Raw genomic sequence first — 576,716 nt, 5'->3', positions numbered from 1 at the left:
TTAAAAATTACATATATATTCACACACACACACTCCTTTTGGATCTGTCTGGAAGGTACTAGTTGCTCCTAGGAGATGAGAAAGGGGAAAGTCATGTTCGTTTTAATTTTTGCCACAAGTGAAAATTTGTTTGTAATAGAGAACCAAAATATCCCAATATAGGAGCTCTATCCACTCCCATCCCAGTCATCTCTCTAGTTGAATCCTCCAGTAAGACAATGTATAATCCCAAATGAACATGTGTTTAGAGCTCTGCAGCTTATGTAGCACTGTCACAAATGAAACCTCACCCTACTCCTGGGAGGTTATCTCTGTGATATATCCACCCCCATCCTGTTCTAAAGACAAGGAAATAGAACATCAGGGAGAAGGAGGTGTTTTCCCCATAGCCAATGGCTGGTAGCTGGTGGGGCCAGGTCTGGAAGCCCAGGTGTCAATCTCCATCACCAGGCACCTTTCTATCCCTCTCAGCAAATCTCTCTGATAAAATCAACACTTCTCCAGGATATGTGAAACTCAAAATGCCAGAGTGGCTAGGAAAGCTGAGAGAGAAGTGGAGAAATCAGAGCAACCAGGAGAAGTGAAGGGCATGGTAGAGAAGGGAGGATAGACAGGGTTGAGAAACCAAGAGGCCTGGCATCCTAACCTCTAATGAAATGTAGAAGCAATCAGCAAAGCAGGAAAGCAAGACCCCCAACAGATGTCCCCTTCCCTCCATTGACTGAGCCCTGGTTATTTAATGGTATCCTGCTCTGAGCTCTTTGTGAGCTGAACCTAAACTCAATATGGTGGCAGGACCATATAGAAATCCAGGGAAGCTCAGAGTTCTTAAATGTGAGTCTTCTACTTTAGACATCACCAGTGGTGACCTTGTCTCTTGGAGTAAAAACTAGCCTCTGTGGCATACTTCAGAGGACTTTTGGCATCTAGTGACTTCTCCAGTCTTTTCTCCAAGTATTTCTCACTTTGTACAGTGCCTCCTTTTAGTACAAAGATACTAATAGGATAGATTCAGTTTGCCCTACATATGCTCATAATACACATTACTTCTGTGATGAAATTCATATTGGACTTTCCCTGCATTCCAAGCAAGCAAGGCTGTGTGTTCTCTGATTCTAAACACAGTATCAGACCTCTCTGGTTAAGCATCTACTTCCACAAAACTTCTGTGGATTATAGATTCCAAGATATTTGTTTCAGACAAATGTACATTGGGGTTCCCAAACACCTGCTGCTTGAGTTATAATTAATTTTCTGGAGCTGCTTACAGGCCTCAAGTAGACACATTTACCAGTTAATTATAATATATATTCTAAATAATGCAGATGGACAGTGAGATGAAGAGCTATATAAGGCAAGCTCTAGAAGGGTCTCCATCACACAGGCTTCCATCCCCACAGAATTGGGGTACACCATGTTCAGCATATGGATGGATGCCTTCTTATTGATCTTCCTGTAAACCAAGAGCTCAGATCTTGTTGGGTTTTTCTGGAAGCTTCATTAGCTCCGTATGATTGACTAAATCATTAGCCATTATTGATTAACTCAACTCTAGCCCCTGTCAGTTCCTCAGAGTGACAATTCTCTAACTTCATAGTTATTTTTTCTTCCTTATTAAGGTTTTTGGGTTTTTTTGTTTGTTTGTTTGTTTTTGTTTTGTTTTGTAGGAAGGGTTCTGTGAATGCCTCTGTGTATATGTATAAGCCATAGGACAACTTATAGAAATTAGTTCTCTCTTTCCATAATATGGATCCAAGGGATCCAATTGAAGTCACCAGCCTTGGCAGCAATCACATTTACTCAGGTCTATTGAGTTCTCCTTGACTTTTCCTCTCTTATACTCTTACAGCTTTTCATTACAATGTCTTATCTATCTGTTTCTTGGGATGGACTAGCAGAGTGGCTGGTACATTCTAAGAATCTGTAAACATGTACTTAGGAATGGCATGTTATGGATGCCACCTCCTCAGTAGATGACAGGTATCAGACTTCTGCAATGACAGCCTCACCAGCTTGGTGGCTGACACATAAATCCTGCTACCTTCATCTTCACGGCCAGTACTTCACGACATATCCTGGGAAATCGTGAGCCTTGATTGACAGGCATGTTATGAAAGGTGGTGACCATTGGGAGGTATACTGTGTGATATTTTTTGGCAAGTTCTAAGCACAACTCCTTAAGGGTAGAAACAGAGTATCCTCTGGTTTACACGGTGGTAATAGAACCAAAGGGCTAGATGAAGATCAAAAGGTCATGGAATCTATGCCTCTGCCTCCAGGCTAAACTGGTCCAGTCACAGACAAGTGGGTGTTTCATTTCATTATTACTAAGAACAATATTATTATAATATTAGTAGCAGTATAATAAAAAAATAAACACAGGGAAGACGGCATCAACCTCATAGGCCACCCTTTCCAACACTCAGTAGGATACAGGAACTAGTCAATGAGCTTTTTCAGTGAGAAAAAGAGAGCAATAGGTTCTCTTCGAGAAGGCAAAGACAATGAAGAGAGCCAGGTTTTGAAAGAGCTCACCCACAGCAGTTGGAAGTCACATGGTGTCACTGAATCACAATCAGACATCTCTGTCATTTTCAACCAACTCAACTTCTCTCTGCGCAGAGAGCTCTATATTTTTAAATGCTTGCCCACTCATGATATCATTTGATTCCCACATCAACACAGTCCCATCCAAGGAATGGAAGAAGCCAAAGCTGATGTAAGGCTACAGCTCGTTGTCCTAGCATTCTCAGACCAAAGTGAATGATTGAGCCATGATAAAGGAACCAAGATGTCTAGTTGCCAGTTGAACACTTAGATCCGGCTTCCTCATTGTGAAGAGAAGTTAAGAGATGGAAAAATTAGGTTATACATCCCACAAACAATGTGGAAGAACCTAATACACCCCAAGCACTGATCCAGGGTCTATAAAAGTATCAGTGAACAAACAGATCATCAAAAGAGAAACCAGTCACCCTGCCCTCACTTCACTGACATTCTAATGCTGTAGTATTTCATAGTCACCAGAAATGGCATGCTTTCAGGTTCCCTGGGGACCTGGATTTATGGTTAGTCACAGAGAAAGTACACCTCTTCCAATCCTCTCTCATTCTTCACATACTTCAAAGGAAGTCTACATGTGCAGCCATCTCATGTCCAAAGTAAGAGCTGGAGTTCAGTGTGCAGAAAGAAGTCTATTCCCTTGCTGGTTTTTAACACATGTAATTTTTATTTCTATATACAGCTGCTGCTGCTCATTTTCTATTATTGATAGAGATGATTGCTTTATAAGTGCATGAAATATAAAGTAATTGTGCATATTTGTGGGGTGTTGAGTAATGTTTGATCCCTGCATATGGTGAATGATGATTAAACTAGAGTGGTGAGCTTTTCCATCTCCTTTAACATTTATCACTTCTTTGCTTGGAGCCTTTGATTGGCTCTTCTCTTCTAGGTCATTATAAAATACAAGATAGAGCATTGTGAACTGCAGTCACCATACAATGCCATAGAACATCAGAACTTTTTCTTTAGTAAGTAACTCATTTTAAAGGAAGATGCTAATCAAGTAAGTGGTAAATGTACCAAGTAAACAAAAGGATGTCTGGGGGACTTGAACAAGGGGGTACCATCAGATTGGGGGGTGCCAAGAACAATTCTACATCTGAAGATCCAGACATACTGAAGTGACCTCTTCTTGGGCTTTAATGAATCTAGGGCCTAGGGAGATGGCTCAGTAGGTGACATGTTTTGGCATGTAAGCATGAGGATTTGACTTAGGATCTCAAGAACCCATGTAAACATCAGGGCATGGCCCTGTGCCTATGATCGCAATGCTAGAGAGGCAAAAGCAGACAGATGCTTCCAGCTTGCTTGCCTAATCTAACCAATCAGTGAGCTCTGGGTTCAATAAGAAACCCTATCTTAAAAAAAAAATAATAATAAGGTGGAGATAAATAGAGGGAGAAACCCAATATCAGCTTCTGGCCTTCACACATGTAGACATGTACCTGCATACTCAGAAACATGTTCACAAACACAAACATATTTAACTGAGAACTAGAATGAGACAGCCCACAGGCTCGCTGCTGAATATTTTAATTAAGATAACCTTTACTAGGCCATCTCTAGCACTCTCCCTACTCCCCAGTCACCCTGAGCTCAGTTCTCCAGGAGAGAAGTTCCAGAGCTGAGCCTGGCCTCTGCTGCAAACTCACATCCTTATCTCAATCACCACACATTCTCAGAGGGTGAAGGTTACCTGCAAGAAGCTTCCTCCAATGTATTGACCCTGGATTCCCACAAGCCAGTAGCCCGCTCTGCATGAAGAAACAGCAGGGACCAGTTCCACGAAGCCCAACTTTTCCCAGGGTGATGAAGCCTACGGAGGTTCTAAAACAACCTCCAAAATACAGCCACCCTGCTGCTTCAGACCACCAGAGACAGCCACCGAAAGGTAGGGGCTGGAAAGCTGAGCTCTGTCCTCCTTTGGGAAATAGGCTTCCTTTGCTTACTGGGATAGGAGAGCCAGTGATCTTGGCTGGAAGTACCAAGTCAACAGGCCTACTGTTTGAACCAAGTTATAACCCACAGTTGTAAGGTAGTAAGCATAGTGGTTTTAGTACAAGGGCTTTGGAATTGAATGAGTGGATACAGAACCTGCTCTCTATCAGGAGGAAATGGCTAAGTAGCCTCAGGCAAGCCGCTTCCCTGTTCTGTGGCTTGGTTGCACCAGCTATAAAGTGGAGATAATAATAGTATCTACACATCATCAGGATGTCTGAGGGATTCCACAGTGGGATATATCAAAAGTGTATAATACGGTGACTGACTTAGTATAAGCAAAGGAAACTCTGGCTGTGCTTAAGGTGGGCTTGGCCCAACCTTGGTATCTAAGGATAACTCAGAGTTTGCAGCTGATGAAAGAGGTGAGAGGTTATAGAAAGGGTGGGAACAGCTATTTTGGATCTCTAGATTTTATTTACTTCTTTCCCTTTAACATGTGATGTTCCCATACCAGAGACTGCTATTCAGGTAATTCCTCACCACCCACCTGCCCTGGAGACCCCACAATTAGCTGAGTGACCACAGGTCTGCAACAGCTGCTCACCAAATACAATAAACCAGGAAGATCTAGGAGGAAGTTTGAAAGAGACAATCTAGGTCACTGTGATGCTAAGGGGATGTCAGAAGGCCCTATATGGCCCTATATGTCTCTGACACAGAGTGGTACTCACTCTCTTCCCACCCTAGTTTTTCTTCATCTGGGGGGTGGGGCCTGCCTCCTTATGGAAGATGACCAGATAGATCACTAATTTTTGGTTTCCTCTTTCAGCAGATCCTCTCTGAAAGCCTACCAGATGCCTGTCCTGTGCTCATGAAATACACTGTGTACTGGGTACATGATGGCATACCTGCTTGGTTCCACAGATGAGAAACCAGAACTCAGGAATTGGCTGGTGACTCAGCCAGTGATTGGCATTGCCAGGGTTTGGATCCAAGTTCTCTAACCACCTGACCCCAACCCCCACACTCTCCTATAAAGCAGAGAGTTGAAAGTTCCCATAAGGATGTCTGTCCCTTGACCTACACCAGCCGTCTGACCCAGTGTTCATAGCTGGTCATTGTTCAACCAATTGGTTGAATACAATAGTTTAGAAACCCACTGGAAATAGAGTCGGATTGTGCAAAAAGGGTGGTGCTCCTCAAATTGCAAAGTGCACACAGTCGCCTGGGGTCTTGTTAAAGATGCAGATTGAAGGCACTTTTGATCAGGTGCTTACATTATACACAAGATGCTGGCCCTAGAGCATCACCTGAGTGGTTCCAAGCTCTCTCAGGAGTCGGTGTATATGGAATCAACAACTAACTCTTCTTCCCTGCCATGTAGGCTGGAGCTTAAACCTGGGTGTGCAAAGTTATAGGCAAGTTTACATAAGTTCCCACATATTAAGTATTTTGTCTAGTCTCATTTGCCACACAGTGAGCTCTCAGAAATGCTTCCACCTACCAACAGATCATGAGATCAAACCATGTTAACACAGCACAGGGCACTTTGCGGCAGCTGCTGTGGAAGGAACAGAAGAAAGTAACCCCAGGCCATTCCAGCTTAGTGTACTTTTCCCCTAAAACCCCTTCTAAGCTTTGAAGGGGGCAAGTTTTATCTACAATATTCTGGAAAGACAGATGGTAATAAAAATTGATGAAGTAACTGTACTAAGCCAAGCTGATAGCATCAGCAAGAAGGTAGGGACACTTATCGGTGAGTTCACAGAGATAAATTAAAAGCCCCTTAAGGATATCAGATTGGTAAAATATTACAGAAAACTTAGGCAGGAGCAGAGGGTGTGCTGGGATCCCTTTTTCTGAGAGAACGTGTCTCTATGCCTTCAGCACCCTCTCAATTTTCCTTGTCACTCATCGACTTCCCTCAGGTGGCTATCATTCATAGCAAGGCACGCATGGTTGTCAGCGCTTGGACAGACCTCTGGGATTTTGTTTTCTCCAGAATTCGAGTCTCTGGCTGAAAGCAAAATGAGCATTTTGGATACTGGCCATGGGAAATGGGCAGTTGAAGGGACAGTTCTGTGGTTTTGAGGTCAGGAGGACCTGGCCTTGGATTCCAGCTCTGAGATTCAGCAGCAAGGTGACCTGAAACTAACCACTGAATTCTTCGTTGTAAAGTGAGGTTGATCCCTTGAACACAGGTCAGAAGTTGGGGATAATAGAAAGGAAGCTCCTAGGCTTTCCTGACACTAGCAAACTCTCCATTAATGGCCAAGGTTATGAGCTATGGAGCCCCCTCTCTTGACCTCTTTGGAGGGGTTGGCCACTCCCTTTGACCTCAGTCTGTCTTCCTACCATGTTAGCCTAGACTACACACAGATACTCAGACTGGTTTTCTCTACATCATGAACCTCGTAAGTGCAGGCAGCTGTCTGACCTATCCAGGGTTTCTAAGCCCTGCACAGAGCAGCATCAACAACTGTCCCTGTTTGTTCCTTGGGGTTGAGTCTTAGCTGAAAGCAAAGGGTCCTAGGGGAAGAAAGTCGTTGACTGCCATCAGCCTATCAGCCAGGGTTCTGCAGCCCCCCCCCCCAGGGACTGGCATGCCTTCTCCCCAGTGAAAAGCCTCAGTTTGTTCCTGGGGCTTTTCCTGGCATGCCAGGTCCTGGCATGTGTGGGCAGGGACTCACTAAGCTCTGGGTTGGGCATTTTCTCAATTGTTTCATTCTCTTTTTCTTATCTCCAGCTAGTTAGTGATTAACAGCTTTCTGAAAGTTTCCCAGCCTCCCCAGAGCTCCCCGGGAGCACAGGTGGCCACTGGGTTAGAGTCTGACTCAGAGCTGGTTCTCTCTGCAAGACCAGGAGGATCCCAGGCACAGCCCTGGGGACCACAGCCCTTGAGGGCTGCACAATGCCCAATGGCAGAGTTTACTGGGAGGATGCAAAGGATGTGGGTCTGCAACCACTGGTTCCTTGTGTGTTGTGGGGACAGGGGAGGTTGAGGGACAATGACCAGGATGTGGAAGAAACAATTCAACCTCTGGGAGATTTGTGCACAAACCCTGTCCTTGGGTCACTCCATTAGGTTGTCTTTCACTCCTTTTGCAGGAGCCTTCTGAAGGTAGGGAGCAGGCACTTGGCAGCAAGGTCCATCCCAGTGAGCCAGAAAAGAGAGCCAGGACAGCTCCTTTCCTTAAAAAAGAACAAACTGGTTTTCTTTCTTCCTGTTTGTTCTCTTGCTTTCAGTAAAGAAGACCAACCCTGAGCAGGACACAGGAGACCCTCTATTGCCCTCTCCTCCAGCCTGGGCCCGGGTCACAGGGCCCATGCCCACATGGTTCCTTTCCTGCCCAGGGTCTTCCTTCCCCCTTGCTGTCCTCTCCACCTCACTTTGCTCAGCTCAGCCACCCTCTCACGTTCCAGGCACCCATGCTCCCTGAGTCACCCTCAAGCAGACCTTCCCTGACTTCCCAGGCTGAATGCATAGCACCTGCTCCCCAGCCCCAAGTCCCTGTAGTGCCTGTTTATGCACTTAAAATAAAGGACATCCCTGGCTTGGTAATTTAATGTACGATGTTTAAGCTCCCTGAGGACAGGACTTTGTGATGGTCAGAGCTGCAAGTGCCAGAAAGAAACCCTGGAGCCAAGAACACCTGAAAACCTGTGTAGGATGAATGGAGAATGAGTGGACAACCTTCCTTGCATGCTCAAAGGGGTTCGCTGCAATGAGAACTATAGTTCTAAGTCAGAGATCCACAAACTATAGCCCTTTGCCAAAATATAGCCTGCTGTCTATTTTCTATATTGAGCTAAGACTATCGCTTACATTTTTAGTGACAAAAAATTGAAAGGATAATACGAGCAGATGTGGAAATCATAGGAAATTCAAATTCCAGCCTCCATACCCGAAGTTAGACAGACTCAAAAGCAGTGTGGGATTGTGTGTTCTCTGTGGGTGCTTTACTTCACAACAGCGGAGTTCAGAACAGACACTGTGCAGCCTGGAATGTCGAGAATATGTCCCTCTGGCCCTTTCCAACAAATGTTTGCCAAGCCATGCTTTAAATCGTACTAACAGAGGAGGCAGAGATGGAACCCACTTAGATACAGGTTTGAATGAGGACAGGAAAAAAAGAAGCCGAATAAAAAGGGGATACTTTATTGTGCCTCTACTGTGAAGTGTGGCTTATAGTCAGTGTTTTAGTTTCTCATTTCTGGATAAAACTTTAAGTAGATGCAAAATCTTAAGTCTGGAACTTTCCATCCCTATACTCAGCACTTTGTCTGGGCAGCTGCTGCCTGTGGACAATCTAGTTCTGCTTTAATGACTGTTCTTCCAACTCCAGCAGAGCCCGTTCCGTGCACGTTTGTGTACAGGGAACAACGTTTACGTGTTTATCTTATCCCTTTAAAACCCTGATACGTGACAGTAGGAATGAACAGACCTTTCTCTGTGTTATTCTTGCCCCCACCCACATGACCCAGCGCAGAATCCGGCTCTTAAGAGGACCTCAATAAATATTTGTTACCACTGACTTAGACCATCAACCCCAAAGAACCTTAGCTCAGTTAAATAATTTCTTATGACAAGAGGCCCCAGTGGTGGTGAAAAGATTGAAGGAGGGAGAGGAGGGAGTAAGAGATTATATGGAAAAGCCATAAGGAAACCTGGTATTTGATAAGCTAATTTTAGACAATTCAGAGAGGGGCTCGCTGGTGAAGAGGGCTTGCTGCCCTTGTTGAGGACCTGAGTTTGGTTCCTAGCACTCATGTCAGGTAGCTCACAACTAATTGTAACTACAGTTCCATGGGAGCCAACACCTTCATCTGACTACACAAGTACGTACACACACACACACACACACACACACACACACACACACACACACACACCATAAATATTTCAAATACCATTTTTTAAAGAATGTACTTGAATGGAGGTACTCTGTGTAAGTGAATAAAGCTGCTCCCAGAAATCATGGGTTATTTAATCAAAATCCTAGAGCCAGGAGTGGTCTGCCTTCCTGTGATAACTCATTGTCAACCTGACACACCTGGGAAGAGCGAGTCTGGGTGAAGATCTGTTTCCATCAGCTAGGCCTGTGAACACATCTGTGGGGTATTCTCTTGACTGCTAGTTGATGTAGGAGGGACTGGCTCACGGTGGGTAGTATCACCCCAGGCAGATGAGCCTGGGCTATGTAAGAAAGCTTCCTGAACATGAGCCTGGGAGCAAAGCAGTAAGCAGTGTCCGTCCATGGTCCCTGTTTTTGTTCCTGCCTCTGGACCCATGCCATGACTTCCTGTTCTGGCTTCTCTCGATGATAGACTGTAACCTATAAACTGAAATAAACCCATCCTCCCTAGACTGCTTTTGATCATGGGGTTCTTCCCAGCAACTTGTTGTTCAGAGAGGCCTCTGAGCTCCCCAGAACAATATTAGCTGTGGCCAATGTTCTTGGTTGTCCAGAACTACAGAATAAGACTGTTGCTGAGAACCCTCCTGCTCTTTGGTTGCAGGATACAAAAATATCAAGCTGGCATTGAGCTTCTTGCCGGCTGGCTAGTCCTCACAGTGAAAGAAGGTGATATGTAGACTGCTGGAAGGGAAAAAAGTTATCAACAAACATCCTTATCTATGGTCCCTATGTGCTACACTACTAACCCAACAGGTAAGATATGCCTACTGCTGCAAATCTGGTTGGATTTGAAGCCTGCTCCCCAGGGAACTATCTATGTGTCTGGTTACTGTGAACCTAGTCAAAACCCTGTGGCTGGAGAGGTCATAGGCCCATAGGCCAGTGCCGCTGCCAGCTTGATCAGAGCCTTCTGTTTGCAGCAGGAGTGGTTACTGCAGAGACTTATACAGCTCAAATGAATAAGCTAATGTTGAAAACCCAGCCATAAGTGATGCATCTGTCTGACCCTTTCCAAAGCCTCGAAAACACCGTGGAAGGGGTGTAAGAACCACGGAAAGAGAAGAGAATTGTGAAGTGCTGTCTTCTGATCATGACACAGCCACTGGACTCTTGAACTCAGCACCTGTGATCAACTGCATAAGATTGGGCCTCTCACATTCTGTCATGGAATGGGGAGGACCTCACGGAATCTGAGGATTTACAATGAATGGTAGCTAAGGGGAGGGATTCACAACCCTTCCCCCAAGATCTATAAGCAGGTCATGGTTGTTGGGGCTGGAGGCACTTTTCTTCAGTGATATAACCACTGATAAAATACCCATAATATATAATTCCTCATCCATATGCCTATAAACAACTCTAACCTCTCTCTCTCTCTCTCTCTCTCTCTCTCTCTCACACACACACACACACACACACACACACACACACACACACTGAAGCACACAAACACACAAGCAAAAGAACATGAATATATAAGGGAATTGGTATCAGGAGGAGTAGGTGGGATGTAATAGAGGGAAATGGAGGATGAATTTGTGAAAAATACATTATATACATGTATGACAGTGTAATGAAACCCCTTATGTAAAATTAATAAATGCTAATCAAAAATACTTTTAAAGACACAATAATGTGAATGGTTTTCTTAGGGTAAATGAGGCCAGATTAACTCTTAGCACTGAACTCTGTCTTCTTGCTGAATGCCTGTTCTGAAAAGCAAAAACCCAGTCCAATTCCCAGAAGCCCTCAGTCTCTGCAGCTTGTCCTATCACTGTTCTAGGTCCTTCTGTCTCTACCACTGGCTTTTCCACCACTATTCTAGGCTCAAGGGAAGGACATCCATGGAATAATTGTGGGTAAGAATGGACAAGAAGCAATAGAAAGGAGAATTTTATTTGAAAACTGCACCTGCCCTTAAGATCACATCAAGACCAGCTAAAGAAAACAAACAAACAAAAACAAAACAAAACAAAACCTATCAACAGCCAACCTGGGACTAAGGGGTGTACCCTCAAAATACATTACCATACAAGAGGGCCTGCCTGTCATCCCCAGAAAGGGAGGGGTAAAGTAGGGACAGTGAAGAAGGGAAAGAACAAAGAGAAAGAGAGAGAGGAAAGAAGGAAGGAGGGAGGGAGGGAAAGAAGGAAGGAAAAGAAAGAAACCTTGACTGGTATTTCCTTTAACTTGTAGTGACTTTGACCTGATTGGAGGGAAAACAACAACAACAACATAAAAAAAGTTATTGTGTAAAGGGGAAGATAAGCATATGTGGACTAGATCAGAAATTGAGAGAAAAATGGGTGGGGATGGGAAGTGATCCATTTGAGAAGTGTGGCCAGTACTTCAGTGAAGACAGGCTGGAGAGAATGAGCAGGCTCTGCCCTGCTCGTCCATTTTGGATCTTTGATAACAGAATTGTCTACTGGCTTTGCATCTTTCTGTGTCTTCCCCACAACTGTCTCTACTGGCAGATACCAATCACTCCTAGGAGAGCTCAAGACTGGAGGTTAGACAAAGATTCTGGTCACAAACCTGGGAAAGGAAGGCTGATGGCAGCTACATAGAAAAAGCAAGCAAATCAATCATCAGAATCCACAATAGGGAAAACAAGATTGGGTAAATGGCCCTGACCTCTAGATGTGATAAAAGCCATCACCAAGGGTAAAGCAGGGCTCATCTAAGGACTCACCACTTGTTTATCCAGCTTGCAGAGTACACGTGTCTTCCAAGGCTGAGCAGCCATTATGGGGATGGCCAAATACATAAAGCACAAATGTTCAACAATGCTCTCTCTCTCTCTCTCTCTCTCTCTCTCTCTCTCATTCAAATGAAAATTTCTTTATTGACGTAAGTTCCATGTAAAAAGAAAAATACATTCTTATAATGTGGAAGCATTGCTTCAAAATGCATTTCTAAAGGCAATTTAACAGCGAGCATCAGAAACGAGGCATGATGGTGCACAGCTGAAATCCCAGCATTCAGGAAGTAGAGACAGGAGAATAAGAAGTTCAAGGTCATTTCTACCTGTATATTAAGTTTAATGTTAGCCTGGGATAGATGAGACCCTATATCAGGAAAAAAAAAAAAAGATGAGCATCATTATAAAAAAAGAGACTTAGCCTCACTGATAATCAGAGTAGCACAAAATAATCCAAGAGACTGTGTGTGTGTGTCATTACAAGTGAGAAAATTATGAAATCTGATGTTAATGGGCATCAGCCAGGATGTGTTGAAGAAGACACTCCAACTCTCCAATGGTTCTGAAGAGCAAATTCTTAGGACCAATTTGGAGAGTGGTTTGTTAGCATCTAGTAATGAGGAGGATACATATGCCCATGACCTGGAGAAATCTGCCAACAAATACAAGACCTGGGAAATGTCATCAAGGGCTCACACATTGACAGTACAGAGGCAGTCATCACTTCCCAACTGTAAGCAACTTAAACAGATCTCTGCAAGAGAACAGACACGGTGACACTGTTTTCACTCATTTCTCCTTTAAGGTTCCCAAGAGACTGTATTTTTGGAGAAACAGGAAGCAGAATCCTGAACTCACCTTGAGCATTTGAATCTTGAGTCTGAGAAGGTATCCAAGAAACATAGCCCTTTCTTGAGCACACAATGGCAGATGCCAGAGCCTGTTGGGTCTTTGAGTCACACACTATGTAATCATCCATCCTGACCTCAGATTGCAGGCTGTCTTATGAAAGTAGGCAAGTCTCATATGCTCCCCGGTTACTCACCACTTACTAGATAAAGAGCCCTGAACTGCAAGCTCAGGCATCAAACCCAGAGGGAGAGGGCTGAACTCCATTAGCCATTCTGATTTAGGAAGTGACAAACAAGAATAACTTCTGATTCTCTGACGATGATTGAGGTGTTCAAGGAAAAGGATGCTCCGCGGAGAGAAAGGGTAAGTAGATCTAAAACCAAAGATGTCCAAATCACACACACCTAACAAAGGTATTAGTTCTTTTTCTTGCTGGTGTGATGAAATACACTTGTTGAAGGCAATTTAAGAGAGAAAGCCTTTTATTTGGCTCATAGCACAGAGGGAAGTCCATCATGGCATGGAAGGCATCACATGAGGTAGTTCCTGACTGCTTGGACAGTCAGGAAGCAGAGGACAATGAGCACTGGGCACAGCCAGCATTCTCCTTTTTATGTAGTCTGAGACATCAGCCCATAGAATGGCACCAGTTACATTCAAAGTAGATCTTCCCACTCTCACAGATAATCTCTTATGGATTGGCCTAGAGGCTAACCTAATGTACACAATCCCTCACAGGCAAACCTAGAGCTTGTCTCCAGGTGATTCTAGAGGCTGTGGTGTCTACAATATCTACCACCAAGGTGCCACACTCCACTCTATACCTTATCAACACATAATGAGTCCAAAAATCAAACAAACAGAAAGTCAATGGGATAGATCGCAGGGATCTGGTTCTCCGGCTCCACAATGACAATTCCTGAGAAAAGAAATGGCACCAAATCAAGGCCTTGTCCAAACCCTCAGTCTATACTATTTTTTCTTTGTGTGCAGAGGCAAAGGAGTATTTGTAGGGAAATTAACCAAGTTCTGCCAAGCTTCATCTGGGGACATGTCCGCTAAATAGTAATATTCTAGGCTTCATAGCTAAGATTTCTACTCTGTATGTATTGGCTTACTCATGACATTAGAATTCCATTATCTCTCTTCAATTAGAAATGGTCTCTAAGCACAGCAGTACACATGACAACATAGTACCTGATAGAGCTGGAGCTCAATCAATAGAGAGTTCTAGATAAAGTGGTGCCAGTGGCTTCTGTCTGTTAGCTGCACAGTAGACCCTTGCAGGGAAGTGTGTATGTAGCCAGCCTCTGTTTGACAACTATATTGTCTGTGAAATGTCTGTGAACTAGGGCACAAGCTGGAGCCCTAGTAGGAAAATGGATGAAGGAAGTCAGAAGCCAGGGAACTTCTCTGTTCTTTCCCTGACCTGAGCACACCTCCAGCACTATTACTTTCCTTCCATGGTTCCAGTTCCTTCCACAACTGTCCATCAGGAGCACTGGTAACATACAGTTCTCTTTTTCTTCCCAGCAGTCTGAAACTTCTGTTCACTTGCTATTGTCGTTAACCTCTGAGATATCTCATCACCCATTTTCTTTTGCAGTCCCTCCCATGTCAATGACTCAGTCCTTGCTTTGAAATCCCTATTGAAAACACCTGAATTCTCTCTTTTCTGCTTGCTTAGCTAGGTTCCAACTGGTACAGGAGGTGGCTGACCTTTACTATCTAGTCCTTTCAATGACTATTAATCTCTGTTGTCCATCCTTCAATTGGAAATAGTCATCAAGAAGTGTGCCCTTTGGTTCCTCAGGAAAATGGATATCAGTCTACCACAGGACCCAGCAATCCCACTCTTAGGCATATACCCAAATGATCCACATCCATGCAACAAAGACATGTGTTCAACTATGTTCATAGCAACATTATTTGTAATAGCAAGAACCTGAAAGCAACCTAGATGCCCCTCAGCTAAAGAATAGAAAATGAAGATGTGGCACATTTACACACTACTCTGGGGGGGGGTGGAATCTTGAAGATTGCTTATTTCATGTAAGCATGGTAGCCATGAAACATGGACAAAGCAAGGCATTTTACAGGGGGGGGGAAAGGAATAGATCTAGAGATTGTAAATAACATTCCACAGCTGTGTGGCTATGGAACAGAAGCCAAATGTCAGGTGTCTTGCGGCTGGCATGAATTTCCCTATGGCACTCTGACTCTTCTCTCTTACCACCAGAAGATATTCTTTCTGGGTCACAGTAAAAATTCATTTGGGTCTCATTTGCCCTTGATGAAAAGGGTGCTATAACTATGCAAATTGCACATCCAAAGGAGGCTGAGGAGTATGCATTTCTATTTTTGGTCTTTATAAGAACATTTTGCATTTGAGTCAACCTGGCATTGTGAGCATTCTACAAATCCTAGAGAAGAGTTTCAATAAGTCAGAATTGCCTGAAGGGGAAGATGGGGTGTATCATGCATCTTCATCCATCTGGGCTTCTACAAGGAAACACTATAGATAGTGCTTATACAAATATAAATGTATTTTTTTATGGATCTGGAAGCCATGAAGTAAGATACAGTGCTAGCAAATTTGATTTCTAGAGAAGGTCCAGTTCTTCATTCATAGATGGATAACATCTCACTGCATCTTCACACAGTGGCAGGGGTGAGGGAACTCTATGAGAAATCTTGTATAATGATTCTAATCATATTTATAAAGGTTCTACCCTTATGATCTAATTAGCTCCCAAAGGCCCCTTCTCCTAATATCATCATCACATTGAAAGTTAGAATTGCAACATGTGATTTGTGAACAGCAGACACAATGTTCAATCTACAGCGAGGATATTCTTTGCGGGGAAAACCACAGGTTTCTGGGCTTTACCGTCTTCAGTGGTAAAGTCTTGGAAATGGGACTTGGAAACATTCTTGTTTGTTTCTTTGTTCTATTTCGTTTTGTTCAGACAGGTTTCTCTGTGTAGTCCTAACTATCCCGGAACTAGCTCTGTAGACCAGGCTGGCCTTGAACTCACAGACATCTCTCAGAGAACTCACAAAGCCACTGACTCTCAAGTGCTGGGATTAAAGGCCTATACAACCACCATGAGGCAGAAAGATATATTTTTAATGAACAACAACAAATTTTGAGGCCTCCTTTTCCATAAGACAGAAAACAGTTATTCACGTTCATAGAAAAGAAGAACAAAGGAAGGGAATTCTCGTGGTTTGTAAGTCTGGATTCTTAAACATTTTCCCCTTCGTGACTCAGTTATATAATTGGTATATAGGTATATAAAATAAATATACAAAAGTTACTGATAAGACATCACAAAGGAATTTAATTTTAAAAAACTTTGGTATGCATGTCACCACCGTTACTAAATGAATGCAAATGTGCATACTGATGAGATAGTCATGCTTGTTTTATACAAAAATTAAACTGCAGCCGAATATTTGATGCTACAAGATGTAAAGAATCTTTGGGAGTCTTTAGAGTTTATCAGTATCTTTTATTTTATAATCATCAATGCCAAAAATGTTGTTTCACATAAATACATACTACAAAATGGCAGAAGCATGTTCAGGGGCATAGCAGAAACTTATGGAAATTCTATCTTATTCTTGAGCCAAAAGTCACCTCATTTCTTTAATTTCATTAAAGAAAGCATTTCAAACATAACATTTTAAGATCAATATTCTTATACAATCCAATCCAAAGATAAGCTAATTTGATATGTATATGAATAGGAATGACTAGAAAAATTTTTAGTCTTTTTTCCTATAATTAAAATGATCATGTTTCTATAAAACCTTCTATGTATAATAACAGATAATGGCCTCAAGTCTGAGCTGAGGTATGTCAGACAGCATTGGTTGGCATGGCATGTAATTCATATCAGTTCAAAATACTCACTTGGGGTTTGCAACTAAGACTGCTGTGAAGTCACAAGATGCCACCACATGGGTGGGCACTGCAAGGAACAGCTCAGATTTGTTACACATGGAATGCTGAATTAAATTTGGTCATTGTATATTCATAAACCTCTTACAGTCACAAATTTTTAATGACCTTTGCATTCAATTATACAACTTTAAATGGTGTCACGACCCACAGATTAAGAAGCTGTGGCAAAAGCCACAGACCATCTAGTTTCCACACCCAGGAAGAAGTATTACTGACATCACAGGCTAGCGTCCTGTGATGTGCTGGCCTATGTCCTGCTGCTACGTGGCTACACGTACTATTCAGGGCCCTACTGTGGAATACTTAGTAATTAGCATTTGACACAGGATAAATCTGAGCCTAATTAAATAAATTCAGCTATGACTCAACTTCTAACCAACATCCCACATTCTACTTCGTTCCAAAGTTGGGCTCCTCTTTGTTCATCCCATTTACAAGGAAGCCCTCTTTGTCACCAAATGATCACTGGGACAAGAGCTGGCAGTGTGGAGGGGGTCCTGACCCTGCTTCTGAGAGTCTCCATTTTCCTCCTGCTTGCTCTTAAATGAAGCATCATTAAAGCTTCAGAGGTGGTCAGGAAATAGTATCCTAGCTCCCTCCCCAGAACCAGCAGGTAACAGAAAGACCTCTTGGTTGTGCCCCATCTTCCCCAAGTGCTCCTGGGAAGCTCTTCAGCCCTGAACTTCTTGGTTCAGAAGCTTCTGCCTTTGCCCCCAGAGCAATCCAAGCCAGTCAGAAAACCTAAAGCAGCAGACGCCTTATCAATTCACATAGAGAGGCCCCAAGGGAAGCCGTCCATCTGTTCGGCTTATCAGAAATGTTTAAAAACGGAATAACATGAATGGGCGGGTGTACAAGCACAGAGTGCCTGACATCTGTGTGGTCTTGCGTCACTTGAGAACTGCCTCCTCTGTTTGTCTTACGCATTGCTTCACATAGCTGGTCACCGTTCTGCTGACACCGCTGTTTGGATCCATCAAGCTAACAAAAGACCATAAATAGAGTGACTGAGTCAGGAGCCAGGTGGGGACTCTCAGATGGAACTGACTGTGGCAGGGGTCCACAGAAGGCTGCAGGCTGTAGGATGGTGCCTGGGCTCACAGTTTCATGATTCTCTTTTCTTTCCCAAAGTTGTTGGGCATAGCCTGCCTCTCCTAAATTTATATACAAGTTCCAATAGGCATTTGCCACGTACACAAGGGCAGCCTGGAGAGCTGCAGAAGAGTAAGGGCTGAGTTCAATTTCCACCCCAATCACTTATGTGTTGCCTTGGCTTGTTGAATAGCCTCTCTGAGCCTCAGTTCACTCACAAAGACAGCAATAGTTTATTACAGTGTTTAAATATCTGGAGGAAAAGGTAATTTTATATAAAGCAACTACCATAGAACCAGTTCAGTAGTAGATCTTTGTGATACTGTTGTGTTCTAGAACTGATCAAAGCACAGGAGACTTTGTGGTGAAAAGAACTCAGGATACCTGCCCTCAGCGAGGAGAAGGGAGTAGCAGAGGGGAAAGGGACCACCACTGTTATACAGCAGTCAGAGGAGTGAAGAAGAGTTGGGAGAGGAAGGCCAGTGGGCAACTGTGTTAGAAAGGGTATTTTAGACAAGGGAGACAGCGAGTGCAAAGCCCCTAAGGCTGGCTCTGTTCTACTTTAGGGGACAGTATGGATGCCTGGATGGCTTGAATTCAGAAGACAAAAAGTAAGTGAAGCCAAGTGTGGTGATGCACTGCTTTAATCCCAGCAGAGACAAGCAGCTCTCTGTGAGTGGATCACCAGTCAGGTCTGCATAGAGGTCCAGGCCAATCAGGGTTACACACTGAAATGGTGGGGGGAGGGGTAGAACTAAAATCTGTCATTTATATTTCATATGCCAGGTAGAACTTTGACAAATACGAAGATGAACCAGACAGAGAATTTATCTTTTTGATGAACCTTGAACTGCTGGTGTAGCAAAGAAAAAAAAAATATTTAAATAAGAAAATAACAAATGTCATAAAAGAAATGTGGATAAGTATTACAAAAGTCAGACTGCCCCTCATAGCTATTTTATGAGAGGAGACTCTTACAAAGTTCAAGAAAGTAATGAATCATGAACTGAGAGGAAGCAACTGCAGAATAAAGGAAGCCAGATAGAAGTTCCAGACCCAGAGTGGGGGATAGAGCTCCAGGTAGAGCATGGGCCTAGCATGTGGGAGGTCCCAGTACCAAACAACAATAATAATAATTCTAGAACTCTAACATGTAAAGTCCCTAATAGCCAAAACGAAATACTCAACAGGGGGGTTCAATAACAAATTCAAACCAGGCAGAAAGAGAATTAGGGATTCAAAACTACCTAGAATGAAGCAGAGAAGTGGAATGATGGATAATACGATGAGAAGGATACAATGGGTAGATTTAACATTTTTATGGTTCTAGAAGGACTTTTTTAAAATAACAGCAAAATAGTGTTGATCAAATATGAGCTAAACTCAAAATCAGACAAAGAAATGCTGTACAGGACTGTCCTCCAAGGCAAACAGCCATCACCTTCGTAAACTCAGCTGTGTCTGCTCACAAATGCTTGTTGACTGTTGACATTCCTTCATAGAAGGAGGGTAGGGAGGGTCATGGGGCCCTCACCCAAGTATCCAGCCACTCCTCTCAACCAGATGTATACAGTTCTTCCCTAATTGCACACGGCCTCAGGGAGGGGCTAGAATTCAATAGCCTAGGAAGGACTTATTGAGGAGTGGCACTCCAACTACACAGCCAATGTCCATTCTAGTGCAGACCTTCCAGTGGCTACTGCCTGTACCACTTTGCCTACTCTCTTGCAAGAGAGCCTATGGGCTTCATTGGCTCCCTAGAATGAACTGTGGTAGAAGTGTAACTCAGTCAGTAGCTGAGACCTTCAGAGGAGGTCTTTCCCTAGAGAAAGAATTTTAGTAAAAATACTGAAAGAAAACGGGTAATAGAATTTTAGAGTCAAAATTTAGTTCTGTAAAATAAATGATAAATGGAACACTGAGATGGCCAGTGAATCAAAGCACTTGCTGCCAACTCTTGCTACCTCAGTTCAATCCCCTGGACCCACATGGTAGAAGGAGAGAACCAAATCCTGCAAGTTGTGCTCTGATCTCCATATATGTGCCTGGTGTGCTCCCTAGTTAATTAATTAATAAGATAAACACATTTAATAACCAATAAAAGCTAAACTCATTTGAGACAAAGCAAGATCAAAAAAGGGAAAGACCCAGATATGACATTCAGTAGTGTAAGAGTGACAACACCCCATTTGTTGGAGACATTTATGAAATATGAAGAGGACATCAGAAAATAATTTGCCAATAAACCTCAAAATGTAGGGGAAAAAAGAAAATAACCCCTTAAAGAAACATTACTTACCAAGATTAGTACAGGAAAAAGTTGGAAAATCTGAAATTTAATTTAAAATAAACTTGTCACCCTATGTTAAGCTCAAGCAGTTATTACTAAATATTTAAAGATTTAATGTACAATCTTGTACAAAATTTTCCAGAGAATAGAAAAAATAGGCACACTCCCTAGTTTAGTTTGTGAAACTAGAGTAATATCAATGCTACAATCCAGTAAATAAATGGGTAAGAAAACTCACAGGTCAATTTTATAAATATTTAAACATAGGTATAAATAGCTAAGCAAAGTATACAAGCCAACTCCAACAATATGTAAAGGAAAAATCCACTATGTGCAAATTTGACTCATGCTAGGATGCATGATACATGTATGTCCTGTTATTGGGAATCAGTGTCAGTTTCCACTTAACAGATCAACAACAATCAACAATAAAACATTTATTACTGAACTTTTTGATGGTGTGAAAGTGATACCTACTTAGCAGAAACTGTACTTCTAACTTTTTTGACCTCCCTGGGTTAGTGGCGTGCAGTAAAACACTGGAGAGTCTGTAGTACCCATGAGCCTCAGTTCCCGGTCACCCCTGGATCACCAGGGAACAGCTGACAACCCTCAGTATACTATGCTGTTGAGCCACAATACTCAGCAGGTTCAGTATCTCAAACACAGTTGAACTTGCATTACTTCCCACTTACAAGGGGTCTATAAGGACATAACCCATTGTGAGTCTAGCAACATAAGTAGTCATCTCAACATATGTAGAAAATAATAACACTTGCTAAAATTCAACATTTGTTTATTATGCAAAAATCTTGGAAATTAGGAAAAAGAAGAGACATTAATAAACTGCTAACAGTATCCACAGTGAAATCCTTAACAATGAATTCAAAGGAGAAACTCCAAAAACGTTCCTTCTGAGATTGTGAACAGAAAGAGAAGGCTGATTCTCAGTTCTACTCAGCAGCATCTATGGGGTTAGACAAGCAAGGGAGGCTGGGGAGACCACTAGGTGGGAAAAAGTGCTTGCTGTACAAACCTGAGGACCTGAGTTTGAATCTCCCTTCCCCGTGTTAAAAAAAAGAGGGGGATGGAGAAAGAGAGAGAGAGAGAGAGAGAGAGAGAGAGAGAGCAGAACATGCCCATAGGCACCTGTAACTCCAGCAACATGATAAATGAAGACAGGAAAATTGCCGGGCTAGCTGGGCACCAGCATAGTTCAGGTTCACTGAGAGATCATGTCTCATGGACTAAGATGGGGAATAACAGAGCAGGACATCCAAAGTATTCCTTTGGTCTCCAAATGTACACATGTGTTTGCACCTGCACACACATGTATGTATACAGCACACCCTTACCTGGACACAACATACACAAAGAAAGAAAGGAAGGAAGGAAGGAAGGAAGGAAGGAAGGAAGGAAGGAAGGAAGGAAGGAAGGAAGAAAGAGAAAGGAAGGAAGAAGGGAAGGAAGGAAGGAAAGATGGAATGAAGGGAGGAAGAAGAAATACATGAGGATTGTTTTTATTTGTGAATTATATTTTTCTCAATAATTAAAAAATATTTTTAATTGTATCATTTCCCTATGCCCTTTCTCCTTCCAGCTACTCCTATATTCTGTCCCTCCAATTCTTCCCATTTCTTCCCGTGAAACTTTCTCAAATTCATCAACTTGTTTGCTTTAATGATTGTTATTATGGCATATATACACATAAATATATAAAAAATCTGTTGAGTCCATTTACTCTTGCTTGTATGCATACGATTTTAGGACTGACCACTTTGTATTGAACAACCATAACTGGAGGCTCATCTCTGGGAGAGAGCAATTGTCCCTCTATTGGCAATTGTTAGTTACCTAGAGTTCTTTGCTTGGGGTGTAGCCCCCTGAGATTTTTCCCTTCTGTGTCAGCATACCTATTCATGTTGTCATTGTTTGGGTCTTATTTAGGCAGACATATTGTTGAGGTATCCTACCATTTTTAAGAGACACAATCTCACAGCAGACTTCCTGGTCCTCTGGCTATATCAGTCTTTATGCCCCATTTCTCATGATGTTCCCTGAGCCTTGGGTGCAGGAGTTGTATTGCAGATGTATCCATTGGGCCTGAACACCCCACAGTCACTGTTTTCTGTGTTTTGACCACAACCAGCTGTCGTTTTCTGTGCTGGCTTCTGCATGCTGAAATAGGAAGTTTCTTTGTTGAATGGTGAGAGCTACACTTCTCAGACAGAAAGAGCTCTCTGACAAAGTTGTTCTTGGGCCATGGGTCAAAAGCTAAGCCTGTAGGTGTGGAGATGTTGGTGAATGGAGGGGTCATACTGTTATCCACATCAAAATCCATGGAAAGATGTAGATAAATTTTACAATATGAAGAAGTTTCACAAGGGCAGCCAGGATGGCTAGGTAGGTAAAGGGATTTGCTGTCAAGCCTGATGAACTGACTTCAATCAGATCCCACATGGTGTAAAGATAGAACCAACTCTTACAAGTTGTTCTCTGACCTCCAGACATGTATGTGTAAAATAGTTTTCATGATGTTTCTAGATGCAAAGTCAAAAATGAGCTGAATATCTATATACCAACCACAATCATTTTATAAAGTATAAAGTAGAAGGCCATCGTGCCCAGATTTTTACACAGGTGCTGGAACTCAGCTCCTGAATGCTTGTACAGCAAGCAATTGACTGACTGAAGCTGCTCTATTTCCCACCTCCTAATAAGACTTTGAAGGAACAGAACAACTTTCTTATATTCATATAGAAATACTAAGATCCAAGACAAGCCAGGACCATCCAGAGGGAGAAGCAGAGCTGGAGGACTTGCTCTACCAGCTATGGATTAAGACTGCCATTTTCATTCAAGGAGAGATAAATGGAGGCAGACGTCACTGGTGTTTTCCCATAGCTGGGCATCCTCCCCTTCCAGGCACATGGCAGACGGCACATCACTACCCTTTGCAGATGGGTGGAGCTCCCTGACTGGTTGTGACAAATGAACTGTAAGAGGAAGGGAATGGTGGATAATGTTTTCCTGATGAGTCAATGAAGCCATGGACCATTTCCAGTCTGAGGTCTGGATGGGGAGCTCTCCCAACAGCACTGATGCCACCTTGGAAAGGACGTGTGACATGATGCATCTCCTAAGACATGCTAGGGGGGAAAGTCTTTAGTTTATTCATGAAATGTTGAGGCTCTTCATTGCTCCTCCATAAAAGCATAGTCTTCCTCTAGAAGAGGGTCACAGCAGCAACAGTAGGAGAACTACGCATGTGTGGGCAACTGAGTTCTCAAGAAAAAGTGAAACTAGGGAATGGTAGGGAGAACATGGCTTGGGTACCACTGAAAATCTATTTGAAAGGGAGAGAGAACCTGTCACTTCTATATGCCACACACAGAAATCAGCCACAAGGTGAATTATTAATGTACAAGTTCTTAAAGGGAGTATAGGCAAATTCTTCATTACTCCAAGAAAGATTCTCTAATGAGAAACAAAAATCATTATCCATGAAGGAAAGAGAGTATTATACATAATATTACATCCCACAATAGAAAAACATTTTGATAAAAGGAAATGTCAAATGGGGAGACCGACATCTTAATGGCAACGTATGCAGATGGTTAGGTTATGGGCTGAATTCTCATCCTAATTTTGCTTTGCCTGTTTTGTTTTGGGTTTTTTTTCCCAAAATCCTCTTTGGTAATAATACAAAAAAAAAAGAAAAAGAAAATGAGTTATCAGTTTTCTTTTTTTGTTTATTACAGAAAACAGGCTAACCAAAGTTAAAGATGGAGAGTAAAAATGTCCCAGACTCTTCTTACCTGGTTGTTGGAACTCCAGACTGTGTGGCAGGTGCATGGAGGTAGGATCGAGTCATCACTATGGCCTTTCCCATGGCTTTTTTCTATTCTGATGCTAGAATATTATCAAGGAAGCCATACTTGACTTTTCAAATCTACCATAGAGCCATAGGTTTTCTTCTTAAAAAGAGGGATCTTCCTACTTTTGTTCTCTTCTATTTATGATCCCCTTTTAAAACTATATTTTTTTTTATTTGTGTGTGTGTGTGTGTGTGTGCATGCATGCGTGCACGTGCACACATATGCACTCATGATAGGGTAAGGGTATGCCATAACACAAGTGTGAAGGTCTGGGACATTTTTTGTGGACATTTTTCTGCATTTGAATGGATCCTAAACATATGATTCAGGTAATCAGGCTTGTACAACAAGCTTTTAAGGGTAGGTCTGTATAGCAACCATCCTCATCATCACCATTACTGTTCATTAAACACCAACACTGATTGTCAGAAAGTGTGTTCAAACAGGTACTCTGTTTACATCATCTGTTTGATACTCTCAGCAACCTCGGGGCAGATGCCATATTTCCCCTTTTTTAAATATGAGGAAATTGAGACCCAATAGAAACTAGATAGTTTACCCAAGGTTTATATGCTTAAAAAAAAAAAAAAAAAAAAAAAAAAAAAGTAATGTGGATCTGGGAATCCAGTCTGTGAGGCCGGAAACCTTCATTGCTACTTCTGTACCAGTAACTGTGGCACTGGGAACTGGTGACTATTCATCTACAGCCTAGGGCACTTCCACGTCAATTTCATACCCCTTTGCCATAAAACAGGAACCTGGATCTTTGAAACCTGTTTTCAATCTGGCTTCTGTTTTTGTTTTCAGTGTTGAAGGACTCCAGATCTTTGCACACACTAAGCAAGAACTCTTCCACTGAGCTATGTCCCTAACCCACGGCATCCGTTTCTGCATTTGAGATGCTGTTTCCCGCAAGAGGAGGATGGAGTAATCAACTCTTGCTGCAGCATGCTCAGTCCCTTTGAAACAGGGAGACACATAAAATGAGCCCAGCAGGGAGAGGCCCTTTGTATGCCATCACTGTGCTATTGTCAGAGATATCTGTCCCTCCCATGCTTGTCCCCCAGAAGACTCAGATCCAGCAGTGTCTTGTGTGTTGGTGCTGGCCTTTATCTGTAGAAACGTCTCTCATCCTACACATTCTGAGTGCCCTGTAGGTGTAACCTGGATGCTACCAAGTCTCCAAGCCCTGAGCCTACTCACTGACACTGTGCCACCGTGTCACAACAGGAGAATGATAAGACGCTGACTAGTGCTCTAGTCCGAAACTCTGACAAGTCCCTACGCCAGATCCTACAGATGGAAGAAAGCAGGGTAAGCCTTCACAGAAGGCGTGCTACAGTCTGCCAATCTGCTCTGAAGCCAGGCAAAGCAGGGTGTGATGTTGGCTCTGTGCCTTCAGCTTTGTGACCTCAGGCAAGTTATTTACCTTCTCTGATTTACCCTCTTCATTGTAGCTGCAAAGCCAATACAGTAATAATTGAACCGGAGGCAGAAGGGATTTCCCTAAGTCTTAGGCCAGGTTGGGCTACATAGAGAGTTTCTGTGTCAAAAAAGGTACCAGGGTCTATTTCACACTATTATTGGGATTATGTGGCAAAATGATGTTAATTGATCAAAACAGAGACTGGTTCATAAGAAGTGCTAAAACAAGTGCTTATGTCATTATCTTTATTAACTTCAAAAATGCACACACCTATTGTGAGATTTGTTTGGCAAGTTTAATAAGCAATTGCTTTAAATGATTTTTCTCCTCTGCTCAATGAGTCGGCTGTTGGGTAGCTTTGAACAAATTCATCTGCTGTAGGAGCCTCATCCAGTACATACACCCTGCCTGGCAGGCTGGAGCCAGGATGCTTAAGAAGGTGGGCTAGCTCAGCATACAACATGAAACATTGGGGAAAGGCATTTAAAGCCATTTGAATTGTTTACATGAAGAGGAAATTGGGAAGAATATAGAATCTGGAGAGCTACCTTGCTGACTTCAGTTTCCCCATCTACAAGAGAAGACTCCTGTTGCTCTTTCTGCATCCTTGGCGGGCAAGGAAGGTGATTGGTTCTACCAAGACAATCTTCACAGCCAGCCCTGGGAATGCATCTACAGGGCCAGAAAGCATTTGGCATGGTGTAGAGTTTAGCAGGGTTCACACAAGCCTTGCAGCTCTCGTATATCCCTGTTGCCACTGTGTGTGGCTGTTGAGGATGTCAAGTGGAGGCCTGGTCCTCACAGAGAGACTTCCTTCAAGCAGGTGCCCTGTCTGTCTGACTTTCTCTTGCACATTGGGAAAGATTAGGGGTGTGTGTGTGTGTGTGTGTGTGTGTGTGTGTGTGTGTGTGTGTGTGTGTGTGTGAAAACTTGGTTGTTTCTCCAAAGCAAAAACTTGCTTTAGAGTTAGGGAGACATCACCATCTAGTGGCTCCATGTAGAAATAACCAGACTGCAGCCCAAGCCAAGTTACAGGGTTCCCAAGGGTCACTAAAGCTTGAATCCAATTCACAGGCTTTACCGGTAGCTGAGATGGCTCTGGACTGTCAAGATTGGAACAGGAAGACTTACTGAGCTTGTCTTTCCTGCGCTGGGATGTCTGTAGCTCTCCCACCCCCAGCAGGGGCACCCCATCCTCCAGTCTAGCCTAAAATGCTCTGCTGACTGAGGCTGGCAGGACCAGGAGTGCTAGCATCCAATGTTTTTATCAGCTTCACGGGAGGCAGAAGAGAAAGATCAGAGATCTCCCTGGCGACTGGCTAAAGGCGTTCCCGAGATAAGGAGGGGGCAGATAAGGAGTCAGAGAGAGAGGGCAATCATTGATTGGGGAAGTTAAATTTCTTTTTCATGTTCCCAGCCCAGGGATGGTGCCTTGTGTTTTACTTCTCAAGCAAGTAATGGGAGACATTTTCTGTTTGGGAAGGTTTTTTTTTTTTTTTTCTAAAATACTGATTTTTATCTTTTTTCCCTTAGCCTAATTTACTGTACAAAATAATGGGTTTCATTGTGATGTTCTCATACATGTATGTAATGTGCTTTGATCATGCACCTCCCCTGTTGGCCTTTCTCCCCACTCCTAACCCTAGTTTTTCTCCCGGTGTTTAGGATTAGGGATCTCAAAGAAGTTTGTTCAGGAAAGAAACCCCCATCATCTATGCAAAGTGTGACAGTCCTGTCTGGTGTAAATGGAGCCAGGGATTACTGTGGGTTCCACCTCTAGTATTTGCATATCACTTTGCAGTTCACTACATGCTTTAATGTATTTAAAATTCTTTAATCTTTACAAATACCCCATGGTCGGAATTATTAGTCATTAGTGATGAGGAAATAGAGGCTGGGAGAAGTTGAGCAATTTTCCTGAAGACACACAGCTATCGATGGCAGCACTGGTTTCTCTTGTGGTCCAGATGATGTGCCAAGTGCTTCTAAGGAAACTCCGTGGTGGCTTCTTCCCTAGGGGAGCAGGTAGAGAGTCACTCACTCCTAGTTATTCCTGCCTGACTTCTACAGCACCCCCAGTCTCTCTGCAATAACTCTATCCCATGGCTATTTGTCTGACTGCACAATACATCAGAAAACCCTATGATTCTGGTCATTTACAATTGGCTGAAGAACATTTCTCAAATATTACCATCTTTTTTTTTTTTTTTTGAGACAGTGACACAGGGCTCCTCAGCATACAGAATCCACCAGCCATTAGACAGTGGAGAGGGCTTTCTGTGGACTTGTTCTCTCCACCCCTTCCAGGCAGACCTTTGGTAAATGTCCTGATGAGGAAGTCTAGGGTTTTCTTATTTTTCTGAACACTAGCTCTCCTCTTCTGAACCCTCCTCCCTCTGAACATCATGACCTGAAACCTGTGCTTGCACACTGCCCTTCTGAATCCTTCTCCCTCTGTGAAGGGATAATTCTGCCTTGTGCCTCTAAGTGCCATCTCTAGACTGATGATTCCCCAACTGAGACCTGAAGCCCACCTCTCCCCCAGTACACCAAACTCACAGGCAGCTTCTACTCAGCATCTGCACCATAGAAACTAGTATGTCCACATCCAAACACATGACTGCCAACTGCTTCTATTGCCTTCCATAGCCAAAAACATTGTATTCATCCCTGGTTTCTTCCCTCTTACCACCCAAGGCCAGCCTAGCTGAGAAGTTCACCTGCCTCTGCGGATGATTTAGAATCTGCTTCTTCCTAGACAGCCTCCTCTGAGCAATTACAGTAGCCTCTGCCCTGGGCTCCAGTGTGGCATCCTCTGAAGATGTAAGTCACAGCAAAACATGCCCTTGCTCATACCCTCTGGAGCTTTCAATGCCATAAATCTGTGATCTGGGCCCCACTATGCTACCCTATCTCTATTACCACCTTCTGATCCCCTCACTAGAAATGCCAGGGATTAAGAATATGGATTCTGATCAGTCCATACCATACCCTGGTAATTAAGCAAGTACTGGGGCACAGGAGGACGTGGGGATCGTCACAACTCCTTTTACCTCAGCCCGGTTCATTCATCTATAGTGCCTGTTCAAAGCCTAACCCCACTGCCTCCTTCTGCCTTTTCAATCAGATCTGCTCCATGACAAAGACTTCCCATGAGCCCGGGCCACTCACCACCTCCCTCCACTCCCCAACTCCAGCAAAGGCCTATCTAGAGGTGTGCCCTCCAGCCTCGCCTCCTCTCAAACATCCAATTTCCCAATGACAGGGACATCTTCACATTGGCTGTTCTGCCCTTCCCCACCCTCCGTGGTGCCAGGCAGCAGAGCCAACCAGGAACCCGGAACACCTGATCCTGATGAGGCACAGGGTGTGCTCAGTTACCAGCCTAGGCCACCGGAGTCGGATGCTTCCAGATTGGTACAAACAGCCGGGAAGCCTTCACCTTCCTCTCCTGTGTGCCTTCCACCCCACATCAGCCAGCACTGAGCTCTAAGTGGAAAAGAGAAAGAAACTAAAATGAGAGTTCTGGAGGGGGAAGCTTTTCAGGAGAAATGAGGAATATCAATTAGAAGGGTGGGCAGGGCTTTACCTTGGAGACACCTTGTAGGGGAGAATAAGAATTCTAAGACACCATCCCCCCTCGCTCCTGCTTGTTATTGGGTATTCCATCTGACTAGCCCCAGGAAGGCACTATTCCTAGGCTTGTGTTTGGATGATGCACTCCTTCTGTCCTCTGTTCTTCCATGGTTAACACTTAAGCAGCTCTAGTACACACACAAAACAGACAAGCATGATCCTGATAAATACTTAATAAAAACAAGTGTTGGGGGAGAGGCAGATGTGCCCTCACCCCCCACACACGCCACATACACTTATCTTTGATCTAGATTTTGGGTTTGTTTGTTTGTTTAGGTGTTTCAAGACACGGTCTTTCTGTGTAACTGTCCTGGCTATCCTGGAACTCAATTTGTGAACCAGGCTGGCCTCAACCTCACAGAGATCCACCTGCCTCTGCCTCCCGAGTGCCGGGATTAAATGTGTACACCACCACCATTCAGCAGAATTTTTTTTAAGTGATAGAGAAATGAAAATACTGTTGGCTAAATTCCAAAATGTATTTATAGCTAATCCACCAAAAACTGGGTAAATATTCTCCCAGTCTTTGAAAACTTACCCTTAAGTCAGCAAAGATGTTACACCATTGACAGTGTAGAGCTTTGCTATCACCCTCTCTTCCTACTCACCATCAGAAAGGAAGATACCGACCCACACTCTTAACAAAAAAACAAGTACTCATTCACAATCTACAGTAACACTAGCTACTTATGGATAAAAAGATCTCTAAGGGGCAGAAGTCACAAAAGCACTGGGGGGGTCAATTCAAAGGCAATATAGTGACGATGATTGATATGTCAATGTCATCTGGAAACTGTCTTTACACTTTCTATACACAAATCAACAGCTGGCAACACATCTCTGGAGAGCGATTGCTTTCTTCTTGTAGTCCTGTCCACATGACAACTGGCAAAGGGTTCCAAAGGCACACAGCTGGGTTTCCCAGGGTACACTCAAGGGTCTTCCCAGTCAAGAAGCCATGAATGAGATCCACAGGTCCTGCTCTCCCTTTTCAAAAGTGGAGACCTACTTCAAGTCCCTACCCACTGCCTCAGAGAGACAAGTCCTTTTTCCAATCACATGCTAATAGATGTGACATAGGAAATCCAGGCAAGTGTCTGTGTCCTGACTTAATGAAAGTTTTTAAGCATTGACCAGTAAATCCATGAAGTTAAATTATTTGGCACAATATCCACACTTAAAAAATAGATCCACTTTCAAATGTCAAAGCAAGTTTCACCTGTTCCTGGAAAATACAATCTCTGGCAAGCCATTCTAAAAGTGGCTTTGTCTCTTTAGAAAAACACACTCTAGTTTGGGAACCATCAAGCATCTTGGAATTTTAGTGTAACTAGTGAACAATAGCCCTGCAACTATGACTGTTAGCCATATGTAAGACTTTGGAACTTCCTCTTGCTTAGCTTTGTTTTGGGACCCTGTTTGCATTGCCACGGAGATTGTTAGGCTGTGTGCTATTAAAGACAGCAACTGCGTTTGGGTCTTACTCATTTGTGAGTGACACACTACACAAAATTATATGGGAGGGAACTCTCTCATTGCACAGGAAAGGGACATGCGCCTCATGGGTGTTTGGTTATAACTCAGCATCCCCAAACAGCACATTGGGAAAGAAACTCTAAGTGCCCTGTCCACTCTGGGTCAGAGAAAGGAACATGTTACACTTTGAATATGAAAATCACTCCTCAGTTTCATGTTTTGAATGCATGTCCTCAACTGGTGGCACTGCTTTAAGACGTTTCAGAAAGTTTAGGAGGTAATCCTAGCAGGAAATAGGTCACTGGGTACAGATAGATGGATAAGTATATGGATGATAGATAGATAGATAGATAGATAGATAGATAGATAGATAGATAGATAGATATAGATGAGTCCCCTGGCTCCTTCCTGATTCTCTGTCTTCTTGTCCGCCATGAAGATCCTCTGCCATACATTCCCTTTGCCATAGTGCTCTGCCTAAGCACATGGGGTCAAGTGACCATGGACTAAGCCTTTCACCTCATTAAGTTGTTCTCTCTAGTATTTGGTCACAATGATGAACAAGTTACTAACATAAAGTGGAAGAACAGAGTCCCTGCCTCAGCTATGTCGAGAGCCATGTTCAGATCCTGGCTCTGGTCTGCTAGGCCTTGAGCCTACCTCAGTGCCTCCTGAAACCCTGATTTTTCCTGCTCTCCACTTGCACCCGTGTTTCACAGTCAGCATCTCTGACAGCTGTTTGAGAAGCCATCCTCTCAGGGCTCTTCCAATGGCATCCTCTCCAGCCGAGTCTGAACAACAGAGAGTTCTTGCAAAATGGATCTCACCACACCCCCTCACCGTGCAAGCCCTGCAGCTCCCCGACCAAGACAACACACAGGTTCATTCAGAGAGCACAAAAAACTTCACAAGCTTGTCTCTGTACAGCCAAGGGTCTACTTTATGTTAGGGCCACACTGGCCTTTTAGTTCCTCCCTTACACAAATCATTCTCTCCCTGCCTCAGAACCTTTGCTTATGTTTGACCTTCCCTCTGTCCCTTCCTTCCACTTCATTTCATCTAGCCAAGGATCCCTTGACAGAAAGAATGCACTAACTCCAGAAAACTGCCTCTGATTCTCCAGGCCAAGATCAGTGGCCTCCAGGTGACATCCTTATAGTATATTAGACTTCTTAGTGACAGTAATCTCAAGCATACTCAACAGGTCATGTGTGGAATTGTGTGCCCAATATTTGTCATCATGAGGTAAACTGTAAGATCTAAGAGGCCAGGGACACATGCCTGTGCATGCTGCATTGCCTTCACCTAACAGCTGGTGCCTGTACATACGTGCACTGACTGACGCTTTGTCTCTTGGACAGTTTCCTTATTTACAAAGGTCAGGAACTCCCTGTTAACAAGACTGCTGTGAGGACAGAGCAGATAACCTGCGTGAAAGCCCTTGAATTGTGTCTTGCCTACAGTAGACAATAAATGTTTGTTGAATGACTATAAGCAGGATAGCTTCTAAGATGCCACCTTTTGAAATGGGTCTACCATGAGGGCTGGGTCAGTAATTAGTACTTGTGAAGATTTCTTTATTAGGTGATTAATGCAACGTAAACCTCAGGTGTTGAGGCTAAGGTATTATTAACACAAGTGTTGATTGGCATCTGCTGGATATAGACAGGTACCTCATGCCAGACCAGGACACACAGAAGTGTTGTCCTGGGGGATGGGTTCACCGTGATCTTGAGAGGCAAATAAAATGAAACGATGTAGAAGATGCAAGGGGAACCTGATGTATCTCCAAAGCCCAGTGGTTTTCCAGGCTGCTGAATTGTAGATTTGGCCCAGGTCTCAACAGCTTTACCTTTTGTTAGTTTGCTTTACTCTTTCTTAAAAAAAAATGCCATAGAAAATAAACCCAAGTTGGGGAGCTGACTCAGTAGATAAGAGTGCCTGCTGTGCAAGTGTGAGAATCTGAGTTTGAATCCCTAGCATCCATGTAAAAGGCTGGACCAGGCAGCATACCTGCCTGCTAACTCTAGTGTCATGTGGGAAGTAGAGACAGAAGGGCTGCTGGGAGTTGCTGGCTACCAGCCTAACTTGAGGTTCAGTGGGGAATAAGGCAGAATTACACCAGCCATTCTTCTCTGGCCTCCCTCCAAGGGCACATGGTGTTGTACCCACATGCATCTTTGTGGTATGTGATATATCACATACACACAAGAGAAAAGAATAGTATGCTCAGTCAAAATTCAGGAATAAGCCAAAAGACCAGAAGACATCATTAAATGGGAGACTAGAAGACCTAGGATGCTGAGATGGGGAAACTTGAGTAGACAATTGAGCATCCAGCCAAGGTAGCTACCAACCAGGTTAGAAGACTTGAGAGAAAAATGTGTCAATCAGAGAAAAATAGAGAGGAAAGTTGGAGAAAAGGCTGGAGAAATAATGGTAATAAGTATGTAGAAAAACAAGCAAAGAAGTGAGTTCATTATGAATCCCATGATGATGTTGGAGGCAGAAAGTTGAGATCAAAGAATAATAAAGGAAATAAACTATAATCCTAATGCATTCTATAAACAGTACTCACATAGCTGTCAATACTCCTTTGAACATAACTCAAGTAGTAATCAGGGTGGGACTGAGATGAAGAAATTCTATGAGTGAACACACCCTTATCTTTAATGGTAATAGACTCAAGACATAATAGATAAGAAATACAAAATGCCAGAAAAGTCATGTAAGCATGTTACGGAGACATATATAGAGATGACCAGAGGGACAGCTAGAGGAATTAGAGACAAGGCCTAGGAAGATGTATACCACAGACTACAGTACTGTTTAAATGTCTAAACCACACATATGTATTTATTTGCTAAATATACTAAGATAGGGGCTAGATATATAGTTCAGCCAGTACATGCTTGCAAAGTGAGAGCATCTGATTCCCATGCCCGGAATCCACGTTAAAAATCTAGGTATGGGGGGAGGTGCTCTGTGTGTAATCCTAATTCCAGCCCTGGAGAAGTAGAGACAGGCAGATCTCTGATGCTCACTGGCTAGCCAGCCTAGCTACTTGGTGAAGTTCAGGCCAGTTAAGGACCCTTTCTAAAAACAGAAAAGGAATAAGGAAGATAAAGGTGGAGAGCACCTGAGGAATGACACTTGAGGTTGTCCTCTGACCTCTACATTCACACACATGTATAACTGCATACACATGAACATATATACATGCACACACATACATACATAGTATACACATATACACACATACCCCAAAATAGGCCATCATACAATAAATTTAAAAGAAATCAAGGCAAAGGAATGATGATATTGAGCAATTTGTTTTCTCTAGTACGGAATTAAAAAAAAAACTTCTCTTTATTTTTTTCTTGAAATAAAAATAAAATTAGCTTTTCATAACTCAAAAAGGACCAGTAGCTATGAGCTATGAGCAGGAAAACAAATGGGAAGTATGCTCTAGAAAGAACATGAAGAAGGGAATATCACACGGTAGCAGCTCAGAAAAATGCCCAGCTTTCCCCTGCACCCACGCACTCGATGCCACAGTGTCCCAAATCACTTGAGCCTCCATTACTACAGGGCCCCCATGTTTTCTGCACCATCCCCTGTTATGGGATATTTTGATCACATTCTGGTGCTCCCAAGACTGGCAATAAAGTTTGTTTTAATCAGAGGGTAGAGCTAGCTACTAGCTGACCAAAATTAGCCATAGAGGTTTTGGAGGACCCAGAACAGACAGGCGCAGGAAGTAGTAGCAGGGTGGGGCTTAAAGACAGTCTTGACCTTTTTGGATCCAGGAACAAGAGAGAGACAGAGACAGAGACACAGAGACACAGAGACAGAGACATAGAGTCAGAGAGAGGCGGTCACTGATTGCTTTTTTGATCATTCAGGTTCTCACCTCTATATCTGACTCCCAAGTTTTTATTTATAAAGAATAATTAGATAAATGCCTCAATCTCCCATATCCCAGCTCAAAGTGAGTGCACACACACATACCCTGTAATAACAGTGTTCAGTGTTATTAAATGTGTTCATGTTGTTGTGCAGTATTGCCAGCATCCATCCCCAGAACCCTTTCATCCTACTACACTGAACCACTGAGCTCTTGAACAATATCTCCCTGGAGTTCCTCCTCTCAACTCTGGTGACCATTACTGAACTTTCCATCTCTATGCTTTTGACTCCTCCAAGTGTCTCCTGGAAGTGTTTTGCCTTTCTACTTTGTACTTTTTTTTTAATTATGTCTTTCTTTTCTTTTTTTTTAATAGAACATCATGTCTTCAAGTGTAGCATGTTTCAAAGGTTCCCTCCTTCTTTGGGATAATAGCCCTCTTATCCTCAATGTCACAATCCATCTGTAGACATTTAATTTTAGCTATTAAAAACAATTGTTGTGAAGACAAGTGCATAAGCATCCTTCAACACCCTACTTCCCATAAAGGATGGGGTGGTAAGAATATATACTCAGGAGCAGAATTGCTGGGCACACAGTAGCCCATTTCTATGATATTGAAGGACAGCCGTTTTGATTCCCATGGTGACTGTATCATTTTTCCTTCCTGCCAACAGTGCACAAGTGCTCCAACTATCCCTATCCTTGTCAATACTTTTTGTTTTCTGGGGTAGGTGGTTTGACAACCATCCTCATTATTTTGAGGCGATATCTCATTGTACTTTTGATTTTCATTTCCCTGCTGATTGGTGGCATGAGATTTCATTTCCTGGGCTCATTCACTTTGAAGTGTTAGTATCAACAAGCATCACAACACACATTACACCTGTGTAATCCTCCTTCCTAGCATCCAGCACAGGTATGAACAGTTAGATGCTAAAGATGCTCAGGAAGGTGCAGAGGGGAGGGAGTAAGACTTTGCAGGGAAACATGTGGGTTTGGGGGTCTCTTCAGGCTCGTTTGACTCATGTTTCTCACCTCCGGGTTCCTCAATGTGACCCTGAGATCATTATACTTTTGTCTTTAGAAGGAGAATGAACCTCCTGTTGCAGGGCTGTTTTAAGGGCCAACTGAGACAAAACAGACTGGCACAAATTAAATGCCCAGTAAATTCCAGATGTTATATTATTCAAGCTCATTTGGGGTATGAATACAAGGAAACCACCTCTGCCAATTAGGCTTCAGATGTGTAATATTGATTAGCATGTTCTACAAATTTTTCATTTTTAACTAATACTTACTTTTCTGGTGAAAACATAGTTAACGATGCTGAAAGATTTGCCAAAAGCAACCTAAAAAAGATGGTAACTCCCAGTTACCTTACCATCACATTCCAGATTCGATTGAAGAGGCTGGCATTTCCACTCATTCTAGTTTTCCTTCTGATATTTGCATCCATTTTTTAAATCATGCATCTTTGTTTTTTACCACTTGATGTGTCAACTTTAAATGTCATCAGAAATAAAGATCACACACACACACACACACACACACACACACACACACACACACACACACTGCCCCATCCCTCCCTCCAACTATCACAGCTTTGGTTTAATGTGCTGATCAGCCCTTGCATTTCCAGGATTCGATATACGTCTTTCTTTTTCACCCATCAGTCAATTTATCCAGAACAATTGCTTTCTCTGACCTGAAGGCTGGTGTTTGTCTTTCCTAGAGTTAGCCACTTCCTTGACTGCTATCTTACTCGTTTTTCCTCTGTGACTTTTATGATTTTGTTTTTGTTTTTATAAATGTAACAATTTACTAGCCACATGCATTCTACTACTTTCCAAACATGTGAGCCAATCAAATTTCCTTTCCTTTTTTTCTCTGGCGCTGTCTCTTCTGGGACTATCTCTTGGGGCCCCTCTAGCTATGTTTCTATTGTACATTACCCGTGTTTCCCAATCCCCATTTCTCCTACTTTCTTGATTTATAATCTGGTTCTGTTGTAATGTGTTTTCCAATAACTCCTGGAGTTGGGTACACAAGAAATAAAAATTTTAGTCTTTATATGCCTAGCAGCAATATGTTGATTCTCACTTCACTCAAGGGCTTCAAATGAGCTGGTTATAGAATTGCAGTCAACCATTTTTCTGTAGAAAAGTTCAAGACATTATGGGATTTTTTCTTTATTTACTTGTTATTTTGTTTTTGTTATCTTTAGCATCCAATGTTACTACTGCAGAGAAACCTAACACTGTTCTGAGATCAAGATGTTTGTACTTGATATTTTTCTTTTTGAAAGCTTTGGTACATCCTAGATCTAAAAGTTCACAAGGATTGTTCTCTCTCTCTCTCTCTCTCTCTCTCTCTCTCTCTCTCTCTCTCTCTCTCTGTGTGTGTGTGTGTGTGTGTGTGTGTGTGTGTATCTCCCTATCTCTGTCTTCCTCTTTCCCCCTCTGTGTATATGTGTGTCTCCCTATCTCTCTCCCTCCTCCTTCTCTTCTCTCTCTCTTTCTCTCTCTCTCTCTCTCTCTCTCTCTCTCTCTCTGTGTGTGTGTGTGTGTGTGTGTGTGTGTGTGTATTACAGTCTAGTAGTCATGTCATGAAGTTTTTTGACCTGGAAAACAGTGGCCTTCCATTCCAGAAGTTTCACTTAGAATTTGCCTCCCTCTTGCCATTAGCTGAGATTCTTCCGGCCATCCCTACCTCCTGGGTTAGTTCTTTGTTGCCTCTGAGACCCAAAGTTATATTGTTTCAGAAGTCTTCTGATTTTCTGTTCAGTTTTGATTTGGTGCTTGACTCTCCTCATATCGGATGAGAACTTTTTAGGCATGCAGTATCTTTTATCTTCCAGAGGGGTATGAGTACATGCATGTTTCTGAACTTAAACTTAACTTCCATTTTCCTGCTTTCTGTATTCTAAATTTCTTCCTCCTCTTTATTTGATTCTCTTTGATGGTAGGAGTTCCATCTAAAGAGGTCCTATGTTTTGGTCACTGAGACAGACATTAATCAGTGGCAGAAGCTCTAGGTTATGGTGAAGCCATGGGTGGTAAATTTCTTCCCCAGGGGATACCACAAATAAGATGCCAGCTATTGTCTCTAGGAGAGGTCAATTTCTCCAGAAAGAGCTCTTCCAGACTTCTGCCTGAGGCAGAGTATAGGGGCTGATGCAAACTCTCTGCCAACATTCCATGAAGAGTTCTGGAGTCTGGTCCGCAGCCCTGCTCATCTTCACTTTCTAGATAGCATCTCAGGCCACACACTGCTGCTTCCATGTCTCCTTCACCCAGAGAACAACTGAGTGCCCTGGCTATTGGGTATGGGAAAAGACCCTTAACATCTAATGTACCCATGCTGTACTTGAACACATCCCCATCTCTTGCTGCCTGACAGATGCCGTCACCATCTCCTCACCTTAGACTTCTTGTGTTTCTTCAGTAAACTGACTAAATGCTCACTGGTACCAACTCTACCACCCCCAGTCTACCAGTTAGTTTCTCCATTCCACATTGTTTCCATCTTGCAAAGTTTATTGAAATTCATTACCAACGATGTCTTCTTTCTCCTTCTTTCTCCTTGGTCTCTGCTTCTCTTCTTTTGTTTTTTTTTAAACTGAAATAAATGATTTTATTTATAGAAATGATTTTGTAATGTAAATTCTGTAGAAAATCAGTCCACCTCTGATACTATACAACTTTTATCTCCATCTAGTTCCAAAACCTCTCAGTGCTACCAAAAGGAAACCTTGTACTTACTAAGAAACACACATGCCCACATGCACACATACACACGCACACACACACACACACACACACACACACACACGGGCACACACAGGCACACACGAGCACACATGTGTGCACATGCACACATGCGCACACACACGCACACACATACATGCACACACACAAGCACGAGCATGCATGTGTGTGCAGAACTATATCCACCTTCAATCTTCCCTTCCATACCTGGAATGACCCAGTGTGCTCTCATCTTTGGGTATTTGCCTTTTTGGGAATTTTCTATAAAACAATTTAGGGACATTTTGTTCTTTCATTCAGCATGATGTTTTTGAACACCATCTTTGTTACAGTATTAACCCATGGTTTTCATAGCTAAAAAACAACTCATTAAATTACACTGTTGACTTTTATCATCCATTCATCAAGGTTAGTATGTTTCTGGTCCTTGATTTGGTGCTATCATGAGGGGTTAGATCTGGGAGGGGGAAGTAATCGATAATGTAAGCAATCAGTTTGATGTGTTCAGCCAAATTAGTGCTGCCAAGTATTGGTATAAACTCCACTGTGCCAATTAGACAGAAGCCAGAGTTTTGTTATTACTTCTGCTCAAGAAACAAGCTCTGTGCCAGTTGTTCATCAGTCACCAACAAAAGAATGGAGCCCTTCCCTGACCTGGAATTCCAGTCAATTAAAGAAACTTTTAAATTAAAAAAAAGTATTTGGAAGTCAATCCCAAATTGTTTGGAATGGCATGCATATCTTCATGTTAGATAAGTATGTTTTAATTCCAAGAATGTTTATAATTAAGCATGAGCTTCTAAAGCATCTCAAATCCACAAACTATGTTTCATATTAAAGAATAAATCATGAACATAACTCTAAGGCCATAGGACTCCTTGCACAAAATCTCATACTTCACACCCTGAAGTTGGATTTTTTTTTTTTTTAATCTTAAGACAGGGTGGCTCTCACTAAGTAGATTGGGGCAGCCAAGAACTCGCTTTGTAGACCAGCTGTCCTCAAACTCGAAAGTGATCTATTTGCCTGCCTCTGCCTTCTGAGCACTGAGATTAGAAGTATGCATTACCCAGCAACTTGAAGGCACGAGCAAGGTCCTATGTAAGGAACCAGTGTGAAGAGATAAGGGCATGTTCATGTGTGTCGGTGCTTATTCTCAAAATAGCCTATGTAGATGCAGTGTTCCTACACAGAAGTACACAAAAGGTTGTGAGATGCTACTATGTTGGAATCACTAAAAAATTAATTTGTCAAGTTGCTGATACCTAGAATATCAGTGTCTATCTCAGACTACAGAATTGATTTAAAATGTTAAATTTGAACCAGACCTGCAGAGGGTGGAACGTGGTTCCATGAAGTCCAGCCAACAAAGCTATTGGAAAGTTAAGGGAACATACAGGTCCTGAATCCAGCTTTAGGTACATTTGCATATAATTCAGCCACACCTTTCAACACCCTTGGGCACATTGCTAACTCCCTTTGTCCTGATCTTGGAAAAGGGAAAGTCTTTTCTCCACAGCTTTCTTGGGATCACAGGCCTGCAGACAGTCTGGATATCATCATAGCCAGAGTGAGTGTGCACAGGCCAGGTAGCCTTGCCCCATGCAGCAGGTTGGATAGACAGATGAGTTTGGTGCCGTCTCCCAAGACAACAAAGACATGAGCCACATGGTGAATAAAGCCACAAAGGCTGCACTCTAGGTTTCTTGCATCCTTCCTGTGCCTCCCATGGCCCAAGAGGCAAACTCCTTGGCATATACTGCCAAGAGCTACTGGCAGATGAGTGGTCCCTCATTGAATAGAGGTCTTAGTCCATCTATTTACAGCAAGCATAGCACCTGGTTTTACAGAAAGATGAACAAAACGATCACACCAACAGAAGAGATCAGTTGAAGCCAAGGAGGGAAACAGGGTGCAACAAGTTAGTCAGCATACTTGTGCGACAACTGAGGGAGGGAAGGGTTCTCAGGAAAGACAAGTGTCAACAATGTGGCTTGGACAGGAACTGTGAAAGCCTTCCACGTCTTGTCATAGTCATCATCCCCAATGTGATCATCCCTGCAACCATCATCATACCATAACCATCATCATCAATTAAAGTGAACTGAGTGACATGCTGCTCATCACACCCAACACAACTATTCCTGAAACTATCACACACCCTCATTATCATTATGATCAAGAGTTCGGGCAATACCTGAGGAAATGCCAATATGTGCATTTCACTGTGGTCCTCTGTAAAGGGAGAAAACAACTCAGACCACTGCCAGCCTGCTAGGAATGCTTGTCATCATCCTTATCATTAGCTAAACTATATTAATAAATGTGTATCATGTACCAGGCACTGCTTACAGATTGAATCCAGTCATACTAGTATGTCATTAACATCCTTATACTTCAAATGAAAATGAAAGATTTGAAGAAGGAAGTGAGGTTCCGGAGACCCTGAGTCTTCTGGCTTTGTGAGCCACCACTGCACTGTATTGCAGCCCTCCATCCACAACCTTCCCCAGATCTCTGCAACTAGGGGCATCTGCAACAAGATCTGTAGAGGGCAAGAAGATACTATTAAAACTGCTATGTGATTCTCATCTCATCATTTTCTATTTCTAGTTTATGTGTATTTTAGAACATATTTACCTGCATAACAGAGCACTATATAGTTTATTAGTGTGTTATTCATAAGCACAGCTCACTGGCTTTCTAATAGAAGTACATAGTCAAAAGGCTAGGAGACCACATTGCCCTTAACAAAACTGACTAACTGAAGCCATAGCTAGGCAAATAGAAAGTTATACAAACTGTACCTGAATAATACATTCAACGGGCACCACCCTGAGTCATGCTGTTATGTTCCAAAGAATTAAAGTCTCAACTGTGACAAGTGATTAGAAATTACCATGTATCTTTTGTTAGACCCCTCTTTAAGTTGATCAAGTAAAACGAGTTCAGGGGCCTAGGTGTGATAGTGTGCTTCTGTTGTCCTTCATAACAAGATGATCCATATTAGAAACAATAAGGATATGTTAGTTATGTTATATTTTTAACCAAGGTGATGCAATGTACCTTTCTTGATCTCTATGAAAATTGCCTTAATTTCTTCCTTTAAAACATAGATTTGTGGTTGAGGAAACAGTGCAGCTGGTAAGCTGCTTGCTGTACAAGCATGAGAACCTGATTTTGGATCCTCAACACACAGTAAAATGTCAAGTATGATGGCATATGCCTGAAACCCCCAAGTTAGGAGTATGGACAAGAGGATCCCTGGGGGCTCACTAGCCAGGTAATCTAACCAATCAGTGAGTTCCAGGTTCAATGAAAGATACTTTCTCAAAAAGTAAGGTAATTATGAGTGATTGAGGAAGACACCAATGCTGACCTCTGGCCTCCGTATATTCTAACACACACATATGAACAGATACACACACATATACCACACATCAATGCAGATAGGCTAGTTTGGGGTCAACTTGACACAAGCCAGAGCCCCTGGAGAGGAGGCAGCCTCAACTGAAGAAATGCCTCAGTAAGATCAGGATATAGGCAGTTCTATGGGGGACATTTCCTTAATCAGTGATTGATATGGGAGGGCCTAACCCTTTGTGGGTGGGGCTGGTTCTATAAGAAAGCAGGCTGATCAAGCTATGGCGAGCAAGCCAGTAAGCAGCACCCCATCAAGGCCTCTGCATCAGCTCCTGCCTCCAGATTCCTGGCCTGTTCTGACTTCCTTCAGTGACGGACTAAAATGTTGACGTGTAAAACAAATAAACACTTTTCTTCCCAAGTTGTTTTTTGTAATGATGCTTCATCACAGAAATAGGAGCCCCCGCTAAGACACACACAGGGTTGAGATACACACCGCAGTGCTGCAATGACTGGCTGCGTGTCAGGGAGTGGAATGGGACATAAGAAGCAGAGCCACCCTTAGTGGATATTAAGGGTGCGTGATGTTATTCCACTAAGCTTTGTCTATATGTTAAGTATTGTAATACTTTAAAAATGAAAATACATTTATTTTTAATTTTTGAGATCATAATATAATTACATTTCTCTTTTTCACTCCCTCCAGACATTCCCATATACCCTTCTTGTTCTCTTTCAAATTCATGCTCTTTTTTCATAAATATTTATTGAATATATATGTATGTATGTGTATATATGCATATGATATATAATATACATGTGCGTATATATATACATATATATATATATATATATATATTCCTGAATTAAACCTGCTCAGTCTGTATGATGTTGCTCATATGTGTGTTTTCAGGGATGATCATTTGATGTTGGAAAATCAGTTGGTATGTTCTTCCCTGGAGAAGACTACCCCCTTCACCCCCATATTGATTAGTTGTGATAAACTCTTGGTGTAGGACTGAGATCTCATGGGCTTTTCCTGACCAACATTAGCATCTCTATTGTTGCTGTCCTTGTTGAGCTCATGTGCTCATGTTTAGGCAGTCATGTTGGTGAAGCTTTGTGGATGTACAGTCTAACATTGCTAGGAAACACAATCTCACAGCAAACACCATGATCTGCCTCTTATAGTCTTTCTGGTTCCCTCTTTCACAATGATCCCTGAGCCTTAGACACTGGAGTGTTTGTAGACAGAACAGAAGAAGCAATGTAACAACTTCAAGTTTTTCCTGATGACACATCAGAACCTTTATCTCACTGAGAAAGAAAGAACTAATGTGGGTCTACAGACTTTCTCGTGTATCATTTCACAGCTACGGGAACTGTATATGTACGTAAACATGCTTATGCTGTTTGCAATCATATTAGAATTAACCTTGACCTACAAATACGATTGAGAAGAGGGAAATAAAAAATCATTGTTTTCTGTATAGCAGAAAACTGGAGGCAAGAACAAATATTTATGTATAGGAATGGCAGAGCTTCAAGCTCACAATCCCTCCCTCTACTGTGATGGTGACTGCAAATCTATTTGGAATCCAACTGTCATCACTCAGGAAGTCATGAGTCCATTTAAAGAACCTAGAGCACATCTCAGGGATGACAGTGAAAGGAGACTAGAGTTACCACAGGGCCAAGAAAAACCACTCCATTGTAATTGCTCTGCCTTCATTTTTAGACCCTGGAGTAACTCATCTGTGGGCTGGTGGAATAATGCAGAGAATGAAGTTAAGAGCAGTTACAATGGCCCATAGCTATTGAAAATCAGGAACTCACTTTGCAAAGGAACACCCACCTGCTGGCCATAGCACTGCTCCAAGAATCCAGAGCTACCTAGCCAAGAGGCCTCAGGGAAGAGTCCTTCCTGGGTGCAGCCTCTGAGCTCCCTCCAACCTTTTGTGCTCTGAGTAAGAATTTCCACACCCAGAACCCAGTTCCAGTTACACCCCAAGATAGCATCAAAATGATAGGTAAATATAGACCCAGCTTTCTGGACAGGCAGCCAAAAAACACAGTCCCGCGGGGGAGAAAATGGGTTGATTCAGATCTGCACTGGCCGTGACATCTTCTTGGAGGGGAGCTGAAGGTGGCTGGGAGCAGTCCTGGGCACCCATCAGATTGTGTTACCAAGAAAGAGCTGGGAGAAGCCCAGGACTGCTCATTGTGACACAGCCTTTCCCTGGAAGTGAGAAAATGGTCCACCTATCCACGGCATTTGAAAAGAGGCCCCTGGATCTCCATAGTGAAAAATCAATCCTAGAATTGCAAAGCATCAGAGAAGGGCAGGGTTTATCTAGTGTCACCCCTTCCCAGGCAAAGGCACCAGGATTAGTTTGGGGTAAGGGACGGATCCTATGATCTCCAAAATCAAACCTCCATGTTAGCCCTAAATAAACATGTGATCTCAAAGGAAAGATGGGATTTGAGCAGTCTGCATTTGAGTTGAGTCTAATGAATGTTGAATGTAGCATCCTGGTTTCTTTTCTTCACTTTTGGACAGCATAAGCACCCTTTGGTGTGTGTTCTTTCTATGGATGTCATTTTAAATGGCAGAACATTATCAAATTGAGTGCTGTATCACATACAGTATTCTTTCCTCGGTATCTTTAAATGCCTACAGTTTTGTTTTTCTTTGTTTGTTTATGTATCTTGAGTTAGGGAGATATTTCATTTGGCAAAGTGTTTGCCTTTGTAGAAAGACCTGAATTTCATTCCCCAAGCACACATAAGAACACCAGGCATGATACCCTTGTGGAGACCAGAGGGAAAACCTCAGGTATTATTCCTAATGGGCCATCCACTTTTTATATGAGACAATGTTTCTCACTATAATCCGAAACCCAACAAGTAGGCCAGTCTAGCCAGCTTGTGAGCCCCAGAGACCCACCTGTCTCTATCTCCCTAGAGTTGGGATTTCAAGCACACACCATCATGCCTGGCTTTTTCATATGGGTTTGGGGGTGTAATTCAGGTCTTTGCTACAAGGCAAGCACTTTGCCAACCTAGCTATCTCCCCAGCCCACAATGCCTTTTAGCACTGCAAGCTTTTAAAAATACTGGGAAAAGAATACTATAAATGATACGATCACTCGGTTTGATCATGTTCAACCATTTAAAATCATGTCTATGGTGAAAATGCATACAAAAGGATACTTATGCGGTCCAAAAGTGAAGAAAGGAAACCAAGATGATAAGTCCAACATGCATTAGGCTCAATTCAAATTTCCTTTAAACTCTTTAATTAGAAGATTTAAAATTAATTTGAACCAATGAAAAATAAAAGGCATCAAATCAAAATACAAATTCGGAAGTCATTCCATGCAGAAGAAACACCTAGAAGGCCAAGTGGGTAAAGGCATTTACTACCAAGCCTGATGACCTGGATTCAATCGCTAGAACACACATGGTGGGAGAGAGAACTAATGTCTACAAACCGTCCTCTGACTTGTACTTGAACACCACAGCATGCACACACCTAGAGAGAAAGAGAGAAAGAGAGAGATTGAGAGAGAGAGAGAGAGAGAGAGGAATAGATAGATAGAAAATAGATACCTGGAAATGAAAGTTCATAATAATAAAGTAAAATAAAAATTACTAGGGGATGGGGTAAGGTTGCTTGATGGATACAAAGTGTTAGTTTGGAATGTTGGAAATGTCTAGAGATGTAGGTGCTAACTGCACAACAATGAAAATACAGTGATATTACTAACATACATACTCAATAATGGTTAAAACACTATATTATATAAATGTCATCACAACAAAGATAAACTATAAAAATAACTAGAGGGAAATAACAAACTCAAAAGTTAAGGATACTGTGTTTGGAGATCTCTCTCTCTCTCTCTCTCTCTCTCTCTCTCTCTCTCTGTGTGTGTGTGTGTGTGTGTGTGTGTATGTGTGTGTGTGTGCATGTGTGGAGGGGGGTGGATGTCTGTGTATATGTGTGGTATTGTTGTTGTTTGTTTTGGATACCAGGTCTTACTATGCATCCCAGGCTGGTCACAACATCACAACATCCTCCTATCTCAGACTTTTGAGTGTTATGATGACAGACATGTGCCTCCATCCTCAGCTTGTGTGATTATTTTTCTCCCTATAGAATGTATATAATAAATATAATTGATTGATCATGAAACATTCAGTGAACTATAATATCTTCCTAAATATTTCTCAGGGCATTTCTAATACATTTCCTCATGTAAATATTTTTCCTGTCCTTGTTGCTCTTCCATTATTCAGAAAGGTGGGTCTCACAGACACAAGCTTTCTATCCAGATCACGGTGTGTTGGCTGTGATCTGGTAGTGATGACTATGGAAGCCTCAGGCCATTTTTGCTGAACTTGGCCAGCACAGACCACCAAGGACACACATTAATTTTCTTGTCAGATACGCTTTCCCCAAGATAAAACATCCTCATCCATTAGCTGAAATTCCAACCAGTCTCTACCTTTCCTTAATATTTTTAGCATTCATAAAAAATAAATAATTGACTTTTTTACTTTAAATTAAATATTTCAAAACATTTCTCAGGACTAGGGAAATGCTTGGATCCCAAGCATGCATCTAAGCAGGTCCCTGGTGCTGGTTGGCTAGCAGGTCTAGCCAATTAATGCAATTAATGAGCTCTGTGTTCAGTGAACAGACCTAGTCTCAAAAAATAAGTTGGAAAGCAATAAGGGAGACATCTGACACAAACCTCTGGAGTTTTTATGTATATACACACACACCACGCACGTGCGCATGCACCCACACAGACACATATACATTCATATAAACACAATTACAAAATTCCAAAAGGATCCTACAGCAAGCCAGCAAATTTCCCCTACTTTCTGCCTGTCAATATTAGGACACTGGGACCCTGAAACTCTGAAGCATCAAGGACTTGCTTAGACTCAGGAGACAGGACATCCTGCAGTAGGGAAGTCAGACTATTCTATTTTGTAAATTTTCTTAAACAAGGACTATAAATGATCCAATATTACCTCTGTTCATTTTCATCACTTACAGTACTAAACTGCTTAGAGCACTGATTTCTCCTGTACTCTGGTTCTTTTCTATTTTGAATGAGACAATAGACAATAGAGAACTGTGTGGGACTGTTGGGGAGACAACCACACTCAGAATGGTATAATGAAGAATTCCCTTCTTGAGTATGATATACATCCTTCCAGTCCTCCTCCATCCCAATACCCAGCTCACTTGAACTTGCCCTGATTATCAGCTTAGTGACCTTTGTACTCCCGGAGAATGAAAGAATCCTACAGTGAATGACATCTTCGAGAAATCTTCATAAGCCCTTTGCTAAGTCCTCTGAGACAAAGGAAAGCCCTTCTGGTATCCAGTACCTCGTAATTAAGGAACAACGCCTCATTAGTAATAAAGAGGATGTGGAACACTGTGAGGGCTCAGCTGAGCTCTGGCTGAGACCACAGAACCAGCTTGGTCAGTGGAGGAGACAAATAGATACCATGAGTCAGTCCAGTCCACTGTACCCTGACAGCTCTCAGGTTCAGAGTGCCTTCCCAGAACCCACACAGCTGCCAGCCATGCTTGCTATGTGGACCCCTCACCTCAGCAGGGCACCTTAGAAAGAAGCAATTGCAGGGCTGGTGAGATAAGTTGGATGGTAAGATGCTTTCCATACAAGTGTGAAAACCTGAGCTCGATCCCCAGAACCCATGTAAAGAGCCAGGTGTAGTGATATGCACTCCAGAGCTCAGTGGCCAGTTGCCTCACTTACTTGGCAAGATCCAGGCCAGTGAGAGACCCTACCTCAGAAAATACTGAGGAACAATACTCAAATTGACCTCTATCCTATACATACACACATACATGGGAGCAGGGGAGGTAGGAAGAAAAAGGAAGGAAGAGAGGGAGGAAGAAAGGGAGGGAGGGAGAGAGGGAGGGAGGGAGGGAAGAAAGAAGGAAGGAAGGAAGGAAGGAAGGAAGGAAGGAAGGAAGGAAGGAAGGAAGGAAGGAAGGGGTAACTGTAGAAATTTCATAGCCGAAGCCCTTACACTGGTATAGGAAATGAGTTTCTTCACAAATGTCACCTTTGGATGATAGAGCTCAAGTACAATGTATTGAGAAGGCTCAGAGTTCACAACCACAATGACAAGAGAAAGTGACTTCCACCTTATTATAAGGTGCAAAGACAGTGGGTGGCAGTATCTGGGCCAAGCATGCATTTGCCACTCCTGATCCAAACTGCCATACAATGTTTCTTTTCTAAAAAACATCAGTCTAGGGCAAAGTGGACAGCAAGATAGAGATTGTGCTGGGCAAATCTGTCAGAAGCTCCCTCCCAGCCCTTATCTTTCTCCAAGGAGCTTCTGGCAAACAACAATCAAAAGATGTACATTTGACAGGAACCAAGTGTCCATCTAATGAGATGAGCAGGAACTGGCCCTGATTATGGGGAGGAAGAGGAGAGAAATGAATCTCCACACTCCCAAGCCCACAGTCATAGTACTGAACTCTGACCCCAGGGAAAGGCAATCCCCAAACCTGACAAAGTAGAATGGATATTAGTGTTCCCACTGCTCAGACTCTGGCTTCCTCCCTCTGTTACAGACTCACAGCATCAACAGGAATCAAGGTGAGAGCCCTGCCACTCACACAAAATTAAGTAGAAGCATCACATGTGGACCAAGGAGAAGCCATACACCCCCTTTTCTTTCTTTCTTTCTTCCTTCCTTCCTTTTCTTTCTTTCTTCATTCTTTTTTTCTGGGCTTGCCATCTTCCTCCAAGTACCCACAAATAACAGTCTTTTGTTCCCTTACTTCTACCCTTGTTGCCTCAAAACTGGGCTCCAGAATGAAAGGACAGAGGAAAGATGAACACAAAGGAAGAAAGTAGACATTGTGTTACCATTTTCCAATGGCTCAATTTGCTTCTTTCCTATATAGGCAGAAAACCCTCAGGAAGTGAAAAAGCAGAAATTGGGTCTCTGAAGGACCTTTCCAGGTTCCAGAAGCCTAGTACATATCCAGAAACATCTGGGATGGAAGAAGAAGACACGGCAGAAACACAAAAAGAAGGACATCTTTCTTACTCATCAAGGAAGAACTCCAGACACAAAGCAGAATTCAAGAGCTAGCAGATGACTCAGTTGGTATAGTATCTGTTACACAAGTGTGAGGACCTGAGTTCAGATCTCCAGCACCAACACCTACATAAAAAGCTGGGAATGAGCTAGGTAGTGATGGCATGTGCCTTTAATCCCAGCACTCTGGGAGGCAGAGGCAGGCAGATCTCTGTGAGTTCAAAGCCAGCCTGGTCTACAAAGCTATATAGAGAAACCCTGTCTTGAAACCGTACCCCCAAAAAAGCTGGGAATGGTAATGAAGCCTACCAGTTCTAATTCTTGGGTAGGCAGAAACAAGTGGACCATCCTAGCTCGTTGCCCAGTCAGCTTAACCAACCAGGAAATCAGGAACTGCTAGATTCAGTAACAAACCCTGTTTCAAAAAAATAAGATTAAAACTGATAGAGGAGAGCACCTGATGTGGACTTCTGTAATCTACACACACATGTACATACATATGCACACAACATACATATACACACGTGCATGCAAACATGTATATGCAAGCACACATAAAAAGCAAGTACATGCATACCTGCTCCTCAAAATACATACACACACACAGAGAGAGAGAGAGAGAGAGAGAGAGAGAGAGAGAGAGAGAGAGAGAGATTCAGACCAATCCCTACAAAATTCAGACAAGTTCTCCTCATGTCATGTCTGAGATCACATTGTACCTGACCCAAAGGGGAAACTCAAGCTCACCACTGTATCAACCCCCATCAGGGACAAGTCCCGATCCCCAATCTAGAACAGTGCCTGTTTTGTTGCATGTGTTCACATTATTCTGAGAACATGACCCAAGGCCATCTGTCAACTGTTTCTTCTTTGTCCTGGACCAAATATGTTCAGCAGCTCTAGGTGTAAAGCTTCAACTCCCTTCACCTATGTCTCTGCCCCAAACATAGTGAAAATGGTTAATACATTATAAGTAAATGGATGGAACAGGAGCTGACTCTGAGGCCTCAAGACCACGGGGCCCACCTAGAGTCCTCTTTACAAAGAGGTACAACTAATAAGGTTAATAGGTTATCTCCCCAACTCTCAACAAAGGCAGCTGCTTCCCTCAAGCTTGTCATAGCTAAGAAAGGTCCTGTTACCTAGGATATAGATCTATCCGTCCAATAAAGATGTAATGCCTCAGTCACCTCAGCTCCTACTTTGCCTTCCATTCTTTCCCACCCCCTCTATCCACCATGAAGAGAATGGCATGTACCTAGTACAACTGACCACAAAGGCATTAGGTCAAGCTAATAGAGGGTTACATCACAACAGTCACTTTTGTCCGAAAACCTTCATGAGTTACCTAGCCTTTCCATGCATCCATTTCCCTAACAGTGATGGGGTATATTAAGATCTTCCTTGTCTATGTTCTACTACCTGCCTTAGAATGTGAGTTCCACAGAAAGGGCTGTCAGGCGCTTGCCAGCAGGTCATTGCTTTCACGGTGGTCTAGTTATACAGCACTCCAAGTATATGGTTCCCCCTAGAGTTGTGGGATAGTAATTGCATGTAACAGCCCTCCCATGAGAACAGAGTTCTTTTTTATTATGTATATGAATTATTTTACCTGAATGCATGTCTGTACATCTTGTATGTACCTATTACCAGCAGAGGCCAAACAAGGCATCAGATCTGGAGTTACAGTTGCTTGTAAGCCACTGTATGGTGCTGGTCAAAGAACACTAGTCCTCTGGAAGGGCAATAGATACTCTCAACTGCTAAGCCATCTCTCCACTCCTGAGAACAGAGTTTTCTTGCAGCCTGTTCCTTGAGTTACCCAAGTACTTAAAATAGTGTATGACTCAATAAATACAGTTGGGAACTAAATAAGGTTTTCCTAAAGAATTGACTAAATTATTTGTGTAATGGGTCAATGTTGAACAGTTGTAATTATCACCAATGCCCAACGATAATGGGAAAAGCCTTTGCCCCTGCCTTTCATTTGTAAGTCTATGAGTTGTGGGCTTGACCAAGGCTCCAGCATCAGACCAGTGTGGCTTTTGTCATACCTTACCACCTGTCCAGTATGACCTCAATCTGACCCCAAAACTTCTTCAGAACACCAGCTCCATCACCTGGCTCTCACCAGGGTCAGGACTTTCCTGGTCCTGACTTCTGTTGGCGGTGTCATTTGGCACAGAGTTCTCTATTCAGTAGCCTAGCTCTCCACAAAGGCCATGGCCCTTCTTGGAAGTGGCGCCGACCTGAAGACAAGGGGCTCCAGGACCTTTGCCAACAGGGCCATTGCATAACGATAGCACCATGTTCCAGGTGAAGGAACAGTTTCGGAAAAGAAAGTAGTAATTCTTCTGCCACACTCAGAGAGGCCGAGACGATTGGCAAACTGCTTCTCTTTTGAACAGACAGATTAGGTTTTGAAAATCAGACAGCCCTGGCCTCAGCCAGGAGGTGCCTCCCCACCATTACCACACCCACGGGTACAACCTCCTTTGGGGGACAATAGGTGCCTGCCACTTTTGTGTAATATGAACAGTGTCAGGAAGGAACCCACCCTAGAAATGTGGCCTCCTGAAATGCCTGGGACACCACCATCACTGATTCACCCCTTCAGGTTCGGCACCACCCACTCTTGTTGCCTTGAAAAACATAGACTCTTCTGGGAGGGGCAGAGGGGAAGCTGCTCCCACCTGCAGTGAAGTAACTCACCAGCAGTCCTATTGCATCTTGATAGGAGAACTATCTGGGTGTTTGGAACCAGAGAAGAGGGAAGGCTTTGAAGTCAAGCTTTGTTGGCGTCACGGGGTTTGTTACAGCCAGCACTGTCTACACCCTCTGAAGACAGCTGGTTCTGGAACTGTTTATCACCATGTGTTAATCAACAAAGGATTAAAAGAGGCACACACACACAGAGCCTGCCTCGTGTCCCACATGCGATAGCCTCTCAAAGGTCTGCTCTCCCTTTCCTTGGGAGAAAGGAAAAGAACTAGAGGATCTTCTCTCCTCCTTGGTAGAGCATGGGTAATCCTTCTCTAACCCAGTCCTTTTGTTCATGTTTTCTTCACTGAGCACCAAGGATAGAGTAAGAAAGGGTCAACTACACACACACTCATCGTAACACTTGTGGGGAAATGCTTCCCTGAAGAAACTGTTACATCAGCACCAAACTTGGCCAGAGCTATCACCACCTGTCTTCAACCCATCCTCTTGGTCTCTGATCCTTTCTGAGTATCCAGATCTGCTCTCTGCATCTGTAGCCATGTATGTAATCCACCTGTGAATAGGGGATTCAAAGAACAATTTCTTCTCTGTTTAGACTCTTCGGACAACTTTCAGTCTTTTCTATGATGGGCAGTGAGATGTTTTTCTGGAAATTTCTCTAACTTGACCAAGTCAAGGAGTATTTTATCAAAGATGGTACAAACATCCCAAAGGTGGGTGAAAAATAAAAAGAAAAGTGCTTGTGCCCTTTTCTGGTTTGAATGAATGTAAAATGACCCAATTCATACTTTAAACCAAGACACATTCTGTGTCCTTCTGGGTTCTCTGCATGACCACCCACCCCCCAAAAAAGTTAAAAAAGCCCATAGGATACAATGGCCCAATAGAGGCCCAAGAGTTGGCAGTGGCCTGCTCAAAGTGACAGGACCTGAACCCAAACTCAGGTCTCCTGGCATTGGGTTTAAAAACCTTCATATCACTGTGAGGAACCAGACTGTCCAACCCCCTCTTACCTGACCAGGGCTCTGTTTTTCCCATTAGACTCAGCTCTTTGAGGGCGGGAACCTTGCTTCCACTTCTGTGCTTGGCTGGAATTGTGTGGTTACCTCTCTGCATTCTCAGACTTCACATATTCAAAGTGCACTTGGTTCCACCAGTCCTCCTCGTCAATAAGCATCAATTAGGAGACATTCAAAACCACAAGCACCTACAGAAAAAACCCTGGAGGCTATTCTTGTGCAAATCCTGGGATGGCACTGGTGGGGTAGCATTTGATAAAAATTCTCCTGAGATTGTATGCAAGAGAAATATGGTCAAATAAATGGAGATAAAAGTCTCCTAGAGTATCTGGGTTGGCCTGATTTCCTGGAAGGCCAACTGCTACTCAGAGAAGACTAGTTACTTTTGGCTGTCTCCACGGTTGTGGCAAATCACCAACCTACAAAGTCTCAGTTGATCTGTAGGACCCTTATACAAGAATTGAGGCATGCTCCCAGCTCAGAGTTAGAATTTAGGGGGAGGAGAGGGAGGCAAGTAGTGGGCTCAAGTCTAGTTTGCCCTGAGAAGTCATTTTGAGATGAAAAGAGCTGCACTGAGATGAATCCAGTCCTAGGGGTCCCCCCTTTGCCTATTTCTATCCTCCTGACCACAAAACACTATCTGAACTCACAATAGTAGATCCCACAGTTTATTATTTAAACTGTTCAACCACCTCAACGTAAAGGAAGATTATGATCACCATTTTTAGATGATGAAACAAGTGCCCCAGAGGTTAAGTCACTTGTCTAGGGTCCCACAGCTAGGAAAGGACAAGGAGGACCCATACCCAAGTCTTCTGGGCTCAGGTATACTTCACCTACACCAGGCCTTGGGAAGAGACCTGTGAGGGTTGTGGATTGGATAAAACCAGCCTTGGCATTGACCCAAACTGCTCTGAACCACAACCTCAGCCTCCACCACTGAGTTTTATGGGATGACTTAATTACTCTTTGTTAACACCAGGCAAGATGGCCGTCAGGCTCAGGACACACCTGGTAGTTCTGCACCTCTGTCTGCCCAAGGGTATTCTGGGAATAGCAGGCAGCCCTTTTCCTCAGAGAATGAAATGAATGTACGCCTCTTCTGGCAATTGAAAGTTGTAAGGCATGTGGGCAGATCACTGAGCAGAGTTGGGACAACCCATGCTAACTCAGAGAACCAGAGAGTCAGTGTGCATTTGGCTCCCTATAGCATTGAAGCCAACATTGTAAGCTCCTACAGGGATGTATGGAGGACATGGAGAGAGGAAATAGACAAAGAACAAAATTTGTCACTCTTGTTGTACTCAGCCTGAGTAAGAGAAAAGGTGGTGTTTGCATTCAGATCCCAGCAACATCATTTTCTGGCCCAGCCCTGTCTGAGCCTGCTCATCCTCATAGGGGTGCTGGGCAGATCCAAAACTGTATGCAAACATAGCTTCGAGTCCTTACTATATTCCAAATACTCAGTGCTGTGTATTGCTCAGCTTCTTTCATCTTGAGAACTCTGTGAGGTAGAAGCTCTTTTATCTCTATTTTATGATGAGGAAACAGTCTCAGAGAAGGTGAGTAACTTGCCCAAGGCACACAGCCAAGAAGCAGAAGCGCTGGGGCTGGGATAATGACCAGCAGCCAACAGGAACCTGAGCTCTGGCCTGAAGCACACTCACAGCAGATGGGAGGGCTTGCAGCTCCTTTAAATTACAAGAGATTTCAAACATACAAAAGTAGGTAATGGAAAAAAGTGCCTGTGTGATACTCAGTCCAGGGAAGTCTGCATTCTTCCCCTGATTCCCAAGAAAGAGCCCATCATGCATTTGTTTAGCTTTGTTCCCAGATCACCTGACACATACACCCATGCACACCCATACACACACTCATATACACATACATATACACACATATGCACACATATACACATACACACATATATACACATACACACATATATACACATACACACCCATACACACACATACATACACATACACACACATACATACACACATACACACACATACATACACACATACACACACACACACACACACATACACACACGGAGTGGTTCCCAGGCTGGCTCTTAGCATTTTCCTGAATTGAAGTCTCTCATTTCCATATTTGTGTTATGCTTTTATACTATAGTCAGTTACCTATTGGCATTGCTGGTTGATTGTTGCCTGATTTGAAATGTTATATAAATGATAATTGATTTAGAAAGACTCTGTAACAGCATGTTTTCATTCTCTTTGTTAGAGAAAATTCCATTATTGTCTTCAACATAGTAAGAGCCATGAACGCATAGAATTGATTTGTAAGCAGGATTAATCCTAAGAAAGGGCCAGATGGGAACTTCTTACTTGCCCTGAACCAGCTCATTGTGAATGAGCTCCTCAGATGTTGGGAGCTATCGAGAAGAACTATGGAGGCTGACACTGTCCCAGCTGAAGATCAGGCTAAGATCACAGCAATAACAGATCATAGGAATAATTATAAATTTTTGTATTTGTATATGCACTGACATTTTTAACTTGTTTTTATTGAGCTGTACATTTCCCCCATTCCCCTTTCCTCCCTCGTCCCCTCCCCTTGCCCCACACACTCCCAATTTACTCAGGAGATCTTGTCTCTTTTCCCCTTTCCTAGGTGGATCCATGTATGTATGCACTGGTGTTTTAAGACATTTTTCTAGATATAACCATTTCTTTGGATCATGATATTAGTGGGGAGATATTCTGAGGGCCACCCAATTTGTAAGATTTCTTAGTAAATTTTAGAAGTGAAACGCATGTTTTCCAAACTGAATCTTACCCACAATAGCCCTGCTTCTAAACCAGAGGACCATTTCTGGATACTTTTCCCAGCATAGCCTCCTACTCTCCTCCTCTGACCTTTGAGAACCTATGAAAGCTTAGGGCTCCACAGACAGATCCAGTCCACACATTTACCCATGAGAAGGTAAGCAGGGAGCAGGAAGAAAGAATAGAGCTCAGACCCATGTCCCCTATATGCATGCATTTTCTTTCAATACTATTAACAAACATGCAAAATTATTAGGTGACCTGCTCAAGCTATATTTTACAAGCCCATAGAAGTCCAGTGAGTAGGTAGCAGAGTAAGAGTTTAAGGATCACCTTCCAAGTCCAAGCCCAGAGCAGCTGGCCTCTAGCTGGGGGGAATAGTCTGACCCTACTTTTTAAGGCTCACCTTCCTTCACTGTCTGTGGGATGGATCTTTCTGCCTGTGTCTTCCAAAGGCCAGGTCAACCCAGTGACCTTGTAACATCAATGCATGTAGCTGTGTGAGGAAATAGCTCCCCAGAGGTCCCCAAGAGATGGAGACCCTGGCAAGGAATGTGATATGGAGAAGCTGCCTGGAGCCTTCACATCTCCTTCCTTGGAGTCCCTTCTGTGCCCCTCCCACCCCCTGACCTACTTCAGGACCCCATTCCCATCCAAAGGGGCCACTGATAAATTTTTTTCCTTTCTCCACCCCCAAAACACACACACCTTTAACTCTCTGACCACTCTTGCTAGTACATGAAGAGGTTCCAATATAATCTGGCATAACTTATTGTTTAATTAACAAAATATACTTAAAGTAGCTCATAAAGAGTGGTTAATGTTAATGATGGGAACTTCAGGTGCTGAAGCATTCTGGGGATGAATGACTCATAAAGAAGGAAATCTTTGCTGGTTCCCCAAGGATACCACACTGATACTCTCTATTAAGGCTGAAAAGCTTGAAAGATAAAATGTGTTTAGATTGGCAGTCAAGCCAGGCATTGGTGGCGCACACCTTTAGTCCCAGCACTTGAGAGGCAGAGACAGGCGGATCTCTGTGAGTTTGAGGCCAGCCTGGTCTACAGAGCTAGTTTCAGAACAGCTCTAAAGCAATAAAGAGAAACCCTGTTTCGAAAAGAACAAACAAACAAATAAATAGATTGGCAGTCAAGGAGCCCTGGGATCCACATCTTCTGGGGCTTGTGAAGACATAAAAGGAGAGTAAATGGTAACATGATCTGCTGTGGGGCCAAAGCACCGCCTCTTTTGATGGTGAGTGACAGAACATATCCCCCCCCCAGTCCTTCCCAGCCTGCCTTTCCGGTGGGTTAGAGAATGATGTGCCTCTTTCATCTTTTTCCTGTTCTGCCTTAATGTTTTGTTCGATTGTTCTAGATGATTTACACCTACAACAAGGGAAAAGGTCACCCAGCCTGCATCAGATATTTAGTGACTAAGAAATCAACATTACCTGTATTAAGCCACTGAAATTTTAGGGTTGCTTGTTACTGCATCACAGGAGAGCACATCCTGACTAATATACCATGGAAGGTGACATCTACATAAGTGTGTGCTCTGCATGGGACTGTTGACAGTAATTTTCTATTTCTACAAATCAGCAGCCAGAAAAAAAAAACTGCCATTTTCCAGACACGCTGACTGGGGTTGGTTTCCCTAGTAATGCCCTTGACTGAAGAGCAATAGCATAAAGATGTGGATGTTTAGGGGCATTTTATCAACCAGACTTCCCAGTACAACCAGTTGCCAACTTTATGGCTATCAAATGAACTTGTGGTAAAGGAATCAAGTCAGCAACTTCATGGGGTCCAGACCTTAGTTGCAGTGGGGTGACTTCAAATTACACAATGACACCCTCGAAGTCTCCATTTCTGCAACCCTTCCAACAGTTCCATGAACTCCTGAGCTGGATCCCTTCCTGCAGGAAACACCTCCAGAGGCGACTACATTCTTCCAAAGTTCACACCCATTTAAAGGGAACTTGGGAGCAAAGTTAAGATGGCACAGAGCCTCATAAACACTCAAAGCTGGCACAAGACAGCATCTCCAAGACCTCGTGTGTGTGTGTGTGTGTGTGTGTGTGTGTGTGTGTGTGTGTGTGTGTGTGTGTTAGGGTAGTCAGGTGAATTTTTAAAAAACCATACCTTGCCTTTAGAACTATAACAATGATTTCATGCCAATTGCTCTCATTATAATTGAAGGCGTAGAGAAGACACAATAAAGTTTCGTCTCCAAAGTAGTCCTGTCAGGAAAGACATAGCATCAGTTCATGGGGAGATTCTCTAAGACTTTCACCAGTGCCCAGTCATCTAATGCCAGCCGTGCCCCCCCATAGAAGGTTAGAGCATCTTCCTGAGCCCCTGGGGACTTATCTGAGTACTGCAGAGGACTATGTTGCATCTGGCTACTCAGGGGAGTGCCTGTCACATTCTGTCAGCATTTAAGATTGTGAAAGATGTGCTTGAAATGAAATCTAATGATCAGTATTCACTTTTATGGCATGGTTTATAAAAATGTATGTCCTCATAAAGAGCAGCCATAGCCAACCAACAACCTGTTAAGTGCCTAGAGCTTTTTATTCCAGAGCTAACAACCAAGTTCCTCACATGGCCCCATTAATGATGCCCCACATGACCTTGAATCCCTGGCTTAAACTTCTTGTGCCTCATTTTCTCTGTCTGTAAAAGGCAGATAATAACACTATCCACTGGACCACGTTGGCAGCATACTTGGCGATCTGCAGATCAAAGGTGCTCTTCCTAGACTACGCTTACCATCATTAGTGTTGTTATTGTTGTTGTTGTTGTTGTTATTTAGAGAGGCCATGTCGCACCCCAGGAAGTAGATGTGACTCTTAGGGCTGACTCAGTCCCAGGGATGAATGAGGAGGCAAATTTTGTGTTGCAGAAGCTGTTGATGCAGATGCTGCCCCTTTCATCGACATCACAAGGTAGCACATTCCTGGACTCCCCATGCAGCATGAGGCATCCTCCTCCGTGGAGATTGGCCACTCCTCAAACACAGTCAATATACAAATACCTGTCATTGGGAGGAGGAGACCAGTGGGGAAGAGCCATCGTTTTTGTTGGTAATGTGGTCCCCATGGTCACACAGCCAATCAACACGCCCTGGGATCATAGCCAGGGAGCTCTACATTCAAGTCCTGGCTCTCCACCTTGTGACCTTAAGCGTCAGGAGTCATTATTCAGGTTCATGATTTCCTGACTATAAACTAAAGATATTATTTTAGGGACTATAAAATGGTGATCTCTAAGGCCAAGGCCTCCTACTCCTGGTATTTATAATTATCCCCCCCCCGAAAAAAATCACAACAGAGGGTAGACATATTGGCAAAAAATATCAGCAATAACAGCACTCAAGAGCCAGAAGCAGGAAGATCAGGAGACTTAGGACAACTTGAACTAGGTAGTATGATCTTGTCTTTAAAAAAAAGAGAGAGAGAGAGAGAGAGCGGGGTTCATTAGAGAGATAGCTTGGAATCTCAGAGTAAGCTGGCCAGGTAGATTAGTCTAATCGGAGACTCTACCTCAATGAATATGCTAGGGCTTGACCCAGGAAAGCATCCACTTTGTTCCTGTATATGCCCTCACACACACATGCATACACAAGCACACACTTGTGCACCCACACACATGCAAACACACATTTCTTAACGAAAGGCAATGTAGGGCTCTTGCCTAGGTCAGGTCTTGTCTGACACATTTCTCTACATTTAATGACAGTATCCGTTGCTGCTCTCCCAACAGGCTGTTGGCCCCTAGCCACACTCAAGCAGTAATGTTGTACGTCTGGGACAAGGAAACATACTGAACTTGTTTTGGAATTTACCAGCAAACTGGGGACTCAAATTAGAAACCCAGATTCTATGTACAGGTAAACACCCATTTTAGTTTTCAAAGTGTACTCATGTGGGACCTTTGCCTGCCTTTGTGTGGCCTGTATAGGAAAGGTCACTTATCTGGATGGATAAATTTGAAAAATAAATAAATAACAATCTCCACTGTGTACTTGTTGCTCCGTGGGCTCATGGCTTATAAACAGATTGTTCTCTGCAGATGGGACAGCAATCTGCTGGAGGCCCAGCTTTGATGAAGGGAACATGGGCTGGCTGGATTTCAACTCCCAGACTTCTAGTGTTCGCCAGAGCTCCCGTGTATACCTCCATACCTCCATCAACTGGTTTTTGCTTGCTTTATATGATGTTGGCTCTCCTTGAAAATTTTTGTTTAAACAAAACAAGACATAAAAATGTCTGAGAATCAGTGTGCATCTGTAATAGCATAGAACCAAATAGTTTGGAGAGATGTAAAAATTCACTTGGCCCCTGTGTTGCATCTTGTCATCAATGCAGGAAGGCCCTCAGGATGTGAAGTTGTGGAATAGGGAGGGCATGGAAATATGGGTATTCATATGTCATGGTTTATCCTACCACAAGCTAACACTGTGGATAGAGAGAGGTAGAGAGAACATGGGAACAAAGAACCTTAGTGTTCTTCCAGGCAACCCACTCTAAAGTCAGAAGAGCAACCCACATGGGACTAAAACCAAACTCAGAGTGAGTAGAGCACGTAAAGATATGTATCAAAAGCCTTCACCCCATCAAATGTGCATACCCTACAGTCCAGAAATTCCATTTCTTGGGGGTTATCCTGAGATAATCAGACAAGTAAACAAAGGATATCTACAAAGAAGTCTGTGCAGAATTGTTTAAGGTAAAAATAACTGGAAATAATCTCTATGTCCTACCATAGGGTACAGATATGAAAAAAAGAAAGTATGTCCTCACAATGGAATATTATGTAACCATTAAATATTGCTGTAGGACAATATTAAGATATCTGATTAAATGAAAAAGCAAGTTATTAACTAACAAAAGGGTAAAGCACAATCTTGTATTTGTTACATACATATAGAATATATGCTATGTTTATATATCGTCACACCACAGTATCTGTGAGGCATTGGTCCCAAGATCCCCTTACATACCAACATTCATGGCTTCTCGAGTCCCTTATATTAAATAGTATATTTGCACATTTGACAATGTATAATATAAATGTTAAATGATAGTTGCTATATTGTGTTGTTTACAGATAACAAGGAAATGTTTTATATATTTAGTATAGACTTTTCCTCTAATATTTTCTATCAATGGTCAGTTCAATCCACAGAACTTTCCAATAAACAGTTGTCTATGACATAGTATTTAAACACATATGTGGTATATAAGTACTTACGTGATTCTACTATTCCAATGTGGAATACTAGCTGTTTTCTCTACATGGTCTACATTTTCTACAAAATAATATACAGAGCCTGCAGAAATAGTTCAATAGTTTAAAGCATTTGCTATAATCATGTAGACCGGATTTGGGATCTCATCACCCACATAACAAGCCAGGCATCCCAGGTCAGTTGTAACCCTAGCTCCAGAAGATCACTGGTGTTTGTCAACTTCAAGCCTAGCCAAGAAAACAAGTCCTGGATTCAAGGAGAGAACCTGCCTCGAAGGCAAATATGGGGAGTAACAAAGCAAGGACACCAGACACTCTCCTAGCCTCTGCACACACGCTCACCTGCACCCCACCACACACACATATAAGTGCATGCGCAAATAAATAAATAAATCTTTTTAAAACAAGTACTACTTTTGTGATTTTTTTTTAAAGAAAAAGGTAATCAGAAAGGTTTCGTGTGCTTTGACAAAAATAGAAGAAAAGCATGGCCCACCTCAGGGGGCAGCTCTTGTCAGCCCCTGCCCTTCCCAGGGTGACTGGGCACACAGCCCAGTTTAAGGATTCAGAGATTCTGTTTCTGGGAAGATGCTGATATACTTCTTGTCCTCTGCCCCACTAAGAAAGACTAAACCCCACAGGCACTGGGCAGAAAGAAGTCCCCAGGAGACTGCAGGAGAGCAGTGTAGAGAGGGTAGGGGCTGAGCCCCAGTGGGGCTGGCACAGAGTTTTCTTGTTCATTTCATACACTCCAGACTAGCGTGGAGATTGTGTTCCTAACTGAGAAATACAAATGAGCTCACACATTGAAAACTGGCTCTCTTTGGCCCAGGACCAGGAAATAGACTTGACAGAAAAAGAAAACATTAGACTATCACTGACCAACTCCAGTCAAACATCATAGGGGGGAATTTAAAACACACACACACACACACACACACACACACACACACACACACACACACACACACACAACTGTTCCTTACCCTGACCAATAAAGGTAAAATGGGAGTCAACTATACTGCCCCTGTGCCTGGCTAGAGGAGGCTTCCAACACCACCCTTGCCAGTTTGGAGTCAGAGAGGGCCAACCAGCCAGCAGGCCCTTCAGTTCCCCTGAATGGTGACATTTCCACCCTCCACACCTACATTGTGTCTCCCCTCCCAGCAGTATCAGGATACTGGCCACCCTCATGTCAGGTATAAGAAGAGACCCAGGAGAGACAAATGTGACAAGGCCACCTCCCTTTACTGTAGTGTCAGTGAAGGACACAGGGCCAGCCATCACAGGTACTCCACCCTCCCAGCTAGGGCTATAGCAGAAAAAGCCAAATGGGAAGCTCAATCCTTTGCTTCTCCCACAGACCCCAACCCTTCCAGGGGTCAGGAGGTACCAATTGGAGAACTGGAACTCATACCTCAATCCCAGCAGTGACAAGACAGTACTCACCCCTTCCTCTTGTCCAGTGTCCAAATAAGCTGGCTGACACAGAAGGCTTAAAGAAGAAGCAGGGTAAGAAGCCTGAACTGGCCATCTCCTGTGACCAGATTGGTGCCTGTGCAGGAGGAGAAAGCAGTGTAGGAGCCAGAAGAATCAAGGACACACAGCTCAATCAGCTAACCTGGGCTCATAGAGGCTCTCAGAGACTGAATAACCAGGGAGCCTGCATCAGACTGACCTAGGCCCTCTGCATATATGTGACAGTTGGGTAGCTTGGATCTCTTGTGGGATTCCTAACAGTGGGAATGGACTCTTACTAGCTTTTGGAACCTACTTTCTCATACTGGGCCATCTTGCCCAGCCTTAATATATGGGGAGGTGCTTAGTCTTACTGCAGCTTGATATGCCATGTTTTATTGATACTCATGGGAAATCTCCCCTTTCCTGGACAGAAACTGAAAAGGAGGAGATTGGGGGATAAGAGGGGAGATGTAAAATAAATAGATGAATTTTTAAAAATCCTTTAAAAAAAGAGAAGATGATGATCTAGGGTGTTCTAACATAACCAAGATGCCCATTGCAAAATAACTAATCATATCAAGAATTGAGAAATTTTTAACTTCAGTGCCACAAATGTTACATGCAGATTTTCAAAGACAGAGACACTAAAACACATTGGTATATATTTAAGGATAGCCTTAAACAAGTAAAAAAAAAAAAGAATTTAAGGAAATTCAATATTTCCACAAATAAGTAGAAAATACAAAGGAGATTCAGATAGAATTTTAGAAATGGAAAATACGATTGCCATTTTTTAAACTTAATAAATAATCATAAGGAATGTAACCACTGACTGTGAAAACCTCCCAGCAGTGGGCAAAGAATACCAGAGTTCTGACACAACCCATGGTCAGATTAGTACTCCCTTCAGCCTCCATCAGAGAAGCTGCCTTTGGCAGTGAGCAATGGCTAATGCAGAGACTCACTACTGGTCAATGCTGAGACTGTTGAGTGTTCATCCCTAACCAGGACATTAGCTCATCCCCTCCAAGGCTCAGAGAGCACTGCAGAAAAGGAGATGACCAGAATGCAAGAGCCAGAGGATGGAGGAGTACTGTGAAATGATGTTCTAGACATAACATGGCTGTTGCTCACGGGAACACGAATCGGCAGTGGCTACCTACACAAGACTGGATCCACTGACATTCCACTATGAATAGAGAGGAGTTCATTCAGCCCCACCTCTATCTGAGGAGCTAACAATTGGTAAGGGAGGGGAACTCTTGGTCCTCAGTGATATAGCCACTAGTAAGTTGTCTTTGTTCAAGTAGATAGTCTCCCCATCATATTAATGCAGACAACACTAGTTAAATGCATGTGTGTGCACATACATGTGTGTGCACGTGCGCACACACACACACACACACACACACACACACACACACACACGAAAAAGCCATGAGAATCTGAGAAGATGGCTCAGTGGTCAGAGTACTTTCTGGGAAAGTCAGAGGTTCTGCATTTAAGTCTGCTAGACCAATGCAGAATGCAAACCTCCAGCATTCTGCCTGTGGAGACAGGCAGAACTCACTGGCCAGTTAGCTGAAAGAGCAAACTTCTAGCTAAGTGAGAGACTTTGACTCAAAAATGAGGTGAAGAATGGTTGAGGAAAATAGCCAGTGTCCTCCCCTGGCCTCAGTGTGTGCAAGCATAGAGACACAAAACTCCCTACACGTGTACATATAACACACATGCATGAGAGTAGGAGAAAGGGCTTGATAGGAGGAAGGGGGGAATAAAAGGACAAAGGGGAACATAATCAAAGTGCATTGTGTGTTTGCATATAATTGTGAGAGAAAAAAAAGTAAAAATTAAATTCTTAAAACTTAATGAGTTCAACAGCTGAATAGAAAAACTAAGAGAGGAAGAAAAAAAATAGTGAAGATGGAAGTACAGAAATAACTCAGCCTGAATATCAGAGATATGATGGACTGGATTATAAAAACCAACAGAAGGGAGGTTGATCCATCTGAAAAGTGCTCACTGTGCAAACTCAAGGACCTGAGTTTGATTCCCAGACCCCATGTAAAAAACTGGACATGGTGGCATGCACTTGTAATCCCTGTACTTGGGAAACAGGAACAGGCAGGTCCTGAGGCCACCGGTCAGCCAACCTAACCTAATCTGAGTACTTTGTGAGAGACCCCATCTCAAAAATACAGTGAACTGAACTTGGAAAACAACACTTAAGGTTAACCTCTGGCCTCATCACGCACGTGCATACACAAACACATGTGAACACATGTGTACCTCTATATATGCTCACACACATTCACTCACTCAAATCAATAGCACATGGAGGACCTATACAACTATAACAAAAGACCTACCATCCATGGAATTGGGGTTCTAGAAGGAGAGGAGATATAGCAAAAGAATGAAGAAGTATTTAAAGAAATATCGGCAAAAATCTTCCCACATGTATATAAGCATCCAAGTTCAAGGTTTAAGGAGTTCTCATACTTAGGGTTTCTATTGCTGCAACAAAGCATCATGATGATAATACAATTTTGGGGAAAAAAATGTTTACTCTACACTTCCACAACACTGTTCATCATTGAAGGAAGTCAGGACAGGAACCCAAACAGGGAAGGAACCTGGAGGCAGAAGCTGACGCAGAGGCCAGGGAGGGATGTTCCTTACTGACTTCTTTTCTTGGCTTGACCAACCTGCTTTTATATAGAACCCAGGATCACCAGCTCAGAGATGGCACCCCCAATGGGCTGAACTCTTCCCCCATCAATCACTAATTAAGAAAATGTCCTACAGGACTGCCTACAATCTGATCTTATGGAAGTATTTCTTTAATTGAAAGTTCCTCCTCTCAGATATCTTCAGCTTGTGTTTAGTTGACGTAAAACTAAACAGCACAGAAACTGAGCGAGATAAACCTGAAGAAATCAATTCCACAACAGGAGAGTCAAAACTCTGTAAACTACCAGCAAGGATGTTAACAAAAAAACAACACCTCACCTGTGAGAGAAAAGTTCTTCAAATGGCAGTGAATTCCTCATGAAAAACTATGAAATCAAGAGGGAATGGTATGAAGGTTGTTCACATGCTGAAAGGTGGTGGGGGGAAACTATCGTATCAGGCTCCAACATCCAACAGGAGCAACCCTTCGGGGATATATAAGAAGGCAGGACACTCAACTGTGGAAAACTACGAGCCTTCACCAGCAGACCCACCCTAAGAATGGGTAAAGTAAGTTTTGGGAGAAGCAATAAAATTAAAAAATAAAGTCTTAGGACATTGGGGGAGGAAGAGACAGATTAAGAACAAAACCATGAGAAAATTGCTCATTTTTCCTATTCATCTTGAAGTTTCTAAATTACACTGGACAGTTGATACAAAATTATAGCACTTCTCACATGATTCTAAATGTATTCAGAGCATAATTTTAAGGAAGTAAAAAGTACTTAGAAATAAGTTTTTGTACTCCACTTAAAGTAGTCATCATAAATACAAATAGATTTGAAAAGTTAAGTATATACATAAGGTAACTAACATCTATGGCAACTACTAAGAGATCTATAAAACAGAATCAAACAAAACCAGATAAGCCAATGTTATTCTAAACATGTTCTGGTAACTCACACGAAGACAAAATAAAGAAAAATTAAAAATACAGAATAGGGCTGGGGATATAGCTCAGTTGGCAGAGTACTTGTTTAGCATGAACAATGCTCTGGGTTTGATCTATAGCATCTCATAAAATAGTGTATGGTAGTTTATGTCTGAAAACTTCGTACTTAAGAGAGAAGTTAAGAGGCAGGAGGAGTACAAGTTCAAGGTTGCTCTCAGCCACATAGCAAGTCCAAAACTATCCTGAGATACATGTGACCCTATCTCAAAATAAATGGATAAGATACAAAAATAAAGTGACAGATTTAAGGCCTAATTTACCATTGTTTACATTGCATATAAATGGTGTATATGCAAAGAATAACAGAGACTCTTGGAGTAGATTTAAAAAATATGACTCCACTATTTATGCTGTCTCAGCTCTAATATAATGTTATAGATAGATTTTAAATAAAAAAGGAATGAGAAATATGTGTTGCATAAACTTTAGTGAAAAGAAAGCAGGGGACCATATGAATGCCTGATAAAGTACATTTCAGAGCATAGGACCAACTGCCTGAAGAACATGCTCAATGCCTGGAGTGTGACTCCACTGGAAAGATATAGCAACTTTGAACCATCATGCACCAAACAACTGAGCTGTTAAATACCAGAATTCAAAGCCAATAGAACTTGGAAGGAGTAGGCAAATCCACATTTACATCTATGGCAGGAAGAATAGCCCTCCCTCAACAATTGATAAGACAACTGGAAAGAATATCAGGAAGAATACAGATACCAACATAATCTAATCAGAATGTATAGACTACCAGCCATGACCAAATATATGCTATCGAACAAATGTCAAGATTGACCAGGCCATTAAGCAAAAAAATCACAAATCTCCAAGAGAGTTCGAAATCCACACATGACTTCTTGCCCCTGTTTTCTCCTCCTGTTCCACCCTTTCCTACACCTCTAGCTGTGTGTGCAGGAAACTGGGTCCCCAGTGTGACCAGTATAAAGTGGATGGGCCTTTAAATAATGGAGCCTGGTTTAAAGGTGATTTAGTCACTGAGGGTACTTCCTTCAAAAAGATATTGCTGTAGTCCTTATGGGACCCTGGTTATTTCTCTATAGAAGGAGAGAATTAACGGTCTCACCCTGACTTCCTGTCTTTGATGTGGATCCTCTCATGAGTGCTCCTGCCATGACCCTATCTACTATGACATCACATAGTCAAAATTGGGCATGAAAGACACTGAAGCCTTCAAAACTGTGAGCTGTATAAACCTCTCTTCTTTAAATATTCTTTAAAAAAAATCTTTAAAATATTTAAAATAAATATTAGACAACTGACGAAGGCAGTCACTAAGAATAGCATTCAGTCCTCATCTACTCTTTCAGAGATGTCACTGCCTCACTACTAGGCAGAGACACAGCAGCAGCATGACTCTGTGCCTCCCAGATCCTCCCAGAATCCTGATTACTGCCACTTTGCCATGGAACCCTCATAGTGCCAGCTTCTTCATAGCCCCCTCTTCAAAATCAGAGTGTGCTTGAGAGAGGCCCCAGCGAAACATCCTAGGTCTCTCTTTCACCCCTCTCACCAATTAGGGGGCAAAGAACGGAAGACTGTGTCTCCTACATCGGGACCTCAAGACTCAGAATATGGAAGTGACTCTGAAGAGAATATCCAAAACAGCAAACCTTCTGCCCTCTGGAGAGCCTATACCAGCTCTCCACACTCACAACTGACCCACCCACTGATCTCTAAGCATTTTCAGTGGGAGGCCTCAGCTGCCTGTAGCCAACAGGCCTGGTTTTCCATCTTTCCAGGGGCACGAGCCTAGCCCAGGACTCACTTCTCACACATGAGAACTCTTGAGTGGAATAAGTCACCAGTTAACGTGAACTCTGAGACTTCCACATTATCACTCCCTCTGATCTTGCTGGAGTGAGTTCTTATCTTCAGGTCAGGTTGTTTTTCACCAGAAATGAATCAAAGTCAGGCACAGGACCAGCTATCTCTCAGGAGGAGCAGGTAAGGACAGGTGGAACACACACGTACATGCCCTCACGTGATAGCTGTTCCCAGCAAGCTGGAATGGAAAGACAAGTGAATTATTTGCACACTGTATAAAATCTGCAGCTCCAGACTTGAGTTTCAGAACACCCAAGTGGTCCAACATGGGAAGCTTCAGAATGAAGGAAGAAGGGAGGAAAACAAAGAGAAACTGAAATGTCACACGTTAAGGTGGCAGCCAGTTTCAGTGCCATGCTGACCTGGCTGGGATCCTAGCTCAGCCACTTACTGTGAACTTTTGAGAGAGCTCATCTGTCCACATTCAGCTTGCCCAAACCATAAGTACGGGAAAACAAAGTCATGAGAGTTCTCCAGCCTCTAGCTCCAGGGTTTGAATGTGACTCTTAGAGCCAAAGTGTGGGGACACAGAAACAGCCTTAAGAGCAGGGGACAGAATGAGAAATCACAGGCAATTTGCTGCAAAGAGAGACCCTTAAATAAGGACAGGAACACTGCTCTGGATTCTCAGAGGAGGGGAAAACTATTAGAACTCCAAGAGTCCAGCTAAGCAAGCAGGTTGGAGCCAAGTTTAACAAGGACAAAGGTTATGATCATCCGAGGACAGACTCATTTTAAAACCTGATCCACCAAGAGCAAAAATAAAGTGGCAAGAGAGTCATTCTTGTTGAGTTCTCCCCATACGGCATCTCCACCGAGAAGCCACCAAACACGATGCCAGGTCAAGGCCATAAGGATCACAGCACTAACTTCCCTCAAGTTTTCCAGGTAATATTGTGGTTCACATCCAAGCTCTGCCATGACTACATATGTGACCATAGGCAAGTTGCTTCACTGGTTTGTGTCATAGTTACCTACCTGAGAAATGGGGAGAGTTTGAGCTTGACTGAATAGGAGCATTGTAGGAATTAAATGTGATACTATCTCCGGAGTTCTTGCAACACTATTCAGAACACATGGGTATAAGAACGCATTGTTCACTGGGCATTAGCTACAATCACTATTATTACAAATATTAACAGTGCCCTTCTCCCAATGTGTCTGCCAAGGAAACCACCTAAGAGACAGACCATTGTGGGGCACAGGGAGTAAGGACAAAACTTATCAGGATGTGAAAAAGGTGAACCAAAATATAAAGGTGACTGTATTCCTCAGGGTCAGTGGGACACACATGGTTGCCATTAACAGAACAGATACAGGCTTGAAGGCCAGTGCCTGCACTACTCTTAACTTGCATTCTCATTTCCAATGTGGATTCTCCCCCCCCCCCCCGTACATTAAAGATGTTCTCAATCCTAGCACTAAGTTGGCCCCTACCTACTTACAATTGGGGTGGTTTCTTTCCCTTATGCTACTGGCAAGACTCAATTCTAGCTTCAATATTGTAATTCTGTGTGCTTCCAAAGTCATTTTTAAAAGTCTCCCCTCGTGCCTATAAGCACCTTTTCACTACTCCAGATGAAATTCTAAAGAACATTCAGTAAGAGGTAACAGCTAATACAGTGTTGACCTTTCACTACAGGAAGCCTGAACCAGAGTCTGGCTCCTACTGCCTGCCTTTCTCTGCTCTCCAGTCCCATCATTTATAAAGGGTAACCATCTACAAAATCTGTTTCTCTATTTTAGTGCAAAGGATTAAATGACAGAATTTAGCATGTCACAGTTTAGCAGGTCACACACAGTGACTGATCCACACATTGCAGTTGTTGTGTCAGTGAAGTCCAGAGAAGTTACTCCACCAACTCAGAATCTTCCAGTATACCTGCTGGTGCCCTTTGCCTGATGAACAGGAGTCAGCCCGCTGGAGAAGCTTTGGCAGCCTCTTGGGTAGAGGAACCCCAGCGAGCCATTCTCTCTCCTAGGAGTCTGAGAAGCCCCCTCTTAGGAAGCCCCACATGCAATGCGGGGTCCTTCTGCTGCGGGTGTTAGAGCCCTGGTTCGCTTTCAGGTCCTGGACGGTGCCAGTTTCACAAGCCGACTGTTGGCAGGCCCCGTGGTCTCTGTTACTAGAGACTGAATGGCCAGTGAAAGGGACCCATTGTCTGGCCGCTGAATGAAGAATACCCCATTTAGAGAAAGAATTTGCCTGGTTTCTCACAGAGAAAGAAGACAGCAGCCGTGGAGAGGGAACAATGCTGACCATTCACCAGGTTTTTACTTAACATCAAAGCCCAGTGACCAACCAGGTTAAGGGCCACACAGCACAGAGCAAGCCAAAGCCACGCTGGTATGTAAAAAGAGACACTTCGGAGGAAGAGGTGGCAGTTTCAGCCTCAACCGCCACAGTCCACCCCAGCCAATTTAGCATCTGGAGAAAATGAGAGGAGACAGGCTCAAGATTCTACCGTCAGACTCCGTAGAACTTTGTCGGGTCCTCGGGTCTTCTGTAGTTACCGGGCTCCCAAGATGTGCCTGCGTATGGATAAGCTAGGCATCTAACAATACAGACACTGCAGCCTTGTTGCCAGAATTCAGATTTCATGGGAACAGCCCACAGTCTGGACACTGGGATTGTTTCAAAACTCATCAGGTGATTTTTAGGTGCAGCCAAGGCAGAGAGGCATTGAGCCCAGGGGCAAGAACTGTGTTTTGTCCACAGCTACATCCAGAACTGAGTGCTAAGGCAACTGTATATTTGACACCAATTACTGGAGTCGAGGAGTTTGTGGACTGCTCCAAGAGAGCTCATCAGTCCCAGCTTCCCCCATGGTAGTAGCTCTTTATTCTTTTATTAACCATTGAAACTGGGCCAACGGGTTTCAGGGTTTTTGCTGTTATTGGGTGTTTTTTGTTTTGTTTTGTTTTTAGTGTTGTCTTCTTTGAACTCCTTTTCAAAAACCACTGAACCATGAGGCTTCTAAAATTCTTTCCAACTTAAAAGTACTGATTCCAAGATCATAAATCCCTTCTGGCTCTTTGAGAGCCATGGCATTTCTCTGATAGCTAATCAGGACCAGCAAGTTCTGGGAAGGGCCCTCTGAAGATTGCTCACCCTCCTTGGGTCCCAGGCTAAGGCCTCTGCTCAGCTGTTCATGATCCCAGAATGTCATCCATATGCCACTTTCCCTACTTAGCTGCCCTCACTCCCTTTGCAAACTCAGCCATTCCCCTCCAAGTTCCTGCTGCTTCTTATAAGCTAGTGGCTTCCAAGTCAGTTTGTCTAGTGTTCTCTGTATTCCATATTCCATACTCTACCATCTAACTGCCTGCTGGATAGCTACACCTCCATTTCCCTTAGGCACCTCAAATTCAAACTGTCCTAAAAATGAACTCATTACCTCTCCACACCCAAACCTGCTCCTCCTCCCTTCCCCTCCTCTCCTCCCTATCCGGATGAGCAGCATCACAGCTACCCAGTTGCCCAAGTTGGGAAACTCCAGAAGCATCTTTGCCCTCTCCTTTGCCTCATGCCCCACCCTCTAGTAGCCTTGGGAGAAGCCTTGGTTTCATCTTTCTCTTTTCCTTTCTAGTTTCTCTGCCACAGAACCTAAATATTAGGTCTAAAAACATGGCAGTGAAGCTAGTTTGTATCCTTTAATAAGACAATAAGATTTTTGTTTTGTTGCCTTTTGTGCCTTGCTATTCCACATAAAACATCTTTCCCATCTCAACGTTGCTGTCCTCTGCTTATTCTTCACATTCAGACAGCCCAAATTTCAGGTCTTGGCCTCACTGCTCATAGCACATGCTTGACCACAGAAATTCTCACACAATGAACAGCATTTGTTATTTGCTAGACACGTTCCTAAGCATCTGGCATCTTGTCACTTATTTGCTACCCCCTAAAAGCATGTACTTGGGTACTTTATTATCTTAAATAAAAACCCAGTGACAGTATTTTTTAACTGAGGACTCTTCAAACAAAACCTTACCCCAAACTGTTGCACCAAAAATGGGAGCCTGGGGGATTGAAAGATTTCTCAATAGTTACATCTCTTCTAGAAGACCAAACATTCTGTTCTCAACACATGCATGGGGTGGGGTGGGGGTGTCTCACAATTGCCTATAACTCCAGATCCAGAGAACTGGGTACCTTCTTCTGACCTATGCAGGCACTGCACTCATGTACACAAACCTATACACTGTATATACTATAATTGAGAATTTTACTTTTAAAAAAATAGAAACTGATGACAGAAGTTAGAGGAAACAGATTTCTTATGCCAATGCTTCTCCGAGCATAAGGTTCAGGAGAAGAAAGGCTCCCTGGAACTCCAAAGAGAAGACATTGCAAAGCAGTGTCCAGATACCTTTTAGTTATCATTTTGTTGTTGGTTGACTGACACTGTGGCTTTCCTACCCAGTGCAGTTAGGAAAAGGCAGAACCCTGTCCAGGCCAGTGGATTTAGTGTAGCATGTTAGCAAATGAGCACCATGTCACTTCTAGGTGACTGAAGCTTTTTCAGTGATAAAATAGGGTCAATGGTGTAATGCCATTTCTCACTGACAGGGCTTTCCTCTGGTGGGTCAGTATTAGACTGGCTGAGAATATCCTTTGTTGACTAACATTGTTTTCCATGCTCTAACTAAAGCCACACTTGAGCACTTGTCCTTTGCTTTGTGACAGTTCCCCAGCACCATGAGAGGGTCAAGTGACATTTTTGCTACCAGTGTCCTCACTGCCAAAACCTTCTCTCCTGCCTCATCTACCTGTTCTTTCAAACTAGCCATGGTTTAAAGGGGTGGGGGGACCTGTTAAAATTGTACCTAAAGTTAAACATTTGAACTGGGCTATAGTGTTCAATGTCAACCTGCCTGGGAATTTTAGTGCTACCATGTTTCAAAGTGAACAAAATGACAGGGGATATTGTTCAGTGGTAGAGTTCTTGCTTGGCATGCATGAAGCCTTCATCTTGGGGGCAGGGGAGACTTTCCTCTTAATGAAATGACATGGATGTTTGTGGCTCTTCTATAGGGCTCTTAGGAAGTCTTTTCACATATTCTTCATTCATTTAACATTTAAATACTCTTGTTATATCCCAAAATACCTGAGCAGGCTTCTAAGACCAAAGGATGAAGAAACATGGTCCCTATCCTCAAGGCACTGCATTTATAAATATAACTAAGCAGAAATAATGGTACTACACTCATCTGATGGTCCATGGTAATAGTATCTACCAAGCACACTGCTATGGTTTAAACTTTAGATGTCTCCCTAATGCAGTATTCTTAACATAATGGAAGAGATGCCTACACACATTTATTCATTTATTCCCTGCCACACACTCCATCCCAGTGTTTGGAACTATCGAGAAACATAGTACTGGTTTCTCCTACACTTGTGGGGAGGGGAGGGGTAGGAAGTGTTAAGTCCTGATGAATTAACAGCTAAACCAGCAAACCAGCTGTTTGCATTTTATCACAGCCCTGGAAACATGAGTAACACACAAAGAATTCAACTGTGCCTTCAGGTGAAGCAATGGCCAGTGAAGGAAGTGGCATAGGAGCCAATTACCGAAATATCTATTAAAGGAGATCCCTTGTCCCTATCACCATGACAAAGAAGATAGACTGAGGAAAGGCATGCTGACCAGGTGCAAAGGCAAGGAGAACAAGAACCCAGAGATTCTGGACCTGCATACGTTCTGTGAGGTTGCACTATGTGTGTGTTGTGAGAAAGAGTGGGGATGGCAGCTGAATCTGAAAAGGAAGTTCAGCACAAAATTACTCAAAATGCTTATCTTAGTTTGCTTTCTATTGCTGTGATAAAAGGCCATGACCAAAGGCAACTTGGAAATGAAAGGGTTTGCTCAGCTTACACATTCTGATCACTGACCATCATGGAGAGGAGTAAGGGCAAGTACTCAAGGCAGGAACCAGGAGGCAGAAACTGAAGCAAAAGCCATAGAAGAATGCTGAGTATGGCTTGTTTCTCCTGGCTTGCTCAACCTACTTCTTTATACATCCCAGGACCACCAGCCTAAGAATGGCTCCACACATAGTAGACTGGATCCTTCTATACCCATCATTAATCAAGAAAACACTCCCACAGGCTTACCTATAGACCAATGTGGTAGGGATATTTTCAACTGAATTTCCATCTTCTCAGATGACTCCAGATAATGTCCAGTTGACCCCAGCCACTCCCCCCATCCAGAAAAATCTAACAAGAACAATATTTGAATATGATGGTATAACTTTCTGGTTAGGTTTAATAATGTACTTTACCATATCTATATGCAGTCAATGAGCCAAGTCTTGCTGCCTGGGAAAGTAAGTAAGTCACTAATATTGTGCAATTCCCTGGAAGTGCTTCACATGTAGCGGGCCATTTAATAGTCTCAACATCTCATACACCTGAGGAAACTAAGGCAAGGAGAGAGTATGTAACTTTCCAAAGGATCTGCTAGAGATGCACATTTGGATTTATAACCATCAGAACACTTAGATCCCAAGTCTGCTGTACCTTCAATGCATAAGCTGTAGTGGGACTTTTAAGACCCAAACTATGACACAGATGAACCAAAATGGGAAGAGATGGAAATGGAGATAAGGACATAGCTCAGTGGGAGTAGTGTGGTGATCCTGATGTATGTGTTGCTCTTTTCATTGTTGCAACAAAATATGTGACAAATGCAACTTAATAGACTGTGTCTATTAAGCAAGGAAGTCATAATAACAGGAGCTTGAGGCAGCTGGTCACATGGGCTCTACAAACAGAAGGCAGAGGCAGGTGAATGTCATACTTAGCTTTCTCAGCTCCCTTTCTCTTCATTCATTCTGGACCCCCCAGACAATAGAATCATACCACTAACATTCAGAGTGGCCTTCCCTCTTCAGTGAAACGTCATTACAGACACATTCAGAGGTGTTTCCTTGCTTATTATAAATTCCAGGAAGCTAATGGTCAAGATTAACTATCATACCTAGCATGTGTGAGGCTCTGGGGTTAAGCCCAAGTACCAAAATAAACAACACCAGTAGCAGACTACTTAATGCTTAGCTCTTTGATGTTCTTGGAATGGAAGACAGTGAGATGGTAAGGACTGGAGCCAAGGGTGGGAAGAATAGGAAATAGGAGGAAGAGGGAAGAGCAAGAGTCAGCAGAAACAGAAAGAAGTCCAGAGGTGGAAATCAAGGACAGAAGGCAGAACCACAGCTTTGGTTCCTTTGGATGACAGGTGACTTCCTATGCTGAAGTTCAAGGATGGAGACCCATCTCCCACAAAATAAATAAACAAACAAACAAATCCTTTGACTGAAGCTATAGGCAAGTGGGCCAAGCCCAGGATTTCATAAGTGAGATACAAATGTACCATTCGTGGGGCTGACAAGAAGCTGTGCAGTAAACAGGGATCAAACACAAGGGCAGACATGCCTCCTCCACCAGCCAGAGATGACAGCAAGGAGACAGGACCAGGGAGCTCCAGGCAGGAAAAGCTCTGAAAGTAAATTGTGTTAACCACTGTTTGAATGGCTAATGCAACTGGAGGATACTACCTGAGTTTGTCAAGAAGTCTAGATGGCCATTTTACCAGTGTGTCTTGAAGCTTTCTGCATTCTAAAGAATAGTTACTCTAACGTTCAGAAACATGCCCAGTGTTGCCTTACTGGCTGTTAAATGTTTATTCACAAGGGTGAGTGAGATGGCACATAAGGTCAATGCCATGCCTATAATAACAGGCTCAATCCCCAGGACCTACACTGTGAGAGAGAACCCACTATTGCAAGTTGTCCTTTAGTCACTACACTGGCATGGTGAGATGTACACACCCCACACATAAAGTAAATAAAATTAAAAAAAAACTTGACTGCTAATAAATAGATGCTATCTCTCTGCTCCCTGACGCCCATCCCTGGAGCACCCTAGACTGTCCATAAGCTAGCAATTAAAGGTTGCTGTTCAAGCAGGAAAAGTTCCCAAATCCTCAGGGTAAGTTCTGATTGCTCAATGTTATACAGGTAGTATTTATTAAATATTTTGGATATCATCCCTGCTTGCAAAAAGTAATTCTGCAGTTGGGTTTGACATCATGTGAAATTAATGATTATAATTACTATATTATCTTCCATCCACCCAGTACAGTGACAATATCTACAGAAAGGCCACAAAGGCTAAAACTGTGTCCCAAGAACCAAAACCTAACAACAAAATCTTTAGCACAGATCTTTGCAGAGTTCATGGTTTTAGCCTCACGGGAGAAGTCCATGCTCTACTTACTCAACAATGTATAGCAATAAAGACCAACTAAAGCTAGTGTTCTGAGCCACCACCTGCCTGGGTTTTGTGCAATACTCAGTTAAACAGTTGGTCAGAATCTGTCAAGGAAATACTAAGCAAAGGAGAGTTCACAGTACGTTTTGCTTTTAGAATTCTACTTTACTGTCCAAATGTAGCACAAAAACCAGAGCTCCTACACCTGGAGTCAAACAAATGGGTTCTATATTCCAAATGCAATTCCTACAAGAATCACCCCCAAAACCAAACATACTTATTAATCACTACCTTAACGGCAGGCAGATGCTGCAGATCATGGAGGCTGAACTGGTATATAAGGGGTTAAGTGTGTTGCTTGCTCCTGTTTTTGTTTTTTCAATGTGCAGTGTACCTCCTAATCCTCGTGGTTTCATTCCTTACCAGCCAGCAAGCATTGTCTGAACCCATACACTCCTATCTTAAGCTTCCTTTACAGCCCCTCTGGTTCAGAAATAGCAAAGACTAGAGGATTATGTTCACACTCAGCATTCCCCTAAAGTGAAGCAAAGGATCTCTTGTCCCTGACCACAGGGCTGAGAGCTGACAAAGTAGATTCACAGCCTAGAATGCTAATCCATCATTCAGCCAAAACTATAAAATATTTTCCCAGCATTAATCCCAATTCCCACAGTAAGACTGTGGGAGCTAGGGTGGCTTAAATCCTGTAGACAAACAGTAGACAGGAGCTGCCTACCTATCTGCTGAGTGAAAGAATAAGATGATGAAACAACATACATTGGATAGAGGTGATGTCTGGAGGCTGCCTCGAGTCGCCGAAAGGTCAAATCCATGTGGCACTCAGATGTGAAACCTCGCGCAGCAGTGTCTCCTTTTAAATGCTTAATTTTTACTGATTTCTATAATAGCCACCCCAGCCAGCAGCTGCTTTGTTTTCCTTGTGTGCCAGCACCTGAGTGGTTTTCTTTATCTTCACAGAAGTGGGGTTTGTCATCGCCCTCACAATGCAGATAAGGAAAATGAAGTAATAATAGGAAGTTCCTCCAAAGCCCAAGACCACACTGCTAGAAAGTGATGGAACAGGTTTCCAGCCCTGACCTCTCTTCCACAGAGATTAGCCCTTTGCCCTCTGGGAAGAGAGGAAGGTAAATCCCTGGCTTCCCACTAGGTAAAGCCCAGGAATTCATGGTGACCTGTTCCATGGATTTTAGAGGCTGTGGCAGAGACGATATTAAAACAGCTACCTCTGAATCATGATGCAACAAGCCCTTAAAGTTCACTGTGCCCCCAAATCATTAAGTTAAAGATAAAGAAATGTTCCTGAATCTCAAAGGAGAGAAGAACTAATGTGAATGAAGGAGTATTTTCTCAGGTGTGTGTGGGGGGGGTGTCAGTGACAGCTGGGTAAGGAGAATGGATTTTGGAGAAAGGAAAACATAGGAAAGAACATTATAAACTGGAATTTGCATGCTCAAAAGCTTAGCCTCCAACATCACCTGCTTACAGGAAGGAGAGGAATGAACCAGTCTCCTGCCTCCTTGCACCTACTGCTAAGACCTAAGGGCCAGGTCTCATAACATATAAGACTGACCAGCGCTGTCCACACCAAATCTCCAGAGGAATTCTTACGTAGGTGTCAGTAGCCAAGATGATAGGAAAAGAGCCCGGGGCTGGCCACCATGGTGTAAAGAATTTGGCTCATGCCAGGATCCCAGGGATGTGCACAGGTGCTCAGATCAAAAAAAGCTAGCCCTCTGCATCTTTGAATCTAGGTTGTTATACAATAGAAACGTACATAGCTCGGAGGGGCCTCAGCTTTCACAGGGTCCTTTAATCACTCCATGCTGGCACTCAAACCCAATCCACTTATTCATTTGAATGCTAAAATTTCTCCCACAAGAGCACGACCTCAGAAATCTCTAAACAAACCCTAGGTACTGTTCAAGATGAGTCACTGAGACGCTCCAAGGAGCTCATTTGGGTTGGGCCAGGCCTGTCCTCAGTCAGGAATGCTGGGAGCAGGTACAGGGTGACTGTCCTGAACTTTAAAACAAAGGAAGAAACTGAAGGGGTCAGAAAGAAGAGTGTGGAAGTACCTGCTGAGGGTGCCTGGAGCATCAAAGGACAGGGCTTCAGAGGCTTCAGAGGTGCTCATTAATAGTAATCTTGGACAAGACTCCTCAAGGATTTTCTTAAAGAGGTATGATTAACAAGATCCCTGTTTCTTCATAGCCCTGAACAGTTTCAAATACATTTGTAGACACTAAGCTGCCAGAGTTGCTATACATTATGTTGGCCATGGCTCTTCTGACACAGTGACAGAGATCCAATTCAAATGAGCTATGAAAAACTTTGAGTAGGGGATTATTGGTTGAGTTCACTGAAGACTCAATGGAATTCAGGCATAGCTGTGTCAAGGATCTCAAACAATCAACAGGACTTGGTTTCACTCATCAGTTCTGCTTTAGTAAATGTGGCATCACTTCTGAGCAGTCTTCTAACAAATGATGCATCCCCAGAAACCCCACAAAGCTTGTCCAACCTTTGACACATGGCATGGCATTGTCATCTATAAAGTTCTTACTCAAGAAGCAAAAGGAGAGAGAGAGAACATAAAAGAGGGAACCATTATAGGTTTGAAGAGAAAACTGAACCTAAAGAAATGTCCAGAGGCCTGCAAGACTAACCTCAACTAACAACTTGAGCAACCGTGGAAAGGCTACCATAAATGCCCTTCCCTGATAATGAGATCGACAACTAACTTATCCGCCATCATAAAACCCTCATCTAGTAGCTGATGGAAACAGAAGCAGACACCCACAACTAAACACTGAGCCGAACTGGAATCCAGCTGCAGAGAGGGAGGAGTTTTAAGAAAATGGGGCTATCTTCATTCACATTCACTATTTGCAGGGTGGCAAATGAACTAAAAAGGCATAGTCCCCAAGATGGAATAGAAGAACATAATAGAGGCCATTGACTCAGTTTGCCAAAGCTTTGGTCCAACGAGGTAGAACACTTTCAAGGAGTAATTGTACCTATTACTGCAATGACAAAGGAAAGAAAGAAGCCACAAAACCCAAAACAGGGTCCATTTGCCAAGGCCAGGAACTCGGGGAAGTCCTGAAGATCAGCTGTAACCTTCCCATTAAAATTTGCAGTAGCAGACCCTGCCTACCCATATATCCTACCCTACTTCTTGGCCTTATTTTTTCTCCATAGTTCTTTTCTTCATTTGCTATAGCGTTTTATGAACTTATGCTTCCTTGTCATTTATTTGCCTCTGTCAGAATGTTAGTCCATGACAGCAGAAACATATATCATGTGTTCACTATATGTCCAATCAACTAGACAAATGTATAACTTAATTAGCAACCAAATAAGTACTTATCGTATGGGAAGAGGGTGTTCCAGACAGGGCAATAGCATGAGCGAGGGGCGAAGTGTGAAGAATCCAGGAACTAAAAGAAGCCCCGGTCGTAAGGGAATACAGAGGGAGGATAGAAAGGAACCATTCCTTCCCCAACTTCATATTACACTGTGCCAGGAGCACCCTAGATATAAAACACACCTATCTGAAAACTCAGTCAAAGGTCAGAATGTATCAGTAGTCTTCAATCCGTAACAATTTTGTATAAAAATAAAGTCAAAGCCAATTTGTAAATGTATAATTATCTCAGTTATTTCTACAAGCTTACAGATAGTCAATATGTTCCTCCTATGAACTAAACTGTACTCTCAAAAAAAAAAAAATTATGCTGAAGCCCTAACTGCCAGAGGGGTGATACTTAGATAGGAGACTTGAAGTAATTATACTTATGTGAAGTCATAAGGATAGGGCATTCACAATGGTATCAGTGCCTTTATAGAGATCAGAAAATGTTCTCCATCCCTCCATTCCTCATTCATCCATCCATCCATCCACCCATCCATTCTCATCACTCTACTGCTCTCCAACTTACCTCTCTGCACATTAGCCTTATACTTCCATCCAACAGGTTGTTTCTTAAAGGGAAATAACCCTCAGAATCACCAGGGCCAATTCTGGACATTATTTCAAAGAAAGAGGTGTCCTTTTCAAAATTCATGTGAAAACTCTCTCTCTCTCTCTCTCTCTCTCTCTCTCTCTCTCTGTGTGTGTGTGTGTGTGTGTGTGTGTGTGTGTGTGTGTGTGTGTGTACTTGTGGAGGTCAGCATGTATGTGGCAATCAGTGGTAGTCAGTTATCTTTCTCCCATGTAGATCCCAAGGATCAAACTGGAGTTGTCAAGCTTAAAAACAAGCGGTGGCTTTTATAAAGAGAAAGAAGTGCTGGACTCCTCCTTACCAAGGACCACTTGTCTTTGCTCAAAAGATAGAACTCAGGGGCAAAGCACAAGTCCTTATTTGCAAATAACGATTCCTCGGGCATATTTTCCTGTTCCCTATGAAACCCATATGCTTCTCAGCTTTCAGCCTTTAGTACACATGCTGCTGCCACTGTGAGCCTGTCTGACTCCCCAGGTAAGAAGTAGCCATGCTTCCCAACACTGTTAAATACTTGCTATGGGATAAGAGCAGAGCAAAGTGCCCTGTTTTGTCATCTCATCCTCAACTTCTATTACCACCTCTTACACTAATTTGCTAAGGAAGCAGTAGCCAATAACCACAAGCCTGCTGTAATTTGTTCTTTCACAGTCTGAAGTCTAAAGTCAATGTGCCAGCTGTTTGGTTCCTGCTGAGGGTTACAGTGAAGAATTTGTGCAGCTCCAGTTATCTGCTGTTCATTAATGTCCATCTCCCTTGTCACCACATCATCTGTCCTCTGTCAGTGCCGTTCTCTATGTCCCTGTTTTATAAAGGCACCAGTCATTTTTGGCTTGGGACTTTCTGCTTTAATATTAACTTGGTCACTGACAAAGACCCTGTATTAGCTCTTGTTGCTGTGATCAAGTATCTGGCAAGAAACAACTTAAAACAGGGTTTATTCTGGCTTGCAGTTAGAAGGGAAATGTTCTATCATGGAAAGGAAGTCACAGCAGTAGGAACATGAGACAGCTATTCACACTGTCAACAGTCAGAGTTGAGTAGGGACAGGAAGTGGAGTATGGTAATTAGACATCCCCAGTGTCCTCCTGTGAGGCTCCTCCTCTTAAAGGTTCCAAATATTCCAAGCCAGCCTTGCCAAGTGGGGACCAAGGGTTTAAATGCATGAGCCGATGGGGGACTTTTCACATTCAAGCTACAACAGACCCAATTCCAAATAAAGTCATATTTATAGGTATTGAAGGCTAGAATTCCAACATCTTCCAGGTCAGCAGTTCCCAACCTTGCTAATTCAGTGACCCTTTAATATAGTTCCTCGTGTGCGGTGACCACCCCAACCATAAAATTATTTTCATTGCTAGTTCACAACTGCAATGAATCATAATATAAATATGTGATGTGCAGGATCTGATATGCAACCCCTCTGAGGGGTTGTGACCCATAGGTTGAGAACTACTGTTCTAGGGGACACACTCAACCTATAACATCTCCCTTTATTTTCTCACTGAGTCTCAAGGAGTTTCTGTAATCTGTCAGGATCACCCAGTCAATAAGCAGCCTGGATGCTAAGGCCTGGGCTCTTAACACTTCCTCTGCTTTTGTTATTGTCCTTTGGAAAACTCATTTCTCTTTTAAAACACCAAACAAGATTTTTTTAAATTGAATTTGAGTGTAATTTTTCATCACTGTTCTAGACCACAGCATCCTTAAAAACAGATGTAGATCATATGTATTTCTGTTTCCCTAGACCACCCAACAGGGTTCAGTATATGCATAGTTCTCAGGTGGACAGAGAGGAACCAAAGTTAGGCTGGAGATGACTGCTGTTCTCTATAGACAATATCATTTGTGAACCCAGAAAAGCTCAGTGTAAAGAATTAATAGAAACATTTTCTTTGCTTCTCTGATTCATTCATACATTCTTTCTCTTTATGTAATGAGTCCCTCCTAGGAGTGAAGCAGAATGCTAAGCAGTAAGTATTCAGAGATAACTTAGACAGAGTCCACACCCTCCCATCTGAGAGCTTATAACCTGGCCGACAAGACAGATGAGTCAATAAATTGTTGTAATACAGTATCACAGGGCGCGCTTATTTCTCAGGTAAACTTGTTCTAGTGTCAGGAATCCTCAGAAAAATAGTGAAACAGGACATTCTAAAATTTGTATGACCTCTTAAGGCAAAGAGATGCCATAGGATACACCTTAAAACAACTGTACTGTATGAGACCACTACCAGCAAATGCTACCTCCTGGCCTACGTGCTCACGTGCATGCGTGCATGTGTGCGTGTGTGTACCCACATGTGTGAATTTAAGATGTCCCTAGAGTTTAGGCTAAGCCACAAAACCTCAATGGGTATTAACTCCAGGCAGACTTGTTGACAAACTGTGCCACTCATTCGCTGCATGAAGCTAGGTAGACATCTTAGCCTGTGAGTCTTAATTTCCTTATCTCTCCAATGGAATAATGACCTAGTGAACCAGCTGGTAAGTGGATCAAGTGCTACAGGAATGCAAAGGAAACACGGAAGCAAAAGGTGACCAGGAAATATCACTAAAGGAGACCCTGGGCAAGTCTAACCTGGGTCTGAGTTCCAGCTGTACTTTACAACTATCTTGGGAAGATCCTACATATCACTAAACCTCAGCTCTTTCCTTGTCCAATGGTGACACAATCACAGAGAGAGGACAGATTTTCAACCACCTGACCCAGCCCCTGGCACATGAGTCATTGTTCCATTACTCCTGTCTACATGAGCTTTTGATTTTCCCTATCACCCTCTTCCCCCACCCATCTTCTTGCCTAGAATTCTTTGATTAGTTCTGACCATTTCTTTATCTTTTTTTAACAGAGTAAGAAATGCATAAAATAAAATTTACAAATTGTGACATGTAGTATATTCACAACACAGTGCTGTAATCCATCACTACCATCTGCCTCGAGCGATTCTAATGTTCCAAAATTAAAGTCTGCATCTATGAAATAACCCCTCTCTGCCCCAGCCCAGTAATTAACTATCATTCTGCCTTCTGTTTCTATAAATCTGTCCATCCAGTATCTCATGTCAGGGGAGTTGCACCTTGTTTGTGTTTTTTGGTGTTTTTCACTTAGCACAATGTCTTCAAGGTATTCCTGTTATAGCAGGCATCTTCAAAGTTCACTCTCTGTCTTTTAAAGCTCAAATCCATTCTTCTTTCCTTCCTCCACTGCAGGTCACCTTCCCACAAATGAAAATATGAAGACACAATAACTGAGTAGCCAGTGACTGCATAGAAAAGGAACACAGGCTATCTTTCTCCTGATTGCAAAATTAATTCATATTCCTTCCTATGGGTCATTTTGGTAACATAGCAAAATCCCTCTGAAGTCCCACATGGCCACCCAAGGCTCCATGGGGAAAAAAATGTGTTTCATACAGGAAATGACTTTGTTGGTGCTTCAGCCCATGGGAAAGGGCAGGGCTGAAACAATAGGCAGCTCCTAACCAATGTGTACTCGCAGCAACACTACCACTCCATACCCATAAATCTACATTGCCCATTGTCTTCTATTTGTCTCTGGATCCAAATTTGAAAACACCCTACTGCTCTCTCATTTGAACATAAATCTTTCCTTAATCCCATTCATTTAAAAAAAGAAAAAGTGTTGTGGGTTTTAAAGTCACTCCCTCAAGCTGGTAAGCTTGGTCTGGCCTCCCCACATCCTCAGAGACTCTTGTCCATCACTGGTGAGCTGGCTCAGCTTCTGAAGCTCACTCTGTACTCTGCATAGTGATGGGGTGCCCTCCTTTGCTGTACCCCAGGAAGTACTATTTAAAAGGCCATGCAAACAATGTACATGACAGTAGAAAACCAAAAACAACCAAAACGTCTAGCACTCAAATGAATGGCAGCACATGCACGGACAACATAGGAGGAAGTTATTAAAATTAGAGTGAAAGGCAAAAGGCATAGAAAGGTGTTCAGAATGTGTGTGTGTGTGTGTGTGTGTGTTATGTGTGGATGTGTACCGTGTGTGTGAATGTGTGTGTGTGTGTGTGTGTGTGTGTGATGTGTATGTGTTCCTGTATATATTCATGGGAACATATACATGTGTATAGGTGTAGTGGCCAGAGGTTGGTGTCAAGTGTCTTCCTCAATCCCTCCTCTCTTTATTTCCTTATTTATTTTTTTTTAAACCCAACCCATCGTATGACCCTGGCTAGTTAGCTTGGAACTAGATATAAACACACAGGCTGACCTTGAACTCACAGAGATCAGCTTGCCATTGCCTTCCTAGTGCTGGGATTAAAAGTGTGAGCCACCACAACTAGGGTCACTTCATTTCTTTCCTTATTCTTAACTGAAGCTAGAATTCACTAATTCCGTGAGTTTGGCTGGCCAGTAACTGCAGCCTCCTTTCTCTTCCTCTCCACTGCTATGGTTACAGATGTACTTTAGGCTGGGCTTCCTAGCAACACCTTTAACCCCAGCACTCCAGAGGCAGAGGCAGGCGGATCTGTGAGTTTGAGGCCAGCCTAGTCCTAGTTCCAGGACAGCCAGGGCTATTTAGAGAGATCCTGCCTCAAAACAAACAAACAAACAAACAAACAAACAAACACAAATGTGTTTTAGGACTGCAGATCTCAGTGGCTTCAGGTAACTTTTGGTCTATATTGTCTACACTGGTAAGTATTTATTTATATATTAGATTCTTAACAGTGCCATAACAATTATCACAGATTTGTTGCCTTACAATAGATATTTATTGTCTGGATGCCAAACAGTATAAGTCAAGCTCTCTGTGCGGCCATCCCTCTCTGAGGACCTGAAGGAGATTCTATTCATGGCCTCGTTTAATTGGTGGTTTTGCCCTGTCCTTCTCACTTCACCTTCTCCTTTGTGCATCTCTAAACTCCTTCTGTTCTTCCCCTCCCCACCACCAGGTAACTCAGGATGATCTCTGCCTTCTCAAGATCCTTTTAGAGGCATCACTCATTGTGGACCATCCAATGATCTCAGAGAATTGCGACAGACCTCTTTAGGGGAGTAGCTGTTAGCCTACTACACTCAGCAATCAATTTTTTTTTTTAAGTCTTAGGTTTTCCTCATTACTCATAGCTTTGTGCATTATTTTAGCTCCAATGCCCAGTGCCTGGTTCCTGGCAGACCCAAAATAAATATTTGTTGGAGAGATAAACAAACTCCCTGGAGAAAGCATGTGTTCATTCAAGGAAATGATGGTGACTTCTCTTCCTTTCTAATTTTTAATTTGCTGGTTTTGTTGCTAATTTCAGATGTTATTAAAAGGCATTTCCTTGTCTTTTTTTTTTCTACCCTCACTCTAATAGCCATCCCCATAAAGCTAGGAAGCTAAAACCTTCCTACAGTGCAATGGTGTAGAGTAGAAACAGACCCTGGTTTCCTGTGTTCACCCAGAGGCCAAATGAATGAAGAATTCCCACTCATGTCCTCTGTTCTACTCTGTAGCCCCTATGCTCACCCCAAAAGCAATGTGAAAGTCATGACTTTAAGAAGGGCTCTCTCTGTCATTTCATCCTCCTTCTTGTGAAACATGGCTAAGACACACTCAGAGCCTGGGCACCCAAGAGTGAGCTACATTACCTGGACTCCAGCCTAGAAGTCCTTGCATGAAACATACCACTTAATCCCATTTGAGTTAGCAACATTCATCTTCCCCGGTGGCCAGTTTAGAAGGCTAATGCATGCACACACAAATAAATGCATGTATGGCAACATTGATTGTGCTGTTGATTGTGGTCTTGGGACCCTTCTCAACACAGGTGTCTGTGGTGCTCAATTCAGTTAGGCCTGTGAGAGAAGCCTGGATAAGGGCTCCAAATAGTGATACAGTCAATATAATGATTGGTTACCCAGTTCCCAGAGCTTATCCTTTATAGACGAGTCAATGAGGCTATCCCACTGGGTTCCTTGTACAAATACACAGGAAGCTGAGACACGGGGTTTCTTGTGGGTGAGCATAACCCACGAGTACAGAGTTGAACAAGTCAAAAACTCCCTTGTGAACACTGAATAAAGGCAATATTTAGTGAGCTTTTACTCACCTTCCTAAGATGCTCAGCTTGTGAGGCAGAGCTCAAGTTAGATTTTTGCTTCTACTCCTACCTGAGGCTAGAGATTTGCAACCCAAGTATGGATCCAGGAATGAAGAAAGCAAACAGGGGACCATATCTGGCATAGACCTTTCCAGCAATGACTAGACCACATATCAATTCCCCAATAGCCTGGAGATGGTGAATATGCAAAGAAATATATAAATAGATAAGTGTTCAGTAGAGAGAAACACTATGAGAAGACTAAAGTAAAATAAGGATGCTGAGCATAAAGGAGGTGACCATACTGTGTGGTCCCTGGGAGTACCACGTGCATGGGGTTGAGCAACATGGTCACCTTGACAGGAGGGTGACCAAGGCCACCCTGTGAAAGAAAAAAGAGGAATAGATATGAGATCTAGACATCACAATGAAAGAAGTCACCACCATATATGGCTGGCTTCACACAAGGGCTTCGGGGAACGTACATGAAAGACAACTTATTAGCGCCATGCCTGAGAAACTAGAGATGAGAGGATGTGATGAGTTCTGCCCACCATGCTAAGCCTGCCACAGGTAGGTGGTGTGGGGAACACGCTGGTGGAAGAGGCACAGTCCCTGGTCTTGGTGACAGTCCCTCTCGGGATTTCCCAATGTGGTGCTGGTTAAAGTCCTAGCTATTTGGTCTATGCTCATTGATGACTCTAGAAAAAGCTGCTCAGAGAAATGTAGGAAGTGCTGGGCTAACAAAATGAAACCGGTTCCTTCTCTGGAAGACCTCTCGGGAGTTTTAATAAGCAAATATGCTTTGTGAGTGCCAAGCAGAAAATATGAATGGCAGTTTCTACTCACCCAGTTGCCCAAGGAAAGTTTTCTTTGAACAGTAGCTGGGGCGGTTGCTCCCTGAGTGGGGAGCGAGTGAGTAATGTAGGTAAATGCCCAAACAGCCAGAGCAGAATGCAGAGTTAAACAAAGATGAGAAAGGGACAGAGCTGGCTGAGAAAGAGAGCCTTGTGGAGCATTCCAAAGGACAGCAGACCTCCACAACTGCCCAAGCCCCGGCTGCCGCAGAGCAGGCCTGCCTATGGCTGTCCCCAAACGCCTGGCTTCACCCAAGCTCCAGTAGTAACCTATGAGTCAGCCTCCCTCAGGGCCAAGTTTAGCGCTGACTGTCTGGCTAAAGTGGTTGTCTGACCTCCCTAAGCCTCCACTTACCCTTCTATAAAATGGGGATGAAAATATTGCCCTCCCTCTCTAGGTGGCACGAGGCTGGATAATTACTATTTGGTAGGGTGCTGAGGTGCTGACGAGCTCTGTCTGACACATTTCTCCTCTGCTCCTCAGGACGCCAATGCTCACCTCCCTGGGAGCCCACAGGCCTGTCACAGGTAGCACTCAAGGGCCTCAGTAACCAGGGAGCAGCCCTCTCTCTAGGGTTCTCTCTCTCTCTTATGAAGCTCCAGTGAGAGCCAGAGTCTTGCCTAACCCTCTTGCTGACAGCTGGCCATTGTGGAGGTGGAGGAGCCAGCTGCAAGCTGCCATTCCAGGACCCTGCCACACCTGGGAGGCTGCTTAGGGCCGGGACACCCAGAGGAGGTGCCACCTGCCTGGAAGCAGTCATGCAGTGTCCTTCTCACTGAGGAGGAGGGGCCCTTGCCCATCCAGCCAGGGCCTTCACAGGGCAGGGAGATGACATCAGAGGACCTGAGTCCAGTCCAGCCTGGCGGGACAAATGAACTGAGGTAAGTGCTGTGTGTGGGTCTGACTATGCTGAAAGAGGAGGGGACCTTGAGAGACTGTCATTCCATGATCACAGCTAGATCTGTCCCATTCCTTCCCTGGGGGGAGGGAATGAGGGTACCCCCAGCAGATGCTCAGGAAACTCAGTGGTTCTTCCACATACAAATGAGTCCATCAGTCCATGGCCAGCCCTAAAGGCTTGGCCCCCTCCTCAGACAGTATGTATGATGGTCTTTTCTGGGGATTTTCCTCCACCCAGCCTAACAGTGGGGTTCATTTGACTGACCTCACCAGGATGGGGACCAATATGGGGTTAGCAAAGATGTACATGACAGGACATGCTTGTGATTGGGCTAGGGTCCCTTGGAGGCAGCTCTGCAAGTGATTCAAAAATGGAAGGATGGAAAAAGAATCTCTCCTGGGACTCATGTGACCTTGAAATGTGGACACACTCAGGTGCAGAACGGGATTCTAGTGCTGTGCTCTGCCTTGCCATCGGCAGGTAGATAGCAGCTCATGCCCACGCAGTTGGCGTTTCGCTGTGATCCAGTGTGTCTGTGGATGCATGCTTTTGCACACATTGTTTCTTTGCATAGGTGTGCCTCCTGCTTGGCCCCAGAGTATCCGCTTACAGGGTGAGCTTGTATTCCCTTCCTCGGCTAAGTCAGTGCTGTAAAATGCTATGATGGAGCGGGGACCCAAAAGGGTGTCAATCCAAACTTTCAGGACCTTGCTGTGTAGGTCATTTTAAAAAAGAAGATCTCTTCGTCCCTGAAAACATTAGGGACAGGGAAGGGAGCTAGTGAGGGAAGGACACAGGCCTTGTTTAAACCAGTGGCTGTCTTTGGCCCTAGCGTGCTACCAAGTGACTTGTCACTGTCAGAGGAGCCATGTGAAGAATCTCCGGCATGTCGTTAACCTCGTTCCAACATGTAATTAGCCCAAAAGGCCTCCTCACGGCCTCCATTCAGCATTACATCATAAAGAATTAGATATTTTACTGTGCAGAGGACACCGTGAAGACTTAAAAGAGTTAATTATGGCTCACTGGAGTCTGTCCCCAAGATCCCAAGACCCAGACATTAAGCTGTTTATTTTCAAATGTCAATGGTCAAACCAACATGTGAGGCAGCTTCCTCCATGGAATATCTGAGGTTGTCACTGGCCTACAGGAGCAAGCTGGAGGGAGTAACTTGCCTGCCCTTCCCTTTGGTGGGGACTGCAGTCTTTTCCATCTTTTCAGGGATCTTAACTACACAGCTCTGGGGGAGAAAGAAAGAGAAAAGGAAAGAGAAAGAGAGAGAGAGAGAGGGAGGGAGGGAGAGAGGGAGGGAGGAGAGAGACAGTGAGTGGGAGAAAGAGGGAGAGAGAGAGAGAGAGAGAGAGAGAGAGAGAGAGAGAGAGAGAAACTCTAGTTGCCCCTCTTGGTTCCATGGAGTGAATCCACCTAGAGGCATTTATAATCTCTGAGGTAGAGAGCCAGCAGTGTGGCCAGAGTTCAAAGTGAGTTCAGCTCTAATCTGGATGTGACCATCTGAGCCAATCTAACCATGCAGGCTCTGAGGACATTATTATCACTCAGGTGTAATTACAGATAAAATAGTTTTATTAATCAGCTTCCTAAGGGGATCACATTTATCTGATGGCTGGTGTGTGTAATGTAAGCACAGGGAGGGACAGAAGTCTATGCTGGAATGCCTATGTGTGGAGGATGCAAGGTGTCTGGGACAACAGATACAGGAGAGAGTGTGACTGGAGCTACATCTAGGCGCACGTGGGCCTCAGTGAGAAGAAGCAGTGTATATGTGGTAGCATAAAGGTGAATACATATGTTTGTTCAGGCCAGTACAGCTGGGCGTGAAATCATGCCTGCTTTTGCATTGTACCTTGTGGTGGTCATGACACTTTCTCCCTCCCAACTAAAGAAAACATCCATATTTGTACAGAGCTAGGGTTACAGGGCCCCCAATTTGTAAATTGCACCTAGGCTAGGGGTGGCCTCTTTGGCCGCAAACTGCCAGGCATCTTTTCAGATTTTATCTCCAGACCTATCTTGGCTTGTCTTAAGTATCCATCACCTTAAACCAGTTTGCCAGTTCTGACGTATCCCTCAAGGCTGGAGCTCCTCCCGAGCACCTCCTGACCATTGTTCAACCCCACTCTGCTCTGAGCAGAAGGAGGGAAGATGTGAGCTTTGTGAGCTAAGGTCCTAAAGCTATCTCAATTAGTCTGCCAATCTGTCTTAACCTTAATTAAGCCTCAGTGGTACATCGTGGGTTGGGTAACACTCCTCAGGCTAGTTTTCTGCCAATAGTGAGCAACTGCCCAGGGACTCTGGAATACGGATAGAGCCAGGCCAGTCAATTCTGCCCTTCTTTCACTGTCCACTCAAAACACTGGGTGCCTGGGCCAGTTTTCCCAACACATAGCCAGTATCTCCTGGCCAATTGTACAACTCATCACTTAATTTAGATGGAATGCTTGACTTCAATTATCCCCCCCCCACCCAACTCAGAGGTCCTTATGCAAAATCTGCCCTCTGGCTTGCACATTGCCCAAAGTGACACCTGTAACCTGAGGTGGACACAGCCTGCCTACCATAAAGCTGAATGACTATTACCTATAGAGACAGGTGCTCCCATGGACAGGTGCAAAAAGGTGAGCTCTCAGGAGTCCCATCGATGGGGACTGCCAGAAACATGTAAGTGGTTGGTGATAGCTGGAAATGGTGTGGCCAAATGGCAAATCTTCTGGATACTCTGTAGTGACCTGTTGGGATTCGTGGACTTTCTGTGTTCCCAAAAGGGCACATTGGAGACCAGAAGTGGGAAAATGTAGGTGGGGAAACAGATACTTCATGAAACTCCTGTTCTGCTAAGTTAAATAAGAACCACTGCCAAATGCTGTCTACCCACATGCAAAATGTACATATATGTGCTATTCCACCTGATCCAGTGGACATCCAATAGCGTTTCCATTGTGCTGATTACCAAACCCAGGGCTAGCTAAGCTTAAAAATAACTTATGATAATAATCTGATGAATACTTAGTATGTGTTTGGGACTGAGCTAAATACTTCTTACACTACAGTATTTCATTCGATTGTAATTTTTTAAGATTTATTTTATCTATATGAGTGTTATGCCTGCATGTTTGTATGTACACATCACATGTGACTAGTGCCATGGAGGTCAGAAGAGGGCATCGGATCTTCTGGAACTGGAGTTACAGACAGTTGTGAGCCACTATGTAGGTTCTGGGAACTGAACCCAAGCCCTCTGCAAGAGCAGTGAGTGCCCTTCTGAGCCATCTCCTCCAGCACCCATTTTATTCAGTTGTCATCAAAACTCTATGAAATAGTCATACCTTTTCACATGAGGGAACTGAGGTACAAAAAGCTGCCAAGTTGGTAAAGCTGAGATCTGAACCTGCAACTCTTAGACTCAAAGCCTAGGGTTCCTTCTACGCTTGGTCTTTCCTTAGCTGCCTTCTCATCTGGCTTCTGCTCTTAGCAAGGCCATGGCTACCTGTTTAATCACCACTTCTCCTGAAAATGATCAGGCCTGTCTATATCTCACTGGTTCCCAGGAGCCAGAGGGACAATGGTCCCTCCAAATGAATCCAAAGTCTACCACCTACCCTCTTGCGTTCACTCATTGAGAGGAAATTAAAATGTGGTTCTTAAGAAGGGATGCAGGTGAGGGTAAGTAAGGTGTGGGCCTCTGAGGGTGTCTGTCTTCACCTGGTTTCTCAGAGATAGCATCCAAAGATGTGGAGCCTGGGCACCTGGGGCTAGCCTAACAAGGTCTCCTGGGATTATGAGTTCCAAATACAAACATGTCCATGTTGATGGGAACTGTCTGAGAGCCAGTCAGCTCTCAGAGTTAAGGGCCCCCAGGTTTATCAGAAGTAGGAACCCTCAGCCTCCACTCAGGACATTCTGAAAAACTGATAACAAGATGCCAGAAAACTTTAGAATAGCTTTGTAAAACAGCACAATGCCTGCTTTCTTGTACAAGTCTGTGCTCCCCACTCAGACCCTAAACGGAACCAACTTCAGGAAATTTCAGAGTATAATTCAGATCTTTGAACTTGTTTATTCATTCATTCCTTTGAGACCGGATCTCACACTGGAGGCCAGGCTGACCTCGAAGTGGTGCTCCTCTGGCTTCAGCCTCCAGTGCTGGGATCACAGGCTTGTGCCTTCATGTCTGGTGAGACCTTTGAACATTTTAATGGCAAATGTTTACAACTGTGGAAAACAAGAAGAGATCGGTGGACGGAAAATATTATTTAAAAGATGGTCAAAAAAAACAAAAACAAGACTGAATAACAGCCTCCATAATGAGCACCAGAAAATGGTGTGCAGAAAAGCCACGGGAGTAAGAACAGAACCCACAATGCACAAAGTACACATTCAGTCTTAATGATTTCCTTATAAAATTAGTTATCCAGACCATGTCTATTATGATAATATTAAGAAAGCCCCAAAGATAGGCTTCTCTACAGCTGCTGCAGTGCAGCCTGGGAGATGGACACCTGATTGACAGCTCTCTGTATGTACCAGAATGTCCAGTTCCATTGCAGGGAACAGATAAACTATGAACCCTTAGTACCCAAGTGCCATTCTTTCCAAGAAAAAAAAATACAGATAAAAGTACCACCTGACTTAGATCCTCATCTGCAGCATGGCTGTTAATGTTCTTTTCAGATAAGATGCACCAAATGCCACACTTAGAGCACCAGTCTTTGAAAGCAGGAGGCTGTCCTAGAAATTCCCAACTCTTGCTCCCAACATTTATAAAAATGCAACTTAGTAGGACTCTCATCCTTCAAATAAAATAAACTTTGAAAGGAAAGAGAAAAAAGAGAGAGAGGACATTGTGACCCACCCATGCTGCCTTGCAGGTGTTTGCCCCTCAAGAGTAACAAAGTCTGAGGCTCTTCAATACTGAGGTCTTCTTGAATTGGAAAGACAACCCCCCCTTTTTTTTGTTTTTGTTTGTTGTTGTTCACAGAGGTGCATGGCTGCCTGTGACAGTGACCTGGAGCCAACAATCTGTGCCCAGGAAGTGCCAGGATTAGCCACTCCCACTCTCCTCCTCCTTTGCACCCATGCCTCTGGTGAAAACAAGACATTCCCCCTACCCTCCCCATCCCCACCCCCACTTAAGCACAGTGCTCTGTGGCCTGAGCTCTGACTTCTTTCAGAGGAAACCCTGGTTCTGCTGTTTAAGTCAGTGACCTAACACAAATCACAGAAACTCTATGAACCTCGGTTTCCTCTTCCATAAAATGGATATAATAACAGCCCCACTCCTACGATGGCTAAGTCTGCAGCACACTAACCATCCATTTTAGCAAGTCATCGCAGTCCTTCATTGTCCAGTTGGAATATCAAATCCCACTGAGCTCCCCCTTCACTCACATCCTCCAAACCTCTAATTCAAAATTAACTGCAAAATTATATAGTACCCTCAACTGTTTCCCTTGCGTGTTCATAGACGAAGTCTTTTTCCCTGATGCCATAACTAGGTCTTGCTCATTTTTATACTCCCTTTTTGTTATATGCTGACTTACTAATTTGTTGGGTTTTTATGATTACTGTAACTACCAAATCCTGACATTAACGATTCTGAAATCCAGATAAACTTTGTAACTTAGCTGCATATTTAACAGTGTTCAGATCCTGAGATTATTATTTAAATTGATGGGCATCACTAAAACACATACTCAGTAACATCTTTTAAAAGGGTTATTTTATCTTTTTAAATTAACGTACACGATTAGCAGGTTTCCTTTGGGCATTTTCATTCATACTCAGATTTGGTTGCTCCAGCCCTGACTCTGTTTCTCTCCCCCTACCCCTTTCCCTGGTCCCCATCCCCAAACACACCCCAGGCCCTCCCACTCCCAGCATTCCCTTGACCACTTTCATATCAATTATCCCTCTCTACACCTCTCCCTTAAAGCCTCTGTTCTCCTTTCATAGATCCCTTTCTGTTTCCTGGCCTCTAGCTATATTCACCCATACATACACACATCCAGAAACTAAAAGCAGTTAAGAACACTGGATAGTCTTCAAAAGGACCAAATATCGATTCCCAGCACCCACACTATGGCTCACAACCATCTACGACTCCAATTCCAGGGGTTCCAACACCCTTTCCTAACCCCTGAGGGCACAAGGAAGGCATGCAAGTGATACAGGAGCACACATTCAGGCAAAATATTCATGCACATAAAAATAATAAATAAACTAAAAGCTTTTCATTTAAAGCTAAGATCCACACAAGAGGGAATACAGTATTTGTCTTTCTGATCCCGGGTTACCTCAATAGATATTTTCCAGCTTCATCCATTTTCATGCAAATTTTATAATTCATTTTCTTCATCTATACAACTTTTCATTATCTATTCTTCTTTGATAGACAGCTAGGCTGTACCATTCCTTCTCAGCAGTATCTTCAAAAAATGTTTTGGCTAATTAATAAAGGCAGATCTACACAGATCCAACTACTAATTTCCCCCAGAAGCCCCCTCTCCTACTCACACACCCTTCCTTCCTCTTAACCACAGACACACCTTTGAATGATGACTGCAGGAGTTCAGTATAGAACTAGAGGCCACTGTGTCCACACACATCGCCAGGCTGCATGTGTGGTCCTTCCCCCTCCACCAACGAGGAGACAGGTTCAGAAGGTGAAGTTTTTGCAGCAAGCCCAGTATCAGGGTCCCTGTGGGAAGATGAATCTCTAATGAATGTGATTATCTATTGATAGTCTTTGCCAAGATCCTTTGCAGATCAACTGAGCTCATTGGACAGGCCCAGTCACCACCAAGGCTACCAACAGCAGCACCAGTATTCCCCATACCCAGTTGGCAACAGCAAGGACTAGCCACAGGTTCACCTCTGAAAACACTCACTGAAAGCAAGCCTCATGCCTGCCAGGATGTTGATATTCAATAGGAAAAGAACTACAGAACACTCTGCCTTTAAGAACCCTTTCTTGGAGAAGGATTCCCTGGCTGAACCTCTCAGATCTATGCCTTTGCACAGCCATTATGACTTCAGATTTACCAGCCTGATCCTAATCAAGAAATCTGCAATGGTTTGGCTTCCAATACCTCTACTGACAAAGGGAAAAGACATTCTTGCAGTGAGGCAACTGTTTCACAAACATTGGTGTAATTAAACCCTCGTGAATAGGAGATGAGTATTTCCACAGTTTTAACAGAATCCAGTTGTACTGTGGATGTAACCCAGTTGGTAGAGCATTCAAGTAGCATGCATGAAGCTCTAGGTTTCATCCTCATCACTGCATAAATAAATCAGAGTGGCATGGCCCTGTAATCCCATCACCTGTAAGGTAGAGGAGAGGGTCTTGTGTCCGTGGTCGTCTTTGGCTACAGACTGAGTTCAAAACCATCCTTGATTGCCTAAGGCTGTTTTTCAAAATCAAAAGGAAAAAAAAAAAAAACAAATTTAAGTCAGGCATGGTAGCACACACCTGTAATCCCAATACTTGGGAGATAGATGCAGGGTCTCTGTAAATTCAAAGCCAGCCTGGTCTACATAGAAAGTTCCAGGACAGTAAGGGCTATATAGCAAAACCCTGTCTCAAAACAAAACTTGAGTTTTGTAATAGTTATTACAGTATTGTTCATCTCTATAACACTGTGGCCAACCACTGTTTTGCCAGTGTTTGAGTTCCATATCTCCAGTGCTGAAAATATACAAAGACCCATTACTTTCGAAACACAACCAAGAAAGAGTGTCTAGTGGGGAACAACCTCATTGATGCTCTCAACTGAATTGAGATTCTTAGTCAGAAAGAAGGACGTATGAATGGCCAAAGATGGGAGAAGATATCCAAAGAGGGATTAAAGGGAAAAGGGAAATCTCAGCCCTTACAATCAGTACACAATTTGTTTAAATGCTTGTATGTGCTTAAGTCCATGCTGAGAACTTTAGAGACCAGCAAATTCCCAGCCTTTATACTTGCTGTCAAGCATCATATCTGAGTACATCTCCACTCAGAGTTGTCCTCCCAGGATTACCATGACATCACAAGCCAGGGCACTCTGACTGCATGCATTCCCGAGGTCAAAACCTGAGAAGTGTTCTACCAGCTATGTGGTATTAGGCAAGTTGCCTGAACTCTCTATACCTGTTTCCTCATCAGTAAATTTTAGGTGATGATGAGACAGCCCTCATAGGAATGACATAATTATCAAATGACTTAATACACACAGCATTCTTGGTTTGTTCCTAGCACCTAGGAAATGCACCCAGTAAAGGACAGTTGTTAGGACTATTCATTATCCTTCTCGGTATGGCAGACTCAAAGGCCAGGGTCTCGATCAACAACTGTATTTCTGTCCATCCTAATGAGACCTACCATGTATCAGCAATCACAGTAAATGCCTCACAGATGAAGAAATGCACCCATGAAGTTGATGCCTCATCAAATAGCTCCCAGGTGCCAGGTGCCAGGTGCCAGGAATTTGTTATCAGATACATCCACTGACACCCCTCCAAAAATCCACCAAAACACATTCTGACATTGACTAGTTGAAACAATAGAGCATAGGAAAATAAACGTTCTCCTCAGAGTCTGTGCTGGAAATAAAGCCAGAACCGTGGAGACTGACCCCACAGCCTGAGCCTGCCTGCTAACACTCTCTCCTAATGCTCTACAACTGCCACAGCTGTTTTCAGTTCACTTTTGCTTTCAACCTGTGCTGCCTGGGTGGGTTTGGGCGCCAGTGAGGGCAGCAGGTTGTGTGTGGGGCAGCGGGTGGGGATGGGAGATGACTTGAATAACAGTTCCAGGAAAAGCAACAAACAGAAGCCAGTGTCTGCTTGAATGGATACAGTGAAGGCTTGGATGGGACCTTCTGGCCTCATGTCTGTGTCGGATGGCATGTCCTTTAACTCACTTGATTCTGTGGTGTGTGTGTGTGTGTGCGTGCATGCGTACATGTCAGCTGTCTTTTTCAACCCAAGGCCCACCCCTAAGGCTGCACATTCAGTGAAGTACACAAAAGGGTTTCTACTCACACTGAGAAAGGGGCTGTACTGACAATGACCAGGAAATGTGAAGATCCTGAGCCATAGGGAGGGGGACATCTAACGAGGCCAGTGCCGAGGCCAGAGTCAGAGAGTGAGGCCAAGATGAGATCCTGTTTCTCTAATGTGGTTTTCATTGGGCAAGCTGCAGTTCAACCCAGAGCTTGCCCCAGCCCAGCTGGGTGACCAGCAAATGCCAACACCTCTGTTTCCTTATCTTAAAAATAATATAATGGTAACCATCTCCTAGGGTTACTGTAAAAAAAAATGATAATAATAAAAACCAAGGTAAGACAGGTGAGCCATCCCAGTACACTTGGCATATGAGAGATGCTGTATAGGAATGTGATTCCTTCCTCTATTACCCAAACATCGGCCCCAGGACCACCCAGAACCATCAGAACCTGAGGGCTGGACTCTGGAGGCAAACAGCTGGAACAGCACAATGCTTGCTCTGCCTCTGCTACTGCAAACTGTATGACCACAGGCTTCATCTACATCGTCTGAAAAAGAGAGATGCTAAATAGCTCCCTGGTTGAAGGTCTGCACAAAGGGTAGTTAATGAAATATAGCAGATCATGCTCACTGGAATGCACAGTTGTTTGCAGGGAGGGGGGTTGCTTTTCAGATCAGCTTGTCTGAGAGGTCTCTTTCCAAAGTCACCTCTCTCTCTCTCTTTCTCTCTCTCTCTCTTTTCAAGAGAGAGCCTTTCCTTCTTTGGAGCCTGCCCTGGAACTAGCTCTGTAGTCCAGGCTGGCCTCAAACTCAGAGAGATCTACCTGCCTCTGCCTCCCGAGTGCTGGTGATAACGGCATATAACACCAACGCCCGCCAGAGTCACTTCTCTTAGCGATTCTCATACAGTGATACAGTGAATGACACTTTGTGAACCTGGAAGGAAGACAGAAAGAATTCTAAATAACCTCAGCCCTTCCTCTCCCATCTGGCCCTCACCCCTGTCTCTTGGCCCTTCCCACTTCCACATCCCACCTTCACTGCCATTCATCATGCAGCTTTTAGAAGTTTAGTGTTTCAGATCATCCAAATATCCATTCTAATCAAATTTAGATAAAATGTGATGTTTATACTTAGAGTGCTATTTCTCATTTGTTTATATCAATCTTCCCCTTTTAGCTACTGGTCCAGAAGCCTGTAATTTTCCACGCAGTCACCAGAGATGCCACCTTATACACTCAGGACCACAGGACAAACCAGGGTGGATGCCACACACATCTGCTGCTAGATTACTTTCCACTCTCAAACAACTGAGATCATAGGAAAAAATGCAAATTTCTCCAAAAGCTTCTTTTCTAAAAACAATAATAGAATAGCATATTTTGCTAGGACTTTTTTCCCTGGGAAGGCTATATGTGTGTGGCTCAGAAACCAATAGCAATAGCATAGAAGAAAATAGCACACAGGACTATAGGAGACGTCCAGAAAACAGGCTTAAACAGGAGAATTCACAGATGTTAAAACTTGAAGGGGCATCTAAACTCAGTTACTTGTAAATTCTGTTCATGTGCAGATTCTTTTGTTCAGATGAAATCTTACCCAGATTTAGAGAGAATCTTTGAGGTTCTTGAATCCCAAGAGGAAGTATTAGACTTCCATGTTCTCTTCCACGCTCTCGCCCTTCAAACAGGACAGTTTCTAAACTACTGCCCTAGGGGCTAGGGAGATGGCTCTGTGGATAAAGGACTTGACTTCCAAGCAGGAAAACTCTAGAACCTATACTTTAAAAAATAAAAAAATCTGGGTGCAGCAGCACATACCCACAATGCCAGGACTGGGGGAGCAGAGACAGGAACATCCTGGGAGCTTTGGACCCAGCTAGTGTGCTGAATCAGTGAGCTCCAGGTCCAGTGATAGACTATCTCAAAAGTAACCAAGAAGCTGGAGAGATGGCTCAAAGTTAAGAGGATTTGCTGCTCTTGCAGAGGTCCTGAGTTAGATTCCCAGCACCCACATGGCCACTCACAGTATCTGTAACTCAAGTTCTGTTCCAAGAGATCTGACACCTTCTTCTGGCTTCCCCAAGTACCAGACACACGTGCAGTAACACATACATACATGTAGGCAGGCAAAACAGTCATACACGTAAAATAAAAATAAAATTTTTAAAAAGTAAAACGAAGTAAGATTAAGGATGATTCAGAAAGACACAAATGTTGACCTCTGGTCTACAGAGGCCCACAGAAAGAGACACACACACAAATGCACATATGCACACAATTATAAAGAAATCAAAACACTTTTTGAGATAGTCTCACTGCATGTGTAGCCCTGATTGACCTAAAGCTCACTCTGCAGACCTTGAACTTACAGATATCTGCCAGCTTTTGTCTGGCTGGGGTTAAAGGCATCACCACACCCAGAAAAAAATGATTTTTCAATAACTATCTTAATCCTATTTTTTCTCCTATTACTATTGGGAGAATTGGGACTCAGAAAAGCTGGCTGTCTTGTCTAAGGTCACACAGCTAAGTTAGTATCCTCAGAAGTTCACTTATCTTTCTCCAACTATTTTTCCATGGTGACACATGAACTACCTTTTGTTTCTTCACACCACTCATGTGTTTGGATTTGAGTGCCCATGCCCAGAGTTCCCAAGAAAACCTAACGAACCAGTCTCAGCTTTCACCTTCAAGTCCGAAGTTTGGGCATGTTGGTGACTCGGCTGCATGAGATTGCAGAAAGAATGGTACGCATGATAGAGGGTTACAAATACTCCTCCCAGAGGACCTCATATGTCACCATTCCGATTAAAGGAATGTCCTAAAACAAGGGGAGTTCTCAATGAGACAACTGAGAGTTTGCAAACAAAGAACCCTCGACACTTGACAAACTACAAGCTCCCTTCATATCTCCATCTGTAAAGCAGAGGAGATTGGAAAAAGGAGAAAACTATCACCAGGCTCCAGTATTCAAACAGGATGCCCTCTGGGTGCCTAGAGTGAAAAGGCCAACAAGGGTGCTGCCCACTGGCTCTCCCTCTGCCCCCTGGCTGGATCAATGAAAGGAAGGGAATTTCTGACTAACACGCTTTATTTAAAAAGGGAACATGTAGCACCTAAGGACAGGCTTCCAGGTGATTTGCTGCATTCCCAAGTACAGCCTTCCCAGCAGCCATTATTGCATTAATCTGATGAATCCCAGATATGCTCATTAACTTATTCACAGTAACACAGCCGGAAAATGATGAGCGCGCACAGAACTGGATCCCTGCAGCGCCTTTATTCTTTGCCACTACCACACACTGCTCTTCTTTCATCACACACAGAAAGGAGATAACACGGCAAACAAAGGTTCAGGACTTGGCTAGCCTCGGAGAAGGCTGCAATGGACAGAACCAGGCCTGCATTTCCCTCTGGTTTGCACAAGGGAGAATACTACTGCAAGCATTCCACACGTATCCCCCAGGGGCAGGAATTTTGTGCTAGTTTCCTGGGTCCCCTAACTGAGTGGTGGGCAGTGAGAACTGGGTACAAGATCAAGAGAAAGGTAAACTTTCTGCATGTGAGAACCAACCCCCCCCCACCAAGGAGCCGTGTCACACTGTATGTCACCGTCATCAAAGGGGCTGTGCATAAACCTGAAAAACCAAACGGACCTGTCTGTAGGTGTCACTTATATCACAAGGCTACAGGTGCCTTTATTTCTACCATCCGCTGGTGCTGGGAGCACGCCTGCCTTCTCTTGCCTTGAAAGCCTTCTGTCTGGACCTAGCCGCCACTTGTCTTCACGTAAGCAGCTTTTCTTTGCTCTTTTGAATGAATTGAAAGGGGTGTCTGGGCTCAGAGACACAGCTGGGGCCTGGGACTGAATCTGAATCTATCTCTAGCTCCCACACCAGCCCCTCCATGAGAGGCAGTCAGAGTGCCTCCTGTGGGGGTGTTGGACTCAACCTTGACTGCTTGCCGGAGAGAATTTTGTCTCCTCGGGCAAAGTGGCCACCCACCCTCTTCCACCTGGATCCACTTCCCCTGGATCCACTAAACCAAAGGCAGCTGAGAAAAAAAATTGTACAGGCCCCTCCTTCATCTGCCTTTAAGAGGGAAGCCGGATTCTGCACAGATAGTCAGCTCAAGGAAAACCCACCACCTCCCCAAACCCTGTCCTCAACCTCAGACTCCGTCCCCACCCACGGGCGGGGTGTGGTCCTGCTCACCATGCTGCCCCTCTTGATGCAGTGAATGGTATTGTTACAGTTTAGGGCATTTTTCAGGAGTTTGAACAAAATAGTTTAAAAGAATCCCATTTGGCCCTCTCACAGCGCCTTAGAACAGAATAGTTCCAGAAAAAACATTGGCTAGGGTTTTTTCCACTGTATTCGCAAACCTTATCACTCTCTGCGTCCGTGCTGGGTTCGTGTGCATTCGCCCCCTACTGGCAGCAACTGGAAACACATGCTCTCCGCATCTGCGTTTAACTGCTCAGAAATTCCTAAGACAGAAATGGTATCCTAGAACATTTAAGAACTTCAACTCCATTTTACAGAAAGGACAACTGAGGAACGAGATGACCCAATAATTTATGGAGACAGCTTTGTGCTGTAGTCCAAGTCCCAGCCCCAGGTGGCTGTTTGCCCATCCACAGGAAAGTTTAGCTATTCTGCTTTTGTATTATCTGCAAGTTTTTTTTTTTTTTCCCCTTCCATGATTCAACACATTTGGTACAGCAGCTTTTAGAGTTTGGTTGCCTCCTCTTCTCAAAAGTCTCCAGAGTGAGGCTTTTTGGCTACTTTATCTATATTAACTGGGTTTACTCAGGACATTCGGAGGATTGTGTGTTAAAAATGTCCATTTTAAGGATGAGGAAGTGGGTTACCAGAGGCGATCATGAGTACTTACATAGCAGACCAGAATAAAAAAGAAAGTCAAAACTTTTAGCATGCAGGCCAGAAAGTCAGAAATGGCAGCAGGTTAGGTAGTTAGGAACTTGCTCTGTGAGTACTACAAGCAATATCCATCCCTTGGATCTTTAACCTAAAACTCGAGATCCTTGTATCAAAACCCACAGCTTCCTTCTATGAGTCTCCAGAAAAAAAAAACAGCTAAAAACAAACAAATGAAGTCCTAAGTAAGCTAAAGGAAAAAATGAAGACTTGCTCGATAAGCCATCAACAAGTTGGTTCCCACAATGCTGTGGTATTGGTTCCAGAACAAATACTCGAGTACCCAACCCACAAGCCTTCCTTTATTGCAAGTGTTGAAATACCCTCATTGAGACCTCTGCATCCTGCCCTTCTTAAAGAGCTCCGAAGGGTGGGAAATTGACATTCCTTGTCTGTAGGACTCTGGACTGGATGGACATTCAGGAGCCATGGAGCTTTAGAGATGAAAAAGCATTTCTCTACTCAGTGGCACTGCCCAGATGGTAGAATTGTGGTCGGCCTTTCTCAGCCCTTTTCCTTATTTTGCACTGGTGTGGCTTTGTTCGGAGATATTTTGACAAAGAAACAGTCAATGCCTGTATGCTGAATTTCAGGAGGTAGAAGCAGGAAGATTGGCTCAAGTTTGAGGCTAGCCTGATCTGCATAGCAAGTCCACACTCCAGAAATGGGGAGGGGAGAAACGAAAGGGGATGGAAAGAAGAGAAATAGCCAAAGTGTAGATGCTTAATTGGGTAGATTTTTGGTCACATGCCCAAAATGAACTGGATGATCCTGGACAAGGTCAAGGAGGAATTTTCCTCTTCTGGCAAATTGGCCAAGGTTGGGTGGTTTGCGCCGTCACCTCTCTCTGGTGGTTCAGGCCACGGGCACTGTACCTGTTCGTTCTGCCATTGGTTTGTAAGTAGGACAGAAGCCCATGAGCCTGGATCTTTGGCTGGGTGAACCTTGTCTGTGTGCTGGTGCATGAGCTTGATCCAAAAGGGGACAGGAAGTCGCTGGAGGCTCTCAGCTCCAGGCTGGCCCTGACTCACTCCGAAGGTACCTACAATCAGACTTCTCAACAGCAGGAGAGAGCTCGCCTGACTCCAGCGCCTTGGGGTTGATCATACCAATCCTTTCCTACTTATGAGGCAGCCAGAGCGGTAACTAATGTAGGCGAAACTGCTTCCATGTGCTGTTCGAAAGTCAGGGTGTGGGGGTCTGGCAGAGCAAAAGAGGGAAGGAGGAAGAGGGAACCAGAGGGCTTTCTGGGGCTACAGATTAATCTGTGTCAGCACTAGTTGTATTTGCACTTTGACCAAAGTGCAAATGTTATCAGCGTGGCTTCAAGAGTGTATGCGTGTACAGGTTTAGAAGTGTCTGGCTGATCAGGTGGGAACCTAAAGAAAAATACAGAGCCAGGGTTGACCTTAGGTCCATCTCTTAGTGTCCTCCCACCAGAGATGAAGAACTAAGGTCTAGAGAAGGGCAAAAGGCAGGATCATGACTCCAAGTTAAGGGATCTTTCATAAGGACAAGCCAGAGTGAGGATCAGAGATCTCAGGAAACTTCTAGTGTCCCCTTTTGTCTCGTGTAATGCCATGCCTATTTAACCCAGTTCTTTTTTCCTTATTTTCCTTGCCACCCTCCCCTCAGAGCCTTTTGTCACCACCATACCAATTGAGAATGGCTGGGCAAAACCAGACCTGGTCTTACATATTGCTGGTCTAGAATCCTCACTGATAAAAGGGCACCACAGCGGTGACCCACCTACATTAAAGAAACAGTCAAATGTCCAATTACTGCAAGCACCTTCCAAGTCCTAAAGAAAAGGTTCTGCTGAACACAAAGCAGCCTTTATTCCTGAACTTGCACACCTAGTGCATGCTGGCTAAGTAGCCATGGCCTTTTGTGGTGAGCTTAGACTTAATAACGCCTCCTCTTACGACAATAGCAAAACAAGAAAGAAAGAAGAAAAGAAATGTTCACTGCTTTCATAAAAGACCTCCCCCACCCTCAAAGAAGCAAGAAATAATTGTGGAAGGAAACCAGCATGGTATATACCAGCTAAGCTCTGTAAGCAAATCTAATGGGTATAATTTGCCATAGAAGGAATTATTGAAGGGAACCAAATCCATCATTGTGTGCAGCCCTGAAGAGATTATGGATAGAGGGAGTGGGCTGGTGTGCAGGGGGAGGGGAAATCCTTAAAAGCGGTAAACACCCTACTGATCAAAAACAGTCCTGAGCTTTATAAGATCCAGTTCAATTTGCCAAATGACTTTTCTTGTTGAATACTAAATGTCTTCTATATGTCAGATGTGGGCGAAGAAGGGCAAAGCCAAGGTTGAGTTTAACCCATGGAGGATGCCCCCATTGGCTTTGAAAACCTGGAGTCTGTGTTCTGTTGTCTTCCATTTGGGGCCCACCTCTCCTTTCTCCAAATTCAGTGAAGATCATGTCAGAAGTGTTCTGAGTGTCCCGCCCAGAAAGGGTGAGGTTCTTTCTATCCTTTGCACACACTTATAGGATTTTCCAGAAGTTAAATTCAGATTAAGTGTCGTGTGCCTTAATCCTACTCCCAGGCACCCCCACACCCATTCTGTATAGACTCATGATAGAAAACTGGTCAATCCATGGGAAAGTCAGAGCCCAAAGGCAGGAAGCCTTGGCTTCTCATTGTCAGCTCCCAGCAAAGATCCATGGCTGTGCTAACTTCTGGGCCCACTAACCCTGACCAGGTATCAGGAAAAGGTTGGGGACTGGGAATTCACAGGTGCTGGCCCAAAGAGGATATCCAAGATGAAGAACCCAAATGCTTGTTTTTCTTTACTAACATACAGCTCTTCTGCACAGTGAATGGTGATCGTGATGGTAGATTTGTAAGCATCTCAGACGGCTCTTGTGACTATTAGTGATCATTATATAAATGTGCCACTAGATAGGGAAGCTAACAGACATGGGAAAGTTAGGACCTCCTTCAAGCTTAACTCTGCTATCTATTGATGGTGTGACCTTGAGCAAGTGACACAGATTCCCTGGGTCTCCACTTCTTTCTCTAGCAAATGGCAGAGTATATTTTCCAGCCGTGGTACTGCAACCCCAGAGAAGCAGGAGGTAATTCTGCCTAGAGGTTGCCAAATCCCTCAAAGGGCTGGGCAGTAAATACTTTGTGATTCACTGGACAAAAGACAAAAATCAAGAATGCTAAGTAAACAAGTGTTTCAAAATCTAAAAGGATTTCTGGCTTCAGGATAAATAAATTTATAAAGGAGGTATGGGCTGGATTGGCTTCAGGTTGTAGACGCCTAATTCCTGATTTAGGTGGTACATGAATGAGCTTTTTCTATTTGAGGCTATACATTCATTTTTATGTACATTAGAGAATACTAGCTTGCCATTTATAATGATGATATAAACTGTTCCTTTTAAAGACCCATTTACTTTAAAAGAAAAAAAAAGATGGTTGTTCAATTTTTTTTAATTTATTATGTTCAGAGAAGCATGCGGATTGAGTAAAATTGTAATAGTAACAGGTAAAATGATGCAGTTTGAGGAACACTGGGCTGAATGATGGAGAAGCATTCATAAGTTCCAATTCTGTATTATGTTGTCCCTAGACACAGACTCTCACTATTGCCCTGGCCTTTGCCTGTACTGTGATTTTGAGCTGCCGTGTCCTCCCCATGAATAGAGTTTGAACCAGCTTATCTCATTAATTTTATGTCAAGAATTAAAGAAAATGAAGTTAAGTGAGAAGATTTTGAAAGAAAAATCTTCTAAACATGGTCTCCCCAACACACACATACACACACACACACACACACACACACACACACACTTGTGGAAATACAGAAATAGCATTGGGCCTATGGGAAGGAGCAAAGATGAGGTTGACAGGGCAAGAACACCTTATCTTCTGCCCAATCTCAGCCAGACACCTTTGCATGAGCTCCCGTCCAACCACCATAAACTGCTCAGGGAGAAGAGGGCTGCAGACAAGACCAGGGACATCCCAAGCAGGCCCACCTGAACTGCCACTCAAATTCCATCTCCTGTCAGCTGGGGTAGCTTGTGCTTGCTACCTGGAATCCCAGAGCCCCTTCCTTCATTCATAAAACAGAACCTTTCCCAGCACCCACTAGAGTGGTTGCTCTGAGGAATCCTCTAGAGGACTTAGCACAGTACTCTCCATGTACCCGAAGCAGGGTGGACTGGGAAGGTATACGTCCTGTAGAAACAGAGCTCCTGAGAGGATACAGGATTGCCCCAGCACATTCATATCACTGCAGGGCATCATGTAAATATCCGCTAACTGAAATAATTTAACTATAGCTATAACTTAATGTGGTGTGTGTGTGTGTATGTGTGTGTGTGTGTGTGTGTGTGTGTGTGTGTGTTCATATGCAGGTGTCTAATGAATAAAAACTTTGCAACATCAGTTTAGGACTCTTTTTTGCTGGGAAATAAGGTTGTGGCAAACACATGCACATGCCAACACATAGAAACTTTCAGAGCTGCCTGATTTCAGCATTCTGGATAGATGCATACTGGACAATGCTTGACCCACTTTCCAAAGTGCACTTTTATATATTATATAAAACATGTATAATATATGTGTTATATGCAATACATAGTGTTTATTACATATTACATATGGGGTGGTTCAGACATGAACAGAGAAAAAGAGGCAAGATTGCAGAATATGAGCCTCCATCCTCAAATATCAGATCTGCAACTTTCTTGTTATGTTACTTGGGCAAGTATCTCAACTCCTCTGGCTCAATTTTCTATAGGTAAAATGGGGATAGGCAGGATGTGGTGAGGACCAAAGAACACTGTCTGTGGAAAACAGCCGGGAGTACCCGGCTAATGCTCTTGTTAAAAGCTAAAGGCCATTCTATTGGGCATTTCTACACGTGTGGCTTGTGGAAGCCCATATTCCACACATCCTCACAGCCTCTCTAATATTACAGGGTGATGTTGGACTCGGTGACCCATAGCACCTTTCTACCCAACACGTCCTTCTGTGATCCCCTGATGTCTTGGACAGATTTGTTCAGCAATGAAGAATATTACCCCACCTTTGAACATCAGACAGGTACGGACATCTGGGGGTTCATTCAAGAGCAGTGGGACTGGGCTCTGGCAGGATATACTGGTCTAGGGCAGCCTAGAAATGCCAGTGTTCAGGGCAGAGGCTGGTGGAAAGCCATGGTGAATGAAGTACAGCCTTGTTGGGGAAGGAAAGGACTAAAATCCTCACTCCTGTTTCTTCCTATTTCTGTGTAAACTGCACAGCCTGCCTCAAAGCAATGTGCAGTAAACATGAGTCCACTGTTAGTCCTAAGGTCTCCTCTCCACCCTTGTCTCATTCTCCTTCTCCCTCCCAACCGCCAGCTCAGTTTTCTGTATCTACAAAGGAAGCTTAAGACCTTATGTAAATCTCATTGCCAAGAGAGGCCAGCTGAGCTTTGCCCCAGAAAACCTCCCAGGCCTCCATGCCTGAGTAAGTGCTTGGGTGACTGCACATCTCAGCAAACCCAGCTGGCTGCTGGCACAGCAGGTGCACCCCCCACAGGTGATGCACACCCCACAAGTGATATAAGCACCAGGGAAGCTGTCTGGCCTCATGGAGACTTAACCCTGAGCACACCAGCCGAGCCAAGTCTAAGCCTAGTGCCTAGAGGTAGGGAGTGATCAGGAGACGTCCACACTGTCACCACCACGAGGAAGCCCCTGACTTTAGTTAGAGCTAGAGGTCAGTGCTACATACCCAGAATTGAAGGCATTCCTAAATCACATTCAACTGACAGATCTATCAGATCTATCCAGGCCCTGGCCTGTAGTCCACGAGCACTGAAGAGTAGCCATAAATGGGGCCCAACACATGTTCCTAAAACATTCCAAGATATCTCTTTTGCAATTCCATGTCACAGTGTCCAAAGATCACTGCGTTTGGACTTGACTCATTCGATCCCAAGAAGTATCTGGATTCCCCGGCATTGGGGAACAATGTAATTCGCCTCCTTCCCTCTAAAGTTTGAGAATGAGGTTAACTGGAAAAGAAGACAATGAAGGCTTTGGGGGGGGGGGTTGATCTTTCATGTTGTTGGTGCCTGGTCTCCCAGATGACATGTGGGTGGCAGTAGGGAGATGGCCTCAGCACTCTGCCCACGTGATACCCTGATGACAGGAGCAGTAGCTTCTGTAGTTGATCAGCATCTAGGCTGGGTTCTATGTGACCTTAAAGTGAAGAGTGGCTTTGACACTGTCTGCTCCGGTTTAAACTCTCATGCCCCATCTTCTTCCTCTGTGATGGGGCTGACCGTGGTGTTATAGTCTGGCACCAGCAAAACTCAGGGCTACTTCCAGCTGGGGGTAAAGAGAAAGTTCTAGAGCTGATGGTTGTGTTAATATAACAGTGTGAACATACTTCATGTCACTAAACTGTACACTTTTAAAAGGTTAAAATGGCCAGGTGGTGGTGGTGTACACCTTTAGTCCCAGCACTCAGGGGGCAGAAGCAGGCAGATCTCTGAGTTTAAGACCAGCCTGGTCTACAGACTGAGTTCCAGGACAGTCTTGAAAAAAAAAGTTTAAAATAGTTTCATGTTTGGTACATTTGCCACCATAAAACAATATAGTCCATTAGCAGAAGGTATCACCCATGGAACTGACCGTGTAACCTAATTCTGTACTCTTGGGGGCAGCCCTCCACAGAATGAGGCCTTGGCATTTCCATTAGTGGGATGAAAGGTAAGACAATGCCATTGCTAAGATTCTTCTGGAAGTGTCTCTGAATCCCACATCAGGAAATATCAAAAACATAAACTTCTCTCACCACCATTTAAAAAGCTTGAAATCTCCATCAAGATATGAGACCAGTGAAAATAAAATATTCTCTTTTCTTTTCCCAACAAGAACATCTTCAGAGAAGTGACATATGAGTCTGAATTTCTATAAAAACCTTCTCTTCCAGGAGTAGATCAGGGTAAGTCAGGATGCGCTGACTGCTACTTTCTACAGCTTGTCTCCCTGGTGCCCACAGAGCTCCATCTTGAATCTAGACATTGCCACTCACCAGCCATGGGACATCAAGCTTTTTGACACATTTTCCTTCACCAAAATAGTACCCACTATCTAAAGCGGGGAGTGTAAAATGAGCGTTAATACTATTATCAGGTATTTAGACAAGTTCCTGGAACTTGTCAGATGCTCGTGCCATCCAGGAAGCCCTCAAAACTCCTAGAGAGGTAGAAAACAGTCATCGCCTTCCTCTCTCCATTCTCCAGCCCAGATCTCAGTAGTAAGCCTTCCTTCCAATCTGGGATTGAGACCAAAAGTAAAGGAAGTGAGAAGGGAGTGATGTGCACAAGTGATGCCTGGGAGAGGGCGGGTATAATGCTCAGCCTACGGAGGAGAGCCAGCTGTTTTCAAACTTTGACAATGACTTCAGCAGAGAACTGCTGAGCCCTCAATGCCCTTACCGCAAAGGACTGACCCTGCTGTTTGAAGCAGGACTTTTGGTTGACTGCATTAAAGTTGAAAAGGGCACAGTCACAGATTGTAAAATACTCTGGAACTTCATTAATTCATCTTGGCCTTGATACCAGCTTTCTCAAAATAGAGAATTGTCAATATGAGACAATTTATTCAAGCAGAAACTCTGTACTCCATGTGCATATATAGTGTATGAACTATATATATATTTGATATACACACACATATGTATGGTTTTTTTTTATTCTTGTTATTTTGTTTGGTTTGATTTAGTTTGGTTTCTGTTTTGGTTTTTTGAGACAGGGTTTCTCTGTGTAAAAGATCTGACTGTCCTGGAACTTACTCTGTAGACCAACCTGGCCTCAAACTCATAGAGATCTGCCTGTCCCTGCCTCCTGTGTACTGAGATTAAAGACATGTCCCATCAACCCTGGGCCACTGTGGTTTTTGGAGACAAGGTCTTACTATGTAGTACTGGATGTCCTGGAACAGGACAGGCTGGTCTCTAACTCCAAGTGCCTGCCTCAGTATTGGGATTAAAAGTGCATGCTACCATGACAGGTTTCACATGCATATATCTTTAAAAGAGTAAATATCCAATTAAGTTCCAATAGCCCACCTTCTGAAAAGTTCTGACCTCATCCCTACTTCCTGGAGTTCTACCCTTGACGACATCCTCCCCACACACCTCTTCCCAGGCCTTCAAAATGGCCATGCCAACATATGACACCTCCTTCACTTTGGAATTTTGCTTATACTCTTTCCACAGCAGAGCTTTCTAGACTGGTGAGGCCTGAGGGAGTAAGCTCCAAGGGGCCCCTCAAGTCTACCACAGTACAGAGCCTGGGTGGCATTGGCAAAGACAGATGCTGGCTGCCCCTCTGCACTCCCACCAACAGATTCCTCCACTTTCATTCTGCATAGCTGTTATCAGTTTCAGCTGCAGGAGCAGGATGACACCTCCATCACCCAGTTCTAGCTCTGTCCCTCACCCACTGTGTGACTTTACAAAGGGCTGTCTCCTTTCTCTGTTTGTAAAATGGGAGCTGTGATCTAAGACCTCACAATGTAATGAAGACCAAATAAAAATCAGTGTTTAGCAGGGTGACCAGTACATATGAGCACTCAAGGAGCACAAGAGCTGTTGGGCCAATCCGGTGGCCTGGGGTGATGCCCCGTGCCAGTAGTGGGGAAGCAGAGGCTAGATGATTTCTGTGAGTTTGAAACCAGCCTTGTCTGCATGGTGAGTTCCAGGATGTCCAGAGCTACATAGTAAAACCCTTTCTCTAAAAAGAAGAAAAAAAGAAATTTAACAGCTCTCATTATCCAGTTTCAAGAAATGCTCTCTAAAAGAATTATGCTGAAACATCTTAAGTATTCAAATCAAGGAAGGAATCATTTAAATCTCATCCGGGCTTTTCTAATTAACATACATGTGCTAGATACAGAAATTCAAGAGTTCATCCATGGGTACAGGCCTAAGAATTTCTAAGTCAAAGTCAAAGAACACACACTAAATCATTCAAAAGTCTAAGTTGAGTCCTGTAGCAGAAATCACAGCCCAGAGAAGTCACTACTAGCTACCTCTGGTTTGTCTAACCACAGAGGCCTTCAGGGAAGCCACACCCAGCACTACTCAGGCCTGGCTTTCTCGGCCCCTTCCTAACTCTCATGGTCATGGCTCTCCCAGACACGCAGCTAGCCCTCCTCTTTTCTCCATCCAGGTTCTTACACTCATGGTCTAAGTCATTCCAAGGTCAGAATGAAAGCCAAGAGAGGTTCTAAGATGGGGCCAGCCCAGCTCTGAGAGGAAATCTGCAAGAAGCCATTTGTCACCACAGGACTTCCCTCATAAAACCCTTCCTTTCTGTCACAAAGCTACAATTGATGGTGCCCTACCCTACCCAGTTCACTCACCACTTCTCTTCAATGTCGCCTTGGGCGAAAAACTTTCCCAGCTCCCTATGCTAATAAATCATGCTAATTATGGTCCCAAGTTGTCTAACTCTGCCTCCTCTAAAGTAGACTGTCTGTCTCCCCCTTGCCTCATACTGCATTTGTTCCTCACTCTGAGAATGAACATAGGCCTGCAATGAGAGCTGAGCAGCTACTGTCCACTATGGTATGAACTTTCTAATCTCCATGTCCCTACCTGGGGCTACTTCAGGCCTGGGTGTCACCTCCCTACCCTGAGGGCCCTGGAACACATCAACCATCAGTGAAAACTGAAGGCCCAATGAAGTTTCATACATCCAACTTGATAGCTTCATTTGAGAGAGCTCCCCCGAAATCAAGGACAACTCTCTCAAGTGCCTTAGTTTTTCTTTCCAAGGCAGCTGACCCTCAAATGCCCTGACCCACTTCAGACTTCAAAGGCGCTAGCAAAGCCTGCTCTTTAATAGCGGCCTCTGGACTTCTGGATCAAGCTTTCTGGGCATAGGATGCTGGCTGGCCTCAACTAGTAACCTAGGCAAATGGAACTCATAATAAAGCTTCTCCAAAAAGTTCAGTGGGTTTTGCAAATGAGAGGCACACTAGCAAAAACACTGTACCTTTCCAGACAGAGAATATATTCATACATACATATACATACATACATACATACATACATACATACATACATACATACACACCCTTTTTTTAATTTGCTCTAAGTTCATTTCTTCTAAATACTAGAAGGTTCTTTTTCACATCATTTTCTAGGATTGGAGGCACTGGCATCATTACCTTTCTATCTTCTTTCTGATTTTTCAGACCTAAGTTTTAGATAGATAGATAGATAGATAGATGATAGATAGATAGATAGATAGATAGATAGATAGATAGATAGATAGGGACAGACAGACAGATGATAGAGATACTGACTTATGTGTGGTGGATATGCATCCATCTGCCTTCCTGCCTGCCTACCTGCCTTCATTCAAATCTTGTTTTTGATAAGTGCACAAACTCTGGTCCTCCAGAACCAGGAAATGTGGCATGATGCAAAATGTGCACATGGTGCCTAACTACCTTACTAATGGCCACTGTGACCCTGGAGGGGGAACCATGTAACCTCCCAGAACCTGTTTCCTTACCTTAAGGTAAAGATCATAATCACCGGTGATCTGGTAACTGAGGGCCTGTGGGCTAAGGAGGGGGATGGGAAGGGGCTGTTAGCACTCCTGGTTCAGGGTAAAAAGAGCTTGATCTAGGAAGGGAGGTGCTGTGAATCCTTCTGGAACCTTCTGAAAAGGCACCTAGGGGAAGATTCTTTGAGAGAGTGAGCAGCTGTGGCTCAGGGAGAGCAGGAACCACTCAGGAGTCCGCAGAATGGGGAAAAGGCACCTTCAGGCAGAGAGCAGGGAGTGACACAGGGGCAGGTAGGTAATAGAGGCCCCGGGAGCAGGATCCCTCCCTTGCTCAGTGGTGCCACTGAGTCCTCCACCTCGTCCTAAGACTCTGTCCATGGAATCACTCCACCACCAAAATGTCTCTGTGGACACTGACTCCGTTAGCCCTGCCTCCACATCACTGAAAACAGCTATTTCTTCCCAGCTCTGGAGACCGTGGGAAGGGCTGTTACAGACAGGAAAGTCAGCCACCACTTAGCTGAGCCCAGGCCCCTGTGGCACACAAAGCAAGCTCTGTAAGTAAGCTTCATGGAGGAGCTTGAGAGCGGGCGCCAGGCCAGCAACACCTTCCTGATGTCAAGACTGACCGCCCACCTCCCACTTCTCTAGATTCTGAAGGCTCTCTTGGCTCCCAGAAACAACGGAGTCTCCCTTCAGATGCCAAACAAAATAACCCAGAAGTAGAAATGGAGAAAGGAAGGGAACAGAGACACAGCAAAACCTTTCCATGAAGAGAAACGTGCTCTGTGCTACACAGCAGTGCACTGATAGCCATCTCAGTCAGGGCCCAGTGCAGGACCAGCAGCCAAAGAATGTCAAGGATCATAAACATCTCTCATCGGAATACCAGGAACGGCTAAGGGCCTCAGGTTTATTCAAGCCAGAAGTCAGTAGATGGAAAGCACAGACAGAACTCAGGAAGCATCTGTTTTCTCAGGAGACCCTGCCCTCTGCCAGGAACCAGCCATAAGCCTGTTCAGCCAGCTCCAGCCAGCAGTAGGAAATCAGGGAGAGGGGAGTTAGGTCAAACCATCCCCTCGATGTTTTCAACTACCAAGCAAAAGCTATACGTGGGAACTTACCAGCCTGGCAAAATACAGGCTCTTTCATGTTAAGACACTGGTGATTTAAATAAATCACTTGCTACACATGTGTGTGAGGCCCTGGGCTCAATTTCCAGCTGCAGAAGAAAAAAAAAATACTGGTTAAAATTTTAAAATAATACAAATCTAGGATTTGGGCTTTACCAAGAGCCTCAACAGTAGGAAAAGAGATTTCTGGGAGTCTGCATTTTAGAGGGAAACTCAGCTTCTATCTTTGTGAAATAGCCCTGCCACGACAAGGCTGGAGGGATTTGAGAAACCAGATGATGCCAGTCAGGACTTGGCACCTCAAAGGTAATGAACAAGAGGTAGCCCCCCACCCCCCACAGGTCAGAGCTGTCTCCTAGCTGGGCTCATCAAGGCCCAGCAGCAGCCAGTGGGAATTTAGAGGCAGGGGCATGGCAACAGCAGCAATGCCAGTTGCTGTGGAGTGTCACGTCAGGATGTAACTCTCCATTATCCACATAGCCTGAGTCAGTGGCTGCAGCCATGCTCTGCCGACTTCCCCTCACTCTCTCTAGCTCTCTGCCTGCCTCTCTCTTCATGTGCCATGTCTTTTCTGTGCTGATCCTCCAAGGATGAACACAGGGGGATAAGAAGAGCAAGGCATGCAGACTGCACCCACATCCCAGCTTTGCTGCCCACCGGCAGCTGGACCTAAGGAAAATGAGTCTCCTCTCATCCTCAGGTTCCTCATCTATCAGAGGACATAGGCTAAATGTGTCTATCCTCCATCAATTCCTACCACGCAGTTTGTGGCATCCCACAAAGTAGGTGGAGAGTGGCAGCATTAATAACAGCATTAAACCATATGTGAGCTCGTTTAATTGGTAGAACAACCCTATGATAAAGGTGCTGTAGTTGTCTCCATTTCATGAACAGGGTAAATGAAGTTCTCACTTATTGGATGGATGGATGGACAGCAGGTGGGTGGATCGATGGATGGTTGGGTCGTGGGTAAACAGATAGATATTATGGTGATTACAAGAATTATTTACATCAGAGCTGGGGGGTGTAGCTCAGTGGTAACTTTATGACTGTGCTTGCCTAGCCTGCAGAGGTAGTTGTCTGCAATCATCAAAGAATCTAAGTGCCTGGTACCTTCCCTTGTCTATTCTTATGCATGCCATTCTATCTGTTTCTGCTGGAGACATTGAGACAAGACTGTTGGGGACCTGGACAAGGTGTCACTGCTTGTATCCCAGCCTCCTAGTCAGGATGGCAACTTCAGTTGTCTGAGTATCTGCACAGGTCTTTACAGGAGTAGGACCTGCAGGAGTAAAAGGAATGAATCTTAAACCACCAGGAACACAGGAAAATTACTAACTCCTCCATCATCTCCTTCCTCCACAGACATCTGTTCTGGTGGTCTGCCACACTATGGGAAATATCTCACTAGCTCCAGATCCTTGTAAAAGATGACCAGGAGCTATGCACAAACAGGTAGCCAGATGGGCATCTGTCCATAAATGTGCAGAGGCTCAGACCAGTTTCAAATAGAGTCTGACACACAGAAGGCAGTTAATACTATTGGATTGATTGATAAGTCCCTAGGCACTGGCCTCCAAATTGTATAACAACACTGAAGGTCAAATATATTTTCCCCATTTTTCAGCTGTGGAATCAGAGGTCTAAACATCTGTGGGCCTTACCCAAAAGGCAAGCAGCTCAGTCAGGATTTGAACTCAGACTTCCTTCAGAGCTCCTGAGTTCTTATTCTTGATACCACATTGCCTGAGGAATATTTTTGCTCTCTTTCTCTATTGGATATCTTCCTCTTAAGCGCCAGACAGAGAGATATAGTAATTGCCTACCTGCCTCATACTCTCTCTGGCCCCAAAAACACCCACAGAATTTTATCTCTCTGGCCATCTCTGCAGAGAAGGTGACCTAGACCCTTGCAACTGCATGCCAGAACTACAGCCCTCTCTGCCCACTGGGTAAGGGACAAGGATGCTCACACAACAGGAGTATTCCTTGGAGCCCCCTGTAGACTGTCAATCCTTAATTCCCTGTGCTCTGGTGCAGCCTGTGACTCCTACTGGACCTCGGTGCACCCTGAATACTGGACCAAGCGCCACGTCTGGGAATGGCTCCAGTTCTGCTGCGATCAGTACAAACTTGATGCCAACTGCATCTCCTTCTGTCACTTCAACATCAGCGGCCTGCAGCTGTGCAGCATGACACAGGAGGAGTTCATCGAGGCCGCTGGCATTTGTGGGGAGTACCTGTACTTCATCCTCCAGAACATTCGCTCACAAGGTCAGTGCCAGCAAACCCCAGGAGAGGTCCCTGAGCTAGGACCTGACCCCTTCCCATGACTCTCATAACCAAACATTGCTGATGCTTGGTCAAAACCTCTCAGTAGCCAGAAATTTAACTGTCCCCATGTTGACCAAGAAAGCAAGTTGGGTAAGGTTTTGTCTTAAAGAAAAGTAAAACTCAGGCATGAGTAAAGAAGTCCAAAGCCAGGCTGAAAGCCGCAAACAAGGATGCTCAGAACTAATCAAAACCATGAAAGGTGAGCAAAAGGAGCATTCTGCTTCATCCCTGACAGATGAGGGAGACAATAAAAGAGGCCTTTCCCCTTCCCGAGGAGTCCAAAGATTTGCCTTTCTTTGTACAGTCCTTTTGGTCAAGGATCCAGTGGCCAGAAGGTGTCACCAGCAATGTGTGAACACCACGAGCTCACGCTGGTTTTTTTGAACCAGAAAGCTCCTTTGAGAAAATCTGATTCTGTGTCCTAGTGATGAAGCAGCTGATGAGAAGCTCTGTGCCTTTGCTCTGGCCAGACAGTGTACAGGGATGCTCCATGGGCTGTCAGGACAAAGTGAGAGCCGGAAATCTTAATAACCCATTGTGTTATTAATACAGCCCAGTTCTTATACATGGAAGCCATAGGGGATGCAAGAAGCATCCCCTTTCCAAATCCCTGATGGCTTCGTCTGTCCACTGGGAGGATAGACGACCCTCCATGGATTTCTTTGGAGGATTATTTGGCACAGCATACAAGGACACTAAGTAGCAACTGTTTCTCTGTTATTACAACCATGAGGCTGATGGGGATGCAATGGTGTGGGCAGAGGGACGCACTATAGCAGACACACCTGTGTTAGATTTTAAGGAATCTTAAAAGTTGTCAGTTTCTCTTAGAAAGGCTACTTGAGAAGACACAGAAAGCAGGATGCTCCCTGCCACTGGGGAGCCAAGCTGTCTATGCACCCCTCCTTGACAGGGACACTGTGAACAAAGCAGAGATTCCCATTTGGGCAGAGAAATCTCAGAGCACCACCCAGCTCTGTGAGTCTGGGACCTCCCTTTGCTCATCCCCATCAGGAGGGGCTAAGGGTAAGAAAGTAGAGTGTGGTGACCCTGAGCTAGAAGTAGAAGCCTGTTCTTAGGGTGTATACTCCCTAAATGGGGACAGTTCTGTCACAGCCACCTTGGGAGGAGGAGTCTGGAAATCTATTCAAAAACCTACTAAGGGCCAGGTGTGGTTGCACAACTTTAATTCCACCAACCTGCTCCATTCTGAACCTCTTCCCTCAAGATCCCTCAGGAAACCCTGTGTACACGTGCTTCTGTGTACACAGACTCTAGCAGTTTTCCCAGGACACAATGAGCTCACTGCTCATCCCTGCATAATCACCATTGGAACCCCCCATCTCATTCTGAGGTCCCTCCATTTGGCCAAAACTTATATCCTGGGTAACTATCTACCATGTGCTTTGTGTACCCCATAGTCAAGGACTCTGCAAGCACAGGACATGGAACAAGGAAGCTTCAACCAGCAGAGACACCAGAGGGGCCTCCAGAGCCCAGAGGGTCATCTGATCAATAGATATTGCAGTAAGATTTGAAGGTCTAGAAACATGGAGGCACTGGTCACCGGAAGTAGAGGTCGGGGGAAAGCCTGGGGTCACAGAATGGCTTCCACGATGTAGGACAAGACATATCTCTCATCAGTCCCCTACCCTGTTCTAGTTGGCCCTTTGGCCAGAGTGTTCCAATTGTGTAGTAAAGATAAAATAGCCCCCATGTTGGACACCAAGTTAGGAAATAGGTGTCTGTTGACCTGACCTGCTTCCTGGAAACATGATCTTAAACTCCAGCCCAGCTCACCATTCTACATAGTAAGGAACCAACATGGTCTCCCAATGAATTGAGCATTCAAGTAGATCTATGTGACCCTTTGAGCTTCTTACCCTTCTCTTCCCTTTGGCTATCACATCACAGTCTTTCTGATCGCCAAGGATTACAGTCCCATGTCAGAAATCATAGGCCCAGGGCCAGAAGAGAGTAGAGTGAGTGATTAATGACAAATTCCACTGAGACTAACCAACAAGTCCAGAGAGCCTGTGACTGGCAAAGCTGTGCAGGCAGCAGTGGTCCAGCTCAGTTCAGAGCCCAGGTTTCCTGGAACCTAGACAAGATTCTCTGTCTTAGAGCTCAGTAGCAGATCCACAGATGCTTCTAGAACCCCTAGCATCAGTTGTTCTTCTTAGGTAACCTTTGAAAAAGTATGATGTTTTATTTGACATCAGGATGGCTTTATAAAGAGCTAGATGGGAGTCTAAGTTTCCCTCTGACAAAAGACACTCCTCTGAGGGAAGAATCAATCCCCTTCTTCCAAAACCTCCCCTTCTCATCTTGCCAGGCCCCCTGGATTGCATGGAATAGTTTGTGAATCTCTCTTTTCATTCCTTTCCCAGGTTATTCCTTTTTCAATGATGCTGAAGAGACCAAGACCACCATCAAAGACTGTAAGTATGATGTTCAAACTGCCCAAAGCTGTGCCCAAACTATTGCTGGCCACTTGGATTTGACCCTGCTTTAACAACCATACTAGAAGGTTGATGAACCAAAACAAGCCAAGATTTGGAAAAAGAGTAGAGAGAAATAGGTTAAAAGAGTGTGACTATGCAGGAAAGAGTCTGTGGGACATCAACTCATGTCCATGGAGTCCTGTCTTTACCATGACTCTATTTGTTTGCCTATTGAATGTTTGGATCCTTCTGGGTTGTGATTGGCTTCAGAAACAATGGTATTTGTGCCTGGTAAAGGACCTTTCTTGTGCCTGCAGTGTGGATACTATAGAGTTGGTGCCCATTAGCCATGATAGTAATGACTTCTAGCTATCAGAGGCCTATGGTTGCTGATATTTCAGAACAGTCAGAGTCCTCTTGGTGGATCAAATTGATAATTAGAAGATGATAAGGATGTTTCAAATGACCTGTGGTCCCAATGATTAGCCTCATTTCATTTCTTCAGATGGAGGCAGGGAAAGGAAACTTTGAAGCTCCCATTTTAAAAATATTTTTATTTGTTCTTTGAGAATTTCATACATGTATGCAATTTATTTTGATCATAGCTATCCTCTACTTTTCCCAACAAGTTCCTCTCCCAGCTTAATGCCTTTTCTTCTTTTTAAAAACATAATACATGATTCCAGTTAGTGCTGCCATCCACTGGAGTATGGGTAACCAACCAGTGGCTATAACCTGCCAATAGGTGGAGCTACCATTTTAAAAAATGATTATCATTACTATTAATTATTGAGTCCCATGCAAAGATCCTGGCTCAAGGACTGAAAAGAAATGTGGTCCCTTTCCCCATGGACTCATGCTCAGCCACCTGTAAAGAGTAGGCAGGCCACATGGAGTTTCCCTAGCCTTCCCCTCTGAAACATAGATACAAATGGGCAGGCAATGAGTATTAGAAGTTGTTAGGATTTTAAAGCTCTATGTTAATGTGTGTGTATGTGTGCCTGTGCACGCGCGCTCGTGTGTGTGTGTGTGTGTGTGTGTGTGTGTGTGTGTGTGTGTGTTGGTGTTAATACTGAGGTCAGAGGGATAACTCTTGGGAAGCAGTTTTTCCTTCCACTGTGGGTTGCAGGAATCAAACTCAGTTCATGGGGTTATATACAAAGCACTTTTACCTTCTGAGCCAGCCATCTTGCTGGCCCAGGATTTTTTCCCTTTCCCTAAAATCCCCATCAACTAAGGATTTAAGTTCTTAGACTTCTGATTAATTACAGTTTGGCTACTTTCATTTGTTGTTTTTAGGGACATTAGCACAAGAATAGCAACTTCAGTTGTGAAATGGGTCACCCCCATTCAGCCCCAAGGACCCTAGCTGGTCTTACCAGAGAGAAGGAAGAAAAGCTTCTAGGGGACAAATGCTGGGCTCACATGGTCCTTGAAAAAGAGCTGGAAGGGGTGTCATTGGGTTGCCCAAAGCCAGTAGCCACTAGCCACATGTAGTTATTACTTAAAATTAAATAATGTTAAGATTCAAGTCCTCAGGAACACTAGTCATGCTTTAAATGCAGTCACAGCTGGCCAGAAGCCACCATATTGGATTGCTGGAATTCCCCATCACAGAAACTTCTCCTAGGCATTATCAGTAAAGAATCAGTCGCATCCACAGGAGGAGCTGAGGTTAAGGGCTGAGCAAGGGCAGATGTATCAGTAGTGGGATTTGGGTTTCACACTAAGCAAGCTAAGCAGCCACTGAAGGATTGTAAGCATGGAAATGGTAAGGGTCATAACTAGATGTGAAGATCACTTAGGCTGCTGGGTCAGAGTCAGACAGGACTACTGTTTGGGATGGTGATACTGGCAGCCCAACCAGTGAAGCAGAAGAAATGATAAAAAGCTTCTAGAAGTGAGGTTAGTAGGGGGGAAAAAGGCTTTGGGTAAGTGTGTTTAGGACTTACAGAGATAACCCCTGCTGCCTGAGGCTCTGATCCGTCTGCCCCAACCTGAAGAGGTACAATGTCTAGACAGAGCCAAGATTTAAAGCCTCTGTAGATACCACCCTAACAGTTCCATGGCCAGGACCCCATGGCCTTCTCCTGAGACCTGGCTTTTCTGAAGCCTTCAGGGCCATGCTTCCCCAAGCAGAAACTCTAATGTAGAACTCAATGGGCACAGAGGGAGGCCTGAAGCCAACCATTTGATAGCGTATACAGTAAGCCTGTCCTAGGAAACAAAGACCATGCGGCCCCAGAGTCTATGGCCCAGCAATGTTTCATGGCCCCAGATATCCTGGAACAGGAAACCAGAGGCTGACTTTCAGTGTTGATGCCAACCAGAGACCACAGCATGGCCAAGGAGGGCAGGGAGACATTCATTGATTTTACATACTTAACACTGGGCCAGCCATAGAGTCAGCAATTTAGATGAATGAACTCACATGAACACCCCCATCTCCATTTGCTTTGGAAGAAACACAGAGCACAGCAACTTGAGAGCAAACCCAACCCTGGGCCTGATTCCAAATTGTCCTCTCAGTGGTTCTATGCATACACATTCAGCTACCCATGAGCATACACACCTGCCATCATGTACACACACATGAGCATACACACCTGCCATGCATGTACATACACATACCTGCTATACATGTATACACACACATGCATAGCTGCTCCCAGGCCCTTCTGTTTGTTCTCTTGCCTGCTTCGTAGAGACTCAAGGCTCCTGAGACGTGTCTAATTCTGAGTCTAGCTTAACAATGATCCTACCAAAAGTCCAGCAAGCCATGAAGCCATTAAGACTGCCCAAGGGGAAGCAGCCTAGCCCTTGATCACTTTTCCTTTCCTCTCCAGGTGTCCCCACCCTCCTCTACTACGGCAATGTCAGTAGAGGCCACACCATACCCAGAATAGAGCTTATGCTCTTAAATTCATGGCTAGCCACTCCAGCTCTTGAACCTTGCCATGCTAGTGTAGGGTGGGCTTTTTGGATGGACTGAGCTTGATTATGAAACCCTATCCCCAGGCCTCCATCCTAGATTCTAAAGGATGCCTGAATATGATTTTAATTAACAAAAGATAATAAACCCCTTGGCTCTATTATAAGTTTCCAGTCTCAAGGCCAACCAGGCCTACCCAAACCTCACAGACAGTAGTAGGGCTATGTCTTCCCTCAGGCCACACCAGCTACATGAAAACAGAGGATACACACACACATGCACGCACGCACAGAGGCTGCTGTTTGCAGAGAAACAAGAGTTCCTACAGAGTAGTGCAGCAGACCAAATGCTGGTCTTGGTGAAGTGTTTAATCAACGGTAATGACTCCACCTTCTCTGCCTCAGCCTCTACCTCAATCATTAGACTGAAAAGGAGGTTTGGACCAGGTGTTGGTGGCACACAGCTTTAGTCCCAGCACTCAGGAGGCAGAGGCAGACAGATCTCTGTGAGTTTGAGGCCAGCCTGGTTTACAGAACGAGTTCCACGACAGGCTCCAAAACAATACTGAGAACCCCTGTCTCTAAAAGCCAAAAACAAAAACAAAAAGAGGTCTGGAACCTTCTCAATCCGTGAGGGCCTTCAAAGTCACCTGGACCTGGGACAGTCGGAACAGAGTGATGTGACCAGGTGAACCATCTCCATGTCTCCCGCCATGCTTCCTGCTCTATGCTCCTGCATTACACCAAAGAGCCTCCATCCCAAGCACAGGGGCCCACAGAAATGAAATCACACCCTTTCCCTGGCTCTCCTTATAGTTCAGTGAAGGCTTCTTGTCCGTTCACAGTCACTGACTGGCCTTTGTGTATTGCTATGGCACCGCTTGCTTTTCCCCTAAAAGATTCAGTGACACAATGGGGAAGTCTATAGATGGGGACAGACACACAGCGCAAAAGAGGCAGTGGCAACTGTTCAGCCCATATGAGCTAAATGCTCACTCGGTGCGTGCCAAATGACTCCTGAGAAGGACACGATGGCATCCTGGTTGTGAGTGTTAGGTCTGGGATGGGAACTCTGGACTCAAGCAAGGCCCAGCTTCACACCTGTATAACAGTCTTAAACTCTCTAGGCTTCAAATTCCTCCTCGATAAAATGACAACCATGCCACCCAGGGTTGTCACATATGAGGCCTCCCTCTGGTAAGCTCTCAACACTCAGCAAAGTCTCCATTAAACATCAGCTTTAGCAGAGAAAAGGCAAGGCAGATTTTAAAGGAAGAAGAAACACACCATGACTCAAGAAACACCTGGGTGCCCTTAGACCTCAGGCTGGTGGGTGGGGGCTCTAGCCCAGGAGATGGCTTTAGGGAAGGGTTCTGAAGAGGTTCTGTGAGAGAGAGAGGGAGTCAGCTGGGTGGAAGTGGTAACTGGAGGCACAGGAGACCCTCAGAGATGAGAGGAAATTGGGGCGCAGAAAGAGATAAGGTTAGAGGGCTGAGTGTGGCCCAGGTTATGAAAAGCCTGCCTAATGTGACAGATAGCCTTCATCTTAGTGACAAAAGGGGACCACTTGAGGAGCCATAAGACCCAGTGGCCCAGGATACAGGATCTGGGCAACAGTGTAAACAGAACACCCTTTCCTCCCAAGATGACATGTCTATTTCTTTGTCCCATTAGCACACATCCTAAACTGTAACATCATTGTGCTTAGTGCAGTGTAGTGGCTGAGAGTATCACTTATCTAATGCCTGCTGTATACCCAGCAACTATGCTAGATGCTGAGGGAATACATAGGCAAAGACAAATCCTGCCCCCTAGTGGGCACAGACTACAAACCACACAAATAAATGTATATGAAGGAGCTCAAAGGCAATAAAGCAAGCAGATGTGAGATCCTAAGTAAAAGCCTAGAGGCACCTGTGATTACAGTGTTCACAGTCGGAGGAGGCCACGCCTGGAAGGTGAATTTGAGTCTAGACTGAGATGGGGATGTGAATACCCAGATGGTAAAGGAAAGAGCATTCTGGGCAAAGCACAACTGTAAAGGCCCCAAGGAGGCCTGAACTGCAAGGAGAGAGAGCCTGCACAGTGGAAGCACAAAGCTGGCGGCCCAGACAGATCTGGGGCACTAGGGGTTAGGTCTGTTCTGCTGTTCTTAGAGAATTCGCGTACTTTGGGACAGTGCGTGTGTGGCTATCTCAGATTGTCGGTTACAGCAGGATAACGCATAATTCAGTTCAGTCTCTGTCTTTATTGTGTCCCCGCCAATCTGCTCTCCACACAGTCTCAAGAGGCACCTTCCTAAAGTGGCCTTTGAGTTAGAGGTGTAGGCCAGTTACGTGGTTTGCGTAGCACACATGACGCCTTGAGTTCCATCCCCAGCGTGGCATAAACTGGAAATGGTAGTGTATGCCTGCATTCCCGGCACTCACTCAAGAGGTGGGGGCAGGAAGGCCAGGAGTTCAGGATCATCCAGAATACCATGAGTTTAAAACCAGTGTGAGCAATGTAAGACTGGCTCAAAAAAAAAAAAAAAAAAAAAAGAAAAGAAAAGAAAAGAAAGAAAGAAAGAAAAGAAAATGACAAAGAAAGAAAGAAAGATGGAAAAGAAAGGAAGGAAGAAAGGAAGAAAGGAAGAAAAAGGCTGCAATGGGGGTCGGGTGGCAGAAATCTCTGATTTCACCTTAGTATAAAATCCCAAACCATCACCCAGCCTCCAAAATCATGAGCTACCACTGTCTGCAACCTACATGAATGGCACTGGCTCTTCCCGCCCTCCCCAGACACAAGGTGTGCCAGGTTCCCAGGTGCTCTGTGTGGAAAGGGCAGAGTGTACACTGCTCCCTTCACCTAAAACTCTCCTCTCCCTCCCCTCCCATCTCCCTCCTCCCCCTCCCCCTCCCCCTCCCACTGGTTGGTAATGTAACTGTCTCCTCCTGTCAGAGTCTCCCTCACAAAGTAGCCACTTCTTTGCATCATTCTCTCTAGTGTCGTGTACTGATCACATTTAAATCAACCGGTCATTTGTCTGTTTCACCTGGGGTTCACCTGGTCCCATGAGCAGGGACGGCTTCTGTGTGTTCTCTTGTATTCCAGCAGGAGCCCAATATACACTTACAGCAGGTCCCAGGATGGAGCACACCCCATCCTTCTATCTACTAATGACCTAAAGGGGCTCCTACCACGAGGCTGGCAGTTAACGTCTGCTCTTTGGGGTGCAGTTTGAGGTTCCTCCACTACCATGGGTCCTTCTGTTTCAGATGCTGATTCCAGTTGCTTGAAGACAAGTGGCATCAAGAGTCAAGACTGTCACAGTCGAACAAGTAAGAGCAGAGACACCATTCCTCTTCCTGGAGACAGTCAGTGTATGGAATTAACTATCTGAATGGGAGCGGTCACCTCCCCAGGGAGGTGGTGGAGAAGTCAATGATTGCTTTCATACATGGGATCAAACCGTTATTTTCGCTTAGACATCAGATTTTAAGAATTAAAGAAATGTTCTGACTGGGTTCTATTAGTGAAGGAAAGCTTTCTTTTTCCCGGCCCACTGTGTGGCCTTCTCATTGAAGTACTCAGAGAAAGAGGATAAAGGCAATGTGGGGATTTGGCCAGTCCATGGGCCTTTCCCAGCACCGAGATCTGCCAGGGGCAGGATCCCGCTTCCATTATGTGCAAGCAGTCACCCTGTGCTAGGCCTGCATCTAGCCACTTGCCATGCATTAAACCATTAAATCCTCAAGCGCACAGTATGACACTGGTACTTTATTACCCTTTAACAATGACAGTAAATAAAGAGACTGTGTTTCCAGAGCCAGGAAAAGGCAAATTCCAGATCAAACTCAGGCAGTCATAGCCCAGATCAGTCTTACCCATGTCCTATAGGCACGAGAGAAATAAAAACTCATTGTGATAAATAAAACTGTAGAATAGCTGTGGGTACCAGATCTTTTACTTTTTAATACATAAATTTATTTATTTTACATCCTTGACAAAGTTTCCCCTCCCTCCTCTCTTCTAGGTTTCTTCCCCCAAACTCCCTCTGTTTCCACCCCCACAATCCACTCCTCCTCCATTTCTGTTTAAGAAAGGATGGGTCTCCCATCTTAATGCCGGTTAGAAAGCAGTGAGCTTATGAGGGGCCATAGTGCTCTTTGGGTAAATTACGTGTCTCTGCGTGGGGATTTTGCTTATAGTTTATCAGGGAACAGACATTTTCCAGCTTGGTAAGGCCCCAAGCAGCACACTCATAGTGAGAGTTGTCCAGCCCAGCAACAGTTCTCACAGGTTAAGGAGAAGTTACATCTATCTATCTATCTATCTATCTATCTATCTATTTATCTATCTATCTATCTTCTCTCTCCCTCCCTCCTTCCCACTTGCTTTTCTTTTAACATCCCTCATATTTTTTAATTGTTGAGATTATAATTGCACCATTTCTCCCTTTCCTTTCCTTCCTCCAAACTCTTTCATATACTCCTGCCCATCAAATCCATTACCTTTCTTCACTGTTATTGTATGCATACATGTATATACACACATATTCACAAATGTAACCTGCTCAGTCTGTACAATGTTACTAGTATATACGTTTCCAGGACTGACTATGTGGCCCTGAACAACCAGTTGGTGTGCTCTTCCCTGAGGAGGGCCACCTCTCTCACTCCCAGCATTCCTCAGTTGCCTCTAGTTCTTTGAGTAGTGCCGAGGCCTCATGGGCTTTCCCCATCCAGTCCGGCATGTCCATTGATGTCTTCCTTGTTCAGCTCATGATCGAGCAGTCATGTTGGTGAGACTTTATAGGTATGGCACATGATGTTACTAGGAAACACAGTTTCTCTTTAAATATATATTAAAAAATGTAAAGCCATTTTAAAGACAGGAAGCTGACTATTTATTCTGTTTCTGTCCCAAAGGCCTCCAAAGCTCTCATCTGTGGGAATTTGTCAGAGATTTGCTTCTGTCTCCTGAAGAAAACTGTGGCATCCTGGAATGGGAAGACAGGGAACAGGGCATTTTCCGAGTCGTTAAATCAGAGGCCCTGGCCAAGATGTGGGGACAAAGGAAGAAAAACGACAGGATGACATATGAAAAGTTGAGCAGAGCCCTGAGGTAAGTAAATAGCATCAGATACTATGAGCCTGCAGAGGAGTTATATAAAATAGCCAGCCGGAGAAAATGACACTGTTTTCACAGCTTTCCCCCTCGCTTTATATGAAAGGGTCATGAGCTAAGCCTCTTCTTGGTTTCAGGTGGGATTATGGTTTGTAAAGTGACCCACTGTCCTTTTCAGTTTTGACAACATTCCTGGGGGCGGGGGGAATCACCCTGAACCCAAGCCATCGTGCACACAAACACAGGCTGAGCTGACCGTGGTGAGGTTCAGTCTTCACGGTGTCTGGGAAGGGTTTAAGTGTAAGTTAATAACAGGGTGTGGAAATACCAGGGTAGGTAAAGCCGTGTCACCGGAGAGGAACAAGGAATGTTTACGTGCTGTTGTTTTCTTGGGGTGCAAACCTCCCCTGGATTTCTCTCTTCTGCTCATTTTCACAGATACTACTATAAAACGGGAATTTTGGAGCGGGTTGACCGGAGGTTAGTGTACAAATTTGGAAAAAATGCACACGGGTGGCAGGAAGACAAACTATGATCTACGCCAACACCAAGCTCTTTTGATGGATTCCTGTTGTTTGAAACAATCAGATCAAAATAGACATTTGAAAGTCTTCTTCCTCCTCCTCCTTCCCCTCCTCCTCTTCAAAACCTACAAACACAATGATAAAAATTTCTGCACATCTCAGCTTACATTTGGATTCAGTTGTTTTCTCTTGGGGTGATATCAGAAACCCTTAAGCAGTCGTCTTCATCCCAAGGGGGGAAAAGGGATGGTCTTCTGTGGAGACTTGATGAAACATTATTTACCTAATGAAGTGTTTGGAGCCAAGGTAGTCAGTGTTATGGGTGCTGCTTCAAAGAAAGGCCCCATTGCACCATTAAGGATACATGATCCTCCCATTCCAGAGGTTCTGAGTGGTCAACCGAGGCAGCTCACCTGCCACTAGTTTTTAAGAGAAGATGAGATGTAAGATGTGCTTATTTTAGATTTGAAATTATTCCATAGAAGGATTTAATTTAAAAAAAAAAAAAAAAAGCTAAGCCACTAAGCAGGGACCTAATTGGATGTAGCCTAAACTAATGATAAGTTTCTTAACCAGATCATCATTTTTGACCACTTAGCCACAGCCATTAGATCCATAGCCAATCCTTCGGAATTACATGCTTGTAATTAGTCACATTGGAATTGCTACTGAGATCACTGCCCCCTTCCTCCTCACTGGTGGCTAGCATCATTTCTACAGAGACCTAGTCAACAGACATGTGCATTAATTTCCAAATCACTGCTGTTTCTGTGATTCAAGCTGTCAACATGGTCAAATCAGAATCCATTGATTCCCTCTGGGGCTATGACGTTAAACCCTTTTATAGAGTAAAGAATGTCCAAACTTTCCACAATAGTCAAACACATTGCCAGTCTCTTTTCTTTTCTTACCTGATGAGCACTCAAATGCTACAACAGTTTCTCTTGTGGAATATTATTTTATTTTGTTTTTCAAGACAGGGTTTCTTTGTGTAGTTTTGTAGCCCAGGCTGGCCTCAAACTCACAGAGATCTGCCTGCTTCTGCCTCCTGAGTGCTGGGATTAAAGGCATGTACCACCACTGCCCAGCCAGATTCTCTTGACAAAAATAAATACAAGGAATTTCCATCAATAAATGTTCATGGGTTAAAGTCTGCACTGACATCTCTAGTTCCATTGGCATGCAAGGTGTTAATGACCTACAACAAGGTAGACCCCCCCTGAACCTGAACTTCTCCAGAGTTGGGAATGTCAAGCGATGAGGCACTGAATAGCAATGCAGGCTGAAGACCTCTATGTTTAGAGTTTAACCTCAAATGCAACTTGTTTTAAAAAGAAATGTGAATTACTGTAAAATAATCTATTTTTGGATTCATGTGTTTTCCAGGTGGATATAGTTTATAAACAATGTGAATAAAATATTTAACATGTTCCAATGTCTGTGCATTGTTTAATCCAGCAACCTGAGAATCTTTGAAGGCCCATTTTCTAGAAGCTGGGAATGGATCAAAGGGAGATTTCCTGTCCACTACCTTCAGATACTATAAAAGCTTCTACTGCCAAATGGGGCTCATGGAATAGTGTGGCCAACAAAGACTTTTTTTTCAGATTTATGTTATTTAATGTATATGAGTGTCTTGGCTGCATGCATGTATGTGTATCAAATGCCCATAGAGGTCAGAAGGCAACAACAGATCCCTGGAACTAGAGTTATGGAGGCCATGGATGGCTCTTGACTGCTCACCATTTCTCCAGCCCTCAACAAATACAGTGTTGTTTGAAGTTCATGGTGTTTGTTTTGTACTTTGCTTCTTTTGCAGTTGTATTTTATTTCTTGCTGGGAACTGTATTTTTTTTTTTTTAGAAATCAGACTTAAAAACAAAACAAAAACAACTTAAAAGAAAAATATCTGAAGTCTAATTTCTCAGTCCTTTTTGACGTTAATTTCCTGAAACATAGCGGAAACTGGGATGCACCTTGGGACAAGCCCTTGGTCACCTCCTCCTGCTTCTTGAGCCCAAGGTGGTCAGCTACTATTCATGTTTCTTCTTGGTTTTGGCTTTTGGTTTTGCCAACATTTTAAATTTGGGGCCTGTGTCCTGGGGGTAAGTAGTGAGTGAAAGGCTGAAACAAAGCCCAAAACCAACTGAAAGAAGAGATTGTTCAAGAAGCTTCTTGACATACAACTCACAGAAGAACCAGGATGGGAATGCAGGTGGGGCCTAGGTGGACAGAACAGGTCAAAGTGAGTAGTAGCCCACAGCTAAAAGATGCTGCTCCATCAGCACAAGCCAGCTCACCAGACAACCTGGAGACCCAAATCCCCCCTCCGCTGTTTGTGAAAGTTTCATTGACCCATCAAAGCAAACATGCTCTGTCAGTTCCCAGGCTTTCCATGACAAACTGTGAGACCTAGAGGCTTAAAACAAAAGTAGTGTGTCCCAACAGTGCTGGGAACTAGAAGCCCGGAGCCAGGGCACCTTCATAGCCACACTGAGCTGTAGACTCCAGGAGCAGAGTCACTGTCATTCTTACAGCTCCTGGTGAGTACATGTGCACCTTGGCCAGAGGCTGCAGAGATCTAGGTCCTGCCCCTTCTACAGTGCCTCCTCCTTCTGCCCTTTGCTTTCTTCAGTATCAGCTGGGGTGCCCACCTGGATTATCAGGAGGTGCCTGTCTTGTGATCCTTAATCTAAAGATGTCTGCAAAGATTCTTTTTTGCCAAATAAGGTTGCAATCACAGTTTCCAGGATATGTTTCAGAGAGGGGGGTTCCAGCATTCAACCCACCACACTCTTCAAAGCATGTGTCCTGTGTAAACATATAGCTCCAGAGTAGAGTTCATCCAAGGACAGACAACACAAGGGTATTGCGGAATATTTGCTTAACTGCACAAAGATGTATTGCATTTGTTTAACCATGTGAAGATGTGTTGCATTTAACTATGTAAAGATGTGTTACATTTGTTTAATTACATAAAGATGCATTGCTGTTTTACTGTACCTGCTTAAGACACCTGATTGGTCTAATTATAAAGCTGACTAGATGATAACAAGGGAGAAGGTATAGATAGAACTATGCAGGGAGGGTAAGTAGGAGGAGGAATTAGGCTTGAGGAAGAAAGAAAAGGAGATGATAGGGAGACTCCAAGACAAACACACACACACACACAGAGGATGCAGGAAAGTAGGACATACAGGATGAAAGGTAAAATAAATAAATAAACAAACAAATAAATGCAAAACGTAGATGAATAGAAACAGGTTAAATTAAGTTAAAAGAACTAGTGGGACAAACCTAAGCTGAGGTAGAGTGTTCATAATTACTAAGTCTCCTTGTCTTTATTTGGGAGCTGGTTGGCCCAAAGAAAATTCCAAGTATGCAAGGGATCATTTAAAGCACTACTCTAAGCAAACAATGCTACAGAGAAGAAAAGGTCAACAGACTATTCTGAAATGGAAAAATAAGTACTTTCATGAATAAAGATCTGCAATAAGGCTTTCCACCAAAAACCACCAGTATGCTAATATGTGCTGCCTTAAATTCATCTAAAATTCAAAATATAACTTTTTAAATTTGTTCATATTAATATTTCACATTTTTCAAAGCTCTGAAAGGGTTTTTCAGCCTTCCCTTTGCCTCTCAGTTTAAAGTAGAATTTGGTCTTTTGCCCTTTGATCATTCCAAAGCTAAGAAGCCAAGAAACAGCCAAACAGCTTGCGGCAAACAGTAGTTAAAACTCATTTCCAAACCTGTGCAATAGCTCAGTGGGTAAAGTCACTTGCCCCAACCCTGAAAAACTGAGTTCAATCACTGGATCCCACGTGGTGGAAAGACTAACTCCTGAAAGCTGTCCTCTGACTTCCACATACACATGCACCACAGCATGCACACAAGAGTGCATGCACACGCGCACACACACGTATGCATACTCACTTGTACATGGATATACATCCACATGCAAAAAAGTAAAAACTAAGCAAGAAAAAAAAAACTGTTGTTACAAGCAGTTTTCCCACCAGCTTGGTCCCACAGCTGCGTCAGCCCCAAATAACACACAGAGATGCTGTATTAATTATAAAGCTGTTGGCCTGTTACTAGAGTTTCTTATTTGCTACCTCTGTCTTAAATATTAATCCATTTCTATTAATCTAAGTGTCTCCATGTGGTCTTATCTAACCAGAGAGACGGTCCAGCCCTCTTCCTTCCAGTCTCTACATCTTGAATCTTCTCTAATACATCTTCCAAAATCCATCTTATCTCCTCATCCCACCTATCTTGCTTTCCTATTGACCAACAGGGCTTTATTCATTAACCAATAAGAGAAACATATTTATGAAATGACATCTACCATCAAACTGTAGCATAATGAAAGGGAAGGCAGGTATGAGGAAGGAAACAGTGAAAAGTGGTCAGATGGATGGATGGAAGGTTCCAGTGGTGCAGAATGAGTGAGGAGGTCTACAGTTCTGTTCAGTGCATTTACTCACATCCACATAGGCATGTTCCTGCCATGTAGCAAATGTTCCTCATGCTATGCCTTTTGCCTTAGCCAAAGAAATACCAGTGGACACGATGCAAAGGCTTGGAAAGCACTCCTACAACTGAGATTGCGTTCTTGACTTTGGCATCCTATGGGTCCCACTGAGAGTAGAGACATATGACACAGATGGACTAGCTAAACCATCCCCAGCTGATCCCAGCTCGGACTGAACCAACTATAGCCTGGAATGACACATGATCATTGTTTGGAAGCACTAGACTGTAGAATGGCCAGGACAAGGCCAAAGTCAACCATGTGTCTAGACACTGATAGCCACACTGCCTCTCACTCCCAGCCTCCTTAGGAATTTAACTCTGTGACTCTAAGGCACAACCTTAAGTGGAACATAATTAGACAGGAAATAAAACCTCAGGAGAGAAGTGAACCTCATCAGTGTCTCTGTCTCTGAAAGTCACAAGAGGTTTCCAGAGAAAAACTGAAGATACTCTTAAGTGTTAGATGAAGAGAATACTCTAGAGCAGGCGGTGGTTGTTAACTGCCAACTTATTTTAGGAAATAAAATATAATAAAACAGAACAGTGTGTCCTAAACTCCGAGTCTACATGTATAACCCACATACATACCCTGTCAGTGCACGGTATTCAGTTTTTAGTTCATGCCACAGACTTGATATACAGACAATTACAGTCAGTACCTGCACTGACAAGACTCAGCATTGGGTATAAACAGGTATACTCACTTTCTGTGTCTACGGATAGACCAGTTTCTAACCTGCTCAGATAGAGGGGAAATACAGGGTAAAGAAACTGTGGTGAAAGAGACAGTTCATATCTCTCAGCCAGGGGCCTCAGACTCCTCTAAAACTACAGGCAGTTGTGAGCCACCCAACGTGGGCACTGGAAACCAAACACATGTCTTCTGTGAGAGCTGTACAAGATGTTCTTAACCCCTAAGCAAATGGGTAAGAGATCTAAGAATTTGCAAAGTCAGGACATTGACCATTTTCTCAGTGTGCCAGAGTCATTCAAAGACAAACAGCCCAGTGTCCTCGGGCCACTAGCAGTCTCATTGTTAAGGCAGACAATGCTTGTGCTATCTAGTTGCCCATTATTCAGAGAATTGAAAGAAACCAAATACCATTGTGGTAACTTGAATGTAATTGGCTCCCTAATCTCATAGGGAGGGGCACATTAGGAGGCGTGGCTTTGTAAGAGTTGGTGTGGCCTTGTTGGAGGAAGTATGTCACTGTGAGGGTGTGCTTTGAGGTTTCCTGTGCTCAGGATACCACCCGGTCTCTCAGCTGACTTCCTGTTGCCTGCAAGATGTAGTACTCTCAAGATCCAGCACCATGTCAGCCAGCACACTGCCATGTTTCCAGTCATGATGATAATGGGCTGAACCTCTGAAACTGTAAGCTGCCACCCCAATTAAATGTTTCCTTTATAAGAGTCACCATGGTCATGGTATCTCTTCATAGCAATAAAAACCCTTAGACAGAATTTGGTCTGCAGGGACTGCAGTATTGCTGTGATAGACCTGGCTATATATTTGCTTAGAAGGATTTGGACTTTGATACTTTGGGTTTGGAAAGCAGTGGAATGTTTTAAGCACTACCTAATGGGCCATACTAGTAGGAACATGGGAAACTGTTGCTGAGTTATTTGAACTATGGGGGAGGGAGGTGGGCTCACTCAAGAGGTTTCAGAGAAGAATTTTAGTATGTTGCCTAGAGATCTTTCTTGTGACATTTCAGTTAAATAAATAAATAAGTAAATAAGTGGCTGCTTTTTGTCCTTGTTCAAAGAGTCTGCCTGAAGCTAAAGTGAAGAGTTTTGGATTAATTCTTTTGGCAGAGGAAATCTCAATACAGGCTACTAAAGACTCTGTGGTGTGGTTTCTCATATTCATGCTTGTGAGGTTTTCTTTTTTTCTTTTTAGCCAGGTGAAGGCTTTTATTTTGGAAAATACAACTGAATTAGGTTTAGGAGGGAGGCGGGGGCCAGAGGGTTACTCCAGATAGAAGATTCCTCCCAAGGTTGCCAGAGGGCTACGGCTGATCCTCCAGTGGGTCTCTTATTCCCTGCACTGTGCCATACTGCTGTCTCCCCTGGACAGCTGCAGAGCACAGGCTGACACTGGAGGCTGTTCACTTGGGCAGGATATCAGAGGACTAAGACACCAGCTTCCCATCACGGGTTCCAATCTTCTTCACAACCACGGCCTTGGTGCAACTGTAAGTGCTGGAGCCCCTGACAGAGCTGAAGCTGGGCTAGAAGGAGCTCATACAATAGCTGGAGCCAGGGCTGGTGAGTCCTCCATAGGCTGAGCTGCTGGTGAGTCCTCCATAGGCTGAGCTCAGCCCTCCTGAGTAGCCACTCGCCCTCCAGCAGCTTGCGGTAGTTGGCGATCTCGATGTCAAGTGCCAGCTTGACATTTATAAGCTCCTGGTACTCGCGCAGCTGCCGGGCCATGTCCTGCTTGGCCTGCCGCCGGCTGGCCTCCAGCTGGGCCAGCTTGGCATTGGCATCCTTAATGGCCATCTCCCCACGTTGCTCAGCATCAGCAATGGCAGCCTACAGGGTTGCTTTCTGGCCTTTGAAACCTTCGCTCTCTGCCTGCAGGCGGCTGGTGTTGCGGTTCATCTCAGAGATCTCAAGTCTTTGTACAGCGCAAGTCATCCCCATGCTTCCCAACCAGGGGATGCAATTCCTCATACTTAATCTGGTACATGCTTTCAGCCTCAGCCTGGCTCCAGTTGGAGATGTCCTCATAGTGGGCACGGACTTCAGTGATGAAGCTGTCCTTGTCCAGGGAGCGGCTGTTGTCCATAGACAGCACCACAGACGTGTCTGAGATCTGAGACTGCAGCTCTAGGATCTCTTCTTCGTGGATCTGCCGAAGGAAGTTGATCTCATCAGTCAGTCCCTCCAGTCGGGATTCCAGTTCCACCTTGTTCATGTAAGCTTCGTCTATATCCTTCTTGATGAGGACAAATTCATTCTCCATCTCTTGTTGGAGATCAACACTTGTTGATCTCATCTTCATACTTATTCTTGAAGTCCTCCACCAGGCCCTGCATGTTGCCAAGCTCTGCCTCCAGCTTCAGCTTCTCCTGGCCCAGGGCTTCCAGCTGCCAGCGAAGCCTGTTGATATAGCTCTCAAACATGTTGTCCGTGTTGCTCCTAGATGTCTTCTGCTGCTGCAGCAGGCTCCACTTGGTCTCCAGCATCTTGTTCTGCTGCTCCAGGAAGTACACATTGTCAATGAAGGAGGTGAACTTATTGTTGAGGGATTTATTCTGCTCCTCCTGGGTACGCACCTGGGTTCGGGTGTACCTCCAGCTTCAAGGGGCTCAGCAGGCTCTGGTTCACCGTGACTGCTGTGATACCCCCTACACTAGCCCCACTGAAGCCGCCCAGACCCATGCTGATACCCAGGCTTCCCCGGAAGCTGCTGCCGCTGCCCGCCCTGGAAAAGCTGGAAGAGCTGATGCGCGCACCGGGTGCACTCGAGTACGAGCAGCTACTGAAGGCCCGGGGGCCGGAGGTGGACACCTTGTAGGACTTCTGGGTCACCCTGATGGACATGGTGAAGTCTGGAGGGAAGGCAGTGAGCTGAGGTTCCAGAGTGAGCAGAGCAGCTGCTTCTAGGCCGTTGCTTGTGAGGTTTATATGAAAAGGAGCTTATAAGGTTTATGCTGAACAGGGTAAATTACAAAATGTAAACCTTGAGGAGAAAAGGAACATCATGAAGTGGAATGTAACTAAATCCTGTGTTCAAGGAGATAAACAGATTAAAAATGGAACATTAGGGAGTGGTGACCTCAGGGCAAGATCCCACCCAGCTATGTTTCCAACTTGTGGAAAGAAACTAAAGAAAAGCTTAAGGCCACTTGCAGTAGGGCACACCTTTAATCCCAGCACTGGGAAGGAAGGCAGAGGTCGGCAGGTCTCTGAGTTTGAGGCCAGCCTGGTCTACAGAGCAAGTTTTAGGACAGCCAAGCTTAGGTAGTGAACAACAGAGAGCTGGTGAAGATGATAAGGGGTCATGCTCCAGCCCCAGAAAGCACCAGAACTCGGGAGCTCCAGTCACTTGGTCCTGGTTTAGAGGTTAGGATAGAAGAAATGTGTTGTAGAGTTTGCCTCCAAGCCTAAAGAAAACCACTGAGGTCAGGCATGCGTCAAGGGCGTCTCTGAATGGAGGCCTAGCCGAGAGGCCATTGAGTGAAACTGTGAAGTTGAAGCCTGGATTGCCTTGGAGACCTCAAGATGTTAGAGATGCCAGCATCGTAGGATTCCTGTCAAGGAGAGCTGCTAAGAGGGAGTGGAGCCAGCTCAAGAGAGAGTAATGTGTTGCAGTCAACAAAGCTGAATGAGGTTGGCGATCTGAGGATGTTTCAGGGTTTAGTTTCCCCAGCTGGTCTTGCTTTGGTGCCGCATTTCCTCACTCCGCTCCCTTCCCTATGCTTTGGAATGGTAATGTATATCCTGTGCCATTGTGTGTTGGAATTAGGTGATCTGGTGTTTTTATTTTTATTTTACAAAAGAAAATGTAAATTACAGTTTTGAGATTGCATGAATCTCAGAAGAAACTGAACTTTTAAACATGGTTGAGACTTTTATAGACTATGGGGTCTTTTAAAAATAGACTAAATGCATTTTGCATTATGATATTATTATAAGAGTGGAATGTAGTAGCTTGAATGTAACTGGCCCCCACAATCTTACAGGGAGGGGCACTATTAGGAGGTGTAGCTTTGTTGGAGTGGGTATGGCCTTGTTGGAAGAAGTGTGTCACTGTGGGGTGGGCTTTGAGGTTTCCTATGCTCAGGATACTGCCCAGTGTCTCAGTCAGCTTCCTGTTGCCTGCAAGATGTAACACTCTCAGCACCGGCACCATGTGGGCAGGCACACCATGCTCCCCATCATGATGATAATGGACTGAACCTCTGAGATTGTCAGCTGCCACCTCAATTAAATGTTTTCTTTGTAAGAGTTGCCGTGGTCGTGGTGTCTCTTCACAGCAATAAAAACTCTAAGACACATATACATTATTTTATTGTAAAAATGTAAGCAAGTACAAATCAACCTACGTGAAATCACTGTGTATTAGCATAAACATAACATCAAGTGAAAAATAAGAATTTGATCAGGAATAAACATTAAATTTCAACATCGCTAAAGTTATTTTTGGAAGACACAGATGTATTAAGTATGGTTTTGCTTATAAGGGCCTTAGAAAATAAAAAAAAAATTTCTGTGTGGGCCATCTTTATCTTCTTCACTTGTGTGTAGTGTGTGTGTGTGTGTGTGTGTGTGTGTGTGTGTAATGTATATATATCAGGCCATGAGGTAACATGAGAAAACATCAATCTTACCAAGATTTTTATCTTATCTAATCAAATCATGTTTCTGGCTAGAAAACGTGTCTTATCATTTTAAATGTAGTCATTTTAAATGAATAATCTGAACAGACGTCTTTGTAGACCCATGTTTCTGTTAAATGATTGCTAAGCCCTAACCTTCAATTTCCCAGGAAAGCAGCATCAAAAGCATTGCTATTATTCACTCTAGAAGCCTGATTATCACTTTAAAGACACCAGCATGAGCTTGTGCTTCAGAAGGGAGAGCAGGTCCAGCAGTGACTACAGGTGTGCCCTGTGTTCTGCTTCTGGCGAGATCTCGGTGGAGGGCAAGGTTGAGCACCTGAGCCTCACAGGTTAGCTTTTTCCTTTGCAGCCAAGTGAGAGCCCGCCTGCATATAGGTATGAATCGAGTTCTGTGTCAAGGAAGAGAAGACCAGCATGTTAGCCAACTCACAGGCACTGGGGAATTTCTCTGAGAACAACCCAGAAATTCATTCCCTGTGAACAATTTCATAGTGTGTGGAACCCAAATGAAGCATATTACTGTGCAGGTCAGTTGTTTATATCTCTAAGAAAATGCCCAGTAGCTGCCGCACTGTCAAGGCAATGTCAGTGGCAAACAGACTGTATCCAGTCCACCCCAGCGCATGCTCCTCCGACAGTCACACAGCTCAGCTCACCTTAGGCTTCTCAGCATTGTATCTGTCCAGAAGAGCCTGGATGCGGGCCCCGTAGTCAGGGTGGACATCAGTGAAATTCTTGACCTGAAATCAAAGGAAGACACATTTAAGCATCTCCTCACCCATCCATTGACCCTCCCCCACCCAGTGTCTATTCCACTGTGCTTACTCAGGTGAGGAAGGGCATTTCAACAGGAAGTTGTACCATACTGCCCATCATTATACAGGTTCTGGAGGAAGACTTGTGGGGAGAGGGCAGCCTAAGTTCTTCAGTCTACAGGCTGAGCTGCCATACTGAGCTTCAGTGACCCCCTCCCCAATCACAGAAACACACTGGGTCATTATCCTATGTTCCTGGCACATGGATCCTAAAGCCCTTGCTTGGAATTTACTGTCTTCCGTGTGGCAATGAGAAGGTTCATAGAAAGCCTGACAAGCTGGTACCAGACACAACAAACATAGGACTTGAAGGCTGAGATTTCCTATTCCACCCCTGAGCATCCAGGGAGGGCAGATGGTGTCCAATCACCTCATAGCTAATGATCTCATCAGCCATGCCTATGTAAGGAGAGCTCCATGAAAGCCCTTGCATGGAAGGGCTCTTGGAGCCTCTGGTGGGTGAGTACAGGAGGTGTTGGGAGGGTGATGTAGCAGAGAAGCATGGAAACTGCCAGCCCTCCCCACACACCTAGCTTAGGTATCACCTCCATTAACCAGTGCTGAGCTATCCTTTGTGGTGAACAGGTAATCCTAGAGGTAATCCTAGATAATGTGTTTCTCTGAGTTCTGTGAGCCATCCTAACCAATTACCAAACTTGACAGACGATCCTGGGAACCCTGAGACAGTAGTCAGACTTTTATTTTTTTTAAGATTTATTTATTATATATAGTGTTCTCCCTGCATATATGCCTGTCCACCAGAAGAGGGCACCAGATCTCATTACAGATGGTTGTGAGCCACCATGTGATTGCTGGGAACTGAACTCAGGACCAGTGGAAGAGCAGTCAGTGCTCTTAACCTCTGAGCTATCTCTCCAGTCCCAATAGTCAGAACTTAGGGATGTGTCAAGTATCTCGCCAACATCTAAAGTGGAAGGGGTCTCACAGGGTTGACCCCTAAATCTGTGGTTGTGACACTAATTCCAGGGACTCCTGTCACAGCTGAATTGAATTTTAGGACAACTAAACACCACCAGAGAATTCAAGAACTGCTTGTTGGTGAGGGAGAAAGCATATGGCCAACCTCATAGGCTATTACAGGCAAAACACCTGCATGACTTGTACCAGCTGCCTGTAAACAACTGACCTCACACTGGGTATTTCACAAGTTCGTGATCTGTATGAAGGAACAGACTTGGCACTGCCTCAATTTAAATGATGCACAACCCTGGCATCTGCCAGGCAAATCCACGAAGGAATACCCAAGGAACAGCTGAGCACCAGGAACAAATAGAAAGTCTTAGCAGTCAGTGTATGTGACAGGAGACTGCCATGCGATGCGAGCCCATTTCTGCCCCTGACAGGCTGCACTACCTATTTTCATCAGGAACAAGAGATAAAACCTGCCCTGCCTATCCCCAGAGCAACCTCCAGGTTCTATGCTTGTTCACCTAGGTTCTAGGACATTCCAAACAGTGGTTCTATGATCAGAGAAGCAGCAAATAACATGAATAAACAGAAGGGCTACTAGGCTTACAATGAATGTACTCTTGCAAAAACAAAAAACAAATCAACAACAAAAAAGAAAACTGGAAGTCAGGGAGAAGGCTTCCTATAGCTCAATGAACAGCCCGCAGACACATCCCAGCACCTTGACTCAGCCTGCTTTGGGGAACAGCTCGGTTCTTGCTCTAGAAGAAGAGGCAAGCTTCTACTGTTTCTGACACTGAGCCTTGACACAGGCTTAAAACCACAAAACTGGCAGCAATACTTATCCTCTGAAAAGCTTGAGTGAGACTAAAGCAGAGCCACATCTGGCCGTCATACACCATTAACCCAGAACAGGCTGCAGCTGAATTAAACAGCATACACAAGAGTTCACTTTAAACTTAACTAAATTTCTACACGTTGAAAAAAAAACAGGTAAGAATGTGAGTCTTATCACACCAGGCAAAACATCAAGACAAGATAATGGTAGTTTGACTGGGAATTGCTGCACTGTTTAAAATGTCATCTTAGCTCAGGTAAACTGGAAACTATGCTTTTCCTTGTTAAGGTTCTCCCACACAGCTGCACTATCTTCATGAGCCAGCAGGTGTCACCCTTCAGCTATCAAAGACAGACTCACGGCTTTCTTCTGAATGAAGAGCTGAGCATCTTTCAGGTGGCCAGCAATGTTCTCACACAGGCGTTTCCTCTCCTCCTCGTTCAACACCTTCGTATAGAATGCCCGCACCTGCTCAAGCAACAGCAAAAAATAGAACAGCCATTTTGCCACGTACAAAACTCACCCAAGAGTCTACATCTGAAATACACAATTAAAAAGAAAAAAAATCACTGAAAAATTATAACTAAAACTTCCATCTGTGTTGAATTCATTTCTGTTTTTGCATTCATTTGTTAACAGTGGCTCATAAACAGTTTTCTTCTCTGTGCAGAGGTGTGTGTGTGTGTACACCCACCTTTCTCGGGATTGGTTGCTCACACTCAGAACCCACATGCTTCTGGAAGGCACGCTCAGTCTGGTGTGTGGGTAGCATCTCCACAGTGGTACTCTTTCCTGGTCTCAACATTATGCTGAAATCAGCTCTAGCTTTCTGCAACCTACAAAACCTGTGACTTCTCTAGACTTCTTTAACTTTCAGAGACATAACACCTTCACAAGGAGACAAACTAGATATATACTTCCAGTATACCTCCAGATGCTACTGTGACTTACTGTAGTTACTGGAACTTAAAAATAACATGTTTAACTGAGATGCAATGCCTTTTCTTTTGAATTTAGTCTATCCATGGAGGAAGGGAGGTAGGGAGTTAGGCAGGGAGGGAGAGAGAAAGGAAAAATGACAGGGAGAGAGGCAGGGAGGGACAGAGAGAGGAAAGGAGGGAGGAAGGAAGGAAAGCAAGCCATCCCTGTCATAATCTATTATCTTGAACCAAATGGGATTTTTTTATATGCATTTATTTATTGTGCACAAGCCTGCACACACATGCATACCATGGCACATGTGTAGATGTTAGAGGACAACTTGTGAGCATCCGTTCTTTCTTACATGTAGATTGTAGAGATCAAACTCTGGTTGTCAAGCTTGGCAGCAAGCATCTTTACCCTCTGAAGCAATCTCACTGCCCAAAAAGGAGTTTCTGGAAGCATTTCCAGTAGCTCCCTATAGCCAGCTTGTCATGGGAGCTCACTGTCAATTTTTCAGGACTTCTCTAAACAAACTATCTACACACACACACACACACTAATGTGGAATATTATTTTAAGATTTGTTACATTCGTTTATACTATGGAACATTTGTTTAATGATGCAAAGATGTGTTGCATTCCTTTATGTTGCATTTGTTTAACTCTGTGAAACTGTGTTACTTTGCCCATCTAAAATACCTGATTGGTCTAGTAAAGAGCTGAATGGCCAATGGCTAGGCAGGAGAAACGGCTAGGCAGGGCTGGAAGGCAAAGAGAATAAATAAGAGAAGGAGTAAAAGAAAAAGGAGCGAAAAAGAAGGGGCCAGCCACACTGCCAGACACGGAATAAGAGAAAAAGAAAAGATATACAGAAATGGAGAAAGGTAAACGCCCAGAGGCAAAAATGTAGTCGGGGTAAGTTAAGAAAAGCTGGTAAGAAACAAGCCAAGCTAAGGCCAGGCATTTATAAGAAATAATAAGCCTCCGTGTGATTAATTTGCCCCCCCCCAAGAGCAAAAAAGCAAAGAGTAAAAACAAGCAAAAACAAGACCACTTTTTTTTTTCCTGCAACTTTTTTTGAGCTTTTGGTCATTAAATCCTTGGTTTTTTTTTTTTTTGTAATGTTTTTTTTTTTTTTTTTTTTTTTTTTTTAGTTTTCTAAAGCTTTTTTTTTTTCTCTTGTTTAATATTTACGAATGTTTTGCCTTCATGTAATACAATATGTATCACCTGTTTGCCTTGTGTCCAGGGAGGTCAAACAAGGGTGTCACACTCCCAGGAGCTGGAGTTTTAGATGTTTGTGAGCCACATGAGGATGCTAGGAATTGAACCCTGATCCTCTACAAGAAAAGCGAGTGTTCTTAACCACTGAGCCATCTCTCTAGACCCATTCCAAAGCTTTTAATCTGTCTTTCCAACATTCTTCATGAGCAGACAAATCTGGTATGAACAAGTCTGATATGTAAAAAGCCACATGAATCACTTTTAAGGAAATAAACATTAAGCTCCGCAGATAATTCTCACGAGACTTTGAGTATTGCACCATTATGCTGGAACCCACAATACCAGTATCATGGTTAAAAATGAGTCCCACACAGTGATAAGAAAACCTCTCAGTAAATAAGACAGATCATAAGAAAGCTCATACAGCAAACTTTAATGTGCAAATGGCAGTCTCATTAACTAACGAGTTTCTATAGGAGTTGTATGGCTTGCTTTGTTTCTGTCTTGACCTCACACAAGCAAACTCCTTGAGTGGCCGAGGCTACATTGCAATACACTTGATGTCACCCATATCTCTGAAAATAATACATTTACTATAAAAGGCTTTACAAGCTATTTTAGGCTAACCTATATATCCTTTATATCCCACAATAAAATAGCACATTCACACAGACATCTACACATGTGCATGCACACACACACACACACACACACACACACACATTTCAAACATAGACCCGTTTATGTATTTATAAATATTTCACTTGGAATCTACATTTGCAAACTGAGAAAACATAGTTATAATTGATTTAAATATTCATTTACAGAATGCTCTCACACAGGACTGTGGAGCAACTATACTCTCATTCTTTGGTTGGGTGTGGTGGGAGTAGCACTGGGTATATCCTAGCCCACACACAGGCTCCCACAGCTGCCATCAGAGAAGTCCTCAGGGAAGCCACATGTGACTGGAAATGGGGTAAGCACCTAACTGCGGGCAATTAGCAGCAGGCTGATCCAAGGCCAAGGATACAACCTGGGGAAAGGCTCAGCTAAGACCTTCTGCCTATTGAGGAAACAGTGAAAGGCGCTCAAAAAGAGAAAAGGTGAAAATAAAAAGCATCCATAAAGGAGAGTCAGCCATGGGCATGACCAAGCAGCAGAAGTTGAGAGGCAGAGGGGGAAAAGTGGGGTCCACAAAGGGCACCAACAGTGGAAAGCAGAAGTAAACACATGGAGAACAGCTGAGCCACATGCCTAGGAGCCCTGAGTGGAACCGCACATACTCTTGTTGCTAGTTTGGTTCTGTGTTCTGTGGTACCAAGATTGTACTCAAGGCCCTGGCCATACAAGGCAAGGCAAGCGCTGTACCACTCTACCAGCCCTTGATAGCTGTGGATCTCCAGGTCTAATGCCTGGAAACTGGGCTTTTCCCAGGATGAAAACTGGGCTGTTTTTCCAGGATGCTTATGTCTTAATTGCCCATTTCTTAGATGCTCAGGAGATCATTATTCCCCAGCAGGGAGCCAAGGGAGCCATTACCTGAGTGACATTGTCTTCGTTAGCACTGTTGAAGCGCTGCACATCGGTGGAGCACTGGGCCCTGTGCTCCAGGGCTGAGCGCTGCTGCTCGGGTGCGCTGAAGCTGTTAGGGTAGTAGTTTGGAGCACCACCTTTAAAGAGAAGCAGAGACCTACTCAGGGGAGTGGTAGATGTCTCCCAGTGGTCAGTGTGGGAAGGGGCCAGTGCCAGTGGCAGTCAAATAAAAACACACATGTTAGGCACAGACATATACATGCCACATGCTGAGAAATGGCCCCTCTCCAGCTTCAGGCTCAGAGGATGCTGCCCCCTCTAAATGCTCCTGTGGGCTGCATCACTTGATAAAGAGATCTCACAGGCTGTGTGTCAACACTTGAAAGGTTCTTGTCTTATCTGCACCAGGAAGACCCTTCAGAGATCTGACATGGTTGCCACTGAGATGGGTCCAGAGACTGAAGATCTAGCAGTTTTTAATTTGGATGTAGGCTCCATTCAAATGATGGCTCTCGGTTGTGCAGAGAGACCTAATTCTATCCCTGTTCCCTCATCTGCAGACCAAATCTGGAGCTTTGAGATGTTCATGGCTGCTCACCCAGAGGTTATTGGGGGCTGGGATTAGAACCTGCACTGGTGCCTCTGCCATCATGAGAAAATCTGATGACGCTCTTCCCCACATGGATTTTACAAGTTTTCTCCTTCACAGGCTCTAACCCTCTCCTGGACTTTACTTAGATATTCCTCCCTAAAGAAACATTTTTAAAAAGGGAGAGTGTTTTGTTTTGTTTTTTATCTGTATTTGTAATATGTTAGCATTCATTTATCTGGATTTACTGAACAAATATTGGCAGAAATAATTACACATCCTTTACGATTCTGAGATAAATGACAGAACATTTCTTTTTTTAATATTGTTATTTTTTTTTTTTTACTCATTTTTATTTACTGTGTGTGTGTGTGTGCTTGTACCACAGAACATGTGTGGAAATCAGAGGGTAACTTGTGGGAGGCGACTCTCTCCCTCCACCATGTGGGTCCCAAGGACTGAACTCAGGTCTTCAGCTTGCAGCAGGTGCCCTAACCCTATGAGTCATCTCAATGGACCCTTGTTTGATATATTTACTTTCCAAACTGCACCCTCCCTTGGCTAATATCAGCAGGAGATTGCCTATCAGAGCCTATACTGCCTGTATAGGAACACTGCCTAGGAACGTAAGTGGCTTACAGGAAGACGCCTGCAACTGGAATGCTTCATGGCTCTCTGCCAGGACAGATTATCCACTATAGATAATTAGGAGATGCTTCCTATCACAGTGATCAAGACACCGAGGATGTGTGGAGTGGGGGGGGGTAATAAATCAGTTATTCACTCCAGAAAATAGCCCTGGGCCACTATGTCGGCATGAAAAGCAGAGGGTTCAACAGCCAACCACCACAACATTTCTTCACTAAGAATTCGCCATTTGAGAATTTTAAACTTCTATTTCCAAATACATTCTGACCTTTCCTCTAAAGTGGAATTGTCTTGGAGGTGTTGGCAACTGGGAACAATTATGTTCTTTCATGAGAATTTCCAGAGCATGGCCCAACCATGCTCTAAAATCAAGCAGAGGACTTCAACAACAACTCCAAAGCAGCTTTCTCACAAGTGTGTCGATGGGATGCAAACATGAAACAATTAACTACAAACGAAGCTCAAGATAAACACAGATGTCTGTGCCATGTGCAGCTGCAATAACAAAAGGACCACAAGAGAACGGGGAGGGGGGAGAATAACCAAAGCCTGAGAGAATGAGAAGCCAGGATACAGACCTAGGACCTAGGGAATATCTGTTACTTCAGGCCCCTGCCTGTAGAGTTCTAAGAGAGCAGAAATCCTGTACCCACTCAGCAGAGTTTGGCAGAAAGGGTACAAACTCAGTAAATACCAGGGAGGCCTGGGAGTAATGGTGGGGGATGTGGGGGGGGGCAAGCACAAAATGTCATTTACAAAAACAACTAAATGTGTAAAAATAGTCACTGTAAAGAATGGCAAGAAATACATAAAAATGAAATCATCGAGGCATCTGGTTGTTAGAACTCTTAAGTCAGTTTTTGTCATCTATTTTCCAAGTCCCCTTTAAGGTACATATATTCCTTTTATTGGAGATGTACCCTATAATATACAATACCTTTAATTTTCATATACATATACAAATAAACATCATCTGCAGAGATCTATTCCACAGCATATGACTGAAACACGGGCCCCCAGCAGGAAATTGAAAACTAAGATACTTATTAAACTGGAATATTAAAAGAAAGCACATCAACCAAGTACTCTGCTTGGCTAATCAGAATCAATACCAGAGGCTGTCTGGCAACAGCATCAAAAAAGGTAATTAAAACAGAAAAGCCAGGCACTTGACAAATGAACCCCGAAATACCCAAATGCAGGAGCATGTCATCCCACATGATGAGTTAGGTCAATTCCACTTGGGAGAAGAACGTGGAGAAGATCCCTTGACTGCTTCTATCTTCCTCCCTTCCTTTCCAAATCCCAGATAGACCTGGTCCTCCCGCTTCACCAGAACTGCAGGAGGAAGCATGAACTCTGTATCTTCACATTCCCAAGGTCTCAGTCCTGGTAACAGCAACTTGGAGAACTGTGCAACTTGTAACCTAGGTTGGATACACTCCACTACAGCCCTGTGTAAGCTCCTCTACCCAGCCTTCTACTGAGGGATGGACACCAAGGGCAAGCTGAGGAGGGACCTCTCAAGAATGTATATAAAGCAGATAGAACCCAGAAGAGACCGCAGGCAGTGCAGAACTTCCCACTGAGCATCAGACCTGGGTGGCTGGCAGCACCTGCAGAGCACGTTACAGTGCAGGACATCTCACATGAGCCAATGTGACAGCCACTGGCCTGGCATCCCAGCCCACCCACTCCCCCATGCTCTCTGCCTTTACAAGGAGTTGAATATGAATACGTCAGGCCTACCCTGATTGTCATGCATGCACATGGGGCCATCCCGCTGGTAATTGGCCACTCGAGCACGATACGGACAGTTCACAGGTATCTGGAGATAGTTGGGCCCCAGGCGGTGGCGATGAGTATCCGGGTAGGCAAAAAGGCGACCCTAGGTAATATATACAGCAGATATTAGGAGCAGTTGCTTATGAAAGAGGAAATGCACTACAAACACCATTCTAAAAACCAAATATCATGATTACCGCATAACCCTGCCTAGCTCTGCTCGGAAGAACCAAGCCTCTTCCCACTAGAAAGTGTGTTCACCCTAAAGAAACCATCCCTAATCTCCCATGCCATCTGGCCAACTACTAACTTCACATCTGTCCTAGCCAATGATTCCTACCCCCTCCCCGGGATGAGACAGTGCCTCGCCACAGTATTTAACATTCCACCTCACCAGAATCCCAAATTAATTCTCCATCTCCTCAGCCCTCTACTCCAAGGGAAGAACTGAACCTTTGCTCATAAAACACAGCACAATTCTGGAAAGCCAGCTGTGTCAAAATGGTTCAAAGCAGCGCTCCCCCACGCTGCATGGCAAATTATACATACTCTGTATTCTGAGACTTACAGACAAGGAGAGAAAGATGCGCTTGGAACTACTGACCCTCCACAGCCACAGGCAACGACTCTGAGGCTAACCTGAACATGCAAGTCGCGCCTTATTTTCCCCAAGGCAGGATGATAAGACCTTTGACATCAGCAAAAAGCTGTAGGATCTGCTCTGTATTGATCTAAACATCCAGTCGGGGAACTTCTCTCCGTATGCAAGGTTTTACTCCATGGTAACTCCTCTTTTACAGCTTCACCACTACCTGACTCTCACACAGTATTCTTCTGTGCCTAACTACATAAGGCAAACTAAAAACCCAGGTTTCAAAAGATAGAAAGAGGCCACGAGGGGGGTGAAGAGATGCTAAGGGAGAAGGAAAAATAGAGGGGATAATAGAGTAAATATGACATGAAAGCCAAAGGGATTATTGGGAGGAAGCAGTATGGGGAAGGAAGGAAAGAGGAGGAAGGGCAGAGGGGAAGGGGGTTATGTAAAGACAAAGTATAATAACTATATGTGTATATAAATATTTTACTAAAACTCATCAATGTGTATGCTAACTTAAAATTGGTCTAAAATTTTAAAACTGAACTACATTTTTTAAATGAACCTTAAAAAAAAAAAAACAATCACCAAGATAAAGAAGGCAAATAGACCAAATAGACCAGTTACTCTGTACCAAATCACTCACACTGCCATGCTTAATGTGGTTCCACTGATTCTGCCAACACAGTGGCTAAATAAGCCTGCTTCCCACAATCACTCCACATCACCCAGGTAACATTTAGATGGCCGGTCACGCAGGCGGCACTAGACCCCGTCCACCGAAAGAAGGCTGACTGCCTCTGCTGGCTCCAGAAGCCGAGCCCCAACTCCATCAATAGGCTGGAAGATAGAACGGAGTCCTGGGTGGCTCCTGGATGGAGCCTCTAGCACAACACTCTGGCTCAATGCCCTCATGTTTGGCAGGCAACCCTAACGCCATCTGTGAGTGCAGATGCTGTGCACAGGTTGAGACATGGGCACAGGGAGCACACACCCTGACACTGACTTACAAGGCTTTACACCTTTACACTTGCAGGTCCTTTAGATTACCATTGCTCTACCTCACCCGACAGATGATCCCTGCTCAAGCAACCAGTGCAACTCCTTTCCAGATTCCAGCTGCAAATGACGGAATATGGGAGGGAGCAAAGAAAAGCCACACAGCTGCAATGCCAGACACTGGTGCAGTGTCTCTGCTTCCTGCATTGCACTAGTCTGGCGGGTTCACGATGCCCTGGCTTGCTTACCACTTTGGATTACATTTTAAGATATACTAACATGACCTTGGTTAAACCTGAACGTAGACAATGCCCATCAACACAGCAAGGGCCACTGTCCAGCTTCAGAGCTTAGTCTCTTCAGGGGTAACTTCAGCCCTCTTAACCTTCTCTCTGCCTCAATATTCCCGGAAAAGAATCTTCCCAAGGGCTTCTCGGATTGCAGTCCTTACCCACCCAACACTGCTTCCCTGTGTGGCCAAATAACACCACTGTGCCCGGCCTACATTTGCTTTCTTTTGTTACACGGAATACACATTTGCTGTGGGTGCATCACCCTGGGCCTAGGACTCCATTCCAATCTTCAGTGTTCTCCTAGTTGTGTGACTGAGCTGCTATCTGACTGCAGGTGTCGCTGTGGTCCCAATAAACACTGGTGAACTGGACGCCTGTGAGGACTTCCAACATCTCTCACTTTTCAACCTATTTTCTCAAAACCAGGATTATGCAGTCTGTCCCTGACAATTTCCCTGCCCGGTGCACCCTGCTGGCCCCTAATCACAAAGTTCTATTCTCTTCTGCATCCCCCCCACCCCCCACCCCCACCCCCGCACGGGAAAGGAGGTGAGTAGGGCCATATTTCCTCTGCTCTCCAGTGTCAACTAAGCCCCAGATATGCCTGCTTATAGCTGTGCTCAATTCCAATCCCCTTTCTGTCCCTAAGGCCAGCTCCTTCCTTTACTATTCATCAGAGAGGAGTTATTCTACTTGTTAGCTACCAGGCCATGCTTCTCAAAACTGAATGATCCATCTACCTTCCCAGAATGGACAGTTGTCCGAATGTCCAACATTTAAAGACTCCTCTGACACATACTTGTGAACGTGTGCACACTCGATTCTTCTCATTCAGGACACAGTAGTTACACAGTTTAACTACTACCAACACAGCACACATCTGCCTACCCTCATGCCCTCCACTGTTGTGTGTCATTTGCTGAATCCTACTCAGGATCCTACTCAGCCTTCAGACTCCATCTCTGATGCCATCTTGTTCCTAGTTCTTTGTTACTGGCTCCCATCCCACACATCTCAACCTCAAACCCACCACCACACTCTGCCTTATGCTAAAGTTGTCCAGCCTTTCACAGCACCACACCCAGCAGGGCGGAGCTCAGGTTGTGTAATGAAAGAAGTATCAGATGCCCCCAGTGTCACTGCAAAGGTAACCCACAGACACATTGAGAACCTCAGCTTGCTCTCCAAGGAACCTGACTCTTGCCTAAATCAGAACTTACGTCAGCAGCCACCTTCCACCTCTGTGATCCGATATAAGGTCTAATCTTTAACCTCTGTTTTGTGTTCAGAGTCTAAAAATCACAAAAGATTGCCTTGCACAGAAATTATTCAGCCAATTATTTTCCTACTGACTCCTGGTCCAAAGTAGAATTTTCACTCTTTGAACTTTTGGCAGAGCACCCTAGAAAGTAGTTTAAAGGATGCTGAATGTCTGGTGAGATCACATGATTAAACTAATCCACTGCCATTAACCACAGAATCAGGTTAATAAAAATCATCTATGGAGCTGTTTTCACAGATAGAAAATAGAAAGTATCACCTTGCAATAGAAAATGGATAAAATTATGCTGTCAGTGAGTCTAATAATTTATTGTATCTTACAGTCTGAGCTAACCATGTTATTGTTTTTCTAACCGATGGAGACATTTCTTTTTTCTGAGATCAAGTGTTCACATATTTTCAAATGCTGGTTAGATGCTTTACCCAGTTGTAACTAACCTAGGATGTTTCTTCCCAGGGATCTCACAGGAATTAGTCACCTCAATTAAAACTCAAGTGGCAGTTCTAGTAATTCCTCATATAAGGATCATGCCAAGTTATACACTGTGTGCACTTGTATGTGTACACACAGATGCCTGCCTCAGAACATCTCAACTCACTGGCTTACCTGCAGCATTTTGTCAGGGCTGGGCTCAATGCCAGGGGGCATGTTGCTTGGGTCAAAAGCCATCTGCTCAACTTCAGCAAAGTAATTAACTGGGTTTTTGTTTAAGACCAGTTTGCCAACTGGTATAAGAGGGTAGTCCTGGTGAGGCCAAATCTGAAAACAATGTCATATTCATAATTACCAGATAACCAACTGGTGCATATTAAAGGCATCCATGAAAACACCCACTTTCAAATATAATAAAGCCAGGGAAAATAACTAACCCAAGAGAAGCATGATAAGAACTTCAGGTGACTGTATTATCATATTACCATAGTAAATGGTAAATATTGACAACTGTGCAGAACCAGAGTATATTAGCTTTTCAAAACTTGTCCCCTGCTGATAACACAGAGAGCCTACAAAGTGACCCCAGTGAACTTTCCACAAAGGAGTAGAAGTGAGGCAGGCACCCACTCACAGGCATAAGGACCCTAAAGAGCTACCACCTCGTGTCCAGCCCGCCCATCACTGTGAATGCTTAGCTGTGATTTACTACTATTATATAATAATATTAATATTATAAGCAGGAAGACACTTACAAAACGATGCAGTTGCTGCTGACTTACCTTGGTTAGATCAAATGGGTTAAATGGGAAATTTTCTGCCTCCTTGAAAGTCATGACCTGGATGTAAAAAGTCCAAGATGGATAGTTGCCTTGGGCAATGGCATTGAAGAGATCACGAAGGCCGTAATCCGGATCTTCCTGGGTGAGTCTTGCAGCCTCTGCAACGGGCAAGTTTTTGATGCCTTGGTCGGTCTGCAGAGTGAAAGAAGGAAGCTCAAACCAAGTTTAGGGAAGGGGTGACCAAAACATAACCAGAGGACACTTCCTTTACATCATGCTTCTGTTGTTCTGATCTGACTATTCTTACTCATCCTGATTCTTTCCAACGTCGAGGGAATTTCTTCCACGCTTTTCACATTTAAAACCATTCCTCCTCTCTTTTCCTTTATGCAGTCTATATCATTTGTATTTTTATGCTTATATGACCTTTTAATCAGAAAAATACTTTCTTAATAAAAAAAAACTCTCATCGGTTAAATTAAAGGGCTTTTAAAACTAGTTTTTAGGTTTAATTTATTTTTAAATGATACATTAAGACACTAAAGATATTCATATTAATGGAGAATTTTACTTAAAGCGAAACACTCAAATTCCTTCTTCTGGGTTTTTGAGATCTGTGGTGCAGTCACTCCCCTGTGTAATGGCACACTAGACCTTGGTCCACCCCGAGGTGGCCCAGTACCATCAGCCAGCCTTTCCCATCCCTCCAGCACCTACTCTCCCTGGTTCTGATGACCACCATTCTGATTTCATCCACTTCTCAAATTCCACCTTTGACATAGAGCATGTCACATCTGTCTTTCTACGCCCGGCTCATTTCGCTTAGTGCAGTGCTCTACAACTCAAAGTCACAATGACAGGGTCTCTCTGTGTGTCTCTCTGCCTCTGTATGTGTGTGTGTGTGTGAGAGAGAGAGAGAGAGAGAGAGAGAGAGAGACTAAACAGCAGTCCACTGTATTGCATCTTCTTAATCCATCCACCATCTGATGGACATTGATTCAAAAAACATGAGAGTTGCAGATGCCTCTTGTACATGCTGTATTAGTGTTTGCCTTAGACATACACCACAGCATTCTGGAAATAACCTAATTCCCCACAGTCACTGAGTCTTGCTCTAAGTGACCTTATGCAGCTCCCTTTGGCAATTATAAATCCAGGGACCAAGTGTTTTCTTAATGTTGAGCCAAGATATAAAGGAAACGGTTTTCCAATTTAATACAATGAAATAGCTTGTTAAAGTGAGTATTAAAATAGGACAGAAGGAAACAGGCCTCTGAGATGCTGTTAAAAATGGAAGATGTGCTGAGCCTGCTCGTGTGGGCCTGAAAGCCCAGTTACGCAGGAGGCTGAGGTAGGAAGCTTACAGGTTCAAGGCTCAGGTGAGCTACCAAATAATTTCAAGGCTAACCTGGTCAACTTAATGAGACCCCGCTGTAAAATACAAGAGGTACTGGGGATACAGGGTACTTGCCTAGCACGTGGAAGGTCCTACGTTCAATTCCAATACCACATACACTAAAAGGAGAGACTTCATTTATCATAAAGCCATCTCTTCCAGGTTAGCAGTAGCATTTGCAAACAGAAGTTTTTAACCTCCTGAGGTGCTCAGAGAATAGTGCTAACCCTCTGGTAAATATGTTCATTGTACTATAAGCCAAGATCGTACCAAGGACAGAAGCCATGTGCCCCAACTTCTAACTACATGTAAGGAAGAATCCATTTGAGTGGCCTAAATTTGTTCAGGAATTAGTGACCAACAAAATATTCACGATGCTACTCAACTGTATCAATTCTTTGTAGATGTCAGAGAAATGTGGGAGAATTCTTAGTCTCTGCTCAGTCCTTTAGTCGAAAGAAAGGGAGATGAGGAGAAGGAGCCTGTACCCTCTGCCCAAACACAGTACCTTGTAATGGAACTTGCAATAGACGGCCTCTCCGTTTGCATTAACCAGCTTGAATGTGTGTGAGCCGTAGCCATTCATGTGGCGATGTCCGTCTGGAATCCCTCGGTCACTGAACAAGAAGGAAACCTAAGGAACAGAAATGGAAATCCTCCCATTGAAATCAAAGTGTCCCAAGTTTTTACATCCACACATTTCCAGAAAATTCCTCAGAAAATAGAACACACCCGCTAACTTGTCCTGGGAGGAGTTACCATTATTTCTTCTGCAGAAAAAAATGACAAAAATTGTAGAGCATGGCAAAGCATGAATCAATAATATTATAAAATTCTATGAAGGAGCATTAAAGCAAAATCTGGAAACCAGACTCACACATCCTTCAAACTTAATTTTAATAGCAGACTTTAGTACACTTTCCTCTCATCTCCCTAATGCACAGCTTCACCTCAGACTACACTTTATTCCTAGTCTTCTAAATATTAACTGATAGCATGTCCAACCATCCAAGCACCTGCTACTATAAATTCTTCATGATCAAGAAATCTGAAGAAGCACCCCAAAAAGACAAACTAATTCCAATAAAACATCCAGAGCAGCAATTGTAAGGCCCAATTAACAATGCCACCCCAGGTCATACATTTTAATAGTGAAAAAGCAGGGATTCTCACCTGATGGAGGGACTCTGGACGGAGGCTCCAGAAGTCCCAGACCATGTCAGGGTCCTTCAGGTGAGTTTGTGGGTTTCTCTTCTGGCTATGGATGAAGGATGGAAACTAAATGGGGAAGAGAGAAAGAGTAAATAAAAATCCCAAATGTAAGTATATAAGAATTATGGTGTCTTACAAGATATATTGTCTCTGCCTCCTTTGTGGATTATAATTCTGATCAACCCAATTCCAGAAATTTAGATCGCTAAACTTTCAAATGAAATTTGATCAGCATATACAACCAACTCTTTGGATATTCTGCGATCAAATGTACTCAAAGCTGAGGTATATCTCTTTAAACACCATCATCACCAAACACACATGCACATTCACACACACACAAACACACATACATGCACACAAACACAAACACAAATGCACATGCACGCACACACACACACACACACACACACAAATAACCTCTATCGGCTTCCTAGACAAAGCCAGTGCTAACTAATCCTCCAGGCTCTACAATGGAAGCTAGACTATCACACTAGGTCAGTGAATCTTGACATGCCAAATCTAAGGCCAATGATAATTATCACTCGATCTTATAGAACAGCAGTTCTCGACCTTCCTAATGCAGTTCCTAATGTTGTGGCACAGCATTATTTCGTTGCTACTTCATAACTATAATTTTGCTACTATTATGGATCACAATGTCTGATATGCAGGATATCTGGTATGTGACCCCCAGAGGGGTCACAACCCACCCACAGGTTGAGAACTACTATACTAAATTCTGAAAAAAAAAAATAATAATTTAAAGGGCAACCCAAACAATCCACATTCTCTTCTTTCTCCAGGGCTTATCGTCAAACACCCATCCTTAGAGAGAACTGGAAAGCAATACAACTCAACAACACTTGTAGAGAGCGAAACAGTCCACCACCTACCAATATGGCATCCCTGATGAAGAAAATAGGGGTGTTGTTCCCCACAAGATCCCAGTTACCATCTTCAGTGTAGAATTTCACTGCGAACCCCCGAGGGTCACGAACTGTGTCCGCTGAGCCAGACTCTCCAGCTGGAAGATTGAAATGGAAGTATGAAGTACAGCCAAGTACACTGCAGCCAAGAAGCCATAAATCACAGGGAAACTTAGCATCTTCAGTCCACTTCCTGGAATCAGATTAGTTATTTAAATGTCTGTGGTATTTTTACTACAACCTACCTGCTAATTGGATCTAGACAAAAGAATAAATTGAAAGTGATAAGAGATCACATATATACCAACAGCTGACAAGATTATCCATTTAAACAGGTAATTAAAGTAAGAAAATAATTACAAAGATTAGAGTAATGAACAGAGAGTGAGTTGTTTGGGGCTAGAGAGATGATTCAGCAGGTAAGAGCAGTGACTGCTTTTAATCAGAGTTTAAGCCTCAGATTCAATTCCCAGTACCAACATGGCAGCTCCCAAATATCTAACTCCATTTTCTGCAGATGTGACACCTTCTCCTGGCTTCTGAGGACACCAGGCATGAACGTGTTACACAGATATGTATGCAGGCAAACATCCATACACATAAAATAAAAATAAAAATTTCAAGAGTGGTGAGGAAGCTAGTATTAAGAAAATTAGCTGAAATGCAGGTTTATTAATTATCTCATTCATTTTTGCATGCCATGGTTTTTTTGTTTGTTTATTTATTTTAAGCACAAAACCTAACAGAGAGGCCAAACTAGGCAAATTCTGTAACACAGTAATAAAATTTCTTAATCATTGTGGAGTATATTAATCCCACACTGCAAAGTAGATGTACAGATTACTATAAGTGTAAATCACCTATACTACTGTTCCTCTAGACTTAATTCTCAGTAAAGAGCAGTTGTTACAATGGTTACTAAACAAGATCTGCACTCCACATTTCCCCTCTGAGGCAACCCTTGTAGAAAGTTATCTCAAAATGCCATAGAATTGCAGTGGCAACCCCTTCACCGTTCAACAAACAGAACAGTAACTTCGTATGTGTCTCCAGATATTTTCTATATGGTAAAACAGGCTAAAATGTACAAAAATACCTGTTTCCTATTTCTTTGTACGTTTCTCTTGAGATTAAGTTATAAATGCCCCCAAATAAGGTGCCAGTGGAAGGAAGCAAAGGAGGCACGCAAAGCAGACTGACTTACCGACGGTGGAGAATCGAACAGCAATGGGAGTCCTCTTTCCAATATGCTCAAACACCTTTGCCTTACAGTACCTGGTAATATCATGAGTGACCTCAAAGTATCCAAAGGCACCTAACAAGAAAGACAAAAATTCTCAGCACAAGAGCATCACCTGGACTCTCACAGGCACCTATGACAAGAAAACAAACCCCCCCCCCCCCAGCACCAGTGTCCCAGGATCTTCCAATAGGATGGGGGAGAAGTAAGAGAATACGAAACGGAAACGAAAGGTTGAAAGAAATATGCAAAGCTATTTATTGTCACTCAGTGCTGGGCCAGATGCAAAGCTACTGTCACTCAGTAATCAAATGGGTGCCACACAGCAGGTGCCAAGAGGTGATGATGGGTGCTGGGAGTAGGGAGATGGTCAAGGCTGACCAAAGGGCAGGGCCTTTAGACGGTCTTGAGGTAGAGGCAAGGGCCAAGGAGACACACGGAAGGGGGAGGACATGGAGCTGAAAAAGCAGCTGCCAAAGGACAAATGGAAAAGCATAGCAATTGGCAACAGAGAAGACATAAAACGATGAACTGGCTTTTTTGGAGCCCATTCCCTATGGTGGGATACCTTGCTCCGCCTTGGTATGGGGGAGGGGCCTGGTCTTGCGTCAACTTGGTACACCAGACTTTGCTGACTCCCCAAGGGAGGCCTTACCCCCCCCCTCTGAGGAGTGGATTAGGGTAAGATGGAGAGAGGAGGAGGGGTTGGCAAAGGGGAGGGAGGGGGAACTGGCCTTGGTATGTAAAATGAAGAAAAATTTTAATAATTAATTAAAAAAACAAAGGGAAGGAACTTATCTAAAAAGAAGAGCAGGGCTGACTGGGAGCCCACAGAGCCAGGCTGAAAAGAAATTCATTATCCTTCGCATGCTGCTCTTTTTTGTTTGGTTTGTTTTGCTTTGCTTTTGTTTTGAAAGCAGGATTTCTCAGTGTAGCCCTGGCTGACCCAGTGCTGGGACTGAACTTGTGACTACCATCCAGCTGTTACTATTGGGCTTTTCTCTTAAATGCCATTATCATCTTTTACATTCACCATAAAAAGATCAAAGTTCTACAGAAGTTAGGCAAAGGAGAAGGAAAAAAAAATCACACGCCAATTCACCATTCCCATGTAACTATGTTCTATTTTGCATTTCATTTCAGTATTATCCCATAGGAGCGTATTTTGACTAAGCTGCAATTGAGGTGTATGTTTCTCTATCTGTGCTTTCATCCCTTTACTGAACTTTATAATGGAAAATATAATAAATGTTTACTGTTTAGTATGTGCTATGTTTGCTAGGTAAGCACACTAGTACAGAGCTTTCTCCCCAATCTTTGACTTATTGAGACAGGTTATTTCTGCTTAGCACAAGCTGGCCTTGAACTCAGTCTCTCTCTGCTCCTGCTTCCCATGTGCTGAAATTACAGCCACACCTGGCCGGAAAGTTACTATTTGTTTGTTTGCTTGTTTTGTGTATGTGTTTGTATATAACATGTGATGCAGGTGTGTGTGTGTGTGTGTGTGTGTGTGTGTGTGTGTGTGTGTGTAGGTCAGAGAAGAAATTAGATATCCTTGATTACTTCCAACCTTTATTTTTTGAGGCTGATCTTTCATTGACCCTGAACTTCATTAATTTGGCTAGGCCAGCTGGCCAAGAGCTTTTGTCCATTCCCTGCTCCTCCCACACATACACTCCCACCAGCACTGAGTTTACAAGCACACTACAGCATGTCAGCATTTTGTAACACATGGATGCTGATGCAAACCCAGCTCCTCACAGCTGCGCAGGAGGCACTTCACCAAATGAGCTATGTCCCCAGCTCCCAAAAGTTAGTGTTTTAAAAACTGTTTTGGGGCTGGAGAGGTGGCTCAGCAGTTAAGAGCACTGACCCAGGTTCAACATCCAACACCCATATGGCAGCTCAGAACTGTCTGTAACTCCAGTTGCAGGAGATCTGGCGCCTTCTTACCTCCTTGGCCCTAATTACGCAATGGTGCACAGGCAAAACACCCATGCATGTTAAATGAATAATATATTAAATTGTTTTCTATGTAATATATATCATCTAACCTAGGCAACTCTTCTGGTGGAAAACCTGCCCTTTCTTCCAAGAATGGAGACTGGGGGTTTTACTGAAGGAAGGCTGCATCTGATAACTACAGTGCTTTGGGAAATCCTTTGAGCCCAGGTAGGAGTGAAGAACACAGACAGCTCTCACCTGCTCCTTTGGCATGTACCACTCTCTCAGGAATTCGCTCTCTGTCAAAATGTGCCATCTCATCAGTGAAAACCACATCCTGAACGAGAAGGGGTCCTCGGGACCCAGCGGTCATGATATTAAGTTTATCTCCTATTGGGTTCCCGCCTCCAGTGGTCAGGACATCGGGTTTCTGTATGTGCACACAAAAGGAAAAGAAGGATAGGAGAGTCAGTACAGTTGACCCCTGAACTTACTGTCATGCCCTGCAGTCTTTACACCTTCTTCCTAGTTATTAACTTTCCTGTTTGCTAAAGGCTGAAATACTACAGTCCGCTCCAGAAAGTCCTTGTCACACCTCAACATCAATTCCTAAGACACGAGACTAATGTCTGCTACCTGGCAAACATCACCCAGCTGCTTCTAGAGATGGGCACTGGATTCCACACGAGCCTCCAGATAAGCGCCCCCAAAAGGAAACATTATGTGTCTGATACCCAATGTCAAAACTAACAGTAAAAAGATGGTCTTTCAAAGAATCCATGCCAGCTGGTGCTTCTCTTGGGCCTGAGTCTTGTCATGCAGTGGAGCTCACTGACTTACAATACACACTGGGAACATTGGAAGCTGTGGATAGACCCTCATTTCTCTAAAGCTGTGTGTATGCTGGCACCACCTCTTAGTTTAAAACAACAACAACAAATCACCTGTGTGTTTTGACTAAAAATAATTGTTTCTGATATAATGGCTTATATTACTGATGTTCTAAAGAAGTCACCGTCTCTGAAACAGGGCAGGACGTTTTACTTTATTAAACAACTACTTGCAATATACACCATTTCCTGATCTAGTTGCATCAGATGTCTCCTGGCTACCCATCCACTGAGTGACCACAGTGTCCAAGGCCCCACATGATACTGTGCACACCCTAGCTTTATTTTCCCCCATGGTCACCATGGTGGTCTGAATGAAACTGGCCCCCATAAGCCCACAGGGAGGGGCACTATATAGTAAACTACACATGGAAGAACACTGAGAAAGTCCCTTTGGGATTTGTAAAATTCAAACAAGACTCTCATGCAAGCACTCTACCACTTGACCAAATTTCCTAAATCATTAACAGATTTCCTCACGTGGCCTTGTGTACATACAATTCACCTCCAAAACAAACATAACAGGAAAGACTTTAACAGGCATTGGTTTAGAAAAGAGGCCACAGGGCAAAGACTGCGAAGGAAAATTGGCCAACTTCAGGGGATACTCAGGGAAGCATGGGACAGAAAGCTGATGCAGGACTCATTAGCAATGCATGTTGTTAAATGGAAACACTGCACTGGGAAGCAGATCCTACTCAATGGTCAAGCACTTATCTCATATGTGTGAGGCTCTAGGTTGGATCCCCAGCCCTGAAAACAATCATAGTGAACATCATAATACTACCACACAATAAAGATTTATTAGCTACAATGAGTTGGTGGGGTTGGAGAATAGGCCACACAGTTATTTCACTTAAACCCCAAGAATCGCATGAGGTCAATGTTAAGAACACTGGTCTTACCATTGTCTTTGGATGAAAATGGTAAATGTCAGGTTCCACACTCACCAACCCAGGGCTCCATGAACAGACAGAATAGTCACTGGGTTAACACACATGAGAAATGTTTTGTCAAGCAAGGCTATGCTCTCTTATTTGTAAGTCATGTAAGTAAACAGGTCACAGAAGTGGCTAATATATCTCACATATTCACTTTGCTGCATCATGGCCAAAACACTGCTACTAGTGTTCAATAATTAAAACCCATTTAGAATAATCCTCTATAAAGACCAAACCTTCCATGTACACAAAATAGCGACTGCAAAAAAAGGGGTTTTCCCTGTCTTTAAAGCTGATCTAAAATGTGTTAGCACTATGACTGACTGGTTACTCATAGGGCAGAGAACAGAGGGAGAATCTGGAGAGAAAGGCTTAAGAATTGAAACACAAAAAAATAAGGGCAGGTTCTCATTCATTCTGTGTCACGTTGGAAAAGATGTTAAAAGTGAATATTTTAGTATAACTACATGTACAGTGAATATAAATTATACTGAGTAAATAATCCTATAAAAATGAAATGTATGGAATGTGTCTAGTTTACATTATAGAGATTTTTTAAAAAAATCCACTTTGTTATAAAAATTGTTATCAGAACAAGTAAATAAATATGTTTGCCTAATATTTCCTTCTGTTTGCCACTTTTGAGTCTTAGAAAATACATATTTTACATCAAGCCTTAAAAAATTGAAATATAAATCATCAGCAGATGAAAAAAATATCCCTTTTTTTTTAAGAAGTGGCAGAGTTAAGGTTCTTTAAAAAAGGAAGTTAGCAACAAAAAACAATAACCATGAATTATTATTTTCTGACTTATACTTCTTTTACAATCAGCTCGTGTTTTCTAACCTGGAGAGAAAACACAAATAGCCTAGACCTTGGCTAAGATGAAGACTTATCAAAACGTGACTCTCTGTGCCATGTCTCTCCTGCTGACACACGATGACTTAGCAATTCTGCTCCTCCTGCTTGCATGAGACATGAAAGCTCATACACACCAACAGTTAATTCGGCTACTCCCTCTCCGTCCCTCATGTTGTCTGTCAGTGGGCCCTCAACATGCTTATTATCAGAGTTAACCCTAAAAACACAAATTCTCTTACAGAAAACTCACTGGCAGGAAGGACAGGCTAAGGCCCAGAGTCTCCCCAGTAACAAGGGGACAGGACAGAGTCAGGACTCTGATGTTCAAGCTCTCCAGTGGTCAGAGGTGACTTATTAAACCTGGGTATCCACCCCAAAGGAGGAGCCCACATGATCTGAGCAGTGGGCAACAAAACTCCTATTTCAGTTCCATGCAAACTTCTGAGGATGCCTGTAGAACGGTCTCTTCAATGTATTTTGAGAAGAAGAGAAATTTTTAGATGGGCCAAAGTCATGCCTATAAAAATATTGGACTCATTGCTCAACGATCAATGTTCACAAAGCTCGAAATTCACTTGTCAGCAACATCTGTCTACCAGAAGACTCATCTTCTAAATTGTTTTCACCGTAATCAACACTCTAGCTCTGACTAGAAAGAAGGACCCACCCAACTTAGCACAGGACATGTGGTTCTTGAGAGAGGAAATAACACAATGGTGACAGTTCCAACATTTACATTTACAGCTCCAGTGAAAGTAGAAGAAAGGGCATTTTAATGTCATAAAAACAAAAGTAATGCAGTCTAAAAAGAGACTGGAGTCTGCTAACTCATCATCACATTACATAGATAGATTCCCAGGAACTATACAGTGTGTATGTATGTTTTAGACAGCATAATAATGTGGATTCCTAGACCATATTCCCAGGTTCCTTGCACTTATCCCATAACATAATTCTAGCTAAGGCAATCAAAATGGAAGTGAACCTGATTCCTAAACTTCCCAAATACCTTTCTCTATACACTTAACCTTTCTGTGGCTGAATAGTGATGCCTCGTGTATTGGGGAGACGGGGGGGGGGGGGGGATTGTTGTTGCTGTTTTTAACATTACTTATTTATATGTGTATGAACATTTTGTTGCATGTATGTATGTGCACTATGTGGGTAAGCGCCCATGGAGGCTAAAGAGGGTGTCAGATCCCCTGGAACTGAAGTTACAGACCTTTGTAGCCACATGTGAGTGCTGGAAATCCAGGTCCTGTGCCAGGGAAAGCAAGTGCTCTTAACTACTGAGCCATCTCTCCAGGCCCCTGCTTCAAGCACTTAGAACCCTGTGCTAATCAATGGGAAGCCTCCTTCAGCTGAGGCCCTCAATAACTATGAGAGACCTCCAACCACTCTGAACCATCATACAAGAAGAAAGAAATTTCTGATGTGTTTATGTCAGTGTGTATGTTGGACGCCGTTATTACAGCATTTTGCCCACACAAGACTGAACTTAAAAAGAGGGCCATGAATCAATGGTGAAAGGAAAAACCATACAAATTTTAAAAGGATGCAAGGGTTATCAACAGATTACACAGGAGCCTAAGCCCATGGCCAGCAGGCATCTAAAATGGTGTTCAGCGTCTCTAGTCTACCAGAGGAAAGCAAATTAAAACCGTGGAGAGCAATAAAGTCTGACAAAAACAAAAGCTGACAGGAAGTAAGGCAACCAACCAGAACTCCCATGTTGTTGATAGAAATGTTAACATGGTACATCCACTTTAGAAGATGCCTGGGAAGTTTGTCTCTAAAACAGCCATTATCCCTATAGCCCAGTGTATCTCCTCTAAGTAGTTTGGGTCTATGCCTTAGTTAGGACAGGATTCTTACAATATAACTCAGGATGGCTTCAAACTGGTGATCCACCCACCTCTACTTCCTTAGTACTGGGATCACAGACATGTGCCAGCACATCCAGCTAAGCATTTTCTAGGAAAAATCCAAGTGTGGGTGCATAAAAATGACTGGTATACAAATTTTCATATCAACTTTATTCATAGTAATCCAAACCTGGAAACAGGCCAGGTGTCCAGCAATAGCATAAACAAATAGTGGTCTGGTCACATAACAAGCAGTACATAGTGTGGAACATTCTAACTGCTGATACAAGGCACAACATGAATAACTGGAAAGCATTTTTTGCTAAACAAACAAACAAAAGAGGGCTTTATACAAAAATCCATAAATCAAAAGGTTTAAGTCTCCCAGAACAATGACTTCCTATATCTGGCAGGGTGATGGTAACCTTGTACATATAGCTTTTCAAGGACAACCCTTGTATTTATTTGTTTGCTATTTATCTTTGTGTGTGTGTACAGGCATGAATTCATGTATGAGTGTGGAAGTCAGAGGACAACCTTGGGTGTCAGAGCTCACTTTGTTTAAGCTGTTTTCTACTGTGTGTGCCAGGTTAGTTGGCTTGTGCTCTCCTGTCTCTGTCCCCATCTCCACAAAGGACACTGGGACTACAAGGTACACACTGCCATAGTTTCCCTTGCATTCTGGGGGTTTGAACTCATATTCTCTCACCTGCACAGCAAGCACTTTACCCAGGGAGGCATCTCCTCAGTCCAGCCTTGGTATCTTGACAAAGGCTCAGGATGCAATGGCATATGTATGCATTAAACCTTGCTGAACAGAACACATAAATCTACATGTCTCACATCTCTACATGCATGCAAATATCACTGTAAAACTGCACCTGTACACTATACTCTCCACTCACAACTCTGCAGTGTCCGGGTATAAAGCATAGTGGTACTGAGGTACCCTAAAAAATAACTCACTAATTTCTTGGATGAATGAAGGGATAGGGAGATGGATAATCCTATACAAAAGGTAACTGTACAATCCAGAAGCTGGACAGTTAGATGTATAGTGCAGTTCTTTTCAGCTTTTCTGAATTCTCAACTTTCCATAAGCAAGTACTTTTCCAGGCTATACAGAATATACTCATTTCCTTCCAGGAGGTAGAAGGACCCCCTAGAAATGAACATTCATTCGGGGGAGCACAAATTGAGGGGGGAGAAATCAATATCGCCATCAACAGGCGATACTCACAGAGCACAGAAATGTCGTGGAAAGAGGAGAGAGCAACATTTCAATTGAGCCCCCCCAGTTTTATCTTGTGTTTGCCGGACAGCTGCACATCACCTGAGAAATCAACAGCTAAGGATTAATTTACCCCAGATAATAACAGGCAAACTGGTCTCAGAATAAACAGGACACTTTTAAGCATAAGTGTATTTTACTTTCTAAAACTTTCACCTCTCTGAACAAGTGTGTCTCAGTTCACCACGTACTCATGACAGCATGAACCAGGCTTCAGCAGCCACTGAGTACCCAAAAGGCCCTGCCCTAAGGAGCCCACCCCATTCTAATCTTGGCTCTACCACTAACTAGCTGCACATCCTTGATTATGACTCTGTCTCTCTGGTTCACTTGAAGAACTCAGGAAAAAAAACACACAAAAACCTGAAAGGACCTAGTTATAAATAATGAATGAGGGTGGGACCAAGTGCTTAGAGAATATCGGCACTTTTCCCAAACTCAGCACGTGTATTGATCCCCCAGTTCACCAACAAGAGTGTGGTTTTGAGAAAGAGCAAGGGAGAAAGGATCCCCCAGCCCTACCCAAACATATTAACCAGAAGCCATGGGGCTTCTACTTCTGCTTCTACCTCTCACAGATGCCCAGGCCAGGATTGCCCCTACCAAGTCTGTTGAAATCCCTGCGATCAGTGAAGACATTGCTACAGTGTCTTCTGCCTTGGGAAGCCTTGCAACCAACTCCAGCCAGCACTCACTCTGCACTCCACAGCTAGTATGCCATCAGAACTAGATGGTAATCATCTGTTTACACATCTTGTTTCTCAGTCTTGACTCTAACCTTCTCCAGGGTGCGGTCTTAAGAGTTTGTACATCTTGCCCAGCATTGTGAGGCTTAGCTGGCACATACAGGCACTCAAAGTTCTGCAAATTAAAGCAATGATCACCGCCTAATGGCATTGCCAGTTCTAAAATACCAGATCTGATGCTCCTAAGTGTCAATGAAGCAATACATGTAAAATTTCTCTTAATGTCACCATGAATACTACTGGGGGCACAGGCCCAGGTACCTCCCAAACACCAAAACGAGCAGATTTAACATTTCACAAACAGAAAACCATAGCTGGCTCCCACTTCCTGGTTCATAGACCTAAAGAGTCTCCCTCAAGCTGTGACCTCTGTCCCAGATGCCACAAGTGCCAAACTCGGAGCCACCCGTCCTGTCCCTGCTACCAGAGACAAATCTTGCAAGCTGGCAGCCCCAACCCCTTGCTCCGCGGAATGGAACCGTCCTTGGGACAGAAAGCAGTCACCCGCGCTCGGCCAGGGAGGGGTGCAGTCCCAGCGCAGGCCACCCAAGAGGAGCCCGCGCCGTTACTCGCCGCTGCCCGCTCTCTCATAAGGTTCTGGGGCGGAGGGGGGGGACACAGGGTACCTGGGAGGACCGCTGTTCCTTCCAATGCTTCATCTGGTCACTGGCTGGGTCCCGGCTATCCGCCATGGTGTAGGATTTCGGAGCTGCAGAGCGTAGCAGGCAGGACAGCTGGGCGCGCTGGAAGTCTCCACCCGGGGTAAAAAATCGCATCGACCAGGCCCGCGGGAGAGGTGACTCCAGGCTCCGCCAATCAGCACCACCATAGAACCACCCCCTCGGAATAGCCGCCACCTGATTGGCCACTGGTACTCTAGAAGGGACAGGATTGGAAGGAGGGTGGGGCGAGAAGCGGGGACTCTTGGAGGTGGGCAACCGGATGGGAAGAGGGGAAGGGGCCAAAGGACAAGCTGGGCTCTTGCAAGGTGCTGCCTGAGCAAAGAGAGTCGCAAATTCGTTTGTGCAATCCTAGGATCTAATTTCTCTGTGCCAAGTTTTCTGACTGATATACGCCTTTTTTGCTACTAATGGGTGGGTGGTCCCTCCCCCACCCCGGCCCTTCTTTTACTTACAGATCATTACTTACTGTAAAAAAAATGCTCAGAAACATTTAATGTAACTACAGATCGGTGCGGATCTCCTACTCTGTGATGTGGCCCAGTGTGTCAAAGTGGCCTCTACTGACTGCAGTGGCAGGCTCTTCCATTTTCTCCCCTAACAAGGAAGAATTGTGAAAATTTTTCGGGGGAAGAGGATTTGGCTCAGAGGGTAGAGTGCTTGCCTAGAACACACAAAGCCCTGGGCTTAGTCCCCAGAATCATATAAGCTGCGTGATGTGCAGTTCTGTATTCCCAGCAGAAGTGGAAACAGAGGATCGGAGAAGTTCAGGTCATAGTGCTACATAGTGCATTTGAAACAAGACTGGAATATGAGACTCAAAAAAAATAATAATTGTTTTCTAAGCCAGAAAATAAAACGTTTACTAATATGTGAGCTTATGGCTTATTTTTTTTAATTCCAATCAATAAATTGAATATTTTCTCTCAGATGCTAGGATTTATCTTTAAACATCTTAATACATATGTGTAGATGTCAACATTTTCAAATTAAACTTTATTAGCTTTCACCTTAATTATGGACTATGGACATGTGATTGGGGACATTTCAAATCTTGTTCTTGATTTTACAATGTTGTGATCACAGAAATCTCAGTGGTAAAAGTCTTCACTCCCTCAGGGAAACAGTCACAAATTCATCTTATCTACTGTATTTTTCCTATATTGTAATTAACACAACTGCAAAAATGCCATTCACTGTGCAATTTCTTTGGTGTCTTTTGCTGTATCTACATTCACACTGTCCCTAGAATGTGAAGCACATAACAGCAGTGACTATCACATCTAAAATTCCATGTGGCCAACAAAATAGTTCATTGTGAAAGCCCAATCTCCAAGACCCACAAAGTAGAAGGAAAGAACCAACAGCCAAATGTCTTCTGACCCACCACCACCGCCACAACCAACACACACACACACACACACACACACACACACACACACACACACACTTTCATGCACAGGGCTAGGATATAGCTCAGTAGTAGAGTACTCATTTAGCATATGTGAAGCCTTACCACAAAAATAAATAATAATAAAAGTAAGAAAATATGGGGCTAGCAAATTAGCTCAGTGGGTAAAGGAGCTCACTACTAAGCCTAACCACCTGAACTTGATACCCAGACCCTACATGATAGAAGGAGAGAGCTGACTCCCAAAAGAACTACTTGTCATGGACTGCTTGACTATTCACTTTTAAAATATATTTGCTTAGTTGACCCAACAACACTGTAATTTATATACTAATTTTGTCCTTATTACATGACCTGAAAAGCTGAGGTATAAGGAGATTAAATAAACAACTTGCTCAAAGTCATGTAATTACTGACAGACACAATCAAAAGTCCAGTCCTGTCCACTTATCTCCAGAGCCAGTGACTTGTTAGGTAGGTCAGTGTTGAGAAAAGAAGCAACATTGACCTCTTCTCTGTAGCTAGAATATACCTGAACAAAGTAAATAAGAGAGACCTGAGTCATGTGTTCACCTTCATTCTTGGTACAGACATGTCTTGTTTGGTTTGGGGTTCTTTCTTTCTTCCTTTTGTTTTCTTTCTTTCCTCTCTGTTTCTGTTACTGTTGTCTTGGATTCTTAAGGAGTTATTTTCAGAGGGGAAAAAAGAATAGAGAAACAAGACAGGCTCTGGTCTTGTCAAGTCTTGCATTTTAAAATAAGGTGTGTGCTTCCATCAGTGGCAATGAATTTATACTCGCTACACAAGCAGAATTCCTAACCATCGTTTTTAGGATTACAATTAAATCATAGTTTAGGTGGTGATGTGTGTCTGAAAATTACTTATGGCTTCAAGTGCTTGAAACCCAGTTTCTCTGATTCCTCTAGGCAATTCCAAGCACTGAATTCAACAGACCAACTTGTTCCCATTTTATTCATATAAACACAAGTATTTTGTTGGCACATAATAAAGTTGTCATTTAGGAAATGCTGTTCTCTGGTTGTTCAGAGCTCAATGAAGTAGAATATACTGGCACAAACCATAGTATTGTTAGTCCTGGTATCAGGGCATCTAAAGCCCAGCCTAAATGTCAAAGAGGTGAACCTGGACACTCAATTAGGGATTTCTGTGGGTAAAAATCTCTCTCCTCAAGTGGAATAAAGGAGAAGATGTATGTCTTGGATGATGTGAGTGGCAAGCCCCAGGAATAGTCATACCAACCAGAGTTATTTACTTAGGTCTTGAGTCTACCCACTCTCCAAGAAACAGAATCTTCTACACATTTCGATTTAATTTTCTCCACTGTGGCTTTAAGAGGTAAACACAGGTAAGTAGAGAAGGGGGAAAGCACAATAAAAAAGAGAATAATTTCATTTTATAATAAGCCTTGGCTGTAAGGGGAGGGCACAGAAGCCCCCACTTCTCCCCAAGCCCATACTCAGTCCACCATGGATCTGGCCTGAGCAGCAAGAGAAGAAGACAAAATTCTCATTCTAAAGAAATTTCTTTTCTACATTGCCATGGCATGTTACTTCAACGGTTACACCCCATCATTTAGTGCATCAGAAAGGGACAGCTCAGGTTTACCCTGGTGTCTGCCAATGGCCATTGATCTGGAAATAGAAAAAAAAATGTGCCCTTATTCTCCATTCCTCGTGTACCATGCATGCTATTAATCCAGTGCTGGAGCAAAGAGAAACAAAGACACCAGAAGGGGGCTTGTTTTTATTTTTGCTGCTTTCTAACAAAACATGTAATGCATATATGCAAAGCTTAGAAACTGCAAACTAATATACCAAACAGTCTTTCACAGGTGGTATTAAATGTTCTTTGTACCAGTGTTCTGTTTCTAACTTATACATGAGGGTAGGAGAGAGGGGCTTAAAATGCATAGTATAGAATGTGTAACTGTCATGCTTTTCTTAATTTTTATTTATTTATTTATTTACTTAGTTACTTACTTATTTTTGAGACAAGTTCTCATGTATTCTGAGCTGGCCTTCAACTCTCCATGTCGTTGAAGGTGACATTGAACCTCTGATCTTCATTCCTTCCATCTTAGTTACTTTCGTATTGCTGTGATAAAATGCCATGACTTACAGAAGAGATCCTTTGTTTTGACTTATGGTTCCATGATGCAGGGGCTGGCGGGCACTGACAAGTGGCAGGCATAAGTGGTAGGAGCAGAAAGCTGGCACATCACATCAGGAAGCAGAGAGAGGGACATGGAAGGTGAGGAGACATATTCTCAAAGCCCACTCCCAGTGACATACTTCCTCCAGGAAGCCTGAACCTCCCAAGCCTCCCCGCAGCACCACCAACTGAGGGCCAAGTATTCAAATACCTGAGTCTATGGGGGGGGGTCGTTTCTTATTCAAACCACCGCACTCTACCTCCCCAGTACTGGGGATGACAGATGTATGCCCAGATGTTCGGTTTATGAGGTGCTTGGAATGGCTTTGTGCATGTCAGGCAAGCATTCTACCAATTGAGTCATGTCCTCAGACCCATGTCCTGTCTCTCTCATTTAGGGTTCCAGTGTGAAGGGTTTACACACACACACACACACACACACACACACACACACACACACACACGGTTATTTTTCCCTCCAGACTGTTGAACAATTTGCAAAGCAGGTCTCTGTTTTCACTCATTCCTACTATAATAGTGTAGTTACTTCCTTTCTCTTTATTTGCATTCGTTTCTGTGAGGTTCACTTGAGAAGTCACCTTTGGTTCAAACTTGTGAGCATGTTAAGGCTCCTGCAACATTTTATCTGATGTTCTCTGTAACACTGAGGCAGGCTTACACTCACTGGCTCTCAGAATGTGATTTGATAATAACATTTAAAAGGTGAGTGGGTGTATTCTAGATATTTCTAAGTTACACATTTTATTAGATCCTCAGAATCTATCCAGGCGTGGCACATGACTGCAGTCCTATCACTAAGGAGATAGAGGAGGATAAGGAGGAGCTAGAGCTCAACGCTACCTAAGTTCTGGGTCAACATGAGCTGCTTGAAACCCTTTTTCAACAAAACAGCCAGAATCTAATGCAGCTGTATATTTATTGGATTCTTTAGAACAGATATATGTCTCTCAAGTTACATTCAGTCACCATCACAACCATATAGAATTCACATACCCAGTCTGCTGCCGTGCCCTAGGCTTTTGTCTGTGAGTACAGACAGATATTTTATCTATACAGCACTGACAGGGATAAAGAGGGCAGAGCAAGGCAGTAACTATGTGATGGATACTAAGAAAGAGAACATAGCGGCTACAGGAATACCTAGGAAGGCCCCTAGCCTGAGCATGAGAGGCAATAGGCAGTTGAATCATAAAGAACAATCAGGTGTGAAGTACAGCACCAAGAACAGGGGTTGTGATTCACCCACCATGGCAGGGCTCTGAAAAGCCTGAGTTCATTTAACAGTGGCATTATGGTATCTCACAGCCTGGGAAAGCAAGCCAGCCTCTAGAACCAAGGTTCCACCCGGTCAGGCTTGCCAGGACAATGACCTCGGTGTTTAACTTTGGCTTTGACTCCTGCTGCTTAGTCATTGTCCCTCCTGTCAACTGCCATCCTGAAAAGCTGTGTGAAACAGTCACATTAAATGGCTAGGACCGTGTGCCTGGCCTAGAAGTTTTTTCCAGAGTCTGAGGTGTTTTGATTGACTCGCCTTTGTTCTGTAGAGTTCTCATGCTTGGCCCTGGGATGAAACCAGACCAACCCGACAAAAGTTCACTGGCAAGTCAACACATTCGAGAGGCTTGCCTAGCACATGCAAGGCATATGCATAGGATTCAAACCCCAGTATAGAGTGATGTGTAGTGTTCTACAAGAATGAGGTATCTGTGGACACATAAACAGTTATAAAAGCACAGATAGTAAGGGAAACTACTGGTCATGGCCAACATGGCCCTCTGTGCAAGACCAGGTGTCTCTGTCCCTTATTTCCATAAACATGGATCCAGCAGAGCTTTGAGAACAAAATATGGAGGAACCTGGCTAAGCTTCCCATATTAGCATCAGAGCATTTGGTGTGGGAACTGACCGTGGCTATTTACAAAGTTCATTATTTCAGACATGTCACTGTGTCTTACATGAATGTGTGTGTGTGTGTGTGTGTGTGCACATATCTGTGTGAGTGTGCATGCACATGTAGGTGTGTATGTGCAGGAAAGAGGCAGCTTTTTGGTGTGTGTGTGTGTGTGTGTGTGTGTGTGTGTGTGTGTGTGTGTATTGGGATGTGGGTTATGTACTCATGCCTGTACATGTGGAGTTGGAAAAAGATAGTTTACACTATTGTTCTCTCCTTTATTCCTTTTAAAATGTAGTCTTTCACAAATCCCAAAACTCACCATTTTCCTAAAAGTGGTTGACCAACAAGATCCCAGAATTCTCTTGGCTCTGCCTCCCAAGGCTAGTGCTACAGGCAAGAGCATCCATGCCTTACTTTTTAAACATAGGTACTGGGAATTTGAGCTTAGGTCCTTATGCTTGAGCAAGTCTTCTTATGTACTGAGCCAACTCTGCAGCTTAGTTTTTCAAGGTGAGGTCTCTCACTGGCCTGAAATTATTTAAGTAAGTCCCAGGCATCTAGCTGTCTCTGCCTCCCCAAACTGGAATTATATGCATGTACCACCACACCTGTTTCCAAGGCAAGAACTTAACTGACAGAGCTATATTGCCTTAGCCAAGGTACTTAGTCTAAACATCCATCTCTCTTCCATAAATCAGTGTTCAAGATACCTTCTATGTTAGTTGTAACTTAAGCTACTATAAAAAAAGAATAACAAAACTAAATTGTTTAAACATTTGTTAATATTTATTTCTTTCATACAAGCTGTCTCAGATCTAGAAGCTCCTAGGCTAGTTTGGCAACTCTGCCAACCTTAACTCAAGACTTCCATCTCTGAGTACAAGGTCCAGACTGCCTGCCAGTCCCTGGGAACAGGGTCAAAGGCACAAATGCCCAGCCATTTGCAGAGCCCAACCCAGAAAAGCACACTTCATTTATGCTCATATTCCTTCCTACTAGCCAGAATTTAGGACATGTACTCACTGGCTGATAGTATGTTCAGCAAAACTAAGGCCTATTATCATAAAAGATATTGACAGACATCCAAAAACATCAGCCACATTGACCTACTGGGACTACTATGAGCTCTAATGGGGAGGATACTTAGACAATCAGTTGTGAAAATTCTCAGTTACAAGAATTCCCATTGCTCTCCATCCCCTGTGGGTCTTTTATAGACTGTTTCTACTCTTTCGAAACTCTAGTCAATTTTATGTTGGGATATTACATTGTACTTATCCTTGTAGGGTGCACTCTAGTTAAGAGACTGCCTCTGGCCATTCCATGCATTGCTAAAAAGTCACATTGTAATGAATCATTGATGTGCCAACCAAATCCTCCCATAGCACACATTATCCAGTCAAAGCAGTTTGTAACAAAAATTTATATTGCTGCTGCTATGACCGGACTCCAGGGGTTTTCCAGTATTAACCTACTTAATTATGAATCTGATGATCTTCACCTCTTAAAAACACATAGATAATTAGTGATGAGGTCAGAATTCAAACAAGGCAGAGGCTCTGGAGATAAAAATCTCAACTCCTACATTACTCAGCCTGCAACAGAATAGACAGGCAGACCTAAGGTGAGCATCCCATATGCTTAGACTATACTTCCTGCCCACCTGGCTTTGTAGGAAGCTATGTTTTGTATTCACATAAGAAATATCATAGGATAATGGCACTGACAGAAAGCATGGGATGTGGTAGTGGGTTTGTGAGAGCCACTGAGACTGAGGAACAGCCAAGGGGCACATACAAGGAGCCAGAAAGAACAGCTGGAGATGGGGAGCCTCACTAAGCAGCAGGGATGAAAGAAAAGATCTTCAGCCAACCTACTTTCCCTACAGCAAAGGAGCAGGTGGCCACTCGGACTTCTAAGGTAGTATAATGACTTTTCCCTGAGAAAACATGTCCATTAAAAGACTCCATTGCCATCACCAGCAAGAGGATCTGCTAGCCAACTTCTCTGATGTTCCACTTTCAGGGTAAGTGGACAGACATAAACAAATTCAAATCTGAGACTTTGTGACATGCAGCAATCATCTCTTAACTGTACCAAATGTCAAAAGTGATTGCCTCATGAAAACAAAGGTCAATTATGGTGGTTTTGCCTCATGAAAACAAAGGTCAATTATGGTGGTTTAAAAAAAAAAAAAAGCATGTCTGCACACTCAAATGGGTCAGAGATAATGTGTATGTGTGTAAGTGGACAACTACAAAGACAACAAGCAAATATCCAAAAAACCTAGACCAAAGGTGTCAGGAGTTTACATTTTTTGTACTGCTTTTGTTACCTTTTGCAGCTTTAGTATTATACCGAAGTAAAAAAAAAAATGTAACCCCCCCAAATGTAAATATATTCCTTGAAGAGTTCATATGGTAGATTTTTCTCAGGCAATACATTAACAATAAAGTATTTGGCAATGGACTGAGAAGCAGAATGGGACCCAGAGTACACCGTATGTAGAATATCTAGATGGAGAGAGGAAGTGTAGAAAGTGAAACTCCAGCTTCTACACCACATCTGACCTTGGACCTAAAGTGTTTGTTTTCACAGGCAGAAAGTTGAAACACAGAGACAGACCTTACAAAGCAAGAAGATGTAAACACAGTCAGAGACAGAACCTTACAAAGCAAGAAGATGTAAACACAGTCGTCAGGAGAGCTATATACTGAAAAAATGACTGTAGTATTCCCTTAAACTATCTATGTATCATGAGATACATAATGCCACGCGTTAATACTTATAAAACTCCAAGGTTCCCTGACAATAAGCTTTTCCTATATCATTGTCTTGAGAAAAGAGATTACTTGACAATGAATATATGTTTCTGGCTTTTCATTACTGTATAATCAGTCGTGTGTTTCATAAATATCAGCTATTATCATCCTGACAGGGCCTGAATTTATAGCCCCTTTGGTGGTATTTAGAACATGCCCCTGTCTTCCTGCAGGCTCACAGTTAGACTTAGAGACTGCTCTGCATCTTGTTCTGTGGACAGAAACCCTGAGAGCACAAATATTGACACCTGGAGCTAATTATGTCCAGGAAAGGTACTCTGCTTTATCCCAAGATGAATTCTCAAATATGCTTCTGTTAGCCAAGTGTCCAGACCAGTGGTTTTCAACCTTCCCAATGCTGAGACCCTTTAATACAGTTCCTCATGTTGTGGTGACCCACAACCATATTTTCATTGCTACTCTATAACTGTAAATTTGTTACTGTCATGAATCATAATGTAAAAGATCTGCTTTTTCCGATGATCTTAGGGGTCGAAACCCACAGGTTGAGAGCCACTGCTCTATAGTAATAGTCAGTCATGGAGTAAACCTTGAACAAACTATCATAATGTTGGAAAGAGACTGGGGCCACTGATGCCCACATCAAACAGAAGGTGTCCAAAATACTATTCACCAAGACTCCACTGCCACATTGAATCCCCTAGAGAGCATCATGTTTGGAAGCATGACTCAGCAGTGTGGACCTCAGGGAACAGGAACTGGGAAGTCAACAAGATGCATAGTTAAAAGCCTTACGTTGGACAGGCAAGGGGAAAGTGTGTGCTTGGTATCTACAAAAGCACATTTTACTTCTACTATATTCCTTGTGTTATGTCTTTGCCTTTCTCCAACACACACGTGACATTCCCATGACCTAAAGGTTAGAAAAACCATTATATTATAACCATCAGAAATGTTATAATATATATATATATATACATATATATAAAACAATAGTCTGCCAGCCCATAAATTGTAAGACTAAATCCAAGTTATTCTTTGTTTCTCTTTCAAGATTCATATTTTAAAATAGAGAAACAGAAAAAGAAAGAGGAGGAGGAGGAGAGAAAATTAAGAGCACAAACATATTAGAGAGCCCTAGCAGCACCATGCCAGATGGCCCAAATGCTCTACTCCCAGCCATTTATAGCTATCCTTCACACCTGTGAATGGCTATACTTAGGAAATGACTGGCAGAAACAGTGTCACTGTTTATGCACACACTCCTTTCCTCCAGAGCGCTAGAAGTGTGAGACACAGAGCCAGGCAGACTGGATCCTAATTAAATGCAGGCAGACTGGATCCTAATTAAATGCAGGCAGACTTTAGAGAAAACAAAAGTACTGGATGGAGACTAGATCTCAGCTCTGTGGAGCTGAGGCAAGCACTTGGAGTCAGGATACTAGGAGGAAGGTGATGTGTAAAAGCAAAGCCCAGGGAAGAGAAGAGGGCTTGAGATTGCTTCTGGAAGTGCACAGCTCACCAGGTGGCCAAGGGAGGAGGAAAGCCTGACTTCAAGAGCCTACCTGCTCCACTAGAAAATGGCTTTTGTCTGTGAAGAGGCAGAAGGGGCAACACCCTCTTAGAGTAACAGTTCAGCACAACTGAACACCATATGGCATTTCACCATAACTGCCTCGAACGAGTTTCAGCTGGTTGGAACAATGGATTTGAAGTGACCCCTGTTTGCCAAAACCTCAAATCTAACTAGAACTTGTTTCCTGGTCAATGAACTATGATACTTGTTTTGTCTACCATACAGCCCTGTGGACACCTCCCTTCCCATACCCAGTGCTAGGGTTTTGTTTTATTTTGCTTGGATGGAACCCATGGTCTTGTGAATCAAAGTGAACACTCCATCACTAAATTACATCCCACGCCCTCACAGTGCTGATTTCTAAATCCCTAATTTGTGACAGTTACACCTTGATTCTTCTCCTTCAACAAAGCCCTTGAGGTTGTTTGTTTGTTTTTGTGTGCTAAGGCTCCTTATAGTAAAAGGTAAACAACAACATAAATAGGAACTAAAGGTCATTCCAGCCTCGGAAAGCCTTATGCAACCAAGAGTCTGCAGGAATCAGCTGGAGGAGAGAAGACAACTACAGGGAGGTAGATACACAGTTGTGGTAGTGTCAGAATCGCTGTTGCTACTCCTTCCATGCCCCTCACCCCAGCACCTCGGTGTCACTCATTACAGCAGCATGGCTCTTCCCATGAAGCCCAGGTCAGTCTGCCAGTGACATTGCCTGGCTCTGCCATCTTTTCTAACAGACTACACCACTGTCACCTCGTTTCATTTAGTTGCCATTGTATTCACAATCTTTTGCTTCCCTACCTGAAGTTCATCTCCTGGTCACTGCTGATATGTCCACCACTTGGAAAACCATCCATCCCAATTTTTAAAACAGAATGGTTTCTTGGCACATGGGACTTCCATTGCTAAAATGGGAAGGTCCTGAGGAAACCGGGATTTTTGGTCACTGTAACACCACAGCTGTTAGACTTGACTGCCACTAGCCTGTGTCTTAGAATTCAAGATTGGAACAGACCTGGAGTAGTGACTCATGCCTGTGATCGCAGCATTCAGGGGGCAACGCAGGGGAATATTGAGGTCAAGGTTACACAGGAAGACCTTGTCTTTTAAAAGGTGAGGGAGCTGAGCATCCTTCTATCCCAAGGAAGAGTGCTACAGCACATTTGTTCTTTGCCTGCTAATCCTGGGAAAATACTTGCACCTCCCTGTGCACAACTATGAGACCTACAAAGCTACAGTGCTTTTCTGGAGTCTGTTCACTTCTTCCCACAGATATGTTATCTTCAGGCCAAATCTGACCATGACACTAATCCCCCTCATCTTTGGTGAGGACCCTCTCTTCATATCCTAAGTAGTGTGTAGAGCTTACAGTCAATTTCCCAACACAAATGCATCAATATGGCATGCACAATGATCACTTTTCCCCCCCCCTTAAAAATCTTCTGGTATATTCTGTTAACTGATAGAGGTGGATATTTTCAAATATTTTAAAGAGAGATGGAGAGTCTTAATATCACTAAAAAAAGATTTCTTTTAAGAATCAGAATGGAGCGGGGCATGGTGGTACACACCTTTAATAAGAAGGCAGACACCGGCATGTCTCTAGGAATTCAAGGTCATCCTGGTCTACAGAGTAAGTTCCTGGAAAGCTAGAGCTAAATAATGAGACCCTGTTTTAAAGAGAGAGGGGAAAAATAGAGTCTCAAAAAGAAAATCAAAACAGTAGTCCATCTCAAGGCTTAGCTGGTAACATAAGAACACTTTTACTGGCTTAGCCTGCCAACCTGAGTTTCACCCCTGGGACCCAAAAGGAGAGAACCAATTCCCACAAGCTGACCTCTGACCTCCATCATGGCACATGCACCACACTGTGCTACAAAGGTAAATAATTAAATATTTTAAAATATTTCAAATGTGGGATCCGGGGCTTTAGCTCAGCAGTAATCTGGTTTGCCTAAAAGCCCATACATGCTCACTTCAAGTGTCTTAGAAAACAGAGAAATACATACAGTAACATCCAAAATCATCCCAAATCCTATCATCTTAAAACAAAGAAGAAAATGTGACTATTTGTAGCACTATTCTATATTTCTTTCTATTTTTAGGTATACCTATGTTTTCACTAAATATAGGAGACTTCAAATAAATTAAGATCATGTAAAATATTATTTACATGTATGTTTTAGTAAATTACTCTTTTAATTTCTTCATTTATCATGAATATACTCCCACTATGATAAATATTCTATATGATCATGTTTGGTGATGGACTGGTTCCCCATGATTCCATGGTAGTCCATAAATCTTTAAGTTATAATCTTTTAAGAGGTAACCAAGGAAATTCACCACACAAAATCTGCTAAGAAAGCTTTTTTTTTTTTTTTTTTTTTTTTTCTGGAAGGCTACCTTCATATCATTGGGTTGATCCGCTTCCCAAAAATCTTCCATCATTCCAATTTTCCACAATAATTTAGAGTATTCCATAAAATATCTAGACATGGGCCTTAATTAAATATCATACAAAAGAAGATACAGAACACTCACAAGCACTCTGGTCTGATTGGCAGTGATTCATATGTGGTAAACAGGAAGCCATTCCTGAAAGCAAGAACAATGAAGAGAAGGCAGCCAACTGCCCAATGCTGGCAGTGCCATCCAAACCAGAGAAAAGCAAATTCACAACAGCTGAATAAAGAAACCAGCAGACAGGAAGTCACAAGAGAAAAGCATCTTTTAAGAAAAGAATAAGAAGATAGATATGAAAAAGTGTTCTCCAGAACTTAAAGATTACAAGAGATAACAGAACAGAAAGACACGAAAGTCTTAAGAAACAAATTCACACATCTTATGCCACTTGGAATCTAGGAATAAAATTAACAGTTGGAGGGATCCAAGATGTGAGAAGGACTTAAGTCATGCAGATGATCTGTGTTCATTCCTGTGCCTGGTCCCATCATATATGATTTGTATTAGCCCAAGACCTTTTCTTGGCATAAATCAGTTGGAGTTAAATTTTTCATCACTTGCACTGCATAAATCTTAGCCATTACAGAAATACCCCAAAGCTGGGGACTCTACATAATAGCTATGGAATTTCAAAATATGGAATTAGTTGATGTAAAGTGACATGGAATAGAATCAATGGGTAAGAAAAATAAGCAACTAGACATCCTATAAATGAAAAATACAGCCATTGGAGGCGAAAAGAACATTTGATGAGCTGGATATACAAGCCATCCTCCTTGCATGGTATTGTAAATGACATTACAATACTTATGAATAGCAGAACCATGTTCTAACTTTGTATGGTCCAATGACAAATGAACACAGTTCTGATGTGCACAAATTCCATTAACATAGTGTCTTGCATGCCAGACAAGATAGGGTTAGTGAATTGCATACATTGGTGTAAGCATTTCCTGATATTAAAGCACAGAGTAATAAGGATATTAAAATATGAATTAGGGCTGAAGAGATGGCTCAGTTAAAGCAGTGTACTTCTCCTCCAGAGGACCCATGTTCAGTTCTCAGCACCTATGCTGGGCAGCTCATAGCCACCTACAACTCCAGATCCAGGAGATCCAGTGCTCTCTTCTGGTCTCCATGGATACTCATACTCATGTCCACATACACACAGAGAGATACACATGCATAACATAATTAAAAATAATTTAAAAAAATAAAATGAATGAAAAGTTAGAAGAAATGAAGAGTAGATTAGTTGGGGCATATAATAAATTCATTTGGGCTCCAGAAAGATATGATATAGACAGAGCTTCTATATTATAAAGCATATATTAGGTAGAAAGAAAGATATATAAAAATAAGATAAACCTTAACACAATATATCAAATTTGTAGAACAAATGGATATAACATTTAAAAATGAAAATGTAAAAGCTAATAAAATTCAAAGAGTAGTAACACAATATTAAAATATCCTAATGTCAGATTCTCCTCAGCAGTACATGCTCAATGACTATAAGGGAGTGTCTTCTAGGGTTAAAGGAAAAGAACAATATGAATTTTTATACCCAGCTAAACAACACTGCTATAATAAAGACATTTAAAACATGATGGATGCTTAATGAGACAACAATTTGGGGATGTACTTCTGCAAAAGAAGAGGGTGGCAGAAAGAACCAATGAGGAGGAATGCAATAAACAGCAAATTAAACCTATGAGAAAGACTTCAACAGGACCACTCATACAGTTTGGCATGTGTCTCCTAACAACCAGGAACACAGAGCAATGGGTGTCTGACTCTCAGGAGACTACTAATGCAGCTCAGGGCAACATAGTAGAGGCTGTGTCTGGGGCACAATACATTCACCTTCCTCACAGAACTGGAGAGCATTGGCCCTAAAAATCCTAGACTAAATGGAAGTGATACCAAGGGAGCAAAATCGCAGGAATTCAGCAGGGATTCTTCACTGACCCCATGAGAGTGCTAGTGAGAAAACAATCTGTGCAAAGAATCTGAAAGTCTTATTATAGTCAAATAAGAACTTCTATACCCCCGTTTCCTTCCCTTCCTCTTCTTGCTTCAAAGCAGATAGGTCCAGTGAGAGCAACTGCTGGGCAGAAAAGAGGATGTCAGCAGAAAGAGAAGTAGCCAATTATGCATTCCCTCCCTGGAGCACACTTTACCCTACAGAAGGCCCTCATGTGGAAGAAGAGAGAAACACAAACACCACAGAGACTAAACTTAGAACTTCATGTGACCATTGTTTATTTTATTATCTGTCACCATTGGTTGCCTGAGTTCTCATCCAGAAATAGGGAAGAGGCCATCTCCATTGAGGAAATCTAATGGAAGATGAAAGTGAGGTTGCTTCTGATACACTATCTACAAGAATTTCAAATCATGCTAGAAGTTGTGATCAGAGATCTAAAATAGACCAGTAGGCTGCATCCTTGCTTGTGATAATGTCATGCATGTGGCTATGGACCTTGCTCAACCTACACCAAAGTCATTTCTCTCTCCCCCTTCACATTCAGTTCTCCAAAAGGGGAAGAAATCTCTTTTCCCATAGTCCATACCCAACTTCATTCTCCAGGATGAATAATGATGGTCAAATTCACCTCCACCTCTGCTGTGGAATATTTTTGTACACTATGTAAATTTTGCTCTGGTTGGCTTAATAAAAGAAGTTAACTGACCAATAGCCAGGCAGGATAAGGTTAAGTGCAAAAACCAAACTAAGGAAGGGAAGAAGAGTGGAGTCAAGGGAACTCTAGCCAGACCCTGGGGAAGCAAGATGCTATAGGACATGTAAAGACACGAGCAATGTGGTAATAGATAAATAAAAATAGGTTGATTTAGATGTAAGAGCTAGTTAATAATAATCCTGAGCTATTGGCCAAGCTTTTCTAATTAATATAAGCATTTGTATGTTTATTTGGGACCAGGTGGTCAGGACACATCTTCCCACGGGGAGTATAATCTGCCCAATGAGTCAAACAAGCAAATGGTGTTCACAATGAATTCCCTCAGTTGGCTAATGAGACCTCTGCTCTTCATGGAGAACATACCTGAATATGTTCAGGTTGAGCTTGAAAGCACTACCAGATCTTTGCCCACTGTCTTTTCTCCGATAGAAACTGTCTCATAACAGTCCTTCCTCCTCATATGACTTCATCCCAGATCCTAATCTGGGTTTTGCTTAATCTTTTGTCAGTTTAGACGAGAAGATATTAGCATCTTCTGATAGCAAGAAAATTTTAGATATACAGTATTCACATTCAAGTTTTAGGGTAAACAATGTGTCTACAAGAGGCACATTATACTCAGGATATGAAATACGTCAAGGTATTTCTCTCACACACTTCTGACACCAGTTGTGTGAAAAGTTTTCCCCACAAATCAAGAAGTTCAGCCAACAGACATTAGCTTGGATGTCTTACAATCTAAGTCACACATACCTGCAGATACTATCAGGCACCATGGTGTAGGAGCTCCATCCTTCAACACTACCCTGTCTTTAAACACCAACTAGGAGTCACAGGTCGTTTTAACCCGTGCTTCTGACCAACTGGATGTAAGTTTATGCTACCTCCTCAGGTCTGACTCTTCAGGTCCTATTGCTCACATAACTCAGGGAAACATTTATAATGCTGACTAGTTAAGAGGATTACAGAAAAGACAAGTGAAGAAGTACATGGAAGAGTTGCAAGTTTTGCTCGGCCACTTGAGCAAAAGCTACTAAGGATAACACAAAGGAGTAGAATTCAATCGTGAAGGGACAATTTCTATCAAAAATGATTCTTCATGATGTCAAGCTGGCTGGATGATGAGTAATTGCTTTCCCACAACCTAAGTGCAGTCCACTTAAGAAAACATGTGATTCTCCATAATCCCTTCCATGACTGCTCATAATTGTCACCTCCTGCTGGCTTCACCTTTCTCTGCATTCCATTGTATTCTCATTCCTCTACAGTTTCTTTAATACTTTTCAACATTTGACCCAAACAGTCACATAAACAGATGTCAAAAAGTCTCTAGCATTTCTGAGCTGGCAGAATAAGAAGTGCTCCAAGATCAGACAGAAGAGAAATGGGCTGGCAGAGCTTTCGGGTATTTTTGCCAATTCGTGGTTATTCTGAACCTGAATTGTAAGCTTTCCCTTTGTCTCTCAAATGTTACTTGCTCCACATCTTAATAGCTAACTGTAGAGGTAGGTAAGAAACAGTCTTTCCCTTTACACTCCCTGTTATCTGATACTTGGGGAAGGTCATAATTAAAATGTAGCTATAAAATGTGTTGCTGGGCATGGTGAGACATGGTAATATGGACTATACCTATAGGTTGAAGCAGGAAGGTAGTGAGTTTAAGGCCATCCTGAGCTACATACAGCCCTTGTTTCCAGCAAAATAAGCAAGCATGATAGTGCAGAGCAGAGTCTGCCCATGACGGGAGCCAGAGGCACCAGCTTTCAAAGGACAAACATCTAATCATTAACATTTCCTTGGACTCTTGAGTACAAACTGACTCACCAACCTTGAGACTGAGATATAACACTCACAAAATCATATCCCAACACTGGCCGTTACTTTAAAGCTACCTGAAACTGAGACAACATGCTTCCCAAAGATGCTGTAGAACTCTCAGGGTCATAGGCAAGATGGATCTTGTTGGGAGCTGTGCAGCCTAGTCTCAGATCAGCATATGACTACTTGACCACTGTGTTTTCTTGGGGCAAGACACCTGTTGATACGGATTCTCACTTGGCAACCACCAGTAGGCCATGGGACAGCGAAGGAATTTTCAAAAATTATTGCAGCTTGCAGGCTCTTTCCTCATTATAGTGTTGATTCTTTGGGTGGTTTTTAGTTTTACCTTGTCAGTCACACATGCAACAGCTATAACTTTTCCTGGAAATTCTGCTCTTTCTCGAATATTTTCCCCTAAGTTTCAGCAGGGGCTAATGCCTCTCAAATGTCTTATCTGGAATTACTAACTACAACTCCTAGTCCTGGGAACTTTTCTGACTCAGTAGAGACAGTCAGGTACACATGAGAAAACAACATTTAGAACATTAACCATGTCTCACAGTTCTGGAATGGAGTAAGGCATGCATACACAGAATAGGGAAATGTCTCAGGAATACACATAGTGTCAACTGGTGAGAGTAAGTTCCCTGACACCAAGCGTATAGAATCAACGGTAGGATCTGGTATAATCCAATAGGAAAACTGCAATTAAAATATGATGGATAGATCCATCTTTACCATACATGGGAGTTTATATTGGTGGGAGAAGTATAGTGGGATGGGAAAAGAGTGCCTTGCCAAAGTCTACCTTTTACAGAGAGATTGAGACATGGGACCCTCTTGTAGAAAAGGGAACTGTATGAAATATATATTGCAGACATGAAATAATTGCCTGGGTTTCAACATTGTTGTCCTTAAAACATTGTACCCATGTCTATTACTTTTTAACTTTGTAACCACAAGTAACTGCCAGCTGACATGTGTCTGGCTCCATGCTTAGTTAAGCCTGCAAAACTGCTGAACTCTATTAGAATAAGGTTACACAGGGGGTGGAAAAGTGTATTTGGGGAAGCATAAAGGGAACAACGGGGCCTTTCGTAAAGATTACAATGTATTTCTTAAAAGTCAGAAATAGGAACCAGTGATAAAGTTGTTCATGTAACCTTAGTAAGAAAAACTCTGTTAAAGTATAAATAAAGGCAGTTGGAACTACTTAGGGCCACTTGAGTGCAATCCACCTGGTGATCAGAATTTTTCCTTGTGTCTACGACCCTTTGCAGTCTCAGGACCTGAACCCAAGCTGAGGCTGGACCATGGCAGGAGCTGGTGTTTATTATCCTCCAACCCCAGGCTTGTTTTCTAAATGGGATCGCTAGTTTTAATTGTCAACTTGACACTATCTGGAACCACCTGGTAAGGGAGCCTCAGCGAGGAACTGTCTGGATCAGCTGGGCCTGTGTGTCTGTGGGAGATTATCTTGATGACATTAATTGGTTGAGGTGGGAGATCCACCCACTTTGAGTGGCACCATTTCCTAGGTGAGGGACCCTGGATTGTGTGGGAGTGGTGAAAGCAAACATGAGTGAGTGCGTTCATTTTCTCTCTGCTCCTGATTGTGGGTGTGACCAGCTGTTTCAAGTTCCAAACACCTGGTCTTCCCAGAAATAATAGGCTGGTTGCCTGGAACTGTGAACAAAATAAACCCTCTCTCCCTTAAGTTGCCCTTGTCAGTGTGTGGCCAGGATAAATAGCCACATAGCCCCAGGTCAAAATTTAGAAATACTTAAATACAGTACATTACAATTTTGAAGGAAGTACATTACAATTTTGCTAAAAGTTATCTCAATCCTGAATGGAAAAACATGAAGTAAAAGGAGGAAGGCATGACTACTTCTAAAATATGGAGATTTTTATGGTAGATATAGCCGGCAAAGGAAGAATACAGGCTGAACAAAGCTGGCAGACTAAACTGGACCATGGGGAGGAGTGGGGAGCCACCACCAAGGCAGCATGAGCATGAGTCAAGAGCCAAAATGTGTAGCTAAAATGGCTGAGTTATTTAGGGATCCCTGAGAAGGAGAGGTTTAGGGTAGGGGCAGGGTGAGAAGTGCTGGGGGGGAGCCACAGTCACTGAGAGATGCTGGGAGAGCTGGGAGGAGCTGCAGAGAGTGATGCTGGGAGAGCTGGGAGGAGCCACAGCCATTGAGTGATGCTGGGAGAGCTGGGAGGAGCCACAGAGAGTGATGCTAAGAGAGCTGGGAGGAGCCACAGTCACTGAGAGATGCTGGGGGAGCTGGGAGGAGCCATAGACACTGAGAGATGCTGGGAGAGCTGGAAGGAGCCACAGCCATTGAGTGATGCTGGGAGAGCCTGCCAGTGTCTGCTTTGGCATGTTAAAAGACACCTCAGTGAGCCATTTTTCCCAGGTTTCTGAGACCTAACAAATTCCATATGCACAATAAAGCTTCAATGACTTCATTGAAACTCTTTGGCAAAGTGCATGCGACCTCTTCCATAAAGATGAGTTCTGTAGTTTAAGGGCTTAGGGGAAGGCTCTGGTGTGGTCTCAGTCATACAGAGAACATAGAGGTCACCAAGGTCTGAAGTACATATGGGTTTTATTGACTGAGAAACACAGCTAAAGCCAAAGGGAGAAAGAGTCTGGGATAAGTACAATTGGGGATAGGGAGGATTCAGGTGTGGCCTGGCTCTATAGATAGTATTGATCATCAGGTTATTAACTACATGCACTCCTGCCTTCTAAGTGGGAAACAAGTATACATCTCCTCCATTGAGGAGACATCTGTGGGTGTTTAATATTTCTGGCTTTTGGTTTTTCTAGTGCTTATCTGTGAGCACAAGGACCTCGTGCCCTCTGCAGGCCATACTTCCTAAACCTCCCTAGGCAGGACTAGCAACTGGGGACCAACTGTTCAAATATATAAGCTTGTGGGGGGTATTTTCATTCAAGTCACCACAGTCCCTTACCTCTGCTCATACATATCCACAGTTCCCTCGTGATAATTCTCTCAACATTCTTTTTAATGCTATTTTCTGTTAGGGTCATGATGAATATCAATTGTAAAAGCAAAACAATGAGGTACATTTTGATGGGAAGTTCCAGGAGATAATACCTCCCTGTCTTACACAATTCTATGGCTAGGGTAGTAGTTTTTTAGACCTTAGAACTCATTTAGAGTGGTTTTTTTTTTTTTTTGGTTTTTTAAAAATTATGGTAGCCAAAAAGGGCTTTCTTTGGTTAATATTTGATATTGACTATCTCTCTATCCATTCATCCATTTAATATGTGTATATGCCTATAATTAGAAATGACAACTAGAAAATTTTAAGTATGAAATTATTTGTTTCATAGTAAGACAACAAGCTTATTGTCTGTTAATATAAATAACATATTTTTATGAAGAACAACTTCCCTTTTTAATGTTACAGAGCTTTACATTTTTGCAAGGGCATTCATTATCTGATAAGGCAGAAGGCAATTAGTCTCATATCAACCTTTACATTCCATCATGTCATGTAACTTTGGAAAACATACATGGATGAGAGGGTGAGAATAAAAAGGCAGATAACAGCTTGCTACTGAGATAATTTTGACCTTATTGAGCCTTTAAAAGAGCCTCCGGAACCAACAATACTTTCCAAATCACACCTTGAAGATCAAAATTCGATAATAAACTAATGGGCCTAATGGTCACTGGCTTAGACACTGACTATGATCCTTAGGTTTTAACTAACTTGCTGCCTCCTAGCAATTCGATCTTGTGGAAGTTATTTGACTTTAAAAAATGGTTTCCCCAGCATAGGACCAACCCAGAACCCCTGAATGTGGGTGTTACTTAGGAGGACTGGGCAGAATATGGAACCTCTGGTAGTAGATTAGTATTTATCCCTAGTATACAAATGGACTTTGGGAGCCCATTCCACATAGAGGGATACTCTCTCAGCCTAGATGCATGGGGGAGGGCCTAAGCCCTGCTCCAAATGATATGACAGACTTTAAAGATCTGCATAGAATGCCTCACTCTCCCTGGGAGCAGAAAAGGGATGAGCTGGGAGTTGGTGGATGGGACAGAGGAGGAAGGGAGGGTGCAGGAACTGTAAAACAAGTTTGTTTCAAATTTAAATTAAAAAAATTTCCAAAAATAATGGTTTCCATGTTAGTAAGTGAAAGGTCTGAGCAGAAGAACTGAGGGATATTGCTTATAGTAAATCTGGTTAATCTGTAAGCTGGTGCTAAGAGAAATGATAGCCACTTTGAGTCACTATGGAAGCTAGTTCATGGTGTGTCAAAATGATCCACCTGGATGTTAACTTCTAAAGGCAGGTATTAGAAAAATTAAAGGAGAAAAATGCAATGTCATTAACTGTGACTCATGATGTTGAAAACATGCATATTAGATCACTCAACCTCTACATTGCCAAACATTGTCCAAAGATGGGATGTGGTCTTGATGAGGCATTTTAAAGCTTCCAAAGATAATTACAACAGTGATTTCCAACTTTTCATTAACTAGGAATGTGAGGAGTACATATCCAGCCTGAAGGATACTGGATCTAAATGTTTTGAGCTCAAGACAAAGAAAGCAAAGGTAGAGAAAACAATCGTATTAAATACTGAATGGATTTCACATATTTTACAAACTAAGTTTAATTAAAAAAAACACTTCTATTCTTGCTTACTGTCTGGTTTGGATGGAAGGCAAGAAAAGCTTTTGTAACTCTCCCCACCCTTCCTGGGATGGGTCCAGCCCATTGAGCAGCATTACTCTGGAATATCCAGTTAAACTGGATCTCTGGGGGTGAATTTTGCCAACTTGAGAGCAATTTGTATCTACTACACAAACCTTTCTTTGTCTTTCTTGGGGTGGGAGGTTGATCTTGTATCTGGACCTACAAAAAACTGTCCCTGGTACATTGTGATGGTAAGGGTGTGAGACATCAAGAATAAGGGGAATGAGAGAATCATGGTTCCGTAGAAAAGTCAACTGCACAATAGACATGTGTTTCATTTTGGAAAAGCCTCTATTTAGTTTCTGGAGTTTGCAGGGGCACCTTGGCACATTACAAAGTGATCTAACCTATAGATAGGAAGCTGGAGTGTCAGAGTCTTCACCCCATGCCGACCATCAATTGAAGCCGCCATTGCAGAGTTTGCCTCCCTTTCTGCTTTCCCCAAATGTGTTGCTAACTTTTAGCTGCACAGCTTAAGATTTCCAGGCAGAGACAGCTCTGAATGGGAAGGAATCAAATCCTGTCAATCCTCAATTGTTCTGCATTCCACGAGCTTTTACTGGGGATCCATACAAAGAGGTACCTGATGTCCAAAAAACAGGCATGATCCCTGCTCCATTGACCTTGGACTCTAGTCTTACTCCAGTTTGTAGTTTGACAGTTGCAGGAATCAGTCAATTATCTGTTCCCAAGGGTAACTTACTGGGCTGGAGGGAACCATTCAATCCTCACACCCCACCCCCACATTATCCATTTTAAAATAATTGCAGGCTGCGGTGTAGTTCTGTGGTAGAACTCATGATTCACTTTTATGAAGTTCCAGGCTCAATTCCCCAGCACCAGGAATAAAAACAACTCTAGAGACTCTATCTATGTGTGGGGTTCAAAGTTGGTTGGAGAGCTAGGTCTCAAACTCTGCTCATCACCCTCTCAAACCTTCACTCTTTGATGACACTTTGGGCTCCTACTATTTCCTTCCCCACAAAATCCAATTTCACATTTAGTGTGCTTATATTTGCTGAAACAGGCAGGAATAATGATGATAGGCCCTATAAAAGAAATACTTTGTCTGGAATTCTAGCCAACTGCTGGAATAGAGTGTGACATTCATGAAACTTTATTTTTAAAACCAAAGTCCAACAGAAAGTTGAACAGATGGAGAGTATTTCACATATAATTTTGATTGATGGACAAGTTTAAAAGGCAAATATTAAATAAAGGTATCAGTCAACAGAGGCAAACTGTCGTGAAAGTTTACCTTTCATAATTGAATTAATAAAAGAACTTCATATGACCTTTGGACTAGAGATTTAAAAAACATTCTAGACTGATGAAATTGTGAAATATATTTGGAAGTCCAAAGAGAAACTGAACTTGGCTGGATTTCCCTATTCCCTAAAGGGACCTAGTGGGTTTAATAGCCTTTAACCCATTTTATCAAGCAGAGCACATCAATGTATAAGACAATTATATAACACCACACTTATTGTCTCAAAAAGATTTCTTTTTTATTTGTTTTTAATATTTATTTATTTATTTTTGTTTTTCAGACAGGGCCCTACAGTATGGCTCTGGCAGTCCTGGAACTTAGCATGTACACCAGCCTGATCATAAACTCACAGAGACCCACCTGCCTCTGCCTTCTCTGTGCTGGGATTAAAGACAAGCACCACCATCCCTGAAGAGATTCAGTATGGAGTTTGAATGATTAGGAAGAATTCAAGCAACATCTGGAAAAGGGTCCTCCCACCACCCCAGCGGTGAGGAGAGAGGGAGGGAAATGGAGAAGGAAAGAGGAAAGAAAAGAAAGGCCTACAGTGTGTGTGACATTGACATTCACTCCCACATTTCCTCCTAGCACAGTATGGAGGACCCTGGCACCATTCCTGTATCATAGGTGAAGAAACTGAAGTTCAGATTTGCACTTACCCAAGATCATTCCACCAGGATAGTAAAGCCTGCTCTATCTCTTGACTCATAATATTACGTGTTTTCCACTCTCCGGGCATGACTACTCTATGGATTGTACCAGGTGTGGCATATGAAGCATTTTGTCTAATTCTCACCACAGCCTTGACATGTATGCAAGCCCAAACTTCAAAATTACAAAGATGCCCCAGAGCTGGGCATGGTTGCACATGCCTGTAATCCCAGAATTCAGGAGGGAGGATAACTAAGGTAGATCAGAAGTTCATGGTTGGTTTAGGCTACAAAATCTCGGTTCCAAGGGAAGACAGGGAAAGGAGGGTAGGAAAGAGGGAGAGAGAGAAGAGTAGAGATCTGATGCAGAGAAGTGAAGCCATTTTCACTTGGGCTGGCTGCATCTAGTACTCCAGTGAGTACACAGTCCTTCCCATCCCTTCATCCCCACCATCTCAAAGTAGCTCAGACAGGATCTGAGGTTTTGGAGACCTGCTCTTAGGTGCTTGCACATCCTCTCAAGGACTTTTGGATTTTGTACCTTTATTATTTTAAAGGTAATACTTAAAGTATCTATTGAAAACATATTGGATAGCCAAGCAATGTCATGATGTTTCAGTGCAGGCATTTGTGTTTCTATTTCTGTACATGACAGCAGTGTTTATTTGGCCTTCGATATACTGGCAAACCTGTTTGGCTACCATGAGGTTGGCATGCCCTCTCATCAATATGACAGTCACTTTACCACATTTGAACCCAGAGAATTTTTTGCTTGGTTGGGTTTTGTTGTTGTTACTGTTTGTTCATTACTATTCATAACACCATACTCCTCTGTTATCATGATCATAACCAAAACATTATCAGAATATTGAACATATTAACACACCAGTAACTGGAATAACTACATAAAGGAGACTTAAAAAGGCTTTCTTGGCTTGGAACAAGGAATTTTCCTGACTTAATTAATAGAACAGATGACATTTTAATATGATTTACATGTTAACTTTGGATGGCTGGGCCAAGTACAGATTATGTTAACACTAAAAACCTCTTAGTCCACCTTTGACAACACTGAAAACTTCTACTTGGTATGAAAATGTCATGAGCATGCAGCAAAGTCACTTAGTTATGGCAGTTTAATCATAGGGGAATTGGCAGTGTAATACCTGTTATGATCACAGCAGATGAAGCTTGACACCCAGTACACTAGGAAATTTCACCATTCTTTAGGCGGAGACAACTTCTCAGTAGCTGAATGGTATAAATTAGTAAGAACTAAGCTCAGGTAATATAATGACCCAATATGTATACAGGTTCTCACCAAAATCACAGAGGTAATTGAAAGCAATGTCTAAAAAAATGCAGAAACTTATAAATGCTACTAAAGCTTGTTTGCTTCATTTTATAAAATTATCACATTTTGTTCAATAGACTAAAAGATTTTACTACATTTTAGAATATATGGTCTATCACATGAAATGAGTTTCATAGTAGATATCTTCTACTTTTGCCCAAGCATCCAGGAATACTGAGACATATCCGGGTTTGCGTTTGAATGTCCACCCCTCCACTGTGGTCTTTTTGACGGGACATATATTCCAATCATTGTAGAAAGCTCTATTGGGTATCAATGATCCAAGATGATATAACATAATAGTCATTAAAGTATCTTATAAAGTTTAAAGCACTTCTTTTTATGTGTGGTTTGTGTGCACGTATGCATTCATATTCACTCACATAAGAATCAAAGTTATCGCTGTGTACCCTTCCTCAATTGCTCTCCTCTCCATTTACTGAACTCAGAGCTTACTGATCAGCTAAATTGGGCAGCCAGCATGTAGGTGCCTGCTGCCAGCATGTAGGTGGCTGTCATGCTTTCCCACCTTTCCCATGGGTTCTAAGTATCCAGGCTTCCCATTTGCATGGCAAGCACTTTATCTAACCCCCCAAACCCTTAAAGCACTCTAAAGAAACTCTTTTGACGGTTGAGCTCCATGTTCAAGCTGACTGGATTTAGAAACACAAAGAAGACACACCTTTGGGTATGCTTTGAGGTTCTTTCCAGAGGGGTCTAGCTGAAGAAAGAAGACACACCTTGAATGTGGGTTCACCCCTGGGCTGGGGCCTGAACTGAAGGCTAATAATGTTCCTCTCTCTACTTCCTGACTGTGGGAACATTGTGAGCAGCCACCTTACCCTCCTTCCAACATGTCCTCTGTGCCATGATGTATTGTGTACATGTGCACATATCCTTCTCAAACTCTAAGTCAAAGGAAACCCGCCTTGACTGGTAAGATGGTTTAGTCAATAGAGTGATTATGTTGCAAGCAGAAAATCATAATTCAACCTCCAGAATCCATATTTAAAGCCAGGCATAGGACACATTAGTAATCCCAGACCTGGGGAGGTAGAGACAGAAAGATCCCTGGAGCTCACTGTCCAGCCAACTTAGTCTATACCAAACAAACAAAAACAAATAGGACTGGAAAGATGACTCAGAAGTTAAGAGCACTGGCTGCTCTTCCAGAGGTCCTGTGTTCAATTCCCAGCAACCACATAGTGATTCACAACAATCTGTAATGAGAGCTGGTGCCCTCTTCTGGCATGCAGGCACACATGCAGACAGAACACTGTATACATAATAAATGAATAAATCTTTGAAAACCAAACAAATAATGGAAAAACCAGATGGTGCAGCATATGCCCTTAATTCCAGTGCTAGGGCAAGGGAGAAAGGGAGATCCCTAATTTGCAAGCCAGTCAGTTTAGCTAAAGTTTCAAGGGGATAACTGGTCTCAAAAATTAAGATGGACAGAAACTGAGAAAAATACCAAATATTGACCTCTAGCCTTCACACATACTTGTGTGCACGCACACACACACACACACACACACACACACACACACACACACACAAAGCCAAGTAGGCAACACCTGAATAACAATACCCAAGTGTGATCTCTGTCCTACACACAAACATGCACATACAAAAATAAAGCCTTCCTCCCCCAAATTGCAAATATATATACATATGTATATATATGTATGTATGTATATATGTATGTATATATATATATATATATATATTTGAAACAAGCTTGTTTTACATGTCAATCCCAGTTCCCTCAGCCTCCTCTCCTCCCTTGATCCCCTCCCAACCCCCATCCCATCCCCTTTCTGCTCTCCAGGTAGAGTGAGGCCTGCCATGAGAAATCTTCAAAGTCTGTCATATCATTTGAAGCAGGGCCTAGGCCCTCCCCCACATGTCTAGGCTGAGAGAGTATCCTTCTATGTGGAATAGGCTCCCAAAGTCTATTCATATACTATGGATAAATACTGATCCACTACCAGATGCCCCACAGACTGCCCAGTTCTCCTAACACCCACGTTCAGGGGGTCTGGGTTGGTCCTATGCTGGTTACCCAGCTATCAGACTGGAGTCCATAAGCTCTCCCTTGTTCAAGTAAGCTGTTTCTGTGGGTTTCTCCAGCCTCATTTTGATCCCTCTGCTTAACACTCCTCCTTCTCTGCAACTGGATTCCAGGAGTTCTGCTCAGTGCTTAGCTGTGGGTGTCTGCTTCTGCTTCCATCAGCTACTGGATGGCATATAAGGTGGGCATCAATCTCATTATCTGGGAAGGACATTTAAGGTAGACTTTCCACCATTGCTTAGGTTATTATTTGGGGTCATCCTTGTAGATCTCTGAACATTTCCCTAGTGTCAGCTTTCTCTTTAAACATATAATGGCTCCCTCTATTATGATATCTCTTTTCTTGCTTTCCTCTATTCTTTCTTTAAAGCATGGTGGTCTGATAAGACACAGGGGGTTATTCCAACTTTTTGTACCTATTGAGGTTTGCTATATTGCTGAGTATGTGGTCGATTTTAGAGTAGGTTCCATATGGTGCTGAGAAGAAGGTATATTCTGTTGTGTTTGAATGGAATGTTCGTTCTATAGATGTTTGATGGACCCAATTGAGTCATAATTTCTGTTAGTTCCATTGTTTCTTTGTTAAGTTTCTGTCTGGTGGTCCTATCTAGTGTTGAGAGTGGGGTATTGAAATCTCCCACTATAAATGTGTGAGGTTTTATGTGTGATTTGAGTTTTAGTAATGTTTCTTTTATTAATGTGGGTGCCTTAGTATTTGGGGCACAGATGTTCAGAATTGAGACTTCATCTTGATGGGTTTCTCCTGTGATGAATAAGAAATGACCTTCTTCATCTCTTTTGATTGGTTTTAGTTTAAAGTCTAATTTGTTAGATAGTAGGATTGTTATACCCGCTTGTCTCTTGGGTCCATTTGATTAGAAAATCTTTTCCCAACCCTTAACTCTGAGGTAATGTCTGCCTTTGAAGTTGAGGTGTGTTTCTTGTATGCATCAGAAGGATGGGTTCTGTCTTCGTACCCATTCTGTTAGCCTATATCTTTTTATAAGCGAGTTAAGACTACTAATATTAAGGAATATCAATGACCATTGACTGTTAATTCTTGTTTGTTTTAGATTTGTTGGTGGCGGTGGTATTGTGTGTGGATTTCCCCCCATTTTCTTTTTCACTGTTGGTAAAGTGGGATTATCTATTGCCTATGTTTTTGTGTATATAGTTAACTTCCTTGGGTTGGAGTTTTCCTTCCAGAACTTTCTGTAGGGCTGGATTAGTTGACCTGTATTGTTTAAATCTGGTTTTGTCATGGAATATCTTGGTTTCTCCATCTATAGTGATTGAAAGCTTTGCTGTGTATAGTAGTCTGGCTGCCATCCGTGACCTCTTAGTATTGGTAGAATATCTATCCAGGACCTTCTGGCCTTCAGAGTTTCCATGGAGAAGTCAGGTGTAATTCTGATAGATTTGCCTTTATATGTTACTCAGCCTTTTTCCTTTGCTGCTCTTAATATTCTTTCTTTATTCTGTATGTTAGGTGTTTTGATTATTATGTGGCAAGAGGACTTTTTTGTAGGCCACTCTATTTGGTGTTCTGTAAGTTTCTTATACTTTCATTGGAATGTCTTTTTTTTAGGTTGGGAAAGTTTTCTTCTATGATTTTGTTGAATATATTTTCTGCACCTTTGAGTTATGTTTCTTTACCTTCTTCTATACCTATTATTCTTAGGTTTGGCCTTTTCATGGTGTCCCATCTTTCCTGGATATTTTGTGTTAGGGATTTGTTGGCCTTAAGATTTTCTTTGGTCAATAAATCTATTTCTCCTAGTGTATCTTTAGTGATAAGGTTCTCTCTTCCATCTATTGTATTCTTTTGGTTATGCTTGCATCTGTAGTTTCTGATCATTTACCCAACTTTTTTATTTCCAGCATTCCCTCAAACTGTGTTGCGGGTTTTTTATTTGTTTTGTTTTGTTTTTGTTGTTGTTTTTGTTTGTTTGATTGATTGATTTTTTGGGGGGGGTCTCTATTTCAGCTTTCAAACCTTACACTGTTTGAATTGTTTCTTGCAATTTTTGGTTTGTCTTTTCCATTTCTTTAAAGGATTTTCTCATTTCCTCTGTTAGGGTCTCTATCATCTTCATGAAGTTGTTTTTAGGGTTTATCTCTTCTGCTTTATCTGTGTTGGGATGTTCAAGTCTTGCTGGTATGGAGTCCCAGACTCTGGTGGTGTCATATTGATCTTTCTGTTGTTGAGTGTGTTCTTATACTTTCATCTACCATCCCTTCTTCCAGTGCATAGGGATGGGGTCTCTCCCTCTCCTGGTGGATATGGGACCAAGGTTCTCTTCTGGTGGATGTAAGCAGGCCCAATACTCTGATGGCTCTCCTCTTCCAGTGGGTGGAGGTGGGACTAGGGCACTGGCAGACTCTGGATGGGCTGGTCTGCCGGGACAGGCTCCTCTGAATGCTGACCTCATTCCTCAGGAGGCTCCAAGCAGGGCACCAGAAGGCAGGCTATTTCCATGGGTGGAGGCAGGACCAGGATGCTGGCAGACTCTGGATAGGCATGTCTGCTGGGATGAGCTCCCCTACATTTTATTATTTTAAAAAATAATTGTAAATAAAAATCACCACACACAAAATCTATACATTTTTATAAACAAATCTTTTTAAAGAGTGTTTTGTCTCCATACCTGAAAAGGACACCAAATCTCATTACAGATGGCTGTGAGCCACCATGTGGTTGCTGGAAATTGAATTCAGGACCTCTGGAAGAGCAGCCAGTGCTCTTAACTGTGGAGCCATCTCTCTATGCCCCCCCCAAATCTCTACATCTTAATGAACTTCTATATGAGTTTGCTTCTTGTCAGGTATTCAGTCACAGAAACAGCAAAATTTATATGTCCTCACATTTGCAGTTATAAGAAAGGAACAATTTTCTACAAATGATCATTACTTAATTTTTGCTTATTCTCTCCCACTCTTTGTGTATGTGAGAGAGAGAGAGAGAATAAGAGAGAGAGAGATTTGATTTTTCAAGACAGGCTTTCTCTGTGTAGCTTTGTAGACCAGGCTGCCCTTGAACTCGCATAGATCCACCTTCCTCTGACTCCTAAGTTCAAGGATTAAAGGTGTGTGCCACCACCACCCAGCTTTCTCCCACTCTTTTTTTTTTTTTTTTTAAGTTACAGACTTGTTTAAAATAAACAGGCCATTATGTAATCCCTCCACGCGAGTGGTTTTGAGCCTTTCCTGGTTGCCTAACAGGAATACAGAAAGCTCTAAACATACTTACCTGGGATAAGGTGTGGCTGTGATCAAACTTCTGCCCTCAGGAGTTACAAAGGGTTGAATCTGGACTGCCAAATGGATTAGGAGGATTACACTTTATGGTTAAAGTTGCAGTGTTCTATTCCAGAGCTTCTGATCCTAGAGTTACGGCAACAGCTTTCCCTTGTTATCCCAACTCTCTCACCACACTGACTGCTGAACTCAAAATCAGAAGTCACTGGACAGAAAGGGATAGCTGTATAAGGACTAAAACACCCCTCCAAGCATTTGTCCTGAGTCTCTCCCCTAGGGCCAAGAAACATTATTCAATATCAGCGGTATCCATTCCCTAGGAACACAGAGGTTAGCACTTCTCCCACAAACTCTGCTTGTGCTCATTTAATATATTTTAAAGACTGAGAGTCATTTGGTTTCACAGTACACAAAGAAGTTATTGATGCCAAAGGTGTTTTAAAATAGTGTGTGTAGAAACACAATTAGAAGTGACTATGGGAGGAGAATATAGATATTGAAGTTTCAGAAGATGAATAATTTAATTATTCTGGTATGAGGTTTTAGCAATAAGATGTGTCTCAAATGATGGACAGTAGTTAAAAAAAGGAAAATTGTTGCAAATTATGAAGATGTGATTAATTTAGAGAAGTCTCTACTAGAGAGGAAAATGATTATTCAAAGCCTTACCTGTCTTCTCTCTCATCTCCACAGATGACTGAGGAGGGATAATCAATGCATTTGAATGAATGCTTACACTTCTATTCTGCCCTGGCAGAGAGTGAAGAGGAAAGACTATGTTCGGCCTACTGTGGCTCAACAGAAACAGGAAAGTCCTCAGCTAAGAAAAGGGATGATTGGGAGAGGCACTTGGAGCTGAGTTTGGGGGCAGTGAAGGGAGCATCACAGTAAACAAAGGGCAGTCATAATTTGTTGGGATCTGGTGGTACAGGGAGGGAAAGGGAGAAACATTGGCTAACTGATTCCATCTTGTTACATGCTGAATAGAAGCTGAATAGAATATGCAACATCACAGTTGCATATTTCAGTCCTTGCTGGCCAGAGAAGAACAGCAGAGCATGGTACAACCCTTGAGCTTGGCCAGAAGAGCCCAACTCCAGACTCTTTAGCCTCGATCTAAGGCAGTACAGTCACACCTAACAGCAGAGCAAGAGCCCTAAGGGAGCCGGAACCAACTGAAATGAAAACTCACTAGGGATGTGAGGAAACCCTGACAAGGGTGTTCAGTGAGAGGGCTCAGTGGCATCTAAGTTACATACACTTAAGCATTGGGAATGTTTCAAAATTTGAAAAGACTATACATACTCAATAAGATGATGACCTTGTTCCCAGAAAACTTACAATCAAAATAAAGAACATGGAAACAGAATTAAACAAGACATTCACCACAGCTTGCTTCATATTTTGAATCATGAGTCTATTAAAGATTAAAAAAATACAGTATGTAAAACAGTAAGAATATTTCAATAATATAAAAACTGATTTTGCTGCAGTTTTCCAGCCAAGAGAGAGAGGAGAAAAACTAGAGATGGCTGCCAGACATTTTTAACTTCGAGTTTTAACTTGAAGGGTCCTCTTAAGATAACAAAACCAGCCACACCTCTGTATGCACAGAAAACCACCTTTCTGGGTGTTTTCTTCACAAAGAGGTTGGTAAGGAAGTTCTGACCGGTGAAATCTGAAACATATTTGTTTTAAATACCTATTTTATTTCTTTTTGCTTCTTGTGGTTTTTTCCATTGCTTTCTTATTAGCTAACCCTAGAGGCTATTAAAGACCAAGGTTACACAGGGTTGATTATAGGTAACATAACACGTAAAGGTTTTTGTGGGAAAATGTGTTTCCCTGGTGAAAACACATGTTAAAGCATTAATAATATTCTATTAATTTCACATTATATTTCTAATGTTTGATTTCTATAATGTTTGATTATAAAATTGGATCAAGATTCAGCAGCTAAAGGCATTCCCTGCCAAGCCTGATAATCTGAGCTGGATACCCGGGACCCACATGATGGAAGCAAAGAACCGTCTTGGTCAGGTTGTCCTGCAAACTCACTACACTCACTGTGACACTTGAGCTCGAGCTTGAGTGCATATGAAATAAATAAATAAATAAATAAATAAATAAATAAAAGTGATAAAGACTGCAGAGTTTGAGCTGAAGAGTTAGCACAGTGGTTAAGAGCACTTGCTGCTCTTTCAGAGGACTTGGGCTCAGTTCCCAGAACCCGCAACCATCTATAACTCCAGTTTCAGGAAATCTAACACCCTCTTCTGACCTCCAGGAGCACCATGTATGCACATGATACATAGACACACACATACACACACACACACTGAAATTAAAAGCAAAGCACAAAGAGATAACAGTTTTCAATTTCCTGACTTGGAGCATATTACTATACCTTTTAGGATATATTCAGTTCAGCAGCAAATAACAAAATCTAACTTAACTGGCTGTAATTGGTTTTTATTTTCTTTTTTAACTCTTTGAGGGCTCACCACCCGGCTCCCAAATAAACACATGGAGACTTATTGCTACTTATGAATGTCCAGCCTTAGCTTGGCTTGTTTCTAGCCAGCTTTTCTAATTTAAATTATCTCATTTCTTTTTAACTATGTTTTGCATCTGAGCTTTTTAACCTGTCTTTATTCTATGTATCTTTCTTTCCTTCATCCTCAATGGCTGGCTATGTGACTGTGTGGCTGGTCCCTGGCATCCTCCCCTCCTTCTCCTTTGCTCTCTCCGCTGTCTTCTTCTCCAGAGCCTACATTTCTCCTTCTGTTTATTCTCTCTGCCTGGCAGCTCTGTTTATCCCTCTCTTCTGCCTTGCTATTAGCCCTTTACTAGACCAATTTTGTGTTTTAGGCAGGCAAAATAACACAACTTTACAGAGTTAAACAAATGCAACATAAATGAATGCAACACATCTTTGAATCACTAAACAAGTGTTCCACAGCATAAACAAAGGTAACAAAACTTAAACCAATATTCCATAACAACTGGCTTAACTAATAAAGGAAAATTGTCCCTCACACAACTAGCGAGAGGTTCCAGAAACAGGCTAGTGAGATGGCTCAGGGGTTAAGCGCACTCACTGCTCTTACAGAGAGGACCCATGTTCAGTTCCCCATTACCCACATAGTTGCTCACAACTATAATTCCCATTCTAGGAGCTCTGATGCCCTCTTCTGCCCTCTGCAGGCAATGCACGAATTTGGTGCACTTACATACACGCAGGTAAAACACTTACACATATAAAATAAAAAATATTAAAGAAAAAAAAGAGAGAGAGCCAGCAGTGTGATCTAATTCAAAGACAGTTTGACTCAGTGTCTCAGTGACATCACTGCCAGGTTCTATCTACCTTCACAAGGAGGTTTCAGCTGATACACAACTTCCCTCATGAATGCAAAATGGCTGCAACTTTTCAAAGCTACAACCACCCTAGGCCACTCAGAGAGAAAGCTTTAGAATGCCAGACATCCAGAGCAGAAGCCGAGTATTCACCCTGGTGGGACCAGCTTGGGTCATGTGTTTACCTCTGAGCCAATGACTGGTCTCCTAAGAATTAAGCATACTCTTTGGGAACGCCCTGTAAGTTGTGTGAGCTTGCTGTCTACACATGGAGTAGCTGCTTAAATGAAAATCTGTGCTCAGTTGGGAAGAAAAAGAGCAAATGAACCCTCAGTGGGAAAAAGAACAAATGTTCCCTATGTAACTCTGAGCCAATCCCTTCCTATTATACACAGAATAAGGTGTTGAATTTAGTCAGTGATCTCAATGTTAAGGACATGTAAGAGCCACTGGTGTTACTCATTAAAAATTGTTAATTCTAAAACCCCACAATGACAAGTTGCCTTTTTATGAATAAGTACTACAGGTGGCTCTGCCATCGGTGGTCTGTGGAACAGTCAACCACTGGACAAGTTTGGGGCTTCTCAAAATGAGGCCCAAAGACACATGCCAGTCATGAGCTGTTTATTACTGCTCTGTGCTGAGGTAAGCAACTTGCTCCAGAACACAAGCCAGCTGTGACCTTGAACACAATAATGCAATTAATTATCTCTATGCAAGGCATTCTTGGTGACAGGCACAGAGCGCTGATAAGTAGATGGTGGAATTTTTGTTTTATGATAGTTACTGAAGACAATTGTTTATCACCAGACACAGTGAGGGTGGGTCACAATGAGACATGCAGGGCTATGACCTACAGGGTCTGCAAGACATTTCTAAGTGTCATAAATGGTCCTGAGAGTCCTTCACTCTGACTATGCCAGCTACCAATCAAATGTGGGCCACCTTGCTTAAGATGCACCCTGTGGGTAGGCACTGCAGGCTGAGCCACCAGCCAGTTGATACCAATCCTTGTTTTTGTGAGCTCTCCTACTGACAACTTCTATGTAATGAGCCATAAATCCTTCTGTTTGTATGTCCCCCCTGGGGTATGTCAAAAGACCAAAGCATCATTTTGGGTATAAGAGTTCCAAAATTCTGTTGAAATAAAATGAAGTAACTTAAGTAAGGAGAAGTAGAGTACTGATTTCAGTATTTTTTTTTTTTTTTATTTTAGAGTTGGGTGGCCAGAAAAGCAGGATTGGGTAAGGTAAAGATCCCAATCCTGGACATAAATAGATGTGGGGTTCAGATCTTTCTGAATGCATCACTTGGGCATTAACTGACAAGTTTTGCTCATAGTTGTGCCTACTTTTTAAGGTTTTATTAGAACTACGGAGTAAGCCACCCACAGCACTGGGAATGCCTAGCTGCTAGGCCCTAGCATTTCACAAGTCAAGTAAAATCTGCACAATAATATTGGCCTGAGGCCAGGCATGGTGGCACACATTAATAATTCAAACATTGGTGGGGCTGAGACAGGAGAATTGCTACACATTTAGGATCAGCCTGAAGTGAATAGTTCAAGGCCAGCTGTGCTATACTACACAGAGAAACCATGAAGGGAAGGAGGGAGAGAAAGACAGACACAGAAAGAGAAAGAGACAGAGAGATGCTGGTGGTGAAGAGTCAAGTTAGTATAAGGAAGATAACCTTTTATTCTACTACTGGAAACCAAGCTTTAGTTTTTCTCTGAGCCTCCCACACCCTTTGCCACTCCCAACACATGTACCTTAGGATGAAATGATGCTACTAATCCCAATGCAATAGTGGGCCCATGACTAAATCCTGTCCAGTTAGAGCATGGTATTGCATTGACCCAGTAGCAGCTTAAAGAATGGAAATATGGTTGAATGTCAGGCATTAGAATGGAAAAACACATTTTCTGGGAAAGCTGATTATTATATTATATATCTTTATACTGTTGAATTTGAAGCTTGAAGAAGGTGCCCTGTAACTTTGGGAAGCTATCTTGCCCCACACATGACAATAGAGAAACAGGGACAAGGTTAAAAAGAAGTAGGCCTTTGGACCCAATTAAATACCTAAATTCACCTACACTGAGTTACAGCTAAATGAGACATTAAGTCTGTTTTTTTATTATTAAAGCAGGCTGAACTGATATTACCCAGGTGTATTTTTTTAAACCATTGATATTGGGGAATACCCTGGAAACTCAACTCAGGTCTTGAGAGTAGCATATAAACTCATTTCAGTAGGTGCACTAAAGAGACTCAAAGTTAACATGCATCAATTTCTTTTAAGAACTTGTTGAAAACTAGAAGCAGGAGGAATCTCCCTTAATCTGATAAAAGGTATCTGGAAAAATAAAACTATAGTGAATCATTGACTTGGTGGTTGATCATTGAAATCTTTCCATTTCTGAGTGTAATAGCATAAAAATGATTCTGAAAGCAACCTTTGCATAATATTGTTGACTGGAGTGGAAATTCTAAATAGTTCAGACAGAGTGTGTGAGAGCACTGGGAAAGCAGAAACAAAAGCTATTTATAGATTATGTAGTTATACACACAGTCCATATAAGAGTAAAAAGAGGGGGCTGGAGAGATGGTTCAGAGGTTAAGAGCACTGGCTGCTCTTCCAGAGGTCCTGAGTTCAATTCCCAATAACCACATGGTGGCTCACAACCATCATAATGAGATCTGGTGCCCTCTCCTGGTGTGCAGGCATACATAGAGGAGAATGTTGTATACATAATAAAGAAATAAAATCTTAAAAAAAAAAAAAGTAAAAAGAGATCTTAGGAATGCTGTTGGATATAAAAGCAATATACAGACATCAACAGCCTTGCCATACCAAAAACAATTATTAAATCAAAAATGTAAACTGAAACTACAAACAATAGCATCAGTAATATTATGTACTAAGACATAAATTCCTTTAAGAGCTTGAAGTCTATTAATCCCAGAACTCAGGAGGCAGAGGCAGAGGCAGGCAGATCTCTGTGAGTTTGAAGCCAGCCTGGACTACAGAAAGAGTTCTAGGATAGCCGGGGCTACATTTATTTTGAGAACCTGTCTCAAAATACATACATACATACATACATACATACATACATACATACATACATATGCAAATAAATAAATCTTTTTAAAACAATATTGAAGTCTTCTATAGGAAATAGTATACAATTAAGATTGTTTTTAAATATTAAGTGGGGCAACATATAATATTGACTAAAGCATTCAATAGGATTTATATTCAGTATGACTTTGTCTTGTTTTGTTTTAGAACTTACCAAGCCGATTTTAAAATACATATGGTGATGCAAAGAGCTAAAATAGCCAACTTAATATTTTTATTTGGTTGGTTGTTTTTGTCTTTGTTTTGAGATGTGGGCTTACTCAAAGCCCAGGGAAGTCTGGAACTCACTCATCTACTCAAAAATGTACTCAAACTCATGACAGTCCTTCTGTGTTGGGATTATAGGTAGGTGCACACCACAATGCCCAGCTCAAGATAGTTCTAGAAGAGCTCAAGATATGTAAACATCATAGCTATAGTAGCTAAAGCTATGGGATTATTACAAAGAAATAAACATGTACCAAAGAGAGCCTAAAAATGTTCATAATGTGTGGGCCTTGGTTTAAACAGAAGTGGCCACTGAACATGAGGAATGGACAATATTGTTAATAAAGATGCTGAGACACTTGATAGTAGAAGTTCGACTTGAAAAGGTAATCACTTTATTGGAAAGTAGCAAAGTACAATTTTAAAAATCATAATGAGATACTACCACACAATCCTCAGGATAACACAGACATCTGAAATAGCAAGTGTTGTTGAATCATCTGACAGCGTTCTCAGATACCATGGAGAGAAGTGACCTTGAGTGTTGACAGCAATGTAAATCAGACCAATCGCTTCAGAAGTAAAGACATGGTGCTCAGAAATGATGTAACCAAACACAGTGGTGTGGGATTTTTATTTTGTTTGCCTTCTTGTGGTGTGAGAACCACAATTTAGCCTCTGGGCAGAACCAGAGCCAGGACTAGGAACTGTGGTTTGTATAGAAAAATGTGTATATTGGTTAGGAATGCTTTAGCTGAGAGTGTAACACAGAGCTTATTTTTCACATTAAAAAGGAAGATGCTGGAGGATGTTGGTAATGATGTAATGATGCCACCGTTTAAGGGCTGGGATCTCTGTGGTTTTTCTGGCCAAATTCTCCACTTACAAATGACCAAGATAGAACCAAGTTATCAAGGTGACCTAAAGGAGCAAAGGAGAAGGGACTACAGGACAAGCATCAGTGTTTGTTTTTAGAAGAAAAACAAAGGCTTTCTTCCCACACCAAGGGACTTGGACTGGATCTGTACCGTCAGGTCCTCCCCTAGCTGCCAGGGGACTGACTGTGTGTGTCAATATGTAGCTTTCTCAGCCTTCATAAATGAGCACAGGGTGAGAAAATTGAACGTTGTTGTCAGCTAAGCCAGTGAAGCTTTTACTAACATATAAACTACTCCCCCTATAGTGTCCAAGATCTCTACCACAAGAGTAAATTCTTTTTCTTGAATTCATTTTCTAAAAGGCCTGTTTACATGTGCATGCTGCCCAGAAGGGTGACACAACACCCTTCTATATTAAGAGCAACTGCTGCTCTTTCAGTAGACCTGGGTTCAATTCCTAGCACTCACATGGCAGTTCACATCCCTCTGTAACTCCAATCCCTGGAGCTCTGACACCTTTTTCTTGGCCTCTACGGGCACCAGGCACTCAGGAAGTGTATATATATACATACAGACAGAACATTTATACACAAAAAACACACTAAATAAATCTTTTTAAAATAAAAAAAAGCATACATAAGAGAAAGGAGAGAGCAAGAACAAAGCATGACAGTGTGTGAAGGTGTTTCTAGTGAAAGCCTTTATTTGGCATGCTAACGCAAAAAAATAACAATTTTAAATGGATCATACATAAGTACTTAGGAAGTGGAGGCAAATGATCATGACTTTCAACCCAGCTTTGACTTTATAATGAGTTCCAGGTCTGCCTGGATTACATAGCAAGCCCCTGTCTCAAAATAAGCAAACAAAATCATTCATAAAGAGCTGTCCATGTGGCTCAGTGCTCACACACTTGTGTAGCATGCAGAAGGCTCTGGGCTCACCCCTGGGTAGCGAGAAAAAAGATCTCTGTTTTTAAGTTTTGAGGAGTATATTTCAATTAATCTCCCAGGGACAGGGCTATATTGAGGTGTCCACTAATTTCTATAGCCCTTTGGGAAGCTCTTGTTATTTTTCTTTGTTTCTGTGGTTTCTCCACAACACTTCCCAAACCTCCTCATCAGCATGGGTGGCTGTGAACAGAACCCCCAGCCATTCCTGTGAATTATTTGCCCTCATCTGTAGCTCCTGACCTTTCACCTCAGTGGCGTTCTATTATGCACTTGATTTTTGCCATGGAATTTTTTTATGGCTAGAGAGACTTTATCTCAGATTTTGTTTTGTTGTAGAGGTTACAGACAGCATTGATCATGGGCTGGGTTTGAAAACCTTTGTTTTATTTATTTCAAGTCCAAGTTTGTTTTAAAAGAAAAGAATCCCTTGCAACAATCTTAGGTTAGGGCACAATGGATAATGACTGTCACCACATTCCTTGAAATGAAAACCTATAATTTTCAGCTCTCCCCTGTGTGTTGTTTACTTGCTAATTTAACATTTACCCATCACCTACTGAATTGGGAACTGTTCTCGGGAGATAAAGATGAATCATAATTGTCTCTTATCTGGATGAGTTTGTGATTGAGAGAGGCAGACAGATAAACAAATAACTTAATACTAAATATTCTGTAGAACATTTTTCCTCTGACCTCCACACACATACCATAACATGTTTGTGCATGTACATACACACACACATACACACACAGAGAGATTTAGAGAGACAGAGAGAGAGACAGACAGAGAGAGAGATAAAATAAAAATAAATAAAATTATATACCATTTGAAATGTATTACCTGTAATCAAATAGGAAGGCAATGGTTATAAGTTACAAGGGATATTCTTTGTTCAATCAACTTTTGTGTACTGGGATTTTAGTTCTGTTTATTAAATTTGGTCAAACGTTTATATGCTAGGGCTTGTGAGATGGCTTAAGCAGGTAAAAAAGTGCTTGGTGTACAAACTTGAAGATGTGAGCTGAGTTCACCAGAGGCCATGGTGAATGGTGAAACCCATGGAAAGCTGTCCTCTGAATGCCACATGTGCTGTGGCTCACATGCATGCATGTGTGTGTGTGTGTGTGTGTGTGTGTGTGTTTTGTCTTTTTCTCTATCTCTGTGTCTGTGTGTCTGTCTCTTTGTCTGTTTGTATCTGTCTCTATTTCTACATGTCTGTCTGTCAATCTCTCTGTAGTTCTCAATCTTGCTCTCCCTCTTCCTCCCCCCCACAAGTAATATATAAAGAAAACAATCAATGTTCATAAACCAATGGTCAGCAATATGGTGCACTAGGAGGCCTGTATTCACCATAAAAAATCTGATGAAAAATTAGTTCTGAAGCTGTAGAGGTACCTCTAATTGAGAGTACAGGACATCATTCCAGAGGGCTGGGATTTGATTCCTGGCATGCACACAGTGACTCTCAACTGTAGTTCTAGGGGATCCTGTGCCCTCATCTGGCCTCCATGGATACCATGTACACATGTGGTAAATAGAGATACACATAGGCAAAACACATATACCATAAAGTAAAGTAATAATAAAATTTTCATACAAATGGCTCCAGAGAATATAGCAACTGATAAAACACAAAGCTGAGGGTAGCCACACAGGAAAGAGTAGGAAGCATTTTATCTGAATTTACCTCATCTCTCTGACCACTAAAGACACACAGTTTTCAACAACATGGTCCCAATTGCCAAGGCCACTTGAAGACCACACTGCTAAGTCACCATAGAAGAAGAACACACCCCAGCCAGCTAGTTCTCCCACAGGTACCTGCAGAAGAAGGTCCTGTATCATTTGGAAGAAGTGACTCTTTCCTCAGATATGGAGATATCGTCACGAGACTGAAAGAACAGGGGAAATCGGGGAAACATGACAACCAAAGAAAGGGAGATGGAGATCTCTTTGTTCCCTGAAGAAGAATTCAAAATTAATCCTTCAGTATTGGATGTGGCAGGACATTATAAGGCTGGAAGATTGATAGTTTGAGAACAATCTTGGTTACACATTGAGTTCTCAGTCAACCAGGGCTATATAGCAATATCCTGAATCAAAACGAACAAAACCTAACAAATTCTTTTTAAAAAGTCTAATAAGCTACAAGAAAACAACTCAGTGTGATCAGAAAAACAATATAAAACAAGAGAATTTCATTCCGTAAGGAGGAGATGGGTCAGTAGTTAAAAGCACTTACTCTACAAACAAAAGGACCTGAGTTCAAATCCCCAGCACTTAGATTAAAAGCCAGATGTGGCTGCATTGGAGGAGTGAAGACAGATAGGTCCCAAGAACTTGCTGGAAAGCTAGTCTAGCCAAAGCAGCAAGCCAGTTCAGCCTGAAAGCAATTAGGCAGAGAACGATAGGAGAAGACACCCAACATCCTGCTCTGCCCTCAATATGTTTACACATGAGTTGGCATACTCACAAGCATATACTACACAGAGAACATAATTTGTTTTAAGAAGTATGTTCCAGGAGCCCACCTTCCAGTGCCCTGCTCAGACCCTCCAGAGGACTAGGGACTGCTTGCTGGGGAGCCAATCCCAACAAACCAGCCCATCCAGGGTCTGCCAGCATCCTGGTCCACCTCCAACCACAGAAGGAGGTAAGCTTGGGACTGTTTCCAGCCCACCTTCAGGATTTAACAGGCATTTATAGAACATTCCATCCAAACACAACAGAATATACCTTCTTCTCAGCACCACATGGAACCTTCTCTAAAATCGACCACATACTCTGAAATATAGCAAACCTCAATAGGTACAAAAAATTGGAATAACCTCCTGCATCTTATCAGACCACCATGCTTTAAATTTAGACTTCAACAACAACACAAATTGCAGAAACCCTACAAACTCATGGAAATTGAACAATGCACATTTGCACCATTCCTGGGTCAAGGAAGAAATAAGAAAGAAATTAAAGACTTCCTAGAATTCAATGAGAATAAAGACACAATGTACCCAAATATATGGGAACTTTGAAAGCAGTGCTATAAGGAAAATTCATAGCACTAAGTGCCCACATGAAGAAGCTGGAGAATAGTCACATTAGAGAAGTAATAGCACAATTGAAAGCACTAGAACAAAAAGAAGCAAACTCGCTCTGGAGGAGTAGATGCCAGGAAATAATTAAATTGAGGGTTGAAATCAATAAAGTAGAAAACTAGGAAAACAATACAAAGAATTAGTGTAATGAAGAGTTGGTTCTTAGAGAAAATGGACAAGATAGACTAACCTTTATCCAAACGAACCAAAAGGCAGGGAAAGAACATGCAAATTAACAAGATCATAAATGAAAAGGGGACATAACAACGGACACTGAGGAAATCCAGAGAATCTTCAGGTCATACTTTGAAAACCTGTACTACACAAAATTCAAAAATTTAACAAAAATGAACAATTTCCTGGATAGATATCACTTACCAAAATTAAATCAAGAACAGATATGCATTTTAAGTAAACCTATAACCTCTAATGAAATAGAAGCAATCATCAAAAATCTCACACACAAAAAAAAGTCCAGAGCCAGGTGGTTTTAGTGCAGAATTCTACCAGAAATTCAAAGAACAGCTAATACCAATACTCCTCAAAGTGTTCCACACAATAGAAGCAGAAGGGTCACTACTAAACTCTTTTTACAAAGCTGAAATTGCCTTAGTACTCAAGCCACACAAAGACACAACTAAAAAAGAGAATATTGATGCAAAAATACTGGCAAATCTAATCCAAGAACACATCCACCATGACCAAGCAGGCTTTATTCCAGGGATGCAGGGATGCTTCAACATATGAAGATCCATCAATGTAATCCACGATATAAACAAACAAACAAAAAAAAAACACATGATCATCTCACTAGATGCTGAAAAAGCCTTTGACAAAATCCAACACCCCTTCACGATAAAGGTTTTGGAGAGATCAGGGATAACAGGAACATACCTAAACATAATAAAAGCAATATACAGCAAACCAACAGCCAACATCAAACTGAATAGAGAGACACTCAATGCAATTCCTGTAAAATCAGGAACAAGACAAGGTTTTCACTCTCTCCCTATCTCTTCAATATTGTACTTAAAGTTCTAACTAAAGCAATAAGAAAATAAAAGGAGTTCATGGGGATACAAATTATAAAGGAAGAAGTCAAACTTTCACCATTTCCCATGATGTGATAGTTTAAATAAGTGACCTGGAAAACTCTACCAGGGAACTCCTATAGCTGATAAACACCTTCAGCAAAGCAGCAGGATACAAGATTAACTAAAAAAGAAAAGAAAAAAATCAGTAGCCCCACTATATACAAACAATAAAGGAGCTCAGAAAGAAATCAGAGAAACATCACCTTTTACAATAGCCACAAACAACATAAAGTATCTTGGGGTAATGCTAACCAAACAAGTGAAAGACATATACAGTAGGAACTTTGAGTCTTTAAAGAAAGAAATTAAAGAAGATACCAGAAAATGGAAAGATCTCCCATGCTCTTGTATAGGTAGGATCGACACAGTAAAAATGGCAATCTTGCCAAAAGCAATCTACAGATTCAATGCAATCCCCATCAAAATCCCAGCACAATTTTTCACAGACCTTGAAAGAACAATACTCAACTTTATATGAAAAAACAAAAGACCCAGGATAGTCAAAACTACTCTGTACAATAAAGAAACTTCCAGAGGCATCACCACCTCTAACTTCAAGCTCTATTATACAGCTACAGTCCTAAAAACAGCTTGGCGTTGGCACAAAAATAGACAAGTAGACCAATAAAATCTAATTAAAAACCCTGATATTAGCCCACACACCTACGAACACCTGATTTTTGACAAAGAAGCTAAAATTATACAATGGAAAAAAGAATCTTCAACAAATAGTGCTGGCATAACTTGTAGAAGACTGCAGATAGACCCATATCTATTGCTATGCACAAAACTTAAGTTCAAATGGATCAAAGACCTCAAGATAAATCCAACCACACTGAACCTCTTAGAAGAGAAAGTGGGAGGTACCCTTGAATGAATTGGTACAGGAGACCACTTCCTATACCAGTAGCACAGACACTAATACTGACAATTAATAAACAGGACCTCCTGAAATTGAAAAGCTTCTGTAAGGCAAAGGACACAGTCAATAAGACAAAATAGCAGGCCACAGAATGGGAAAAGATCTTCAACAACCCCACATCTGGCAAAGGGCTGATTTCCAAAATACACAAAGAACTCAAGAAGATAGTTACCAAAACACAAAATAATCCAATTAAAAAGTGGGGTACAGAACTAAATAGAAATTCTCAATAGAGAAATCTAAAATGGCTGAAAGACATTAAGAAAGTGTTCAACATCCTTAACCATCAGGGAAATGCAAATCAAAACAACTCTGAGATACCGTCTTACTCCTGTCAAAATAACTAAAATCAAAAACACCAAAGACAGTTTATGATGGAGAGGATGTAGAGAGAGGGGAACACTCCTCCACTGCTGGTGGGAGTACAAACTCGAACAGCCACTTTGGAAATCAGTATGGTGGTTCCTTAGGAAAATGGGAATCAGTCTACCCCAAGATCTAGTAATTTACTTTTAGGCATATACCCAAAAGATGCACATTCATACAACAAGGACATCTGTTCAACTATGTTTATAGCAGCATTATTTGTAACAGGCCTAAATGCCACTGGAACCTAAATGCCCCTCAACTGAAGAATGGATGGAGAAAATGTGGTGCATTTACTCAATGAAAAAAAAAACCAATGGAATCTTGAAATTTACAGGCAGATGGATGGAACTAGAAGAAACCATCCTGAGTAAGGCAACCCAATCACAAAAAGACAAACATAGTATGTGTTCACTCATATATGGATTTTAGACATAGAGCAAAGAATCACCAGCTTACAATCCACACCACCAGACAAAGCTAGGAAACAAGGAGGACCCAAGAGAGACACACATGGTCCCCAGAAGACAAGGAAAGGGACAAGATCTCCCGAGCAAATTGGGAGCATATGGGAGGGGAGAGGGAGGTAGGAGAAAGGGAAGGGAAAGAGAAGAGGAGGGGAGAGGAGGAAATGAGGGAACAAGAAGATTGCGCTTGGCTCATTGGTTAGTTGTGGATTTCTGCATCTGCTTCCATCTGTTTCTGGAAGAGGATTTAAGCTTCTCTTTGGTTATGTGTTGTAGGGCTAGGTATCTTTTGCTTTATGTCTGGTATCCACTTATGAGTGAGTACATACTATATTTGTCTTTCTTGTTTTGGGTTACCTAAGTAGTACTTCATTGTGTAAATATACCACATTTTTATTTATCCATTCTTCAGTTGAGGGGCATCTAGGTTGTTTCCAAGATCTGGCTACTACAAATAATGTTGCTATGAACATAATTGAGCAAATGGCCCTGTGGTGTGACTGTGCCTCCCTTGAGTATATGCCCAACAGTAGTATTGCAGGGTCTTGGGGTAGGTTGAACCCTTATTTTCTAAGAAATCAACATACTGATTTCCACAGTGGCTGTACAAGTTTGCACTCCCACCAGTAATGGAGGAGTGTTTGCCTTGTTCCACATCCTATCCAGCATGAGCTGTCACTTGTGTTTTTGATCTTAGCCATTCTGACAGGTGTAAGATGGAATCTCAGAGTGGTTTTGATTTGCATTTCCCTGATGACTAAGGATGTTGAACATTTCCTTAAGTGTTCTTCTGCCACTTGAGATTGTTCTGTTGAGAATTCTCTATTTAGGGCTATACTCCATTTTTTAAATTGGATTATTTGATAGTTTGATTTCTAGTTTCTTGAGTTTTTTTGTATATTTTGGAGATCAGCTCTCTGTCTGATGTGGGGCTGGTGACTACGGCCAGTTCTTATGGAGGCATTTTCTTAATTGAGGTTCCCTCAACTCAGATGACTTTAGTTTATGTCAAGTTGACATAAAACTATCCAACACAGACCCCATCTGGATTAGACCTGTGCAGACCCTGTGCATACCACAGTCTCTGAGAATTCATATGTGTATCAGTCCTGTTGTGTCTAGCAGGTCTTGTTTCCTTGTCTTTCATACCCTTTAGCTCCTAAAATCTTTCTACCTCCTCTTCTACAGAGTTCCCCGAGCCCTAAGGGGAGGTATTTGATGGAAACATCCCACTTCAGACTGAGTGTTCCAAAGTCTCCCATTCTCTATACTTCATGGTGTTTGTATTTGTTCCCATCTACTATAGGAGGAAGCTTCTCTGATATATGAATTTAGCAGAATGCCCTTAGGAGTCATTTTATTGCTATATTCCTTTAGCATAACAGTGGCTTTTGGTTTTCCCCTAGGTCCATGACCTATCCAGTCTCTGGTTCTTGTCTACCTGAGCAGTGCTAGGCATGCATTCCATCTCATGGAGTGGGCCTTAAATCCAATAAGATATTGGTTGGTTACTCCTACAATTTTTGTGTCACTCCTACAATTTTTTTGTCCACCAGCATGTCTTGTAGGAAGGTCACTATTGTAGACTGAAATTTTTGCAGCTGGGTTGGTGTTTAGCTTTCTTCTTTAGTAACATTCAGACTACCTTCTAGCACCATGAACACTAATAAGTAAGGGTGAAGGTTCTAGCTAGGCACCAAATTGACTTCTCCATGTTCAGTGAGTCACGTAAGTATTATATTGTTATTTTATCACAGCATCAGCAATGAAAGCAGGATAGTGCCTATTCTAGGTGCTAGACTCTGGAGAGACAAGAATGTGAAGGAAGAGTCATGAGACAGGGTTCCTATGGTCAAGAAATAGGAGAGAGCAAACATCTATGAACATTGGCAAAATACTAAATGCTAATAGGTCAGAGCCTGTACTCAGCAGCTACTGCAGACATGTAATAGATATAAAACATAAGCCTTCATTGTACTTATGAAAGGGGAACAGACATATCATGATCATCGAGCTGTGTAGAGGGTTATAGTAGCAGGAGCATAGAGGGTAAGTGAGGCCTGGGAAGGTGTGGAAAGTGTCAGAAAGGAGATTACTCCTGGAGCCCCCTAGGAGGATCTATGGGAAAGTGGCAGGTTCCATTTTGAGACAGAAAGTGCAAGGTGAATCTGGCTTGAGGTCATAAGCTTTGCTCATAGGATCTCAAAAAAAAAGTGTGTGTGTGTTGTCTTAAGAATTATCAGATCTGAAATAAGAGTATAACCTGATTTAAGGAAGTTATAAACTAGCCAGGTAAGACAGTTGATTGCCTCCATGTTGCGTTGAAGGGGGGAGAGTCAGAATTAAAATGAAGAGACTCCATACCAGAGGGAGGGAGATGGAGAGCTCTGGAAATTCACAGAGGTAGTGATGAGGTAGTAAGAGGAGCCTAGAGAAGACAGGAAACACAACAAAAAGAAGTAAGCCAAGCTGGACATATCTCCAGTCAAGCATCTGTCTGGTGGGAAGAGGAGAATCAGAAAGCCCACCCAAAAGGCAAGCCAGGCTACTCTAGTGAGTAGAGATGGGCAGTCCTACCCTCAGGATAGGCCCACAGCTCTCATAAGCCTGGGATCCAGTTGCAGGTTTGGGTGACACTGATTCTTCTAACAAGTACAAGTGAGAGGAATCCATTTTGTCACTGACTATAGCTGAGCTACCCTGGGATCCTGAAGTTAACCTTCCATAGCCCCTGGAGTGAGAAGCTTCCTGGAAGGTAGGCAGTTGTGCATAGCAAGCAGCTAGGACACTGACACACTCCAAAGTGCTGCCAACAGAAGGCTTAGCTCAGGCACTGTGGTGGTTTGAGTAAGAAGGGCCCCCATAGGCTCTTATGTTTGAGTGCTTAGTCACTAGGGAGTGGAACTCTTGAGAGGATTAGGAAGTATGGCATTAACAGAGGAAGTGTGTCACTAAGAGTAGGCTTTACGATTTCAAAAGCCCATGCCAGGCTCAGGTTCTCTTTCTCTGCCTTCAGGTCAGGATGTAGCTCTCAACTACTTCTCCAGCACCATGTCTACCATGCCAGCCACCACATTCCCTGCCATGATTATAATGGACCAAGTTTCTGAAACTATAAGCAAGCCCCAGTTAAATACTTTCCCTTATAAGAGTTGCTGGGAACATGGTGTCTCATCACAGCAATAGAACACTAAGACAGGCAGCAGAGTACATAAGGCACAATAACCCCACCTCTAATGGCTATTTTGGTTTTCAACTTGACTATATAGTAATGAACTACAATCCAGAAATGGAGGCCACATCTGTGAAATACTTTTCACTTGGTTTGAAGTAGGTGGATCTTCTAGTCCAGACCTTTGAGGCAGATACTTTACATCTGGATCTTGAGGTAGGAAGACACCCCTTTAATCTGAACCATACCTTCTTCTACAAAAGGACTTAGAAGTAAGCTTTTGCTCCTTGCTTGCTTGCTTTCACCTTGCCAGCAAGCCCATTCCTTCTCTGGTGTTGGATTTTACTTCTTTGGATTCCAACATCTACTGAAGACCAGCTGAGACATCCAGACTTGTAGACTGAAAAACTTCTGGACTCTTAAAAACCTTCCATTCGTAGCCAGCTATTGCTGGATTAGCTGGACCATAGCCTGTAACTCATTCTAATGACTTACCCCTTTCTATATATAGAGAGATTTATTCTATAAGTTCTATTACTCTAGAGAACCCTAATGCCCTGCCCCAAAGCAGATTTTATCAGCTGACAATAACTTAGGAACCTGATAGTGCTAATCCTGAGATCAGCATGTAGATTCTTTTCTAGAACACCCTATCTGCTATTCACTGCCATAGAACCTCAGGACTGGGAAGTAAAGCTTCAAAGGGCCACTTGCCATCCACAGTTGCATCCCTCCAGCATGGTGACTAATACTTAAGAGTTCTTGAAAATAATAAGCTAGTTTTTCTGCTTGTCCAAATCTCACTGTTGTGGTTGCTTCTCACATTCTTGATCATTGAAAGGATTTCTCCCCTGGGGGTGAGGAAAGGGTGGGGGTTAGGCGATGTCTACATACACCCCAACTCATCCTCCTTCTAAGGTCTCAAATGGCAAACCAAAGTTAGAGTCCACCAGTTTCCCCTGGGGAACCAGTGGCTTATTAGACTGACTTACAGAGCGTGGGTGACCCTAAGGTCTGCACCTGCACAGGTAATGGTGCCCTGTGGCTGCATAGATGAAAGACACTTTCTTTGGTCCTTCCCAGCCTATGTACTCTAATTCCTGTCTACGATCCAGAGACCACATTTAATTGGAGCAGAATTGTTCATATTTGATTGGAAGGAGAGACCAACTACTCAGATAAGAACTCAAAGACCATGCCCACTCACTCCTTCTAAAGACATGTCAGCAAGTTCATCTAAGATGATCCTTTGCTATTCTTAGGAAAACGGTAGCTTTTCTGCTCTGAGGATGGTGTCATGCAACACTAATGTACTTGGGAGATGCCTACCACTAGAATATTAGCCACCCTAAGGGGTGCAACAGGACTACCTTGGGAGGGTAAGATAACCTGCACAGCCCATAGGTTACAAAGCTAACTATGGCCAACAGAGGCCACAAGTATACAAAGAAAGCAAGCTATTAAAATGGGGACAGTGAATATCATGGAAAAATAAGGATGGGGAAAACAGATAGGCTGAATAGATGTTTATTCAGGGAAAAATAACTTACAACAGAGACAGATGAACGCCAGCAGGTCCCAGTCCCAAGGATGCCTATGGATGCTCTCAGTCTCCATCCAGGAAGCAAGAGAGCTCCGGGGTTCCCAACCCCAGACCTAATTCTTCCACATCACATCCTCCCCTGTCCCCACCCCCAGTGGGCGTGGTCAGTGCGACAGGAGAGGTTAGGGTGGATCTCTCTTCAAGTAAAGGCAGTGAACATTTGTCCAATACTGACTCAACAGTCGCATTAACCATAAGAAAGACAAGAGCCCTTATTTCAGCTGCTCCTTCAACTCCGTGACTATACCTGACCAGCTCTGTTTTCTGAGGACCCAGAAAAAGCTACTACCAGATTTATTTTTTTCACAAAAAAAAACCTTGTTTTTCCACTCAGTTTTCCTTTTTAATCCTTTTAGCAATATTTTCATTTACTTCATGATATTTTAAACTTATGTTTTTATATTTTTTATTCCTGTTCATGGTATGTGCCATCAAGTGCAGCATTGTCTAACGTTTACACTTTTCTTTCATTAGACTTTTTTCTTTTTTTAACTTATTTAAAAAGTTTTTTTTTATGTATATGAGCACTCTATCTGCATATATTCCTTTATGCCAGAAGATGGCATCAGATCCTGCTATAAATGGTTGTGAGCCGCCACGTGTTTGCTTGGAATTGAACTAAGGACCTCTGGAAGAGTAGCCAGTGCTCTTAACTACTGAGTCATCTCTGCAACCCATTTTTTTCCTTTTTAGTCTCTTTATTTACACCTTTCTCCTCCCCCCCCCACCCCATTCTACTATACATCCATGCATTCATTCATGTATTCACTTATTTATTTATTTGGAGACTAGGTCTCATAGGTAGCTCTGGCTGGCCTGGAACTCTCCAATTAGATTAGACTGGACTTGAGTTCATAGAGATCTGCCTGCTTCTGCCTCCTGAGTGTTGGGATTAAAGGCTTGTGCTCTGTCCTTCTACTTTTTACAGTATTTTTTATTTTTTCTTAGTAATAAAAACTGTATTTTTGTATTCCTCTCTTTAGATTTGTGTTGTTTTGCTTTTTGTTTTTCTGAACATGCTTAAAGATCTTTCTGTCATTTCCTTAGACTTGTTTCTGATTTGGGCTCTTGTCTACATCATTCATCTCTCTCTTCTTTCCCTTGACTTATCCATCCTTCTCTTCCTACCTTCCCCTCTCCATACCTCCTTCCTTTAGCTCACCAATTTACTATTTTTCTATTTACCCAAATAGTTTTTAACTTTACAGCACATTCTACACTGGATTTTTCATTTTCTGCTTTTTGGTTACTAGCGATGTGTTAATAGGCTTTCACTGCTTTTAACTGTGTTTCTACGTCTTGTATGGTTTGCCGTTGTTGCTGTCACAGTGCAGAAACTGCATGCCTTTCTAGTGAGGAACCACTTCACATATTAGAGATAAAGAAAGAACTCTTTCATAATGTTTGTCCAGCTCTTGGCTAATGCCCAGGGAAGAGCCAGAGTTCATCAGAAGATTTTATTAACTTATGTATACCTTAAGCTTATGAATTTTATATACACTATCCTTAAATCTCTCTGGGGTCCTGACCCCAGGTTACACTTTGAACAATTCAAACAGAGGCAGGAGACGGTGAGTCTGGCCACTTAGACGGATAGAAGATTTATACAGCAACAATACCACATATCGCCAGAACTGTTTTAAGTACATCCATGTTATTCTTTTCCGAATAGTTGTTACCCAGGGTCATTCTGCCCACATGGCAGAAATATGTTTTTCCTGATAAGAGTACAGGGAACTTAATGGCAGACCTGGACTCAGCGATGACTATGACCCTATGCTATCCCCCTCCCTGAGCTGTCAAGTTAGAGGTATGTCTTTGGGTGGGAATCGGGACCAGGGAGCTGGTAGTAAGTCAATTCTGAGTCCTTTGTCATGGGAATGGGGCCTAATGGTTGACAAGTCCTGGTGAACAAACTTTTACATCTTAGCATCCTAAATTTGGCTTATCTCTAACAGGCCTGGTTAGTATATTACTTATCTTTGGGATACTTTGGGGGGCAGTGCTCCTGTACTTAAATTCCACTAGTGTGACTTAATATCTCCAGAATCAACAGCAGCTGGCTTTCTCCTCTGTGAGTGGCACTGAGTTTGTGTCCTCAAGAGAAGGCTGCATAATATGGAGATCTCCAAATAGTTAAGGTTTTAACTGCCTATGTGTTTGGATGTCTGTTTCTTTCTCTAGATTTGGGAGCTTTTCTGGTATCATAGATGGGTATCTAAGCACAAGAGGCATTTAGAACTCCAATGCACTAAGACTGAGGAGAACCTCTCCATGGCGTGTTATAATTGTGATGTCAAAAATACAAAGAAATGAAACAATACTTAAAACTGTATGGGAAAAACACCAACTCACTCAGAAAGGGGAACATATCAGAAAAATACCAGATTTCTTACCAGAAACCCTAAAAGCCAAGAAAGCACAGAAAGATGAAATTTCACTCAACCGAGACCATTATATCCACGCAAAGTTACCTTTTGTTTTGGTTTTGGGTTTTAAGACAGGGTCTCACTGTGTAGCTCTGGCTGTCTTGGAACTCTCTCTATAGACCAGGCTGTCCTCGAACACAGACATCCACCTGCCTCTGCCTCAGAGTGCTGGGATTAAAGGTGTGCACCAGGGCAGATCATAAGTGCAGAGTTAGCACTGCAGAAAACACTGAGAGGAACAGCGTACACAGAAGAAGGAGTCTGTGGGTCTCCAAGCTCAAGAGCATGGGAAAGAGCAAGTTCTGTGAGAGGGACAGATGAACAACTGCCAGTTAGGAAGAGTCTGTCATGTATTGTTTGAAATACTTTTTACTATTTTAGCTTTCTTTCTTTCTTTTTTTTGGGGGGGGAGGGGAACCCATTATCCTGAATTAATCACACATGAATCACACTCATAATTAGTTATGAGTATCCGGCCTTAGCTAGCTTTTTTTTAAATCTTATATTATCCAGCCTACCTTTTGCCTCTGGGCTATATCTTTCTTCCTTCTTACTCCATGGCTGGCTGGGTGGCTGGCCCCTGCCTTCCTCTCTTTGTTCTCTTGTTCCTTCTCTTCCTCATTTCTCCTTCTGTTTATACTCACTCCCTGCTAACCCTGCCTATCCTTGCCCCTGCCTTGCTATTGGCCATTCAGCTCTTTATGAGACCATCAGGTGTTTTAGACAGGCAAAGAATCACAGCTTCACAGATAAACAAGTGCAACATAAACAAAAGGAACACACCTTAAAATAATATTCTACCACAATCATGTCCAATACTGAAACCACTAAAATACTGATTGGAGGGAAAGAGAGGTGAACCAACCAACTAGAAAAATAACCAAAAAATGACAGGAAACAGTTACATCTCTCAACAATAACATCAACTGTGAATAGCTTCACTCATCAACAAAGAGACACTGGCTAGCTGACAGGAATTTACAAACTAGAGCCAATTGTCTGTTGTCTCCAAAAAAGCACACCTCATTGGTAAAGACATCATTCTGTGGAGACTAAGGGTCAAAGAACAGAAGTCAGTTTATCAAGCAATGGAAGCCAAACATAAGCTAGTATAACTAGATGTTCTGATACTGAATGGAGTCAATTTTAAAGCAAAAGCAGTCAGAAAAGATTTAGTTTTAAGGGGCACTATATAAAGAGAATGATTCATTCGGAATATGGAACAATTATAAACATAAATGCACTTACTGTTGGGGCTTTCTATTTCATAGAACAAACACTAGAGAACGTAAAAGATCAGGCTAATTCTTATACAACAATAATGGATCATTTTACTCCCCCAACTTTCATTTTTAGATAGCTCAACCAAACTAAAACTAAACAAAGAAACTTCAGAGTTAGACTATCCAATTGATCACAGGACCAAACAACTATACACAGATTATTCCATTCAACAGATGTGGGGTATACATTCTTCTCAGCATCTCACAGGCCCTCTTTAAGAACAGATCACATTCCAAGTCACAAAGCAACTTTTTGTTTATTTGTTTTTCAAAACAGGGCTTCTTTAGAGCCTGTCCTGGAACTGGCTCTGTAGATCAGACTCACAGAGATCTGTCTGTCTCTGCCTGCTGAGTGCTGGGATTAGAGACATGTGCTACCACTGCCTGGACCACAAAACAAATCTTAAAGCACAGAAAAGTGTGGTGATTGGAGGAAGCCCTGAGTGAGTTAAGTCCTGAGTGAATGTGTGCTGTTGATTTGGGCATGGATGTGTCAAGAACCAATGCCTCAGCCCCTTGGGAGTGGCAAAACCATCTGTGGGTGAGGCTCAGAGAGATGGCAAAGTCTTCCTCTGGTCCCAGAGTAAATGTTGATAGTGTGTGCAGAAAATGTCCACTGTAGCTTTCTCCACCACTAAATAAGCATAGCTTACCGCTCCCCTGCAGAGACTGCTCCTAACGGCATAGGGTAAACTTGTGTCCTTGTTCAGTTATACGCAATAATCCTGCCTTCCTGTTCAGCTGTAAATAAGCACACCGAGCTTCCAGGGTGCTATGGGTTCTTCATCTGAGACCCCAGACCACTTGATCCCAGCTTTTCTGTATATTTATTTCTATCTGTTTCTTCTGTGTCTGTCCTTCATTTCTTTATCACTCCACTTAGGTCAGTCCCTGGAGCTGTATAGAGTACAGTAGTATGGAAATGGAATAATTCTTCTATCAGATCAAGGTGAAGTAAAATTAGAAATCAAAAGTAAGATGAACCAGACTACTGATTCACTCTTGAATGACCAGTACTGAATTGAAGAAAACCAGGAGAACGTTTTAAAATCCTCAAATCAAGCTAGGTGTGGCGATGCATACCTGTGATCCCAGCATTTTGAACATGGAAGGAGAAGGATCAGGAGCTCAAGTTCACCTTCAGCTACAAGAAGACAAACCACACACGCTGTGAAGGACACGCCTACATAAACATATCACACACACACACTCAAAAAATAATAAAGAAATAAACTAGCCAAACAAAACAAACTTTCTACAGTCACGTGAAAACGAAAGTACAACTTACCAAAACTTTTGGGATATAGCTAAAACAGTTCTAAAACAAAAGTTTATGGCAATATGTTTACATTTTAAAAATCAAAGAGAGCCAGGCATGGTGGTGTGTGCCTTTAGTCCTGGTACTTGGGAGGCAGAAGCAGGCATATCTCTGAGTTTGAGGCCAGCCTGGTCTACAGAGCAAGTTTTAGGACAGCCAGGGCTACAAAGAAATCTTATCTCAAAAAACAAACAAACAAACAAAAGACCGAGCAGAGCATCCTCAACACCCACTTATCTGTCAGCTTTCTGAACCATGACAACCTGGAGGGTTAGCTTCATTGCCATCAAGCCAGCAGATGCACAGCACTGCCTGGTGGGTGAGAACATCAAGTGCTTCTAACAGAAAGGGCTCCACCTGGTGGCCATGTCGTTCCTCTGGCCAGGGAAGAGCATCTGAAGCAGTATTAAACATTGGCCTGGAAGATGCCTTACTCCAGGGCTGGTGGAGTACATGAACTCTGGGCCAGCTGCAGCCATGATCTGAGAGGCTGTCCGAGTGGTGAAGACAAGCTGAGTAATGCTTGGGGACACCAACCAAGCTGTTTCTAAGACAGGAGCATCATTCGTGACAATGATTTAGTACCAAGTGCCTAAGGTTTAAGAACTGACTGACTACAGGTCCCACAACTGGAATACAAGTGTGAATAGAGGTGGACAAAACAGCATCCTTATGAACAGTGCCAGATGGATCTGTGAACACAGCTCTTCACTGCACTAACCAGAGTGATAAGATAGGTCATCTTTTCTAAAATATACTTACAAATGAAGCCTTTGGAACTAGAGGGAAAAAACAGACAGACCTCAAATAAATAACCTGCTGATGGGACTCAAGGTCTTAGACAAACAAGAACTAGTCAAACCTAAAAGCAGTAGGTAAAGGGAGTTCCCACACAGCAGGAGCTCCCTCCCAAACCCCAGATTAGGCACTAACCATGGCAACTCTTATAAAGAAAAAACATCAATTGGGGTGGCTCCCTTACAGTTTCAGAGGTTCGGTCCATTATGATCATGATGGGGAATGGAGGTGTGCAGGCAGATGTGATGCTGGAGCTGAGAGTACAAATCTTGCAGGCAACAGGAAGTCAACTGACTGTCGCAAGCAGGAGTGATATTTGAGAAGACCTCAAAGCCCACCCCCACAGTGACATACTTTCTCCAACAAGGTTACACCTCCTAAAAGTGCCACTCTTTTATGGGGCCATTTTCTTTCAAACCACCATATTGCATGGGAAATAAGATTCTGGGACACAATATAGGCTGATTGATGTTTATTTGTTGAGAAATCACTTACACAAGAAACAGATGACCACCGCGAATTCCCGCTCCAAGAATGACCCTGGATCTCTCTGTCTCCGACCAGAAACTAAAAGCTCAAGCTGGGGTTCAGGACCCCAGACCTAGACCCCACTGATAACGTCTGCACCTGTCCCCACACCCCAATAGGTGTGGTCAGTGTAACAGGTGCAGGTGGAGTGGATTTCTCACTATGCCACCACAACACCCAAACACCTGTTCTTATAGAGATGCTTTATTAAGCAGAAAAATTAAAATGGTTGCTTTCTAACTCAGGCAGAAAACAGCAGCAAATGACTTTGCAGGTATATTTTTAAGAGGAGGAATGTGATACAGTGGGCTGGAATACAGTGGTATACTTTGATTAGTGGTGTTAATTAGCTGAGCCAAAGGGGATTTTTGATTGTGGGATTTTGGTACTCATCCTCAGGAAACCTCAGGAAAGTGTCCACATCTTGATGGCTAGCTTTAGGGATGTAACCTAACTGTTTTTTAGCAAGGCAAAGGGGACGGAGGAGGGGAGAGAAGGGATGGCCTACCAGAGCCACATGCTGGAGTGGGCTAGTGTCCCTTCAGTAAGCAAGAAATACTAAGTATTGGCTGGGAAGTGGTGATACACACCTTTCATCTCAGCACTCAGGAGGCAGAGGCAGTCGAATCTCTGTGAGTTTGTGGCCAGCCTGGTCTATAGAGAGAGTTCCAGAACAGTCAGGGCTACACACAACACACACACACACACACACACACACACAAAACCCTGTCTCCAAAAAAAAAAAAGAAAAGAAAAGAAAAGAAAGGAAGAAAGGAAGAAAAAACAAAGAAATACTAATTATCAGGGAAGAAATTAATATGATATAAGAGACTAAAAACAATACATAGAATCAGTCAAAACAAATTAGTTCTGATGGGGCTGACAAGATAGCTCAATGAGTACAGGCTTTTACTGCCCAACAATGTCAGCCTGAGGATGGTAGGGGAGAATCAACTCCACAAAGTTGTCTTCTGACCTCCATATACACACCATACCATGCCCTGCCCTGATAATAAACAAATATTGTTGAAAAGAAAAGTCATTCTGGGGCTATGGAGATGGTTCTGTGGAGTAAAATTCTTACTGATAAATATGAGGCTCTGAGTGTGAAAAACAGGCATAGTGGTGTGTATCTGTAACCTTGGCACCATGTCAGCAGCGGACAGATCCCCCAATTGGGCCAGCCAATTAGAGCCTAAACAAATGAGCTCCATATTCAATGAAAAACTCTGCCTCAAAAGAGAAAAGTGGAAAGCAATAGAAGACTCCTAACGTTGACCTCTAACCTACACACACACACACACACACACACATACACACACACACACACACACACACACACACACGCACACAGACAAACACCCCTGCACCTTACCTGTGTAAAAGAAAGCATTCAATTGGAGGATTGCCTAGAGGTTCAGAGGGTTAGTCTCTGATCATCAAGGTGGGAAGCAGACAGCCAGCCACTGGAAAAGGAGCCCACAGGGTTTAAAAACAGACTGAAATACAATACAGTTAAAATTTTAACCTGTCATTGCTAAGTTAAGACCTATCACCAAACTGTTCTCTGTATCCTTAAAGCAATACTGCATTATCAGCCTACAGAGACAGAAGTCTGAACTGAAGGTCATTTCTTCTGATCCCATCTACAATTCTCCCACCCCTGTACAGAGACATGTGTAATCATTCTAGGTGCTGAATGTCCTTACTCAAGGGGGAAGCAGTCCTCAGACACGGGGAAGAATTCCTTAGTGGGAAGAGTTAGCTGACCCCAGATCTATCATGTGGGGTGATTGAAAATGGTTGCACTTCCCAATCATGTGCAAAGAATATGACTTTTCAAGCCAGAGCTTGCAGTGCCACCTGTTGGGGGAAAATCTGACATGCTTGAACTTATGAGTTAGTAAGCAGGGGCCTCAGGCCTAAGACTTGCTGATTAAAAGGATTCCTAAGATCTTAGGAGGCCCGGTGACTGAAGCTCTGCAGGTGGGGCCCTAGGAGTAGCATATTAAGATTTCAGCTCCGTGACTTGGGGAACAAATGCATTTCTCAAGCTTGTCCAAAGAGAATCACTTGGGAATTCTGTTCACAACACTTACCTGGTTCACAAGAGTGTAAGACCAAAGACCTGTAATCAGAGTGAAGTTGAGTTTCCAAAAGCAAACATTTGGTGACTTCTACAGAGCTGGAGTGAATGTCATTCCCTACTCTGGAGTCTGTCTACATGAGGATAATGATACATGATTGAAGGACACTGGACATGATTAACAACTATCCATGAAAGATCTACACATTGGGATTGGGCCCACAATGGCACTGCCAATAGGCCCCAGTTGCTTCTGCCCAGTCTAGTTCTTTAGTATTGTGATCCACTTCATTTCCTAAACTTCTGGTGCAGTGGATTGATGAAGCTGCAAAGTCATTTTCCTATTGGGCAGAATGGACTTTAGAGCAACCCAAGGTCCTATTTGCTTTGTGAATCTTTGTATGCACTGTGTAGCACCCACCCACCCACGCCCAACCTCCTTCCCTTCTAAGGGTGGTAGTATCTTCAGAATCTTAGCTGTATATAGCACATAATAAACACCAGCATTGTCAGTGGTCAGATGGCGAGCCTAATCTGCTCTAAGACTGACCTAAGTTTCTGCCACAATTACCTAAGTAGACACATGAAAGGCATGTGGTGTATCTGCTCTTCTTAAAGTTAAGATTATCTGATGGGAGATGTCATTCTGTAAATATGTTTCTCTTATTGGTTAATGTAGGGACTTGAGAAGAAGGTGCAGACCCTACCTCCAGTAAGATAAGACCACATAGAAACACTTAGATTGATAGAAATGGGTTAATATTTCAAGACAGAGCTAGCAAATAAGAAATACTAGTAACAGGCCAACAGATTTATATCGAATACAGTGTCTCTGTGTGTTATTTGGGACTCTGGGACTAGGCCGGCGGGACTAGGCTCTGGGACTAGGCTGGCGGGAAAACTGCTGGTTTGAAAAGAGTTCTTAGCTGGGGAGATAGTTCAACTGGTAAACTGTCTGCATGGCAAGCATGAGAACTAAAAGTTAGACTCCAGAAATATCATTAAAAAGCAGGATGGGCGGTGAGAGGGCAGGAGGCAGGAGAGGGCCCTGGGAGCTGCTGGGCCAGAGAGGCGGCCCCGCTATGTCCTACAGCGAGAAGCTCAACCTGGACTCCACCATCGGGTGCCTGCTGGAAGTGCAGGGCTCACAGCCTGGAAAGAATGGGCAACTCACAGAGAACAAGATCCGTGTTCTGTGTCTCAAATCCCGGGAGATTTTCCTGAGCCAGCCTATTCTTCTGGAGCTTGAGGCGCCTTTCAAGATCTGTGGTGACATCCATGGCCAGTACTATGACCTTCTACGGCTGTTTGAATATGGAGGCTTCCCTCCAGAGAGCAACTACCTCTTTTTAGGGGACTATGTGGATTGTGGCAAGCAGTCTTTGGAGACCATCTGCCTGCTGCTGGCCTATAAGATAAAATACCCTGAGAATTTCTTTCTGCTTCGTGGGAACCATGAGTGTGCCAGCATCAACCGCATCTTTGGCTTCTATGATGAATGCAAGAGACAATACAACATCAAACTGTGGAAAACTTTCACTGACTGCTTCAATTGACTGCCCATTGCAGCCATTGTAGATGAGAAGATCTTCTACTGCCATGGGGGCCTGTCTCCAGACGTGCAATCCATGGAGCATATTAGGCGTATTATGCAGCCCACAGATGTACCTGACCAAGGCCTACTGTGTGATCTCCTGTGGTCTGACCCTAACAAGGATGTTCAAGCCTGGGGCGAGAATGGCCGTGGTGTCTCCTTTACCTTTGGGGCTGAGGTGGTAGCCAAATTCCTGCACAAGCATGATTCCAGACCCTCAAGCCTGCTGATAAGAACAAGGGGAAGTGTGGGCAGTTCAGTGGCCTGAACCCTAGAGGCCCCATTACCCCACCCTGAAACTCTGCAAAGCCAAGAAATAGCCTCCATATGCTGCCCTTCTGCCCCAGATGATGGATTATTTGTATAGAAATCATGCTGCCATGGGTTACACTGGTCAGTCAGGCCCACCCATCATGGGGAACACACAGCGTTAAGTGTCTTTTCCTTTCTTTTTTAATGAATCAATAGTAGCATCTAATCCTCCAGGGCTCCCTTCCACCAGCACCTGTAGTGGCTGCAAGTGGAATCCTGGGGCCAAGGCTGCAGCTCAGGGCAATGGCAGATCAGAGTGTGGGTCTCCAGCCTTGCAGGGCTGGCAGCTGGATCCTGGGGCGACCCATCTGGTCTATTGAATAAAGGTCAAAGCTGGATTCTCAAAAAAAAAAAAAAAAAAAAAAAAAAAAAAAGGATGGGCAAGTTGACTCACTTATAATGCTTGCTTGGAAGAAGTGAAGATAAAACACCTTACTGTCACTGCCTGGCTAGACTAGCAAAAAACAAAAACAAACAAACAAACAACAACAAAACCCTCAATATATGCAATCAAAAGTGACTGGGGGGGGAACAAAGCAAAACAAATACAAAAATAATCCAACCCAATTAATTTCTACCTCAGGCCTCTGTTGCGTAACAGTGTAACAGTTTCCTCCTAGATTGAAACATTCTATCTATCCTATAGGAAGCTCCTTAAACAGGAAGACAACAACTCAAAACAGCTCGAGGAAGTCCCTAAAGTGACCAGATTTTCTACACTCCAACCTGCTAGAGTAAATAATAGAAGTTGAGAATACCTCTTAGATGAGTGAAGCCAAGCCACAAAGAAGGCTCTCGGAGAAGCAAAGGTACAAAGACTCTGAGGCCAGAACAGCTGCCTGGGAGAAGCAGAAACCAGCAGAGCTACTTGGAAGGTTAGCCTTACTGAGGCACCTGGAAAGGACACTCTTCAACCTGCTGAGATGTCTAGGAAGAGGCCAGAACGTAATTTCATCTTAGACGCAGAGCAACTGCATTGTAAATAACAACCTAAGCCTGAGTCCAGGAAGTCCCACAGCCAAGTTTAGTCAGCTAAACAGCATCTAACCTTGTCATATAAGGCTGGAAAACCCAAAGTTGCAGGATACAGCTGTTACTGACCATATATGACTAAAAAGCTCCAATGGGTGAAATGGGTACTATCCCTGTCCAATTGTGTGTCCCATGTAACTGCTTGACTACCCAATTAGAACCGTACTTAGCTCCCTATGCTTAGAATTCCCCAAGTTCATTTCAAAGGGGCCTGCAGGGAGGCTGTTGTCTGACATTTCCTGGAGAGGTGCTACTCACACATTTACTCACCCCAGAGAGGGAGTCTACAGCAGACCATTTTGTGTGGATGATCAACCCCTGCATGCTGGTTTTTCTGCAGAATAAACGCTCATTGTGTTTGCATACTATTTGAGTCTGGGCTCTTTGTCCAGCAATTCTCAGACCCTAATGCCTGTAGGATGTGCAGTGAACTCCATGTTCCCAGTTTTATGAACTATCAACCATGCTAGGGTGGGCTTTGTTGATGCAGCTCTCTGTGAGTCATTTCTGCTCCTGTAAGCAATCCCTTACCTATATTCCTGTAAGTAACCCCAATAAAACTCCTTGGTTCACCAAGCTAGACTTTGGTGGTATGTGTACTTTGGTCTGTTGTAGGCTCCCTATCTGGGATGAGTAGATGTGTGGATAGCACCTCCCTAGGAAATGTCTTGTCAGACAACAGCCTCCCTGCACACTCCCATACACACAATCAAGAAGGAACAAAAGGTTCTCTTTCCATTTAAGCCCAGAATAGAGTAAGTTAGATCTAAACAAAGTTTACATCTGAAAAAAATTCATTTTTAAATGAAATATTATTCATCAAGAACATACTAAAAGGAGAAAGGGAATATAAAATTTCCCAAATCTATAATTATTTTTGCATGTGATATCTCATGAGCATCAGCACTCTGTAGAACATGCATTGTGGAAATGAATTTATTTCCTTCCCCATAATCACCACAGAGGCTCTTTGTTTTAAAGTACAGTCATCACTCCATTTCTAAGGAATTGGTTCCAGGACACTTTCCCATACCCAAACATATTCAAAACTCCTGTATAAAATGACAAGATCAGAGGTCTGAAGGTGTTCAAATCATGGGCAATCCTGGGTGTGGCCCTGTACTTGACTAAGTGGTATATTCATATATACACGTTCATGTGTGTTCGCAGGTGTCTGCATTTGCATTTATGTGGAGGACAGAGATCAAAAGTGTCTTTCTCATCTGTTTTTTATAGATAGGCTCTCTCACTGGACCTGGGGCTCACTGGTTCAACTAGACTGGCTGGCCAGCAAGAACCAGGGGTCCTTTTGTCTCTGTCTCCCCAGTGCTGAGATTACAAGCAAGACTCTTAATGACTGGCATTTTTATATAGGTTCTGGGGATTGAACTCAGATCCTTGTGCTTGTAAGTGCTTTACTGACAAAGCTATCTTCCCAGACCCTAAAATAATATTTTCTATGTGCAGTTGGTTGAACCCACAGTTCAGAACCCATGAATGTACTGGGACTTTCTTGGACTGCCAGACCCCAAATAATGACACAGAGACTTACTCGTTATGGAAGCTTGACTCCAGCTTAGGCTTATTTCCAACTAGCTCTTATAACTTAAAGTAAGCCATTTTTATTAATCTACCTTTTGCCAGTGCTCTTGACTGCTCCTCAGTACTGTGCATCAGCCTTGCTCCTATGTGCCTCAGACTTTTCCCAAGTGCCTCTTTCTCCCAGAAGTCCGGAATATTCTCTCCTGCTTAACTATTGGCCATTCAGCTCTTTGTTAAACCAATAACAGTGACACATCTTCACACAGTGTACACAAAGATTATCCCACAACATGTGATTGAATACAGGAGGACTTGCTGTTTCTCTTTAATTGTAAAGACCAGAAGAAAAAAAAAAGTCTGTATCAGGAGTAGGTTTATCTGGGCTTTCTAAGATAAAAGCAGTTTCCACACTACTGGTCCTCTGAACAACAAAACTTCTCTGCTAATCATGTTCCCTTTTCACCTATTGTCCTGCCAGTGCCTCCTTGCTTCTGCAGAAGATGTTTTTCTCTGTTCAATCTCTCCCCGCTAGGTGCACTAACGGGGCGTGGAGTCCTAGCAGGGAAAGTGGCTCTGTGTTTTCTCATCATCTGCAAAACTCTGACAAGGGTCCTCAGAGGCTGTCTGAACACTGAAAGGCTGGGAGTGGGCATGGCTCTACATTCTCCGCTTGCCCCTTTACCTTACACCCCCCCCACACACAGCAAACCCTCTGCTTTTTTTGTTACCCACATTATGTTCTGTGTAAGACTGGAAAAATAATTTCTCAGCTAAGCATTTTGAAAGGCATGAAGTCAAATGATCACCCGTTTTCGGGCATGTAGCGTAGGCAACCAGGGTGGAATGAGGGCAGGTTCCCTCTCACTGAGCCTCTCACCACAGCAATTAGCACCACACAAGCCCAAGCTCACCTTACATGCTAGGACCACACCTGCCACCCATCAAAAGACGGCCAGGGAGATGCACCATGGCCACTTAGAGATCTGAGGTCACACTTGCTGGCTACTTTTGTCCTTGCTCTAAAAACTTGTGGCCAGCTCTGTCATGGACCCCTCCCTAGTGACCATCACTACATCCCCGTCTTAATTTTGGAATGTCCTTCACTTCTTTTCCCTGTCAGAGTTTTACCACATGAAGTCACAACAGTCATTCTGAAAGTCACTTGTTGCCAGCCACCTGGTCACAGCACTGTCAAGTCCCCACAGGCTTGATTTCTGGAATCTGAGCCATCACTGTCTTGATATGGTCACCACCCCTACCTTTCCCAAGTCCTTTGTGTGTCTGCAGAAACCTCTTCTCTATCTCAAGGTCTCGCTGTTAATTGACTTACTTTTAACCTTGAATTCAGCTGAGAGCATGGGTTTATGAATTCTCAAAGGGGCTAATGATCCTAAGAGGTAAACTAAATCAATTAAAGGTAAATTAATGTGGTTAGTGACTGGTGCACTGGACAGGGCAGACAGGACATTTTCATTATTACAGAAAGTTCTATTAGGCAGTACTACACATGCCTACTTCATCCAGAACAATTCCAACTAGTACTCACTTAAAATGTTTTTGGCAACTTTAGGTTTGCAAACTGCCCCTCTTGAGATCCCATCTATAACTCCCAAGTCATTGGTTAAGAATCCCTTGCAATAGAGACAGGGAGCATGGAGCCATCCTGAACTCAGTAGAGGAAAAGCGGGGCAGGCAAACCTCAGTTCAGATATCAGTCACACTCTCCTTGACACAAATTCTTAAGTACAGGAAAGGTCAAGAGGTTTCCAGTGAACTTAAGCAGCCAGGCTTTGCGGTGAATTGTCCCACTCACCTACCTAATATTTATTGGGTTCCAACTTTATATTCACACTCACCTAGTCAAGAGGACACAGAAGTTAACACAACTGCTAAGTTTGCCAGTGATGATCCCCAAAACTGCCACTCTCCAATGCTCAGGCTAGGACCTACCTTTCTCATAGGACAGTTGGATTTATAGATAGCCCAGATTATAATCCCCTCACTTTCAAGATAAATTTTAGGGTATCTTGTACTCTAATCTCAAGATTTTAAAAATTATATTTTAAATAACAAAATAGAAGAATTCACCCACAGCAACATTTCCAAGGATTGCTTAAAGCTATTTCCCTTTTATGACTGATGGCATAGACAATCCTAGATCGTGTGTGTGTGTGTGTGTGTGTGTGTGTGTGTGTGTGTGTGTGTGTGTGTTTATGTGCTTGTAAGGCCATAGGTGCTGGAGAATTAGGCTATCTACTGTGGGTGTTGGGATTTGAACTTGGGTCCTCTGCAAAGGTATGAACTCTTAAGTGCTGAGCTACTTCTCTGGCCCAAAGCTTATTAATTTTTAAATCAAAACCTAAGTAAGTTCTATAGCTTGTGATTGATTGATCTATCTTCTAAGTATCTTTTAATGCACAGGGTTTGTCTTCCTTCTCTTGATTTCCTTGCCAGGATTTGTCTTCCTTCTCTTGATTTCCTTGCTATCCATTAAAGAAATCCAGTTCTTTGTCTAGAATCCTTGGGGGGGGGCAGTTTAACATCCATGAGACCAGGATTCCAGGATTTCACTCTAGGCATGTTTATCTCTTTTTCCTCCTTTGAGCTTTCTCATTTTGTTGCATAGGCTGGCTTCAAACTCGTGGAGGTTCCCCCTGCCTCCCCCTGAGGTTACAGGCATGAACAACCACACCTATGACCAGTTTGGTAATATTTATCTTTACATTTTAAGTCATCAAGCTATTTAAATACCTTAGTACAAATCTCTCATGTTTTATTTAAGAAACATACCAAATCACCCTTTTAGTTAATGTACCCTTTCCAGTCAAGTAATTCCCTTTACGTTGTAAGAAAATGAACAAAGAAAAACATTTTTAAAAAGCTTTAATTCCTCTAAATATCCACTAGAGGGCGAAATTTCCTTTATTATATTCTCTTAATGAACATTAAATCCATCAAATGTTTTCGTTATTTTCTGACAAGTTGAACCTCTTAATTTGACTTCTGATCTCGCCTCTAGAAAATGTGGCTCTGTTGACTCGACGGTTGCTCGTGCTTTGTACAGTACTTCCATCCTTGACTCTGTTTCCAATTCTCATATACCCCGGGAAAGGAAAAAATTAAGTAAAACTGCCAAGTAAAAAGTCCTTTCGCAGGGAAAGGGGTCATTAATTTAAGGAAAGAGACAAACCGGGCTTTCCTAGTTCGTATCCAACTCACGGCCCAAGGTCAGAACTGTAAATTACAGCACAAAGAAGCCATTCAGGAGCTGGCAGAGCGGACTGGGTACGAACGTGTGCACAATCGGTGCTTTGATTTTTGCAGTTCTCCTGGAGGGGGCCGATGCACGTTTGTGCACGTGCGTGTGAATAGTTATGGGGCAGCAGACGAACGTGCGTGAGCTGGGCGTAGATCTGTGTAATCAGTAGCTCTCTATCTAGCCGCAAAATCAGACACACCTGTACCTACTAGACCGAGTCCTGAGGGGCAGATGACCCGCCTACCCGCACATCAGTCCAGCAAGTCCTTAAAAGGGAACACCTGCACCCAGCAAGCTGTTTGTTCAAGCGGTCCTCACTTCTTACCTTGCTCCTCCTCCAGCACTCTCTCCCACCTCAAGCAAAAAGGATTTGCCTGGCAGTACACAGATAGTAGGGAAGTCGTGCGTTCTTTAGATTAGGACTCCTCCTCCATGGTAATCCAAGGGAAACGGTGTGAACCTACATTGGGGTGTGACCACGGGCCTCCTGGTGCCGGGCCATTTTCAGATCCCAGCTTAAGAAATTCTGTTCCCACTGAAGCCTAATGCCAATATAAACAAAACCAGACAGATTTAGGAACCGAGGCTGAGGCGTTCCTCTTCCCTTTACGCATAAGTAAGCTTTTCATTTTGGAAAAGAGGAGGAGCTTGGTAGAAACTCGACAAGAAAGGTGGATCGGATCTCTTGTTTTCTTACTGAATGAGGCTCGGCTGCGTACAGCTTCACAAGGAGCTGCCTACCTATGTCCCAAACCTAGAAAGCGGTGAAAGAACAACGCACAGAGAGCCTTTTCCTTCTCGCTCTTCGTTCAGTTCTCAGCTCTGGGGCCTGCTGTTTGCCCCCCCCTCCCCCGCTTTCTGGGTCTCTGCGCCCCACCTCCTTGCCAGCTCGCTCGCTCGCTCGTTCCTCCCCCTCCTCAGTCGCAACCCGCCCGCTACACCCTGCGCTCGGTCTCGCAGCAGAGAGGCTTCACCCGAAGCGGAGTGAAATTTGCATAGCCTCCGCCCCTCCCGGAAACCATTGGTGCAGGCCTTCTCCAGTGCGGCTGATGATTGGTGAGACGCCCGGGTACATTTGCATGCGGACCGCCCTCCAGAACCCATCTGTGTGGGTAGCCCGCGTCGCGAAGAAGTTTGTGGGGCGCTTTCTCACCGGCTGGTCCGGGACGGACCTCGGGCGCCTCGCTCTTCGGTGACCGCCCAGTTCTCTCGGAATTCTTTCTCTGTCCTTACGGGCGCTCGGGACACTCGGTGTGGGAAGCGGGGCCAGTGCGGAGGAGGAGCGCGGGGGAACCCACTCGCTGACAGCGGCGCGGCTGGACGAGGACGGCGTTGGGCTCCGGCTCGCCCGGAGCTTCGCCTACCTTTCCGCGGCCCGTGCGCGGGCGATGCTGCGGCCCCGAGGCTCGGCGCGGCGAGTACGGAGGGCGCCTCCCAGAGCCTAGAGCTGGTTTCCGCCCCCCAACCCGGGGCAAGTGGGCATGGAACAGTGAGAGCCCCCTCGCTCGGCGAGGCCGCGCGCGGAGGCTCCCCATGGCCGGGACGTACAGCTCCACACTGAAGACACTGGAGGACTTGACCTTGGACTCCGGGTATGGGGCCGGCGACTCCTGCCGCTCGCTCAGCCTCTCGTCTTCCAAGTCCAACTCGCAGGCGCTCAACTCTTCGGCGCAGCAGCACCGCGGGGCAGCCTGGTGGTGCTACTCGGGCTCCATGAACAGCCGCCACAACAGCTGGGACACGGTGAACACAGTGCTGCCCGAGGATCCCGAAGTGGCCGACCTCTTCTCGCGCTGCCCGCGCCTCCCGGAGCTGGAGGAGTTCCCCTGGACCGAGGGAGACGTGGCCCGGGTGCTCCGCAAAAGCATCGGCGGCCGGAGGCTGCCCGCCTTCTCCGCCGAAGCGGTAAGGCGCTTGGCCGGGCTGCTCCGCCGGGCTCTCATCCGCGTGGCCCGAGAGGCGCAGCGCCTGAGCGTGCTGCACGCTAAATGCACCCGCTTCGAGGTGCAGAGCGCTGTGCGCCTGGTGCACAGCTGGGCGCTGGCCGAGAGCTGCGCGCTGGCGGCCGTCAAGGCGTTGTCCCTCTACAGCATGAGCGCTGGCGATGGGTTGCGCCGTGGCAAGTCGGCGCGCTGCGGCCTCACTTTCTCCGTGGGCCGCTTCTTCCGCTGGATGGTGGACACTCGCATCTCCGTGCGCATCCATGAGTACGCGGCCATCTCGCTCACCGCCTGCATGGAGAACCTGGTTGAAGAGATCAGGGCCAGGGTGCTGGCGAGCCAGAGCCCGGATGGTGGAGGAGCAGGAGGTGGAGAGGTGTCAGCCGAGGCCTTGGAAATGGTCATCAACAATGACGCCGAGCTCTGGGGAGTCCTGCAACCCTATGAGCATCTCATCTGTGGCAAGAATGCCAATGGTAAGTCCCGGGGGTGGGGACCTCGACCTACTGACCGGGTGGGCTACCCCCACGAGTGGATCTAGAACCAAGCTTCCAAGTGTACCAGGTCTCTGAGAGAAATGGACTTCTGGGAGATTTCTTAACTGGCTCTTGCCAAAAAGGTAGTTTTAGGTGTTCAACTTTTGGAGGATAAAGCCGTGATTGATATTCCGTTGGCTGTTGGTTGATTGTGAGACTGGGTGTCTGGACCAAACTACTCATGAACCACCCTCTAAGTGAAGTTTGCTGCCCTGCTACAGCTTCCCATGTTTAGTTAGCTTTTCTTACGAGTCTGTTTTTCACCCAACAGTAGGTCAGGTTTGCTGTGGTCCTTCCCTGGTGTTTTCTTCAGCCCAATAGCAGCAGCCCGAAGGTCTGTACTCCCAACACCAGAGCCTTTGATGAATGGAATGGGTAAAGGAGAATGGAGAGAGAGCCTAGGTTCTGATGCTACACCTTGGGCTTAAAGATGAACAGAGTCCGGCCTCTTAACAGGAGGTGGAGGGAGGACTGCCAGCTCTTAATACTGTGCCCAGGGAAACCAAGGACTCTTGAATCTCCTTCCCAGAAAGACAGCCACATGCTGGCTTCAGGGGCCAGATTTTCCAGCTGTCATTAACCAAGTAAGCATTTGATTAAAACCTCATGTTGAATTAAATGCACAACCTTTTAGGCTTTCCTGAAAGGAGAGACGATGGGCTCAGTAACTAACCACATTATGGGAATGGAGTGTGGGGGATGGGCAGCTGCATGGCGTGGAGTCTGGAAAATAAAGCATTGAGTGACTGACTGCCTCCCACTGAAGGCACGGCTTCAGTGCCAAAAAGATGAAAGCAATGCCCTTGCCCTTCTCTGTGGTAGTGTGGGGCATGGGATGATGGGATGCGTTTAGCAGCCAACTACTTATCTAACTCCAGTTTCAGGAGTTGCCACCATGTATTATTATTTAAGATGAACCAACCGTATGGGCTAATTGGAAGGATCACTTTGGGTGCAGCTTTTAGTGTCAAGTAAGCAGGTAATGGAAGAGCCCAGGGGGGTCCTGGGAAAGGATAAAAGTCGAATTCAGATGTGGCTTAACGTACCCATGATAGCTAAAATTTAAAGTAACAGGGCTTTAGTCACTGTTCATAGCATGTTCTATGTGATGACTACTTTTACAAATTAGCCAGTGTGTATTTGGTACTGTGATGCTGTGAACTCTATATTTGGGTGTTGTTGTTGTTGTTGTTCCCATTTTTACATACAACTCCTAAAACTGGAAATCTCTAAAATGAAAATGTATGTTTGTGTGGTAATGACTAAGAGCTTGCCACCTGTAGGTAGTTTCAAGATGGGGATTAGTCACCAGAAAAACTAAAGCAGGCTTTAAAGGGTTCGCACCTACAGATTCCTACCCCAGCCTCCCAGGAGAGAGAGAAGCAGAAGGTTAAGTTCATCATCAATGGCCAAGATTTTAATCAATCATGCATGTATAATAAAGTCTTCATTAAAAAAAAAAAAAAAAACAAGTGTCCTGGTGCTCCCAGATAGCTGGACACCAGAGCAGTAAGGGACTCGCTTTCTTCCATGTGTTGTCCTGTCTTCATCAACAGCCTTGTAATCTCCTTTATAAATAAGCCAGGGAACTGGCAAGTGCCTCCCTAAATTCTGTGAGACACTCTAGCAAATTACATCAGAAGAGGGAGTTGTGGAAAGCCTGCTTTATAGTCAGTGGTCAGAAGCTACCTTGTGGCTGGATTGACCTCCCAGAGAATGGGACCTGGTGTTATCTCCTGGTAGTGTCAGGGTTTAATTGAGTTGAATTAGAGGACACCCAGCTGTATGTGCTTTAGACTTGTTTGCTTGTCAATGGAGGGGTCCCCATGCTTTGGGAGATACAGAAAGAACACGTGTTCTGTATCGATTGTGATGTGAGAACGGAGAAAATGGTTTGTTTTTCCAAGAGATAAGTACCTTCAGTGTTCCCCATTACACAGAGGAGGAGCTAAAGGACTCAACATTTCAGTCCCTTACATAGATTACACAGATACTCAGTAACAAAACTGGAATTTGAACCCTGGCATGCAACACGGTTCTGTTTCATCAGCCTGACTTCAAGGGGACCAGTTGACCTGCTGGTACGAATTTGGAAGAGACTGTATTTACTCAGGGTGCTTATTTTGATATTCCTTGCTTTGGGTTTCATTTCTAGCACTACCATAGGACATTCTTGGAATCAGGAATTTTGCCTTTTAATTTTCCTGCTCTTAGATCAGAGTTGAGGTCAAATCCAAGAACTGATGATGTCACTACTGATAATCATGCTTCACACTTTTAAGTTTGCGGCTTCAGCACTGGGAACACCAGTTCCAAGAGAGGAAGTGGAGGCCAGGGGGATTTCCATCCAGTTGTTATAGCCCAGGGGAAGAGTTCTGTACTGAGGGAAACCTTCACAGTACAATGGGGCCTGGACTGAACCTGGAGAGTAAAATCTCTTGGGGTAAAGCACTTCAACCCTAACTATAAGCCAACCCATAAGCCATATTGGACTAACAGTGAGTACAAAACAAAACCCATGTGCGTCCACATGCCCAGCCTGCTGAATGTCTTTTCTGAGGGCAAATCAAGACTTAGAAGAGCAGCTGCCTCTTGGAGTACCTGCAAGTGTAAAGTGGCCAGAAATCACTAGGAAACAAGTGTTCCATCTAAGGGCTCATAGCCAAAAAGCATTGCTTATGAAACCCTTGGGGTTTTCTGTACTGGATGGGTCTTTTACCCTTCTCCTACCTTCAGCAGCCCTTCAGCCTTGGTGAGGAAGGCAGGATGCTTCTTTCCCTAGGAAGCTCAACACCAAGTGTCTGCCTCTGAGTTCTCTGGTCTCTAAGACACTCTTCTAGGAGTAGCGACTATTGTCTTCCCTTTGTAATATGGATGCCCACTTCTCATACTTAAAAAATAGAAGGTGGCCTCACTAAACAGCAACTTGGCTGATTTATTAAATCCCCTTAGACAGGGAAATGAATGTTTACTAGAGAAGCAATGAATTGCATATGTTGGAAAGCTGTCTTCAGAGGGAAGCCTAAACCACTTAGGAAAGAAATGAAGAGCTCCAAACCTTTTTTATATTAGAGTGGCCCCAAAGCCAGCAAGGTTACAGTTTATACAGCTGAAGACCAAGTGGGGGATGCCTGTGTATGGGAAGGGAGAGTGCTGGTTGGTATTCTTGCCCTGCTGGTCTTCCTTTTAAATAATATATGTATCATTGTTGTGCTTGCTAATTACACAGCATGGGCTCGTGCATTTGACTCAGCTGTATAGAGCTCTTAAACTTTAACGTCTTCCAACAAGGAATTTAAGAGCCCTAATCTATCTCTTCTTGTCCATTACTCAGAATGCCAGACAAATATGGTTTTGCTCAGCCTGAGATGGATGATAAAAGTTCTGTAGTGTTTATAAAACAGCATCCCAGCTCGGTAGAGCAGCAGGAGTTATACATTGTTGATCATTTGGTATTGATGTCTTGGATCCCAGGGTCGAGTCATTAAACCCTGAGATCTTCACGACTTCCTTATGGGAAGCAGAGAAACCTCTTTAATAGAGTGGTATTCATAAACAGGGAGCTGACAGAAAATAGAAACATCTCTCATCCACCCATGCCCTCAGTCCTCTCCTCTCTCAGGGAACTCTGGGCAGGTTTGATATAGTATAGTGCTTCTAGGTTCCTTCCTGGCCCTTTTTCTCACGAAGTTATCATGAATGATCATGGTCTTGGAAAGAATTCAGTTTCTTATTTCAATTAAATAATGGGATAGTGATAAGAACTTCTCATTCCAGAGCTATAATTTATGGAGTGTATACATGCCCTGTCATAGTGGCAATGTAAGAGTTTCAAACATACCTCTGTGATGGACCTGGGGCAAAGTTCTTAATAATTCTAGGCCCTTTGTTTTGTCATCTGTGGAATGGAGGATAATAATACCTAGCTCATAATGTTGGCATGAGGGTAGAAATCGTAAAGATCTTAGCATGTAGTAAAGACTCAATAAACGGTAGCAATGCAGTCAACAAATACTTACTCACCACTGACTGAGCCCCTCTGTTGAAACTGCAATAGATTAAGTGGTGCTGTGGTGACCCTGCTCTCAAAGTTTGCAGTCCAGTGGAGGGACAGGAAAAAGTAAACAAAGATTTACTTTTTCTTAATGGCACTGGTGTTTGGGTTTACATTTTTTATTTGTTTTTATTCATTGTGTTGCACATGCAGATGTTTGAGGACAACTTGTGGGAGTGAGTTCTCTTTTTTGGTGTGTGTGTATGTGTGTTGGTTCTTTTTTTTTTTTTTTTTACACAGGATCTTATTATGGAGCCCGGGCTGGCCTCTAACCCACAGTTTTTCTGCTTCCACTTCTCAAGTGCCGGGATCACAGATATATGCTGCCATTCCCCGGTGGCATTTGTTGTTTCTTGTTTAGGATCCGATAATGGGATAGGTGGGACAAATTGAGTGGTTGTGAAGGGAGGCTTTTCTGACATTTCATTAGTAGTAGCTAATAATATGAACACCACTATCTTAGGAGCTTTTGGCTACAAATAGTGACTAAGGAGTTTTCTGAATTATTCACTTATTTACCAGCTGAGGCAAGTGTCAACATCTCATTTGCAGCCAAGAAATAAAGAGGCTGTGTCTAAAGGGGGGGATGGAAATTCTGGCTGAAGCTTTCATTTGTCAAAGAGATTGTAGGATGGATTTCCACTGAGATAATTAGCCAAAGGAGCAAGGGTTAATTGAGCCGTGAGTTGCTGTTTAATCAGTTTTAACACCTGGGTAGACTGAGGGAGGAGGGCACCTCCCTTCTTTCTGACTGTTGTATTAAAGCCAAGGGAGCTTGCAGAACTGAAACAAAGCAAGCTTTGGGGGATGAAAACTAATTTGTTTCCCCCCCCCCCCCGCCCCTTTCGTACCTGAGAAATGCAGCCCCTGCCTTAGACAGTATGAAAAACAAGCTGGAATTGTTAGACCTCCTCTAGAAAGCTTCACCTGACTTCCCCACCCCAGCTGGAAGAACTAGGCCTCCTTAAAGTTTCTATAGCACCCAAGGTATGTTCTCCAATCATTTCCTGTTCCTGTCTCTCCATCAAATTGTGACCTCACAGATGTCACCATCTCCCCTGAGCCTGCACAATGTCTAACTTTTAGGTATTCTGTGAGTGTGGGGCAGCCAGTAGATCTTACCACACAACTTTTTTCATTCCAAAATTTACATTTGAATCCTTTTTACTTTTGGGAAGAACCCTCCCAAGTTCCACAGAGAGGACATCATTCAGTTAGTGGTTATCCTGATTCCTAGCATGCTCCCCAAAGCAATCTGCCATGAGGCGAGTAAGATGTGAGTTGGAGGGCAGGATGGTTCAGGTTAGAGAGATGTCTTCAATGAAAGGTTATCTAGCGTAGAGTTATATAGCAGAAGGCCAGTTGGCAAGCAGAGAAATCAGTGGGAGGACTGAGTTGAAAGTTTTTCTGATCTATATTCATCAAATTGCTGTGAACAGAATACTTTCCACAGAGGGGTCCTCAGAGCCCATGATTCACTGCTCAGTAGTGGGGGGCTAGGTCATGACTAAGTCTTATTCCTATAAAGAATCACAGAATCAGAGGTAGCAAGAGCAGGTCAGCATTTGACCCTCTTCAAATAATCAGGTTGGGCTGGGCAGTGGTGTCACATGCCTTTAATCCCAGCACTTGGGAGGCAGAAGCAGGTGATTCTCTGTGAATTCAAGACCAGCCTAGTCTATAGAGCAAACAGCCAGAACTGTTACACAGAGAAACCCTGCCTCAAAGGGAAAACAAAAAACAACAGGTTGAGTGAAATGCAAAACAACACTGTTAGGTCTTATAGCTCTTGTTTGTAGATAGCCTACTGTGTCTAGGCTCTTTAAACTCCTGAGACCAGCCAAAGCTTTCCAGGCCCAGAGAGTGTACACTGGGGATACCATTGATTTGAAGGCACCATTATTCCTACTCTTGAAGGGACCCTAGGAAGTGCCTTGTCAAGTTGCAGCTGCTAGGTGATCAATAAATTCATCTGAATGGAAAAGCTGAACTGTTGCCAGCTCCTTGGCTAAGGGGTGAGGCAGCTCAGAGCAGATGGACATGCAGGAGAGGGAAAGTTGTAAAAATTACTCCAAATTTAGGCCACCGCTCTTCTGGGGGTGCTTTAGCTCACTTGTCTGGAGTTAGCAGAATCAACCCATGCCCTGTCTTTTCTGTCTGTACATATATTTGAATGCATATGTGGGTGGGTGTGCATATGTGTGCATATGGAGGTCAGATGTTAACTTCAGGTGTCATTCTTCAGGTGCTGTCCACTTTGTCTTTTTTAGGACTGTCTCTGTGTCCTGGCTGGAGCCCCAATGATATAGCTCCTTCTGCCTGAGTGAGCCATCATCCAGGCCCAGAAGAATGTTTCTGGAGGGTACATTGATTTCTTTAGAGTGTACAACTGTATCCAGCTACCAACTTCATCTTAGTACTAGGAGCACAGGACAAAATCCAATCAGCATAGCACTGTGCTAAGGTACCCTCACTTTAAGAGCCCAACTCAGGCCTCTCAAACTGCTTTGCCTAATAGAGGACCCATGTCCTTAAACAAAGCACTCCAAGTATCTTTCCTCTGCTAACCAATGAGGAGCCCGTTATTTCTGCTCATGGTGGCTGTGCCTGATGAATATTCCATGTCCCAGAGCTGTTGGGAATGCTGAGGGCTTGGTGAGAGCTCAGCCTGGGGCAAAGCTGCTGAGTGTGACCCCTCTCATCCTCACTTGTGAGTCTTAGTTCCCTTCTCTGTAACAGAGTTGGCATAATTGGCATTTGGGAATGCCATGTTTTGTTGTGAGCTGTCCTGTGTGCTGTACACATAATACCCTCCTCTCACCATCCTTTGTGACAACCCAAAATGTCTCCCAACGTTTCCATATGCTCCACAGCAAGAAATTCATCCTTGATTGTAAAATATTGCCCTATAAGGTAGACCTGTAATGGCCAACTCATAGGATGATTGTGAAATTTTAATAAGCATCTCTATAAAGGACTGATTTCCCTCCCTCCTTCCTTTCCTTCCTCACTCCCAAAACTTCTATTGAATGCACCAATTTTCTTCCCTTTTGCTAAAGACTCAAGCTATATTTCTTCCCTTTTGCTAAAGATTCAAGCTATATAGGGATGGAGCATGACACAGATCCCAGGTGGCAAGTGCTGTTAGTCACACAGCTCTCCTTGATGACTAATACTTTGTTTCTGGAGCTAGAAAGTAGTTATGGAGCCTGAGAAAGCATCTTCAGTCAGGGAAATCTGCTCAGTTATGGATGGACTGTCCCTGGGACAATGCAGTCTGGCAGTGAGGTTAGTTCTCTCCCTCTGAGTTCATGCCCACATCTATCAGGGTAACAACAGCAATACATATTCAAAGCTCCAGAGTCCATGGAACAGATTGCTTGTGGATATTGAATATGGCTTGTTGAATCCAATTCCTGAGCTATGAGGATGGCAGGTGATTCCAGTTTTGCTCGTCTGTGATATGGACACCTTGGTTGATTATTTTTGTTTTGAGGCAGGGTCTTAGTAAACTGGGCTGGCCTAGATCCTATTGCATAGCTGAAGATACCCTCAATGTCCAGATCCTCCTTCTCTTACCTTCCTGAGTACTGGACCTAGAAGCCTGTAGCACCATGCCTAGATTTGCCTATTTTTAAGAACACCTAAATGGGTTTTCCACTTTGGCTGTTTGGAGCTGCATTTTGAGTTGGGAGGAGATGGTGGAGAAACATAACCCAAGTTAGACTGAGAAATGCCCTGGCAGCCTCATTGATCTAGTTTGCTGAGCATTGTGCAAGGCAAACTAGAAGGATGGGAGGACAAGAAGCATTGCTTCTGGGCTGGAGAGATGGATTGGTGGTTAAGAGCACCAAATGCTCTTCCATTCCCAGCATCCACATGGCAGTTCACACCTGTCTGGCAGTTCACACCTGTCTGTAATTCCAATATCTGATACCCTCACATAGACAAAAATACAGGCAAAATATGGATGCACATAAAATAAATATAAATAAATTAAAAAAAAGAAGTCTGTCAAAAACAAACCAACAACAACAAAAAAAAAAGCATTGCTTCAAGGAGTTTTTGATATAAGAGGGACAGCATAGCATGCATATGGACAGCTGCAGAGAAGTTTGTCATTTTACTTAAAACAGCGATGGTAAACAGTGCTGATAGCTCTCATTAACTGCATGATGTCACCCATCTTTGGACTTTTCATGAGCTAATTCCATCCAGCCATTCAGCCTCTCTGCAAAGGAGGTACAGTTTCCAGTCCATAGATGAAGGTCTTGAAACTTCACAAAGGTGGTAGGGTAGGCACCCCCGGTAGGTGGAAGGGCGTGGGGCTTCTTGTAGGAGATGTAGCCTATGAGCCAATGCAGACTGGACAGCAGAGCTTCAGCCAAGAAAGAGAAAGAAGGAACAGGGTGGGAAAGACCTAGAAGCTGATGCATTCATTTTGAAAGACAGCAAGTAACCCTGCTTGGCTGGGAGGCTCAGCAACACAACATGGAAGAGTAGAGGAGATAACACAGGAAAAAGGGGAAAATTCCCACATCTTTTATCCAGATGTGAAGAGGGCTGCCAGAGTGCTGGACGAGAGTTTTCCAAAACTTTATTTTTATAATTCAGAAATGGAGTGTGTCTGCTGTGCTGCTCATCTTAACCACAGCCCAGACCTCCCGTTACCCCTCCTGTTGATTGAAAGATTGACCTCAAAAATGCACCCATCTGCTGTTGTAGCAGTGAAAGTAATACAAGACTTTAAATGAGCAAACTGGAGCTGAGGAGACACAAAAACCTCTCGATCAGCCTCACTTCTCTTGTTGAACTTGGCTTCTGACTTGATTAGTTCTTCAAGCCAAGGTGATTTCTCTACATAATGAAGGTTGGGAGTTGTAAACTTGTTAAAGGAGGCTATTGAGTTTACTCTTGCCGAATTCACCACTGTGGGAGTAGGGAAGCATAAAACAAGAAAAGCTAAAAGGGTCCGAGACCGCTTTATTGGCTTTAAGTCTAACTTGATGTGCTCAATTTCCAGTGCAGAGTTTACTAACTAGCAGCTCATTTTTGATGTGTAGTCCTTTTCTAGTTCTTGTTGAAGAAGTTTCTGGAATATTGATAAAGATTTTGTGTTAAAAGCTTGAGATTATAAAAGCACTTTATAACTCATCTTCATCTGAGTTGGACTCCCTAGAGTTCAATTGAGCCCTGACAGCAAAATGTGGAGATCATCTGGCTTGGCTAACACCTTAGGTGTGCGTCCTTTTCCTGACCCCAGTGTGATGAAAGAATTTTTCTTCTCACTTGAAAAAGACAAATTTTGTGACAATATTGCAAAAATACATATAGACTTACTTGTAGTTAATGATTTGAAGGTCTTCCTTTCTAAACGTGAGCCAAGAAGAGTTTCATGAGGACAAAATTAGCAAAACTGAACCTGGAAGTCCTAGCAATAGGAACCTGAATCTGGGGAGAGATGAAACTGAACCTCTAAGAGTGTGAGACAGGAAAACTATCCCAACAGAAGCTTTTGTTGAAAGCTTGTTTTTCAAGTGCCCAGGGCCTTGTGCATGCTGGGCAAGTGCTCTTTGATTGAGCTACCCCCAGCCCATTTTGTGGAAAACTTTTTGGGTTATGCCTTTTAAAGTATGAGATCAGTATTTTATGTGTTGGAAGCTATAATACAAGTTTGTGTTCATGTACTAAGCAGACATGTATGCAGCAGTGTCTAGAACAGTCCAGCACAGAGAACTATGGACTTGGATCAAGAAGTTCTGGACAGGAGCTTGCCCTCTCTGTGACTGGAGTGATTCATCCCAGTTTTCAGGACCTCTGTGGTATGAGAAGATTAGACTAGATTCTCTTGGGGGCCCTCCTGTCTCTGGAAATCTTCTGGACCCCACAAGAACTCTGTGAAATCATTCCCCTAGGGTCAGTCCTTGTAATTAGTATCCTGAGGAAAGAAAAGCCCTGGCTAGCTGAAGCAGGCTCTGCTTTGAGGCCCAGCTGGCTAGTGAGACTGACTGAACACCATCTTTTTAACATTAGCATTAGCTGTGATTGTTGTGCTTAGGTTTTGCTTTGCCTTTTCTCAGAAGGATGAGTTCTGTGTACTTCTGGTTGACATAAACCGCTTGACAGCTGTGTCCAGGCCCTGGCAGGCCAGCACTGTGGTGAGGTCCAGCCCCGAGGTGACTTCATACAGCTGGTGTTTGAAGCCTGCCTACCCAGACTAGAGTATTTATAGCAGGAGAGAAGCTAGAGAAAAAAAATAAATACTCTACACCCTTCTCTATCCTACACAGGACGACAGACAGGCACTGTGAGGAATGTAAAAGGCAATGCTGTATAATCCAGCAAGATATTTTTAAATGCTGTTTGTTGGAGTTGGCAGGCCTGGTTTTTCAAAGAGGAGGGAAAATGAGAGTCACTGAGGATGACTGGAGGCCAAGAGTTCTTTCTAAAAGCCAAGATGCAGTGCTTGGTGCCCTGAGGTGGGCAGGCTTTAACATTTCTGCTCAGTCCCAAAGTTTGACTTGGGAAGGGTAGGATGAGAGATGAGATTAAATGAAGTAACTTGTGTCCTTCTCTCCCCCCATCCACTCCTCAGATGCTAGGATGAAAGTCAGCAGATTGTTCTAGGTAAAGCTGGACAGGGCTGACTCCAAGAATTCAGGACCTGGTGGTTTTTTCTTCATCTAGGAGTTGGGAGATCAAGTTATACATGGAGACAAAATTGGAAAGCAAATTGCTCACAGCTGTTCTTTTGGATGTAATCCTCCCAGGGCAGACAGGACAAGCCAGAACTGTGCTGGGATTCAGTGCTGTAGCATAGGATAAGGCCCCTGGGGTAGAGCTGTCTCTAACCTCATCAGAATTCCCCTGTCGGCTGGACCTCTGTAAAGCCTCGTAGATAATATCTTTTACTTAATTCGTCTCTGAGGAGAAAGTGGTTACAGTGGGAGGAGCTGGGTTAGGAGCTGGGAGGAAAGTTCAGTTGGGGGTGCATCATTTGTTTAGCAAATATTTATCGAGGACTTTTTGTGTGCTGGGCAGTGTTCCAGGGAGCATGGACGGACCAAATGAATAAAGTCCTGAACGGGAGGTGCTAGCCCTGCTGAAAGTGAGGGCAGTAGGCACGGGGGAGGAGCCACGGTGAAGCCCTCAAGGCTGGAGAGGGCCCAGTAGAGGGAATAGCAAGTGTTCCTAGTTTTTTTCAGAGAGCACAGAGGAGGCTAGTGTGGTTGGTTGGGTTCGTCATGGAGCAAGAGGTGTGAAAGAGGAAATTACACACAGTACTATTGCATAATGATGCCTTGGCTTTAAAGCTGAGTATGTTATAATGAACTTAAGATTGGCACCATTTGATTTGCATTTTTAATAAGGTTATCCCCTCTGCTCTGTTGGGAATGGACTTTAGTATCAAGTGTAGAAACACAGTGACAAGGTAAGAGGGTTTTGCAATAATTGAAATGAGAGGGTGGAATTTGGAACAAGGAGTCAAAGATGTGTTTTAAAGTCAGAGCCAATGGTATGTACCTACAGTCTGATATGTGAGTTATGAGAGAAAATCTGAATGTGATAGTAAGGTTTATGGGCCAAGCATTTACTAAAGTATTGAAGAGGCAGGATGAACCAAGAGACTCAAGTGTAGATTTGGTTGTTTGCCTCAAACTTAACCAGCAGAGATAGCAAGTAGGAGTCAGGGTAGGGGGCAAGGCTACTTCAAACCTTCTTAATTGTGTAATAGATTGAATCACTGTGCCCCTTGTCCTTCCAGAAGCATAGCCCAACAAGACTGGCCAGAGACTTGGACAAGAGAGTGTTCATTTCCAGTATTAACATCATTAGTTGATGGCCTAGAGAAGTGTTTTTGTAGATGGCCAGCAGCCTTCATAAAGGTTATCAGCTCTGCTGTTTCCAGACATTAGCAAGTAGTCTGCTTTGTTAGGTTCATTTGTTCTGTGGACCACTTGTAACTTTACATACATACCCTTTACTTCTAGGAAAACTAGACCCCCTGTTCAGGCATCTTTGGGTTCTTGCAAGTCAGACATGAGTGAGTCAAGAATTGATACAGAAAGAGTATTCTTAGGACACTGGGTCTGTCCAAGGGCCTGTTCCTCAGAAGGGGTAGAGGGCATGGGGTAGCTATGGATGAAATCTTATGGTTACCACTGCCTGACTACCTGGTGTCTCCTTTTCCTCTGCTATTAAATGGGGATGTCATAATTCTAATTAAGTTGCTGTTTCACCAATTCTCAACCAGAGAGTCATGTTATCATCACTTGGAGAGCTTAAAAATATATTTGTATGTGTGACTAATGTGAGGGCCTTCCTTCAGAAACTCTGAAGGAAATGGTGTGGAAAAGGGCCCAGGTGGTGTGGGTAGAGTTCTTGGGAACATCTGATACATGGCAGGCACTCAGACATTAGCTATTATTAATGGGCAAAGCATCATTGTTCCAGAGTGCTTGTTTCTGCCCCGCCCAGGCTGATGGCTTTCCTTCACTTCTTAGCTATGCTGCTTGGCTGGCTCCTCATCTTCAGAGCTCTCAGAGAGCTCCAAGAGAAACCTGGAGTACTGGGCTTACCTGGGAAACACAAAGTTAGATCTGGAATGGCAGTGGTCATGTGGTCATGATGTTTAATCCACTGAAAAAGCTCTGTTAATTACATCTCTAGGAGGAAGAAACTGTAAAGAGGGTTAAATGACAAGCTCAGGTCTCACAGGTCATATACTCAGACCCAGGCAGCCTTCCTCCAGACACTCCTGTCCCAGTGGCCACACATGTGTCATCCACCAGAGGAGCCAGCAGATTGTAGTCTCAACTCAGATCTCCAGTGCTGAGCCTTACAGTGTACCAGGGCTGTGAGCTTCACATGTGTTGTGTCACGTGGCTCTTGCCACCATATGTATTCTTCTTCCTCTCTCTCTCTCTCTCTCGCTCTCTCTCGCTCTCTCATATATAGTCTCACTGAAGAGACACGAGCTCTGAGAAATCTGCTGGATATCATTGATAAAAACAGGATGGCCTTGAGTCCTCATTCACCCTGCTGCCTGCCTTCTCCTGTCCTCAGAAGTGTCTGGGTGGAGGGAAGCATGAGGTGATTTTATTACCAAAGAAATCATGGGGTTGGTAGAAGGCGAGGGAGAAACTGCAGCAGGACTAAGCACCCTTCTGCTTAGAACAGGGAGCCATTTAGGTGCCTTAAAATAACCTCCCTTGGCAGGGCGCTAGCCTGCTGCGGAGACTGCACTGGAGGTGTCCGTCTTCTGCCTATTTAAAGCCAGCTCCTTCTTGAGGGTGATGTGAATGAAATAACCTCAGAGAAACTGAGGGGATCGGTCGCCTAAAATAGTTTGAGAGGAAGAATGTTTGGAAGCTTCTGGCTCCTTGAGTCCATTTCCTCTGGATTTATGTCACCTCAGAGAGTGCCTGGCCTCCTCTTGTTTACTCTTCTAGCTCTTCCCTTTCTACTGAACTTGAGTCTTATATCATCCTAAGCCAGAGGCATTTGTCCTCACAGAAAGTGGCAGCCTTTCCTAAGTAACTAAGTTGAGACCTTTTGTGCCTTTAATTTTTTCTCTTTTGGGGCTGGAGTGGTGAGAGGCCATTTGTTTAGGAATTGGCCAATTTTCTCCTCCAGCTGCAGTTTCTAAGATCAGAGCTCTGCAGTGAGTTTTGTTTTTCTTTATTCTCTCACACAAGGGCTGCCCCAGGGAAGCCAGGGTTTCTCACAACCTTCCTCTTGTGGTGCCTAGAAATGTGTATGAAAAACTTTTGTATCATTCTTCAATAATGTGGTCTTAGACACATGTGGTTCATTAAGTGTATACATAGTAAAATTTGATACACTTAAACATCTCCTTTCTAGAGCTCCATCAGCACACATGCCCAGTGGCTGCCATACTGAAACAAGGCTGATATGGAACACATTCATCATCACAGACAGTTCTATGAGACAACATGCCCTTAGACTATAGGTCACCAGCTGGTCACTTGGGCCAGCTTTCTAGGTCTTCATGGGTCTAAACATTTTTAAATACTCCCTAGCTTCTCAGAAGCCCTCTGTTTGCAAAAGTAGGAAGATTCATGGAAGGAGAGATTAAGGTCATTGATTTGTGTGGCTCTAACCTTTGGACCCCTCACACGAGGTCATGTTTTATGGTTTCCAAGATGAGTGGCCTAGGGCAAGTCTCTTAGCTTCTCTGAAAAAGTTCCTTTGAGGTGAAATGATTTTAGAAATACCTTGTGGGGATTCCACCAGGGTTAAACAAAATAGCAACACAGGCATAAAACAAGGCTTGCCACACAGTGTTGACAAATTTTGTTATATATTCCCTGAATTGAGACCACAGTATCCTGTGGCAGTCATTTGCTAGTGACCCACAAACACTCTAAGGGATGGAATTGCTACTGTTGCTGCTTCTGTAACTATAGGACTTGTGTCCCCAGGCTTAAGGTTTGCCTCTTCCAGGCTCTGGGCTCTCTTCCCTGGCTTATTGAATGACCCCTGGTCACATCGGATGATATTTGTTCTCTAGAACCAGAATTCCTCTGATGTTCCTTCCATGTTCTAGGTATGCTCTTTTTGAGGGCCTTTTGTCCAGAGTCAGCCTGTCAGCAATACTTGAAATGTTGTCACCAAGACCATGAGGTGATCACCAGAAACTTTTGAAACTGTTCCAGAGTTTCAGGTTTTGAGTGTCTTGTGTGTCCTGTGGGTCTTCTGCACTCTCTGCTATACACTGAGACAAACAGAGCCCTCATTGTGAGCTTGGCAGAGGAGAACTTTGGAAGGAGCCTCTCTTGATTTGTAGAGAGAGCAGAGGAGGTTATCTGTTCATACTTGGGGCCTGGGTTCAACCCATGACCATCCTTTCATTTGCTTAGATTACACAGCTAATGAGTTAACCTTTCTGCACATCAGTTCTCCTACGAGAAAAATGGGAATAGTGCTAGAGAACCTACCTGGAAGTGAGTTTGTGAGGATTAAGTGCGATGGTACAAAATAAAGTCTCTAGATCCAGTCTCACAAGCTTTCGATGGGACTGACATTGGGTACTCACAGAAGGGAGTTGCCCTTTTCATCTCCATCCTTTGTGCTTCCCAAGGATGACATTGGCGACCATTTACTCTACCATAAGCTGTTTGAATTTTCTGTTTGATGATCTGTTGTTTGTGTAAGTCAGAGAAAGTGATCAGGAGGAGAGCTAGCACTTAAAGCCAGTGTGTAAATTACATGTGTGTGTGTGTGTGTTGTGAACTCCATGTGGTCTCTTCTTTTCTCTCTTCTCTCCATGGATGGTAGAGATGAAAAGTACACCACAGTTGTCATTTCAGAAACTCACAGGTGACCACTAGCCCCATTTCCTCCTGCTGTTTGAGGCTGTGTAAGTAGCACTGCCCAGTCATACAGTGTAATCAGAGCTGAGTTCTTTCTATAGGATTCATTTGCGGTGTGAAGTACCCATGTGTTTATGCAGTTGCCACTCATTTACCCACAGTTAGGTGTGCCAAATCTGACACTTGAGATGAACTCCAAATAGCTTGGAACTATGTGCGGCATATACAGGAATCTTCATCACAGTTGTTATAAGGCATATAGCTACAAGTGGAGGAATCCAACTGCCATTCCCCCTCCCCTCCTCTCTCCGTCTATGTGTGGATCTAGAGGGAGGAACCATTCACAATGAGAAAGAACCTCTAAGAAAAGGAAGGACACAAGGCCAGGGTATTGCACCACTGTGTTGTCATCATTTGTGACACTTGGGCCCCATGGTAGGCTCTCCCAGGCTGTTGTCTTGTGTGGCTTCCCCGGTGCTGACAAATCACTCCTGCTTCAAGGGTAGCTCTGACTCTTCTTGCCAAACAGTTGTTTTGGCTGTTACTGGTATGAAGGACTCCTCCACTGTCAGCACAGCCCTTTCCAAAGGACCCAGGGAGGAGAAGGGGTGTGTGTGTGCAGGGGTGCGTATGTGTAAAAGAGTGTGTGTGAGTGAATGTGTGTGTGAAAGAAAGAGAAGTGTGTGTATATGAGAGAGAATGAGTGTGTGTTGATTTGAGCCCACACATATCTTCCTCCTTCCAAAACTACAAGAGCCCTTCCACTTCCAGGACTGGAACATCTTGAGACACTTAAAAAATGGTACTTGCCTGGCTATATTAATTTTAAAAACCTCTAAAATTGGATCTAGAATGTCTAGGTGATACTTATTTTTCTTTTCTTTTTTCCTCCAAAATTAATTTCTCCTAATGTCTGGGAGTGACTACATTTCTGTTCACATTTTCAGTGTGTAGCATTTCTACAAAACACTGGGTTTCATGATGGCATTTTCACATGTTTACTGTGTAATGTAGCCATAGTCATGCTCACCCCCTTGCCATCTATTGTCCTCCTCCCTGTCCCATTGGTCCCTCCAACAAGTCCCCTTCTAATTTCATGCATTTTTAAAAGTCTAGATGCAGGCAGATGGGAGGCTTCCCGGCTTCACTGGGGTTCTGTGCCAGGAACCTCTGAGTGTGTATCAGTCTGGGATAATCCAGGCCAAAAGTGGCTGATCAGAGGTGGTGTCTGAGGCTGGCCTGTGACTTCTCTGAGTAATGGATGGAGGCTATGGTCAGAGCTACTCAGGAGGAGCCTGGGGTGGGAGCTGTACCTTGGAAAAGAGAATAGTAGCCAGCAGTCTTGTCCAGTTCTCTCAGCTACACATTTCTGCCCAGGGCCTTTGCCTCATGGAATCCTCATTATAGACTATGAGCTGAAGATCCTGTTATTGATCCCATTTCATAGACAAAAATACTGAGGACTAGGGATAGCTAAGATGACTGGTCCAAGTTCACTCTTAAGCAGGTAAAAGAACCATCATTTGAGTTCATTGCCACCAGACTTCAAGCTCTACTTTCCATGCTGAATGTTTGAACCAAAATCAGTAGGCCAGGGTGTTGAGATGGCTGAGCCTGTAAAGACACCTGCTGCCAAGCCTGATGATCTGAGTTCAGTCCCTCAGACCCACATGGTAAAAGGAAAGAACTAACTCTTGTAAGTTATTCCCTGACCTGCACACACGTGTGTTCATATATACACACACATGCCTTGACACATGTGTTCATACACACACATGCTAAGTAAATAAAATGCAACAAAAACCCATGTTTTTAATGAGCAGACTGTTAAGAATAGATCAAATAATTCCTATCCTATAAGAGGAGTGTCCGAGTTTCCCACAAAGGATGTTTTGTATTCTCTCCTCAAGGCATAGCCACTTCCCTTCTCGTCTCCTATTTTGGAGACGAGACCCATCTAAGAGAGCTTTGCTCTTTTTCAGCAAGCTGTCTATGTTCTGATCTGCTGCCCTTCCTCCTACTTAGGCTCCTTTCTTAATGTAATTCTGGGCAGGTCTCTGTTTTATTTCTATTTTCTTCTGATCCTCAGGATTGAGTCAGGACTTTATGCATGATTTGTGAGCATTTTACTATGAAGCTGTGCTGCTATATTACCCTAGCCTTGCTTTTTTTTTTTTTAATATGTAAAGTTAGAACAAAAGTTGTGCCTGCTACATGTGTTGTGAAAATAAAATTTGGAGCTGGGGATGCAGTTCCATAGTAGAACCCTCACCTAGCCCGTGCCAGGTACATGCTTTAATCCCTGTGCCACAGAAAGCTGAAGTACAAACACAGTGCTTTGATGAGATGCATGGGCTTACTTGGCAGTGAATGGCTAGATGCAAAACCATGAATGGAATGAACCTTAGCAAAACTATAGTGAGAAATGTAAGCTCAGTGTTTATAAAGTTAAAACAAAAAAGGTACTGAAGGAGTGTACTACAGGTCACATCAATACAGCATAAAAGGGAAGATGAAGGCCAAATACAGATAACAGCTGTCTGTATGGGGGGGGGGGCAAGAGGGGCAAGAAGGGAGGCTCATGTGGGTTAGATGTCTGTGCTTGCCACAACTCTAGCTTTGTTTTTGGAGGTGATTTCACATTATTACAGCTAATTAAAAGTGGTCACGAATGGAGGACTATAATAAATCAAATTAATGCACCTGAGGTTAAAAAATTAGTGAGTTCCCAATTAGTTGTGGCTACTTATTATTAGCATGCTGTGGACCACCTGGGCCATGCCACGAGCTAACACCGGTACTCAATGTGATTGCCTGTGATTTTGTGTAAAATGCCTGAGAACCAAGGTTTTCCTCCTCCGGCCACAGTGGCTTCCTTGCAGAGAACCGAGAACAGTTAGGATATTCAGGTTGCCTTGCTCCTCAGGTTTGGGCCAGCACGTGGGCATAAGTGCCTGTGTGAGTCTAAATCACTGAACAAAGACAGAGTTGTTTTGTCCTTGCTTGTGCCAGATGGAAGGCTTTCATTAGTCACTTTGGGAGCATTCATATTAACTGGGAGATTTTCTTTCCAAGGGTTGGAGCGGATGGTGTTTGCCTTGGGACGGTCTTAGTCCTCTCTGCTTTCATTGCCACTGCCAAGTATCACAACCTTTGCCTATAGCTTTGCTCTACCCATGGTTCCTTTTCCTTACCATGGGGAAGCATAGAGGATACTTGAGATGAGCCAATCACATGTCCCCGTGTCAGCAGGTTCTGGGTACAAGTAATTCTCAGGTCTAGCTCCTCTTCTCTGGCTGCAAGGAAAGGACAGAGACAAGAACACCAGCTTTGGAGTTAGGGAAACTTCAGTTTCAAGCTCTCAGCTGTGCAATCTGAGACAGCAGTAATTCTTTTTCCTCTGTGTTAAACTGAGACTCATAAGGGGCCAGTGTAGGTAGCTGTACATGTATGCAACCTACCTAGGTCATGATCGCAGTCTGGAGAGGGGCTGAGGATGTAGCTCAGCTGGTAGAATGCCTGCCTAGTATGCATAAATCTCTGGACTCAGTACCCAGCACTACCTTAACTAGTTGTGGCACTCAGCACTTGGGAGATGAAAGCAGGAGGATGAGAAATTCAAGTTCATCCTCTACTACATCACAAGTTCAAGGTCATCCTGGGATACATGAGGCCTCAAAAACAAACAATAACAACAACAAAAGCACCCCCAGAGATCTAGTTTTTATTGCATCAACTATTTGCAACCCTATCTGCAAGTTGGGACATTATTAAACTCTCTGAGCTTCCAGTTTTTTTTTTTTTTTTTTTTTTTTTTTTTTTGGAAAGTGAAAATGGAGGGCTGTGTTACAGTGCTGATTTGGAAAAAGCTAATGGAGCAGGGCATGTGAAGTCCACAGTAAAAGCTCCATCCAACAGGTATCACTAGGTTAAGTGAAGCTGTGCCATCTCTGATTGCCAGTGTTGGCCCCAGACCGTGCCATTTCTTACCCAGAGTCAGGCTCATGCTGACTCTATAGCATTTGTTTCCTGAGCCTTCCATGTTCTACCGCTGTCTCAAACACACTTCAGATTATTCCTACAGTGGCTTGCAGGATTTCTAGAAACCAGTTGGTCACACTTAAAGTTGATGGAGGAGTGAGCAAGAAGCAAGCGTCCTGCAGGTCAACTCCCCAAACCTGTGTTTCAGAGAGGGTCTGTTTGCTGTATTAGCAAAATCAACAGCTGTATTGTAGGGGGAGGCCTGGGCTGGATCTGTTTGCATGAACTGAGAGTTGGTGGTGTGGAATGCCCTGGGTGCCATGTTGGTTGAAGTAAGTGGCAAGGGTGCTAAAGTTTTTGTTCTAAAACTAAACAAAACCACTCCATATGATTGCCCAAAATTCCTTGAGTCAAGGGGAAGAAAAAAACAGAATACCCAAGTTGAATTGGGTTTTTGTTGTTATTGATTTGTTTGTTTTGTTTGTTTTTTGTTTTTGATAAGAGTTTCTGATGCATGTTCTCTGTTGGGGCCTAATCTGAGTGGTATTTATCCCTTTTCTGACTGTAGGACTTCATGAAGAAGGCAGAACTGTGCAGGTGCTAGCGTGTCCAAGGAACTTATCAAAGCAAATTCCCTGAATTAGTGATAGAGTCTGAGCTAGGATCTATCCACAAAACATCCTCCCTGAGCTCACAGAATAGTTAAAATATGTCAAGTTCTGTGTGCAGAGAGCAGTGTCTGGTGAGCCAAAAGTGCGAATTCAGCAGGTAGCTGCAGTGCACTGTGGACTGCATTTGAAAGACCATGGCTGGTAAGCCAGATTGAGACCAGGGTTTGGCATGGTCCTGGAGATTGTATCAATTGGGCTGAGATCTGAAAAAAAAAAAAAAAAAAAAAAAACTACAGGTGTAAATCTCAGACATCTCAGACATCTAAAGTATGACTTGTGTTAGTGTGTCACTGAGACTCCTTATCCAAGAAGACATTTTCCACGATAACTTCTGCCCAGCCCTAAGTGAAATTGTGCTTTTGCGAAACTACTAGATGTGTCTGCTAACTGGCATGCCCCTGCTGTGTTTCTGATAGCCCTTGTAGTACTCCTGATCCATGTGATGTTTTAAAGGCAAGGGCTTCCTGCTCTGCAAAAGGGTTTCCACTTCCTTCCGCAGTAAGCAAGAGAGGTTAGGCAGTAGATACGTGTGGAAAATGAGTACTTTATTAGTAGGCGTCCATGAGAAAGAACATCATTCTAGTACAGAGCTGGAAGAGAGAAACAGGTTTACTGTGGAGAAGATACCCACTTGGCATCCCGTGTGGCCAGCCATTGCATAGGGAGCCAGCATGCCAAATTTCTCCAGTTACCATGGGACCCAGACTTTGACAGGAAATCATGGTAAGGTGGGAAGGAGTCCAAAATACACATGGCTGGCATACAGGCTGCAGTTAGGAAGGAGAGGAGAACAGTCCATCTATTTTCCTGAGCTGAGTTCTCCAGCCTCAAATGGGCTGTTTTCTAAGCCTCCTCTGAAGTAGGTCCATAAAATGGACCTGATTTTTAAGCATGAACTTTTTCCACATTAAGCAATACTTCTGTGAATTAAAGTGGCCCCTTTATATGTTTGTGGAAGGCACTTCTTAGCCATGTGGGCTGTGTGTGTGTGTGTGTGTGTGTGTGTGTGTGTGTGTGTGTGTGTGTGTGTGTGTAAGTCTACAAACTGAAAAGGAACCAAAAGTCTCTTCAGTCAGGGAGACACTTTTTCTCTCCCTTTTGAGTTTTCCCACCACTGTCTCTCTGCTGCAAGCAGCCTGCTGGAAATCCAGCACCCTTCTTTGCTGAGATGTGCCAGTGGAAACGGGGTGGGGTGGTGGTGGGGCTGCTGTAAGGCCCTTCACGGCTGGGCTTCCTGGAAGTTTCAGCCACGTGTCAAGAAAGTGAAATGTCTCATCCACAGAGAAGCACATTTGCATCCTGTCAGTGAAGTCTGTTAAATTGAAAAGCTAGGAGGAGGACCTCGCTTGGGCTTTTTGCAACTAGAACTCTGGAAAAGTTCAGCAGGGCCTGACTACATAGTGTGGGATCAGTTCCAGCCTTCCAGAACATTTAACAGGTTGCTATTGATAGCATTTTCCATGAACCACCCAATTCAACAGTATCTTTGAAACCCTCCCACATTTCTTGGGAGATGAGCTCAACTGTTGGTAGAAATTCCACCTCTGCCATGGGGTTTTCATCTCTGTGTCTCCTCCATACCTCTCCTTCCCTCCCCTCCCCTTCCCCTCCCCCTCTCTCTTCCCCTTGCCTTTGTCCCTGTATTCTTTCACTCTCCACCCCTTTCCTTCCAGACAGAGTGCCTTAATTTCATAGAGCTTCTTGCTTTTTTTCCCTCATGATGACTCTAATTATAGTTGGTTTAGGAGAGGTGACAAGACCAGCCCGTTTAGCAGTAGAATACCTTATAGTTTTTACAGATGACTTTGATATTCTTTCTCCTTTGATATCACAACTACTGTAGCTCACCATTTAACTGGGAGTTTATGTGAAGTCCCACGATAAACATTGTGCAAACTACTTTGTTTGGTCCTCACAAACCACTTTGTGCCACACTGCTATGACTTATATCAGACAGATCAACTATGGCTTAGAAGAGCTAGTTGAGGGTGAGGATAAACAGGGGATGTGCAGCTCCACCTGACTCGGAGACCAGAGACCACAGTACTCCCTCCTCCACACCTGTGCTTCTCCTCAAGAAGAAAACAAAACCACAGTGCTCTTTCTTGAGGTCTCATGGCCAAAGAATGACCTGGCCAGGGCCAAAAGTACCTTGAGGAACCAGAGTTTATTTCTTATCCAGAACCTGCTTACCTGAGCAGTGGTTCCCAAGAGAGGTCCCTGGCATCCAAGGCAGCATCAGTAAGAGTTCAGAGATGGTCAGTCTTGGGCTCATATGAAGGTAGGTGAGAAGGTGTTATGGGAATCCAGCACACCATCTTCACATTCCAGGTAATTTGCCTGAAGCTGAGAAGCCATAAAGTTGTCACTTACTAAGTGCACTTCTGCTTAAAGTTTATATATCAGGACCCTATGGGTCACAGACATAGTTCAAACAAATTTAAGCAAAGTGAATTTACTGCCTTAAGGTTCTGAATGGGGCTGGCTTCCAGTGTGCTTTGATTCAGGGGTTCAGAGAACCTTGCTTGCTATCTCCTCTATTTGTGGTTATAAAATGGCTGCAGCAACCTTAGCTTTGAAGAAGGAAAAGGGGGCAAGTTGGCTTCCCTTGGCAGCTCAAACAAAAATTCCATCCATGAGTCTACTTAGCTGTGACTGGCCTAATGAGAGTCATGTTGTCTATCACTGAACCAATTATTTTAGCCTAGGGCCACACGCTCTATGGCGTGCCCCAGAGAGAGAGGGTGAGGAACCCTTCCTGGTGGTCTAAGAACAGTAGGTGGGCTATGGAAAGAAGATGGAGAGATGAGATGAGATGCTAATTAAGCAAGTCAGAAAAGTAGAATGGGAAAAAGTTAATCATAGGGGAATATATCACCCACATTAGGCCAGGCTGGGTAATTTCTTCATCTGGAGGGTTTCAACCAACCATTAATGAGTGTGTCTTGTTGCTGCAGTTTGAGTAATTTGTGTGTGTGTGTGTGTGTGTGTGTGTGTGTGTGAGAGAGAGAGAGAGCCTGTTTTCATATGGGTACACATGCACCTGTATGCACTTATATGTGGACAGTTTCAGATGTTGTTTCATAGGTACTGTTGAGCTTGCATTTTTAGTCAAGGTCTTTGATTGGGGCTCTGGGCACACTCATATGCTGGGTGGCAGTCAAGTTCTAGAGACCCACCCTTCTCTGCCTCCCCAGTTCCAGGATTACTAGTGCATGTCACCACACCCAGCTTTTTATTGGATGCTGGGGATTGAACTCAGGTCCTCAGGCTTGGGCAGCAGGCACTTTACTAACTGAGCTGTCTCCTCCCCAAGCAATCCTCAGAGAGCAATTTTATTATTTATTTATTTATTTATTATTTTAATTTCACTGGCTTCAGTGTATATTTGCTCTAATGGAACTTTTCCCCCTGGAAGAAAAGCACTTCTTTAGAGTGCCACTTAAATATTCAGATTGCAGGGTTTAGTGAGAGCCATTTAGGTCCTCAATAGCTAAAGATTGGCTTTATTTCTGGCTTAATGGCATCTTAAATTATGTCAGGTGAATTAAAATGCCACTTCTCCTTTCTTCCGCTCTATCTCCTAGTCATTGCCATCTAGATATACTTGAAGTTTGAGTGAGACTATTGCCTGGTGTTACAGAGAAGTCTGCCCCAAAGATCCTTGTGTTTAACCAGTTACAGATGCTAGCAGAGGTGAGACAGTATTAGGGACCATGTGTTTTCAGGGTCCTGGATGGCTACATGGCTAATTTGCTTTCCACTGCAGAACTAAACCAGACAAGGAAGGGTGTTATTAAATGCTCCTTTTGAAGTACCTACAGCTAAGTAGATCCAGAAAATAGGACTGTTGAGCCAACAAGGGCACCATGAGTGGTGCCCTGTGGCCAGCACCATGGAGGACACAAAGGAGCAGCTTCTGCTGGGGGAATGAATGATCCCAATCTAGTTGCAATACCAGGGAAGCTGTCTGTTCAGCAATTACTATGTGCACTGCAGTGCTAAAGGCCCTGAATACACTGTCTCGTGTAATCCTTACACTAACAGCAGGAGGGCCACCACTAGTATCCTCATTTTGCAGAGGAAATAACAGAGGTTTAAAGAGGCAAAACAGTCCCCACTCACCAAGGAAGAGATTGTCACATCCAGTTCACACCATGTACCCTCCAGCTGCAAAGCACCCTGTTGCTCAGTCCCTCACTGCAGAGCTGAGGATGGAGACTGTCATTGCAAGATTTCTCGCAGGCACAAAAGCACATTCTCCCCTGATAACAGATTTCATCACTCTTGAAACTGGAGGCCTGGGAAGACAGAAGATTGCTGACTGTTGGAGCCTGCCTTTCCAGAAGGAGGCTAGTTGGAGGGAGAGGAGGGATTGCCAGCCTTTTTGACTCACGTGATCTTACCATCTGTCTAACTTCTGACTCTCAGTACCGATTCAGTCTGTCTGCCACCCAGACAGCAAGACCAGGCCAAGGACAAACTAAACCTTGGTTCTGAAATTGGGTAGATGTAAAGGTGCCTAGGGCTGCTGGGGCCATCTTAATCTCAGTATTTCCATACACCATTAGAGCTGACTCGTTTGAGTAGGCAGGCAGATGGAGCTGGAGGTGTGAAACAGGCTGTGAGGAGCCAGGTCTAGTCTAGGTGGTGAGACAGCAGACATGCTAACCATGAATGTACCACTGCTGTGCTTATTAAACCAGAGACAGCCACAATGAGAGAAGCAAAAAACCTAATCCAGGACTTTATACTGGGTATGACTATCAGGGTTTTTTTTTTTTTTTTTTTTCTTTTTAGAAAAATCTGTCTGCACATAATTTCTCCTGTAAGGGGCAGAGCAATGATGTGAGTTTTGTTTTTCTTGTTTGTTTGTTTGCTTCTTTGTTTTGTTTTGTTTTTAATACCTTTAGAATTGAGACAGGAGAATCCCCAGAAACCCACAAGCAATCTATACTTGGACACACAGCAGCAGAACAAAAAGACCTTGACTCAAACAAGGTAGAAGGTGAAGATGGACAGTGTTGGTTGGCCTCTGACCTTGGCTCATGCACTGTGACACACACAGGAGCATTCACACAGACAATCGTACACAGAGGAAGATTTTTAAAGAAATATAAATGTAGAGTTATGTACAGCATGATACGGAGAAATTGAGAATTTACCCCCAAAGAATGCATGCTCAATGTTGGGCTGAAGATGGCTTTTCAATAAGGTCCCTTACTCCTGTCACTTTGAAGTTACTTCCCTTTATAAGCTAATTAAAATTGGAAAGTGGGTTGAGGAAGAGAACTGAATGTGCCAAAGGCCTGGAAATGCACTCCAGGTACCATCCTGTCTGCCCCCTAAGAAACAGGGAGTAGACTGCTGAAGAGGGGTGGAGAGCAGGGGGTCTCCCTACATTGCTCTACCAGTCCCACTGGAAATGACACTGGAGAGAATGCATTGTATGGAAGCTGGTGAGGTGATGCCCCTTTATCCCTTGTAATTTTCTTTGCTCCGAAGTCTATTTTATCTGATATTAATTATAACCACCCCAGAGCTTCCTTTTGATATGTGCTTGCACAATGTATTTTTCCTACATTCAATTTTAACTACTCTGGATTGTCTTTTGAGGAAGTTGCTTATAGACAACATATAGTTGCATTTTGTTTATTTGATCTCACTGTGTTCCAGGGGGTGTAAACTGCTTGGGTTTAGCTTTCTTCCTGATCTGTTTGAAGCCAGACTCTACTAGCTTAGTGTTATTGTTTGTTCTGTTTTTCTCTTCTCTTTCTACTTCCTTTCTTTTGGGTTACTTAACTATTTTTAAATTGATATTTTTTATTTATTTGATGTGTGAGCATTTTGCCTGTATGTGTATCTATGCACCAGGTGTGTGGAGGTCAGAAAAGGGCATTAGACTCTCTGGAACTGGAGTTATGGATGGTTGTAAACTACCATGTGGGTGCTGAGAATCAAACCAAGATCCTGTGCAAAAGCAACAAGTACTGTGAAAGTACTGAGCCCTTTCTCTAGTCCCTGATTGAATTTTATCTATAGTGCTTTGGTTGTATCTTTTGACTATTTTTTCAAATGGGTGCCCTAAGGATTAAACATGTACATATGTACATGTATTATATATGTATCGTTCCTCAGTGAACTTTGATTTTAGTATGTTCCTACTAGAAGTAGAATGTATTAAGAGTCTCACCATCTCTTACCCTCTGTATAAAATCTAACTTTGAAAGATGCTAGGCTAGCCTGCCAATCAAAGTGTAGAAAGAGGAGATAGATGGAAAGGAAAGAAGAGTTGGGTTTATCTCATCCATTCACTTAGTAAGCATTTATCCAACATTGTAACTGATAACAGAATCCCCTCCTTTCTAAGTTGTATAAGCTGTAGACCAAAGATAGCTAATTTTACTAAAGCTCACTATATGCATGCCCTTTGCATGTATTTGCAGGTATTGTTATTAGCCCTGAAATTATCACACTGTATAAGTAAAGAAATGCGGGCACAGTAAGGTTTATCTACCAAGATTAAAAAAAAAAAAAAGTTAACTTAGCTAGAAGTGAGGTTTACCTACCAAGATTTAAAAAAAAAAAATTAACTTAGCTAGAAAGCAGCAGAACTTTGGGTCCATTGCTCACATCACGGCATTCTCATAGCATTGCCATGGGGAGAAGTACACTGGAAGTATGGTAACTCCTAATTCTGTCATGGGGGGGGGACTTATATACTCCACAGTATTAAGTCTACCTACCCCTAGAAGCCACTGACTGTCCATTTACGGGGCCCTTTCCCCCTCAGTCTGATTCTCTTCCCTGTCTTCCTGTACACAGACCTTGTCTGTGACCGAGATTAAGCACGCAGCACCAAAGCTCTGAAAGCAGACGTTGAACCTGAGGTCAGAACAAGGAGGCATTCACTGAGCTGTTGGAGCCCATTTCAGATAGGGAAACTAAGGTGGGCAGGAGGGAAGCAGCCTGTCCAAGTGTATACAATAATGGCTAGGCTTGGGCTACATAAAGGTCCCAATTCCAGCGTGGTGTCTGTGCTCCTTAGCGATCTCAGCAAAGGGTGTGGGAGGCTGAGGAGTAGCAGAGCTGGAAATTCTGATCTGTAGCAGAACAGAGACAGCCAGAGAACCCCACAAGGGAGCCCCACCACCACACCCTTCACGCCAAACCTCAGAAGACCTGGCAACAGGCAGTGCTATTTAATAACCTTCAGGAGGCTCACTGGCTTCAGTGGTCTGGCAATACTGTTTACCATAGCTGAGGTTTATTTGTGCCATTAGGTTTTGCATTTTCCCAAAGAGGAAGAAGTAAACCATGGGAAGAACCACTGATGGGGTCACCTTTAAAACTGATACCTGACTTGAAGAAGGGATGTCACCTAGGCATCACACAGAGACCAAATCTAACTGAGTGACAGTTGTCTAAAGCAGTGTGCTGAATACTGGCTCAGGAGGAAGAAATTCAGAGAGCCATTGGTTATGCCTGCTGTGGGCCCAGTACTAGTGACTGGAAGTGTGTCTGTTGGGTTTTTACCATTAACAAACAGTTACAGTAAGCCTTGGGTTTTAATTATAGTGTGGTCATGATACCTATCTTCGTCATAAGATGTTGTGGAGATTTAATAAGAATGTATGTCATGTGCTCATTAAGTGCCAGTCCTTCTTAGTCTGGTAAGAGATTTTAAAAAGAAAAAGAATCTGGGTTATTCATTGAAACATTTGAGTATATTTTCGATGCTGATTTGGCATTGGGGAAAGATCGTTTAAAATATGCCTGCTACTCTTCTGTGGGCATTGTTTCAAATGGAGGAAAATAGGCAGTAATTAGTAAAATAGGGAGGTAATTTTAGGTGTGACAAGCATACAGAGCATGAACAAAAACAGACTGAAGAAATAAGGTGAGATTGGAGCAGAGGCAGTGATACACATCTGGGAGGGCACTGAAGGAGTGATTAAAAAAAAAAAAAAGCTTCAGGCCTTAAGAAGGACCAGCTGTGTGGCACAGTGTAAGGCCCCAAGTTTGGCCCCTAGAACTATCCCTTATGCCCTAAAAAAGTAGAGATTTGTGTGGTGATCCTCTACGCCCATCGACAGATTCAGCAGTTGCTGCCACTTGACACTCATTTTCCCTACATCTCCCTTTTCTGTCTGAAGTAGCTGAGCTAAGTCCCATGCATCCTGCCATCTTATCCCTGAATCTTCAGGATATGCCATTTGGAAAATAAGCATCTGTTAATGTGTCAATGCAATTTATGTCATTTAATTTTTACAATGTCTTTATCATAATGAGTAATTCCTTAATATAACCTAATATCTGGTCCATAACCAGAATTATTGGATTGCCTCAGAAATATAAATTGGTTCATTTGAATCAGGTTTCAAGAAGGCCTTCACATTATATCTGAACATTGGTCCAACTGTATTTTACAAGGAAGTTGTTTGACAGTAGGCTTGTAATATTTGGGTGGTCTTCATATGCCTTCCAGTCAAATACATAGAGTTTTAGAAACCCTCAGAAGACTGTACACTGCCATGGGTTCTGTGGGGTTGTATCCCAAATGAGTATTTTATAACCCTGCCATCATTCATTGTTGTTAATACAATATGATCGATTGCTTAAGAGCCCAAAGCAAGTAGTGTGTGAGTGTGGACTGTTCCTTCCTGTTCATGGATGAGTCCCAACTGAAGTGACAATTGTCAGAATTTTTTAATTTGTTGTTTTCCAAAAAGCTTTTGTATTATTTTTACTTATGTGAATATTTGTGTGCCTGTGTGTGTGTGTGTGTGAGATATGTGTGTATGTATTGTGTGAGTGCCTGAGGATGTCAGAGGTGTCAGATCCCCTGGAGGTAGTTGCAAGTCACCTGGCATGGGTGCTAGGAACTGAACTTGAATCTTCTGCAAAAACAGTATTCATTCTTAACTGCTGAGCCTCTCCAATCTGGTTTTCAGACTTTTAGTCTTCTTGGTGGTGATTGGCTTAGGGGTGGGGTGCTCTGTGAACCATTTCAAGCTGTTGAGGCAGGAGGTAAGCCCATTAGGTTGGACTTCAGGAAATGATTCTTCCTTGTAAAAGAATGACCTAGTTTTGTTGGTGATATGGCATTTGGAGTTGCAGCAGTTGCTATCTTATAACTGTATAAAAATCAGGGAAAGTCTGGGACCCCACTACAGGTCAGGGGGGTAAAGGAAAAATAGCTTGGGTCATTGATGACATTGTATAGTCACAGAACTAAGCACCTTCAGATAATGACACCCCCTTCTTATTTAAGACACTTTTGGGTGGGAGGGGTTATGCCTATAAGCATCCTAATGTTTACATGCTAATTTACATGCATTTTTCTGGGTAAATCAGTACAGGTGTTCATTTTATTTGGGAAAGCATTTTTTTTTTTTAAAGCCTACCCTTGTCTTGATTGAACTGTGTTTTTTCTTACTGGTGGGTTATTGCTTCTGCTTTTCCTGTTGTGCTCCTGTTGCATCTGGCACCTGCTACAATTCACCCAGAAACATCTGGGGAGACTTGACTTCTGTAAAATGAGAAATGGGAAGTTGTTTCTTCTCTTCTTGCAAAGACCCAGGGTAAAACATCTCCAAACAGTAGTGCTCATGAGGACCTTGGTACATGTGACTGGAAGAGAGATACAGATAGTGTTGGGGAGGCTGGGGAGCTTGTAGTTGAGGCTGGCGAGGAGGGCTGCATTCTCAGGGTTGGTTAGAGCAAGCTGGGCTTGCATGAAAGAGATAGTCTCAAATGTTTTGGAGAACTCTGCAACCCCCCTCGAGTGGACCCACATTATCTGTCTGCATCCCCAAGGAGTTAGCATTCAGTGATGTCTGAGTGAGAGAATAAAAGGCATTCAGTTCAACCTATCCTATGGTCCCCTGAGCTTCCAATCCTTCTTATCTTTGGAGGGAAAGAAATCTGCTATAATGAGGCATATCCATTAAAGTGACTTTTCACAGTTCTCTACATCTGTAGAGCTGGGGTTGAAGTGGCCTATGGTATTTCAAACTGAGGATGATCCAGGGACATGTGCTCACCACCGGTGGGACTGCTCCCATTTAACATTCTTAAAGAAATATGCCCCTTCTCAAATAAAAGCCCCAGTGCCTCACAGAGCCAGAATGGAATTCCTGTTTGCGTCACCCATGCATATGTTGAGGGAGGCAGACATAAACCATGTCGGGCTCTAATAGTAGGGAACTCGTGGAGTGAGCTGTGTGGTAGGAATGAAAATAAAATTAGATAACATGCATTAGGGGATTAGTGTGTTCCTGGTACTAGTCTAACTGTTTTATATCCATCAGTTTATTTTGGTAGCTCAGAAATGGTGCCATCTAGCTTCCAGATGGGACACTGAGGCTGGAGAGGTTAAATGGAAGCACTGCTCCGTGCTGGCCATCCCCTTCTAGCCCCCAGCCCATCCTTGATTTGGAGTGATTCTGAACCTAAGTCCCTTCTCCCCTGCCACCTGGACACTAGGCAGCCCCAGCTGGCCATGGATGGACCCATCCTTCCATGACACACACAGTCAGAGAATAGCCAGAATGGCCTTGCTGAGGGCTCTGTGACCTCCAGCTGATGGTGTATGACACACACAAAGTGAGTAGGAATATGGGAAAGGAGATGGGGGCCAAGACTGCTTTTTGAGCCAAATCTGGAGTTGAGCCTTGCAGTTCACCTGCAGCCCCCATCTCTCCTGAAGTCTGGGGGTAGTCCCTTAACTGTTGGACCCTTTGTTGTGAGCCTTGCTAAGATAAGGCTGGCCTTAGCACCAACATTCTAGGATAGAAAGAAGTGCCTTTGGCAAAGTTGCTGCTGGCTGAAGCTACAGAGTGAGCAATTCCTTAAAAGATAGATATATGCTTCCTTCCTTAGCTGTGGGATGGTGTTTAATATTTCTCCATCAAAACATCTTGTTGAAATAAACAGTGGTATTTAGGAATTACCTTTGACTGACAGTTATGATGCTCAACAAAGATGATCTAAGAACAAGTTGGATTCTTATATCATGGGTCACCTGCCAGTTCTGACTCCCCAGATGGAGCTGAATAGACAATAATCCTCTGTAAGATTTTGGACTCTGTACTTAATGAGTGTAATGAGTGATTCACAACTTCGCAAAATCACCTTCTCTCAGACAGATGAGAAATCTATATTGAGGACTGCACCATTGTATATTTAGTAGCTAAAATGTAGAATCATTTCCAAAGACTCAGTCCCTTGGCCCTTTGAAGCTGAGGTTTCCTCCTTGGGAAACTGTTGTTATGTTTTTCTAGATGGTCTCTGGGTGACCTTAACCTCACAAACTAGCAGCATCTTCATTTTGTTTAAAAAAAAATGCTATGACTGGATTCTAAGAATTGAGTAATTTATAAATCATAGAGGTTTATTTAGCTTTTGGTTCTAGAGGCTAAGATGTCCAAGAACATGGTACTGGCATCTGCTCAATGTCTGGTAAAGACCTTTTTTGTTGATTCATAGCTTGGTAGAAGGCATCACATGGCATGCCAGAGAGCTTGATGGGAATCTGAAGGGAGGGCAGGGTTCCTAAGCCAGGCTCTGTCAAGGCAAACACAGTATAAACTGTTGGTGTGAGTGACGGATTGAATCCAGTCAAGAAAGGCTGTATTTATATTTACCATTTGGAAGTAGGTACTGAGAAGTTCTGGGGTTCCAAATGTATTTATGGTAAGTATTGCTCTGGCTTGCCTTTCTGTAGTTTCATGCTGGTAGGGAAAACTAAAGTACCTTTGAGTCTCTTCTACATGGATCTCCATACATAGGAACTTGGAAATTGAGACCAGTGGGATCCAAGTATTTGCCAAACTTTACATTCTTTCCTGTATGTGGTCTGAGCTCCCCCAGTGAGGTCATTAGCATGGATCCTAAACTCAGTGTGCACAGATCCTCTGTAGACCCTAGATAAGAGTACACAGGCCCAGGTGAGCCCTGTTTACTCTCCGAAGCTTCAGACACAGCATCTTATATACAGTTTTATCACCTTTGGGTTATGTGAGTATATTTTTTTAAATGTATTTCTGGTGCTCACAGATTGTCTATAAATGTTGGGCTCCAGCAAGACCAACAGAAACAGTATTTGGCATTGCTATTTTTCACAGTTCAGCCTGAGACTTGGTGGTGAAATATTTGGGGCAAACATGTTTGTACTGCATCACTGGCTTAGGCTGGTGGATTGGGATGTGGGAGTGGAGAGAATTGCTTGCTGTGAGGAGTTCTTGCCTTTCCAAAAAGCTCACAGTTTACTTTTTGAGACAAAAAGGGAACAGTTTGTAACTTTTCAAATGTCTATGCCATAGGTGCTAATGTGGGGGCCCAGAGTGTAGTTAGACCAAACATGTTGCCTAGTGTTAGGTGCTGAGAACTGTCTCCCTTGCTGTCTCTCTCCTGTGGCCTCTTCCCCCACCTTCTCCTCAGCTGAGGAGGAAGCAGAGGCTAGACAGGGGTAAGGTTCCATTGTGCCGTGTGGTTGAAACAGAGGCTGCCGGAGTTCTTAGCCCTGGTCCGACTAGTCTGATCACTTGGTTCCAAAGTTGATTCTTGTCATGTCGGGTGTTGGAGCAAAGGGTAATTTTTTTGTTCTTACCTTTAAACTTTAATTGCAGACATGTATAATAAGCAGCTTGATGCTGGTTATTTGAAATTGCTGTGTAAGCTTGCTGGGATAAATCATCCTAAGCCACAGTGGTCCCTTCTCCATGAAGGGAAGACTCTTGCCACCTTGCTGGCCCTGGAGGTTATCAAGTTCTCTCAGTGCATCAGAAGCACTAGGGCATGCCAGAAAAGACCCTGGAAAGCACAGAGGATGTGGCAGCTTCTGTCATTCCTGGTAGAAAAGGGGAAGCTGGGTTGGAGGGAATAGCCTCAAGGCTGTATCAACCAGAATGAATTCTTCTCTCTGCTGAGTGTTGGGGGAAAGCTGTGACTGCAAGAAGAGAGGAGAGATGAAAAATGGGAACCAAGAACACATCTCCAGAGTCTATCTAATTGTTTCCACTCCTCCACCAAAGGCCTGTATTCTACAAAGGTTTCTGGACTCCCAAATATAGTTTTACATTGTCTCAGGGAGCTCCCAAAATGGCTTTTAAGTCCCCAAAGAACCAGACTCCAGTTCCCAGCCTCTCAGAGCTCAGGCCAGAAGGCCCCTGGGCACAGGTGACTTGAGAGACTCATCCCTCCATTGGCAGGATCCAGTCAGCCTGAACTAGGCATGTACCCAGTGAAACCCAGGAAGCCCAGCATGCTGGTTTAATCAGAAGGCTCCTCAAGCTAGGATCTGGTCTCACTTAGGTTTCCAAATGCCAGGCATGCTTGTTTCCACAGATAGTCTGTAGCTCACGTGGCTACATGCAAATGCAGACTGTCCAGAAGGCAGCCCCACTCACTCCCTGGTGAGCAGGCTTTTCTTTAATGTGGAATTTTGAGCTATTCTAGAAGGGATTTTTCCAGTCTTTGTATTTTGCAAAGAGCGTAAGATAATACGAGGCGGACTTTCTGGAGAAGTCATTTAGAGATGGACTGAACTTACCAAATGAAAACTTCTGGACCATCATGTGGCTGCGTACCCTATAAACTGGGTGTCTCCCAGAGCTTCTCAGAGCAGGGCAGGCCTTGAGACCAGGCAACCTATGCAGTCCTGTAGATCCCCAGAATGAATGATCTGCTGTCATGTCATGGCTATTGAAATTTTCTAAACAAAGAAGTGATCCCCATTACTCGTATTGTAATTTTTCCCAGGGTCTTAAAAATCATGTTGCCAGTTGTACCAAAAAATGATTTGAGTACAGTGGTGGATACCAAGGGTAGCAGTTAGAGTCTTCCACTTATCAGCCTAGGGCTGATTGGACACTAAGGAATGCTCAAAGGACACATATCAGACCAGAAGCTGTGGTGCAGAAAAGATCAGGCCCCCAGGCACTGTGTGCAGTATGTGCCAGCAGACCCTTAAAACACAGCTCTGACTGGCCCTGTGATCACTTCTCTTTCATGCAACAAATACTGTTGAATGGAGACACTGGATATTAAAGAGTGTGCCAGGTAGTATTTCACTTTGCTGTTTTACACAAGCCCTTCCCCCCTTTGCTTTTGTAAGTGGGGCCTTGGACTCAGCCTCTAGAGCATATTTATTTGTTTATTCAACCTCAGGCAGTACTCCCACCTTAATGCCTGGCACAAGCCAGGTCATGCCCCATGACCTGTCCCTAAGATCCAGATACTGTTCTGAGTATTGCCACATGCTGACACATTTCACCATAAAGTTTCAAAGACCAGTTGTTAGTCTTTTTAAAAGATGAAGAAACCGAGGTGAGGGCTCCCATTGGCATCTTTCTTGCTCACATGACATGGCTGGATATCATCTTTATAAAGTGTGTATATGGTAACAACTCATCGCATCTCCTGGGATGTTTTGAGTTTGTGTTCTTAAGATGCCCAAGATTACCATGACTAGTTTTCTTATGACAGAAGGGAACGCCTCAGCTTGACCAGATGACACTAGCCCCAGTGACCATGAGATCTGACTTCCCTGGGAATGGCGACACAGATAATGCTGCAAACTGCTGTTCTTCCAAGATTAGCTTGCCTTCTGGGCTAGGTGGCCTGCAAGAAGGTACCAGACACTTCAAATAATGTGTTCAGATCACCTCCTTCCCAAGAGACCACTGGAGTGCACAGGAGCTAGCCAATGGGAGGGCCCATCTGCAAGCATCAGTGGAGCCAGTGCCTCCAGTGTGAGGTGTCTGCTCATCCTCTTACTGCCTTCCCACTGCCAGCTGCTTTCCAGCTACTGACCTCATTCTAGAGAAGGTTCCAGAACCCTTTAAACAAGAAAAGTTATACAAGTTCCTTAATTAATTGTTCCACTGATGGTTCGTTATCATTAACCCTTTCAGTCCCTGACTCATTCCCAAATCAAGAATCAGGTCTTCATTTTAGTGTATATAGTTTCACTGGTTGAGAAATGGCCCTTTTTGTTTTTAAGAACATGGGTTTAGCAATGCTTAGATCTACAATAGAAGCCCAGCTCTGTTAGCTTTAGAAACTACCACAAGTTTATCTGAGGCTGTCTCCCCTCAGATCAATAAGCATGGTAATAAATAATAAGAATGGTAGAACCTGTTTATTACATAAGGTCCATGGGAGGACTGAATGTTAGACAGCATGAAAATAGCTCATAGTGTATTGCAGATGCTCAGTAAGCACTAGTTGCTGACAGACATAAATGAGAATGGTGAGGACAACAGACTTGCTTGGTGTTAGACTTTTTGTTTGTTTGTTTTACTGTAGATAAGGTGTTGTTAGGCTGACCTGAGACAGTCCAGCTCTCCTGCCTCAGCCTCCCAAGTGCAGGTATTACAGGTGTCTGCCTCTGTAGGGGAGAAAGGCAGCTGTCTGTTAACTCTGGTGATATGTTCATGGAGTTCCTCTCTCACTCCACCAAGCAAACCTGGAGGTAGTTACCGCCCTGATTGCCACACAGAAAATAATCCAGCTTCACCAGCCCAGATCATCTACCACAAGCCCAGTATTCCTTCCTTTCAAAGACATCTAAAAATGAGCAGACAGTAGGGTTTTCTCTGGGATTCCAGTGTAAAGGAATCAAATGGGCCATTCAGCAGCATGTGGACGTTTGCAGCCAATTTGGGACTGACTTTATAGGCAAAGCCACTTGCCATTTGTAGAATTATTATGAGCCCCCTTTTCTGCATGGAGGGACATTAAAAGTCCCACCCCGCACAGCAGCTAGTTGGTGGCTCTTTGTAAGTGCTTGCTCCCCGCTTATAATATGACTCCTTCTCTAAAGAGAAATGTATAATAATTACCGGAATGTGGAATTAAGGAACCAGGGCTGTGTTTAAATGATTGCCTCTTATTGAAGGTGGACCTCCTTATTCACACACCACACACATAAATTGCATTTCTTTTCTTTTCTTTTTTTTTTTTTTTTTTTTTTTTTTTTTTTCGAGACAGGGTTTCTCTGTGCTGCCCTGGCTGTCCTAGAACTGTTCTGTAGAACAAGCTGACCTCCAGCTCACAGAGATCCATCTGCCTCTGCCTCCAAGTACTGGGATTAAATGTATGTACACCCCCGCCTGGCCCACAGATTGCATTTTTGTTTCTGGCTTTGGAGAACACTGTCAGTTGCTGTTCCTGAAGTGTTTCCTCCTCAGTTACGGAGGAGGTGGCAGCTCCAGCCTTCTCAGGTGAGGTGCCTTGCCTTGATCTGGCTGAGGGCCGATTAAAGACTGTTTGAATTCCAGGGTAAGCTTTTCCTCCTGAGGAAATGTGTTTGGAGGGGTTTGAGGAGACCTCTGAGGATCACTATGAGGACAGCTGAGGCCTTCTCCGGCCACTGTGCTGTTCTCAGGACTGAACCCCACCTTCAGAATTTTTAGACTTCTTGGCAACAGATAAATTTAGAAGCACTTGAAGTGTGCCTTTCTGGGTTGATAGCATGGAAGTAGCTCCTATCAGCTTTCTTTCACAGGTCATGTCCCCTCAGCCCTTCCGGGGCCTGACAAGCAAGGGTGTGTGTGAGACCTGCCAGGGTCTCCCAGGATAAGAGCTGAGAGAAGCAAGAAGCTAATCGAGGTGGAGATGGTCAGAACCAGAAGACAGTGAAGAGGCTCTGGAGGCAGGCTGGGCCCTTGGAGAAGGAGAAATGGCCACTCCCATGATTTTTCCAGACTGTCATTATAAGACCAGCTGGTACCCTCCTTTGGGACCTTGGCCAAAAAAGAGGTCCCTCTTCTAGAAATACTATACAGTGGATATGTTTGTTCCAGTACTGTTTTTGGGTAGGAAGAAGCCTGTATGGAGGCCAGTGAGTAGTCACAAGCCCAGGAAAGGTCCTAGTACTGGAGGGGGAGACAGGGTTTGGGAGGAAAGACTGAGTGTGGCATATCCAGTGAAATGAATCTGAAGGGGAAGACTCTGAAGTCATCTACATGTCCATCTGGTACCCACAGATACTACTTCTCCATCCTTATCTCAGAGACAAGCACAAACTGATACTCAATATATAACCCCCAATGGGGTACTGCAAGAAGGCACCCCCTTATACTATGTCTCAGTCTCAAGGTCAAGGTCTCATAGGCTACCACAATCAGGAACAGTCTAGGTCTGTTAAGTCTGAAGTTTTTCCATTCAAGAATAATCCACAACTACCAATGCAGTCTGAATAAAGGTGAATTTGTAAGTAGGGAGAAAATACCACCAAACATTTGCAAAAGATGACATAGATCACAGAATCCGGACAAAGTCATTACACACAGCACACTTAACAATACTTTTTGGGCTGGAGAGATGGCTCAGCCATTAAAGGCTAGGCTCACAACCAAAAACACAACAATAATTTTCTCCTGCGTTCATTGACTCTGATCACATCCCCATATTACATTGTGCCCTCCCCCTCCCCCTCCCTCCTTTCCTTCCTGTGGTCATGCACAGGAGTTTGCAGGGCTCTTTGCATTATTGCCTTGACACAGAGCCTCACTCAACTAGACCTCACTGCACTAGGCTGGCTGTGCAGCAGTCACCTGGCATCCACCTGTCTCTGTCCCTACCATGCCTGGCTTTTTATGTGTGTCCTAAGAATTTGAATACAGGTCCTCATGATTGCCCAGGGAATGCCTACCCACTTAGACATTTCTCCAGCCCATTTTGTATGCTTTTTAAAGGAATAACCAATTCTTTTATAATCGGTAACCAAGAATTTTTATTTTTCTTTTGTCACTGTTTCAAAAGCTACATTTTTACCTTCATTATGGGTGATTTTTTTTGAATTGTCAAATTTTGGGAAAGCATATAACCTTTTCACTGATAAGCTATGAAATTTGGAATACTTTCTCTCAGATTTGCCTCTGACTCCATGCATTCGTTTCTCCTCCACTCCACCTACTTGTGAAGTTGAGCCTGGAGTATACATTGTGACATGAGCTCTGGTTCTGTGTCCAGGTGTCATGACACATTTAGTTCTGGAGTCATGGGTACACTGGGAGGGTTGGTGACTTTAACATCCTTTGAAGGTGACCTTCTGCCAGCAAAGCCAGCTGACAGTGTCCTCAATTCAGTTTTTCTTCCCTGTAGGCCTTAGAACTACCCACCTGACTGGGTGCAAATAGTTGTGGAAAGGGACAGTGGTCTTAACTGTATGTAGTTAAGTCTTACCTGTATCCAATGTGGATACATTGCTCAATGACCTCTGAGGATTTGGAAGGACCCTGTGCAAGACATGCAAGACAGAGTTGCCTGAAGTTCAAGCTTCCTTAACTTCATAATAACTGTCTCCACTATGGTCTCAACTCATCAGACCAAGGAACAGTTTCCAGAGTTCTGGAAGTGCCAAAACTTTGTGCACACAACAAACTTTAACTCTTTGGGAACAAGGTGTTTGAAGAGTAAATCAAACTTAACTTGTGTTCACATGAATGTGTCTCTGGTGACTCAAGGTCATAGTGTGAGTATTCTTACAGTGCTATGTGGTCAGAGAGTAATTCATCAGATGTTGACCCTGTTACTAAATGGCCCCACATTATAGTCTTGATGCCTATTTGTTTGTTTGTTTGTTTGCTTGCTTGTTTGTGAAGTTTTACTCTCTTCTAATGATAATAGCTCTCATTTCTTGCTGTTTAGAACAAGTTGTGGTCTAAGAAACAAAACCAGCCAACTTTGCTACCTATACAGTCTTTTGAGTAGCTAGTAAGTGTAGAGTGAGGTCTAGGAGATGTACCAATAGTGATAATTCTTGCTCTAAATCAGGGACTCTAGGTTCATCACATCATCACTCAAGACACTTGCAGTGACCTATGAGGTAGACACTGGTGTTATTATCCCTGCTCTGCAGGTGAGAAGGTCAAGGAAGAGAAGTTAAATTACTTGCCCAAGGTCAAGAGATGGCAGGCAAAGTTTCTGTTATAGGCTATCTCCAAAGTCATAGTCTTACCCACAAAGCCCCATGTTTTTTTTTTTCAGTGTGTCATCTCTTATTTCACAAAATCTTGAGAGGAAGTATAAACAGAACTGTATTTAACAATGAAGAAGTTAAGGCTAAAAGAGATGCCTTCCTGAGAACTGATTCTAAGCCTTATCTCCTTAATTCCAATGTTGAATTTTAGAGAGCCATCCAACTGTGGTTTCCACTTGGATTCATAAATGCCAACGAGAAGGGAATCAGGCCAACAGAACACAGTCTGTGTCCCCAAGGAGACAATCATTTCGAAAGATAATTGTGGAAAGAGGAAACTGTGGTGTGAGATGAGCAGAGCTCCCCCAAGAGAGTCATGGCATTCCTGTTGACTTCTCACTCTTTTTTCATTTCCTGGCTCTTGGCTGAGTTCTGGACAAAGGTTACTCAAGAGCTGGGTACTGGGATGTGACTTTGCATTATTCAAAATATTAAGTAGTGGTAACTTAAGACCATGCACACCAGGAGATGGGAAAGGACTGTGGATAAATATGAATCTAATTGAGACAACTGACTTACCATTTTTCAGTTCTGATCTTATAAATCTTTTTTTAAAAGTGGCTAGGTTCATGGTGACCCCGTCACAGGTTGCCTTCTCCAAGCCCCATGAACAGTGGGTGATACTGAGAACTCCAGGTATGGATGGCAATAGAAGTGCACACCCAGGAGACTCCAAACACCTCTCTGATTCTTAGAACACCAAATACTGAGGAATCCATCCAGGGATTCATGAAGGGAAGTGTGCACCCCACATAGTCTTTTCGAAGATTCCTCTGTCTTCCTCTTTCTGTTTCTCTTTTGGAAGCCCGTTCCTATGCTTCTAGCTGTCAATTACTTATTGTTAGGCTAGAAAATGAAGTAACTAAGTATCAATTCAGTCCATAAACACTTTCACTACTGACTATGTGTTGAACTTATCAGAACTCTCACTGTGTAATTTTCTTTAAAAATCTCTTTGAAAAAATTACAAAAAGTAACAATCCCTTATGTAAAGTAAAAGAATACAATGACTATAGAAAATGGCTCAGCCTTCAGCCTTCTTTTTCCTAAAAGCAGGGATACCTTTATATGGTAAAAAGCAAGAACACAAGAACACAAGAAGTCATCTTGACTTCTCAAAGGCTACCTGTCAGATACACAGTGGGTTCTGTGTGCTTCGAGCATCAGTGGGCCTGTTGAGTCTGCAGTGTTGTATACTAGGATACAACAGATTATGGCCAAAGTATCTGACACCTTGGAAGTACTTCATTTCTGTATGAAACATTTCTGTATGAAATTTCACCTGCTACACAGTTCTCAGCCTCTGTGGAGTACAATTTTGCTTTTCTTGTAAATTAGTTGTGTCATCCTATTTGAGATTTTGCTGGTATATTATTGAAAATGTCATGGTTTGTGTTGATATTAACTTTGCTCTGTCATTCCTGGTGAGAACTGGAAATACTATATGGGAAAGATTACCTTTTTGTCTTAGATGAGGCCACATGTCTGCAGCTTTCATATAGCAAAGCAAAAAGGAAGGAGAAGATAAATGTGGCCAAAAAAAACAAAAACAAACTGTTTTCCTGTTTTGTGTTTTTTGAGACAGGGTCTTGTGTAGCCTATGGCTGATCTAGACTCACTATCCATCTTGCTTCAGCCCTCTGATTATAGATGCCAGCCCCCACACCTGGCTGGGCCTGAATATTTTCAAAAGAAGCAGTATAAAGGGAAGAAGTAAGTTCTCCTTCTGCTCTCACACCTGTCTCTGAAGATAGAAACCATCTTCAACACAACACGTAGATCCATCATCTCTATTGCCCCTATCCTCAGATTTCATGTGTTTCTAGACCTGAACCACCAGTGAATAATACTTACCAAGTGAAAGATTATTTTCTACCAGAAAGACAAGACTTCAATAACTGCTATATGCACTGGATTTATGTTGGCTAAAAAAAGACGTTCTTGTGGTATTATGGTGCTTTGGGGGACATGAAATGTTTCCAACTGTAAGAGCTTCCTGTTGGGAGGAGGAGATCCCATGTGATTGTGTGTATGTGTAGAAGTAAGCCTGTCTGATAAAGGCTTCACCATCCACACACTCAGGAAGATATTGCCAGAGATACCATGTTGTCCCTATACCACAGTCTCTCGGGCATGCTGGTGTATGCAGTATGGAGACTCAGCTGAGAGTTTGGATTTTCCTCCAAAGGATTCAAGGACTCTTATATCTCAAGTGTACCTGTGTGCCACTCTTTGCCACCCTGATAAGGAAGGCTGTTGTCTGAACTGACACACTCTTCTAAACTGACACTGTTCAAGATGTTTCTCTAACGGGACCTCACTTAAGTGTGAGACCTTATGTCAGCACATATGACAAATTGTCCAAGGCCAAAATGCCTTCTGAAATCCTCTTAAAGGCCCTGAGAACTGAGGCTGGCAGAACCAGCAGATACACATTCCCTTCCTACCAATGGAGGCTTTCTACCTTGGAGAGGCATGGTGCCTGAAACCGCTGCACCGTAGCTCTGAGACTGTGGTACTTAAGAGCCCTGTGCTACTGACTGCCTGGGCTTGGATCCTGAGTCATCATTGCCACCTTTGTCTACAGATAGGCGTCTTCTGTGTCTGCTTTTTCATGCATGGGAGAAGATTGGCACATCATATGTTACCAGTGATATCCTCTGCAGAAAGTCCTTGCACCTAGCTTCATGTGAATGTACTGCTTTTCCCACCTAAGTTAAATGCAGTTAAACTGCACCACTACAATAAAGTGTAGAGAGTATGCATTAGAGCTCACAGTAAACACAAATACACATGGCCAGCAGTAGGGGCACACACCTTTAATCCCAGCACTTGGGAGGCAGAGGCAGGAAGATCTCTGAGTTTGAGGCCACCCTGGTCTACAGAGTGAGTTCCAGGACAGCCAGGACAACATTGGGAAACCCTGTCTCTAAAAACAAACCAAAAGAGATCATTTTAGATGTGGGGTAGCGGTTTCCAACTTTAATACCAGAGTGTGTATTAACATGCTTGACTGGTTAATAAAAGTAGGATGGAGTTAGAAAATATTGTGAGTGCTGAAGTGGGGTTGCCTAGAACGGCAGTTAGTGGTAGACTGGCCAGTCGATAGGTGCTGCTCCTGAGATGTTCACAGGCAGGAATTGACCTATATAGTCTTTCTGGGCCTTCTGTGATTCTCTGTCCTGACCAATGAGGTGAGATAACCATAACCATCTGCCTTGGTTCCATAAAAAGCACTTTGGAGAGAAGAGACGTTAATGGTTCCAACCACGCAAGACCTGGAATCAACAGGAATGTGGAGAATGAAACACACGAGGAATAAATCTACCAGGGCCAGGAAGTTAGGTTTGGGGTGTCTTATCAGGGTCTGATCTTAACTCTGCCCTCCCAGAGAGGCACAAACAAATGAGATACAGATACGGCTGCTATTTAGGACCAGAACCCAAGTAGCCTACCTCATAAAACAGGAATTTCCCAGCTGTCTTCTTGACTGGACCTTTGGGCACATCACCAAGGTTTAAATAATTCCTCGCAAAGGTAAAGAGTTCGTGTCTCTGAGGATGTAGGCTCTGCATCAGCTGGTCACAGGGGCATCATGCTTTACCTGCTGTTGATACGTTTCCACAGGTACAGAATCACTCAAGGGCCCCAGGCTCAATGGCCAACTCTAACTGGCAGCAGAAACAGCAGGCCCTGGCCAGCCCTTGGCTGCCTTTCTGCCTGGAATCTGAACCCTTTTGGCTTCTTAGCCTGGGGATGAGTGGGCCTTCCCATGCCAGAGTCCTTCACAGCAGAAATTCCTGCTCTCAGGTTTCCTGAAGAAAGTATTCCTCGATGGATCTGCCCCTGCTGTCCTGGTTTCAGATAGGCAAGCAAGAGTTTAATTTTAGTAAAGATGCCAGAGAGAGAATAAAAGGCTTAAATAAATCATTGGCCCTATCACAAGCTATATCTTTGAAGGGGGTAGAGTGGCATAGAAGATGACTATATGCATGTATATACACATAGGTTATACATGTACATGTGCATGTGTATATAGTCTAATTCTTTAAAAAAAACATGCTAGCAAATGCAATCACATCAATTTGTATAGCTTCATTGTTTATGCTGTGTTGGAAAGAAACTGACACATTCATTGGTTAGGTTTTGTTGTTTAATGTTAATATAGTCAAGTGACCACCTTGAAGATCCAGTCCTAATTCCCAAACTGGGAATCTACAACCCAGTTTCAGAAAACATACTTTGTCCTCCCTCCCATTCCTTGGATGTTGAGAGTGTATCCAATGAGCAGCACTAAGTGCCAGGAAGAAAGAAGAGATCTGTATAGGAGCACGAGGCCGCTCTCTGACCCAGGAGCAAGGATCATGTCAGAGCCCTTCAGGGATCTAAGTCTGTTTTCAGTACCAGCTTTGGAGGCTGGAAGGCCTTTGGGCTGCAAAAAATGTCCTGCAGCAGAAAAACTGAGAGTGCAAAATTACCAGACAGGCATTTCCAGCCTCTTCCTCCCCTTACTCCCTTACTGGCAAGGGGACAGGGATTAAGTAAATTCTCCCACTCCATGTCCCAGTAATTTGGATGGATGGATATCTCAAGTTAACCCAACTGGAAAGGAGTTTATGATTCACACTCGTTAAGACAATCACGCAAAAGGCAGAACAAAGGAAGGGAAATGAAAAGGTAGAAGTAGTGACCCCAATTTAAAACCTCTTTAATTTGTTTTCCTTTTTTATTTTTTTTTTCATTTTTGTATGGTGTTGGGGATCAAACCTGGGCTTTGTTTATGTCAGACAAGTGCTTTGACACAGAGCTACATGCCCCAGCCTCCTAATCCTCCTCTCTGTAGTAGAATATTATTTTAAGGTGTGTGACTTTTGTTTATGCTGCATTTGTTTATCTCTGTGAAGCTGTGTTTCTGTGCCTGTCTAAAACATCTGATGGTCTAATAAAGAGCTGAATGACCAATGTGGGGGTAGGGGCAAGGATAGGTAGGGGCTGCCGGGCAAAGAGGATAAACAGAACGAGAACTGAGGAAGAGGAGGAGCAGGATAGACCCAGGAGAGGAGGACATCGGGGCCAGCCACCCCACCAGCCACAGAGTGAGAGTAAAGCAAGATATACAATAGTTAAGAAAAGGTAAAAGTCCAGAGGCAAAAGGAAGTCAGGATAATTTAAGTTAACAAAGGCTGTCAAGAAACAAGTCAAGCTAAGTCCAGGCATTCATAACTAAGAATAAATCTCCATGAGAGATTTATTTGGGAGCTGAATGATGCCCCCCCAAAACGCAAAAAAGAGTAAAACATGACACAACACCTCTCACTGTCTTTATTGAGTATCAAGACTCTGAGCTCATACTCACCCACCCCAACCCCATTTTTTTTTCCTTAAACGTAGAAGATGAAATAGCTACAAGGAGATGTATGTGTTCTGATTATGCCCAATTACATTTGGCAAGCCCAAGACAAAAATTAATGAGACCAGATTATTCTTCTATATGAGATGCAGTCTTGCCCAGCCTATTTTAGCTTTTGCCATGCAGTAGATCGTCAAACAAATTAATAGCACAGTAATGGGTGCCTTTCAGGCTTCTCGTTTGTATTAATGAATTCTACTTCATCTGATAACCAGTGATTGATAGCACTGGAACTCACAGCTTGGCTGTAAAAATTATCTTTTGTCACTCTTTCTGGGGTGGAACAGCCAGCCTAACAAGCTAAATGGTAGGGTTTTATAATTAAATTCTAAAATGTGAAGCGCCTGGTATGAGAACATTTTATTCTGATCATGGCTTTGGAAATGGGCAGGCCTTCAGTATGTCTCCCACTACCCAAGGCTGAATGCAGTCTGATTTGGGATTTCACGACTTTCGAAGGAAGAGTGTGACATGATTCTTAATGGAGGGTATTCATGCTGAGCTAGCATGGCAGTTAGATTCAGCAGGCTGTAAAATAGCTGCTCAGAAAGAAAACAGTGTATTTGAAGAAGCAGAAACGATGCTGTCCATACCTTGTGGTATGCTTGCCCTTCATTCCCACCCTGTCATGTGTAGGAGAGCTCTGATCACATGTCAGCTACCGTGCTATCTGCTATATTCTTGTCTTGCTTGTTCTTCCTGATGGCTCTATGAACTAAGTATCAACACCATTCCCATTGTACATGTACAAAACTGGAGCACAAAGAGGGTGCATGTGATTGCCATTCTTAAAGTCAGGATGCACCCCTGGACATCTCATGTTGTCTCCCAGGTCATTTCCATCTCCAGGGTTTGTAGCTTTCTTATTTCAAGTGCAAGGACAATGCAGAATGGGAGCCCCAGATGAACAAACTTCAAATGTCCTTTAATAGGAGGGCCAGAAGTATAATTCTTGTCAGTAGGAAACTAGAAAAAGAAAAGCTAATTAACACACAGCAAGGTCCATTCCCTTGAAAGGTACCATTCAGAGTTCATTTGCTGGCTTAAAATGTTCATTGGGAGTGGTGGGGTGGCCTGACCCCTGATGTAGGAAGATGGTCTGAACTGGCCTGCAAAGCCTATAGCCTCCTTTGGCTAAGCTAACAACTGCCTTCATTGTTTTCCATGAAGAGTAAGCACACTGCTGGAATTCTGAAGCAGTCCCTCCAAACAAGGCAATCTGATACCCTTGGAGATCTTGGCTTGAACATCAGAGAAATGTCTTGTTTAAATGATTATTTTTTTTTTTACATCAATTTAGGTTCATTTCTCTGGTCCATGACCACCATGCATAGCTGTATCCTAGAAACCATCGGAAGACAGCTTATTTTTCATAAGCAACAGTCTGGAAATTTAATTGTTATGCTATTCTGACCTCCAGTCCAAACCCCTGCCCAATCCATCCATTTTTTAAAAACCTACTTTGACTTTGGTTCTTTTGGTTCCTATTTTACAGTCACCAGCTATTCCAGAAAAACATCTGTTAGAAAGATCCATCCCCCTGTAGTGGGAATTAAGTACATATTTTAACTTCAGACAATCTTGCTTAATGTTTTCTACATTGCATGAAGCAGAGGATTAATGCAGACGTCCCTGAAAAGCTCCTATGAAACCCTAAACTGTGTCTTCAATCACTCAAGCATTCAAGAGTCAGAGTTTGAAAGAGGCTGAGGAAGTACCAAGGATAAAATTAAAACAGGGATATTTATTAATTTAAGCATCTACACAGGCCTGACTTGTACATAGGGAGGACTGACCTCGTTTGCTTTGCTATTTTACAAGTGTGACAGTGCTCCCTTCTTCTCCCAAATGAGAAGAACAGAAAACAAATGACTTTTTTAAAGTAATTGGTTTAGAAGAACAGAGAAGAAATGATCCCCCATCCCATGTTCATTCTATAATCCCTTATGTTAATTTAAAGATAGGAATTCAGGCCTGAGTTTTTATGTTGAGTGTTCTATGTGTGACTGAGTTTTGGTGGTAATTTGTAATGATTCGTGGGCATATGTTTTGTGCTATATTCTGGAGTGGTTGGAGCCAATGGTCCTGGGTTCTGGTTCCTCTTTATGTACACCATGTATAAAATGGGGCAATTTATTTCTCCTTGGTGTCTTAGTATGTTGGTACTTTTGTAAAAGGATATCTGAGATTGGATAATTTATGATGAACAGAGATTAACTTTTCATATTAGGAGTCTGAGAAGTTCGAGATTAAGATGCCACAGATTTGGTTGTCTTCATAGAAAAAAAGGTGAATAGCTAGCTCTTCCATAAACAAGGCAGCTTCTTAAATGGGGACTTTAATTACCTTGTGTCCTAGTTGCCTCCAAAGACCATCCTCTCTTATTATCATCATATCTGCAACACCTGGAAGATGAGAAAATGCTGTAGAACATAGCATGGTTTCTGAGGGTGGCCATGAAAACAGATACAATGTCCATTCATACCCACCTTGAAGACTGTCTCGCATTGCATACTTAATTTTGGGATATTCTACTTTAAAGCACTTCAGAGAATGTTAGCTGGGATTTGGTTGGCATGATTCAAGCTCTCACCGATTGACACATAATTGAAAACACTAGAAAGAACAAGTCCCAGGAGCAAAGGCTCAAGTGAGGCAAGGGACCAGTGAGGAAAAGCAGATGATCCATAAGCTTATGGAACAACTGCCATGTTCCAGGCAGGAGCCAGGAGTAGGGATGTAAAATAACTCTTGTATGAAGGACCAAGATGAAATCCACTTCCTACTGCTGCTGTAAGGACCAGCCTTCAGCAGCTCAGGGACTGAGGGGAATCCATGGAGTTGGCAAACTCATCACTCAACTTGACTTTTCTATCTAAAGGAGTGAAACTTAATTCTCTGGGGATGCCAACGGGGCAAAATTTAACTCTGGGGCCAGCAAAAAAGGGAAAACACATATAACCCTTTAGGGTCTTCCTATCACCTTCTCTCATCTTTCTTTTCTTACCTCTATCCAGATATATCCCTTCGATCTCAGTTGATGTCTTCCCTCTAACTAACTTTATTTTTCTCCCTTACAGCTTATATACCCCAGCAAAATCTTTCAAGCAGTATAAAAATTACAATGTGGTTACAATTTTTAGGTGAACGATTACAATGAATACAAGTAAAAAAACAGCATGTTTTTCATATCCCTTATGTGATTAAACATTTTACATATTACAGGTGAAAAACAAGTTGCCCCAAGAACCCACATACATGCATATCCAAGCAACTTCTTGTGGATTAAGAGAGTGTAAGCAAGCAAGGTATTTTTCTTAGCCAGTTCTTTTGCTGGCAGGCTGCTTTTTATGGTTACAAAGAAAAGGTCAGTCACTGTACTATTTATCTCAAAAGGTAATCTTATTAAAAAAAAAAACTTAAAGAATCACAATTCTAAACTTCTAGATATGAAATACACCAGTCAGATAAACTTTAAATCTTCAGGATACATACCCACTCATCAACAGTTTTTATAACAGGAAGCTGAGGGCAAGAATGGGTATAAGGAATTAATCATCACCTTTGATCACAAGCCCATCCTAGCAAGAAAGGTATGTCAGCCAACAATAGTCAGGTTGCCATTGTTGCTGTTTCCTGACCTCAATAAGTCTCCTGTTCAACTATTAAAAGTGTTATAAACTTTTATTTAAAAAAAAGTTTATAAACTTCAAATTGTTCCCCAAGATTTTCTGCCTCAAAGCCATTAACAAAAACACCTTGAGCTAACCTTACTAACAATTCTACATGTCTAAATTCTTTCTGAGGGTGGTGGTTGAATCCTTAATCTACTCCAGCAGCAATGCTTGGAAAAAGTCAGTCACCAAGGACCAGTGGCACTGCCCAGTGAGGGGCTAGAAACCCTGAGAGTTTTCATACAACCCATAGATTATGAGGGATGTAGTAATCACGAAGGCAACTATCAGAGCCATGCTTTATAACCGCATGAGGTTTTCAGGACATGTAGTCCTTGGTCTTTACCTCTCCAAGGCTCACTCAGGAGTGGATTTGCCAATCACCCAGTCAGTCCATGAGTTCCAGTGCTGTCTGTTGGTTCCCTCACATGGCTCCCGACAACTTTCTGTAGTGAAGTATGTTTTAAAGATGGTTTGGGGGCTGTGGATGTGTGTAGAAGTGTACATACCTGTGTGCAAGGCCCCGTGTTCACCTCTAGTATGTGAGGGGGTAGTGTTAAAACAGATGGCTAGGGCCTGGTGGCTAGTGATGCTTAGTTCTTTGGGGGGGTGTCTTTTTATTTTTATTTACTCTATTTTGTCATACCTGAAACCTAGCTGTTTTCTCTGTAGGATATTGGTGTTCCTATAGCATTCTCAAGTGATACTTGCTTCTCCAGACGTGGGTATGAGTCAGGACACTCCTTGTTTCCATTTCCTCATCTTTTCCCTTGTTTGACTATTTTTGGATCCAAGCATTTCCTTTGAAATGAAGTGCTTCAGACTGTGCCACCTGCTGTCCTTCCTTGTTTCAGTCATGCCATATGCAGATTTGAGCTTCCAGCCCTTGCATCTTTCTTTGAAGATGTTGGTCCTGCCTCACACCTAACTTCTCCCTTGTTATCCAACATCAGTATCCATAGGATTCCTCAGCCTTTTGATGCCATGGCCTTTGTCTGACCTCAGCCACCTGTTTTCAGGTCTTTCCTAAACTGTATCATGACCAGTTATGGCACCATCTCTGGAATAACCTAACCCCACCCCCTCCTTCTGACCACCATTTCCCATCTCTCCAGCTCACTCCTTTCAGTCCTGGCACTCTAAGGGTTTTTCCACTTGAGTGTGACATCCACTATCCAAAAACCCCTCCCTCCCTCCCTCATTCCTTCCTCACTTAAGAGATCTCAGCCCATCATTCGGCCTCACTTTTCACTTTACTTTCTTGAAAATCCTAACCTCAATTTATCCCAACTTTACTGGTTCTGGCTGGCACTTGTACACCTCAGCATGGCTAGAGAGGAACATGCACATAACCTTCTGATTGGATTCACTTTGCATGAAAAGCCTGCCATGGATTGATGTTTGTGGCACTTTAAGAATCATAGGTTTGAATGAATCTTGCTTCTATCCCAGCATGATGGTGTTGACAGGTGAGACCTTTGGCAAGTGATTTAATCATAAACATGGGGTCCTTAGCACTTTGGTGCCCATGTGAAAGGGACCCCGGGGAATGTTTTATACTTATTTCTACAATACAGGTGGGAATCCGCGCCAGACCCCAATCAAGTTGGTGTTGTAACCTCAAACCTCCATGGCTCCAGAACTGCTAGGCATAAACCTCTTAATAACTGCCCAGTCTTTATTATATGGTGACCCTTTATTATAGTAGCCTGGGATTTCACATTGCCACAAACCTTGAAGGAACTTGCTGTTTCCCTTACAATCCTATTCATCCCATAGCTAGCTGGCTTGTTTTCCTGCACTTCTTCCCCTCTCTGAAGCCTTAACCACCTCTCATCCCCTGTTTTCAACTTCTGACTTGTTTTATCCATCACAGGGAAAAAGTCATGAGAAGGAAATCTCCTTGGGTTTTCTTTAGTTAGTAGTTAGTGCTATCATTGTCTCACTTTTCCTTCACAGCTAAAGCAAACAATTGAGACTCTGTCTTCCCTGCTCTACTAATGTCACCCTTGTGAAGGTACAGGTTGAGTATGTTTCTCGTCTGAGATGCTTGGGATCAGAAGAATGCATATTCAGATTGTTTGCAAATTTTAAAATATGTTGAATAGTCATAGTGATGTAACTTACAGAGGGGATCCATTTATGTCTCTTATATTCATAGCCTGAAGGCAATTGTATACACTTTTCTCAGGCTTGCGTTTTGACTGTCTCATGACATCAGCTGTGGGATTTTTACACATGTTTACATTCAAACTGAGGAATTTTAGAGCATCTCATGTTTCTGTTTTTGGATTCTGTTTTCATGTTCAACCTGTGTCAATAAGTCCTTTCTCACTTCATCTTGTTTGACCCGCCTCCCAATAGTATTTCCTTTTCTTTTAACATTTCATTTGACATAATTTCAGATGTAGAGAAAGTTGCAAAAATGGGAGAAGAAGGACAAAGAACTTCTATGTGTCCTTCATACAGATACCCAAACATTGATCTTAACCCCTGCCCTCGATTCTCACTCCTTGTTTGTCCACACCTGCACATTTCTATCTGAAACTTCTGAGGTGACTCTTCCTCCTTGGTCCTCTTTGCAAGTTAGTTCTTCTTTCTGTGCTAAGGGCTGGGGAACCCTCCAGGAAGCATGACTCCCTGAAGGACCTCCTCTTTGTCTAGGTCCAGCCCTGCGGGATTCCCTTGGTTCTGAGATTCCAGTATCATAGGTTCAAAGCTCACCTGCTGGGTTTGGTTGCCTGATTCTCTTCTCAGTGTTTCCCATGTCCCCATCCATAAATAGCACATTTAACCTACACCACCACATACCTAGCCCTTACCTTCCATCCTTCTCTCCTGTACCCCACACCTGGCCTAAAGCCATCCAGGAGACCTCAGAAACTTCACTATTTTCCCTGCCGCTTTTCTGGTCTAAGCCACTTACTATATTCTCTGTTCACCGCTGCTTCTTAACCTGTATCCCTGCTCTGGCTCTCTGGTTCCTTGGAAACCAGAGCCAGGTGCTTTTCATTTTGTTTTGGGATGCACATTTTACCATACTACCCTGGCCAAAGGCCTCTTGTCTCACTTAGCATAAAATTCCAGCCCTTTATGATCTGACCCTTGACTTCCGAGGTGAATCTTTGTTACCACTGTTGGGAAAGCACCCTTGCTGTAACTTCCACTCAGTGGCCCACGGAAGCCTCCTCTTCTCAGTACAGGGCGATCCTCTCTTCTACCTCCACTTTCCAGACCCATTGTCTTTTCCTTGCTCGCTCCTTCATTTTTTTCCCTACCAACTACTTTATAGTGCTGTGTGTGTGTGTGTGTGTGTGTGTGTGTGTGTGTGTGTGTGTGTGTGTGTGTGTGTGTTTCTGTGTGTTTATAGTAACACCCTTTTAGGCACAGGGCTTTTGTTTGTTTTGAATCACATGTCCTGGCACATAAGAAGTATTCCTTAAGGACTTGTTGAATAGACAGTCTGATGAACAAAGGCAAAATGGCTGATTTCTGCCCAGGGTAGAAACCAGAGTCCTTGGTGGGCAACCATCTTCATAGACTCTAATTCAAAGAATTTCCAAGGGCTGTTTGGATATTTCATCAGTTTTCAAAGGAAAAAAAGATTATTGTTGTGCCACAAAACATACAGCTCTAAAGCTATTCTAGAAGTTCCCAAGTGAGTCCTTGTTAAGTGATTCCCATTCCTCCCAAAAATACTGTGGCTTCTCCTTCGTTTGCTAATGAGGAGGGAGGATTTACAGGAGGAGAAGGAGGAATGCAGCATTGGATCCAGCAGATTTAGGCCAGGGACATGAGCAGAATGAAATACGTATCTGTTTAGGTTTTATCAGAAGATACAGAAACTATATTGAGTAAACCTAGAACTGGACCAAATAACTACATGGATGTATGTCTTAGATACATAAATCAGTTGAGTTCTGATTCCTTGTATACTCATTTAAATGGCACTTTTGTGTCATTTGTGTAAACTACTGTAAAGCCTTGAACAAGCAAAAACTCTCATTAACCAGAAACACAAACAGACTTTTCTTTTGGGACTATTTCACTCAACCAAAAGCAGTCCATTTGTGTTAATAATAAAAATACTTTAAAAAAATAAACATAAGTAAGATCAGTTGCTGGAGGAACCATGCCACAGACCTGTCTCTGCATACTCTGTGACATCGCAGAAGCTAGCTTTCCTGGCTGACCACACAGGTGCTCTACTGACAAAGGACCTCCAGCTGCCTCCTTCCAGGCTGGGAGCATGTTTACCCCAGTGTGAGGTTGGCCAGGATGCAGAGCTGGTCCACATGGAATGAAGACATCAAAGTTGATTCTGATCCAATTACAAGAAGATATTATTGCCCTCTAATTCCCAAAGTTCTTAGGCCGTTACAAACACTTAGCATGTTTCCTTGGGGATGGCTGTATCATTGGCTCAGATCTGAGTCTCATTGATATGCACACATAACGATCAGACTCCAGTCTCTCATAACACTTAGAGCCAGGGAAACTTGGGAACCACTAACTGCATTTCCACTCAGCAAATGAAGTTTTTCAGGATTTGCACAGTGGCTGTTAATGCTGTTTTTTTTTTTTTTTTTTTTTTTTCCCTCAGTTGGTCTTAAATGACTGTTAGTCTCCTGTGTCTTAGAAAGAAGAATGTGAACACTTTATTGGAAAAAAAAATTTATAACTGTTTCCATTTATAGTACTTCAGAGAGTGAACATGGGAAATAGTTTAAGCTGGTAATTTTAGCTATTAGTCCTGGCTGAGGAATTCCCAGAGACACTTATCTGTCTGTGTTCAAGTCAAATTATTCTGTCCTCTCTAGCATATATTTCTTTTGTTCCATGGAATTTCTTCATCTGAAGTTCCTTAAGGCCACCTACTCTTGGTGTGTGGAGATAATTGTCATATCTGCCATAGGTGGCTAATGAGTTTCTCATGTTTCCTCCTAGCTTTGGCTTCTGTACCCTACTAGAGAGAAGAACCCCATTTTTAAATCTCAGAAAGTCTTTTTCTGAAGTAACGTAAACTGGCATAGTCCAGGGAGAATTAGATGTCATCTTCGCTGCAGACACATTTGCCTTCACTACTCCATGGCCACAGGGTAAATGATAGCTCCAGCTGCCATCTTAAAAATGCAGATTATTTATGGGATATTGAGGGAAAGGTCCAATCCCAATCTAGAAGGACACATGCCCCCACTCATTGTCTTCCGTACTTCAATCATTTGCTGACTTGAGTTTCTTAAGTATAACTATGTGTTTTTCAATATTCCTCTTTCACTAGGTTCTAAAAACTCATTCTTGTACTTAGTAATAACATCTATAAAGTTATGAGCTTGAAGACTTGTTATATTTTTGTTAGTATTCAAAACATGCAAATGGTAATCCAAGTACTTCTAAGTTTCCAGGCACTGTACATAGTCATATTTCTTCAGTAACTAATGTAAGTGCTTTAAAAAACATTTAAAATAACTTTGAAGGATAAAGTTTTCATTTAGTATAATCACCGACTATAAGCCCCATTCTGATTCCAAAAGTGCAGAAATATGCAGGAGTCTCTTGGAATAGAGAAATAGAACACTTAGAAGCACTTCTGAAGCTAGAACTAAATAAAGGCTAGAATGGAATTGTTAGAATATTTCTGCTGAGGCTGGAGAGATAGCTCATTGATGAAGAGTACCAGCTGCTCTTCCAGAAGACTTGAGTTCTGTTTCCAGGACTCACAATCGAGAATTCCAGTTCTAGAAGACCAGACACTGTCCTCTGGCCTCCATGGGCAGACAGTACGTGCACATGGTATATATACATATATGCAGACAAAACACCCCCACACATAAAATAAAAATAAATAAACCTTAAAAAGAATATTCATACTAAGCTGGATGGTGGTGGCACACACCTTTAATCCCAGCACTCGGGAGACAGTCAAATATCTGAGTTTGAGGCCAGCCTGGTCTACAAAGCTATATAGAAAAACTCTGTCTCAAAAAACCTAACCAAAATGTATGTATGTATGTATGTATGTATGTATGTATGTATGTATGTATGTATACACACACACACACACACACACACACATCATACTAAAGGTGTTTGGATTGCATGGAAAATATTTTGTTTTCTGATAGTGCAGGGGATAGAACCCAGGCCTGTGTTCATGCTAGACAAACACTCTGCCACTGAACTACACATCCAGCTCAGATTTTAACCTGCTACCTCAAGCATAGACCTCACTTTGACAATTGGTGTAAATATATAATGTTCCATCTTATTTTTAGAACCATATTAAACACAACTTTATTCTTTATCAAATAGGAAATGTCTCTACTGATTTTTGTGATAATATTCAATCACTATAAAACATTAAAAGAACAATGTGAAAGGAAACATGAACCTACTACCATGGAAACACCCAACTTTTAGCAGTATTTGACCTTCCTATCTTTAAAATAATTTTTTAAGATTATAGTTTTTTTTTTTTAAATTGCATGACCTAAAATTTAGCAGTGTGACAAATCTTAAGGGAGAAGTTGGGTAGTGGTGAACATACCCATGTCATTGTAAAGCAGGCCTCTAGACTTCATCTTACACATCTAAACCTCTACCCATCAGCAGATAACTTCCTGGTGGTGATTTTCATGAATCTACTCTCTGATGCTTTGTATTTTGCTATTTTGGACGCCTCTTAGAAGTGGAATCATGTAGAACTCATGTTTTATGCCTGGCTGATTTTACTCAGAGTAATAAACTCAAGGTTCATTTATGTTATAGCATGTGATAGGATTTCCTTTTTTTTTTTTTTCCTAAAGCTGAGCAATTGCATTGTATGTGCATACCATTTTATCTATTCTTGCATTGGTGGACATTTGAATTACTTCTTGGCTATTGCGAAAAATCCTAAATATGTGTATACAACACCTATACTTTCAGATCTTTGGGTATATACCCAAGAGTGGGATTGCTGAATCATATGATATTTATATTTTTAATATTTTAAAGATTTGCTATCCTATTTCTCATGGCATTTGCATCATTTTACAGCCCCAGTAAGTCACCAATTTTTCCACATTTCTTTCAGCATTTGTTAGTTTGTTTGTTTTTAGTAGACATTCTAATAGTAGACATTTTTGTTATAGCTCATTGACCATCCCATCTAACGGTGTATAGACACTTTTGACACATTGTAAGTTCAAATATAAGTTGAAAAATACAGGGGATTGCACCTAATCTAGTGAGCATCCTGGGTTAGCATGGAACGTTAATGTGTCCTGGTTCATCTTTGTGGTTGTGTGGCAGGCTGGGGAGCTGTGGCTTGTTGACACTCTCTAGTATCATAAGAAGCTAGCCAGGGGGTGGGGAACACAAAAGAGGCTTCTGTGAATATGTATTGCCTTGCACTATTGTAAAGTTCAAAACAGTAAACTGAGCTGTTGTAAGTCAAAGACCATGTGAATTAGAAAAGGAAAGTCACCCATGCCTTGAGTTCTTAATCTTTGACTGGTTCTAGGAAATTGACACAAGACAGACTAACAGGAAAATCATTTACATGTTATTTTTACTTGATCATGGGACCTTCATAATAAAGTGAAAACCTGAAGAAACAAAGTGTCTATACCATCTGGACAAGGAGTGATTAACTTGCGAAGAAATGGTGAATTCTGTGATGTGGGCAAGGGGCAGACAATTGTAGGAAAGGGAAGAAAATGGAAGGATATGAAGCTGGTAGAAGGTAAGGATTATTTTAGGTAAGGATTATTTTAGAAAGATTGTTTAAGTGGTGCCATTATATACCAATGCACAGTCACTGGTGGTTAAGGATTGCTTTTTTCATATGGGTGCTTTCTAGTGGGAATCCTTGCAGCTTAGGACAGGTGAGCAAGGGCAGTTCTGAGACCTCTTTCTACACCTGCCCTTCTCCAGCACCTTCAACTCAGAACGCTCCGTCTCACGTTCAGTACATTAGATGAAGGTGAAGTGTCCTAATCCTATTTTTGTCCCAGTATGGCACACACCTTTAAAACAGAAATGTGTGCCATCCTGTGTGCTTCCTTTGTAGAAAAATGGCCTTTCTCCATGCTTACATGTCATAAAAAATGGATAGCGTTCATTGACTATAACTCTTAGAATGAACAATAGTACAGGCTAGAGCAGAAGATGAGATTGATGGGTTTTTGATGCTTACTAGATTAAGACCCTGTGCTTTTTAACCACTTTTATCATGACTCCATTTGGGAATCCTTTTTAAACTTCCCTTGTTTTGATAATGAGAAATTTTCATAGCCCCAATATTTTTACTAATTTGCTTTTTTTTTTCTTCTGACCTTAGAAGATTAAAAACAAATTAACATCCAACTGTTCATTTTCTAGTTCTTTTTGGTATGTTTAGTGGTAGCTTGTCTAATAAGGAAAGGGACATTCTGAAACAGTCAGTGGTAGAAAAATTTAGGACTTACAGTGTTCACGGCAGCAGAGAGATCACCTGGATTCAGAATCAGTGTATAAGCCACAGGACTACCTCCCCTCTGCTGGGGAGTGCCTTCAGAGCTAGGCCATTTATCTCTGTTAATTTGTTCTGAGGAAGCTGTTCCATGTAAAAATAATTGGGATTAATGTTAGACAACTGGGAATAGTAGGGTCTTTGGTCAGCTATAGGCACCACCTAAAAGTTCTTCAGATTTAGACTTTAACATGGGGCAGGGGAGCCATTGTGTTCTGCTCCTACCCATCTACTCAACTTCTGCACTGAGGGAGTGGCTTCTGCAGCAGCTCAGAACCCTGGCTGGAATGGGAGGGGCTTTAGAAATGTGGCAGAGGGTTGTTCTTCATTGTCCTCTCCCTGTGGGCTTATGAGTGCCCCAGCTACCCCCTCCCCCTAGGCTGAAAACATGACTGTGAAGACTAATGAGGCACTGGAAGAATGGCGCACTGACTGGGCTCTGTTTGTCCTTCTGCTGCAGCTTTTTTCAGGCTTGATTTAATGTATTCACAAAACATGGAAGGAACACAGCTATTACAAACCTCTATTATTCTTGAACTGAAGAAAATCTTGGAGAGCATCCCTACCCCTGGCTTTTTCTCTTAAAGGGGTATTTTTAGGTGATTAAATTGATATTGATGGATAAAAAATGGAGAATGGAGAGGCAGGAAAAGTAGATAATAAAATAATAGCAAAATGAAAATGACTCCATTCTAGATTATGGTTATACAGGTGTCCACAAAATTAATTAACTAATTAATTTTGTTGCTTGTTTGGAAACTGTAATAATGCAATGTTAATGAAAAATGAGTTGAAATATTTGCATGGAAAGTTGTTGCAAGTTAGTAAAAGACTTGTAATGGTCTTAGAGTTGCATATACCCTTTACCCCATAGTTTCTTCATTTTGCTTAAGCTCTGTCTTCTGCATGGCTTATTCATTCCATTTTGAGCATCTCTAGGGACATGTTTTAGGTGATACAGATATACTGATGAAAAAGATCCTCTGTAGAATGCACATTTGTTCACTCTTCTGGGGAATGGAGGGACAAACAAAAGATAATGAGATGTTCCATAAAAGGGAAGGAAACGTGAAGCAAAGAACGACATGTGAGGAAGACTAGCAGAGGCTTCTCTAAGGAGCCAAGATCTGCATAAGCAGAGGAACCAGCCTTGCAGATGTGTAAGGAGGAATGTTACAGGTGGGAGCAGATGGTGTTTGAGAAAGGGAGAACATGTCTGCAAGAGAGGTGGTGGGCCTTAGCAAGTTCCTGTGAGTGTAAGAGATAAGAGACTCCATGGGGCAAATCTGTGAGTTCGTTCTCATTGCACAATTGCATGCAATGGAAAGGGATCTCAATGTCAGGTAGTTTGTGGAAGTTACAACTTGCAAAGAGAAGCTGTATAGATTGTATAGAAAGCTGTCCCCAAAGAATTTCAAGAAAGGACTCTTGTCAATTGATGAGGATCGATTGATCATTGCTAGTTAAAGAATTTCCTCACCTGCATGGCATTGGTGCATAAATTTTTAAAATTGCCCTTTGTCACAACTGATTGCTGGATGGTATGTGTACAGTTAGTTGTATGAAATTTAATGTATGCATGTGTGTCCCCATTACACTTACCAGAAAACAAAACAATGCTATCACTCCAAGAAATTCCCTCACACAATGCTTTCTAGTCACACTCTCCCCCAACCCTGGGTACCATGGATCTGTTCTCCACCCTGATATCTGTGCCTTTTAAAAATATCACATAGATGGAATCAAGCCACATTTAAGCTTTTGAGGCTAGCTTTCACTCAGAATACTGTCTCTAAATATGGTTTTCAGTCTCCAAGGGGACATGCTGAGAATAATAGTTAAAAGGCTTTTGTTTGCTGGAAGTGATCGGAGAGGGATGAATAGTGTCCAAATGGTAAGGGTTGGTGAGAGCCAAGAACAAGGTAGAGAGGCCTACAAGTGGTCCTAGAAGGAGCATGGGGTGTAAAGAAGGGTGAGAGCTTGATAACATTTGCTACCTAAAGTGTGCAGTGAAAAATCTTTTTTTTTTTTTTTTTTTTTTTTTTTCTTCCAAGAAACCTTTAGTGTGTTAGGTTGTGAGGTTGAATTTATTTGGAAGGTGTGTTGATCCTGCTTCAAGAAGCATGGAGGCTGAGTCTAGAAGCCACCAATGGCCTGGGTACAAAAGCAAACTGCAAGGAGGCGATTTTTAGCTTAGTAAAGAAAGAAACAATGGAAGAAAACGAGCCTAGATGCCTCCAAGGTGCCTGACAAGGTGCACGACCAGTGAGCCCTGTGCTAGAACAAAGCTGAATGCTCAGAAAAAGAGGAATCCCTGGAAGTCTGGCATTTTGTGCACTTGTCACAGGACCAAAGAGCAAGGCAGTAAGTAAGCCTTTATCAATCCTCACCCGAATGTGCATAGCAGCTCTGCAAACTCCAAGCATGTTATGGTCTTTTTGTAATGACTGTCCATTCCTGCACCTTCACAGGCAAAAGGCATACAAGATGATTAAGACAGGGAAAAGGAAGGGCCACCTTGTGTTTCTGCTAGTAAGGATACATTGCCATGTTGCTCTGTCACAGAAGCAAAGCATACACCAGGTCCTGCTGCATAATGATGAATCCCCAGAGACCCCAGATAGTGATCGATAGTGACGCCCAGCTCAGGATCTCGCATAATGAGCTGCTCGCTCAGTCCTTCCAGAGTCACCAACCAGCCTCTGGGAAAGCTCCCCTCCCCCACTGTCCACTCATACAACAGACACTTCCCTCTCCAGCCGCCCCCTCAGTTGGGTTTCTCTTTGATTGGCAGAAGCCCTGTTATTTCCGCCTGGATTGCCTGACAACCCCCCTCCTCCAGGTCTAATTATGCTGGGTCTGTTCTTGGTCCACTGTGACCCTAGGAAGGCTTTATCAGATTGTCCAACTGACCGTGACCAGATCTCCAGCACCTGCCTCCCTCACTGATTGAGAGAGGAAGGTGTTTATACACAGCAGAACTGGTATCTGATTGACTGGCCTGGGTCTTGGGCTGAGGACTACCCGTCTGAGTGTCAGTGATGAAAAATGGAGTGTGCCTCTCCACCGAGCCTCATTAACACCGCTCTGGGTCCAGACAGTATCAAGTGGGGTCTGCGCAAACACAGAGCTTGCTGCCATTGTTTCAGGTCCCTGGGGAAGCTTCCAGCTGCAGCAGTGTGGCCTGGGTCCTTCACACCATTTTCACTGTCCTCCCTCTGCTTTCCCCACCTTTGATGTTTAGTACCCATGGCCCTTAAATGGGACCTTAAATGGACCTTCCACCTGTTCCCTACACTTTCTCCTGTTGCCAGCTTTCAGGGAAGCAAATAAATCATTGTTGTTTGGGGGTAGCATAGGAGTGTCTTTCAAATTCTGTTTCTGAGTATAATCTTTGGTATTGCCTACCTTTTCTGGGCACCTAATAGAGATTCTGGTTAGGAATGCATGTGTTTTATAAGGCAGCTCAGGTGTTGGAGCCAGTCCTCTGGCCACTGTGTCAGATGGCTGGTTTTGATAGGAGCAGTAAACCATCCAGGTCCTTACAGGCTCTGTTTGGACCACTTACTCATTGATCACCAGTAGCCTGAGAAGCTAAGGGCTTCTCAAAAGGGAAGCGATGCTCTCTGGGATAATGACAGTGTCCCGCTTTTTTATTTAAGCCCAGCATTCATGAGCTGAGCCCAGGTGTCTTATCTGAGAAACTGTGACTTAGGTCTGACAGCTCAGAACAGGGTGTCTGTTCTGAAGCATCAGTGTTAGCTAGGAGCTTATGGGAAGAGCAGACCTTAAGCCCTGCCCCACCCTCCATAGCAGAACCTTTACTCAGACAACAGCACAGGAGCTCAAGTGCATGGCCCTGTTGGAGAAGAGTGTGGGACAAGATCCAGGCAAGGAAAGTCCTTTAGAGTAGTAAAAGTAGAACTTAGTTGCATAGATCTGGCCAGTGAATGGTTCTCCCTTCTGGCCTCTAGGAAGACTGTGGGAGACAAAGGAACTAATTGGTAATGTGGCTGAGGAGGTGCTAAACGTGATCTGCAACCTTTGGAACTATCTTTCCCGATGATGGCTGCTGCTTCTTCATGAAGAAGGTTTTGTTTTCCTATTGAAAAACTGCCTCGTGGGGGGAAAAAAAGATTGTATCCTCAAGGGCCATCTTGCAGTGATGCCTTCCAGGTTGACTGCCTTTGGTTACAATTTTCCGTCTTGACCTATGTTCTAAATTACTACTACTTGTCTTTGAAGCTTTCACTTACAGGATGGTGTTTGGCTTTTTTGGTTTTACATATGTTAAGTGGGCATATGCTGTACTTTAATCAAATGAGCATATGGAGGCTGGAGAGATGACTCAATGGTTAAGGGCACTGCTGCTCTTCTAGAGGACCCAGGTTCAAATCCCAGAACTCTCTTGGCAGCTCACAACCACCTATAATTTAGTGCCAAGGGATCTGGTAGCATTTCTGCATATGCTGCTCTTTCGCGTCACCTTCTCCATGAGCAGTGCATACAGATGTGCAGGCAGGCAGAATGCCCAATCACATAAAATAGAAAAAAAGGTCAAAAACATAGGAAAATTTTAAAAAATCAATTTTGGGGAAAATGGTGCCTCCCACCTCCCTTCCCCCAAAGAAGCCCCGTTCTGTATGTTTTTATTATATGTCTGATATTTCCAACACAGACAAACTTTAAAACCAGTTCACAACAGAAATATTGGAATCATCTGTAATTGCTTAGGGTTTTTGTCTTCAAGATGTGGGGCTTTTCTTCGCAAAAATGTGAAGCTTTGTACAGTTCTCACTGAGAATGTCTTTCTAAGCCAATAAATACAGTTCTTCGTAGTTATTAAAATTTTTGACCTTTAAGTATGCATGTGTTTGTATATGTTTATGTGCATAGGCACATTGCCATGGCACATGTCCTGACGTCAGAGTTCAGTTTCCCCTTCCACTATGTGGGTTCCTGAGATTTGAACTCAGTTTGTCAAGCTTGGCAGCAAGCACACCTAACTTCTGAGCCATCTTGCCCACCACTTCGTATTCATTTTTAATAGCTTACCAGGTTTTTCATTACACAGAATGTCCTATATTGCTGTGGACTGAATATATCCTCCCAAAATTCATATGCTAAAACTTAATCATACCAGATGACTGCACTGCAGTGGTTCATATCTGTAATCCAGTACTTAGGAAACTGAGACAGGTGATTATATAAATTTGGAGCAAGCCCAGTCTAAATAGTGAGTTTCAGCCCAGCCCAGAATAAAAAGTGAGAACCTGTCTCAGAAACAGAAAAAACTGAAGCCAGGCAGTGATGACACACGCCTTTAATCCCAACACTAGGGAGGTAGGCGGATCTCTGAGTTCAAGGCCAGCTTGGTCTACAGAGTAAGTTCTAGGACAGCCAGGGCTACACAGAGAAATGAGAGAGAAAGGGAGAGGGAGAGAGAGAGAGAGAGAGAGAGAGAGAGAGAGAGAGAGAGAGAGAGAGAGAGAGAGAGAGTTAACCCCCTTTGTAGCTCATACTTGTAATCCCAGCACTTGGAAAGTTGAGGCAGCAGCATCACAAGTTCAAGTCCTGATACCACCCCCTCTCCCTGTCAAAAATAAGCCACTAATTTCCAACATGCTCCTATTGGGAACTATTAGTCTGAGAAGCACAATCATCAGGGATCAGAGTGTTAGTCTCAGGGAGGTGATTGGGTCACAAGGTGGAGTCCGGGGGAGGGACAATGTTAAAACTTCAGAGGTCTAGTTGGCATCACCTTTCACCGTGCAGGGTTACAGCTGCAAAGTGCAGTCTCATGCTCACGGGATACCAAGTCTACCTTGGTCTTGTACTTCCAGCTTCTAGAACACCGAGAAACAAATTCCTATTACCTATAAGCCATCCAGTTTATATTTTGTGGTACAGAAAATAAATTTATGTAAGCATTGCCTTTACTCAGGCATTGTGGTTTGCAGTCCTTTTTCTCTGTCATTACTGCTGTGGACTACAGCTGTAACCAAATATTTGCATAGGATCTAATGGACTTACTGAAGATATCTTTTCCACCACATAGAATAAAATTGTGCCGTTTGAACACAGGGGAAGGCATGATGTTCCAAGGGCTGGGAAGAGACTTGGCTCCCTCCTAGGGTGTAGTTCTGTTTCATCCCTATCAGCTTTAGATGAATAAGCTATCAACAACCTGGAGCTCATTGCTGCAGCTTCATTGTAGCAAATGGCTCTTGGAAATCATTAGTTTTTCTGAAGAAAATACATGATTTGGATTTTAGAACTTATTGACCTATAAGCCCACCAGGAGGCCACAAAAGGCTGTGCAGAGTATTGATGACAGTTTTAGGTCCAGAGGCTCTTTAGTGGGGGTGGAAAGCATGGTACTTGAGTTCTGATAGGAGACAGAGGTCTGGGGCTTGGGCATTGTGCTAACTATAGAAGTCAGACAGTTTCTTGACACTGCACTGATGGGAGCCAACATGAGAGAATAGAGCAGCCTCAGCCCCCTAGAATGGACTGAGTGAGAGAGCTTTAGAGGATGTTCCAAGAGCTTGCCAAAGGCATCTGAACCTGTGCTGGAAGGGCGTGCATTCTGAACTGGCGGAAAGAGTAAAACAGGGGCCTTAGATAGCTGTCAGAGCTGAGAAGACACTCCTTGACTGCAGGTTTTAGGAAAGGCCATTCTGAGTGTCCACAAGAGCTGGATGATGTCCTCTCCAGTCTGCCTGGTGGAGCTAACCGAGCAGGCAGGTAGCAGAGCTGGTAGGGAACATAGTGTGGTCCCCGTTCTCCTTTGTAATGTGCAGGGTCTGATGTGAAGCCCACAAATACTGAAATCCCATCCCAACCAGCTCCGTTCTTCCTGCCTGTCTCCTCTGTTCAAAGAGAACAGTGATACCTCTTGTGTGGGATTCTCTTCACTTATAAAAAGCATTCAGAATACTGACTGGCTTTAGCTTGTACTGTCTGGTATTTGTGTTCCAAGCCCTGCACCTTAACATCTTATTTCTTCCTGAGAACAGAATCCCTGTCGGATCCATGGATCCCTTCCTCACTACACATAGGGCAGGGGGAAGGATTCACAGATATTTAATGTTGGATGGAGAGGTGGAAAGTTAGGCTCTGTCTGCAGCCCTCACTTCCTCCTCTGTGAAGGGAAATGAAGTATTTGACTTCTCATGGAGTTACAGGGAGAATTAAAGGTTGCATTGCAAAGTGTGTGGCAGTCACCAATGCCCAGGAAACAAGTGGACAGAGTGTCTCAGTTACGCTCATCTAGCCACATTAACCAGGGACGTCATGCATCTGTCCAGGTTTCATCTCACAGGAAGACAATGGTTTCTGGTTTCTGTTTAGCTTTCCTTGGTGACAGACTATGAAAGAGAAAGCAGACTGCCTGTATATACACACCCTACTGCAGAGGTATGTCCCTATGGGCTTTTCACAAGCCATTAGACTTTAGACCACCTGGGGGTTAATCATGGTCTGCCACCACGGTGCCTCTATAGAGGCTGGCATCTCTGGGCATCTTCCCAGCCTGCTTGATGGTCACCTGACTTGGAGCATGTGTCCCAGCATTTCAACTTAGCATTGCATCTCCAGCTTAGAGATGGCCAGCATGCCTCATTTCATGGACATTTACTTAACTTTCACTCCTGCAGAGCAGTGCTGCTGACAAGCTCAGACCCTGTTGAACCTGCAGGAAATCAGTGTACACTTAGGCAGGCTTCCAGGTGTCAAAGTAGAGCCATATCAATGGGATTGTCGATTATTTACTGAGATCTTAGGCATCAATTCATCCCCAAAGTATTCTCAGAGCACACCTTAAGTGAGAGGGCTCCATAGAAGAAGATTCTGTCTTTTCCCTTTTGACATGTTATGGCACATCTGCATATTCAAGGACCTGAGGAGTCTGACAATAAGGAAATAGATGACATTGTTTAACTCAGTCATCTTCACGTTGTTCACCATAGATATTTATTTTCACATAACATTTATCAGCCGCTCTATGAGCTAGATTTAAAAAAAAAAAAGTCACTGGAAAAATTCTGGGCTACTTGATTGTCCCAGTGTTTATAAAAAGCATTATATGAACATTAACAAAATATAATGTTTTTTGTTTGTTTGTTTTTGTTTATAGGACAGAAAGTGGAATTCAGAGTACTTTTTTTTTTCTTTTTGCAGCTACTCGCTTTTAGGTTTGATCATAAAGCACTCCCAAGTGTTCTTGCAAACCCACTGCCCTCATGTAGCCCTCAGGGTTATGACATGTTGTAAAGCTGCATCAACTGGAGTATGACATAAACTTGACTAATAAAAGTAAAAAAATCTAAACCTACAGAGATGCTCTTTGGATGATAGGCTCACCAGGGTTATACCCAAATAGATTAACTGCAACCTTTAAATGTAGTCTTCTCGGCAATGGGTATCTGATGGGCTGGCTCCTCACCCAGTTGCCACAGTTTTCACATTGTATCTGGCAAGCAGAGTAAAGCCCCAGGGTGGTGGATTTACTATGTTTCATATTCTCTGTGTCTTTGGGAGGGGCACTCATCTGAGACGCTGCCTTGAAAGTGGAATTGCTTTGACGAGACACATTTAAGAATGCAAGCATCTTGATCAGGCCATGCTGTGGGAGTCGGGATGCATTAGCAGACCCTGGCAAGCCACATTGCTCCCCTTCTCACACTGTCTGGGAAGGGCTGGAGACATGAGCCTGCAGGTCAACACTGTTTTGAACCCGAGAGTCCATTAGGTCACCTCTGAGCCTCTATGCAGTTAAACAGGAATGGACGGGTCAGCTGCAAGCTCTTGTTTATTATTGTAATCTCCTTGCACATCCCTCCCAACCCTTTCTCGTCTGTGACTGGTCAGGCTGATTTGATTTGACATCCTAGCATTTGAGATTTGTCAAGTATTGTAACCCTAAGCAGTACTAATATTGAAAACTATACTTGAGATTTATGTGATCCAGATGTGTGTGCCAGTAAAGCCAAGATGAAATGGCAGACTTGTGGCATGGGAGGGGCCGAGTTAGGGGAGTGTGTGTGGAAGGATCTGCATGGTATGTATAGCCAAATAGAATTTTATGTATTAATATTTTCCCTTGAGAATAGTAACCGGATTGTGAAGTGTAGTTTCAAGTAAAGACTGGCACTGGTTTTATTTTCAGCTAAAAATAACTGATTAAATTCAGGGGCGAAGAAAGACAATATATTTTAGATGTTTTAAAACTTTGAAATTGGTCAGGACCCTTCAACAGTGTGGTCTTAGGAGTTATTATTCACCCTCAGTCAGGAGTTTGACACAGCCCTCTGATGCTGAATTTCTCCTGTCTGAAAGTGGCATTCCTAGTTGGTATCATTCAAAAGCCTCCAGGTCACCACCAGGGCAAGCCCTCCCACACTGGTGATACCTGGGTGGTGTTTTAGAAGTTGGTGAGTAGATGAGTTAAAGGTACAGAGGTTTTTCTTCAGATACTAGATGTTGGCATTGCTTGGAGGGGTGGGCACTGATCCCAGTAGGACCATCACCTTTTTGAGCAAAGGACTCTGCTACCTCAGATGTCAAGCCTATGCCCAGCTGGCCACATGAGAAGAATGCCAGTATACACTATCTAACAGGGAGTTTGGAGCCCAAAGTTTAGGGATGTGCTTGACATGAAAGGGAGGCACAGCGTATGATTATCCCTTAGCATGCAGTGCACAATTAACTGTGCGTAGCTATTCCAGGGAAACTGGTCATACCACTGCAAAAGCAGATGAAAGGTGATCCCAAAAAGAGGTATGGGGCTAGAGTCCACCTAAGTGGAAGTGACTTGGGGTAGACAGGGTGTTGATGGTAGCTGTGATTGTGGTTCATAGCTTTTCATCTGTAACTAGTTCTAGGCAGGAAATCGAAGATCAGGTTGCTATACCAGCCTCTCTTAGGGCAGAGTAAAAGGAAATGACACTGTGTGCAAGGGAAGCCTATGGTAGCTCTGTCCTCACGTTATCTCTGGAGAAAATCTAGTTTGATGTGTGGTGTTTCCACACAGAGAATGAAGTGCTGTGTGTTGAGGTGAGTGATATTTTAGTAGCTTTTCTTCATCTTTATTTACAGTCCCAAGTCCAAGAGGTGAGGGTGATGCTGGTAACTCAAGCTCTCCTCCATACAGCTTTAGCCTAAGGCTTATGGCCCCATCCTGAGTCAGGTCTTAAGTAAGAATGCTGTCTCGGACCCAAGCCAAATAGATTCCAAATGGTGGAATCTGATTTTTCCTGTTGGGTTTTCTGTCAAGGGAGTTGGGGTGGTGTGTAATTGGGCCCCCATGGTCTATAGCACAGAAAGCCAAGGTGCAGTCAGGGGATGGGGATTTGGCAGGGCTTTGCCTGGAGCCCAGGTGAGTCATTACCACCTGGGAAGCATCCTGAGCCTCTGTGAGACTGGGAGGGGCCCAGGTAGGAGTCAGCAGTCAGGGCAGCCAGTCCAGTTCTGCATTGCCGTCATCTCCTTCAGTAGGCTGGAGTGACTGGCAGCCTATGCCTGAGGATGTGAGCTGGCTGGAAACAGAGAAGCAGAAAACAGGTTTTGAGGAGCTCATTGTGGATTTACATTGGTGTTAGCATATTGCTGTGCTGAGCCAATTGTGTATCTCATTCTCAATATCACATGGGGGTCCCAGGACTGACAGGGATTCTTCAGCTCTGCTGTCTGACTTTTAACCCTCTCTCTAATTCAGATGTGTAAAGACCTACCTGGTCAAAATGGTGATATTCATTCATGTCACCCCCTCCTTGTGTGGTGCTGTGAGTCAAACTCAGAGCTTTTGTGCATTTTGTGTATGCTGGACAATCCTCTACTACTGAGTCACAGCCCCAGATTGTTTTCTCAATGCTGTCCAGCTGAGGTGCTTAAAAAAAAAAAAAGTGTATGTGTATAACCCATTGCAGTCCTCCACTCCTTGTGGGGATACATAAGGACTTACTAGAAAAGCAATAAACAGAACGGGTCAGCTAAGTGGAGTGCAGCCTTATTAATAAAGGGCAGAGTGACAGTCTGGGTGAGAGGCGTGTAGGTATTGGGAAGGAGGGTGGCATAATGCTTAGGATCCAATGAGGATGTCCAACAATCTGAGTTTGTATCCTAGCTCTGTGACCTACCAGCTATGACCTTCGCTCTGAGTTTCTCTTTTCTTACTGTAAGATGGGGTGATAGTACCACATCATAGATTAGTCTGAGTGCATTTTGAACAAAGTACTTAGCAAGTAGAGGCTGTTAGCATAATTATTATCCCTTCTCCCATAGCAACTGACTTGAGTGATGCCCTACATATACATATACAGATTGTCTTCCTCTTTTCTATATTGTTATTCCAGTACTACTCATTTGGATAGATGGAGGAGTGTGTGTGTGAGAGAGAGGGGGGGAGAGGGAGAGGGAGAGGGAGAGGGAGAGGGAGAGGGAGAGAGAGAGAGAGAGAGAGAGAGAGAGAGAGAGAGAGAGAGAGAGACTGTCATCTAGGGCCAGGTACAGGCTTTCTTTGTGGTGGGGAGGCCAGCAGAGCCAGTGGGGCCCTCCTTCTGTGTCTCTTGCTGTCTTATTCTCCAAGCAATGAGCTAGAGACAGCTGATTGTCTACCAGAGGTCTGAGGCCTTCTAAACAGTCTCAGTCCCAGTAGCCTCACTTTTTTCCCCAAATTTCAATGAAGATGTATTCTAAAATAAAACAATAAAAGCAGACCCCTAGTGTTTCCTTGGCCAGTTTCTGTAGAATATCACAGTTATTAATGAAAGGAAGATAAGAATCCAAGTCCTATGACAGAAGCCAGGCCAAGATTCTCCTCATTCTTCCCTTCCTAGGACCCAGGAATAGTAATAACAGTAAATATAATAAAAGTTAAAATTATAAAATATTTACAAAGTAGCAGTACTATTTAAACACTATACACATGAGTTACTTAATCCCCCTAAGCAATCTTTTGAAGGAAATTCTTTTATTCTTCTTTTGCAGATGAGGGAACTAGGGCAGAGGAGTAAAGCAATGTGTTAACAGTCACACAGAACTAGGCTGGGATGGCCAGGTCAGTTTTAGAACCCAGACAGTCTGGAATCTAAGGCTGTATTCTTAACCACAGCTTTGAACTGCCTCTCAAGGTAGTTATAAATTACAAAAATACCTATAAAAAATAAGCATACATATCTATGATAAAATGGCATAGAATTATACATACACACACACACACACACACACACACACACATATATACACAATGCCATCATTTTGCTACTATAATTAGTAAAGTAAGATGTAAATATCTGGGGGAAACTGTGCAAAAGCACACATAATATATTATACCTTTTAAAGACCAATTTTCTGTGACTGTAATTATTTTAAAATATGTCCAAACAGAAGCATACTGCAGCAACAGTATTTTGCAGGCTTGTTGTATGTACTCTTTATACTCATTATATATTCAGGTCTCCTGGAAACCCAATAGACCATGTATGGATGCCAATGTTCCTCCAGTTCTAGATTCAAATTCTAGTCTCTACATGGTTAAGGTCGTTAACATCAAGAAGCAGTGAGGCCAATGGGTAGAACCCATCTCCTTGTTTCCTTATAAATATCAAACAGAAGACCCAATACATGATGTTCCATCAATACTGATGTCCTTGTGAGTCTGTTCAGCAGCACTTAAGCTTCATGAGGGATGACATAGTTTTGAACTAGCTAGTCAAATCCACTGCTGAAGTTTAGCTCATGGAATAGCAGTTATATGAGGACAAGTACAGCATGGTCCCCAACCATAGAACCTGCAATGGAAGGAAGATGGCTTCCACGGTGGCAAGACATATTATATGCACAGTCACACACCAGTTAGCAGGTGTAAAATCTGAGTAGTGTGCCCTTTAGATTTCATCTCTGAAATAAGAACATTAGAACATACTTGCCTAAACTAAGATGCTACATTGTCACCAAGAGATGGAATGATACACATCATTATTGTCTATGTGGTTCATGGTTGATCACAAAGCTGTTCGTGGCTCATGACTGTATGTAGGTCTTAACACAGAGGAAGTAACACCCTGTCCCTGAGCTCCTTCCCCTGGAACCAGTCTATATGCTTGGCCCCAAGCCAGGCACCTTGCTGGTATTCAAGGACACAGTCAAGGTTTGGGAGAAGGAACATTATCAATCACCATGTTGGATGGCATCTGCAATTATCATCTTCATTTCCATCAAAGGTATCTTGTGACAAGGTATCGTCAAGTTCAATTTAGTCAGAATCAGGACACAGCAAGGACTTATTTTCTATTTCTGCCCTGGGCTGAACCCTTCTTGAATAATTCAGTGTTCATCTACTCTTCCAACACCATGCTTTATCCCCCACCCCTGTGGCTCTATTCAGGATCACATGATTGCTTGTTTCAACTTATTACCACTCTATCAAAAGCCCTCCAATCTCCTCCTCCAGTTGCCTGTAATAAGAGTGTTTAGGAAAGAGCAGACACTTCATGTATGACTACCAAGCAACACCAGCTCCATACATTTAGAGACAGGCATAAGGGCAGAGGCCACAGACAGTGCCCTATAGATAACTTTTGACATTTAACACCCTTTATTTAAAACTTGCAATAATTCTAAATCTGGCACTAGTTGGCTGAAGCTGAGTTCCCCAATTTACTGTACACGAACCTGTTCCTAAACTTCCCCTGTTCTGTGTACCCAGCCTCCACAGCATGTAGTTGTTAACCCGGACAGATATGAAGAAATGCTATGTGCAAAGGTGGAACAGAGTAGATGAGCTTGCTGGGCCTCTGCTGCTGTTTGCTCAGAATGGAAGCTACAGAGCACCAGGGAGCTTCTCTTAGGCTGGGATTATGGCTGGTTTTCTTGGTTGGGGTCAGGACTTCTCTGGGAGAGAATTCTCAGTTCTGGACCTACACCCAATTGCATCAGAACTCTTGGGAAAGTCACTGGGGCAGGGAGTGACAAAGGGTGATGTGAAGGGGTGGATATGTGACTGTGTCTGTGGCAAAGGAGTTAGTTTGGGTGTATCAGGGCAGTATGGCCTCTTAGGTGGTTTTGGAGCTAGAGATATATTCCAGTCTGGCTAGTCCACTTATTAAATGAGAAATTGGCTCTTGAATCTTAGTTTTCTCATCTTCAAAATGGAGACAGTTTATTCAGCTGTGACTAAAAATGGGTGCATAAGAAGACTGGCACATATATAAAAGTGCATTTCCAGCTGTAAAGTTGTAGAAGGAAATCTGTTGCTATGACAGCAATGCTATGCTGTGGAAGAACATCTCTGATGTTCAGTAGTATGCTGGTCAGGGGTCTGGAGGCTGGAAGCCCCTAGGCCACATCCTGCTTATTAAGAATGGCCTTTACATGTTGACATAGTTGAAAAACAATCAAAAGACAGTTCATGTCTCATGGTACAGAGAATTCGTATGAAGTTTAGTTTGCTTTAAGCACCCACAAGTAGAGGTTCATGGGGCACAGCCATGCCAGTTGTTCCATTGTGTCTGTGGCTGTTTGTATAAAGTACAGCAGAGGCGGTTCCTTGTGACAAGGACCTTAAGATACACCAAGTGTAAAGCACTGTATGACCCTTAGGAGAGAAACCCTGCCAGACCTGGAGCAGATTGCAGAGGGCACCAGTGCCAACAGGCCCTTCATTTCCTCCCTCATACTCTCTCTGTCTCTGTCTCTCTCTCTCTGTCTCTCTCTCTCACACACACATACACTAACACACACATACTCATACACACTCTCACACACACGAAGGAGTAATACACATATATACATACATACATACATACATACATACATACATACATACATGCGGGCTTGAGGAATATTTCCACATCCGATACACGCAAATGTGCCCTTTGTGTCCAAGCCAGTAATTCTCCATTTAACTCTCATTGAACAGAGTTCCCATGCTTTGGGCTCCAGCTGGGGGCACTTCCTGAGGGAAAACCACAATACTTTTTGTAAAACCAATGTCCCTTTTAGCATTAACCACAAAAAGAGAAGAGGCTGTTCTGTTACAGTGGGCATTTCTCCAGTGGATGAGCCACCCAGCAGGCTTGGATTCAGTGCCTCTCCCAGCTGGAAATGCATAGCTGCTACTGTGATCAGCTTCAGGGTGGGGAGCAAAGGACTGTTGTCTCTAAACCCTGCATGTTTCAGAATGTGCCTCTACTTGGAGATGGGGTCCTTGAGGGTATGATTAGTTGGGCGAGACCAGGTGACATGGGTGTAATGTGTCACCAAACATGACTGGAGTTAAAGTGAGACTGAAGACTAGTACGATAAAGGCTCTTGCCACCCCCAAGACTGGCAAGCTGAGTTCAGTCTCTAGAAATCATGTCAGAGTTGAAGGGGAGAACTGACTGTGCACGGTTGTCTTGTGACCTCTACATACACATCAGCATACATACACACACAGTAAAGTCCAAGGAAAACTTGAGGAAGGGGACAGAGATACACAGGGAAAACACTGTGACAATGAAGACAGATGAATGGGGACTCTAAAAGCTAGGGATTAATGGCTGTATCCAGGAGCTGGGAAGGCTTCCTTCTGCCAGATCCCAAAGAAAACAGGGCCTTGCTGACACCTTGACTCAGGACAGCCTATGGAATGTGACAGTGTAAATTTCTGCTGTTTAAAGTCCTCCATGAACCAGGTTAGACTCAAGCCTCTAACTCCAGCACTGGGGAGGCTAAGGCAGGAAGATTGCAGGCTAATCTGGGCTATAAACATGAGACCCTGCCCCAAAACAACAACAAAAACCCATATTAGGTTATTTGACTAATTAAAATTTTAAAATAATATGAATAATGCCTCCAGTTTGTGCTGCTCTATTACTGCATCCCTGGGTACCTCATATAGCAGCTTGCCCTCCCCATCAGTGGAGTGTCTAAGTGCCTTTCAAAACACTTGGCATTGTCCATCCCTTGTTCTACAAATGGGACAATAGAGACATAGCCAGTTCCAGGGACCTGCATGGGGGTTGGCTGGCAGCAGAGCTGGGTTCTTTTGTGAGTTTCTACTGGGAATTGTCTAGGGAGCAGCATCGTTCCTCTAACTGGTCCTAGCATCCTCTAAGGGGAAAGGGAATAGATATCACAGCGAGAGGTACTTCTTTCTCAAGTCTCTCACTCTAGCAGCTCCTATGAATACACCTTCTTTCCTTCCTTTGATTAATTTTGTTGTTTTTTCAAGACATGGTTTCTCTGTATTGCTTTGGAGCCTGTCCTGGAACTAGCTCTGTAGACCAGGCTGGCCTCGAACTCACAGAGATCCACCTGCCTCTGCCTCCTGTGTGCTGGGATTAAAGGCATGTGCCACAACGCCAAGCATATATTTTTAAGTTACCGTACAAAATAATGATTTATTATGATATTTTCACATATTTTGCTTTGTTCTTATTCATCTCCTTTTTTCCATGCTGTACCTCTTCTTTCTAAATTGTCCACCCACTTTGTATGCATGTAACATGAATGTATATAACTGAAAATATAAAATATTAATATATAAAAGGTATGCACATGAAGCATAGTTGTGCATGGGAAGTCTATAAAGCAGGAAGGGATTGCCTCAGGTTTGAAGCCAACCTGGGCTACACAGTGTGAGAATCCATCTCACACATAAAAAAAAATTATTGACATAGATTTTTCTTATGAGGAGACATGATATTTTTCTTTCTGGGTTTTTTGTTTGTTTGTTTAATATAATGGTTTCCAATTCCATCATTTCTAAGGGGAATATTTCTTTCCTGTAGTCATCTGGACTCATATACTTGGACTCTCAAATAGGTAGGACCAAACATGCATTGCTAACTCGAAGAAAGGAATGGCATGCTTTCCATTTATCTCTATTCTATTTACAATCAAAACTGAGATGAGGAACTGTCATTTTCTTAGCTACTTGCCACACATGGGAAGATTGCATCTGAGATTCTTGGAGAGAGACTCTGAATGACACCCATCCTGGAAGGTGATCTCTAAGGGCTGTCCCTAGTGGTTTCCTGGATAAGCTGAGTCACTGATGGGTTACTTCTCAGGAACACGTGTACAAGCTCTTACACAGCAAACATGCAATTGGCACAGAGAACACAGAGGTGCCACACTCCTCTCTACTAGGCTTTTCTTCCAAACTCCCCACTTATCCACTGGTTGGAGGCAGAATCTTACCATTGAGAGTGTAGAACTGTTTTTCAGATTGTATTGTTCTGATCACAAATACTTTCAAACATTCAGACAAGTGTAAGAGCTGTCTGGAATACTCTGGCATAGTCACCACTCAGATTCCCTGGCTGTCATGAGCTTGTCTCACATCACCTGTCACTTTGCTGTTGCAGCTGAACTATTTGGAAATGCATTCCCTTTGCATATCATCTTCTTCATACTGTCAGTGTATACTGTGTATCTTTTTAAGGATGTCAGTATCAGGATGGAGGTGCAGCTCAGAGATTAGCATTGCCTAGCATGAGCCAGGACCTGGGTTCAGTCCCCAAAACCACCAGGACATAGTGTCATTATCACACCTAAGAACATTGTAATTCTTTGATGTCATCCTACCCAATTGTGTTCAGGACTCATGTTAGGGTTTTTAAACTACTTGGGGTCAGGTAATAATTACACTAGCATGGGAGAGTGACTGGGGGCAGATTCCAGAAAGGGAAGTTAAGGAAGCTGACTCTTACGAGGGGCTTTCAGAAAGTCAACAAGACTGAGCCCTAGTGTGGTATTCTGGCAAGTTGCATTGCCCATCTCTGACATGGTGATTCAGATTTCTCTGGGGAATTAGCCCAAGAGCCCATAAGCTAGAAACCCAGCTTCAACCATGGGGGGCATTGCACTTGTGACATACGGTTGGCATTATCTCATGGTCAGTCTAGCTGCTGTCAACACAACTGTTCTGTGCCCTCAACAGTGTTACCATCCATCTAAAGAACCCTGTGCCTCTTTTTGCCACCTCCCACATCCCCCCTCCCTCCCTTCACCAGAATAGAGAAAAGGACTTTTGGGGAATTTGTTTTTAGTGGGCTTGCTCAAAGAAGGCTTTCTGTTTATTTTCTGAGTTGCCCTCTGGATGTTGTGTCCATTTATCATGCCTAGTCACAAGCCCTCCCCCCTCTCTCCACCCTGAAAACCTAAACTTGATCAAACTGTTCCTAACGACTACCACATGTCCTTGCAGGGTGCAGGGATGGAGGTGGGGGCTGGGAAATGAAGGCACCCTCCCAGGAGCACAGTAGCATATTAAAATTCAATGGCTTAGTCATCAGAGTGTTCAGGCCCAGCACCAAAGAAAAATAAATGAATGCTCTGTAACAGTCTTGTGAGTCTCAGAGGAAGGAGGAGTAGTGGGAGGGAGGGGAGAAGAGAGGCTGTGGATTTTAGATAGAGGAGTTCAGGGCTGTTGAGAACAATTAGGGCCTTTGCTCAGAAATAACAAGACACACCACTGTTTTCCTGCAGGCTAACAGAGTACACAGCAGCAGGGCTAGAGGGCTAAGTCTCATCCACCAACTCAGCTCACAGAAGAAACTAAGGCCAGGAAGGATAGGGCTGCTGTACAGTCCCATAATGAGTGGTAGAAGTGGGACCAAGATCACTCCTTGTGTTTGCTAGCAGGTCTACTGAGGGTGTCTGGTGGTAGGGGCCTTGTGAGACAGCTCAAAGAACATCCATTTATGGCCTGAGAACTTCCTTCTTATCGCCCAGAGGTTGAAAGACTCACTGTGCTGAGGATATCTGCTTTAGCATCCCCTCCCACTTGTCATTCTCTTCCTGGTGACTTGAATGCCCATAGGACCTCCCCCAGGAAGGTGGAGAGCCTAGCCAGTATGCATGGGAATTGCTCATAGCTCCTTTTCTAAGAACGATTAAAGAGTGCTCCTAAGAGTGCTTAGGTGGTTCTTGTTGTTTTTCTTTCCCTGCATCTTCCTTGGCAGGAACTGGCCAGGTGTCCTTTCTTCTGTTTGCTCTTAGGTGAAGCCACTGAGTCATAAGAAAGTAAGATAACTTGGTAAGTCCTGGGTTGGTTATGGAAGAACTGGCTTTGTGTACACATTTTCTCATTCCTCACCTTCTAGGCTGAATTAAATTCCCACTGGGTGGCCAGGGACTTAGAATAGGATCATGAACAATTTTTAGGTCAGAAACAGTTTTAGATAAAAAGGAAGCCAAGCCCTCTGCCCAGGATAATGAGACAGAGCCACAGTGGGGAGGGTGTGGCTGGGGCTGCAGGCAGTATTGCCCCAGCTGCAGGAATGTCATGTCCACCCTGGACCTACTTCACATAGTGCTCTAGAAGTGGCTGATCCAGAACAAATGAATTTTGTTTGACCAGTGTTTTGGTTTTGAGTTTCTCTCTAGGTTTCTCTGGTCAGATTAGGGAGAAAATCCTGAAAAAGAAAGAGTGGCCAACCAATTCAGCTAAATGCTGACAGCAATAAGGTTAAGGTCAATTTTTTCCCCCGAGCAAGTTTGTAGGTCTCCCCAGAGCATCTAGGGAAATTCCTATGGATGTGGGCCATAAGTATAGCATCCAAAGCCATCGACTTACTCCTACGTGCTCTGCTTTAAGACAGAAATGCTGACTGTACCCAGACTCAGTGACCTCTCACTTCTTATCCAGAACACAGAGAAGGAGACATGATCCTACATCATCATACTTGATATGATATTTAACCATGGGGGTCGGGCAAATTCCTTCTCTCTTCTGGGAGGAAAGATGTAAGGCTGAGAAAACTAGAGAGAGCTAGATCCACTCTCAGCCTGAGCCCTGTGCTCTTATTTCCCTATACAGGTCCCCTCCAAGCAGCTTCTACCTACAAAATCAGGTGTGGGAGACTCCCTTGATGACACCAGCAACCCCCCATACACACACCCCCTTTTCTCTTGGTGGAGAGTCCTGGTGAAGCCAGTGTCACCTCCCTTAGAGAAGGTATGGGGGCCCTTCTCTGGAAGACTCTTAGAGCAAAGCTGATCAGGTGCCAGGCCCCAGGAGCTGGTCAGCATGGAGAGCTGTCCTCAGCTTCCAGCAGAGATGCAGGGGACTGGGGTATGGACTGAATGCTGAGACAGGTGTAAATGTCAGAGGCCTCTAGGAGGCAGGTCTAGCTCACCCACCTTTGTCTCCTTACAGTGTCTAGACTTGAGCCGTGTTCCCAGAAGGTATTCCTGAGGTTGTGAGGCCACAAAGCAGAGGCATATCAGGTCTGTGAGCAGCTGAGGACTCAGCTCACTCCTTCCTCCACTTGTCCAGGTCACCAGCCCCTCCTCTCACTCAGAGAAACTTTAACTAAGGGTAGCAAGTGACAGAAAAAGCAAAGACTGATTGGCGCAATGTTTGTCAGTGTGGAGGGAGGGGACACTCTGCCATTGGAGATGTGCTAACTTAGACCTAAGGACCAGCAGAAGGACCTACAGAGAAGTCCCCTTCATCCATAGAGGACACTTTCTAAACTTCTGGTGGATGCCTCAGAATGCCATGGATAGCACTGGCCTTTTTCTACACACACACACACACACACACACACACACACACACACACGTAAAGCCTTTTCCATTTTAAGTAAGCACTTATGCACTGTTGCTTTAACTTTTACAGTTTGGGTGTGACAGCAAAACCACACATTTCTTTTTCCTTCACAAATTCACAGATTGTGTTTTTATGAAAGACCTTAGCAGCCTTAGCATATTTGTTTTCTTTCCTTGTTGAGAACTTCCACTTTTACCCTTAAAGCCCTTTACTGTTTTCTTCTGACATAGTCTAATTGCCAGCATCACTAATCTTGCACCATTATTAAGTAAAATTGGGGTTATTTGAGCCATACCATGACAGTCTGATAATCGAAACTTTTTTTTTTAAAGTGTAAAAAGGGCAGGTGGCATATGTAGTGTGGACAAACTGCACAAAAGGGTGGTTTCCGTCTGAGGTAAGAGTGTGTTTCATTTTTATCATACTCCTTAGAATCATGTACAACTTAAAACTTATCAGTAGTTTCAGAAATTTCCATTTAATATTTTCAGACGGCACTTGAACTATGGATAACTGAAACTGTGAAAATGGGAGCTACCAAATATTTAAAACCTCCTTCCTGTCCACATGTGCCCTTGCCTCATCATTCTGGTTGCTTTTCTTTTAGACAGGATCTCACTGTGTAGCCCAGGCTTGTGATCCTCTTGTCTCAGTCTCCCAGGTGCCAGGATTATAAGCATGCACTACCATGCCACGCTATCCTGTTTTCTTTTACTGAAATAAAAAAGAATGCTTTTAGTGGTTAACAATGAAGCCTAGTTGGCAGTGTTCACCTTGCATGTGCAAAGCCCTGGGTTTAATCCCCAGCACCGCATGAAACTAGGTGTTTTGGTGCACACCTGTAATCCCATTACTCAGAGAGTAGAAGCAGCTAGGTCAGAAGTTCAAGTTCATTCTCAACTACACAGTGAGTGTTTGAGGCCAACTGAGTCTTTCTTAATGAATTTATAGCCAGAACCCAGTTCAGGAATAAGAAAATTGAGTCTGGCTCTCATATGAACAATGATACAAACATGGGCCCCCATGTGTGAGCCTAATCATGCTCCCTGTGTCCCTTCGGCCCACAACAAACAGCTCAAGACATGATCCTTAACCCACAAAGCCAAAAAGTACTGCAACCAAAGTTACTCCTATAAGCATTCTGATATTACAACTATCTCCAGAGTCACAGCACTCAGGCCTCAGACTAGGGGTAACCTCAGTTGTAAATAAATCTGGAGCCCATTGCCCTGAGCCTGGGGTGCCTCCTGTGTGGTCTAGTTAGTCCTTTCTTTGCTCTCTGGCATGCTCTGTTGGCTCTCCTCAGTCCAATTTTCAGGGCTATAGAAGATGTAATGGAAGTGTCAATAACTGAACATAGAGGACTGGGTGCCATCCTTGGAACAGCTGGCTTTTAGCAGATGAAAACTACCAGCAAAAGGTGGCAGCAAGAAGCCAGCTGACCTGGCAAGCCCTGGTGGAGGCCCTTGAGAAAACAGTATCGCATTATTGTCACCATTAATAATAGCCCTTTATTTGAGCCCTGCTGGGACAATGCTCCAAACAAAACTGAGAGGAAGAAACAGTCCCTGCTGTGGGGCCATGTAATTTATCAAGGCTAATGGAGGAAGAAAAATTCGCCCAGAAAAGATGGTGGGGGTGGGCTTGGGAGTGGATGTAATTGTTGCTGGAGGTGTAATTGGAAGATACCCACAGCTTCACTATGCATCCCTGTTAGCTTTGTTGTAGGAGGACCCTCCTTTGTCTTGTCTAGCCATGGCTCTTAGCTCCTGAGGGGCCTGGTCTGCCAATCAGAAAAAAAAGTAAATTTTAGATCCAGCAGGGAGAGTGACCTTGGACATGTTTCTTCACTTAGAAGCTTTTACATCTTCAGAGGAAGTGCCCAGATTGGAGATTTTGGGAATAAAACACAGACAAGAGTGTTGATAAAAGAGGACTTGCTGGAATTGTCTTTGTATCCTGTAGAGAACCACAGTGCTGTTCCTAACCAATGCTACCATGTGTCAAGATGTGCCAAACCCTGAGCATGCTGCATTTCTGGTTAGCACTTACTTCTCTCTTATAGAATAGGTGTAGTAATCCCTGATTTCACTCTTCTGCACGTAAGGATATGAGTTGGTGGGGACCAGAGGTGTACTGGTGTTTGCTCTGTGAAAGAGCTCTGTGAAAACCATCAGCCTGCCCTGCCAAGTAGGAAGTTGTCTGTCCTCCCAAATGTTGGCAGCCAGGAGCTGCAGCTGTGTCACAACAAGTCTTATTTAATTTGAGGGGTGGGACAGACAGTACTGTGTGGTGCTTGTTAAAAGCCAGAAGAATGTAGCTTATTCACCAAATCATGAAAATGGCTGTGCCTTTGATAGGGGGAAGCCAAAGGAGGATGTGTAGTAGCATTTCCAAAGAGTGAAAATGCTGATAATTATAAATTTATCATAATACCCATTATGCATAGTGTCTAAGTGGATTAACTCATTACAGCTGAGCAAGCATCAGGTTTTCTTGAGATCTCTTCCCTTCTTTGCTTGTAATTCCTGTCCTCTCTATTAATCTGTAAGACAGAAATCCAATTATTGTCCTTCTTAATAGTTTTCATTATCACCACACTGGATCTACAGAAATGAAAATGAAGCTAAAGTCAGGTGTAGTGCTACAAACCAATAGGAGGTAGGAGGTAAAGGCAAGAGAAACAGATGTTTAAGGTTGTCTTCAGGACACAATGAATGCAAGGCTAGCCCAGGCTACATGCGACTTTGTATCAAGCAAATAAATTACAGTACATGTTTTATATAATGCAATGAGTATAAATCCAAAAACTCTGTGGAGATATGGATTTTTATGAGCTAAGTCTTCCAAATAAGAAAGGAACGCACAGGTACTTACTGGAAACCCAAGTAAAGAATATACAGGTGTGTCTTCCTTGCAAACCTTGATCTTGGTCCCTACCATTGTTAGGTTATACTAAAAGTTGATACATGGACAGACCATTCCAGAAATGTTTCAACTTTTATGGTAACATACATACACTTTGCAAAAATCTTGGGTTTCTCAACCTGCCTGAATGATAAACAGAATATTAAAGTGTTTTAGCAAAGTCTTATTTAGATGCAAGGACATGTCAACCCACACAGGGTAGAAAAGAGTATTTGGAGGAAGAGGAAGATGGGAGGGACTTAAAGTAGAAACTGAATCTCAGAAATACCCACCTCAGTTCTACCCTCACCTTTTCATGGCCCTGGGTAGGATACTTGGTGTCTGTGGGTTTCTACGTTTACATTTCCAAAATGGGATCATGGGTAGGATGCTTGAGGATAATCCAAAAAATAGAATGAGTGAATTCTTCTAAGGAGGCAGTCCTGGGCCATATGTCCATTTAAGCACAATTGTTAATCCCTTGTTAGCACAGACTGATTGACCCCTGCAAGAAGGTAGGCGTGTGTTTCCAGAGAGTGCTTTGGAAGTAACTCTACCTGGGGAGTGTGCTGGACATGTACTCTTCAGGGACCCCTCATTGAATTACACCATAATCAGTGGTGGGGAACTTGAGTATTTATTATTTAAGAGCTACAACCTGTCCCTGCAGAGTGCGGGTACTGTATCTGCCATGATCACATGAGTTAATTGAATTCAGAAAGTCTGTCTTTTGTATTTGGTATGCTTTTTTCCACTCTACTCCACCACACTCACCAACTCTCTGGGCCTTTGGTGGCAGGGAGTATCTAAGCAAAGAATGGTAGGTCTCATTCTGACCTCTTTGCACCTGGGTCCCTACCCAGAAAAATAGATGTTCCAAAGTTTACCTGACATGTAGTGGACACTCTTTTGTTTATTGTTTCATTTCCATTTGTTTTGGGTTGCTCTCTGGAGATTTATTTGCCCTCTAGAGGTGCTAACCTCTAAAGCTGACCAAGCCAACTCTGAAAGGCAATGATGGCCTATACATTCAAGTACTGTAAGGCTGCAGGCCAGATTCTGCCTGCTAAAAGGAAGGAAAAGAATATGACCACAGAACCAATACTGCCCAAGAGTTTCCTAGGTGCTAGGCACAGGTCTAAGGTTCATAATATATTTTACCTCCAAAAATGCTGAGTCATGTAGCTACTCCCATCATTCCATTTCATAAATGACACCAAAGTACCAAGACTAATTTTTGACCCATGATCATCTTTAGGTTTCTAACATCTCCATAAATCTTTGACAAATGTGTTTCCCATGTAGAACACAGAGGTGACATACAATAAAACAGTACCACCTTCTACCTCTCTGTCATTATGAGGACCAGATAAAAATAACCAGGTAGGGCAGGGGTCTGCAAATTGCCCTCACATACTCTTGTGTGAGTTAGGCTTCACAACAGCAGTCAGTAACTAGATTGGGTCTCCTACAAGGGCTACCACAGTAGTTTCTGGCATCATTTACAGAACTCTACCTAAAGGTCCCAAAAAGCAACCAAGGTATTCCTTCTTTGGGGCCTGGAGTTTCTAGATCTTTCAAGCTGGCTGGGAAGACTGAGGCAGTACAGCCTGTGCTCGTTTGGAACATGTTTTAGGGGCTCAGGTGGTTATGTATGGTTATTAACAATCCTTGGGAAACTTGGGATCTAGAAGATAGCTGTTGACTTTGGAACTCTGGACTTTGTAGGTTTTTTTTTTTTTGGTTTTTGTGTGTTTGTTTGTTTTTCAAGAAAGGGTGTCTCTATATTGCTTTGGAGCCTGTCCTGGAACTAGCTGTGTAGACCAGGCTAGCCTTGAACTCAAAGATCTGCCTGCCTCTGCCTCCCAAGTATGGGGATTAAAGGTATGTGCCACCAACTCCTGGCCAAACTATAGACTTTGTAACTGGGTGTCCAGGTGTGATTTTGGCTGAATGAGGCCAAAAGCCTGGAATTCTAATGGTGCTTAAAAAAAAAAAAAAAAGAAAAAGGAAAAAAAAAAAAAAGAAAAAGAAAGAAAGGAAGGAAGGAAAGGCTGGGCATTGTAGCTCATATCTGTAATGTGAGCACTTGGGAAGCTGGGACAGGGAATGTTGCCTCAGATATTTAAAGGGCTCAGGAACCATTAGTGACTACTGTGGTGAAGAGAAAGAACTTTCCAATCACTATAGAAAGTTTAGGGGTGCAGAGGTGGCTCATCGGGTAAAAGCACTTAAGTGAGTTCAGAGGTAAAAGCACTTAATAAGTAAGTTCAGTTCTCGAAATGAAGGGAAGTTCTTCTCTAAATTCCACACAAGCATCCGTATACCACTCTTGATGATGATGATGATGATGCTGATGATGATGCTGATGATGATGATGCTGCTGCTGCTGCTGATGATGATGGATGTTACCAAGTCCTTCTGAGTATATGACAGCAAGCTTGCCCTTTCCTAGGCTGGGTTCTGAGATCTCTTCTGATCTAAATACTGTCTTCCCCTCTTTGTAACCCCAAAGCCTCTTGGAGACTTGATAAATGCTTTAGTCGTGATTTTTCTTCTCTGTTGCTGTGCCCACAAAGAGCACTCCATGTGTGTTCAGAATGGACTTACTCAAGTCAGAATAGACAAGCAAGGATTCAGAAGTTAGTCTTGAGACCCATCTTTGAGACACCAACATGGTAGGACTGTGACAGTTTCTCTTCATCCTGCTTCATGGGATCATTTCACATGTGAGGAATAATGAAGTTGTACTGTGTGTTTAAATCCTTTAAACTTACTAAACAAGTGTGCCTTCAGTGGCTAAACTGTGAAGAGGACATTTGACTGCTATGAGGGGCTCTGTGTTTGAGTAAGCCATGATGTGGGAGTGACTCGGAGCCTCCCAGGCATCCTGGGCTAGAAACAGGGTGATCTCTGTTTTGCTCTAGCAGCTGCATAGCTGTGAGAGTTCACGAAACAGAGACCCCATCAGTGAGATGTCTCGGGATGTAATTTCCCTTTAGGGTAGCCTGTGACTCACCCTACTACTCCCTCTGAAGAAAAAGAGAGAGAAAGGGGGCAGGGCTAAGAGAATAGATTTCATGAACCATTTTTAACTTTAGAAAGAAAAATGTCATTGGCAGTTTTGCCTTAAGTGTTTAGAACCTGACACCCGCCCAGTTTTCCCCCATGGTCCCTGAATGTCACACTGGACATGTTGCTGACACCTGGTCTTATTACTGACTTGATTCTCCCCCCAACCTTGCCTCTTTTCCCCAAACAAACCCCCTCTAACTCACAGGTCAGAACCTAGGACAGTTTTCTACACCACCACCACCACCATCTGGTGTTTGCTTTAGCGTAGATCCACAAATGATGTGTTATTACAGCAGAGGAACAGAAAATCATACGACAAAACTCGGTTTGTTTCTCATTGGAAACCTGAAGCTGAGATACAACAGTATTCAACTTGAAGGAGATCCTCTCCCAGAATCAAGGTGCTCACCAGGGACCAGAGTTGGGAACAAAAAGAAAAAAAAGCCAACATCATTGCACTGGTCACTAGTGGCTGGCAGTGATTTATATCCTGTCTGTGCTTTATTAAATTCATGTTTTTCCGGGTGTCTGTTCCTGGTGTGATTTATTTCTGCCTTGAGATGTCCCTCCCTCCAATAGGTTACAAGCTGACCCTGCTGCTGGTGTCACAGCTGAAATCAGGAAGCTGGTAGTGGGTTAGAGCCAGAGTGAGTGAGGCCTTAATACCTACCTCAGTAGGTTCTATTTAGGCAGCGGTGATATCCTGGTGTTTGGCTGGGGTGGTTATGTCAGGAAAAAAATGACCAGGAATTAGGTTTCATTTAATGAGGCTTCAGAATGCCCTCAAAGCTAGTGTGAATCTGGTTACGGTTCGGGACAAGACTGATAAAAGAGAGAATTGATGCATTTAATTTCTACCTCATTTTCCTTATGTAAAGAAAAGTGACTTGAGTTTAAGATTTTTGTCTAAGGAAGAAAGGAAAGAAGTCAGACAGGCAGGAAGGAATTAAGGGAGAGAGAGTCAGGCATGGTGGCACTTGGAGGGTAAAGAGGGAGCACTGAATTTGAGGCCAGCCTGGGCTACAGAGCAAGATTTTGTCTCAAAAGCAACAAAACAAAGTAGGCATATGGGGTAGGGGAGTGAGGCAAGAAAGGGGGGAGGGAAGGAAGGGGAAATGCAAAAAAAGACAGACTTGGAACCACACCACATTGTAGAACATCTTGGATTCTGAGCACCTTGTCCATTTTGCCCTGAGGTGGTCCCTGCTCTGGGCTGTCTCACTCTACCCAGTGAAGGGTTATAGTGAGAACAAAGTGTATTTTTTGGAGCCAGGATAGGACTTAGTCACTGCCTGCCCTAAGATTAGGTGCCATGTTAAGGTAGAGCTCTTCTAATGGGAATAGTTGGGGAATTTACAGAGCAAAGTGTTCACTCCACTTTGACTTGAGAAAATCTCTTACCTGTTAATGGGAGTTTTTTAATAGCCTCTTTTGCCCTGTTGGTGGAAAGTGATAGAAGTGACTGGTAGCCATACTAACTACAGCTGCGCCTCTGTGTTATCTGATATGATGTCCGTACAAAGCTATATAAATTTAAACAAATCACAAGTGGCAAGGCAGGCATGAAGGTGTGTGCCTGTAATCTTGTACTTCAGAGGAGAAGCAGGAAAATTAAGAATTTAAGGCCAGGGAGCTGGGGAGATGGCTCAGTTGGTAAAGTGCTTGCCTTAAAAGCATGGAGTTTGATGTCTAGAACCCACATAATGAAAGCTGGCAAGGGCAATGCACTTTGTACTCCCAGTGCTGGGGTGGACTCCTTGGTGAGTTCCAAGCCAGTGAAAGAATAACCAAGGTTGTCTTCCAGCCTCCCACACACATGCACAGAGATAAATACACACGTGCACACACACACAAAAGAGCTCAAGGCCAACATGGCCAAGACCCATTTCAACCTCCCTACCAACTAACTGCTAATTCTGGCGAGATTAAAGGAAAAATTTAGTTTATAATATTTTTTACTGGCTATATTTTAAGTGCTCAGTGGCCACATGTAATTGATGGCTTACCTGTCCAGTACCACTGTTTTGTGTGACAGTGAGACCTAGGTAGAGCCACAGTTAGGGAGGAGATTCTGCGTGGAGACAGCTATAGTCCAGGATCTAGGATTACCTGTCGGGGAATAGACAGGTTGCCTCACTTCTCTGGCCCCTCACCTTCCTCATCTGTAACAAAGAGAAACCAATATGCCTTCCTTACAGGGTTGCTCGAAAGATCAATACAGTTGTGTCCACAAAGCGCTTGGCTTAGTGCCTGTTACTTAAAGAATTGATTAAATAGCCTAAGATATGGAAACTTGGCTTTTTAAGCTGCAGATGCTGTTGTTGCTCCACTCTATCATATAAGAAACTGGAAATCCATAGGGATAGATGTTGTATTCAAAGGCCACCTGAGGAATAACCAAAGAGCTTCACTGAGGAGTGGGAGAATAGTTTAAACTCATAGGTGTGGTGGCCAGGTAGTGGCTTTAGTCCAAAGAACTAGCCCTTCTTAGGAGAGTAGAGAGCTTAACTCCTTGTAGAGATGGGATTTCCAAGAAGCTGAAGAACTGCTAGCTTGTTGTTTCCCCTGTTTCTCCATAGCAGTACTTTAATAAGGAGGCACTGCTTCTCAGGGCTCAACCAAGGCTGCTTGCCCTGGAGCAGGGATCAGGGAGTTGCTGTCTTGTGAGTGGTACTCAGAATGACTGTGTGAAGAAGCTTTGGGAGTCTCTTAGCCCAGGTGCAGCATAGGAGATGTAATAGCAGGTGGTTAGGTATGTCTGACAGAAAAAGTGGTAAAGTGCTCTAAACTAGCTGTGTTCCCAGAGTGTAGTGGGCCAGCCAGGGCTCTTAACCTAGTTGCAAGCAAGACTTACTGTCTCTCAGGGAGGACGCTCAGTAGACAGCTGGGACTAGGCCTTCCCTTCATTAATTAGCTAGCCAGGAAGGGAGCTCAGGCCAGCATAAAATTAAGTTTCCCCATGAAACTTTCAACCACAGATAGAGCATGGAATTAAACCCCAAGCTACACATGAATCAGTCAATAGCCAACCAAGGCTAGCCAGGAGAGGTTCAGCCTACCTATAGCCCCCTGGTAGTCTCATTCGGCTTGTAGCTTCATTGTCTCCAGAATAGGTTAGGGAGAGACTCCTATGGCCACAAGCTATGATGGTATTTGGTATAAGTGAACATAAATAGGAGGCAGATTATTAGAAGCAGCAGGGGCTCTAGGGCAGGGAAGATTCGGCCTCAGGTAGATACTGATAAGGACTGGGAGAATCCTTCTCCTTCTCTTTCTTCTTACTACCCAGGTGACTAGACCTCACAGTGGCTCTAGCCTCCCTCCCAGGCATGGTGGCATGAGGCTTTGACCCAGCTCTGGTATGGTGACTATGTTATATCTGGTGGCCTCCATTTTGGCTTACTTTAGTGATCTGGCATTGAGTGTTTCATTAAAGTTCCGTCTTCCCAGTTGGACTCTGAGCTTTTTTGTGACTGATGGATACTTGAAGCCTTCTGGACCCCTGAGTCTGCACACAGCACTCAGGATGGAAAAGAGGGAAGGCAGTATTTTATCTCTAGAGTCCCACATCCCCAACAACACAAAGAGAACCACCCTAGCCTAGAGCATGTTCATCTTTCAGATGCTTATCCTTTTTCAGTCTGCAATGCCTCACATCTCATTTTACTATAGAGATCTTTCTATTGTTCTTTAGTTGCTTCCTAAGAAACAGTTGTGTTCTTGACCCCATTTTGAGTTCCCTTGACTTATATATGCCTTTTATCTGTGTGGTGCTCCAATCTGAAAAACATAATGGCCTGTTTCCATCACACCCAGTCCCAGAAAAACATTAGTGAATTGACACCACTGCTTATAATATAATGAAACAACATAAATGCTTTTTTTTTTTAACCCCTTCAAAAAGGCTGTGGTTTTTATCACAGCATAGAGAGGGTGTATGACCTTTCCCAGTGTACCTGCTGCCTATTGGCACAGACTGAGCCCCTGGTCAATAGTGACTAAGAGGAAGGTAAAGGACAGCTACCCATTTGATGTTCCCTTGCTGCCTGGAGGAGTAGGGTTAGAATTCTGGCAGGAGTAGGGTTAGAATTCTGGCCATGATTCTCCATGCAGTATCCCTCTGAACATAAGCCCCCCATCTCCCACTGAGAGTATCGTGTAGGCATGCTAGAGGCTGACCATGCTGTCAGAGCAGGTCCCTCACATACATGGAGGCATGAGTCAGTGATGCCCTCTAAAGTTAGATCGCCACACCCAGGACAGCCTCAACTTCTCAGTTTTGGTTTTGGTCATTGTATGAATAGAAGAGAGGAGGTATTTTGCTTGCCTCTATGAAGAACCTTCATTTCCTCAACACCAACTAGGCTCCCTGAAACCAGGGCATAGAATGCCCATGTCTTAAACTGCCTGCCAACTCTGTGGGCATAACCTCAGAGTTCAGAAGCATGCATTACGGAGAAAAACATGTTTGATTTAGACTGAGCTCTGCTCTGCCTTTAGCGCTGTGCTCTTGCACAGGTTCCTTCACCTCAGTGTTCTCATCTGAAAACTGGGATGAGGACTTCTTCTAACTCTGTGTTATCTTGAAGATAAAATGAACAAAAAATCCTCCCTTGTGAATAGGAAAGTCTTTACAGTGGCAGCTGCAGATTACTAGGGGAGGCCCAGTTTTTGTTGTACAAAGTAGCCCAGCATTGGGGCTGTCCCTCACAGACATCTCCGTCAAGGCCTCTGGAGCCCGTGGGGGCTGTTCTGGAGAGAAGAGCAAGGAAGCATTCTTCTGCCAGAACTGTTTTCTTTCTTCATCTCTCCCCTTCTATAACAGTGCTCCCCTACATACTCCTTTTGGTAGGAAGGTAATTATAGTGCTTAAAGTAAACATCCTTCCTCCCCCCATTGTGAAGGTCCACCTTCCCACACGCCTCTTTTTCCTGTGCCTGGCAGTCTGTGCTTTCCGTTACTGTCATGTGGTGCCAATAAACCCACTTTCTTCCCACAGAAAGCAAAGGAATCTCAACATGTAGTTGAGACATTGGGGTGTACATTTAGCAGCCCTTTATTCTACATACCATATGCTAGGCATCATACGGTGTGAGCATGACTGTCCCTCTGGAACCTATAGTCTGGAAGGGCTAAAGGATTCTTAAGGCCCTCAAAAGAGACCTGGGGGGGGGGTATGCTCTTTAGTTCCTCATGACCCTGACACCTGGCCTCCACTTCCATCCCTTCGCCTTGTGAACACATTCCTCTCATTCCTGTGCTTGGCAGTCTGTGCTTTCTGTCTTTATTCCTCCTGGAATCTCTCCTCCACTCTCTCTGCCTCGGTTTCCTAGCTCTTCCTCCAGGACCAGCTTAAGTTGTCACTAAGTTCCCATGGAGTGCATTATGGTCATTAAGCAACATAGGCACTAATTCCACCAGAACCATGAGAAGTCTTATGTTCATGGTTACCCTGAAAAGCTTGTGAGATCACACTGTGGGTGGGCACATTTGCTGGCATAGGAGCCATGAGCATCTTCAGTCTCAAGTAGCTGTGTGTGTGTGTGTGTGTGTGTGTGTGTGTCTGTGTCTGTGTGTGTGTGTTTAATGTGTATGAAGCCAGAAATTGACACCAAATATCTTCCTCTTCTATTGCTCTCCACCTTACTTTTTTGAAACAGAGCCACTGAACTGAGCTCTGTCAACTAGACTGGCTAGCCAGCTAGGAACTACCTAGCTCTCTTTTCTATGCTTGGGTTACAGACACATGCCATCATATCTGGCTTCTCCATGGATACCAAGGATCCAAGCCAAGTATTCATACTTGTACAGCAAGCACTCTACCAACTAAATTCCCCAGCCTCACCAGCATTTTTATGCTATGTAATACATGTTCATTTCTAATACCCAGACACAATATATTATTCTTTCAAAAGTTGTCTACTTACATTCACTTATGAAAACCAAATTTGTGAATTAAGGTGTGTGTGTGTGTGTGTGTGTGTGTGTGTGTGTGTGTGTGTGTGTGTGTGTGTGTTTACAGAACTGGGCAGGTGGCAGGGTTGAACCTAGGGCCTCTCATGTGGTAGAAAATTGTCTGCACTAAGCTACACCACCACTCCTTTTGTGGTTTTTGAGACACATCTCAGATAGGCGAGTTCTGCAAATTACAGGAGTGTGCCACCATGTTACCTCTTGTTTTTAATTCACAAAGGAAGTTGGGGGAGGGTGGGAGGGAGTTTCAGTCATATCAGAAACTAAAGCAGGACCTTGATGTCCCCTCAGTAGATAAAGCCATCTCTGAACTGGATCAAGCCACAGTTCTGCTCGCTCCTGCCACTGGTTTTTTTTTTTTTTTTTTTTTTTTTTTGGTGTGTTTTTTTTTTGTTTTGTTTTTTGTTTTGTTTTTGAGATACAATCTCACATAACCCAAGGTGGCCTGCAATTCACTGTGTAACCTGATCTTAACCTCTGTCTCTTGAATGTGAGTGCTAGGATTACAAGGATATGGTATAATAATGTCTTCTACTTTTTAATAATCTCCTCTTTGGGTTATAGTTGTTCTGGTTGTTCCTGGGACTATAGAATGGAAATTGAGTTATAATCAACAGTAATGAGGATGTTTCTATTTTATAGAAAACCTGCATTTAATGCCTATTAGAAATGACCCACTTCTCTCCAGTGTTCTTCTGTGGAAACGCAAACTTCTCCCGTGCTCCATAGGTTGAACAAGCAGTGCTGCCCCCCCCCCATTCAGCTGGGCTTCCTTCTGTGCTTGTGTGACACACTCAGCAAGGGCAGTGTGCCCTTCACATCCGTGGCTCTGCACCCATGGGTTCAGCCAAGGACAGATAGAAAATATCTTTTTAAGTTAAAGATGTACCCGTGCCAAACATGTTCTTGCATTTTTCTTGCCATTAGTCTTTAAACAATGCAGTACAATAACTGCTTACAAAGAATTCACCAGGTATTACAAGTCATCTATGGATGACTAAAAGTATATGGGAGGATGTGAGATGATACCCACATGCTTGTTATAAAAGGGATGTGAGCATCCATAGATACTAACAGTGACTGTGCATGCTGTCTTCTTCAGAAGATACTGAACACACAACATATTTGTCTCATGTACCCCTAAATCCTGACATTTTCTTCGTGCCCAAAACAGTGCCAGTAACAGTTTGGTCAGTTTTTGAGAGACTTGCATCAAGTGATATGCTTAGCTGGGGTCCTAGTTTGTAGTCAGGTGCACAATCACCATAATTGTGTTGATTGCCAGTGAGAGTCCCTAGTTGGCTGGGGTCTCGGGCTATTTTGTTCACTTTCAGCAAAGTCTTGGAGAACAGAGGTACTGTGAGAAGCAGGCTGGCTGCCCAGTGACAATGGGGACCCCAGTTTCCTCAGTCAGAAGTCCAGGCTGAGTCCTAGTATTAAGAAACTGAACTGGTAAAGAGTAAATTGTTCCAGCATAGGGGTGCACATCTGAGAATAAGACAGGAGGATTGTAACTTCAAATTCAGCCTGGGAGGTACACTGAGACCTGGTCCAAAAAAAGGCTGGGGGCTGGAGAGATGGCTTGGGAGATAGAATACTTTCTGGTCTTTCAAGGCTGGGGTGAGGTTGGAGGGGTTGGGGGTTGGTTTGGTTCTTAGCACCCTCATGGCAGCTAACAACCATCAGTAATTCCAGTCCCAGGGGATCTAACACCCTCTTCTGACCTCTTTGGGCACCAGGTACATACATGGTACTCATGTATACATGCAGGCAAAACAGTTATACACAGAAAACAAAATAAGGAAATCTTAAAAAAAAAAATCTTTTAAAAAGTGATTTGTTGAGCATCCCAAGGCTCATTTCAAAGAAACACATTTGTATGTTAGAGATAAAATGGTACAGGAGTGAGGCTTTCTGTTGTGATAGGACTCAAGGCAAGTGGGGGTATCTTTTAGAGAAATAAGATCTGTCTCTTAAAAAACCAACCAAGGTGCTGGTGGTATATGTAGTTCAATACGTAGAGAGCTTTCCTAGCAGTGGGAAGCCTGGGGGTTAGAGAGGAGATCCCTGTCGCTGCATGAAGTAGATGTATTGGCATGCTTGTAATCCCAACACTCAGAGAGGCATAGTCACAAATCAGAAGCCAACAAGAGCTGCGTTTAAAAAAAAGAAAGAAAGAAAGACAGACAGAAAGGAAGGAAGGAAGGAAGGAAGAAAGAAAGAAAAAAAGAAAGAAAGAAAGAAAGAAAGAAAGAAAGAAAGAAAGAAAAAGGCAAGAATGACTTTTGATTGCAGTTTAGATTTAAACCTCTGCAAACTGGACCTCTCTCCTGGAATGTGTAGAAGGAGCCCATAGTTTGCCTGCTGGCTCCTTTGTCTTATTTACCTGGGAATCTCCATTTGAACAGAGGAGACATAGGATTAGGGAGTAGTTGGCAGGACCTGATGTTGAGGTCTTAAAACTCCCAGCACTCCCCATAGACATCCCTCAAATCCTCACAAAGACTTGTGTAGTCATTGAGCCTGCCCTTGGAATAGGACCTACATAGGGATTTGCCTGGTCCTGGCTTGCAGTAGCCTTGTGGGGAATCTGACCCTCAGAGGCACTGCTGAGATCCGCCATGTGCAATGTCCAAGATCAATGCTGAGACATGGGTCTGGCCAAGGCAACCATATCTTCAAGAACATGTAGAGCTTGGTAAGCATAGAAAGAGGCATCCTGGGAAGAATGACCTGGGTCCCTGCCTGCCCACTGTCTTTCCACTGCCAATTCTAAATATAGGCTGCTGGTTTATGCATATGCAAGAGCATGCAGCAAAGGCTGACCATGAACTCTGGACCTTCATGGTCCCGGGCTGTGAACAGCTTCCTTCCTCTGCTGGGATCCATGTTTCTGTGACTACAGCATTAGGCCTGGGCCGTTCCCCAGTTTATTATTCAGTTTATAACAACACAGTGGCTGTAGCTCTGAGGAGAGTGTATGTAGATCTGGGTCTTAGTCTAGCAGTGCTAAGTGAGAGGAACAGCCCACATAGAAGTTCCCATTCCCTTCAAGTGAGGAGACACTGCACTGTGAGAAGGAGCCCAGGCGTGTCCAAGTATCTGGGGAGACACAGGCAGAGGCAGATGTTGTCTGGACACTAGCATACTTATGAGTCATCTGTCTCCTCCCAGTTTCTCCCATATCAGAGAGAAAAGGCAACCAGACAGAACCATAACCACTGGAGACAAACTGCTGCTCCAGACTCAGGTGTCTTGGCACTTTAGTCAACTGAGAGTCAGGTCTTTCTGCCTAGGGTTCCAGATGGCTCTGAAGAGTTTGCTGCAGGGGAAGATGCTGTCATAGGACAAAGCAAACTTCTACTCCACAGTACTCCAAGGAAGGAACCGGTCTGAAAATGACTGTTGAGTCCCTCAGTTCCCCCAGGGAGGCCATACAGTGAATGGTCACCAGCCTAAGAGGAAGTAGCATGGGGCCTGAACAGGTCATGACCTTAGGAAGTTTGCTTCAGCTTATGACATACAAGATAGAAAGGTGACACATGAGTTAGGCTTAACAATACCTGGTATTTATTGAGGATTGGTGTCCATACTCTAAGTGAGGTTTCACATAGACTTACTTACCTAGGACAACAGTTTTATGAAGTAGGCCCAGGTGTCCAGTTTTACATATGATAAAGTCAAGCCTAAAGAGGTAAAGCCAAGATCATAGCAGACAAACTAGAGGAAAGCAGTAGAGGAAATGAAATTAAGTAAGATAGATGATGCACAGGAAAGGCATGGGTACCAGGTGAAGTGCCCATGTAGCCTCTGGAAGGCTGTTCATGTCCCTTTTTGCTGCAGCACTATTGCCCTGCATTTGTACTGGGATACAGCTATGGATTATTCTAGTCACACATTGAAAATGTGCAGTGCTTTCAGTCCCTTTGTGCTGCTGGCGAAACTTCTGCCTATCTGCTTTTTCCACTGCCCGTCCTGGCCTGCTTCCCTTTTCACTGTGAGCTTTGAAAGGTCAGAGGAAGCCTGGCTAACTGTCCTCTGTCTCCTATGTGCTCCAGAGCTGCTTATTCACTCAACTGCAAGCAAGTTTAATATTATAAGAGGAAAACCTACTTCTTGTGATATCCAAGGGATATCTCTGAGGATCGGCGTCCCTTTCCTGGGGCAGGCATGGCCTGACAGTGCCTTGAATGGCTTCTAAAAAGGGGGCTGATCTCTGTTCTGTGTATCTAGGACAACATAGTGACTGGCTTGGGACAGATACCGGGAGAAATGGGGTGATCTGTAGATTTCAGCTGTGAGGCCAGTTTGTGGTGCTGGACTTGAGAGCCAATGTGCAGGTTCAGTCCTTTCTCCAGAAACACTGCTGGTTATCTAGGGAACAGGGGATGGTAACACACAGACTAGGTGGGGTTTTCCCTGAACAGCCCTTTCTAGATCTGGGAAATGCCCCCTGATGAGTCATTCACTGCCCTGATACCTGAGGCTGGGGTGTGTCTTTGAAGAAAACCCTGCTCCAGCCTTATCAGGGCTAGGTTTTTCTGTCTGCCCACAGGCTCCAAGTTTTCCCCTCCCAAACGCCAAGTCTGTGCCAAGGACTTTCCAGAATTGATGTCAGTGCATATAGAAGTGCTATAAGAAAATCAGTACTGCTCTTCCCATATTTGCAGGTGGATAATAAGTCTATAGACTAGTAACAAGATTGGGACCTACTCTTTGGACTGATTCTATAGACTGATAGCAGATGGCTACTAGAAAGGTGTCAGGGCTCCTTGATGGTGGTGGTCTCTTGCTGTTAGAGGAGGATGGTTGTGGATGAACAAGGTGAGCTTCACAAGAGCTGCTCTGTCATGGCTAAGGCAGACTCTAGAATGAATTGAACTGCTCAGCCCTCCCTGGTTTGTAGCAATAATAGTCTCCTCACCCAAGGACCCAAGCTGTCTGTGAGGAGCCAAGGTGACCATGGTGATCTCTCTTAAAGGAAGGTTCCACCACCATGCATTTCTGCCATTTCTGCGTGGGGCTCCAAATGCAGGTGGCCAGTGATAGGGCAGTGCTGTGACAAGGCAGAGGCTCCTGGCTTGAGGAGTAGCCTGACACCCTCATTACATGACCTCAGTCCTCCACTTGGTGTCCAGGATGGTTGCTTGAGCTCCCTGAGTACTAGTTCTTGTTTGGAAAACAAACACATTGCTCCGTCTTGCCTAGAACTTGAGGGCTAGCAAGGCAGTACATGCTTGAACCATTTGTCTGGGTGACTACTAAGAGCTCAGTAGACATCAGCCTGTAGTGACCAGATGTGTCCCATGGCCTTAAGACAGGGAGACGTTCTGACTGGTCATTACACACACACACACACACACACACACACAACACACACACACACACACACAACACACACACACACACACACACACACGTGCGCGCGCGCACACATGCACGCACGCACACCTGTAATTCCCTGTTCTCCCAGCCCCTCAAAATGAATGTAGTGATGACTAGAGAACTAACTCACATAGCATCCTGCCCCTTCTGCCTCCACCTTCTCCAGACATCACTTGTGAGCCACATGAGGGTGATGCAATCATTTGCCTGACACTACTTCATCCTCACTGTTAGTACTACTCATGAATGTTACACACTATATACTGAATACCTGGTAGATAGCTGGCCATGCAGAGGTTAGGATTCACAATTCCAAAAATCATAAAGCAGCCTGATGTATCCAGTGACCCCCCCCCAAAAAAAAAAAGTCCTCCCAGAGGCCTGCTCCTGGTCCCTCTTGTCCCTCTGTCCTCTAGGTTCAGAACTCTGGCACTTTGGGTCAGGGGGTGTGGCCAGCTGTGACTCAGGATGACACAGAGGTACTTCACAGAGCTTTACTCACAACAAGAAAGCCGAAAGCGTTGCCTATGCAGGGATGAGTCCTGATCTCATTTATAAGGGGATACTTTTCATGAGCCCAGCTACTCTCTGGAGTCCTTGGACAACCTTAGGAGGAAGGTAACCAGGAAGCAGTTACAGTAAGTAGTGAGCAGGAGGAGAGGGTCAGGGTGTCTTCCCCACTGCATTAGCTGAAGCAAGTGTGGAGCTAGGAGACAAGGTCTCCCTGTGGACCTATCACAAGACACTTCACAGGGCCCCGCCCTTCCCACACCCTTTCTGAGGCTTTGGCCTATTACAGATGTAAACACAGCCAGGACTTTAAAACCTTGGCACCATTCAGTGATAATAAAGGGTGACGAAGCTTACATGTTAGAATAAGAAAAACCATGAGGAGGCTGATGCAAAAAGAAATGAAAATGTTGCTTCAAACCATGCAGAACAGTCTGGTTTCTAAGTGCTTTAAACCACTAGGCTGTAGTGCAGCCCTTCTAGAAAGAGAGCAGTATGACTAAAGTGTGTACATCTGTCTGATCTTCCATGTCTCATGAGTGCTGGCAGGTGGGGCTTTGTGGGCAGAGGGGCTATGATGAAGGAAGCAAACTGTCACTCTTGGGTCCCCTTTTAGTGGCCAAGTCACATCCTGCTCATGGACAGGACAGATACCAGAGATTCCCTATGAATACGACTCTGGTGTTGGAGCCACACCTGTTAGCAAACTGCTCCACCGTCAGCAAATACATTCAGTTTGTCACGTGGAAACGTTAGTGAAACTGTGGGACAGGAGCGCATCCTTTGTGGATATTCTTCGTTTTGAGCTTTAAAGAGAGAACATAGCTCAGTGTGGTAGTACCTGTAATCCCAGTACTCAGAAGAATGAAATAGAAGGGTCACTGGCATTAGGGGGCCTACCTACTCTACATAACAAGACCCTGCCCCCCCAAAAAAAAGGAAGAAGGAAAAGGAAAGGGCCTTGGTTGGGGGATGGGATGAACATACACAACCTTTTCCTTCTTAGCCATTCTTGGAAAACCCAGGGCAAAAAGTCTGCGATGAGCAGCCCAGGGCTGTGATGAACAGCAATTGCTGCTATATTTTACTGTGAACCATCAGATCTATGTCCATTGACCATCTTTGTGGTGAGAAAACTGATTGTCTGAGGGAAATAAACTCTACCTGACTGCTAAGCTGCTAAGCTTCAGAGCTGTTTGGGTCTTGAGCAACCTTGATTCTCTGGGAAAGAGTCCCATTCAGAGTGAGATAGCTTCTGCCCTTTGGCTATGGGTCTCTAGTGGGCCCTTGTCAGAAGTGAGGAAAAGTGCTGTAGAGGAACTGTGGCAGCCACCTTTCAGCAGAGATGAACCCCTTCACAGAGGACTAAACCTTATACTACAGAGTAAGTCAGAGTTCCCAAGAAGGACACTTGTTCTTTTCTGGCCAGTAGCCTAGGGAAAGAATAACAAAGAGAAGCTCTGTGAAATGTTGGCTGGCTCAGCCTTGAGACTTCTGATAAGCCCTGGAGGTGGACACAAATCCAGAAGCTGGTAAAAGGCAGGGTCCCCTGCAGAGCACACCACTCCTCGCAGCTCTGGCCAGCAGATGCACTGGACCAGGTTGTATCTGGGAGCAGGTGAAATAGAAATTGGCCTCCTGGGAAGACCATAGATTCCTGGGTAGAAGTGGCCTGCCCTCTCCACAGCATGAATGTCTCAAATAAGGTCCCTTTAGCCTCCCAAATGGAAAGAGAGGGAGGTACAGAAATGTGAGTTGGATCTGGTGTGGCCAAGAAAGGAACCACCTTCTCCAAGGTTTGACATGGTCCAGAAGGGGACAGAGTCCCAGTACTTGGTCACAGCTCCATAAAGTATCTCTAAACAGCTTACTTCCCTACAACATTTAAAATAACCGACTACTTATATTTGCATTCAACTCCTCATCAACTTGAGCATCACCAAGCAAAGAATATTATTTCCCCTACAGGTAAAAGCTGCTTAAATAGTTCTATCAAAAACTTGGAAAATGGTCAGAATCCCTGAAGTTTCCAGAAACCTATTGCCTACTCTGACCTCAAAGATTCCAGAATGATTAGGGCCCAGCAAAGTGTTGATCCACAAGATGGAACTTTGCAACTGATATGAGCTGAACTGTTATATCCCCCAACTCTCCCCACTACCTCCCCCCGACACTCATGCACGCACGCACACAACACACACACACACACACACACACACACACACACACACACACACACACACACCCCCCCCTCCAATCTCTGTCTGTTTATCTCCCTTTCCTCAGCCTGCCCAACAGGCCTGATTTATCGGCATCTCAATCACTTCCGCCTTCCCTGGAGACCCCAGCCTGGCCTTGAGCCCTGAGGCTTCCCTGGGCAAATCAGTAAACAAAGGGGAGGGGTACAGAGCAAAGAGATGGGGTTCTCCTGCAGCCAGCTACCAAAGATATGTTGCTTAAAATACTGTGAGAGAAGCCCCAGAAACAAGCTCTCTGAACCCCTCAGATGAAGCCAGCACAAGTCAAAAAGACTCTAACAAAACCCATTGTTTTATATGCTAACTTAAAAAATATATTTTTAAAAGTACGTTAAATTGAGTTCTTTGTTTTCTGCCTTCACATAGGCCAGCAGTAGAAGACAAATGTGATTTCTCTTAATATCTACAAGAGCAAAGGAAGGAGAAAATTTCCATATTTCTCAGCTATTTCAGAATGCACATTTTGCTTTTCAAATGAATAGACTGTTCCCGATGACCTCTTCTTTCAAGGGGAAAAAATTCCCTGTTACTGTTCTTATGCCTGCCTGTCACTTTCTAGCCTATCTCTTTGTCCATGTTTAATCTTTTCTCCTCGGAAAGATCTTCAGGGACTTCCTGTAGGCCTCTTCCCACTCTTCACAGAGCTGTCCCCAGCCGCCCTACAGGGAGGTCTGCCCATCCCCACCTGTCTGTCTTAGTCTGGTAGTCAGCCCATCTCTGGGCCTGGGTATCAGGGAAGCCCAGTTGGTCCTTGTCCTGCCAGCAGCCCTCTGAGTTTAGGGCTCTGCAACCTAGAAGCACTGTGTCCAGGAAGGACAGGCTCTCTCAGCCTTGCCAGCCTTATCTCCTTACCTGGGGGCACAAAGAGTGTTCATTTATCAAGGACTGACTCTTGTGGCTAATTAGACCCTTTAGCAAGAATTCAGCATCCTAGATCAAGAAAAGCAGGGCAGATGACAATTAGTGATGGATTGCTGTAGCTGCCTCCTAAAAGTGGCATCAGCAGGACCCCTGCTTTGTGGCTAAGAAACAAGGGCATCCCTCTCAGGCCTGGATAGACAAATCCTCTTAGGACTGGGTGGGAGGTGTCTTTTGATCTCCCCATTCCTTCCCCTTCTTTATGACTCCTCAAACAAAAGCTAATTCATCAAGTACTTGGGATAAAGTAGGCTACTATGTACTGCTTTATTGAACTCTTGCTCTGTATCAGCATCGGGGTTAAGGCTTTATATTATTTGAGCATAGCGACAGGATAGTAGCCTCACCCATTTTACAGATGAAGGAACCAGGCTAGAGATTTGGGGTAGTGGTCAGATAGCTAACTGGTGGTGTTCAGCTATTTATTGAGCCTCTGTTCAGGTAGTCCTTGTCAAGAGGCAGTTGCATTCTTGGTTTGGGGGAGGGAGAAGCTAACTAATACAGAAATTTCCAAGTGCCTCTGTGAAGCCAGAGCAGAACCAGGATTCCCAGAACCTCTGAGGCCAGCAGAAGCAGGAAACAGTGGGGAGAATCTCAGTGAGCAATTAGTCACCTGAATATCCCTGAGGCTCACCACTGCCTGGTAGCCACCCATACATATTCCTCGGCACTGTGCACAGGCACAATGAGAGGCAGAGTTGTAGCTGGCATTTGAGAGGTTCCTAGAAAGTTGAACACCCAGCACTGGTACGATTGCCTTTCTCCTCCAAGGGACAGAACCAGCCATGGTACCACCCTTGCCCAGCCTCAGATGTAGTGTTTAGTTTTGTTAACAGTGAAAGTAATCCAGGACTCTCTAGATGGGGAAGTCCTGGGTAATTTACCAAGACTCTGAGGTTCTGGTTAAAGCCTCTACTCCCAGAAGGCCAGGGAGGGAACCCAGTTTTCTGGTATCTATAGTACCAGGTTCCTGTTTGAGTAGCCAGCTCCTCCCTCACCTTGCCTCTCTTTAGTACCAGGTGCCTGCTTGAGTACCCAGCCCCTCCCTCACCTTGCCTCACTGAGTCAGTCAGCTGTCAGCTGGCTCAGCCAAGGTGTCCACAAATAGCTTCTTTATGTGATCTCACCGGAAACTCATCTGAGTGACTCATGATTCCCTTTGAGTGCTTGCCTCCTTGGGGAGGGTGGGAAATACACTACCTCTGCCCCTACTTTAGTAGGGGAGGAGCCAGGAGCAGGGAAAATCCCTTACTGAGCCACAGAGGACTTTAAACTATAGAAAGATTGCCAAATATGTAATAAGGTTTGTAATGAAAGTAAGAGAGAAAGAGACTCTTGGGCTGTAGAAATGGCTCAGCGGTTAAAAGGGCTCGCTGCTTTTGCAGGGGACCCAGGTTCAGTTCCTAACAACCACATCAGCCAACTCATGGTTGCCTATAACTGCAGTTCTGGGGACTCTGAAGTCTTTCACTCCCATGGACCCTCAAAGGTCCCAAAAAGGCAAGAAAACGCCTTTTTTTTGTAATAAGTAAAATAAAACAATATGGTAATCAAGCATGCTAGTAGACATCTATAAGCCCAGCACTCAGAGACTAAGGTAAGAAGCTCATGAGTTGGAAAACAGCTTGAGCTACAGGATGAGACTCTCCTCCTTAAATCCACCCCCCCCAAAAAAAAACTAAACATGGTCACAAAAACTACATATGTGATCCTGTGTATGTGAAATGTCTGAAATTAATTTTGGTTTCTGGGATGAAGGGGACTTTACTATGGGACTTTACTATGATGAGTTGCAAGTTCCTTTTAGCAGTGACAAATACTTTATGAACTAGTGGTTATGATTACAACCATAGTTATACAAAAAGGTCAGTCACCAGATTGTTCCTTTGAAAGAGTGGGTTTTATGGTCTGAGTTATATTCCAGTTTTTTTAAAAATGGCCAACTGGGACTTCTGAATGCTGGGCCCATTTTCCTGTACTTGGAGTTCTGAGAATGCAAGCCTATGCTTACAAGCTGTGTTGTATCCTGCAGGTTGTTCAGCGCTTTGGGGTGTCAGTTCTCTAACTAACAGTTTGCTATGACCATGGTTCTCAGGTCCTGTCCTCCTCCATGGTAGACAGTATGCACTCTGTAGGGAAACCACGTTGTCATTTGTTTGAGGGTGCTTGGTTCTGGTTTCCTTCCTCCCTATAAAAGGATACCATGTGTGAGGGAGGGAGGGGTCCAGAATTGGAGTAGGATGGCCCATCTTTCCTGACTGATTCCAGTGTTTATTGGTAACAGGACAAGTGAAACAGATAGTGATGACTTCTAAAACTTGTTACAGAAATGTCACCAGGTATCACAGGTATTTTGTTTTTCAGCCAGAGCCTTTCTTCCCTGCCCCCACCACTTGTTTTCAAGGCAAAATAATAAAGGAGTGAGGGTGGGCTCTGCAGTCAGCCAGCAGGGTTGTTGTATAGCCACCCACACCAGCCACAACAGTGTGGTCACCGTATACTGGCACATCGGCACTTGGATCTCCAGGGCCATCTTTGGCTCAGGATCAGAGCTGGGGGACCAGAATGTCAAGTCTGTCTGTTTCCTTTCTATGATGAAGCAATCTCACTCTGTCCTCCAGTGTCTACCTTCCTGTGGGCCACCTCACAATAGCCATGCCATCCCAAGAGTCTGGAGCCTTCCCTTCCCTGTAATTTCACCTGAATCCCATTATTCTGGTTCACTTTCCTATTGAGAGTATTTCAATTCTTCCCCCCCCCCTTCCAGCTATCCTTATTTGGAGGGGGCGGGTGGGGATTACCACAACATGTTTGTGGAGAAAAGTGGGCAGGGCCCGAGAACCATGGTCATAGCAAACTGTTAGGTAATAGAACCCTAATTTTAACATTAGAGAATTGATACCCCCAAAGCCCCGGGAGTGGGGGCCACCAGCAAGGGTTGCAGATAGGAAAAACACCCCTGGAAAGAGGTCAGTGCTCAAAGTGCCAGAGAGTGCAGGCAGGCAGTACCTGAGCTGCGGAACAGTCATGGTGAAGGTGCAGAACTGAAGGGCTTCACATCTGGATCTAGGAGGCAAAGGCCCATTAACACTTATTTGGGGTTGCTCTGTCTTCCTATAAAACCCCAGAGTACCATGGAAATCATGATGGAGGCCAGGGCAGGCTTGACTGGAATAGCACAACAGAACTGCAGGCAGCCCAACACTCTGTGATCCTAGCAGCAGACCAGGACCAGAAGTTCCATTCACAGGAGGCTCATGCTATCATCCTAGAATTATACACCAGCACATCTGGACAGCCCTCCTCACACAAGGATTACATACCTGGAAGCCACAGACACACACACACACACACACACACACACACTCACACTCACTTCATCATCCATCAGAACATAAGAACACACACACACACACACACACACACACACACACACACACACACAGGTCCAATTCCCAGCACCCATATGGCAACTCACATCCGTATGTAACTCCAGGGGATCTGACACCTTCACACCAATGCATGTAAAATGAATTAAAAAAAAAAAAAAAAAAAAAAAAACACATTCCATCTCCTCACCCCATGTAGCCCCTTGACTTAACCTGCAGGTGGTGCTCTACCTACAGCCCGCCCATTTGCTCCCTCCAATGTACTCAGTGAGGAAAAAAAAAGTTTCCATTTGAAAACAAACAAAAAAAGAAGTAATAAGCTAAGGAGGGTAGAAGGAGGATTCCATATTGTGAGAATTCCTCCCTGGGTAGATGTAAATGAATGAAACAATATCTACTTCTTTATAAGGCCCCAAACAAATCAAAGTACAGTTCCCCAGTAGTTCACCCTGGGAACCATTGATTACTTACAGATCATGGAGGAGTACAGGAGGAAGGGGCATGAGTATATTGGTTACTTTTCTATTACTATGATTAAAACACCTTGACCAAGGCAACTTAGAGAAGAAAGGTTTTATTTGGGGTTATGATTCCAGAGAGATGGCAGTTATGGGGGGGTGGAAGCAGCAGGCAGTCACGGTGGCTGGAGCAGAGCTGAGGGCTCACATCTTAAACTGCAAGAAGGAAGCCCGGAGAGTGAACCAAGAGTGGCCCAAGCCTTTTAAACTCCCAAAGCCAGTCCCCAGTGACATATTTCCCCCTGCAAGGCCACACCTCCTAAATTACTGAGACAGCACCACCACTGGGGAACAATTAGTCAAATACCCAAGACTATGGGGGACATGTAATTCCAACTATCACAGTGAGTGACCCCAAGGCAGCTACACTGGAAAGTCTTCACCTGCATAGATGATGGCTCCCCAGTGGCTGCATGCATAGATGGAGCCAGCCCTCCCTTAGTCTTCCCTAGCCCATACACTCTAGCCCTTCCCTAAGACCTGAAATCACATAGTTAGGGCAGAATTGCATACACATGACTAGGGAAGTGGTTACATACTTGGGTAGGGGCCCAGCAACCCCCCACCACCACTCTCTCCTTCTGTGAGGGAATGTCAGCGGTCCACAGGCCCAATCTATGACCAGTCATGATTGCCATTTGCAAGCAGGTACATTAGACCTGATGAAGATGGTATCTATTTGCCCAGAGGACCATACTCCACAAGACATACAGAGTCGGGTTCCTTCCTTAGGTTGTCTCACTGAAAGGCAGGGAAGCCACAGCGAGCCCTGTGAAGGGTTTGTAAGCTGCCTTTGCTTTGGTAGGATGCCAGTTCTGCTCCAGCTGGGAGGCGCTGACTCACTGTCTCCATTCGGTTCTCTTCAGTGTTGGTGGGCAGACCATAGGCAGACTCACAAGCTCACTCTCCGCTCATCCATGTGTGTTTATGACCCCACAGGGAGCAGCTTTTTAATGAACCTAATGTGAGGCTGCAAATAGAAGCTTGTAAAACTGACAGCAAGGGGCTTCAGGCCAAAGACCAAAGTTGTAGCTGAAGTACACATGATTACTCTCACTCTGTAGTCAGACCAGAATACATCTGTGCCAGGACAGTGGGACAGGACAAAGGCCCGTCCTTCCAAGAGGGCTGCCTCCAGGCTCTCTTTTCCCCCAAAATGAGCCTTTCCATGCAGGTTGTGTGTGCAGAGTATCCAAGTCCTGGCTTCCCCATAAGATGGGACTCCCTGAGTTGCAGGTCTTTGTGCATGATGCATGGTCAAGGCTAGGAGCCTGTGCAGCTGATGTCCCCAGGGGCCAACCTTTAGCCCTAAGAATCCTTATGAGGGAGCAAGTCATCATAGTCCTGTGTGTCAATACAAAATCATAAGGGTTCTTGAAAATAACAGGATTGGGGATGGTTTCAGAAATGATGCCAAAACCATAATCCATGTGAAAGAAAAGTAAGCTACAGTCAGTGAAGTGACTGTCGTACAACCATGAGGACCTGAGTTGGCTCCACAGTAAAACTCTAGCACCATAGTACACATCTGTAACCCAGCGCCGGGACACAGAGACAGGAGGATCCTTGGAGTCATTGGCCACCAGCATAGCCATTCAGTGAGCACCTGGTTCATTGAGAGATACCAGCTCAAAATAAATATAGTAGAAAATGAAGACCCAATTTTTTTGTTTGTTATCTTGTTTTTCAAGATAGGGTTTCTCTGTAGCATTGGAACCTGTCCTGGAACTTGCTTTGTAAACCAGGCTGGCCTTGAACTCGAAGAAATCACAATCTGCCTGTCTCTGCCTCCCAAGTGTTGAGATTAAAGGTGTGAACCCAATTTTAAAAATGGGTCAGAACCCAATTTTAAAAATGGGGATATGGCTCAGTAGTAGAGTGCATGGCATGTGCCTTGGGCTCAATCTCCAGTACTTAAAAAAAAAAATCAATTAAAATGGACCAAAGAATTTATCAGATACTTTACTCAAGAAGATCTATGGTGTCAGGTAAATGTATGCCAAGATGCAGCATATCAATTACTGAGAAATGCTAAAGCAGCAACAAGATACTACCTCACACCTGTTGGAGTGGCCAGAATCCAGAGACCTGACACACCGAATGCTGTGAGGACCCCGTGCACTGCTGGTGGGAGTGCACAGTGGCACAGTGAGAATTTCCTTACAAACTAAATATATGCCCAGCAGACAGATGAGTGACTACACGCCTTGGTATTTCCCCAAAGAGATAGAAAACTTCCTCCCACACAGAAATCTGCTCACGGATGTTTGTAGACACTTTCTCCACAATTGCTGAAACATGAAAGCAGTGAAGTGGCTGAGTGAGTAAACAAATTATGGTACATGTAGTCAGATGAAATACTATACTATTCATAGCTAAGAAGAGAGGGCCTAGCCATCCATGAAGTACGTGGCGGGAACTGAAATGAACCAGATGTGATGTCACACACCACTGATCCCAGCACTTGAGAGGAAGAGGAAGGAGGGTTGAAAGTTCTTGGCCAGCCTGGGAGATGGTTCAGCTGTGAAGCATCTGTCATGCAGGCATGAGGACCAGAGTTCAGATCCTCAGAACTCCTGGAAATGCCTGGTGAGTGCAGCAGCCCCCGGTTGTCTCAGTCTTGGAAGGCAGAGATAAGGAATCCCACAGCCAGCTGGTCTGAAACATCTGATTCTTCCTCTATAGCAGCTGAGATGTCGCCACTCCTGGAGGCCTGTCTTAACCATCACACCTGAGTACTTTGGCTCAGCGCTTGTTTCCCTCCTGTGGGGACTCTATCTATGCAGCCCTCTGGGCACCACACTGCCTTAGCAGAGTTACCATCTGCATTCCTTCACTAGGCATGCTCCTGGGGGCAGAGGACTTGCTCTCTTCACCTTTATGTTGGTTCCTAGAACACAACTGTTTCTGCCAGGGCAGATGATCACCAGCAATTTTGAGTATATGAAGGAAGGAAGGAAGGATATATGACCCAATTGTTATGCATAGAATGTGATTATTTATAAATAAGAATTGTTATGGTCTATAAAAAAACAAACAAAAACAGAATAGTGTGGCCCTTCCTCCCAATGATGTTAATCTTACTGGCTTTTGAAATTATTGAAACCATTCATTAAAAAAAAAAAAAACATTCCCACTTAGTAAACATTATGTATGAGACCTTTCACTACATGCTTAGCTATACAATCTCTTTCAATTCTCAATGAATCTTACAACTTAGGTGCTATTATTAGGCTTGGTGTACTGCTGAACAGATTGAGGTTCAGAAAGATGAAGTAACTACTTCAGAGTTGCACAGCTAGTAAGTGGCCAGGCTGGGCTCAGAACCCTTATATCTGTGACTCATGCTTCCAAATTACTGGGGAATGGAGCCATCAAACTCCTTTGGAAATGGAAGCAAAGCTGACAGCAGCAGGTGTGTTTTCTAAGCAGGACTCCAGTGTACGACATCCCTGACTAACACATTCATGTTCTATTAATAACTCCCTTGGCCATCTGCCCTGGACCTTGTGATAATTGCCCTTTTTCACTCCCCCAAGGAATGAACGATTTGTACTTATTCCCAGTGCTCAGCACTTTTCATCCTTCCCTTCCTGGACCAGCTGACCCTGGAGGCCTCACACACACCTCTCTTAGGTCTGACAGCACCACTCCCCTCTTAGGGTCCAGGACTAACTTTCTGCAAGTGTGTGGGAAGTCTGTCTGTCTACAGGGCTGTAGCCAGGATCCTTTCCCACAGCTGCAAGCCTGGCTGAGTGATGTAAGAATTGTTCCAGATCTTGTGTTCAGATCCCAGTGCACTGCAACTTGCACAGGCCACATAGGAGGGCCAGCCACTGTGTGGCTGTGAATGATACAGCAGTTCAGATTCAACAGTTTCCTGTGGGAAACAAGCTCTGAGCCAAAGTACTCAAGTGTGGTAGTTAAGGAAGGCTTCCTGGAGGTGGCAACATCTCAGCAGCAGGCAAAGGCTAAGGATGAGGCATTCAGGTGAATCTCCTCCCTTCCAGCTGAGTGACATGGAGTTGACTCCCTTTGACCCTTTTCCGAGGAGGGGAGGCACGTGCCTCATCTTGACTGCCTTTTCCCTCTGCAAACCTCAACATTTGTGCTAATATTGGGTTTGTCTAAAAACACCTTGAATATTGGAGGTTGGGGGGGGGAATCTAAAATTCTGCTATGCAAAAACAACGGTCTTTAATATCCAATGACTTCGATTCTAGACTCTACAGCCAACTCTAAAGAGTGGAGGGGGTTTATGGTTGTGGCTTGTTTCATTTTTTTTTCCCTAAGAAAGAAATTATCTTTGCCTTCTACAAATTTTCACATAGAGTGAGATGTGCTCCCAATCATTTTGTTCATGTAAATGTATCATCAGTGCATATGTCAAGTAGTCCTATTTGAAGAAGCTAAGAAAAACAGCCCTTCTATTCACAATTGCTGAGAGAGATTAGAAAGGTGAAAAGAGTAGTTGAAACCTGTCTCCCCAAAGAATGTGCAACAGCAGGTAGATTCTCAGCCACTGAAGAATGACACATCCAAGAAGGTAAGGGCAAAAACTGTATTGTGAGCTACTATTTCCCCAGTGCTATAAAATCTTGAGGAATTGATGAGCATGGTGTACTCAGGAGGCAAAGGCAGGTGGATCCCTGAGTTCGAGACTAACCTGGTCTACAAAGCAAGTTCCAGGACAGCCAGAGGTACACTGAGAAACCCTGTCTGAAAACAAAACAAAACAAAATCTTAAGGAACTAACTTTGAATTTTTTTACTACTACAAATGATATCCTCTTCTACAGTTCAGACAGATTTTGTTTCATCCTGTTGTACAAAGTCATTAACCAATAGGGATACTTCATAATACACACTCTATATTAATGTGTTAATGTGTTCCTATTAACTACTTTGACAAATGTGGTGTCCAATATTTATTAGACAATATTTCAAGCACTTGGCTTACAACATTTGGGTGGTTTGGTTTGGTTTTGGACAGGGTCTCACTTGGTATCCCTGGCTGGCCTAGAACTCACCATGTAGACTTGAAACTCTCAGAGATCCTCCTGTGCGTGCCCTTTGATTTTTGTGTGCTTATTTTTGGTTTTGAGACAATAAGTTGCTCCACTGGCCTGAACTCTACGTAACAGAGGCTAGCCTGAAACTCCCAGCCTTCTACCTCTGCCACCGAAGTGCAGCGGTGACAGGTGTGTATACTACACCCAGCTTCCTGTGTGTCTTTTGAATGTGTTGTTTATAAAAGTAGCTCGCAGAAATCAGTGTGCTTTCCTTCTGTGGCTCAAGGACAGAATGTGGCAAAGTACCATGGTCGTGGGGTGAACGTTCCTTTTTAAGAGGGGGGGGACATTTTAAGCCTCGTACTTCTTGGGTCACTCAAGTTCTTGCTGTATTACACAAATCCTTTGGAGCAAGGCCACCTAGAATCTCTTAAAAAGTATTCAAAGTAACACAGAACCCTTTTCCACAGGAAAAAGCTCAGTAGTTCGTGGTTGATTTTCTGCCCCCAGCTGTCTGTGTTGCAATCCTTGCTGTTTTTCCACAGTTTACCTGTTGCTTTAATTTTCTGAATTTGAATTTGTCTACATGCTCAAGCAGCTTTCATTTACTCTCTTGCAAAGCCAACATCAGTGGAGCAGTTGCATTTGAACTGAGTTTGTGCTTCAGACTTGAGCGGCATCACATGATCTATGCTGGCTGGTTTCCTCATGAGCATCCAGTGTGTTTTCTGTGACCAAACTGATGTCTGTTGGAATGGGTGGGTGTCAGAATGCTCTCAGGGGACTCTGAATCATGAGCACTGATTTGTGGGGAGGTCCAGTGTACTGTTGGCCCTTTCCACGTCTCCAGATCCTTGCCCTGTCTAGGGCTTCTCTGAGAGGCTGAGGGAGAAAGGAACAGCCACATCACCAGTTCCACAAGTGAGAACAGGATATCAGGGCTTCCAGCCCCTAACTGGGTGAGGCTGGCTTTTGACTGCCCTTTTTCTAAGGAAAGACGGAGTGGCTAACGCCTCTGTGTCTTACTTCACCAGCCTTTGATCTTGCTCCTTGGCCACTTGGGCCATTGTACACACACACACACACACACACACACACACACACACACACACACACACACACACAAAACCTCACAGGAAGACCACATTCTGGTAATTTAGCTAGAACAAGGTATTAGCCAGAAGGTGATTATTATTTGGTTTTAATTTCCTGCCCTTAAAAGGGAAAGCGGGGAGTAGTGAGATGGTTCTGTGGGCAAAGCTCTTGCCTCCAAGTCTGGCAACCTGCACCACCTTGAGTTCCGCCCCTGAGGCACCTGTGGTAGAAGGAGAGAACCCACACATCCTTTGACCTCTTTGTGCACATGTGTATTGGGGGGTAGATCCACACTCACACCCACACTTAACACATACATACACAAAATGAATAAATTTAATAAAACAAATTTTTAAAGAGAAGAATATGAGCTATGCCTGGTGCCATAAGCCCATAATCCCAGCTCCTTTGGAGGCTGAAGCAGGAGAATTACAAGTTCAAGGCCAGCATAGGCAAGTTAGTGGTACCCTCTTGCAAAAAGTAGGTCAAGTGCAAGGGACATAGCTCAGTGACAGAGCACTTGCCTATCACTTAGGTGGTTCTGTCTCCAGTACTGAGGGGGAGAAAAAGTGGGAGTGATGGGGAGAGATGAGGGGAATTGCAGTGCTGGTGGGAGGGCAAGGGACACTGGAAGAATGTGTCCCCAGTCCTGTGCACTTCCCCTTGGAATCTGAACCTTAGTCCCTTCTAAGAGACAGTGTGGCTGCTGCTGACTTTGAATCCCACTTGGCCATTTTCTAACAAGGCCTTAGCAAAATGACCCAGCCCATGTAAACCCGAGTCCCAGGAAGAATGGGCCACTGCAGTAGTAGCTTACTGATGGATCTGTGTAGGGGCTTAAAGGCTTGTTTAACCCACCTCTGGCATAAAGTATAGAATAGGCACAAGCCTGCTGCCATTCATTAGTCACTTGTGCTCAGCAGTTGGGTCTCAGACTCAGCTTAGACATCCTGTTCCACGCGTGTGCACACACAAACACTTCTCTTTCCTTGTCTTGGAATTTTGTCCTCATTTGAACTCTTGGTTGTCACAGATCTCTGTGTGATAGATTGGCCCAGGAATTAGCTGTGCATTGGAAATGATGAGTCATTTTCACATGAATGATGGACAGTTTATCAGGCATATTTCAATCTATTTTCCAACTTGCCATTGTTGTTTTGTTCCTCTTCCCTTTGCCTCAGCACCCATGCCCTCGCATCTGAACTTAGACTGTCAGGATAAATACCATTCAAATGAAACTTTCTTAGGATCCACTGCCTTGTGCCCCATTTGAATCTGTTCAAATAATATTCCTGCCTTTGTTTCTTAGTACTTCGTCCTAAGGCGACCAATACACAACAACAGGGTGTTACATGTTCTATATAAAAACTTTTATCTCAAGCTGAACATGATGGTATAAGCTTACTAATCCCAGCATCTGGACATAGAGGCAGAAGTTCAAAGCCATCCTCAACTACATAGGGAGTTTGTAGCCAGCCTAGAATATAAGAGAACCTGTCACACACTCCCCCACCCCCACCCCCACCACCACAATGCCAAAAACCAAACTAAGGAATAGAAACACTTTTTAAAGGGGAGATGGGGAGTGGGACTGTGCAGGCTTTTTGGAAACCATTTCGTGGGGCAATACAGATTATGTTTACAGAGACTTGTACACAGAACTCCACCCAAGCTCCTCATGTTTCCTCACAAGAGCAGTAAAAGAGTAACTCTGTGTACCTGATCTTCATTTGAAGGATGTGGGGTGGGTGGTGGTCTCTGCTGTCTTGGCACACGCATGAGGGTCCCTGAACTGAGGATGGAGAAAGGGTGCTGCAGTCACAGGCCTGCAAGGAGGCTTACCCTGTAGGAGTCTACTTGCAAAGCTAGGGAGAGTGCTGGTAATGGATTGTTGATTTTGAAGGGCAGTTATGTTACAGCTGGGCTGGCTTTGGGATAAACTATCAGAAAAATCTAAACTACATTCAGTCCCCCCCATACACACACACACATAAAAACATTTTTACATTAATATTGTAATATTGCAGTACAGGGCAAGAGGTAGGGACATTTACACATACACATGCACACACATATGCACACATGTGCTGTTATGACTATGAAATGAACATAGAGAAGTCAGCAGTCTACAGTTCTATTCATTCCCAATGCTGACCATTTAGCAGGTAAGTTCTAGAATGGCAAATGTGGGGAACGGCTTAGGGGTCCACTCAAGTGCTAGAGAGGACTTGCAGTGCCTTCAGATCAGTCCTGTATTTCACATGGTATGCTGCCCTTCTGCCCCTGGCATGGCATGTGCCTGGGAGAGACCGTGCCTCTGCAAGCAGAAACCAGGGTTAATTCCCGGGTGTCGCCTACTTGTGAGGAGGCAGGTTCCCAGGCTTCAGGGTGGAGTTTCCCACCTACCTCAACTCCACCCTCTCTGGGCACTAGTGAGGAATCACCTGGGAAGAAAATGGGTTGTGCTGACATTCTGGGAGATTTGCTGGGAGTGTTGCCGCTTTACTAGCCGAATTACTCCTTGCCCCTGTGTTTCAGAGAAGGAAGGAAAGATACTGTCTAGTCTAACCTGGACAAAGGCACCTGGGTCCCTTCATAAGGCCAGTGAGGAGGCGTGGGAGAATTACAGACAAGAGCAATGGGGCCAGGGTGAGGAGCAGGGGTGGTGGCTAATTTCTGAAATGTTGAGGTGGTAAAAGCAGTAAGGCCTGGTGGCCAGTTGGTGGCACAGGAGGAGGAGAGAATGAAGAAGGATGACTCAGAGGCCTCTTGTTCAGCAGCTGAGTACTGTCAGAGAGGAAGAGTGGAGGAGGAGCAGGAGGCCACAGCTTTGGGAAAGCAGGTGTTCTAAGATTCAAGGATTGAGAGGCCATCATGAGAAACCCTGACTGGCAGAAGAGCATGGCTTCTTGTGGGCCTGTGATCCCAGTGATGGCAAGGGAGGAGTCAGAGCCAGGCAGACCCTGGGAGCTTAGGGGCCATCTACCTGGCCTGCAGGCAAAGTTAAATCCACAAAGAGAGACCCTGACTCAGACAAAAGGTGTAGAAGAGCTTGAGATATTAAAGATTGTTCTCTGACCTGCACTCATGCTGTGCACGTGTACACACACGCGCACACACACACATGCACGCACGCACATGCGCGCATGCACACACGGCAGGGGGTGGAATGAGATGTCAGACCCACAGAGAACCCTAAATAAGCAGTTCTCAACCTGTGGGTCTCAACCACTCATAGGTTGAATAACCTTTTCACAGGGTTCACCTAAGACCATCAGAAAACAGTTATTTACACTATGATTCTAGATAGTAGCAAAGTTGCTGTTACGTAGTAGAAACAAAAATAATTGTGTGGTCAGGGTCACCACAGCGTGAGGAACTGTATTAAAGGGCCATATCATTAGGAAAGTTGAGAACTTCTATGAGTGGACAAGGTGACCGAAATTAAAATACCATTTTTATTTCAGCAGCTAAAATCTCTCCAGTGATGAATTTCAAGTTCTGCTAGCCCCATTTTCAGCTTCTAGTGGCATCTATAACCAGTGTCATGCCTGCATTTTGTCACTATAAGAAGGGCGAGCATGGTACCCTATGAAGTCTGAGGGACTTAAGTGAAATAATGTGTGTGAGCTGCCCTCACAGTACCTGACAAAGAAAACTCAGTAAGGCAGCCTGTGGTAGGAGCTAGAGAGATGGCTCTGTGGGCCAGAGTCATCGTTGTGCAAGCATGCGGATCTGTGTTTGAAACCTCAGAACCATATCAAACTAGATGTGGCTGCAAGTGTACACGTGACCCAAGAGTGTCACTGGAGCTCACTGGGTTCCAGTGTAACTCCAGGTTAGGTGAGGGTGGCAGAACAAGGCGCCTGGGTGGCTTCCTCTGACCTATGAGTGTGTAAGGCCACTCAAACCTCTGTCCTGTGTCATGCACCATATATCCTGCACACACATTCTACATGCACAAAAAATTTTCAAGTCAGTTTTAATCCTGCTGTTTAATCCAGTTGTTTTCCTTGCTGGAAGAATAAATTATAAAACAGATAGGGAACAGTCTCTTAAAAGCTGTGATCCTGATTATTATTAATAACAGGTTAATAATTACTTTTGCCATAGTATTAAGTGAAAGCCCCTTTGGTTGGCTGACATCTGACAAAATAGGAAGTTACTATCGGAGTTGCCTGTTCCTGTTAACCAGATCTTGTGACATAATGTTTCTCACTGGGAATCCTTTGACATGTCAGCTGAATTTCCTATGCCCTTGCCTTAGGACTGCAAATGTGATCCACATGTCCCCAGTGTTGTTTCTTCAGTGAAAAGGGAAAGAGGAGGAGGTAGTGGAAGTACTAGGGCTGCCACGGGAGCCCCGCCCCGCCCCGCCCCGCCCCGCCCCGCCGGGGCTGTGGGGCTGAGGCTCGCATTTGAATGGCTTTCTCTTCTTTTGTTTAACTCATCTTAATGCTCAGAGCCAACTTGTCCTAATGTGTTTGGTGACTCAGCTGTTAGAATTTCTGCTTTAGGGAACAGGAGCCTGGCAAGGTTCAAGAGTGACCCAGCCATATGCTCTTTCTCCTCCCCTGGAAATAAATATTTGAGCAAGTGCTTTTGTCCAGGCTGTGTGGAGCCAAACCCTAGCTGTGATGGGGGTAAGGGGCATAGAGGGGCTAGCCTCAGACACTCTGGTACCAAGGAAGATGGATAGACAGAACTGTCACTGCACCTGCAGGATGATCCAGAGAAACACAGCCGGTGGGGGGGGGGGGGACAGGCCAGAGGAAGACTACCCATGTACCTTTGTCCCACAAGAGAGAAATGCCACAGGCTCAGGGGAAAGCATACTTGAGTAAAAGGGCCTAGCGTTGCCCAGCTATGTTCTTACACATATGAGTCACTGAACAGGGGTAGCATGAACTTTGATGGTATATTCATTAGGGGGTCAAGTGTAAACATTCTAGAACCATTTCAACTGCATCTGAATCCTGCCTGAGAGTTATTTATGTTCTCCCACCATTGGCTCTAGTTAACAGAGAGACCAAGTAGCCTACCTAAGATCACATGGCTAATCACATGTCAGCCAGTGTTTATGAACTCCAGAGGCCTATCCTGTCCACTCTCTACTGCTGCATATCCTTGTCAGATCCCTGCATGCCAAAGAGGGGACTCTAACTCTGTCTTACCCCAGTTAGAACTCTCTAGTTTTCTCAAGAAATTTTAGACACCTTTGGTTCCCCATCCCCCACCAGGTACTGTCCTTTAAAAACAAAAACAAAAAAATACAATATATAAATAAGCAAATGCTAGACAGAAGTTTGAAGAGTCCATCAGAGCCGCAATGGCTCCCAGAATCCCTGCCCCAGGCTCTGAGTGCGGTGAGCATCTCTGTGCCACAGGTTCTGTATTTCTGGTTCATGCTAGAGAGCCACACAGTGAGCTGGGTACATTTACAAGCTGGCATCCCCTGGGATGGATTCTGAGTCTCTCTTCCCTGTTGCTGAAGTGCTAATGAGAAACACTAATTGGACTTGGCTGGGGACTGGGACAGTCCTCTTCATAAAACAGGGAGGGCGGTATCCCTTTCCAGTAGTGGCTCCCAGCCTTCTGGGCTTAAAGGAGAAATGCGCTGAGTGGAGAAGGACTCTGCAGGCAGCTGGCCTTTGAAGGAGCAGGACTATGATCATCAGTAATGAACCAGTCTAAGTGCTATAGAAGCAGAGCCAGGGCTCTATGTCACCCCAGAACCCTAAAAAGAGCACTCTGGCCCAGTCAAGCTTGCTGTAAATACTCACTGAAGGGCCCCTGAGCCTATAGGCTAGTTCCTCGGCAATTCCAAACCGTGTGTACACATGGGTAAAACCCCAGCAGAAGTGGTCCACTTCTCTCTCATTATGACCCCTGGGGCACTGGGCAGAGGAAAGACCCACATTCCCAAGGCTCGGGGGCTTGTCCTATCGGGACAGGGGAGTAGGACACAGTAGCTATGGTACAATCTGCAGAGTTCCCAGTGTGACCTCTGCATCTTGTTTCCCCCACAGGTGTGCTCTCCCTCCCTGCCTACTTCAGTCCCTACAACAGTGGATCCCTGGGTCACGATGAACGAGCTGATGCCTACGCTCAGCTGGAGCTGCGGACACTGGAGCAGTCTCTCCTGGCCACATGTGTGGGCAGCATCTCAGAGCTGAGTAAGTATGGGGCCTGGGGAGAATGTTAAAAAGAACTCAGTGACTGGGTTCCGGCACTAACTCAGACAGGCCTTCCAAAGCCCCTGTGTCCTGGCTCCAGTTCTCATCTGTGGCTTCAGCTTTATTGAGAGCACTAGCCACCACTTGTAATGTAGATATATACTCATAAGTAATTTAGTTTTCCATTCCAACTAGAAGTTGCAGTGTCACAAGGACAGGGGCTTGCTTGCTTTTGCCTACTGCTTTTCCCAGGTGCACAACGCCTGGCAATCAGTGTGAGTGAGAGCATGGGTGATAGTCCACATGCGCACTAGAAGGGATGGGTCTGTCCCACCCAGTTCATTCCTAAGGACACTGAGAAATGACATCTCCAGTGCACCTTCTGAGAGACAGCAGAACAGGCTGTGTCACACACTGCATTGCCTGGCCCCTCCCTCTGAAACCAAAGGTTCTGCTAAACTACTCTGCAGGGGAGGGGACAAAGGTGGAGGCAGCTATTTTAATCTTTGTTTCAGAGACTAAAGACCTTAATGAGGCTAGTGATACTTGGCACTGAGCTCTATGGACCTAGAAATCACCCTAGACTTTCCATGTATTAACTCTCCATGCCCAGCCGGGACCAGCCTGCCTGCTAAGTTAGGAAGACTCATTCTTGGAACAGGTCTAGCTGCATGGAGAGCTCTGGTCCTTAGGTTTTCTCTGTACCTCTGTACCCATGAAAATTTCAAAGAGAAGGGGTGAGCAGAAAACAAAGCAGTTCTCCTTAAGGGTGGCCAGATGTTTGGGGGCTTATTTTGAAGACAGTGCTATGTTCCAGACTCTCTCCTGCTGTTTTTATTTGATGGCTCATAATGAGGGTTGGAACAGCCTGCATGAAACCTGTAGCATCTCTAATCAAGTCTTTCATGGTTAGTAAGGGGTAAGGGCTTGTTTTCCCATGCCTGGTGGGTGTTTCTGGGCATGAGACCAAGGTTTCATTGAGCTTGGGATCACTTGATTCTCAAGTACAATACAGGGATGTTCCAAAGGTACCAAGCGTCCACCTGTGTAAGAGCCCAGCCCAGCCAGTTCAAGGTTCAGGAATGAGCTGTGCCAAGGGACCACAGATATCCCTGCACTCAATTACAGACTGAAACTTTGCAAAATGTACTACAAATAGGTATCTAGAAAAGTAAGACATGTAAAAAGAAAGATTTTTAAAAATTATTCTTAAATAAACACAAAATTGCCATCAAATTGCCATAGATGTCTCCCCCCCCCACCTTCTTTGTTTTCTTCTTTCCTGAGACATGGCCTCATATAGCCCAGGCTGGCTTCAGACTCTCTAGTGTAGCTGATGAACTTGAACTTCTGATCCTTCTACCTCTGTCTCCTAAGTGGGATTATGGGCATGCACTATCATGCCGTGGCTTATTCCATGCTGAAGATCGAGCCCCAGGAGTTATGCATGCTAGGCAGACACTCTACCAAATGAGCTACATCCCCAGGCCCTATGGACATCTTTTTAAAAATTCACTCTTCATTTCCAAAGTTAACCTGTGAAATGTTAACCTGTGAGCTACTAACAGGCTTATAGCCAGTACCAAGGGTGGTCTGTCCCAGCTCACAAGCTACACTTCGTGTGGTATGCTGGTGGGGGAGGTGAGGCCCCAAGTACAGTACAGTCCTGGCTAACTTCCATGCTAGCTTGCAGCTCTAACCCATCCTTGAACTTCTGGAAGCTTAGTTCCTCTTTCTCTTAATGGAAATAATTATCCCTTTCCAAGGTGGGTCTAAATATTAGATGAGATTTTTACCTGTGTTTTTTGTCTATCATAAAGCTTAAAATATAGAAAATGACAGGAGTTAAAAATCACTCAAGGAGAGGCTCCAAGGCAAGCTGTGACTTTGGCCATAGTGGGTTGTGGAGTTGCCTAAGCTTTTCTGAAAGTCCGATCTGAGTTTTCTGCAGACATTTGTCCCTTGGTCTTGGATAAAAGCTGCCCTTAGCAAGGATTTAAATTGAGGAAGCCGGCTTCCTCTCTTCTTCCTCCATGGTTTTTCTGACCCTCTGGGCCCCTGTGTCCTGTTTTTCCTTAAAGGAAAACCCAGGAGCATTTTCCCTTGCTGCCTCCAGTCTCTTGCCTGTGTTCCTGCTGGAAATGTGCTGCCAAAGGGTGTTCCATCAATAACAATAAAACAACAATAAAAATAATTAATGCTAATGACTTTTACCATGTCCAGCCTTTGGAATGATATTTCAACACAAAATCTCTTTGATGCTATCTCAGACACTTTGATTTCTCCTCCTTGTAGTCCTGTGGCTCATCAACTGTTACGACATTTAGACCTAGAGAATAAGGAGCAGGTTTCGGCTTTCTGCCACCAATTTAGCTGGTACTGGCTGCTGGAGGCACAGCCTCTTGCTGCTTTTGATGCCAGTTTCTGCCACCCAGGGGCCGCAAGGCAGGGCTGGGACCTGGCATTGCAGGACCAGATTCCTCCTCTCTTGGGAAATAGGGGCTGTGTGTGTGTGTGTATGTGTGTGTGTGTGTGTGTGAGTGTGTGTGTGTGTATATGTGTGTAAGCAGTGGTTCTTTGAGGACCTTGGGAGGCTCAGGAAAGATGGAAGAATGGTGATGACAGGATGTCAGTGATGCTGCTGTTAGCCAGCCTTCATTTTAATTCCAAAGAGGTTCACATTTATTATTTCTTTGACTCCTCAAAATTGATTGTGTGCTCGCCTCTCCATTTCACAGATGAGGAAAGTGAGAGAGACACTGATCATTACTTAGGATGTACAGACTAGAAGTAGCTGACCTTCGATCTGAAGCTGCAAGTACTAGACTCTGGAGTATGGACTCTGATCAAGTTTCTGGGTGATGATGTTTAAACCTGATTGAATAATAAACTCACCAAAGGATTTTTACAAATTAAAGGTGTCAAATCCTACCCTGGACCAAAGCAATCAAGAGTCCCCTGGACATGGCCAGTATCAGGATCTCATTGTCACCAGGCCAAGCAACTAACTATAATTTGAGGAATGAAAGAATCAGGAGGGATTCTCTGTGCCTTCTGTGTCTGTCTTGGTTGGGGATAGTACATGGAGGACTCTTTAGGTGGGGTGTTCCAATCCTGTTCATTTATCCTGGCTTGAATCCAGTCACCATCATTGTGGCTATACTGGGACTTTTTGGCAGCCAGTATACCTAAGCCAAGCCTTACCTATTGTAGTATTTGAAAATGAAATTCATGCACAAGACTGCTTCTTCATTTATTAACCAGGCATTTCTGAACACCTTGTGTATGGGAGACTCTGCAGTGCCCTGGGAATACAAAGAAATACAGAACCAGACACCCATAAGCTGAGTGATGGAGGCTGACCAGATAAAGTAATGCATTGGCTCTGCTAATTTAAACTTACATTATAGGTGTAGTTAGAACCTACTCATTGCTGCTACTCTGGAGTTAGCTGGGTTCTTGAGGCTTCCCGTGGAAAGGGCCATCTGTAAGGGACTGCTCTGATTTCAGGAAGGCTGACCTACAGGAGAGACACCCTGAGTTCTCAGGCCTGGAGAGCACACCCTGAGTTCTCATGCCTATAGAACGCAAAGGCGCCACTAGTCAGAGGTGTCTACAAGTGCTTGGGGCTGTTTCAGACCATCCTTTCTCAGCATTGTGGCCTCACACAATGATGGGACATTTCCTGTCAGGGGCTGGTGGGATGTTGAAAAGACTAAGACAGAAACACAAAACAGGATATGGGGACCTATGACCCCCACAGATTCCAGTAAGGCAGGGTATAGCCCATAGCCCAGTGAAGTTCATGGGTTTTGGAATTAACTAGTTGACTCAGCCCATATACCCTGCTATATTATAGGCTCTGTGTGACCAGAACACATGGGGTTAGGATATGTTTGGCAGGTAAGTCTCAATGCCTTCACTTAAGCATGGTGATGTACTGATCCTTAGCACTGTAAGGATTCAGTTGACTTGTATTTCTAAGGAATTGCATCCTCTGTGCATAGCTGAGTGTTCAGTAGATGGTGGTTGCCCAGGTTTCTGCGCGTGATAGCATAGGGGAGACTCCGCAGAGCCTGTGCTTGGCTGGTTCCCATGGTCAGAGAACTGAGGGAAGGCCCCTGGGGCGGTGGAGAGAGTAGAGATGTTGAAAAGGAAACCACATTAGCATAAGTTCTGGAGGAGACAGCTCTGCCAAGTGTTTGTAATTCAGCTGTTAAGGCAAGACTGGAAATGAAAGGGAAACCAAATTGCTATTGTGCAGCTAGGTGACAGTCTCCTCCTCAGCCTGTTGACTATGGGGTAAACAGTAATTATACTAAGTGAAGGAAGCTGCTGCCCTAAGAGAATGAGGGCCGAGGACTCAGACTCCGTCCTTTTCCTCCTTCCCGTCTCCAGGTGACCTGGTCTCTCGAGCCATGCATCACATGCAGGGGCGCCATCCCCTGTGCCCAGGCACCAGCCCTGCTCGCCAAGCCCGCCAGCCACCACAACCCATCACGTGGTCCCCTGATGCTCTTCACACACTCTACTACTTCCTGAGGTGTCCACAGATGGAGTCCATGGAGAACCCCAACCTGGACCCCCCAAGAATGACCCTGAACAATGAACGGTAGGTATTATTCTTGCCTAAGCTCCAAGTAGGAAATGCTGGCAAATACACATTGACCTGTGGAGTGGGCAATAAGTGTGGTGCTGGCCAATGAGTGTGAGGTGTGGCCTGGGTGCTCAGACAGATGAGAGACCCTTGAATAATGTGATCTTTCTTTTACCCAGGGCAGATGCACTATGGGGTCACTGAGGCTAGGAAGTGGGCTGTAGCCCAATGTGGAATTGGTTAGCTTACCATACACTAGCTAGGCTCTTTGAAACCCAGTTCCCTCTACAAAATGAGACATCCTTGCTGATCTGGAAGGGTGGTGTGGGGCCGAGGGAGCAACCACTTTGAGAAAAAACAGTGAGGACAATGGTAACTGTCACCTTTTTTGATGACAGTGCCACTGTTATAAGGGATCTTGGGCATATTTTGCCCTAGATGCTTGTTTCTTAGGGACCATGGCAGGTTCTTGTTGTCTCCAGGGCCCCAGCCCTTTCTAAGCTGAACATATCTACAGATTGTGGACTCCAAGGGTGACCCAATGAGGGGCTTGAGTAAGGGATGCCTGAGTAGCCATGTAAACCTGAGGACAGGGCTTCAGCTGCAGGTCCTTAGGGGCCTACATTTTTTTTTTTTAACCTTCTACCTAAAAGATTTTTTAAGAAACAATACACCAGAACTGGAGAGGTGGCTCAGTGGTTAAGAACACTGGCTGGTCTTCCAGAGGATCTGTGTTTAATTTCAAACCACATAACAATTCACAACCATCCAGAGCTCCAGTCTCAGGGGATCTGATGGTCTCTTCTTACCTCTGCTAGCACCAGGCATACATGTCACACACACACACACACACACACACACACACACACACACACACACATATATATATTTAATAAAAAAAGCCTAAAAGTGTAATGAATAAATCTTTTAAAAAATATACTGCAAACAATCTTAGCATGGTGGTACATATTGTAAATCCCAGCACTCAGGAGATAAAGGCAGGTGGAGCTCTATGAGTTCAAGGCCAGTCTGGTCTATGTAGTGAGTTATAGGGCAGCCATGGCTCTGCAGAGAGACCTGATCCCCCACCAAAACAAACAAGCAAACAAACAAACACATACACACACACACAAACAGAAAAAAACTAATGTGTATGTCTGTGTGATTGTGTGTGTGTGAGACCTGAGACCTCCCCCAGCTGCCTCTGTTGTCTTCAGGTGGCATCAGCCTGCTCCACAGCAAAGCCCCCTTCTCCAGGGCCTCTGCAGTCACACAACACACACCTAAGGTGTATTTCTATGCTCTGATTGGTTATAGCTTCCAGGAAGCATTGGTACTGCTGTGGACATATATCAGTGTTTGGAGCAGAGCTGATGCAGTGGCCGGGGTACAAATAACTGCACAGACATTCATGAACCTTGAGACCATTGTGCAAGGTTCTAATCTCATTGCTTCATTTCCTCAACTGTAAATAGAGGAGTGGGGGAAAAAAAAAAAAAAAAGACTGTGAAAAGATTCCAGGAAGGCAGCCAGTGCTCAGTGCGAATTTACTAGGTATCAGACACAATGCTGAGTACTTTATGGGTGTGTGTTCATATCTTTCACATCTACCAGGAAGGAGGCACTCATTTTATACATGAGAACATGGAGCCACAGAGACTCAATAACTAGCCAAGGCCACAGAGGCTTGCTTTTAACCACACTGTACCATTTAGCCTGTAACTGAAAGAAACATAAAATGATAGTGGCCTGGCACACACACAGGAGTAATGATAGATAGCAGCAACTGCTACCATCATTGTTACTATTACTGATACTGTTATGATGTCAGCATCATTTTATTTCCCTGGAAGGCTGAGGGAAGGCCCATCTGGGCCTGACCCAAAACAGGCTTCAGCTGGAACCCAAGGCATCTGAAAGTCAAGCCCATGCAGTGGGAGGTGGAGCCAGATCTCAGCCCTGCACCCCAGCTGTTTCTGTTTTGTGGAGAAAGTGTTGCGGTTGCAAAAGCTGGCGGGAAGGAATAAGGGCTAGGCAAACAGCATTAGAGAGAGAGAAGAGGAGGGACTTCCTTGCTATTTGGTAAGCTTCTCGAGAGGCAAAGCCAGCTTGGAAAAGGTGAAGTAGGCCTGCTACCCAGGGCTGAGCCAGGTTGCTCGGCTCTCAGGCTGTGACCCTGCCTCAACACCAGCATTTTTTGTGGCAGCAGCATCTGGATTTGCCCCTGTGGGTCTGCATTGCCTACACCCCTCCCCATGCTCAGAACAGGATTATTGGGCTTCTCTGTGGCAGGAGTCCATTATCTGCATGTGGTGGTAGCCACGGAGTTTGAATAGTAACATACACACGTGTATGTGTTTATATACCAATTATCTAGAAACATACTCTGCAGCACACATCCACTGGTCATGAAGGTATTTTTCCATGAATCATTTCAGACAAGTATTAGATTGGTGGGAAATTGGAACCACCACTGTGGGGGCAGTAAAATCCAAAACTTTCAAATCTTAATACTGACAAGCAGATGTCCAGAAGAAACCCAGATAAGCAGCCTCCCATGGCCTGGTCTCCCTCTACTGATGCAGGCCCTGCTGTGCCTGGGGTATGCCTCATGGCCCCTTGAAGCTCTACTAACACAATATCCCCACCAAAGTGCTGAGGAGAATTTGACCTTCTATGGTAACTAGAGTTTGACAGGGACCCAGGGTTTTGCTTTTGTGAGCTCAGAATACTCTCCTGACTCTACCTGTTTCCTTCTGTCACCTCAGAAGCCCTCAACCCAAACTGAACAGAGCCTGTGTTTCCAGGTGTGGCTGTGAATGTCTGGCCTGAAGGCCATCTGTGGGGACTGATGGCTGTCTGGGTCTCTTTGGGAGTAAGTGACGTCATTCACTACCTCACACCTAAGGGGCATAGCTATTCAAGCCTTCTTTGTTTTTGTTTATAAGAAATGGACCATGATTCCTTCTAGTGAGAAGCCTTGAGTGACCACAGCCCTGTAGATAAGGGACAGCAACATGCTGACATCCCTGTTATGTAGAGTACAATGTGACATCCCTGCTAAGCCTGTACTGTTCAGTGGAGCCTCTGTATCTCTCTACAAGGCAAGCTCCCCTCAGACCTGGGTGCCCTGTGCTTGGGAAGGGGGTGGTACAAATAGTAGGAACTTAGGATGGCAAGCAGGGCAAGGCACCACTGAAAGGAGCGAGAAGACATTCTCTTGCTGTGAATCAGGTGGCATCCAGGAAGAGTGTACACACTCTAGGGCAGAGGCCTGAGCTCCATCCATATAGCCTACCTAGCTGGGGAAAAACAACTCTACACTGAGGGGAATACTCTCTCTCTCTCACACACACATACACAAACACACACACACACACAGAGAGGGGGGTATTGTGATCTTCCTTTTAAAGAGCATTTCTAGCTATTTCTGTTTCTTACGCTCATAATTTATCAGGAGGGTGGTGTATCAGGCATCATGGGCCTGAGTGGTGACTAGCTAGATGGGAATTAAAACTACATGTCTGAGCCCCAGGCCCTTGGCTTTTCACAATGCTGCATATAGTTCTCTCTAGCCCCCAAAGCTCTCTGGCCCCCACACATCATGAGTGGGCCCCAATTTTCATGTCTTCCTCCCCCAGGCCTGCCTCTCTTCTACCAGGACCCTACTTGTTACCCTTGGGAGCTTTCCATCCCTGTGCCCTCTCAGGATGCCTTGCTCTCTGGCAGCTCTGTGTCACAGCACCAACCAGACATAAGGCAGGGCCTAAAACACAGAGTTAATCACAGCTGCTGCCCTGTGGGGTGTTCACTGCTGAGGTTAAGCTTAGAAAGTGAAAGAAGCTCCTGTCAGGGATCCAGGTGTCTGTGCTGCCCTCCCTTGAGGCCTGGAGGAGGATGGGCAACCATCTGGCCCAATGTGGTCCTTGATGATGGTAGTGCCTGAAGGCAGAGGGTTGACCAGCTGGAATGGCAGCCCAGACTGTAACTGTCCTGAGGAATGAGGAGAACGATGACTGTATAGACATTCAGGGGAGAAAAGAGAACAGGTCTCTTGCCAACAAATTACTAGATGGCATCAAGGATCAAGACTGGAAGGAGTCACAGAGATAAAAGTTCAGAGGGGTCAGATTGGAGTAGGGTAACCATCCTATTCATCAGAGTCCAGGACCCTAAAAAAGTAAGACCAGAAAGAAAAAAGTGACAATTATAATGAGTAACTATCAGTCTATTTGCTCAAACCTTAGGCCTGGGCTCCAGTTCTTTTCCTCCATCCCCTAGCTCTACACAGGGCCTTTTCATAGAGGGAGATACCCTCCAGAGGGTTGAGTCTGCCAGTATCTCAGACCCTAAACCAAGATTGTCTGAACTGCAATGGAAACTTGCAAGGCCTGGTGTCATTGGGGATTCATTCAGCTGGTACAGCTCTATCCAAAGAATAAACTTGGGTTCAGAAATAAACTTATTGAGCTTAACTTTGTTGCATTTCATCAAATAGCGTGAGAGCAAGCTCAGTCTTATGGCAGTGTGTTAGACTGGCCCTCTGGCTCAGAGCCTGCCTTGCTTCAAATCCCCCAACCAGATGGTCTAATGCCTGTCACTTCATCTTTGGGCCTCATTGCTGCTTAGCATAGGAACAATAGTGGCAACCTCAGGATGCTCAAGGGTTAGTATGTATAAAGTACTTAGAACAGTGTCCAGTATGATGTGTGTCTGATGATTTTATTATCACACTCAGGATAATCTCTAAGAAAGCTAGAACTATTGAAGGGTGGTGGATCTGGGACTTTACCTAGGCTTCAAAAGACAACCACAAAAATTTCAGATAGGTGGCATGGCTTAGGCAACAAAAATCACAGAGCTCCTGGTATTTCCAGGTACATACAGCATTGTCAGAAATGAATTCACACTTTACAAGCACAAAACTTAGGTAGACACCCCCCCCCTCCCCAGTCATTACCAATTGCAGTTTGGCGAATGCATCGATGTCAAGCTGTGGTTCAGTAGTTTGCCATTAGAGAACACATCCTCAGAGATGTGTTCTGAGAGTCTGGCTCAGCCCGGAGACTGTTCCTGGTAAAATGGAACTCTAGGCCTGCTTCTTTAGGTGGTTCCCCAAGTTCTGGGGACATAACCTTCACACAAATGAGCCCCACAGCGAGGACAGTCATCTATTTCCTTTGTTCTGTACCAGATGCAGAAGGGTAATGTTCAGACAAAAACTCTAAATAAATCGGAAGCACCCACCGATTGACGTTCCGAGTGTTGAGTCTAAGTGGCTCGTTAATCTTTTGCTCAGCTTGCGAAAGTGTTTTCTTACCAAATAATAGAGATGATGGCGATGGTAGCTTCATGCTACTGACTTGTGATTCCCTTAAATACCACTTCAAGATTTGCAATGTTAAGCTCTTTTCTCCCTGACTTTCCCCGCTTTTTGTGCATTAAATTTCCATCTGTTTACCCAAAATGGAAGTAAATGAAATAATAGCTATTGAGTGAATTAAGTATTGCTTCAGTGTTTCCCCATTTGGCATTTCCAGTAACCTCCAAAAGGATTGGTGTGTGGTTTTCAGAGTACACAGCTCTCTCTCCCACCCAAACCATTCCGTGTCACCTCTCCCTCTTTTCTCTATTTGAAATGACCTTGTTTAGATATTAACCTACTTGTCTAGTCCTTTCTCATTCCTTGAAGATGTAAGCACTATGATTCTTCTCTGTTTCTGAGGTGTCCTTAGCACATAGGCAGTCCCTGAAACACAGCAGGCAGTTAAATATTATCTTCACTTAGCAAAATAGTCAGTAGCACCTAATGGTTGGGGCCTGTGAAGTTAGGGCAAAGGGGCTTCTGCTATACCATTTACCAGTTATGTGACTGCAAGCAAGTGATTTAATTTCCCAAACCAACCTTTTCCTTACCTTAAATGACTTGACCTACTCCCTGCAGAGTTTGTAGGAATTAAATAAGGTGATACACAGAGAGCTTGCCACAGAATAAGCTCCCTATATGTGGTAGTTGCTAATACCGGTAAATTGTTATTAATATAAACTTATAAAAGACTAAAATGGCTAAATTGTATTTAATTCAGATAATCCCAAAACATTGGTGAGCTTAAAAGTAATGTCTACTCAAAGTATGTTTTTTCCCCTTTGTATGCCTTGCTCTTCAATCCCTTCTTTACTTTCTTACAACGGAAGACTTACAGTAGGAAAGGAACCTGGTGAGGAACAAAGAGGATGAGGTAAACCAGATGTCCCAAAGAACTTAATAGGTAAATTGTTTGGAACTAAAGTGCCTGTATGTTTTAGGTTTTAGATGCATTACAAACTGCAACCCAAGAATTCAAAGTACTCTACAGCTGGATTTTCTGTGACTAAGCAACCTATTAGTCACTCTTCAACAGTCATGGTGTGTTATGTTCCTGGCTTCCTGCTTGCTAAGGTTGGACTCCCATGGTACCTGTGTGTGACCTGGTGCCACGGCATACATAGGATCAATGTGATCTGATTTGATCATTGTTGTTTTTGTGAGAAGCAAGAATTGAGCTTAGCAGAATGTTATTCTGTCCTCTCCTTCCCTTTTCTTACCCATATTCCAAAGGAAAAGTGAGCCAGCAATCAGTTCTAATCGCAGCCCAGGATGCATCATGCCTAGAGAACACTAAGGGATTTTCTGTAGAGTCTCAGCATCAAGACCAAGCCTGACAGTCTCTGAGCACTTTACACAGCCGCTTATTAGAGGAAGTTCTTCTTGTTCCCATTTACAGATAAGCAGCCTGAGGTCCTAAGGAGGACCCAGACATGACCAAGGTCTCAGCTATGAAGAGGCAGAGCAGAGCTCAGGCCAGGAATTTTGATTGTGATAAACCAGTGACTCTTCACTGTGTAAATACCTTGCCCTCCTAGGACTGAGATGCCAAGACTCTGGCCTCTCCATCAGCTCCTCCCCCCACCCACTGTGACATGGATGGCTGGCTCTCAACTGCTTCCCATCAGACTTGAGTTTACTAGCACTGGGTGGCCAGCCTGAATGTGGGCATCTGCCAACATCCAAGAAGAAGTGAGCCAGGGATTTGGGACAAAGAAAGTGGCAGTGCCAGATAATATAGTATGGGGACAGGATAGGATCCTGGCCAGACCTCTGACAAGTGCCCCTGCAGGCTGCCCATTGCCTGGGACTTCCTGTTTCATTGTTGGAACCGCCAGTCTTCACAAAAATGAAGACTGGGAACTGCCCAGCTTAGGGTTTCATTCATTTCCAGTGTTTTTTTTTTTTTTTTTTTTTTTTTTTTACATGAGCAACAATCTCTTTTGTCTATAGTGTGGCAGGTTTTTGAGAGTGCCTCCATGTGGGGAAATCCCAGCTCTCAGGGGAACTGATGTGATTCCTTGAGGTGCTTCCGAGGCCAAGCTGGAGATGGTTCAGACCCTGGGGATGAGAGCGAGCTTGGGGTTTTGGCAGATCAGAAGCCAGAGCAGACTGGTTTCTGGCCTGCCCTCACTCGCCTGCCAGGCATCTCCTTAGATTTATTCCTTCCCACACAACCGGGACCAGCAGCCTCTCAGCTGGCTGTGGCTTGCCCTGCCCCCTCCCTTTCCTCTGCTTACTATATACAGTTTTGGAATGGGATTTTTAATTCGTTTTGAGCCTGGGGTGTACCCTTTGATACTCTGGTATCCGGCCTCTAGTTTGAGGCCAATTTCAGAGCTTGTTGAGACTGTGACTGCAAAGCTGGAGCCTGGGCAGACTGGGGACATGGCCCACAGAGGTAAGCTTTTCCATCTCCTACTTCTGTATCAGCTGCAGGTTCAGTGTGCCCTGTGAGCACTGGGCATCATGAAAGACCCTAGCACACTTATGTTTTCTGAAGGCCAGCTCAGTTATTGTTGGCTACTATGTGACCTGAATCCTGTGCTTTGGCTTCCACACTGGTAAACATGAACTGATGACAAACATACCTAGCAAGCAGCTGAAGGATCAGAGGTAGTATGCAAATAGCCTCGGGCCTGCTTAGCTTAAGTTGGTGCCCAGATTCTAGCAATATAGTATGCAGTTTAGAAGCCCATGCCAGAGTGTTCATGGGCTGCGGTTGGGCTATAGGGCTAGAAAGGAGCTACGAGCTTGCCTTTTCTTCCTCATTCTCTGGCTGTGTTGGAACATGTGCCACCAATTACCCATCAGGAATTCTTCCCTACTCATGTTCATCTCCATCTACCTCAAGTTCAACATGCCTTGTCTCCCAGAAGTTCCTAGAAACTCTATATATGGCACTTTTAAGTGGGTCTCCTTTCTGCTCTGGACTACAGGTGATAGGGTAAACAGATACAGTTTGATTTCACTCAGCTACATTTGAAGAGGAATACCCATTTCAAGGGTCTAGTCCAAAGCCCCCACCATGTAAATGTCTATAGGATAAATGAAGTTGTCTTCAGGAAAACTGAGCCCTGGGATCCCGATGAGGCTACCTTACTGGCAGAGGTCAGTGAGTGGTGGCAAGTGCCCACAAGAGAAAAGAGTGCCTGCTCAGGTCGGAAATCCTTGCCTATCTGGCTGTTAGGTGGTGAGAGAATGTGCGGTCTTTAGCATGCAAGTGTGGACAAAGTCCACATGAGTCTCTGGCATGTGGCAGCAGTGGGCCCTGTAGGTGAGCTACAACCTATGGTCCAAGAGAGCCACACCACAGAGGAGGTGAAAGAGGCTTTCTGCCACAGTGCTACAGCCCAGGGTGTGGGAAGCAATGATACCTTGGCCTGCTGGACCAGTTGCCACCCTCCAGGCAGCAGTGCTAAGAAGTGGGCCTGATGGCCTCAACTTTGAAGGCTTAAGGCCCTCCCTGCTGTATGGAAAAGAGTGTGGTGGTGGCCTACATGCAGTCTCCATTGGCACCTAGACCTCCTAGCCCACATAAGATGCCACCAGGAGTCAAGGCCAGCTGCCAAGGGCACGTGATTGTGCTCTTTCCATCATGACTCAAGGATGCATGCATGTCAGCACAATCTCACCACCATATCTGCCTCTCCCTTTCCCAGTGGTAACCAAAGTGGTCTAGCTACCTTCCTAGAACCACCTTAGCCTCAGTCTTTCAGACTCCAGGTTGTTATTCCTGGTTAGGAAGTTCTCATGGGACATGGGCATCTTTTTATCTGGGAATTAGTTGTTTCTTATCCAAAAAGAATGTGCTAATATTCAAATTACCTGAAGCCTTCAGGAACAAAAGACAAGGCAGTCCCTCTTTACCTTTGGGAGCAGCTCAGGAATGAATGGACTCCTAAGAACATGACCCAAAGGCTGAATAAGAAATATGCCCTGACTTTGTTATGAATTCAGTAGTTGGTCCCTAATAGAGTTTCTGTGCAGGGGATAACAGTGAACCTTTAGAAAAATTGTACTCTAGAGGGAAAAGCCTACAACCCCCCACACCAACTAGAGAATACAGACCTGGAAAGTACATATGTCATAGGGCATGTTACAGAAGGGGAGAGTGGAGACATGCCAAGCTGGTGGGCTGGAGGAGACACCCTTGCAAAACAGGCAATGTGGGCCAGGCAAAGGGACCTCTGTGAACAAAGATTCTCCTGCCAAGGGCCCTAACCCTGCAAGGATGAAGTACCACTTTATGCCTGGTCATCTCTGTGTTGGTAACAGCACTTCCCTTCTCTCACAGAAGTAGTCCAGATTGGGAGGCATATTATAGATCCTTTTCATTGTGAGATGGGTAACATATTGGTAGAACCATCATTAGTTAAAAATATCCCAAGTCAAAAATGCATTGATCTGGGCACTGTTTCATTTTTGCTTTGGTTTTGTATTATTGAGATACAGTCTTGCCTTGAACTTACCCTGTAGTCCAGGCTGGCCATCAAGTCATGATTCTCTTACCTCTGCTTCCAAGTGCTAGAATTACAGATGTGTGGTACCATGACTAGACCCCTAAAAGCTGATCTTAAATACAAATACCGTATAATAAATGTTTGTTGAATACTGAACTGTAAGTAAAAAGCATGATGGTTGCATGGGTGCATGTTTGCCATACTCCAAAGTTCATAATATCCTTAGTTAAAGCTTCCTAAATCAGCCAGACATGGTGGTATTTACCACTACCCAAGGAAGTAGAGGCAGTTGTGTTGAAGGCCTACATGCTTTGCATGGTTAGCTCCAGGTTAGTCTAGACTGCATGGTGACTACTTGTCCAAGGGGGTGAAGTGGGGACAGCAAGTGGCTTAGCAGGTAGAAGCCTTGCATTCAAGTGTGATGGCCTAAGTCAGGTCCCTGGGACCCACATGATAGAAAGGAAGAAGTGATACCCATAAGCTCTAGTATCCACGTGTATGTGTGTGTGTTGTGTTCACACACAACACACACAAGTAATTTTTAAAATAAGGGCAAAACAAAAACACTAAAGAGAACCAAAGAACAAATCTGTGTGGTAGTGAAATTTATTTTGAGTAGAACCTAGGATTGATGTAAATATCCTGGTTCACACCCCAGCTCTGCCACTGCTATGTGAACGACACAGGGTCTTCGGTTTGCCCATGTGTAAGAGTATACACTAATAGTAATAGTACCCACTTCATAAAGTAGCTGTGAGGATTAACCAATAGATGTAAGGGACATTTTTAAAAAATTCCATTGACTGAGCTGGAGAGATAGTTCAGAAGTTAAGAGCACTGGCTGCTCTTCCAGAAGTCCTGAGTTTAATTACTAGCAACCACACTGTGGCTCACAACCATCTGTAATGACATCTGATGCCCTCTTCTGGCATGCAGGCAGAACACTGTATACCAATAAACAAACAAATAAATAAATCTTTTTTTAAAATGCCATTGCCTTATTACCTGTTATGTAAACATTATCCATTGGTGATTTTCTATTCATCCTCCTGTCCCAACTACACAGTTGATGGCACATTTCATCGCTGACAGACTCCATTGAAACCTCAAGAGCAACCACTAGCAAGAGGCCAAAAGAGGACAGAGCTCATCATGACTAGGCCATGTTTGAAACTGATGTCCATGTTCACCTTCAGTCTAACAAGGCAGAACACCATAATACTATCTATTCTGGAGACCAAGAGTTACTTAAGCTCCAGGTTCAAGGCCAGCCTGGGAAACCATATAACAAAATGGGGGGAAAGGCAGGGTATACACACCTATAATCCCAGAACTTGAGATCAAATATGAGATAGTCTGATCTACAAAGCGAACTCTGGGCCAGCTTGAGCTACATAACAAAACCTTATCTCAATCAGTCAATAGTACGGTACCCTAGAGGACTGGGATGTAACTCCACGATAAAAAGCATGTGCTTAACACATACAAGGACTTGAGTTCAATCCCAAGCACTAACAAAATCACAAAAACCTAGAAATCATCACATGTGTAGCATATCTAGCAAGCTTCTTCTAGTGCCTCTAATTTGTACCAGATGAGTTTTAATAAGAAACTGTATTGTTCCCACCCCCAGAAAGCCCAAGCCCCACCTTCAACAGAAGTCACCTGATTCCAGACTCTGCTAAGATCGGCCGAATCTTCTGAGCAGCCAGGCTTAGCCAGGGGGACATAGGCCTGGGGGTCCAGGGAGAGAAACGTGCTTAGCTCTCACTCTAAGCTGAGCCAAACCATCCTGGTTTACCAAGCAATTCTAGGAAAATAATTAGTCCAAGATGTGAAGCGAACTAGAATCGCTTCCTTTGTGCTGGGATGGAATCTGACTCCAGTAGGACAATGTTGGCTTTATTCTACATGAGCGTTTGGCTTGGTTTGAGGCCTCGGCAGCTCTGGAAGTCTTAGGGAAACCAGGAAGAGGGCCTCAGGCTGGCACTCCAGAGCCAACCCCAGCCCTCCCAGAAACATCTCTGTCTGTGGAATCGTCCCTTGGTGGAAAAATTTGGCTCCCTGCCTGCCCAGATGATAAGATGGAAGGCCAGGGTGCAGCATGGTCCAAAGTGAGATCCGTGGAAAGGGAAACCCATCCAAGCATCCCATAGCGCCACTGTGCCTCCTGCTGAAGGTGGAACAAAGTTGGAGACACTGAGATCTGAAACCAAAACACAGTGGCAGCCCCCTGCCTCAGCTCTTGGGCTCCACCTTTCTTAAGCTTCTGGGTGCTCTCAGACTGGGTAAGGCATTGATTGCTTAAAGATGAGGAAATGTCCCAAGGTAGTAAGGCCTAAACTGATGTCCCTGTCCCCACCCTCCCAGCCCATGAGCTATCATTCACCTACACACCCTGGCCCAGCCTTCCCAAGGTAAAGCCTGATCTCATAGCCTTGGCCAATGGGCACATCCTGTCCATGTCCCCAATTCTCCCTCTGGGAGATTCAGAGTCACGCAAGCCTCAACACACCAGGTTGGGGACAGGCACAAGACTTTCTCCTGCCCAGGTTTGGACTACAGGCCAGTGGCCACCTGCCAATCTCACTCTTGTCCCAAGATCCCTTCCCACCTCAAAGACCAGAGCCTACTTTCAGCTGGAAATTGAAGGTGTTTCCTGTTCCATGCTAGGACACCACCTACAGGACTGTCATCCTAATAAATTATACATGTGGGGGGCAGGCCTTTTTTTTTCAAGCTTCAGGGACTTAAAATCAAGACCTTAAGGAAGTGTCTGTGTGTGTGGTGTGTGAGTATGTGTGTGTGAGAGTGTGAGTGTGAGTGTGTGTGTGTGTGTGTGTGTGTGTGAGAGAGAGAGAGAGAGAGAGAGAGAGAGAGAGAGAGAGAGAGAGAGAGAGAGAGAAGAGAGAGAGAGAAGAGAGAACTTTTGCCGAACCTGCTGAGAGGCTTGTGAGACCCTTGGATGGCACGGTCAGGATCATCGTTAGTATAGAAGTGGGAAGTAGAGTAGTGAGAGACGCCAAGTCTGAAACCCCTATTGCTGATGCTAGCTGTGTCTCCTCGGGAGGGATCTCCTTGTTTCTCTAGGTTCTGTTTCTCAGCTAGCAGTGAGAAGAATTGTCCAGGATCATGCAGAAAAACCCATTTTCACTAATGTGTTTTATGCACCCTCCCCAGATAGCAACTTGTTCTCTGTTTTTTGGCTTTGCTGTGCTGAGAATTAAACTCAAGTCCTCAGCAAATTCAAGATAAGCACTTCTACTCTGGAGCTCCACCCTCAGCCCAGTAGTTTTCTCTTGTTTGTTTAATGTTTTTATTGTATCCATGTGTTTATTTGGGAGTAGGGGGTGCTACAGCGTTGTGTGGGGGTCAGAAGACAACTTTGGGGAGTCAGTCCTCTTCTTCGCCAGTGTGGGTCCTGGGGATTGAACTCAGATGTCAGGTATGGTGGCAAGCACCCTTTACCTGCTGAGCCATATTGCCAGTTCTGTTGGTTGTTTATTTTTGAGATAGTGTCTCTGTAGCTCAGGCTAGTCCCAAGCTCAAATGCAGCCAAAAATGACCTTAACTGATAGTTGTTCTTTTCTTCCCACAGAGACGGCTGCCAAGAGAAAGCCAGTGACTCTGTTAAGTCATGTTAATCACAGCAGCAGCAGACTGTGTGCAGGGTGTGCTGGGGGCTGCAGATCCCTTAAAGTAATACCCCACCACCACCCATGCTAGTGACCCATCAGCTGCTGTGACTTTATCTCTTATAGTCACCCCTTCTCCTGAGATTTCCTTATTGCCAAACCCAGAGTTTGTGCTTCCAGAAAGTTTGTAGCTCGCTCTCAACATGGTGGTTGCATTTGTTTTCTCTGTTTTATGAGCTGGGCTGGAGTGGATAGTGGGCAGCCTGCCTGTAGGCTTACTTGTTTATGCTTGCTGGCAGGGAGAAGGCAGCGAGTCAGCTGGCTCTATGGAGGCTGGAACTGAGGCATTTAATAGAGCCAGATTCCTATGGCCTATTTTTTTCTATGATGTTTTCTCTATCAACAGATACTAAAGTGGTAAGACTAGTTAGCGTTTATGGAGAACATACCATGTTCCCAGTGTTCTCCTGCTAAGCACTTTGTGTACATACTTAGAGCTGTCTTGGGAAGTACTCCTATAATTTACTCCCATTTTGCTCAAATGGGAACTGTGACTAGGAGAGGTGAAGCTACTGTACAGAGTCAGAATTTTGATCAGTGAGAAGACACTGGTCCCAGCCATCCAGTCTCCCTCCAAAACCATACATTCTCTCTGGGCTCTAGGTACAGTTACTGCTATGAAGAGTCTGCAATTAAAGGAGAAGGCTTTTCATCGTGGAAGAAAATGTATAAACATTAAACCCAACCCCTTCTTTAATAGGAAGCCAAGCCCATAGAGGGCAATGCTCTGTCTGAGGTCCCATAACCAGTTCAGTTGTACTAAAACCACTAGAATTTTCTTCCAGTAAGGATGCTGCCCTTAAGGATCTGGGGTACTCAGGACTCCTGATTCCAGGTTATATATGCAAGCCCTATGCTATTTCAGGGTTCACAGGATTGCATGCCACCAGCAGAGTTCCAGCCCTGTGCCTGCTACTTGCTTCCTGCCAGCCCTGGACATTGTTGCCCTTGACACTATGCCCGCTGCCTTTTCTGTTGCTATGATACACCACTCTGACCAAAGGAACTTAGAGGAGGAAAGAGTTTGTTTCATCTTACAGGTTACAGCTTGTCATTGAGGTAGTCAGGGCAGAACTCAAGCAGAGACTAGGAATCATAGAGGACTGTTATTTACTGCCTCGTGATCAGTGGGCTTTCTTGATGGGTTGTCCAGACTTACCTGTCCAGGATGGTGTTGTCTACAGCAAGCTAGGTTTCCCCACCTCAATCACTGATCAAGACAATCTCTAACTGGGAACTGACTCTGGGTTATGTCACGTTGACCATAAAAATTAACCTGGCATAGTGCCAGCTGTGATGGCACATGCTTTTTGCCCAGCACTCAAGAGGCAAAGGGAGGCCGATTTCTGTGAGCTTGATGCCAGCCTGGCATCACTATATAGTGAGTTCTGACCCAGCCAGGATTTAGGGGCTTTGTAGTGCAACTCTGTCTTAAAAAACTCCTAACCAGCACAGGTACCTTGTGTGATCTTCTGAGGCAGAAGTCCCCAAATTGTGCCCATGGGATCCTGGAGCCCAGAGATACTTGCCAGGAGGAATACAGGGTCAAACCTGTTTTCAAAAGAATGTGATGTTTGCTTCTGAATTTCATTTTTTGCAGTGTCCAAGGGAGCTTTCCAAAGGCTTTTTGGCATGAAGGTGTCATTGCTGTAGCTTGGGGAACACGTGTGGATTTTTGTGTTTCAGCATTTTTCTCTGTTTTAGTTTTTGTTGGTATTATAGAATTAGATCAATATAAATAAGCTTTTGGGGGGGGGTTTCAGAAACTTTTTGAAGTATAAAAAGATTTGAGACCAAAAATATCCAGGAATGTCTACTCCAAGGCATGGGGCCCAGCATTATCTGAGCAGGCAGGTGGGCTGCACAGAGGGATGGGCATTTCTCAGCCTGTGGGCTCCAGCCTGGGCCCTGCAGCCAACTGCATTTCAGCATCAAGGGGCTTTCAGCCAACTTCAGCTGTGGGAAGAAAGACATTGAGGAAGACACATATCAGTTACCCTCAACCCCACTCCTCCAGGCCCTTCCCTTCTGAAGTTGTAACACAGCTGTGGAGACTGGAGACGGGAGTTTTTATAGGGATTTTCCAGAATATCCCATAATGCAGGCCTGCTCTTTTCACCATGCCCAGTGGGCAGGATAAATTAGCAGAAAGGAAACAGTATCCAGGAATTAGCAAGAAAGCCTATAGATTGCTTATCATTTTACCTAAGGACCACAGGTAGGGGTGGGTGGGAATGAGTAAGCCATCCTTGGCCTAAGAGGTTGGTTGTTGGCAAGGTCAGTTTTGTTTGGAAATAAGGCACTCACTAATCACCACCCTCGAGGCAGAGGGATAATTTAGGTTTCTAGAATATTAATCAATGTTCAGTTCAGGAAACAGAAATCACTTTAGGTATTTTAAACAGGATGGGACTTAATACAGGGAATTAGACTCTAACCAAATCACAGAGCCTAGACCAGGCTTCCAGGAACAGCTCTGCAGACAACATGGAACTCACCCACAGCCTCAGGCACTAGGTTTGAGCAGTTATGTCTTCTTTAGAACTGAGGCTGGGATCATGAGTCTTCGTTGTTTTCACAAGAGAAATAAAGCACAGACACAAGAATGTTATAAAGGAAGAGAGAAAAAGACTTCATGCTTTTTACCACCTGATCTGTTGCTAAGAACAGTAGGGACACAAAGGCGACCACTGGCTGGATCTTATAAAGCAAGATCTTACTTAGGAAATTGGATTTGCATCTAGAACTTCAATTGCAAAGGACTCTGGGAAGTGTAGTTTCCATTATTCTGGTCTCTAATCAGAGTGATGCAAATGGAGGCTGAATGAGTCTTTCCTCAGTATACAATTTCTGAGGTTATCCCTACTGAATTCTCTATCTAGTGAACTTGAATGGGGCATAAGCGGGTAGGGAGGATAAGTAAGGATACCACCTGACTAGGACTTGTGGGTCCTGAACATCCCCTTGGAGTTTGCCTTAGAGGAAATGCCCAGTTAGAGGTTTAATAGCATGGCTAGGCTAGGTGATGCCTGCAGTCCCAACATTTAGGAGGCTGAGGCAGGAGAAACACAACCCTGTTCCACACACAAAAGAGATTTAATGGCTACACTCTGCTCTTTGCTATGCTGTTAGCTACAATAGAGAAGCATGAACAATCAGTTTCCAGTGCTAATGGTTTAAGTAGTGTCCCTCTGTGCTGCCCTCCAGCCTTGTAATTCGAGAACTGAAAAATTCACAGATAGTGAATTCAGAAGATTTCAAATGGACGTTTATATTCAGGAAAGATCGTGCAGTGATAATTCAGGAATGATTACAAGAGTTTCCCCCAAATAGTCCCACCTCCTACATTAATCAATACCATGCCCTTGGAAATAAGGCACATCATTCTTTTTTCAAGACAAGGACTCCTATAGCCCTAACTAACTTCAAACTCACTTTATAGCCAAGGGTGGCCTTGAATCCTGCTCCTCTTGCCTCCATCTCTCAAGTGCTGGGATGACACCACACTTGGCTCCAGATGTCATTCTTTTCTGAGAAGAACATGACTTGGTCCAAATTTTTTTTAAAAAAAAAAAATCTGTGTCTGTTATGCTAAGTTACAGGTGCTAACCCATAGTTTTAAGTCCATCAACAAACATTTATTGAAAACCTGTTGGGTCAGATCCTAGGCTGTGTGAATACAGAGCTGAGAAAGGCATCATTCCTGACCTTGGGTGGGTGTTATGGTAGGCCTAAAGAGGTTGGGTGGAGAGAGGACATATTGGCTCTGTGCTCTGAAGGATGTAGCAAGCCTAGCCAGGCAGAAGTGAAAGCCTGTGAGGGACTGAAGATAAGAAAGTGTCTCTGTCGAGTTTCTATTGCTGTGAAGATACACCAGAATGGCAACTCTTATAAAGAAAACATTGCTTACAGTTTCAGAGATTCAGTCCATTATCGTCATGAATGGGGAACATGGCATCATACAGGCAGACATGGTGTTGGAGAAGTAGCTGAGAGTCCTATATCTTGCAGGCAACAGGAAGCTGACTGAGACACTGGGTGGTATTCTATGCATAGGAAACCTCAAAGCCTACCCCCACCCCACGCTGTAACACACTTCCTCCAACAAGGCCATACCCACTCCAACCAAGCCAGAGCTCATAATAGTGCCACTCCATATGAAATTATGGAAGCCGATTACATTCAAATTATCATAGCAGTTGCTGGTCAGCTGTGGTTGGTGGCAGGTGTCAACCAGAGCTGTGGCCTGCTGTGGAGACCAAGAACAGTGAGACTTTACTGATCTCTGGCTTTCTCATACCCACTGTTACAAATTACCTAAACCCACATGTATTTCTGTAGGGAAACATCAAAGTAGCTTCCCATAAAGAACCACCTTCAAGCTCATGTCTGGTTAATCTTGTTAGGGGTTTGTTTGGGTTTTAAGAAAACTTCTGCCCTCAAGGAGGAAAGTTTGACAGCCTTTCTGGCTTCTTAGAGACCCACGATGGTGATTGGGCACTATGGTGGTGAACAGTTAGATGTGGGAGTGCTGTCAGGGTAATGAGGTATCGGCTGCTGTTGCCAAGCTGGGCTCAGGCCTGGGTCTCTTGCATACTTCCACCTTCTTCAGATGGGAAAATCTGATGCTCAGAATTCTTGGGATGGACAAGCATCCCAATTACACATGTTGGTGAACATCTTTTATTGGCCACTGAAGAGCCCTCAGTTTCTGTCAGTTCCCATGATAGAAACTCCTCCTGACCTGTGACAGGGTTGCCATAGAATGCAAAGACAAACTGGGTTCTCTGTGATCAGATCACAATACTGAGTCTCCTGATGGCTGAGTGCAGCTGGGAAATTACAGAATGGAATGGCCAACCTTTGTGGCTTTCTGAGACCAAGTGCTAAGGGGCCCCCTTCTGTGTGCATGGAGCACTGCACCCAGACCTGACCTCTCTCTGCTGCCTCACAGGCCCTTCATGCTGCTGCCACCACTGATGGAGTGGATGCGGGTGGCAATCACCTACGCAGAACACCGCCGCAGCCTCACTGTGGACAGTGGCGATATCCGTCAGGCAGCCCGGCTGCTGCTACCAGGCCTGGACTGTGAGCCCCGCCAACTCAAGTATGGAGCCTGGGAGAAGGGGGTCATAACAACCATATCCCAACAGCTACAACACCCCTCTGCTTCTTCTAGTGGCTGGGTGGGCATCAAAGAGCAAGGCTGTAGGGCACCTGAGTTACACTAAGTGTCCTCCACAAATGCCATGGCCAAGTGTGTGGGAACAGATCTTTTCTAGGCCTTGACTGTCTTCAGGATGCATCTTCTGCATCCACTAGTGTGCTAACTAGAATCTGGGCTGGAGAGCACACACATTTTAAGCCTGGGGCTCTTTCCTATGTCCCTCTATTCACCCTGGTTTCCTTGTATCAGACCCTGTGCTGAGTTCTTTGCTTTATGCTGGATATCTTGGTCATCATGACAGCTTCAAAGATGCCCTAACACCCACGCTGCAGATGAAGAGCCTAGGTCAGGGAGGAACAGCAGCTTGCCCACAGACCAAGTTCATATGGTCCCCAAACTTGCGCTTTTTATGCTTCCGCACAGTGCCCCCTCCTGTAGACAGGTCTGCTACAGAAACTCTTCTTGGGGGAGCTCCTGATGGCCATCTCCAGCCTGAGGAGTGCCTCACATTTCTGTTCTCTGACTGTGCTCAAACCATGCTCCAGACATGAATTTTACACACGTTGACCTAATTATCCATGCAGGAGCCTTTAGATACCTCTTGTGCCCCCTGTGTAGATACAGGCTGTATCTGGGATGGTCCTTAGTAGGTTGGATTGATTGGGCATGGATTCTAACCCTCTTCCTGCCTTGTCTTGGTATTTAGGGTTTTACTAAGTAACCCAAAGAGACAGAGGGACAAGCAAGGCCTTGGTCACGATGCCCATTTCATGGGCTGAAGGTCAGACTACTTTGTGCAAACACTACGCTGTGGCCAAGTGCTCAGGCATGGGCACTGGCCCACGATGACTTCCTCCTCCTCAGGGGTTGCGGGGATGGCTTGACAGGTTATTTTGATCTGAGATTTTGCTCCCTGACAGTTGACAGGTCTCAAGTGCTCAGCCCATTGTTTTAAACCATGCATAGGGAAGCCATGGCAGTGGTTTTAAACATATGGAACACGACACCTTCACCCCTTTGGCAAACCTCTCTCTCTAAAAATATTTCCATTACAGTTTATAACAGTATATAGCAATGAAAATAATTTTGTGTTTAGGGTCACCACACATGAGACCTGTATGGAAACATTAGCAGGGTTGAGAACCACTGCTCTAGGGCAAGAACAGAGCAAGGCCAACCATGGCTGACCTGTGCTGGGCACACTTAAAATCTTCCCACCCAGCCATCCTATTCCCCATGCCAGCCAGGCCCAGCTGTGCCTCATGTCACAGTCATACTCATACACCTCCTGGTCTCTCCTGCACAGACCCGAGTGCTGCTTCAGTTCCTTCCGGAGGCTGGATGCTGGAGCTGCTACTGAAAGATTCAACCAGGACCTGGGCTTCCGCATGCTCAACTGTGGGAGAACAGACCTCATCAGCCAGGCCATCGAGGCCCTGGGCCCAGATGGGGTGAACACAATGGACGACCAGGTACCTCCTGTGAGCTCCTCTAGGCCAGGCTTAGAGACGACTGAAGTGAAAATTGCTAGGGTGGGAGGGAGGCTAGTCATAGTCCCTTCATTCCGAACCTGACGGAGACTCGCTCAGCTCTGAGCTTCAAGCTCCTGACATCAGGCTAGCCTGAGCATCCTCTGTCCCTCCTGAACAACCTTGGTAGTGTGGATACTATTTCCCTGCTGGAGGGCTAGCAAAGCAACTGTCCTGGATGAGACAAGGTTGAGGAAGAGTGCAGTGGAGACAGCTCGCTAGCAAGCTGTAAGGAGTAATATCACTGGCGTGTGAGTGAGTGTGTGTGTGTGTGTGTGTGTGTGTGTGTGTGTGGGCCACTCACAGGCCCTGGAGAAACCTTGTCCTCGTGGGGTGACACTGGTGAGAGAGGGAGTAAGAAACAAGGACACAAATCAGGAGTGGTGGCACAGGGGGGGCACAGCACGCAGCGAGCCATTTCAGGGTGACCAGAGAGCAAAGTAAGGAGAAAGGGCGGGAAATACTGGGGGTGGTTTCTGACTCGCAGGGGAGACAACTGAGGTACCAGCAGAGTCTGGAGACTGTAAGGCTGGTTCTCAACCTATGGGGTGGCAACCCCCAGGGCCTCATATCAGACATTTGCATTAAAATTCATAATAACAAAATTATAGTTATGAAGTAGCAACAAAGTAATTTTATGGTCGGGGTCACCACAGCATGAGGAACTGTATTAAAGGGTGGTTGTATCAGGAAGGTTGAGACCTGCTGTTCTAAGGAGTCTGCCTCCAGCTCATGCCCACTATGGCATGTTATGTGACACCATTTGGGGATCCGTTACTGTGCTCCAAATGGCACTGTGTGGTTTGGAAGCCCACCCACAAGCCTGGGGACAGCCCTGCAGGTTACTATGGAGGGTCAAGCGGTGGTGTCATCAGCAGGTGAGACATGAGGCCTGGAGCGCTATGTGGGGCTGAAACGGAACCTGAAGGGAGAGTAGGGTTGGTGCAGCAGGAGGAGCTGGTGAGGCAGTTGTAAGCAAGGGTGGTTTGTGGCTGAGGGGCCACAGAGAGAGGAGTGTCAGTGGCACAGTGGGGAAGTGTTGGGCTGATGCTGTTGTCATGCAGGCACAGATGCAGGGCCTCTCTGCCCTCATCCTGATGGTCGCTTCCTCAGGGAATGCAGTGCTGAATCTCCAGCACTTTAGTCTACCATGTCACAGCTGAGGTAGCTCGACAAGTTACCCTGCCACGGAAGGGACCCTGCTTTCCTCACCTCTAAGGTGAAATAGCAGGGCCTGCATGCAGAGCAGCTGAGGGAATTTTCCATCTGGGACCCTCAATGTTAGTAAATATTCACTGTGGTTCTTGTCAATACAATTAATACTGTCATTTTGTGTTGCCATCAGAATGATGGTGATTGGCCCCGAACCCTGGTTTAGCCTCTCTGTGTGCCTGAGTGAGGATAGTAACAGCACTAGAAAGCAGTTTCCCTTCTCCAGCTCTTGGCCTGGTTTATGCCCTGAATGTGTACAGATGTGTGAAGGAAAACATCATTGTATACCTTGTGTGTGTGTTGAGTGTGGAACAAAGCCAAATTTCCATCATGCTGCCACTGTCTTTCTGTAAATGCTCAGCACTGTCGCTCCCTGAACCTTGCCATTTAGAGACAGATGCATAGGTAAACAGTCCACTCACCCCATGATTAATCTCAAGCCATTTCCTTATCTCCAGGAACTAGACAAGGATTTATGAGCCAAGAAGATCTTCTCTCCACACAAATAGCCTAATAAATAATATCACAGAGCACCAGACAAATGCTTGCCAGGATCCAGCTGTGGAATGCACTTTCCACTGTTGCCTTTGCCATCAGACTCCCAACCCTGCTAACTGCCCACATAGAAACAGTGAGGGAATGGAGACAGCTTACAGTATGTTCTGGGCTGCTCATTAGAGCAAGATATGGCCAAACACGTCTTCACAAAGATACTGCTGAGCACAAGCTTTAACAATCCATGTAGACCACTGGGCATTGGTGAATCACACCTTTAATCCCAGCACTCAGGAAGCAGAGGCAGGCAGATCTGTGAGTTTGAGGCCAGCCTGGTCTACAGAGCGAGTTCCAGGACAGCTAAGGCCATTACACAGAGAAACCCTGTCTCTGAGGAGAAAAAAATTCATGTAGACCTGGGTTATGGTCCAAGTTCCAGTTGTTGTTTGTTATAGAGTGGACAGTTAACTGCCCTTTTCTGCCCCACATGCATACAATGAGGTTAACAGTAGAAGCCCTCCGCCATAGGAATAGCATAGTGATTAAATGAAACACTGCATAGTGGGCTAACTTCCAATAGTGAGTCCAGGAACTGGCCTGTGATGGGCTATTGTGTGCAGTATAATAGTTACTGTTAATTAGCTCCCACTTGGGGTTGTAAGCTTACTCTTTATGTACTTTGTGCATGCTAATACCCTTCTGCAACCAACTGAGGTACACACTATTTCTTCACTCTAAGAGGAGGAAACTGAGGCAGAGAGAAGAACATGTTGGACCTGGAATCTGGCTGTAGCGCCTGTCATGTGGCCATATATTTCACTCCTATGCTGTCCATGGTGCTTGTGGAAATGCCCCCTGCTTAGCCTTCCAGGGTCCTTGGCCCTGGGAACTTAAGATGCACAAGGCACAGGACAGCCCCCAAGGGGCAGCTGGGCAGAGACCTGTGGGATATGTGTCTGCAGATTCAGCATCTGCCTTTGTTTCACAGGGTATGACACCGCTGATGTATGCCTGTGCTGCTGGGGATGAAGCCATGGTCCAGATGCTAATTGATGCTGGAGCAAACTTAGACATACAGGTAAAAAGAAACTTCTGCCCCAGACCCTAACCCAGTGAGAGGCCTCTCCAGGGTCTTCAGCAGCCAGGCTGAGTGTGGTATTTTAGACATACTCAGTAGATGTGTCTCATTAGACTAGAAATGTGCACAAAGACCACAGGAAAAGAGCCAGGCGTAGTGGTACACTCTGAAGACTATGGAAGGAAGACCCCAAGTTTCAGGCCATCCTGTGGTATGCTGGGAAACCCTGTTTAAAATCAAGCGAAGAGAAGAGAGATGGTGGTCAGAGCAAAGAGCACTTCCCTCTACATTTGAGCTGAAGAAGGAGATGAATAGAGAGAATTGACCATGATTCCGTTTTCATGGCTCTTGTCCTTATTAGGAGGCTAATCCCTGACTGAACATCCTGCCTCCTCCTCATACATGAAGTACTCCCCTTTTGTCTTTTGCTGGACATCCACCCTTTCCTTTTGAACCTTGCCCACATCTGTGCTCTCAGCAGACATTACCAAGCAAATGTAGATACACTTCTGTTAACTTCACTGTGTCATCAGCTCAGGAATGTCCTGTCTAGGAAATAGTGACGATTTGATTTATTATATTTTTCAGGTTCCCAGCAACTCTCCCAGGCATCCTTCCATCCACCCAGACAGCAGGCACTGGACCTCATTGACGTTTGCGGTGCTGCATGGACACATCTCTGTAGTGCAGGTGAGTCCTGTGAGCTGCAGCATGTGCCTCGATCCCCCAGTTAGGCTGGGCCCCATGCTTAACCCTGGCCAGAGACACTGTCCTAGGCCAGGGTTCACCTGGCTTGCCTTGGGGTTAGTGTAAGGACACCTGTAGAAGTGGAAGAGGAGACCGGGCCTAAGAAGTGCTTCTTTCAGTGAGTCCCGAGAGACCTGGGCTCAGTCTGCCCGCTTCCCATTTCCGGCCCTCTTCTGGCCACGTGCTCTTCCCTCAGAAGTGGCTCTGCATCATGGTGTCCTTCAGTCCTGTATACCCCCCCCCCAGTTACTGAGAAAAGACAGATGGCACACAGCTCATGTGTTAAGCCCAGTCTCATTGTTGCACACCTTGCTTGGGCTGCTATGGCTGGCATCACAGTGAGGTGATGGTTCTAGAAGCACAAGTTGTGGGCAGAAGAGGTGCCGGTGACATGACATGCAGTTCACAGGACCTCTGGTCAGCAGAGTCTGCAGGACTTCATAGGGCTGCCCCCTGGGGTGAACACCACTCCCTCTTGCCCTTCCAGGATGCAAGGCCTCTGTGGGGAGTACAGTCAGGCAGGCTTACCTGTGATAGCACGGCCTGGCATGCAGCCAACACTCTGTAGGTGGTTGTGGGCCAGTTGGCTACTGCACCCAGCCTACTTTGTAGTCACTGCCTTTCCAGAGCTGCTGCCTCAGTCCAGGCTGGGTCTGTGGGCTGTGCCCTGGACTGGCATGTTGCCCAGTTTCATCCAGCAGGCAGGTCTCCACCCCCACTGCCTTACCCAGCAGTGAGCACATCTGGTTTCTGACTGACGAGTCTCCAGCAGATACAGGCCATCCCTGTGCCCCACACCCTACAGGGGAGCGTGGAGCTCACCTGGGCTCCTCAAATCCAGGGAGGGGTAATCAGAGACTTGGGGGTGTATATCTCCAGGGACCTGGGAGTGTGTGAAGCAAGCCTCCTCTACAACAGCATGCAGACAACACCCCTGCCCCAAGGCAGACCCTTTGGGAACAGATAACCCTGTCTCCTCTGACTCCTGGCAAAGCTGTCCTTGCTAGAATGAGACCACCTGCACCCCTGGCCAGCCTGCAACATTCTGCTCTCCCTCACCCCTTGCCAGCCTGGGTAGCCACTGATCCTTGCCTGGTTATGAGCCCTCTGTTGGTAGGGTATCATATTATTTTGTCTCAGTAATGCTGCTTCTCTCCCCACGTTGTAGATAGGGAAGACTGAGGCTCAAGCCACTCTAGTCAATGGCTAGCATTGTACCCCATGCTTTCTGTGCCTTGGGGGTCTCAGGTGACACTTCCCCTGTGCTGCTTATCTATGTGAGTTCTCCAGAAGGTTCCTGAAGCTGATTGATGGGAAAGTATCGGAAAGAGAGAAGTGGTTGAGGGTTGGCACAGTTTAGGGGTTTGGTGCATGGCCATGTGAGTGAACATGACAATTATACAAATGCAGAGAGCTCCCTGAGGGTGGCCAGGCATCCTGCAACTCCAATGTGAGCCATTTCTTGGTCACTTGTTTGGAGACTTGCAGGGTCTGCCCCCTAGAGCACTCCACCCTCCCCAGACACCGTTATTCTGAGTTGTGCCTTCTTCCTGTCCCTGGCAGCTGCTGCTAGATGCCGGTGCCAACGTAGAGGGCTCGGCAGTGAACAGTGGGGAGGACAGCTATGCCGAGACACCCCTGCAGCTGGCTTCTGCAGCTGGTAAGTGCACTCCTGTCCTGACCAACAAGTTCTCACATCACTATGACATGCTTTATCACCCTGGCTGGCTATTGGGTTACATGCTACCTCTGGGAACCCTTAAGATCACTCCTTCTAGGCTACTGGAAGGGGGGGTCCTTCCCTCCATACCCCAGTGTTTTTGCTGAGCAGGTAGCCCTCCCCTCCTAAGACCCTAGGCCCTGTGTTAGGACACAGCCACCTTCTCTGACCTTCCACTTAAATCATTATCCCTGAATATGACTGTGCCCCCCACCACACATTCCAAAGATCAGATCTTGGAGAACCCATCTGTCCCCCTTTGCTTCCCTACTCAGACTATCCCGTCAAACTTTTTGCTGCCACTTTGTCTTCCAGGGAACTATGAACTGGTCAGCTTGCTACTGAGCAGGGGTGCCGACCCCCTCCTCAGCATGCTGGAAGCCAATGGCATGGCCTCTTCCCTCCATGAGGATATGAACTGCTTCAGCCACTCAGCTGCCCATGGCCACAGGTATAAACCATGGAGTGCCTGCCCTAGGTAACCAGGAGCACTGAGACACACTCTCAGGAGTCTGGGCTTCCAGAGGCTACGGAAGAGGCAGGCGTGGTAACCCTTCCTGAAGCCAGGGCTCAAGTGCATGTCAACCAAGATGGTGAAGGCTCTTGGTCAGCATGGAGGCCCAAGGCTTTGGAGGCCTGGAAACACTGGATAAGTTGCTGGGTCCTGATACACAGACACTGACTGGGAGCTGTACCTCTCATATTGAGGCAGCCCACTCCTTTTTAGCAAAACAGTTAACTCCTGTACCTGCCAGGGTTACTCAGGACCACAGCTCTGTGAAGTTGGTGCTGATATTCTAGTGCCTGTGGTAGTCATGGGGTATCCCCAGGGTTTCCACTCAGAGCACGGACCAGTCATGAAGAGGCTGCTGGAACAGATGGCAGACCTGTCTGGCCTTGTGCCTGGCAACAGCAGGCTGAAACCAAAGCCATTGGGCAGTATTCGGGATGGGACATAGAGGGCAGAGGAGGAGACAGGAAAGACTGGTAGGCAAGATGCCATCGTGCAGCTTAGGGTATCTTCTCACCAGACCTGTGCCCTTGCCAGGCCCTCCCCATTAATGCATGGGAAGAGGGCAGCAAGGGTTGATAGCTTGTCCATTGTGCGGTGGGCTGCTGTGCCATGCTCTGAGTGCATCTGATGACTGGCATCAGTCCCAGGAGAGGGTGACCCTGGCACCGTCTTAAAGTGGCAAGTCAGCGAGGCCTCAGAGAGCTGGAACAGCCTGTGATCATACAGCCGAGTACAGAGCTATGAATTCAATCACACCAGGACAGATGAAGAGTAGGATCCTTGACTTTGCCACATCTGGGGATGGGGAATGCTGAGAACCCTCAGCTGCCCTTAAGTAATATACCATAGCCACGGGGCTCTAGAACATAGCTCAGGTGGGCACTCCAGGGCTCATCTTGCTATCTCTTGGCCTACAGGAATGTCCTGAGGAAGCTCTTGACTCAGCCACAGCAGGCTAAAGCAGATGTGCTGTCCCTAGAAGAGATCCTGGCTGAGGGTGTGGAAGAAAGTGACACATCGAGCCAGGGCAGCAGTGAGGGGCCCGTGAGGCTAAGCCGGACCCGCACAAAAGCCCTGCAGGAGGCCATGTACTACAGCGCAGAGCATGGCTACGTGGACATTACCATGGAGCTGAGGGCACTGGGTGAGGCTGTGCACATGGGAACAGTCATCCCACTATTCCCGAGGTCCCAGGCTTCAGCCCTCAGGGCCCTCTCTCCTTTCTGATGGGACATCAGGAGTCCTTATAGGAGGACCCTGAAGATTCCAATGATCTCAGAAAGTCTGGCTGCTCAGCCAGCTTTCTACTCCTGGGATATGTGTCCTACTGGGAGGCTGGTCAGCTGGACAGACATGAACCAGATCCTGTTAGCTGTATACCATGTGATCCCTCTCAGTCACCCTTCCCTCCTCTCTGTGGGCTCGTGCTGATGATCTTCAACCAAGAACAGGATGTTGTCAGCTAGAGAATGAGGCATGGCCCCTGGAGCAGTAGTTCTCAACCTTCCTACTGCTGTGACCCTTTAATACAGCTCCTCGTGGTGTGGTGACCCACAACCATAAAGTTATTTCTGTTGCTGCTTCATAACTGATTTTGCTACTGTTGTGAACTACAATCTGTGTTTTCTGTTGGTCTTGGGCAACCCCTGTGAAAGAGTCATTCAGCCCCCAAAGAGTTGTGATCCACAGGTTGAGAACCACTGCCCTAAGGTCTAGCCATCAAAGCTGAGGCAGACCCAGAAGCATCTCTGGGATATAAGTGGGTTATGTCGGGCATTTAACACACTGGTTTTAAGTTGCCCCCGTGGCCCGACTCACTCCAGGGACCTCCAGTAAATACTCATATGCCCCACTGTGCACAGATATACCCACCAGTGAGCTAGATGCTGCAAATTCCTCCATAATGGGACCCAGTCCATTTCCAGCTTCCCTACTGGAGGCTTTGTGTCCTTGAGTGCCCTGTGTATTTTCTGGGTCCATCTGGTCATGCCCCCGAACAGCTCTTCTCAGCAAATAAATTCTAGGGTCCAACAAAGCAGTAGGCCCTGAACTTGGCTGAAGGCCCTTCCTCTGTGTCATCTGATGAAAAGCCAAAGTGTCCTGTGCCCTGCGCCCTGCCAGCTGGGCATAACAGAAAATTATTCCAACATTGTTCACAAAGCTCGGGTGAGGGGCATGCAACAACACTCAGCAGGGCATCTAGGCAGAGCCCACCCGGAAAGGTGTGGTCTACAGGCTGTGCTTTACTGGGAGGGGATGACAGCTGCCCTTCTTTCTGGCCAGGTGTCCCCTGGAAGCTGCACATCTGGATAGAGTCCTTGCGGACCTCTTTCTCACAGTCACGGTACTCAGTGGTACAGGGCCTCCTGCGGGACTTCAGCTCCATCAAGGAGGATGAATACAATGAGGAGCTGGTGACAGAAGGCTTGCAGCTCATGTTTGACATCCTCAAGACCAGCAAAGTGAGTGGAGCCCTGACTGGGGCTCAGAGGAGCTGGGTTCTAGATCCTAGAATGTTATAGAAATGTATACGCACAAACATCTCACCCCCCACACATGGACAAACACCTCCCCGACACCCAGAGTTGCACTGCGTGGCAGCCAGAAGGCAGAGGTCTTGGCAGTCTGGGCTGGAGCCCAGCCAAAACAGTCATTTGGGAAACATAGATGAAGTGACAGCCCGTTCTGGCCAAGTCAGATCCAGCAGGAACAAACAGCAGCGGCTGCTCTGATCCTGGCCTGGAGTTTTGAAACAAGCCTGATGTAGCCACAGCCAGCCAGCTAGCCACATGCATGTGCTGACAGTCCTTTCCACCTCTCCCTACAGAACGACTCCGTCCTCCAGCAGCTGGCCGCCATCTTCACGCACTGCTATGGCAGCAGCCCCATCCCCAGCATCCCGGAGATCCGGAAGACACTGCCAGCCAGGCTAGGTGTGGGCCCACCCCACTCAGGCTTGTCCCCATGCACACTACTCTTCTGTCTTTCCCCGTCACTCTTGCCTCCTTTTCTGTTTCCAAGGGCCAAGGCTCTAGCCTCAGTTTCTCTATTCCTTACTTTGTATCCTTTGCCCATCGTCCCCAGCCCTCTTAGAGACCCTGGGGATGGACATCCTGCCACTCACGCTCTGTCTTCCCATCCACAGATCCTCACTTTCTGAACAACAAGGAGATGTCAGATGTGACCTTCCTAGTGGAAGGAAAGCTGTTTTATGCGCACAAAGTCCTTCTGGTGACAGCATCTAACAGGTAGGCAGCCGCAGGGACATGCAGTTCTTTCAGCATTGAGCTGTGTTGTGTGAGTCTTCCTGAGACGTAAACAAGCATATCCATCTCAGACGGGACACTAATGGGATGATTCCACCTAAGTGTAGCTTAGAAAACCAGTGTTGTGTTTTGTTTTTTTCTGGGGGGAGGGTTACTTAAAGGAACATAATGTCTGAGTCAGCCCAGAATGAAAGCTGCATCTCCCACGTTCTCCTTACCCAGTCATCTTCCCAGGCGTTATTGCTGCTTATATAACCTTAGGGAGACAATGTGAGTTCTGTAAGTTTCGGGAGCTTCCTCAGAACTGCTTTGTCACTTCCGAGCCTTATTTCATCTATTTGGAAAAAAAGAGCTACACCAGGTGACAGAAGTACTGGAGGAAGGGGACCAAGGGGGCTCTATAGTCTCTGCTCCATGGTAACAGCGCTCCCACCTGCCCCTGGGGTACAATGTGGGCCAGATGTGTGCAGCAGGAGCAGAGTCCAACATGCAAGGGAGTCAGAGAGCTGCTTTCTGCCCGGTTACTGCAGCTGACTGTTAGAACACAGAAGTATTCTGGAATGAAAAGCCAGCATTCCCACCGCAAGCTTCAGGGAGTGGTAGTAGGGACAGATGAGAGCTGGGCCCAGCTGTTAGCCCAGGATGATGTAAAATATCACTGCCCAACATTAGTTTGGGAACATGACATTTTTAGTATCCCATCTCCCAGAAGCTGCTCACATGACAGTGCTGTTGGCACAGCAATGGTCAGGCCATGTTCAAGCCCCACCTTGTCTCTTGTTCTAGGTTCAAGACCTTAATGACCAATAAATCAGAGCAAGATGGGGACAGCAGCAAAACCATTGAGATCAGTGACATCAAGTACCACATCTTTCAGGTATGTGGGTCTCATAGATGCACTTTCGTTTCATTGGAAGTTCCTCTGCACAGCCCATCCTGGGCCTTACCCATCTGGTCCCTCTGTCCCCTAGGCCTGTGTGATTTACCAAGTCAGTGATCACAAGGGAGCCACCCCATCTTCCCTGATCCACTGTGAGGCTGGGCAGCCTGTACATAGACAGTGTGCAGGCCCCTATTGTGTAGTGTGCTGCTGAAAGCTTTGCAGGAAATGCAGTGGCCTGGGCCATTAGGCAGTGAAGGTACAGGATGCCCTACTCCCCAAGAGTCTACCCCAGATAGGAAAAGCATGGGGAGCCAGTCCTGCCTTTGGACTCCAGTTGCAGCACATGAGAAGGGTCTGGAGATTTGGTTGGGGTCTCAGCTAAGAGGTACTTTTCAGAAAATGGGGCTTGCTGGTCCCCAGGTGTGTATGTTTGGGGCTTTGGTGCTCAGGCCTATATAGATCTGACCCCCTTCAAGACAATGAGTACTCAGAGGTCCAGTGGCTTGCCCTGGGCAGATTAATATTTCATGGAGAAATCACAGAATCCCTACCACTATCACTCAGAAGTACAGAAAGCCATCATCTAAAATGCCTAGCCCTTTGTGCCACCACACTTAAGGCCAGACGCTGCTCCTCACAACATAGTCTGAGATCTGTGCCCCTCCTGGCAGATGAGTCGGGGAGGTTGAATAGCTAGTCAAGGTAGCACAGCTGGGAAGTGAGAGAGCCACTTACGGCAAAGAAGGAAGTTAATAAAAATCTCAGCTACTACATGAAAAGTAGTGGAGCGTGGAGGGAAGAACAGATGGGACCCGGGGCTCAGCGACTGGGGGGTGGGGGTTGAGACCTGGGGCTTCTGGCCGGAGTGGTAGAACCTCTACTTGTCTCTCAGCCCTGGAGAGGGACAGCTCTAGAAGCTTGTTTGGCCAAGTAGCCAACAGGCAGGTGACTGAAAGGTAAGAGAGAGCAGTGCTCAGATATAGGATGGCCCTAGAGAGCCGCAGGGCTTGGTGGAAAGGTAGGGAGATGCGTGTGGGCTCAGCCTTGGGGCCAAGGAAAGGCACCTGTGCCAGGACAGGCTGATAGCTCCCGATGAGGGCAAATGGGGCCAGTAGGCCTAACATGGTGGAACACACAGGCCTTGGAAATGTTAACCCTCAGCTCCTCACCCAGTGTTAGCCAGTTGTTCAGATCTGGGCTAGGACACCTACCTGTCTTATCCCACAGATCCCCTGGGCCCATCTAACTTAGTACTCCAGCATATCAGTAGTATAAGAAATTGGGAGTTTCCATTTTGTAGTACTGGAGACTAAACTTAGCAGAAAGCCCTATCACTGAGTTACATCCTCTGTCCTAGCTGAGTGACCATATCCCAGATCTGAGACTTACTCCTGACACTACTGAGCCACTGTGTGGAGGCTGTGCAGGCTCCAGCTGGGGCTGCAGAAGCCATGGGAGCCTGGCTTCCTGATGAGAGCCTGCCAGTACCTGGCTGAGCAGCCCACATGCTGTCAGGCTCTCTCCTAGACCCTCTGGTGCCTCTCCAGCCTGAGGGCCAGTCCTAAGAGTCTGACTGTGGCTGCTGGAGCCTTGTTTACTCACTCGCCTGCCAGTGCCTTGCTGGGGCTGTTTCTTCAGCCAACCACAGAGAATTGTTTTCCTTTTCAAAGTAATGGCAGTATTTGTGATATAAACCTCAGAACTCAATGTAGCTGCCCGCTCCTGGGCCTGCCCATGGAATCCCAGAACCCACTTCCTGAGAGCCCCAGGCAGATCTTAGCCAGGCAGCAAAGTGAACACTTCCTTTCTTGGGGAGATCTGCCAAGGTATCAGAATGTGGCCTGCTTAGACAGTTGTCCCTAGTACACTCACCCCTTAGCTCCACATAGACTTGTTTGGCTTTTGAGACAGAGTCTCGCTATGTAGACCAGACTAGCCTTGAACTTGCCATCTCCCTTCAGCATTGAATTACAGACCTGTACCAACATGCCTGGCCATATGTAGAATTCATTTTATACTTTTGTTGTGCTTTGAGATGGGATGTCCCTGTCTGGCCTGGTGATGTGTGGCTCAGTGTAGGCCTCAAACTTAAGGAATCCTCCCATCTAAGCTTCCTGAATTTGGGATTATAGGCATGTACCAGCAACTTGGTTCACTTTTTGTTTTTGGTTTTTTGAGACACTTTCTCTGTGTAACTCTATCCCGGAATTCACTCTGTAGACCAGGCTGTTTTCAAACTCAGATGTCTGCCTCCCTAGTACTGGGACTAAAGGCATGGGCCACCACTGCCTGCACTTGGTTCAAATATAAATTTTGTACAAAAGAAGCAATGAGCACATTGCCAGGGTGGAGTATGGGGTATAAGAAATCCATGCTGTGGGATCAGAACCCAGAGTGACTTAAGGTACATCACCTTCCCTCCTGGGCTACAGGGCTTTCACAGGGAAAGCTCACTGTCATGGCATGGCATCAGAGGGTGGCAGAGTTGACAGCACACGGGTTTGTTTCCACTGCAGATGCTGATGCAGTACCTTTACTATGGAGGAACAGAGTCCATGGAGATCCCCACTGCTGACATCCTGCAGGTAAGAGCAGGGTATGCAGCTCAGAATCCCCAGACCTTCAGGTCTCAGCCCTGATCTCAAGATGCACCAGAAGTAAGGTCACACCCTCAAGCCCAGCTTTCTTGGCCATGCCTGATGTTAGAAAGGTACAACTCAGCAGGATGGCTCAGCCCAGGAGGAACTGGCAGTGGCTGAGCCTCCTGCTCACTAGGGGCTAAAAGCACACAGCTCAGGCTCATACAGGTAAACACCCTAACTTGTAGCCCACATCTGTTACCCATCCTGTACCTCTCACACCCCTCACAGAATCATTTCAGGCCACCATCTCTTCTTCTCAGATAATCTAGCGTGTGGGCTGGGCCCTGGGGCTTAGGAAGCTTTCATTCCAAGGGGCCTACTTATTCCCTAACTAGCTGCTGTCAGCGGCCAACCTGTTCCAGCTGGATGCCCTGCAGAGACACTGTGAGATCCTGTGCTCCCAGACCCTCAGTGTGGAGAGTGCAGTCAACACCTACAAATATGCCAAGGTAAGGGCTGGGGATACCCAACCACTCCCCACCACAATGCAGGGTCCCTTCACAGCACAGGCTAGGAAATGCATGTGAGCAGACCACATGAAGGCAGCAGAGGGAGCTTAAAGCTCCAGCTGGGGTTACTGGTCCCTGGTGGCACTGACATTGGCTCAGGTCCCTACCTGAAACACAGCTGCTGTCTTGCTACTTTCTTCACTTCCCTGGTTTCTGTGTGGGGCAGTAGCATCCTCCAGTCTTTCCATGCAAACCTGTTTCAGAAGTATGAAGCCAGCCATCCCCTACTTAAATTAAGCCCACCTAAGGTATTTGGCTGCTCGCAAAAAGCCGCCAGCCCATAGCAAGTTTGGCAAGACTCCCAAGACTAGCCAGCCCTGTGTCTTCATCAGCTGGTGTTCCTAGGTCTCAGGAAGTAGTAGTCCACCTGGCTTGTCTCATTGATTCCTTGGCTTTTATCCTCCCTGTCCCAGGTTTACTCCAAGAACACCTGAGAGGGACTCAGTAGCCATGCTCAGAGCCACACTCAAAGGCAGGGCTTGGTATTTGTTAATTAGCACAGCTTTGGAGCATTGCTCGTGACACTCCTGTGACCTTGTGTGGGCAGTACAGTCACTACCTCTTAGAGGTGTCATCTGTGACACAGGTCAGGAAAAGGAAACTACCCAGGCACTCCCAGGAGATACTCACAGCAGGGAAGGTGGCCTCCAGAGGCAGACAGGGACATCTGAAGGATGGGAGTAGTATATAAAGACCACGGGTCTCATTTCTTTCCCTACCACAGATCCACAACGCCCCAGAGCTGGCCCTGTTCTGTGAGGGCTTCTTCCTCAAGCACATGAAGGCCCTGCTGGAGCAGGACGCCTTCCGGCAGCTCATCTATGGCCGAAGCAGCAAGGTGCAGGGCCTGGACCCACTCCAGGACCTGCAGAGCACCCTGGCTGAGCGGGTGAACTCTGTCTACGTCACCTCCCGAGTGTGAGGCAGGGGGGTGACTGCTAGCTGTGGGTGTGCAAAGGTCTGCTAAGGCCAGGAACACAGCCACCAGTGACACCCTCAGTGAGGGAGGCCTGTAGGCCCTTTGGAGCTAGGCACATGGGGGTACTTCTTGTTCTCCCCCAAGATAACCCTCTGGGGTGTTGACTGATCCTTGGATAGGCAGGGCGCACACTTGACTGTTGCTCAAGCAGTAACTGCCAAGGGAATGTGACATTGTTTGCATCTTGAGGGCTACCTTATGTCCTCTCCTGCAGTGGCTCAGCAAGCCTATCCACACCGGCTCCAGCTCCCCCATTTACCTGACTGGGGTCGTGAGGAGCATGGACATTCTTCTGAATGTGGATTGTGTTACCCTGGGCCCCAGGCCACTAAATGCAGTAGCTGGTATGTTTTCCTAAATGCCACCCGAGGAAAGGCTCTCCAAATCTGTCCCCCAAGCTGTGCCTTTGAAAGGGCTGGTGGCCCAGCCATCTGTGCAGACAGGCCCTGTAGTGGATCTCCCTGCAAGACTACTTACTAACTTGGAGTCTGAACTAAGAGCTTCTGAGTTGAGGGTGTAATGGGGTACGGTACAGGAACATGAGGACCTTAGCTCCTGCTGCTACAGCTGGCAGCCAAAGTGAAGAGGTAGGCCCTAGGGAGCCCCCCCCCCCAGCTCTAGTGTGTCTGGAGACTCAGGCACTGGTGCTTTCCTCTCAAGTGCAAGGTTCCTTACACTCAGGACTGCAGTGCAAGAGCACACTTCTCACTGGGATCTGTGCCTCGTGGACATGAAGGACAGGGCCTTGGTGGAAGAGAAAGGGTGTCCCCCTCCTGCCCTCAATCAATCTTGGCTTCCCATCCTCTGGCCTGTTTATGGACAGATGCTGGGACAGCATCAAGAACAACTACCTTAGAAACTATTTATTCATCAAAGCCCCTGGGGCTTGCAATTCTGGAAAATATTTTCAACTCGGCTGCTTGTGCTGGATGTACAAAAGAATGAGTGGTATTTTATTGCTGTAATATTGTATGATACTGTATGTAACTATACCTTAATGTTGTCACTTACTGTAAATGTACTATGGTTTTATCAACAATAAATACTCATTAACAATGGCCGTGGCATCTGCTCTTGGTAAGACTGCCTAGAGTTTAGAGCTGGAGAGGAGCCCATTGGACCATGGGGAACCCAGAGCTGAGTGTATGTCACTGGGCAGAAAGACCCTACAATAGAGCCAGTGTATAGCCATCCACTCCCTTGCCCAGGTGCTCATCTGACTGTCCTTAAATAGACTCATTTCTTCACCTGGGAAATAAGGCAGATGAAAATGTGTGTCATTGGGCTAGTACAGGACCGAGACTGGGGAGGCCCATCTGTAGCTTTTCCTGACCTTCTGGCCCAGGCCTCTCCATAAGGAGGATGAGATAGGAAAGCTACTTCAGTGTTTGCAGACCTGTCTCAGCTCCATACTGCATGGTCTGAGAAGCACCTGGTAGAGGCAGGATCAGGAGTTCGAGGCCAGCTTGGGCTAGGAAAGATACCACCCACCCCCACTTCTTGTTAAGATCACTGGGAACTGAACCCAAGGGGCTACCGTTTAGTAGCATCCTAGCACTCCAGTTGGAAGAAAAAGACTCCAAGAACTAGTCGCAGGAAAGGCACATTTCCTAGCTCTACTGAGGTAGAGGCTAGGCAGAGTGGCTGAGCCTCAGTCTAGGACTCAGCAGTGAGGGTGACCTGTAGGTGTGTACCACAGTGCCCTCTGTGGGCCACAGGAAGGAGATGCTGTCCTCTGTACAACCCTGTGTAGGTGCAGCATGAGATCTGGAGTGTCCTTCCTCCTGGGTCTGTGCCTGACCAATCCACCTCCAGCAGAGCTGTCCCTAGCTGAAAAGTCAGTTGTGCTTACAATCTGGATCTAACCAGTTCCTCTGCACAGGTGTTGGGAGGATTAAATGAGGGGTTTTATATATAATAGGCACACTTTTAAATGAATATTTAAAATAATTTTTTAAAAATATCCCTGGGGCTGGAAATAGCTCAATGGGACACTTGCTGTGGAAACATAAAGAGTTTGAGCTCAGACCCTAGCACCTACATAAAAAAACTGGGTGTAATGTGCACCCCTATAACCCCAGGCAGTGCTGTGGGGGCCAGAAATAGGAACACTGGGGCTAGCTAGCTGCCGGGCTAGCTCCAGGTTCAGTAAGAGACCCTCTCTCAAGGGGATAAATGGACTGACTGGGACACCCGATGTACTCTGGCCTGCACACACATACAGGTGCGTTTACCCTCATTCACATACACATTTCTGTAGGGGAAAAACAGCAACAGGAATATATGATTACTTACCCCGGGGCAGCTACTCAAGATCACAAGAGCCAACTCCTGTCAGCTTCTCACTACTAGCAGCTAGACGGGAAGAAGCAAACTCCTTGGGTCACCAGGAGTAGGTGTATCTGCAACGCACCCAGGGACAGCAGACAAGGTAGTATGTATGCAGCAGGTATGAGACCCCTGTACCAACACAGAAGCCACCAGTGCCAATCCTGGGCCACCAAGGCAAACACTGATTCTCAAGGCTTCTGGTCTTCCCAAGCTCTAGCCTCTCTCCTGATACTATGCTTTCTGCAAGAAGCTGGGTTCATTTCTTCTTAGGAGTCTGAGTGCAGATGAAGGGCTGGCGAGCCAGAAAGTTCCATTTGCACAATCCCTGGGTTAAGCAGTTGTTTACAGAGTCCAAGGCAAGCCCTTCCCTTCCCTGTAGCCTGAGATCATTCCTCTGACTCAAAAGGTCTTCCAGACCCATACCCTCTCTGGGTCCACACACGCTGCTAGGTTGTCATGGCTTTAGACGAGTCATTTTCCCAGGGTGACTGTCATTCATCTCATGGCCCCTTCTCCTAGCCTCAGCACAAGTACACACATCCGTCTGTCACTCCAGCATCCTCTGGAAATGCCAGGACCAGATGAGCAGTGGGAACAGGCTGGCATCAGCCCCTCATAGCTTAGGGGTGGGGAGACAATGAAGAAACCTTCTCTTTGTCCAAATCTTATCTTTCCCATCCTGGCGAAACATGCAGAGCTGGCCCTGAGTAACACTCCTGAGAGGAAAGAGCTTTAAGATGTCATTCTGTTGGGGGCCAGATGGTAAGGCCTGAAGGAGGCATGCCCTTCCAGGTCTGAGACAGACAAACTGTGAGACCTGCTTAGGACACAGGCTTTGAAAAGGACCTTGACTGCGCACAGCAGGTGGAGGAATTTGCTTCCTTTTCTGTCCTGAGAAGCCGTCCTGGTCAATCGAGAAGCACCTTGCCCAAGACAATTATTACCCAGAGCTGAGCAACTCCAGCGACAAAGGCACGGGCTGTGCCACCCATGTGTGTCCGGTTAGCTTAGGCTTGTTTTAGAATATGGCAGTCATTCCATCACCTCAAAGATGCACCCCTGGTTAGACCAGGGGAGACTGGGCCCACTGTTGTTCTAAGCAATTCCTGTTCCCTCCCAACCCACTGTTCCTCATGGTTGGAATGGGAGTACCATCACCACCACTCAACTGTGACCCACTTGGACATGGAGCAAGGTGAAGCTACATGTCATTTTGTTGTAACAACGTATGTAAGGCTGAATAGTTTTTAGAAAATTAACTTCACTGGGGAGGCAGATGCAGGTGGATCAGCTAGGACTATACAGAGAAGCACTGACACACACACACACACACACACACACAGATGCAGGTGGATCAGCTAGGACTATACAGAGAAGCACTGACACACACACACACACACACACACACACACACACACACACACACACACACACACACACGGAGAAATTCTGGAAACTGCCAAGTCCAAGACTGAGAGGCAGAATCTGAGGAGGGCCTTATTGGTAGTGGCTCTGTAAACAGGGTGGCTTCCCCACGCATAACAAGAAGGCTCATCTAAGGCATAGCAGGTTTTTACAATAGGCCTACTCTCAAGTTAACCCACTAAAGCCCTCATAAACACATTACCTCTTCTTTCGAGACAGGATTTCTCTGTAACTTTGGAGCCTGCCCTGGAACTCAAGTTGAGGCCAGCCGGCCGCAAACTCAAGAGATCAGCCTGCCTCTGTCTCCCGAGCGCTGGGATTAAAGGTGTGGGCCACCAATTGCCCAGCTACCACATTACCTCTTAACTGTGGCATTTGAACCACACAGTGCTCGAGATCCCAGAGGCTCAAGGGAGAGCCATGTCCAAGCTCACACAGGCCCAGCCTTACAACCTTGGCCTTGCAGCCTGGACAGAGCCAATGGACAGTTTTAGGGGTTGGGGATACCAGGCAGGGTGCAAGCTATCCAACTCTTCTCAGCTAGCACCTGCATTCTGGTTTCTGGCCATGCTCTCAAATCTTCCCTGAACAGCAGGCTTGGGGGTAGGGGGCTACCCAAGAAAACCGTGAAAACGACCCTTTCCTGGCTCCTCAGCAAGCTCCCCTGCAGTCCTCGGGTGGACATAGAGCCTCTCCCACAGGGTGAGCCACACGCTCATTACTTGTTGGTCTAGAAGCTTCCTTCCCTACTTGTGTATTAGACTTCTGTCAGCTAGTGCTGAACAAACAGGTGCAGACAACATTAAACATGGGGGCCAGGGCGTGTGTGAAGCCACCAGGTAATTTCTGTCTCTAACGAACAGGATGAAGAGTAGAACCCAGCAGGAACCAGCTAGCTTTTGAGGTGACTACAGCGTCATTGGGTACCTGCCACATCTCTCACAGGTACCTAGGCTGGAACTCTAGCTACACAGCACACCCATGGCCTTGATCCCTAGACCTCCACTTTTGAGCTGGAGAAACTTACCAGAAGAAACAGGGAAGCATGCAACTTCCACAGATGGGAATTTTATAAGCATCACAGGCAAATAGCCTATGATGTCATTTATTAAAAAAGATATTATAATCTTCCCCTGCTTCTAAACTTCTGCTGGCAAGAGTCTTTCTTGATAGTTTCTCCCCAGTGAGGAGGCAACCAAAAGGCATTGAGGGGCTCAGACGCTGCAGCCTACCTAAGGGAGCAGGCTTTCCTCAGACACTGAGGACAGCTGACTGCTGCAGCCAGGAATGGAACAGAAGGGACAGGAGAAACCAGTGCGGCATCCCGGAAGTGGGAACAAGCCTGAAAGCGTAAAACCGTGGCCCTGGGGTCGAGTAGCAAGTCCCTTGGCAATGCCAGAGCTTTCCCTACCCACCAAGTCGGCAAGTTCTAAGCAGACTCGGAGTCTTCAGACCCGGAGGACACAGATGGACGATGGGCAGGCCCGCCTCTGCTGAACACTCATTACTGTTACTGCCCACACTGCTGCCCGGCCCCAGGCCAACACAGCTCATGAGTCTGGTGTCTCCTCGAGCTTCACTACTTTTTCCGTTTCAGTTTTGCATCCTTTCTGTTGTTCATTTCTCTCTTCTTAAACTTCTTGTTCTGTTTGGGTTCTTGTTTTGTTTCCAACTTTCTTTTCTTATCACTGGAGGAGAAAAAAAACCCCACACCACCAGGGAGAGAAACAAAAAGCATTAGCGGCACAGACCTGCAATACCACAGACTGCCTTCTCGAAACTGACCCTCGCCCCACAAACCTGACCCCCGACACATTCCCTGCAAACCTCCAGTGAGAGGCAGCAGGCTCCATGCAGGGCTGTGACCACATCACAAGGTCCAACCTAACTAAGGGCAGCATCTGCAGAGTAGCCCAAGTTCTCCTCAGAGCACTAAATGAATGGTCTCCTGTCCCAAGGTCTCAAAGCCACTGCCAAAAGCTTAAATCCAAGCTCATACTATTGTTCATTTCAAACAAATATTTTCAGTTTCTCAGTTTTTAATTTTTGTTATGGGAAGTAGCAACAAAAAGAAAAGAGCTTTAAGACCCAGGATTCTGACAACTACTGTCCTAGAGGAAGGACTCAAATGATAGGCTCTGCAGTGGCAGTGGACACACCTGACCCAACTCTGGCCCTGTCCTCACTGGCTTAAAGAAAACAAACAAACAAACAAACAAACAAAAAAAAAAAAAAAACAGAAACAGGTGCCAACTGTTCCAAGGCTTATACAGCAGCAGCCTGCTCTCTCAGGCTGGCTCCAGGAGCTTGGCCCTGGCCTGTGGTGAGTACAGGAAAGAAGAGACCCAAGCCCACCATGCTGCCTGGTTTGCAGAGGTGCCACTAAGGTGGCCCTGGAGAACTTGGATGAAGGAGGGAAGCAGGGTGCCTCCCTCAGCATTTGCTCCCACTTCCCAGGAAAAGCTACAGAGCCTACTGGATGTGTGTGGGCCATCACAGGCTCTTACCTTTTCAAACTAACAATGGAAGCGTTCTGCCCAGCTTTGCTCAAAACTTCATTCCACTCTTCATCATCCCCACGGATGATGTACCTGTAAAAGAGGAGATTACTGAAGCCCATCAGAAAAGAGAAAATGGGAAAGTGGCAAGTTGCCCACAGCAGACCTCCTACAGGAGACGCAGGGAGAGCTGCAGTGGCAAGGGAACTGCAGACAAGGCAACAGGCTATGACCAGGCCTGAGCTGTAGCCCCACTAGACCAAACAGTTACATGAAGGCTGGGGGAAAGGAGCCACCAGGGGCCAGTGAAGCAACAACTAGTTTGATCCCCTGAAATGGCCTCCTGGCCGCCCCCGTCTGCCCAATCGCCAGCATCACCAATGATCTTGTTGCAGACGAGTTGAGTGGCTCCGGGCCTAGAGCTACAGGGCAGGGCCTGAGCGCCATCTCTGTCAGATCCGTCAGCCCTTGGGCAGGTGGAGAGGAAACGTCTCAAGCTCTAGGGACCACAAGGCCTTGAGAATTCTTGAGCAGGGAGCATAGGTGGTAGAACCCCTTCTTCAAACAATTTTCAAAACCTCACAGGCAAAAGCCAAATACGGAGAAGGGGCTATCCATGGTGGATTCTGCTCAACATCCCCTTCCTGGAGGGGCCGGAGAAGTAACACAAACCCAAGTGATCAAGACAGCAAGCACAACTCTGGGATCCAGGCAAATCAATACAGACTTGGAAGTCCCCAGCTGTGATACTCCTGGACGAGCCCCTGAGCATGCAAGGCATGGCGTAGGAGACTCCTACAGCAGACTCTGTAGGCCGTGGAGACCAGGGAAGAAGTCTGGGTTTCCTGTGAGCGGGAGGGGCCTTACTGAGAGAAGTCCATGTCCTTCAGCTTCCCCACTTCCTTCTTGTGCTTCTCCTGGAATTCCTTTGCGGCTTCATCCTGCCAGAGATCCACAGCCAGACAGCAGGGGTCAGAGACAGGGAGCTCACAGGGCCCAGAAGGAGAAGCAGGGCGTGACAAGGAGGTACCCCCCCCCCCACTGAGGTATCTTCAGAATACTACAAGCAGCTCTCACAGCTTTACAGTATGTACACCCATGAAGTATACATTTGAAAACTTAACGGAAAGGGTAATCAATGTTTGCACCAATCACCACTCAAGTCCTACACTCACATTCAGTGGGAGGCGCAAAGTGAGAGCTACACGGCTTAGGCCTACAGAATGCCACTTAGCTAAACTAGTGCCAAACACCAGCTTTTGCAGTTGTTTGAGAAAGTCTTGTTCTGTATCCCAGACTGACACAGCAGCTTAAGCTAGCTTTGATCTTGGACAATTCTCCTGCCTCTTAGCCTGGGAAAACAGGGATGACAGGCATGCTGGTGCATGGGAGTCCAGCCTGCCGGACCAGCTCTGAAGCAGTGCAGGACAATATGGTGACATTTGTAGGCACAGGGAACACAAGAGCTCCTAAAGCCTTCGGCTGGACGCACCAGGTCATCACTCAGGGTCTTCATTGTGGGCTCCATGACCACATCCTTCACTGCCACCATCTGTTCCTCGATGGCCTTTTCCTGAACATCATTAAACAGCTAAAAAGACAACACGAACAAAGAAAAGATGCAGAAGCAGCAGGGGCCAGTCACTCACTGCTAACTAAGGCATTTATTATCTTAAAGAAAAGCATTCAAAGCAATGCTCCGGACCTTAGGAACAGAGATGCTCACATTATAAGCATAGGAACAGGCTGGGGATATACCAAATTCAACAGTGGTGTCTTTAGGAAGGAATCCAGCCCTTCACAGCCACTGGCTGACACTTCAATACCACCCCACGCACCCCACACCGTGTGTGTGTGTGTGTGTGTGTGTGTGTGTGTGTGTGTGTGGCAAATATACATCTACGTTTTAGTACTTGTTAAAAACAAGGAGTAGTTCTTTAGTGTTGTGTTAGTGGAAAGAGACCAAAATCCTACTCCTGGACCAAGGTTACCTTCACAACTTTGCGGATGATGCGGTTGAAAAGCCCCATCAATTGGCCTGAAGGCAGCTCAATCTCCTTTTCCAGCTGATCCACAGACTTGTGCTGCAGGCCAATTCCCAAGAGGAGAGCCTGGCGGAAGGAGAATCAACTGGAGTGGCTTTGAAGACAGGCCTTTCCCATTAAAAGAGCCCCGAGAATGGAACCGCCTCTTTTGATGAAGCTATCTGGCAGGAATCAGGGAGCAGCAGTGTTTATTTGGTCTCTTCTCTTGCATCCTGTTACGAAGGTACCAAGAAATGCTCCTTCCTGAAACGTACTGAGCTCACACTGTCCTGACAAACACCACTTCACAATTGCATCCTGAGTCCAGGGTAGCCTGGGCTCCTGCTAACTAAGACAGCAAGTGGGGTCAGGAGAGTGTGCACCCCAAGTGCAGCAAGCTGCTTGCCAAGGGCAGCTACATTATCACCTCAGCCTGGAGGGGGAGAAGGGACCACCCACCCATCAGCTCTGCCAGAGCTAAAGGCACAAAGCTCCTTCTAAGTACTCAACTAAAGGCCTAGCGCCAACAACTCCAGTGTCCTCCCTTCTGCCCCACGAAGTTCCTTCCAGGTGACCTACTGACTGGGCAGCCGACAGGGCCAGGTCCCCCAGCTGGTTCAGGAAGTACAAGCGGGAAATGGCTGGGATAAGGTCCATGATGAGATGATAATCAACCATGTTCCGAGAGTACATCTCCAGCCGCTTCAGGTCATAGGGGAGAAAAAGCGCTTCCAGATGCTCCCGGCCTAGGGCTGCACATGCAACAAGAGCCACGTGAGTCAGGGCAGTCTGCAGCCCTCACAGGACAGCACCCCAACACACAAAACCATCCAGGAAGGGGCTGGGCGGGTGGCTCAGCAGATAAGAGCATGTACGTGTCGCTCTTGCAGAGGACCCAGGGCCCAACCACCCCTAACTGCACCCCTAACAGGCACCAGGCACACATGGAAGGCACCTGCACACATGCCAACAAAATAGTCTGCACATAAATCTCTAAAAATAATTTGTTGAAATATCTTGCCATCAATAGAATCCTGAGCTGGCAGTGCAGAAGCCACCAATATGCAAAGAAAGGCCCCTCGTACCCTAGCATTATGAGGACGCACCTCCACCAGTCCCCATTTGTCACTCTTTCTCCAGATTCAGCTTACAGAAGTGTGTGCTCTGCCCACTTCAAAGAACCCAGATTTTCCCATCAAAATATAAGAGATAAGTAACTATACACATAGGAACATGAGAATAGACATACATACACATACATAAAAATGTATAGACACATACAACCGTTAACAGAAAAAAAAAAAGAAAAAAGACCTCTTACAGAATTTTTAAAAATTTCACCCAACTAAATGGACTTCTATGCATAAAGCTCTTCTACACACTGGTCACAGATGACTGATGGCATATCCTTAGTGCAATTTCAAAAATGAGGAAACGGAGCCCAAGGCTGAGCTAGCTCCTTCGGAGCCCAGGTTTCAACCAGGTTCCATAGCAAACCACTGTATGATCTTCTCCTACACCGGATATCCAGTCTCAGCCTAGACAAAGACGGGCTTGAGAACAGGGGGCAACACGGAGACTGAGGACTAGACAAGCCCTCAGCTCCAGGGTGACAACTCACCAGGCTGGGCTGGTTTCGCTATGTTCCTGTTCTGGATAATGTTCAGAGACAGGGCAGGAGAGAAGGTGCTGAATTGGTAAGACAGCAAGGCCAGGAACCGTCTTCGGAAATCTGCAGGGCACAGCCAGGCAGTTAGCAGTCTGGAGGTGCCCTAGTCTGCCACCCCCTTGTTCCCTCTGCACTCCACTGGCATTCACCTTTCCAAAATGCTGCAAGCCAAGCTCCCTGCTCAGCCTCGTCCTCGTCAGCCAGTGTCTTCAGCATGATGCACGAGTGTTCTCCAGTCAGGTCGTTCTAGGGAACACACATTCCTGCTTGGCACCAACCACTTCCTTCTCAGAGCTTCCCATTGGTGGTTAAGGGCAACTGTGCAGAGAAAAGCTTGCTGCTTCTGCACTGCCCATGTGGCCCACACCTGCACTTCAAGTCCTCACACTGTGGGCAACCTCCTAAAAGGCTGTGGAAATGGAGCAGACCTGGCAAGTCTTCAGGCCAGGCCTGCCTTCTGCTCTGTACCCATTCCTTTCAGATAGATCTGAACTCAGGGCCCCAAGGCTTCAGTACGCATCCTGTCTCTACATTCTTGGTGCTCATACAGCAAGAACTTCCCAACAGCCCCAGAGACAGTAAGCTGGCAGCCGGTGTGCATATCCAGGCTTGTTGTGTGGGAGACACAGCCTTGCTATGTAGTCCAGGTATTGAAATGGCAAAAGGCCCCAGTTCTGGACTTTTTGCTATATAAACAAGGTCTCACAACTGCATGACAGCACTTAATGGCTTTCTGCTGAAGAACACTGGCAGAACAAAACAGCAGGAACAAGTCAGAGCAAGCAGTTCAAAGCAAAAGACACAAGACGCCCTGTGGCCTATGTGGCTCACTGGTTTACATCCTTCCTGCACACAACTGCCGGATTTACATCCCTGTCTGGACAAGCACTAGCCCATCTGTTACCGCCTGCCTGCCAACTCCAGTCTCCAGCAGTCTCACTTCACTCATGGACACTCACCACTACCCTTGGACACCAGCTTTGCATTCTCCAAAAGCCACACCCCCAACCCCTTCAGTCTGTGGGCCTTGAAAACAGAAGCTGTGAGGGATGAGGTGCTACCGATCCTCTAAATCCTGGGTTTCTGCCTCCTGGCCTCCACCCCTATAGTCAGTTCCCTCTCCTCCTGCACTCCCTGCAAATAATCTCTGTGGTGAACAAACACATGACAAGTCCTCCCTCATGCCCACCCCCAGTCCCCCACAGCTATCCTGCTCTTTTCTCCCTTCCACTCTGGGAAGGAACGTCTATACATATCTGTATCCGTACCTCCCTCCCATTATCTATGACTGGGTACAAAGCCCTACTCCATTCAGAACACCAGAGTTGGGCAAACCTGTCCTCTACTTTATGTGATTTCAGCAGCTCCTAAGAATGCACCCCTCCCCTGATTGCATGCTGCATCAAGATGCTATTTTAGTGCTAAGGAAGAGGAGTGAACAGAGAAGCCCTGATTCTACACATGCATAGGTGTGGGTCATCACCAGACTCCTAGGGTCCTGCTTGAAAACCATAAGAACACACCACCAAGAAAGCTCTCCTATATTGAACATTGTGTGGTGTGCTGGATACCTTGAAACTTCCACTTCAGAATGAGAATGCTCACAGCTTTCTCCCCAAACTCCATCTATCTCGAGCCCCAACCATCTTCTTCGGTTCTGGCTCTTTCCAGTCACCTGGCTCAGGTGAAGCTGCAGCCCTGGCTGCTGTGCTACAATCAGCATTTGAGGTCTTCACAGCATTCACAGCACGTGCCATATGAGGAGTGCAGTGTATTTTGCTGCTTGCTAGCTGTCCCTGTTAGAAAACAAGCTTCACGGCTGCCCCAAGCACTGGCTATTTCTCAGTAGGCACTGGATACATTATGTGAACCCACTGCTGTCCTCTTCCCAACAGTCTGCTATCTGCCTCTCTCCTTCAGAAAGAGACAGAACCCAGTTCTGGTATAGAAACTTGGGGACACTCCAGCCTGCAGACTGACTGTAGTTTGACACACAGCCCGTGTGTACTCTACCACTTTATAATGAAGCGCAAAGCCAAGGATGCACAGGCCTGTCAGGTGTCACAGGAAGTCACACAAGACAACCTGCCTTGGAAAGAGGACAGCTGTTTGTCTGTCCATCAGAGTAACTCTTGCAAAAGCACACAAACACCTGCCCAGGGCATAGCCAGGGAGAACCAACACCCTGTGCCAAATGCAGACACAAACCCAACTCCTCTATCCCAAGCCTTACTCACTGGGGTCTGTCTCAAATAGACAGGAACAAATCCAGCTCGTTTCCAGAACCTACAAAAAAAAAAGGGGGGGGGGAGGGTTTACCATTTATGCCCTCTGGGAAGTAGCTGAGAGATTAAGGAAGAAGGGTCAGGATGAACACAAAGCAGCAGATAACACAGACCCCCAGCTGCCAAGGGAGACACCTCCCCCCACAGAATTGCCCTCTTCCACTGCCATGGGCTGGTGCCAGAGAACAGACGGGCACTTACTTGAGGAGCCTGGGGGTCAGCCCAAAGGAAACGCCCAGGTAATCGAGGCGCTCCGCAGGCCTCTCACTCAATTTGAGAAGTAAGGGAGGCAGATCCTTCCTGGGAGTGATGACTTCTTCCAGCAAGCTGACAGCCTAGAGAGGATACCATGCCCTTAGCGAAGCGAGAGTAGACAGCAGGGCCTCAAGCCATCCAGTACCACACAACAAAACACAGATTTCTTAGGGTGTTACTATGGTTTTCAAACAGGACCCCAAAAGTCCAGTGATCACCTTGGCTACTCCAGAGCTAAGCATGTGTGGAATCACACAGTCCCCAAGCTAGACTGCAAGGAAAAGCCTCCAGTTTAGCAAGGGACTTCAGAAGGGACAGAGGTAGGGTTCTGAAAATGCAGCGTGAAACTGACTGTCACCTGGCACCTCTGTGAGCTGCAAGAGTAACCTGTCTGAGCCCAGTACTAAATCAAAGCCCACAAGCTCTCCCATGGGCACCTTATGCAGAGCTGTGAAGGTCTGTAAGTCACTAGTGCAGGTCTCCTTAAGCAAGGCAAGTGAACTGTCACCTGGATTGATGACAACACAGGCCACTGGAGAGCATTTCCTCCCGCTTGCCAGGCAAGCACCCCTGTAGGCTGGTGAGCCGCATGCCACTCCCACAGTTTCTGCTGTGGTACCAGATGTGCTGGTGACAGGCTGAGGCACTCTACAGCATTAGAGTGGAGAAAGTGGCGGGCTGCCCAAATGGGCAAGAGCCCTAAGAACCATCCTCTCAGGCTCAGGGCTGGAGCTTTGCCTTGCCGGAACGTGCTTACCTCACTGCTCACAGTGTGGATTTCTTGTGGTGTCTCAGAGACTTTTTCCTCCAGACAAGGGAACCTGCCTTCATAGTACATCTGCAGTAGCTGCAGGGCTCGGCTGCCATAGCCCATCTGTGAGCACACATAGAACACAGCAGAGGGAAGAGTCATTCTCAGTCTGTCTATACCACTACTGCCTTGCTTCTAAAGCATATGCTCCTGCTCAAACTACACTTGGAAAAAAGCTATCAATACAGCCCAATGCTGTCAAAGCCGGCTCTGGTGCCCCACACAGTGAGGCCTAAGTTCTCACATCAGCCTAGCCCACCGATCACAGCCCACTCACAACCTGTGCCACTGCCAGAGGGATGCTTCTACAGCTCACTCCTCAACAAGGCGTTCAAAGCTACAGAAGGCAATTACAGTTAATCAACCTGGTTCAGCCTGTACTGTGTCCTAACACAGGACAAGGAGGATATATACCACCAGTCTTGCCCACCTCCCACCCCAAGCTTTGGCTAACTTCTCCAGAGCAGAGGACACCTAAAACATTCCAGCATTTTATCCAGGCACATTGGCGACCCCCCCCCCGCCCCCGCAATGAGCTTCCAGGAGCCCATCAAACAGCAACACACAAGGTTTGACAGGAGAGTGGAAAATGTAATGGAATTGGGGGCAATGTTACCCCTTGATAATCCGGGTGAACAGCAATTCGAACAACCCGTCCACCAGAAAGGCCTCCAAAGTCTGGATCTTGAAACTGTGGGAGACATAAGCCAGTTGCTTAGCAACACAAACATCCTGACAGCTGGCTCACTCAGACATGCCAAGGTCAACCCCTCCCTCACCTGTTCTGACACTGTCCATGGAATCAGGTCTCCTGAAGCCTTCTTGCCTCGAGATAGGCTATTCAAAATGGACTGGCGAGAAATCTCTCCTTCAAGGCACACCTACGGGAAATAAGACAGAGCAGGCACCGACCTTTGTCAGGTTTCCAAGCCAGTTTCTACCCCCGGTCCAAGCGGATACCTACTATCAGAGGTTTCATTACTGTGCCGAAGGTTACTACTAACTCACAAGGCACCCAAGAGCAAAAGCCAGAACACAGGAGGGTCTTCATGGAGGTCAACTGCATGTGTCACTTAAACACTCATCAACTGAGACACAGGATATACATGTAGCTCTATATGGAGCAGCACCAACTCTAAAGAACCCAAGTCTGTGAGTGAAGTGGTGAGACAAATACCACCTGAACATACAATAAAACACTACATAGCTTTCAAGTATTATGTAGATTATGAACACCGACACACTGCAGAAAAGAGTCTGACAACTATAATCCAAGTTTATGGGGAAAAAACAACAGATGCTCTCTCCCTCAAAGTTAAACTTTTCCTCCATGCAGTCTTTACATTTATAAGAATCATGGAACGCTTTTCCAATTAAGAGGGGGAAAAAAGCAGTTCTGTCTTTTCCCAACCATGAACAGGTATCTGAGAATGTCAGCTTTCTCTAGTACACCCACCCACCTAGATCCAAGTCAGGACCCAACAAGTTTCCCTGTCCACACAAATGCCCAAAAGCTCCCCAAACCAATGCCACAGCATGCTTCTCTCAGCTCTGTACCTGGACAACGGCCAGCACCTCAGGCAGAGCATTCTGGGTGGGGGGCACGGGTGGCAGGAGGCAGAAGAGGTGGTGAGCAGGCGCGTCAGAAAGCATCTGGAGATCGTTGGGAGAGTTCTGTGGGGCACACACATGGGTCAGTGGGAGGCACTCTTTCTAGCATCCTTCACTCCCGAGGTCTGACTGAGAGTCTGTGGGTGACTGCAGTTCTGCCTTTTCCAAAGCCAAGCAAAGCACCTTTCCATCACTGTGACAAGCAGAGACTCCACAATAGCTGCAATGGAACTGGGCCTCCCACACCTTGTCCTCTCAAGCTCAATGCTGAGGTCATGGAGCAGAAAGTATTTGGCACTACTTATTCCACAACTGAGAGGTAAAGTTTCTCCAGAGAAAAGGCTGCTTGCTATTTGGGAACTCCATCAAAGGCTGTTCATGAGAATGCTATAATACCCAGACACTCAAGAGTCAGCCTCTCTCTCCAACCTGCCATTAGTGCCTGTGTCTCAATACTCTAAGTTCGGGCTCCCTGCTCCTTAGTTCAAGAGGACAAGCTGGCCTCAGGCAAAAAAGCACGTCTGGGCTTCAAGTGCTGAGCCTGCTTTACCCATCAATTTAGGCAGTTTGCTGGCTGATGATACCAGTGCCTTTAACAAGGGCAACACTGCCCCCACCCCTCTAGCTCCCATCGGTTGACTCTGACAGTGTCCAAAGCCTGACCCAAACTTCCAACAAGATCACTGGACCCTGACAGCTTCAACACATTTAAGTCCCAATGGAATGGCCACCTGGGTCCCCAAGTAGCAGGTGTGGGAAGACATGAGGATTGTTTGTTCTCTGCTGAAGGGCATATCAGAGCAAGCTGCTTACCTTGTAATGAGAAGCCACATAGAGGGCCATGAGCCGTTGGAGGAAAACTTCAGAGGCTTTATGGTAGCAAAAGAGAGTATCTCTGTTAACGTAGTAGCTGATCTGGAGTTAAGAAATGGGAACAAAGCATAGAGAACCAAAAAAAAAAAGACACACCAGAAAAAGTTTCCCCCAGCTTGAGAACAGCATCTTGGGAATAGGAGTCCAGTGTCCTGAGCAGAAACTATAGTGGAGAAACCTGAGAAACAAAATTGGAAAAGTTCCTCAAAAAAAAAAAAAAAAAAAAAAAAAAAAAGGCAAAATCTTGCCAAGTGATGGCACACATCTTTTATACCAACATTTTGTAGGCAGAAGTTCAAGATCAGCCTGTTCTACAGAGTAAGATCCAGGACAGCCAGGCTATACAGAGAAACCCTAAGGCTCTGGGTTTAGGGATCACAATCCCTCAGCTCCCCTGGATCCTTGCTCACCTCTTCTTCAGAGCCCTACTGCAGATGCCATAGCCCTTTGAAGGCTGTGGAGGAATGGAGGGAGTGGACTAGTTTAGTTCCCAACTCTTTGTCCCTTCTCCACCCCCACATCACAAAAACCACTTTTCCTATACCCTTCTCTGCCTTTATAAAAATAAATGATTTGTGCAACTTGTAACTAGGTGTTTATGGAGTAAAGGAGAATGGGGGAAAACTATAAAAGGGGGGGGCTACTGTTCATCGTTTTGTTTGGGCTGGCCCTGAATTCGTAGGTCCATGACCTCCTCCTGCCTCAGCCTCCTAAATCAGAGTAAGGACTATAGGCAAATACCACTGCACTAACCCCAAACCCCTTTCTCCAACTCTTCAGCCCCTCACAGGGCCAGGGAGACAATGAGGATACAGCTCACAGGCCTCAGGCAACGGGCAGCCAGAAATTATTCGGGTGATGTTGAGGCAGTCCAGGCACAGCAGGTCATTCAGCCACTTCTCTACTGCATCCCCAGGGGCATATCGGATTGACTCTTGGAGGGAAACCTCATGCAATGTCCGAGCTGTCACCCATAACACATACAATTAGAAACAATTACTCAACATACAGCATCTAACAACAGTAAGATGTTGTTGGTATCCAGATAGCCATGACTGAAGAACTTAAAGTGGGTGATTTAAGGTGTTTTGGGTTAGGTATTCACCTAGCTCAAACCCCAATCTAAAAGATTCCCACTAAGTCAATATACCCTACCCATGTCTTTGAGCAGGGACCAAAAGGTCCCAGGAATCCAAAGACCCAGTTCAAGTTCCCACTTGGTTCCTCTCAGAAAAGTTATAATCTCCTAGGACTCAAACTTTCTGACAGCATCAAGTTTTGGTACTGCCAGGAGTCCTGGGGGTAAGATGGTGAGAGGCCTGCTAGGTACCTGAGGCCAGTCTAGCTGTTGTTGTGGTCTTATTCTCAGCCGTGGTGCTGACCTGGCTCTGGGCACTCTGCTGACGAAGCTGTTGAATGAGTTTAAGGGACAGTGACCGGCCAGTGCCCTCGTAGCTAGGAGAAAGACAAAGACAGTCAGTAAAATGTACCCCAAATCTATCTCCAAGCAAAGACAGCCAGATGAAACCAAGACAGCCTTGCTCATCTGAACTTCCAACACAGCACACACGTGTCTCAAAGAGATCCCTAGGAGATGAACCAAGATGTGACTTGGCTAAGAACCATTCAGGCTCATAATCAAGCCCTGTGTGGACTTCAGCACCTTCGGGGGGAGGAGAACTTCATCATCCTCACCCCCAAAGGGGATTGATTGTCTGACTATTTCACAGGATTGTGATCTGAAAATAAGGCCTGAAAGATGATGTAAACAAAGCATTTAGCCAGGGAAACTGGAACAGTGCTACACAATCATTCTACTCCATTCCACTAGAAGTTACATGAAGGTACAAACCTTTCACACATGAAAAAAAATCAAATAAATCCACCAACTAAGTGATTCTTTTTGTAGAATGTATTTGCTTTAATTTATGTGTATAAGTGTTTTGCTTACATGTATATATGTGTATCAGTGCTACATGTATATATGTGTATCAGTGCATGCTTGGTACCTGCTGAGGCTAGAAGGCATCAGATTCCCTGAAAAGGGGAATACAAGTGGTTTTGAGCAACACATGGATGGGTTCTGGGAGTCCTCTGCAAGAGTGGTTAGTGCTCTAAATCACTGGATCATCTCTCCAGTAGCCCAACCAAATGATTTACTACTTTCACCTAAGAGGTGATATAGGGCTGGGCAAACTGCTTGCCACGCAAATGTGAATATCTGAGGTTGGATCCCCAGAACCCATGTATAAAGCAAGGCTTGGTGGCATGTCTCTGGAATCCCATGCTGCCACAACAAGATGGGGGCAAAGACAGTAAAATCTATGGAAGCAAGCCACAACAGGTTCTGTCTCAAACAAGGCAGAAGGCTAGGGATAACCCTGAGTGCTCTCTCTCTCTCTCTCTCTCTCTCTCTCTCTCTCTTTCTCACACACACACACACACACAACAATAGGGGCTAGAGAGGTGACAAAGGACCTGGGTTCATTTCCCAGTACCCACCTAGTGGCTCACAACCATCTACAATCGCTCCTGTGCCAGAGGACTAAACACCCTCTTCTGACCTCTGAGAGCACTAAGCATGCACATGGTACACATACATACAAGCAAGCAAAATATTCATATGAGTAAGATCAAATCTTAAAAGTTAAAATAGAGCTGAAAATATGGTTCAGTGATCAAGAGCATTTGATGACTGCTCTTCCAGAGGTTCCGAGTTCAATTCACAGCATGGTGGCTCACAACCATCTGTAATGGGATCTGATTCCCTTTTCTGGTATGCATGAAGACTGAGCACTCATATTTTAAAAGTACATGTAAAATAAATCTCTATATAAAACAAAATATTAACTAAATAAAAATGAAAAGGTGATGTGCAGCATTGAGTGATAGCATAGACCTGAACCTCAGAACCAGGGCCAGTAAGACAGCTCAGTGGGTAAAGTAAAGCACCTGCTGCCAAGCCTGGTGACCCAAGTTCAATCCCTGGGACCCACATGGTAGAAAGAACAGATTCATGTAAGCTATGTTCTGACCTCTACATATATCTGTGGTTAGTGAGCATGTGCACAGACACATACACAATGATATGTATAATTTTTCCAGATAGCTCTCTGTGTAGCCCTGGCTGTCCTGGAACTCCTTCTGTAGACCAGGATAGCTCAAACTCACAGATATCTGCCTGCTTCTGCCTGGGATTAAAGACATGCACCATCACTGCCCTGCTACAAAATGTAATTTTGAAACTTGAAAATATTAAGCCATTTATAATTTATTATTGAACCAGCTCTTCAATTTTTAAACATTTCCTCCTCACTGGCACTCCAAGCACATGTGGTCACAGGACACACACTGTTGGTGATTTTCTATTTTAATTTAGTATTGCATAATCTCATGGAGTTCATTATTACATTCGAAAACTAAGAATGTTTTCTTTAACTCAAATGCTACTTGTACAGAATGATAAAAAAAAAAAAACTACAAAGTTGAAGTGTTTTATACCACCTTACTACCCCACAGAACAAATTTTTCCAAAGGAATCCCATTTATTTCAAAAAAATAAAATTCAGGCCAGCAAGTAAGTAAAGATGCTTGCTGCTAAAGCTGATGGTCTGAGGTCAATCCCTGGGACTAGGATCCAGAAGAGAACAGACTCTGGCAAGTTCTCCTCTGACCTCCATTCATACACTATGACACACAGAAACACCCATCACCTTGCTTGCATGCATGCATGCTCGTACACACACACACCAAATAATGTTAAAAAAAAATTTAATCCATAAATAAACAAAAGCAAAAAACTTAAACTTTCAAGTTTAAAAAAATGTTACCAAAAAAAGTAAAAAACCCACAAAACAGAAAACAATTTTTGTAAATAATGTATTTGATTAAGGGTCTTGTACCTAGAATATAAACTTTATGAAACATACTAAAAAGACAACCAATCAGAAAATAAGCAGAGCAGGCAGGGATGCAGCTCAGTGGCAGAGTGCTTGCCTAGCATGTGCAAGGGCCTAGGTTCAATCCCCAGTACTGGAGGGAGGGGAACAAGGAGGCAGAGAAGAGAAAGAAAAGAAAAATAAGCATAGGATCCTCAGCATCATGAATTCATTTCAAAATAAATGAAAAGCAAAGTGAGACATCCCTTCAGAGTCAGCAGAAATACTTATCACCAAAATATACAAATGTAGCCAGGTAGTGGTGGCACACTTGGAAGGCAGAGGCAGGCAGATCTCTGTGAATTCAGGACCAGCCTGGTCTACAGAGTAGGTTCCAGGACAGGCTCCAAAGCTACAGAAAGAAATCCTGGCTCTAAAAACAAAAGAACTAAAATCAAGTCCACACAGAAACCTGTACACAAATGTGTGTGTCAGCTTCTCTAACAGCCAAAGAGAACCTAAATGCCCTTACAGACATGTAAGCGGGGCCTCTCCAAACAGCAGAGCATCATCCAGCCACAAACAGGAAAGAAATATTGGCACAGCTACACAGGTGAACCCCGAGAAAAAGCCAACCACAGAAGACTACACACTGGGCTGCTAGATGGCTCAGCAGGGAGAAGGACTCGACACGTAGCCTGAGGCCTGAGTCTGATCCCTCTGGGACCCACATAGTTGGAAGGAGGATAGAATAGACACCCGCAAGCTGTCCTTGACTTTGTCACACTTGCCATGGCACACACCTGCACACAAATGCAGAATAAATGTAACGTTGAAGATGTCTTTTCAAGACCACACTCTGTACATACGATTCCATTTATCTGAAACCCTAAAACGAGCCACTCTACAGAAATACATATCAGGCCAATAGCTCCTTGGACTAGGGAGTATGGAGATCTTGGAAAGGAATGTTTAGGGTTTCTTTTGAAGGAGGTCAAAGTATTTTAAAATTGACTGTAGTGAACATGGTTGTGCAACTGTGAATTACAGACCTGACATTGGTTAGTACTATAGCATGCAACGCATATCACAATAAACCTGTCTTTAAAAGAGTAAAAATCTGTAGGCTAGAGACATGGCTCAACTGATAACAAGACTAGGCTTACAACCAAAGGTAAAAAATCTGTTTTACTTAAAAAATTTTGATGTTCAGTGGTCATAGTAATAAATCTGAAATATAGAGTCTCTCTTGAAGATGTGATTTCTACACAGGAATCTTTTATACTGAATATACATTTTTATTGACCTGGAGAAATTATACAACACATACATAAAATATAATATTAACAACAGAATGTAAACTTTATGTTCTTGCTCAAAATGAAAAAGTAGGCCAATGTGGTGACACACTCTCAATTCCAGCACTTAGGAGGCAGAGGCAGACAGATCTCTCAAGTTCAATGCTAGCCTAGTCTACAGACTTGTCTCAAACAACAAAATAAGTAAACAAATGAAAAGAAAAATAAGTGCACAGAATATGTACACAAAATATCTACACAGCTGGAATGAAAGGATTTTTCTTTCTTCTTTTCGTGTATGTACTTGTGTATGTGGCCTACATGTGGTACATGCATACACATGTATGGGTGCATGAAACTGTATGTATGTATGTGGAAACCAGAGCAGGATACTGGGAGTTTCTTGCCTTTACTGTTCCCTGCTTTACCATCTTGAGAGAGGGTCCCACTAACTGGAAGTCTACCACACCACCACCCCAGTTAGGCTGATTGCACAGTGAGCTCTCAGGATCCAATTCTCTGGTCTCCAACTCCTACCAACCCCTGCAACACTAGGTTTACAACACTGTCTAGCTCTTTATGTGGATGCTGGGAATTCAAACGATGTAGGTCCATATGCTAACAAAGCAAGCACCCTGACACACTGAGCCATCTCCCCAACCCCTACTTTTTGATCTTTCTAGGTGCTAGGGATTAAACCAAGGCCTTGGCAATAAGTTTGCATTCTATTGCTGGCTTTTTTCCTTTTGCTTGCTACCTATTTTCTGTATCAAGGTGAATTTTAAAGTTTTAAGAATAACAATATATTTTAATGCTAATTATAGCTACTTTAATATAGTATTTCCACATCATCCTAAGATATAGGACATTGGTATTGCTACCAGGCACTTTTTAAGAGCCTGATCATACTTAGACAGGAGGCATGAATTATATAAGGCTCCAAAATTCTACAATCTGTGGCACCCACTTAACATCACACAAAAGGGGAGCAACAAGTTAAGAGGCAGCTCCTGCTTTAGAAACCCCAGGAAGAACGAAGCTGTCCAGACTCACATTGATACCGAGCAGTTTTGCAAAGCCAAACTCATCACATTCTTTACATTTCAATTAATCTGCAAGATCACAGACAAGAGTAACAGCTCTACCCAGTACCTTACCCATTGATGGTAGATGCCATGAAAACCAGGTAGGGCCCAAGCAGGCTCTTCACTAGGGGGAGGGGAATAGCAGCAGCTTCATCAATCACAACGAGCTCAGCCTGGCCCAGTTTCACAGCATCTGCAGGATGGATGTACTGTGGGGAAGGAAGAATTAGACTGTAAGTGTGGCCACCTAAGTCTACCAAAGTCCACTCTCAGTGTCCCCTCCTCTCCCATCTATTTTGGCAGGTCAAGAATGAATGGGCTCCAGGCTGGACAGCTGGGACCAAACATTTCAATGGCTGATTATGTGACCCTGAACAGGTCATGTCATCTCACAGAGCCTCATGTTCTTTTTTCTACAAAACAAAGGAAAGGGGATGGAGAGATGGCTCAGTCAATGAAGTACTTGCTGCACAAACATGGATCCTGTCAACAGCCATATAAATGCACAGCACACAGACCTGTAATCCCAATGGTCAGAAGACAGAGACCAACTGTCTAGGGCTTGTTGGCCAGCCGATCCAGACCAATGTGGGAACTCAAGTTCAGTGAATGAGAGCAACTGAGGAAGACACCCTGCATACTTCTGACCTGCACACACATACTCATAAACAGATGTACACAACATGCACACACAGAGACACAAGGAAATACCTCCTCAACGGCTGCTTAAGGAAGAAGCAAGATTATTACCTAAAAGGACCTGGCTCACAGAATTGACCAACAGAGGCTACATTCCTTTCCCGCTTTTGTGTCTCATATTTCTCTTCAGCCTCAGGTCAGGGGGAGCCAGTGGTGGGAGGAGGCACCTCTCCCGCTGCAGGTGGCACTAGATTTCTATCTGTGCTCCGCTCTCTGTCTTGACGACACCAACCTCTAGTGTGGTAGGTAATTTCCAGCCTATTCTTTTTTTATTTTTTGGGGTGAGGGAAGGCAAGGGGTGGTCATGTAGCTCAAGCTAGCTTCACACTTTCCATGTAGCCAAAAATAAGCCTGAATGGAGACGCTCTTTTCCTAAGTCCACATTGTTCTCCTTCCCATCCCCCATATCTGTCACCCCTTCCCTTTCCCCCACCTCTCTCGTCCCTAAGCATATAAACTACCCATTGGTTTCTTAAAGTTTTTCTTCTGTTTTTAAAAGGCCACAGGGGCAATATGAATAACACTTAAATAATTAAAGATAATTCAACTTCATAAACAATCAGAACTGTGGGAGACAGCATGCAGACAGATAAAACCCAAATCCCTGGAATGGACATGGTGGTACAGATCTGTAAACCAGCATTCAGGAAGGACGTGAAACAGGAGGGTCTCTGGTACAGGCCCAGGGCTCCACAGTGAGTTAGGGTCAGTCTGAGAGACACAGGCAGACTCTGGCTCGAACCAAATAACAACCAGAGCCACCACCACAAGGTGTGAAGGTTCACACCTGTAATCAGAACGCTGAGACTGTAGTCAGAAGAAAAACAAACAAAAAATCAAGGGTGGCTGCACTGAACCTACAATGGGTGAGGGCTTAAGAAAATAGAACTCAGACCACAAAGTAGTGTAAAGGGAACCGGGGACAAACCCTGTAAAGGAGACTCTGGAAAAACCACAAAACTATATTATCTAAGTCTAAAACTCAACAATTCTACACTTGTTCTAGAAAACAAACATAAATCCTAGTTCCTCACCCAGCACTTCAAGGTCCTCAATCTGATCTGTAAGCATCAATCTAAAGATCTAGCAAGAGATGCGCAGTAAAAAGGCAGTTAAGTACACATGCCTGCACACAGGGACACACAGCAAGGGTGGCCGGCCAGCACGAACATTGGCCATCTGAGTGGGAGGCTAGTCTCTGTGTTTTCCTACAGGTTTGATCACAAGATGGGGCTGTCGTGGAAAGGCTGAATGGGGGGGGGGGGGCTGCCCTGCTCAATCCTGGTCTCAGATCTTCAATGAGGCCCACCCACATCTTGATCCTTAACTAAATAAGCATCTCATAAAAGCACAGAAAGTGGCCTCCAGGGTACCCTGCTTTATTTAATCTAGTGCTCTTTCCCCTCACTCTTCAGCCTAGAAAGAACACACTTGGGGTCTTAGACAGCCAAGTCGCCTCCTCTGCACTCATCCAGTCTCCAGACCCACTCTTGTAAAGAAAGGGTATTGGATTACACAATTTTAAAGAGAAATCAGGGTCGAACCAGGGCATTTCAGGGAAATGATTTCCTTCTCTGGTTTGTGTGTATTTCTTGAATTTTAACAGTTCCCTGTATTCTCAGAGCCAACAGCCCACCCAACCCCCAAGACCGATCCCAACCCACACTAGTAGTAGCTTTGCCCTCAGCTGAGATAATCAGGCAACCATGGGATGAAATGGACAGAATGAAGAGACTAGAAAAAGACCCAGGGTCTTCAGAGATGCTTCATCGGTTAGAAGCACTGGCTGCTCTCCCGGAGGACTCATGTTTGGTTCCAACACCCACACTGGTGGATCCAACTATTTTTAACTCCAGTTCCAGGGGATCCAGAGCCCTCTTCTGGCATTAACAGGCACCTGACACATATGTGGTGCAAAAACATACATGCAGGCAAGTACCCATACACACAAAATAATTTTTAAAACAAGAATCTAAAAAAAAAAAAAACCAATAAAGAACCTTAGGATAAAGGCATAAATACTGGTATTAATCACCTGCCTAAATACTGTCCGTGTACCTCCTTGACAGGTCTACTCACTGCTGCTGCAGGCTAAAGTTCAAGGATCATAAACTGCCAAGTTCACTTGGCTCGCTTCCCATTTTAGTCAACTTCAAAAGCAATCAATGAATCCATCCAGCGAGAGCCAGTCAGTCTCGGTACCGCTGCAATCCTGTCACATGGTGCCTTCTGGAGACTGAACAACACTGAAGCCTTCAGACAAGTGCAGAGCATTTGCGCTAACAGAGTGCCCGAGATTTACAGAGTTTTCCGGAAAATGCTATTTGAAAGGGAAATAGGGCACTGGCAAAACCACAAAGATCCCCAGCACATTCTGCAAAGCTCTTTTCCCTTTGACATGGTGACATTATTGTTCCAGCTGCAGATGTCCTATTTCAAAACCTACAGTAACTCAGCAAAACCCAAACAGCTCAGAACCACAATGGTTTTTTTCAATCATTAGCATACTCTCTCAGTCCCATCATTTCAGTCAAAAGACAAACCATACTTTTCAATCCTACTGCGGGTATTTCTATTAGCTGACCTGAATGTCTTCTTCACACTCAGCTGAAAATCTGCAACAGGGTTCTCACATGCCACTGCTGCGTCAAGGACAAGTAGTCACATGTGGTCCAGACATCAGGACCCTGGCCCACAGAGCAGGACTGAGATGAGCCTCACCTGTATAGTCTGCCTGTGCTCTCGGAACACGTTGACCCTGATGACGGCTTTATTAAACTCGGGGTTTAGAGACTGCACGATCTCATAATCCAGGTGCTCCTGGTGAAGAAAGTCACACCATGACAAGTTCTAGAGACTCACTAAGAAAGCAGGCATCCCACAGACCACCAGGCTTATCCAGCATGAAAGTAGAAGAGCTAACTAACTCTACTTTCCTACCTGATACTGCAGAGCATCAAATCCTTTAAATACAAATTCAAACAGGGTGTGGAGGTTATCCGGGCTTGGGGAGGTAACAAAAATATTGGAATACCTGCAGAACAAAAGAAAAAGGGGCTAGAAATAAGGAAACTTAGGACATTTTAAAGAGGCAAATAAAATAAAGGAATCATTTTTGGCTGTTTCTGTCACACAAGTAATAACTAGAGTCGACAGCAGGGAAGAGGAAGAACACCTGTTGGGACAAGGAGGAAAGCAATCGAAACCACAGCACACTCCTCTTCCAAACCAATGCAAGCAGGCTATGGATGCATTGGTAACTCGCCCTGGCACACGGCTACCTCATCAGTTCAGGGATGCTGAGAGGCTGTCAGTGTGCAGAACCCACACACTGCCCCCAACCCAGTGCCCTGACAAGAGGGCAGACTCACACTCAACACCAACTGGACTGTTTTCAAACTATGAAGTCATGGGGCTCAGGGGGTGCTTAGGTCAAGGCCACAGCTGTCAGTAGCAACTTGCTGGGGGATCTTGGGTAATGATTAGAACTCCCTGGGCTTTGGCTTACAACATATACAAAGTGCCCTCAGAACTCTAAGTATCACTGAGGAAGATCACACAAGCAGGACAATGGGTTGTAGATCCATCAGCTGGGCTTGCAACGCACGCTAGGCAATTACATACATAGCCCACTCAGGACAAGGACAGAAAACATATTACCGAAAACAAACAAGACCCACAACCAAACAAGGTCATAACATACTTCACTTGTACTTGCTCAGAAGCAAAGCTGGTCACAGACACTCATGCTGACAGGTGTTCTTTGCATTTGTTGTTTAAGGTAAGCAGCAGACTGCCTCTGTGCCCAGTATGTCCCTCAGTGACCTAGGGGGGACAGTGCCGGGGCTTCCAGACAGGCACACAACACATAGACAGAAGTCACATGGTGGCCACCCTGATGAGGGACCAGAGACAGCTCCACCAGGCTCCTGACCCAAATCCTGCACATTACCCATAAGGAACCCTTACCCAAATGCCACTGCCCCAGCAATAGCCAGACCCAGGGCTGCAGACTTGCCCCTTCCCCTGGCAGCGGTAAGTGCGACAGTACTCCTCAGGGTCTTCTCAGAGATCCCTTCAATGAATTTCAGGACAGCTTTGGCCTGTGTACGGGAAACAATACGTGAACACCGGCAAGACTCCAGGGTTCAGCTCTTAGCAACATCTCTGGGTAACGGTCAGGCTGATTGCCTAGGCCAACCTCCTGGGCATCGGTTCCTACAGGCCAGAAAGCGCTGCTCAGCACCTATGGTTCTCACTCCCTTGGTCAACTCCTCAGCTCTGAACCTTTTGTCTCCACTGTAGACATCTTGCCCTCAAGCATGGTACTTGCAGCCATCACTCTACAGCTCCATTCACACAACCGACATTTTTGACTTAAAGCTGATGTAGAACTGTTAGTTCCCCAAACCTCCACTTATTAGCCTCCCCATCTGAGTTTAACTGTCCAATTCAGTGCTGAACATAGCCTCAATTTTCTCACTCAACACTGATTTTCTAGTACCTTCTTTTGGTGACACCTTCAAAACAGGGTCCTGCCATTCCCCATGTCTTCTCTAGCTCTGCTCACAGCCCCCTCCTGTCCCAGCCAACAGGATTGTAACAGCAGTTACATAATTACCCTTCCTGCTTCCTTCCACCCACATCCCACCACAGCCTTCAGTCAGCTCAGCAGTCAGAAGACCTGAGTTATATCCTTGGGGATGCTTCCACACTGTGCTAAGAGACACCCAAAACCCTCCATGTCACCATCTCTCACACCACAGACTTCCACCCCCCCCACACACACACACCTTCTTGCAGCTAAGCCCTGCTAGCCTCTACCCTGCTGGCCCCTAAGCTCCCAAACCACATTCCTGCCTTAGACCTACACAGCTGCGACCATTCTGCCCAGGGACTCATTGTAGTTCCTTCAAGGCTTTGCTCAAATATCCCCTCTAAAAGCCCCACCCTTACCACTCATCTAGAAGCTTCTGATATGCCCTAGGCCTCTAGGCTGCTTTCCTTTTTCTCTGGTCTACACGACTTTCCACGAAACCACACAATTTGCTAACTTTCTCCATACTGAAGCTGTCCCACCCTACAGAAGTTGAGCTCTAAAGCAGGTATACTCATTCTCTAAGCCTAGCACCCAGTAGAGTGCCTGGCACTAGAGGGAAACAATGACTAACTGGGCCAACACAACTACTCAGGGCCAAATCTGGGAGCCTACTGAGACCTGAGGCTGGGAAGGAGGCTACTCCTGGCTGGTCCTGAGGACCAATTCTTGCTCTTAAGGCACTAAGGCGAAGACCCAATACAAGATAGGGAAGGGCTTCAGGACACCAGGCTCTTCTGATGGAAATACCCAAGGGGTTGAGGCTTCGTGTACTAACTTGGCCTTTGCTAAACTACACTTTACTTTTTAAGTTTTAGGGAAGTGAAGTTCTAAGTTCTAATTACGAATAACTAGACTAAATGTATCCTAAAATATTTATCTAAAATGAAAGGCTAACATGAAAAAGACAAATATATAATACAAACATGAGCAGACATGATAACCAAAAGAGGAAACAAAAGAGAATCATTTGCCTTTCTCATGATAATGCCAATTAGAAACAATGATCAGTGACTCCAATGTCACTGTAGAGAAAGCCAGAAGAAGGCATTATCCTGCACTGTCATGTCAGCAGTACTCCCAACTGGTGGCACTCATTTCAATGCCCACAATCTCTGACCTAGCAGCTCCTGGATCTATAATGGCCACAGATCTATCTGGGAGAATATTCTAAAAGTAATTCTTTTCTGAGACAGTGGCTTGCTATATGCAGCCCAGGTTGGCCTCAGAAACAATCCTCCTCCTGTCAATCATTGGACAAGTGCTCAGAATACAGGCATACACTATCACACCGGGCACTACTGTTAGTAACAGCACAACAGTTGGAATCAACACAGATGTCACTTTCTATGTCATTAGCATGTATGTTTTCGATTTCCTTTCTCTTTTTATCTAAAAACAGACTCTCATGTATCCCAAGCTGGCCAGGGACTCACTGTAGCCCAGCATGATCCTGAATTTCTAAGCCTCCTACTCCACCTCCGGAAAAGGGAGATTTCAGGCAGTCATCACCATGCCTAGTTTATGCAATGCTGGGGATCAACCCCAGGGCTTTGTGTACAACAGGAAAGCACTCTACTGATGGGAGATGCCATTATGTATATATGTTTCTCATACTGGTTAATGAATAAAGCACTGTTGGCCAATGGGAAATGAAGATAGGAGGGACTAGGAGACAAGGAGGAAAGAGGAAGTAGTAAGCAGGAGTCAAGATGGAGAGTCTGGAGAAGGCAGAACCGCCAGCCGCCTCTCCCTGGTAAGACCACGTGGAAATACATAGAAATGGGCTAATAATTAAGACAGAGCTAGTGGATAAGAAACAAGTACCCGGGCCAACAGAATTTTATCTAATACAGAGTCTCTGTGTATTATTTGGGGCTGGTGCAGCGGTGGGACAAGACTGGCGGCAGGAGGAAAAACCCTACTCATTACAAATGGCGCCCATGTGGCTAATAAGAACTTCCACTTAAAATTAAACAAAAGCTTAAAAAAGGGTTTAACAAAAGAACAGAGACATGCAAGGTTTCTTGTTAGCAGCATTTTTCTCGGCTGGACTCTGCTTTGCGAGACAAGCAGATATTCGCGCGGCTCCTTTAAGAAAAGTTTCCTGACTCAGCATAAGCGGCAAAAAACCACACGGCTTTTAAATAACTCTGCTAACAATTTATTGGTGTGTATGAGAGATGGCAATGGCAGTGACCACATCTCCAAGCCAGCAGCAAGCCTGCTGGATGACAGCGCTGACCAAGGCAGTGACCACAGCTCTCATTGCTGGCAGTAAAGGTACCTGCCGCCATCTTTGATAACCACGGCAGAAACAACAAAGACTTTCATTTTAGTAATGTTGTTGTTTAACAGATAAAGACTCATGGCCAGACAAAGATAAAAATTTACTGTAAAGACAGATTCACATTAAGAAAAACCACAAAAGGTTTACAGTGTGGTCTAAAATATACGTAGGCTTGGGGGGGGGGGGGAGGAGAACAGAAAATGGTTTTAAAAAGACAGAACAGTTGGGTGTGGTGGCACACACCTTTAATCCCAGCCCTCAGGAGACAAAGGCAAGCAGATCTCTGTGATTTCAAAGTTAACCTGGTATGCAGAGTAAATTCCAGGACAGATAAGAGTTACACAGAGAAACCCTGTCTCAAAAAATAAAAAAAATAGAAGTAGAAAAAATAGAGCAGTAAAAAGGCCACATAAAGATGGGAAGCACAAAAAGAATGTGGATACTATATGCTGTTCTGTTATCTTTATATCATTTGACTGCTGAGGAAGCAACTGTTAAAGGAAATACTGCTGGATTAATTCAATTTATATATTTTAAAAATGTTTTGACTCAAAAATTTAAGTTCAAGGACAAGTTACTAGGGAAAAGGATTTCTATTTTTGTTTCCACAGAAAATAAAAAGCTGTGGATTCCTTCCAGACTAATGTGGTTTGATCAAGCCAGACGCCCTGAAACAGAGTCGCTGGTGATCCTACATTCAAAACAGCTGAACAAAGCAGCATTGCAGACTACAGCCAGGATTTCTGCATCTTCTTAGGATGCCCATGACAGCGCCCCCTATCAGCAGGAAGTAGTTTGGAAAGAACGACGCCCAAATTCCCAAATATTATTTATAAATGTTTGTTTTCATTTAAATGGGCTTGGTTATAAATGGTTAATAATCACAACCAATATTCTTTCTAAAGGTAAAAAGGGAATTATGGTATAGATATGAATACTTTGTTTTGGAATGGATTTTCATTTATTGATACAATTTAAGGTCAATAAGGTGATATGTATATTTCTCCTCTTGTTTAGGTGTTGTGTTTATTTAGCTCAGTTAGAAATGTAATGTATAATTTAGTACAGATTTTAGATAGTTACCTATAATAGTCAAAACTTATAGCTAGGTGAATTAGGATTTCTAGATATACAGAGATGTATTTGAGATGAATAGGCATTCTTCAAACCTTTCAAAGACCTACAGAATATGGCATTTAAAATAGTTTAGGGTTTTTCTTGACAGTGAGACATAAATGCTCCTGGCAACACAATCTGAGTCAGAAAGGAAGATGAAGATGGACACTGAAGAAACTCGTTAAGGAGTTTACTTCCAATATGGCAAGACTAGCCATTTGGACAAGATACTGCTCTTGTCTGGACTGTTTGACTTTATGCTGTATAAACTGGACATGCAGAACCCACAGAAAAGTGACTGCTGATTCAAGATGGACATTGCTACAGGGTCCCTGCTTCATGGAAGAGTCTGCCAGAGAATCTGCAGGACACAGAGAAAAGTGACTGACAAACTGCCAATACAGGTGGACAGTTTAAAGTTTCCTGATTTGCTGAAGAGTCTGCTAGAAACACTATGGCCTATGGGCTGAGGATGGAAGATTACAAAAGAACTTCAGGTGACTGACAATGCAAGATGTCTCTGTCATTTCTAGAGTTTATATACTATCCTTCTGTGGTCTTTGAAGGAGTTGAAGACAGTTATGGTTATAGTTTTCCTTAGTTAAGCTTAAAGATAAGTTACATATAGGACTTTAGACTCACAAATATAAGATAGATAATAGAATAGTCTCTTTTAATCTTGCTAAATGTTAATGGACTAAATATTGTTAACTGTGATTCTTATTTGATAATTGTTGTGTTATATATTTTGCTATGTTAAGGTTAAAAAAACCCTTCTTTTTATTTAGGCAGGAAAGAGGAGATGATGGGAGATGCCATTATGTATATATGTTTCTCATACTGGTTAATGAATAAAGCACTGTTGGCCAATGGGAAATGAAGATAGGAGGGACTAGGAGACAAGGAGGAAAGAGGAAGTAGTAAGCAGGAGTCAAGATGGAGAGTCTGGAGAAGGCAGAACCGCCAGCCGCCTCTCCCTGGTAAGACCACGTGGAAATACATAGAAATGGGCTAATAATTAAGACAGAGCTAGTGGATAAGAAACAAGTACCCGGGCCAACAGAATTTTATCTAATACAGAGTCTCTGTGTATTATTTGGGGCTGGCGCAGCGGCAGGACAAGACTAGGCAGCGGGAGGAAAAACCGTACTCGTTACACTCTACTGAGCATCTGTCCCATTTTGGAGAAAGGATTTCACTATATAGCACAGCCTGGCCTAAACTCATGGCAATCTTCCAGCTTCCACCTCCTGAGTAAGCTGCTTTTACTTGATAATGTTGTTTCCAGTATTAGAGTTTCTCTCAAATCCCATTGTTTAAACCCAGGAGAGGTTTAAAGCAACCTAGAGGCTGCAACCTAGCAAGCACACAAAGAGTGTAGATACAATTGTGCTTCCAGAAAGAAAAGAAAAGGCAGCCTATTGGGACTGGGTCCTGAGTGGGGGGGGAGGTATGGCTGCAACTATTGTCTGTGAGGAGGGAGGAGCCATGTGCTGCTCATCTAACCAAGGCTGGGTGAAACTCCAACATGCAGCAGCTTGAAGGCCTTGGCCAGTATTAACTAGCAAACCATCATGGCCCAGAAGCCACTGAATAAAACTAGCCAGTCACATCAGCAAGCATAGAAACACAGCTTGGTATTTCCATTCAAACTGTTATTAGCATATATCCAATTCAAATCCAGACTAGATTCATACTAGATGGGACTTTTAAGAAACCTTAAGCCCCTCTCTTATAGAAGTCATAATCAAAAACTTTAGTACCAGTCAGGCAGGAGGCAGAGTGAGTTCCAGGACAGCCAGGGCCACACCGAGAAGCCCTGTCTCAAAAAAAAAAAAAAACCCACAAAAACAAACAAAAAACAACAAAACCCTTTGTGTTGTAATTTAAGAAAAGTAGTGCTGGAGAGAAAGATGCCATGTGACAGGGTTCAAGCAGAGGGGATTTTTATTAGGGAAAGGGATCATAAAAAGGGCAAAGGGAGTGGAGAGACTGGCCTCCAGGAACAGGACCAGCAGGAGACAGGAAGGAGGGGCAGAGAGAGTTGGGGGAGGGCAGGAGATAGAGAAAGAAACAGACAGAGGGAGAAAAAGAGAGGATGGGAGGCGGGCAGGGCCCTTTTAAAGGGAACATAGTGAATGTGCACAGGTGGTGCTCTCAGTGGCTGCAGCTGAGGGTGTATCCTGTCAGAACCCCAAGGACAGGCCAGTATGGATACCTGAATACTAACATTTGGTATCATCAAACTTAGGAACAGAACTATCATCCTCTATGAAAAAGACAATTCCTCTTTAAATACAATCTCTCCCCTCACCACTGCTCACTGACTGGCTTTCTTTGTGATCTGAGACAACGCAACAACGCCCCGATGCTGCAGACCTGACATGTCCTAACCTGGTTCCTGTCTTCCTTCTTGCTGTCTTACCTTGTGCTGCAGGGTTGGGGGAAGCCTCCAAAGCACACACATACCTGGTCCAGGGTCTTGCAACAGTCCACCAAAACACCCACAGGCTGAGTGTCCTGCAAACTCTCTTTCAACTCCTGCAGCTCCAGAGCAGCAGGACTGAGATTCTCATCCTATCAGAGAAGAGGAATCAGTTTGCCCAAGCCTAGGAGTTCACGTGGAAATTATACCCAATACCCACCAGATCCCGGTCCCCCTCACCCAGACTCACCGGGGCCTGAGGAGGTAAGGCCTCAATGCTGGCCACGTGGGAGGAGATGGGCAGGATGTTGAGCTGGTCGTCGATAACCAGGCACTTCTTACAAGAAGCCAGAGAGAGAATAAACCTGAGGGATAGAGAGCCGTTGCGCTGAGGTCACAGGGAACGAGGGCAATGTCTAAGCAAGAACTCAGAAGGTTCTTCACTAACCCTCTGAAACTGGAGGGAAGCCTCCAATCAAATGCTTTCTTCCATAAGGGTTTCCTTGACCCTGGTGTCAAGGTGACCATGCTACTTCCTATGTGTAATTTTGCTACTGTTATAAATCATATGTAGATATTTGATTTGTGACTCCTATGAGGATCATGACCCACAGGTTGAGAACTACTGTTCTAGCTACTGTAAAACATTTCAGAAGCTCTAACAAACTCAAATGAGTCTTTGCAAAGGAAAATTATCAACATTCCCAGACTTAACTGGCCAGACTAGTGCTAGCCTGGCGGTGGTGGTGCACACCTTTAATCCCAGCACTCAGGAAGCAGAGACAGGGAGATCTCTGTGAGTTCAAAGCCAGCCTCGCCTATATAGTGAGTTTCAGGACAAGTTCCAAAACTACAGAGAAACCCTGTATCAAAAAACAAAACTAGTGCTCGCTGAGATGCCTTCTGGGAAAGTGATCCAGATCAGCTCTCAACCAGTAGGTCATGACCCCTTTGGGGATCTAATGACCGTTTCAGAGGAGTCACCTAAGACCACTGAAAATTCCAGATATTTACATTATGATTCATAAAAATCACAAAATTAGAGTTCTGTAGTAACAGAAATAATGTTATGGTTGGGGTCACCACAACATGAGGAGCTGTACTGAAGGGTCTTGCCATTAGGAAGGCTGAGAACCACTGCTCCAGACAAACCATCCCTTAGACAGAAGAATAAGCTAAGAGCCAAAGAGAAGAGAGCCACTAAGCTGGTCAGGTCAGCGGAAGGTTGAGTGCAATTCCCTGGCCCCAGTTTCCCAGATGGTTTCACCTGTTTAAACAGCTGCTATCAGAATCTCACGGCTAGCTGGATGAACACTTGTAATTCTAGCATTGGGAAGCTGAGGCAGGCGAGTCTTAAGTTTGAGGCTAATGGAAGCGACACAATGAAAACCTGTCTCACACCCCTCTGATACAAGAGCAAACTTGTTGGGTCCAAGACAGAAAATTTCTCCTGATTCCCAGCAACTGTAGGAACTGACCTGTAGACCTACCTCTCATTAAATCTTCCCACCACATCCTGATGGGCCTCCGTCCTGTACCTGGAATGCACATCCTAAGAAAGCAAGACAACATCCATTGACAAAATCTTCTAAAAGCAACAAGAAACGCTACCCTAGGCAACATCAACAACCTGTGTGATGTTGTCCTCCCCGCTGAGCTGCATCAGGCACCACAGGCAAGGTCAGTCACAATCCCATGCACTGCCCCTCACCTATCACTGAGGTTTTCCACAGTTCATCCAGCACCACAACTCAGCTAAATGCACATGCCAACTAGCATGTCATGTGCATCTTGTGTGCGCTGTAAACTAACAAGAACTTTGTTGTCATGGAGCGTATGACCCAACAGCCAAAAACAAGTGAGTGTTACAAAAGAAGCATAGTGTGATGACAACAAATGAGGAGACCCACTTACTTAAGGTAGTCAGGGAGGGAGTGGCTTTCAGAGATGACAAGCAGAATGGAGGAGCAGGCAGCAAGTACAAGAGATGAGACAAATACATAAACTAATGTGGGCACAGTCATCCATTCATTCACTCACACATATTTGAACAAGCCAAGTGTAGCAAGACAGCATGCACCACTCCCCCAGGGCCCCTGTATCAGCTGCTGCCTCCAGGTTTCTGTCCTATTTTCAGTTCCTGACATGACTTCCTTCTATTAACAGCAATATGTAAGTGTAAGCCAAATAAACCCTTTCCTCCCCAGCTTGCTATTGGTCATGGCATTTCATCACAGCAACAGTAACCTTGACAAGAACATGAGTCATCAGGCAGTGGCACTATTTGACAGGAATTAGGAGGTGGGCCGTGTTGGAAGAAGCATGTCACAAGGGGTGGGCTTTGAGGTTTCAAAGGCCCACACCAGGCCCAGCCCCCGCTTCACCCCCTATGGATCAGAATGTAAGCTCCCAGCTACTTCTCTAGCACCATGCTAGCATGACCTCTGGCATGATCATGTACTAACCTCTGAAACTGTGAGCAAGCCCCCGGTTAAATGCTTTCTTTTATGAGAGTTGCCCTGGTCATGTGTCTCCTCACAGCAGTAAAACAGTGATTAAGGCAACAATGCTGATAAAGGGGTGACAGATGAACTGCCTGGTTTAAAAAGGTTATGGTGGGCTGTCCCAGGGGCCCACACCTGTAATCCCATCACTTGGAGGGGGGGAAGAAGATGAAGAGTTAAAAGTTATTCTCATGCAGTTATTCAAGCGAAGCACATTCCTGAAGGAATAATAAGCACAAAGGCCCTGGGGTAAAAGTGCCAGGCATGATACTCTGAAGGTATCAGAGCGGCTTTACTGGTAACTAACTGATGGTGGCTGACGGAGTGACTGAACACAGCCTCAAAATCCGAAGTCCATCTCACCAGAAATACAGCTCACTGGATGCCAGGACCAAATGCAGCATCATTCCTGAGCCACTGGACCCTGGAGATAACTTTACACTTAGCTCTTAGGACACTGACCTAGCAAGACAGCCCCACAGGGACACTACCTCTCCCCACAGTTTAAATCCTTGCCAGACTCAAGCAGAACTAGCTTTTGCTTTCCCTCAAAAGAAGTGAGTGCCACTGAGGAAATCTGCACACATTCCCTCTACATGAGACACAAATCACAAGTTTAGGCCCAGGTCCATGGTAGAACACACCTATAATTCCAGCACTGGGAGGTAGGGGGGAGGCAAGAGGATCAAGGGTTCAAGACCAGTCCTGGCTGTCAAGTGAGACCCTGTATCACAAAACAAAAACAAATAAAAGGCTGCCCTGCATGTCAGTTTCACCGGTGTGGAGATGTACCTGTAGTGCTGGTGATGATGTGACTGACCACTCACTGAAGGTACCCACTGCACTGAAGGTGCAGCAAAAGCACAGAGCTCGGATTAAGTCGGGAAGCACTCTTACCATGGTCATCGTGTACAGCTGCTTAAGCGAGTTCATGGTCCGTAACAGGATGACCACCAGTCCACCACCTTCTACTGTTTCTACAGTTCTGGCCAACAGGTTCGGAGTTAATGCTTCAAAATCCTACAAGAAATCAGAGATCTCAGAGAGGGCTAGTGACACAGAAAGCACCTCCTGGCTGCCCAAATGAAGGCTTCAGAACACAAGTCCAACACCTCACCTCTCACGCCTACCCACCATCAAACAAAGCATACCACAGGGAAAGCCTATCCCTGGAGTACAGAAGATCAGGTATTATAACCTAATAAACCATTCGGAAGCAAGTCTTCCAAATTTCATGGATTCACATCTAATTTCAGAAGCATCTTACTTTCCTTTTCTAGACAATTTATAGACAAACTGACAAAACTAGACTGCACCACACGGGGGCGCTACTGCCCAAAGGAATTTATATTCCAGTGACTGGTAAAGGCTGGTACAGAACCACTGAGGTGAGAACACTTTCAGGCTCCCCAGGTGGGCTGGAAGCCTGCTGTGCTGGACACAACTAGAAGTGGGAGGGGGGATATCCTAAGAATTTCCCTATTCTTAGATTTTGTGAACTGTTTTCAAATTTACATAATTATGGTCATAGTACCCATGTGAATAAATGCATAGATTTGTACACAGACATTTTGTGATAGGGGGACGCATAAAAGGAGTATCACAGACATCAAATATAGTCAAATACCGTATAACAACCACCTGAACTATGAAGCATGTTTGATTAACTTTTCTGGCAAGAAAACAAATACCAGTGGAGCATGTCACCAAGCTGTGCTAAGGCAAAGTATGTGTTCTTATGGGCCAGAACGGGGTGAGGACTTCAGTGACTTAGTCCTCACCCCTTAGATGAGCAGGTCCATCTGCGGCTGTGCAATCGGGACCAACCAGGCTAGCAGCCTCAGTTCCAGCAAGGACCTGGATTCCAGGTGACTCCAAGCCCACACTGCTAGACTGCAGTTTGTTTCCTTTTCTAAGACGGGACTACCTAATGAAGGCCAGGCTGGCGTCACACTCACAGTGTCCCTGCCTCCTCCAAGGACACCCACCAATGGCCCAGAACTTACTGTACCAGCCACAGTGGGTAGGAAACACCTAGGAGGGGGCAGCACTCTACTTTCTGCTACAGAAAATGATTTTTAAATAAGGGCAAGCAACACAGTATCCTTTTTAAAAGTGGCCAACACTTTCCAGTAATGCTTAGGGGTGGGGGTGTTTACATGTGATCCTTCTCTCCTCACTGGACCCCTGCTCCCCTGCTCAGAGTGGGGAAGCAAGCAGCCTAAGCCACCGTCCACCCCCATCAACAATGAAGTACCAGGCTGGAAGAAGTCACCCACCTGGAGGACACACATGCCGAAGGTATTCCCCAGGATCTTGTGGGTTTCATTGTAGTAGCAATATCGGATGTTTGTGGCTGCTACAAAGAGCTCGAAGGGGTCATCTTGCTTTATGTTCAAGGTCCCACTCTTTATTTTCTTCTGGAGCTGCCGCATTCTCTTCTTCCGGTGACTGTAGTACCATGACAAGAAAGGCAATTAAGCCAGGACAGAAAAGGCAAGAAGAGGCTCAGTGACCCTCTGAGACTCGCAGAGCTAGAGGAAATGAGCAGCAGCATGTGTGGCAGTGACTGTCTCCTCACTTTAAGAGGGAAGGAAAGTGGAGGGGCATTGGGATGTTGTGGTTAAGACAGCCTTTGCAGGCTGACAAGATAGCACAGTGGGTGATTGCCAAGCAAGCCTGACAACCAGGTAAAGGTAGAGAACCAACTCAACAAAGCTCAAAGCTGTCCTTTGACCTACCCACCTACCTACCTACCTACACACACACGCACGCACACACGCACGCACACAACAAGAGAAACTAGAAAGATAGTGAGAGCAAACCCCTAACAAGTTTATTGCCTAAACAGGAAAAATAAAAGGCCATCAATTCACACTGCTGACCACAGAGGAAAGTCTGATTAGGAGCTGGAGAAAGCTTCAAAGAGGTAGATACAGGAGAAACAAGGGATCTCGGCAGCTGATGTCAGGGGACAGAAATGGCAGTCTTAGCATAGGACCCAGCAGGGAGACATGCCACAGTACAGGGAGTCAGAAGCAGAGTTAGGACCCTAGTGAAGAGAGCCGAGCACATCTGGTGCTAACAAGCTAGATGAGGCCCATCAAGAGAACGTGTGTACTTGGTAGCTAGGGAAAGTGATAACTTCAGGTGTGGGCACAGAAGCCATGAAAGAAGGCACCTCACAGGTGACCATAGAATGGGCCTCCTGCCTAGGTGTCCTGCCCACTCCATCTCAAACACCTTCAGAGTTACAGGAGAACTGCCAGATTTCCACACACGACTAGCATATCACTATGTGATGCTCCACTTGGGGGCATCTTTCCACAAGAATTTTGGGAGAAAGCCTGACTTCCATAAATCGGTCTTAGATATAAAACTCATTACATGTAATGTTTCAGAAAGAGCGAGCTAGTTCACCAAGACGAAGCACAGAACAGATTTTCAGAGATGATCAAGACAAGAAGCAGATACACTCTGGTTCCAGATTACTTAACTCTAAGCAGAACTGAAAACTTAACCCCTTAGGCACCAAACTATTCTTCATATTTCCAAGCAGTCTCAAGTTACCCACATGTTTGGAGGTTCCCTACAAGTATTCTTTAAAGATTTGTGAGTGTGTGTACACCTGTGCCTGTGTGAGTACATACACACAGGCATGCATGGAGGGAGCTCAGACAGCACTGGACTCCTTGGAGCTGGCATCTGCATGAAGCCTGGCTTATGGTGTGGCTGCTGGGATCTGAACTATAGTCTTCATGATTGCACAGCAAGAACTCCTAACCAACGAATGGATCTTTCCAGTCCTACCACCAGAACTCTTAACCATTACAGTCTCAGAAGACCAGAGGAGTATGGATATGTAACTCAGTGGTAAAACACTTACCAAGCATGCATGAAGTCCCTTGGTCAATACCCAGCATCCCAAAAGAGGGTGGGGGTGGTAAAAACCACCAACTACCTAATAAACCGTGAACTGGTGTAAGAAGCTCTCTGAAGAGCAGAAAGGGAGAAGTGTTGTTACCTTAGGCATTAAATCTCTAGGAATGTCTATGAGGACAGTGATATCATGATCTTGAAGCAGAAGCCAGACAGGAAAGGGGTGGCTGGGAAGATCAAAGGCTTCTGTGTTAAGGGCAAATACTGGCCTAAACAACAGAAGTAATTCTCAGCTTTGTCAAGGGATTTTCTCCTGGCATTTAATTAAAAAGCAGGAATTGAAAGGCGGGTGTGACATCCAAAGGCCAAACTTACCTGCTAAACCCCAGCTCTTTCTTATAACACCACAGGACAGAGGGCCGTGCCTTCACAGTTGCTTTGGACAACATATGATGAAGAATAACCACCTGCCAAGAAAGAAAGCTCACAGACCCTCAGTGTCAAAGACACCATAGGGACTGCAAGACCCAAGACCTCATTTGAAACAGAAACTAACTGCCAAGGAAAGCACCCAACGTCATAAGGCAAGAAATAACCAGACAGGGACCCAAAGCTAGGCCACATATGCTTAACCTTGAGGTCAAACCGTCATTTGAGTATTCTAAACATACTGGCTCATCTGTTCATAAATCTAAATATAAAAACTTACCATTTCCAAATACTGCCCAAATGTTCCCACGAGGCACTTTACCATCCAACGGGTCCTAATGTCACTGCATACTGAAACCTCAACTGGCCTAGGTCACCTTCGGGACGGGACATAAAGCATTTACCAGGTCTTACCTGATCTTTGCTTCGATCCCCAACTACAACAAAAAGAGATCTCTGCCGCTCCGCTACGCCATTCTCAATGAGAATCCGAATTCGGTTATCCACCTTCTTCCGGTTCATGGTGAAAGACCGTCACTAAAACAGAAAGAAAGGAGGTGCAGGTGAAGTAAATGCCACATCCGAGTAAGTGGCACCAGCTAGCTGCCTTCTGTGGGGGTTGCGCTAGACATGTTTGTAATCTTAATTACAATCTTAATCTTCAAACAGCTCCCTAGGGAAGACATCAACCTCAGTTTTATAATCAGGACACTAAAGCTTGAGAGACAAAGTGTTCTTAAACATGGAAGGTCAGCAGAGAAGTGTATTTTATATCATCAAAAAGTTTAAGAAAAACAGAGCTGGAGGCAAGCTCTGTTTACATAGTGAGTTCCAGGACAGCCAGGGCTACATAGACAGACCCAGCCTCAAAACAAACAAACAAACAAGAAAGAAAGAAAAAAAGAGAGAATCAGGCTACATGCTAAAATAAATAAATAAATAAAACCAAGAATGGTATCTCTATAGACCCAAAAGAGTAGCAAGATAAAGTATGATATACTATTTTATTCTATTGGGTTTTGGTTTTTAACAGTGTGATGTATCTGAGGCTTATCTTAAACTCAATATATAACCCAAGACATGTCTAAATTTCCAATCCTCCTGCCTCTACTTCCCAAGTACTAAGATTACAGGTAACTGCTCAAAGCACAGATGTACATCACCACACAAGATTTTATGCTATGCTGGGAATCAAACCTAGGGCCTCATATATGCTAGGAAAGCAAGCATTCTATCATCTGAGCAGCATTCCCAGTCCTATAAATAACATTTTGATACATGGAGGGAGGGGGACGGGACACACACAACCACTGGAAACAAAAAAGCTAGAGGAAAAGAGCCCAAAATATAAAGTAATTTCTAAATAGTGATTTTTATTTTGACGTTTTGTCCTTTATGCTTTGGTTTCTTTAAAAATTCACATTTGTGGACTAGCCAGAACTGACTGGCGTCTAGCCCAACTGTCATCAGAGAGGCTTCGCCCAACTACTGATGGAAACTAAGGCACAGATGCACAGCCAAACACTAGGCAGAGCTCAGAGAATTGTGTGAAAAAGGGGGGAAAAAGGATTTTAGGACTCCGTAGTGTCAAGAACATCACAAGAAAACACACAACCAACTAACCTGCGCTCATAACTGTTCACAGAGACTGAATCACCAACCAGGGAGCCTGCACTGGACTGACCTAGGCCCTTTGCATATATGTTACAATTGTGTACCTTGGTCTTCTTGTGGGACTCCTAATAATGAGAGCAGGGACTGGCTCTGACTCTGTTACCTACTTTTAGGACTTATTCCTCCTACCGGATTGCCTCATGCAGCCTTAATAGAAGAACTGCCTAGTCTCACAGCAACTTGATATACCATGGCTGTCTGATATCCATAGGATGCCCAACTGTATTTGAAGAGAAACAGTAGAGGAGGAGAGGATGGGGGAAGGGGTGGAAATACTGAGGAGAAACTGGGAAGAGAGGGAGAGAGGGGAAACTTGGTTGGGATGTATTTTTAAAAAAAAAAAATCATTAGCTGGGCGCTGGGGCTGCCTTTAGTCCCAGCACTCAGGAGGCAGAGGCAGGTGGATCTCTGTGAGTTCAAGGCCAGCCTGGTCTATAAAGCTAGTTCTAGGACAGGTTCCAAAACAATACAGAGAATCCCTGTCTCAAAATGTGTGTGTGAAAATGGCTCAGCAGGGAAAGGTGCTTGTTGCCAAACCTCATGACCTGAATTTGATGCCCAGAACACACTTTGTAAAAGGAAAGATCGACAGGTGGTGGTGGAGCACAATTTTAATCCCAGCACTTGGGAGGCAGAGGCAGGCAGATCTCTGAGTTTGAGGCCAGCCTGGTCTACAGAGTTCCAGGACAGCCAGGGCTACACAGAGAAACCCTGTCTCAAAAAAGCAAACAAACAAAAGACTAAACCAAACCCCCTATCTCTGTGAGTTCAAGGCTAGCCCAGTATACAGAGTGAGTTTTAGGACAGCCTGAGGCTACACAGAAACAACAAAATTAAAATTCCCATGTTCCTTATAAAATGAGAAAAAACATATTTCTATGATATAATGTATTTCCTTGGGTGAGAAGCCACACTAAAAGTTCTATACAAGCAACTTCAAAATGTACCATATGAGCCACCATATGAGTGCATGGTAGGAGTGGTAGTTTGTCTAGCTGTGGAAAGCCCTCCATCATCCTCAAATAAATAAATAAATAAATAAATAAATAAATAAATAAATAAATAAAGCAAGCTACCTGATTACCTAGAACAAATACATCAACAAAAATCAGCTTCAATCATACAGTATCGAAGTGGCGGCATGCGATTCATTATGAATACAACCTCCTTCCCTAAACATGGCTTTAGCAGGCCTTAAAATAAAGCACTACCACAATAAATGTCTCCTGTTCAAAAGGGCAAGGCAGTAGAAAGAAACCAAGTTCGCCAAGGCAACAGCGTTGGCTTCACACTTTATTCACCTGAGCCCTTCCTTTTCCTATCAGCTCAGTTTGTAAGCTCTATGTTGCCAGACACATAATGGGTACCTAATTTTAGGAGTCTAGCATTTGTTCTTGTAGGGGAACCCTTTACCAGGACTTTACCATTACCAGGTAAGGCCCTAGACTACATACTTTAATTCTAAAAGTGTTTTAAAAAGAAATGAGGTAAAACTACACAGAGCCAAATTAGATGTAGAAGTTAATAGCTAGAGTAGGAATAGAAAACACGATGAATTGTTTTCTTTCTTTTTTGTTGCTAGACTTTTTTTTAATGTTTTGTTTTTTAATTTTTTGAGACAGAGTTTCATTATGTAGTCCTGGAACTCACTCTGTAGACCAGGTGGGCTCAGAGATCTACCTCTCAGCCTGGAATAAAAGGCATGGGTCACCACGGACCAGCTAGAATATCGATTCTCAACCTGTAGGTCGCGACCCTCTCAAGGTTAAACGACCTTTTCACAGCAGTCGACTAAGAGCATCAGAAATATCATATATTACGATTCATAACAGTAGCAAAATTACAGTTATTAAGTGGCAATGAAAATAATTTTATGGCTAATAGGCATCACAACCTGAGGACTGTGTTAAAGGATTACAGCATTAGGAAGGTTGAGAACCACTGGGCAAGATGAATCGCTGCTGTATTCATTCCAATACACATAACAAGAACCTTGTGCCAGGCAAGAATAACGAGGTGCACTGTCAAATGAGACTCAGCTGGATAGAGTATAAACCAATGGGCATGCCACAGTGCTTAGGAGTCGAAGATTCGGGATTAACCCGCCTTAGTTCAAAGCCTACCACTGCTACCAGGAACTGAGCGAGCGTCTCAGAAAGCGGTTTTGACATCCCCCACACTCTGAACTTTCCCAGTTAGAGAGATCCCTGCGTGTGGGAAGGAGCCACGCACCCCCCGAAAGCGCTTAGGAAACCAGCCCCGAGAGTGTCTGCTTATCCGGGACCGGGAGAGTCCGTTTGCTGGGCCTGGGTGTCCAAAAGAGAGGCAGTCCTAAAATCCAGGAATTAGCCCGGACTGGGGCTGTCGTCCCGGAGGCCCAGAAAGGACCTCGTCATCCGACCCAGCCTTTCCACAGAGTACCTGCGTCCGGAGTCCACCCGATCCCAACTGCTCCGGATACCTACGCTTTTGCAGAGACGTCCCCAGCCAGCTGAGTACACTTGAAGCGGTCAGCACGTGTACAGACTTAGTCTGCCGCCAGCACGTGCGCATGCGCTTAAAAAGTGGGTGGATACTACAACCAACTAACGCGATGGGACCTTCCCTTGCTTCGACGCTTGGTGATGACGCGGAATGATGTAAGCGCCAAAACGCATATAACTACTGCGGCTGCGCGCTAGCTTCTGGCCGCCATCGCAATCATTGTGTGCGCTATTTGGACCTAACCTAACAGCCTGGTTTGGCGGGCAGAAAGAATTGTTTGGATATATATATATACGAGCGCTCCACTGGTGCTGGCCACAGGTATACGAACTCATCTGGTGCACCAATTTTAAAGAGGGCCTCTGTGCACTGGGCGCACGAGGCAACAAATGCCCCAAGCATGGGTGCTGTCTTATCGATCCCCCGACGTGACACTAGGCCAGTAGCTGCTTTATTCATCTCATTGGACCTTCCAACCAGAAGCAATCTTGGGTGGGGGGGGGGGGTAAAATGGTGGTGTCTGTGTATCTGTAAACGACCACGACTGTGAGCACTGTATTTCGCAGGTTCTTCTTAGGTCCGTATCACGCGAGGTGTTCCGAAAACCCATCGAGCATTTACGCTATTTATTTTCCTTACAGTCCTGCTGGAAGCTCGCCCAAACACATCAACAAAGATTACCCTTATGTATTTCAGCCTTCTTTGGGGGCACGGGATATGTTAACTAGATGTATCCCACTCTTCCACACAAGCCCTGGTGTCTGAAACTAATCCCTTTCCCCCAATTCTCTTAACTTTAAAAGCCAAGTAATAACCACCTGTTGGTAATAATCAAATGACCCTAGCTTAAAACTACCAGAACTGAATAAATACTGTAAGCTTGACACAAGCAATGTCCAAAATCTTGAAATGACCTTTGAAAATGAACAACTTAAAAAGTGAGCAAGTGGATGTTACAGGACTTTCATTGTGGGGTAGGGGCGCGCGCAATGTAATTTGAGGGACAAATGTGCTTGACTTCTAGCCACTAGAGAATCTGTGACACCATGTCAAAGGGGAAAACTGCCATAGAATATTGTATGGTTCTGGTCTAGAATGTAAAGGAGAGGGGAATAGTGGCCACAGTGCTAGATGACAAAGCTAAAGTTGTTGAACCAAAAACAGTTGGTATGGAGTACTTGACAACCAAAAATCTTTTACTATATTTATTGAAAGGATGGATACGGGCATGGCACTACACACCTGGTAATTTTTTGAAGACGATTCTCTCCAACCACGCCGGTGCAAGGAATCAAAACTCTGGTCAGGCTTGGCTACAAGAGTCCTTACCTGCTGAGCCATCTCACTGGCCTAGTTATCAAGTACTTTAGTATGAGTTTTAAGTTTGAGGAGCTTGGGACTTAAAGCATTTCTACAGAGCAACAGAACTGCTGACATGCAACTGTGGAAATGGATTTAGGTCACCTTCATAAGCATAAACGAAGCCCACTAACGAAGGATACTCAAGACTCCCAGTCTGATATCCTTTCACCACTGCCATCTTAGGCCCCATTTTTAAAAAAAAATTCTATTTATTTTTGCTGCAGAGAATGAAATGTATCTTCTAGATTGCACAGACCTACAGACTTTTGTTCTCAACACTACAGTGAGGATCTTTTAAATGGCAGTTTTATTGGATGGCCCGCTACTCCGGCCCCAAACAATACATAAGCCATTTTAAAATCTTCAATAGCTTCCAAATGTTGAGGCAAAACTAAACGCGGAAGGAAACTGTCCTTCCTAGTTACCCCAGCCAGATCTTGCTAACACCAAACAGCAGTCACTGAAGTGTGGGCCTCTTTGCTTCTCTTCTCTTTTGTCCAGTTTACCATTCCTCGTCCATATGTCTTAGTTCATTTACCTCTTCGAATGAAGTCTCTCCTGATCACACTGACTAGGTCACGTATTTACCATGAACCACAGTTGACTCATGCCACTTACCATATATTTGGCCCACTCCATCAGTGCCCAAACTGGCTTTTGTCACCATTGAATGGTTAACACTGGCCATATATCTGACAAAGGATACCCAAATATGCTAGTAAAGTTCAGGTTGTCTCCCTAAAAATAGTTCAATGTTAATAGGATGACCAAGGATGCTGCAGAAAACTGGGTAATATGCAAAACAGCTTATTAATGTAGAGTACTTCTAATATCAAGATTGAATACACACAGCCATCTAAGCCTTTTTCTGAAAAGTACCAGATTCCAGTTTTTTCTTCTCTCACAAGGAGCATTAAAGGAGTTTTCCTTAGGATGTATGGAACTCAGGCTTTGCTCAAGGAGCATGCGCAATCAAGTTGTCATGTAATTTAATGAATTTTAAAACACTCTGGTCTTTTCCAGGATGTTTTATAAATTCAAAATAGTAAAGGAAAAGCCTGATTTAATTTTCCTAGATTTCTATTCCATTAACCCCATGAAGGGGACTAGCTCAAGGGCAGGACTAATTGAAATAGAACTTATACTCAACAAAACTTAAGAACTTAAGTGGAATAAAGATTTACAAAAGGGCATGAATTCAGTCATATCTATACCAACTTCCCTTAGATGTACCACTGAAACTATAACAAATACAAATTGCCTAGCACACATACAAAGCTGTTCAACTGTATTCTGCACTTATAAAATGGTTGTCAGCTAAGCACCTTAGTGAATGAACCTGAGAGTAAGCATACATTCTCATGTCTCCTTGTAGTGTATACAATAGCATTGTATGAGTACATATATGTGTACATGTATTTAGAGACAAAAGAGCTATAGAATTAATTTACTACAGTCTTTGGAAGGTCATGTGTTTTAACATCAAGATAATAACGACCAAAAGAGAGAAAAACTTTTCTTTTTTGTAGGAATATTTAGGGACTGGTAATAAAATAGCCCTAATTTTTTTTTTGGGGGGGGGGCTTTTCATTATGCATGATATATGATATATATATATATACGTGTGTATGTGTATATATACATACATATATATACACATACACCCACATGTATGTATGTGTATGTATGTGCATGTACAAGATCTTTCATATTTGCCTGTACTCTGCTAAAATACGTATTTGAATAATAGATCTTCTGCATCTACACAAGTAATTGCACCTTACATAAATAAGATACTGAGTATCAAAGTCAGGTCTTAATGCAACTACTTTAGTAGTTCTGTCAAGTGAGGCATTCCTTAAGAAACAAAAAGAGTCTGAATTGAAGCATTAAAAAAAGTTTTACATATTACACATGTAATGGTAAAATAATACCTAATTATATACTATTCTTGAAAGGAATTAAGCAAACTACCCAAACTACATGCTGTACACATTCTGCCCTACACTACATGTAGAAGCCTGAACCAGAACACATTCTCCACATTCACCTCAGAACTCAAATTCAATACTATAAAACTTTTTACTTTGATATTGATTTCAAAATATCATGAAATTATTTTCTACATATATAGCAAATTTACTTCTCTGTAGTACAGAATATCCAATAGACCACAAATATTATATGCATCCCACTAATTTTTTTTAACATATGGTTGTGGTACATCCCAGGCTGATGTCATTTAAAGCACACAAGGGGAGGTGCTGACAAAATACTCTTGGCAAAAGTAAACAGATAACCCTTCCAATATGATGTACCACAACCACACATGAGAAAAGTCGAGAACTTATTTTATTATTTATTTTAAAATAAACATTGAAGCTTCCCCATTATCCACCACCCTACAAAACTTTTGAATGTGGAATGTTCAACAGCCTAACCATTTTTAGTAGGCAACAAAACCAGCAAAAACTCCAGTTGTCTAATGATGAGAATAATTTTGTTTCGTTTGAGTAGCTGATTACCTGCTTGGAAAAAAAATAGTGTGCTAAAGGCTAAAAGTAAAATTAATTTTCTGTACAGAAAACATTAACTTAGTAGCCTTTGCGAAATGTAAGGAATTAATTCTTCATAAAAGAAAATGGAATGGGACAACAAGCAGCATTAAGTTCATAGGCACACAGAACTAGTGCTCAAACTGCTAGCACAAATTCCAACACAGAACATACATGGCTAAACACTGCTAAACTTTCCATCTCCATCAAACTGCATACTCTCCCTATGCATCTAAGGCAAAGAATCAACACTTTCAACATAAATGTCTCCACAACAAAAGGAAAATTCAATTAAGATTAAATCAGACAAAAAGATAAGTAGAAGTCCTTCACAAACAGCTGCTAGACATAACCACAATGTCTGTGACACTAACAATGCATGTGGTGACTCACTTTAGCTGCTAGCTGTGGAACACCAGTGTTTCAAGGTACAACTTTTAGAAACATGTTTTATTGTTTTGCTTATACCATCAGAACTGAAACTACTGTCTGTCATTTCCCTAAAACAGGGAAATCAATCTAAAACACATACTGGTGCTTTTCAAAAGATAGCCATTTTAAAGGGGTGGTAGCAGCAGGCATTTGATATCTTTTTCTTTTAAGAACTTTCAGGCTGCAGGAGAAAAACATGTGACCAAAAGTGTTATGATTATCCATCCATTAAAGATTTTCATCAGTACCTATACCAATTTAGGTAGCAATACAGAAAGATCCAAGAATTAGTGACCATAATGCACATTATCACGAGGAATGACAAACAGTACCAATCCTCATGTAAGTCACTGTTTCAGAGAAACTGGTAAATGTTCAAAAAGTATCTAAATAGTTCACATTGAGTACAGAAGCAACCCATCCAGATTTATACCCCATATTTGTTGCATATTTTTCCAGAAAAGCCAATCAAAGCCTAATTTGCATTTGGCTTTGTCTTATACCATATTTGCTACTAAAAAGCAATTTACATGTGTTTTTAATCACAGTCATTTGGCCAGATGACTAGTACTATGTCAAGGCTGGTAGTCAGCCTCACTTGTGTGATTAAGGAACCATGCATAATTTGGTATGCTTCTAATCAGTCGGTGCTCCAATTTAACGGGAAAAAGCTGTGAAATGCAGTTGGTTTTCCCAAACCACAATCTACTCCTTCCATCTTCCTTTCAAGGAAAATGCTTTGTCAATTACCACTGAATAACTCTAGGGCTGATTGTAGATTTTATCAAATATCAAAAAGTCAAACTTGCTGTTTGTTTTTCAAGCCACTTCAAATAACTGTGGAGATATTATCACCCCATGAGTATATAATGTTTTACTCCTAAGCAAGGGTGAGGAATCTGAGTATCGTGTGCAAGGCTCAAGATGACGCTTAGGACAGAACATGCAGAGTAAAAATTGTTTCCTTCCATATCCAGGTAATATAAAGCTGACAATTGTAGTCCTGTCTTTATGGGATGAACAGTCCCTTTACAATAAGTTTCCTGAAAGGGAGAACAAATAGATAATAACTCTTCTGGTAACATATTATGGTACATTGGCCAGTGTGTTTTTGGCGATTAAACATAATCCTGTGAATCACATTAATTCACTTGCTGAGTGTTCATTTGCGGCATCCCTCTGTTGGGTCTTGGGGGCCCTCCACGACCTAGAAGACAAAAATGGCATTTGATTTTTCTTTCAAGTATTATGTGTTTTGCCTTCAAGCAGACTTTCATCTGAAGTCAAGAAGCATGTGGGCAGCTTGTCAGCACATTATTAGGCCTAAGAGGCCAATTCTTCAGCGTTCAAGTTTCACCTGTCCTGGGAGTTGTCATTCGCAAATTTGCTCATGTTATCTAGCTAAAAGAAGAGTTGAGCTAATGGAGTATTCCACCAGTACTCATTCATTCATTCATTCAACAAGTATTTATTGAGTGCCTACTATGTGCCAGGCACTGTCATGAGGCGTTGGGAATAGATACAGCAGTGAAGACAGACAAGGTACCTGCTCTCATGGAGCTCACATTCTAATGTACACACTAGCTTACATTTCAATAGTAAGTAACATCATACTATCAAAATTAATAAAAGCACCAGAATGAAAACAGACCTTTTTACCTAATCTGTTAAGAAACTATAGAACATTCAAAATTGTATATTGACTTATAACAGGTAAAATAACTTTTTACATGCTACTAAAACATTTTATCTATCAACTCAACTTTCATAGAATGTGCTACAAGGTGGGATAGAAGAACACAACCCATTCACATGCAAATACCTTTGATACTTCAAGTCAGTATTTCCCAGATGACCTGTTAACTTTTTAAGTACTTCCATAATGCTAGATTGCCACTAGCATTCAAGTTAAAGTACTTGATAATTCCTCCTTAATATACATTTTATACAAGTCACGGCCAGCCAATAAATGTTAGAAACCTAATTCTTTATCCTTTAATCAGAGAACCATTTAGAACTTCAGATTACATGAAATGCTGTCTGTAATTAATTGTTCAACAGATTAACTTCCTGCCCATGTGAGAATTTATTTTCCATTACTTGAAAGACAAGTGAAATAAAAAACTAAACTTCTAATGCAATTAAGTTGTGAAAATTTTGGGAGTTTTATTTAAACATAAGAAATACATTTGATATTTAGATCACTAATTGGTCTTAAAAGCATTCAATTTACAATTAGTTTATCACTTCTAAATGGTTCTCTAGGTGTATCTGTGGCTTATCTGGCCATTAAAGGGCTTCTGAGCCTAAAATATGCATGTTTCAAAAACCAAAGAGGGTAATAAATTTATATAAATGTTCAATCTCGTTCCAAAAATGTCTTACAAAAAGTTTCAATAAGTACTTCCTAAAAACATTTAGCAGGTTTTAAGACCTGAAAAATAAATTTCCAGTTGGAAAACACTTTTCTGAGGCAGAGAAAATGTTCTGATTTTCAAGACAGTAACAGGGAAAGTCATTCAAAAATTAAAATTTGGATTCAAGATGAAATTTTAGAAACAGAGCATTTCATTTAATCTTTAGCAACAAGTCGGGAAAAGATAAATGCACTCCTAACAAATAACCTACATGCAGACTATGAACAGCTCTTCCAAGGCCAGAACAGAAGCTCCACATAGGAGCTAGGATCACCACCACAAAATATTACCTCGTGGGGCTCCCCGTGGTCCACTCTGCCCAGAGCCTCGCTTGAAATTCTGCTGATATCCATCCTAAAAGACAAGCTAGTTAGTGTTGAAAAGGAAAATGATTTTGTATACCTATATCTAGTCTCATAGCTTACCACTAGCAAAATACATAGCTCCTTCTAAACATCAGTGCATTACAGCAAAGTTACTCTATTCTTACTGTGCTTCCATTATAGTTGCTTTGAAACCACTTTTAGCAATCTACATTAAGTAGTTAATGAGCGTTTAAAAAAAAAAAAAAAAAAAAAAAAACCAACCCACAGCCATCACTTTTATAACAAAGTATGTTGGACAGCACAAAAATAAGCCCAAACCCTGAGTTAGGAGATGTTCCACGTTTACATACCCGCTGGTAGCCGGAATAGTCCCGGGGAGCACTGAACTGAGACTGTGTATAGCCACTGTTTGGAGTGTTTGAGAACGAAGGGCGGTAACCATCATATCCTCCTACAATTTAAGACAAAGAAATAATTTACTTTCCCTTACAAGGATTCTGCTTTCTTAAAGGGAAGAATAAAAAAATTAACCAGGCTACTTAAAGTAATTTTGAATTCCCTGTCTTGATCCCATCTGCTTATTAATATCCAAGCACCACCTGTTTTGTCCACCTAGGAATGAACACACACCTAAATAAACTGGTAATGCAGACAAATCTATAAACAAACACCTGTGTAAAAACTCAAATGTTTTCTCTCTCATAAACTGGTCAACTTGCCTTTTATCCCAACACTCAAGAGACTAAAGTAGGAGGATCTCAGTTTGAGGCCACACACATATAACAATTCAAATGTTTAAATTATACATTAAGGAACTAATAGAGAGAGGCAACTCTCCCAGAAATCATGAGACATGTCTCTCTCTACTTATTTTACAAATTAAGGACCTGAAATTACACAAAGTAATCAGAAGTTTACCTCTAAATCCGTTGGCAGGGCCCCTGTATCCATTCATCAAGCCTCTGGCACCTCGAGACCCTCCTCGGGACACACCACGACTGTTGTAATAAGGCTGACTGCTACGTGGAAACCCAGTGTTCTGCTGGGGGGGCTGCTGGTGGTTACCAGGCACTTGATGGGTCTGGTCCTGAGAACCATGGTAAGTGCCAACCACTGTTAGAGGAAAATACACATACAGAAACACAGAGTTCATTACGTTCTTTCTCCCATAAACTTTATGAATTATACAAAATATTCTATTGTATTCTCAAAGTTCAATTATTCAAATAAATGTCCTATTAATAAAAAACTAACACTAAAAACACCCTATTTCTCCCCTACCCACCTGTAAAATTAAGCTAAAAAGGGCCATTTCCCCAATAGTAATTCTAGACCTTGGAAACCAGAGCTCACAATACCATTCTTCCACACATACAACTGCAAAGGCTCTATATTAGCAACACCTTCTGAAAGTAACTGACCGTTTGGCAGAAGTAGACTCTATAATTCAAAAAATTAATGATAAAAGACTATATATATATATAAAATAAAGCTACTTAATAAGCTTATTTCCCTTGGCACTCAGTGAAACACACAAACCATACTTAGTTAAGTGGCTATATGTCATCAATTTTGTAACTGAAACATTAGATTTTCAACTTAGATCCTTTGGTGCTTATGTAAATTGACAAGAAGAGCTGACTTAGCTAAATGGTACTCATACTGGTATTAACCCTTACTGGAAGGGCTGGTCCTAAAAAGGCTAATATTACTTCATATCCACCCACCCCTTCTCACACACCTCCACATTGAAGAGACAAGTCAAACATTAAATGTATATTACCTGATTATTATATGAGTGTATGTAATTCACAAGAGGAGAAAAAATTCCTAAGTACCTTTGGAAGTTGAGGAAAACAATAGAACCAAAACTGGCCCCCAAACTAGGAATAATGACCAATACCTGCAACATCACTAATTCCTGGAAATTTAATTTATGTATCCCCTCACCCACTCCAAGAAATTCCTTTTCTCTGCCATGAAAAAAGCCACAAAATGCCTATGCAGAGAAAAATTAAAGGGTTAGGGTTCCTTTCAAGCTACTTCGCTGCACTATACATTATTCATGATATAATCTGTCTATACAGATTATCCTTGATTATATTCGACATAAAAATTAAGGAAATACCAAATACAAATTACAATTACTATCGAGAGGGTTCACTAATATGCAAAATAATGAATTTTCAAATCATATTTTTGCTATTGTCTCACGACAACTCTCACTACATAGCCTAAACTGTCCTCCATCTCACACTCTTCTGCCTCAGTGTCTCAAGGACTGGATTACAAGTATGCAGCATCACACCTACCATCAAACCACATACCACCACACCCCTTTGTCAATTCAGGATTTTGCCAGATGGTAGTGGCACACACTACTTTAATCTCAGCACTTAGGAGGCAAAGGCAGACAGATCTCTGTGAGCTTGAGACCAGCCTGGTGTACAAAGCTACACCAGAAATCCGGTATCAAAAAACCAAAGACAGTGTTTCTCTGTGTTATAGTGTTAGCTGTCCTAGAACTCACTCTGCAGACCAAACTGGCCTTGATCTCACAGAGAGCTGACTGTGCTAAGATGTGTGCTATCACTGCCCATCTATCAAAGAATGTTTTATCATTAAGAGTTTTATTATGGGTCTCCAAATGGCTCGGCAGTTAAGAGCACTGACTGTTCTTTCAAGGAACCAAAGTCAACTGCCAGCACCCATAAAGAGATGGAGGCTAACAACCAATTGTGACTCCAAGAATCCAAAGCCCTCTTCTGGCCTCCTCCAGGAACCAGGAAAGTACATGGTGCACAAACATGCAGGCAAAACAACTAGTCATGTAAAATGATATTATGCTATACTCATAGACTGGTGCCTAGCCCAACTGTCATCAGAGGGCCTTCACCCAGCAACTGACAAAACAGATGCAGACCTACAACCCAAACACTAAGTAGTTCAGTAGGAAAGAATGCAGTCAAGAGACCCACAAGAAAATCCACAGAATTTGGAGGCAGGCCCATTTTTGTGTGTTTACCTAGTCTGCAGAATGAGTTCCAGGCCAGCCAGAGCTACACAGGGGGCAAAAAAAAAATTTCACACACCAACCAACCTGGGCTCACAGGGATCCACATGAACCAAAGGAGCCTGCATTGAACTGACTTAGGCTCTTTGCATATATGTTACAATTGTGTATCCTGGTCTTCATGTGGCCTAATACTGCCCTAATACTATCAAACGTATGAGATAGATGAGCAGGTAAAGTAACTTGGTGCAGAAGCATGACATATTGAATTTAATTCCTAAGACCCAAATTAAGGTGAAGGAGGAAACCGGATTCCATAGAAGTGTCCCTTGAGCTTCAAACACATGCTGTGGCACACACATCCAACACATATCTCTCACACATGCACAATGTAACAAATACAAAAATACAGTAATTAAAAACTACACCCTGTTCCCAGTGTCTAGCCAGGCAAATGTAGTCTTCCTCCTTAGCAAGAAAACATCTCTTTCCAATGGAGATTATTAAAGAAAACCACACCAGCCAGGCAGTGGTGGCACACAAATTTAATACCAGCACTTGGGAAGCAAGAGGCTGGCAGGTCTTTTATTTAGTTCAAGGCCAACTTGGTCTCCAAAGCAAGTCCCAGTAAAGCCAAGACTGTTACACAGAGAAACCCTGTCAAAATAACAAACAACAACAACAAAAAAACAGAACCACACTAATCAAACTGCAGATCTGTAGGGACCTAGTCTCAACTGATTCATCTGCAATTCAACTCTGCTGCACGTAAGGTCCAGGATCACTGATGGAGGGGAGGTAGGCCTGTTAAGAGCCCAAATTTACTTTAAGATTCTGTCTTCTAGAAACATCATAAGCTACACGCAAGAAGTCTTACCAACATCAATGCCTAAATGTGACCTATGTGAGGATGATACCAATAGACATTATAAAGCAAATGGGAGAAAACTCATGAGGCCTCAATCCTAAGAGAAATAGTATTCCTTAGCAAAGAGCAGAGCGATTGATCATCCAATACCAAATAGTCAGCCCTGAAAACATACAGACTGAACAGGTTGTAGTATGTATTTAGGAATACAGAAACATATAACAATAATTAGGAGAAAAATTGGCAATAAATTTGAAAGGGGGAATACTTGAAAGGTTTTAAAGAAATCAGGAAAAAAGATGCTGTTGTCTCATTTTGTATTTTGAGATTATAATTGCAAAAAATAAAAAAAAAATATTTTAAAAGACCGGCAAGAAAGTCGGCAGAGCACACCTTTGATCAGAGGCAGAGGCAAGCAGATCTCTATGAGTTTGAAGCCAGCTTGATTATCAGAGTGAGCTCCAAGACAGCCAAGGCTACACAGAGAAACCCTGTCTTGAAACAACAACAACAAAACAAAACAAAATGAAGTGGCCCTGGCCTTCTTACCTGTTTGCAGTTGATCTTGTTGAAGCTCTGTTTGTTCCACTTGGTGAGGCTGACTGGGAAAACTCTGGTTATAACTGGCCTGGTACTGATTCTGCTGTTTCAAAGTTTCTGGTTCATTGACAGGAGGAACTGGGGCATTCATATTGAACACCTGTAGCAAATCAAGTAAACCATTGATTGGTTCATGCCTTTATCATGCTTTAGAGATGGAATACCTTAGTATTGGCTTTCCTTCAAATGTTCATTTAAAAACCACATGAAACTTCAAAATATACAAATAAGCTCTTATATACCAATTTTTTGATGAGGTATCATTTCTTACCTCAATTTATTTTTTTAATATATTAATAAAAATTTTAAAATTCTTCAGGAATTCTGTCGAGCACTAATTCAACTGTATTGCAGATTATAGTACTTTTTCTAGTAATCACATAATTTAAAAATTACTGGTGAATCAATGAAGTATAACATTTAAATTTACTTTCAAACATCCCAATAAAAAAAGATTAAACTAAAAGAGCAACAAAATGTCGTTAAGTATAGAGGCTGTAACTTCACAAACACACAACACTCCTTTTGTTGTTCTTTAGAGTCAGTGTTTGTTGATGTATATGGACTACATATGTGAAGGCTAGAGATAACCTGCAGAACACAGATGTCTTATTCTACCATGTGAGTTCCAGGGGTTAAATTTAGAATAGAAGGCGTGGCAGCAAGGACCTTACCACCCAAAACACCTCTCTGGCCTTTTTGTTTTGTTTAAACTGTGTTAAATCTTTTATGCTAAAAAAAAAATAAAATTATGAATGACTCACAAGGCTCAAATTCATCACTGAGAAGTCTATCAGAGCCTAGTGGTCAGGAAATGTAACAGATACAACAGTAGATACAAGGTCCAGGCCAGCTCAAATTAGCATGATTCACAGCACACTAAACAGTGTTAATTGCTCACCGTTTGCATGGACTGGAATGGAGCCGCATTCACATTGATTCCACTGCTATGCAAAGGTTTACTTGTCCCAGCTTGGAACACTTGAGGCTGAGATGCAGCAGGAAGGGATGATGATGCTGTAGTCTGGTCTGTACTTAAAGACATTGTTGCCTACATAGAAAATGAGTAAGCAAACATTCTTTAGTGGCAAACTTAATCAAAATGCTTACATGTTAAAATTACAGGTTTAATGAAAGTAAAAGAAGACTCAAAGCAATAACTGCATTTATAGTTAAAGCACCATGCCAATTCATGCTTGGTAACAGGACTTGCCTGAATCTGGTCAATTGGCTCCTTTTGTGGCCTCTGCTCTGTAGCATGAGAAGGCTGGTACAAGGGTTGAGACGTAGTATACCCCTCACTTGTGGATGAAACCAAAGGAACCTAATACAAAAATAATGATCAAAAACCATATTTTCTTCCAACAAAATTGACCATTAAAATAATAACAAGGCAAGCAAATGTGACTTAAAGTTCTACATAGCAAGTTCCAGGCCAGTCAGGGCTACATATTAAGACTTTCAAAATGAAACAAACACCTAACAATTGCAAACTATATCGATATTTAAATTTCAAAGCTAAATTAAACCTTTGTCTAATAAGTATAAAGCCCACACTTGTAAAATAGTTAAATGGTTGATGGTTTGTTTTGTTCTGGATTTGTTTGTCTGTCTGTCTGTTTTGGTTTATCTCAAGACAGAAAAAGTTTTTTCTCTGTGTGGCCCTGGCTGTCCTGAACTCACTCTGTAGACCAGGATGGCCTCAACATCAGAGATCCACATGCCTCTGCCTCCTGAGTGCTAGAATTAAAGGTATATACCACCACTGACTGGCAACTGTTTTAAATAAAGACATTTGTTTCCCTTTAATACACTATTACATATGCAACTATCTATTTTTTTAAAAAATCAAGACAAGGTCCTGCTGTGTGAAGTATGAAAAAATTTTAAGTCACCAAAAGGAAAACAGATAAAAGCATGAGAATGAATTCCAGTAACTACCCACTGCCAAATAATCTGTTAACAGAACACTTGGAAAGACATCAAATGCATCCCAGACTAATTAAGCTAACTAAGAATGAGTCCTCAGGGGGAAAAAAAAAACATAAATGAAAGTAGTCTTATTCATTTTTACCTGTGTGGCTTCTGGTTGTACTGGAACTTGATTAGGTTGGGCAAGTCTAGATTCAGAATGAACTGTAAAATTAAGAGAGCTGTTAAATAAAATCCAATTTCTTAAAGAGGAAATACAATTTCTTAAAGTTTATCTACATTATACATGGTGTTAAGGGTAAATTTCTACAATCAAATAACTAATGAACACACATTTCCATATCAAGAAAATAAGTTGTAATGTACAAGTACAGAGCTTTCAAATTAGCACTAAGCACTTTAGTTACTGGCAGTGATTATAGTTTTACTCTCATAGTTGTTCCTATGTTGTGTTTTGCTGGGTAAAATAAGATGCCAGTAAGAAAAGTACCAATAAAAAGTAGACAGTAACAGATAATAACCAGTGCCAGTACTTTTGAGAAATTCCTCCTCTGAAAGTAGCAAACTCCCACAAGGTCTGGCAGTTAGCGGTTTTCTGGTTCTCACACCCAGATTGCCTGGTGCAGTCCTGGAGAGATGGTTCAGCAAGTAAAGAGCACTTGCTGCTCCTCCAAAGGACTGGAGTTCAGCTTCCAGCATCCACAGCAGGTGGCTCATATCACCAGTAACTCCAACTTCAGGGGATCCAACCCTCTCAGGACTCTGCAACACCCAAACATACTGGCATATACATACATACATACGTACGTACATACATACACACACACACACACACACACAAAAATAAAAAATAATTTTTAAAGTAGTATAAGAAAGTAATATTACTTATATTCAAAACTTGGACAAAGGTCGACAAGAAAGCTCAATGGACTAAAAAACACACTTGTTGTCAACCTTAACACGAGTTCTTTTTATTTTTAGAACCTACATGGTAGAGGGAACTGTACCTAAGTTGTCCTCTGACCTCCATGTGCTCAATAAAATATAAGATTTTTTGCTAAATTTTAAGGCAAATTTAGTATCTTAAAAATCAACTTTCAATCACGTTTCTGTAGGAGATTTAAAGAAAAATAAAGTACAGCTAGGAATAATGACATACATCTTTAATCCCAGCACTTGGGAGGCAGAGAGGCAAACAGATCTCTGAGATCAGCTTGGTCTACGGTGAGTTCCAGAATAGCCAGGGTTATATAGTAAGACCCTGTCTTAAAACCAATCAAACAAACAAAAAATACAAACTAAAAAACAAAAAACAAACACAAATGATCTTTTTTACACAAGTATGTGACATTATTAAATGTTCTCTTCTTTCTCCTACCTCTATCCCAACCATAGGCTAAAACAGATCATCAAAAGTACAGATAATTAAATAGGTTTTTAGAAGCACAAAACTTCAAAATCTAATGGGCTTAGAATTAGCTGAGTGTTTGATAACCTTATAGATATGTCAATACTAAATTTATTAACTTGGTACAATTCCCAGCTAAGAAAACTACATAGCTCCTTACTCTGGAAGTTCAGAAAAACAAACCTAAAAAAAAAAAAAAGGAGGGGGGGGGTTGGCTCAGCAGGTAAGAGCACTTGTTGCTCTTTCAGAGGAAAGTTCAATTCCCAGGACCCACATGATGGCTTATAATCAATCCAGCCACAAGGAATCTGATGCCCTCTTTAAAATATGCATGTGGGGCATACATGAGGACAACAAAACATGTAAAATGAAAATAAAAAGTAGTTAATAGTAAATTGTTTTTTTGTAGGCATTACCACTTCTAACTCTTGGTTTGGAGACATGAGTTCCCTTTAATGTACAGAAATCCTAACTATCACTGAGCAACTGTTTTACACATTGAATATGGCAGGCATAGTGGCACACACTTTTGATCCCAGTACTTGGGAGGCAGAGGAAGGCAGATCCCAGTGAATTCTAGGACACCCACAGGTATGTAGTAAGACCCTATCTCAAAATGACAAAAAGAAAAAAAATACACTGGATTATAAAACCAAGAAAGATCAAAATTAGTAATGGACCTACAGGGATGATCCTCTCAATACAAAGCAGATTATATGTAGTTGCTACTTGAATCAATGATGCAGGATTGAATGTCTTATGCTTAGGAGTCATCTTCATGGCTGTATCATAAGAAATTCTTCCTCAAGAGCGCCAGGTATCCATAGAAGACATCTGTTATGCTTAGGGTTGTTTTTAAAATTGCACAGCAGTGGTGGTGCATGCCTTTTAATCCCAGTACTTGGAAGCCAGAGGCAGATGGGTCTCTATGAGTTCAAGGTAAGCCTAACTACAAAGCAAGCTTCAGTACAGCCAGAGCTGTTACAGAGAAACCCTGTCTGGGAAGGGTGCTTTTGACAATAAGGCTCAACATTTAAGAGTACACACATGATGCTGGTTCTCCCCAGCAGACAGCTCACAACAACTTAGAACTCCACTTCTAGAGGGATCCAAGAGCCTCTAGCCTCTAAGAGCACATGCAAACACACATATGCATTCTTTAAAGGTGAACAGTTTTAAATCATCATTACTAACCTGGAGGACAAACCAGCTGAGGCATTTCCATGTTTTGGGTAGGGTTCATAGGTTGTGCTGATACAATGGCAGGATCAAGCGTCTGATTTTCAAAATCCAACATAGAATCCTACAAGTCAGGATATAAGTGAATTACAGCAAACAATACACCTTTAAAGTTACTGTTAACAATGCCTTACTAAAATACACTTACCTGTATGAAATTATAGGGCCCCTGCATTTGTGCCATAAGATCTTGTACTCGCTGTCGTCTCACAAGTGGATCTGATTGAGCCACTGGAGTCAAAGAGTGAGGCTCTGGTACTGAAGGAGATGCAGCCTGAGGTTGCTGCTGAAGCGAGTTTACCACCTAAAATAGGAAGGGGGTCAAAAAAATCTCCAGTATTTTCTTTCATAGCTGCTTCTCATAAACTAATTATGCAATCAATACTGTAACAAAGAAAACAAGCTCTATCCAAAGAGTTGGAGACAGACAGATGGCTCTTGGATAAAAGCATTCCCAATCAAACCTGAGGACAGGAGTTCAATTCCCCAGAACCACCCACATGGTAGAAGGAAATCAACTCCTACAAATTGTCCTCTACCACCAATATGCACCCATGGTACAAATAAACACTTTCTAAAGAAACAGTTTTTAAAAGGCTAGAGAGAACACTCACTGCTCCTCCAGGACCTGTATCATTCTCCCACCACCCCCACCCAAAAAAAAAAAAAATTCCTCAAAAGGAGCACAATAAAGTTAACATATACACACACACACACACACATATATATATATATAGAGAGAGAGACAGAGTATATATATATTTATATAATGTATAATACTATATATTCCAGTTTTCTTAACTGGAAGAATTAGGATATAGCATTTAGTTTTCGTTTCAATCTATTTTATTTCAAACTACAAAGAAATATGAAAGGGACTGACGAAATAGAGATGAGGACCTAAAAGGGACTTATAACACAGACTATATCAAGAAACAACAAAAATCCATAAAGTCTGGCAACAAAAACAGATTTTAAAGTAAAGTCAAAGATAACAGTGATACACACTCTTCTTTAAGGTGGGAGAACCTGGATTTTTCTACAACAGGGTATCAAGAAACAAGCAAGGGACTGCATAGACAGTTCCTCTTCCAGAGGACCAGATTGCCAAAAATCTAAATGGTAGTTCACAACTCTGGTTTCAAGAGTATCTGGTGCCCACTTCTGGCTTTTGAATGGCATTAGGCACATGTGGTACACAAATACATTCATGTAAAACATTCTTAAATATTAAAAATAAATTTAAAAAATGAGATAATCAAAAGCAAAATCATGTACTTTGAGAGATTAAATGTGCCAATAATTCAGAAAACTAACAATCTTTTATCACAACAGATAAAATTCACTAACATCAAAAGACATTAGTGTACACGCCTTTAGTTCCAGCACTCGGAAGGCAAAGGCACACAGATTTCTGTGAGTTTGTGGCCAGCCTGGTCTACAAAGCAAGTGCCAAGACAGGCTCCAAAGCTACAGAGAAACCCTGTATCCAAAAAAAAAAAAAGACATTAATCTTAAAACACAAAGAACTTTTACCTCAACTGTTTCAACTGCCCACTCATCTACTTGCTCCTTCTCACCACTGCTGAACTGTGTCTCTGCCATGAACTGCCTATTGACATACTGAAAAGGAAAAGGAGGGGGAAAAAAAAAAATCAATGTTTGGGATTTCTATTTTAAAGACAGAGGATAAAGGTAGTATTAAACTTTTTGAAGAAATCATACCTCCGTTGATTCTACCTCACTTTGCTCCGCGTATTCTTCTGTTGGCTCAGGCTCTAGAGTTAAAAAGGAAATAAACAGAAGAGATTTATGGAAGTCAGTGAAATTATAATGGTGGAAGCGTATTATATACTTATCTAAATCTACAGAATGTACAAGGAGCAAAGGGGGGTGCACATATATTTAGGTGATAATGGTATTAGGCTTGTCTTTTGTTATAAATATCTCTCCAATGCTGTAGTAATGAAGTTATGCAATTGGAGAGAAAACAGATAGCAATTTAAATTAAAATTTTTAAGTATATGAATGCTTTTTTTTGCATGTCAATGTACCATCCACGTGCAATCCACACAGTGGCCAGGAGAGTGGCAAATCCCCTAAACTGGACTTACAGTTGTGAGCTATCCTGTGGGTGCTTAGAGTCAAACAAACCCTGATCCTCTGCAGGAGCAGTAAGTGTTCTTAACTAGGGAGTCATATCTCCATCTCCCTTTATGTTCAAATTTAACTGTGAACCTAAACCTGCTCTTAAGGGGGAAAAAATGTAAATGATAACAAAAAAGGGTGAGAATTTGTTCTAATGTTAACAGTTCTACTTAAACTCTCTCTAAAATATTTTACTATCACATAACCAATGAATCTGAATATATTAGTAGTAAGTTCTTTCATTTTACCATTTTTATATTTAGTAACTGTTTTTAAGTTATCTTTATTCCAGGATTAGTTTAGCATTAACAGTAGTTTCTAGGGTGGGCATAATGAAAATAAAAACTTTCTAGATTGAGTAACATGCATGCCCATACAACTTGAAACAAGTCTCATTCACTATGTAGATTTGGCTGTCTTGGAACTCATAGTCACAATGATCCACCTGCCTCAAACCTTGCCCAGCTTGGTGCACACCTTTTAAACCCAGGACTCCATGGCAGAGGCAGGCAGATTATCTAGGAGTTCCTTCCAGACAAGTGGAAGCTATATACTAAGACTGTCTGAAGAAAACCTTTTCCATCTATTAGTAAAAACAGAAACTAAAAACACACAAAGTCTATCTTTCCAGGCAGTGGTAGCCCAAACTTTAAATCCTAGCACTTGAGAGACAGGCAAGCATATCTGTTAGTTTTAAGGTTAGCCTGGTCTACAAAGCAAGTTCCAGGACAGTCAAAGCTAATAGAGAAACCCTGTCTCAAAATACCAAAGGACAAAAAAAAAATTTCATCTTACCTATATGCCACCAATAAGCAGTCTTCCCTTCTGGTTTGACCCAATAGCACTTGGAGAGTGCTTACCCTGTGCCTTACAGTTTCCACCCTTCACACACTACACAACTTACTATAGGAAACTTTGAGTAGAAAGGCTTCAGTAATTTACCCCAAGTTAGATGCTGGTATTGAAGTATGCTTTTCCCTGAAGTAATCAAATTCTGAACTCACGCTTTAAACTACCACAAAATTGTGTAGTATCTAACTACACTCAATTTTACTCACCAACTTAAGAATTACTATGACTCAGATTATCTAGCCACACTTGATGCTAATCATATATGCTGGTATGGTGAAAAGTAAAACTTAGACAAAAACCTATCTGAAAAGCCTTACAACTGCCCTTACTCCATACTCCTCCTCCAACAATACTAAGTAGGCAAGGGAACCAGTTTGTCACCAAGGCCTATACAACAAATGATGGGTACTGAATACTTCTGATTACTAAATATATGATATGTCATGTTCCAAGTATATTTTAATAGATATAATAACCAGGATTCTCTCTCACACACACACACTATAAACTATCGAAAGAAAGAAAGAAAGAAAGAAAGAAAGAAAGAAAGAAAGAAAGAAAGAAAGAGGAAGGAAGGAAAGAAAGAAAAGGAAAGGAAGGCTGGAACCAGAACTAAAGCTCACAAGTACTCACCAGCTTCAGCTACCTGATCTTCCACCACAGGTGCTGAGGCTGCCTCTTCCTCCTCACACAGCCCATTCTGATGGTTGTGTGTGCTGTCAAAGTAGGTTGACTGAAAAACACGCTCAACAATTTCCTTGAGAGCTTTATCTTTAAAAAAAAAAAAAAAAAAAAAAAAAAATGGATTACAGTGTTACACTGTCTGACAATACCAGATTTGAAAATACTTAATATTCTACAAAATATCAGTAAGAAAACTAACCATCTTGTTAGTAAAACATACAAATACACAAATAATAGCATGATATGAAAGAAATAGGAACCTATTGACATTAGCAGATAAGAGGGAATAAAGCTGAGATTATTTGAGGACCTAGGTTCAACATAGGCTGACTCACAAATGCCTAAATGCCAAATCTGATGGATTTGATGCTCTTACATAGCCACCTCAGAAACCTATACTCATACACACACACATTCAACACAAATAATTAAAAATAAATCTTTTACATTTATTATGGGGGGATTCCAAGACAGGGTTCTCTGAGTAGCCCTGGTTGTCCAGGAACTTGCTTTGTAAACCAAGTGAGCCTCAAACTCACAGAAAGCCACTTGTCTCTTCATCCCAAGCTGGGATTAAAAGCATAAGACACCATTCCCAGTACACACTAATTTTATAATCTAACAGAAGTGGTTATCAAAATAAAAAAAAAAATGACAACCTCCATAGTGTGAAGAACAGACTGGGCCTAATCAGGGTGAAACTATCAAAGCTTTCCTGGCACAATCAAGCAAGAGCTAACATAGACGTTGTTTCCTGGCACAAGAAAAGCAATTTGCAAGTCTTGCCCAAAGAAGAATGTCAAATACAAGAAACAAAGGATGTTACTGAGACATGCAGAGTACAAAAGAACATCCAAAATGTAAATTGTTACTCATACACTTGTAAAATGTTAAACAGAAAAAGAATTTTAAAGACTCCCAGCTACAAAATCAGAGTTATCTGAAATACTCACAGGTTGTTCCACATACAGGCTTTTCTTTCCCTTCCAGCAAGTCCCACAAATGAACAGAGGCCCGTTCATATTGCTCATTTAACCTTGTAATAACAAAGAACACATTAACTACCTTATGACTTTCAATTTAGAGCAATATCTCTTAGATTCTATTACCAGATAGCACCATACCTTAAACTCATGTCCCGCTCCGGGTCTACTAACTTATAGAATTCATCTAATAATGACAGTTCTTCTTCAGACAATATCGGGCCTCCGTTCAAACCTTGTTTCAGGTCAGTTCTCACTTCATCATCTCCCAGCTTATCCAATACATACTGTAACTCAAGAACAGTTTTTAGGCGCTTCTGTTCTGCTTCTTCTCTCATAAGCTGTTCCCGACGTGCTGTCTTCTTTATTGTTTTCTGAATCTGTCAAGAACATAAACGTGAGGGAGGCATCAGAACTCCAACTAACTATCTCCCACTAACTTGTAAGAACAAGCCAGCCAAAAGTCCACCACTTCCTCGCTGCAAACAATCACTGATGATATCAGAAAGGAGTTTTCGTATTTGAAAAACAGTAAGTAAAATTCAGTCTTTATGAATAGAAAAAGAAAGACCGTAAGTTAGATAAAGTATATTATTTTCTTGGTTTCCTTGTCCTTCCCTTGAAAGGACAGCAAAGTCAAGTATTTCTCTGCTCTATCAAGTTTAGCATCAGCTTTAGGGGTAAGAAAGGTAAAGTTTTTTTTTAAAGAGTCATGGCATGTTTTCCTTCACCCTTTCCCACCATCTCAAACTTCACTAGAATGAACAGGAAAACACAAAACAGATATACAGACCTATAATTTAGGGATTGCATAGTTGGCTTGGGAGAAAGGGGATCAACAGGCACTGACTGCTCTTCTAGAGAACCCAGGATTCCCAGCACCCAGAGCAGACTACAAACACTTCTCACTCCAACTCCCATGGATCTGAGGCCTCTTATGGTCTCCAAAGATACTGTACACATGTGGTACAGGCACACAAGCAAGCAAAACACCCACAGAACATAAACTTTTAAAAAAATTTAAAGAAAGGAATGGAGGAATAATGAAGATTGCAATAACAAAATAATTTATAATGGCAGCTGAGGAAATGGTATCGCAGCAATAAATGAAAAGTAAATATACAGTATACGTATATAAACAGTGACAGGATGTTAGGATGGGCAAGTAAGCTTACAAGGTGAAAATGTTTATTGAAATGGAAGAGCTTTTCAATGTTGGAAGCACTTTAAATGAGGAAGGTCTCTCACAAGTAGCTGGAGGCAGAAAACAGGAAAAGTATGAATGTGGAAAAGAGGGGGAAATGCCTTAAAAAAAACTGCCTATGTGTGCGCACACACACATACACCTGGAGGCCAGAAGAACTTAGGCATCCTTTCTGAGGTGCCATCCACTTTTTTGATTTTTTTTTTTTTTTTTTTTTTTTTTAAAGACAGTCTCTCCCTGGCCTGGCACTCACCAAGGACAAGCTGGCTAGAAAGCAGGCCCCAAGGATCTGCCTGTCTTGACTTCCCCATTGCTGAGATTACAAGCAAGTGCCATCATGCCTGACCTGTAGATGGATTCTTGGGATCTAACTCAGGGCCTCACTTTACCAACTCAGTTAGCTCCACAGTCAAAAAGTTTCTTTTATAGTAATAATTTTAATGAAATAAAAGCTCAAGTAGAGAAGGTGTGAGCAAGATAGATAGATGATTAGAGCTAGACTAAAGCTACTCTTTGTAAATACAAAATAAAAGATATCTAATAATTGAAAAAAAAGTCAAAGGACTAGAGTAAATTAACTAAACAGCATCTTTTTTAAAAAATAAGCTTTATTTAGAAAAGAAAGGGTCAGGGAGAAAAAAATGATTCACCAAACTTAAAAGTTCTGACCTAAACCAGTACAGATCTTACTTGGTTACTATTGGTTTCTGAGTAACTCCCCCACCCCCAGCAGTTAGTTACTTCAGTCCTCAGGGTGCCACTGATGAACTTAAAAAGCTGCTGTGAAAATGACTGTGGAAGCAGGGCCACTCTCATTCTTCCCTTTCATCTTATGACAATGTCTTGGATTTCCAGTGTCTCAAACTGAGAAATCCATTCTTATTCTTTACAGATTGCCCAATCTAATATTCTATTTAAAAGGCACTGTGGTGGTCTGAATAAGAATGGCCCCCATAGACTCATATTTGAATGCTTAATAATTGGGGATTGGAAGTGTTTGAGAAGGACTGCAGATATAGCCTTACTGGAGGAAATATCATACAAAATAACAGGTTTTTTTCCCAGCAGTTTTTCATTCATACTTATCTTTGACTGATTCTCCCTTCTATCTGCCCCGCTCCCCCATGGCTGACCCCATCCCTGCTTGCATCCTTCTAATCCTCATTATTCCTATGCCCTTCTATTTTCATGTTGCACGTTCCACAAACCCTTCCCAAAACACTTCCTTAAAGCCTATTTTTAAACTCCAAATAGGACCCATAACAGTTTCCTGGTCTCTACCAGAACTCACTCCCACATAAATGCATATATATTACAACTAACTACAAGTTAAAGTCCACATGTGAAAAAACATGCTAAGTCTGAGTTACTTCACTGAATGATTTAAGTTCTGTATTTTTTCTTCCAATTCCATGCCCCAAATACTCCCATGTTATTATTTATTTAGACTTTCCTCAAATAAACTGACATTCAGTCTCCAAAAAGTATGACTTTGTATTTAATTTCTGTTCTATTACCAAAGACTTTTGTTGTATTAACAGGTATTTAGGAAAACCTTGCCCTTCTGTTGGATCAAGAGTTGATTAAAAGTATCAGTCTGTCACATCCCTTAAGAACACTGGTGAGCCAGGCCAGTGGTGATACATGCCTTTAATCCCAGCACTCTGGATTAGTTTTATATGTGGGTGTGTGTGTGTGTGTATTTTTAAAAACAAAAAAAAGAATATATGGAAAATAAATTTTTATACCAGCTCAGATCTTTCATGTAATTTATGTGTATCCTATCTTTAACTCAGTCCTTTAAAAAAGTTTTCAGTTACAGACTTGGCAAATACATAGGATATAATTGAATCTAATCTCTACACACTGCAGAGAACTTATCTATCAACAGTAGTGAAGGTACTGACCCCTAACAATGAAGATTCCTCTAACTTCATTTTTAGTATTTCACACATTATCTTTTACTTACATCTTGACTTAATGCCATGAAACTCCTCTGTAATTCTTTTGCAAATTCCAAATTATTTGTGACTTCCTGGTACTTAGACACAGCATCCTAAAACAACAAAAACACAACCCACTTTCACTAAAAACACATCTACAAATTTTCTTTTAATGAGCACTGAGCCTTTATTGAAGAGATTAACATCTTTACCAGCTGATCTTGATTGAGCCTTTCCCCTTTGTTCATTCGTTCCTGGTAGTCATCAAGTTTACCCTACAGAAAAGAAAAATACAATTTATCATCTTAATCATGCCAAAGTGAGAAAACTTAATCAATATTCAAAATCTACTCCAAATTCTTATATTTTCAGACATACCCCAACAATATATTCATCTAGCTATAGTTTAACAGTAAACTAAGAAATACATTTAAATATTGACCATTTATAAGCTAATGAGTGCTTCTGTCCATCCTTCCAAGCACTCATGTAAATAGATGGCATAAAGTTGATTTTCCTGAATGAGTTCACAAGTGTATTTGTTCTATTTTACCTTAAATAACATGAAGCTACCATTTTGTCTGCAGTCCACACATTGTAACCAAATTGCTGCTTCTATGAAATTGGATAGGGTTTCAACACACTATAGCTTGAAATTATCTTTTTTTATATAAAGACATAGTGTCACATGCCTTTAAAAGTAGGCTGATTATTTGAGCCTGGGCCATCCTGATCTACACAGTCAGTTCTAGGACAACCTTAGCTACATAAAGATCCTGTCTTGCAAACAAAGAAAAAAAAAGAAAACTTAATTAAAAGGTTTCCCAGGTTTAACACTTTAAATAAAAACTCCCCTCACAAAAGATTAAGACAATGAAAGTGTCAGGAAGTCAATCACTACTATTGAGAACTAGAGGATAAAAAGTAAAGAGAAATCTAACTAAAAGGGAAAATATTTCAAATAAGTATAATCACATACAGTTCCTTGATAAGATTCTTCTTTTTCTGTTATACTTTTTTTTTCATTTTTACTTGTATTTTATGTATGGGTGTATTGTCTGTCTGTGTCTGTGCAGTACCCACAGGGGCCAATGGAGGTCATCAATCTCCTGGGACTACAGTTTAAAAAGTTGTGTGCCTCCACGTGGGTACTGGACTTGCCCAAAGCATCAACTAGAGAGCCAACATTTTAAGGGTGCTACTACAACAGCAAAAACAAAAATGTATTCATTGTGAAAGAAGAGGTGCATAGATAGCACAAACCACACAACAATCTGAAGAACCTTCATCAGGTTTTCAAAAGGCAGACCACAGTTCTTTGGTGACAAATTATTCAAATTACCAAATAAAAAAAATTTTTTCTCCCCTAGTAAAACAAATGAAGCCACTGTAATAGTTTCTTCTTAGCATTACATGGGCTATTTTGGAACTGTAACACTTTCAACATTTACATATAAAAGTATCCCCAGGAACTAGTTATTTTACCAGCACATATAATACAGAATCACTGCTAGGAGACAAAACTTTATCACAATGGCAAGATGAGCTAGAAAGAACTCTGTTCACTATTACATACAACCAAATCTTTACAAAACAAAGACTATTGTTCTGAGTGATTCCTTACGTGTAGCCTTCAAATCAGCAACATCATCAAGGGAAATATTTAGAAATACAAAATCTTGGCACCACCCTACACATTTGGGGTTCAGCAATCTGCATTTTATCATGCCCTCTGTGATTCTGTGCATAGCTAAGTTTGAGACTCATATAGGTCAAACACAGAGTAATTACCTTGTAATAGTAAGTCCAAAAAGAGCCCAGAAACTTTAAATTACAAAAACAAGTTGCTTAAAGGTTCAACTATAAACAATTTAGAAAACGTGGTTTGGTGTCTAGACCAACTTATAATCTAACACACTAAGTACAACGTAAAGAAGGAAAAAAAAATCTATTCATGATCTGAATGATTTGCTTCTAAAATTACTCCCTTAAAGGACACACCTTGGTCCCAATGCAGGAGTGCTTGGAGACAAGACTTTTGAAGTAACTAGATGAGTATTAATTCTCACCAATGAATTTACAACCTGACAGGAGGTGGTAGAAACTACAAAGTGGAATCTGTCTTGTCCCAAATCCCTTCCTCTTTTCTGCTTCCCAATGATAAGCAATTTTGTTCCATGGCCTGTTTCCGAATCCAGATGAAGACAGACTGAAACTGAGCCAAAGTAAATCTGCCTTCCTTTATCCCCCACCCCCAACCCTGGGTTATTTTATCATAACCACAGAAGCTTACTCACACTGAATTACCACCTTCTACTGGAAAAGTTAGTGCTTCAGTTAAATCCTGGTCATAAACTAAAGCCAGAAATTAAAAGCAGTTTATGATTTAACTCAGTAATGAATTCAAAAATAGCTTGCCGTGCTAGTAAAGTTAATTGCTAAGTAACCTTTAGTGAAGGAAAGTGATGCAATTACTCCACTGCCCAATACCACCAATCACCTTATCTTTACAGACTAAAAACAAGTCACACTACACTATCATAAGAGCTTTTGCTCTTTTTACTTCCAATTCAAATTTATCCATTTGGGTTTAAATTTCACATTATAAAATGGTTAATAAATTTAGGAGGACTGCTATACTAGCAGGTTAAACATAACATAAAACAAAGGGGCAAAGATAAAGGGCAGGAGACGGATTTGTTCTTCCATGCTTTCAGAAGAACATGGCTGTCTAACAGAATGGTAAAATCTAGTCAACTACTTATCCTAAGCACCAAATGGGATAAGTCTTTCTCCTCTGAATAAAAAGGTTGTGTTTATTAGAAAGCCTACCAGAATATTAATTAACAATAATCTGTCTTGAAATACCAACTGTGAAACTCAATTTAGGGTTTCTTTTCCAACTACTATATAACCTGAAATGTATTAAAAGTTTTTCACTTATAGTACCACATTAGGAAAATAAAAATCAGGGCATTTCCCAAAATAACAAATCTTTAAGAGAAACCATATAATAGAAGTATGACAGAGAAATAACTGTACGAAGTTCTATTCTAACTCGTTTCATTGTTCTTTCAAGAGTCAGGAGTACTATGTGCAATTCTAACTTATCTATTACATAGCAAGCTAGCCTCATCAGTGAGGCACTGTTATCAACCATATTTCACCTAATTGTAAACTAAAAGACAGAAAGCAACGTTCCATAATAAATCCCAGGAAAATCATGTGTACTTAAATATCCCATCTTTTAGATTCACTGAAATCCAGTCAGTACATTTCATTTCTGCCTCTGCCTATACTGTTGCTTCTTTCTTTCAGCCTGAGATATAATGAACAGCAGTCTATCTTAAGCTTCCATCCTTCCGAAGAGTTCTGTATCATCTTCAAAGCTCCTTTAGTGACCTAGGCTTTTAAAATCAGTACAGCAAGGTGGGCATCTGTAACAGATGTACTCCCAATCTTTACTATTATAGCCAACAATTCGCACCAAAGAAACCATCTTTATATTTTTAATTTATCTACTTTTCCTTATGTGTATGAGTGTTTATATGAATGTGCACCATAACCTGGTGCATAGTGAGGTCAGAAGAGGGACTCAGATCACTTGGAACTGGTAGAAGAAAACTATGAATGGTAGTGAGCCACCATGTGTACACTGGAAATCGAAAACAGTTCCTCTGCAAGAGCAACATATGCTCTTAATTACTGAGACACACAAGAGAAAAAAATTTAATCATGTATTTTCAAAGAAATCCAAATGTGAAATTCCAAAAATGCTGTCTCTTCCTTTCAAGTTACTAACGCCTCCATTCCCCACTTTCACCTAGAGAAATGCCACTGCTGACTGCCTCTAAGCAATGGGCGCTAGTTCATATAGTCACTCTCCACTTAGAATTAGGAGCTGGTAAATTTCATAAAAGCAGCAGAAATGGGCAGTTTTTCAGAGAATAGTGGAGAAAACACGTACAACTCAGAAGATCTGTAACAGTTCTCTTCAAATGCTGAAGGCCTGTTCATGTAGCATTAGTCTGCCCTAAACAAAAAAGTATTAAGAGTGTAAGAGGAAGGTATTTCTCGGTATTAATTAGATGTTATCTAATCTCATTCTATTTTTCTTCAAATAGATTAATATGCAGAGTTTATTTCACAATTTAAAAAGATAATCCTGCAAAACCTTACTCACTGTCCATGAAGAAATGGAAGCAACTGACCCTGCTAAGAAAAAGAAAATGTATTATCAGAGTTCCAACACCATCTACTGTGATCACACTTTTACAAAATCTGAAGCCTGGGACTAGAGATGATGCACACTGAAGCTTGGTGTGCTTTTGCCTGGTGTGTCAGGACCCTGAGTTCCATTCTTAGTATACCACCTAAAAGAAGTCAAAAGATGGGGGGAAATCACAGGTTTGTGTTTTTGTTGTTTTACTGTTTTGTTTTGTTTTTTAAGGCTTAGAACTATCCGTTGCTTTATTTAACAAAGCCACTCAAAAAGATGCATCTAATACAACTGAAGAACACGGTAGCAAGCTGGCCTCAAAGTCAGAGACCCACTCATGTGGTGGGCACACACTACCACCAAGTAGCAAATTTTATTTCTATATTAAAATAAGAATACTACAAGGAGGCTGGGAAGTGATGGCACATACCTTTAATCACAGCACTTGGGAGGCAGAGGCAAGCAGGTCTATGTGAGTTCAAGACCAGCCTGGTCTACAGAATTCCAGAACAAGATCCAAAAGCTACACAGAGGAACTATCTCAGAAACAAATTTAAAACCTGTAAGGAATGCATTGTCTAATAATTCACAATGGTTCTAATAACAAAAATTACCTTCGCCCTCCATATTAAAACTACTGACAAAACCCTGCTTACACTACCACAATTTTCTGATCTACTTATCAACTCATCAATTCTGCCCACCTGAAAATAAAAATTTAAGCTCTAATTAAAGGTCAATGCAAGTATATGTTTTTCCATTCATGGATTACTCTAGTTTAACGGATTTTTCCCTTCCATTTTAAGTTTTGTTGATGATACAAATATTTCTAGATAATGACTTAGTCAAAGTATGAAATAAAACCCTATTTAGCACATATTATGTATAAAGGAGGAATAGCAGAAGGGTTTGCTAATGATCTTTACCACCATGATAACCACCAACTTTAAAAAACTTTAAGGGGGCTAGGCAGTGGTGGTGATGCCTTTAATCCTACCACTTGAGAGACAGAGGCAGGCAGATCTCTGAGTTAGAGACCAGCCTTGTCGACAGTTTCAGGACAAGCTCCAAAGCTACACATAGAAAACCTGTCTTGAAATGCGCCCCTCCACACACACACACACACACACACACACACACACAAACCAGTAAGATAAAAAACTAGATCAGTAAGTATACAAAGCTCCCAATAACAAGTAACAAAGCTAAAGGTAACACTTTTTTAGCAGTCTGATCAACAATCACACCTTTCCCTTTCCTCGGGAATTATGAATTTTTAAAAATTGTTTTATTTTGTATTCATTGTTTTTTGCCCGAAGGTTATGTCTATATGAGTGTCAGAGCCCCTGGAACTGAAGTTACAAATAGTTGTGATCTGGCACCACATGGGTGCTGGGAATTGAGCTCAGGTTCTCTGAAAGAGTAGCCAGTGCTTTTAACCCTAATCTAATTCTCCTACCCAGAGAAGTATGAATTTAACTCTACTCAAAAAAGTTTCTTTTCTCCCATACTTTTCTACAAGTTCTCGTAAGAGCACTGGCATAGCTGGTGGGAAGAAGCAAGCCCAGATAAGTCTGGGCTGAATTTTACTTCTGTTACTCCTCTCACTCTGCAACTGCATGCCCTTATGTATTAGAGGACTGACATCAATTACTAACACACCCAGAAGCTTGGAATTAAAAATTGAGATGAAAAGTTATCATAGCTACTCCTCAAATGTTCCTAGTTTACAACATTTCAAGACTGAGACTGGCAAATACATATACCTGAGCCTACCAAGATAAAGAACACTTTAAAGTTTTTAAGAGTTTAATTTCAACTGGCCATGTGATACATACATACCTTTATGTAGCCTTAGCACTTGAAAAGAGGCATCAGGAAGATCAAGAGTTCAAGATAATCCTCCTAAACTACAAATCTGAGGCAACCCTAACTATATTAAATCAGCTGCAAAGATCTGGCAAAATGGCCAAGTCAGTAAAGGCACATGTCACCAAGCCTCCTAACGACCTGAATTCCATTCACAGGACCCACACAGGGAAACAAAGCCCCAGAAGTTTCATCTGACCTCCATGAGCACAATGAAGTATGTGAAAACATGCACATACAAATAAACTCAATTAAATTTTTTGAAGTTTGGTTTATTACAATAATGTCAATACCTGACATTGCCATGTTCAGCACCCTGTTACATGGAAAATTTACAAAACTCAGCAACGAAACAATAAAGGTCTAAAAAAGAAAAGTTATTTCCTTGCATACTAGACTTTTCATCTTTGGAGCTTATTTTTGGTTTGTTTTTCTTTTTTTGAGACAAGTCTATATAGCCCTGACTGTTCTGATGTAGACCAGGCTGGCCTTACTCAGGGCTCTACCTATCTCTGCCTCAAAAGTACTGAGATTAAAAGTATGTGCTACTACACCCAGCTGCATGTTGGCCTTTAAAACAGAAACTAGGGAGTACAGAAATGGCTCAGCAGTTAAGAAAGCTTCCTAATCTTGCAGGACCCAAATTTGGTTCCCAACACCCACAAAAGAACTCACATCCACATAAATACACTCAAGCATAAACAAAAACACAATTCATATTGGCCTGGAAGACTGCCAGAGACATCAAAATAAATACATAAATAGATACAGACAGACAGCCCAATGGCACACACCTTTAATCCCAACACTTGGGAAGTGAAGGCAGGTCTCTCTGAAGATAGCCTAGTCTACACAGAAAGTTCATAATCTACATAGCAAGTTCCACGACAGCCAAGGCTATCCTGTCTCAGGAGGAGGAAGGGAGCCATTGAATAGGTAGTTCAACTTATTCCCAATTACCACATGGTAGATCACAATCATCTGTTCCTCAGCAGGCACTATACAAAAACACGGTATGTTTAAATACATTCAAGCAAGCATTCATACACATAAACTTTAAAATGTTTCAAAGAATTTGAAGCAAAAGGGCTTATTTAGTTCTGCAGGATAATTAACATTTAGCTTGAATATTTCAAATTCAGACTATACCTACTATGAATATTAAACAACCCCTTCAGACCTAGAACATTTTATAGAAGCATTTTTATTTGCTTTTCTAAAATAATGAATTGGACTAAATTCTAAGGTAGCTTTATAAGCTCTAAAAGTTTAAGGTTTCATAACATGGTAGTAAAATTAAAGTCAATTAGTCATGACAAAAATGCTTTTACTATATATTTTACTAGTTTTCTGAAAGGATGAGACAGTGCTAACCTTCATCTAGCCCTAAATATAAATTCAGTAATTGTTTTCTTAAAGTTTTAACAAATTACATATTATTTTTCTTTCACCCTTCAAGTCAGGGTCCCATTTGTAGTTCTGGCTGTCCTAGAACTCACTATGTAGACCAGGCTGGCCTCAGCTCCACAAATTATATTCTTAATTTATATTTAACACAAAATGTATCCTTACTCACACAAGTATCCTGAAGCAAAATATTTTGGCCAAATAATCTACCATTACAATATGCATGATTCTTCTCTCACCCAAGAAAAGAAATTCACATGCACCATGCATGGATGGGGCACAAGAGAGCTGAGGACCAAGTACACATCATAGTCCTGCTACCCCCACCTGCAAGGTGAATCAAAAAAAAGTGACCTTGTGTTGTGGCCCATTACTTTAATCCCAGCACTCAGAAAGCAGGTGCAGGTGGATCTCTGAGCTCCAGGCCAGCCAGACAAATGGCAAATTCCAGGACAACCAGAATTACAGAGACCCTATTGCAAAAAAATAAACTAACCTTGCTCTCAAATTAAGCCTTATCACTCTTTCCTTAGTCAAGAACACAAAACCAAATGCAGATGAATAGATCTAGAAACCAATGAACCTAACTGAGCAGAAATCTGAAATGTCAAAAAAAAAAACTTACATTAGCCCCAAAGATTTTTATCTGTAACGTAGCTTAAAGAATGAGCATCTGTCAAAACACATAGCATAAACCCTGTACAACAGTTCCATCAAAGACTCTAAGAAACACAATACAGATCTAGAAAGGTTAGTCTTGGTATCTTTAATTAACAATATTAACTGTAAAGATATAAAATGCATAGTCTTTAGCAGTGGTTCTCAAACTTCCTAATGCTACTAATTCTTTAATACAGTTCCTCATGTTGTGGTGACCCACAACCATAAAACTATTTTGTTGCCACTTCAAAACTGTAGTTTTGCTGTTATGAACTGCAACATAAATATTTTTGTTTTCCAAGGGTCTTAGGCTACCAATAAAAGTGTTATTCAATACCCCCTCCCCCAGAGGTTGTGACTCACAGGTTGAAGAGCACTGCTTTAGAGAGAATTCTGTAAAAATGTACTTTTCCCTATCTTTTTTGGTTCACTGAACCAGGGTTTCTCTGTAGTTCTGGAGCCTGTCTAGGAACTAACTTGATTTGTAGCCCTGGCTGGCCTTGAACTCTCAGAGATGCACCTGTCTGCCTCCCCAGTATTATTTGTACTGGTTCAAATTTCTAAGTAAGATTTTACATTTACATCTGATTCTCTATACTACAGTTGTATTTTTTTTTGTTCAACATTGATATACTTTTTATTATTTGTTCAAACTTCAAAATGATCAAGCCATTTTTATCAGGCTAAACTATGTAATATTTCACCAATGGTAAGCCAGCATTCTCACTGGATAGAGGATGCAGGTAAGAAACAAACATTAAGTTGCTAAATTTATAAAATATGGTTATTGCATTAGTTTCTAAAGTATTAAAACTGATTCACAGTTATATTACAAATGCCAAATGCTCAGTCCTACCAGGAAATGGCACAAACCTTTAATCCCAGCACTCAGGAGGCAGAGGTGGGTGGATCTCTGTGAGGCCAGCCTAATCTACATAGTTCCAGGACAGCCAAGGCCACACAGAGAAGCCCTGTCTCAAAAAAAAAAAAAAAAAAAAAAAAAAAAAAGCTCAGTCCTACTGAAAACCTCTCACAGGACAAATCAAGATGTGCTTATATTAGTTATATCTGCATGACTCTGTTTCCTTAGTGCTGGAATTAAAGGCATACAACACCACCACCCAGGTGATAGCAACATAACTGTCACCTAAGTTAGGGGGAAAGAATTCAAATGTTTACAACTAAACACAAATGGCTAGTCATATGTGGCAAGTCCCCATGGGGCTTATAACCTAGATTTCTGTATCAAATACCCTTAAACACCTCACAAATACAATGGCTGCTACTCAGCATTGTTTTTAATTAACATATTTAAAGATTTTACAGCTGACATCTATACTTAGAATATTACATCATTAAAGCTCATGTTGGTCCCTATATTGGAGGAAACCCAGAAATTCAAAAAATTTAAAGCATTTGGAGCATCAACCAATAGTACTGTTTAATACATTAGGAAAATTAAAAATAAGTTAGACTCAATTTCAGAGTAGCAAAAACTCACAGCAAATATCAAAATCTGCTGGCATGCAATTCCATATTTGAATCCAGCTTAAGATGCTTACATTATTTTAACACATCTCTCCAATTACTAAGAAAATACTTGTTTATCGAAATAATTATCAAAAAAGCTTGATATCTCGAATTAATGTGTACTCTCAATTTCAAAAAGTCTGGGAAATTAAATTTTTAAAAAAGTAAAAATATTCAACACTGAGACAGAAAAGTAGCAAAGGAGAATGTTTCAAACACACCAAAACTGTGAATGCCAGTAGATAAGCTATTAACACCAAGACTCAAAATATCCTGGTTTTTTCCTAACTTCCTACAGCTCAGATTTTAGCCAATATTCTTCTCAATCGTATCCTGTGACTGACTAAATAAAAATCTTTATGGGAATTTCTCAAAATTGGAAATGTCCTAAAAAACGGGCAGGCATAAGTTGTCAAGGTTACATTTTACTTCAGGTAAAAGGGCAAGTTAGCATAATAGTCCTAGGTGTTTGTCTCTTTCCGCTACTTAAGATAGAAATTCACTTCTACTGAGACCCTTCATCTAAACTGTATAGGTACCCTGTCCTACACTAAAACCGTAAGACAAAAGGCCGATTTAAGTAATCTCACCGTGGCCCGGAATAGCTAAATATTAAAGCCAAAAACCAGAGTGGGTGTGGCTCGATTATTTTGAGAGGGGAGGCTAGGCGGGGCAGCTGCTTGGTCTCTGCCCTCCCCCTCTGCTTTCGCTTTGTGCTCACAATGCAGCTCCTGTAAAGCGCTTCCCTCTCCCGCAGCCGCCGCCATGTTAGACACTCCATGTGCCCAGAGACCCAGAGGCAGTCTCCAGTCTAATCTAGATCCACTTCCCCCCTCTCGCAATCGAAGATGCCCCCTGCCCCTTTAGAACGCTGCAGCAGCAAAAAAAATAAAATAGTCGCTGCAAAAGCAAAAAAACAAAAACAAACAAACAAACAAACAAAAAAACCACTTGTGACTAGGCTGGGCGTGAGGTTCGGAGCACCCAGACAATCGAAACAAAGGGGAAAACGTAGGAAGCCCATTGGAAGGGGGCAGGGGTACCCAAGCGAAACCACGCTCTAAGAGGGCCTAACGGGACTGGAACCCTAGTACACACATTTCTCCCTGGGAAGAGGGGCCAGAGCCATTCCACCGGCCTGGAGCCGAGGTAAGAGGCAAACGCTACTGCTACAAGGCATGCGCCTCTCTACTCCACCAGGCAACGGGCCGACCAGGCACGCTGGTTCTTCCCCATGGCCTCCGTCAGACGTCGGGCCTCGGATTCGGAGCATGTGCCGGCAATGGTAGCCCGTTACCGGGAGACAAGGCCCGACACGACGTGATGGGAGTAACCGAGGCCTAGAGGCAGCGCCGCGCTCGGGTCAGGTGACAGGCACCTCCCCGAGGCGCCCGTTTTCTGGGCTCGAAGCTCCGTCCACCGCGGAGGCAGGCGTGGGGCTGGAGCCATAAGCCCTCCCTCTCCGTTATATCCTCGCACCTTTTTCTTCTCCAGGTTCCGAAGTTTCTTGTCGATCACCCCGAGAATCTGCTTCATGGCCTCGGTCTGAACCGCGCCGGTGCCGGTTGCCGGATGCTGAGAAGGCGGCGCAGCTGCCCCGGCCGCCGCCTCACTCCCGGAGGTACCGGACGGCGGCGGCGGCCCCGACGACTTGCTGCCGCTTCCACTGTGGCTGGTGGCCGAGGGCATCTTTTAGAGCAAGAAGAGGAGAGAAAAAAGCGGGAGGGAAGGACAAGAGCAGCGAGTCAGGAGACGGACGGGGCGAGACGCGGGACAAAACGCGCAGCGGGCGGGCGGGAGGCTGCGCGCGTGGTGGGGGAGGGGGAGGCGCGCGGCGCCGGCAGGAAGGGGCCCGCGGGCACGCGCGCGACCCGCCAGCGGGGCGCCCGGACGCCCGCCCCTCCCCCCTTCCCGCCCGCCCCGGGGCACCGAGCTCGCGCCGGGGGCGGGGCCTGGCACGGCCCGCCGCCAACCGCCAGGGCAACGGTCCCCATCGGGTCGGGCGGCACCCGTTGCCTTGCGAACGAGAGGGACAGAGGTCAGGGCCAGGCGTGGAGAAGGGCACTGGGAGTGACCGGGGTGGGGGTGGGGAGGGCTTGAGCGAGCTGCTCGGGCCGCTCCGAAGGTAGAAAGGACACTCGGGCGCAGCGGCCTTCTTCCCCTTCGGCGCCTTTGGTCCGGGATGGCGCTCACCGTGCGCGCGCGGAGCCGCTGGACGTCTGGAGTGGACAGCCGACGGGGGCAAGGGTGGCGCTGCGTTGCGAGCAGAGGCGTGCGCTCCGTGGGCGCAGACTGCTTCGCCCTGTCCCCGCTGCACTGAGCTGCTCCTAGTGGGACAAGAGCCGGCGCGGGAGGGACTTAGCCAGGGAGCGCTCTGACGGGAGGGGGAAGCCAGGGGGCGGGAGCAATAGGGAGCAGGGCCCTTCAAGCCGCTGGGGCTGCCCGTCGTGAACGCCTGTCAGGAGAGATCGCCGAGCCGCGTCCCCGCCTGGCCGGAACCTCTGCGTCGGGTGCCTGCCACTCTGCAGATCTTCACAGTAACCCCGTCGGAGGCCGCTACAGCAGTGCCTTGAGTTTTGAGTGAAATCTAAGCCGGGGTCCTTCAGGCAGAATCACTTGACAGCCATACTGCCACAAAAGGTGTCAAGAGGCTGGCTCCGGAGCCGGGGACTGCCCCTTGTAGAGCCCTTATTTGGGGGAGGAGGGGGTTGGGGGAGGCGAAGGTTTCTGAAAGTAAGGGGTGCGTGGGGTGGGTGGTGCAATCCAAGCTTCTAGAATTCCTCCTATATGCACAGCAAGCAAACTCACCCTAAAAAGTCCGAAAAAAAAGACAACTGGCCACATAACAATCATCCAGTAACCTAGGCATTCTCTGTAGAATCCGTGAAGAATTAACATCCTTAATGGCTGTTTGGTGTTCTAAAATTCCTCAGGTCATGTTAAAAACCGTCTTCACCTACCCTGAGATAGATAACAAGTCCAGGGCCTATCATGAATTTCTCTGCTTGCCCCCTTCGTTTTAGGTTTTACCCAAAACTTCAAAGACTATGCTAGATGGAGGGCTAGGGACTTTTATACAAGGGAATTATCCAAGCAGGTTAGGGGTGGGCAAAGGTGGGGGGGGGTGGAGTGAACAATGAGTAGGAAATGGGTGCTCTAGAAAAATGTACTGAAAGGAATATGATCCGTGGAAAATTCAGCATAGTGTTGTATGACAACAGTGAATGACCAATTTATAATTTAAATTCCACGAAAAGATTTAGAAGAGGATTCTACAAAAGTCACTGTACCCTGGGGATTAAAGTGAATAATACCGGCTGGCACCAATACATCCTGAGATGTAGTGTTTCCTGGAGAAACAAGAGCAACCTGTGGCCTTGAGAAATTCCAGTTAGCGGTAAAGTCTGTAATCTGTACATTTAAATATTTACTGGACAAATGATGGTTTACTAGGAACTCTTCAGTGTTAGGAATGGTGAAAAGAACAGATTTTTTTTTTTTAAACGAAGTTTGTAGCAGCTGGTGTGCACAAACACCAGGAAAATGAGGGGAGAAAAAAGTGGTGGCCAGTAAAGCCATATTGGGGTACTTAGAACAAAGACTAAAAGAAGGGAGGCTTAGAGGAGGACCTTTGTATTAAGGGAACATCATTTACCAAGAACTAGGAGGAAACTCCCATGGGCACCTCTGCCTTTAGTACCAGCCCTTGAGAGGCAGAGGCAGGCAGGCCTCTGAGTTCAAGACAAGCGTAGTCTACATACACATTGAGTTCCAGACCAAGCAAGAGCTTCATAATGAGATCCTGTCAAGAAAAGAGAAAAGAAAAAAATTGTGATGGGTTCCACAGTGGCTAAAGCAAGCAGTAGGAAATAAAAACACAGAAAGGGCCTGGCCAGTATTTACTGAGTGAGGTGAAGAATGTTAGTTTCATTAACTTGTGTTTTAAATCATTTGGTGGTGATGCATGCCTTTTAATCCCAACACCCAGCACTCAGGAGGCTAGCCTGGTCTACAAATCAAGTTCCAGGATAGGCTCCAGAGCTACACAGAGAAACCCTGTCTCAAGAAAAAAAAAAAAAAAAAAAAAAAAACTGAAGCCAAGAGACCAGGGAGCCAAAAACAGGGACAAGCAGTAAGGTGAGCTGGATTCATTATACATTGTTATTGTAGAACCAGTTAGGCAGTGACACAGGTCGGATCCATTTAACATTGGAATAGTAGAGCCAAAATATTTGCTACAATTGTATGTAGGTATGATTAGACTTAAGTAAGCTGTATTTATTTAGCACTATGGTTAAAACAATTCTAGTGCTCAGAGAAGAATATGATCTTTAGCTACTTGTAACTCTAATCATATTCAGACTAACCAGTGTCACTATCACTATATCTTCATTTTTAACAAAACCTTAAGAATTTTGAAGAGTTTTGAAAAATTGTTTGAGATCAGACATTAAATGCACCAGTAGGCAAACTCTCCATAGAACAATGCGTTTTAACATGCTCTGTGGATGATTCTGAACCAGGTCCAGCAAGACAGCTTGGTGGGCAAAGAAGCATGGCTCAAAGCAAGTGCCCTCAAATTTTTATTTTATGGTTTTAGGTATTATGTATGTGATGCATGCATGTACAGATGAGCTATGCCCAAGCATGTAGAGGCCAGAGCAGGAACACTGACTTTCCAATTTTTGCCTTATTGCCTTATGTTGGTATCTCTCACTGTAAGGGAAAATCAGTTTTTGTTTTGGCCAGGCTATATTGCCAGAGAACTCTCAAAACCTCCTGGCTTTGCCCCCAATTCTGGGGTTACAGACACAAACACTCATGTTCAACTTTTTACATGGGTGCTTGGGAGTCAAACTCTGGCCTCTTAGCTTGCAAAATAAATGCCCCTACTCATTAATGTTATGGAATAATCTTTTTGTACACTGTGAAGCTGTGTATTTGGCAAGGTGCCTTCTGATCAGTTTAATAAAGAGCTGAATAGCCAATAGGCAGGAGGTGTAGGCAGAACTTCAGGCACAAGTTGGACACACAGACTAAGAGGTAAAAACCACATGGCAGAACATATATAAATAAAAATATGGGTTAATTTATAAGAGTTAGGAACTAGCCTAAGCTATAGGTCAAACTTTCATAAGTCTCCATATTATTTGGGAGCTGGCTTGTGGGACAGAAACTCTATACACATTAAGTCATCTTCCAGATTTGTTTTTTATAAAGTTTTATTGGAACACATTTGCACCCATTCATTTTCTTGTAGTGATATATTTTATTAAAGTTTGCCTGAGGATTTAGAAAGCAAAGTCAGCCTCAAGCCATAGAAGCCAGGGACACACCTTAATCCTAGCAGCCACAAGCCAGGAGGTAGTGGTACACACCTTTAATCCTAGGACTCAGGATTAAGAGGTAGATGGATCTCTTAGTTTAAGACCACCCAGATCTCCCTTTAATCAGGCATCCATTCTCCTTCCATGCTGAGGAGAGGCAGCAGGGTCAGCCCATTCAGCTTGAGGTAGTGGTAAGAGCTAGTGACCTGTTACTTTGCTTCTCTGTTCTTCAGCTTGAAGTTTGAACCCCAATATCAGTCTCTGTGTCCTCTTATTTGTTGTGTTACATTTCCAATGGTGACTTTCATGCCAGAGAAAATCAGAGTTAAGTCACTAACACGGAGTGTGCAACATCTAAAATACAAGCCAGCAAAGTGGGTCAGTGAGAAAAGGCACTTGTCCTTAGCCTGAAAGCCTGAGTTTGATTGCCAAGAACCACATGATAAAAAGAGAAAATGGAGTCCAGCAAATTGATTACTGACGTTCATATGCTTGTGGTGGAATGTGCATGCCCACACATATAGTCAGTCCCTCAAAAAAAAAAAAAAAAAAAAAAAAAAAAAAAAGTCTAAAAGACTCCTGTAATGGAAGTTTTCAAGTCCCTATCTTAAACATATCACAGTTCAACGGAGGGCTCTGATCATAGTAGTTGTTCAGTAGATCAGATTGCCAGAGAAGCTTTTGAACAGTATGTTATAAGACTGTCAGAGGGATCTCTGGTAGTGGGGAATGAAGGATTTTAAGACAGGATCTCACTATGTAGCTCAGACCAGTTTGAACTCCTACTACCAAAGCCTCCCGAGTGATGGGATTACAAGCACACTTCACCATGCCTGGCTCTAGGAGACATGTGACATACACCAGAGTTACATGAAACAATATTCAGCTTCAAGTAGGAGGATCAAGAGATGATATTCTGTCAAAGGTCTGGTTGGGAAACTCAGTGTACTCTGGTGAACACATGTAGTTGTTATGGTTTCACATTCCATAATCATCTCAGTTCCCCCTTTTCTTTCTGTTCTGATTTTTTATTTTGTTTTTTGTTTTTTCCAAATAGGATTTCTCTGTGTAACAGCTCTGTCTTGGAACTAGCTCTGTAGACCAGGCTGGCCTCAAACTCACTGAGATCCGCCTGCCTCTGCTGAGATTAACAGCATGCCCACTACTGCCCAGCTTGTTCTGATATTCTTGCAGTAACAGCAACGCCAGGAAAACCAAAACATTTAAGGGAAAGCTGCATCTTTAGACTGACTTCCTGCCTAGCCTAATGCAATGACCTCTGTAAACCAATATGTCCATTTCCTGTTTAACAGAAAGGGAAATGTTTATGCAAAACTTTAAATCACTGCTGTATTTTAACCTTTTTTTTTTCTCCAGAGCCATATAATGAAATCAATGTTTTGGTGAAAAAATAAATATATAAAAGGTGTTTTAACAAACCCAAGGGAGAGTACAAAACACTGGTGGAAAACACTTGCCAAGTGTCCTCAAACTTTGGTACTGTGCACAATAATGCATTTTAACAACCCAGATTTCCCAAGCAGATATTCAATTTAATACCTGAGACCACAGCTTTCTTATGTTTCCACAGTGACATTGAATAACAAAAGTACTTAAATAGTTTTAGTAAAATTATCCAGCCACTTCAATTTGAATAAACTGCTAATTAATACCCCCCCCCTTTGGCTGGTTATTTTATACACACAACACACACCCTCACTATGTAGCCTAGGCTGGCCTTGAACTCATTATATAGCCCAGGTTGGCTGTAAACTCATGACAGTCCTCCTACCCCAGCCTACCAAATTCTGGATAATGTCATCAAGTACATCTTTGCATCAGCTTGACAGTGAGAAACCTGGTGAAAGTGTGAACCTCATTGCATGTACAAATAAGGCTCTTCCACTCTCAACTGTTTTCAGTCATAATGCAAATCAGAAGTACACTTTTCCTAATACCCCCACAAGCTACTATTTAACCTAAGCTCTGCCTTTTCAGCTCTGTGTTTTCAGAAGAAATATGTCTGCCACAAATACTTTGTCAATATGTCTTCCATATTAGTACACCATTTTGATACTGGTTACCACAGGTGATCCATACTGTCTCTTTGCTGTCTTAGCCTAGAATTTTTTTTCCAATATATGTTTTCTTATGTACACCTTTTTTTTATTTTTATTTTGGATTTTTGAGACAGGGTTTCTCTGTGTAGCTTTGTAGACCAGACTGGCCTGGCCTCTGCCTCCTGAGTGCTGAGATTAAAAGTATGTGCCACTACTGCCCAGTTTGTACACTTTTCTTAATTGTGACGTTAGTCCTTGATATAGAGCTTTGTGTTGTGTAAAGAAAGATGCAGTATGTGAAGAATAGGGTTTGTTTTCTGTTTTTTAACTTTTCCCAAGTTTTTTTTTTTTTTTTTTTTTTTTTTGTAAGACAGGACAGGATCTAAGTAGCCTGGTCTGGCCTCAAATTCATTGTGTAGCCAAGGAGTAAAAATACACATATTTTTAATTATGTGTATATGTGTAGGTACATGCATGTGAGTGTAGGTACCAGTGGAGACCAGAAAAGGGCATCACATACCCTAGAGCTCGAGTTAGATATTTTAGAGCAGCCCAATGTGAGTGCTGGGACTAGAACTCAAGTCTTCTGAAAAGGCAGTATGGTCCCTGAAACAGTCTTCTCTCTACCTCTGACCTGAACTCGTGATCCTTCCTCCAACTCTCAAATGCTGGAATTACAGGCATGTGTCACCAATCCTAGTTAATATAATGCTGGGACTTCCGATTGAGCCCCAAACACATTTATTCCTTAATGATTTGTTCGAAATTAAAACCCAGTTTTCTCTTACACTACACAGTTCTTCACAAAGGATCAACTCCACTCAAAATTACTTGTGTCTGCCCTGGCCAAGGGGCCTGCTCCAAGGTTTGATAGTATAAGGCATTGAACTGACATGTTCTCCCCCACCCCCCCATCCCACCCTCCCACCTCCCCCACAGCTCCCGTGCCTTTATTCCTGTCAGGCTGGTATCCTCTATCTGATAGCATAACCATACACTCACCTCACTGGCATTTATTTGCCAGTCTTTTCCCACTCCCCTTACATTCTCCCTTGAACTTAAAAATGTGAAGTCAAATAAATGGCCTGCCATATGGAAGTGAATAGGGCAGTCTTCAAAACCATACTGAGGAAAGAAAAAGTAGGTTACCTCTTTGTAAAATTGTAAGATACCCCACATCTTTCCACTACCAGCACCTCCCTGGGGAGTGGTCTCGTGAAAGCATAATATCCAAGCTAACAGTGGAAGCTGCACAGCTTTCTAGCATGTGAGAAAATCTGCCTGGAACTCGACAAGTATAGTTGCAAAATGCTCATGGGAACGGAATCTTTCAACCAACATCTCACAGTGACCACACTGTGCTGCTCATTTTGAAAGAAATGGAGGGCTCACTCCTTGCCCCCATGCAGGCAACCAAGCAGAGACTGATCTGGACTGCACCATGAAATATACCTACCCCCATTGCCCAACATGTCAACTGCAGAACAGATGTTTAACAGTTCCCACATAGCCAACCAATGCTTGTGCTCAACTCAACTATGGCTACCTCAGTCCTGCACATTTCAGACCCCACATGCTCTAGGTCTAGCTTCTTCCCGAAGAGTACAAATGTATCTAGCCCTGAATTCCCTTTTCAGACTCTCTAAAGGACTGAAGAAAAACCCAAAGCCTCTACACAGATTGGCTGGTGGCTGGGCTCCAAGCCACCCAAAGAGGGAAACTACAAAGGGACAGCTCAAGGTCAGTCATATCCCATGAGGCCATCTGTCATAGTTGGAGCAGAGCAATAGTGGTTCTCACCCCCAGTGCTCTAGAAAGACCAAAGTGACCATTTTACAACATAATGAAGGGCTGCCCTGATACAGTCAATGAAGATAAATGCCTTGTTCCATTTGAAGGGCAGTATAAATGAGGAGAAGCAAAAGTCTGGCCAGATACATCCCCACTTTATCTCATTTGACCAGAAGATCAAACTGTTTAGCAGCTTCAGACTCAGCATTCATGGCCATGCCACTCTAGTTTCTGGATCTCTGAAACCTTTCGTTTTCCTTTCACCATCATTGACTGTGGTCTGGAACACAGGGTATCTTAGGAACTTTGGGGATCTCAACATTGAACACACCAGAGATGAAACTCCCAGCAAGGCTCCTGTGTTGTGATTATTTATGATCTAACAAAAAAAGCTTGCCTAAAGATCAGAATACAAAGCTAGCCACACTAGTTAGCATAGAGGCCAGGCAGTGGTGGTACACACCTTTTATCCTAGCACTTGGGAGACAGAGCCACCTTGAGATACATGAAATTGATCCAGTCTAAATGAGAAACAGAGTTCACACAAAGATGATCCCAGCACTTGGAGTGGTACACCTTTAATCCCAGTACTAGAGAGGTAGAGACAGGAGTGATATGGCTGGGTAGAGAGAGGACTATAAGGCAGGAGGAGACAAAACAGTGCAGTCTGAGGAGATGTGGAGTCTAATCAGTCTGAGGATAGGATTGCCCCTTGATCTGAGCATTGGTAGAAGAAAGAACTCTCTAGTGGCTGGCCACTTTGGTTCTCTGAACTTCAGCATTAACTTCAATATCTGTCTTTATATTATTATTTATTATTATTTTGGGTTTTTTGAGGCAGGGTTTCTCATTGTAATAGTCCTGGCTTGCCTCAAATTCCATGAGATCCACCTGCCTCTGCCTTCCAAGTGCTGGGATTAAAGGCATGCGCCACCACCACCATCCAGTCTGAGTTTTTATTATTAGGAACAATTATAATTCATGCTACACTCCTGGCCCTTCAAAGCCAAAGCAAACCCAGGGTGGAGGTAGAGGCAGAACCGAAGTTCTACAGACTCCGTCCTGGAGTCAGGCTCAATAGTCAAAGTATACAGCACAGGAATGCTGGTGAGATGATGGGGATGTTACACGTCTTGAAGAGGTCCTCCTTACCAGGCTCCTTGAGAGGAAGGTATTTTTCTCTTTTTCCAAGGTAAAAGAGGTCCCAGGATTTCTGGGAAGTGAGTAGACAGCTGGGGTCTCTACAGCAGGAGCCATGTTCTTCAAGATGGCAGGTTTTCTGGCTGGAGCTGCATGAGGTGCCTTCAGGCAGATTTTAGGATATTCTGGAGATCTGAGCTTCATTTCTGCAGAGAACTCCTCAAGGTTTTAGGGGATGGAGTCCAGGAAAGAAGCAAACATTGCAAGGTGGGAGACAAAATGTTGAGAGAAATCAGTTGGGAGAGGAATGCACACAGAATGGTGAATGGATGCTTAGGGTAAGAAAAAGGAAGGTGACTCAGCAAGTAGTGAGATGGATGTGTGGTGTGAAGACTGGAAGAGTTTCATATACTCAAGGCTCCTTAAAAGGATGACTTGTGCTGTAGAGATGGCTTACAGGTTAAGAGCTCTGCATGATCTTCCTGAGGACCTGGATTAAATTTCCAGCATCCAAGTGGGGGGCTCACAACCATCTGTAACTCCAATTCCAAGGGACCCAACACCTTGTGGCCTCTTCTAGCACCAGACACACATGCAGACAAAGCACCCACATCAATAAGACAATAAAAACAAAATTGAAAGCACTGCCTATGGACCCACCCCTGTATAGCTAATTATCTAGAGTAGTCAATCCTACACTTAGATGTGCTTAATATGGGGCCTCTGGGGCTCATAGTGATGCTGATACTGCAAGCCTGAAGACCATAGATAGCCAGAGGATACAAGTGATTTTTAAGTTTTTACTTATCTTTCTCTTTTATGTGTATGGATATTTGCCTGTATGGATTTCTATGCACCATGTGTGTACAGTATCCTTAGAAACCAGAAGAAGGTGTTGGATCCCCTGGAGTGTAGTTACAGACAGTTGAAAGCTGCCATGTGAGGTCTAGGAATCTGGGAAGAACAGCCAGTGCTCTTACTTGCTCAGCTATCTCTCCAGTCCTCTCATGAAAAAAAAAAAAGTGAAATTATTGGAGTAGGGAAAACACATGTTTGAAACAAGCTATCTCTGTGTAACCCGGATTGGACTGGGGCTTTCCTTGTAGGCCAGACTGGCCTTGAATTCAAGTCTAAAAAGCTGGGATTAAAGTCATGAACCACTACTTCAAGAGCAAGTAGATCATTGTTATATTTTACAATGTGGATGAGTCTACGTAATGAAGAATCAAATAAAGTAGGCACATAAAAGCATGGTGTTAGCCTTGCTATGGAAATATATTCCCTGACATTCTTGTGAAAACTTTAGATCATCTCACTGGAAAATGCATGTATAAAATTCTAGACATTTCACAGTTTCTGACACTTAGCAATTGACTCTTGGTTCATAGGTCCTAGACTCTAAGCACTCTTTCTTTTCAGGATTAGAGAGATGGCTCAGTGGGTGATTTGTTTGCTTGGTTGTTGTTTTTTGGTTTCATTTTGTTTGTTGTTTTGTTTTTTGTTTTATTTTGAGACAGTTTTTCTTTTTCTTCTTCTTTTTTTTTTTTCTACATAGCCCTGGTTGTCCCCAAACTCACTATGTAGACCAGGTTGGCCTCAAACTCAGAAATCTGACTGTCTCTGCCTCTCAAGGACTTGGATTAAAAGTTTGTACCACCACCCTTGGCCCACTTCTGGGATATTTGAAGTTTCTAAATTGAATTAGTGGTCAGGTAAAGAAGCAAATACAAAACTTAGATGAGAATTAAGCATAGTCTGGTTAAAGATCAGCTGAGGCAATGATGCCTCTCAGACAACACTTGATCACACACATAGGCTTCAGATACCTAAGGGTTGGGTAGGGCTCTGCCTTCCCCTTCTGTGGCACCGTATGCTCTTGGACCTCTCACGCAGATAGATAGAAACAATCTAACTACATGCCACAAAACCATTAGGGCTTTGCCTCCAACAGATGCCAACACAAATCAGAACTCACCCCTGAATGAACAAAGAGATGTGTATGGTAAGAGAGAGAATGTTTGGATCCTAAGCCTGTGACACTGAGCCGTCATAACTGAACACTTTCAAAAGTTGGCTTTCTTTTCCTCCTTCTAGAAGTAAATACTTTTGGGTCCCCAAATCATCAAAGCACCACCTTCCACTGATTAGATACCATCCTGGTTCTTTGGTTACATCTGGCCATAGAAATCACACTACAAAGAATAAGGTCTCCGAATGCCAGAAGACTAGGTAGAATCCCATGTTTTACTGGCAGTCACAGCAAGTGAAAAATAATTTCCAGTTCTGTTTATTAAGACAATCTGAACCTCTGGAATCTGAAATTATCACACAAGGGAAACAAGTTGAAGGCCTGAAGTCATCTGATTGAGCACTCAGAGGAATGTGACCTCATTTTCAACCCCAGGAGAGTGAAACGGGATATATTGGTCTAATCAGATCTGTATTTTTTAAAGCTCACTCTGGTTGCTTTGCAGAAAATAGATTTGAGAGAGGCAAATGTGAATGTAGGAAAAAGAGAGGCCATTGTTGTACCAGACTTTTTCTTTTGGGTCACCAATCAGCTCCCAAATGCCCAGCCTAGCTTAAGCTCATTTCTGCCTAGCTCTTTGTTTGTTTGTTTGCTTGCTTGCTTGCTTGTTTTCCCAGCCAGGGTTTCTCTATGTAGCTTTGTATACCAGACTGGCCTCAAACTCACAGAGATCCAACTACCTCTGCCTCCCAGAGTGCTGGGATTAAAGGCATGCACCACCACTGCCCCACTACTTAAATTAACTTGTTTATCTACCTTTTACCTCTAGCTTTTTATTTTTCTTTTCTTCTATATATCTTCCTTTCACAGCTTCTCGTGTCTGGCTGGCTGGCAGCAGCTGCCTGGTTTCTTGCCCTGGCATATCCTTTGTTTTCTCCTCCTTGTTCCTTTTCTGTCTCAAGTCTAGATTTCTCTTCCAATTTATTCTCTCTGCTCATGGGCTTCACCTTTCCCCCTTCTGCCCAGCTATTGTCTGTTCATCTCTTTATTAGACCAATCAGGTCCTTAGGCAGGCAAGATGAAACAGATGCAACACATTTTTCACATAACTAAACAAATGCAGAATAAACAAAGGTAACACATCTTTGTACAATTAAAGTAATATTATGCAGCATAAACAAAAGTAACACATCCTTGCCCAGTTAAAATAATGTTCCACAACACACTATTGCCATAAGTGTCTCTCCCTCACTCCCTCTCTCCCTCTCTGCTTCCTAATGGGATACAACATGATCAGCTGCTTCAGACTCCAGTGGCTAAGACTTTCCTGCCATGTTGGGCTGTTATTGTTAAACTTTGAAAAAAAAAATAAAACTTTCTTTGCGTTAGTGTGTTCTGGTCATCTCAGGCAGCTTCTTGAACTCTTCAATGGCTCACCCTAACCCTCAAAACAAAGTTCAAGGAATAAACCCCAATTTCCAAGAACAGGCAATATCTGAAAACAGGAGGGAACAATGCCCCAGATCATGAAGAGCAACCAAGACCTGAGAATTCACACTTTTCTCACATTTATGTTCAACATGGGTCTTTATGACTGGTAATAGTACCAACTTGACGGGATCTAGAATCATCTAAGAGACAGGCAAATTTCTGGGCAAGCGTGTGAGGGAGTTTATTGATTGGGTTAACTAAAGTGGGGAATATTCAAATATAGGAAGGTGTATTCGGAGCACTGAGATCCTAGGCAGAATGAAAAGGAGAAGGGGAACTGAGTTCTCTCTCTCTCTCTCTCTCTCTCTCTCTCTCTCTCTCTCTCTCTCTCTCACCTCTTCATTCCCTTCTTCCAGGATGCAATGTGATCAGCTGCCTCAGACTCCAGTGGTTAGGACTTTCCTACCTACCAATAAGGGCTATAATAACAAAATACTGAGCCAAATAAGCACCTTAAGGTGCTTTTGATGGGAATTTTGTCACAGCACGGAGAGAAAAGTAACTAATACAGTCCTCAGTGGATGATGCCCAGTCATATTGGTGAGCATGGACCTTCTTTGTGTAGTCTACTGATTGTAATGCTGATTCCAGAAACATCTTGACAAAAACCACCCAGAAATAATGTCTAGTCAGTCATTTGAGGCATTCCTTAGCCAAGCCAAGTTGACATAAAGTTAGTTTCTCAGAATGGGAGCCTCAGAGAACAGGAATTTTCACAGCGGGGTGGAGATAAAAGTAATGATCTAGAGACAGTGGAGGAGAGAAAGGAGGACAAGGCCCTGTCTTGTGGTGGATAAGTCTGGGCAGAGTCATCAGCACAGAGATCAGGTTTCAATAAGTGCAGGCATCGGGAAAACATTCCTGGAAGATGGCGCTGTATAAGGGCATCGGTTGATCAAAGAGCAGGTACTCCAGAGTGTGCACGTAGTGGCAGCAGGTAATGCATTAGAGCAACAAAAAGCTGAGTTGGAGAGTGGAGAGCATGTAAGGACAGTGGGAAGCCATGTCAGGACCAAGAAATAGCTAGTATATGAGGACACAGAGAGTTGTTACAGTCATTTCCATAGTTTGAGGGATGTCAAAATGATAGGGAGAACTTATTACAATACAGATGCCTAGGCCACAGCCCTAGAGTTTGTAATCTATATGGGATGGGACCTGAGAATTCCATTATAAGTTTTTCAGTCACGCAGATGGTCCATGGACCACACTTTCAGACCACTGTTGTAACAGATCAGTGACCAATATGACAATGAAAACAGGGATGACAATCTACAGATTAGTCTGAAACATCTCCTCAAGCATGGCAGTGAGCCTCAACACATTAAGCTTGAAGATGGTATCAGGGTCTGATCAGTATTACTTCCAATACTGCCAGCTAAGTCCCAGAAAGCATGTCATTGGGTCCAGAAATGCTTACTGTATGTGGTGATTTGAATGGGGCTATTGTTTAACACTTGGTCCAAGTTGGTGGTGCTGTTTGGGGAGGTGGTGCAGCCTTTCTGGAGGAGATAAGTAGTCACTGGTTTTAAGAGTCCCTCACTCCCCCTCCAATTTGCTCTCTACTTTGTGTTTAAGGTGATAGGATCTCTCCGCTTCTTGCTCTGGCTGCTAGTTGAGTGGGATACCTCCCCCACCACATGGACTCTCCTTTGTTCTGGAACACAAACCCAAATAAACTCTTCCTTCTAGACTTGTCTCAACAGGAAAATAACGAATATACTTTGGCACACTCCTTCCAGGAGCCTACCCCGGGGTATTTCTACCTCCTGAATTTGGAGGATGTTTATACTTCATCTAATGGAATTAGAGGCCTGAAAAAGTGGATCACTAGGACTTGGATTGTGGAGTCTCAGCAGTGATATAATCAGACTGGCTCCTGTGACAAGCAGCAATGGAGCTAAAGCAACAAAGGACCGTCAGGCATGTGGACAATGTGATTAGGACAGCAGTGATATAGAGCCGCTGACAAATCTTAGGTCTCAGACTTCAACAGGCTAGAATATAAATGAAACAACAATTCTTGATGCTCTGCAAACTTTCCTAATCAACTAGCAAGGATTCCAGTCATTTCCAGAGTTTTCCTTGAAAACATCTGGAAAGGGGTTATAGAGCTGAAATTTGGGACACTTTCATGAGTGTGGATTCATTGATTCTTGGCTTGACTCTAATTAGGCTTTGTTTTGTTTTATTGAATGGGTGTCTTACTATGTATCACTGGCTTACTATGTATCCTTCTGCTTTCCAAGTACTGGGATTAGAAGCCTGCACAACCACACTCAGTAAAGTTTAAGTGTCTTAACCAGGATATCAAAGCTCTAGTCCTTGACTTTGTTGACATTAGAGTGGTATAGCTAGCATCTCTCACATTTCTCTCTCCCCACCACATGAAGACCTGATGAGCCATCTTGCTATCCCAGACAGTATTTAAAAACATTGATTTATCAGCTGACCTGAGCTAATGATAGATCACTGACTCAGGTCTGACAAATGGGGAACCTGCATAAGACCAAACTAGATTCCCTTAATATAGGTGACAATGGTGTGACTGGGACAATATATGAGGCCACTGGCAGTGGGTCCAAGACCTAACACTAATGCATACACTGACTTAGTGGAGCCCATTCTATATGGAGTGATACCTTGCTCAGGCTAGACACAGGGGTGTAGGGGTAGAGAGATGCCTTGGTCCTGCCTCAACTAGATGATGGGACAGACTTAGAAGACTTCCTAGGGTGGGCCTTATCCTGTCCCTGGAGCAAATGGATGGAAGGAGGGGGGAGTGAAGGGAGTAGGAGGAAAAGAGGGAGGAAGAAATGGGGTTGGAATATAAAAGATAATGTAAAAAAGAGAGTGAGAGAATTGATTTTATTTTTTGAGGGGGCATTGAGACAGGGTTTCTCTGTGTAGTTTTGGGAGTCTGTCCTGGAATTTGCTCTGTAGACCAGGCTGGTCTTGAACTCAGAGATCCATCTGCCTCTGCCTCCCAAGTGCTGGGATTAAAGACATGCACCACCAATGCCCGGCAAAACATCAGTATTTTTAAAGATTTATTCTCTCTCTCTCTCTCTCTCTCTCTCTCTCTCTCTCTCTCTCTCTCTCTCTCTGTGTGTGTGTGTGTGTGTGTGTGTGTGTGTGTGTGTGTGTGTGTGTAGGTACCTGTGGAGACCAGAAGAGGGTATCAAAAGCCTTGGAGTTTACAGGCAGGTGGAAGATACCAGACTTGGGTGCTGAGAACTGAAGCCTCAGACTCTGCAAGAACACCAAAAGCTCACTGAGCCATCTCTTAAATCTCCCCACGTTTTGAAGCCCACATTCAAGGAGGTTGAATTAGAGCCTTCTCACATATCATTTTCCTTTTCCTTTGTACAATGCAGAGGAAAGCCCTTGTTTCAGGTTTTCTGTTTGTTTGTTTGTTTTTGTCTCTGATCATGGGCACTTCGTCAGTAACATCTACTGTGACAGGTTTTATTAGCTTCTGATTCCTGGTTACAAAGCTTGGGGGTTTTACCATTACCAGACCAGGAAAATACTGAGGCAACAACATGGCAATTGTGCTGGTGAATGTTTAAAAACCAGCTTTCAGGGGAAAGGGTGTACATGTGTGTGGTGTGTAAAACAATTGAGTCTTCATCCTGTTTCCTGACAGAGCTGCTAAAACTCTTAAAGGCAGGGGTCCTGGGAAATTCTTATGTTCTGATATTAGGTCTTTGTCATTTCCTGAGTGGCAGAAGCATTTTCTGTTCTGATGAGGTGATTCTGGATGGAAGTTGGTCACCATGATGGTCAACCATGTGATTAATGAGTTGCAAAGTTCAGCCCCACCTCCAAAGTTTGAATTGGTCACCAAATGGTCACTTATTTAACCAATCGTGCCTCTGTGATGAAGCCTCCCTAGCAACCCCAAAGAGCAGGCTTTGGAGAGCTGCAGAGATACCTGGGTACCACTGCCAGGCAGCATCTGCTATTGCCATCTTTGAACTTATTTGATAAATCTTTTTGTCTGGGTGTTTATTTGAACCCTTTACTACATCTTTTGGTAGAGTTCAAAATGTTTACCTGAGTTCTGTGATCCACTTCAGGCAAATTAATTGAACCCAGGAGAGAGGTCTAGGGATCCCAGTGCATAGATGATGTGTAGGTGTATAGGTCATCACCTGTGCTTTCAACTGGGAAGGAACTGAACTCTCAAACTCTGGGACCTGACATTGTCTCCAGGTATATAGTGGCAGAATTGAATAGAATTGGAAGATACTCAACTGCTGCCTCCTGGAGACTCTTCTGGAAGATTGCTTGGTCTAAGAGAGACGGAGACCCTAAATCTACTGTGAGAAGCATGGTGTGAATGTCTGAGAGTAGAAAACACAGAGGTGTGTTTAGGAGAAAAAGACTTTCCTATCTTCTTAGTATAGGTGTGTATGCTATACACATGTGTATATTTATAGTATGTGCATATGATTATATTTTAATGTAATGACTAGCATACAACTTGAGATGTGATGCATGATACCTTTGAATTAAAATTCTGTTTACAAACTGATTATTGCAAGATGATTTTTTTTTTTGTTTTTCCTTGGTTAACCAAGGGATATAGGAATTAAATTGTGTTTTCAATATAAATTCTGGTTAGTACTTCCCATCACAGTAACCAATGAGGGAAAAGAGAAGCTATGTGTGTGTCTGACCTCCACCTGTCTTCACCAAGAGAGTCTTTTCTGAATTCTGCAAGAACGCCTCCACAAACTGTGTGCCATTCACAATGTCACAATTCTAGACAAAGCATACTCAGTGTACATTTTTATCTGATTATAGGAGTGTGTGTGCATGCCATGATTCATGTGTGGAAATCAGAGGACAGCTTGAAGGAGTTCATTCTCTCCCTCCAACAATCAGGTTCTCAGGATTGATGACAAGCCCCTTTACCTGGCGAGAGCCATCTTGCTGACCGGCCCAAACAAACATACTTTTTTTTTTTTTTTTTTTTAAGTTTTTTGAGACTGGGTTTCACTGTGTAGCTTTGGAACATGTCCTGGAACTTGCTCACTCTGTAAACTAGACTGGCCTCAAAGTTACAGAGATCTGCCTGCCTCTGCCTCCCTCTGGAGTGCTGGAATTAAAGGCGTGTGCCACTACTGCCTGGCTGCTCCTTTCCTAAGTCTAGCTTACTGTTTGGCTGGTTTTGTTGTTTTCTGACTTCTAGGCATCTCTGCTGCTATGGGTTATCTGTGGTTTGTTCCCAGTTGTTCACATATGGAAGCATGGTCCTCAGTTTGGCATTGTGGAATGTGATGGAACCTTTCAGAGGTGGGTCTGGTGGGGACATCAGGAGGATTTAATGTAGTTCTCATGGTTCATTGGTTAGTTCTCAGGAAGGGACTGTTGTCAAAGAGTGCAACTCAGCCCTCTCTTGGTTCTCTGACTTCTTACTTCACCTGAGGTTCCTTCTTTTTCATGCACCTCCACCAAGATACTGTTTATCATTTGACACCATTTGGGTTTCCCACCAGAGTGGAACTAGTGCCAGTGTGTGTCCCTGAATCTCCAAAACCATGAGTTAACTAAACCTCTTCTCCTTATAGTTTACATGGACTCAGATATTTTGTCATAAGAATTGAAAACTGAACAACATGCCTAGCACTCCCAATTATAAACTAAAAATAGAGTATAGAAGAAATACATTGTAGAACACTAGTACCAAAGTATTTGTACCAGCAGGGTGGTGGTGGTGCATGCCTTTAATTCCAGCACCAGGAGGCAGAGGCAGGTGGACTTCTGAGTTCAAGACTAGCCTGTTCTACAGAGCGAGTTCCAGGACAGCCAAGGTTACACAGAGAAACCCTGTCTTGAAAAACCAACCAACTGACCAACCAACCAAAAATAAAAAGTATTTGTATCAATGCAGATAAAATAAACATAGATTATTTAACATAAAGAACATGATTAGTAGAAATGCTGTGTGAATTTTCCTGGGGAAATGTGAGCAAAGGTCTGTTCACCTCAGAGAGGCTACCCACAAGATATAAAAGAAACAGCTCCACCAAGTCTAATGAATTGTGATTATTTGCAGGAGAGAAGGATTACGTACAAGAGCATATAGCAGCAGCACTGAAAGGCTACCTCAGCATGGTTGATGACTCATGAATACTACATACCTGAAGCTTTCTGGATGATTTGCAGATGTCTCAGCCTGTTGAAGAGTCTCTTCTCCCCAGAAGGTGTTGCTGCTTACATAACCAACCCTGGGAGGGGCTGTGAAAACCTGCAAACTTCAGGAACTTCCTAAGACTTGTGAGTTTTGTTTACTTTCTGAGTTATGTTGGTTTCATCTATTTACTACATTCTGGTTTTTTTTTTTTTTTTTTTTAAGAATTAATCCCAGCACTAGGAAGATAGACAGATGGATTCCTAAATTCAAGGCCAGCCTGCTCTTCAGAGTGAGTTCCAGGACAGTCAGGGATACAAAAGAAAAAAGAATAGAAAATGTCTCCATAAGATGGGGCTGTATACAGACTGCGGGGCATTTTCTTTTCTTTTCTTTATTGAGACAGAGTTTCTCTATATAGCTGTGGAACTGTCCTGGAACTTGCTCTGTGGACCACACTGGTCTCGAACTCACAGATATCCACCTGCTTCTGTCTCCCAAATGCTGGGGTTAAAGGCATGCACAACCACCTACAAGCAGCAGAGCTTTTTCTTAATTGGTGATTGATGGGGGAGAGCCCAGCCCATTGTGGATGGAGTCATCCCTGGGCTGGTGGTGCTGGGTTCTAGAAAAAAGCAGGGGAAGCAAGCCATGATCAGATAGCCAGTAAGCAGCACTCTTCTATGGTCTCTGCATCAGCTCCTGTCTCCAGGTTCCAGCCCTGTTTGAGTTCTTGCCCTGACTTCCTTCAGTGATGAATAGTGATGTTCAAGTGCTTTTAGTCATGGTGTTCATGGTAACAATATTAGCCTTATCTAACATGCAAGGCAAGCATTTTACTCACTGAGCCACCTCCCAGCCACCTTCTGAGTTTTGGGTTTTGTTATTTTAGATTCCAGGTCTGATCGTTTGTTACTCTTTTTTTTTTTTTTTTTCTTCCTGAGACAGGGTTTCTTTGTGTAACAGCCCCAGATTTGTAGACTAGGCTGGCCTTGAACTCACAGAGATCCGCCTGCCTCTGCCTCCCAAGTGCTGGGATTAAAGGTGTGCACTCCACCACTGTACACAACTTATTTGTTACTCTTAAAGACTGGGTTTTGACTGGATTCGAACTTGGAAGTAGCTCTCAATGGGCACAGCCTTGTTTCTTGACACTCCATTCACAGCACTTTTCTTTAACTTCCTTCATTCTCTTGACCAAAAGTTTAGGATATTCTGCAGATTCGTTTTCCTTAGTGTACCGTCTCAGGGCGACACACTGGTGTTTGTGTTGCAGAACATATAGAATGACAAGATACTGAATTTTGAGTGCTTTGGGCCTAGGCTTCTTTCTTCTTTGTTTAAGGGCTTTCCAAGACAATATTGGTGGACATCATTTTTTTTTCCCCCTTCAAGGCAGGGTTTCTCTGTGTAACCCTAGATGTCCCAGAACTCATTCTGTAGACCAGACGAGACCAGGCTGGGCTGGCCTAGAACTCAGAGATCCATCTACCTCTACCTTCTAAGTAGTGCTGGGACTAAAGGAAAGCACCACCATACCCAGTTAAGGACACCATCTCCTTTAGAGAGACTGGAAAACTTTTAGATTCTGCTAGCTCTTTTGTCCCCACCACTGAGGCACAGTAGTATCTGTCATCCAAGGAATATCATTCTCTGCCCCCGACCCCTCAATAACCAAGTTGAGAATACTCAGATTGACATCTGCACTGCATCTCTGAACAGACTTGCACTTCCTCTCTCCCATTCCCCTGGGTCTATAATGAGAATGCCCCAACTCAGCAGCAGGTACACTTTGCTGTGGATCAAGATGCCTTGTTTCATGGAAACACTTTTTGTTGTTCCTACCACGGATTTGGACCACATGACCCTTCCACTCTTCACCGAGCATTGGGAGCCATGCGTTCCTCCTAGATAGTATGAACTCTGTGTTCATCATCTTCTTCAGTGAGTTTCTGTCAGCCGGTGGCTGGGAAGGAGATACTCAGTTTCACCTTGACACAGTTGATGGCCTAGGAGCCATAAAAAAAGAACTGCCAGTTCCCAAGTGTTCAGCTCTCTTAATTTCCAAGCCATCTCTGCAGTCTCTGTTTATTATGTTTGTGGTACTGAAGATTGAACTAGGGCTTTACACCTGCCAGGCAAGTTCCCTACCAGTGCACCGTATACCGGCCCTTTCCATTTTGACAAAAGGGCTCACTAAATTATCCAGGCTGGCCTTGAAACTTTCATCCTTTTGCCTCAGCCTTCTGCCTAGCCAGGATTATAGATCTGTGCCACTAGGCCTAACTAGTTTCAAGTATTTATTAACTTGGTTTTAAATGTAGTTTATTGATAATCTTACATGTTAGAAAGTGACTTTTAACAACTATTAAAGAGGCTGAAAATGTATCAGTTAACTAGTAAGCTGATATACACTATATGGGAACTAGCAAATTGGAATACACTATACAGACTGCTTTTTCCACCACACGACTGGAAAAAAATCAAACATGTACTCTTAATAAACCACACACAAAAAGTGTATTTAAAAACAATTCTCAGCCAGATGGTGGAGGCTCATGCCTTTAATCCTCTCTGAGTATGGGACCAGTCTGGTGTACAGAGTGAGTTCCAGGCTCCGGAGCACTGGGAGTAAAGGCGTGTGCCACCACTGCCCAGCTTATTTATATAACGGTTAGTTTTGAAGTCATCACGTCACATACACACATACTAGAGAGTGGCAGGAATGTTTTTATGAGACTCAAGTCAACAATTCATACAATCTTTAAAGTAAACAACTTTAACATAGTATAACCCAAAGAAACACTAATTTGTTATTTACATGAGGAATGAGGTTAGGAAAATATTAAAAGTCTCTGTGGCTGGAAAGATGGCTCAGCAGTTAAGAGCACTTGCTCTCTCCCAGAACCCAGGCTCAGTTCCCACACACACATGGTGTGGTTCACAACCATTCATAACTCCAGTTCCTGAGGATCCACTGTCTTCTTCCGATTTCCACAGGCACCAAGCACACAGGTTATACAGAGACATATACACAACCAAAAAGTTCTTACATAAGTAAAATGAATAAATATAAAGTCATTTTAAACCATTGTTTTCCTTAATTAAGCCACTTTATTTCTATAAGAGGACTTGCATGCAAGGCCAGGTAGTGGTGTCTTACGCCTTTAAACCCAGAACTCGGGATACAGAGGCAGGCAGATTTTTGTGAGTTCGAGACCAGCCTGGGCTACAGAGTTAGTTCCAGGATAGCTAGAGTTGTTACACAGAGAAAACCTGTCTCAAAAAACCAGAGGGGGGGGGCATGCACGCACAATAAAAATACTGCAGGAGTCTCAAATCTGGACCAAGTTGTTTCAGGCAGCCATCATGGTGTTGGACCATGTGTTGGCATTTGCAGTGCAAGCAGTGGACGCTGTATGTTCAGAACTAAGGCTGCAGTGAAGCTGTGTGACACAGCATGGGTGAGTGCTGCCACAAACACCTCGAGCTCATTTCATGTTTGACTTTCTAAACGTTCACGTAGTATTGTGTGATGTGCACATTGCTGTGGCACAGTTGTGGGGGGTCACTGGACAATCTGTGGTATCTTCCTACCTCTGCATGGGTTTTGGAGATCAAACTCAAGTTGTCAGGTTTGCCCCTCCTTTGATCAGCTCCCCACTCCCATGTATAATTGAAGATCTATTGTTGGTCATTGTATACTTTACAAAAAACATTTTCATTTTTGCCCAGCCAGCTTCATGATTCTGATATTCAGTTTTCCCATTTGGAATTGAAACCAACCAAGCATTTAAAAAGCTAGGACTAGAGCCAGTGAGATAGCTCAGTGAGCAAAGCCAACCTCTGTCCAGTCTGATGACCTGAGTTTGGTTTCTGGAACTAACATGGTAGAAGGAGAGAACCAAATCCCTCAAGTTGTCCTCTGATCTCCATGATGCTGCTGTAGCACACATATGTCTAAATATACATACACACAGATGTGTACAAAATGTAATTTTAGAAATTCGAAATAAGAAAAGCTAGGCTGGCCATGGTAACACACATTTTTAATCTCAGTACTCTAGAGGCAGTGGTAGGCACAGATTTCTTTGAGCACAGCATGGTCTATATAGCTCAGACTACACAGTGAAACTTTGTCTTTAAAAAGAAAAGAAAAAAAAAGGAAGGAAGAAAAGAAAGAAAAAGCTGGGACCTAGAGAACACTCTTACACTACACCATTTTAAAAGTTAGTATATAGAGAATCTTATAAGCAAGCTTATTTTATCTGAAATATATAATTTATTTTAGATAGGTAATGTTAAACACAAGGATGTCAGACACTTTAAAAAAGTATTGGACCCTAAGAAGCCAATTTACTGCGCACATGCATTTGATTTATAACACTTATAAGAATCATGTAAGTGCATAAAATGATTTTGTAAGCATGAATTGTCTGTCCAGTAAATTATTTGAAGTGCTTGGGAGGAACAGAGCATATTATGCCTTTCAGATTTATAATATCAGAATTGATTTAATTATTTCAGATAGACTCTGTCTTAATATAATTTGACTCCAGGCTTCCAGTTTTGTGATGATGATGTTGAGAAAGTGATATGCATTCAGTACAAATTCCACTTCCAATTTTTAAGTTTTAGTTATTTCTTGGACTAGCAACTTATGGGATTTCTACCTATAGGCTAATGTAAGTGCTCAGAGCATGTCAAAGGAAGGGTCAGCTAATCTATAATCTTCAGTAGTTTAGCAGTATTAAACAATTTCAGGGCCAGAAAGCATGGTAGTGCATGCCTGTAATCCAGTCCTCAGAAAGAAAGCAGTGGCAGGTGGGTCTCTGAGAGTTCTAGGTAAGAGTGGGCTACAGAAAGTATTCCAGGCCACCCAGGGCTACACAGAGAGTCTCTCTCTCTCTCTCTCTCTCTCTCTCTCTCTCTCTCTCTCTCTCTCTCTCTCTCTCTCTCTATTTGGTCTAGAGAAATGGTCTGTCCTTAAGAGCACTTGCTGTTCTTAAAGAGTCCTGGGTTCAGCTAACACCCACATGACATTTTAAAACCACCTGTAACACCAGTTCCAGGGGATCTGATGCTCTCTTCTGGCCACCACAGGCAATATATGAACACAGCACACATACATACAGCAAATTTTAAGGAGTCTAACTAAATGACAGTTCCAGAGAACTAACTTTGTTAGACTTAAAAAAATGATTAACTAAAAGGTATTCATTTATTTTATGTTTATGTGTGTATGCCTAAGTGTATGTACATGTAGACAAGGTTGGTTGCCCCAACTGCACACACAGTATGTGCTTGATCACACATAGGCAGGAAATAGGTCAGGATGTATGATTGCCACCAATTGGATGAAAGCAGGAAGTACATAGCCCTGTGGGTTTCACCCTGGCTAAAATAATTCTCGTCCATTCCCTGGGGATCCAGGATATAGATCTGGCCAGTGTCTATTGTTAATAAAGCTTGCTTCAAATTTGGCTCAAACTTGTGATGGGGTCTTATTCTCGCCTGGTGGGATTAGCCTGGTGGGAAGTAGAAGAGTTGAAAGCATGCTGGGGTTGCTGGCTGGTTAGCTCCTGAGTCAGTGAGAGGCCCTACAGCATCAGAATAAGTTGGAGAATGATAGAGCAGGGTATCCAATATCCTCCACTGGCCTCTGGCACTACCACTGGGGCTGTCAATCAGGTTTGTTTTCTCTGCTGGTTAGAAAATTAAAAGGCAAGACAAATCTCAAGCATGACAGATAGCAGTGGGGAAATTCTCAAGCAGACAGAATCAGTAAAGAAAGGCTTTCATTAGGGCTGAGGAAACACATGGGTGGGTGGGTGGGTGGGTGTGTGCGCGCACGCACTCGGCTAGAATCCTTTCCCTGTGGGTTGAGTTTCCTTTGAGTTTCTGAAGGGTCTTCTTACATAGGGTGGTAGCCGACTGACCTACAACTATTGTAAGCATGTCTTTTTTTTTTTTTTTTTTTTTTTTTTTTTTTTTGAGGGGATCGGGGTTTCTTTGTGTAGCTTTGGAACCTGTCCTGAAACTTGCTCTGTGGACCAGACTGACCTCGAACTCACAGAGATCTGCCTCCAGAGTACTGGGATTACAGGCATGTACCACCAGTATGTCTTGATCAGCCTTGAACTCCTCAGGCTGGTCCATCAGGAGGGGATCCTATTGGTGGAAGAAAACATCCACAACAAAAGCCCTGCTCAGGCCCTTGTTGTTGCTTTTGTTCCAGGTCCTTGGTTTAAACCACCAGTATTTTGTCTCAGGTCAAGAGGTTGAGGAAAAAGCCGGTCATCTTGAAAGTTCACCACCTTTATTTCTTACCTAATCCATGGCCCTCTTCCTAGCTCTCAAAGCAGGGAATCTGTCTAATTCTTAGTCCCTGGTAGGGACTGCACACATACACTCCTGTTTCTACACCCCACAAGGTGGGCGGGGCACAGAGAGAGGGACAGAGATAGACAGGGAAAGAAGATTGAGGTACTCATCTGTCTTTGTTTGCTAGAAGAGGTCCCATGTACCCATTGGGTGTGAGCTAAAGTGCTCACTGTTCAAGTCTGAGTGCTAATGCTTCAAATTGAAATATTTATGATTTGCTTAAAAATGCAAACTTGCCTTTAGCCAGCCCATGTGACCTTGAAGAAGTGGCTTTCTGACATTTCATGCTTTAGATAAGATTGCTCAGAGACTAGCAAATTTTTGTGGAAGTTCAAATCTTTTTTTACCAAGTGTGTGTGTGTGTGTGTGTGTGTGTGTGTGTGTGTGTGTGTCTGTCTGCCTGTGTGTGTGTGTGTGTGTGTCTGTCTGTCTGTCTGCCTGCCTGCCTGCTGCCTGCCTGCCTTTAACTCTTTTCAAGAGAATCGGGTGATGCTTGCATCCTTGCTTGGAGTAAACATTTCCATGTTGAACAAGTAGTGGATACTGACTGTTGCAATTTTTAAAAAATGCCTTGAAAGAGGTCATGCCGTACAAACAACAGAACATCCATAGGAGCTTTATTTGAAGAGGAGAGAGAAGGAGCAGAAAAATGGGGCAGAGAGACCAGTCCTTGAGGACAGGAGTGGTGGAAGAGAAAGAGAAGGAGAGGAGAGGGAGAAAGGGAGGGAGAAAGGGAGGGAGGCTGCAGCTGAGGGTGTATGGTGTCAGAACTCCAAGGGCAGGCCAGTACGGATGCCTGAATACTAACACTGACCCTCTCTTGGCCAAGTAACTCTTACCAGTGGCTGCAGGAAGGGAAGAGGCTGTCCTGGAACTCACTCTGTATACCAGGCTAGCCTCGAACTCATAGAGGCAGGTGGATCTCTGAGTTCAAGGTCAGCCTGGTCTACAAAGAGAGTTTCAGGACATCCACGCATTGGTAGACAAAGAAACTCCGTTGGGGGGAGGGTGAGAAACAGAGTTTACTCCATCTTGCATGACCGTTTTTATATTGTATTTTTATAATTATGTAATTTTCCCCAGTCCTTGAGATTGTTTTTCAATCCTTTGTCCTGAATTATTCTCTGTATGCAACATGCCATCTACTCCTAATTCTCTCTGTGTATTCTCAAGGGTGATATTTGAAATATTTAAAGACATCAACAAATTAGTTGTGCCTTGGGAACATCCAATCAGAAGAGACTAGTCCCAAGAACGGAAAGGAGCTCTGGATACACATGCCTGCGGGAAATGTAAGCAAGTCTGCTGTCTTTTCTATCAAAGTGTTAAATAAGACAAGACGACACTTAAAAAAAAAAAAAACGTAAAAATGGCAGCTGGCAGGAATTCAAACTCCTTCAGTGTTAGCTCTTCTTGACATCAAAATACATGCTCAGGTGCCATTCCCTGCACAAAATTATTCCTTTCATCAACTGGGTGGCTTTAAATTGGCCAATTGCTTGAGAATATAAAGCCCAGGACATTTAACATTAGGGCTTGTGCTGGGTGTGCTCGCCTGCTTGATCTAGCATGACCGCACACCCCTTCCACAGAAGTCAAACTTTTTGCCTTGCTGAACTATAGAAATATCTGGGACAAAGGAACGGGAAGTGATTGCTGGCCAATGGCAAAAATCTTTCAGTATTTGGACGATCATGTGGGTGGCCCTGTATAGGAGCAGTATGTCAATAATCACTCCCATTTCCCTGTCACATGGCCTGCACTCACCTCATTGGAGTTTTACTTTTACTGGGATATGTTATCGGGTCTTTGGAAGCAAAGGTGCACGTTAAATTTACAGACTTGCAGAGCCAATTATTGTCTGATTCAGAGTGTGATAAATATAGTCCAGGCAGGGTAACACAAGTCTGTAATCCTAGGTTGAGGCCAGAGGATCTCGAGTTTGATGCCAAACCAGGCCTTTATTATTATTATTATTATTATTATTATTATTATTATTATTATTATTTTAAAAATGTATCTTTCATTTTATATAACAACCCTAGTACCCCTTCCCACTCCCTTTCCTGTCCCCCCACACCTCCCTTACTTCCCACCTCCCATCCATTCCTCAGAGGGGGTAAGGCCTTCCTTGGGGAGTCAACAAAGTCTGGCATACCAAGTTGAGGCAGAACCAAGCCCCTCCTCTCTGTATCAAGGATGAGCAAGGTATCCCACCATAGGGAATGTACTTCAGAAAGCCAGTTCATGCACCTGGGATAGGTCCTGGAACCACTGCCATGGCACCCACAACAAATCAAGTCACATAACTGTCACCCACATTCAGAGGGTCTAGTTCAGTCCCATGCAGGTTCCCCAGTTGTCAGTCTGTGAGCTCCCACTAACTTGGGTCAGCTGTCTCTCTGTTTTTTCCCATCATGTTTTTGACCCCTCCTTGTTCATATGATCCCTCCTCCCTCCCTTCAACTGAACTCCAGGACTTCAGCCCAGTACTTGGCTGTGGATCACTGCATCTGCTTCCATCAGTTACTAGATGTAGGTTCTGTGATGACAATTAGGATAGTCACTAATCTGACTAAAGAGGAAGGCCTGTTCAGACTCTTTCTTCACTATTGCTAGGAGTCTTAGCTGGGGTCATCCTTGCGGATTCCTGAGAATTCCTCTAGCACCAGGTTTCTCCCTAACCCCAGAGTGGATCCCTCTATCAAGATATCTCATTCATTGCTCTCCTCCTCCACTCCTCTCCCCAACTCAGTCTTCCTAATTCCTCATGTTCCCATTCCCTATCCCCTTCATTTTACCACCCTCCTAGTTTATCCAAGAGATCTCAACTATTTTCCCTCCATGGGGCCCTCCATGTGTGTCCCTCTTAGGTCCCCCTTTTTTACCTAGTTTCTCTGGGGTTGTGGGTTATAGCTTGGTTATCCTTTGCTTTACATCTAATATCCACTTATGAGTGAATACATACCATGTTTGTCTTTCTGGGTCTGGGTTACCTCACTCAAGATTTTTTTTTTTTCTAATTCCATCCATTTGCCTGCAAATTTCAATGTGCCTTTGGGTTTTTGTTGTTGTTTTGTTTTGTTTTTTTGTTTTGATTTGATTTTAGTTTTTAGAGACAGGGTTTCTCTATATTGCTTTGGAGCCCGTCCTGGAACTAGCTCTTATAGACCAGGCTGGTCTTGAACTCACAGAGATCCTCCTGCCTCTGCCTCCCAAGTGCTGGGATTAAAGGCATGTGCCACCATCACCTGGCTATGTCATTGGTTTTTTTTTGTTTGTTTGTTTGTTTTGTTTTGTTTTTTGTTTTTTTTTTAACCACTGAGCAATACTCTGTTATGTAAATGTACCATATTTTCTTTATCCATTCTTCAGCTGATGGACATCTAGGTTTTTTCCATGTTCTAGCTATTGCAAATAATGCTACTATGAACATAGTTGAGCAAATGTCCTTGTGGTATGGTGTGTCCTTTGGGTATATGCCCAAGAGTGGTATTTCTAGGTCTTAGGTAGATTGATTCCCAATTTTCTGAGAAACTGCCATACTGATTTCCAAAGTGGCTGTATAAGTTTGCACTCCTACTAGCAATGGAGGGGTATTCCCCTTACTTCACATCCTCTCCAGCCTAAGCTGTCATCAGTTTTTGATCTTAGCCATTCTAATAGGTGTAAGATGGTATCTCAGAGTTATTTTGATTTGCATTTCCCTGATGACTAAGGATGCTGAGCATTTCCTTAAATGTCTTTTGACCATTTGAGTTTCTTTTGTTGAGAATTTTCTGTATAGATCTGTATCCCATTTTAAAAATTGGATTATTTGGTATTTTGGTGTCTAATTCCTTGAGTTTTTTATATATTTTGAAGATCATCCCTCTGTCATGTGGGATTGTGGTGATGTGGAGTTGGTGAAGATCTTTTCCCATTCTGTGGGCTGCTGTTTTATCTTATCAACTATATCCTTTGCTTTACAGAAGCTTCTCATTTTCAGGAGGTTGCATTTATTGATTGTTGCTCACAGAGTCTATGCTACTAATGTTTTATTTAGGAAATGGAAGGAGACTCTTCTTATAAAAATATTCCATGAGTGATTAGTCTACAAATGGAAATTAAGTTCTAGTCATAGTTGAACTAGTTGTTCAATCCTAGGAAGGCAAGCATTCTGGTCTCAGGATCTTTTTTTGTAAAACAAGGTCATTAGGCTCTTCTGGTTCCTTGTAGCTCTAAGGCTTTGTAAAGAGTCTGCAAAAATGTCAAGATATGCACTAATAAAGGAAATCCAATGTTTAAAATTAAGAAAATCATATTTTGGCAAACATATGACTATTACCTGCAACATTCATAACTTAAAAGTCTGTTGGGGAAAGGAAAACTGACTTGATAACCTTGTTCATGAAGAACTCAGTCTACTGAGGATCATCTTCTGCACAAGAGGGAATGACAGATGTGTTAAGATCAGTACACAGCAGAGGCATCTCAGAGGGGCAGAGAGGGGCTGGCAAGATGATTCATTGGGAAAGGAGCTTGCTGCCAAGCCTGATGACCTGAATTAAGTTCTGGGGACCCATATGGTATAAAGAAAGAACTGACTCCCCAGATTGTCCTCTGGCCACACATACACCATGACATGTGTGCCTAATGCATAGACTGGTCTGCATGCCTATGCAAGAACATAAACATACTCACACATACATTCACACACATACTCTAAATATAATTCATAAAGTGCAGAGAAAGGAACAGTAAAGTCCAATGTTTCATAGCTATAGAACTCTGTACAGTTGTTACCAATCTCTTTCCCAAATGCTGCAACAATCAAAATTAACATATAATATCAGGTGAATTTATTCCTAGGATAATTTTCAAACTATTTATTGATTTTACTTTGTTTGTATAAGTGTTTTGCCTGCCTGTGTGTATATGCATTGTGAGTATGCTTCTGCCTATAGAAGAGAGAGTTGATCCCTTGAAACTGGAGCTACAGAGAGTTAAGAACCACCATGCTGGGTGCTAGGAACCAAATCTGGATCCTCTGCAAGAGCAACAAGTGCCCTTTTTCGTTTGTTTTGTTTTTTGAGACAGGGGTTTTCTATGTAGCCCTAGCTGTCCTGGAACTCTCTCTGTAGACCAGGCTGGCCTTGAACTCACAGAAATCCACCTGCTTCTGCCTCCTGAATGCTGGGATTAAAGGCCTGTGCCACCACCAGTACAAGTGCTCTTAACAGCTAAGCCAGCCCTATGGCTCCTTATTTTAAAGTGTTACTAATACAGTTATTTTAAGTAATTTATTTATTTATTTATTTTTATTTTATGTGCATTGGTATTTTGCCTGCATGTGTGTCTTGGTGAGGGTGTTGGGTCCCCCAGAACTGAAGTTACACACAGTTGTGAGCTACCATGTGGGTGTTGGGAATTAAACCCAGATCCTCTGGAAGGACAGTCAGTGCTCTTAACTGCCAAGCCATCTTTCCAGCCCTAGTAGTTACCATTATTTTTGTTTTTGTTGTTGTTTTAAGACAGGGTTTCTCTGTATTGTTTTGGAACCTGACCTGGAACTAGCTCTGTTGACCAGGCTGGCCTCAAACTCACAGTCCCTCTGCCTCCCAAGTGCTAGGACTAAAGACATACACCACCAACGCCCAGCTCTAGTTATCATTTTTGCAGCTTTTATTATTTGCAGATTGGCAAGACTGATGCAGATTAGGATAAGGAATCTAACCTCAATGAGTTATATCCACAACTTTTTCAGTGGGGAAAGTTAAGGCTGTAATTAGTCAAGTGACTTTCCTGAAATCACATAGCAAGTGATCATACGCAGTATGAACTCAGGTTAGTCCATTCCAAGGTTTTTATTTAAGAATGTATTTTATCAATTTTACATATATGAGTATTTTGCCTGCATGTGTATATGTTCACCATATGCATGCCTGGTGCCAGGGATACCAGAAGAGGGCACAGGATGTCCCCCAGCTAGAGTCACCGGCAGTTGTGATCTTCCTTAAATGGGTACTAGGAACTAAATCCATAGTGTCATGTATGCAAGGCCAACTGAGCCATGTCCCTGGTCTCATACTGTGTTTTAATGTCTTTTCAATGTCTCCATTACCCTAACAGTTTTACTTCTACTCATTGCTTTCCTCTCATCCAAACCTTCTTGATAAACACACTGCATCTTCAAAAAGTATAGTGCTATTCTGTAAACAGACTGTTATTTTTACAACCTTACAGATGTCAACTCTTCTGCCTACAATCTTTTCTTCCCAACATGTTCTTGAAGACTTTCTACTCAGCCATCAACAGCTCACCTCCAGTGTTATTTTTGGGGAGTTTTTAAGGCAGAGTTGTTCCAGTACCATTTTGGGTTTTTTGTTTTGTTTTGTTTTGTTTTGTTTTGTTTTGTTTTGTTTTCCAACAGACATGAGGATCTTTGAAGGACAGTGTCCCATTTCCTTTATACAGCGCCCAACACAGTTTGCTGTCAGGGAACATCTGTTTAGTGAGTCAATTTGTTTATAGATGATACAAGAACTAGAAAACATTTCAAAGCTGCTGTTGTTTATGATAACCAGTTAGCGAACTGCTCAGCAATTCCTCTCAACCAGATGGTGGAAGCTACATCTTCTAAGAGACTTAATTCACACTTGCAATAACAAGACCTTACGAGTCTGCCTGACTCTGATAGCTTAAAATCAGAGCACAGTCTAAGGTTTCTATTTCTAGTCCAAAGGTTCTATTCTCAGTCTTAAGAGATCATCGTAGTTATTTCCCTGGGGAAGCTTTATCAAGAATCAGGTACTCTAGTTAGAAAGGGAGGTCTTGGTGAATTAACTGCCTTTCTGAGCCTCAATTTTATTGCCTATGCTTACCTCACACAGGACAACAGATGATGCAAAGGAGCTTACATGGTACCTGATGTCGAGTGAACACTGGAGTATTAGGGGCAGATGATGTTGCCTTGTGCTTATGTTTAGCTACGGTTTCTCTTCATGCTTTGTAATAGGTTACCCATTGGTGCAATAAGTCAGATCAGGCTGAATTGAAAAAGTAGAATAGGTTTATTTGAGCAAAGCAACTCCTGGGTGGGTTCTCCAGTCCCAGAGATTGAGGCTAGAGAAGCCACATGCCTGAACTAAATAAAGCAGGGAGATTATATAGTTTGTAGGCCAAGTGTGATGATATGTTTTCCACAGCTGGGTTTGTGCCCAAGTATGGTCAAAAACTGGAATGGTGGGGTCTTGGGGTACTGGTAGCAACAGGAGAGGAAGATGCATTAGTTGCCAGGAATGTAGGAATGGGCTTTTTGGTGCCTTTTCTTTGTTGGGGATTCTCTTGAGACAGTGGGGTTTAGGGAGAGAGAGAGAGAAGGGAATGGGGCTTTCTGTGTCGCGTCTACCTCGGCCAGCAAGGAAACACGACTCTTCTTCAAGCGGTTTATTCAGGAACCTTGTACATCAGCTTCTCTTCTTCTGCTGCTTCCCCCAGCCCCAGCAAGCCCTTAAATGTGTGCTCACTGCCTATTCAGCTCATGCCACCTGGCGATCCCGGATAGGCCACAGAAGAAGGAAGCGCACCAGATCCATCAAGCACTTCCAAATAAGACTTGTTTACAGCTAAGCTCAGACTACCTGGCATCCAGCCAGGCGCCATCTTGGGGCTGTGGCTTCCCACATTTCTGGATCACAAAGGGTCAAGCTGAAGGTTCCAACTGAACACTTGGATTTTGGAATTTGGTTATGAGTACCAGTCTGATCATTTGGATAATGTGCTCCTGGCAGACGTGAAGATATGGGCTCCAGTCTCCATACATTTACATTATATCCTTATATAACCATTCCATTTAAGGATTTGGGATATACCTAATCTGTGTCATCAGAGCCCTTCACAACGTATCTCAGACCTACCTTTATCCTCAGGCACTAGTCTAAGTGAGATACCATTTTCCCTAAAAATCAGCATTTAGGTCACCCAGGATTCTTCAAGTTCATTTTTAGTTCCCATTTCCATGTCATTTTCTTTTTCAGCTGCTGATCACCATCTAGTATATACAGCGTCAGCTCAACACCACAGCTGCATAGGAATGGCCGTTCCTTTCCTTCCCCCAAAGTAGAGCTTGCCGGAAAATGTTTTAATTATTTATTCATTTATTTTTTTTTATGTGTATGTGTTTTTACTTGCATGTGTGTAGGTGTACCCCATGCATGCCTGGTGCTCAAGGAGATCAGAAGGTAGCATCAGATCCCCTGGAACTGGAGTTATAGTAGTGAGTCACCATGTAGATGCTGGGAACTGAACTCAGGTCCTCTACAAGAGCAGCAAGTGCTCCTAACAGCTGGGCCATCTCTCTAGTACCTTGTTAGGAAATCCTAATCAGAAATAAAAGGTCCTGGGGTCTCATATAGTTGATATAGAAGCAAACAGGCTGCTAACCACTGTTTATTTTTCTGGTTTTATTGCTTAGAGAGGAGGAATTGTTGGTGAGAACTTATACTTTAGAGGTTTTGGACCTCTCTCTGGCTTTCTCCACTGATAACTAATGCTGTCAGGGGAGCCTTTAACCCTGAATGTGGCCCCTAAGGAGTTCAAGTCCTAGCCCACATCTGTCACCTGTGTGAGCCCAGGTTTCTTCACTCCTCTAACCCTCAGCATTTCCAACCATAGAATAAGGATGACAGAAATAGCTACTAAAAGATGATCAGATGACAACAGAATTTACTTTGCACAGTATCTGGTATGAAATAAGTACTGCATTAGGATAACTCTTGCCCCCTCCCCTTTCCTTACCTCCCTCATCCTCCCTGTCTCTCCTTCCTTCCCCCTCTCTCAAGAGCCTGAGAATGAAAACCACTGAGCCAGGTTGGGAACCGAGGCTAGATCCCTGTACAAAGCTGGAGGAAAGGTTTTTCAGAGGCAAAGACAGGTCTTGAATGCCTTTGGCCTTTCCAGGGTCTGCAACAGGCACATGCTAAGTTGAACATTTTTATTTTCTCTGTCAGATGTTAGTTCTTATTTTAAAATTCAAGGATTTAAGATCCCTTTAATCCCAGCACTTGGGAGGCAGAGGCAGGCAGATCTCTGTGAGTTCGAGGCCAGCCTGGTCTACAGAGCTAGTTCCAGGACAGTCAGAGGTGTTACATAGAGAAACTCTGTCTCAAAAAACAAAACAAAAAAGATTGTGATATATTTTCATAACTAAAATACATCATTTTAATCATGGATCATCTTTTTTTAAAAAAGGACTTATTTTTATTCACATGTCTCTGTATATGTCACATGTATATGGATGCTCACAGAGGCCAGGAGTGGGTGTTGGATCTCTTGGAGCTGGAATTATAGGCAATTGTAACCTATTTGATGTAGGTTCTAGGAACTCAACTAAAGACCCCAGAAAGAGTAGTAAATGCAGCTGGGCATGGCAGCACATACCTTTAATCCCAGCACTTTAGAGGCAAGCATTTCTGAATTCAAGGCCAGCCTGGTCTACACAGCAGGACAGCCAGGGCTACTCAGACAAACCTTGACTGAAAAACAAACAAAAGAGTGTTAGTGCTCTTAACTGGGGAGAGCCATCTCTCTGCCTCCTCTTGGATTATCTCTAAGGCTCTCCACAAACCTTATAAAAATAACCATTGATGAGTTAGAATGTCTTATATTATGATTTTTTTTAAAAAAATCTTTTTGGCTGGTGAAATATCGTGAGGTGAAATGCTTGCTGTCAAATATGACAGTGTGAGTTCAATCCCTGGGAGTCACTCACCGATAGGAGGAAAGCCCTGATGTCTATAAAGTGTCCTCTCGAATACACATGGGCAATACACCTCCCATGCTGCCATCCCGAACAAAACAACTGAAAGTGATCTTTGGGTTGTTTTTTAGATTTATTTATTATGTATACAGTGTTCTGCCTGCATGCCAGAAGAAGGCAGCAGATTTCATTAAAGATGGTTGTGAGCTACCATGTGGTTGCCAGGAATTGAACTCAGGACCTTTGGAAGAGCAGCCTGTGCTCTTAACTGTTGAGCCATCTCTCCAGCCCCTGAAAGTGACTTTTTTAAAGACCCATTTAAGCCTGTATACTGATGTGGAAGCCAAAGTTACATTTTGAGTTTTAATTACTGTGCCTAAGAGACCCAAGAAACAAAAATGTCTCTGATCTGCAAGCCCCTTGCCCAAGGACATACAGTTCCTGAAGTGCTGGAGGCTATTGTTTATGGGAGGTAACAAGCCTCATGTTTATCACTCCCCTAAACAAGTTTAGGGACCTATCTGCACTGGAAGTGCTTGATCACAGGTGGGCGGGAGGTTCAAGGGCAGGATATTCAAGGGCAGGTTGTACGGTTGCCCCTGATTAAACCTGATGGGAAATACTTTAAGCCCTTGTAAATCGTGGTTCATGGCCATTTTCTGGAACCCAAAGATGGACCTGGTCAAAGAGTCCATCCACCTGCCAGTATTTAATTAAAGCTTGCTTCAAATTTGGCTTTAAACTGTGGTAGTGGTCTTCTTATTCTCAATAAGTGAGATTAACAGTGGCACACATCTTTAATCCCAGCACTCAGGAGGCAGAGGCAAGCAGCCTGGTCTACAGAGTTCCGAAACAGCCAGGGTTATATAGAGAAACCCTGTCTGGAAAATCCAACCAACCAACCACCACCCCCACCCTCCCTCACCCCCCACCCCCCACTCTCCACCCCATCCTGTCTCCAAACAAACAGACCGATTTAAACAATAAAGGAATGCCACTGGTTTATTTGCCTTCAAGTATAGTGAAATTGGCTTGAGGTGTGCTTCCATCCAACAGTTCAAATGATTCCAGGTATGAACTTGTTTCCATATTTTTTCTTTGCCTTCAGCTATATTGGTTTTGTCTTAGTCTTAGTTTGTCTCTGGTGTTGGAGAGCAAATGCAGGGTGATAAGCATGCTGCGTAAAGTCTCTCTATCCTTTGTGCTGGTTTTATTGCTTACAGAAAGTGTACCTGGCAGCTCCAGATGCTACCTGACCCCCTGTTTAAAAAAAAAAATGTCTGCTTTGCAAGTCAGACCTCTTATCTTTATGACCATTGTTCAAAGGAAGAAAGTGTCTTTTGGTATTCCCACTGACAAAAGGAAGCTTCCTCTGCTCAGACATCCCAAATCTCTTCGAACCTGTATGTCTTAGATTGGACTGTAGGCCCATTTTGGAAAGACCATGCATGGTTCAAGAGGCTGGACCATCCTAGAATTACAGCTGGGCCTGCCCCACTCAAATCAAATGGCCAAACTGAAAGAGAGGTGCTTCTGCCAAGGCAAAATCTGCAGCTACTGGTAATGTCCACTACATGGGCTGGAGAGATCACTCAGCAGTTAAGAGTACTTGTTCTTGCAGAGGACCTGGGTTCCAATGGTCAACACCCACATGATGGCTCACAAGGGTCCATAGTCTCAGTTCTGGGATTTCCAACACCTTTTTCTGACCTTCATGGGCACTAAACATGCAGAGACACGCATGCAGGCAAAACAGCCAAATGCATGCAAAAAACACCTTACCTCCATCTAGAGTTCCCATTGTCACCCAAAATAAAGCTTCATATTGTTTCTTATCATCCATATCCAGCAAGTATTCTGGCCTTCTTTTCCATTGCAGCTCATGTGGCCACAGGAAGATGAGACAGGAACAATCACCATTCCCCTCTCCTTCCCTCCCTCCTGAGACAGGGTTTCTCTATGGAACAGTCCTGGCTATCCTGAAACTCACTCTGAAAACAACAATCGCTAATCTTAAGGTTTAAGTTTTCAACTATTCCACAATGAAGGGATCCTTCTGTGATACAAAAGTTAAGTCACCATGTGCCAGGAAACTCAACTGTGGAAACGCCAGTACCTAGAAAAGAAGAAAAGTCCATTTCAGAATGTAAAAACAACTTTAAAGACTGATTTTAGCTATGTATATAGGAATGGCCCCCATAAACTCTTATGTTTGAGTGCTTAGTCATCAGGGAGTGGTACTACTTGGGAGGAATTAGGAGGTGTGGCCTTGTTGGAAGAAGCATGTCACTAAGGGTGGGTTTGGAGTTTTCAAAAGCCCAAGCCAGTCCCAGTGTCTGACCCTGCCTGCTGCCTCCTGGTCCCACTGTAGAACTCTCAGCCACTTCTCCAGCACCATGTCTTCCCGAGTGCTACCATGCTCCCTGCCATGACGACAATGGATAAAAAGCTCTGAAACTGTAAGCAAACCCCAATTAAATGCTTTCTTTTACAAGTTTCCATGATCATGATGTCTTTTCACAGCAATAGAACACTGACCAAGACAGTACATGTTTGTGTGTGTGCACAAGTGTCAGCATGTCAGATCCCCCAGAAATGGAGTTCTAGCATTTGTAAACTAACCAATGTGAGTTGTGGGAATTGAACTCTGGTCTTCTGCAAGAGCAATATGTTCTCTTAAATGCTGAGTTATTTCTCTCGCCCAACTTTAGATTCTGGACAAGTGAATCCTAATGACACACAGCCTTCATCTCTGTTGCACGTCAACTTAGTTCTCTGAAAAACGAAAGCATTTCTAATTTTTCCCTGAGTGTATTTATGCTATTACATAAACAGAGCTAGTCTTCTGCTAATCTGTTCTAGAATAAAAGACATTTGTTTTGGTTGCCCAGACACAAATCTCCCATGCTTTCTCTCCCTAAGAGTTTTCCTTTCCAAAGAAGATGACTAAAAGTACAATTACAAATTTGCATCAAGAAAATCATATTATGCTTTTGTATTGAGTTCTAAAAATCCATTTAAAATTAAGGCATAATAGAGCCCCTAAAAGCATTCCATCTGTGTTAAATGTTCTGTCCATAGTCAGAAATCAGTGGTTGCCTGGGGGGTGGGGTAGGGTGAGAGGACTGGACTGTTAACTTTGTGTTTGGCTTCTTTTGATCAGGGAGCAGAGATTCATTCATATTGTCACATTATTAATTCTTTGTTATACATGAGGTATAATTTTATTTCTATTTGTTCATTTAATTTTTTCAAGACAGGGTTTTTCAGTGTATCCTTGGCTGTCCTGAAACTCACTGTAGCCAGGCTGCCTCAAACTCCGAGATCTGCCTCCCTCTGCCTCCAGAGTGCTGGGATTAAAGGTGTGTGCTACCACTGCCTGTTGAGATAGAATTGAAAAGATGATCTTGAAATTCACAAAATGGAAGTGTATTGATCGTGCATGCTTAATCTTTTACTTAAGTATAACAGTATTTTTGTTCAGGTAGTATTTCTGAAATTCATTAGCTATGAGGTCATATAATGCAAATCTTGGGATACTAGATTTATCAGTGATGTTAAGTCTCTAGATGTTCAGTTAGGTTGTGTTAATATCATATGAGGACAAGGTGTCAGTCGGACTTTAGCTGTAGAATCCTCTAATTTCATGCCTGGAGGAGTACCTGAAACTTTCTTCTTTACATCTTAATTTAACAGGCGTGGAGGGGAAAGCCTAGGAAGACTGCAGAGTCTGTGGTCTTGTGGACCAGGCTACTTTGAACAATTTGCTGAAGTTGGTGACAATGTGATGAGTTCTTCCCTTTGCTGCCTAGGCTTCCTTTCACTTCTGGCTGCAAACCTCTGAGCCTCCATCCTGTCTGGCCCCCAGCCATGTCCACCCCCACCCCTGTCCTACCAGTTTGCACATCTGAGTGGATGACTTCACCACAGCAAGTTTGTTTCAGCCTCCTGGATATCTGAGAGCATCTCATAATGCTTAAGCTTTCTTTCTTCCCTGCCGACCTCAGCTAACCAATGAAATGACTGTGACTACTCTGCTAGTTCCTTTATAACAGACCTCAGAGTCACTTCCCAGGAGACTCAAAGGCTATGGGTACAAGACACTAGCCAGGACAGAAAACTGGGGCCCACATTTAAGTGCTTGGTTTACCGCCTTCCTTCTCTTTATCTTCCCTTCCAAACCCTTTCTGGAGTCTACGACAGCCTTTCCTTCCTTTTTGAATGGCACTGTGCAGGGGACAAGCCAGGACCTTGACAACTAGTCTATAGCTAGATAAGACACGTAAGCCTGTTGCAAAGCTTGAGAGGTACAAGACAGCCATAATTTTGAGCACAGAAGCTGGATTTCCTCCTTGTTTTCTTCTGTAACACTTTTAATCTGTTGAGGCAGAAGGATGCCTTAGGAAGACTAAGGTGAAAATGATGTGCCCAGCAGGCTAAAAATAAAAGCACATTAATAGTTTTCAAACTATGAGTATCACCTCCATCCCACTTGCTACCAAAGGTGTGTTGCAATCAAGTTACAGATTAATACATTATTTGGATACTTGCTTACCTTTGCCTTAACTTCTTATCAGTATCTTATCCTTTGTATTTAATAATTTTTTAAAAAAATATTTATGTGTATGAGTATTTCACCTTCATGAATGTCAGTGCACCTATGACCATCAGGACATTTAAAACAGGAGTTACAGATGGTTGTGAGATGCCATGAGGGTAGTGGGAATTGAACCCCTGGTCCTCTGGAAGAACAGCAAGTGTTGTTAACTACTGAACCATCTCTTGAGTCCTTATTACAACTTTTTTTCAAAGCACCTGTAAATTTGCTTGGGAATGGGGTTAGATAGTAAACTAAGGAATAAATTAATGAACTGTCTTTATTTATTAGTTTCTTCCAGACAGGGTCTAGCTAAATTGCCCAGGCTGACCTTGAACTTCTTATGTGGCTCAGGAGGCCTGAACTCTCATTCTTCAGTATTCTATGTGCTGGGATTACTAGTGTATGCCACCATACCCAGCTGGAAATCACTGTGTTTATGGGATTAAATACATTTAAGAGACAGAGACAGGATAATTGTGAGTTCAAAGCCAGTCTGGGCTACACATAGCTAGTTCCAGGTCAGTTTATGTTACACGTGAGACCTTGTCTCTAAAGTAAAACAAAACAAAAAATAAAAACAAAGCAAAAGGTAAAGTAATAATAATTAGATTTTGTGTATCACTTTTAGTTTTCTACGCATTCTTTATTGCTAACTTTGGTCTTTTCAGAAATCAATTTTTCTATTATCCTGATGTTGCTAGGCTCTGCCTTCATTCATTCATTTAAAAGATACTTTGAGCTGGGCGGTGGTGGCTGTGCACATCTTTAATCCCAGCACTCAGAAGGCAGAGGCAGACAGATCTCTGTGAGTTCAAGGCTAGCCTGGTCTACAGAGTGAGTTCCAGCACAGCCAGGGCTGTTACACAGAAAACCCTGACTCAAAAAACAAAACAAAAACAACAACAAAAATACTTTGAGCATTTAGGAAAAGAGCCAGTCCTGTTTTCAAGAGCTTGCAATGTTTTGCCATGTCTATGGATAAACTCAGTGAATGTTTGGGGAGTAAATCTTTAACTCCATAAAGGAATTTTGTGAGAAAAATTAAGGCTGGCAATGGAGCTGGGATGTCTGGAACTTTGATGATGGCCATCACTTGAGCACCTCCTTCCTTGTGGCATCTGATCCTGCAGGTCTCCTTGTGTGGATAGCCTAGACATCTTTACAGTGTGATAGCTGGGTTCCAAGGCATCAGAACAGAGGCTGCTAGTATCTCTTAGACCTGGTCTCTGAAATCCTGGAATGAGTCTCAGTAAAAAGCAAACACACACAAACACACACACACACACACACACACACACAAATTCACACACATCTCAGATTCAAGAGGAGAGGTGTACACACTACCTCTTGATGAGAGGTGGCCTGCTCAGAGGGAAGAATGATTAGCAGTCATTTTCCAGGGAACCACTCCTCTTCTGGAAGTCACACATGCTAAGGATCTTACAAACCCAGAGCAGTCGAGCCATCCACGGCTGCCATGGGGAACAAGTCTGCTTAAAAATAAAACCAACCCAGAGGAAACAGATCTAAAATGTGGAGCAAAAACTGACCAGACTGTTTTCCGCTGGAGTGGAACAGAAAGATAGATGGTCCAGCTGGCATAAGGTTTGGAGCCATACTAGCTTATCCCGGTTCTCCTGCTTTTAGCCACATGACTTCCAGAAATGGCCTTGGTAGTGCCAAGCCTCAGATTATCATCTATAAACTGTAGATAGTAATAGTACCTGCCCTCATTCAATTGCTGTGAGGTTCAAATGTAAAAACATTTATGAGTTTGCCAAAGTGCTGGGAGCAGTAATAATGCCTCAACAATAACTATCACATATGTAGTTATACACCATCTAGAGATTTCTTAGTCAACAATGGGCCATGTACACAGTGGTGTTCCCATAGGGCTGTATTGTCTAGTGATGTCATAGCTACCTTAGTTACTTAGGTATGCTCCACAATGCACAACAATGAAATTACCTACCAATGTTTCTCAAACTCTGGCTCCCTCTTTAAGCAACATATGCCTGTGCAGAGATAGGCATATGACTTTTCCCCTACAGAAATTTCCCTTTCTGTGCTAGACCTTAAAGGTCAAACAAATATGAGGTTTCAGTCCTCGTGGGGCTGGTTTGGAAACCCCTTGACATACAGATCAAGAGATCTTACATGTTAGAAGTCTTCTAATTAACATGTTCTGATTTCTACTGGAAACATAGGAAATGAAAAATCACCAGTGCCCGACTTTAATCAGGAAGGGGAAATGACAGTTGGAAAGTTTCTTGTTCCTCTTAGGAATGTGAATCACATACTAGACTAAGGAGCCCATCTCCTGTACCACTGGTGGCAGACTGACACTGCGGAACCCATCATGTTCTTTTTATCACTTTGCATACAATTGCTTCTTAGGGATTGTGCACATGAATGAATTAAACAGTCCTTCATCCTGTGTGTGTGTGTGACTTGGAGTAAGTTGTCTTTTCTGCATGTGTGTGAGTGTGTGTGTGTGTGTGTGTGTGTTGTCTTTTCTGCATGCATATGTGTGTGTGTTTGTACACCTGTTAATGTTATGCCCAAACTCTGAACCCCCAAATCATCAAGAGACTCGATGCGATGCAAAAGCAAAGTGTCTTTAATTTTATGAGTTAATTTGGGTTCACCAGTCCACCCAACCTGGCTGGTGAAGCAGGAGGGACCTTGAGCTGCAGTGGAACAGGGAATATATTGGGGTAGAACAAGGGAAGTGCCTGGGGGTGGGGGGGTCTGACAATTACTGTAGCAACAGTCTCAGGATTGGTGTACCTCCAGGCTTGGGCAACCGGTCCTGTGTTGATTGGTCAACTGCAGCTGCAGGAAGGTTGCTCTGCCTAGAGGCCCTCCCGGGGCAGGTGCTTGTTATCAGTAAGGCACGCCCAGAGCCTGCCAGCTAACTTCTGATTGGTTCCTTGCCACATGGAGGGTATATGGCTTCCTAGTGACTAGGACAAGGTCAAGCAAGGTCAGGAGCTCAGCACTTGTTGCTGAGTCAGAGGCCTTTGTCTTGCTGAGTCTTTTTCTGCCGCCTGTCATGGCTGCCAAAACAGGGGCCTGGGCCCTTCATTAATTCACAAGAGATTATTCCTTTCTGATATTACTCAAAAGGATTGCAGCTTGGTTCAGTATCTGTGGTTTGTTGATGTCAGGGATCAGCACTACATATTCTCTCTCCTCTCTCCCTTTCTCTCTCTCTCTCTCTCCCCCACCATACATACTATACGTTTCCCATCAATGACATCAACTCCACCATTACATGTGCAACCATCACCATTATCTGGCTTCAGAATTTATGATTGCCATCATCATCAATCATCATCATTTTCAAAGAGTGTTAGCATTTAATGACCCTCCCTGAGTGGCTTTTCAAGCCACCAGGACACAGGCACCCTCAAAGCTCTTAATCTCCACTCCACCTGCTTCTGCTGAAGCTTCTGGTCTTCAGGATGGCAGGCTGCTGAGACGACTCCCTTACCCAGAACTTGGTAGTTGCTCATCCTACCACGTCGCTGATTGGAAGGCTCCAGTCTTATCCAGTCTTGTTTTTTGGCAGCATTTACCATGTCTACTCACTGCCCAGTGTCCACAGTTTACCCAGGTTGGCAGTTGAGCATTACTGGTGCTAAAGCAGCTGTGGTACACTTGGCCAGGAAGCCTCTACGTTTTCCTCAGTCTAGATGGCATGGTGGTTGCTGAGAGAAAAGCAAGTTTCTCTTAATTTGTTTCTTTTGTTAATTGTTAATTCCATTGGTCAAGACTATTACCACAGCTTAAAGCCAAATTTAAAGCAAGTTCTCCCTCTCTCTCTCTCTCTCTCTCTCTCTCTCTTTCTCTGTTTCTCTGAGACAGGGTTTCTCTGTGTTGCCTTGGCTGTCCTGGAACTCACTATGTAGACCAGGCTGGCCTCAAACTCAGACATCCTCCTGTCTCTGCCTCCGCAGTGCTGGCTTTAAAAGCATGCACCACCACCGCCCAACTTGAAGCTAGCTTTAATCAAACACTGTCAGGTGGATGGGATCTGATGAAGTCCACCTCTAGTTCCCCAGAAAAATGGCCCTGAGTCTCAGTGTGCAGCAGCTTAAGTATTTTCCATTAGGTTCAGTCAGGGGCATGCATACATCCTGACAAACCTCCAGCCCAAATCCTATCAGGGTCAAGCATACATCCAACTGTATTTCCTGCCTGTGAATCTCCCGCCCACATGTGATCAAGCACATCTAGTGCAGATGGGTCACTCAAACTTGTTTGGGGAGTGATACACTGGAGGCTTGTTATCTCTCAAGAGCAATAGCCTCCAGCATTTCAGGAACTATTTGTCCTTGGGCAAGGGGCTTGCAGATCAGAGACATTTTTGTTTCATGGATCTCTTTGGTGTAGTAATTAACTTAAAATGTAACTTTGGCTCACATACTAGAAGTTAGAACCAACTTCTCCGGCTTACAGACTTGGCTAAGCTTGGGAACCAAAAGATTCTTGATACTTTGTATCCTGATCAGACTGGTTCAACAAGATTGTTGGAGGAATCTGCTGCTGCTAACCCCAGACAGCTGGAACCTTGCTATCAACAGAGCCTACAGTGAAGCACTTCTCTGCAAAGGGGCTGGCCCTGAGAGAACCAGTTGCTTCTTTAATTAAGTAATTACAATTATCATCCCTTGAAATTTCTTAGAAACAAGAAAAATATTCTACTTTTGGTGAATTATCTTCTCTTCTTGCTTGCCATCGGGTTAGCAGTACTCACAGGTCCATTTGTAATCCATGATGTAACGATTTTCCATAGAAAACAATCAACCCTCAGTTAATCATTTCATGTCTTAGGTACCATGCTCCTAATTGGCTGCCTAATGTCCCTGTGGAGGAGGCTCCTCCATTACCCCTATTGTACAGATAAAAAAGGAGGGTGCAGAGAAGTTAAACACCTTGTGCAAACACACACACTATTGTTATAAGCCTGGATCCATCTCTGGAGTATTTGACTCTATAGTACTGGCTCTGAAGGACAATGAATGACAATACACACAACCACGTTTCCATCTTAGTGCAAAGCTGTCGTGTGATGTTTTGTTTGTGTTTTGACAAATAAAGTTTGTCTGGTAATCAGAGGGAAGACCTAGCCACTTGTTAACCACAGAAGCTGTGAGGTGGTGGCTCACACCTTTAATTCTAGCACTCAGGAGGTAGAGACAGGAAGTGACAAGGTAGAGTGGGGACAGATTCGGAGAGGTGAGAGGTCATTGATGGCTGTGCCTCTGTTTCTCTGATCTTTCAGGTTATTTCCCTGATATCTGACTCCTGATTTTTTATTGATTAAGATTAATTAGATTCACAATTCACAAAGCCACATATGTGGGACACATGCTGAGACTTAAGAGCAAGAATTATAATTGAGGGGCTGGAGAGATGGCTCAGAGGTTAAGGGAACTGGCTGCTTTTCCAGAGGACCCGAGGTCAGTTTCCAGAACCCACTTGGAACAGCTCACTTGTATCTCCAGGCCCAGGGAATCTTACACGCTTTCTGGACTCTGCAGGCACCCGCACTAAATATGTGCACCCCCCATACACATAATTAAAAATAAAATAAATCTTTAAAAAAGAACCAGCTATTAAGTTTCCCAAACAATTAAAAGAATGCTACAAAACCGCCAAGTAACACATGTCACAGAAATTCTTATATCTCTAAGGTTTCTGCTCTGACACCATTACAGGGAAGTGACCATCCAGCCCAAGTCAAAACCTTTGTGGACCTTCATCTTCACGTCCAGAATTTGTTCACACCATTTCCTCTTTGCCTCTTTTTTGCTTTCCTAGTCCATTTTCCCTTTTCCTGGCTCCCCTTTTCTCTCTTTAAATGTATTATTTATGTGAATGCATGTGTGTCTGTGTGTGCCCAAGAAGGTGAGAGAATGCCAGCTCTCTGGAGCTGGAGTTCCAGGCAGTGTGAGCTGCCTGGCATGCTGGAAATCAATCAAACTCAGGTTCTCTGCAAGGACAACATATGCTCTTAACCACTGAGCCATTGCTCTGACCCCATGGCTCCCTTTCTCAACGTGCTGTACTAGCTGCAGCCAGCAATCTTGATAGCTTACAGTGACCTTGTAGAAACCACAGCAAGGAAAGCTTCAGCGCAGCATCCACCTCTGCCTGTGGATATTAACAGGCAGAACTTAAAGAACCTTTGGAAAACATCCTGTGGTGTTTGTAGATGGCAGTACAGGTACTATTTTATTACTAAAAGAAATATCTTTCTGTTTCCTGATTGTGGACACAACTTTTTGATACTCCTGTTGCTAAGTCTCTCCTATCCTCATGAACCGTGTCCCTTCCTAAGTGTGAAACAAAGGAAACCATTCCTCCCTCAAGTCATTTTGGCTACAGCGATTAAAAAAAAAAAAAAAAAAAAAAAAAAAAAACTAATATAGAAACATGTTACCAAGGAGTGAGAGAACTAAAGTTATGTTTCAAATTTTAATTACTGTTCTTAATTGAGCCATAAAACAAAATGCCTCTAACCTATAAGCCTCTTGCCCAAGGACAGATAGTTCCTGAAATGCTGGAGGTTATTGTTTATATGAGATAACAAGCCACATGTTTTTACTCTACTAAGCAAGTTTGTTTGACCCACTGCACCAGATGTGCTTGATCACATGTAGGTGGGAGGTTCACAGGCAGGAAGTATGCCAGGATATATGCTTGCCCCTGATTGGACCTGATAGAAAAGGCAGTAGACTTATGGGTAGATTTACCTTTTTATGCCTCTGCAAATGTGACTCTAGAACCCTAGAACATACCTGGCCAGAGTCCATCATCATCATGGCCAGTATTTAATTAAAACTTGTGTCAAATTTGGCTCCAAAATTGTGGCAGTGGTCTTACTCATGACAGACTGGATTAACTGGAGGCCACTGCTGTGACAAACTTGACCACATGGCTTGTATGAGGAATGAGGAAGAATTTGGAGATCTGGGCTGTATACGCTTTGGAACACTGTCATGCCTAACTTTAGCTATCAACAGGACCCAGATAGAGTCACCTGGGAAAAAGGAATGTCTTAATCAGCTTGACCTGTGGCCATGACTATTAAAAAGCGCATGGGGAACCTTGGTGGATTCCATGACAGTAAAGTGTGACCGATGCGGGGTTGGGGTGGGGGTAGGGGTAGGGGTGGTAGGGATGGGAAGGTGGGGTGGGGAGTGGGGGGGTGCCAGGCAGACAGAGCTTAAGTGAAAAGTTTTATTAGAAAAGAAAGGGGGAGGGAGAAAAGAGTTAAAGAGACACAGAGACAGAGAGAGGAGAGGGAGACAGGGAAAGTCCTGTCTGCCCCAGGGGAACAGCAGGAAAGAGAGCCTACGTGGATGGGGGAGGGGGGAGTCTTTCTTTTAAAGGAGTCCTTTGCCTGTGTGCAGACTATTCAACCATGGAACCCTGGGCTGACCAGAGTACTACCTGAGTGCATTCTGCCTGGTGTCAGGGGCAGGCCAGCATAATGCCTGAATCCTTACAGCCATGTGTGTGAGGTGTATTAATTGCTGATTGACCTGGGCAGTACCATGCCTAGGCGGTAGGCCTGGGCTGTGTAATGAAGGTAGCTAAATATGAGCCCGGGAGAAGCCAGCCAGTAGTATTCTCTGTGGTTCCTGCCCTGTGGTTTCTCGGCAACGGGTAGTTATCTGGAAGTATAAGCCATATAAGCTCTTTCTACTCTAAGTTGTGAGGAATCTATTTGGCTCCTGAAGGTAGGAGCCATTATACTGTACTGTTAAAACAGCCTGGGTGGTGGTATCACAACACCTTTAATCCCAGCACTCGGGAGGCAGAGACAGGCAAACCTCTGGGTTCAAGGCCAGCCTAGTCTACAGAGTTCCAGGACAACTAAGGCTACACTAAGAAACCCTGCCTCCAAAAATAAACAAAAACAGATAAAAAGTTTCCATTTACCATAAGAACTGAGTTTCTGTCTCTGTTTCCTAGAAACAGATGTGCCCAACCTATGATCTTGACTTGTTTTTGGGAACACCCTCCCTAAACTGCTTAGTCACTTGGTGATTGCCCGGTGACAGCAATTGTTTTTTGTTGGATTTTTCTGTACTTCCTTACTGTTTTATCATCTCCATTCTGTAAACCTGCTTTGCAATTACTTAACTTTTAACTCCTTAAAAGGGAGCTAAGAAATGGACTCAGGCCTGCCAACCCAATTTAGGAGGCAATTGCTGGTCAGCTTTCAGGTGCATCCCAGTGACAATAAGCTTGCACAGGGCAGTGGTAGCTCACAACTTTAATCCCAGCACTCGGGAGGCAGAGGCAGGTGGATCTTTGTGAGTTCAAGGCCAGCCCGGCCTACAAAGCTACACAGAGAAACCCTGTCTCAAAAACAAAACAAAATAAAGCTTGCTTCAAATTTGGTTCAAAATTGTGCTAGTGGTCTTATTCTCACCTAGTGGGATTAACAGTAGCTTTTGGTCAGGGTTCTTATTTATCACATCAACAGAAACCTAACTAGAACAAATCCTGTAAGCACAGCTTAATGGAATATAATGGGTTTTCTGTGTTGTGATGATAGGTTTCTCCGCTGGCCACAGAGTAAGCCAGATCAAGCTAAATTGAAAAAGTAAAAGAGCAGGATTATTTGAGCAAAGCAGCTTTGGGATGAGTCCTCCAGTCTCAGAGATCCAGGCCAGAGAAGTCACACCTGAACTAAAGCAGGGGAGTTATATAGCCTATAGGAAAGGGGTGATGATGTGCCCACCATGAACACATTACACGTTTGTGTCCAAGTATGGTCAAAAGCTGACTGCTTTAGGTGGCATCTTGGGCAGTTGGCAACTTCAGAGGAGGAGCTGCTGCAGCCACCTGAAATGTGGGACTAGCTTTTTGGTGCCGTTGTTGGAGCTTCTCTGAGAGGGTGGGGTTTGGGAGGAATGGGGTCTTCTGGGTCAAGCAGGAGTGAGCTGGAGGTTCCAGCTAAATAGACCATTCTGGTATGTACGTACTACCAGTGTGTAGTAGGACCAAAATGATAAGACAAAATTAGACAGTGAAGGTCTGGCTCCTGAGGTTTTAGAGAGGAACGCATACTCTGTTGGAAACAGGGCAAAGAGGCCTTTCATGTTACACCCTGAAAACAATCTGTGTATTTCCCGAGAACTTGAGACTGGATTTATGAGTAAAGTGTGAGAGCCAGAGTTATATTTTGAATCATAATTACTAGGCCTTAGAGATCCATGAAACAAAAATACCTCTGATCTGCAAGCCCCTTGTCCAAGAACAGATAGTTCCTGAAACACTGGAGCTATTGTTTATGGGAGATAACAAGTCACATGTTATCACTCCCATAAACAAGTTTGCCTGACCCATCTGCACAAGACATGCTTGATCATATATGGGCGGGAGGCTCACAGGCAGGAAATACATCTGGATGTATGCCTGCCCCTGATTGGACCTGATGGGAAATACTTTAAGCCCCTGTAAACTGTGACTTGGGGCCATTTTCTGCAAACCCAGAGATGGACCTGGCCAAAGAATCCATCCACCTGACCAGTATTTAATTAAAGGTTGCTTCAATTTTAGATTTAAACTTGTTCTCAACCCATAGGATTAACATAAAGACCAATGAAGGAAACTTCAAGACTGGATAAGCATTCAGGTTATGTCACAATTAATGCCTATTGCTCTTATTCAGGTCTACAGTGTGTGTGTGTGTGTGTGTGTGTGTGTGTGTGTGTGTGTGTGGTGTGACAAATGGAGAGGAAAGGTAAGAACCTCCGTTTAGATGAATGAAGGAGCCAGCAGCTATAATTGTTCAAGAGATGAGCACCATAGAGAGAAACTTAGTGCTTTGTTTAAGGACAATAGGAGAACAGCCCCAGGGAAAGGCCTCATCTATAGAAGTTCCATCCTGTAAAAATCCAAACTCATTAACACTTGCCAAGGTGACTATTTTCAGTTGTGGGGTTGAGCTCCTCAGTTGGTCTTTCTCCTTTTGAATGTTTATCTTTGGCCTTTCTCTCACTGTGAGCAGTAGCCATGCCACAGCTGTCCTGTCTTGAGATTTTCCATCATCAAACAAATGAGTCCATTACCTGCCAATTTAGCCTCCACTAGGTTCCCAGGACAAGGACAGAATGAAAACCAGATTCTTTGCCAGAAATACCACGCAAATGGCCCTTAGCCCAGTTCCTGACAGAGCCCTTTGTTTGCCTGTGAAGTCTCACGAGCCAGGCCTTCAACATCTCCATTTCTCTTGGCTTTCTGGTTTTCCAACTGCCACCACAATAGCCTGTTAAACTCTGACTATAGCTTTCTAGGATTTCTTTCCTTTTTTAGTTTCTTGAGACAGGGTCTCTCTGTGTAACCACCATGGCTGTCCTGGAACTCGCTTTGTAGACCAGGCTGGCCTTGAACTCATTGAGATCCTCCTGCCAAGAGCTGGGATTAAAGGTGTGTGCCAGCACTGTCTGGTGCTTTCTAGGATTTTTAACCTAAAGCTCCAAACCCCTACACATCCCTCCCTCAACCAGTTGCAAAGGTCCAGGAACTGCATGGCCAGGTTTCTCATAGCAATGACTCTGTCTCCTCACTCATTTTCTGCATGAACTGACATTTTTTGATGCTGTGACAAAGACCAACAAAGGCATGTTAAGGGTGGAAGAGTATGTTTTCTCTCACATTAAAGAAAACCCGTCATGGCAGGGAACTATGATAACAGGAGCTGGTCACATTGCATCTACAGTCAGGAAGCAGAGAGATGAATATGGGTGTTCAGTTTCCTTCTGTTTTTCAACCTGGGACCCCAGAGCATGGAGTGGTGCCACCCACATTTAGGGCAGGTGTCTCAGTTAGGGTTTTCTATTGCTGTGAAGAGACACCATGACCACCACGACTCTTATAAAGAAAATGTTTACTTGGAGTGGCTTGCTTACAGTTTCAGAGGTTCATGACTATCATGACAGGGAACACGGAAGCATTCAGGCAGACGTATTATTGGAGCCAAGAGTGCTACATCTTGACCAGAAGTCAGCAAGAAGTTTACTGGCTATCACACTGAGGGAAACTTGAGCAAAAGGCACCTCACAGCCCCCCCCCCACAGTGACGTACTTCCTCCTAATGGTGCCACTCCCTTTGGGGGCCATTTTCCTTCAAGCCAGCACTGTAGGTTTCTCACATCAATTAATTCAATTTAGAAACTCCTTCATAGAGATTTGTCTTCTAGGTGATTCTGGATCCTGTTGAGTTGACAGTCACTATTAGCCATCACACCTACTGTTAGAAATTAACATAACTTTCTGTTTTCAACATTCCAAAAGATACTATAATGATCAGTTGTGAGTCTGTTCCTGTAGACCTGTGCCAGACTCTTTTTTAAAGAGCCAATTCCTGGACATGAAGTGTGAGTCCTAGTGTATACAGATAGACACTCTGGACACAGAAGTGCTGAGTCCTAGTGTATACAGATAGACACTCTGGACATGAAAGTACTGAGTCATAGTGTATACAGATAGATACTCTGAACACGAAAGTGCTGAGTCATAGTGTATACAGATAGATACTCTGGACACAGAAGTGCTGAGTCATAGTGTATACAGATAGACACTCTGGACACAGAAGTGCTGAGTCATAGTGTATACAGATAGACACACTGGACATGGAAGTGCTGAGTCATAGTGTATACAGACAGACACACTGGACATGGAAGTGCTGAGTCATAGTGTATACAGACAGACACACTGGACATGGAAGTGCTGAGTCATAGTGTATACAGACACTCTGGAAATGGAAGTGCTGAGTCATAGTGTATACAGACACTCTGGAAATGGAAGTGCTGAGTCATAGTGTATACAGACAGACACACTGGACATAGAAGCGCTGAGTCATAGTGTATATAGATAGAAACTCTGGAAACAGAAACGCAGAGTCATAGAAAATTTTAGAAGTTACTACCAGTTGTTCTCCCAGTGAATGTACCTATTTACCTCCCCATCATCTGAGTTTGAGAATTCCCATTTCCTATTTTCTTTTGTTCTTGACAACTCTTACCACTGTCAGATATTTTAGTTTTTATTGACCTTAGTGCTTGCCTGCCTTCCTGCCTTCCTGCCTTCCTTCCTTCCTCTCTTCCTCCCTTTCTCCCTTCCTTCCTTCCTTCCTTCCTTCCTTCCTGCCTTCCATCTTCCTTCCTTCCTCCCTTCCTCCCTTCCTTCTCACCTTCCCTGCCCCTCTTGACTGTCCTGGATCTCAATAGGCAGACCAGGCTTGAATTTGTAGAGATCCACCTGTCTCTGTTTCCAGAGTATTGGGATTAAAGGTGTGTACCACCATCACCCAAGACCCAGATTTTCTTATAGTTTTCTTCTCTCTCTGTCTCTCTCTCTCTCTCTCTCTCTCTCTCTCTCTCTCTCTCTCTCTATTTATTTTTGTTTTTCCAGACAGGGTTTCTCTATGTAACAGTTCTAGTTGTCCTGGAACTCACTCTGTAGACCAGGCTGGCCCCAAGCTCACAGGGATCCATCTGCCTCTGCCTCCTGAATGCTGGGATTAAAGGCTTATGCCACCAAATCCTGGCTGTCACAGATTTCCAAAGTTTTAACTTGCCAATTCAATTTCTTTATTGATCTGTAAATCCCATTGGAGTTTCCTATTTCATTTTCTAATCCATCTCCTGAGGACCATGTTTACAGATGTGCAATACCACTCCTGTTACATGGTGCATAAGGGATTGAAGCTAGGACTCTGTCCATGCCAGGAAAACACTTTACCTGCTGAGCTAAACATCCAGTCTTCCTGGATTTCCTAAGGTTTTCTTCTATTTCCCTCTTTGGAATAGCTCTTTTTCTTTCTGTTTTTTTTTTTTTTTATTTGACTTTCTCCTTTATTGACTTTCAAACAGACAGCTACTAGTCTGTTATCTTATCCAGAAGTTTGTTTAATGCTAGGATCTTGCTATATTGTCCATGCTGTCTGAAACTCCACATGAGCCCAAAATGGCTTCCAACTCAAGATATTCCTGCCTCAGTCCCTTGAGTGCTAGGATCAGGGATCACAGACATAGATCACTAAATCCAGCTAATAGTTATATATTCTATCTTCATTCTTGTATTGGCTACTTCACAAAGTTGTAAGTATCTTAGTATCTTAACAAAGTTTAATGTTAACAAACAGCATTATTTTCCTCATAAACACAATAAAGACCTTAAGACTCTACCTACAATCACCCTTTTCCAGGTATTTGTTGCTTAGTATTAGAAACAGGGTCTTTGTTTGTAAACTACCCTCTTTCTAATACTATTATTCTTAATTTATAAACAACTAGGCTGGGGTTCAAAAAGGTAAAGTGACTTGCTTAAGATCATCTGTTTACCAAGTGGCAAAATGCAAGTAGACCTCACCTTTATTTGGCAATAACACATGTACAGACTTGAATTCATTGGGATATGCTGACCATCCCATTGTGTGGGTGACTTTAGTGACGAGATTTGTGCCACAGAGTGGGGTATCCTCAGAATTTCTCTTAGTAGGCAGCTGGCTACAGCCAGAGTTCTGCTCTTACTTTTGGTGTGTCTTGAACATTGGTTCAAGAACATTGGTGCACCTTGTTTCTAAGCATGCTTGTATCTCATTATTACTATAAAGGAGTTTACACACTTTCCAGAAAGTTGATTGCTTTTTGCTAATACCTTTGGCCCTTATCTGACACATTGGGAATGGATCCCAATCCTTCTGTGCCTGTGGTCACTACTGCCCCTGTGTGTGTGTGTGTGTGTGTGTGTGTGTGTGTGTGTGTGTGTGTCTTGCTCCATGGTGGGGTCCTGCTCCTGTTTAGATGGCTATGCAGGCTCCTGAAGATGCAATATGCAGACATACTTCTTGCAGAATTGCTGTAGCTCCCCTTGTCTCTTGGGCTGTGCAGAGGATGCCCAGTGCTGCATCTGGGGAAGGGGACATCTGATAAGTGCAGCTTCTCAGCCTGATGGGACAGCCCTGGTCTGTGTGGAAACAAGAGTGCCTTATGTGGACTTGGATTTGTTTGTCATATGGTTGTCACCTGTTTGTTATGTTCCCTGTTCTGTGAAGTATTTGAATAAGCTTTGGTGAGCAGATAATCAGATGATGACATAACACACTAACACCCCCCCCCCAAGCTTCATTCTACAAAGGAAAGACGTCATCCTCGAGGTTTCGAATTTTACACTTCAGTCTATGTGTCTGCCTGGGAACCTTTGATTTGGGTTAGTTTTATGGCTAAGGTTGGAACTGACATTGTACAGATTTCTAGCCTGCTGCTTCAGCCTTCCAATCACGTCTCTTACTAAGGCTGAGCTCCCCAGGGAGGAAGTTTGTGGATGGCTTCCACCACCTATTGGTACCCCGAGAAAACTAACAAGCTTTGCTGAAGGTGGAGAGTATCACAGTGCCATCTCTGTCCTGAAAAAAAGTCCAATTTCTACTTGGGGAACAAAGAGTAAACAGAAGGATGAAATGCTGGTGGGATAGCTTGGCTAAACAAACACTCCTGCTACAGTGATGATTTCTTCATTACTCAAAGGTAAAAGTAGGAGAGAAAATCGCACAGACTGCATCAACCAGGTAGCAGATGAGAGAGGACAGTATGCAGTTCAAAAGCTAGCAAGGAATCATTTGATCTCCTATTGACTCTGAAAAGGAACTTCACACTAATTTTGGTGGATGGAATCATTTAACACTCTCCTCCCCACTTAAAAAACATGATAAAGCTGGGTGGTGGTGGTGCATGCCTTTAATCCCAGCACTCCAGAGGCAGAGGCAGGCACATCTCTCTGAGTTTGAGACCAGCCTGATCTACAGAGTTCCAGGACAGACAGGGCTACACAGAGAACCCTGTCTCAAAAAAATCAAAAATAAATAAATAGACAACTAAATAAACAAGCAAGCAAACAAACAAACATAATAAGACGTGGTGCTTTATAGGTGGGCTAGGAAGAAAATAAACGACACATTCTGGTGAGCATCAAAGAAAGAATCAAAGATGGAATTAGTGTCTTCTTGGGTCAGGATGGCTTCACATACATTGTCCTTAATTTTTTATTGATCTTTTGATTCTTTATTGGATGTAGGCAATAAATACATGGTGGCCTTTAATACCAGCAGGCAGAGGCAGAGGGCAGAGGGCAGAGGGCAGAGGCAGGTGAATATCTAGGAGTTTGAGGCTAGCCTGACCTACATAGCATTATCCAGGCCAGCTAAGGCTACAAACAAACAAAACACAACTCACAACCCTGTAAGTGGAACAGCTGGGGTCTGAGCCCATGCGGGCTTTGGGTATCACTCTACATTGCTTTAAAGTGGAGCGATGCCTGTAATCAGTCAGTTGAAAGGCAGAAAGTGTGACTGCACGCTTTTGGTACCAGGTGCATTCTCTTCTCCGCTCCTTGAGCCAATGGCAAGGACCCTCATCATTCCTTGGCTTTGTTGTGGAGCTCTGCAAGAAGACACGGGTGACACTGCTGTGGGGTGTCCACCAGAGAAGACTGCTGGGACATGGGTTCAAGCCAATAGAAAGTTTTTATTAGCTGGCCAGTGACTACACTGGGTCTTCAGGATCCTAATGTAGCACGGAGCCTTCCTCAGGGTGAGCTTTTAAACACAAAAACCATGTTTTGGGTTGATATACTTCAGTTAACAAGAGCAGTTATCCAGGAGCGGAACTACAAAACTAAAAAAGCAAGGTTAACACATTTGAGACTTTCCAAGAATTGTAAGGACTTTGATGGATTAGGTCTTTGTTTTAGTTTTTTAATTTAAGTTTATTTTATGTGCTGTGGTGTTTTGCCGTGGGTGTCAGGTTCCTTGGAACTGGAATTACAGACAGGTGTGTGAGCTGCAATGTGGGTGCCAGGAATTGAACTCGGGTCCTCCGGAAGAACAGCCAGCGCTTTTAACCACTGCAGTCTCTGCAGGCCCCTTTGTTTTAGTTTTTGGCAGGTGGTGCTGTCTATGCGCTGCGTTTTACAGCCTGAATGGCACTTCTATCATGGAGTCGGTCGTGCTGAGGTCTGGGAGCCTACTAAGGTTAGGGCCTCATTACAGATACCATTTAAAAACAAAACAGGACTCCTGCCCCCTCTCACAAGTTTGTCTTGACCCTTTTGTCCTGATCAGTTTCAAGGACTATAAACTGATCTGAACCTCAGCTTCTCACATTTTATGCCATTTCCTTCCCTTCCTGGAGACTTTCCATCTTCCTTGTTTTTCTCCCTTGCTTGCTTCCCTTGGCTTTCCTGGATAGCCTGCATTCCAGACACAGCTCTCCTGCCTCAGGACATGAATTCTCCCTCCTTCCTGACTGTGTTGCCAGTGCATCTTAGGCCTCTCTGGCTCAACTAGTCTGCCCCCAGCTCTTCTACTCCAATGCAATACAGCCCTACCTTCCTTTGGACACTCTTGAGCGGAAAATGCATGCACATGCACCAGGGTTGCAAATATAAGCCAAGTAAGTATAGTTCTGTTTTAAAAGTTATCACACTTATTTATTTATTGTGTGTGTGCATTCATGTATGTGTGCACATGATACAACACACCTGTGACAGCCAGAGGACAGCTTCTTGCAGGAGTCAAACCTCTTCTATCATTTGGATCCTGGGAATCGAACTCAGCTCATCAAGCTTGCTGGCTGGTGCCTTTACCTGGTGAGCCATCTTGTTAGCTCCCTAAATAGAGTTAAGAGTCCTAGCATTGATGTGCATGTGATTCCAGTGTAGTCTCAGTGACACAGACTCCTTTGAAGTTGGAGAGGGTGTCGGAGGTGGCCTCGTGGGTAATAAGGTGAAGTCTTACCTGAATCTAAAAAAGACTGTGTAGGCGTCCCCATAATTTCCCATCAGCTGGGTTGCTATGGTTATAGCTATAGTAGGCAATAAAACTTAAGGAGTAGGAGGGCAAGGAGAGGTGAGAAAGTACAGGAGAGGCTACTTTGGGAGTTTTATAGTCTCAGTCTACACAATGGAGGCAAAGTTCTATTTTTCACTATTTCTTCCAGTAACAAGGAGAAGATCTTTTAATTTCATAAGAGATTATTACGTGAATAATTATTGTTTCTTATAGTAATTATTATGTATCAAAGTTAGTTACAGTGTCAGTGGGTATTGTGTGCAAGGGTTCCTTCCCTCTTAAACTGGATCCAATCTTCTGCAGGCTCCCACTCTATTGTTCGAGGCTCCCCCTGCTGGTTATAACTGGAAATTCAGAAGTCTGTTTCTCCTTGTCTCTAGGGCTGTAATTATTTAGTACCCTGGAACCCAAAGGCATGGATAGGTATCCTACCGTGGTGAAGTTCCGGCTGGCTTGATTCTGTTTCACGGGGTCGACAGCAGTGAAAGGTATTGATGTGGAGGAAGCTGGTCACTCTAAACAGTGGCCAAACTTAGGTCCAGGGTTCCCGTTCTCTGCTCCCACAGTAACCATAGTTGCTGATGGCATCTGCAGCAGATGTGGGTGGGAGACTCTGGAAGTGGCTCTCACGTCCCCCAGGCCATATCCACCAAGGCCATATCTACCAAGTGGACCCATAACAGAGATTCTCATTTTATTCCTCCCTGGAATCTAGGCCGCAGGAAGCCAGGATGCACCAGGATGGGAATTTGGTTCCCATTTCTCTTCCCAACTGCACCAAATGGAAGCCTCAGATACTAAGACAGAGCTGAGTGCTTGGCTTGCAGGAGCCACTGCCCAGCAGGAGAGGTAGGTACCAGTTCATATGCTGAGAGAAGAGCCATTGGGGTCATCGTTTTCAAGCACCATCTTATTTATTAAATGCACTGTCTGTCTTAGCTAGCAACACTATTGCTGTGATGAGACACCATGAGCAAAAGCAACTTGGGGACGAAAGGGTTTATTTGGCTTACACATTCTAAATCACAGTCCATTGATGAAAGTCAAGGGAGGAACTGAAACCATGCAGAAACCTGGAGGCAGGAGCTGATGCAGAGGCTGTGGTGGGATACTGCTTACTGGCTTGCTCATCATGCTTTCTTACAGAACCTAAGACCACTAGCTCAGGGATGGTACTACTCACAATGGTCTGGGCCCTCTCCCATCAATTACCAATCAAGAAAATGCCTACAGGCTTACCTATAGTCCAATCTTATGGAGCCACTTTCTCAATTGCAGTGCTGTCTTTTCAGATGACTCTAGCCTGTGCCAAGTTGACAAATACTAGTCAGCACATTGACCCTCAGAGATAGGCCAGAGCCAATTCTAGCATCTGGTATTTGAGTGACCCAGGCTCTCCATGATACCCGGTCCTTTCAGAGTTACTGTCAAGGCTGGCCGTGTATCCTGTGTCTCCTTACCTTCTTGGGCCCGTTGCTTTATGTTTGTTCTTTGAGAGTCTTTCTGAGTTGCTTGCATTCATGCTGATGTTCATCTCTTGCTGCAATTCTCAGCCGGAATGTTTGAGAGTGTGGGAACAAACCAGTCTTTCCCTCCTGAGGCCCCTCTGCAAACCAGCCCCCACTTCCACCCCTAGACCCCTGTGCTCAGCTAAGCTTCAGGAACAGGGGAGAAGGCTCAACTTTAACCTCCCCCCCCAAACCCTCTTCTTTCTTTGTGTTAACTTTGTCAGGAGAAGTACCTAGAATAGGAAGTTGGTCTGAGGAGTAGAGGCCATTGCTGTGGTAAACCTGCCCATGTGGCTCACAGGCCTTGGGACTGGTCTGTGGGAGAGTTTGTAATTTTGTGACACAAAAGGTCCTAGCATACCATAAGCAGAGCTGAATGAACCACACTGGTGGGAGTCAGAAGACCCAAGAATGTCAAGAGAAATGCAGCCAATCAAAGCCTGGCTTAGAAGGTTGCACAGGCAAATGTGGACTCTATCAGGAACTAGTCTATCAGGCCATCTAGTCTTCACTGGTGAAGAGCCTAGCTGTGTTCTGAAAAGCTGATTAAGGATGAATTAGAAGTGGACTAGCAAGGTGCTGGGGAGATGCTTCAGGGGTTAGGAGCACTGGCTGCTCTTACAGAGGATTGGGGCTCAATTCCCAGCACCCACAGAGCAGCTCACAACAATCTGTGATTGTACCTTCAGTTCTAGGGGACCTGACACCCTCATGGAAACATACATGCAGGCAAAACACCAATGCACATAAAGTAAAATCTTTAGAAAAAGAAATGGACTAGCTTGTTGAGTGAAGGAAATTTCAAGACAGGCTGGCATTTATGCTGTGGCATGGCTATTGCTTACTGCTTTCATCTAGGTCTACTGTGAGGAAGAACAGAGTGGAAGAGAAAGATGAAAAATCTGCAGTTTGGCAAGAAAAAGCGTAAGCAAGTTTAAAGTTATAGGCAAAGCAGATTCAAAAGCAGCAGTGATTATTAAAGAGGGTAGCATCATTAAAGGAAAACCCATTCTGTACTGGAACGACAGAATGAGTATCCTAAGGACAAAACCTCAACGCTGGAGGCTCTAACTTGTGAAAATACAAATTCATTAAAAGAGTGGGGGAGCTTAAACCGAGAATTCCCCTGGAAAGGCTTCCTGTTCTAATGTAACGCTCTGCAGTGTCTCCGGGGCCAAGGCTTAGGAGCTGATATTGTGGTCCAAAGGCTAGACTCCACGCTGAGCTCGTGTCTGAATTTTCTAGCGTCATCAAGATGGCACTTGCTTTGCAACCATGCAAAGTTATAAGATTGAGAGGATCATACATAGTCTTGTATCCTGGCTCCAGAGAATCACAGAGGCTGGGCAATATTTGGCAGAGTCAGTTTCTGCCAAAGGGTCCTGAAAGACTATTGCATGAAGCTATGAAAGAAAAAGTCCAGCTTGCAATGCAGACATCAGGATGTTGGAGATGCCAAGTCCTTGGGATAGCCAATGAGGAAAGCTGTACACAGGAAGGAGCCAGCTCACAAAGAACAGATATGTGTGCTGCCCATGGACAAAGTAGAAGGTCATGGCTTCGTAGTAATATGCTTTCATGTCTAGTTGACAAGTTTCATGTTTGTGATGGCTAATAACGATTATCAACTTGACAGGCTTTAGAAACACCAAAGAGCCAACCAATCCTCTGCGCATGTCTTCAAGGGATTATCTACACCAGGTTAACTAAGGTTAACTTATCCTGAGCATGGGGGCATCATTCCAGGGGCTGCAGTCACAGACTGCATAGATGGAGAAAGCCATGGCTGGAGAGATGCTCAGTGATAAAAAGCATTGGCTGCTTTTCTGGAGGACCAGGTTTCAGTGTGTAGCACTCACGTGGCAGCTCATGACTGTCTATAGTTCTAGTTCCAGAAAAGCAGAAGCCATCTTCTGATTTCCCTAGGTACCAGGCAGGCAAGTGGTAAGAAAACACTTTTGCAAGCAGCACAATGACACATGTATGATTAAGAGAATATTTTTAAAGGAGAATGTTAGCTGCACACAGACATTAAACTCTCTCTGCAGATGAAATATGACCAGCTGTCTCCAGCTCCACGGGAACATCGTCTCCACGGTGATGGGCTTCACCCTCAAGCTGGGAGCCAAAAGTAACCTTCTTTCTTTAAGTTGCTTTGTCAGTTTTTTATCATAGGAACGAGAAAAGTAATGGATACACTTCTCACAAGTCTTTGAAAGGATGCTTTGTGGCCTGCTTAAGTGATTAAGCACTACTCATTTTTTATTTATGTCTTAAAAGAGAGTGATAAAAGGGAGTTTTAGTTACTCTAAACTGGTTATCATTGCTAGATCCTTCATGCATTCAAACCTAGATGCCTAGCTGTGATAACTCTCAGGCTCATAGGTGCACAGAAACCGTAGACAGATGGCTCCTCTGGCACCAAGTGTTCCTCATCTCATCCACTAGAGGGCACCTTAGTGTTATCCTACAGAGGCACCCAGGGAATCACACTTTCAATCTGAGCTAAAAGGAATCACACTTTAAATCCTAGCTAAAAAGCATGGACTTAAAATATTGACACATACACTTCTGACACATTATCAACCAAATTCAGTTTGCTAAGACGGTTGTGTCCCTACTCTTTTCCAAATTACAAAGTTCTGACACTTTCCAATTTTATATGGACAGTCAGTTTGGGGAAATTTTTTTTTATCTTGCTGAGAATAAGGGAGTATTCTATGTTTTATAATGTATTAGCGTAAATATCTTTCTAGTGGAAACTGTTATATTTAAGTTTACTAGAAAAGACTGCTAATTTTATTATCACCATCCCAAAGCCATTTCTCTAATCTGTGTAATTAGTGTATTATTTAGTTGATGTCATCATGAATAGTTCCACAAAAGACACAAAATTTTATTTTTCTCATGCCATGATCCAGTAAGAGAAAATTTCAATGCTCTGCACTAAACGTAAGCATTGACAATAGTCCAGATGGCTGGCTGACAGCAGACGTTAGGAAGCCCACACTGGTGTGGGAACTGTGCATATGGATATTAACATATTAGCTACATTGTGTACAGGTTATAACACTGCTGCAGAAGTATTAGGGTTGCGTTTATAAAACTGTTGACTACCTGTGCCACATGGATGATGAATGTGAAAACAAATCACCTTAGCTCTTGAGAAGGTAAACTGATATGCACAGAATGTAGGGAGGAACTTGTAACCAAATAATTAGAGGGGCGGGGCTCTGGCCATGAGGGTGGGGAGGGGGTCATGTTTATCACACCGCCTTAAGCAAAAGAGTTCAACTTCTCTGATATTGGTTTTGTCATCCGTAAATAAGAGACAATCACCTATATTATTATTATTAGTTTCATTTTTCAAGACAGGGTTTCTCTGTGTAACAGTTCTGGCTGTTCTGGAACTCACTTCGTAGAAGACTAGGTTGGCCTCAAACTCACTGACATCCTCCTGCCTCTGCCTCCCGAGTGCTGGGATTAAAATCATGTGCCATCACTGCCTAGCACAATCACCTATATTATTATTATTATTATTTTCAAGACAGTGTCTTGCTGTGTAGCCTAGGCTGCTCTTGAACTCATTCCCCCTACTCTAGCTTCTCGAGTACTAGGCCTACAGCATATCCCACCACATTAACTCATATATCTTAATTTTGTTGGGAAAACTAAGCGAAACCATGAACATCTGGTGAACATCTGGTGTTAAATACAAAGCTGGGTCCATGTGGCATTCCTGGGTGCTTTAGTTATATCTTTTACTGTGATAAAACACCATGACCCAAAGCAACTTGGGGAGGAAAGGAATTATTTCAGCTCATATGTTCCAATCACAGTCCATCATCCAAGAAGCAAATCAGAGCAGGGATTCAAGGCAGGAATCTGGAGGCAAAAACAGAAACCATGGAGTCATGCTGCTTGCTAGCTCAGCTTGCTTTCTCAAGCCATCCCGGACCACCTGCCCAAAAATCATACTGCCCACAGTGGGTGGGACCTTTACACATCAATCATTAATTTAAAAAATGCATTACAGGGGCCAGGTGTTGGTGGTACAAGCCTTTAATCCCAGCACTTGGGAGGCAGAGGCAGGAGGATCTCTGTGAGTTCAAGGCCAGTCTGGTCTACAGTTCCCAGACAGGCTCCAAAACAATACAAAGAAACCCTGTCTTGAAAACATAAACAAACAAACAAACAAACAAACAAAACAAGTGCACTACAGATTTACCTACAGGACAGTTTTAAGGAGACATTTTCTCGGTTAAGATTCCCTTTTTCCAGATATGTCTAAGTTTGTGCCAAGTTGGCAAAAAACCAGCCAGCAAACTATGTATCAGAGAAAGGGCTATAGCCCATTGAGATCCTGCCTTGGTGGTTGTCTTAGTTACTTTTCTATTGCTATAACAAAACACTGTGATCAAGGCAATTTATAAAAGAAAACACTTAATTTGGGACTCACGAATGCAGAGGATTAGAATCTTATGACCATTATGCTAGGGAACATGGCAGCAGACAGGCAGACAAGACTGTGGAGCAGTAGCTCGGAGCTTGCAAGTTGGAAGCAGAGAGAAACACTGAATATGGTGTGGGGTTTTGAAACCTTGAAGCCCACCCCCCAGTGACAGACCTCCTAACACTGCTCAAACAGTTCCACTAACTGGGGACCAAGGATTCAAAGATAGGACCTATGGCAGCCATTCTTATTTGAACCACCACAAAGGCAGACCCCCTGAGCCAGCTACCAGCGGGGTGCTACAAACACAGTATTTCCTGGCCTCCAATTCCTGCTCCATCTTGGGGTTCACACGGCTTCAGCCTGCCCCAGCCTGGCAACCTGTTTGGCTCTCACTGTGGTTTCTGAGCTCCGCTCCCAACTGATTCTTGGCTTAGCAGCTTTGCTGGCCATTAGCTCACTCACAGATCTGCTTGAGAGGACACTTGTTTTCCCCTGCCATTCTGGGCTCCCAGTCTTTTTCTCAGAAAAGGAAATTCTGCCTGAAGTTGACTATCCACATGCGAAGCTGTGTACATTAGCCCTCCCTCTGTACTTTAAGGTTTCCTCTGAAGGGGTATGCTTCAACCTCTGCCCCAATATCTCCACAGAAATCAAAACTCAGGTTACCCTAAGGGAATATTTCTCCTTGGTGAATTCCTACATGCCACGCTGCCAAAAAACCACTGGGCTGTCTAGAAAGTTGGACAAGGGCCTGGAAAGATGGCTTAGCAGTTAAGAATATTCATTACTCTTGTAGATGACCAAGGTTCCCAGCATCCATATAGCAGTTAACTAGTGTGTAACTTCAGTTTCTGAGGATCCAGTGCCCTCTTTTGGCCTCTGCAGGTACTGCATGCATTTGGTGCGCAGGCACACACACGTAACACAATTTTTAATTTAAAAATTATATTTATTTATTTGCTATTATAGTACAAGCACATGTACTATGGTGTGTGTGTGTGTGTGTGTGTGTGTGTGTGTGTGTGTGTGTGTGTGTGTGTAGAGGTCAGAGGATACTATGTGGGTCCTGGGGGTTGAATTCAGGTCATCAGGCTAGGTAGAAGTGCCTTTCCCCATCTTGCTGGCTTCCTGAGAATTTTAAAAGAAGTGTTCGTGTTTTCTTAAGAAAGAAGCAATACCAAGGACTGTGAGTTGATGCCACAGGAGTGAAAAAGGTAGTATACAGAGATGAGTCCTTGGAGAACATGAGGGCAGACGGGGTCAGGACATAGGACTCATCCCTCCTTCCACCGCACCAGAAAGGCAGGTATACGAACAGATGGCATCTTCTCACTGGTGGTGTCAGTTATGTGAGTTGCCAAGTCCTTGGGACACTGAATTTTCTGGTGATATTCATATCAGACTAAAGAGGGACTGCAGGGTCAAGTCAGACACAGACTGACATGAGTTGGACTGGGGGAAATCTGCGAGTTGGATTCCAGTCTTTTTCTCCAATTGTAAACCCATGGCTAAGCCAGGCTTGTGAGTGGCTTCCTGTCTTCCCTGCCAAGAGAGCATTGGTGGGGTGGGGTGATATTTTGTTTGTAATCTAACAAATAAAGCTTGCCTGAAGATCAGTGTGCAGAGCTAACCACTAGTTAGCCACACACCTAGTTAAGATAAGCCACTAGTTAGCCACAGAGGCAGGCAGTGGTGGCCACACCTTTAATTCCAGCACTTGGTAGACAGAGGCAGATGGATCTCTGTGAGTTCAAGGCTACATGAAAATGAATCAGTCTAAAAGAGAAACAGCTCACAGCTTTGATCCCGGCATTTGGGAGAGGAATATAAGGCAGGAGCTCAGCGCAGTCTCAGGGCAGTGTGAGGTGTGGTGGAGATCACTACGGTCTGCAGTCACTCTGAGGACAGGATCACCCCTGTCTTAGTATTGGTAGAGGTAAGAACTCTCTAATGGCTTGGCTGCTTTGCTTTTGTGATCTTTTGCTTGAACTCCAATATCTATCTCTGGGTTTTTATTATGCTACAGAGGGGTATGTGCATATTTCTTCAGATTTCTAAATAGGTGTAGATCAAACAAATATTGAGGGGCTATGACTTGGGGCTGACAAGATGAGATTTTTGCTATCATCTCATTCTGTTTGGGTATAAAACTGAAAGAAACAGAAGCTGGTTGGCTGGCTCAGTGGGTAGACAGGCTTGCTGCCAATGTTGATAACCTGAGTTCAGTCCCTGGAACTCAGAGGGTGGAAGGAGAGAACCAATTCTGGTAAGTTGTCCATACTCATGCCATGGTCCTAACACACACACACACACACACACACACACACACACACACACACACACACACGTGCAAAAAATTGAGAATAACAGCTTAGAGGATTGATTTGTTTGTTTTTCGAGACAAGTTTCTCTGTGTAAAAGTCTAGCTGTCCTAGAACTCACTCTGTAGATCAAGTTAGCCTCAAACTCTCAGAGATCTGCCTGCCTTTCTCTGCCTTCTGAGTGCACCAGCCATGCTTGGCTTGTTTTCTATAGAGTATAGGAGAAGAATAATTTGAGCCACATTTTGTGACTGGGCTGGTTATTTTGGAATATAGAAGAAGTAAAAAGACTCATGCATGCTGCTGTGACCTCAACCAGAGAAGTATTTTATTGCTATTTCATAACTGTAATTTTGCTACTGTTATGAATCATAATGTAAATATCTGACCTCCCCAAAGAGGTCATGACCCATAGGTTGAGAACCACTGACTTAGGCTGTTCCCCAAGGCTCACAAGTTAAAGGCTCCTTGAGCTTGGTGCAATTGGGAGGGGGCAGAAACTTTGAATGTGGTCCTGAGTGGGAGGCTTCCTGGTCACTGGGTGGCCTTTGAAGGGCAGTGGGACCCTGTCCCTCCTTGCTCTCTCTTCTGTGTTCTGTGTTCCTCACTAGGCCCCCAAGCAACAGCCTCACACAGCACGGGCTGAAGCTCCCAAAATTAGCATCCAAAGTATACCTTTCCTCTTGGTAGGTGCATTTGTTTCAGATACTGACTGATGTATGGAATGGGAATTTGAATGCAGGGCCACTCAGCTCCAAAGGTCATAGTGAAGCCATTCTGTACAAATCATATGGACGAAGCTCTCTGATTAAGGATGTGGACTGTGTGGCTGAGGCTCTTGGGTGTGAATGGACTCCACCGTTTATTAGCAATGTTGTCTAGGCCTGGTATTTAATGTCTGGAAGTCTGCCTCTCCACTTGTTAGTCAAGCATAATAAGAGACCCTTAATCAAGGATTGCTTTGAGGATATCTGGGAGATGTATAGTGTGTCCCGAGCAAGTGGAAGATCAGTGTTAGTTATGCTAATGTGCCAGGCTGGTCTCCGACAGGGTCACTTGAGCACCTGTCTGAAACAGTCTCAGGGCTAGCACTAGAAACATATATCCTGTCTTGGAAATGTCTCACATAATGGATTGTGTCCGCTTAACTCTCCGCACCATGCTTCCAAGTAGCAGTCTGAAATGCGTGGGGATGACGCTATTACCCAACTGCATGAGTGGGTTTGATAGCTTTTCCAAAAGGCTGGTATTTCAGCTGAGCAACTGTAACTGCTCCGTGGCAGTAGCAAAGATTTATTCTTGGACCCTAATCAACCCTCAGTCCATTCCTCAAACCCCAGCTCCATCTCAAGATGTCAAAGTCACGCAGTATTAACGTTTGGTCAAAGGTGCTGGTGGCATTTTTCGGATGTAATGAAGAACACATTGTCTAAGATTGCTTTGTGATACCTTCTGCCCCGAGCCTGGCTCATTCTTCAAGACCCAGCTGGTAGAAAAAGTCAGCTGCAAACTCACCTAGAAGGCAGTGAGAGGACAGAAAAGTTGCTCAGCTTGGACGGGGCTTGGATTAGGGGAAGGGTTGGCACAGTTGGGCAAAGGGCCTCACAGCCTCCCCTCCTCATACCAGGAGGCCAGAGTAAAAGATCTCCTATAATTAAAGAATTAAGCATAGTGAAGCCATTTTCCAATTTGAATAATTGCTCAGCTCCTAAAGAGGATACAGAAATGGGGGTGAGAGAGCAGAGAAACTGGAGGGATTTTCCATTAGGACCTTCGCTGTCAGAGAGGAAAATAGATAAAGCCGTCTTCTCCTCCCTCTGTTCCTCCCTCCCTCCCTCCCTTTCTCCTTACCTCCCTCCCTCATATCCTCCCTCCCTTTCTCCTTTCCTCCCTCCCTCCTTCCCTCCCTCCCTTTCTCCTTCCCTCCTTCCCTCCCTCCCTCCCTCTCTTTCATCATTCTTTTTTTTTTTTTTAAATTTTTTTTTTTTCCTTTCCTTCTTTATTATTACTATTTTTAGGCAAGATCTTGCTATATAACCCCTGGCTGTCTTGAAACTCACTATGTAGACCAGGCTGGCCTTGAACTCACCAAGATCCACCTGTCTCTGCCTCCTGAGTGCTGGAGTGAAAAGCGTGCGCCCCCATATCTGGTGACATCAGTTTTCTCATCTGTCTGATATAATTAATGAAGGAACTGATGGGTATAAAGTATGTGAAATGGAAAGTAAACTAGCATTCCAAACCAAAGTGACAATAGCCAGCCTCTCCTGCCATTTAAGGGAGGGATGTGTGCCTATTATCAGTGAAGAAATACTCTTCCACCTCGTTTGTGTGTAGTTTCAAGGACTGATGCTTAGCAGAGCGCATTAATAGTGTTTGGCTACAGCAGGCAGGGAATGGTGTTGAAAACAGGCGGAGAGTCGGTAAAGCACAGAATTATCTGTCCAACCAAATGGGAGAAAGAAATAACTGGTGGTCATCGAGGGAGGGCAAGAGAGAGGTGGTCCAAGCAATATATATTGCAGAAAGCAGGTCTTTCCAGGACCAGAAGAGCCTGCTGTTACCAGTTTGTATTTGTATATGTCAACATGCAGAATAATCCTTGCACATTTGATAATTAACATGACAGGATCTAGAAGCACTGAGAGGCTAAACCTCTGGTCCTGATTGTGAGGGATCACGACTTCGAGGGGCCATGGAGATTAGGCCAGTGTTTGGGTATGTCTGTGCGAGGGTATCCACACTAGGGTGACTGGCAGGAAAAGGGTGGCACCATGCTATGAGTTGGGGTCCTGGACTGAATAGAAAGGAAACGGTAAAACGAGTGCAGTGTTCATCTCTCTCTACTTCTTGAATGCAGACACAATGTGGCCAGCCTCCCCCAACTCTGGTAGGCGTGAGTTTCCCACTGTTGTAGATTGTACCCCTTAAACTGGGAGCCGAATTAAACCCTTCTTCCTTTGAACTCAGGCATTTTGTCACCCCAACAAGACAAACTGAGCATTTCCTAAATGACACCAAGTGGCCTACAATGAGGTCATCTTTTTGTCTATTGCTCTCTTCCTGGTGGAAGAACCTCATCTCTCTTGGTGGTGGCGGCAGTGATGTGCATGTGTGTTGTGGATGAGGGCAGGTGGCAAGAAGGGATGTGATGTGTTCGAATTCTGACTCTACATGGTTTGTTTTTGTGTTTATTCACCTTTACCCAAGTTTAAATTGGGAGAAAAAGCACTGCCTTACCTCATTTGACTTACATGTCGTTTAACTGAGATAATCTAGGTGATTCAGGGCCAGGCACTTAGCTACCCTCCCTAAGTGTTAGCACTGACTACAATTTTGTAATAATCTTATGAATGTAGCATGTGCTCCTGCAGCGTGTGTTCTGTGGTTTTATTTTAAACACTTACTTGTTTTATGTGTTTGAGTATTTTGCCTGCATGCATGTTTGTATTACACCACATGTATGTTTGCTGCCAAGAGAGGTCAGAAGAGGGTATCAGAGCACCTGGAACTGGAGTTACTAATGGTTGTGAACCACCATGTGGGCTTGGGGATCTGAACCCAGGACCTCTGCAAAAGTAATGAGTGCTCTTAACTAAGAAGCCATCTCTCCAACCTCTGTGGTTATTTTATTATTATTATTTTGTTTTTGAGACAGGGTCTCATTTTGTAGCCCTGGATGTCCTGGGATGTTGCTGTGTGGATTAGGCTGGCCTAAAACTCAGAGATGGGGATTAATCTGCCTCTGAACCCCCCCCCCCCGTACTCCCCAAGTCCTGAGATGAAAAGTGTGTGCCGTCATGCCTCTCATTCATGTTCATTTTATGTGTGTGGCTGATTTTTGCCTGCATGTGTCTCTGTACAACAGTGCACCCCTGGTGCTGTCAGAGGCCCTAGGATGGTGGTGGACCCCTTGACCTGGGGTTACAGACAGTTGTGAGCTGTCATGGGGGGACTTGGGATTTGAACCTGGGTCCTCCGCAAGAGCAGCAAGTGCTCTTATCTTCTGAGCCATCTCTCCAGCCCCATTATTTTAAACTTTGTATATATGCTCACTGTGGGGCGTCTGTACAACAAAGACCACAGAGACACAACAGGTGCCTTTTTGCATGGCTTTGTTCCTTTCCAAGTGTTCTATTTTTTTTTCAAAATAGGACTCTATTAAAATCTACTTAAAAAGTTAATCTTGGCAATAGACTGTGACCCTTTCCCTGTAGACAAACTGTCTCTTAAAATATGTATTCTTATAGAAGTAGCCACACTCCAGGCCATATGATTCATTACTTAAAATTACTTCAATCCCCCCCCCCCTTAAATGGGAGAGTGGAGTGGGAGGGCATTGCCTGTGGCTGTCTAGACTTGGGAAGCATCTCACAGAACAGCTTAGAAAATTAACAGCCCTCATTAGCATGCGGATGGGGGAGCTCTCCTGTAAAGATTCCTCTTACTTTGATTAGATCAATGTTTTGTGCACTAATTTGACTCTGTGGAACCATTTATCCTCATGGCTCTGACTAGTGTCTCTGGCTCATTTGAGCAGACACTGCTGCAGGTTCACGGCTCTTAGCAGTAGGGGACAGGTCCTCATCACTGCTGTTGTTTGCACGCTACTTTACAATTGGGTTTGTAAGAAATAATGAAAAAATAAGTTTAGGTTGATGAAGCCACTTCCTGACTCAACAGCGACACAAATGTGGCTTGGGGGCCAAGGGTAAAGACTGAGGGTGTGCTCCAAAGAGTGCCTCTCAGTGTCAAGCTAATTGGTCCCTCTGGGGATGAGCCTGTGAACTTGGCCTCATTATCACAGCACAACTGCACAAAACAGCTGAGTTAGTTTCTCTGGAGCCCTGAAATCTTTTTTTTTTTTTTTACCCTGATTCTCATGCTGTCCTCCAGGTGGCGATGCTGGTTTGTCAACCTCCTTAGATCCCAAAGCCTGGGCAAAGGGAAGCAATGGTGGACTAGGTATGGGCATGCAGGGGAACACACAGCTGTTAGGTCTGCAACTGCACAGCCTCATGCTGGGCGTCCAGATAAATCAGTAAGCCAAGGAAATGTTAGCCTTTACTATAGTTATGGGGCCAGCAACATTTCATGTGTGCATGCGTGTGTGTGCACATGCACTCTTGTGAGGGTATGTGTATGCATGAGCAGCCGCACATGTGTGGAATCTAGAAGACATCTTGAGGGAGGTGGTTCTTTCCTTCCGCCATGTTAAATTGGTTCCCAAGGCTTTGCGACAGGTGCCCTTATCCACTGGGCTGTCTTGCAGGTCATAATGTTCATTTCTTTAGATGGATATGATAGAAATTTGTCACATGAACAACAGGGTTCCTCTCTTTGTTAACCACCTGCTAAATAAGTTATAGATGCTCTTTCATTTCCATGGGTTAGGGTTAGTACTTGCTGAATGTACCAAAATTCATGGATTTGCAGGTATCCGTGTAAAGAGGCAGGGTTTCGACATAACCAATCCACATCCTCTGTGCATTTTGTACTTTAAATCATCTCTACTGCATAATACAATGATAAATAATGAGTGGATAGTTGTTCTATATTTTTAAAATAATTTCACCATTTTTGCTGTAATTTTGTTGTTGTTGTTTGTTTTTTTGTTTTCTCTGTGTAGCCCTGGCTGTCCTGGAACTTGCTCTGTAGACCAGGCTGGCCTTGAACTCAGAGATCTCCCTGCTTCTGCCGCCAGGTGCTAGGTTTAAAGGAGTATGCTGCCACTGCCCGGCTTAGTGTGTGTGTGTGTGTGTGTGTGTGTGTGTGTGTTTTCAAGACAAGTTTTCACTGTGTAACAGCCTTGGCTGTCTTGTAGACCAGGCTAGCCTCAAACTCACAGAGATTTGCCTGCCTCTGTCTCCTGAGTGCTGAAACTAAAGGTGTGTATAAGCATAAAGTTTCATATATTTAACACTGGCTTCAAACTAAGCATGTAGGTGAAGATGATGTTGAACTTCTGACCTTCTTGCCTCTATCCACCAAATGCTCAGGTCAGAGGATGTTGCCGCCACCCCTGACCCATGTGGTACTGGGGAGCAGCTCAACAACTCATCATTGCTACACACTCCCCACTCCCCTGTCCCTTGTACTGTTATTTTTTCCAAACATTTATTTTTTATCTGTGGTAGGTTGGAACCAAGGTTGTGGAACACACAGCTACAGGACTGACTAATTAATTATAGTCTTGGGCTATAATTGTTAGAATTACAACTTGGGTAGTACAGGGTTTTTAGTTCCTCTTATCTCCCTATACCGGGTGGACATTATGTAATATTGGCATAGCCAAAGTTGAATGATTCTGGAGCCATGACACAGAGTGACTTGAGAACCATTGTTCTATTACAGCATGGTCACCTAGAAACATGGGGACATTCTTTTTTAAAAATATTTCCTTTCCCTAGTGAACCACACATTTCTTTGTTAAAAAAAAAAAACAAATTAAAAAAAACAAAAAAGGTAATTATTTTTAATTATGTGAGTGCTGGTACTCACAGAGGCCAGAGATGTTGGAACTCCTTGGAGCTGGAGTTACAGGTAGTTATGAGTCATTTGACATGGATGCTAGTCACATATGCTAGTCCTCAGGACTTTTGTAAGCTTTGGAGCCTATCCTGGAACCTGCTCTGTATTTCAGGCTGGCCTTGAACTCACAGAGACCCACCTGCCTCTGCCTCCCAAGTGCTGGGATTAAAGGCCTGCGCCACTACTGCCCAGCACAAGTACACACTCTTAACTGCCACACCCTCTGTCCAGTCCCAAAACCACCCACTTCTTGAGGGAGTGAGTGAATAGAAGATGTTCCTGGCAGAGACGAGATGAGAAGATGAAGTGATGTAATGAGTAAGGGGAGAAGAGATGGAGAGACCCGAGTGAGACGTTAAGAAGCCTGTCTATCTCTTGAACAAAAAGGATCAAAGACATGTCCAAGAAGGAAATGAATTACTTTGATTGGTGTTAACGTTCTTATCTCCTGAAACAGAGGTGGGGATGAAGGAAAAGGGGTTCCTTTGTCATTTGAGAGGCTGAACATCTACTATGCCGGCTTTGTGTCTGGAATGGTACTGAGCACACAGAAAAGCCTTAAATGTTTGTTGAACCAATGAGCAACCATCTTCTACTAAACAAAGATTCCTGTTTATCCACACTATCTAAGTCTTAGCTCAGAATGAAAACCATAGCTCAGCTCCCACCAAGGAGTATGGGTCGTCCTGGCTGGGGACACAGAGTGGAGCCTAGATGTCTGGATTTGAAGCTTGGCTCTGCTTGACTTTACTTGGTTGCCCCCCTGTTTCCAAGTCTGAAGATGGGGGGTGGGATCAAGCTAGCATCTGCTTAAAGGAGTTATTTTGATGGCTAAGTGAACTAGCATTTGTATCAACATCTTATGTGTTAGTGAGGACTACTATGATTCCATGTAGGCCTTAGGGACTGAACCCATGTTGTTAGGTTTGGCAACAAGCACCTTTACCTTCTAAGACATCTTGCAGGTCTCAGAGTGCACTATTTCGAGGGGATACTAAGAGCCAGATTTCTTTTTAACCTCATCGTATTTCTTATGATTTTCTTTTTCTCCTGTCATCTACCCTGGTTGATCAGCTGGTCACCCTTTAATTCTCTGCTGATGGGTGCTGTTCAGGATGCCATAAAGATGTTTTGCAGGCTTTCTTGCCCTGACCTGGAGCGTTGGAGAGGACATGCAGAAGTTACCCAGGCACATCATATGTAAAGGCTTGGAGCCAGGGAGGCCCCGGGATGTGGAAGGGCTGACACACAGGACATAACATGTGTGCATGGGGAGGAAGACGTTAGGCAGGTGCAGAGGGCCAAGAGCATTTGAATTCAGTTCAAGGGCATTGGAAGTCGTACTAAGTAGACTTTATATGGGATCCTGAGCTTAATAGACTCTCTCTCTATCTCTCTCCTCTCTCTCCTCCCTCCCTCCATTCCTCCCCCTCCTTCTCCAGAGTCTAACTATGTAGCCCTGGCTGGCCTGGAACTTAACTATATAAATTAGGCTGGCCTTTAAGTCACAGAGATCCTCGGCCTCTGTTGGCATTAAAGCTGTGCACCACCATGCCCAGCTTGAGGAAACTGTTAAATTGGTTACTCTGCCACTTTCTTCCCTTAAGTCTCTTTTCCCACCTTCTCTGTACAGTCATCAAGTATCCTTTGTTCTTGAGGTTGGTTGTTTATTGAACTATAATATAAAATATAGCCAGTTATAAGTCAGTGCTTTTTTAAAAGTTGATTTATTTTTATCTTATATGCATTGGTGTTTTTCTGACATGCATGTCTGTGTAAGGGTGTTGGATCCCCTGGACCTGGTGTTACAGACAGTTGTGAATTGCCGTGTGGGTACTACAAATTGAACCTGGGTCCTCTGGAAGAGCAGCCAATGCTCTTAACTGCTGAGCATCTCTCTAGTCCAAAGCCAGTACTTTTTAGTATGTATTCCCTATGGTACAGGATAATCAGTGATATTGTGTGTGTGTGTGTGTGTGTGTGTGTGTGTGTGTGTGTGTGTGTGTGTGTGTGTGTGTGTGTGTGTATTGAGACGAGGGCTCATTATGTAGCACAAGGTGGCTTTGATCCATGGTAATCCTGTCTCAGAGTCCTGGAGTGCTGGGGATACACATGTGAGTTACAATAACTGGCTTACTTCTCCTTTTTACAATATTTTAATCGCCTCCAGGCAAAGGTGCATGCCTATAACAATTGCTCCCTGTTGCTTCTTATTTCTCAACCACTGGAAGCAATGAACCTTCTTTTTGTCTCTATGGATTTAGTTATTCTAAGTATTTCATGAAAATGGAATAAGTCCATGAGGTCTGTGTCACTTGGCATACTGTTTTTCAAGGTTTACCTGCGTTATAACTTACACCAGCTGTGTGATGTTTTTAATATGTGAGGTCAGTACAAGTAAGTGATTTTTTTAAAATAGTAAAAGTTGTCCACACTATAGACTGTACCAGTATTTGTTTTCATGTTCACATATTAATTTATATACATTTTCTTTTGTCTATGCATTGACTAATGAACATAAGCTTATAAAAAAAAAGGTCTACTCAGGGGCTGGAGAGATAGCTCAGAGGTTAAGAGCACTGGCTGCTCTTCTAGAGGACCCAGGTTCAATTCCCAGTACCCACATGGCAGTTCATAACTGTCTGTGAATCCAGTTCCAGGGGATCTGACACCTTTATACCAATGAACATAAAAAATACATTTTAAAAATGTTTACTCTTTTCTAAATTTGTACACATTTTGGGGGTGTATATGTTCCTGTTCTTATTGTTTGTATTCACGGGAGTGGAATTGCTGGGTCCTGTGAAAGTGCTGTACTTTTTGTGTGCATATGCATCTATTTATTTTTGAGATAGGGTTGTGCTGTTTTGCTTAGGTTGGTCTTGAACTTGTGATTCTCTGGCCACAGCCTCACCAGTACCAAAAATATGTGTGTGCTACCATGCTCAGCTATGTTTAATATTTTTAAAGAGCTGCCAAGTTGTTATTCAAGGTGACCATACCATTTTACAAGCCACTAATTTCTCCCTCCTTGCCAACCCTAGGTTCTGCCTGTCTTTTTTTTTTTTTTTTTTTTTTTTTTTTTTGATGTGGCTGTGCTGGTAGGTATAGTCCTATTGTGGTTTTGACTTGATTTACCTAATGGTTAGTGACACAGGCAACTTCTGATGTGCTGTGGGCTATTTGTATATCTTATATCCTTTGCTCAATTTAAAATGAGGATGATCTGAATATTTGAGACTTTATATATCCTGCGTACAAGTCCCTTATCTGATACATGACATGCAGATACCATCTCTCATTCTATGGATGCTAGTTTTACCTTCCCTATGATTTTATTAGTTCTTTCTCTTGTTACCATGAAACAAAGAAACAAAGAAACACACAAACCCAAAAGAACAAACCCTTAAAGTAGAAGAGCTTATTTGGGCTCACAGTTTGAGGGTGCAGTCTACTGTAGTGGAGAAGGGAGTGGGAGGTGGGTCGTCACATAGCACCTGCAGTCAGTAAGCGGGGAGGCCCGGTTGCCTCTGCCTGGCTCACTCTGTCCTCTTGTTCAGTCTGGGGAACCAGCCTGGTCCTGCCCACATTCTGGGATGCTCTTCCACCATCGGTAGAGCCTCTCTGGAAACTCTCTCAGGGGTATCTGGAGGTGTTACTCCTAGGCAATTCCAAATCCAGTTAACATCCGGTTGATAATGAAGGTTGACCCCCTTCTGAAGCAAAAATTCTTTAATTTTGAAAACCCAAATCTGTCTTCTTCTTCTTCTCGTCCTTCTTCAGGGGTCATACTTGACAAACCACTGCCTAAGCCAAGATCATAAAGGTCAATTTCTTTATTTTCTTCTGAGGGCCTCATATCTTTAGCTTTTACCCTTAGGTCTATAACTCATCCTGAATGAACTATTATATTTGGTATGAGGTGCAATCAAGGCAATCTTTCAAAACGCAGTCCATGACACTCTTGTTTAATTTTTCCCCCTGCTTGCTGTTGCTGTTAATTGCTATTGCTTGAACTTGGAACAAAATCCAAGTTCCTCACCATACATCCTTTCTCTCTCCTCTTCCCTTGTAGACACGGCTGCTTTCTAACAGTGTTTGTCATGGGGACCTCTTACTGCCTCAGTGCTCTGCACATCACCTCCTTAAACCCCAAACACAGAGTGCTTGGTGGCTGCTCTCAGCCTTCAGGTTTAGGGATTCTTTCTTAAGTGGGATCTTTGCTGACTACCCTATCTACCGCCCTTTCCCTAATGTATGCAATGCTCATGAAGGCCAGAAGAGGGCGACAAAGCCACTGGACCTGGAGTTACAGGCGGTTGTGAGGCACCATGTAGGTGTCGGGGATCAAACCTAAGTCCCCTGAAAAAACAGACAGTGCTGATGACTACTGAACCATTTCTCTAGGTCCTGTACTTATTTTAATGGCTGTGACAAAAGGTTCCTTTGTCCCCAGCATCATTTCCTACTTTTTGCTATTTCTTTTGTTCTGTAGCCTCCTGTTGACTTCACTCTTTGCCTGGATTTTCTTCATCGCTTATTTTCATAGGGCAGAATATTCATTCTGGATTTTTAATGTTTGCTTTCTTTTCATCCCCTTTCTTACTGCTTTTTCTATAAAAATGCACATTGAAGGCTGGCAGGATGGCTCAGCAGGTAAAGGCACCTGCTGCCAAGCCTGTCAACCTGAATTTTATCTCTGAGACCTGCATGGTGGAAGGAGAGAATTAACTGCCTCAGATTGTGTCCTTACAGCCACATGCACACCATGCACACATGTCTGTCTGTCTGTCTATTTCTGTTTCTCTCTCTCTCTCTCTCTCTCTCTCTCTCTCTCTCTCACTCACACACACACACACACACACACACACACGCTGGGATTCAACTCCTTAGCTCACATAATTTTTTCCCCCTGAACATTCTCAATAGAAGCTCATCATGTTTTCAAACAAGTAAGACCTTTCTCCTAACTAAAGAAGGTACTACTATAAGAACCAAATATCTCTTCTAACTCAGGGAATTATTGGCTGATTTCTTGATAAACACAAGAAGGTTCATCATTAGCACTTAAAAAAGGCTCATTGAGAGTCAGGCAGGTTTTAAAATGTCATACATTCCAAATTGATGGATTCAGAAGTTGCTGCAGCCATATAGCATGCTAAATTTAATTAGTTAAACAGTATTGTTTTGTTTTGGTGTGTGTTTGTACATACAAATGATAAGAAATAATTGCATAATTACACTTTCTTTAAAATCTGCAAAATGGGTTGGAGAGATGGCTAAACAGTTAAGAGCACATGTTCTTCCAGAGGACATGGGGTCAGATCCCAGCACCTACACCAGGTGGCTCACAACCAGCCCCAAGGGGTCTGGTGCCCTCTTTGGATCTGTGAGCACCTGCACTCATGCGTGCACATACCCATCCTCCATGAATAAATAAATAAAAGTCCTGCAAAATAATCCCTCACAGGTGTCTTTGTTCTTATGGAGAAGCTAAGGCCCTTGGCTTAGAGATGTATCTCTGCACACATTCCTGCCCCATATCAGTTCAGTAGGATTATCATCCTAAGAAAGAAACATGCCTTCATCTCATTGTTAAGCTCTTCTCCTCCCCACTGATAGGAATTCTTTTGATGAGGACCTCAGTTAGAAATTCAGCAAAAAACCCATCTCACCTGGAAGCATCTCATTCTGGAATTTTCTCCTTCCCCCATTTGCCATCTTCCTTACCATTTACCGCTATCCAAATATCTCAGAAGCAAGCTCAAAAGATGATTGAAACTTTTGATCCAAGAAATAACTCACACATTTGTTTTGCTTCGCTCTAACCTTCAGAGTTGTGTATCACCCTGACAAGTTCTCAGTTTTTTTAAAAACAGATTTTCCCTTTGGGCTTTCTCTTTCTTTTTCATTGTGGTAATATTTTCTCCTATCTTCCATCTTTGAAAGAAAGAGAAGTAGGTATTAGCTAATCAGCTCTTACCAACTTTCCCACAAGAACAAGGCAGAAAATATGAAGACATAAATCAAAAATTGTTATTATTGTTTATGTAGTGGTGATGTATGGTTCCCCTGGGCTTTGAGTTTTACATGACCACTTTGAAAACACAGAACACCACTCAGGTACAGGCGATTTGTTTCTGAGCCCTGCCTGGATATTTCTAATAAACATTACCTGCCTCTGATTTTATGGTATCCACAAGATAGTCATGTAATAAAAATATTTTCAAATACCTTGTATTAAGTCTATATTGCCAACAAAGAGATAATGACCCAGGATTTCAAGAAAAAAAAACCCATTAGTTATAGTATAGTTGAAATTTTTGTGAAATTGTCTCTGCAGTGATAGTTTTATGTCCAGGACAAAGTCTCAATGGGTGACAATAAACTGGTTAAGCTGGGTTATTTCTAGATGGGAAACTTATAGGTGACTTGAATCATATTTTACTTTTTGACATATCTATATTAATTTTTATTGCAAATATATGTTACTCTTGAAATGAAAAAGATTCTTTTCAATGATTAGTCCATAGGAAGAGCTTATAAAACTAAGCCTAAAAATAGGATGAGTGACATTAATGGGAAGCAGGGAAGAGTGGGCTCTGGGACGTGAGAAACTGATTATCTTCTAGCTGTTTCTGAGCTTGTAGTGTGCCTGTTCTCTGTTAGCTTTGAGAGAGTAGTGGGTGCCTGCTGTCCTCTGCATCGCTGTGTCTAAGCCAGGTTAATAGCCTGCTTGCTAGGAGGAGCAGGGCAGACTGCATCCCCAGTGGGGAATGGGCTTCTCATTCATTCCCAACCTACATCCACACCGGGGCCATTTCCATCCGGTTCCCAATTCCTGGCTGTCTCTTCCATCTGAAAACCCGTGGTTTCCTCAGAACATCCTTCAGGCTGCTGTGGAGTAACCCTCATGCTCAGAGGGAGATGATTTTGTTCTCCCACAGATCCATGTCAGCAACCCCTTGCCTCCCACTTTACCCTGCCCCCCTCAAAGGTCATCCTGTATTATAAACCTCATTTGGAGGTAGTGTATACAGTTGATTTAGAGGAAGGGTTGGGAAGCCACAAACAAGAGAGAAAAGGCAGAAGAAAAGGACCAAATACAAACCCCCACTGACCAAAGCCATTGCTTATCCAAGATGCTTTGCAGAATGGGCTTGGGGGCCACACAGCATGAATCAGAAAGGGCTCATAAGGATCCTGCTCTAACTACAGTGTGTCCAGGGTGCCAGAACCCAGTGGGGGTAATTCTGCTCTTCCATTCCGTGGGCTCTGGGTCCTAGCACATCATTAAATGAACATCAAGAGCTGTCCCAGGTGCCATTGCTTCCAGACTCATCTTGTATGTTAAGTGCTTCAGCTTGCCTTCTTTAGGAACAGGTGAATTTAGGGGAATAGCCTAAAAGCTTAGGCTAACAGACATACTATTTCAGGGTGTAGAGACACATTCTTTCAGGCATGGAATCCAGGCAACATATAGGTACAAGAACCAGCGTGGTCACATCCATTGCGTATGACCATGCTTGTCCTGACTGGCCTGCTCCATGCCCCATCAGTTGTTAAATAGAATTTCTAATAGTCTCACAGTAAACTTTTGTCCATGAGAGCTGGCTTTGTGTGTGACTTAAGGTTTGCCATTTGCCTTCTCCGAGCCTTTGTGTACAATTTGGGAAAGTGGTGATGTTAATTGTGCCTTTCCCATGGCAGAGAGTTAAGTGTGATGATCACATTGCCACAGCAGATGAAGAAGTTCTCCGTAAGCTCGCTCTGAGTGATGGTTCACAGTCAGGCAAGGGATGAGGATAAACGTGATGGATGCCGATAACCATGGTGATGGTGAAGGTTAAGGTGCTGGGGATAATAAAGAATAAAAAGAAGACAAACTTGGGAACACTGTGGACTATCCTCTTCCAGTTCAATGTGCTCCTAACACAGCTCCCTGGCTCGCAATTCACAGTAACAGCCAGACAGAAGCACATAAACCGGCAACGCCAGCCCTCTCCGCTTTATGCCATTGCGGCTCCCAGGTTGTTTACTGGCCAAGTGCTGATAGGCGCTTCTCTTTGTCTGTGGGCATTCACTCCATGATTTATTTCACGCCCTGGCTGGGAAATCCTTCAGTCCTGTAATTCCCAACACCTGGGACAGCTCTTGATGTTCATTTAATGATGTGCTAGGACCCAGAGCCCACGGAATGGAAGAGCAGAATTACCCCACTGGGTTCTGGCACCCTGGACACACAGTAGTTAGAGCAAGCTCCTTATGCGCCCTCTTCTGAGTCACGCTGCCTGGCCCTCAAACCCATTCTGCAAAGCATCTTGGAAGAGCAATGGCTTTTGTATTTGGGCGTTTGTATTTGGTCCCTTTTCCCCACCTTTTCTCTCATTTGTGGCTTCCCACCCACTCCTCGGTGAAGACTCCAGGACTCCGCTGAGTCACAGAAGACAGCCTTTAACAAGAGCCCTTGCCCTGGAGTCTGTTCCACAGAGGAAGTATGTACTCCCAGAATTCCTCCAGAGTCCAAGGGCAGCAGAGTTCAAGGGCCCTGAGGAACAGACACACTGGAAAGGAGTGTGTTTTATGTGAAATAAAAGCCCTTCCTGCAGAGGGGTCTCCCTTCTGGTGAGACTGAGTTGTCCCTTTGTGAACCTCAAAGAGCCTGTGGAATTTTTTTTCCTCCCTTCATTCATGCTTTGGGATCAAGTGTTTTAAAGTGATATAGCACGAGCCGGGGATGTAGCTCAGTTGTTAAAGAGTGCTAGCCTAGCACCAATGAAACCCTACATTGGATCCATACTCACCAGTAATACGTAACTAGTGTGGTGGTGCACATGTCAAATCCCTTGGACACTGGAGGTGGAGACAGGAGGATAAAAAGTGGTGGTACGCACCATTAATTCCAGCACTCAGGAGGCAGAGGTAGGCAGATTTCTGTGAGTTCAAGACCAGCCTGGTCTACAAAAGCTGGTTCCAGGACAGCCTCCAAAGCCACAGAAAAACCCTGTCTCAAAAAAACAAAACAAAACAAAACAATAAAACCAAAAACAAAACAAAAAGGTCAAGTTCATCCTTGGATACATGGCAAAATTGAAGTCAGCCTTGGATATGTAAAATACTGTCTGAAATAGTTACACAGTATGTAAGATAGGAGGGCGAAGATATGAGGAGCCATCATTACAGCAAAGCCCTGTTATATACAAATGGGTCCTCACCATGGGGGGGTCTTTCCTGGTGGTGTCATATAATTCAACTTTACACACTGCCTCCAAATGAGGCTTATTACAGCTGCAAAAAAATATACACAAATAGAACATAGTTATCAAATATCACGATTTCCCTTTGACCCCTTTTTGATACATTTTATCAACTTTTTTAAAGATGCATGTATGTATACATGTATTTATTTGTAATTTTATGTTTTGTCTGCATGCACATCTATGCATCGTGTGCCTCCCTGGTGCCCACAGAGGCCAGAGGAGGGCACTGGATGCTCTGGAACTGGGGTCACAGATGATTGTGAGTCACAAATGAGTATTGGAACTCGAACCTGAGTACTCTGGAAGTGCTCTTAACTAATGAGCAATCTCTCTAGATGCTTCTTATTATACAAAGGGCCTTGCTTGACCTCTGGCAGAATAGACTATGGAGCACCACCCATCGTCTGTTTTGAGTGTCCATTTTTGGAGGAATTCTATTCAGTTGTTATATTGACCATATAAACAGTCCTGTGAGGTTGGAATTACTATCAGTCCCTTTGCACAGATGGGGAAACTGAGGCCTTCTCCAAAGTTGCATGACCAGAGAGTAATGGAGCTGGGGTACAGTCCAGGCTGGTGGAATGCTAGAGCATCTCCACACACTGACACTACAAGGCATTCTTTTTGTTTGTTTGTTTGTTATTTATTTTATATTAATACATTTTACTTAAATTAGAAACAATATTATTTTACATGTCATTCCCAGTTCCCTCTTCCTCCCATCCTCCCATGCTTCCCACGGACCCCCCATCCCAGTCCCCATCCACTCCCCAGGGAGGGTGAGTGACATCTTTCATGAGGGATCATCAAAATCTGTCAAGCCATTCGGGCTCTCCCTTGTGTCTCTAGGCTAAGAGAGGACCCCTCCATGGGGAATGGGCTCCCGAAGTCCGTTTGTGCACTAGGGGTACGTCCTGGTCACGGGGTATTATTTTATGTTATTTATTTACTTGGTGTGTCTGTGTATGTGACTATGAACATGTATGATGTACAGGTGTGTGTATGAGTGTGGCATACGTGTGTATGTTGGATGGACACATGTGGAGGATAGCAGGCATCATGTTCTCTCTCTCTGCCTTATGCCCTTGCAGCATGGTTTCCCACTGAACCTGGAGCTAGCCTGGCAGTCAGCAAGCGCCAGTGTTCCATCCTGTCCTATCCCCTCCTTCAGAGCAGGGTTACAAGCCTGCGGCCACACTCAGCCTTTTACATGTGTCAGGGTCTAAACATGTACGAGCAGCCAGCACTTTCACTAACTGAGCTGTCTTGCCAGCCCCCACTGCAGTGTTTCCTAGTTCATGTTATGGACCTTGGCACCTTCTTCAGGTGGCCCTGCTCCTCCCAGGGTTGCTACTAGAGTGTTCTCAGAAGCTTGGGTTCATAGCTGAGAAAAAAAAAAAATCATCTCAAGTTCTCTCCTGAGTGAGAAAGCCCAGGGCAGCGGCTGCCTTGATTGCCCAGACAACATCATGTTGAAGCTGGTCTGACCTCCCAGAGCTCCCCACTTGGTTCTGATGACCTCTGCTTCCATCAAAAATAACAGGTTGCTGATAATCTGGCCCCCTGCTCTCCTGCTCAAATGGCGGACTTGGGATCTGCGCTCAGAGCAGGCCTCTCAAGTCTAAAGAGCCCTTGTGCTCTGTATTTTGACAGGTTGAGAAATCCAATCCATTTATTTTGAAAACCCATTAAGCCCAGCCAATGTGGGATATTTAGAAAGGCCAGAATTTTGCTTTTGGTCAGAAGGTCACTGCTGTCATAAAGGAAGTGAAACAAAACATATTTTATCGTAGGGCTATAATTCCCAAACATTCTTTAAAAATACACTTTCAGTAAAATGAGACACAACAAAAGCACAGCATATTGAATTGCCGGAAACCGTAAGCCCTCTTTGTTCAGGGACTTATTCAATTTCCCATCCCCAGTTCTCAGGGCCTGTGAGAGGCACAAGGCAGTTCTTAGTACGTGCCCACTGAGTGAGTCTCAAAATGGTTTACATAGCTGCTTAACATTGCTCTAGGTATTAGTAGCTCTTGTTCCCGGTGACAGTTAAGAACAGAGCATGTGACTTCAGAGCTCTGGGTTTTCTGAAAGCCAGTTCAGGAATATGTGATTTGACTTATTCCTGCCATCTTGGGTCACGCTTTTGATAATACAGGTAACCAGCTTTTGTTAACTGGATTCTCTGAAGATAACCTGATTGATCCTTTTGACCTTGGGAAGGGGGCAGGGGAGATGTTATTATTTTTTGTTACCTTCAGGAGAGGTGCCTAGGTAGAGATCACTGCTTGACAGAAAATAACCCTATTATAGGTGATCCCGAGCGTGTAATGTTCAGAACACGATATAAAAACTTTCTTTGATCTTCCCACCGCACACCTCTGCACTCCATTGTCCTCCCTCTAATGGGCACCTAGAGGTCTCTCTCTTTAGTTCTCCCCTTGTTCTCCAATTTCCCCCATCTCCTAGATCTTTTCTCCTCTATTCCTTCAGAGTCCACCCTGGAGAGTTACTGGATATCCTCAAGGCTACGAGCATGATGAGGTGATGTTAAGTCCTGACCCAGCATCCAATATTTAACTGGTTGTCATAAAGAAGAAATTATTTTTACTTTTTTGTCTTCTTGAGACACTATGTAGCCCCAGTTGGCTTGGAATTTACTATACAGACTACCCGTTTGTGATCCTCCTTCCTCTGACTCCCAAGTGCTGGGGTTATAGGCATGAGCCACCACACCCACATGAAGAAAACTTAAGACCTGAGATCAGACTTTTAGAGTTTGGAAGAGAACCGGTCTGCTTGAGTTGTGAACCGATTCACGATTAAGACTAACAAGCAAGCGGAGTGAAGGACTGCAAATAGACTTTGAGAATATGGCTCATAGCTGTAGACAAAAAGCAATCTTAATAGAGAATCTTGGTGCTAGGCAGGCATCCCAGTACTAGACTAGGTCAGGCTGCCCTTCGTCAGGGCAGGCAGTACCCAGATGGTGCTGTTCAGTTTCTCCCTCCAAACCTACAAAACAATGCTTTCCCCATGGCAAGAGGGCTGGGTGGAGAGTTGGGAAAGTCAGTGATGCTGCCTTTACAGGTGTCCCTGCTCATGAAGCACCATCCAAAAGAATAATAAATAGTTCCTCCCAGTATACCATATTTTATTGCCTCATTTTGTGTTTAAGAAGGGGCCAGTGAGATGGCTCAGTGGGTTAATGCCACTAACTTGCCACTAAGCCCACCTACCTGAGTTCAAGTCTCAGGTTTCACATGATGAAAGGAGAAGAGAGACTCTTGCCAGATGCCATTTAACCTCCACACTCACAGTGCGAAAATGTGTACACACACACACACACACACACACACACACACACACACACACACACGGTATAATAATTTAAAAATAAAATCCCATACCCATAAAAATAAAATTCCAATTTTCTGGACTTTCTTGGAATGGCCTACAGACTAGTACCAAGCCCAGTTTCTCTATAGCATTGAAGCCTGAGAGCTGAGCAGGCAATGTGTGTACCTCCAGAGAGAAAATGTTCCCGGGGCAGATGGCTGGCTGGATAAGTGGCTGGCTGGGCACACAGATCAATGGGTTAACCTTGAGAGTCTCACATTTCCCTGTGCTATAGCTCTCCTCATTCCTCACTTGCTTGTCCCTTCTAGGCATTTTAATTTACTTCCTGTTTTTGTCTAAATGTAGAGTGAAATTTCTTACTGAACTAACCAACAATCCTATCTTTGTCAGAGTTAGCCATTTCTATGGATTATTGTCTCCTTTTGATGCATGAATTAGCTTAGCAAAGTCCCCATCTTTTTTTTTTTTTTTATCCTACTTATAACAAGTCCTCTTCCTTAGCAAAGGTGAGGCTTTGTTTGGAGAGGGCAGAGGAGATGAGGTACAGGGACTCCTGACCTCCTGACTTACTAAACAAACTAAGACACCAAAGCTGGGTGTTCAGGAGTTGGACACGGTGGCTTGCAGGAGGAAGGCACCCATGGGGTCCTGTGACCACTGATCCAGATGAACAACACATGCACATCTCAGGGTGAGTTTCTGAGCTACACTTTGCCTCCCTGGGTGACACACTGGGTAGAGGTTCCAGACTGATCGCACAGATGCGAAGGAGCAGAAGTTACTGGAGGAGGCAGCCAAGAGCCTTGGTCTTCAGCATGCCACCCTCTGGTTCTTGCAGAAGAGCAAAGGCAACAGTTCAGGAAAGAGGAGGCCATGTAGGGCAAGTCAGAACTCTCTGCTGCCTCTTCTACTGTCTACCTTCTGCAGCGCACACCTATGCATCTCTCAAAAATGCTGCACAGCTGGGCACAGTGGCCATGGATGTGACCCCAGCACTCAGGAGATGGGGACAAAAGGATCATGATTTCAGGGCCAGCCTAGGCTACATGAGACCCTGTCTCATAAAACAAAACAACACTCTGAGCCAGAAACACTATCTTCTAGCAATTTCTCAAGATGACAAACACAGAGAGAGACAGGTGTCTGATATGTGCTCTCTTGGCCTTTCCAGGAACACATACATGCAAATCTACAAGGAGGATGATATTGTAAACTTCCATGGAGGAGGATGCCCTGGAAATGTTACCATGGCAAACCTGAAGAGTCTTCAGTGTCACCCCCCCCACCCCGCAATGCTGTTGACATTGTTGCAAACAAGAAATTTAAAGGCATGAATCTTGTCAGAAGAATAAATGTGCACCCTGAACATATGGTGTCCCCTGAGAGTGAAAAGAATATTCTTAATAAGAAACGCAGGACAAAGACAAGGCAATTGTGCTCAGCTGAAGCAACAGCCTGTCGTACCCAGAGAACAGCTTTGTGAGAGCTAATGGGGGTGGTGGGGGTGTGTCGAGAGCCTTTGCTTGTGGCTTACTGAATACAGCAAATAAATAAACCCCAAAGGTATCCAGACTGCAAACAAAACAAAGCAAAGAAACAAAACAAAACAAAACAAAAAACAAACAAAAAAAACCCCCAAAACAAAAACAAATCAGAAGGACAAATGGCTACTAGGATGAACAGATAGATGGATGGACAAGTAGATAAATGGATGGTTAGATGGTCATGCAGACCCATGGGTCATCTGGGGGATATGATGTGCTTTCTGTTGTGGAGGGAAACACTTAGGTTGTTTTTAGAGGCCTACTTGTAGCACGTGAAGTTCAAATGCCAAGGCTGAACAAACACAGATACTCTCACACCGAGGAAGTGCAGTAGATTAACCCCCGGGCAGGCTTTGTGGTTACTTGCTCCTTGTGAAGGACTTTGCACCTTTGCATCATCATGTCTACAATGATGACACCACAGACCCTTCTTCAGAAAGCCTACTAAGAGTTAACTGAATTACTGTTTGGAAAATACCAATTACCCAGTGCTAGGCAGACAGGAAGAAGGAGGGAAGTAGCGTGAGATTCAGTGTTGAGATCCTGACTATTGTTGCACATCTACTTTGCTTTATCACAGGAGTTAGCCTGCACTGAGGCAGCAAGAGGCCTCTGCTGAGGGTGGCTGCGCTGCTCTGTGATGTACAAGGACATCCACCTGCAGCCACGGTTAAGCAGCCCAAGCGGGTGCTGTGTTCTGGTGTGTAGCCCTTCTGAATGAAGCTGTTGAGAAAGGCATTGAGCAGGTGGGAGGAGAGGGAGCCTAGGAATGATTCCAGGGAAGGGATGCCACACCAGAGGAAGCAAAGCAAAGGTGTGGTTGTGCCATCTCTGGCCACAGCAAGGAAGGAGATGACCAAAATTTCTTCCTAATACACACCCAGGAGACCTCACCTAAGAAGATGCTGCATCAAGAGCTTTCCACTGAGTCTCACCACTTGGGGCTGTTTCACTTGGTGTGAAACCTCTCACAGCCTCAGTAAAACAGGGAGAAAAAATTTTTATCCATTTTTCTAGCACTGGGATAGGAGTAGCGTAGGGGATGGGGAGACAGCTCAGTTGGTAAAATGCTTGCCTCACAAGCATGAGGGCCTGAGTTCGATCCCCAGAGCCCATATTAAAACAAACAAACAAACAAAAAGCCAGGCCCAGTGGGACACATTTATAATCCTAGTGCTAAAGAGGCAGGGATAAGAGGATCCCTGGAGTTTGCCAGTTGTCCCCAGGCCTCCACATGCTAGCATACATGCATACACGTGCATGCCCTTGACATGCTCACACATGCACACATACAGTTTGGAACATTAAAGAAGATCTTTGTAAACAACAAAGTACTGACACACATAAGGTCCAGTTGCTGACAGCTTTCTACCCAGCAACAGCACAGTGCTTAGAACTCAAGCAAATCAACTCCTGGTAAGGCACTCCAGAGGTTCCTGTTCTCATTTAATAGTCAGGCTGGGTGGGTGGCTCATGGTGGGTGGCTCATGCCTGCAGAGCCAGCTACTTGGAGGTTGAGGCATTAGGATAGCTTGAGCTCAGGAGTGCAAGGCTACGTTGGTAGCATCGTGAAGGCTCTATCTCAAAATCAAACTACCCAATCCTCTTGTCTTGAGCCACTAGAGCCAATGCAACAGGCTTGGGGCACCTGCTCAAGTGTCAGCTTCCATCTCCGTTTGTCATTAGCCAATGTCCTGGCACACTGGTTCTGTGTTCACACAGACCCTTCCTGACCAGGTACCTTTGCACTTTCTGTTACTCAGGAAGAAGGTCTTGACCATGGCAGGCTCTCTGTTTTGATTCAGATCTTCTCAGGGACACCATCATCTGAAATAGGCAAATATTCTTGTATTAGTTGGTCTAAGGTATTGTCTACTTTCCTTCCTTCCTTCCTTCCTTCCTTCCTTCCTTCCTTCCTCCCTTCCTTCTTTCCTTCTTTCCATCCTTCTCCTCTCCCTCCCTTTCTCCCTCCCTCCCTCCCTTCATTCTTTCTTCCTTTCTTTGTTGGTCTAAGGTATTGCCTACTATTATTTATTTACTTGTTTAATGTATATAAGTGTTCTATTGACTTTATGCCAGTAGAGGGCATCAGATCCCACTAGAGATGGTTGTGAGCAACCATGTGGTTGCTGGGAATTAACTCAGGGCCTCTGGAAGAGTGGCCAGTGCTCTCAACTGCTAAGCCATATCATCTCTCTAGTCCCGGTATCTTCCACTCTTATCCCAACCTCACCTGTCCAGCTAGGGTCTCTCCCCTTCCTCCATTTCTACCATGGAGGTTATTTATCACTATCAAAATATACCTAAACCATTTATCATTTATTCCTTGTCTATTTCCCCCTCCCCTAATATAAATTCCTTCAGAAAGAATTGGCTGTGTCTCAGCCACTGATCCATCAATGTCATAGGTGAGCCTGACACACTGAGATGTACTCTACAGATACTTATGACCAGTTTAGCTTCATTCTCTCCCACCTGAGGAGCCTTCAGCAAAACTAAACATTTTTTAGTTATGGGAAAAAAGTCTCTGCCAGTCCACACAGACTTCAGACCAGGAACTCTGACTTTAACCCCTGCTATGTTTAAAAACTCATGAGTTAAGGGATCAGAATACCCCAGGAAGGAATCCAAATGACAAGCTCGGCCTGTCCATTGTAAGACCAGTCAAGGCAAAAATATGCCAAGCTCACAGGCACTGGAGAGAGAGCTCAGTGGGTAAAATACTTGCTGCACAAGAATGAGGACCTGAGTTCAAATCCCCAGAGTCCCCACAAAGTGGCTCATGGTAGTAATATATTCCCAGTGCCACTAAGGCAAGATGGAGCAATGACAGGAGAATCCCTGAAAACTCTTGACCCAGCAGCAGTCAACAAGAAACAAAACCCCATATACACCCAAGGTTGTCCTCTGTCCTCTGATCTCCAAGTGGGCTGTGGGCATATGTGTATCTGCACTTGCATACATGTAAACACATCATAAATACCCGCACCTCTCTGTCACATGCAATATGTCAAGCTCACAGCTGAGGGACCAAACAAGGATGAGGACAATTTCTATTCAAGAGGAAATTGAGGATTGGAGTCCAGGGGGACTCTCAGCAGCCGGGAGCTGGGGGTGGGGTGGGGAGGAAAGCTTGTGAGACCAGCTAGAACTGGCTGGTGTTGTTGTTTAGTGAGGTAATTTGTGCCTGGCTGGTCCTGCCTGTAGAGATCCACATTGTAGGGAGGTGCTGGAATGGGGCTGACCCCATGGTTCTGCAGACTGCTCTCGCTGCTGCTTAATGAGCCAGTCAGTCATTCAAGTACCTTCTACATGTGGCAGCACTTGCAAATTGAGCAGCTGAAGGAACATACTGGAGCGCAGGGAGCTGATCCTTGACCAAAGTCTCAGGGCTTTTTGACCTTAATATCTAACAGCTGTCTTTGCTGTTCTTCCAATCTGTTGTGTCCACAGCTACCCCAGGGCCTTTGCACTGGCTGTTCCTTCTGCCCGGGACCCTTCCCATTAGATCTTTGTCTGGTTGGTTCCTAGACTTTCTGTGTGCCTTTGGCACATGTGGCTTCTGGGAAAGGTCTTTGCTAGCTATACAATCTGCAAAGAGCACCTGCTCTCAGTCTCCAACCCACCTGCACACTTCCTACTGGAACCAGTCTAGTGCAAGTCTCTGAAGAGTGGGAAAAATTTGTCTCTACCCACATCCCAGAACTATAACTACCTCAGAATATTCAGGATGGCAGGCACCAATCAGATTTATTGAACGAATGCTGCAGGCAGAGCAGGGTGAGCTACAAAGTTATGGAGCTCAGAGTGCAAAGAAGGGTGCAGATGGGAGAGGCCAGGGTGGGAGGATTGAATGAGACAGGGAATGAAGCAGGAAAGGCTCAAGGCACAGGGGAGCATTTTTGGAGCTTTATAGGGGCCAGGCATATAATACACATATATAATACATACATATATACATACATATAGTTTGATTTTGTTCTTAAGACAGGGTTTCTCTGTAGCTTTGGAGCCTGTCCTGGAACTTGCTCTGTAGACCAGGCTGACCTCAAACTCACAGAGATGTGTCTGTCTCTGCCTCCTGAGAGCTAGAATTAAAGGCACACACCATCACTTGGCATATATATATATATGACTAAGAGCTGGCTATAGTGTCACATGCCTCTATTCCAACACTCAGGAGGCACAGGCAGGTGAATCTCTGAGTTTGAAGCCAGTCTTGCCTATAGAGCAAGTTCCAGGACAGCCAGAGCTACACAGAGAAACCCTGCCTTGAAAGCCAAGAACAAAAAAGAGCAGACTGTATTGTAATAACCATAATTCTTGACATTATTTGTTTCCAAACACATTTCTTTTAGGTATTCACAATGGTTCAGCAGCCATCAGGAACACACAGACATTCTTTGTAAGTGACAGGAGACTAACCTAAGAGTACTTTCCACTGCAGTGAAATTTTACAGATACATAGCTTAGTATTTATTGTGTGTGTGTGTGTGTGTGTGTGTGTGTGTGTGTGTGTGTACAAAGATGTGTGCATTCATGTGGACACATCACAGAGTATCTGTGGAGGCCAAGTGACAATCTCTAGGGCTGGTCCTTGCCTTCTATCTTATTTGAAGCAGGGTCTTCCATTGTATACCACTGTACTGGGTAACCCAGGCTAGCTGGCTGATGAGCCTCTGGGGGATTCTCTCATGCTCACCTCCCATCTTGTACTAGGGAGTCTGGGATTACAGACAAATGCCACTGTATCTGAATTATTTATACAGAGATTTTGTGATCTGGTCTCAGGTCATCAGGCTTGTATGGCAAGGGCTTTCTTTACCTACGGAGTCATCACTTCCTTAGTCCCAAATTATTCTTTGAGACATTGTCCAAACATTTACTAATTTCAATTCTTCTTCTCGTGGTTTGAAACTATTCCCTCTCCTCTATGCCCGGGGTCCTTGAGGATAGAGAGCCCTGGGTCTGATTCCCAAAGCTTCCAGTGGCTGACATGCCTGGGAGAGAAAAGACTTTCAGACAGACCTGACAGTGAGACCAGGAGGCCCCACAGTTGTGGGAACCCTCGAGCAGTGGCACTCCCACTCAGGGAACATTCTGAGGACCCAGTCAGAGGCAGAATACAAAGTGAGGGAGTCAGTAAAAAAGTAAAAATAAAAATGGAGACACGGAGATCGAGGAGGTAAGCAAGACTGAGTAGTGGGCTGACTTTGGGATGTATGCCTGAGAAGGGCTGGAACCTTCCTTTCTGTATCTGTAAGGAGAATGCAGTAGTTAGGAGTAGTTAGGGTTTGCTGTAGAAACAAGACTGTAGGACAGAGATGGATACAGGTCTCTTTCTCTCTCTAACACACACACACACACACACACACACACACACACACACACACACACACACACACACACACACACACACCACATGTTAGTATGGAATTGCTATTTAGAATTATGTCTGACATATAAGATGGATCCAATAAGTGTTGGGGAATATTATTTTAAGGTGTGTGACTTTTGTTTATGCTACTTTTGTTTAACTCTGTGCCTGTCTAAAACACCTGGTGATCCAATAAGGAGCTGATGGGCAATTGTGAGGCAGGAGAAAGGATAGGCAGAGCCAGCAGGCAGAAAGTATAAACAGAAGGAGAAACAAGGAAGAAGAAAGAGAGAACAAGGAGAGGAGGGTGTCAGGCCAGGCACCCAGCCACCCAGCCAGCCTCAGAGTAAAAAGGAAAGTAAGATAGACAGAAGTAAGAAAGATAAAAGCCCAGGGGGAAAAGATAGATGGGTTAATTTAAGATAAGAAAAGTGGCTAGAAATAAGACAAGCTAAGGATGGGCATTCATAACTAAGAATAAGCCTCCCTGTGTGATTACTTGGGAGCTAGTGGTGGGCCCCTCAAAAAAAGCAAAAAGAGACAAAACATGGCTCAATTAATTTGATCAAACTAGACATCTCTGGGAGGGGATTGTCTTACTAAGGTGTAGCAGATACTTATGCCAGGGCAGTACCTGTCTCTGGGACATATATACTAACTGTTGGTTGGATTCAGAGTTAAGTGCCCTTCCTGAGACAATGGTATGGATATAAGAGTTTAGTCCATGAACCATCAGCAAGTCCTATGTCATGAGGCCCTAAGAAAGCCCCAGTCATTCCTTTGGGTAGTAGAGCGAAGCTGTAGTATACCCATCTGCTCACAGCCCACTGCATAGCTCACTGCTAAGAGGCCAGGCTTCTTTCAGGCTGGAGGACTCAAGCCGTACGCTGTTCCCTGACCCACTTCCTCCCTACCATTGTTCTCTAACTTCTCTTAGGCAACAGACATGGAGAGTAATACCCCTTGTTTCCACTAGGGCATATTGTGCACATGAAAAAAATCTACAAACTCTAGAAAGTTACAAAAGTTACAAAGGGACCCCATTCAGTTCAGTATCCAATCAAAGACCACATGGTCAACACAAGCCTTCATTCCTATGTTCACGAGCATTCATCTGGTGTGCTGAGAACTGTGCTAGACCCCCAAGAAGCACAGGGCGTTGGGAGTGAACAAGGCCCACACTGTCCTCTTGGGGGCTTTCTTAGGCTCTGCCAGAACTTTCCTTTCTCCTGATTTGCCTTTTTTGTCTTGCTCTGCGTTCACCCTGAACTTACTACCTAACATTGACCTTCTGTCTTGTGGAAATCTTAAACTTGGTCAAGGCAAAAATCTATCTGGTTTGCTTACCATTATAGCTCTATGCCCAACCACAGTGCCTAGCACACAGTAAGAACTCAAAAATAAGTTACTGATAGATAAGTAAATGGATGAATGGATAGATGAATAAATGAATGAACATTTTGTAGGTGAATAAGGATGTAAGACACCAAAGTAACATCAGGCTCAAACATGCACCCTGGCAATGCCTGCCCATGGCCTCTAGTCAAGGATTGCTTTGACATGTCCCACTTGGTCAAGGCAGAAATCTGGTTTTGCTTACCATTGCAGGACCATGCCCAACACAGTGCCTAGTACACAGTAGAGACTCAGAAATATTAGGTAGAACTCAAAGCCAAAGTCAACCATTCAAGTTGATGGACCATTATCTTCTGAGGCAGTTGAGAAGGAAAGGGGTGGGGGAGGGACCTTCTGGCACAAATCAAGTGCTCTCCCAGATCCCAGATGCTCACATAACCTGGCCTGAGAGATTAGAGCTAGTCTTCCTGTGCCTCCTACTGTTATCTGACCCAACCTGCTGCCTGACCTTGGGGAGGCCAAGCCTGGGTGCTACCTAAGAGGGGCCCTGCATCTTTGCAGTAAAACTACCTCCAGCATTTCCGAGGGGTTGGAGCGAAAGTGTTCTACTGATTATGGGGGAGGAGAGGATTGGTTTCTAGAATGACCTCTTGCATAACCTACCCCCTGATGGTTTAGATGCCATAGGAGTGGAGAGTTACCATCGTAACCAAAGATACGAAATGTGCAATGTATTTTTTGTTAGCTGGGTGAGCCTTCTGATGTCTTGGATCTCAGCCTCCTGTGAAAATGCATGGGGATAACTTTCACAGTTTATGGCCCACTTCAGGAAAGGCTTTCAACTATTCTGAGTGAACTGTTACAGGGTGTGCCAATTCTTCTAAAGAATTTGAAGGATTTCCATGTACAACAAAGACCAGACTCTCTGTCTGTGATTCTGGGGCACTCAGCAAACACTACTGAGTGATGACCTTGGGATCAGTGAGAGGAAGACATGCCTGTCAACCACAGCTATTTGAAAATGAGATGGACCAATGCAGCAGGGCAGTGAGTTGCTTCACCCCAGCCCTGGTGGTGTCTAGGCTTGGTCTGGGTTTGAGCTGTGTGTTCTGTTCTAACACATGTGTCATGGATCTGCTACCCTCAGGAAGGGATATTTTAGCACAATTTAAAAATCAAAAGCCATTTCATGGCTCAATATGTCGACTCTGGGCATCTATGTGCATTGAACACCACAATCCTGTACAGTGGGCCTGACAATTGTCACTGTGCTCTAGATGAGGAGATGGACTAAATCAGTGACTTGTCCAAGGTCACACAGCTAGGAAGCACAGAGCCCCTCACAGCTAAATTGCTTTTACCCTCCTCCCCTTCCACACTCCCTCCCAGCTCCCTTCTATTCAAGCGTAGAAACTAGAGCTTTAAAAAAATGACTTCTACCAAGAACATTCAGCAGAATGAGCCCAACATAGAACGGCAACTCACAGCGACACAAAAGACCTGAACCGGAGGAAATTACCCTGTACAATTTGCAAATCACCTCGACAGAGTCTTCTGGGCAAAAAGAAGGCTAATTTTAAAACATCCGCATCCTCTGGGCCTCGCCCTTCCCCCCAGAGTTTCGTGGGGCCATTCAAGCAAAAATCCCTCTGCCGTCATTTGCATTGTTCTTGGGAGGGGGGAAAGTGAGCCATCTCTGAGGTGTCATCCCCCCTTGAGAGGGGCAGCGGGATCACACCTCATTTGGCGCAACCAGACCAGCCATGAATTCTTGTGAAGTTGGCCTACAGTCCAAATGAGTTAATTAGTCAGCTTTCCCCAGAGAAGGTAGCCACTTGACCTTTCACAAGAAAATGAATGTGCTCCACCCAGTGACAAGAAATGAGGGCACTGGTCACCCGATAAAAACACAGGCTTGGGAGATCTATGGTAAGAGCTTCCACCATGCATCTCCCTGTGATGCTGGGGTTGCTGGACCCCATCGCTGATCAGAGTGCATGCCCCATGGAGATTCAGGAAGGTCCTGGACTGTGAAATGGAACAGCAGACAGTATTTGAGAGCCACAGAAAAATCTGTGGGACTTGAAGTCATTTCCCTAGGTTTACGTAGCAGTTCACTTATTATTTTAAATGTGTGTGTGTGTGTGTGTGTGTGTGTGTGTGTGTACATCTGTGCCACGGTGTATGCATGTATGTCTGTGGAGGTCAGAACACAACTTTTGGGAGTCAGTTCTCTCCTTCTACCGTATGTGCCCTGGGGACTAGACTCTGTTTTTCAGGCTTAGCAGCAAGTGCATTTACCCACTGAGCCATCTCACTGGCCACAGAGCAGTTTATTCTAATGATTATGAATGTCCCAGATATGACCTTGAGGTCACTGTATTAATATTTCCCAACTCCTTCCCTTGAGCCATTTCTGGACTCAACTGCTATGAGTCCAGAAATGTGGGTCTGTGGATCTCTGTCCTAGGCTACAAGGGCTCCTAGCCAATCCCCATTTGTCCCTGAGTCCTGTGGATGGTTGGATAATCATGACTTTTCTTTATCATGAGAACGAAGATAACTTTCACCTCCAGGAAATTTCCAAACCAGGCAGGATGTTCTTGGCTTTCCATGGCCTCCTGGGGACCCTAGGCTCTGTGTCCCTGAGCAGCAGGGAGGAAAGAATGCCTGTGTAGCAACCGGGCTATTCATCATTAGAACAACAAGGCCGGCAGCGGTGTGGCTCTCACTTTATCAGGGTGGTTGGCCTGGCTGGATTCTATTAATTGCTGAATGCTGTTGGAGTTGGCAGATACAGGAAACAGTTTACATGGCTACACAGCGCCCCAGCTCGCAGCCTCTCTGAAACCATATTATTGTAGTGGCATAATTGTGATTAGGGACGGTTCCCTGAGGAAGACCAGGCCTTTGATGATTGAGTCACTTCCTCTCCACTCCACTCCAGTGTGATAGTGTGGCTGGCCCCGTGGACATACTCACCCCATGCTGGCCAGAGACTTCAGAGTGCCTAGTAAAGCTCTCCAATAGGGATAGCTCAGCCCTTACACAAACCAGGGGCCCAGAGAAGAGGAGGCAGGACAGAGCCTTTCCCATTTCTACTTTTGGTAACAACAACCAGGTACCTGTCAGTCACAAATGCATTTCTCCAACAGCAAGTGCTTTGGAAGCAGAGGTCGGTCTTCATGGTCACTGGCTGTGTGGCTTTGGAGGGTCCATTCCTTGAGTCTTGGTTTCTCTATTTATAAAATGGGGAGTGATAAGAGATTATCTGAAATGTTTGCTGGGAGGATTAAATGGAATTAATTTAGTGCTTGTAAACACTAAATTAGCTATTGTTATCATTATTGTAGTTCTTGTTTCTCTTTCCCCTCCAAAATCCACAGGACCTCTCCTCACAGGAGAAGGCTCAGAGGGATGACATGGCTGCCTGCAAGGTCCTGGAGGAAGGCCAGGTTCCAGTCTCTCTGGGATGATTCCCTCGGTCACAGCAACCTGAGATAGAGCCCATCTCTCTCACCCTGCATGTGGCATGTGGCATGTGTCTCTACTGGGTGCTGCCTTGTCCACCCGCAACACCCAGTGCTGGTGTCGTTTACCCAGAACAACCCCGCACAAGATACCCTGAATCATGCTTATCTCAGCCTCTGTGCACAAGGGTGGGAACCACGTTTGTCAGACAAAGGGCTCTGCCCTTTTTACTGGAACTGATGTGAGTGGGGCCCCGAAGTGGCTTTCTGAGGGCCCAGGGTGGAGTATAAGTGCTGCACCACCTAGCAGAGGACCTAACAGGCAGGGGCAGAGTGGGGTGACAGTGTGGTGGGCTCCAGAGTCCGGTTGTTGTGGGTTCTCATCTGTCACACAGTAGTTGCATGCTCTTAGGAAAATCACTTTTCCTATCAGAGCCTCGATTTCTTCATCTGGTAAATGGGGATAAAAATACCTTTCTCAGAGTGCTGTGGCCAGGACGAAATTAGGTACCTATGCAAAACGCTTGGTCCAGTCAACATATAGCAAATAGGCAATAAATGGTAGTCACTTAGGGAAGTTAGGGAGGCCCATTGACAGGATCTTGATCCCAAAAAGCAGCTTTCCCACTGCCCAGAAGGGCTTCTGAGGCTGAAAACAACTCAAGCACTGTTTGCCAGAATGCATTCCCCACACACTGAGATTTCCAACAAATTGTTTTTGTTTACATTTCCTTCCCTTTTTTTTTCCCTTCTCTTTCTATCATGTCTTAGTTGGGGTTTATTGCTATGATAAAACACTGGCCAAAAAAGCAATTCAGGGGAATGAGTTTACTTCATTTACCTATCCCAGGTCAGGATCCATTAAGGAAGATCAAGGCAGGGACTCAAGTCAGAGGCTGGACACAGGAGCTGATGCAGAGGTCATGAAGGGATGCTGCTTATTGGTTTGCTCCTCATGTCTTGCCCAGCCTGCTTTCTTATAGCACCCAGGACCATCTTCAGGGAGCTATAAGGGTCTTCCTACATCCATTATTTTTTCAAGAAAGTGCACTACAGTCATGTGCATAGGCAAATCTTGTGGAGACATTTTTTTCTCACTTGAGATTCCCTCTTCCCGAATGGCTGTAACTTGTATCAAGCTAACATAAAACCGACCAATAAATTAGCTTTGTGTGTATATGTGTGTGGGTATACATGTGGAGGTCAGAGGACAAATTGCAGTTAATTCTTCCCTTCAACCCTGTGGATCCTGGGGCTCAAACTCAGATTGTCAGATTTCTCAACAGGTGCCTCTACCCACTGTGTGCTCTTTCTGGGGCCCAGTAAGCTCTTTAGATAGAGGCCATATATATTTTATTCACTACTGTGTACCTAGTTTTAGTACATTCATTTAAAAATATTTTATGTGTATGAACACTTTATTTGCATGATGTCTGTGTACCACATTCATGTGTGACACCCATGAAAGTCAGAAGAGGAAGTATGAGCCCCTGGAACTAGAGCTATGGACAGTTGTGAGCTGCCTTGTGGGTGCTGGGTGTCAAACTCGGATGCTCTGGAGAACAGACTATGTTCTTAACTGCTGAGCCATCTCTCTGTCCCTAGTGTATTCATACCAAAGAGAGAGAGAGAGAGAGAGAGAGAGAGAGAGAGAGAGAGAAAAAAAATAATTATCTTTCACATCTGAGGTTGGAGGCCCAACATGGGTCTCCTGGGGATGGTGTCAGGGTTTAAGGAGACAATCTCAATGTTACCCAGTCCCCCTTCCTCCATTTTCCAAACCAGCCTGGAAAACATCTTCAGATTGGACTCCAACTGTTGCCTTGAAGGGTTGCTGTGATTATATTGGGCATATGCAGGCAATCCTGCTTGCCCATCTCACCAACAGCACAGTAATTCTACCTGTAAATGCTATACCTCCTCCCCTCCCCCTCCCCCTGTCATGTAGTGCTGTATATCCACAGGTTCTGGGGACAGGGCATTCTGAGGAAGCTGCAACTTTGCCCATCACACCCAAGATGAAATTAAATGGGCACAATGCCAGATGCTGACCCTGAAGTATTTGCTTTAGATTGAGCCTCCTGCTGAGGAAGGCCATTGGATTGACAGCCTCTCCTGGGACATAACAGTCACTTATGAGCTGGGACTGGTGGCATATGCCTATAATCCCAGCAGGATACAGGAGGATCAGGAATTCAAGGTCTCCCTAGGCTGCATAGTGAGTTCAAGGCCACACTGGGTTAAGTGAGACCTTGTGCCTAAAACAAATGAACAAAGTGTGAGAATGGTCACGTTACAAGTGATTGCGGTGTGGGATGGGTAGGATGCTAAGGAAGGAGATGTAGTCTTCCACCTGTGCTCCATACACAAGAATATTTATACAATAAATATTCTGAGGCTCAAGTAGGTGCTAAGAATTGTGTAGACATAGATAAGCAAGATAATAGTTGCTGTCTTCTAGGAACTGGCAGAATCAGGAAAACCTCCAGAAAAGGAATGGACAGCACCAGAGCTTGGAGCAGGGGAAGGCTACAGATAGAGGAGAAACATGATTTTTAGAGTTATTATAAGCACAGAGTCTGTATGGATTTGGAGTGGCTCTGCTGTGTATTAGTTGTGTGGTATCTGACAAGAAGCAGAAATAACAGCAGGACCCGTGTTGTTGGGACAACACCATGGTTTAGCATTTGCCGGGAGCTTGAAAGAGTGTCCGGCATTGTAAAGTGTGTTGGCTGACATTATCGTCTTTTTCTTCGTTTAGCCTTAACATAGCAGCAAGGAGTTCAGGACATTCCAACACCTAGCAGAAGGTCACACTTATGATGGCTAATGGTGTTGGGTAGGAATGCACGCTTGGATGTGGATTTTCCATTTTCAACTTCCCAGGGTGTGGTAAAAAGGCAGCTTTTACTCTGACCAATCCTGATTACCTTGTCCCATAGGCCAACTGAGTTTGTGCTGAGGCAACTCAGACTTTCCACAGCAGACCAAACCATGCAGTGCCCAATTCTAGGGGTGGAGATCTGAAGATCCAGCAGCTCTGGAGCCACTGAAAGTTAGGGTAGGATTCCTAGAGTTCCTGGGGGAAAGGTTTCCTTTGACCATGGTCATTTTTCATCAAACAGGTTTGGAGACACTCTTCTGGATACTAGACTCCTCAGGGCTCACACTTCTTTAACCCAGTACTGATGGCTGATGGGTAAACAAACTCATCTGCTATCAGAGGCTAAAACAGGGTGGTTAAATGTATTTTCTTCGTGGATGTGCCAAAATTACTCTCTGATCAGACAGGAAGTTCTATTGCTTGGAAGGAGCCAATGCTATCAAGAGAAAACACATCAGCGCCTGCCCTCTTGGGAAGGGAACTGTGAGTAATCAGCAAGGCTCCTCTCCAGCTGTCCTCTGGGCCTTTGTTCAGCCCCAACAGGTCAGGGAAAGTTTGAGCAGGCCACAGTTGTAAGGGGGCAGTTCCAGAACTTTCCCTTCATTTTTTTTCCAACCCACGGACTAGGGCAGGAGGCTAGCCCTGGCAAACTAAGCCAAAGCCATCAGGAGATTTAATCATGTCTTTCTCCTTCAGTGAAGCACACTGAGGGCATCCTATGACCTGAGCTTGGTGGTCCAACTCTGCCTTCTGCCTTTTCTGTCATCCTCCTAACTAGCGTTCGTCCTTCAATTCCTTCAGTGCCTGGACTGTGGTCATTCACCTACATTTTAATGTCATGTTTGGTCTGGACAGTGCTGGTGAGCCTAGGAGGCCAGAGCTGCAGACCTGAGAAGGAGGGCCTATAGGAACCAGCGATGAATGAGACAGACCCCAATATGATAAGTTTCTCCAGTCAGACCCCAAGTCCAAGCAACCATTGTCAGAGTGGCTTTCTGTGTGTCATTGTCCTACTACACACTTCCTAAGGGCAGGAGACCTGTCTGAGACCTCAGGTTATCAGGTAACACTTATGGCAGTAACCATGAACATGCTAAGAGGCCTGTAGGTAGTACCATTACTAGTAAGAGCCATTCACTGTGCACGTGCCATACTGTGCTGAACACTTCATGTGCCTTATCATATAATAACTCTGGGGTGGGTATTTTGCCTTCACTTTATAGATAAGAAAGTTAAGATCCTTTACACATTAGAATAGAAATGAGCCCAGGCTTTTCAGAGCCAAGACCTGTCCATAAGTCAAAGGTGTATTGCTCCCCACATGTGGACACATACACGGAGCTGCTGCTGGCTGATCTGTTGCCAAGTTTGGGGGCCTCCAGGAAGGGCAAGAAGATGTGATCAGGGTGGGACCTCTGGCGTTTGGCCTTTCTTCAAACAAAGATGCCAGCAGGGAACTAAAGCTCCCGACTTCCCTCCTCTGAAGACCAAAGCCAAAAATAGGGGAGACAGGAAGCATTTGATCCCTAAGTGTCACATGAATACAAACATCCTGCCAGTTCTGCTACGAGGAAGTGGCCGAGAGCAGCTGCCACACAGGGGCCAGCTAGGAGGTCAGCTTGCTGGGTGGTGTCAGCTAAACCCTCTGGGACTGATATGGTCTGGGGTATGCTGACAGTTGAGCATCTAAGCCTGTGGGCTGCAGAGAAATCATTATGGCCATGGGGATTCCTTTTGCAGCTCTCTACAACAGATGATATCCACCCACTGCTGTCCTTACCCCAGCCACATCCCACTGCTGAGCCCGGACAGTGGCCCAGAAAGAGACACTGGATGCTTTCGATGGTGACTTCAGCTTAAGGTCTCTCTAATGCCCTTCCTAAACCTTTCTTAGGCGTCTTTCCACCTACCCTCCCTTCTCTCTGCTTGACTCATGTCAGATCATTGTGTTCTGATGTTTCCCCAGCTTCCTCTGTATTTTCCCTCAATACAGCCTGGCATGCTCAATCTGCTCTTGGCCTATGCTTCTAAGAGAACCTGAGCTAGCTGTGAAAGCATCTAGTGATTCCTCATTTCATAGCTCAGAAGAAACAAAAACATAGCTCCAAAAAATTTAAGAGTTAAAAAAAAAAAAAAACCAAGATTTATTTGATGTGTATGAATGGCTTGTCTGCATATATGCCTGTGATCCACATGCATGCCTGGTGCTAGTGGAGGTCAGAAGAGGGCATTGGATTCCCTGGAACTGGAGGAACGGAGGATTGTGAGCCACCATGTGGGTGCTGGGAATGACTCTAGGTTCTCAACAAGAGCAGCAAGTGTTTGTAACTACTGAGCCCACTCTCTAGACTCAACAAAGGACTTTCCTGAGGTTGTACAGTGAACTCCTGAGGGCAGGAAATGGGCTTCCCAGCTAGCAGGCCACATCTTTGCCATCGTGTGTGTTTGAGAGGGAGAAGGTGTATGTGAGATTTTCTTCAAAATAATCCCCTCCCACTTTCATTCAATGTTCACCAGCTTGAAGGCATTAAAGGTATAGATGGTACCCGTCCTAGACACTGCGGTCCCTGAAACTTGTGCCACTGACCACAATGTTGAGAGTACCATTTGAATGAGAGGGTTGCTATTGCTCTTCAACTGGATCTGCATATAACAAAATAGAAGATAGTTAGAATCAAGGGGGTGTTCTCTCCAGTTAGAGGAAATAGCACCAGCATGTGTCCAGACACTCGCCCCATGGAGGCTTTCTGCTAATTTCTTTTGCACCTGGAAGGGAACAGCACTGCCTCATGGCTTCCATCCTGCTAATTGCCACCATCTCCCAAGTGACACTGAGCACAGTGTCCTGATAAGGCGCTCCCTAATAGTCTCCCATTTCCCTGTTGACATCAGAAAATAGTCCTGGATGGGTGAGTGTTCTGCACTGAGCAAAGCATAGCTGTCACCGCAGCCCCCAGCCTGAACCATTAACGGACCCGGATCAATAGTGTTCAGGCAACTCTGCTCCTTGGAAGCGTTCATTTGGCACACTTGCCATTTGTCAGGCAGTTCCTTTCTTCAACATTGCACGGTCTATGGCACTGGCGCCTGAGTCTTCCTTTTTCCTACAAAGTGCTGAGGGGAGTTTGCAAGCTCCAGACAGCATCAGCTTTCTCTCTTTGGAACTTTTAAAGAAGAAAGGGGGTTTTACACTTGTGAGCACCAGGTTGTAGGCCTTCATGGTGGCTGGTTGATGGCAAGCAATAGTGTTCAAATATGGCGAGCACAAACAAAGGGAGTTGTAAGGTAAAGGCTATTTGGAACTCAACAGAGGGGCAATATGATCACTAGCCAATTTGCTACAAGCCACAAAGTGAGGATATTATATGGGTCTATTCTAGGCTTCCCACTTGGCTAACAAAGGGTGAAACAGCTAGGTAGACTATATCTAAGGTAAGTGAGTATCCATTCCAAAAGAGGAGAGGACACATGGGCCAGGAAAAAGAAGTTCACTGGGCAGGCAGACATCTAGGGAAGGAAGCTGAGGGACTAATGCCTGGTGCCTGGTAAATCAGACCCCCTTAACCCTTTAGATATTCCTATTAGGACTACATGAGAAATAAGATCTAGAAGCCATGGAAAGAGCCTGGCACTGGATACAGAACAGTTCACTGAGTGATAGATAGGGGCACTAGTGCTTTGACTGTTACCTTTGAGACAGAATTGGAAACATTGGACAGTTGAAGCACTTGGAGAAAGGCTAGGGATGTGACTTTGGCGACACTTTGAAAACTTTGGGAAACCCTTCTCAGTATTATTGTCACCAATACTTTTGTTTGCTTGTTTGTCTGTTTTAAATGAAGGCTGCTGATTTTACCAGCTAATGGGAACAATTCGAGGTTTCTGATGAGTTGGAGGCTATTCAGAAGATGTCTCTTGAGATGCCAGAGAGAAGGGCATTGTGGGCCTTCTGGACAGAATGGCATCCATATAGGACAGCTTAATCCTTCTAGACTTCCAGCTTCTTGTTGGGGGGGGGCAAAGACTAGGGTCTGTTGTCTGCTGGCTTCTTGGGGACTAGCATTGGCTCAGAAAACATTTTCTGAATGAATGAATGAAGGCTAGGAGGCAGTTAGGGCTAATTGTAAAGGGTTACAACTGCTGTTCTAATCTCCTTACAGAACCCAAATGAAGTCTCTTGGTGTGGCTTTTGGGACTATTGGAACTGAGACAGACCTCACAGGTTTCCTTATCCGAAGCTTTAATGCTTGTTGGAGTGGAGGACGAGAACAGAGGAAGCAGTGGGAGAATTTCATGATTCAAAGGTGGGGCCTGGAGGAGAGGAAATTGGGGGTGGGCAGGAAATGCCTGTAGAGATCCAGGGGTGGAACAATGGCTAGGAGCTTCATTTAGTACTGACTAGGGGTTTCCATGGGCCGGGGTGGGAGGTCAGCACTAGGCTACTTCTCTCCAAAAGACTTTGCTCAGTAGCAATGTGGGACACATCCAAGCAGTTCTTGACTAGAGGCCATGTGCAGGTTGAAGAATCTGCCTATGACCTGCAGATGACTAGGAGACCATTGTAACCAGAGATGTCCTCCTGGGTAGAAAGTGGTGTTGATGCTGTTCTTATCAGCACACATAGAGGCAAAGGGACACAGGCAGGGGATGAAGCCAGTGCAAAGCACAAAGGTAGGGAACTACAATGTGTACTTTTGAACCAAGGTGTCCTGAAAAACTCAGAAAAGTGAGCAGTTGGAGAAAAGCAGGGCGGGGGCTGCAGTCAAGCCAAGAAGAGGCTTTAATATCAAGCTAATGTATTATTTCTGATCCTTATATTACTTTTCTCATGTGAGTGCGTGAATGAGTAAATGAATATGAAAATGAACAGAGGGTGAGCAAGAAGGAAGGGGCAGGCTGTTGGACCAAATATGTCCAACCCAGTGATGACAGAGTCTGGAAAGAGCCCCCCTCCCAGGTCCCTTTGCTTTAGTACCATGGAAGCACAATGCCATCTGTGACCTGCAGCCAGGACCCTGGCAGAGACATACCAGAGCTTTGGGGACAATGTCTACAGCCATATGAAAACCCCCAGAAATCTTTCTCTCCATCAGATGAAATAGTTTAGTCACCCGGGCTAGTAAGGTAAGTAAAACTATGTATTTCCACTGAGTAAAATTTTAGGGGTGTCAAGATCTCTGTTTCTAAACTGCTCACTGTACTTCTTGACCCCACTAGATAACGTCTGGAGTTCCACAATCAAAGCTTCACCTCTAGCCAGCAGCTGGAGTTGCTGACATCAGTCCTGTACTCTACGATAAGTGGAGGATGGGAAGAAAGGCTTTGACAGAAAAGACCTAACCTGAGCCCTGAAGATGGAAGATTTTCAGGTGACAGGGAGAGCAATAGCCAGAGGAGCCAGAGTTGCAACCCAGTTGGCCGAGGGCAGTTTTGCAGAGTTTTAGCACCTAATCCTAACATACTATTAAGTGTTTGGCTATTAACAAAAATGTCTCACATACACGTAGTCTGACCATAGCAGCACTATCAGTGAGACAGCTGGATTAGGCAACTAAATCCATAACCATTGGCCTCTCTACCACATGGGGAGTTTGGCTAATCCTGACATTAGCAGGTTGCAAGACCTCATCAACAGCGCCTGCTACAGAGTGAGGGATGCTGTCCCCAGGATCCTGAGGAGACCAAGGGAGCACAGGGGGATGGAAGTGTTCATTCTTACTGTAAAGTCCCTTGAGAGCAGCAGGCTGTTAAAGGATCAGTGTGGGGCCATTTTCCTTCAGTGGAACTTGCCTTACAGTCTTACCGGCTGCATATTTCCTGGTTATAATAGTTTGGAGAAAAATATTGCTAAATGGCTGCATAAACTATTTTAATTGGACTAGGCTCCCAAAATGTGCTATTTTTGTTCTGTTGCCAAGCATGCTTTTTTACTAGCTAATTACGCCCAGCATTTAACTTTTGGAAGAAAAAAAGAAAGAAAAAGAAACAGGAAATAAGACATTCATTATTGGAGTGACAACTTTTCGACAAGCCCACATTTCAACATCCATTGTGTAATTTCCTCTCCCTAGCTTACAGTTGTTCCATGAGGCCACTGGAAACAAATGCGCCCTTTGGTGGGGGCTGGGAAGTGGTTTGTTCAATTCAAAATGCCTGTTTATTTTCACCTCAGGCAGAGGGACAGGTTCTCTCAGGCCTCTGGGGCCCACCTCAAGAGTCTCTGCCTGGTTGGGCTCCTGGCAGAAATTCCCCAACTAAGGTTTCTGCTGGGTGGTTTGCAACTAGCCTGGGTCCACTGTCAACGGCTATGTTGAGTCTGTTGTTTATGTGACACTTCAAGGCTCCTGGGAATTTATGTAACTCTCAGAGTGACACCTTCCCCCTACCCCAATGAAATTATAAAACACAGCTAATTCCAGTTCATTAGGTATCTAGTCTCGGTAGTGAAGTTAGGCCACTTTATGCTACTCAGTTTGAGCTTATTATATGAAAATTATCACATTGTATATCATATATGCATAGAGAGCACACAGATGATGGAGTATATAGCTTAAATACCATGTGACTTCCACCAGGGTCAATAATATAATTGTTGCCAGGGCTCTGGGGCCCTCCCTACTACCCTTGTTCAATCACTATTACCCCTTCCTCTTCAAAGATTCTAATGTCATTTAAACTTCTTATAAACGGAACCATATAATATGTGGTGTGTGTATTTTTATTTTAATGTTTTGTATCTGTTATTCTACTTGGCTTTATGTCTCACAGCTGTACCTCATCCAATGCCATTACTATATTTATTCTATATATCAGTGTAATGTGGGTTATCCATCTAACTATTAAGGACATAGAGGCTATTTTTTGGTAGTTATTCTGAGTGATGTTTCTTTGAATTAGTGCAGATTCTCACACATTCTGTCTGAGCATCAATGAGGAGCTGATATGTGGGTCATGTTTATAGTTGAGGTTCATGTTCAAATTTTACAGCTTAGGTCACACAGTTTGCAAAGTAGTGTACGTACACGAGACCTGTTCCCCTTCTCTATCAACACTTGGTACTATTCATTGTTTTAATTGTAGCATTTTTGTTGTTGTTGTATCTCAGTGTGTTTTAATTTGCTTTCCACCCCTGGATATTAATATGGAAACACATCTTTTAAGTGGGTAACCATTATTGCATTTAGAATAGTAGTTGAAAAATAGTTACAAGTAATTGAAATCAGGAAAATGTTACTGTAAAAGGAGAGAGACTGCTCTGAAGTGCTCCGTTGAATTACAGAACTTTAGAACCCTCGTGGCAGACTACAGCTGTGCTAGGTAGCGTGGGGGAAATCACAAACGCTCGTGACTGGTTCACCACCAATACCTTTTGAAGCAGTAAGTCATTGACATCTTCCTATGTCCTTGAGTATAAATACTTTTCTTTGGGTGCTGGGGATCAAAACAAGGATTCTGTGCAAGCACTCTACCACTGAGCTACAACTCAGCCTACATCACTCAAAGTTTTATTACATTTATTTTGTGTGTGTATTATGAAAATGTCACTGTGCATGTGTGTGTGTGGCTCAGAGAATCTCCTAAAGCTTATAAAATTTATGAATCCAAAAATTACATAGTTTCCAATTTTAATTGTTACTAATAATAATACATTATCTACAAAGGTCAGACAATTCCAAAATTATAGTACCTTAAGAGCAAACCGGAAGACACATAAGGACATATGATTAATTAATTAATTGGAAGGCTGACTCTATATCTTCTTTACCCTCTTGTGGTTTGTCCTTGATGTTTATCAAAACCAATGGTGAGAAAATGAGTTGAAATAACAATAGTACCAGGGTGGATCCAGACCCTCCATATCCTATTTAGCTCTATACTATAAAACCAGTACTAACAGTTATTATTATTTATTGAGCTTTATATAGCAAACTTTATCTTAGGCACTTCCTATCAGATGCTACAATTTAATTTTCATAGCTGTCTTGGCTTCTTTTCTGTTGTGACAAAATGCCCCCTACAAAAGCAAGTGAAAGGAGAAATATCTCACAATCTCAGATTGCAGGCCACATGAAACATGAAATGGAAGTGACCACAGCAGGAGCTTGGAGGAGCTTCTCACTTCCCATCCACAGTCAAGAGCAGAGAGCAAGGAATGCATGCATGCTACTGCTCTGCTCACATTCTCTGTCTTGGATGACCCAGGATCCTCTGCTCTGGGAATGAGCCTCCCCACAATGAAGGTGTCTCTTCTTACATCAATTATTATAGTTCAGAGAGTCCTCCCCAGGTGTGCTCACAGGCATCCTGTCTAGATAACATCCCACTGAGACCCCCTTCCCAGGTGGCTATAGATTCTGTTGACAATGCCAATTGTCATAACAACCTTACAAAATGGTTGTTATCCTTGTCCCAGTTTCTTAGGTAAAGGAACTGAGGCTTGGAAAGGCCGAGAATCTCACTAACATCTTAGAGCAAGTGGTAGAGGAGATGGGGCCCAGTTGTCTCAACTCTTGACCATCATGTCAGTGATTCTTTGTGATTCTGGCCAGGCTTTCCAATTTTATATCTGAATGTATTTCACTGCCAAGAGCAATGCTGTGTGATGGGATGATTGCTGGAGAGATGAATGAGATTCCTCTCTATAGCCGTCCTTTTACAGTTTCCTTTGCAGCTCCCCTCATTGAGAGCTGAAGATTATTTCCCATCCTTGATGATCTGACTTGTGATTTGCCTGGCCAAAGAGAAGGCGGAAGCCATGCCAGTATGCTAGTCATGAGCCTAGTTCTTTGGAGATTGCTTTTAGTCTCTCCTGACCCTCTGATAGAATATGAGACATTGGGTGGGGGGAACACCAGGATGCATCCCTAGATATATGAGGGTGCCCAAGCCAGCTGAGGCTAGTCAAGTCTCTTAAATCAGCCTACCTGATCGAGCATTCCTGAGGCCAGTGAAACCTCCCAGCTAGCTCAGAGACTCATGAGCTGAGCATTGATTATCGTATGTCATAGAAGTTTTGTGACGGAGTGCATCACGATTGTGTTGCTAGATAACACATGCTGTGGTACCTTTATGCAAAGGGTGCGATGATTTATACTGCAGTGTGTATGATGTCCAGTGTATAGGAGAATGTTTACTGCAGTGGCTACGTCTAAGATTTCCAGACTGCTACTGGCACTCCAGTCTCCCCTACTGAACACTCTATAAGCATGATCCTTTTCTTATTCCTTTCTGTTCTTCTATTTCTGCCCTTCTTCTAATTACTCACATGTTAACAACATGCTAATGTACATGTAACCTACAGACCAGGGAGTTGAAAAGGACATGGCATGTGCTTGTTATTGCTCTCAGGTTTCTGGAGCTTCAACTGGGGTGACTTGAGTGGAAGGCACTGATGCCATTGAGAAGCTTCTCCATATATACTTGACATGTGGGCTAGTTTAGCCCTGGATGGAACAGGATTTCCACAGTGTGATGCCTTCACTTCAAGATGGCTGTTTTTATGGCTAGTCCTAGCAGTATAAGGGAAATGCCACACGGTCTTTTTCAACTGCTCCTTAGAACTCAGAGTATGGCTTCATATCCATCTCCCTTACTCTGTAGGTTAAAATAGTCACAATTCTATTCAGAGTTCTAGAGAGGAGGGGCATAGACACCATTTAGTGATGGGACAATTGTTAGAGACTTTGGAGTTTTAAACTGTCACACCTTGAAGTTATCTATCCATGTCTCCTTGTTGTTAAGATCACTTCCTGTGTGTAAGAGTCTTTTCATTGTGAAGAAGATGGCTCAGTAGTTAAGAGCCCTTGTTGCTCTTATAGAGGATCTGGATTCATTTCTCAGCCCCCAAAATCATAATCATCATAATCATCAACAACTTCAGTTCCAGGAGGATTTGGTGTATATATAATACACATATGTGTGTGTGTGTGTGTGTGTGTGTGTGTGTGTGTGTGTATTTGGTAAAACATTCTTATTCATAAAATAAAATGAGGGTTTTTAAAAAAGAATATTTTTATTTAAAAAAAAAAAAACCCTCAAGCTTACATTGTAGGGAAGTGTTGCTGTTTTCGTGGAGTCTGTAGTCCTGTCATATACTCTGGAGTTGTGTGCTAAAGTTTTGTGAGGCAAACCCATCCTTGCTGGGGTCTCACTAGACCTGGGCAGTGGTGGCCTTGCAAGCCCTTATAGGGAGTCACTGATGGAGGCTTCAGGCTTGCTACAGAATGAGAAAGGCCACAGTATGAGGTTTGATGTGTCTCCCCTAGCTGGGGGCTGAGGAGCTGAAAATCAGGAGGGGGAAAGGGGACTGCTTAGAGCACAACCATATGTTCCTAAACATGTAGGCATTTATTCTATATCTTCCTTCTTAGATCTATCTGCTTTCCCACTTCCAGGCTGACTCTGGCTGTCCCTGGTTGAGAAGTCCCTGTCTTCATCAGCCTGTTGGGTATGCTCCACGTGGCCAGGAACAAGGCAATTAGGGTCCTGATGTGAAAAACAAAACACCCAGATAATGCTCCAACCTGGAATCCAGCAGCCCCAGTTCTGTGGGCTACTCACAGAGTGACTTTGGACATTGTCCACTGGAACTCAGTTTCCCCATCGGTCAAATTGGACCCTTAACTTTGAAGGACCTCTAAAATCCCTTCAGAACTCCCCGAAGAGAGATGATTCTAGCACACTGGGTGCTCCTAAAATTTCAATCTTCAAGCTCAAGTTTATTTTCTGTCTTTTGCCTTACTGCTGGCTGGGTTGCTCTTGGTGTAATTTATTTAACTGAGCCGTGCCGAGCAGTTTGGAACTGAGTTTGCATGAATCACTGTCCATAAAATCAAGTTAAGTGGATTTCATTGCACACAGCACACCTGTGTATATATGCCGCAAGAAGAAGCCGGATTTTCTTGGCTCTTCCAGACCCCTGTTAGAATTGCTTCTCCACTGATGCAGTATTCATCCTGTATTTATTGTCCATTGTTATAACAGCTTCCTTCAGAAAGCTGAAAGTAAAGCGTTTGAAGCAATTTCTCCTACAGATCATTTTATATAGCTCTCTGGGTTCCCTATCTAGCCAGGAAAACTGACATTGATTTTCCCTATTTTATCAGAGCCAGCAAATATCAGATCCACCTCCAATTCAGTCATCCCACAAATTTTTATTGAGTGTTATATAAAGTCATCTTGAGTTAGGTACAGGGCTGAGGTTCAGTGTTCTAAGACCCTACAAACTGGGTCAAGTGTTAAGCAACAACTTGGGGTTAAACAATGCAAGAGGATGTTGTTGGGCAGAAAATGGCATATTCAATGTTTTCTGAGTGAGAAGAAGCCAAACGCAAGGAAGGGGTATGTTACTGGGAAGGATTATGGGGAGTCTGGGAAGGAAGTTGAGTGTGTGAGGCAGATTTCAATTTGGACAATTGCCCAGGTTCATCCCCCTACCCTCATGTGCCAGTGACAACCTGGACAGCCGTCATCTGAGTTTGTCGTGTTCTGTAAAGGGCTATGATGGGATGGGGGTGGAGATAACATTTATGGGAAGAAATGCCCAAAGGGTCTGCTCCGGTGCTTGTGAAAATATATTTGAGAACCAGTGTGAAGGATTATAAAGGGATTTATTTCATCTTGTAACACAGCCAAAAGCACAGGTAGGCTATGACTAAAATGGTGGCTGAGGAGACCAACCGTTTGCATCTTTGTTCTTATTTTCTATCCGAATACAGGAAATGTATGGTCTCTGTTCTGCCACAGAATAAACCTTTTGGTTTTCCAGGCTGATTTAAAATGTTTTTGAAAATGCAATTGCATTTGCCCTCTCTGGGAGTCAGAGAGCCATATATGGGATGCTGCAGAAGGGTGTGGTGGTGTGTGCGCTGACAGTTTACTTATATAACCCCTTTGATAAAATCAAGTTGATTAAAATGACTGAGTTTTGGACATACTTGCTTGGATCTATGACCTAAGCAGCATTTGATTCACTTTGTTGGTTCTGTTGGTGGTGCTGTTTTGGAATAAGGAATGCCCACATGTCCCTAGTAAACGTTTGGGAAGCTAATATGCTTAGATGGCACGTGTTCTGTCCTGGAGGAGTAAGGTTGTGCTTCGGTGAGCAGTGCTATCCAGTGGAAATACAACATGAGGCATACATGCAACTTAGAGATTTCTTTGTGTAATGACTCTAGCTGCCCTGGCTCTCAATTTGTAGAACAGGCTGGCCTCAAACTCACATAGATTCTCCCGCCTCTGCCCACCCAGTGCTGGGATTAAAGGTGTGCACCACCACTGTCCAGCTCTCTCTAAACATTTTTTATTCTGTAAATATGTTTTTCTTATTGGTTAATGAATAAAGCACTGTTGGCCAATAGAAAAGCAAGATAGGCAGGAGTAGGAGACAAGGAGGAGAGAGAAAGTAGTAAGGAGGAGTCGACATGTAGAGACTGGAGAGAACAGAGGTCTGGACTCTCTCTCCGGTAAGATAAGACCACATAGAAGTACTTAGATTAATAGAATGGGTTAATATTTAAGACAGAGCTATCCAATAAGAAACTAGTAACAGGCCAACAGAATTATATCTAATACAGCATCTCTGTGTGTTATTTGGGGCTGGTGCGGCTGTGGGACCAGGCCCATAGGAAAAATCTACTCATAACAAGAACCCATGTGGTGTTTCATAAATATTTGTAACTCCAGTTTCAGAAGATCTTAACACCCTCCTCTGACTTTTGAGGGCATCAGTCATGTCATGGTACACATATACATACACACAGGCAAAACACGCACACACACACACACACACACACACACCATAAATAAAAAGAAAGTTAATTTTTTATCAGACTATATTGTTGAGGGTAGGCATGTGTGTGTGTGTTTGTGTGTAAGTCAGAGGGTAATTTATGAGAGTTAGTTCTCTCCTTCCACCATGTATGGCCCAGAACTTGAACTCAGATCATCAGTCTGCCATTATCTGCTGGTTCAGTAAAATCTTTTGAAGTGAGTTGTGAGTCAGTATATCCTAACACCCTGGAAGACTACCTTAGTTTATTCTCACCAGAAGGTTCTATTATAATTTTCCCCTCAAACCTGGTCCATAAAGAACAAAGAACCCTAGAAATGCAAGGGGGCAAACAGAATAGACTGGTACATGAAGCCTGGACAAGTTGTAAATGTGGTATAATGTTATAAGTTATAAATGATGTAAGAGATGAGATTTTCAAAGACCCAAAGAATATATCAGATACTTCTCTGGGAATGAAGCAGAAAATTATATAGTTGAGCACTGGGTAATAATCTAGTCCTTGTCAAAGACAAAGGCTGGGTTCTTTATTGCCTACAAGAGTTGAAACAAGGGGACAGGAGTGATGGCTCAGTGGTTAAAAGTACTTGCTGTCCTTGCAGATGTCCCAGGTTCAGTTCTCAGCACCCACATGGTATCCCCCCCAGTCATCCTAACTCCAATTTGTTGAAATCTGATGCCTTCTTCTGAACTTTGAGGCATAAGGCACGCATGTGGTGTACATACACTATAAATGAATCAACAACAACAACAATGGATCAAAACACACTCTAAGGAGCTGAGGGGCTTAGAGAAGGACTGATTGTCAATAGAGGCTTGTGTTAATGAAGTCATCAGTAGCACTTCTA

General features: G+C 43.8%; 5 protein-coding genes and 2 pseudogenes across 7 annotated transcripts; 3 read left to right on the top strand and 4 right to left on the bottom strand.

Moving 5' to 3' along the window:
• Nucleotides 1-87,458: 87,458 nt before the first annotated feature.
• On the top strand, nt 87,459-126,946 carry Elf5 (E74 like ETS transcription factor 5). Of its 3 annotated transcripts, none has more exons than XM_051184091.1 (7): nt 87,459-87,784; nt 106,708-106,832; nt 115,479-115,712; nt 118,163-118,213; nt 124,405-124,467; nt 126,058-126,253; nt 126,695-126,946. In XM_051184091.1, exons 1-7 carry the CDS (start codon nt 87,732-87,734, stop codon nt 126,789-126,791), a joined length of 819 nt encoding a protein of 272 aa, XP_051040048.1. In that variant the 5' UTR covers nt 87,459-87,731; the 3' UTR covers nt 126,792-126,946. The 3 variants fall into 3 exon arrangements, with proteins under 3 accessions (XP_051040048.1, XP_051040049.1, XP_051040050.1); XM_051184092.1 differs by lacking the exon at nt 87,459-87,784 and adding an exon at nt 100,447-100,601; XM_051184093.1 differs by lacking the exon at nt 87,459-87,784 and adding an exon at nt 102,661-102,790.
• Nucleotides 126,947-133,430: 6,484 nt separating this feature from the next.
• LOC127222178 (keratin, type II cytoskeletal 8-like) lies at nt 133,431-134,898 on the bottom strand (annotated as a pseudogene).
• A 1,426-nt stretch (nt 134,899-136,324) lies between these two features.
• Cat (catalase) lies at nt 136,325-164,454 on the bottom strand. The gene is made up of 13 exons (XM_051184073.1): nt 164,287-164,454; nt 157,325-157,496; nt 155,087-155,197; nt 153,850-153,980; nt 152,915-153,019; nt 152,250-152,375; nt 150,346-150,537; nt 149,738-149,890; nt 145,927-146,065; nt 142,947-143,077; nt 139,617-139,724; nt 137,330-137,413; nt 136,325-137,062 (listed from the first exon to the last, which is right to left on the bottom strand). The coding sequence occupies exons 1-13, from the start codon at nt 164,434-164,436 to the stop codon at nt 136,997-136,999; spliced, it is 1,668 nt and encodes a 555-aa protein (XP_051040030.1). The 5' UTR covers nt 164,437-164,454; the 3' UTR covers nt 136,325-136,996.
• Nucleotides 164,455-223,333: 58,879 nt separating this feature from the next.
• LOC127221805 (serine/threonine-protein phosphatase PP1-alpha catalytic subunit-like) lies at nt 223,334-224,196 on the top strand (annotated as a pseudogene).
• A 6,895-nt stretch (nt 224,197-231,091) lies between these two features.
• Abtb2 (ankyrin repeat and BTB domain containing 2) lies at nt 231,092-385,915 on the top strand. The gene is made up of 17 exons (XM_051184056.1): nt 231,092-232,406; nt 346,691-346,837; nt 351,236-351,449; nt 369,912-370,064; nt 371,431-371,596; nt 374,349-374,438; nt 375,027-375,128; nt 376,749-376,845; nt 377,221-377,356; nt 378,337-378,563; nt 379,703-379,881; nt 380,247-380,352; nt 380,565-380,667; nt 381,472-381,562; nt 384,085-384,153; nt 384,546-384,659; nt 385,444-385,915. Exons 1-17 carry the CDS (start codon nt 231,524-231,526, stop codon nt 385,639-385,641), a joined length of 3,075 nt encoding a protein of 1,024 aa, XP_051040013.1. The 5' UTR covers nt 231,092-231,523; the 3' UTR covers nt 385,642-385,915.
• A 4,630-nt stretch (nt 385,916-390,545) lies between these two features.
• Nucleotides 390,546-426,226, bottom strand: Nat10 (N-acetyltransferase 10). Its single transcript, XM_051184055.1, has 28 exons — nt 426,095-426,226; nt 425,627-425,718; nt 423,652-423,823; nt 422,270-422,392; nt 420,359-420,420; nt 419,119-419,233; nt 418,913-419,020; nt 412,410-412,543; nt 411,381-411,474; nt 411,162-411,260; nt 407,814-407,950; nt 402,811-402,935; nt 402,294-402,444; nt 401,421-401,517; nt 400,554-400,670; nt 399,776-399,877; nt 399,613-399,687; nt 398,943-399,059; nt 398,132-398,265; nt 397,883-397,931; nt 395,795-395,891; nt 395,598-395,708; nt 394,556-394,728; nt 393,944-394,063; nt 393,445-393,543; nt 392,820-392,893; nt 391,962-392,045; nt 390,546-391,142 (listed from the first exon to the last, which is right to left on the bottom strand). The coding sequence occupies exons 1-28, from the start codon at nt 426,200-426,202 to the stop codon at nt 391,034-391,036; spliced, it is 3,078 nt and encodes a 1,025-aa protein (XP_051040012.1). The 5' UTR covers nt 426,203-426,226; the 3' UTR covers nt 390,546-391,033.
• A 7,308-nt stretch (nt 426,227-433,534) lies between these two features.
• On the bottom strand, nt 433,535-465,858 carry Caprin1 (cell cycle associated protein 1). Its single transcript, XM_051184103.1, has 19 exons — nt 465,683-465,858; nt 464,969-465,178; nt 454,017-454,079; nt 453,831-453,917; nt 450,799-451,037; nt 450,628-450,710; nt 449,624-449,761; nt 447,716-447,768; nt 447,527-447,613; nt 446,139-446,294; nt 445,946-446,054; nt 443,486-443,547; nt 442,625-442,735; nt 442,313-442,462; nt 441,361-441,511; nt 437,849-438,043; nt 437,281-437,381; nt 436,895-436,958; nt 433,535-435,394 (listed from the first exon to the last, which is right to left on the bottom strand). The coding sequence occupies exons 2-19, from the start codon at nt 465,176-465,178 to the stop codon at nt 435,330-435,332; spliced, it is 2,124 nt and encodes a 707-aa protein (XP_051040060.1). The 5' UTR covers nt 465,683-465,858; the 3' UTR covers nt 433,535-435,329.
• Between the last annotated feature and the right edge of the window lie 110,858 nt (nt 465,859-576,716).

This window comes from Phodopus roborovskii, unplaced genomic scaffold, assembly GCF_943737965.1.
Source record: "Phodopus roborovskii unplaced genomic scaffold, PHOROB, whole genome shotgun sequence".
Classification (NCBI taxonomy): Eukaryota; Metazoa; Chordata; class Mammalia; order Rodentia; family Cricetidae; genus Phodopus; species Phodopus roborovskii.
This window is presented reverse-complemented; position numbering and strand designations above follow the sequence as displayed.

Coding starts and splice junctions, on each gene's coding strand:
- Cat (XM_051184073.1), bottom strand. CDS start 164,436: ATGCGATTTTTTACCCCGGGTGGAGACTTCCAGCGCGCCCAGCTGTCC. Junction 150,538..152,249: donor ATTGCAAGTTCCATTACAAG/GTACTGTGTTTG, acceptor TTCACTCTGCAG/ACCGACCAAGGCATCAAAAA. Junction 143,078..145,926: donor GTGCATGCATGACAATCAGG/GTAGGCCTGACG, acceptor TTCTCTTTAAAG/GTGGTGCTCCAAACTACTAC.
- Caprin1 (XM_051184103.1), bottom strand. CDS start 465,178: ATGCCCTCGGCCACCAGCCACAGTGGAAGCGGCAGCAAGTCGTCGGGG. Junction 451,038..453,830: donor TCATGGCATTAAGTCAAGAT/GTAAGTAAAAGA, acceptor TGTTCTTGACAG/ATTCAGAAAACAATAAAGAA. Junction 446,055..446,138: donor GGCCCTATAATTTCATACAG/GTAAGTGTATTT, acceptor CCTGACTTGTAG/GATTCTATGTTGGATTTTGA.
- Nat10 (XM_051184055.1), bottom strand. CDS start 426,202: ATGAACCGGAAGAAGGTGGATAACCGAATTCGGATTCTCATTGAGAAT. Junction 423,824..425,626: donor AAAGAGCTGGGGTTTAGCAG/GTAAGTTTGGCC, acceptor ATGGTACTACAG/TCACCGGAAGAAGAGAATGC. Junction 411,475..412,409: donor GCTGGGGCAGTGGCATTTGG/GTAAGGGTTCCT, acceptor TTTGTTCTGCAG/GTATTCCAATATTTTTGTTA.
- Elf5 (XM_051184091.1), top strand. CDS start 87,732: ATGACATCAGAGGACCTGAGTCCAGTCCAGCCTGGCGGGACAAATGAA. Junction 115,713..118,162: donor CCAGAACATTCGCTCACAAG/GTCAGTGCCAGC, acceptor TTCCTTTCCCAG/GTTATTCCTTTTTCAATGAT. Junction 118,214..124,404: donor CAAGACCACCATCAAAGACT/GTAAGTATGATG, acceptor CTTCTGTTTCAG/ATGCTGATTCCAGTTGCTTG.
- Abtb2 (XM_051184056.1), top strand. CDS start 231,524: ATGGCCGGGACGTACAGCTCCACACTGAAGACACTGGAGGACTTGACC. Junction 351,450..369,911: donor ATGACCCTGAACAATGAACG/GTAGGTATTATT, acceptor GCTGCCTCACAG/GCCCTTCATGCTGCTGCCAC. Junction 375,129..376,748: donor GACACATCTCTGTAGTGCAG/GTGAGTCCTGTG, acceptor TGTCCCTGGCAG/CTGCTGCTAGATGCCGGTGC.